The 467,755-nt window shown below is 39.5% G+C and overlaps 14 protein-coding genes across 31 annotated transcripts; 8 read left to right on the top strand and 6 right to left on the bottom strand.

Moving 5' to 3' along the window:
- Window positions 1-2,923: 2,923 nt before the first annotated feature.
- Window positions 2,924-19,107, bottom strand: rnf103 (ring finger protein 103). The gene is made up of 4 exons (XM_088917988.1): window positions 18,375-19,107; window positions 16,942-17,084; window positions 10,896-11,011; window positions 2,924-6,846 (listed from the first exon to the last, which is right to left on the bottom strand). Exons 1-4 carry the CDS (start codon window positions 18,598-18,600, stop codon window positions 5,304-5,306), a joined length of 2,028 nt encoding a protein of 675 aa, XP_088774114.1. The 5' UTR covers window positions 18,601-19,107; the 3' UTR covers window positions 2,924-5,303.
- A 3,019-nt stretch (window positions 19,108-22,126) lies between these two features.
- LOC148840915 (E3 ubiquitin-protein ligase RMND5A) lies at window positions 22,127-34,818 on the top strand. 3 transcript variants are annotated; one of them, XM_088919782.1, is made up of 10 exons: window positions 22,127-22,218; window positions 22,316-22,469; window positions 25,935-26,077; window positions 27,727-27,861; window positions 29,150-29,250; window positions 30,078-30,244; window positions 30,708-30,873; window positions 32,259-32,361; window positions 32,801-32,955; window positions 34,058-34,818. In XM_088919782.1, the coding sequence occupies exons 2-10, from the start codon at window positions 22,328-22,330 to the stop codon at window positions 34,119-34,121; spliced, it is 1,176 nt and encodes a 391-aa protein (XP_088775908.1). In that variant the 5' UTR covers window positions 22,127-22,218; window positions 22,316-22,327; the 3' UTR covers window positions 34,122-34,818. The 3 variants fall into 3 exon arrangements, with proteins under 3 accessions (XP_088775908.1, XP_088775890.1, XP_088775899.1); XM_088919764.1 differs by having other exon boundaries at window positions 22,136-22,218; window positions 22,311-22,469; XM_088919773.1 differs by lacking the exon at window positions 22,127-22,218 and having other exon boundaries at window positions 22,226-22,469.
- Window positions 34,819-36,852: 2,034 nt separating this feature from the next.
- On the bottom strand, window positions 36,853-37,869 carry LOC148840914 (G protein-coupled receptor 4-like). Its single transcript, XM_088920727.1, has one exon. It carries the CDS (start codon window positions 37,867-37,869, stop codon window positions 36,853-36,855), a length of 1,017 nt encoding a protein of 338 aa, XP_088776853.1.
- Window positions 37,870-56,693: 18,824 nt separating this feature from the next.
- hspa4l (heat shock protein 4 like) lies at window positions 56,694-106,259 on the top strand. The gene is made up of 19 exons (XM_088928709.1): window positions 56,694-57,080; window positions 67,880-67,937; window positions 68,967-69,107; window positions 78,562-78,684; window positions 79,614-79,713; window positions 81,555-81,688; window positions 82,108-82,352; window positions 83,952-84,028; window positions 86,124-86,275; window positions 88,989-89,095; window positions 91,714-91,847; window positions 93,662-93,858; window positions 97,725-97,826; window positions 98,505-98,648; window positions 100,207-100,332; window positions 101,188-101,295; window positions 101,697-101,816; window positions 102,942-103,103; window positions 103,590-106,259. The coding sequence occupies exons 1-19, from the start codon at window positions 56,974-56,976 to the stop codon at window positions 103,785-103,787; spliced, it is 2,535 nt and encodes an 844-aa protein (XP_088784835.1). The 5' UTR covers window positions 56,694-56,973; the 3' UTR covers window positions 103,788-106,259.
- Window positions 106,260-107,714: 1,455 nt separating this feature from the next.
- On the bottom strand, window positions 107,715-136,821 carry LOC148840912 (cilia- and flagella-associated protein 337-like). Its single transcript, XM_088928584.1, has 26 exons — window positions 136,770-136,821; window positions 135,594-135,796; window positions 134,745-134,833; window positions 131,395-131,487; window positions 131,065-131,110; window positions 130,003-130,049; window positions 127,694-127,811; window positions 126,584-126,653; window positions 126,061-126,301; window positions 125,115-125,220; window positions 124,536-124,687; window positions 122,493-122,595; window positions 122,056-122,162; window positions 121,781-121,860; window positions 121,239-121,296; window positions 120,378-120,423; window positions 119,884-119,943; window positions 117,708-117,870; window positions 117,064-117,156; window positions 116,524-116,582; window positions 113,582-113,723; window positions 111,941-111,980; window positions 110,934-111,022; window positions 109,528-109,679; window positions 108,285-108,367; window positions 107,715-107,874 (listed from the first exon to the last, which is right to left on the bottom strand). Exons 1-26 carry the CDS (start codon window positions 136,819-136,821, stop codon window positions 107,715-107,717), a joined length of 2,652 nt encoding a protein of 883 aa, XP_088784710.1.
- Window positions 136,822-139,524: 2,703 nt separating this feature from the next.
- plk4 (polo-like kinase 4 (Drosophila)) lies at window positions 139,525-152,420 on the top strand. Its single transcript, XM_088928458.1, has 16 exons — window positions 139,525-139,629; window positions 139,958-140,053; window positions 140,870-140,965; window positions 141,994-142,108; window positions 142,931-143,978; window positions 145,219-145,310; window positions 145,710-146,101; window positions 146,552-146,656; window positions 146,892-146,994; window positions 147,332-147,481; window positions 148,472-148,605; window positions 149,925-150,019; window positions 150,762-150,906; window positions 151,029-151,160; window positions 151,868-151,974; window positions 152,289-152,420. The coding sequence occupies exons 1-16, from the start codon at window positions 139,525-139,527 to the stop codon at window positions 152,386-152,388; spliced, it is 3,015 nt and encodes a 1,004-aa protein (XP_088784584.1). The 3' UTR covers window positions 152,389-152,420.
- A 2,471-nt stretch (window positions 152,421-154,891) lies between these two features.
- Window positions 154,892-218,564, bottom strand: mfsd8 (major facilitator superfamily domain containing 8). 3 transcript variants are annotated; one of them, XM_088928029.1, is made up of 14 exons: window positions 218,500-218,564; window positions 181,358-181,451; window positions 178,606-178,785; window positions 172,546-172,637; window positions 172,188-172,231; window positions 170,278-170,518; window positions 169,640-169,753; window positions 163,175-163,319; window positions 162,794-162,852; window positions 162,144-162,252; window positions 161,775-161,909; window positions 160,458-160,561; window positions 158,270-158,511; window positions 154,892-156,700 (listed from the first exon to the last, which is right to left on the bottom strand). In XM_088928029.1, exons 2-14 carry the CDS (start codon window positions 181,375-181,377, stop codon window positions 156,494-156,496), a joined length of 1,692 nt encoding a protein of 563 aa, XP_088784155.1. In that variant the 5' UTR covers window positions 181,378-181,451; window positions 218,500-218,564; the 3' UTR covers window positions 154,892-156,493. The 3 variants fall into 3 exon arrangements, with proteins under 3 accessions (XP_088784155.1, XP_088784286.1, XP_088784229.1); XM_088928160.1 differs by lacking the exons at window positions 181,358-181,451; window positions 218,500-218,564 and adding an exon at window positions 177,284-177,371 and having other exon boundaries at window positions 178,606-178,675; XM_088928103.1 differs by lacking the exons at window positions 178,606-178,785; window positions 181,358-181,451; window positions 218,500-218,564 and adding an exon at window positions 174,151-174,500.
- On the top strand, window positions 174,547-212,931 carry abhd18 (abhydrolase domain containing 18). Of its 3 annotated transcripts, none has more exons than XR_016093794.1 (13): window positions 174,547-174,772; window positions 181,055-181,163; window positions 182,194-182,278; window positions 189,027-189,127; window positions 195,638-195,716; window positions 196,489-196,575; window positions 197,750-197,775; window positions 200,691-200,829; window positions 204,984-205,073; window positions 205,493-205,594; window positions 206,412-206,775; window positions 208,004-208,521; window positions 210,681-212,931. XR_016093794.1 is itself a non-coding variant. In XM_088928275.1 (13 exons), exons 1-13 carry the CDS (start codon window positions 174,727-174,729, stop codon window positions 210,736-210,738), a joined length of 1,449 nt encoding a protein of 482 aa, XP_088784401.1. In that variant the 5' UTR covers window positions 174,547-174,726; the 3' UTR covers window positions 210,739-212,931. The 3 variants fall into 3 exon arrangements, 1 of the variants encoding a protein (XP_088784401.1); XR_016093788.1 differs by having other exon boundaries at window positions 207,593-208,521; XM_088928275.1 differs by having other exon boundaries at window positions 208,359-208,521.
- Window positions 218,565-223,661: 5,097 nt separating the features above from the next.
- larp1b (La ribonucleoprotein 1B) lies at window positions 223,662-287,999 on the top strand. 9 transcript variants are annotated; one of them, XM_088918026.1, is made up of 20 exons: window positions 223,662-225,471; window positions 255,343-255,404; window positions 257,167-257,226; window positions 259,424-259,622; window positions 263,281-263,424; window positions 265,121-265,255; window positions 265,793-265,961; window positions 269,065-269,209; window positions 269,836-270,013; window positions 271,747-271,919; window positions 275,476-275,547; window positions 278,092-278,442; window positions 280,668-280,791; window positions 281,769-281,980; window positions 282,453-282,559; window positions 282,771-282,931; window positions 284,074-284,218; window positions 285,175-285,284; window positions 285,879-286,006; window positions 286,365-287,999. In XM_088918026.1, the coding sequence occupies exons 1-20, from the start codon at window positions 225,066-225,068 to the stop codon at window positions 286,632-286,634; spliced, it is 3,351 nt and encodes a 1,116-aa protein (XP_088774152.1). In that variant the 5' UTR covers window positions 223,662-225,065; the 3' UTR covers window positions 286,635-287,999. The 9 variants fall into 9 exon arrangements, with proteins under 9 accessions (XP_088774152.1, XP_088774151.1, XP_088774155.1 ...); XM_088918025.1 differs by having other exon boundaries at window positions 259,421-259,622; window positions 280,671-280,791; XM_088918029.1 differs by having other exon boundaries at window positions 259,421-259,622; window positions 281,859-281,980.
- Window positions 288,000-294,145: 6,146 nt separating this feature from the next.
- Window positions 294,146-316,836, bottom strand: pgrmc2 (progesterone receptor membrane component 2). The gene is made up of 3 exons (XM_088914626.1): window positions 316,460-316,836; window positions 297,893-298,048; window positions 294,146-295,523 (listed from the first exon to the last, which is right to left on the bottom strand). Exons 1-3 carry the CDS (start codon window positions 316,803-316,805, stop codon window positions 295,426-295,428), a joined length of 600 nt encoding a protein of 199 aa, XP_088770752.1. The 5' UTR covers window positions 316,806-316,836; the 3' UTR covers window positions 294,146-295,425.
- A 3,178-nt stretch (window positions 316,837-320,014) lies between these two features.
- On the top strand, window positions 320,015-353,746 carry asmt2 (acetylserotonin O-methyltransferase 2). Its single transcript, XM_088927910.1, has 9 exons — window positions 320,015-320,122; window positions 323,078-323,171; window positions 327,601-327,775; window positions 332,411-332,540; window positions 333,634-333,702; window positions 334,676-334,794; window positions 341,774-341,911; window positions 349,802-349,924; window positions 350,884-353,746. The coding sequence occupies exons 2-9, from the start codon at window positions 323,091-323,093 to the stop codon at window positions 351,093-351,095; spliced, it is 1,047 nt and encodes a 348-aa protein (XP_088784036.1). The 5' UTR covers window positions 320,015-320,122; window positions 323,078-323,090; the 3' UTR covers window positions 351,096-353,746.
- Window positions 353,747-365,838: 12,092 nt separating this feature from the next.
- jade1 (jade family PHD finger 1) lies at window positions 365,839-417,513 on the top strand. Of its 2 annotated transcripts, none has more exons than XM_088913660.1 (11): window positions 365,839-365,953; window positions 378,468-378,558; window positions 380,379-380,464; window positions 383,975-384,132; window positions 388,132-388,322; window positions 391,848-392,059; window positions 395,876-396,043; window positions 400,035-400,151; window positions 405,007-405,555; window positions 413,327-413,444; window positions 414,669-417,513. In XM_088913660.1, exons 2-11 carry the CDS (start codon window positions 378,510-378,512, stop codon window positions 415,631-415,633), a joined length of 2,613 nt encoding a protein of 870 aa, XP_088769786.1. In that variant the 5' UTR covers window positions 365,839-365,953; window positions 378,468-378,509; the 3' UTR covers window positions 415,634-417,513. The 2 variants fall into 2 exon arrangements, with proteins under 2 accessions (XP_088769786.1, XP_088769796.1); XM_088913670.1 differs by lacking the exon at window positions 365,839-365,953 and adding an exon at window positions 366,168-366,249.
- Window positions 417,514-420,891: 3,378 nt separating this feature from the next.
- sclt1 (sodium channel and clathrin linker 1) lies at window positions 420,892-459,274 on the bottom strand. Its single transcript, XM_088927781.1, has 22 exons — window positions 459,223-459,274; window positions 458,065-458,137; window positions 456,696-456,763; window positions 455,659-455,711; window positions 455,151-455,223; window positions 452,830-452,885; window positions 452,313-452,448; window positions 450,686-450,808; window positions 449,744-449,809; window positions 448,282-448,352; window positions 447,155-447,245; window positions 445,929-446,020; window positions 444,330-444,507; window positions 441,381-441,479; window positions 437,012-437,083; window positions 435,888-435,962; window positions 434,895-435,040; window positions 432,960-433,152; window positions 431,933-432,129; window positions 423,295-423,373; window positions 421,932-422,027; window positions 420,892-421,280 (listed from the first exon to the last, which is right to left on the bottom strand). The coding sequence occupies exons 2-22, from the start codon at window positions 458,099-458,101 to the stop codon at window positions 421,218-421,220; spliced, it is 2,064 nt and encodes a 687-aa protein (XP_088783907.1). The 5' UTR covers window positions 458,102-458,137; window positions 459,223-459,274; the 3' UTR covers window positions 420,892-421,217.
- A 107-nt stretch (window positions 459,275-459,381) lies between these two features.
- On the top strand, window positions 459,382-467,398 carry c1h4orf33 (chromosome 1 C4orf33 homolog). 3 transcript variants are annotated; one of them, XM_088911944.1, is made up of 7 exons: window positions 459,382-459,666; window positions 461,353-461,428; window positions 461,751-461,931; window positions 462,982-463,042; window positions 464,211-464,262; window positions 465,306-465,505; window positions 466,925-467,398. In XM_088911944.1, exons 2-7 carry the CDS (start codon window positions 461,423-461,425, stop codon window positions 467,034-467,036), a joined length of 612 nt encoding a protein of 203 aa, XP_088768070.1. In that variant the 5' UTR covers window positions 459,382-459,666; window positions 461,353-461,422; the 3' UTR covers window positions 467,037-467,398. The 3 variants fall into 3 exon arrangements, with proteins under 3 accessions (XP_088768070.1, XP_088768079.1, XP_088768063.1); XM_088911953.1 differs by lacking the exon at window positions 461,353-461,428; XM_088911937.1 differs by lacking the exon at window positions 459,382-459,666 and having other exon boundaries at window positions 461,229-461,428.
- Window positions 467,399-467,755: the final 357 nt, after the last annotated feature.

Below are 467,755 nucleotides of genomic sequence, written 5' to 3'. Positions count from 1 at the left end.
TTATAAATAATAAATAAACAATCCTTACACTTATATACCGCTTTTCTTGAGACTCCACTCAACGTGCTTTACTAATGCGTAATGCGGACTCCCCTCCACCACCACCAATGTGTAGCCCCTACATGGATAATGCGATGGCTGACAAAGTGCCTCAGTCCGCTCACCACATATATCCACAGCTATCAGTGGAGAGGAGTACAGAGTGATAAAACCAGTTCATAGATGGAGACTCTTAGGAAGCCACGATTGGTAAAGCCCAGGGGGAAATTAGGGCACTGGGGTAACAACCATACTCCTTTCGAGAAACACCCTGGAATTGTTAATGACCACAGAGAGTTAGGACCTCGGTTTTATGTCTCTTACAAAGGACAGCACCTTTTTTACAGTATAGTGTCCCTATTGCTACAGTATACCTACTGGCCCCACTAACACCTCTTCCAGTAGCAAACTTAATTTTTTCCCAGGAGGCCTCCCATCCAGGTGCTGACCAAGCTCACGCCTGCTGAGCTTCAGTGGGCTGCCAGTCGTGAGTTTCAGGGTGATATGGTTGCTGGACTTAATATTTTTTCTGGATTTTTCCAAATAGATTTTTATCAGATTATGACAAACTGGAACAACTAATACGAATTTCAGAGTCGAAGTTTAGTCCACTTATCCTTTCAAAGGTGTAGAGGAGAACATTATTAAAATAGATACATTCCTTGAAGGGTGTTGAGTGCTCCTGAGCAAAAGTTAAGCTTGATCTGTTTCTGTTTTCTAGACTACACACTTTAAATTTGATTAAATAAGGCATCCCGCCAGACATTCTCAAAGTATTGTTCTGATAGCAGCAACATTTTTAAGGAAAAGATTCAGTTAATAAGTAGCCACAAGTAAGAATAGTGTGTTAATCTAAAAGGTTTTCTATATTTTACAAACATTCTGAATGATAGCAATCATTTTTTAAGGTAAGCGTATAATCATTATTTTTTTATATAATTATTTTATGTTATTTTTTTTATATGTTTTCCTCTGCCTCGAAATGCGTTTATCTGTCCACTGGGTTCAGGCTGTATTTACTCCACTCCTCCCCATGAATTCACTGCTTCTGTCAAGTCATGCCAGAGGAGTAATTAGCTGGCCAGAGACCTGACTCAGCGGGTAAGATTTAATATCTGTCGCTACTTAAATCCTTCTTTGTCATTCAGTCTCGTGTCTCTTTAAAATACTGGAGCTCGGTTACAAACCAGCCTATAGAAATGTACTAGCTGAAGCCCAAATTTTTTCTTCATTTCTTCAAGACAACATGAAACCAGGAGACTAGAACGAGAGTGGGTATGTTGTCAGTCAGGGATCTTACTTCAGGCTCCAGTAGAAAACCACCATCCTTCAGAGTTTCTAAGATAAACATATAGGTGTGAATTCCTGTCTCCTAAACAGCACATTTTGATTTCGCATCCTAAAACCAAAATATAGTTATGTGTGAATACAATAAGAGCTCACTGTGTGGAGTTAGAAATGTATGAAATATTATGCTTAGACAGTCTTAGTAACAGCTGTACTGCAGTTTTGGTTATGAAAACATCAGCTCTTGATTGATGACCCGTTTCCAATCATTTTCTCTTTGGCAAAGCTGTACAATCAGACTTTAAATTCAGTGTCATACAGCCATGTGTGAATCTTCTGAGAGAAAATAAGGTGTTAAAAAAAGAAACTGGGGTAGGTGATAAAATCAGAGAATGCCCAAAGCATCTCACATATACAGGTGTCATCTGAGAATCTGAAGAATATTTGATCTGGGTGTTCTCTCTGAAAAGAAACCATGTATTGAAAAGGAAACCTTGTAACCAAGAAAACAAAAAGGTGTAAGATGTGGATTACTCACGTAGTATGCTTAGGACATGTAATTGAACTGTCAAACAGGATAGTGTATGATCAGATCTTTGACTTGGATAAAAATCATGGAGACACCCTATTAATTTGTGATGTATCACAAAAAATATTCATAGTGTTCATTGATAAGCTTTGTCTTGGGAGAAAGCATAGCACTGTTCTTTTAATTAATAACTCCTACACTTACATAGCGCTTTTCTGGACACGCCACTCAAACTGTTTTACAGGTAATGGGGACTCTCCTCCACCACCACCAATGTGCAGCATCCACCTGGATGATGTGACAGCAGTGGGGAGTGGGGAGGAGAAATGTTACTGTTATTTACAATAGTAACATTTCTCCCTTGACCACAGGGATCTACCCTTTAAATACATTTTAAGAATATCTTGTTTATTGTGATCAACTGTTTTTCAGTAGTTGCTATAATATTAGGTTTTAAAAAGTGGTTCAGGTAAAACAAAAATGAAGAGAATAAGTAACAATAGAAAACAAGTGGCTTCACTTACGTCTACACTAACCTCTGCAGCAGGTAAGTGTGAAACATAGCTTAGCACAGTCTTCACCACTGAACCACCATGTTAACTGCAACTTCTGCATGTTAGCAAAACTCCATCAAATCAAGAGAAAATGTGATACCCAAACGGACAAAAAAGAAAAAGTTTAAAACGGGAGGCACTTCAAAAGATACAAAATCAGAAAAAATGGTGAGCAGTACAATGACTTTTCAAAACCTTTAGGATAGAACTGTGCCATAATAGAATTATATTATAAAAAAATACAGCCAAATACTCAGAAGATTCCCTGAGGTCTGTGTTAGGTCGTACTACAGAATTCTTCCACAGCTCAGTGTGTTCTAAAGCACAGACATAAAAACAATAAGTAGCCTACTTTTAAAATATTCTCATTGGCACGGAGAACCAGAAAAAGAGAAAAGAATATTAAGCAATCCTCCCACAGCTTTTTGTATGAAATGATTGTATTGGTACTCGATTTGGAGAGAAAACAACCTGTTCACATTCTAATCACTAGGACATAAAAACACAAGCAATATGCTATACACATAGTTTTATTGAACATTCATGAGTAGCTTTTCACGTTTCACTCCATGAAGCTTTAACAAAAAAAAGGATTTTACAGTTTGTGAACTCTTGGTCTCAGCACTTTTATACTAATTATTTGGCTGGCTCTTAATACAGCCCCGCACATACACACACACTTCCCCTCAGCAAACACGTCTAAACACAACTGTTTGACATTGACTTCTTCTTGGGTACACCTGTAAACTAGGACCACAGCAGAATAAACAATTGTCTTCATTTTCAAAACATCTGCCCGCAAAAACCCTGTGAACAAAGAATCTCTGACATTAACCAACACCTTAAATTTAGGCGAATCAGCGATACAAATGAAAGGAACTGCAGTGGGCCAGCAAACAGTTTGCTTTAGATTTTCAAGCACCAACAGTCACATGACGTCTTCAGAAAGCTGGTATAAATCAGATTCTGATGGCAAATAATAAAGCATGGGGTGAAAAAAGATGTAATATTAGATGTAAAACAGTAGAATGGAACATCCTGTCCAGCTATGTTTGTTGCTGAAGCCAACACCCAGGATTTTTAAAGAGAGATCTGGATGAGATACTTGGATCAATTAGCTACCAACTACTAAAGGGGCTATACAGGTCAAATTACCTCCTCCTATTTGTGTGCTTATGTTCTTTGTAAAATACTAAGCAAATGAAAAGTCCAATAGCGTTTTGATGCTTAAAGAAAAGGCTAGTGAAAAATGTAGTGTTTTAGATCACCAAAAACGTGCAAAATACTCACTCAATGTATTCCCCTTCAGTACAGTGGTTCATTCATTGGCTTTTCTACATATTTAGCAGGCATTTTCTACAAAGGACACTACAGCACACATAAGGAAAGTTTTAGGCTCCCACTAATTGATTCTCCATTCTTCTACATAATTACAGCCATTATAATCCACCTTATTCATAGTTCAATAAGAAATGTATTGTACACGTGGTATAAGGTACCATGATGTTATACATTTTCTGACCTGACACACTGTGTTACTGGTAGTTTTCCAAAAGTTCTCAGCATTTTAAATCTTCCCGTCTAGACAAAAAATTGTGCCAGGAAATATCTCAAAAGTCTTTCGAAATCTCTATAGCTATGACTCGAATACTCATTTTATTAGGAGCTCGCGTTATAATCCGATTCAAAATGTGCTTCAAGTTCGAATGTTTTCCCGCTGTACAATGATCCCCTAGAAAACTGTTGTTGATACTCGTGATCACTTTTGCATTTAGTGTGTTAAAAATGTAGATGCAAAACATATTAAAGAGGTTTTAAATATCTCTTCCAGAATGGTGCTTTATCTAATAAAATGTGTATTGAGAGCATAGCTGGAGCTATTTGGGTTAATTTGTAAAAGGCATTGAACGTCTGACCCCTGATGTCTATTTTAAACAGGCAGCTGCAGTTCAAGGACATATTCACCTGCACTAGCAGATTATTTCAAGGAGTTTTATCATTCAGAGCAGAACTGTAGATCTGGAAGACTCAGAGTTAAAGAATCTGAAAGGCAAATTTCAGTGGCCTATCCCATCTATACAACCAAGACAAACCCACTCTGCTTAAGCTACACAACCCCATACACTCTTTCACAATATTTTGTTAACAGCTGTGACGCACCTGTGTCATCCTTTCTAGATAAAACAACCGTTGTGCCTTATTTAGGTAGTAGTTTGAATGGAGTACTGTACTTATCAAAATGATCAGGAGCGTGCACACATGTTCTCTCCTGCGATCTCAGCTATCTACCCAGCCCCCCCCGAAAAGAGTTTGAGAGGATTAGAATAGCACTTCATGTGTCGTAGTGCGAGTCAAGATGTTTACCTATTGGAAACTCCCCCCCAAGAAAGAACCTTTTGAAACAGCATAGGATCCTATCACACCTCAGGGTACAAGATAATTACCCACATGAAGGGAAACAAAACAGGACAAACTAGCTAAAATAGAGACTACTGTCCATCTCACTGCTTTTATAAACAAAGAAGTTTTGAGCATCTCAGATTACCTTTGTTACAATTTTACCCTTTTCATACACTGCATTTTTTACTGCACCCTTTATGCATTTTTCACTACAGTCGAAATGCATCCATTTAATTTATTTGTTATTTTTTAAAGTACAAGGCAACCAAAATAAAAACAAATATTAAATTAGTGCTACAATACAACAGATCAGCTTGATTTATTTTTCATTACTCTGCCCTACACTTTTAAACTAAAGTTCAAACCACAAAAAAACAACATAGTTCTAATGACTAACATTAACACATCAAGTATTAAGATATTAAGTGCAGGAGGCAGATTCCCAGCCAGTGTTAAGAAGCAGTTTCACTTAATGACCAAGAGTGCGGTATCTGCTACTGCTGTTGCTGTTGCGTTTCCTGGTCCTGTCTGCGGTGTTTCTTTTTGTAGGATGGCCACCTGCACACTGGACAGCAGTGCCGCCCGCCTGCCAGCCAGACCACAATGCACTGCTGGTGGAAAACATGGCCACATGGGAGTCCCATTACGAGACAACCATTCTCAAAATTCTCCAAACAAACGACACATTCTGTGCAATGCAGCATGTGATTGGGCCATTTTGACCAGTCAGGTTCCAGATCCTCTTTAGCGTTAAGATTTCCAGGGCAGTCGCTTTTCCCTTTACAGGAGCCATTTTCCACGTTTTTGCAAACACACGCACGTGGGGGAGTACGTTCTTTTTCAGGCCCACACCACTCGTCGTCTGATGGCTCCAGCTCGCTCCTGAGTTCACTTTCTGATTCACGGTCACTCTCCCTCCAGGAGCCCGCGTTCGGCTCCCGATCGCAGCTCTGAGCTCGGGTGCACTTGAAATTCCAGGTGGGCAGGCTCTTAATGTAGTCAGTGGGGATCAGTGGATGAAGCCACAGATCTGGGAATGCCAGCCTCTCCAGCAGCAGGTTGGGGTCGTCGTCCCAGTCTGATTCATTGGGGAAGTTTTGGAAGGAGGCAATGGGGTGGAAGAGGTAGCTGGTGTACCAGTCCCACAGGCTGGAGAGCCACTCCAAGTTGTTGGCGTTGATCTCGTCGTCGTTGTTGTTGCGCCTTCTCTTCTTCTCAAAGTAGTCGATCAGGAGGCCGTGGCCCAAGTAAGTGCTGAGGAAGAGCGCAGGATGGGAGGAGTAGAACGACCAGTCTGCCCTCACCCAGGAGGCGATGGTGGTTGTGTCAGCATACCTCAGTAATTTTAGGCTGTATTCATAAAAACTATCTAGGTATGGCAACTGCAGAAATCCCAGTATAGGGAGCCAGGAAATTATTAACAAAGAGTTGTAGGTCCCCAGCGTGCTTATGAGAACGACAAAGCGTTTTATAGTGGCTCCTTGCGTTATGAACAAATCCATCCAAGCCATGAGGTTGACCATGACGAGACTTAAGACAAACAGGTCGTTGACCTCTGGCTGCACTGAGCGCAGGAAAGTGTCCATCGCGCTGAGGGAAATGAACTCGCCTGTGCTGTTTCCGTACCTGTAGGTGCCCTCTGGCATTTTGAGGATGTAGGACGGTATCTGCTGTACGCCAATTTCCTTCATGTAGCTCTCGTTGCTCCAGTTCTGTACGTCGACAAAAATGAACTCAATCCGGCCGGTAAATTTGACGCTCAGGGCAGAGAAGAAGGCCGGCGGCTGATCCAGCTTGGCGAACAGGTACATCTTCACTTGGTCCCGGTCGCTCCTGTTCCACTCGGCCACCAGCTGCTCGGCCAGGCGCACGGTCTTGATCCGGGAGGCCACGTGCGCCGTCATCCACTTGAAGATGTGCTCCGTCTCGATCCGGTTGCCATTGTACTCCTTCAACATCACCTTCCCCTTGGAGGTGTTGGTCTGGGGGACCGACATAATGAGCGTGGACTTCAGCCATCCCCGTTTTCGACAGTACCTGAAAACGAAGAGAGGGAAGAGAGACAACTGCTTAGGTCTGAAGATCGAAATATTTTAGTTAGGTTACCGTGCCATAGAGCTTAAAGGTCCAAAATCCTGTACTTTACAGTGATTGCTGAAAACAGGTCATTTGACAGATTCTCTGTAAAAATGTTAATATATGGATCTCAAAGTTAAAGGGGTACTGCAGTCCCAATTTCTCAGACTGGTTATTAAATCTCAGTAGCAACATAAATTAACTGACGTTACAGAAAGAAAAAGGCAAATTTCAAATTAAGCACAAAATCAGGAACTTTATAAAAGTACTCTAAGCCGCCATGTTGTCACAAAAAAAAGTTCCCACAAATTGCAACCTGAAGTGGCCCTTCCTGCTCGCTCATCACTGTAAAGACTGATGTAATGTGATGTACAAGCAAATTACAGGTTGTGCAGCAGACATTTCCCCTCAGAAATGTTCCAACTTGATCTGTATGTAGAGTTAACAAGTAGTATTTGTTGGCAAAACCATCTCAAAATCAAAAACAATAGTTCTGTTGGATGAAAAGAGATGTATTCACAATGTATTCTGATTACACTGTAGATGTATTCTGCTCGTGTACAATGTAATAAGACTGCTTCATGTAGAACATGGTGCTGCATATATGTGTGCTATTTACAATTTACTGTGTACATTTTACTTTCATTGTGGTTTGTAAGGCACTCATCAATGGTGATTCTTTCTTAAAATACTCAAATCAGCTACCCAAATAATAATTACTTACACTTATATAGCACTTTTCTGGACACTCCACTCAAAGCGCTTTACAGGCAATGGGGACTCCCCTCCACCACCACCAATGTGCAGCATCCACCAAGCCAGAAAACTTACCATACATAAGCTATCAGTGGGGAGAACAGAGTAATGAAGCCAATTTATATATGGGGATTATTAGGAGGCCATGATTGGTAAGGGCCAATGGGAAATTTGGCCAGGACGCCGGTGTTACACCCCTACTGTGTGTAACACCCTACTCCTTTTAAGAAACGCCCTGGGATTTTTAATGACCACAGAGAGTCAGGACCTCGGTTTTACATCCCCGTCACTATACTGGGGCATTAGGACCCACATGGACCACAGGGTGAGCGCCCCCTGCTGGCCCCACTAACACCTCTTCCAGCAGCAACCTTAGTTTTCCCCAGGAGGTCTCCCATCCAGGTACTGACCAGGCTCACACCTGCTGAGCTTCAGTGGGTTGCCAGTTGTGAGTTACGGAGTGATATGGCTGCTGGCCGTGAAATAAACATTTCAGCTCACGTACTGGCTCAGGAAACTCATTTTCTCTCTCTCCACTTCCAACCTCTTCTCTAACCATCTAATTCAGGCGCAAACAAAGAAATCAAGCTTAAAGCAGTCACAGCAGTGATGGTCTCTAGGGGAAGGACAGGGAGGCATTGCTTCAAAGGAATTCCAAAATACTGCCCATCAGTCATTCAAGCCATAAGTCTTCTTGTTACAAATCAGGCTTTGCCTATATCAGAGGTGTAAACCACAAAAACAGAGAGGACTCCCCTTGCACAGCTTTTTCATTAATGTCATGTTTTACGAATTGCACTCTCTTACAAAAGGCAACACCAGATGCTCGATATTTCAAGCCTATTACCTTATTTTGAGTACATTTTCATATTCAAAGGTGGTGTGTTCAGGTAAAATTGTAATATTTTATACTGAAACTTTGTATAAAAGTATTATAGCTCATAAAACCAGAAGTGTGTCCCAAAAAATTGTTTTAAAAACTGCTTTTATTGAAAAAATGTATTAATCCTCAGACAGCAATTGAAAAGGAAGAAAGGGGAAAAATGTCTAGTTACCAAATACTGTTATGTAAGTGTATTAAAAATGGCATTTAATTTAATTAAAGGGCTTGGGAGGACGGATTATGCTACCTAGCCATGTTCTTGAAAGCGATACTCTGGCACCTTTCAAAAAACGGATGGATGAGCTCTTTAGATCAATTAGCTATCAACAACCAAACAAGCTAGAAAGGCTTAATTGCCTCCTTTCATTTGTAACTTTCTTATGTTCTTGTGTCATTACTCAAACTATTTCAGAGCAAAAATCCAGTCCTGTACAAAATGGAAAAAATGGAATTGCTAGATGCTAGATCAAAACAATGGCAATGAATTTGTTTTTCCACATTCACCGCTGGATGAATAACAGATGATAGAAAACTCGCCCTACAATTACTTCTAGCACAAAACGTCACCTACAAGCCAAACAACACAGGAGAAGTTTGTTTTTTTCCCCAGTCTACTGTGGCTACAAAGAGAAGTTAACGGTCATCAACATCTGCCAATGTCAGTGGTCATGCACTGTAGTGATTTCCTTTTAACCGCTTAGACATGGGAATGTTTATGGAACTGTCTTACTCCCTCAGACCAACATGAGCAATTGCCAAGAATTATAAAGATAACATACTGTTTTTTTTATGTAACTACAATTACTTTTCATTATACACCCACTCAGTTTGGATCTGTCAAATGGCTTTTTCTGCCACAGCAACTACCCCTGTACCCACACAGGGACAACAAGAAAGCACAGAAAAGGCTCCTCAAACCCACCCACTCTCCAAGCTGTCCATCTCCTGACAACAGACAGGAGTTTCACAGCTGAATGGAGGAGTGGAACATCCTGCACTGTCCTTCCTAAGGAGCCTAGAAAGTTGCATGCTACTGTTTTGTTGAGAGCTAACCCTAACCTACGTGACAATGAGCTGATTCAGTGCCAGAGCTGGGGGAAAGCCAGGCACGACGTGTTGGGATCATGACCCAGGCTTGCTACGGTGCATTGAGACAGCAGCTTTTACCAATTGAACCACTTAGAGGCCCATAATCTGGTATTTTGTCAAATGCTTCGCCAAATGAAGCATCCAGAGTCCCACTTTTACACAGACCCATTTTAAAGCAGTTTGTGCAAGGGGTAAATATAACACTCTCCTGCTGTCTGCACACTTTCACAGAGTATAACTGGCGGATATTTTACAATCCTGCACCTTGTGCACATTATTAAGGTTGAGGCAACTCAACACAGCAAGCTGTTTGCTGCTGGTTTGCACATGATGAGTCACCACAGTCTCTATGGCAGCAGAGGCTTGAAGTTTTTAGCTGTACTCAGCCTCCCACCTGTGCACCTGTTCACAATCAGACACTGTTTGAAACTGAAGCTCTCACAAGCCGATTCCCTTAAAATTGCAGAAAATATACACCAGAATCCATAAAAACAAAAGTGCACAAAGAAAACAGAAGATGGGATTAGGTGAAAGCTGGTTTTATCAGCCTTTTTCAACTGATTTAAAATCCAGTCACGTTCATTTTGTTTTGATAAGGTATTAGGTTCATGAGCTGGCAGGGGAACACGCAGTCTGAAATCCATGACTGACACAGAATAGAACATGCACATAGACAAGCTATTAAGCTACGAAAGGTCTTGTGTTTTGTTCTTTCAGTGAAAAGGGACAATGATGGACATCTATTTTAGTCTGATTTCTCATATCTGATAAGGTCCACAATAACACAGTCTCCAATGAAGGACACCACAAACTGTAAAAAAAAAGTAAACTGACTGGGATGTTGTCAAGATTTCAGGTTCTAAGGGCTTGTCTGGTTCCTACCCTATTCCTTTTCCCAGTTCTTTCCCATTAACTCACAGCTAAAGGGGTGTGTTGTCTCTTGCTTTCCTTGTCTTGACCTCTCATCTGAGCACATTCCAGTGTCTGACTGCAGCGGCTCTACAGGTGAGACGATCCTTTACGGAGGACAAACCCCAGAGACAGTGCTCACCTGCAGTTTTTATTTTAGCATTAATTTGGCTATTACCCAAAGCTACTGATTACCGTTGCAAAAATAAACTGGACTGCATGAGACGATCAAGTGAATCTGACATATTGCGGATCTATAATTCGAAGAAAAAGAGGTCATACAAATACGAGACATATCTCCATGGAGCGAAGCGATGCGGTAGCAGTGAGAGGTGGAAGCAGTCCGCAGGTCCGAGGTTTTGGGAACTCTTACCTGGAGTCATTGGAGCAGTTGAATGTGCCAGTGCGGATCCCGAAATGCGACACCTTCTTCACCATTTTCCCCCAGTTGGTTTTACTCACCAGCGGGTCTCGGTCTTTGGCGATGACCTGCAAGAAAGCAGACACCTTCAGCAACTTCGCACTGTGGAAGGACCATGCTCTGGGGTTCTCAGCTATGTCCCAATTTGTGTTTAAACTAAGGAGGTAAAGAGGGGAAAAAACCACCAATTTCAAAACCCTGCCAAACAAAACCACATGAGATGTCAAGTCAGTAGACTGGCAAGTTCTTTCTTTCTGGACAGCAAAGACGCTCAGTGTTCCCAGAGGGAAGAGTTTAACAGCTGCACACCACAGTACAGTTTTCACATACATGCTTCTTACACACTGCTAAAACAATCAGCCACTGGATCCTGAAAATATCACCATATAATATTTTGTTTGTTCTCTTAGCTTTTCTTTCATGTCTTAGGCACCACACATGGCATCAGTACTTCATCAAACTGACATGTTTTTAACCTTCTTGTTCAACCTAGCCTTTTGCCTCCAGGAACCAAGGGCTTGCACAAAAACGAAATCACTTTAGGATAAAGTTTTAAGGGCTGTAAAAACCCTTAATTAGCGGGTAATGCCTTTAGCTGTCAGTTACTCACTTACAGTGGATCCCACTCTAAGTCTCTAAGTACTGCATGCAGCTGATCCGCACTATTGACACGTTTGACTATTGAGCACGCAGAAACTCATTTTGCATTATTTACCTGTTTTGCAACATCCTAACCAAAATATAGGAAAACATTTAAGAGTGGGGTCATGCTCCTGAGCAATGTGTGAAAGCAGTAATTTCAGTAATGGCACATGTATAGATTTCTGTCACATCTGATACTCTTCCAAAACTAAAAAGCTTGCAAAGTAGCATTTTTAAAATGGGACATGCACGCCAACACATTCATCATTGCCTCACTGAAGGGAATGACAGCTGTATACTAGACCTCTCCTTCTGTTACAATTCCACACAAGAAAACTGCCGATTTGAATGCAGTCCATGGTCCTGACCTGCGGTTTTTCCATCTTTAATAAAGACTTCTTATTTAAGCTAATGCCTTGACTACAGCCCTCTCAGCACTTTCACACTAATGAAGACTGCTCCTACGAAGCCTTTGCCCTTGAGGCAATATTTTCGTGCTTGTCTGAAAACTAAGTGATGCAGACAAACGGGCCCAGCTTTGGATCCAGTGACAAAAGATTATTTGCAGATGGACTGAATAAAAGATATACAGCAAATACTGCTCTTAAATTGCAAGAGGTGTACAGGCTTTTGTTGGGGTTAGGTGCTAGATGAACACCAAATCCAAATAATCTAGGAATAGTTTTCTGGAGAGATGTAAAAGCGAATTACTTTGGATATCTTTAACCAGCTTAAAAAGTGATAATATTTTAACAATAAGAAAATGTATTTTATATAGCACCATTAAAAGTGGCTTCACAAAGTGCGGTAATGTAAGATAAAAAGCACAAGCACACAACGAGAAGCGGCACCAAAATTACATAAAACTTTCAGCCTAAGATCTGGGCAAGAGGTTTTTGGGCGAACGAGCTGAAGGAAGCTACACAACTCAGGGCTGCAGTTTAGGCTGGGCAGGCCAGGAACTATCATTTCTTTTCCGTAGCAACAGAGCTTGGGAACGCGTCAGGGCTGCTCAGCCCATTGAGGCGTGTGCTATTTTTAATTCACTCCGCTCTCAGAAAGGCATCTAATTGCCCCATGGATGTTCCCAAAGGCAAAGTCAAGAACACTTTCACCTTAAATACCTCACCCAGCAGAAATGTATGCCACACACAGCCTTCCCCCCCCCCCCCCCAACAGGGGTTTAATGTCAGTCTTTGACTCAAATTCATTTTATTTTTAATTGTTTTTTTCTATCCCACTGCTTTACGTTCGGGTTGGAGTGAATTACGTTCCGCTGACTTGATTACAACAACCGTTCCCAAAGGACTGGCAGTAGAAGTGTTTCAGAAGTTTGCTTCTGAACTACCACTAAAAAAAGACCTCATAAACAAAGTACCACAACACAACGAGCCCAGTGGCATTAGAGCATTAGTGTTTTAAATAATATAGTCCTGTGACTTTTGCAATACCCTCATTCCTATAGCAAAAGAAATGTTCATGTCCCACAGTGTCATTCAGAATTATTCCTACAAGGTACCGTAAACAAAAGAAACAAATCAATACGAAAGAATAAAAAAAACTGATGCCTCTTAGAAAACAACACATTGACTATCTTTAACCGGGAATGGGCTGAATATCGCACAGACTGATTTCAAGTGCTGGAGCTGGAAGTATGAAATGCTTGTCCAGCCTCCAGCCTCTGCCCCCTAAGTCCACAGAGCGATCAGTTTTCAAATGAGAACCTAGAACTTGCTTACGTGGTCATCTGGAGCACTGCCTGGTTTCCGATTTTACAGAGCATATCATCTGCTGCAATTTAACTTATTAAAAAAGTGCTGAGAGCAGGTGGAACTCTATACAGTATGCCCTTGCATGTCCATGCAAATTACATTTTTTTCCATGGGTTCATTTCTCAGAACTGTCAGAGCTACAAAAGACTTCCAGTATAACACCAGCAATACAGGAACACACAGAAGCTGTCACTCAGTTATTGTAAGCACATTCCCCTCATGAAATACCATGTCTTGGGTACTCTAGCATGTTTATCACTTGGCCTAAATATTAATAGGTAACCAGTTATTGTTAAAATGGGCTACTATTTTATCATTACTTAAATTATAAAGATTTTTTGTTCTCGTTTCTTTCTTGAAAAATAAAATGCACATCTAAATTTACATGTGGTTTCCATATTCCAAAAGAACAGTAGTGCTGAAATCAGGTAGGGCCCTTCTGAGCACAGAAACTCTCTGCAACAAGATTTCCACGCGGCTGAACCTGGGAAAACACAGCTCTTATTTTTCAGTGTCCCAGTCCCTGACCAGTTCCCTTCCCAGCAGTGAGGTAAAGCCCACTTTCTTCGTAGCAGTAATTCCAGGACCAAACAGCTGTGAATTCACATGCAGAAATCCTCTGATTTTTCTTCTTTCAGCAGTTGTTTTGCCAATATCCACCACTTTACTCCATTATATTAACTGCCAGTGCATTTCCCAGCAATTACTTAAATGAAAACAAAAGGATTAATAAGCAGGATTATCATTACACAGTGATTTATGTCTGATCCAAATTCTCTGGCTAGAACAATGCTTCATTGTTTCAGCGCATTCTGCTCATGTACTGTATTTCACATCTCGCAGACCCAGCTCTCAGATGTATTTCACACGGCATGCTGGCAGTGTTTTCTGTTCAATGGCTTGAAAATGAAAAACTGTGATATTTAATTTGGATGTGCCTTTTCTCACTCCAATGTGTATTTAAAATAACAGCTCAGAGTGGGAGAGTATTAAGTGAGCTGCAAAGAAACAGGCAGAGGTTTCTTTTGAGCTACAAAGTAATTAAAACTAAAAAATATATACTTTTGGTCTGTAGAGCTTTTCCACACACCGGAAGAAGATAACACATAGTGTGGAATTAACCTCTGCCCTTTATCAAAATAGAATCATAACAGAAGAAGACTGTTTTATAAAACTGAGAAGGAGAGACAGACAACACATAAAAGTAATATTTCAATGCATTAGTACATTTATAAAGCAATTTCTGTACTTGTGGACTTTTTAAATTTAGAGGGTTAGGTGACAGGAAACCGGGGGTTTGTATTAGTTTATGAAGTTTTGGCTTAACCATACTTTTGACCTGCTTTAAACCAGGGTTGATATATTTAGCAAAGTTCAGCTAGATTTGAATTGAGATATAAATTGCCTAATGTTTTTAAGCAAACCATTGATTTAAATCATTTAACCATTATAGAGTTCCTCAAGGAAACCTCCCTGAAAAGATTCTTTAAACTTTTACTCTGAATCCCTTCACGATGGATTTAATACCAAGAAAGGGAGCAAGGCTCCAAAGGATTGTACAGATAAATGTAATTTGCTCAGCTTGTGTACTTTCTGGGGTAAGTGCCATCACAAAATACTCAGGTGTTTTGTGCTTCAGTTGAGTTTGGCACAGCACTTGAGATATGGTCAAAAACCGGGCACACTCCTTTATTCTTGACTAAAAAAAACTCTGTGAGGTTGCCCAGTTTTAGACATTATTTCCTCCGGCCTGTATAACCTGAGACAATTATCAGTGTAACTCCGCACACATTAAGTCAACAATCCTTTCAATTGGTCTTTTCATTACACTTCTGTTTGTACTATTATGATCGTTGCTGGGAACTGGTTGTACCCGTCTGAAGAGATGTTTGCAGAAAGGGTTTATAAAATTCAGTGCTAGGATTCGGTTACACAAGCTTCACTTTCTCTGCAAGCAACAGGCTCTTTCTAATAATGTACCACAGTTATAGCTGTACTATTTGCACACAGCACTCCAAATTAGTTTTGAGTTGTAGAATTGACACAATTAATTAAATGTTAATTGCCTCAAAGTTTATTTCTTTCACTTTTTATTATATTCCATATAAGCATAAACACTGTGTTACATACTGTAGTATCTGACGTTACATCATTCACATAACTTGTTTTTGACACAGCAAAGCAACCGATAAGATTGAGTTACTTGGTTTGATATGTATCTACTGTATTCACCAACTACCACTTGCCATATCTTTTAGTGTTAAATTTCTCATTTCTGAAGGGAGACCTATGACTGAAAAATTCCAACACTTAAAAAACAGTAAAAAATAATGCTGAAAACCCAGAAGTGGACAGATAATGGACAGAGGGGAGGTGTGGTTATACAGTATGTCCCTGGAATCACCTGGTGTGTGGAAACTGAGGTCTGACTGAGAGCTGAAAACCCAGCCTGCACAGGACAAGTGAGGTCAGGTATCCAGAAATTAGAAAACAGGACAGTAGTATGAACAGCTCTTTTCAAGCAGGATCTACAATCAGCTGGATATTAAAACAGAATCGATAAAAACGCACAGCTCCATTAGCTTTTAAATTCTGTATCTTCTATTTTAACTAAAAAGTTAGTCAAGGCCAGAGAACAGAAAGCAGACAGACTAAGAACAAACAGAGTGATGTCTTTTGTGACGATCTCCAGCCATGACTACCTTTTTAGTTCAAATAAAAGATAAATAATATGTCGCAGTCAAATAAATAAAGGAATTAAGGAGGAGAATGCCAGAAGAATTAATTTCCAGAATTACACAAAACTGGCTTTCCAGGATTGTGCCACAGCTGCATTCGAGTAAGTAAACCCACTTGGCCATTCTTTCCTCCTATTCGTTTAAAAGGGGAACCACAACACTATTTGTATATTTCGGGAATAGAAACAATCAGCACTAATGTGTGCATTTCAAACCACAATAAAAGTAAAATGTACACAGAAAATGTGTAAAACCTCCAATTTGCATCACAAAATACATTGAATTTCCAGGTATGCGCAAAGCCATATTCTGAGATTCAGAATGAGGCAACAAAACTTCCGGGGATGTGTTGCGGCCTTATTACATTGTAAACAAGGAGGTTTGTGAATACCTCTTTTTCCAGACAGAACTCTACCTGCAGATCATGTTGGAACACTTCAGCCCTGAAATATCTGCCGCACAACCTGTACTGAATCGCTCATACATCGCATTACATCAGTCATTTCGGTGACTAGTGAGCAGGAAGGGCCACATTGCTATTCGTGGGAACTCGAATGTGAGTTTGCGACCACATGGCGACTTACAGTACTTTCACAAAGTTGATTATTTTGTACTTAATTCAAAATGTGTAAATTTTTCCTTTAATGTCAATGAATTCATTTTGTTATTGAAATTTAATAACCGGACTGAGAAATTGGAACTGCAGTACGCCTGTAAAACTAAAGCTTCAGGGCATTTCACTGACTTGAAGGGTTCACTGTTCATTCCCAAAAGTGGTATGATTTAAAGCAACTCCTATTAAAAAAAAAAGGACACAGCTAGAAAACTTCAGTCTCGCATTCTTACCTGAACCAACCAGATGCCATCTTTGGTGTCCTCTACAAGCTCATAGAAATGCATCTCTCCACTAAAAGAGGTGCTGGAGACTGGATCAGAGGCCTCCTCCTCACTCTTCAGAGCTGAATACAGCTCGCCCTCCATGAGATCACCTGCAGGCAGAAATAATAGTGCTGAATGAAGAAAAACAGACATGTACATCTGACTAGGCAATAAAACAGACCTGTTGTGGGACATACATTGATATTTGATATGTTACTCACTAAATATATGTCAGTACTGGGGTATGATGGGAATTTTTCTATCAAGTTCAGCATTTTTCCTTGCTTTCTCAAGGACAAAAAAAAATGTCTGTTGGCAGAGTTTAGTTTAAACACCAACCTAATGAATGAGCTGTTTGAACCCAGAAGTTTAAAGTTAAAAACATATGCGAATAGATGGATTAAAAACCTTCATTTTAGGAGAGGGTCAGCATAAACCACCTGTTGTAATGCATTTTCAAGACAGTTTTTAAAAGAGATTCCTGGTAGTTGTGAAAGGGTTATAAAACATCACTTTTAGGGCACAGAATGTATCATGTTTGCTTCAGTGCTTGAAAACGAATTCACCACCGTTCTTTATCGGTACTTTGGAAACGCTTAATATAAATGGAAAAGATAATGAAAACTATCGAAGGGGAAAAATTACAGCAATTTGAAATGTGTTCAGGAATTTCTGGATGAAAAATAACGGACTTGACCACTGCTGTCCAGTCTTAGGATCAAAAGAGGCTAATGAAGCGATGGTGAATAAACCATTCAACTCCCGCAGATACAACGTGCAGCGTAAATACCAAAATATTCTGTTCTGTTTTAGATTCTAGGCGTTAGTCGCATTACACCAAAAGTTTCCTTTATTTCTGCGTAGCTGAATTTAACTGAAGACGGCCCTGTATTTTCTAGCTTCTTAGGTCGTGTGACAGATAACAAGCTTTAAAGCGTTCTCTTTTTCACTTGTTCGCAGAAATAAAAGTAGGGACCCTTTCCTGACCTCTAAGTATTAGAAATGCCATAGGTTTGTGAACCCCCGTAAAAATAATATTTGTGCACGAAAAAAAATGTGGACATGAGACAACCGTTGATTTGTAAACTTAGTGCAGGACTTAATCGCTAAATAGTGGAACACCTCAAATATCTGAGAAAAATAATCATATAACCTAGTTCGTTCTATTAAGACTGAAGTAATTCAAACGTGATCTTTGAGAGAATGTTTGCTGCATGGGCTACAAAGTGAAGAATTCCCACAGCTTTTTTTAACCACGCAGTTAATTTTTAAAAACAAATATTACACAAATGAGCTCTTCTTGCCATTCTTTAGGTGTAAAAATAAACACAATAGAGACGTGTCGAATGAAGAGGACCCTTTGTGACGTTCTGGCTCCGACACAATGCTTTAGAACTTACCTGATTTCTCGACCAGCTCCCGGACATCCTTCTTCTCCGGGAGCCCGGAGTACCCCAGCCCTCTGCATTCCAGTATCGTCTTCAGCTTCTTAAAGCTCAGCGTCACAGGGTCCACCAGCTGAGTTGCAAAAATACCAGTTTCATACCACACGACAGCTTCGAAAAACCGTGCCAGAACGAATAAGACCAAAAAATACAACAGCAGAAAAAACAGCTTCAGCCACATTTTCCACCTCCTTGCTGCAACGGGAATATTTTTAAAACGCTGGCGCTACGATTTCCGGGTAGGAATAGGCGAGTAACCTACGTTGCATTTGGGGCTCGTCTACTCCTTCCTAAGACTTTGCTTTCATTTGCAGGCTTCCCCTTTAGCGCTGTTTGAACTTGAAACTTTTAAAAAACAAAGAAGCAATCCACTCTCCACGATCAGCGAGCTAACAAGGCCCGTTATAGCCAACTGTACAGTCTCTGGATGTCCACCATTTTCAGAAGTTGTCTTGTGTGGGAAAAAAATCAAATACAATGCGAAAGCTTAATTTACGCTCTCCCTAAAACAATAAGATGGTCAGCTTTTGCTGCTTATTCCAACCCTCCCAGCGTGCCAATTGTGAGCAAATTCATGACATGTAATGACGAGTTGAGATCACGGCATTTTTAGATAAGCGACAGTTGCCGTTGTCCCTACAGTTGCTGATGTTGGAGCGCCTTGCCTGCCAGATCAGCTGGCATGCATAACAACCTGACGTCACCGACAGGAAGGACCGACGAGACTTGTTTCATTTTCTTCCAATGGAAAAGAAGCGTAGCTTTTGGATTCGTAATAAAATAAACCTTGTTTATAACACGCATTGGATTCCAGCATACTGTAAGAGTATAAACCGATTACACGGGCTGTGGTAATTTAAAACCGTTTTTAAACTTACAAAACTAAGAACCATGACCAAAATGTCTGGATACAATACATTTAATTGACTTTAGAAGATGTGTTTATTCTTTAAATAGGGTTAGTAGAGTTGTGATGTAAACTGTAAGAATCCTGGAACAGAATTACTTTAATGTTAGCATATAAATAGAAAAGATCGCAAAACGTGGGTTTAGCTGCATTAAAAAGGTTTGTCTTAAAATGCACTGACATTTTCCAAGAATGGTATTTTAGAAAATATCTTCACAAAACAGCAGATCTGGTCTCTCAGTAGAACAAACGCTTCAGTGTTGTGTAGCAGTGTCCATGTCAAACCCACATGCTCAAACATATATGACAGAGACACTGCAGCTTTCTATCCTGCCAATATACAGAATGTGTAATAGGCAAAATGAGGCAGGAATAGAAGCTGCAGTTGCTACATCAGCTTCTTACAATAGAGTAGGTATTAAAAGAGGCAATTAAACACGCTTTGTTTTTGGTCAAATAGATTTTGTGTACAACTGAGTGTTGAATAACCGATATCTTTTTGGAGCAAAGAATGTGAGTTTTCAATGAGCACTTTAAAAATATTGTTTATATTCCAGATGCCATACATGTTATTAAGACAGCTATTAAGTATCGAATGCTCTCGGAGGAAACTGCAGTTGGATTGCTCTGAAATTGTCATTTGCACTAAGAATGTGATTTCCCTCTCCTTCTGTTGCAACTGAATAGAATTTTCATTTACATTTCTTTCCAAACAGCATGTAGTTTGATAGGCAAAACTTCTCTGAAATTTAAAGCTCAGTTTTCTTATTGTATTGAATTATTTAATAACCATATATGCAATGAGTTAATATACCACATCCGTTGCAGAGACATGACAGTCATCACCAGTCAGGCACATACTTTTTAAGTAAGTAGTGCCTAGATAAATGAGTGGTTGTCTTTTTTTAAAAACGTTGTAACTGAAATACACATAGAAAAAAAATCAACAAAGTCTCAGCCATGGCATGGCAACATGGCTATCAGGTCTGTTATTAATGAAAAAATATAGCATTGTCCATCTGAGTCAATTCACTAGTGGATGAAGATTTCCAAAAACAACATTTTATGAACTTCTATTTTCTACTATGTTTGCCCGACTTGTACTGGTGATTTTCCTTCTTTACCATTTTCTTCTGCATTTACATACACATTACTGTGTAAAACCGTTCTACCCTTTTCATTTAGTGTTTTCCCTGCTTTATGCAGAAACAGAATTCAAGCTATCTTCTCTTGAATATACAGTATAGCCATTGCATTTTAAGATAAATTAAATCTGATAGATCTGTATATTGCAATGCAAACATAGCCTGTAAGCTTATTGATGTATGGACAGAAATAATAATAATAAACTTTTATTCATAAAGCTCTTTTCCAAACCCAAGGACGTTGTATGTCGTGAATAAAGAAAAACAAATTAAAGTACAATAAAAATTACACAAAAAAATAAACAAGTGCATACAGGTTTTTATAGATGTAGTCAACCAGATGTAGACCTTGGTAAAAAGGAAAGTTTTGAGTCTTGCTTCGAAGAGATTTTTAAAAAGTTGTCTTTAAAAAGTTGTAGAGTCTGAGAAAGGTCATTCCATAACACTGGAGCAGCAACAGAAAAGGTACAGTCACCAAAAGTCTGTGATTTAGTCCTGGGTAAAATGAGCAGAGGACCAGACCATTTAACCATTATTGTTAAATGATACTACCACTAAGGAAAACCTCATTAAATTTGTTTATTAAATGTGTAGAATTAACTACTGCAACACTTATATGAGCTACTCATGTGCAAGTTACCTCAAGTTCTTCTATATTGGTACTAGCTAATTCTGACCAATATGAATAAAATGACAAGCTTTGTTCTTCTATTTGTTATAATACTACACAACACTTGTGGAGGCTTTGAGTAAATTGTCGATTCTCACAACATACATTGTAACCTGTCAGCATATGAGACGTCAAAGACTTTTGCACAGTATTGTATATAACACATTACTTCAAGTTTTCATTTACAAAATATTTAAGATTCTTGACCTAGACGTGTATGACTGCACTTGTTAATTATTCACTAAATCTTGCTAAATCTAAGGTGTATATTTTTCACAAACTCTCATTTGAAAATATAAAAAGCTTCTCATCTTCTCTTTAATTTTCGTCCCCCTTCTCCAAAATAAGTACTAATTTGAAATATAATTGGCTAGTCACACGTAAAATAACAATCAAAATATAACTTTAAACCAATGTGATCAAAATTCATATCAGTATACAGAAAGTGCAGAGCGCTAAATGCATTCGGTGGCAGTTCTGCTGTAACCACATTCTCAGCGCAGCTCTTCGCTGCGTCACTGATCTCGGGGTACAGTTCGAAAATATGACTGCCAAACGACTGTACAGTTAATAAAATGTGCGTGTGGGTAATGAATAAATGGATAAAAACAAAAATCTATATGCCTACACGCTGAATTGATGAAGGGAGCTAAATTCAAAATGCGACACAAACTTCGATTTGTAAACATCATTACGAAATTTCGCAAATTGGTAAACAAACACAAGTCAGAGACCGAGCGGACTCGGGATGTCAAACGGAAGTTCCGCTACGCTCGGTCACGCGATTCGCTCGGTCCTGTCACGTGGTACAACAGGGGACGTGATAATTAATAAAAAAATATGCTTTGTTGCTTAAAAACAGCAGGTAACTAAAGCTTCTACAAATTCTACCTTATTCCTCAGATATATTTTTGCATATAGGTATATACTGAAAAATTGGTTATGTTTCGTGTGGTCCTAATATTTTTATATTTTCGGTACCCCCCTGTGTGCCAGCCTGTTGGTGTCGCCCTTGGAAATCGGGTCAATGTTCAGGTCCATTAAAAACAAAAACATTCTGCTTACGCCAAAGTTGAGGTGAAGGTGTTTTGGTTTTGTTTTGTTATTTCGTGTGTGTGTTTGGCGCTGCGCGTCTTTCCCTTTCTTAAATTCTGATTGTATTTCTGTAGCGCAGACGAGCAGCGTCATGGATCAGTGTGTTAATGTGGAGCGGGAGCTGGAGAAAGTGCTGCAGAAATTCTCCAGCTACGGGCAGCACTGCGATAGGACACTGGAAGAGCTGATCGAGTACACCAGTGGCCTGAAACACGAGATAATACAGACTGGCGGTGAGTTTATATTTTGATGAGGGAAACGTGGAACGTCATCTTTGTGTTTCTCGAGCTGTCGTGAGTTCATCTTCCAGACCCATGAAAAAAGGTCAACCCGTTTCAGTTGTATGGGCGAAGGCCTACAGCCAGGTTAGGTGTGTAGAAAAATTCGATGTCCGATTGCTTTGTAAACGTGCCAGTTCCGCAGGATTGCGATTTCGCACAGTTTCGTTTAGGCCTGTTTGTTTCTCGCCTCCGTGAATAGTCACGTGTTTTCTGCGTTCACGATTTTGTCTCGTCTCAGTGCAGTAAAACACACGGTACAGTAGCTACAGTGTAGTACTACTGTACATTGTGGCGGATATGATCCACTAGTTTACATTTTGAAAAGAAACCACGAAGCGCCGAAAACCCGATAGAAGTCAAAAGCGTGCTTATCATTTTAGTGTTTTTAAACATGCCGTTTTTGTGTTTTGAATTGGTAGGTCCTGTTCACTGATGGTTGTGTGAGGCTTTCCTTAACTGTACTGGCATTCTTTCTAGCACAGGGGAAATGGTAGTGGCTCAATACTCGGTACAGACCTTAGGCGTCTTAATAAAGAAGTTTAGTGCAAATTATCTTTTAGCGACACCCTTTTCATTTAACATGTGTTCGTGTGAGTTTGAAGAAAACGTTTTTTTTGCACAGGAGTCTACTGTAACATATCACATGGTCGTGTTTTTAGAGCACGAAGAGCAAAGGTTTAGTACAGGAGCGTACAGGCGCCACGTGGGAAAATACTTATTTCCCCAGACCTGTTGCTTTATTGCGTATCATGAGGTGTTGTTTCCATAACGAATTGAAGAACGAAGTTTTAATATGCTACATAATCGATCGCTATGCTACAGTTATACCTGGGCTGCTATACGCCCATTTTTCATGGACATGCCGTGACATGTCATCCTTTTTGGTCCTTAAATCTCCGAGGAATTTTCAAATATCGTAAAACGTCCGGGATTTTTCCTTGTTCTTTTTCCCCAAAGGTTTTCGAAGCATAATGGTTCTTGGGATGAAGAGAGGGTGTTTATTATAGAGTTGTAGACGTGTCTAGCTTGGTACCCCGTTCAGTTTTAGTTCTGAACAGGAATTATTTTTTCGCAGCCCCTCAGCAACAATGTCTGTGTCTTATCTGACCCAGTACTGTACAGCAGTTTTTTAAATTATATCTTTGATATTTTATTATGCCGTTCCTAAACACAAAACGAAGGTGTCCATTCCCTGCAGAGCTAAAGACAAAATTCCCGAGTTTTCGAAGTGATGGACAAGAATTATTTGAATAATTAAAGTTACCCGTTGATTTGTGAAGCCGTATAACTTTTTTATAATTCTGAAGATATCAATATAGAAACGTAGACGAATTGTGGTACTAACATATACAACACGTTATATAGCATTAATATAATTCGATTCAATAAATACAGGTACAGATAACCATCTCCCCCTCCAAACGGAGTGTCCTCTTTGAATTTGAATCTTCAAATTTCAAAACGCCATCTTTAAATAAAATAAGCTCGGGCCAGGCAGTGGGTAATAGAGTCTCCTTTACAGCACCGCCTCCAAAAGCAAGTGTGCCTTCTCTTTGTCAAAAGGTCCAGACCTGCAGAGAAGGTCGACACATGGTACCTTAAGCGAGTACACCTCTAGGCAGCATGAACATCAGAATACCATCCATCCATTTTCTAACCACTTCTTCCAATGCAGGGTCATGGGGGAGCTAGAGCCTATCCCAGCAAGCAAGGGGCACAAGACAACAGTCTCATCACAGGGCAGATACACAGACACACACACTCACACCCACACCAGGGCCAATTTTCTCTGAAGCCATTTAACCCACCAGTATGTCTTTGGACTGTGGGAGGGTTCCAGAATTTCCTCACACGAAAAAGCTTACAACAATGGAAAGGTCAAAACATAATTCTGGAGTAATCCTTTGCTACTGTTTTAAAATGACTTTTTAATTACTTTCTTTAAAATATAAATAATATTTATGTAGAAGAAGAAGGCTCCACGGCCGAAACGTTGCATTTTCTTTCTTCTTTTTTCCAGCATGGAATAAACCTCTTACTTGTTCCTTTGCATATTTATGTAGTGTATACCTTATTGCCATTGCAAATGCTTTTTGTTTTGTTTTGGGAAATAGTAGAATTTTCCATATTGTGCATGCACGTGGCAATCATGCATGCCTCTTTCTGGGTGATGGGAGACACTGTATAAACTGCTCTGTCTGCTTTAGGAGCTGTCTGTTCCTAGAGCCACCCAGGGTTGGTTGCTGTAGGAACAGACGGAGATCAACAAAGGCAACATGCCAGTGCTAATGGATGTCAGCAGTATTTGTGCAAGAAACCTACTAATGTATTGTGTTTTAAGAAAATTGAGTGGGGAACTCATCAGCGTGTGTTGTCTGCAGAGGAAAAGTTAAAAGGTTAATCCCACGTTGAAAAGGAGAAAGAAGGAGCACCGTTTTGGCCTTGGAGCCATCTTGAAGTGTGAGCATACATGAAGAAGGCTCAGCAGCTGAGATGGTTTTTATTTTTTCCACTTTTTTTGTTAACCTTTACTCAGCCAGGTCTTGAGAGACACTTGTTCAGTTTGTTCAAACTAAAAAGCGTTTAGTAGAGAGGTGCAAAGGGAGAAAATAAGTTGACACACTACTCTCTTGTGTTATAATTTCCAATACCACGGCACACATTTCAGATTCTTATAAAAGACATTACTGTGACACAGTGGTGCACATCCTTTCAGATCAGATATCCTGCAGGTTCTGCATGATTTGCGTTTTTTATAATGTTTTATTTAGATTAAAACATTACAATTGTTGTGCCCGTTTCTATTTTTTGTGGTCTGAAAAAAACCTTGACGTTTGCTTAATATTAAAAGCCGTGCTTTTCAGGTATGTTTTGAGAGATTAAATTCTGTTGTAGGCAATGGCTTTAATGTATTGCACACAAACATTAAATAATCTTTCTTGTCATTTATTTCTCTGTGTTGTTAAGCCAGCTTTTCTTGTATTTGTTGTGTGTTTGTGATGTTGCGCCTGCTTTTTCATTTGTTTCAACAAGTCTTTTTAGTTGCAAAATGAGATTGATCTGTCTTTTCATTACCATCTGTAATTGGAAAAGCATAATATAAAATCTTTATGTGGTTTACACCATCATAGTATATAATGATAATAGCAAATCAGGCCTACTAACGCAATGTGTTTCTTTGCAATATCCTAATTCCTGTTGTTTAATGTAATATGGTCCCTTCATCTACTTTTCTGAACCCACAATATAACACAACTGTTGTTTGGTAAGTTAAAAAATGTTAAGAGTGAAAATGCAAGAAAAAAACATGCAGTTTTAAAGGCTGTGCAATGAGTAGTTTCTTACCTGGGGACTTGGTAGGTGTATACAAAGGTTAGCCTGCCACTCGTCTCACTGTGTTTGTTTTGTTCTCCTCAGATCAAGAATTGGAGTTATCAGGTACCCTGTCCCTGGTCCTGTCCCAGTGCTGTAAAAGGATAAAAGACACTGTTCAAAAGTTGGCCTCAGACCACAAGGACATTCACAGTAGTGTTTCCCGAGTAGGAAAGGCTATTGATAAGGTGAGTGTTTTTTTTTTCACATTTTGAAGTCCCCTCACCCTAGTTTGGAACTGTTAATATACTTAAACCAGCATAGGAGTGATGAGGCCCTTGCATGCTTCCTTCTGAAATGTACAATTAAAGCTTCTAATTTTCAGTGCTTCACTGCTTTCTTGGAATCCCGGTCACAGTCGACTAAAGGCAGTAATCTAGATTGGAATGGTGGTGCCTGGACTGCAGAACTGCCTTTACTGGTTGGGCTGTTCCAGAATCTCCAGTTGTCGTTTTAAACTGCTGTTTTTTTCCACTTTGTTTTGATTTAACTGCAGTTGTCGTCCTCCTGTTTTGTTTATATTCAACAAAAATGATACACGTCGCCTTGTTATGTCTTCTCGTTCAGTTTGAGGAAGCCTCTTTCAAAAGCTGTTTTATCGAGAGACCTGGGAAACAGGAAAGGGTGCAACACAAGTAATTTTTTTCTGCACGGAATACGAAACCTGACACCTTTAAATTTAGATTGAACAGTATGCCCTGACAGTTATAGATCGTGTGTGTTGTTGGCGCTTATTGTGTTATTTGTGGTAGGTGTTTCTTATGTAATTTGTGGTTCTCGAATCTTTTGAATTAAAGGAAGTCGGAGTAATAGAAATAAATTATTGAGCTCTGGGCACAGAGTGAAGTTGCACTAGATGGCGCTGTCTGTCATTAGCCTTCGTGGGTGTTGTGCATGTCCAGCTCTTATGGATTTAATGTGTGGAGCCAATGTGCTTTTATGTTTCTAAAATATTGGCAAAATGCTTTGCATCCTTATGGCAGGACAGAGTTAAACACTTGATCAATCTTGCCCTTTTTTGCCAGACGTCGGCGCTGCTCTGCATAAGCATGCCATGAAGAGACACTGTCAGTAAAAATTGAAGGACATATAAGCATGGCTGCCTGAGCTTGGCAGTATTGATTCCTTGCTGATTTTAACTATTCAAAAAACCTGTCTAAAAAGCCAAGTGTGGAGGTGACAGGGAGCAAACAACAAGACTGGAAATTTAGGCTGGAGGAAAGCAGCGATTGTTACAGAGGTAGTAGTGGGTAGGCCTCCAGGCGCTCGACACTTTGAAGTCATTTTGAACCAACTGCAGCTGAAATTCTGGGCTGCTTATTTGCCAGGATCCGCACAATGCCCGTCAGCTCATTTTCAATGTTTTTTTTTCCTACTTCAGAGTATCGATTTTTCTTTTCCGCGGTTTCTCCCACTTTATTTCCGTAGAGATCTGACGCTCTTCCTTAAAGTACTTTAGAAAAGACGAACACTAAATCATCATTGTACTGTGCCCTTTTTAAACCAAGCTGAAATGACGGCCGTCGGCGTTTTTGTCATTTTCACAACTGAAGAAATCTAACAGCGCTCTTGGAAAAATTTGGGTTTGTGATTTCTTCCAAGCTGCTGAACTATGTCCGAATCCGTGGATGTAACGTTCTTTGGTGACTGGAAGTGAGAAATTCGACTTTTAACATCATTGCAATAGATTTATACCACATAGATTCGTTTGTATTCATATAGAGATTTCTAAAGATTATAACTGTGCTGCCCTCAGAGAGCTTTTGTACGTTTACCGGTATTTTGAGAAATCGTCTGGGGAAGACTGAGTGTGTTCGTGTCCTCCTCTTGGCGTCAGAATCTGGACTCGGATATCAGCAGCGTGGGCATCGAGGGCTGCTGGCAGTCGGAGAGCCAGAGGATCCTCAGCGAGGTCCTGGTGGAGCACTTCTTCAGGCAAGGCATGCTGGATGTGGCCGAGGAGCTGTGTCAGGTAGAAAAGGCCGTTGTTTTTGTCTCTTTCGCCCAGCGTGCTCGCTCGCTATTGCGCTTATGTCGGCACGCCACCCTTTTTTTTCCCCATCCTTCCAGGCCTACGTTATGCAACCTCAAACCCATTTTCGTACACTCAGGATATTCGTTTCCAGCAACCAATAACAAGGTGAGGTGACAAAATAAAAAGAGCACCGGTTGAACTTCTGTGGTATTGAACTGGCTGCTGTACTAGACCAGGTACAGTGGATTGGAGGAGCATTGCGTAGTGGCTTTTTAGTGGTACTGTTCCATGGACTTCAGAACTAGCTCGGCCCATTCGGGCAGCAAGTCTGCCTCTCCGCAGTCTAGTGGAGAGCTGTCCGGCTCAGTGCTTTTGATGTTGCCATCCCTGGAGACCGCACTGACATGCTTTGCTAAACCACCCCAGTGCCTGATGTCTAGGGGGAACCACCATGCTGCCCATAAATTGCTGTATTGATACCCAGGAACCAAGAAGGAAAGCTAAGTTGGCTCTGTTGTTTCTGTAGGTAAGGAATGGTTCACCTCAGCTGAGAAACAGCAGTCCCTCCTGAGCAGGGGTAAGGGATGTGAAGTAGAGCTTGCAAAGCTTGAGCCATTATTGCCTAGTTTGGTAGGTCATAAATGTAGCTTCATCAGAGGACATGAGCATGATCCCTCAAGAGGGTGAGATCTTGTGACACATTCATTTCTTTATTAATACTATAATTTGTCCTTGCTTTATCTAGCAGATAGAAACAGGGCACGAGGGTGGTTGACAAGTTGAGTATCCGGTTGTTTTTCTTTAACTTGCTTCCTTGTTTTTGGTTAATCTCAAAGGTATGCAGTAGGAGTGCATTACAATTGTTCCTGCCATTGTTTCCGTAAACTGTAAAATTCTTTTAGGACTGTAGTGTAAAAGCAGGGATGTTTTTTTTCTGCAAAACTCTGTGAGGAATGCCCTCTGTTTCAGTGCTTTGACCGGTCAATTGAAACTAACGCACAATTAAGCCTTAATATAATCCATAGTCTCTCTCCTTCAGTTCTGAAAATCCACCAGCTGTGATAATGAGCATACATAAACAGTTAAATAATAAAAGAAAGTGGGGTTGTTTATCAGAGACTGTTGAAAGGTTTATGGGTTAAAGGTTTTAGTGATAAGTGCCTTGAGATGATAGCCCATTAACTTCTGAATATGCAATCTATGTTATAGATGTGTTTCCTTGTTAATTTGTGGAGATTTTTAAAAAATGAAGATTGTAATCGTGTGCTTATCTCTTCATTTTCAGGAAGCTGGACTTTGTATTGACCCAAGTCAAAAGGAACCTTTTGTAGAATTAAACAGAATTCTAGAAGCACTTAAACTCAGAGATTTAAGACCTGCATTAGAGTAAGCTTTACTGTTACTTATACTCAATCCTTGTTCTATCCACTGTCAGATAAAATACACCTTCTATCATGTAAGGCTTAAAACCTACTCGAGTATCATTCTGAGCATGTGTAAAATTAAATTTAACAACAAAGCAGTGTTAGTCCTTTGTAACCAGGTGTCAGAAGCTAAGCTAAGTCTAAGCTTAGTTAGGACTGGAACGTAAGGTTTCTAAAGAAAATCAGGTTGCCGTAAGTGGTGTTGATAGATCAGAAGGTTTCACTCTTCCTTCTGGACCAGAATTTCCTAACCAGTTCCCCGATATAGAGGCTGGGAACACATTACTGTAGAAGGTACTGTCCTTTGGGTGAGTATTCTGGACCTTGGTTTCACGACTTGGTCATCGACAATCCTGTAGCACAGTTCATAAGAGCAGAGGTATTAAATCAGGTCTCCTGGCTAAATTCCTCTTTGGGCTTCCAGGATCTAGCTCCTTAAATTCCCCCTTTAATCCATTAGGGGAAGTAATTACTTCTCTTCCTGACTGGGTGTTGGGTGGAGCTGCTATCTTCGACTGGCTGCTGGGGAGTCTGCTGCGCTACTTAAGTGGATAAAGTGGGTCTCCATCTGTATGTGAACGTGAATCACTTTGGGATCCTATGGGATGAAAAGCACAATGCAGATGCAAGTAACTATTAATCCATAGGAACTGATTCCAAGTATTGATTTGAGCACCACAGATGAAGTTCCAGAGAGTCATTAAATACTGTGGCTGCAGACACATTTGTGTGGGGTTTTAGCACTGCCAGAAATGACAGGCACCTCTAACCGATCTCATTCTCTTCCAGGTGGGCGGTGGATAACAGGGAAATGCTCATGGCACAGAACAGCTCGTTAGAATTCAAACTGCACAGATTGTACTTCATCAGCCTTTTAATGGGGGGCACAGTCAATCAGAAGGAGGCTCTGCAGTATGCAAAAAACTTCCAGCCTTTCGCTGTCAACCATCAGAAAGGTGTTCTTTTGTTTTTGGGCTATTATATTATCTGGGTCTGACTGGGACTCCTTGTGTGGTGGGACATGATTTGCCAGGTGCCCCTGGTATTAGGGGGGTCAGAGCCAGACAGGGCATCCCCCTCTTGCTGTGCTATAGCAACCAGGGCAGCTGTGAGCTCCCTCTGACGCCAGTGTGATTTAGTATGTTATATAGTATGTTCTATTAGTAACGCTATATAGATCCCAATGTTACCAGGAGTGTGACTTTCCCAGGGGGGAAAAATGGTGGATGCCCCTGACTGCACCTTTTGGAGGAAATCTTATGCTCCTTGTACCTCCTTAACTAGTATATTGTAAAGGTGGGCTGGGTCGATTAACATTCAGCCATTTTAAAATTGGGTGGAGGAAAGCAAAATGGGACATTTCAAAAGGAATTAAAAAGCAAGCCACCGGTGTTCTGACTTGTCCTTCCCTTTGCGCAGACATCCAGGTGTTGATGGGCAGTTTAGTGTACCTGCGGCAGGGGATAGAGAACTCTCCTTACGTTCACTTGCTGGACTCCAATCAGTGGGCTGATATCTGTGACATTTTCACCAGAGACGCCTGCTCGCTGCTTGGCCTCTCAGTGGATTCCCCTCTCAGTGTCAGGTAGGAGAAGTCGAGAGAAACTGCTGTTTATAGATGCATGCTCCTTGTTTAACTGGATGTTAGTTCTGTCAGTGGCACTGGTGAAGGTGTACCACAGCTTGTACATGCTGCTAACAGTTCAGCCATGATAAGCAGTAGTGTCATTGCCACAGTATCACAGGTAAATAGCCTCTTGTGGTAAATTTGGTTAGGAGTATATGATCAGCCCTACCTTTCTGCAGCCTGGTATTGAATATTATACTATGTAACTGTTTAGAGTTGGTTATAGTTCTGTTTCAACTTGACTGCTAAACACTTCAAGGGGTCCTGGAAGTCACAAAAAAATTCTTGCATCTTGAATGGCTTTGAGCACAAAGTACTCACTAAGTCTCATAATTACCTGCTCAATTGTAATCTTCTATAATCTAGAATTATGTGCTGAGGCTCTTCAGAAAGGGGTAGTATAATTTCATACTTATTGTGTAACGTTGTTGAGCTGGCTGAATGTCATACTGAGAGACTCGTTTTCTCCTGACTGTGAAATGGCGAGAAGTGTGACAAGTCACACATGGTAAGAAACGTGTGCTTGTGACTTTGCACGTGCAGAAGTGGGGTGTGGGTACGTTAAAGGCACAGAGTTCTGGCAGTTAAAATTGTCTGACCTCCGTGAAAGAAGGAGAGAGAGTGCGCATCAGTGAAGAACAACAGTTCAGAGAAACGCTGCATATTGAAGGTACGAGGCCGTGTAGGGGTTTTTCCATTCAGCATTGCTGCCCGTGATCAGTCAAGCGCTTACGACAGCCCTATGGCAGGATCGACAGCTGTCTGAGTTGATTACAGGTGCTTATGATCAACGGAGGGAGCAGCTGGTGTTTAATTTTGATTGGGTGGAACCTGAGGGCCCTAGTAACCTCTTGTTGCCAGATTGTGCCATGCTGGCTACACCTGTGTGTTTGAATGTGTATCTGGGATATACCTAAATACACAGTGTCACCCCATACCCAGTAATGACATACCATCACTGTCAAATCTTTCTTCTCGTAAAAGTCTTTGCAACTGATGTCATAGTTAAAGAATACATTTACCCTTCTAACATCTAGCTTGAATATGTAGATGCTTTCAAATATGTGTACCTCTCTCATTTGATATATACATACACCCTAAAACCCAGCTTTACAGATGATGCAAGGAGACACCTTCATTTCTGTGCGCGGATTTGATTATTTTTGGCTCAGCGGCTCTTGGTTTCAGAAACAAACGCGTAATGCAACATGATGAAGATAACTGTGCACCCCTGCCAGCCAGAGGAAAACAAAGCGAGAGAAATTCTAGTAGTATTTTGCCCCTTACTTGAGACTCTGCACTGATTGCTGGGGCTGACCGGGTTGTACCCGTTTATGCTTTAGTTTTTCAGCAGGTTGTGTGGCTCTGCCAGCTCTCATTAACATCAAAGCTGTCATAGAGCAGAGGCAGTGCACAGGAGTGTGGAACCAGAAGGATGAGTTGCCTGTAAGTCACCGTTTTTTCCTCCTCTCTCGGTCGTCTTGAAAGTGCATTTGACACCTTTACGTTTGTGAAGGAAGGTTTTTTTTTTAAAAAAAAGAAGAAAGGTTAATAATAAAATAATTTATGGCTACTCATAATTTAGTGGTTAACCTAAAATTAATTTCACAGTGGAACCCATGGACTAAAAATGTATCATGCGTTTTCATTTTGTCTTCAAACCTAAAGCTGAAATAATAAAACGGGGGTTGAAAAGGTATATTTGCAGTGTGTAATGTATAGGATGGGTAGGAAAACCCTGCCAAACACTCTACTGCGAAAGTCTTGATCGGGAATTGAGACGTTCAATATGTAGCTGTAGAAATGCAATATTAGCTCTCCCTTAACAATAAGATGTTGATTTCATCCTCAAGATTTTTTTTTTTATTTTCTCTTACATAAACAGATTGAAGTTGACCTGGGTAAAAAATGTTGGTATCACTCGGTCTTTGCCTGCCCTATTCTTCGACAGCAGACAACAGATGGTAACCCCCCTATGAAGCTTGTGTGTGGCCACATCATTTCCAGAGATGCTTTAAATAAAATGATCAATGGAAGCAAGTAAGTTCCTTTTCTGTAACAATTCCTATAACAAGAGTGCTGTGAAACTGCTGTACTTTCAGCATAGATGCGTAGGAACTATACTATACGTAACATGAACCATCCAGTACATATACATTCAGTTAGCTCATTGTTATTAGAAAGCTGAAAGCCCACGTCAACAAATATCAAAGAAATTGAAAGTAAATAAGTAGTTCCTTCTCGAGCTTTGTTAGCGCTCTGTTGAAGTGATTATTTTATTATACCTTACTCAGACTGCATGCAGCTGTTTGACTCTTCATTGTGTTATGAATCTTTTAGTGTCTTCAAAAGTGAAAAGTGTTATGTGTCATTGGCAGCTTGTTTATTGAATGTTAGCAGGTGTTCGATTTTAGCAAATGCACAATCTATCACCAGTCTTTTTTTTAGGAATCGTTCTGACATAGATCTGTGTGCGTCATTTTTTAGGCATTATATAGACCTGGTATTGCAACTAACACCAGCATTGTAAAAATGTGTTATTTTATTGTGAATGGGTTTCTGTTTTTGCAGCTTATGTGGTTTCGTTAAAGACTGCACCCTGCTCTGCTGAAATGCACAGCATGTGCAACCATAAACCTCAAAACCGTAACAGGAGGTGATAACTTTGGTATTCTTTTGGTGCTTCCTCAGAGTTCTTGTTCATTGTTTGCACAATCTGTGGACAGACTACAGTGTTCAGGTTAAGTTCAGGCCATAAGAGCAGTACAATCTTTGGGAATACGGACGTTGACATTATCCTTTGTCCGATGCTCTGACTTGGTCTGATTTTCAGGACACTGCGTTGTATATTGCATAGTCCAGACCATCTGACTATGCAATATACAACATTTTCTGACTCCTGTAAGATCTTAATGACAAATGTGTCTACTACACATAGTATCTGATGTCATAAAATGTAAAAGACTGTAACAGTGTGATTATTACAAGAGTAGTGAGTTTTTCCTCCTGACAGGTGAAAAAGAAGTGAACCAATGATTGCCACGACTGTATGTGATGTAAAACTGGCAAACGGCTAATGTGTAGGGCACCTATGTTATGACAGTAAATGTAGTCATAAAATCTTTTTTTTTTATCATTCTAGGTTGAAATGTCCTTACTGCCCAATGGAACAAGTGCCAGGAGACGCAAAGCAAATCTACTTCTGAAATGTGGTCTCAATCAATGCCTACCTGAGGAATCAATGCCTACCTTTTGCCCTCTCGGCCATTAACTTGAGTGAGACAAATAGCACTGCTATGGAGAGGCTGAAGGCATGTGCAGAAATAAATGTAGCTGTCTGGGAAGGGTGCCAATACAGTATATAGAAACACTGACACAGTGCAAAAGCTAGAAAGAAACTTAGAGACAATATAGGGCTTTTTCTTGGTCTCAAGTAACCTGATAAACCTAATACACCAGCACTCACTATTGACAGCAGTTATTTCTATGTTAAATCTTTTTTAAGTAACATAGCCAACCAACTTTTTTATCATCATATTGATAAGTTTGTATGTCATCTTTTGAGGATGTTGGTGTGGAACTTCTTGTTTTTGATTTTTTTTTTCTTTTATCCAAAATGTATATAATATCTAGAAGATAACGGAGGTGTACGCAGCTGCTGCTGCCAAAGTTTGCATTACTGTTTTCTAGTGATGGCGAGCTGTGAAATACTTCTTTAAAACCTGTACAGAACCAAGTGAATAATGGAGCCCCCCGGGCTTTAGATATTTAAACGTATTGCTAATTTATATGATTGTATGCAGTTTATAATATTGGAGAAGAGTGGCACGTAATGTTTCTTTGCTTTGATAATTGTTTTTTTTTCTGTAATGCCATCTCTATTAAAGCTCTAATTTTGAAAAATGTCACGAGTGAACTTCAGTTTTCTTCTCGTAATGCCGGTTCTAAATCTCACAAAGAAAAAATACTTTATTTTGATGTTTTTTAGCTGATCATTTTGTGCACAGCAACTCATCGTCGGTGTCCTGCAAAAATGTTAAAATTATGTTGTGTGTCTTTATGATCGACTTAATTCAAACATTACCACAGCCGAAGAAGGCTCCGCAGCATAAAACGTTGTTTCTTTTCTTCTCTTTTCAGCATGGAATAAACCTTTACTTGTTTCTTCATTCGAATATTACTAGTCCAAAAAAGATATTAGAAATATTAATCTGTCTAGTTTATTTCTACTAGAATATATCCATTCATTTTCTAATCAGTATATCCAGTACAGGTTTGGATGGGAGCTAACTTTATCCTGGCAAGCAATAGGCCCAAGGCAGCATACACCCTGAATGGGACACCAGTATATCTCGGGGCACACACAGACACAGACATGCACACACTCACACCAGGGCCAGTTTTCCCAGAAGCCAATTAACCTACCAGTATGTCTTTAGACTCTGGGAGGTATCCAGAGCACCTGGAGGAAACCCATGTGAAAATGGGGAGAACATAAACTCCAAACAAAGGGCACCCCTGGAATTGCACCCAGGGCCTCAGTGCTACAAGGCAGAAATGCTAACCACAGTGCCACCGTGCCACCCTCAGTAGTATGTGTATTGTACCATACATATGTATTGTAACGTGAGTGAGGTTGGCACCGTGATGTACAAAGAAATTACTTTTGATGTACACAAAGGGCTACTCCCAAACCAAAGAGGTAATAAGAAAATAGGAAGTCTTCCTAGCTGCTGCTCCATTCTGGCACGAACACACACAGTTGACTGGGTTTCCTTCGGAGTCTTTTCGTTTCCTAGGCAACCGCACGGTCTCCTGCCTCTCCTGAAGATACGACCGCCCTAAACCCGGGGTGTCTCTCTGCCAAACGTTAACCTGCTACAGTATGGTTTATATTTTAATGTACAAAGGCTAAAGTAGTTTCACGAGGAACCTTTGAGCACATCCTTAGTGCAATTTGTTTTCACAGCTCTCCCACATCCATTGGACTGGACACTTTTTAAGGAGTGGTACAGTTGGGATTTTCTAAGACTAACCTTCACACTAATCTTAGTCATAACCTTATAACAGGTGATAACTTCAGGAATCACTCAAAAGCAATTAAGTGAAACTATATTGGACTAGACAACAATAGACTCACCAAACAGCTGGCCTTTGCTCTTGTCATACACAGACTTCACCAACAAAAAGACGATGACATTGAATCCAATGTGATTTGAAGTAATTTGTAGTAGTTATTTTTGCAGGATACCAAAGTTTGATGTATTAAGATAAGATTGTCATTTCCTTGCTTCAATTATAACGCTTGCAGTGTACCTAAAAAATAACACTTCTCAAGCCTAGTAGACCACAACACATTCTGCAAACCATATTCTCAGAAAGTACAACGGTGCAAACAATTGTATACTTTGTTTACTATAAAAACTTATTCTGTAACAAACATTCATGCTTCTGCTTCCTAGAATGAGTTTATCTTTTTCACAACCCAAGTGTTTATCTCGGACTGACTCAGGGAGTGCACAACTTGCCTGTTAATAAAACCGTGGTATTAAAAAAACTCTCCAAAGTAGTGTATTACAAAGTATCATAACACTAAAAAACATTTGAAAATAAAAATATTTATTCGCTTTTTTTGTCTGCTTAAGCGCATTTTATGAACATTTCAAATAAAAAAACAAAAACCAACCAACAGAAAACCATATTAGGACAGGAAACCTCAAAGCAGTTTCAATCTATACACAAAGAAAGCCATCACATTTTACCATGGAGATGAATGTCATTTTTTGATGCACAGAAGGCACAGTCCCACTTCGTAAAAAGTTCCCATGAAACCCAACTCTTTACTTGAGCCAATGATTGAAAAAAAGCTTTTCCTTGGAAAACACTTTAGCCAGATGAAAGCTCTCAGCGGGGCTGTAAAAACCCAGATTCTTCTCGTCAGACACGAGAGCTGGCCACCTGGTGCTGTGTTCCTCCAGGTCTGAGTGAGATAGACGTGGCCCCAGCTGGATCTGTTACTGTTGCATTCTGAGCTTCTTTCTTTTGCGAAAAGGAGAAAATGGTGATTAACTTTTTCCTCAGGTCCTTCCGTACAAATATGTACATTACTGGGTCTAGCACACTGTTTAGGCTGAGTAATCCCATAGCCACCTGGAAATAAATGAAGATTCTGGATTCGTAATCACAACTGTCCTGAAGTGTGAGTATCCCAATGTAGGCTACGTAGCACATGAAATGGAAGGGCCCAAACACCAGCACAAATATGACTATGATGAGAGTTAGCATGAGCAGGATTTTTCTCTTCTCCTTGTCCCGTATGGATGTCACCTTAACAATGTTCTTCTGAATGCCCCGGTAGATAGACAGAAGAAAACACAATGGCAGGACAAAGGTGATAGTCATGGCAATGAGCTGGAACCGTGCAAAGCCTTTCTCGGTTGGGTAGGTTTCCATGCAACGATCAAGAGGTGCACTTTCAAAGCCGAGGCCAATGCCTACAGAGCTGCAGATAGTGACAAACACCCACAGGAAAGCACAGAAGATACAAGAGTTCCTGACCCTGATGTGCTTTTGAAACAACAGAGGATGTGTAACTGCCATGTACCTCTCCAGGAAAATGCAGCACATGAAGAAGATGCTGACAAAAAGGCTGATCCAGAAAATGCAGCCAATGACTCTGCAGGCAGCCTCCCCAAAACGCCACTTGTGGTCATTGCTGAAGTAGTCAATCCAAAGGGGTAAGGTTACAATCTGGAGGAGATCAGAGAGGAGCAGGTTGATGACAAACACAGGGAGGATGTCCCCAGCCTTCAGGAGGCTGTGGAGGCCGAAAAGAGCAAGACAATTAAAGGGAAGCCCAACGCAGAAGACACAGCTGTACAACAAGGAGAGGAAGAGTGTGTCAGAGGAGAAATCGATATTGTCACAGACGCTGGAGTTATTTCTGTTGCTCATTTTCTTTGAAGGCAAGAAGGTGCAGAGTTTGAGAGTTCACAGTACATTCAAAGATGGATACAGTGTTCTATGAAGCTCCTAACAGGTCTTCCGCAGAGTTGAAGGGAAATCTGCAAAGACAAAGACAGGAAAATACAAATATCAAGATTGTGATCGACCAATAACTGAGCACATAGCATGAGGGGTCTCTTAAAAATATATACTGTAGGTACTGATTTCCACTAGCGGTTTTCTTTTTGCCAAGTCATTCCAGGACATCGACCTACGCATGCACAAGTACTGTCATCTCAGTTCTTTTCTCCTTTTTTCAATTGCTTGTTTGTAAATGCCACACCAAAACAAGAAGGGGAAAACCTAAGCTTTATACATTAAACAAGTACAATGTTTAACAACATGAGAGAAACCATGGCTAGTCTGCCCACACAATGGTGGAAGAAAGAAAGCAGGAGATGGGGTCAAGGAGAGCAAAGAGAGAACTATGTCTATACAAACATATAGAAGAAAGAGACTGCCACTCTACGAGTAAAGTCAAAGCACAAGAAGGTTACAAATGAAATGGTGCCATTTGGCCCACTTACATAATTTTCTATAGGCTACAGGACACCTGTCCTCTGAGCTACATGTGGTTGACATGACTTTGTACTCTTTGCAGGCTCAGTACTTCTCAGCAAGAAGGTCCTGTTATAGAAAGAGCAGGGAGAGGAAGATTGTCTCTTGTTCTGTGACTGTTCAGTGCTGTTCAGATTGTTGTAACAGGGCCATCCACTGAGATTACTCAAAATGGTGGTCACTGATGCTGAAGGAACTCCAGCCACATCCTATGTGGCTTACACCATGAGCTCTCTAAAGTGGAAGTGCCTTTGAAACTAGCAACAGGGGGCACTTTTTACACTAAGGGTTGTGGGAGCCTGAACACACTACCTAGCCAGATGGATAAAATCCTTAGATCATTTAGGTATCTAGGCTGTCTCATCACCTGCTCTCGTCTTTAACTGGTATTGAATTGTACTTGTAATAAAATGCTGGTTCTGAAATATCTCGACCATCTTTTCTCAATTCTTGTATCAAATGTCTGACAGCGTCCTAAACAATAGCATCTCTGATCATGCCAGGCGGTTTCTGGAATTAGTTCAGCTCTGCTCTTGCCAGGAGTCAGCCATGGCCTCTCAGAATACTAAACTTTATTTTTCTTAGCACCTTCAAATTAATTGAAGAAGTTCGAATATGTAGCTGCAAAGGAAAAAGGTTTATTCCATGCTGAAAGGGAAAGAAAAGAGATACAGTGTTTCAGCTGTGGAGCCGTCTTCGGGTGTGAGGGAGAGAGGTAAGTAGCAGAGAAATAAAGCTTGGAAGAACAAAAGACAGAGTAAGTAAGAAAGGGTTAGGAACAGTGAGGAAATGGGCATACAGTATAACAGATGAGAAGGAGTGTCCAAATTCAGGGAGAACTGGAGAAGTGTGAAGCCAAAATCTGCAAATGAATAGAGAGGATTAAGAAGGAGATGAGTCTGTCATTGAGGAAGGGGAAAGGGGAAAGCTGTGATCCAAGTTTCAGGATAATTGTTTGTATTTGGATGTCTTTCTGCATAGGAGTTCCAAATAGGAGTTCCAATATCCCTCTGCCAGGATTTGGATGGAGAGATCAGCAAGACTGTTGCCATTAGAGGTGAAATGGGGAGCTGTGTTGTTTGGAAAGATCTTTGACCTTCACAGCTCTGACATGTTCCCTGACACGGTCTGCCACTCACCTTCCTGTCTCACCAAAATAAATAGCTCGGCGTTTCTCTGCAAGAGATGCAGTAAATGAGGTTGTTGGAAGAAATACACATCTTTAAAATTAACTTCACAAAGTGTTTCACAGGAAAAGTAAAAAAAAACAACCAGTTAAAATGAAGAATAAAACCCACAGTTAACAGAGATAGGAGATAAAATAAGCAGAAGGAGCCACAAATGGATCAGAAATGCAATAGGAGATGCAAGGAGCAGACACCAGTTAAATAAAGGGCTTTCTGGAGAAGAGGGCTTTGAGCATGAATTTGAAAGCGCTCAGGGAAGGTGACTCCTCTGACACCCTTGGGGATCGAATTCCAGAGCTCTGGGGTGTAGCAGCCGAAGGCCCCTTCACTCATAGTACTGTATGTAAACAAGCCTGGGGGACAAACCGGAGGCCGGAGTCAGACACACGAACATCATCAAGAATTGTTCTGCTGTTCGTCTGGCAGTATCTCCTTCACCGAATTGAACTTCACAGGTATTTCGAGACTGCTGTCACACCCAACATTCATTTTTGTTGCTTTCTTCCTGTGCATATTTCACATTTGTATTTCAGCACTTCAAAATTGTGTACTCATCCATGCCACAGTAACTGTAAACTGCTGACATGATCATTCGCAATAATGTGCAACTAAAGGGACTCAGAAATACTGTACGTTGATTGATAAAAACATTAGTCAAAGTAAGAAATGTATTTTATGTGCTCAAAATTAAATTGACCATTTACTTTGCTTAATTTACTCTTCCAAAGAAACAAAATGGCCACATTTTTAGACCTACGCAGTTTTGAAATTCCAGTATTACCCTTTTTATTATTGGGAAGACACATTAATCTGAGTCTTATTATTTTGCTAAATTAGCACAAAACTGAAACAAACAAAACTACCTAAATCAAAGCTGAAATGATATATAAATAAAAAGACAATAAATAAAAACTCTCTCTGTGTTAGATAGCCTAGTTAAAACCACAGTGCATACTGTATATAGAAATGCCTTTTAAATAGTTTACAATGTAGGTAGTGAAAAAAGATATTCTTACCTCTGGACATTAAAATGGTTTAGCTCTATGTGTTGTGTGTATTTTCTCTCTTCTGACCTGGTGGTAAGTAAGGTCTTGGTCAGGAAGTCACTGCTCAATGTATAATGAAACTGAGGCATGTTAAAAAAAGATGCAGGGTGTATGTTATAGTGCCACAGTAAGTTTCTGTACACATTTACGTTGGTACACATTATTAGGTGTTGTACAAATAGGATTATTTAGAACACTGTGTTGTTTAAGAGAGGAATTTGACAGAGGGCAGCAGTGGTGAATCCAGTTTATGCAATACCTGGCTAATGAAAAAAAAACGTTCATTCACACATTTCATTTTTGACTCTACTGGAGGAACTCTACATGGTTTAGTCTGTGTTTGCATGGATGTGGAGTCCTTAATGGATGAACATTGAGAGGAGCATGAGGCAAGACTGCGCCCACTGCTCTACATCTGCTCCTTGTCTCAGTGGACTACCGCCTGCAGCCCAGAGCTCACAAAGGTTTGCTGGGAGCAACCTTTAGCAGCAGGGTGGTGTTGCTTTGTGAGCTGAGAGGCTTGAAGTGTTACTCCTTGCTTGGGAAGTAATGCAAAATGAAGCTAACTAGCTAAAACCAAAGTCTAGACAACTGTGATTGCAAATAACTTGATCAAAGCACAGATAGCAGTCAATAAAACTGAACTAGTAACATCCTTTATGTACTTTGGCTATAACCTACACCATAGTTGCAGAAGCGAGACAAGTATCAGCTGCATCTGCTTGAAACAGTTCCACACAGAAACGTATCACAGCAGCAATAAAGATTATTAATGTGGCCGTTCCCCTTGCACTGTTTTACAGGTCTGAGATGTTGGAAATCGGGCTTTTTTGATCAATGGCACTCACTTCATTTCATTGAGTGTATTATCAACGCTGAGATCTGCTGTTGAACAGTGTCCAGAGCAGTCAAGACTGGGGGGCTCTTGTTTTTTGGTCATGATGCAAGGATGGACATCTTGGTCAATAACTCCAGAGCCCGGGATGGGATCACCAAGGGCCTGTCGCAAAGCTGGAGCCATGGCTGACGAGGGCGTGCACCTCTGAGGCCGATTGCAGACTTCATAATCTTGACCAGTGCACTGGCCATTATATGCAAACTTACAGTTAATACAGTCTCCCCGATACCTTTTGCAGTACACCCATTTTCGTCACTCTGTGACACAAACATATATGTTTTAAACACATCTTTTTCAAACTCAGCTGGAGTTTCATTTCTGAATTTCTATTTTTTTATGTTGTTATTGTCAGCCATTTTTCCCTGTGTCAGTCGTGACCTCTTACTGGTTGCAAGCATTTCTCTAACATCATTTTTTCGCTTGTTGTCCATCCAAAGAGGACACTAAAGAACCCAACAAAGAAAGCAAGGTCTATGTTTCGTCATGGACGATACATTTGTGTTTCTGCTACATCACTTACAGTGAAAGCTTGCCTTGCTAGACACCTGCCTTTTTCACTGAATTGTCTATAAAAGGATTCCAGTAACCTACAATTTACATATAACAGCCATACTGTATAACCTAAGTGTAGAATTTAAAATGGTTACTGAAGGCCTTTCCTATTGGTTGTTCACAGAAATTAGCAAACAAAGTTTCCTATTGTAATAGTTCCCATTGGTGGAAACAATTAAAAGAGTAAAATAAAATACTGTACGTAATGACAATAGATCTGTTTCTGTGCTGAGTGTCCTTTGATTGCTCGGTTTACACATTTTATGCAGATTCATTATAGTTGTTGTAAACCCAGTTTATGAATAACACATTAACTCAAAGAAACCTAAATAAACCAAGTACAGCAGGTGTTCTGGGTCTCTATCTAAAGTATCAGTACTTGAACTGGGAGAAGCTCTCAAACTGGTCCAATTTAGCAAATACGGTAACGATCCATTCAGGTCATCGTGAGTCCTACTGGAGTGTGAAGCTGCAAACACAGTGCCTTCAGGACTGGGAATGGGGACCCCTGTTTTACAGCAAGCGATCAAGTCTTCTAGGATCAGAAAGTAAAAATCTAAGGCTGTGAACAAAAAAAAAACGTGCATTGTTCACAATATGCATATACACCTGAATCAAAAACTTGAAAGCATGTTGTCCCCAAAAAAGATTTTTCACAAAAGCTATCTGTCGTCTGTACAGCAGTAAGAGTCAGGCTACAGCTTCCATTGCCTATATATAAACAACTGTGATGCCTGTGTGCAACAAGTTGTCTGCTACGGGCAAAGTTTGTTCCTAAACTTATACCATCTTAACCCCAGCCAAAGTGAATTCATTCACAGAGACTTACAAGACTCTGGCACAGCTTTGTTCTAAAAAATGTTATCAGCATTCTGGTTTCTTTCACTCTGTGTCTTTATATGGCTATAAACAGAAGATCTCCATTTTTGGTAACTTCCCTCAGGGGACCTTTCCACACTAAACTCCCTAAGAACAGCTGCAATTTTAAGTTCATGTTTCATGACTATTTGAAAAGGTTTTTAATAAAATCAAACTCATTCCAAGAAAAGTGACGTCTACTCATTGTGACCATCAGTTGATTCTGATGAAAATAAACTTCTACTCCCTGGTTTCTTCCAAGGTTTCTTCTTGCGTTGGCCTGGTGTCCTATCCAGGGTGTCCCCCACCTTATGTCCATTTCTAGGATAGTATCCAGCTCCCCTGTATCGCATATCACAGCTGGAAAATGGATGAACTTCTACTCCAAACTCATAAGAGTATTGGAGATGGTAGTTTTACCAAAACCTCTCAACGACTACTATTATTATTACGTCACTGCAACAAACTGTTTACAGAATCCCATATACAGTACCTCCAAACTGTTACTCTTTTCATAAACTACACCTGCACCACCCTACTACACGGCTACAGCACAACAGTGCTCCTCAATCTCTTTCCTACTGCTCTCCAACCTAGATTTAAAGTCTGAGATTCCCCCTATTATATAAATAAGGGTGTAACACCCTTATTTATATAATAAATCCTACTAATTAAACCCATGCAAGAAAGCGCACATTTCAATCAATTGCACAATCGATGACGACAGGTGAGACTATTTTTACATCTTTGGAAACTAATACCCGCCTTTGAGCGCAGGTTTAGCGCCTTTTAGTGGCAGACCCATGAATATTTCTGTCCCTGAAGAGGAGCCTCAGGAAGAGACAAGACTAAACCTAGATTCAATAAACCTAATTTAATTCTATTCAGCCTTTGTTTTGCTATTTTTTACTGTGGCATACATGGGGAATTGCGATTTTGCAAAACATTAACTATTCATTAATTATTCAATTCAAATTAACACAAAAATTATCATTTTTAGGTATTAGAAATTTAGGATGAAACAAGGATTGTGGAGACCGGCAGGAGTTTATAAAAAGCAGAGAAGTAGGTTTGTGATTGCAGAAGCAGAACCGCCCCCTCGTGGCCAAGAGTAGGACTGCACATGTCCGGTAATCTCATATTTTATTACCTACAGTACTCACAGTTCCATTTAAAAAAGTCTCTTAAGAACAAGAAAAGGCTCCGACTTAATCAATTAAGAGAGTAATGGGTTCAATTAGGTAATTAAGCTTATATACTAACATTCCCTTCCCAACAGACTCAATTTAATTTCAGTTTAGCAGGAAGCTCATTTGCCCATATTGTTCAGGATGTTAACACAGGGATTGCTTCCTTTTCATTGTAGTGGCAATAGTGATGCATTTGTAAAATGACGTTTCCCAAAATGTTAACCTTTATTTCTGCCCTGACAGAGAATTGACCACATTTAGCTCCAGAAGCCTGAAAGTTTGCAGCTACATCTGTAGCTGTTTAAGCTGCTTATTACTTATTGGAATTAAACTGAAGTCTACATCTATGAAAGGTCAATAAGTACAGTAGTGATGGGTCAAAATCTTCCTCATTCCAAGAAAACCTTAAATTAAAATCCATTTTCAAAACAGTCCAATCAATTGTTCTTTTATCACAAACCTTACTTGATGAAAAAAGCTGGCAGTTTGTTAGTGACGCTTCAAATTAGGAGGAATCAAAGCTGTAAAGCTCGAAAATTACAATATATACAGTATATATAAATTTCTGTTTTCTCTTTGGTGTATATTTGTAAATGTACTTTCAGCTTTTAAAAGGCTAAATGGGATTTGTAACTGGTATCAGCCCAGTAGGAATTTCTGTTTTTTATAACTTAGCCCTTTTCCAGGGAGTGTTGCCTGAAATATAACCAATTAGACCAATGCAGAAGGAAGAAATGCTCATTGTGGGAGTGTCTCATCCTGTGTTACTCCCACCTGTGGCTGTTCAGCTAGTTTAAGAGTCATTTAATCAGAAACACGTTGAGGGGAGGCTGAGATCATTAGAGAAGACCCTTGAAGTAGAGTATTTTTTACACTCAGGACTGACTGAAGAAACACAGTCTAAATGAACAAGCTGATCAATTAAGTCACCAATTATAATTAGAGAATTCGATCTATAGTTGGAATGACAACCTGCAGTGTTCCCCCAGGAACAGGGCTGGGGGACCACTGGTTAAGGAATTTAAAGAAAAAGGCGCATTTCTGCCTGAAGCCCCAGACCTGCCACTCTGTGTTGTCCTGTTGTACTTAACCTTGTTTTTCTCAGTCTTGACAATGGGGCTAAACCAAAGACCACTTTACAGCAAATGTTCATGCATACTGTAGTTCACTCCTATTCTCCATGAGCTGTGTTGTAAAACAGCAGCAGTTAAATAATTAAATATCCCTTGTTTAGCAATGTAATATCTGCATAATTTATTTCCATAACAGTCTTTAGCAGATTCCTACAGATTTTTCAACATAATAGCTTGCTGTATCTCGGATTTGTGTCACTGACAACTTTATTTACTTAACAAACCTTTTTTGTTAAAGTCACTGTTACAAATGGCGAAAATCAGGAATTGACTGAGCGGTTTAGTCAATAAGTGAAATAATTATTCATAACCCCCGACTTGTAAGTATTTTCTAGCAGTATACCTGAATGGCTGGTATGATTGGAGGCACGTAATTTCTTTGTTCTCTGGCACAGCTTTGGTGAGAGGAGTAATAATCCAGGCACGCACGGTTCAACAAATATTTATTAATGATCACAAGGCAAACTACACTATACACCACAAAATATACAACACACAACTTACTCTATGTACAGTATTTGCAAACAAGGCATTTCAGAGGCCTTTCATTCTGGTCATCCAGAAACCCCCAGACTGCTACTAAGCATTAAACTCATAATGTCTACAGAGGTCACATAGGAGATGGGCTGCCTTCTAACTACATACAATGTAACCTGCTGTTGAATCTCTCTCTCTGCACCCCAGATGCCACAAAATAAATGGGAGCCTATATCCCTATCCATAAAAATGCACCCAAAGCAGGAAATATGTTTCTAACTGAGGTATCTTTTACCCCAGAAAACTTAATTCCATAAAAACACAGACTAGTATTGCATTACTAGTAAGGTTCAAATGCTTAACTCCTGTCAGGTTTCCAAGCCTTTCTAAATGGATGATTTAAGGATGACAAGTGCTGGATTGTGAATTTTCAGGATTGGTGTTAGTCACCCCTGACCCCTGGATATAACACTGCCAATATCTCAGTAGCTTCATACCCTGATCCTATACCCTGGTTTCCCTGTGGCTGCTGATTCTTAACCATACGCTGATTGATTTATTTGTCTGTATCAGGTCAATTTGTAAATTTGAAAATTTACTTCCGGTTCCTGAAAAGTTTCAGAACTCCTTCAGTCAAGTGTGTTTCCTGAACTGTAACCAATGGGACCTCTGCAGTGGGGAAAACGCTCACTGTCTGATACACTGTCACTCGCCCCTGTGTTTCCATCATAAATTGATATAAAAGAGCTTTGTAAACAAAGCTTTCTCTTTACTCTTAATGGTCGTTCTGAAGAAATCGTGTATAATTATGTATGAAAAACAACACACTCCACACAGAATGTTTTCAAAATTAGGAAATGAGTGCAGAAACAGGAAGATAGAAGTCTACTCACAAGAAAGTAGATTAATTAAATACATTGAGAAGTACTGGAGATTAACTGCTCATTTGGGACAAAAACCAGCAGGGACAGAGGTCCCACAACATCAGGGTTTGAAACCACTGATTTATGAAAAGTGCTCTGTATTATAGTAACTGATCTGCTGTAACAGAGCGTCTTCTCGAGAACTAATCTGCGGTCTGCAGTTCCACTATGGACCAGAAGAGAGACCTAAATATCCACAATTTTGGTTTGTCAGTTGTTTCTTAACAGACCAGTAAAGAAGGTGCTGTGAAAACAATAAATCCATGCTACTGTTGTTGTCACTTACGACAACATTGTTGTCTTTATCAGTAGAACTTCCATTATCACATATCAGTGGGGATTATTTCTTACCTTTTAGTTGCTTCCTCACATAGTCTAGAAAGCACAAATGATGTGTCAACATGTAAACCTAAACATAAATGTTTTCTCTACCTCCATGTAACACTGACATAAACATTATCTTTAGGATTTGCTTTTATGACTTCTACAGAGTTTATTAATCCTCCTTTTTTGGTATATGAACTTGACCAGTTTACTAACTGCACCAGAATCTAGATCATTGATATAAATTAGGAGGAACAGTGGTCCTAAGTACACTTCCCAGCGGTATTCCATTAATTACATCATCCCAATTTGATCATTCACGCCTTAACTCTGCTCTCTGTGTTTTATTAACCAGTTCTCAATCCAAATACGTGCTTATCCTTGAATGCCTCCTGTCTGCAATTTGAGAATTTAATTTTGTCAAAGCCTCCTGAAAATCTAAATATATCATGTCATATGTGCCTTTATATGCATTACTGCTGTTACCTGTTCATATAACTTTACCAGATGAACTAATTAAGATCTACTTTTAGTAGTCCAGTTTAGTCTTCTTCTAAATCCATGTAAAATAACTCATAAACTCCTATTCCCAGACAAAAAAACCCCTCTGGTTTACTTGTTTCATCTGTTTGAGTTACTCGGGTGTTAACAACAACAACAATAATAATCCTTACACTTACATAGCATTTTCTGGACACTCCACTCAAAGTGCTTTACAGGTAATGGGGACTCCCCTCCACCACCACCAATGTGCAGCCCCACCTGGATGATGTGACGGCAGCCATAGTGTGCCAGAACGCTCACCACACATCAGCTCTCAGTGTGGAGGAGAACAGAGTGATGAAGCCAATTCATAGATGGGGATTATTAGGAGGCCATGATTGGTATGCAGAAGGTTGCTGCAGTAAAAACTACACTACTTTTTCTGGTTTGGACTTTAAATGGGTCTCTTCAATGGTTGCTGTTTGGCTGGAATAATTTGTGGGTAAGTACAAACGATGCAACATGTGGACAGTATCTTGTGAATCTTGTGGACAGTGTGAATAATAAATGCAGAACATCCAGTGGTGTGTTAGGCAGTGCCTGTTAGCAGCCTTCAGCAAGAGTGGAACAAGTAAAGATGAATCTAAACCTGTTCTTATAGAAGCCTCTAAGCACTATGTGATGGAAGCTCATAAAATACCCATTATTTGCTTTAAATGGGTAGTCAGGTATTTCCATTGAAGCCACACAGAGTATATCATTGGAGAGCTTGTCCTGGTTTCTAGGAGTGAAATGATTAACATGATGGAGCATTTATACAGCTGAGTGGACTGGAGCAACTGGGGTCCAGTACCTCATTTTAGGTGCAAAGAAAACAGAAAAAGAATACAGAAATCAAGACAAGCATTGTTTTTGAAGAGATCTGAAAAGGTGTGGGGCCTGCTGTCATCCCATGAAGGACCTGAAAGAAAGAAGGGTCAGTCTCCTGACAGAAGCAATAATTTAGAATTGACAATTTCTGACAATTCAAAAGCTTTCGAAACTCATTACAAAAAGTTCAAACAGCACAGCATGTTTCCAGGGAGCAGAGACTTTGTGAGCAGTCTAAACTTGAACATCCTTAAAGTAGCTTTGTAAAAGTGAAACCAGCTTAAAACAGACTGGGGGTACCGTGACTCATAAGAAAGACAGGTTATTATATAAAGCTCATAGGATAGAAAAGCTTTGTGCATATTAGAACTGTCACAAGCTCAGACAAGTAACATCCCTTCATCTATAGTAACATCTTGACATATCAGCTGGAAAAGATGTACCATGTACTTAGGTAATTTAAGTTTGATAGACTGAACTAAATTGAGTTTGTATCCTATTTCTGTTAAAGGAGACTATTAAAGCAAAATAAATGAGCTGTAGAAAGTAACACGGTTAGAAAGTTTCAATTAAATGAGCTTTCAATGAGGGCAAGCCCTTAGTTTGCTGTGTATACAGTATTTCTCAATCCATTTAAACATTTTTGTTTCTTCATTCAGAACAATATCAATCTACACAATTTTTTATTTTACGTAAAATATGTGTTTTAGATTTATGTTTTTGATATTCATACTTAATGGGTCAAATAAAAAAAAAACTCCTCTATGTAGAAGCATTTACATATTCCCACACCTAAATAAAAGTGTCTCGGTTAAAAGATATTTGGCAGTACTCATCCACATAATATAAATCAGTATATTTGTTTTTTTTGCCCTCCACATACAAAGCCTTGTCATATATTTGAATATACATACTTATTTTAAAGATTGAATCCAACTGAATCCAAAATGAAAGAAAATGAGCTACCCCAAGTGAAGAGTCATGTTCCAGTTCCCTCACAACACATACCCACCTGTGGAGCAGGAGGTCCACCTCTTGCATGAACATCTGAGTCAGGCTTTGTGCGGGCCAAGCTACCAGGTCCTGCGGAGTACATATCAGCTCTGTTTGTGTGACATATTGTATCAATGACAGGTGCACTTGTTTAAAATGTGTCATGGAGCTCTGTAGTTGGAGATTCACTCTATTCAGGGAATAATAGATCAATCTTTGCATTTGAAAGTAATAGGAGCTCCAATTACTTGCTCAGAAGGCAAGGGAGTCTAGCTCCTGACCGGAAGGTCCCGGGTTCAATCCCAGGGAGGGGCAAGCGATGTAGCTTGCTCTAATTTCTTCCAGATGACTCACAAGTCCACTCAGCCTGCTTTCTAAATGAGTACCAGGGGTAATAGGCCAGCTGGGGAGTGATGCTGACCACATCACCTCCACCTCCAATGTCTGATGGTTGAGAAAAATTGTGACCCTTGCCACTCATTCCCCATGGGCCTTTATGGCCTGAAAAGGTTACCTTACCCACCTACCATTTGAAAGTAATAGCAGTCAACAATCACAAAGAGTCATTTACTCACAAATCTAAGTCCTGAACTACACTTAGAATTTGGGCTCATGGATCGGTTTGCGTGTTTCCACAATGAATAAGACATTTCAATTGTCTAATGATTCTCATGTCTGTTGTCAGACATCTTGGTAATCCCTCTTTGTGAACCCTTAAAAATCTACTTACTGTAAACACAGACAAATCAATAACAGCATACTGTACTATGATCAACAGTTTAGCATTCCTTAAAGACTCTGTATGATAAAAGAGAGTTGCTCATACTTGAGAATTGCTCAAGAACAAGTTATACTTATTATAATGTCTAGATACAGTGCTTGAAGCTAAAACTGATCCAGCTGTAATGGATACCTTTTAATGAGACATACACTGCTTAACCGTAGGAATGCTGAGCTCCGTTGTTCCTACTGTGTTTCTGTTCTTTTAAGATGTCTGAGTCAGCTGACAACAGTAAAGATTAATCTCCTCAGTTTCTGTTCACTCGGCTGGACTTGTTAAAGGGTTGTAAATGTACAAATAGTTGGGTGGCACATTGGTAATTACTCAACAGTTGACATATATTGAGAAAAAGCAAAAAAAAAATCAAATGACTCAGCAGTTAAGCAGTTATACATAAGATTGCCAGCAGCAAGGCAGTAATCCACATGCTTATAATTTTTAAATGTCAGCATGAAGAGTAGCATATCCAACAACAATGTAACATTCATCCAGACCAATAGTGAGTTGAGGTATGGTTCACTTTCCATGCAACTTGAGCCCTAGAAGTGAATGACTGTGTTGGTACTGATGTGGGAAGTGAGTGGTCCCGATATGACTACGACTGAGGCCTTTTGAGGATACTGTAAGTAGGTGTGCAAAGGGATGACACGATTGCTTCAGCAAAATCTACTGGGTGGGAAGATAAAATCTTCTCTAACAGGCTGCGTGGAAGAGAGAGGGGACAGTGATTAAGATTGTAGTGATCTCGACATTGTAGGAATGCAGGTTTATAACAAAGCTGCCCCTCTGTTAAACTTCACTACACAGCTCAGGAAGCCTGTGTCTGAACCTCCCTTCAGTTTATGGGTACACCCCTCTCCCTCCCCCACCCTTTTCTTTCCTTTACTGAAGTATGTGAACTTCAGTTTGTCTTCCTCTGCCAACTTGTCTTTATCAGGTCTAACTTCCCCCGTGACTTTGGCTTGCCTGCTATTTTCTTTGCGTGCTCTTTGTAGATTAGATATTAAGTCACTTATTTCTCTGTGCCCGCCTTTTTCTTGAGCTGTCTTGCACTGTGGTCTCCCAGCAGGCCTTCACATACAGTGTAGGAGCTTTAGACTTGAACTAGATTTGCTTATCAAGGCTACCTGAGAAGACACTGCACTTTGAATGACTACTGTTCTGATTAAGTGTATTGTGGCTGCATCTTTGGATAATTCCTGCACAATGTACCTGCATGGGTGGTTAGTACTCTGTCTCATTCTAGGCTTTTTAAGCCCACTTTGCAAAACTAGTGTTTCACTTGATAGGGGATTCAAATGTTTCTAGAGCTTTGGTGCATTAATGTACTTGGTGCTTTTAGTGCTTTGGCACTTCAGTGCCAGGAGTACTCCGAGATTACTGCCTCCATACAACCTGATGCAGGGTTTCCAAAAGCCCAACAAGTGGACTTATGCTCAAGGGATCCCTTGCAACATTCTCTATGCATAAAGTGGAAATATCCTCAAACTGGTGCAGTCTCCCTTTGATGGCCAGCTCTGGGATGTAGAAGCCCCAACAACACAAACCCTGTCTTGGATCTGGAACCAGATAAGAAAACTAAACACTCTCTCCCTCGATCTTAAACCTAACCTTGCTGAGTTATAACCTTAACCCTTAATAACCTTAACCAATTATAACCATGCATCATAGTAGCCCAAGCTTACTTGGCAGATCCTGTTTGGCCTGGGACACTGACCATAGACCAATCCTCTGTCAGCAACCTGACACAGCAACAGCTGGATCTTCTACTACTTTCCCAGTCTACTTGGTTGCTGATGAGAATCCTTGCCTCCCACCTAGCAGCTCCTGGCATGGCCTTCACCCTAGAACTACACCTCCATACTAACCGCAGGACAAGACCTGAACTCTTAACCTTTGGAGTTAACCCAGTGAGCATAGCTAACTGTTGCTCCTCCACTCTTGAAATTGCCTTTATTAACTATATAGAGCAAACCCACTGCTAAGAGATTGCTCTCTCTGTGGTGGCTAAACATACTGTGCCTCTTCAGAAAGCCAACCATGCTTTTCCTTCCAACCTCCTCACCTAACGAGCCATGCTTTAACCAAACCTGTTTACCCTTTGCAACCAAGAGACAACCGTTAACCATTTAACAGGGACCGCTAAGCAGAGGCTTATGTTATCAGGCATTTCCCTCTCTGTTTTTCAATGTGCCTCTCCATCAGCCTATTTCAGGAGACCGCTAATGAGCAACAACAGCAGCAGAAAGCTCTGTTTGCTATCATGTGCAATTGCTTGCACCTTACCTGTGGGCACATTTGCAATGATCTCGTTAAAACCAGCAGCCATATCAGCCTGCAACTCACAACTGGCAACCCACTGAAGCTAAGTAGGTGTGAGCCTGGTCAGAACCTGGATGAGAGACCTCCTGGGAAAAACTAAGGTTGCTAAGGTTGAAGAGGTGTTAGTGGGTCCATGTGGGTCCTATAGTGAGGGGGACACTATACTGTAAACAGGTGCCATCCTTCGAATGACACGTAAAACCGAGGTCCTGACTCTCTGTGGTCATTAAAAATCCCAGGGTGTTTCTCAAAAAGAGTAGGGGTGTAACCCCAGCGTCTTGGCAAAATTTCCCATTGGCCCTTACCAATCATAGCCTCCTAATAATCCCCATCTATGAATTGGCTTCATTACTCTGCTCTCCTCCCCAGTAATAGCTGATGTGTATTGAGCGTTCTGGCGCACTATGGCTGCCGTCGCATCATCCAGGTGGATGCTGCACATTGGTGGTGGAGGAGGGGAGACCCCATTACCTGTAAAGCGCTTTGAGTGGAGTGTCCAGAAAAGTGCTATATAAGTATAAGCAATTATTATTATTATTATTATTAAAACCCTTGATAGTAATCAATAAATCTTGATATGGTTCTCCCAATTCCCCAACCAACTAAAACTCCCACACAATGATAACTTCTGCCTCACAGTATCTCTGAAATCATTATATACCCTTCTCGTGATTTGTGCAGTTAAGACCAATGTGCAAAATATTTTTTTAAGAAGACACATGCAAACATGCAAAAATATTCTAAACTGGAAAGCATATGGGCATACCTGGTAAAATCGAAAACTGTTCAATTTTCTTCTGAATCCTAGACTAACACTTACAGACATCATGAAGGGAGGCAATGCTACAAAGAACAGCTCATTGTACCTCCTGCCAAGCATGGTTAGCAGTTTCAGCATGGTGTAGGCCTGTTTTATATTTTAGGAACAAAACAACTTTTCATTACTGAAGAAAATTAAAGTACTCAGAAACAAAATGAGTACAGATGGAAATGATGCCTGGTCACTGCTTGCTCACTGAACATATGACAGTGTCACACTTCAGCAAAACAATAATCTGAAGCATGCAGCCAAGTCAACAAATGAATTCTATGGAGGGAAAAGCTCATTTTGTGCTGGCCATCACCATCATCTGACCTAAATCCTTTTACATAGTTGCTCCTGGGGACATGGAGTTCAGAGTTTACAGCTTTTGATCTGCTTTCCTGATCCTTTTTGCATTTGAGAATGACCTGTATTTTGTTTTATCTCTGTAGTATAGGTGCTGATGATGTAATCTGACTTCTGGTTTGGACTGTGAGTATCCTTTCAAAATGAGTTATCATATTTTCTCCATTTTTTTAAGTGCCCACTCAGTGTCAAAGCCTTTGTAACAGAAACAAGTGTAGGACAATGACAATATGGAAATCACAATAGCATTAATATGGTGGCTCAGGTACATGACTGTATATAAACTGTCAAGAGTTGCGGTGTCCTATCTTTTTCTGTACTTATGTCTTTTTATATATGGCTCCGATCCCCACCCAGCACATCACCTCTGCATGCCTTATGCATTCCCTTGACTGTGTGCCGATGAACTACCATCTTGCTGAACAGAGTGTGATCCAGTCATTGAGATTTTGTCCTACAGTGCTGGTCACACTAGAGTAGCAAGACAATGACAGCCTCTGTTGACCTGAGAGTAAGAATGTTTATTTTTCTTGGTTTTAAAGATTGTTTCATTTTTGCTCTCCACTCTGGAGAGTGGTTTATTGTGATGTGAGTAGGTCAGTCATTCCTTACATTTGGGTTGTTTCTTCTATCTGTATCTAGAAGTAATTGTTTGTGTGGTCATATTTGAAATTGATTCTACTTGAATATGGCGATTTGTTTCTTGTAAGTACTGTAAATGGTATAATAATACATGTTACTCTTAATAGGGAGATTTTGGTTTGCTTGTGAGTTTTTATTTTATGAAATTTTACCTGTAACACTTTACTGTTGACCTGTTTACCTTGCAGATTTTAATACTGTGTCCTTTTTCTATCCTTTACATCACAGTTGCTAACCCAGTGGATGAATCGTGTGCTTTTGGAAACCTCCAGGCTATAGAATTGAGAGGTGCTTGTCTTCTCTAATACTAGGTGGGGTACTCAGATTAAATTTTTGTTTTTCCCTTTTCTTATTCAAACCTGAAGCTTAACTTTTACATTTCAAACCTTCCTAGCAAATTTCCTGAATTTGTTCCTGACTCTCTAAAGAAACATCTTATGGTGTTTCTTTATATACTGCATTCAGAAATGAAGCATGGTTCTTTCAATTTGATATTATGTTGTAGGACCTGACCCCTTCTATGACTTAGTAGTTGGAGTTGTACTGTATCTGTGGTGGGTAATTCTGGTGTTCAGATAATGAGATTGTGGTGACATTTGGAGGCCACTTTGTCATATTTACATTTCAGTTTGATTTCTCTTGTAACCAGCCTGTAAGGGTCACCAGTCCATTGCTGGGCACACAACATATACAGTACACACACTAAGAAAATTTGGAGGTGCCATTTAATCTAGTCACCATTCCTTTGGAAGACAGGAAAACCCGTTCCCCCAGATAGAACTAATGGCCATTCTCTCCATCACCCCTCTATTTTAATCTTTTTCAGTGTTACTTCCTGTGTAGCTTCTGATGGTCTGTTTGATCATCTACTGAGGGTAGTTCCCCAGTTCCTTAGGTGAGTTATATCAGTTCAGTGTTTCCTGTCTACAGTATGAAATCATTGTGAAAAGAAGATTGTAGTTATAGCCTCATCATGTCAACAATCAGCTGAGTTTCCGTGCATTCAGCACTGTACACTCTACAGTACATTGAGAAGAACATAAGTCAGGTCCCTCCAAATGACAATTGATAGCTGCAGTTGAAGATAGTTGCTTTAAAATATCAGCTACTCAGTTTTCAGTACTTTACTAGAGCTTACTAAACTTATATTTTAAATGTTATTACATAGCATTTCAGGGTGGTAGCCATGAAAAGCATTCTGTGATTTACATTTCATAACTACTCATAATATCAAGACAGTCTGGGGCAGCAGTAGGCTACCTACAGATTTAGGAGATTTAGGACTTATATAACAAATATTAAATGTTAACACCAGTTAAGTTTCAAAATCATTCCTGCAATCAAAAGATTCAAAATAAAGTGCTGATATTTTGTCATAAATGTCTTGATAGACAGCCCTTAACACCTGGCAGATGGCCATAGAATTTCATGGTTTTGTTAATGTTGGCCAAGTTTTGGCGATGGCTCTCCAGCCCTGTTCCTCTTGGGATTCCAGTGTCCTCTGGTTTAAAAATTTCCAGCTCTCCAAACGTTGTTGCAAATTACCTAGGATTATTTATAGATAACTTGAAATCCCTGACAGTTTCAGAGCTGAAAACAATTAAAACCCCGTAATGAGTAAATGTAGTCAAGGGTAAGAAAGCCCCTATGTGAAGCTTTATAAAGCAACATCCTTTTTTGCTACTCCTGGGGGTGAGAGAGCAATTAGGCTGAAATACATATCTCTAAAAAAATAGAACTAGGTGGACAGCGCTCCGAATGTCTAGGAACAAGACAAAAACAAGACTTCCAAAGGTAATTTTTCTCAGCCACGGAAAATCCCAACCTCTATCCTTTTTTAATCAAAAGCCACCGCTTTGGGTCTGTTTAATAATCATATTGGTTAATTAACACTGGATCCGTAATTTATAACACGTCATTTTAGCAATGTACCATAACTCTTAATTCCACACCAATGACTATGTTTGCATTCTTGCGACAGGTATCTGGTGTGCCCCTACACACTGTACTGTGAACGTCTGACATGCAACGAATATTTTAAATATAAATTCACCACGCAACCGCAAAAGGGCCGCCTTTCCAGGGTCAGACCTTTCAGAATGTAATGTCATCTTAAAATTTACAGATGACACAAGCGTTAGCACTTCGTACCCCCCCCCTTAAAAAAACATACTGTATACACGCCGACTTGTACACTCCGCCCCTTGACATAACGTAAACAGATAGGCTTCCCTCTGTCCTTCTAGATCTTTCCGTGATGGACGGTATAGAGCAGCAATTAAAACGATGGCAGGAGCCGTACAGCCAATCCTTCGGGGGCAGAGGGCGGGTTCCTATGGACTCTCCACTGCTTTCCTAGTGGTTGCGCAAGTTTTGCGTGTGCCGCCGGCTGGTGACTGCAGCAGAAGCCCAGAGAATTCTGCTGAAATTTCCCTTCACTGGAACAAGCCTAGTGCTTAGCAAATTTGGTTTATATAATACGGCTTAGTAAAAACCTGTTTCACTAAGGCGGACACGATAAAAAAGGGACAGGTTTAACGGAACTATCAGCTGGGGGGGTCATATAATTTTCTGTGTCATTTTCTTTACTGAAGGTGACAGTAATATTATAACGCGAGGACGGTAGCATCCTCCCAGCTTCATTCATTATGTCAGTGGTAGGCATTGATGTGGGCTTCCAAAACTGCTACATTGCTGTTGCCAGGAGCGGTGGCATTGAAACAATTGCTAATGAATACAGCGACAGATGTACGCCGTAAGTATCTCCATTCGGATTACTACAAGAATTAAAGCTGTGTGAAGCTTCGTTATGTAAAGTCTTACGTGGTTATACATCTGACATTGGTTTGGTTCTTGCATTGCCATAGTGAGAAGATGTGCAACTCCGATTGATACGTTCGTAAAAACAGAGAAATCAAGATTACATCGATAGATGCATTCCTTCATTTATTGCTGGGGTATGGATCACCACTCTAGAAACAAAATTCAGTGAAGCTCGTTTCATGTTTCTCAGTCGTTTTCGCGATCTAAACTGATGCACCGTAGGTTTTGCGGTAGCTTAGTTCAGATTAAAAAAAATAATTTAACTCCTGGATACTGAAATTAATTAATTTCAAATGAACAATTTTTGCATGCGTTTATAATTATAATTTTGTTGTCCTCCCTTGACTGTTCTTCCTAATCGCAAGAGTCGGTGCACAGATGCCGCAACACGCGTGGTGATGCGCCTAAGATCTTGGTCTCCAGGAATGAGGAGAATCGCACGTGAAGCTAAAATGATCGTAATTACTGGCTTCTTTAAAGTAATAGCCGGATATACGGTCTCTTTTCAAAGCGTAACTAACTCCGGTTCAGACGGGGTGTCGTAAAACACTGCTGTCTAAAGACCTGAAGGTGTGCTGACAGGACGTTTTCAGTGCTGATTAAAAAAAAAAAGTCGTCATTGGGTGTTTTTTCTTCCTAAAAGGAACAGGTTTTACAGGAGTACTTGTTAACTTCTTCTCGAAAGTCGCTGCTCTCTAATGTGCAGCTTCAGCGCCGGGAGGAGTTGTTTCTTGATGCAAAGAACATGCAGGCATCACTTCTGTACTAAATAACGTGACCTGCATGTCCTCCACAAATCGCGTATTGCAGCATCATAGACATGTTATGATTAAAATGAGATGCCTGCGTATGATTTTCATCCCCAGCCATTTTTAAACAGAAATGACGGAATTTAACGTTCAGTTCTTAGACGAATAAATTGCAGCCTTATTTCTGCTTGAGAATTTGGAGATTTCATCCTAGTCCGTGTGCATATTATGGTCTCTGAAAGCCCGTTAGTAACATTTCAGTGATGCTCTCCTATAAACCTTCTTGCTATAAGTTGAACGTTATTTTTACAATCATGCAAAACGTATTGCTCATTGTAAAAACGCCTGATTGCTTTGTTTTGTCATTTATAGTGGACTCATAATCATAATATCATAATATCGGAGGCCTACCTGTAGTTATTTCTGTTTTTGACCAAAAAATTGACCAAAAATCTCTGTTTTTGGTCAATAGGCATAGAATCAGGGATACTCTGTGTACAGTAGTAGTTTAAAATGTTCTTTTCTCAGGTGTGAAATTAAATTCTATTATAGACCTGTTGCCTATAATGACATTTTTTCTGAAACATTAGGGCAATTTTATCATATTAACATAATATTACAGTTCAAACAAATAAGTGCTCTTAGTTATAAAAGAAACAGAAAAAATGGCTTTTATGTAAAAGGCCCTCCTCATATTATCTACTTTTGCTATCAGTATGTGGAGGGCCTGAGGCCTCTACAGTTACCTCTATGTGAATGTGACATTTTCCAGTGTTTCTTAATTCCCTCAGACACTGGGGATAATGAAATTGAAAAGGTAGTTTCTGAAAGTTCCTTTAAAGGTAGTGCAACTTCTGGATTTTCAGTGTATAAATAATGTGGTCCCTTTTTTATGACTTGTCATCTTAATTATTAAAATACACTAAATACACATATTTTAGTCAGTTGGAGAGCAGTTACTGTTGAGGATCCTTGCTTCTCAGAACATAGAATTAGTCGTACTACTACTGTGGAAAAAAAAAATACAGCATCTTCATGCATTTTTTAGAATTAGAAAAATACCTGGATGCTATCTTTAACATATTTTAACGACTGGAAAGTAAATGATACAAACATAATACTGTTGAAAGCAATCTGTGTTTTATAAACAGCAAAAGAAAAACAAAAGTTAAAATCTTTAGTTCACGTTTGCACCTCTAACTTTTTTCCATATTATTTTTTCTAACCTATGTCTACATGGTTGTGTGAAATACATGAAATCCTTCACCAGCTGCCCCCGTTAATTTGCGCAGGAGGTAAATAGGTTGCTAACATTTCAAAATTGGTAAGAAAAGTGCTAGTTTGGGCGTGCTGTAGGAGTTCCTAATGCAGGGGTTGTCAAACTGCAGATCCCCAGGACTGTTCTGGTTTTTATTCTCATTTCAGATCTTTATTTCTTAACCAGTCTAAATGTATTCTCTTTGGAATGTGCTTCGCATCTTTTTCAAGGTCCTTTACGTTTGACTGTTGAAAAAATAAAGATATGTGAAGATCAACATGAAACATTTGTCTGGGAAAAAAAACGCTTAATGGAATAATCAGATGGTTATGTAGTTGTTAACATGGATGAAAGGAAAGCTGGAGAACAGCTGCACACCTGGTCTTGGATTTGACACTGTTTCACTTTGGACCTCATTAATAATTATAATAATATCTAATAAGCTAGTGTACAGTATATGCAGAGCCTTGCAAAAGGACTCAGACCCTTGCAAACGTCTTACATTTTGTTGCTTTAAATCGTGCAGCTATGAGGCTTTGAAGTAGCAATTAATATGTGTTATAGACACATCCTACTCCACACATTCAAAGCAAAAAAAGAAAGAATTGAAAGAATATGAAAGAAAAAAAGAAAAGCTGTGATAGCATAAGTATTCAAACCCTTTGCTTAGGCGCGCCTAAATTAATTTTGGAGCACAAAATTACTTTACTAAGCCAAACAGCTGATTCACCTCTGTCTGTGTGTAATAATAGTGGTTCCATGATTTCGGACCAAATACTGTATACCTATTTCTGTAAAGTCCCTCACTCGGGTACTGATTTGGTAAGGAAGAAGTTCAACTAGGAAGATCAAGGGACTTTCAAACCAACGTAGGGATAAAGTCGTATACAGACAGAGATTAGGAGCAGGGTATAATTTTTTCTCAAAGACCCTTCGTATCTCATGTAGCAAAGTGAAGTCAGTCATTAAGAAGTGGGAGGCACCCAGACACTGCCTGGATGGACCTCTGCACTGAGCAGCTTGGCAAGGAGAATACTGCATCGCGCCGTCACTGTCAGGCCAGCAGTGACTTGAAAGAGTCACAGAGTTCAGTGGTTGAGATGGGTTAGCTCATCTCAGGCGCAGAACCTAAGTGATAAGGAAAACACCGGAATATGTTTTGTTTTTGGACAAGAAAAAATTGGATTTTTTTTCAACGTAGTGCATCACTCACACAACACCCTCCCTATGGCCATGCACGGTGGTTCAGCATTACGCTGTAATAATAATAATTGCTTACAGTTATATAGCGATTTCTGGACACTCCACTCAAAGCGCTTTACAGGTAAAGGGGACTCCCCTCCACCACCACCAATGTGCAGCCCCACCTGGATGATGCGACGACAGCCATAGTGCGCCAGAACGCTCACCACACACCAGCTGTAGTTCTACTTCCAATCAGCTGGGTTTGGGAAGTTCGTCAAGACTGATGGGAACATTGATGGAGCAAAAGAGTGCCAAATCTTAGAGGAAATCCCTCTTCGGATCTAAAACTGGGACAAGAATAAATTTTTTAGTCAAAGGTGCTTTCAGCAATTTTGAGCTCATGGGTCTTAATATTTATTAACGTGTTTCAGCTTTTTCTCTTTAATTTTTGCTGCTGTTTACTGTAACATATCTTACCCTTGGAAGCCTTTAGTTTAAGCATTCAGGGTCTGAATAAAATGTCGAATTTAAATGTTTTTTAAGTGCACACAATGGGACACCATAGGAAGCGTCTGAATACTTTTACAAGGCACTGTGTACAGTTTACCAGGAACCTGTTCATGGTAAAAACAGTTTGTGTACTGTTTGTGTTTCAAATGTTAATGTATATACAGTACAGGTAAACAAAAATCCATGCTGTTCAACTAAGAGTTTCAACATGGGATTAATCTTGCTGAAATGATTCTTATTACTGACCTTCCAACTATAGTACACTTAAGTATGTAAAGTACTATAACATTCAAATATCTGGTAAAAAATATTTTGACTGTTGTCTTCAGTGTTTCAACAAAGAAGGTACAACACAAATAGTGGCTACATTCAATGCTCTCTTTTTCCATTGGGAAGTATTTATTTTACAGAGCTAGACATAAAAAAAACAGTTTAAATGTGATTGGATTTTATGAATATGCATGTTACATGGCATGTCTCTCTTGGGTCTCAAGTCCCCCTTCTGAAGAAAATGGAGCAACGTTTGCTTCTTCAATAAATCAGGCCCTGGTTTCTTTTAGTGCTTTAACAAGTTCCTTGGGATCCGTTAAAGAAGTGTCCGACTTGATTGAGATTAAAGTGATTCTGTCTGAATAAGGTCCTTCATACTTCCAAGGTGATTCTTTCTATCTCACTGGCCTAAATCTAGGCTTCCCTTTTTTCATAAACTCCCAGCTGAAATACGCTTAATAATTTAGAGTTTTACTTCTCCTGAGATTGGTATTTTCACCGAAACAAGGGAAAGTGTGGTAGAGCACACTTGTTCAGACAAGCTGCTGTTAAGTGTGTAAGTTACAAAGGCAAGGGAGAAAAAAAATCCACTTTAAAGTATTTGTGCATAGTTAAGTGTTGAATCATCCAGGGCTGTTTCAGTTAAACATTATGCATTGTAGAACAAAAAAAATTCTGAAAAGGTCTGTATGGTTTTTTTTCCAGGTTTAGTTTCTAATGAGGTTTTTAATGCCTGATTAATGACTACCATAATTATCTTGCCTGAGCACTGGAAGAAAGGACACAGACTACAGCAGGAAAACCAATGTTAAAAATTTATTTTTAGTCAAGAGGTACAGCAGAAAAAGGCTTGCTCACACTTTGAGGGTGAACAAGTCTTCGTACTTTGAGGAGGTAAGATTGAAGCACTGAGGGTTAGAATGTTCATTTTGAAGTTGTGGTGCCTTGCTAAAGACAAGTAACTAATTTCCTTTTGCAGTTTATGTACTGTTTGTGTTTCTGTCTCTCCAGTTCCCCTTTTGCGCAAGTGCATCACCAAGTGAAGAATGACAATACAGACAGGGATGGTTTGAAATCGATCTCACCCGAAAGTTGTCAGAAACAAAACCTGCCTATGGCTGAGTTTTTCCAAAGGTCCTTTGTACTGAATGGAGCCGAATAATTGAGCCAGTCACTTACACAGCTGAATAGGCACATCTTGACTTTTAATCAGGTGGCCTCGTCAGCTTTTATTCACAGAGTGTAAAAATAGACCAGAAAAACAATAGGGTCTACTAAGCATTGTGGTTAAAAATGACAGACATTAAGATTTTAAGAGAAACAGATTTAATTTTTTTAAAGGCAATGTATGTATAGTTTGAGAACGATTTGTAAGTGTTGCCCAGTGTATGAAATCTGATTAAAAGTATATTGTCAAGAGAATTTCATTTTATCCACACACAATCAAGAATCGTGATAAAACTACTTGTTTTGTGTTGCTTAGTTTATGTCTGTACTTTTGCTTAGGTGAAGTTCTTTTATAACTTTGCTCATGTTCTTTAATATTATGCTTTTATAAGGATGACATACATTTTCATTAGGAAGGAAAACAAAATGGAGAAGTGATTTTACAAGGCCCTTCCTCACTCATTTTTACACTATCTCGATATTAATTTGTACTGAATACTCGCCATTGTTTTTTTAAGGTATGTTTTGGCCCTGGAGGGAGGCTGCAGGTTTGTCGTCTCCCATCCCATAGTACATAGAAGCAAAAATTGCTTCCTTCATTGGACTGTGTATGTGCACACCATAGAATCTCACTCAGGTTGAGCTCACAGTTCACTTCCATCGCGGGTTAGATTCTCTGGGTAAAATTAGGGTCTGATATAGCCTTCAGTTCACTTTTTACACTTGCATCCTGTTAGACTTTCAGTCCCTTTCATTAAATAGATGTTAGAGTTGGGAGCCAAGGCTGAAGCTGTCTGCCATTTCGAAATGTAGATGCAACCTGTGAATAAATCCAGCATTGTAAACTACATTCCAAAAAGGTTGGGACCCATTCTATATTACTGAAATGGAGACACAGCTTTTTAACAGTGTGGTTTGATGTGTATATACAGTAGTATTGTAGTCAAAGGGAATTGTGGATATTGCCTTCTTTATGTACCCCATTAGGCACCTCTCCTTCTGTTATGAAGTCATTCTGACCATCAGAGCTGACCATTGTTGAGGGTGTTGTCTAGTTTTACCAAGATTTCCATCAATGTTGGCTAAGTATGATGGAAGTGTCCCATTAAAAACTGTTAAGACTAGAGGCATTCAACTCTTGGATAATCACATTGTAGTACCATCTTAATCCCCTCATTGCCCTTACTGTACCTATATTTAGAGGTTTCTAAGGACTGGGAAAGAGATTGGGCCACATACTATATTATTGATCTTCTTTCTTAACAGTTGAATTGGACTGAAAGTGAAGCTTCTCTGAAATTAAATGTTTTTCATACTTTGTGAAATACTGCAGACCATATACAGTATAACATTTGACAGGAAACAGGTGTATGGAAGTGATATAAAAAAGAAATGTTTCCATTTTTCAGGAAGATAACTCAGGGTGATGAAAAATTTACATTGACTTCAGTGACATGTCAAAAAGCGTATTTGAAAATTACATAACAGGCTGTAAGACAGTATTTGGTGGGGCAGGTGAGTCTATTTCTGGCAGGTATACCAATATTTTGGGTTCTTTGAATATCAGTCTTCTGGCATTTATGCATGTATAAAAAGGTTTGTCATTGTTTACTGGAGTCTTGACTGTCACATCAATCTTTTTCTTAGCAATTCATCCATTTTCTAGATTTTTTAAAAGCCCAGCAACTGCCTTTTGAGCTAAAGTTTAGAGATTAGTAAGACACACAGTACCCAAGAGTTTTGTATTATTACTGACTGCAAATCTATCAAGATGTGCCAATTAGCTGTTCATTGGAGACTGTGTTAGCCACGCAGTAAAATTCTCAAGTATCTGAAATGTTCCAAACACACTCTGTGAAGAACGTCTGAAATGCATAGTGCTTAGTTGACATCATACTCAAGCCATGTGCCACACTACCTACAATTAGGAGTACTGCTGGGGGGTTTGGATTTCTTGTCAGCTGATAAGAAATAATTTTTCAAGACGTGCAAGTGGGCTCCACCAGCATGTTTGTACTGAGTCACAGTAGATTCATGCAAACAAAGGTCATACTGTTTCTCACGGGTGTGAAGAGGATAGCTCCTTCTTTGCTTTCGCATCATTTACAAGTTGGCAATAAGGTTTTGTTTTTACAATCCGTAGCACCACGCCCGTTAAGAAATCCAGCCACCCCCTGCCTTGTGATGCCAGGAAAGGAATGTGTTACAGTATGTGGTCAAACACAGAATTGAGCTAAGGCTCCCCATTGAGTTTCAGATTTGCTGAGCCCAAACAAGCAGCAATACTTCACCAGCAAAAACAACCTGGTGCTGCTGTCACAGGTTCCTTATACACTGAGAACTCTGGTACAGTAACATTTGCATTTGGAGGAACGGATGATTCCCCATCTGGCTTACTTTGGAAGGATTGGTGTAAATGATTTGAGGAAGGAAGCTAGGTTTCAGCCTTCCTTACTGTTAAATAGGATTATGCTTGTGGGACTTGTGTAGAGTGTGTTGTTCAAGCTTACCCCAGAATGGCTCCGTGTCCTCCATCACCAGGAGTTATAATGATGTTATTCAAAGCAATTATTTTTGATGTTTCGGTTGCTTGCAAGCCTGTTATGGATATATTGTCTTCAGAATCTGGACTGTAAATTAGCGAAGATGTCTCTAGCCCTTTTTATTGATAATCCAAGTTAGAGTATGAGTGGTACGGATGAGGACGATTTAGGAAATTGTAAGCAGCAACTCATTACAGCGTTCAGTTCTGAATCTGGTTACGATATGATGTGCTGATCATAAAATAGTCATTTACAGTTAAAACAAGTGATGTTTTGTAGTTGATTCTCTGCTGTGAAACCAGGCTACTTCTTGCCAGTGTCCGAAAGGCTGGGATGTCTGCTCTAAGTATATGGGGGTATATTCCAGTGCCTTTATTATTTTTCTGTTTTAAGTAAGTGTCGAATTGAATCACTAGATGCTTGAAAGATTGAAGGAATTCACTGGTTTATTTAAAAAACACACAAGTGCAGATCATACTTTTGTCCTCAAACAGATAAATCACGTTTTGTTTTAAGAATGTAACTTTTTTTCAGATCCCGTAATGCATCCATTGCACTATATAGTAATTAAAGGACCAAAGAACAAGAATTTTACACAACAAAAAGAATGCAAAGTGACGATGGTACACATTTGAGAACTCCCCAACAATTCTAATACTCATAATAAAATGCGAATACATTACTTGAGATAAATACTTTTATTCATATGCATTATTTCCCAGGTGTTTCTGTTTTCTGTGTTAACAGGTATTCAGACATTAATTCAAAAAAGGTTAGAAGAGTAACTTCTTGATTTATTCTTTGCCAAAAGTATGATTTTGTAAACAAATACTTCTCCTATTACATGTGAAAAGGTAAACTCCTCCTGAGGGTCAAAAAGTATCTAAAAATGCTATATTGTGTTTTCCAGAATCTTGCCTTTCTTTTCTGCTGTAAGTCTTCATATCACTTTTGAATCGGCAAAAGCAGACATGTTCTTCAACGTTTCTGGTAATTATTAGGCCAAACAAAGGAAGAAAACAAAACAATTGATAAATTCCTTTTATAAATCATTGGTTTTGGTACCCCAAAGTTTGGGTATTCATTATTCATTCGGAAATTTGCATTTTTTTTAAATGATCCACCATCCACTTACCAAGGTTACCATCGAGACGAGGCCATTCAACCCCTGTAGCCCATTCAGTAGTTAGTAGTTGAGTGATCCAAGGAACCCATCTACACTGTTTCTTGAAATAAGACAGGGTATCGGTTTCAACAGCACGGCTGGGTAGCCTGTTCCACACCCCCATAACCCCTTAAGATGAACTGTTCTCAGTTTTTGAAACCTCTTCCACTTAAATGGAAAAACATCCATGCTATTAATCTGCATTTCTTGTTGGCAAACCGGGAGGAGATGCATGAGACCAGATATACAGTAGGGCACCAATTTTTTAAATATTTTATATCCTCAGAATTTGGGCACGCTTCAAAAATGTCTGGGAAACTGCTGTGCTGAGGGGATCTATTAACATACCTCAGTAGCAGTGTGCTTGGTTGTGGTTCTTCAGAAAAGGGCCTTTGGTAATTCACAATTGTGACCTAGAAGGCAGTATTTTATAAAAGCAACCTGATGTGTAAAAACGTCCATACATTATTTACACAAAGTATTATTCATGTATTTGTATCCTTCTGGTAGCCAGTATGGTTGATAGGGGGATAGTGGAGTCTGCTTATGGACTGTGGCTTGCAGCGCATTGTGAACATACTGCCATCAAGAAGGATGAAACTTTTCCATATGGGACTTATCACTCCGTTGCGCTGCTTAATTAAAAGGGTTTTTTCCTTGTAGCTTCATGAAGATAAAGGTGCACTTCAAACTTTTTTTTTCTTTCTACTACAGTAAAACCTTTAGGGACCTAATTACAGCTACCGAGATTTCGGTACCCATGTCCTGCTCTCCTGATATGTCTTGTCTCCTAGTGACAGCGCTCTGTCTTCTCTGCCCTGGTGTTTATCCCAGTCCTACCCAGACTGTTCCCTCTCGCTGTCACTTGGACACCCGTGGAGAATTGTGGGGGAAAATATTAAAGTCTTGGCTTTCTTCAGTAACTGTTGATTTTAGATACAGTCTAATTGGCCTTGACTTCCATACTTTGGCTAAATGAAATATTAATAATTTAAATAAAAAATCACTTTGAATTTTATATAAAATTAAATACTTGATACTTTTTTATTTGACTTGTACTGTCAGTAGTGCAACCTTCTATTGTTAATACAGCCCTAACGGGTGCCATCAAAACCTTTTCATCTGGAATCCTTTTCATTACAAATCACATTCTAGTATGCACTCTCTTGTAAGAAGCTAACACTGATTTGTAATTATCTGGTGACATACCCTCTTGTGGTTAAAGTGGCTAATCTTGTCATCTGCCTTTTTATCATTTCTAAATGTGAAATGGAGTGTTTTCTGTTCTTTCATTATTAGGGATGTCCACCTTTAATTTCATGTTCCACACTAGATAAGACTGATTGATGGTGGATATCCTCACATCTCCTCCCCCGGTGTATGAAGCTGATGAGAGGAGATGGCATTTAATGTCAGAATAATTGAGGTCAACCTGTGGGTCTGTATCCCTCCACACAGTCATGGGTATCTGAGGCTTAGTGAACGGAGGTGGATACCTAACAGGTTCACAAATACACACCTCTAAACCACAAGGAAACTGGAGTCCATCTATGTGTGTGCTGGTCTACCTACAGTAGATCACTAAAATTGTCACAGCTGAGATTCAAGCCTGTAGGATCTTATTCAAATAATTCACCTAACATCTCCCACCATGAAAGAGTAGTTTTACTGAATTCCATCTGTAAAATTTGCACATGGATCCTTGTTTTAAAATTTGAAATATTTGCAAACTACTCGGGTGCATTGAGTATGAACATAGACAAGTAAAAGTCTCAATCGGCTGTAATCCTATTCCAATTTCAAAATGCAGAACGCCTGCTGTAAAGGCTGTAATGGCTGGGATTCTTTAATTGAGTATTGATTTTTTTTGGCTTTCTGTTCCAGGGCGTGTGTGTCTCTGGCATCCAAAAACCGCTCGATTGGAAATGCAGCAAAGAGCCAGGTGAGAAAAACATTCAGGTCCTGAAGGGTGTGATACAAGTGCTTTACTTTGGTACTTTAGATACCAAAAAATTTTTTTAATAAAAAGAAATACTTTTTTTCTGGAAAAAGATGGGAGAAATTCATTAATTGAAAATTTTGATTTATGGAATGAAGTGTGAGAGAATGGGTGATGAGAAGCCAAAAAAAGTATATAAACTGTATATAAAAAGATGGATTCTAGATGTGTCCAATTATTCATTTTCCCTTTTCCAGTGTTGATAACAGTTGAGTGGGTTCCTAATTCTTAAGTTACTCATCAGGATATTTTGATAAAACAGCTTTAAAGCTGCAGGTTAGTTGGATTCATTTCAGCTGACAAATCAGGCTGTGAAATCATCTTGAGAGCAGAGGGAAACAGGGACTCAAGCTTTGCTGGTTTCAGGGCTGTTTTATTTACTAAACTAGACTTTATTGATTCATGTGTTGGTAGAACATTTGAACATGTTTAACATCAAATTATACATTTGAACATTTTGTAAAAATAGCCAACGGACAATTAAACTTTGAAGGAGATGAATATTTGAGTGACCTAAAACAAGTGAAATTGGGTCTTGTCGTCTTTGTGTATTTGTTTTGCAATTAAATGAGAAGCACATTTTTGTTCTAGAACATTTGATCTTATTATACTTTTTATTCAGCTGTAAAATCATGTCATCCAGAAAGAACTATCAGAAGTTTTATTGTGTTACAATATGGAATATGGTATTTAATTGAATTTGTTTACCAATGACTGAGACAAAACACTTTGTCACAAATTCTGCTCATCCTCCTAATTAATTATAAGTATAAAACAGAAAACAACTGACTGCATTAGTATTATACTGTACCTCCCAAGTGAATATTTGGTAGTAGCCATGGATTTTCGTGGATCAGTCTCTACCAGCTTTGCCTATTCCTCTTGACAGCCACTGTACTTAATTCAAAACTGTGGGTGACATTTCATGAGTTCACTTACTTTCCCTGACTCTCTTTATGTGTTACTTTTCAGATGATAACAAACTTCAAAAACACAGTCCATGGATTTAAGAAGTTCCATGGCCGAGCATTCGACGACCCCATTGTGCAGGCAGAGAGGTCTAAGGTTCCCTACACCCTGCACAAGATGTCCAATGGCAACGTTGGAATCAAGGTACTTTTTTCTGTCTCCCTCTGGTTGTGGGTTCAAAGCCAGATGTTAAGTCTGGCCAGTTGTATATACAGAGATGGGTTAGATGCCCATCACATCTGGGATCTTGAACTTAAGAATGCTCTGCTATAATAGACCTTTTGTTGTTAGTGTCTCCCTGCTGATAATTTCCCTGCTCTTTAATTTCTCTTTTAGACTTCTTTCTTGTAAGGCAAGTAGTTTTTTCTCATCTGTGGCTCAAGTGGGGAGCTGTGTCTTTGTGCCTTGGCTGCAAAGACACGCCCTAGGTGTCACCTAAAGAAGGCTCAACAGCCAAAACATTGTGTTTCTTCTTTCCACTTTTGCCCACAATTAACATTTTCTTGTTCCTTATTCTCCACGGTCCTAAATGTGACAATTTGGATAACTTGCTCAACGCTCAGATTAATTTTCTCTGTTTTTTTTAATCCATAATGACCTTGTGGTTTTCTGGGCATTGATTTGGTGAGAGTCTGGATATTGATTATTTCTAGAGTTATCTTATATGTATTTTGAACGTACATACCTTAAGAATGTTAACAGTTCTTTTTTGTCAAATGTCTGTCGTTCACTTCATTTGTAATTTGACCGTTGTTTTTTATTTTTTGAATAAGCTCTGTATAATTTGCTGTGGCTGTTTCGGCGATGATGGGTGCTCAGGTGCTGGGGTTTGGAGTCCACAGTGCCTTATTATCATCTAACACAGAGAGCTCGCCTGCACAGCACAGGATGTACAGGCTGAGAAACCCGAGTTCCACTTGACGGGTCAGTAAGGGAGCTGTCAAATATGACCAGCTGGAGTCCCTCGAGTCAAAAAATCAATTCTAGTGGCAAACTAATTAAAAAAATCCATTCTTCTTGCCGATCCAGAAATGCAGGTTTTTGCTTTAATGTTCTGGTTGGCTTGCGTAAAGCAGATTGTTTCTGCCACTGGTGCTGGTGATGAGTGACACGGCCATGTACAGAACAGAGCACAGCTTGAAGGCGGAACAAAACTGGTGTAAACATGTGCCAAGCAAATTCAGAGCTGTATAGTGGTCCTCTGATCAAAATAAGCATTCCTGGCTGTTTCTGGCCACTGGGTGGAATGGTTTTGCACCTGTTTGCCTGTTCACTGGTCTCTGAGCCTTAGATGCCACAAAGGTCTCAGAGACGCCAGCTCAAGTCTGGCATGGAGAGCATCCTTAAATGTCACTTTCTCACCTTGCAAGGAAGCTGTTGTCCCATGAGTCCCTGTTGTCCCGAGGACATGCGTTCACATGTTGTAGTGTTGTCATGTCAGCCGAGCAGTCAGATTGCCATCAATCACTGCCAGTGGAGTCGCACAATAACAGACCGTACCTGCCCTTTGATGGGTCTCTTGTACCCAGCTATTAGTATATCTGTTCCACACTCACTGATGTCCACTGCTGTGAGGTTGTTCTACATCTACACAAAACCTTGATGCATCGCTAACGAAAATTAGATGGTGAGTCCATTGAGATGTGCTAATGTTCTCTTGACAAGAGAGGTGTATGGATCCTTTCCTTCCTTAACTTTCACCAGGCTTGACACCTAATCAGCCCTATCAGCTCTCTCACTAGTAACGTGGTTTTGTGCTCAAGCAAGTGTCAGAGTCACTTAATTGTATTATGCTCAGTTATCAAAATTATGCCAAAATATTTGTTAAATATCCACTTTCCATGTTTTTATTATTCTTAGAACACACATACATGTTTCATTATGCTCAGTATATATCACTACCACATTATTATCACAGTTCCTTAATGGTAATCTCACCTTTTGTTTTCTTACTGTGTTTTACTGTGTTGAAAAGACTAGATCAGTGCAGGCAATCAGCCCAATAGGTGTTCTGAGAGACCAAGAAAAAAAGTGATTGTTAGCTTGTTATCTCTGGTTCCTAGCTACATTACTTAAGTTTCCATCTGTATTGTCTCAGGATGCTCTCAGAAGACAAGGTACTAGGTATGCAGGTTAGAACGAAGTCTGCACTTTGCAGGTTACCAGGAAGCAAAGCGCATTATTTGAGTGGCACCTGCAGATATATGCCACCCTAGAATAGTGTCTGTGATAGTTGCAGTACAGTATATCCCTTTTATTAGTCTAGTTTAAGCTCTTGATTCTCTCTAGGCTGGTTTCCCCGAGCAGCAGCATATAGTTGATGTGGCTCCGTGGGTCTGAGTTGAACTGGGTGTTTTTGGGGTGCTGTATAGTAGTGACCCCTGTGGCTTGTAAGGTGGCTGTGAACTTGTAATATTACCAGTGAGAGGTTGGTTCTCATTTCCTGGCGCTTTGGGCCTGACAAGTGTGCCGAAGACCTGAGCGTCGTCTTCATCTCTCCCAAGAACAAGGGGGCTGGGTAGATAAGAGCTGGAGATTCCAAAACTGGGTTAGCCTGTGAAAGAAAGATAGAAAAGAGAAAGCAAAACCCGGAAACCCAGAGCTCTTTAAAGTGCTTTGAAATGAGAAAAATATAAATTCTTCTCTTGGCATTGTCTGTTATGTGTGTTGCAGGTCTTCACAATTGGTTTTATGTGGCTGTGGCTCTTAAAGCATGCTGCCCCTTTGTGAAGATGGATCACATAGCCTCTCATCATTTTTACGCTTATGAATTGATGTTTGTGTTTAATGAACATTATTGTACTATAATCAGGTTGTTTAGCTTATATGGTGCTTTGACTTTGTGTCTTTTAGGCTCTTTCTACTACATATCAAAGAAAAAACATGATCTACGAAGGAAACCATTATAATGTTACTGTCGCCCTCCAGGCAGGCATTCCATATGAGTGAAATATAGATGAAGACTTGGCTGCTGCATACTGAGTGCACACTCAGCCTGCACACACTGTACCAGCTTGTACAGCTTTTATGAAAAGCGATACGTGAAATTATTTTAGATAAAATATACAGGAAACTGAGTTATTGCAGTGTAGTCTGGAATGCGTGGTGTGAGTAAGTGAGGCGATGATAAATCGACCTAACCCAGCCCAGATCAGGTTACAGTAAGCAACTGGAAACTAGCAACCAAAATACACATTCCTTTGTCATTTACACTGGTAATTTTGCTTTATTACATTTGATTACTTCTGAATTTTAAAAGAATTAGGGAGAAAGACAGCATACATTTTGTAGGAGTAGTAGCTCAGTAGTATTCCATTGTATAAGGAACAAGTAAAAGGTTTATTCCATGCCGAAAAGAGAAGAAAGGAAACAATGTTTTTGGCCGTGGAGCCTTCTTCGGGTGTGTCACACCCTTTCTTCTCTTCCCTTCTTCTCTTTACAGCATGGAATAAACCTATTACTTGTTCCTTTGCAGCCTACACATGCTGATGCAGCTACCCACCTGAACTATTCCGTTGTATAATATATAAAACAATTAATTTCAAGGCTTGTAATAACTCTGTTTTGAAATCCATACTTGTTATTTGGCCTGTAAACACTTCTTAGAATAACTTGAAACTGAAATTGTTGTGGTTTTTTTCCAGTTGATGTTACTGTCCTTTCAATTGCAGGCATACCATCCTGGTAATATATTTGAGTTTTTAAAATATCTGGTAAGCCCTTTGACTGTTTAGTCATATCATGCGGTAATACCTGGAATTCTCCAAATTTGCCAGAAAGGATCTCCTTTCTGACACTGGCATGTGGGTGACATTTCTTTGATATATTTTTGTCACCAGCAAATTTCCGAAACTTTTGAGACTCAATTTAATTCCTACATTCAGTACAGCCGCTGCGTGTTGTAGACATACTTCTCTCCAACATTGCTGGCCAGATCCTTTGTTTCTAAATGTGACCCTTCAACATGCACAGATCAGATGACTCACATCTCCCCCAGTGCAGTGACACGCTTGCAATTTAAGTCTGTAACAAAGCTTATCACATGATAGCGCTGAATGTAATTAATGTCATACATTGAACTGAATCACACTGAACTGTGATTCGACAAAAGCCTGCAAAATCTAAGATTTCTGAATCAGCGTTTATTTTTTTCTGGTTTCCGAATGCAGAATGTGATGAAGTGCTCATAAAATACAGTATGCACCCTTATCCAAACCCCAAAACAATGATTTTCTGAGTTTTTGCATTGAAAAGGGAAAAAGAAGGAGGAAAGTGTGTTGCTCCAAGAATGATCTGTTTCAAATAGTACTAAAAGGCACTTGCCGGTTTTTTTGTTTAACTTCTGAAGCTGTGATGCCTGATACCTAGTCTGTTAGGAATATTAACCTGTGAGTAAGAAGAGACAGTTGGGCCAATCTGCCCCGTCCTGGTTCAATTCTGGGACACGAGACCGTCAATACGAAGTCTCTGTCATAAATGGTGTCTGAGGGCCAGTGAGTTACATTTTTCCCTCTGGACCAGAGCTTCCGAAGGAATGTACCAATCCCAGATTGGTGACAAGTGACACTGTGCCACTGTAGGTGCTGTAGGTACCGTCCTTCGGATGAGACATTAAACTGACGTTCTGAGCGCTCAGGTATTAAATATCCCATGAAGCTCATAAGAGTAGGGTTATGTACTCCTGCGTCCTAACTAAATATCACTTGGTTTTGCACATAGTTTGGCCTCCCTGTTCATCAATCTTAATTAAATTAGTGAAGTAGGCTCTCACTTCTCCACCTGATCTGCCATGGCTTGGGCCTGCTGATGCCTAATGGCAGCTGTGCAGCGTCCAGTGCCTCCTGTGACTCAAAGTGCTGGGAATCCTTTGGGATGAAAATTATATTTAAGGAATTGTAGTTGTAATTGCCGGGCATTGTTATTCACCAAACCCAGGTCTACAGGGGTCCTAAAGGATTCAGCTTCACTGAGGCTTATGAAGCTCCATTATAGTGCATATGGTGCAGCAGTGGAAATCTTGGAGCCCAGCTCTTGGGCTTTTCTGTATATCCCGGCACACCAGTTTGCTCTGCTAGAAATGTTAAAAATCGGGCATTGAATGGGTGTTCAGCTGCCTTTTTTAGGAGAATGAATGTGTGTGATATTGTTTTGATACCCCTCTGTAACACGTGTGGGGCATTGGGCAGTTTGAGCTGATGTCATTGGCAGGATATTAGTGGTAGTGCTGGACAGCAGCTCGTGAGTAAGCAGCAGGAATACTGTACGGTGCTGGAGCAGGACAGCTGTGCTCTTGGGCGAGAGGGTTGGCTAGAGACCACAGCAGAATCCCAAGCTCTTAATTTAACAGTGATGCAGCTCTACAGGCTGGCCTTGAGGACAGTATGCCGCACACTGGAGGCCTGTGCTCTAAAATCCCCAGCAATTCCACGGTACTATAGATAGGTTGGCCAAATTCATTGAATTAACAAGGGACTAGCATAGATTTGTCCTTCTGTTCTTTCATAATTCAGCTGATCAGTGAAGATGATTGATTTTTCTTTCCTTAGAGGATTTGAAATCCAGAGCTCCTCTTTTCAACTACACTTTGTGTTCTGTTGTTCTTATTCCGCTGGTTCTTCTCCCTTTGGACTAACTTGGCATTTGTTGCCCTGTTAACTTGCTGCTTACTCTCCTGTTCAGTGTTTTGTGTTCTATTATCAGGGATAGGACTTGTAAGTTTTCCATATAGAGGGGGCTGACCATGAAATGCAGTGATGTCTCAGCCACGCTATGGTCTCTGCTTGATTTTATCAGCTGTTCCTGGTGGTGTTTCGAGGTTTAGTGAAAGTTTTGGCCTTATCTTCCCACTCTGGACCTGTTTTAAGAATGAAACTGGTCTGATTGAGAGTCCGGTTCACCCTTGCTGATTTGAATTGTATTGTCTGTTACAGGCTTCAGTTGCCTGAAAACGTGCAGGCTGATCAAGCCATTATCTGCGTTTAGCCCCAGGCAGAATGGATATTTTTGGAAACGGAATCTATGAGGCTAGAGAAGAGTTTCCATAAATTGTGCTGAATGAAAAGAGTATTGCAGCCAATAACCTAAAACTATGTTTTGGAAGTGATTAAAATATGTGGTTTTGGATCCAACTTGACAAAATGCATTACTTGGTAATGCTAATCTGAGTAGAGTAAAAGTAAATAAGCACACTGATGCCATGGCCACTTCTACTGTTGCTCTTGCTGTTGTTGAAGCAAATCTTCAAAGCCAGGGTTGGGGGTGATTGGCTCCTTTTCCCTTTTGAAAATAGGAAGGTGCTTCCTATTTGTTAATAGTTTTTACCATTAATCTTCTGTCTTTGATCTGTCTTCTTATCCACCGTGACACATCCATCATCTTGTTTCAACAGCGTCTCACCCAGGCGTATGAAAGATTGGAGTTCGGGCCAAACTCCCCAGCAGACAGTGGCATGTGCTAGTTGATGATTGTGAGGAATAAAAGCGGTACAGGAAATGTCTAAGTGTTATTTTGATTAGCGTTTGTCAATGCCAGGAGTAGCGTACAAGAGGAGTAGAGACCGAAGACGAGAGCTGCGTCAGCTTCCTTACCTACCCCCATTCCTCCTTCCTGCCTTCTCATCTACCTTTTTTTCTTCTTCCTTCTGTCTTTCAGCGTGGAATTAACCTCTACTTGTTCCTTTGTGGACAGCTGTGGCTTGGTACAATTCCTTGAAAGATTAATTTTAATATTTTGTCATTAGCGTGACTCTAGTAACAATGCAGTTGGCATTAATATTATTGCTTTTCCTAAACTTTCAAAACTTTCATATAATTCAGTTTTCTCTGTTGGTAGATTAGCAAACCTGGGCAGTGTTTCATGGAAAGTCACCTGTCCAGGCTGTGTCTGGCTTCAGTTAACATTTTTTTTCCCTTGAATTTAATGTCACATTTCCTGAATTTAATTTCACAAAGAATGTCTTCAATATGTAAGATTGTTCTTAATATTTTTAGTAATGTAATATTTTTCATCATCTAAGAATCTCTTCTAGAAGTTTCCTTAAAGAAGTATGAGCTTTGACAATATAGCTGGTTATTTTGTCCCATACTTTCACAGCACCTTGCATAAAGAAGTGCTTCCTGTGGTCAGTTTTCTTCCTTGTAGTTTCCACTTGTGCCGTCTAGTGTGTGTTTCAGTGTTTATTTTGAAATTTTTTGGGTTAATATTGTCAATGCCTTCATGGATGTTGAAAACTTGAATCAAGTCCCTTTGTAGGATTCTCTGTTCAAGATTAAAAACATTCAGTTCTTTCTGCCTGTCAGTATACAGTATGGCACTTTTTCTGGGACTGTATCTGGCTTCTCTGATCTGGAAGCAAGTACAGAAGCTTATAAGCACCATGGAGAAAAAAATATTTTTTGCGTTTAAACAAGAAACTTTTTGTGTTTATACAAGCTAGTATTTTGTTTAAATGAGAAACTCATTATGTTTATAGGAGATAATATTGCATTTAAATGAGAAGCTTATTGTGTTTATATGAGATAACCGTGTTAAAATGCGCTAGTTAATTAAAGAAGTTAATTAACAGAATAATGTCGTCACAGTGTCTATTGTTAAAGTCCATGTTACTTTGCGTTGGACAATGTAATTGCATATATAATGTAAGATATTAATATAGTAGGCACTATTGTTCACAAATTAACCTTTTAATGCAATACTATCTCATATAAATGCAAAACGTTTCTCGTGTATTGCAATACTATCTCGTACTAACACAAAAAATCTTTTTTTTTCTTAGTAGTGTAAAAAAGTTTCAGTACAGGTGACCAAATTTGTACATTATGTTTTAAACATAACACCTCTTGATATAGATTTTACATGTTAACTATATCCTAACACTTCATTTTACTGGTCCCTCACATTGTCGAGGGAAAACAGTCCTTTTCATAAGCAGCCTCTTCAACCTCAGTTTCCCTTTTCGTATCTGTAGATTGTTTTTACTACTTGCACGCAGCACCCTACCTTCTCCGCATTGGACTACATTTGCCTAATCTTGAATTTAATTTTATTTCAATCTTGTAGAATTTCATTTGCTGTTACTACAGTGTTTTCGAATCCTCCAGTTCTAATCCTATTTTAGTATTGTCTTGTAAACTTGATTAGTTTCTAACTACCCCAGAATTTAGATCATAGATAGAAATAAGGTGGTCAGGAAGGACAGTACGGTCCTTGTACCCATCCCTACTATTTCCCAGTTTGAGCATTCACCCCTTATACGTTTTAGAGCTGACAGTTTGGTAGTGATATGTCATTTTGTGCTTTGTAGTTTATTTTTTGTTTCCTCTTTCGTGGCAAAGTGACTTTACAAAAAAGGTTTGCAGTGTGAGGCGAAGCTGCATTTTAAAAGCCATGCCGTTGTGTTGTGTCAGCTTTCTGCTGGCTGCTTTTGCAGTACAAGAACAGAGACCTTCAGCTAAATTAAGTTTAGACCCTCTGTATTACGTTTTCCAAGGTACAGTACTTCTCGTAGCACATTTATTCTTTTACATTATTTTAAAAATATTTCGTTTAACGTTGTGAATCCTGTTCTCCGAATATTGTCTTTGTGTCCTCTCCACTCGTTGTCTTTTGCATTTGCAGCACAGTGTTGTCCTGTCCGCTGTTCAGCTCCACCAATACTGAGCCCTGTCATCTTCAGGTCTTCCTCCTCACCCCTGGTATTTATAGACTGAAAGCCTGAGAATGAATTAAATGCTCATTGGATTATTTCAGTCCTCTTGATTGCTGCAGCTTCAGCTGTTCTTTTCCTTTTTTTAATCGCTGACTAAGTTTCCCCTTCAGCCGGCTTGTGCAGGATGGCTTTTGAGAACGGAGTAAAACAGCGCCCCAGACGTGTAATTAAATGAACTTTCATTGTTGGCCTTTTTTAAGATGCGGATCTGTGCTCAGCCATTGTTCTAAGGTCTTAATAAACATTTAGCCTGGTGTTTGCATTGAGTTCTTTCTTATGGGACAAAGAGTGTTGTCATGTACTGCAGAGGCACAGCTGAATTCATTGCGGGTTATTAAAGATCAGACCTGTCTAAGGTTCTCATTACCCTCAATTCTGCATTTTGTGTATTGTGTTAATTCAGCATAGAATAGAGGGAAAGTCAGGGGGCTGACAAGTACATTTACTATTCTAAAGACAGTACAGTAATTATGAAATTTGTACCTAGTTTTTTTCATGCTTTTTTTTCTTTCACTTTCTCTGATGTTGGGAAAAACCCTGTTTTTCTTTTACATGGTGTCAGATTTTCACCTTTAAGCTTCCTGGTTTAGCCTTGTTTTCAAGAGGATTATTAAAAAAACAAGGAACCCACCTGAGCAGCATCACCATCCCCCTTCAGGTTGGCGCAGTCATGTAGGTTGCCAACAGTACCACTGCTGCCCCTGACGCATGGGCCTGTCTGGGCTTAGCTGCTGCTGTGTTCTCATTGGAACAGCCAGGGTAGCTGCTGCTTCAAGGTCTTTGCTTTCTGACGATTTCAAGCATTCCTATAATAGCCGAGGATCACAGTTGGCCCTCATTAATTTGGTACAGCCTGAGCTCTTCCTCCTCCTGTCGTCTTTCTGCCTGTAGGTGAGGTATCTGGATGAGGACAGAGTGTTCACCATCGAGCAGGTGACAGCGATGCTGCTGACGAAATTGAAGGAGACTTCTGAGAGTGCACTGAAAAAGCCAGTGGCAGACTGTGTCATTTCAGTGAGTATGATTAATTTCCTTATCAGCATATTTCACAGGTTGGGGAATTTTAGTATCTTGCCATTTTCCTGGAAAACAGCTATACTGAACTTATTTAAAGGCTGGTGAGCCCTACGGCATTCCTTTCATCGAAAGAAAAGGCTGGTTGCAGTGATAAGAAGAAGAGTTAGCTGAGACATACCGGGTCTGTGGATGTTATGCAGCTTTACGTGCTGAATAACCAGCGTTCACAGACTGTTTGGTATTTATTTTCCTTCAGAGAACAGAACATGGCCTCAGATGTGAACCAGCATTTCGTGACTATGAAGGTTTGCACACAGAAGACAAGTGTTATGTTTATTACAGCTCTAATCCTTGTTTCTGTGCTGAAGTAATTTTAATTAAACACAAAACTACAGCTTTACGTTTTAAAAACTCTTGGAGAATATAAAACAGGATGTTGATTAATCAAAATATTCCAACTTCCAAATTCTGTAACTATTTTTTCCAAAAACCCTTAAGTTTTATTTCAGAATAACACTTTATTCTCCTTGTGGTAGCCCATTCAATATCCCCTGTTCCCCCAGAGGTCCAGTCAGAGTGAAAGAATAAATTATAAATCTGCTTTGCCTTTCGACCTTCCTTTTAGCTACGGCCAATCAACTGACCCCTTTTACTACACACTGAGAGTGTTATAATTTGTTTCCGATGTAACATTCAGTATGCAACTGCAGTATGTGGCTGTAGTTTAAATGCTCAACAAACAGAATCCGTAGTACGTTAAAAAATGTGTTTTTCATGAATGTCAACACCTTTTAATGAATGGTTAGGTTCCTTTGCATTATTTCCAGTGTCTTCTTATGTTGCGATGCCCTTTTGTATTTGCAGCATTTTCTTGTTTACTTGTAGTTGTGCCCCACCCGTTGACCTTGACCGCGCTTCTTTTCCAGGTTCCGAGTTTTTTCACAGACGCAGAGAGGAGGTCCGTGATCGACGCCGCTCAGATTGCTGGGCTGAACTGTCTTCGGCTCATAAACGACACCACTGCAGGTGAGTTGTACAGTTGGAGTCTTGTGTTGTCGTCCACTGCCTCACTGTTCTTAAATCCCTTTGCGAGATGTCATTGACGGTCCTGACTCATGGCATCCTTGTAACTGCTCCCTAGCGTATGTGTAATTTTAATACAGAGGAGCTGAGCTTTAAAAGATCCATCCAAAGTAGGTTATTGGCCCTCTGAGATTACACGTAGCTCAAGTCTCTATCTCTTTACCTTCTGCCCCAAGTATAATGAGGTTCATTGGAGGGGGAATGCCTGTGTCATCTGTGCTGAGCCCCTAAGGAGTCTGAACTGTGCTGAGATATACAGTATAAAGAGATCCCTGTTGTAACACAGTTTTTGGAACATCTGCTGACAGTTGTGCTCGGCTGTCCTCAAACCCAGCTGTGCTCAGTGTTTTCACTCATTCTTTAGCTTTGCATTGCACAAAACAAAAGGAAGCAGGGGAGGTATGAGATAAATTGTGTTTTGGAATGCATTTACAAAATGTATACACACAATAGCAAGATTTGGGACAGACTGAATTTTGCACATTTAGTGCTGAATTGTCTCTTTTGAATCTCTTTCGGAAAAGCTGAACTGGTGGGTTGTTTTTTTAATTCTTTGATCTTTGGGACAAAAGATAATTACTAAGCAATTAAAGTCTCTGGATCACTACATAATGTGGCTACAGAGAAACTATGTCAGATTCAGTATCCTTAACCACAGTGACATTAACACATCAGTAGACACAAAAGCTAAAGGTCAGAAAGATGGCTGCCAGTTTGGTCTGAACCTGTGTGTCTCGTTATTATAAGACACAGATTACAGTGTTAAAGGGGAATTGCAATGTGATTTTTATATTTCGGGGTTAGAAAGAAATGGCATTGATGAGTGCATTCCAAACCACAATGAAAATAAAATGTACACAGTAATGTGTAAAACCTTCAGTTTACACCACAAAATAAATTCCAAAGTATGCACAGTGATTCAGAATGAGGCAGCACAACGTCTGGTGACATGAAGCGACCCTATTAAATTAAAAACAAGCAGGCTTGTGAACACTTCTCTTTTAATCCAATAGAAATGTTGCTCTTGGCTTGGAGAGAGTTTTGCCAGCAAATACAACATACTTGTTAACTCTGCATGCTGGAAGTTGGAACGTTTTTGCGATGAAATGTCTGCTGTGCAACCTGTGTTTATACACTCATACATCACATTACATTAGTCAGTACAGTGACTAGTGAGCAGGAAGGGCAGCGTCACGTCCCAGTTTGTGAAAACTCTCGCTCTCACCCGTGGTGAGAACGGGTGTGCGACAATTTGGCAACTATCCATTACTTTCACAAAGTTCACAATTTTGTACTTAATTCGGAATTTGGGCCAGCAGTTCCCCCTTTAAAGCAATATATTGACTTACTCTGTCCAAGAAAAAACTTAAAATGGGGAAACTGTATTTTATCTTACAACAGGAATGTAAAACATGGCACAAGCTCTCTTTCATCCTGTCATCTCTTAGGTGCTAACATACTGACTCAAGAACCTATTAGTAAGCAGTTTTCTGCACTGTTGTTTCTGTGCACAGCACCATTCTTTGCTAAAAAGCTGTCTCCTGCCTGTACTCTTCAGTCTGATTCGGATTGTGGTCTGAAGTGTAAGGAACAAAAAAAACAGTTTGTGAGGTATTCTCTTATTAAAAAAAAGAAATAGTTTCTCTATTAAAAAAAAGAAAATATTGCCTGCTTTACCCTTTCAAAGCCTCATGTCTGCATCCTTTGAAAGGATGTTTCTGTGGTGCTGGTTTTCTTGTACTGTAAAGCCTAACTCTTGCGTCCTTCTGTTCGCTTTTGTGCAGTTGCTCTGGCTTATGGGATATACAAGCAGGATCTCCCTACCCCAGAGGAGAAGCCCCGCAATGTCGTCTTTGTGGACATTGGGCATTCATCATACCAGGTCAACATTGCTGCTTTCAACAAGGGCAAACTCAAGGTGGGAAACAGTTTTGAAAGTCTACATTGTGATGATCATAGTTTGAGTTTGAAGAGTGATTTAGAAAGCAGCGAAGGTGAACTAAACTTTACATGTTGAAATACGAGAATTTTGTTGCTCGGCATTCATTTGACAGATTAGTCTAATTCATATACAACCACGGCACATAATTTTAATAGCAAGACCGCATAGGAGTTGATATAAGCATGTGTTATTAGGTTGCTTTATGTATTTGAACGGGTTCAGATATTGCAAATCACCTTGCCCTTTTTAAAAATTGTACCCCACTTCATACAAATGAAAATCAAACCTTTTGTCCTTCACACTACGTGTGGCCCTGTCCTCAGGGGAGGGTGGCTCCTGGGCATGAGGAATTAGTTCAGCTTTGCCTGCCTTGACGTCTCTCTGACTCTGCTCAGGTCCTCGCCACCTCCTTTGATTCCTACCTCGGAGGCAGGAACTTCGACGAAGTCTTGGTGGATTATTTCTGCGAGGAGTTCAAGACCAAGTACAAAATCAATGTGAAGGAGAACCCCAGGGCCCTGATCCGACTCACTCAGGAGTGCGAGAAACTAAAGAAACTGATGAGTGCCAACTCCTCCGACCTCCCGATGAACATCGAGTGCTTCATGAACGACATCGACGTGTCTGGGAAGATGAACAGGTACAGAGCCGCACTCGCAGGCTGGCGTAGTCACTCTGGCTGCTTGGAAGAGCCAGGCCGTGCTTTTCGACTGGGTTCGAGCAGAACTAACACTGAGACACGCAGATTATCTTGCCGCTGAAAGGTTTTGAGTTAAAGGGGAACAGTAGTCCCAATTTCTCAGACCAGAAATAATTGACATTATAGAAAAATTGGAATTAAGCATAAATCTTGAACTTTGTGAAAGTACTGTATGGTTGCAATATTGTTGCAACCTACTGGTTGTGGGCAAAGGGCAGGAGTGAGGGTTTGCATGAACCTGCGAGGTAAAGCGACCCTTCCTGCTCACTAGTCCTTGTAATGACTGATGTAATGTGATGTACGAGTGAATAAGTACAGGTTGTGCAGCAGACATTTTACCGCAGAAATGTTCTAACCTGATCTGCATGCAGAGTTACCAAGTAAGTAGTATTTAAAAACGTAATAACCGCTATATTTCTATTGGATTAAAAGAAAAGTATTCCAAAGCCCGTTTGTTTACAGTGTATTGGGGTCACTTCACATCACCTTGTTGCCTTGTTCTGAGTCACAGACAATGGCGGCAATATGGCACTGTGCATACCTGGAAATGTGGTCTCTTTAGGGATGTAAATTGGAGGCTTTACATGTTACTGCGTACATTTGACTTTTATTGTGGTTTAAAATGAACTGATGAGTGGCAATTCTTTTTAACCTCAAAATATAAAAATAGCGTTGTAGTTCCCTTTTAACCCAGGACTGATGCTGTTCATCCCTTTTTGAAAACTTTCTTTTGTTTCTGAGTTACAGTGTTCTAAGTTGTGAAAGATACTCTACCTACTTTGTGAGAATGTCAGAAATGTTGCAACACTCACTGCCAAGGTGTAATGCAAGCTGTAGAATACTGTACAATTTTTTGTTGATTTTGTTGATTGTTGATTTTGAAGTGAAAATAGGATAGGAATACTCATAGAAATGTGAGAATTGAATAATTGTGGTCATTAAAATATTCATCTTTGAATATTTATATTATGACACACATTTTGTTATACTCTTCCTGTTTGAGATGCTCTGTTGTCAGGAATATGTTGAAACCAAAAATGTGAATTATTGAACTTGAAAAGCCAACGTTAGATGTACAGTATCTTTACATTCTTGAGTACTTTGGCTATCATTGCTCATTTAGAGTAACGTGTCTGATTTGAAAATAAAATATATATATTTACAAATAGGGCAGCACAGTGAAGCAGTGGTTAGTATTGCTGCCTCGCAATGCTGGGGTCCTGGGTTCAATTCCAGACCTGTGGTGCTATCGGTCTGGAGTTTGTACCGTACTGTATATTCTCCCTCTGTTAATGTGGGTTTTCCCTGGGTGCTCCGGTTTCCTTCCACCACACAAAGACATAGTGGTAGATTAATTGGCCTCTGAGGAAGTGACCCTGGTGAGAGTGTGTATCTGTGTGTGCCTTGTGATGGACTGGCGTCCTGTCCAGGGTATACCCTGCCTTGCAGGATAAAGCTCTGACTCCACCACAACCCTGAAATGAATAAAGCGGTTAGAAAATGGATGAATGATATTTGGTTCTCTCTTATTCTTTCTAGGGCTCATTTTGAAGAACTGTGTGCTCGCTACCTGGACAGAATTGAAGCACCTCTGAAAGTGGCAATGGAACAAGCTAGTAAGCTGATCTATAGACCCAGATTTCTTTACTTCCACATGCTCAGATAGGTCAAGGGTTTAAACATATAGCAGAGTTTATAAATGAGAGGCCATTTGGGCCCACGTTGCTCATTTGTTTGCTAGCAAAAGAGCCTCGTCCAGCCTGTTCTAGGTATATCCCAGGTAATCAGTTTGGCTGAGTTGTTAGTTCCAGATTCCCAGCTCCCTTAGTATAAAAACACTGATTTCAGTTCTAAATGTACTCCTCCTTAGCCTCCACCTGTGTCCTCAGGTCCTTGGTTCACTCTTGGTCCTGAGATAGCCTTCTGGCTTTGTCAGTGTCTTTCTTGATTTTAAAATACTTCTTTCAAGCTGCATGTAGTCTACTTTGTTCAAAGTTAAAGAGATACAAGTTCTGTTAACCTGTGTATTTAAACTGTTAATTTATGGCCACGAATTATCTTTTGCAACCATTCTTTGGACTGGTTTTAGAGCAGCGATGTCTTTTTATGCTGTCACACCCACACACTGTTTTCTAAGTAACTCAAAGAAATAATAAATAAAAAAATATTGAAGATGCAAGTTACAATAAAAGCAACTAGGGGTTTATGAGAGGTCTCCTCATCCAGATATTGTGCTGAAGCAATAAAAAAGACCAAAAATAAATGTAAGGATGTCTTTTCAAAAGTGTAGTTCAAGTTGAGGGAATTTATGCTGAAATTACAATTAGGTTTTTTTATTTATTTGTATTATTTTGCCTTCAGACTTAAAGTCATGTACCTAGGAACGAGTCAATAGTACTTTTTATGTTAATGTTGGCTCTCTGACATGAAGTTCCACACCAGGGGCAGTGTGTGTCCTGTTGTTCCAGCCTTACACTTTGTTTCGAACAAGAAATGATGTGGAAAAGAGATGACCCGGCCAGAGCATTTCACCTTAGAATCCTGTTTCTCTGTGAATCTTTTTCAAAAGTATTTACCCTGTTTAATAATTGAATGCACAAAGAAAGCATGTTTATTAAGTAAATAAGCAGAATTGTTTCTTTCCCACTTTTGTCTTGTAACATTCTGTAACCTGCTGTTCATGGCTTTTTTGGCAGTAGACTAAAGTTTAGATTAAAGTTTTAATCTTTTTTTCCTTTTTTTTTAAATATAAAATTGGCTTGTTGCAAGGACCCACAACGGACTTTCTGAGCGTGTGCCTTTAAAGGCTGGTGAGGTTTACAGCAGCGGGACCCAACAATCATATTCAAACATTTTCTGGTTTTGCTTAATCTCTGTAAACAAGGTAATATTTGAGCATGTCTCCAAATGTCTTCAATAATTTAACTAAGAACAAGAACTGAACAGATATTTCTGTGGTCCTGATTTGTACATTATTACTTTGGGTTCTTTTTTAAGAAACAGTTAATCTTTTTCCAGGAGCAGATGCCTGCCACATATTTCTGAGTAGATGGATTGTGGATAGAGCAGCTATAGAATATCCTTCTTTCTTAGACTTTTTGGCTAAACATAAGTTATACATACGCCTTAGGGAATATTGCTTTTACACATTAAATTATAGAACAAGAGAAGACTTCAAAATGTTTTGGAAGGAGGGGAGTAGTTTAATTGAAAGGATTTGTTTGTAAAGTGAAAATCTCAGCAGATCTCAGAGGACAATGTGCAAAACTTGAAACACTGTTTTTCTTGCAGACTTCTCTCTGTTGGCTTATCATGGTGCAGAAGAAGCACTTAAGGCTATTGCATTTGCCTTCTTGTCTATTTAATTAAGTTTAAAAGTGCAGATCGCTTGAAGCCAGTACCCTGACTTATTTCACAACATGATTAGAAGGTATCCTTAGATCAATTGGCTATTAACTACCGAATGGCTTGAAGGTGTTAAATGTCTCTGTTGTAAAACATAACTGTTCTTATGTTCTAGATGTACAGCAGTGAATCAGTTAGCTAACTTCGTGTTTGTTATTGCAGAGCTTTGCTTTTCAAACATTTTTACTGTACCTGAAGTGAATTTTGCTGCAGGCTGCACTGAGTGTATAGGTTATGGTCCAATCACCAATACAAAAAAAAAATGTCTGGCTTATGTGACAAGACAGTGTCCATCCTGTGCCGCAGAGCTAACGCGAGAGGACATCTACGCGGTGGAGGTGGTGGGAGGAGGGACCAGGAGCCCAGCCATCAAGGACAGGATCTCCAAGTTCTTCTGTAAAGACATCAGCACCACGCTGAACGCAGACGAGGCTGTGGCACGAGGGTGTGCTCTGCAGGTACAGCCAGCACAGAGACTCGCTCTGCTTGAGTTAATATAATCTTCGAGCAAGGCTTGAAGTCCTCACCATATGCTAGTGCTCATCAGCTATTAGAATATTCCTCTCTTGGAACAAATATACTGGGAAAGAAGAGGAGATTTATAAATTAACAGTGAACAGTAATGTACATTTGAATCTGGTAGAGTAATTTTCTTGGAGAATGTACAGTAACACAGTCGTGCAGTGGTTAGCATTGCTGCCTCACTGTGCTGGGGCCCTGGGGTCAATTCCTGGAGTGCTGTCTGGGTGGAGTTTATTTTTTCTGCTCGTACTGTATCTCCCCGTGTTACTACGAGTTTCCTCCAGCTCCTCAGATTTCCTCCCACATGTCCAGAAACATACTGGTGGGTGAAATGTCTTCTGGAAGATTGGCCCTGATGTGAGTGTGTGCGAGTGTGTGCCCAGCGCTGGACTGGCATTCCATCAGTGTGTACAAGGCCCGGCCCTCATTTCTTGCCAGGTTAGGCTCCAGCTCTCCCATTGCCCTGTAGTGGATAAGCGGATTAGAAAACGGATAGATGGGTGAATGAACATGCAGTATCTGTCCCTAATCAGGACCTCAGTGTGCTTATCTGGACTGACTGCCTTTGCATCTCTGTTCAGAGAGGCATGTCCTCTTTTGTAGTACAAGAAAGTCCTTGATGAAGAAGATGTCTGACTGAGACTTATGAGGAAAGCTGTAAACATGGCGAGAGTGTGTGTTTTCTTTGATAAATCAAGTTGTTGATTTCTCCTTTCTTTTTGTAAGTGTTATAAAGGTTAGGTAATAAACAGTAACACATAGACTAAAAACAGTACAAGTAGCCCATCTTCGTCGACACTGATGAGGAAGTTTACCCCCCAGAAGTGTGATGACAGCCAGATTTGTCTTTCTTGTACAGGGCTGAGTAAAAGTCTGTGAACCCCCTAGGTTGGTCCATATTCTTGTATATTTTAGTCCTAAAACGTAATTAAATCTACATGAAAGTCTTATTAATAGAGGGAGATATTCACAAAAAATTTTCTCAGAGCTTTACTGCAAATGCTGTTGCGGCTAAGGTGAACATCTGTTGTCTGTTAAATCATCAGTTCAGGAAAGCAAACATATTAGGCTAGGCATTACAGTGAAAAAATGGGAACAGTTTTCTTGTCTTCCCCAGGCTGTGGCCTTTCAAAAGTTTTGAACAGAAATACTATAATGTAATTCAGGAGTTACGTACAGGAATCTTGTCTTTGTGGAGGTTACGCATTTCAGTGCCACGCTACAGTGAAGAAGATGCTTCAGCTGTCAAGAACAGCTACACAGAAGTGGGTGAGCTAGGTCATACACAAGAGCTCATTGAAGAGGCCCCAAATACATTATTTTAGCTTATATTTTAAAATTATATTAGCATTATTTTAATAAAAAACTATTATCCTATACATGTAAACTTAAATTTGTCACTCTTAGCTTATAATTGCGATCTCTGTTGATTAGGAAAGCTGTATTGATCAAGTTTAAGTAGAGAGCTGCGTCAGCATGCATAGGATGTAAAGGAACAAGTAAAGGTTTATTCCGTGCTGAAAAGAAAAGAGACACAGCGTTTCGCAGTCTTCTTTTCAGCATGGAGTAAAATCTTTACTTGTTCTGTTGTATTGAACAAGGCCTCATACTGAATCAGCCATCTCTTGTCTACTGTTAAGTGAGAGGGCCCAGCTGGGACAGCACTCCTCTTATTTATCAAGTATAATTAGAGTGCAGATAGGAACTTCATCACAACATTGTCTCTTTCAGACAGTGCTGCCTCAGTGTAAAAAAAATAGTTGGAGTGTTTAAAATGCACTTGTTGAATCATGAAACTCTTTTTTTGGTAAAACGTCGAAATATTCTGGTCTCAAAAGTACAAAGAATGCAGTACCATGAAGAATGTGAAATATTCATAAGTCAAGTATTTATTTGGTTGTCTAAGCCCAGCTGGGATTCCTGGCCAGTGCTACATTCTTAGTTTAGAAGGGAATCTCTTATAACAGTGCACTGGGGCTACACTGGCATAAAAATAGACTTTCGCAATTCCATGAAGTACAGATGTGCTACTACTATTTAAAGGATCTTACGCTCCATTTTCTTTTGCTCCTAGAGATTCGCAAGGGGGAAGAGGTTTGAGCTGGTGTAAATTTAGGAATTCACTGAATAAATGATATTTACTTTTTCAGGCACAGCAAGCAATAATTGTAAATAAAATTGTAGTACAATGAAAGCAGTATTCATATACTCTCATATATATATATACTCTCATATACTCTCTTGAGAGCTCATATTCATGGCTCTCAAGAGTATTCATATTCCCCATGGGCAAGAAGCTGTCTGTTTTGGCATAGCAGGTTCAGGGATATTCCTAACACTTATTTGAATTTAATGTCCTGCTGCTACGATATTTAAAGTACATCAGACTCTTTTGTGTTCCTGCCAGAACCATTGCAGTATATGATAGTATGCACACTTGAAAATGAGAAGATACTTTTATTTGCTTTTTTCTTTTCTTTTCCCAGGTCTCATTGTGTTTTTAAGCACTATTTTTTTATTTTTTTCCCTCACATGTAACTGACTTGTCCCTTGAAGAAGAATTAAAGTTATCTTAACAGCTCATAAACCTAGCAACAAGCTCCCTGCCCTCAGTGACATCATCATTGCGGTTTCTCTCTCTGTTGGCAGTGTGCTATCCTCTCTCCGGCGTTTAAAGTGCGGGAATTCTCCATCACAGACGTGGTGCCGTTTCCCATTACCCTGAGGTGGAAATCCTCATCGGATGAGGGGGTTGGGTAAGGACCACACTATGTTCTGTTTTAAAGTGAATAATGGCCAGTTAGGTACTTCCCATTAATTTACAGTTTCTGTTGTGTCTTGCAGACTTAATTATTTAATCTGGGATTGTCTGTGCTTGATTACACTGCTCTAATGTAACTTTTTCCTAAGCAAAGGCTTTAATGAACATGTTACATGAAAATTGGTTTCAGTGAAAGAAGAAAAGGCTTGAAAGTTTCCACAAAGTTAATAACTGACAACTTAACAAAACGTCAGAAGTGAACTCATTGTCAGTGTTCTTACTGATGTTAATTATGAGATATTATTTTCATCATTATGGAGATAAATGTGCCATTCATGAATAGGACTAGCATATTTGTTTGGTAATAGCTGGGCTACACTTTTTTCAGTTTAGGTTTTTGTCAGGTCTAATGTGGTTGGTTCTTGTGGAAACATACAAGCAGGCTGCAATAAAAGTTATAATTATTATGCATCACAAATACCCAGCCACTGAATGTATAAGAAATGAAAAGATATCCTAAAAGCACTATGTTATGAATGAATATACTGTAAAGAGGGCTCCTTACTGTTGTTTTTTACATAATCTCAGCATGCCATGATATTTCTAACAAACATACCATCATAGGCAACATGACTTCTCATTAGCCCCATAAATCCAGTCCAACTCCCATTAATACTTCCAACTTCCAACTTGATAATCCACACCCACTGATGAGCTCTGCTCATAGCTGTGACTCATCCTTTCCATTCTAAATTAGCCATCTACCTTACTGCCTGTTCATCTGCCTTTAAGAAGGCACTTGGCACAGAAACAGTCTTGAAATGAGTCCAGTGTCTTCACAGCTATGGAGTTCATGTACATGTTATGACATTTTAGGAAATGCTCAACAGCAGTGACACCATACAGTGCATTGCCTTTCTGTCAGATTAATACTTTCTCTCTTTCTACACATTTTTGCAGAAATACATTTACCCAGTAATTTGCAAAATCAGTTTCTTCGCTGAATTGCCAAATTGCTTTATTTGCTTAAATTGTACTCTCAAGAAATACACAGCTGTATTTTAGTAATAAACAAAGCATTGGTTAGTTCCACACTTAAAGTTAGTTAAAAAACACAACATGATGATTTTTCTTCCTACTTTTCAGGGTGGAATTAGACTCTAATTGTTTGTTTGCTGCCCACACACAGATACAGCTCACGGCTCAGACACAAATTTTACTAACGTCTCATGCAAAAGTCTGTTAAAATCAGTCTGCTGGTAATATCTGCTAAAATATTATTTGCTTTGATTATTTCATGCTATTCTCTATGAGCCACAATGTGTGGCTGATGCAGTTCAGGAGCTGTAAAATCATCTGGTAGAATGCATTGGTTGAATATTTTTTCTAGGATTCTACGATAATGAAGTGTACTGTTCATACAGAATGTGGAAAATACCTACAGTAGAAACCATGTACCATGCTGGCTCCACTTTGGTGTGCCAGTATTAAAAAGACATACATTTGTGTTACTCTAATGGGAAGGCACGGAGTCAAGGAATTCTGAACATCTCTTCCAAAACATGTTCCCTGTATTTCTAAAACAAACCCCATTTCTTTACTGCAATTGTGTTGTTTCAGTCTGTGCAGATTGGTGCTGCCCTATCAGTCAAGAGAGAACTAGCATTTATGCCAGAATTTGAAATTCTAATCCAGTAGGATAGTTGTGAAACTGAGTTTTACCAAGCTCAACACGTGACAGAAATGTAGGAGGCGGTTGGATGAGTTGATTAAGTCTGTGGGGAATTTCCAATTAAAAGGGGAAAAAGATGCTGTTATACTTTCCTGATTCGCTCTCAGCACAGACAGTGTATCATTTACAATCAAACCATTATATTGCTTATGTTTTTTCACTTATGTTCAATTATATGATTAAATCTGTTTTTTTCAGTTATATATAGGGTATACATTTTCAGCTTGTTTCATTTAAATGTGTAAAACCCATGGCAAGCTGCAGTTGTTTTTTGTTAATCAGTCTTAAGAAAGGAATTCTTGGCAGAGTATATTATCAGTATATTATAATAACACATTTCCATGGATTAAAAGATTAAGCAATTATATTGTGACAAAATACAGATCTTTAAGTAATTATAATGTTGAAGATATCCGGCATTATACAGCATCCATCTGTGTAAATGTTTTAGGTGTTTTTAATGATTAAATATCCATATTTGTCAATGGCATTTTTGGAAAATGTGATATGAGAAAATGTTTTCCTGATATCTTAATTTTTAACAGAAATGTACCTATTTCTTCTCTACATAATATACCCATAAACTGTTAAACAGAATTCGTGAAATGTCCATGAGAAAGAATATGTTTGTTGGTTTGTAAATTCCTTTATCCATCTGTTACTGCAAGCATTATTTCAACAGGGCTCCCAAGTGGCACTTGAGCCGAGCCGAGGTTGAGCAGTATGATGCAGCCTGACTTATGTCTCTATTCGACTGTAACTGTGACTCCTCAAGTAGAGCCACACAGTCTGTAGAATGTGAACAAAGTCACTTTTCTGTACAGTTTTGGATTTTGTCGTGCCTATTTTGAACTAAATGTATGTTTATTTTTATAATGCAGGGAGTGCGAAGTGTTCAGCAAGAACCATCCAGCTCCCTTCTCTAAGGTCATTACTTTCCACAAGAAGGAGCCTTTTGACTTGGAAGCCTTTTACAGCAACCCACAAGAGCTGCCATATCCAGATACTAGAATAGGTGAGAACACCGCACTAACAACTTGGAATAAGATCTACACATTCAGCACTTGTAATATATTAGTACGATGTTAATAAAAGGGTATTGAGTGACTCAAACCAATGTTTAAGTACATTTACAATATTATGTACAGTTCTGGTCATGTTGTTACAAAAAATAAATTTCTGATCAACCAGACACATGGCTGGAATCAAACAGGCTCTAAAACCTTTCTAGTCTTGAACAGAGAAAACTACAAGGGGATTTGATTTTTAAAGAAGGATTCAAAATCCTCAAAAAGCATTGACAGAATCAACAGTGAAACCTGAACCAGACAATGTCGAAACTGTGAGTGGGCCTCAGCTTTTTTCTCTGCACTTCTAGACTTTTTTTAAACAAAGTTGTCAGAATACAGACATTTTATTCAGTGAAATACACCTGCTGACAAAGGGGAACCCCTTGTTTTAGGGACTAATATGTGTAAAGATAGGATGATTAGATACAGAACCTCCAGTATTAGATACAGAATCTACAGTATTTTTGATATATCTAATTTTATATTTAAATGTAAACTGTGGCATAATGCTGGGGCATGTTCAGTGTGGAGGCAGAGCCCTGGATTAAGGGTGTCACATTGCCTTCACAACCACAGCTGCAGCTCATCCTTAATCGGCCAGCTGACAGCTGTGACAGCTTTAAGACACACTGTGCACCTCGACACAGAGACACAGGGACGAGCAGACCCCACAAGGGGAGAACCTTCCAGTGACAGTCCCGGAGGGGATTGTGACGAGAGAGTAGGGCTGCGTTTTCCCTTCATTTTATGTTTTTCTTTTTCTCCCGGCCCGACGTGTATCGCCACTGAGACAGATTGAGTTCTTTTGTGTTGTGGCCACACAATACGATAGAGAGGGTAAGTCCAGTCTGGATACCGCTGTCCCAAGCGGTTCTTTTCCCCAGGCGGGATCCCGTTAAATAGGGGCAGTCCAGCCTGGACGCCGCTGTGCAAAGCGACGCATTTTTCTTTTTTTCCTCGTTTTTTTCTGTTTTGTGGGGTTTTTTTCCCGGTTTTTGCTAACCTCACACTGGTGCCTCTGCCCCCTCAGATGGGGTGTCAACTCTTACCAGTGTTCACCGCGGCTCCTCCGACTCCCGCCTTGTTACAAAACAATAAACGGCAATGGAAAACTTGTCAAATTCATTTTAAATGACACAATTATATTCCCCAATGTGTTGTGTGACCTGAACTGTTAACCTAGATGGGAATGCAGAGGTCAAACGCAGGCTTGGAAAGGTTGTGTTGCTAAACAGAATGGTGTTAACATTGTTGGTCACACGTTTATTAAAAGCGTTCATCCTCATAGCACCAAGTGCTGTGTGGAGTGATGTTGGCACAGGATGAGATGCAGCTGGGAGCCCTAAGCACTGTTGAAAATTAACATGGATTAAGGTTTTGATAGTACTGCCTTCTTAGTATCTTCTCCAAGTGGATATACAGTAACTGATCTATAAATACAGTAGGTGAATAAGACATCGCATCCCCTGAAACCAGATGTTCCTGTTAGTCAGTGTAGAGATTTGGTTATTGCAGCTCCCATATTTCTATATTTTCAGTATTTTTCCGTATTGAAGAGTAAAATTTATTGTGATGCTTATTCTCTTGACGTTAATTTCCTAACTGAACATGGCTGACTTGGGGCTTAGATGGATTTCGTGGATCCCTTAACTTCCACCGTAAAAAGGCAAATTCTTGGACATTTAACTAGTATTGTTAGTGAATTTATTTTTTATGAAGAGAATATTTTGAAAGAAACTTATACGCTCCTCTCTTCCAGGATGGTTCACTGTGCAGAATGTCATTCCCCAGCCAGATGGGGACAACTCCAAAGTGAAGGTCAAAGTTCGTGTCAACATTCACGGGATCTTCAGTGTGTCGAGCGCGTCTCTGATTGAGAAGCAGAAGGGCGAAGCCGACGACGTTCCCATGGACACCGAACCCACTGTCCAGAATGAGGGCAAACAGGAGGAGAAGGTAAGGGAGTTGGAAGATTTTTATGTCTCAAAATATATCATCCATTTATTCTGGGGAAAAAAAAGTGTTCAGCTTCTCTAGTCAACCAGTAGTTCTCACAGATTAGACCACCAGCAGGAAGCCTTCAGGTTGAAACCTTATTTCCTTTTCCTTTTTTGTTTACAGTCAATTTCATACCATATCCCTCTCTGTGGTGGTTTTGATGTCCTGTTTTGCCTGCTTTTTCACTCATGGGCCATATTTTCCCCCTTCTTCTTTTGTCTTCTATATTAAAGTCAATTTGACAGCTACATCTCTGAGGCAAGAGCAGTGTGCCAGCACTCAAGTCATGTATCAGTTACAGACAATGGTATCTGGAAAGATCACATTAACAGGACTCAGTTATCTAGTCATGACAGTGTACACCATTTTGCAGTTTAAAATGTCATTCTTTGACCCCTTCAACTAAATGTAATCCACAAGGTTAAGCATAGTCAGTCAGTGGCTAGGCTCAAATTCTTCTGGTTAGCTTTTTCGTGTAGGATTTTATGGCTAATTCAGTACTTCTTGCCTCTAAGTTTGTGCCTGTATTTATCTTAGTCTTTTTAAATCTACTAAAATTACCTTATCTTTAATGGATACAAAAGTATTTGAAAATGAAAGTCTTTAATGGCCACAAATAAAGACAGAAGGTGTAACTCATTCTCAGTTGAATAACAGCAATACAGTATTAACGACAATCTTTTTTCATCCTGGATACATGATTTGACACAAGTCCCAGTGCGTTTCATGCTGTGACTACTCCGGGGCCACAGTACTGTAGCAGATGTCTTATAATAGATGGGTCCCAGGCAGGAGACAAACATAGCTGTAAGTTACAGAAAAACAGTGCAATGAAACGCAAACAAAATTTTAGCTCCGCTTTGAGCTCTAAGTTTCTTTTTTTATCGGTCCTCTCTAAAAACACAGTTGGGCAGCTAAGTGGCTTACTAGCACCACAAACTCTATCAAATGTGTCACATGTTCTAAGCTTAACAGTCAGCCATTTGCTTCCTTCATCTTCCTTGTAGTGCATCAAATAACAGAGGACCTGATAGGTTCGACTAGACATGGAATACAGACTAACAACTGGAGGCCTCTGCTTCCTGGTTTTTAACCCGAACAATAGGGTTCTTCCGATTAGTCAGGTGACTGAGGGCAGCATGTTATTATCCACAGTTTCCTGGGGAATGTATTTCAGATGAGATCCATCATCTTGTCCAATTTTACTGTCCTCTCACAGCACATTTTATTTTTTAATTTGCTCCTATCTTAGTAATGTGTGGTATATGCTTGTTCTCTCTGAACCATTGCGACACACCGGGACCTAGTTTAAAATAACTGCCTTTCTGCTTAGTGTCTGGTTTATATTTCTTTTGTCTTGTCTGAATTACTGTTATCTGCAGAATCTGTCAGCTGTTTGTATGCCAGGTACTGAGCTTTCTCAAAATTCCAGCAAATTTCACTCCATGTAAAATTGGCATACCTACATTCCAATTAAGAATATGGATTATTCAATGGGAAACACCAAATACATTTAGTGCTTGGAAACTGATTTTTTCCTTAAGTGTTGACAGACTACTTTTTTATTACAGTACATCCAGGACACAAGTGGAAATGGCCTGATTTTCCATAATGATTCCATAGTTTATTGCAATAATTTAGCAATATGATGTGATTAACAGTGAATATTCCCATTAGAGCACTGAACAACGTGCCTGTTTGCATCTTTGTCAATAGAATCGCAGAGAAGGCTTCTGTTAAAATCTGTTTTTTATAAGTAAAGTTAACATCTTCCTTGTAGTGCAGATCCTTGATGTTTTTTTTCTAATATACAAACCTGACAAAAACTGGCTGTAATCGGGTTTTCCTTTTGAATGTGTTATCGTTCCAGCTTGGTACATACTGTAGGTACTGTAGATGGTATCTGGGTTATTTTTTCACTCAAGACCTCTCTGTTTCTTTATTCTCTTGTTCTGAAGCAGCATCCCTCTGTTCTCATTGAAGATGACAGCTATAACTATGAGGAGGAGGTTTGTGATGAATGTGTTCATTACCGCATAATGCCTTCTTTTCACTTAAATCCTTCTCGTATGAAAAAGAAAATGTCGCTGGTTACCCACCAGGCGGCCCAATGCTGGAATTCTCGGAATTCCCAGTGAGAAAAAGGCATTAGCAGGCTTTGTATCCCACAACCAAACTCAAGATTTGTGTGGTCAAGGAGATGTGTCTCACTTTGCTCTAGGGAGTGTGGTACTTTAGGATACATGACTTGGGAAAAGTGGAATTGTTATGAAAAGAAATACGTCTCCACATCATTGTTGTTTATCTTTTGTAAATTCTACACTAGTTCCATGACGGCATCCCCACCTGACTATTTCAATATTTTGCTTATCCTCTGGCATTCCCACTGTTCACTGCATTATTGTTCTGTGTTCGTAGTTATAGATTCTTTAGATGGGCAGAATCTGTTTTTCATTTCCTGCTTAAAGGGCTTCACTGTGATAAAAGATGTTGATTATAATTTCACCATTCTTTGCCATTTAGGATCTTTCTTACCTTCCCTGTAGTAAAAGGAAGTTACATAGATAAGCTGAAGCTATTATCTTGTAGACTCATGAAGTGTTGGGTAATAAATTTGATAATGGTGTTATTATTCATACTGATGCGCAATGCAAACGCAACAGTCTTAAATCAGTTATTTAAATTTTAAAGAATGAACAGATTGATTTTTTTAACAGCATGGTTTCTTGGGATAACGAAGAACTGAGCTCAAGTTGCATTTCTTAAATCTGCCTGGTGTTCAGTGTTTGATGTTTCAGATGGGTTTTATTGCCAAAGTTATTTTAAGATTTTGCATAAATACCCAGTATAAAGGACTTGACTCTAACCAGTGTAAGAACAAGAAAAGATAAGACTACACCCTACCACCCATCCTCCTGGTTGGTATTGGCCTAATAGAAGGTGGCCTGTCTGTTATTAGAAGAATGAGGTGTTCTGCTTCAGGAGACTTGTTCAGTAAACCACAAAAGCAGTTCTGTGAGGAACATGCCATGTTATGCAAGGCAGCTAGTCAACCAATGGCCCAGGATGTCCATTTGATTAATCTGTGTCATGTGTTCATCTGTGTCAATCTAACCCATGCATCAGCTCACCTTCTACATAAAAACAGACTGTATGCATGCTCAGGGGCCATTCAAGAGTAACGTGTTAAAAAACTGAGAGACTGTGTAGAAATCTCCCATTATAACAAGCAGAAGAAGTACTGATTATTCCAATGCAAAAATACAAGATACACATTGCTAGGATTACAATGGTATGATTTGAAGAAAACTGTTGAAATCTTGCTGTGGCCAGTTTTTTATCCCGAGTCCAGCAGAACAACTGTGGGACCAGCTTGGCAGTTCCTTTAATGGGAGATAACCATGACTACACATTGCCGGTTTTGTGCAGGCTGCAGCTGAACAGGAAGAGTGGTGGGATATCTCACAGCACTCTGTCCAGAGGCTGATCAGGCCTGTGCATCAACATTGCTATGACTGGTTTAATGCACTGTCAGGTCCTAACTGAACTTAGCTTTCTATTGTTTTATCTGTGACAGTGCGTCACATTTCAGAATTCTTTCAGTTTGGATTTTCTTCATACTTTGTGATTTTGCTGTTCTGTGTTTAAAATATTTGATACAGGCCCTAGAACTGAGTGTTACGTTTCTTTTGTGCATCAGTGTAGTTCATTGGAATAATAGAATAGAGGTTTTGCCTATTGTATATCTTTTTTTTGTGCGGTAGAAATAGGAAACCTTAGGATATGTACTTCTGTGAGTCAGTGACATTCCCTGTGTCTTTCAGAGTAAAATGCAGGTGGACCATGAAGATGCACAGCCCAAAGAGCAGGCAGACACAACCAACCAGCCAGGTGAGGAGGCTGGAGCTTCGAGCACTGACAACAAGGTGAGGAATCTACACTGCTCAGGCACATTCACCAGTGTTGCATCACATCACATTTACATCCACTATGATATCGAGTAAAGATTTTGTTAGGAGACCGGGTTGAGTGTTGAGGAATGAAGAGTCTGTAGCCTGAGCCACTAGGAAGTGGGTCCCCTGATCACTTGATAAGTATTGGGATCACCTCTACCTGTAGAAATGCCTTTCCCTTTGCTCCCCTCTCAAATGGATACCATTCTATAGTATGAGAACATTTGAGTTTCCTCAGAGACTAGCTTTGCAGAAGCAGAAACAAAGTGACAGATTTCAACCCCCATTCTAGTGATCTGTGAACCTGACAGTCTCACACGTTGGAACCTGTCTGACTGTTTCAGCTTCTGCTTGATGTAAGAAATTTTGCTTTGTATTTTGAATAGTGGGCCCTGAATAAAAGTAATTTCTTCAGAGAAGGGTTTACCTACCAACAAAAGTTGAGAATCCCTGTGCTATTCTGGACCTTTAAAAATGTCTTTATGTTAATTATTTCAGAGGCAAGGAAGAACATTTCCTTCTTATCGTGCTATAACATGCGACTGCTGTCTGAAAGCTGTAATGCAGCAGGCTGCTCTCTTGAACAGAAAGCAGGCCCGTTGTTCCTGTGGTTCCTGCGCCTGATTTATACGTTAATGTTGTGGTTGAAAGGAGGGTGGCGCTGCGGAAAAACAGGAGCCGAACTCCGGGGCCTGCGCGCCCAAGGTGAAGGTCAAGAGCATCGATCTCCCCATTGTGGCCAACACCATCAGACAGCTGGGCAGGGACGTGCTGAACAGCTTTGTGGAGAATGAGGTAAGCTGGCTTAATTAGCAGCTGTGTGTGCCGGAGCATGCAGGGCGCGAAGCGAGCTGGGAGCTGCTGGAGGTTCTGCAGCCATCACAGGCCTGAGTGGTGACTCAGTCCGGGAGTTCGCAGCCATCTGCTCTCTGGCCTCTGAAATGTTAGAACAGGGTGTCAGAAGCGATGCTCTTCCCCCTGAGTACCTGCTGCTCCTTGTGGTTTGAAGTCTGCAGTCAGCTGTTGCAGGGCGATCTCGTTATGAGCTATGGACCCGCTTTAATTACGTTCTCTCCAAGCACACACACTAGCTTATTCGGCATAGCGGCACCTGAACACCTTTAGGAACAGAATAAAGAGGGCGGCAGGGTGGTTTCCGTAGGTAAAATGCATAGTAGAATATCATCATGTCCCTTGTAAAATGAAACCAACTCAAATATACTTGGAAGAAGAAGGTGATTTTCCTGATGCAAACAGCTTTCAGTAGCAAGCTGATTGGCGCAGCTATTATAAAGATGTTTGGTTCTGCCTGGAAGTAGTGTTTGTGTCGTGAAATGAAGAAAGTATGTGCTTCGCCCTCCAGGTTTCTTCAGAGCTTTAATGAAACAGGAACAGAAAACATCACAGAACAGAAGGTTGTACAGATTGGAACTTGTGTGCAGGTTAAAAAATCTTAAATTGTTATATGGTAATCTTAATAGCATTGCCCCTGAAAAAATAATATATCTTAATAATAATAATTCACTCCCCTTTAGAAAGTATTTTGTAAATCCGCCTTCAGGTATGGATTACACTGAAAAGACACCTCCTTTGATGCCCTGTGGGTTTCTAATACTTCTGACAGGGGATTTGTTTTTGTTTCTCCAGGAAGACCCTCTGGTTTCTGTTTGCAAGCTGCCTTACTGTGTTTGAACCACAGATTTTTCAATAAGTTTGAGGGCTCCGTGTCCCATAGAGACAACACAACCCCAAACTATTCTGTCTGCACCATCATCCCGATGTTATTTAGCAAGACAGAGTTTTCTTTTTCTGTGGCTCACCCTCAGAAGGGGCTTCTCCTCTACTGCCTTGCCATGAATGACATATTCACACAGGCAGTGACCAATGGTAGTTTAAGCTTAACCTCTCACCTTGACCTTCACTTCTGACTTTAACCAGAATGATGCATGTTATTACTGAATGTTTCCTGTTACATCCTTTAATCCCTTAGGGACACCAGAAACCTTCAGAGGCCTTGAGATTGTTTGATTTTATTTTCACAGATACTTAGAGATGTGTATTTTCTGGACATAATTTAATTACAAGTGACAAATATGACCTTGCTTTGTACAGTGCTATTACTATTACCCTATGAAATTTTCAGATTTGTTTTAAGCAAGGCAAATTATCCCGTCTATAGCTCTTTGTGTTTTCTGTGCCTGTTTCGTCAGGGTTAAAAATAGATGTCCGAGGCACTTTTAAGTGTTTTAATAAAGTAGTATCAATCAGAAAAAAACACAACTGGTTTTGTTGTTGCTTTATGACAGTAGCGTGTAGGGGCATTTTTTTGACTGCTCGTCTCTGCCCTTCCTAGGGAAAGATGATAATGCAGGACAAGCTGGAGAAGGAGCGGAACGATGCCAAGAACGCTGTGGAAGAGTACGTCTACGACCTCCGGGACAAGCTGTGCAGCATCTATGAAAAATTCATCAGTGAAGATGTAAGAGAGCACTTACTGCTATAGGCCAACAACCTGCCAGTCAGTCTAAGAAATGGCCCTGAAACTGAATTAGTTTGGGGTTTGAGTCAGCAGTACGTGTTTGAGCAGTATTGTTTTTATTGGCAGGAACCACTAATGAATATCTGTGGATTTTGTAACTAGGAAAAGTTCTTCATCTCCAGATTGTCTTATCCAGGAGTGACTACTGATCAGGAGGCAGAACTTCTCTAAATAATAATAGTTAATTACAACATTAAAAAGAATTATATTGGAAAATGGAGAGTTTCTTTGTTCCCCATGGTTTCCAGGTAAAAAACAGTGCAGGAGATTATCCAGACTACACAAAGCAATAAATTTAACTGCTATTTCAAAGACATGGTAAAAAGAATTGATATACTCCCATCTCAAGATTAAAAGTGGTTGCATGTGATAAATAATGCCATGAGATCTTTGGGCCGCATGGTGGTGCAATTGTTAGCATTGCTGCCTCTCAGCAATTGGGCCTGGGGTTCAGTTCTGGACCTCGGGTGCTATTTGGTGTGGAGTTTGTGTGTTCCCTCTGTGTTTTTGTGGGTTTCCTCCAGCTGCTCGACTTTCTTCAGCAGTCCAAAGACATACTGGTAGGTTAATTAGCTTCTGCGAAAACTGACCCTGGTGTGAGTATGCATCTGTGTGTGCTCTGCCATGGACTGGCTTCCTTCCTGGGTGTATCCTGCCTTGTGCTTGCCTGGACAGTCTCTGGCTCCCCCTGCAACACTGAAGTGGAAGAAGCGGTTCGAAAATGCATGGTTGACATCTTAATGTACGATGAGATGCTCGCATCCCTCCTAAGACAATGTCGTGTTGACCCTGCAGGACAGCAGCAGACTGTCCCTGATGCTGGAGGACACAGAGAACTGGCTGTACGAGGAGGGGGAGGACCAGCCCAAGCAAGTCTACGTAGACAAACTGGCCGAGCTGAAGGCAAGAATTCTTCAGTCTGGTTCTGGATCAAGATGCCAGCAAATGGAATAAGAGGAGTCAAATAGCCTTCTCTTATTCCATAACCTATTTTTCCTTAAAACTGTAAAATGGCAGCTTTCACAAAACCAATTCTCCTTGTGGCCAGTTTAATTTATAGCCAGATGTCCAGTATTGAATATTTTAAAAAATATTAAATCACTATCACTACCACTATCAAAGGATTGTTGTGCATAGAGTCATTCACGCCAAGCAGCAATGTGTGTTTCACAGATGACCACCTCAAAAGCATTAACCTGTTTGAGATGCACTCTTCAAATTTGATCCTTCCTAGGGTCCTAATAATTTCATGGTGGAAATGGAAGTGAACTGCTCATGGGAGGTCCTCACTTTCTTTTCCACAGAGATTTGGTCAACCCATTCAGGACCGTCACAGGGAGCATGAGGAGAGGCCGAAGGCATTTGATGAACTGGGCAAGAAAATTCAGCTCTTCATGAAAGCAGTGGAGGCCTATAAACAAAAGGTACTGCAGTTTTATTTCAGAAGTGATTCTGCCTCAGTCAGTTCTGTTTCAGAGAGTTACACCACAATTTGATAGCTTAGAATAAAGAACTGAACTCAAAAGCTCTGACTGTGTGAGATCAGGCCACGTTTTTCAATTTAACTAGACAACAGTGTAAATATACCGGGAGTCATTAAAAGACAACAAATGCTGTTTGCTTAGTTTCCATTACTCATTTGTTGTTGCCTATTTAATGCCCTTTAATAAATAAAGAGCAGAATAACCCCCTAAAAACATCAATGGAAAGGAAATTGTTGGAAAAAGCTTGTTAATGTCATTGATTATGTTTCACAGGAAAGAGGTCAGTATGCTTTCAGTGGGCATAATACAGAATGACTGATTTCCTGATAAATACCCAGATTCATTACTCCTTTGCTTTATCAGAATCAGTGAGGAGACCTAATCAAATCCTAATTATTTGTGTTTGTGTGGCCACAATCTGCTTTTAACTTGTTTTGAAATTTTGTACAGTAGATGAAATTGTTGCACTCTGTCGTAGAAACTGTCAATGACAAATTGGAACACGTAGGACTTGTCCAATTTCCTGTAAGAAAATACACTTACTGTGCTTTCTGTTGGAAATAAGCAATTTCAGATTTCAGTGTTGTTTAGATAGACACACAGTTTTAGATTTTGAAATATACCTACTACCTATATTCATACAGTATTGCTTTCTCAAAGTGTACAAGTCAGGTACAGATATGGTTTGTTTTCGTATAGTTAAAACAATTGTAAATTGATTTATGAGAAGTCCATGTTGATCACAGTGAATTTGAGTGTTTTGTATAGCTCACTCAATCAAACCGTAATTTCAAATTTGTAGTTTTCAATCACAAAAATCATAAAAATCTGCTGAGGAGAAGGTGTCGTGTTTAAATAAGAGGGTGAAATTCTGGCTACTTTTTTGGGAAATTTGTATTTTTGCAGGTTCTCACACTAATTTTAACCGAGAGAGAAGAAAATCCTGTTTTGTTCCTCTTTTTATTCTCCCTTTTTTACATTCCTCTTCCTCCACACAAGTGTGCCAAGTTATCATATGCTGTATTTTTCTAACAGAGGTTCTGCCCTTCTACCCCCTGTCCCCAGGATGAGAGATATGATCACCTGGAAGCAGGAGAGATTGCAAAGGTGGAGCAGTGTGTTAATGAGACGATGAACTGGATGAACAGCAAGATGAACGCGCAGAGTAAGCTCACTATAGCCCAGGACCCTGCGGTGAAAGTGACAGAAATCATTGCAAAAACCCAGGTAAGCTCACTGACAGACAACCCCAAAGTACATCTACAACACCTGCTTAAACTACCGGTTTATTTTTTTTTATTTTGAAGTGGAAAGCCAAGGCTCAGAATACAAGAACATAAGAAAGGATTGGTTTGTAGCCTTGCTTATCCGAATATTGGTAGGTTATTATTGTGGGGAAATCAACGAGTTGTTTCTTGAAGAATTCCGGGGAACTTGCTATGATAAATTGATGATGGGCAGTTTGTACAATATTTTTGTTCCTCACAGTCCTTCTTCTGTATTGTTAGTTTTTATTCCATTGTAGGTTATTATTATTAATAATAATAACTGGCCCCACTAACACCTCTTCCAGCAGCAACCTTAGTTTTTCCCCAGGAGGTCTCCCATCCAGGTACTGGCCAGGCTCACCCCTGCTGAGCTTCAGTGGGCTGCAGTGTGATATACTGTAGGCGCTGGTGTAGAATGTACCTTATGCTTCTTTCACTTGTTCAGGATCTAGATAGGATCTGCAGTGCTGTTATCAACAAGCCAAAGCCTAAAGTGGAGCTCCCGCCAGATGAGAAGGACAAGAACGGTGAGGCTCAAAACGGCCCAGTGAATGGACAGAGCGGGCCGGAGGGCAAGACAGAGGCCAAGGGAGAAAACCCCCACCCGACAAAGCCACGTACAGGGGAAATGGAGGTGGACTGAGACCGGCGCCCCCAGTGTCTTCAGGATATCCCATCGTCACTTTAGGTTTTAAGTCAGTTTTTAGAGCTGGTTTACAAGACACGTATTGGGTTTGTTCTCCACGTTCTGTATTTTATCGGTTGTCCCGTGTTTTAGTTTCTTACTCCTTTTGTTTTTGAATTTGAATACGTTATTGCAGTCAGGTGTGGTTTAAGAACACACGTCTATCTGGTTCAACCAGGGTTATCGATGGGGGACAGATTCTTTAGTGTTTATAGTCATGTCTGTTATTGTGTTAGCCGATACTGGATTGGAGTGTGTATTCTGCGAACTTTCTGCTTTATTCAAAAACAGATTGTTATTCCGAAACATACCTTTAGGCTCGTGAAAGGTAACTTCAACACTAAGGCGTTGGATTCTGTTAAGCCTTAGAAGTAAATATGTATTGCACATAAGATGTTGTTGGTGAATAAATTACATTACATGCCATTAAATTGATTAAGATATGAGTTTAAAAAAATTATATATTTAAATTAATTTTTGAGATACATTTTCTGTTTTGAATTTGTAAATATTATAGTAATTTAAATTGGCCAGTTACACATTCGAAGAAAAGTTTAAGTGCATATTAACAACTGTTATTGTGAGAAAACTAGCAACAGCAAAATGGTTTTTGGATTCCAGGAGAAGCCGTCTTGGTTGTGTTTTATTGTACTGATCCATTCCCACATTTACTTCGTAGAAAATGGAGACAATTGAAAAAAGCTGTTATTCTGACCAAAAACAAGCACTGAACTATGTCAAGTTCATTTGGCGCTCAAACAAGGACAAGAGCATAAATTAACATAGAAAATTGTTTCTGTGTTATTTTCTTGTTTGTTTTTTAGCAGTTTGTTCTGTGGCAACTAAAGGGTTTCTTATAGCAGGTCATAAGACTGACACACAGAGGGGATTCTTTCATTAGATCACTTTTCATTTCGGTTAGCCTTTAGATGCTGGATTGTAAAAAAGTGCTCTGCCATTCCTAAGAATAGAAATTTAAACTGTTGTGGAACAGAAACAGCTATGGTAATCACATGGATATTTAATAGTCTTAGCTGTTCCTTGATTTCACTAATTAGCGACAATTGAGAAGGGTTCTTGACTTGCATTGTTCCCTTCAGAAAAAGGTGAAAGATAGAAACGTCCATTTCAGTGTTAAAAGAATCTAAAAATGATACTGTTATTTGAATCCATTGATCATAATGCCCAAAAAGCTATAAGACTGCTTTGCACATCTGCTATAATACTGTAAAAGCTCACTGGATGAGATAACAATGTACATTTTAAAAAAACAAAGTCTCTGTTTTTGCTGTGATTTCAGTGGCAGTTGAGACTGACTTGATTTTTCTTAAAATTAATTAAATCAAACATGTTTGGAAGTGCTGCTCCGCACCTTGGTGAAAATCCACAAGATTAAAAGCCATGGTGGAAATCGGAGAACATTTCCTAGTTCAGTGCAGCAGGTAGGGTGTATTGGATTGACAACTGCTTGTGAGGTCTGCATGTTGACACGGCTTGCGATTTAACATGAGCATGGAGCCTGGCAAAGCTTCCTGAATAACCAAGCCTGATAAAGCAGGGCTGATATTCCTTATGCACTGATTGCATTTGTTTGGTGAGGGATGCGTGTTGTCAATACCCGTCTTGTTCAGCAAATGTACAATGAAACTACAGTATGTGCCCTCAATTTCCTCACAAACCTTCTGTTACTGTGTTTGTAAAGCTATCAGCTTTTTGCAGCCAGTTCTGGTGATAGAGATGGATTGGTCCGTCTTTGCAAACCAGTATATTTTTTTTGATGTATAAGTACTTATGATGCTCCTTGTGCAAATTAAATACAGAGCAGAAGACGACTGTGTTTTGGTTCTGGAAGGTGCCTGTAAGAACTTTTGTTTCTTTGTTATTCCCTTTTCAAACATGTCTGTGGAAGTATTTTGTGATTCAAAATATGGGAAGTTTGACAAAGCTTTTAGCATTTCTATCAAAGACTATGACATTCTGAGCAGTACAATCGTGCTAGATGCATCAGATGTAAGCATTTCTTAATTAAACTTTCAAAAATGTTGTCTGATAATCTACATTTTATTTTTGTTTGTTCTCTTTATAAGTAACTCAGCACTCTACAAACACAACGTCACCAGCTTTTAGTTTACACAAACTATGCATATTCTGATTTAATAAAGATTACAGTATAATTTCCGTGGTAGGGCATTTAATCTCTTTGTCTAAGTAATTATTTTGGCCTTATTTGCCCAAGTATTGCCATTACACACTGACCCCACTTTCTAGAGTAAATGGATGCTGTACTGATGCTGAGTTCCAGTAGTTTTACATCTGTAACTGGCAGCTTTGTATTTTCTGCTTTAAGAAATAGTGAAATACAGTTTATCATATTCCATTGCAGCTGTGTAACAATTCTGTACCAAAAGGATAATTAAATACATAAAAATGATGAAGGTGTTTCTCATTATTTCATATTTATTGATTTTTTTTAATAATAACATGCTGAAACATTTTAGAAACTTAAGGAACTGTACATTCACTTCTATGAATTCTGTAATGTTAACTAATTAAGCCCATAAGAGTATGGCAGAATGAGATGTGATGAGGCTGTATAAAGTAGAGCTCCTGTCCTCTTTTTGAGGGCTTGTATCTTTAACTCCTTGGATATCTTTGCAGCTTCTGTCTTCAGTTCACCTGCATGCAATACTGTTACTAGGTAAGGTGAATCAATGTTCTGTTAACACCCAAATACACTATTAATAAGTAATTATAGTTTTGCATAAAATATTAAAGTAGATAAGTGAAATTGAGAGCCAGTACTGTTGTGTATAAGAAGTAGATCAGTGAGAATGTGCTAACCTTTAGGATATATATTGTTGTTTCCTATATATTTTTCTTCTTTCAACCACAAATGACACAAACGGTAACTAAGCAATTGTAATTCTCACACCATGAAGCAGCAGCTCAGTTAGAAACAGCTGCATAGCTGTGTTCAGCTGTCCTATTTCACATCTTGTTTGTCAGAATTGTTTGATCAGTAGTACAGACGAAGAGAAAAAATATGCAGTTGAGAAGTTATACAATTATTTTTCACTGTTTCTGTCTATTTTGCTCCCTGCAACTACTGTATAAACTAAAATTTAATCATAACATTGTAATCAAAACTGAGTAAAATCATATCAAAATAATTCAAATACAGATGATGTCATGTATCAAAAGTTTCATTCAGTGTCAGCACCAGATGTGAATCCACTTCAAGAAGAGTTAATTCTGTACACAGGACATAAAGTTTATATTATCCTTTTTATGTCAAGTTATTCAAAAGAGACTAGGCTACCTTTTTCATAGCATATTGGTTAAAGAAAGAAGCACTATTTTTTTATAGCTAAATTTGGTACATCATGTACAGTATAGGAGCTCGGACTTATTTATAAAAAAAAACAAGCACATCTTGAAAGGCAGGAGTCCAGCAACTGTACAACATTTAAGGCTATAAAAATGTTCAGAACCTAGGGAAGGAGTGGGCAATTCTGATAAATCAGCTTTTCTGCAGAATTTCCAGATTTTCTACTGTCAAAAATGAAGATCAATAATACTGCTTAATATTATAATGGGCATCATAACCATTTAATCAGTACATCTTGCATGTGAAACCAGAAAATTGATGCCTATATTCAAAAGACATAAGCACTTAAATGCCAGAAGAAAGCAGCAGGGATTTCAGCACTTACAGTTCAGCTTACAATGGAAGATTTATGATATAAAAAAACAAGAAGACTTTTTAAAGCTTATAGTTCCTGTTTTCCAGTTTCTCTTACACAGAAAAACTGTAATCATTGACAAGAAATCTTTTGAAATATTATTTAAATATTATAATTATGGTCCTATGGGACGTGAGCTGGCTCAGAAAGAGAAGTCATACGGGTCATTGAGCTCCGCTGCAGGGTCTGGCTTGTGGATTTCCTTGCGGACATCATCCAGCTCATACCAGTGCAGAGTCTGGTAGGTCATCAGCCTGCCCGACACCTGCGGGATGTCCACCTGTGTGAGGTGACCTCTGACTCTGAGGAGAGAGGGCAGACGTCACACTGTGAGGGTCTCCTTAGGGATTCAAGTCAACACTGACAGCAGTAGAAAGGAATTCTGTACTTGTGATCTAAAGTGCAATAGTCAGAACGTGTAGCATTTGCCATCAAACCTTAAATACACAATATATGGTATATAAGCCATAAACAGCTTTAGATTTTTTTGTTAGGGTCAATCCATTCACTAAAACCAGCTAAAAGCTTTGTGCATGCACAGTACAAAAAAAGAATGCAACACTTCTATGTAGTGTACTCACAGGACAATCTTTACAAAAATACTCCATTCTTTGATACAAATAACCTGGGAGCACATTATGTTCAAACTGACAATGATTAACATCTTTAAAATCTTACAAATCACTGTAATGTTCATTCTAAGTGAAGGTACCTGAAGGATGGCTGATACGTCTGCAGTTCTTCCTCGATGTCCTGAGCAGTCGGTGAGGAAAGTGCTTCCTGCCACACAGTACCCTAAACAACATCAAAAAGGCCGAGTTTCATTTTTGGGTCCTGTATAGCTTGCGAGGAATGAGAGCAGCCCAGGTTTGTGTAACGGTAGAATCGTTTACTGATTTTAGTGAAAACTTTGGCTTAACCCCATTGGCTGAGGGCCGACCTCCTGGCTGAACGGGGAGGCTGGGACCCCCTTGTTTGGTGAAAAGGCGACCAAGGGGCGGCTGCAAAGCTGGCGATGGGCCGGAGGAGGGAAACGAAAACGAGCGAAGAAGAGGAGAGGGTCACGTGTGGTGTATATTATATATATGAACTGAGGCGACCACGTCAGGATTAAGTGCAATTTGCATCAGCCGAGTTGAATTAGTTTGGTTGCCTTCATCCTCCCGAACGTTCGTTAGAACTCCACTCTTCGATTTAGCGAAGTACTAGTGATCCTTTCCCCATACATGATGGAGATGCCTTGAAATGATTTACCGATGCAACAGAAAAGAAATTAATTCTTCCAACAATTTAATACAGTAGATTTCAGTAACAATGTATTCAGGTAACACAGAGATGCCTAAATAGGGCACTACAGAGTAGTTCCAAAAGAAAAGCAGACATGAAGTATTTCCATCATCACTGGCACTGATTGAATTAAATTTGGCTTGTTTTAAAAACATTCAAATGAACCTGGATTTCAATAAGAGATTAAAAATCTATTAATCTGAACAAATGAGGCTGGAATGAGGAGAAAGATATTCACAGGAAATTAACCCTTATCTGACTAGGTGTGTACAGTCGATACATTTTCAGGAGGACAAAAAAAGTTTACGAAACATTAAACTCATTTTCATTTGCTAGACAAAAGATTAAACAAGACAAGGAGTACTGTACATGGGTTTCATTCAGTTCCCAAGTCTGATTATTTTCTTCAGATTTGGCTCATGAGAGAGCAAATAATGCACGTTTTCTTGAATGCTTGCCTTGGACCTAAAAAACTGTTTAGTAAGATGAATAATTATTCAACTAACAAATTAAGAGTGCGTGTGGAAAGAGAATCAGAAGACTATCTGACTCTGAAAGACTCACTGAACATATATTTGTCTCAATATATCAGCTTCCCACACTGGCCAGAGGCAATCAGGCACCTAACCAGAGTGTAGTGGCCCACCTCTCCCCAGCCCCATGCCCACCTCTGTGTGAATGCCAGTGTTGCTGGGAGGCCTGCTCCTCAGCGCCCCCTGTAGGTCAGGCTCCTCTGTAAGCACCCTCAGGTCCTCAGGCAGCTCCTGTCTCCAAGTCTCCTTTTTCCTCACATCCCAGCGCTCCTGCTGGCCAAATGTACCTGCAGTCCAACCAGCATGGAGACAGACCTTGAACTTAAAGACGGGACACACTTTAAGTCATTCCTATAAACAAGTCATATAAGTTATTCTTATAAACAAGAGATTTTCTAAAAGAAGAAGTAGCACAAAGTCATTTTTTGACTAACATAGAAACATTTGGCTAGACTTGAAATGCACTATTTACCAATTTGTTTCAACCGGGATTCACAAAGGTGAAGAATGTGTGATGTGTGCTGATGGTGCACTAAGGGGCAAAACAGTATGAGAAACAAGTAAAACGGTCTGGAAGTCAGCACCTGCAGTGCACAGGCTGCGGTGGTGGATGGAATTTGTGATTAACACCTCCTGGCTCCTTGCGTAATACTTATTATATTGCCTATAGGCTGAAAAAACTGAAACATTTAAGCTTGAACACAGAAGACTGCAAGAGGGGGCACCGTACCAGTATTTAAAATCCCCAAAGTTTTTGGCAGAGTCAACCTTGCCAATTTCACAAAGAGTAGTGAAACCACATGATACAAACTGCATTTAAAGCTGAGAACACAAGGCACCTCTTTACCAAAAGAGTGGTGGGAGTATGGAACCTCCTACCCATTGAAGTTGATATCATGGCTTCTTTGAGGAAAAAAACAAATGATTTCATTATCATTCAATTAGGCCCAAATGACCAAACTGACTATCTGTGCAAAATGGCCTCTTCTCAGAGTGCAGGGTCAGCCATTTTGACGGTCTTGTCTGACCAATTACAGTTCCCAGATATGCACGTTTAACACCCCCACAAACAGACATTTGATTGCTGCCCAGAAAACTGATTTTCAGGGCTGTAGTCTAGTTTTGCCGAGAGCTGTCTGTGGTGCTGAATTATTCTGATCTTCTTCTTCACACCAGACAGAGCTAAATGTGACACTTGTAGTATATTGAGAAATGGTACCTCATTACTGTCAAATTCCATCAGATAGTGATGATAAACAGTCAATCCTGTTGCCATTGTGCTGCTGTTCCCTTCCCATATTTTTTTAACACTTTTAGTCATATCTGGGCACTGCCACTAATGTTTGTACCATCAATTGTTAGCACCTCACCACTCACTGCCATTACCAGCATGAGCTTGGAATGTATTAAGAAAGCTGTTTGCTGTTTTTTTTCCCAAAGACTGATGGAAAGTTCTGGGGAGCAGGCCCAGTTCACGTGAGGGTCCTTCCACTCCCTGAGGTGTTGCCATGGTTTCCAGGCCAGGGCACATGGTACTGTACCTATCAGCTCCCCCTGGTGGCTCCACAGCCTGAGCAGACAGTCCTTGGCAGAGGTGACCGCCAGCTGCTGCTCAGGGACACACACAACGCTGTTGAGACAAAAAGGGAAAACCAGCTTCAGAAAGCGTAGGGTCGTGAAATGTGTTTGCTGTTCTGCAAAAATGCTGTGAAATGTCAGACTTTGCAAGAAAGTGCGATGTAATTTGTCAGATGGTATCATTACACTTTCCTTTAAGTACTAACAAGGCTCAGTCCTGCTCATCTTCCAGAATCTATGCACAAACCTGAAGGCAGCTTGAATGCCAGAAAATAAGGCCCCTGTGAAAAGCTAATATTTGAAAGTCAAACTAAATGCTTCATAAATCTTTACAGAATGCTTATAGTAAAACAAGTCAGTCCAGGAGAAAAGTTAATTCAATCAAGGAATTCAAGTGGGATATGTAAAGAAATATTTGATGTTTTCTCTTTAATTCAAATAATTGCTTCTTTGGTGTTATGCTGAAAGGATCAAACTGATTGACTTAACCAAGGTCGCATAAATCTAAATAAATTATCATAAATCTTCTCCCAGAGTCTGAATATCTTCTCTTCACTGTGCCATAGTACCTGTGCAGCTCAACTCCTCTTCTAAAAAGGTAGCTTTCTTGATTTAGACACAAACAAACAATTCTACACAAACAATATGCACAGTACACGATTTCTGTATTCAAAATCCTCCTCACATGATAGTCCATTATGGTTGCTGTAATTTCTTTATAGAGATTAATTCCCATCGAAAAAATAGGATAGTTTTTTTTTAGGATAGTTAGTTAAAAATAGGATATTTTTAGGATAGTTAATATCTTAAAAAAAGGAGCTCCTGTTTTTCATTTTTTTAAGAATTTGAGCTGGAATAGAAAATTTGATTTTACACTTGGTGCTTTCACAAAAAAAATTCTAAAAATACATTCTTTACTCTCTTGACCAGTACTTCATTAGTGCATATTTATGGGTAAGTGTTGGTTTACCTTGTAATGCTGCAGGCATGTGCTCTCCAATTGCACAGCACTGTGAAGAAAGAAATATACCGGTACTTTATGGAAACACCCAAGAGCTAATCCCTTGCAAAATTTCCTACTAAGGTTTCACTTCATTAACTATTTAAAAACGCAACTAGTGTGAATTGTCTCTATAAACTAAGCCTGGGAGGGGATACAAAATAATTTAAGCCACATTTCGAGCCGATTATTGTGCACCCTGCACTGAGATTCCAAAACAATTTCACAAAACGCATCCCCAAAGCTTGATGCAGCCCCAGGAGACTATTCTACGAAAATAATTTCTGTCAAATGTTTCTGTGGAGCAGCCTTGAAACAATGTCATGTATTCCATTTTGAAAAGCTTCATCCCAAGTTCAATCTCATCGTCTGGGAACGGCCAAACTGTTAAGGATGGTGAATGACAGCCCCAGTTGCCTGCATTCCTACAGAACACTGACTGAATGCATTTTATTTGACACCGTGTGTCTCATAAATGCCTTCATTGTCATTTTATTGTACCTGCTCATCATCAAATCAATATCTCCAGCCTTCATGTCAAACTTTGTTAACACTGTACAAGTATGTCAAACAGGAGAAGGGCATTTGCAAAGCTACTAATATTCACTCCCAGTCCTGGGGGGCCACTGTGCTTTCTGGTTTTCATTTCACCCTGGACTATTATATACCCTGCTGAACAAGCTCACAGCCATCATGAACAACACCTCTCACCCGCTTCATGGGACTGTTACTGGGCAGCGGAGCACATTTAGCAATAGACTGCTCCAGCTACGGTGTTCAAGGGAACGTTTCCGCAGGTCTTTCCTCCCGGCGGCTGTCAGGGTGTATAACACTGCCCTAGGCTAGGACTGCTAGCCCTTCATTTGCTCCTCTATGGACAGCATGTTTACTCCATTGTACTTTTTGGACAATCAGTCTGTATAAACCTATGCACATTTTGCACATATTTTATTGTTTTTACAGCGACTATGATCAGCACATTTTGCACACACCTATGTATTTATTTATTTTTATTTCTTTTGTTTGTCTTTTGTTTTATAACTATTCTGATGTCTGTTTTGCTTGTCTTGGGCTGGACTGCTGTAACACATCAATTTCCCTACGGGATTAATAAAGTATTATCTATCTATCTATTAATGTCTTTATGTGAATCCATTATTCTCTTATTTGGTCAATATTAGCAATGTTTCCAGGTCTTGACTCATTGAGGGTTATTAGTTACCCATAAGACCTTTGAGACTGTAGCCCCACAGGTCCAGGAATAAATAATATTGATGTCTGCAGTCCCATAGCAGAAAACCACAGAAGTGATGGACGCTGCGGTCACTGTCTGTTACAGCATAATTAAATCGAAATCAAAGCGGCAGCACTGCTGAAAAAGAAAATCAATGTTAACTGTGAATTCTTAGAATGGATATTGACTATGACAATTAAAACAAACATCTTTTACAAACTTAGATGTAAAAAAAAATTGCACTCCACACACTATTTTATTAGAAGCTTAAACGAAAGCGGTCTTGTTTGTAAACTGAAGCATAGACACCTTGCTTAGTTTGAGAAAGGAAGTAAAGTGAAGTGCCTGAGTCAGAAGACTGTACTGGCGATTCTTACAGGTGGGCTTAGTGGTCTCGGGCCCATGCTGTGCAAAGCCTGCGATGTCCCAGATGCGCAGCCATCCCAGCTGGTCCACAGACAGCAGCAATATGTCTCCTTTCCCCAGGGCCAGGTCGGTGACAGTGGCCTGCTGTGGAGACTGGGCATACACACAACATACACATGTCCGGTCACTAAGTGGAGTAATGACACAGTGAGATAAAGGTCTGTAAGAAAAAAACGCTGTGCTAGGAAAAATCTATGGGAGCCCAGCCTGTTGCTCGGGACAACAGAAATCAGCGATGTAAAGAGTATGGAAATTTTTCATAATACTGAAACACAAAGACGGATTCTCCTTCATCTAAGTGGCCTTTCTGCTCTCCACAGTGCAGTCAGCTCTTGTTCAATACAGTATGGCTTTAAAAGAAGTTAATTTACTAAAACAAAATTGAAAAAGCACCATGCATACAGTATATATAAGAGGAACATTTTGTTGTCACCCTTTAACTTTGGTAAATGTCATGGTTTGGATGACCTGCATGAAGGCAGTACACCCATTGCTTCATTTAAAGGATATCTGAGTCGATACACTGCACTTCACTTCAGTGGTTGCCTTAATGATCAACAAAAATGTGTTTCTTCTCAAGCACAAGAGGATTCTTCAGCAGGTCTGTTTCTTTGTAAAGGTTTTGTGTTTCCTTTGTTCAAGAAGAATTTGACATGAACGTAAACAAGTAGGTAAACAAATACTTTCCTTCTGTTCTTGAATTCATGTATTTTAATAAGTAGAATCTGCCTCTCAGATTCTACCAGATGAAAATTTCATGAGGAACTCCAACCAGGTTTTAGACACCCACAGAGCACAAGCACCACCAAGCACTGCAGAGAGTTTAGTCACAGAACACTGAGAACAAAGCAATGAATGAGAAAGTGCTGGAAGAGCACTTATTCTCAGAGACCTATTTGAAACTTGGGAAAAAATGAAACAGCCTTACATCAGTCTCAGTGGTGTGCTTTCTCTTTTTGTCCTTTCTTTTTTTTCTCCATAAGAGGGAAATGCAAACTGTGCCCTGAACAGAGCCCTACTCCTCATGAAACTCTTCGGCATGCTGGGAGGCTGTGGATAAATATATTTTAAATTAACCTACAAAAGGCAGCCCTGCTCAGCACAGCCTCCCCCCTGGAGAGATGTGACACAGATTCCAACACAAGCTCTGCTGGCGACCGTGCCAGTGAACAGCACTCCAGTGGGCTGCTCTCCTGCGAACAGAGAGACTGAGGTGCTGTACCACCCGGGAGGCATGGGGGAACAGTTTCATGGGGCAGTCTCCTCTCCCTCCTGGGCTGACTGGCAGCGAAGTGAGGGGGAACACATTGTAGCACAACCTTTCATCACTTCTTAGTCACTGAAACCTTTCAAGGAAGGACTGACATCCCTTTCATACAACACAAGAGAGAAAACAACTCATAGAAACCTGCAGTTAGATTCGTACTTAGTACCACAACGTTTGTCACTTTACATGTATTGTTATGCAGTACACTGTATATATTACACAAGACTTTGGCTTCCTTAGTGTTACTATTATTTTCCTTTCTTGGAAGCAGACATCTTACAGGTGCACAGTAAAGAACCATCTACATACTGATGAGCAACACAGTAAACTTATAATTTATGACTGCGATAAATTCACAAAGTTATCAGCAACATGCAAGATCATTTTTGCAGCCGGTGCCCTGGTATTTTACTGAGCTGACATGACATACAGTAGGTAAATTCATAATGCTGATTAACAGTTGTCATCAACAGAGCTACACAAACAGGTGTTTACTGTGAAAGCCATGGGCTCGTAGTTTGTATGGCCAATGTTGGAAGCAATAAGCTGTACATCTGTGATGCATGCTTTACACCAAATTGGAGACACTGTCTTGTTGGATTCTGTTCCATTTCTTTCGTAGAGCCCGGACAAGCATGTGTCTGTTCTCTAGTCTCTGACAGCTAAAAGCCATATATTATCCCCGTTTGTGACGTAAATGTTCAATAGAGCTCAGGACCGGCGAGTAAGGAATACACAGCATTAACTATAATATTCGTATCTTGTAAGAAAGCTGCTGTTACACAAGCAGCACGAGGACAAGTGCTGTACTGCTGGAATGTTGCCAGATTGGGATGAGCCTACAGGACACAAAGCCAGTGAGGTCCCAGGACTTGATTAATGTCGTTCTGTACTGACCAGACACTCCTGCCAAGACCACCACACTTGGACTTACCCATTGATCTTGGCAAAGCCATCACATGTGTTCTCTCACATCTTGGCCATCACTGATAGACTGTATTTGGTTGCAGTGGCTTTCCAGGTTAGCAATTACTAGCTGTGAACTCCTCAGACAGAAAGCAACTGTAGGCTGACTTAGTCCAGCCTTCAACATACCAGTAGCATAAATCTCTTCTCTGTCTCTTTATATATTTCACAAGAAATATATATATTTTTAGCAATAATACAGAGAGTCAAGATTCTTGACATTCAACAGACTAAAAAGTCAGGGTCACCCAAGAATGTCACAATCAGTGAAAGACCAATTCATGAAAATGATTAATTTTTGTCAATGTACTCATTCACAAATAGAGTGATACATTTCTCATGATGTTCAGAAGACTTTGCAGGGGATATTGTGTTGTAGGAAGTGTCCTTTCTTTTAGATGAGATATCACTCTGATTTCCTGTATGCTCATCATTCGGGGTCCCATGGCGTTAGAGGTAACCGTATTTCAGTTCAGGCTAACTCAAGCGAAGCTAGCCACTTACCGCAGTGTACTGTAGATGCTCTTACACACCCCAGTGAGCTCTGTACAGCACTGGTGGAGGAGTCCCTTCCTACCTTTAAAGTAATTCGGGGCCTTTTGAAAGAATGGTGCTACACAAGAAAGAACAGATACTGTAGATGATGTAAATTACACTTACTCCACTAAATTTTCCAAAGAGTCTTCCACCACCAAATATATTCCAAAGATGAATACAACCTGTAAGAAACAACAATCCATTTCCAGGAAATCAAATGGCAATGCACTAATTTCTCATATTTTTACAAGTTTATCAGTAGAATACCTAAAACACATTGGAGCATGCAAGTTGCATACATTTATCACTAAAGTCAGACTGGGAGCCATCTCTTAATTACTGTATAAGGGCTGATCGTAGATTTGTACCCTCTATATAGGAAATGTACAATATATTCAGTTATGTTTTTCTACCTCCACTCTGCCAAAATCTCTGTCTTCTCATAGAAGCAGTTTTGATTAATGCGGAGATAGAACTTTCATTACAATTCACGGACATGAAGCAAATGCGCAAGTGTTTCCGGCCTTTTGCAGGTGCTCTGGCTATACCAGAGGGTTCAATTTTTATTTACGAGTTTGAGAGATGCTTTTGTCCGTATCCAAACCACAATATGCTGCCCCAGAGCTGTAGATTACAAAGCCCCATGCGATTTAGAAGGTGTACCTCCAGGGCCACTGGTCACCAGGATAGCAGCAGTTTTCTGAAGAGGAGCTCGTGAGGGGATGAAAAGAACTTTGCAAACATTTAGATCTTCATCTAGAATCAAAGACAGGCAGTTTTTAATCGGAAGTGCTGTAAAAAATGTTGGCCCCTCTATGCTGCTAAGAATTATTCATTCCCAAGCATTTAAACTTCTTACCTGTACCTTAAATATACGATTTAAATTAAAGGTCTTGGATTGCTGGGTTCATGTTTTGGCCAAAAAGATTTTCAAATGGGAGAATAAAGACCTTACTACATTACTAAATTATTATGGTACAGCGGTACAGCCCCTTTTCTGACTTAATACCTAACCGACAACTATTGCAAAGGAACAGCCTAAAACCACTATTAACACACTGAAATATTATGAACACACTGACTTAGACTGACGTAAAACAAAATAATTCAAGGCTTATTAGCCAGCCTGACGTTCAGTGTTCCTTCACAGGTTCAAATGCATGTTTTCATGTGCAACAGACCACTACAACATCTGTTGCAGATGTGATCTTGCTCTGAGCCTTCATAGTCTCACAGAACCTCTGCCTCCTTGCACTGCTCTCCTCTGGGGAAGTGGGAAGAAGCCCAGTTACAGACACATACTGCACCTGAGGGCTCGGAAGGCAGGGGGCTGGGCAGGGAGCCCAACTGGCAGAACAGACTCCCGGAGACCAGGTTCCACACCAGCACTTCTCCCCCACAGCTGGAGGTGGCCAGGAGATTGGGGGGCCAGAGGTCAACGGACACAATGTCTTCACGGTGGCGGAAAGACTGCGGTGAAACAGGCACAGAGCTATTCTGCGAGGTGGTGTGTATCGTATGAGGTTAACAACAGATGTGAAATATCTTTGTTTCACCAACTAAAGCATTGTTGAACAGCTCTTTAAAATATCCATCCATCGTTTGTCGAAATACTTACTGTATATCCAGTACAGAGCCGCGGGGAAGCCGGAACCTATCCCAGCAAGCAACAGAAGCAAGGTGGGATACACCCTGAATGGGACACCAGTCCATCGCAAGGCACACACCCACACCCTAACACCAGGGCCAGTTAATCTAGCAGTATGTTTTTAGACTATAGGAGGAAACCAAAGTACCTGGTGAAACCCACATGAGCTTGGGAAAGAAACATACAAACTCCATGCAGATAGCAGCAATTGAACCCAGAGCCCCAGTACTGCAAGGCTGACATGCTAACCACTGTGCCACCATGCTGATCTGCTATTTAATCATTTCAATCACAAATCATGCATTTAATCAAAAATATATGGCAAGCAATGGAAAGTAAATAAGTGCCAGATTTGCAGATTTATCTAAGAGGCTCCAAGGACGTATAAAAAGGGTCACAGCAGAAATCACATATAGACTCTGGATGTAACATTAATTCTGTCAGAATGCAAACACTTTATTCCTTTCAAGTCCTTTTTTTCATTACTGTTAAAATTCCTGTAGTATTTTATTTTAACTCACCAAAAAACAAGGTTATTGAGATTTTTAAAATCATACAGTCACTATGTATTTGGGTATGAATACTGTGATATTTTATATTTGTAATATTCAGAAGGAGGGTGTTCCTTCTCCAAGCTGCTAATATACATCCATTTCATTTTATAGTACAACTTAGGTATATCATGCTGAACAGAATACTATTCATAAATATAAAAATAAGGGACAGAACCAACCCTCAACCAGGATGGATTCAAGGGTATATGGATACAAAAACCCAACATATCTGAAGAGGTGAAGTCCACAAGTCTTTATTGTCATCCTTTCTGAGCTAAAATCCCAAAACGTTAACAAACAGAGAAAACCCCACCCCACAAGCACCATGCACACCCTTCACATACAGTACCCAACAATTCTAAACCTTTTACCCATTATCCAAAAATAAAGAGAATCACCCCAGCATGGCTACTTATATGTAATTAGAGCTTTCTAGCAGCCTCTGGTGGCACGTCCTTCTTAAACTGCCACATAATAATAATTTGCTATCCTAGATTTTATATACACAGAAGGCAGAATTGGATGTTGTGTGAGGTCTCCCATGCGCAGTGGTATGGCAAAAGCTTATCAATATTCATAATATTGATAAAAAAATCATACATAATTCATAGCAATTACATGCTCTTAAAAAGCCATCACAGTCCTGGATGGTGCTCTTTGTAAGTCACCGTTCATTAACAGAATCTTCTAAGACATAGGGCAATCTAAACACTTTGTCACTATGTCAAGGGGGTGAGGTGTGATTACTTAATAGGAGTAAATTATGGGGTCCCCATAGCACTTTATACTGTATTTTGGAGGGGGCCCACTGTATCCACCATCCACATGGGTGAAGAGGAATGCACCAGCAGCCCCACTACAGAGCAAATCCAGTTGAGAAGTGAGGAGTTGCTTTACTGACAGAATTAAAAGGGAACCTAAATCACCAAATACTCAAGCCCTTTGTTTAACTTCTCATCCAAAGGCTGGCGCCTCTTGTAGTACAGTGTACCCAGTCACTGAACTGGGTCGTTTGTTTGGAAACTCTGGTCCAGAGAGAAGAGTCAGTGCCACCTACTCGGCCCAGCTACTGGTCACCACATACAGCATCAACCTGTTTCTTCCCATGCCAGTTCTCACCAGAACCAGCTTTGTTTAGCTTCAGAGACCTAACAATATCAGGATTTAAGGTGGTTATGCTCCTGCCAACTGCTGTTCACTTGTTTCATGCTGTGACTTAACCCTCACGGTTAAGGATGAGTCAGTTACAGAGTAGTGGTAGAGGAGAGGCCAGTAACTCACCTCTTGGCCAAGCCACTGTTTTCCTATATTCTGTACACCCTTGCAACCATCCTCAGGATCCTAGAAACAGTGGTGACAGCAACTATAAGAGAAAAACACTCACAACCTGGTGCAGCCAAGGCCTAGTTAAAAAAACATGAAAGTGTTGCCATGACTACAGACACTAGTCAAGAGACTGGGCCTTTTTTCAGCACTGAAGTAAAGGGGGCACAACATAGCACGTGAGACAACAACAGCTACCGTTGACTTTCGCTGACTTCAGAGAACACTTTAATATGTACTGAATGTTTAAAAAGATAAATAAAGTCTGTTAGATGGAAGTTTGTTCGTGGTGTAAAGATAATGAGTGATATCTTGTTCCATGATGAAGTATGAATAATGGATTTTGTAGTACAATTTTGTAAGGAATGTACTGCATATGAAGAAAGATCAAAAGAACATCAATATTAAGACAGTTTTTCTTTCTCAACCACAATTTGTTAATGCTTACTTACAGGAAAAATGCTGATCCATTTGTCACAGCCAACAGATATTATATATCTTTTAAAAGTAAAAAAAAAAAATTAATAATTGAATGCATATGTAATAACATCCATCACTCCTTTCACGGCTATTAGCAGTGGAACATCTGTCTTGCCTCATGAAAGTCTTCTCAGGGAAAGACTACTAAAATCATATTTGATCCCATTACCTATCCCCAAAAAGAAGAAACATCCATATCCTTCACTGACACAAGCCAAAGCAATGAAGCACCAACTCAATCCTCATCTTCAGCTGCAACCCAGCACCAGTCCCAGACCTCTTCTTAGCTTATTTCTAACTCTAACCCCAAAATCTCACCAAAGCACCAAAACTTTGGCAAATCCATGTCTGGTCGTTTATGCTGACATTGAACCAGATATCCTGGATTCATAAGGTCAGCCTCAAGTCGTCGTCTTGGAGACATTGTATCCTGGTGATATCAGAGTTTGTTGAACGTTCACAATTGTTGGCCTTGGCTTTGTGTTAGCGACCCAAACCACTTTTCTAATCACATGTTAAGGTAATGATGGGGTTGAAACTATTGCATTCATCTTGGAATTCCCACTGACACATTCCTGCGTTGTTTTTTTGCTACATCAGTTTTCGCTTATGTTTGTCAAGGGCATGAATAATACTGGAGGCTTCTAAAGTTAAGAGATCCTAATTCTCTTATTTGACACTGTGTTCTATGTAGCATTAATGTGAACCCAGCATAACATTTCAGGACAGAATCAATAAATACCGTGCTCTGTAAAATAATTGATATGGTCAGACACTTCAAATGTTTATTTTTACATTATTAAAGACATGAAATCTCTTTATTTGTGTCATACCTGTTGCTGTGAATATCAACCTGAATACATCTGTTCACTTCATCAGACACATCTGCACCTGGAAAACACGAGTGACTGAGCAGATGAATCTAATGACGAACTCTTTAACTCTTCCTTGGCTTCTTGTGGTCTCATTGTCCCTTTTCCTGTGTTGAACCTTACATCCATTTTCTATTCTGCAAGACTACGACAGAGTCTACTACTAAGAGGTCTTTTGGAAAGGGAATCAGACTGTTTTCATATACAGTATATGTGAAAAATGTGCATAGTGTAACATCATATTTTTTAACTTGCATAGTACCGCTGAATAGATGTTATTCTTACATAATCACATACAGTTGCATAATCCTTCCTGACCATGATGTAGGCAAACATCTAGGCTATTCTTAAAAAAAAATATTCTATGTGTTTGGATTTTCATTCTATTAGAGAGACATATTCATTAGAAAGAATTTGCTTTTCCTCCACAGATCATTTATCACCAGATAAAACAATATGGCAAGAAAAGTGCAATTAGGACAGTGTTGTTCCTGAAAGGATACCTTGTCTGATGATGGACACACAACCCCCAGTGCTGTAGTCCCATTTTCTCAGTGAGCCATCTCTGCCTCCAGTGATGAACCTGATTTAAAGCACAGCCGTGTTAAACTTCCCTTCGACTGACAAACTAGAAAAGCACTCAGTAATGTACAGTACTGTACAGTATGTACATCATGGGTGCGTGGGCATTCATATATACTATATAACCTCTGTAGCCTATCAAGTGCTGCAATATTAAAGATAAAGTCACTTTGTACTGGGAATAATGCTCCTCTACCTGTTTCCACTGTTGTCCAGAGTCATGCAGGTCACAGCAGACCTCTCATGGGGACAATCAAATGTGGATACTGGAGCGCCTGTGTTGAGGTCCCATATTTTCACAACCTGAAAACAAAAAGCACAGCATAAGAAGAGTACCACCATGCCACCTATCAGAGGACAAAGTCAAATAGGCCAGCTTTAGCTCCTGGAAATAAAATCGCATTCTGCAGGAGGATTTTGGTAAAGCCATAATTTGAATGACATTTTAATCCAACATGTTTTTATTCCACGTTCCAGTTTGTTGAATTGCTAGATTCAGAAACATATATATTTCTGGAAATATATTCATTACTTTTTTAAAATACCCATCAAATAGCATCAAATGACAAATAGCATGCCAGCTTGATGGGTGATAATGGATAGACATAGATATTGGATAGCGCTAGTGCTTACAGAACCCTCGGAGCAGCTGATGACTTGCTGTAGGCGGGTGTTGTATTGGCAGCACAGTACTGTAGCATTGTGGGAGGTAAAGGAGCTGCCGTTCTTTGGGTCTCTATGGGAAAACACACACAAGGGCTGTCAGTCCACTACATATGAATTCATTCCATAGAACTTCATGCTTCAAGCATGTGAAGGACAATTCTTCCGAGTTCAAATGTTAGCTCTCTAGGGGAAAAAACAGAAAGCTGAAAAAATGAAGAGTTAGTGAGAATTCAAATCACAAACAAGCCACGTTCTGTTTTGCTGAGAGCAGTATATTCAGAAACTATTGTGAGTTTAGTGATCCAAGTATGAATTATTTTACAACCCTTGAGATCTGTGAGGTTCTACATATAAAAGGGAGTTTTAAAAAAATCAAATAGTTTTTGAGTTAATAGTTTAGTTTAATTTTTTGGATTACTTATTTTTTGCCCTGCTTTATTGATTTTACTTGAACTTCCTGAATTAGTCTACTCAAAGTCGCAAATCACTACTGTATCAGTAACTGGAAAATAAAAGACGTGTGGGCATAGGTCACATCACAGCCAAAAAAACAGGAAATTAAACTCTGTTCAAACATTCAGCATTTTAAGGCATTAAGAGACAAGAAGAATAGCTAGAATTCTGAATGCTGTGGATGATTATTACTTGCCAAGCAGTACAGTACTTTACCTGCACTACTTTTCTCCTCAGACAGGCTAAAGTGTGCTGAATATGTATGTTAAACAATAATAAGGTAGTAAATGGGTCACCATGGTAACAAGGGAGCAGTCACTAATGTGGGTCAAGTTCCAAAACAGAGTTGTTCATGAAGGAAACTGTAAGACTAAGGTTTAAAGAGAATTGCAGTAACCACACTTCAATACCAATCTAGAAACAGCTGGACTGTGAAAACTTAAAATCTGTTAGATCTATTTTTGCTTAAATATAGAGAAAATATCAGATTTGCCTGAAGATGTGTGTATCAATTTCTTTTTTCCACGAACTAATGAACTAGCTCTAATGTCCTTGCTAACCATGAAACTTGATTTATCAGAGGCTACTAAGTAACATGGAAACTGGTTAAATTTATTAGTCTCACAGAAATAGAAATACCTGTCAAACTCTGAAGAAATCATTGTCCAGTACTATAATTACAGTATGTCCACATCTCAAAACTTGTGAAAAATTGTTTTGACACAGCAGAAGGAAAATGTATCTTGTTAAGGAAATGTCTGTCTTGCAGTGCCAAAACATGCCTGGTTTCATCCTGGCTATTTCTTACCAGCTCCAAACAAAACCTTAACAAATATAATTGGATTTACTTTGATTAAAAATATTCACTTTACAAATTACAGAATAGACCATTATTGATAAGTGGGTGAGTATTTTTGCAAGGCACTATAAGCATGCTATAAGCACTTTTTAACTTTGGATTTAAGATGTGGCCATCTGTTCTTTAAGGATTTCCTATCTGTCCTGTACCATTATACTTCACTTAAACTAGGTCTCATTCCATCATAGTTTGCTTTCCTGAAATTGTAAAAACCTTTGTTCTATAACAGTTCAAACTATAGTTCAAAGCATATGGCAAAGGATCACAGTTCTCTAACGGCTCTCTCACTACTGCTTTCCTTAGTCTGTCTTGATTCTTTGAAAACATCAGATCATAAGGCATTCCCTTTAGACAGCTAACATTTGCTGTCACATTTACACTCTACAGATAAATTGGCTGGTAGCCTTTTGCAAGGCTTGACAATAAAATGAAGGCTGAAAATGTCTATGAAAGTATTTAGAATCTATTTTTGTGCAATGTAGTACTCTGAAGTGCAACACCAAAACTTGTCATATTTGAAATAATCCTGTGCAATTACCTACTTTAACAAATGCCTTTCGGTAACTCAAAAATAGCTGTACTTTGATGTACCGTTAAAATGCATTCTAGACTGTAGCAGAAATATTAATATAAATACAGCCTTACATGCTGCAAACATAGGCAATGAAGAAGTCTGGTATCTATGAAAACTCAAATACTTTTGCCTGAGCTGCAACAGGGCCAAGGTGTCTGTGGCGATGAACAGCACCCTCTGCTGGGGAGAGAAATAGCAGGTGGCGAGCTCTCCTCTGATATGACTGGCTCTGGAGATGATGTTGGCAAGGCAGGTCTGATCTTCCATGCTCCACACCTGAGAACACAATGTTTCACAATAAAATTGGGAACGTGGGATAAAATCACTGTAACAATACATGTCAAGAAATATGTGAATCAGGGTTCAGTGATCTGTCCTATGAGGGAGACAGTATATACAGTAAAACCTCAGTGGACTGCACTATAAACATGGTCATAAATAGGTGTACATCCTGTTGGAAAGTCAAAACAAATATCACCTACTTTGAGGGCAAGACAACCAAAACTTTATAAAGGACACTGGAGTGGCAAATTGTTTTAAACCAATATTGTAGACTTCTTGAACTATAATTATTAACAGTACAATGAATCACTGACTCTAAAGCTACATTCAGAGCTCTTGGACAAGATAATTCAATTGAAAACATATTCTAATAAATCACAACTATTGACATTTCAGTATGGTGAACGTTAGGAAACCTTACCATAACGTTGTTGTCTGTGGACACCGAATAGATCCTATTCTCTTCACTGCAGAGGCACAAGAAACTGATTGGCGCATTGTGTCCCCTCAGTAGACCCGTAGGCCAACTATAGAGAGAAAGAAACAACGCTGAACTGCTAAACCAAATTAAAGCATTGTGATAATTTCATTTTCATGGACAATGAAAATATTTCAGTGTTATAAAAACCTAAAAATATAAAATACATATTGCATTTTTTAATACCTACAGTATGACAAATAAATGCTTTCCTATTTTTGTCTGGCAGGTTTTTTTTACACTTCTTAATTAAAAAAAACAGAAAACATTTTTCCCCAGATGCAAAGGCTTTCAAAATACTAGAAAATACCTCTGCTGAAAAGATTTAATAAGAAACCTGACTGTATTTAGTCTAGTTTCATTTTGAAGGCTAACAACACAATTTACAGCATATACCACCCACTCCTTTCATTCTGTTTCTTGTTATAGAATTACATCACACAAGTAATAACTTTAAACTGTATTCTCTTTGTCAATAATAATAATTCCTTACATTGATACAGCTCTTTACATAAAGTAAGGGAACCACTTTTTTCCCTCCTGAAGTACTCTCCCCGCCTCGGTAAGGGGTGGCAGCTATGGTGCTCCAGCAGCCACACTACACAGATGAGGAGGAGGAGTGAAAAACTCTTACCCTAACCCTGGAGCGATACTATTCTCGTCCATTTGAAACTGATCCAGAACTTGAAATGTGCTGTTCGTGAGCTACCAAGACTATACACCTCAATGACACCTCATTTAACAGTATCTCTATTTAAAGGTAATCATTTCGCTTCACAACCTCTCTTTGTGGATTGAACAAAGGCTCTGTTTAGGGGACGCTGTTTGTGAGTCCCCTGTATGATCACTAATCCTTTCAGCTGCTAACAGGAGCTGTGAGCTTGGTTACCCTGGGACATAGGGGTTCCACAGGCGAATTATGCGGTCCAGCCCCCCAGTGATGATTAGGTTTCTCTCCTTGGAGAAGTCGAAGGTCTTCACGCCTTTGTGGGCCCTGAAAACGGACTCGTCCGCGCTGAGGCGGCGGGGTGGAGACAGCGTTGTCTGAGCACCGGCCCGGCCTCGCACACTGCCCCTCTCCGACATCTCCTTCAGCCGCTGCAGGACAGTCTTCGACCCTCTGACTCTGCCTGAAATTCCGCAGACCAGTTTAGCGTTCTTTTAGCGAGGGAGCGGGATAGCAAGGGGTATCAAAAAAGCGAAGGGTCACACCAAGAAGGAAAGCAAAGTGACAACAGGACTTGTGTGGCACGTAGCTCATGGCTAAGAGCTGAGACGTGTTGGCATGTTAGTTTAATTCCCTTTAGTTCTCTCTTGAACAGCATATTATAGCTTAGATTTATTGTTGTAAATCTGCATATTAATGTTTTTGTACCACCTAAAACACAGGGTGAATATCAGCTCCCCCTTACCTATTACTAAAGCTGTGTGTTCATCATGTGAGCTGGATATGACAGACTGAAAAGAAGGGGCATATTTGATCTGCAAGAGAAAATAACATGTTTTATTATGAGGCTTCTACTGTAAGTGTCAGCCAATACACCATTCTCAGAAAGGCCTCTGCTTGGCAATTAATAATCTCCAGTGTTCCTAGACATCAACACATCCTCATCTGAAGCGTCAAGATCCAATTTCTAAAAAGCAGATGTTTTACTGCATTGCATTTTAGTAAAAGCTTACACATGGTTGGCTTTTTTACAAGGATTGGCCCCCACAAAACTGGGGCAATGCATGTGTTAACAACATTCTCTTTTTCAAAAGCCGTGCAAATGACAAATGCTAACTATTATGCAAACGATAATAATCACGATTAGCTGCCAGGAGCTTCAATCCGATAAGCATGTATCCAGGAGCTGTGAAGGAATATCTTCACTCCTTCGTGATTGGTAGCCCAGTGAAAGAAAGGAGAAATGACCTGAGCTGACCTCAAGAAACTTCCAATGTTGGCTGCCTTCAATATATGGTATGGCTTTCACAATATGTTGCAGCCAATGTTCCCTCTTAAATGTGCGCGTGTCCGTGTGCACACAGATTATGAAATCAGCGCACATAGGAAATTGAACTGCACACAAAAATATTAAATTCCCCAAAAATATGATAATAATAAATTAACCACATGAGACTGCGAGAGGCCCAACTTGGCTGTGTGCATTATTATTGCTACTCAATCGACATCTATGCTCTCATACTCGTACAGTACCTCACTGCTCATGCTCGCTCGACACTCGGCCTCTATGACTGGGCTCGTTGAATCGCTGCCCCAGTCTTTTGGATCTCTATGCTTCTCTATGAGAATGACTATATTAACAACAAATAATTTCGGGTTTACCATTTTACATACACTCAATTTATTGCGCACACGTTTTTGTCACTGGGGAAAAAAATTTGCACCACTTAAAATGTTTGCGCACACAGGCCATTAAAAATTAGAGGGAACACTGGCTACAGCCTGAATATGGATTCCTGCATTGGTGAGACAGAAGGGGAAACACTCTTAAATAAGCTAGCACACAATTTCCTACCTGGGTTACCCAGTCATTGTGTACCTTCCAGCAAATCCAGTTAACCTGAGTCCCATCGCAGATATTCTCAAGAGAATTGCTTGGAATCCCCTCAACTGTGGGACATTTTGACCAGTTCCTGTCAAACAGTTAGTGAGAGAATTGGAAAATGAAAGCATACAGTATTGGATGGGATAGAAGGAAACATTTCATTATTATTTATTTGTTTGTTTAGATGATGTTCTAAACTGGAGCATCTTATAGTTGCTAAATTAAACAAAACTTTTGCTAAATCATTTCATTGGCAGTTTATCTGGTTAATCTGGGTGAAGAAAACATTGAAAAATTGCAGGTATGTTTGATTCTAAGACTTTGAGGAACTCACCAGGTGAAAAGGTGAGGATTGGACTTACAGTAAATACTTGGGGAGGCAAATGGTATTTATCAGATGCCCTTACAGTATATATCAAATGTAGCATAATGTGTAAATACAAGTAACAGTGGTGGTGGTAAAATAAAGAAAAATAAACTTAATGAATTAAATGACAATAAGACAAGCACAAATGTGACGAACAATGCATGTGGTGTGCAACAATTCTTGAAAGAGTAGGGACTAAAACAGGCTACTTGTAATGTGGACACAGGGGTGTGAAGTAAACACCCTGTTGATATGTACAGTATTTCAAGTTTACAGTTAATATGTGTTATTGTCAAATCACATTACTAATTTGAGAATAAAAAACAGTAGTGCAATACGTTAATGTATTATCTATCTTTTGGCACCTACTTAATAAAATTAATTAATTCTAACATTTTGATTACCACAAGTGGTTAGTACATCGTATAGTATGGTTTTCCCAATACGCAAACTAAAGAATTGGACTGGATATAGTGAAACAAGAGCCTTTTACTGGTTCACCACCATTACTTCACCATTACAGGTAATGGGGACTCCCCTCCACCACCACCAATGTGCAGCATCCACCTGGATACCAGCCATACTGCACCAGAATGCTCACCACACATCAGCTATTAGTGGGGAGGAGAGCAGAGTAATGAAGCCAATTCATAGATGGGGATTATTAGGAGGCCATGATTGTAAGGGCCAATGGGAAATTTGGCCAGGACACCGGGGTAACACCCCTACTCTTTTCTCGAAACACCCTGGGATTTTTAATGACCACAGAGAGTCAGGACCTCAGTTTTACGTCTCATCTGAAGGACGGCGCCTGTTTACAGTATAGTGATGGGGACACTATACTGGGGCATTAGGACTCACATGGACCGCAGGTTGAGCGCCCCCTGCTGGCCCCACTAACACCTCTTCCAGCAGCAACCTTAGTTTTTCCTAGGAGGTCTCCCTTCCAGGTACCTGCTGAGCTTCAGTGGGTTGCCAGTTGTGAGTTGCAGAGTGATATGGCTGCTGGCTAGAGTAGTTAAAGGATGTAATTTATGTGGGATCCACCTTTGTTTCTGTGTTGTCAGTTTGCTTTTAACACTTAAATGGTCACAAGAAACATGCTCAAGAAGCTGCCACCACTCTCAGCAAATGGTTTTAAAAGTTAAAAACATTTCAGAATTATCCATTCAACATAACCACACTCACTGTTACAAAAGTATTTCAGCTGCCACAACAGTGAATGCATTTTGTTGAGTAGATAACTTGAGCTCTCCAACATGCTGAGGCAGCGCTTATACAGTAGATTAGAAGTAAAAGTGTCTTCAGGTACACATCTTATTCTAATTTGGGGAACTGCAAACTGGAGAAGTCAACATAGTGGATATATGCTTTTTCGGCAAACTGCTTGTCTCTCTCAATAATTTGAAATTCAATCCTTCAAGATCAAATATTTTTAAAAGAAGATTTCAGAGAAAAGACAACAGATTAATAGCTGTTTCTGCCAAACTATTAAAATTACACTCCACCCTTATTAAAGTTGCACATTGGTCTTTACTCACAATTATGAACAATAGGAGTTTGTTTTTTCAAATAGATATATTTACAGATCAGTGTTTTTCAGCTCTCTTCACAGCTGCTCAATTGATGTTTCTTGTACATGATGAATCAAACCTCAGCAAACCTTTCATTTGTAACAGAATACTAGAAATGCACAGAACAAAGAAAGCTGTCTTCACCCAGTGGGATAAAATGCATATTTTTGGCTTTCGTGAATAAAAAATAAAGGAGTGAAATGTAAACTGCCCTAGAAGGATTAATAGAGAACTGTACTACACAGATTTAAGTGGGAATATGCAAAGACACTCACCCTCCCTTCTGGATTAGAGGTACATTTTAATTAACATTATAGTTAGAAGTTGATGATACATACCTCAGAGTTTCTCCTACATTTGAGATTAAAATAATATTGACACATCCCTAAAAAGAGAAAAATAAATATTTCATTTTTTTGGAAAATTTAAATTATCCATAATTATCTTGCTACACATCTCCAGCTTGGAATATCCAATTGGTACTCCATTTGGCTTTTCAGCGATACTCTTTTGAGCACAGAGGGGGTTGAGGACACTGCAAGCCTTTCTCCAAAACGTGCAGATAACCGCACCACCATCATCGTACACATCATGAGTCCCTCTCTGCCAACAGGAGAAACAGCATCAACAGAGACAGATGCAGCTCTCACTGACGCCACTCAACGCACCCTGGTGCCCAAGCAGTCCCATGGATTGCTGTGGTGCCTGATATCCTGGTCAATTTAGCTCTGCCAGTCATGAAGGACATAATGTAGAAGGCCATCACAAAGCCCAGAGCTGAATAATTTATGTTTTGGGAATTTAAATTTTAATTCCGTTTTGTTCCAATTTTAATCGGGTCAACACAGATGTGGCCCTAACTAAAAATCGGTTAAGAAAACGTTTCCTGTACAACAACAAAAAATACTGCATAAGAATAAAAATGATCCATGAATCTTGCTCAACTAGTAACTCCAATTAAGATTTCCAATGTACTTTGTCAGCATTTTCAAAAGCCTTCTATTTAGGCTGTTTTTATTTGGTCATAGTTTTTTAATGGTATCTTACTAAAATAAAAAGTGTATTAAAATAGGAGCTTTGCCACATTCCTGTTTCCCCTATTTTTCTGGAGAGTGCGCAGCTGTGGTCTGTCTGTGACTGTACAATACACCCAGTGACAGATGCTCTTGGGTATGGTTATGTTATGTAAGGTATTATCAGGAACTAGCAAAGGTCTTTTGAGGCAGTACATGTAAAGCTCATTCATCCATAAGCATAAGAATAGCAAAAATTAATTTTTATTCTGAAGAGGAACCATTAAACTCAGTCTAAGAATGGTAGAAACCTAATATTTACTTTCAAGAAATATAAAATAATAAAACATTTGTATGTATTTAAATGAAACAAAAAAGACCACTTACTTGATCATCACCATAAAGTAGAATGCATTCATCGGGACCTGTATAACTGGATTAATAAACAAGTTGCCCCAAGTATGAAAAAATAAAGAACTTTGTAAAGTGAGTGATTTTTTTAAACATATTACTATACATTGTTGTTAAGTGAATGTATCATGTTTTGTAAGGCATGAAGCTGACAACCATAATTATTACAATTTTGAAAAAGACAGATTAATCAGATCAATGTGTTAACTAGACACGAGTTGATTTCACTGCCAAACACAAGAAACCTTCAAATTTGAACAGATGTTTAAAATGAAAACGATAGTGCAGCAGGACAGTTAATGTTACCTGTACTCGAGCTGGAGGGGCAAGCTTTCAAGACCTGTGACCTGAAAATATGGTTCAAAATTGGAGAGCTCATAGAGGCGCAACTCTCGATCACTAGGAAAGAAAACAGAAATAAAGCAGAACTGTATATTAACTGTATACTTGGGATCTTTTTCTGATGTTCAGAGATCACATTAGCTCTGTTACCTTAACCCCTACAAACAGTGGCCAAATGAGAGGGATAGAGGACTGAACAACAGAGTGTGCAAAAGGAAGAATCTCATAGACAACCATACAAATTTTGGACAATTATGTTTTTTTTAGATTAGTGTTTGAATTGCAAAAGGAAAACAGAAAGTCAGCACACTGAATAAACTTGGCATAATTTTAGAGAGAGAAAAGCCAGCTCTTGGTATATTTCAACAACAGATCTGCCTGCGTCACACCTACATCAGCACAGCAGAAGCAGCAATTGTTATAGGGCTCCAATGACAACGTGTCTCCTGAAGTTTGATGTGTTCACCCAGAATACTAAAAACGTCCCGCATGAAAGGTGCCTAGTTGTTCTGGAAGACTAATGTCAAAAAGAATGTACATTTATGCACTGTCTTTGCATTTACCTTTTCATTCTTTATCTTCTACAGCTTTGTCACAGATTGAAAGGGTTTTAAGCCTAGGTTTCAGGTAATGCTTTTTCCTAAGAGTCACATATCATTCTTTTATGATCAGTGACCACTGCAGAAATGCAAATCACAAGTTATGGGCCGCACTTGAAAAAGAAAAATGTTCAGTCTAAGAAACATGCAAAATATTAACCTGTTGGCATTTAGCATCAAAGATCAATTAAAAGAGATGTAGACATTTTTCTAAATTTAATTTACTCAATTATTCTTTTTCCCTGAATCTGTACCTTTTTTAACCCTTCACAAACTCTGTAAAAGTTTAGGCATACTGTATGAAGATGTATTCTGTCGGCAATTAGTCGAGAGGGATATAACCTCATGATAGAGTTCTTATTAATTAAATTATATATATATCAAATATCTTTAATTTTATGTTATGTATTTCATGTTATGTAAATGCACACAATACAAATCATAATGAACTAATTAAAGTAAACAATTTGAGAACAATTTAATTTCTACAAAAATCTGCTAAAATAGTGTTAAATGAATACAGAACATGTAAGCTATATATGTATTCTATATTTTTACATATTATTTGTAAAATATACATATATAAATATTTATATAGAAATTGTTAAATTAGTCTGGTGCATGTCTGGGCCATGAAAGCTTGAAACCTGACCCAGACAGACGTGCCAAGTGATTAGTCCTTCACAGTGTCTGCCCCTCCCATTATCTGCCAGGATATTTAACACAATATTGCACACAAGCCTTGTCGTTACAGGTTGTGGAGGGGACAGGTGGGGTTAGCAAAACGGACTGCCGAGTGAAATCAGAAACTTGTTATTACTCCTTTGTGTTTGGAGCGGGAGTTTGCATTGTCTTTTGTCTTAATGAATACAGTACAAGCTGTCACGCTTCGCATTTTCTGTTTACTGTGCTTCACTTCTACAAAAAAAAACTGTTGAAATCCGTTGCTTGGTGTCCAGTGAGATTTCACAGAGTCTGTAATAATACAGAGAGAGATTAGAGAGAAATGTCCATTGCGCCTATGAAGATAAAGGAAATCGACTGGTATAGCTTTAACACATGCACCCCAACGGGTTTACAGCTTAATCATCATAATTTACAGAAATGAGATGTCCTGTGAACAAAAAGTCAAACGTTTGAGCTCATAGAAATGGCATCTGGTGCCAAAGTGATTGCTATATTTTTATCCTTTCACAGAAAAACATAAGGAAGTGTTCTCAACATCCCTGAAGCTCTTTCACCCAGACAGTTCAATCTCAAAGAATCAATGAAGCTCATTCAGCCATGTCAAACCTCTCATCTCCCTTGGTGATACATTTTGCCACACGATCCTTCTGAAAGTATATCTTCCATTTCAGCAAAATCTGAGCTCCAGGTAGGTCCTGAAAATCTATTGCTCAACTCAAGTAATCGAGAACTTAAGAAGTAAGGGTATGGCAACAGTAAAATCATTTTGACCAGGGAATATGTTTAGATGGACAGCAAATTGAAAGAATAGAGGGCAAATATTGATTATTATCATTGAATATTGAAATTAAAATGTCATATACTGTACCACTAATTACGATGCCTTTAATCATGTGCAGCAAACGTGTTCTGGTTTCAATATGGCACCTGGTTGGGTCAGTTTGGACCTCTTAAGAAATGTGATAATACTCTCACCACTGTAAAACCTCAACCAAAAGAACACACTCTCCAATGGGAGCAGAAGAGGCATTAACATGGTCAGAACATGAAGTGTTCTAGCGATATAGTCATACTGTGATATAATCTTTCTAACCTCTTTGTACTAGAGATCTTACCAAGAGAGGACCAGTGAAATGACAGGTTTGATATTTGTCCCATTCAAGTCCTACTGTCATGTTGTGCATAAAAACAAAATTTCCAATTTCAGTTGGTGTTTTCACTGATGCCAGTCATAAAGTCTCAGAGTCTCATATTATTTTGGTATACCACTTGTAAGGCACACATTTTGCTGCCAATATTTTTTTATGTAAAGCTCTACTAGGGGTACTACTCATACTTGGCATAACTGCTCGTAATGGTCTATCGAGCTCAGAGGAACAGGGATGTTTTGTATGACTGAACTTCAGTAATGACTCCTTCCTTGGATGTGATGGAGAGCGGATAGATTTAATTTGATTGATTGCATACAGTAGACATAAATTTGGGAAGTATAAAATATTTCCTGTAATATTGGATCTATGCAATAACTTGCATCACACATAAAGCATTTACTACCCCTTTACACCAGGAGTTCCTAGTTCAGGTTCTGGGAAGCAAAAACCTGCTGGTTTTCACTCTGAGTGTTACATTATTAATCATAACCTTAATTTAGCTAATAACAGAATTGATTTGACCACTTTAAGTGCCCAAACATGTTGGAGGTTATGATGTAATGGATGCATTGTATAACAGCGTAAGAAATCTAACTTTTGAGTAGAAACACAATTTGCAAAGACTCCCCATCAAGCAACTTGTTAGTTCAACTAAGGACCGAACAAGGTAATGAGCTTTGCTGAAAAGAAAACCAGAATGTATTTAGGTCCCCAATACCCCATTAGGAACTGCTACTTCAAAGCTGTACAAATTGGACTGTTTGAAAAAGAATCAGCCTTTCTGCTCTGTCTCCCACTGTGAAAGGTGCATTCCCTCATTTTTCCATGAAGCTCTTCATGAAGTATAACTGACATTCAGAGTACTGACAATGCTCACCAGGTTCCGATAACAAGTTTGTTATACTGCGGCATCAACGTTGTGTCTGCAATCCACTTGGGTGTTCTGGCTGGTTGTTTGTTTTCTTCCTGTAACATCAGTCGTCAATAGCTTTTTTTGTCCGTGTTTCTTTCATTTAAATTCTGAACATTTATGCTTTGTTTTGTTAATGGAGCATACGTAACGAACAACAACCTTTTATTCAAATGTACAAAGAACTTTAAGTTGTTATGTATCCTATATTGTAATGAAACGATTCACTTTTCTACATCTAGTGGTTATTTTAAGCTATGGTATACTTTCCTGACAAGTTATATTTCATCAAAGAAATATTACGGTACTTCACCACCCAAAAAAATTCTGAAATAGAGCATAGAGCATGGTACATAGCTGGAAATGTACCTTGTGAAAAAAGTGTCTTGAGCCGTAGAGAAGAATACCAAAGAACAACAGCTCATGTCTTAAGAATTATGCAACCAAATGACTAAGACCTGGGAAAGTGTTAAGGAGTGATCCTTACTCCTGATTCTAGAGAACCACAGTTTTGCAGTTTTCATTCCATGTGAGTCTTTAATTACATAACTCAATCATTTATTGACTCAATCTGTACTTAATAACTGTTTAGAAGTCCTCAGTTCTATAGTTTAAATATCCCTATAAAACCTGCAAGGGTTCACAAAGAGTATCACTAGTGTAAAGGAAATCCAAATAATAAAACTGTAAGTATAGCAATATGGGAACCTTCGTTATGAACTCTGAGATTTGCATTACAACTCCTTTAAAAAAAAAAACATAAACATTTTCTCGACTTTGCCGATGGAAAAGTTTGTGTTCGATGCCTTCACTCACAAGAAGTGCTCTGGTTTTTCTGAGCCGGAGTGTCGGAGACCAGAGGGAGAGCAGGCCGTCCTGGCCCAGCAGGAGGAGGCCGTTATCGGGAGTGGAGGTCATGCTAAGGACGGCTTCTCTGTGAGGGAGTTCCGTCACCTGGGCGGGGAGGAGGAAGGACATACCGCCGCATCCCGGGCCTGGCTCTTCTTTCGCAGTGTATGCTCCCGGTTGTGTCTGCCGCAACAAATAACACACGCTTCCGCCTTTTCACAAACCCAAAGGCTCGTTGGCTTAAAAAACCCACTATTCAAAACTGCAGAGCTCAAAGACTGGACACAGAGTTCCGTCTTCAGAAACCCGAGCAAAAAATGTTAAACCAAGAAAACGTCCTTTTTTTTTACATATGTCAAATACTTTGATTTTAGCATCTTCACTTTTTCTTGTTTATACAGTATGCTTAATATAGAGAAATATTTTTGAATCTTTTCATTTCAAAGTGCACTTATGTAAATTATTTTTATACTGTTAGCAAAACTTTTAAATTCAGGAAAAATGCTGTGCACTTGCAGTATGATAAACTAATTCATCATCTGCAATGGGGCTTAATGAAAAAGTTGTACGGATATCAAAAACTGCAATATAACATCTGTTTAAATGTGCATCATAAAAATGTATTCATCCTTAAACTTTGATCTAGTCACCTTTTAACTTCCTTATTATACTGAAATATAATTTCTTTAATCGTAATATTGCCCTTGATTTATAAGGTTCTAGTTATTAAACAATTGTAAAGTTTAATTTCCTACACAGTGCTTTTTAAGTCATTGATCAAAATGTTATAAGGCTGTTTTAGGTAAAATCTTATTTATCTTAGTTTAACAATACATTCCTAATTGGGTTTATATCGTTGTGCAATATAAATATGCATATTGGTATTGCATATAGAGCAGAATGCGTTCTCGAGCACTCTACACGGAATTCCGTTAAGAGTGCAATAAAGAATTGCATAGAAAATGCAATGTTAGTATAACTTCATTTTTGAAAGAAAGAAGCAACTACAAACAAAAACACATCTAAAACGTTGTGTGTTTTATCATAAACCCAAACCTGACATATTCAATTATTAACTTAATAAAAAGTAATTACAAAAGCAACCCAAACGTGCGACGCGCTCACAACCACGTGGTTCAATACTTACAGCCAAGCTTGGGAATTTTTCTTCATTTTGTACGCATATATGTGACATGCTATGTCTATACGGAAGTTAAAGCTTCAAAGATATTTTACGTGTGTTTCCTATTTTAACCAACTCAGCCAAGCTCTCAACGAGCTCTTTCAGTATTGAATGAGAAGGGTTACTATGGTGATATATTTTTCAGCATGCAAACAAGTCTACCCCTATTCAAAGGCTTGAACAATAATTCCCACAACATTGTTATGTAAACTGAACAGAGCCTACTATAGTCAAGAGTAACAAAATTAATCAGTATTAAAAGACAACATATTCAAATGTTTCTGTGCTCCAACGAAACAAAAACTACAATTTAAATGGTGTTTAGTCAAATTTAAACAGATTATTGTATTTATAGAATTCCTGTTTACAAACCAGTCTGCTTGCTTGCCTTCTAGTTAAGATCCATTCCATAACTGAAACCATAATTAAATTAATTTGCTTAATTAGACTTTTAGAGTTTTTGGATCTAAGGTAGAGATTGCAGGGTACTGGAAATATTTACAATTTCATATTTTTAGGATCTGAAAATAAAGTTCTAATAATGCAAAACATATACAGTATCAACAATTTAAATACAAAAATATGAGATATAGCGTACACTTCGCTATAAAGGATATATTATTTTATTTATGATGATGTTTTCAGAAACTTTGTTTCAAATGAGGCCAACACTCGTCCATGGATGGGTCCAAATATTAATAATTTTCTTAGCATCAGGAACAAGAACATAAAAATAATATTATGTTTACCTGGAGGGGAAAATATATTGTATGGGGGACTGTGTACTTTTCTAGCATTTTCGTTGACTTACATGTAGCAAATTTACAAGAACTTTTTAAAACAATGCCGACACAAGCGAGAATGGAACGCACAGATTAGAAGATGACTGATCTGACAAAATTGATCAATCCTGTCATATGAGGGCAGGCTTTCATTGGTTGCCTTTCGATTAATAAACCGATTTTGAAAAAGATAATTCCTTCAGCTATAACCTTTTATTTTAATCTCCTAAAAATGTTGGACTTCAGGCTATAAAAATGTAACGTAAGGATAAAAAGTGGCTGCGATCCGGGGTTACACAATCCGTGCAATCCACACACCGCAGTTCTTAAAAAAGAAACTACTTAATACCCCTGTAATTAAAGACACGTGGTGAATTAAAAATACGAGCAAAAGCCTGACTGCTACATTTTTATCAGAATGTGTTGCGGGATACAAAATGTATCCCGTACCTTCTTAACTCCTTTAAGTACAGAGTAAACGTTACTTTACAGCAGTGCAAACTGGTTTCTCAGTAACGGAACCCAGGAAGAAGTGCTAGAAAGAACATCACTGGATTGTACGTCGTCATCCGGTGACGTCAACGTGACGCGACCGCGGCAGTTTTCAAAATGGAGAAACAGCCGAAATTCTGGGCGGACAAGAGTAACACGGAATACAAATGTCTTCCCGGCGGCGAACCGTGAGCTGCAGGAGACTTTTACTGCCCATAAGTACATGTGAAATAATGTATACAGATTACTGTGTGGATTGCCTAGTAAGCCCAACAAGATGAGTGTATCGATCGGCGATAAAATCGAGGTACGTGGAGGCTCCTGGTAAAAAAACAAAATCGTCTTCTTAGTTTCGTTCCATCCTGTTGCTACAGTGTTCCTAATGTAAATGCGGTTGACGTAGTTTACGGGAAATGGAAACGAATGTTTCGGATGTGTTTTCTAAAAGTTAAAGCATTAGTTGTGAGATTTTGGGGGGTTATTAAATTGTCGCGTGTTGATGTTCATCTGCACTGGACCTTGTTTTCCATAAGAAATGAGCAGAACAACTATGTAAAGTGACTTACTACCCGCTTCTCATGCTCGGGGTTCTGGATTTTATGTCTTATTGAATATTTGTATTTGAATCGCGTCAGGCAATACAAAGCATTTTGTTTATAGGTTAGCAGGCGGCCTGTCATTTCATATATAGTCTTCACTGTTTGTGGGTGGTGTCTTAGACGTTTAAAATAAAGGGGAGGAAGTTGTGCAGGCCTGATGTTGATAGCCAGCGTGTTGCTGCTGCAGCTGAGTTACCTCACGGCATTTAACGTTCTCTTTCAATAAAATCGAGCAACAGACAGCAAAGTGGAAAACATTCCAATCGGACACCAAGCGTAGTTGTATATGCGCTTTATTAACGCCGTTAATCATATCTTGCATATTAAGGTCTGATCACTTTGCCTTTTTTTTGGCACGCCCCCGTTTTGCTTGTCACAATATGAGTGAAAATTGATTTGAAATATGCTTTAACATTTCTGCTGTAGTAAAATATTCGAATCGCTTTATGATGTTAATGGCTGGACAGCGAATTTGGAATAGAAATGTGAATGCTGGATTTTATTCCAGAAACATCAGAAGCCCGTTTGCTATTTTTACTCGAAACCGGGTCTGGTGTTGAAACGCATAGGAAATATTGTTAAAAGTACTGCAATGATCCATTTTCACAAACACGTTATATCTGTGAACATTTAAACTGGCAGTAGATGATCTGTGCAGCTTGGTTTGCAAGGGTAGCTAAGGCTTAACGTTGCCAGGCAACAGGCAAAGGTAAAGACCCAAGGTTACAGCGGGAAGATGACCGGGATGTTGAAGTTGCTCGAAATGACAGTTTGGAGTTAACGTCAGTTACCGTAGACTATGAAAGCAGTAACAACCGTCTGAACCACAGCAGCTGGTGAAAATGCTTGACCGGGTTCTTAATTACCTGTTCCAAAACCTGACCAGCAAAAGCAAAGAAAGTGGAGATGAAAAGATGTCTGGTCCATCTGGAGACCTTCAAATCGAGGTATACTCCAGAGACGCGTGTTTCAGACACATTGGTCTAAAAGGATGGGGACCTGTGATTACGTTCTGGGAACAGAGTTGGAGCGCTTACCTACCTTTTCAACGAAGTGGGCTTGAATTGGCGTTATTACTGTCATCATCCAGGAAAAGTGAATGTAGAAGTTTTATCTTTACTTTTACGCTAGGCTAATATTTGTTGTGTAAATATAACGTGAAGATTTTTTTGACTAGCTATTAAAATTTTTGATGTTTTTTTTTAACAAGAAAGCATGTTTGGTTCATATTTTGAACTTTTAAATGCAAATGTTGTGCGTATGCTTCATCTGCAGGACTTCAAGGTGCTCACCCTTCTCGGGAAGGGCTCCTTTGCTTGTGTGTACAGAGCGAAATCTGTCAACACGGGCTTGGAAGTTGCAATTAAAATGGTGAGATTTGAATGCTTGTTTTGTCTTGCTTTTTTTATCATACAATAGATGGGGGTGAGTAAATTCCGTCCTTTAAAGTGTAGAGCTCGAAAATGCTGCAGTGCGTTAAGATTTCGTTTTGTTCTCTGACCCCATTGACCACTGACGTTGATCGAAAATAACGGTGTTCAAAATAGGTCTTGAGCACAATTGGGGAAATCTTGCAACATTTCAGGAAAACAAAAACTCAAATTATATTAACTCCACGGACCATATTTACATTAGATAAAAGCTTTTTTGGGGAAGAAAGGCTTCAGTTCTCTGTCATAAATGAAATATTTCAACTAATGGTGTAAGACTTCAAAAATACAACTTGTTTTCATTAATACAAATGTGAAACCAAAAATAAAGTAATTCTAAAGGGATCCTTTGAGGTCGAGCATTGCCTTTCATTTATATTCTTCGCTTTCCAAGAGAGAGAGTAAGACCAAGTGACTACAATAAAAAAAAAAACACTTTGAAGTGTTTTATAATAAATTATTGGTATTGACAGGGCAAGCCAAGCATGTGGCATCAAGGTGATAGACTTGGAGTTAAGAAAAATAACATTGTGACATAGAGTAGTGTTTTTTAATTCAGTGTAGTTTAAATTCATGTATTGAAATCAGTCTGTATCACCTTTATTATTTTACACACCTTTCTTGTGAGATCAAAATTGTTAATAGTGATTCTTTAAAAAAAAAATCCTCTTTATTGATGTAGTTTGCTGTGTGGAATCATGAAGTATATTGATGTCTAAGGAAAACTGCAGTTAGTGATTTTCGTTTGCCTTTGCAGATTGATAAAAAGGCTATGCACAAAGCGTGCATGGTTCACCGAGTCCGGAAAGAGGTGGAGATTCACTGTCGGCTGAAGCACCCATCTATACTAGAGGCATGTATATATAATATATATACTGTGACCTACTGGTTTGTATATAGGATGGGCACTCTACAACTGTTAAGAAAATAGAGTGAAAGGTCATCTTTACCGGAACCCAGCTTAAAGAAGAAAAACATTGCCTGGTTTAGTCAATGTGTAACAAAAATACAAAATACAATAATCTTAAAAATACAAAAAACAACATAAGATATTGTTTTTTTTATAACAAAGTTGAAAGCCTTCTTTAGACAATGCAAGAAATAATAGTTAGTTTTGCAATGAAACTGTCTTTAATTAAATGTATTCAGTTAGATCAGGATTGGAAAAACTCCTTTTTTTCTGATGGGCTTAGTGACAGTTGTGTTTGTGTTCTGATTTGTGTTCCAACCTGCATTGGAATATTTTATTCTTAGACATACGGTATTTTGGATTTTTCTTACTCAAGATAATTACTCAAACTCTTCCCTTCATTAAACGTGTTTAGAAAAGGCGTGGGAGGCTAGTTAGATATATTGCAACTATTGCAGTTAATTAAATAAACCAACTATGTAACTATGAGCACAGGTGCAACAAAACCACCTTGAACTTCGTTTTGAGAGCCCTGAGTTAGAGGCTTTGCAGGGCAGTACTTGGATACCAGACTGGTAGGAGATGTTAATGCTTGTACTGAATGTGGTGAACCAGTAGGTGGCGCACCTCCCTAAAAATCAGAAACAAAGCACACTACCACTCTTCAAGCTGAACAATAAGATGCTTTTACTTGTACAGAAAAGAGCAATGATAAGTAACATGAGCATAGTTGGGCATATTCAGCTTAGTATACCTGCAAGTCAGATGTTTGTACAGCTCTATTTTTAAAAAGATACCATAGTTTGAAAAATGATTTTGTTCAAATATAGGAGTGATGTCCTCAAAAAGAGATTTACCAAATAAAGCATAATCTGAATGCTTCTTTATATTGGCAATATACACATTAGAATAAAATTAAGACATGCTATTGTACTTTTTCTAGTTTTAATTTTGTTTACATTTTTCTGTAGCTTTACAATTGCTTCGAAGACAGTAACTATGTCTACCTGGTCTTGGAAATGTGCCATAATGGGGAGATGAGCAGGTACTTGAAAAACAGGAAGAAGCCCTTTTCAGAGGATGAAGGTATGGATCTAGCAATGCAACATCTACATATCTAATGGTTCGGTTTATTCAAATGAGTGGCAGTTTGGTTCAGTGGTAGCATTTTTTTAGCCAGCAGCCATATCACCCTGCATCTCACAACTGATAACCCACTGTAGCTAAGAAGGTGTGAGCCTGGTCAGTACCTGGATGGGAGACCTCCTGGGAAAAACTACAGTTGCTGCAGGAAGAGGTGTTAGTGGAGCCAGCAGGGGGTGCTCACCCTGTGGTCTGTGTGGGTACTAATGCCCCAGTATAGTAATGGGGACACTATACTGACCTGGCTCTTTGTGGTCATTAAAAGTCCCAGGGCATTTCTCGAAAAGAGTAAGGGTGTTACCCTGGCGTCCTGGCTGAATTTCCCATTGGCCTTTCATGGCCTCCTAATAATCCCCATCTATGAATTGGCTTCATTACTCTCCTCCTCCTTTTCTCCTCCCCACTAATAGCTGTTGTGTGGTAAACGTTTTGGCGCACTATGGCTGCTGTCGCATCATCCAGGTGGGGCTGCGCATTGGTGGTGGTGGAGGGGAGTCCCCATTACCTGTAAAGCGCTTTGAGTGGGGTGTCCAGAAAAGCGCTATATAAATGTAAAGAATTATTATCATATCTTGATTGCCATTTTTATACATTTTCCTGGCAGGCTTTACTTAAGAGAGCATAGTTTTAAAGGCCCCTGGTGTGTGGAGTTTAAAAATGAAAATCGTAATTTCTTTATGTTCCACAATGTTTGTAATTACGTTTTGCAATGAGGAGCTGAGATCTTTGTCACCATTATTAACATGAAGATGTTTATTTTAACAGCACGGCACTTCATGCATCAGATCGTCAAGGGGATGTTGTACCTCCACACTCACGGCATATTACACCGCGACCTCACGCTGTCCAATTTGCTGCTTACCAGCTGTATGAACATCAAAATAGCAGACTTTGGCCTGGCCACTCAGTTACAGCTGCCCAGTGAAAAACACTTCACGATGTGTGGCACTCCGAATTACATCTCCCCTGAGATCGTCACGCGCGGTCCCCACGGTCTGGAGTCTGATGTCTGGTCCCTGGGCTGCATGTTCTACGCTTTTCTGGTGGGTAGACCCCCCTTCGACACAGACACGGTCAAGCATACCCTGAACAAAGTGGTGCTGGCGGAATACGAGATGCCCGCACACGTGTCCCGAGAGGCCCAGGATCTTATCTATCAACTGTTGCGCAAAAACCCTGCTGATCGCCTCAACCTGTCTTCTGTTCTGGATCACCCCTTCATGACCAACTGCTCATCGGCGAGGAGCAAAGACTCTGGGATGGTCGAAGGATCCATGGACAGCGGAATCGCCACCATCTCCACAGCCTGCACCACCACCCTTGGGTCCGCCTCGGCCAGCACCAGCGGCCGGTTTCACCAGAAGAACAGGCACCTGATAGGTCAGGCCCTGCCGAACCGGATCAACGTCGTACCCACCCATGAGCGACTCCCTGGCGACTGCTCCTCTGTGGATGGGAGTACACTGTACAGGGACCACCTGGCGCATCGAGAGGACCCCTGCAGGGGAGACAGGGGGAGGGCTCTTCAGAGGAGCGAAGAGGATCGCCCCCACTCCCGCTACCTAAGGAGGGCCCAGTCCTCCGAACGCTCCGGTTCTTCAAACAGCCACATGCCGGGAAAAGCTGCAGGAGCGATAGAGAGGTGTCACTCCATGGAGGTGCTGTCCAAGCCAAGCAGACAGGCCACCCGTGGAGGGCAGGAAACTTTCCCTGTGGGCCACAGCTACAGTGACATTCCGCAGAGCTTTAAAGAAAATGCGTCTGGGTCTCTGGATAGGAAAGTAACCTCCCCTCCTGTCAAACAGAAAGCCAAGTAAGAACTTGCACTATCTCACTGAAGTCTGCTCTTTTATTTCCTTTATTTCTTTTATATTGCCACCCTCTTTTTTCCATCAGTCGAAATCCTCATCTTGCATCAGTTCTATATATAATTATGTTTGAACCTGTCTACATTACGGGGTCCTGAAGCAATCTGAATGTAGTAATCCTTCCCATGAGCTCAATAGCAGTGCCCCCACCTTGAAAATGAATCCATAAACTTCCTGTTACATGCCTGTAATCCTAATCAGCACTCAAGGCTAAAGCTGATGTAGAGCATAATTAGTTCTATACAAATTATATTTATAGGAATATAAAAGCAGGCATTGAGTTGAAAGAATTTGTTTGCCAAGTGCAATATGTAAAGTATGCAGGACTTGTCAATCTTTTCTTTCCATTGTTTTTCCGGAACATCTCCTTTAAAACTTTGATAAAGCTGTTTTTTCTTCCATTTGAAGCTCACAGCCAAGAACAAGCACGTTATAACAAGCTGTGTTAAATCACATCTCTGCCAAATTTGCACATTTTACCTGTGCTTATGTAAGAAAATGATATGATAAGCTAAGTGTTATGCTTCTCTGTTTACTACACGACATTATTATATAGATCTACTATCAAACATGTACAAGCTTCAGAGGAATTTAAGAATTATTGTATACAGAACCAAAGGAGCAGTACTTTGTACAGCTGCTCCGATCTAAATTAATTCCATAAATATGCACAGTTGCTCAGGTTTACTCATTTGTGACACCTGTAGACATCAGACATCACTTTCTATACCACCCAGTCACTAGATAAATTTAGGAAAAATCTGCAGTGATATTTTCAAGCCAAGTGAATAAAATTTTAGCTAGTACTGTTTGAAAGTAATTGAAATAATGGCAGATATCATTATACAATTAACGTGTTTTAATAAGGATTTTAGTGATTAAATGCTTGCTTGCCGCATTTTGAGCCTTGCATAGAATGTCAGGAAGGTAAAGCAGTCACAGTGTGCTGGTACAAATGAATGACTTGTGTGAGAAACAATAAAGGAGAACTGTAGGAAGCCAGATAGCTGGAAAGGTCTGAAGACAGTTCTACTGGATAGTAAGCTCTCCAAGCCTGGAAGCCAAAAGCCAGTTGTGCTGTCTTTGAAACAGCTGCAGTAAGTAAATCTGAATATGTTCTGTTGACCTGACAGACAGTCCCTTTTACCACTATGTTCTGTAAATATTTTTGGTTCTTTCTCCCAGTTCAGATTGTTTATATCCCTGTGAGCCATCTCTGCCAGGCAGCCAACAGAGACTGGGTTCAGACGTTGTGCAGCAATGGTTCAACCAAGAAGGTAATCTCTACCAGAGCCTTGGAAAAATAAGCATTGTAATAGAAGTAGCAACTTCAAGGGAGTGTGATTTGAAATAATGATAAAGACTTCATGCAAAACATCAATAGGCAACTGGAATGTTTCCTTTTTTGAGCGATTTAAAGATTTGTGACTGAAAAACAAAGCTGATGCATGAAGCGCAGACAGAAAAAAATCACAAGAAAGAGAAGTATATTTTAGTTTTACTGCCTATCAAAATGTGCTTTTAAAGTATAAAAAGGAGCAGTTGACGAGAACTTCATTTGAGATTCCCACTTGTTTTTCCTTTTTTTTCTGATGTCTCACTTCCTTAATAATGTGCAAACTGACTAATTCCTAGAGCAGTAGAGCATTTGGTTTGAATCTGTTCCCTTCCCTCAGGTCACTTTAAAAAGCCAGTTGACGTCAGCGGCCACAGCAGCAATGGGACTGGCAGCTTTCACAATGGACTACAGGCTCTTTCTCTGCAGAATGGCTTGCCAGTTAACTCCTGGAATGAAAAGCGTGTTAAGAGGGGCACAGAGTCATCTTACAATGACTTGCACACTGCATGGCAGACAGGCCCCAGGGGCTGTGAAGGGGCACCCCTGAATAAAGCAGATAATGCCCAGGGACTCGCCAGTCTGCAGCCCCCTTGCGTGGCTGAACAGCACCTTCCCGTTTCAAGAGAAACACCAAGCGCAGGCAGTGAGAAACACTCCTTGAAGAACATCGTCTCTCCTCTCTGTGCGACCAGACTTAAGCCCATTCGGCAGAAGACTAAAAATGCCGTGGTAAGAGTTGCTGTACTTTTCAGTATGCGACTGGAAAAAATTACCATTGAGTTGAGCAACTGTACAAGAACAATGAAACTGAAAAGAATTCAACCTCCACTACAAAAAAGACTAATTGCAATCTATTAAAAAAATAACGTATATTTTCTCCATGGTTAGTCACATTGTTGTAGAGAGAACACCCTATAGTATCAGACATTAAGAACGGAACACATGAGAATTGGAACCAATAGTGTTTGTTGTGTTTAATACCTCTCGTTATAGAAACACTAAACGCTTGAGTTTTTGTTTGAAGTCAGCAGTTCTTTTATAATAAGATTTCATGGCTTTTTTCATGCACAGCACTTGATACCTCTACTTACAAAAGGCATTAAGATCGCTTCCTTGGATTGTGCAGATATCCCTAATGTAAAAGGGGGAAAATCATTATACTCTTGCCACCTTTTTTAGGTGAGCATCCTTGAAACAGGGGAGGTCTGCATGGAGCTGGTCAAGGGACAGGGATCCCAGGAACGCGTTCGAGAAGTCCTCAGGATATCCTGCGATGGTTCAATGGTGAGCTGATGCGCTCATCTGACATGTACACATTTCAACAGGGTTTCCTCAGAGACATTCGCAACACACAAAATCGCTTCTCAGATGTCCAACTTTTCCATTTCACTGTTCATTGGAGCCCTTTATGTTGGCTTCAGTTATAGCATTTGCTCTTCTTCCCTTGCTGTCAAACGTTTGTCCTTCTTTGACTGCTAACGAAGGGTTTCTCTCTCTTAATTTGTCTCTTGCGTTGCAGATTACGGTTTACCATCCCAATGAAGGAAGGGGGTTTCCCCTTGATGACAGGCCGCCTTCCCCTCCAGAAGATATTTTCATTTACAGCTTTGAGGATTTGCCAGGTACATTTCCGAAATTGTCTGGCTCGACACAATGTGGTGCAGACACCTCATCCTCACCGATCGCGACAGGTTCATTTATATTGCAGGTTTGAAGAGACACCACCTGTGACATTTTATGGTTATCGCAGTTTTTGGTGCGAATTTAGTGTTAAAAATGCAGTGATGCTCCTGGGTTGCTGTGTTTAGGTTGCATTCCTGGGGATTAGATTGCATTAGTTTTACTAGAAACTTGGTTTCTCTTCTAAAGATAATACAAAGGAGCATTTGGGCTTTCTGCTTTCTTTTCTAGGTTACGAGTACCATTGGAAATTTTTTTTATCTAATTTTTTTTTGACAGAAAAGTACTGGAAGAAGTACCAGTATGCCACCAAGTTTGTGCAACTGGTGAAATCAAAGACCCCCAAAGTCACCCTGTACACGAAGCATGCCAAGTGCATGCTGATGGAGAACTCCCCCAGTGCTGATTTGGAGGTCTGCTTTTATGACGGTAAGCAGCTGCCGCTCTGCAAGCTAATGTCTGCTTGAGTTTGCACACTGGTCCAAGAGTTAGTGCTTTCGCAAAGGGGGTAAGAGGGCTTGGGCCCAGGGAGTGGATTAGGTCAAAGGCATTATTTCTGTAGTATAAATAAGCTGCTTTGTGTGTTGGAGACAGAAGAGATGGGGCGGGGGAGGGGAGAAAAAAACTTGCAGATGTGTGTTATTGTTGAGGTTTATTGCCAGGTGTTTTATTTAATACTGTGTTTAACACTCTATCTCGCTCTCATGTCTTCAATGACTCTGTAATATCCTTCCAGTAACAAAAAGGAAAAAACTCCTCCACTACTGGATTTAACCAGAAAAAAATGTAATTAAATCTGATTCAAATGAACTTTTCTTATGAGGAAGGCACTTGGATTAATAAGTTTCATTTCAAGAAGGGAGCAATGTAAACTAAGCTGCAAAATACAACATGTACTGTAGTATTTTTTTGTAGAGCTTTAAAATGAGAAAAATGAATGGAGAAGATCTGTACATTTATATAAATAGAATTTGTATATTTGTACTCTGAATTTGTAGAACTTCATCTTCATTCTTCATCAGGTAGGAATACAGTATACTCAGAACAAAGCATGGCTTAAAAGCAGGCTCAAAATTAAAGTATTGGAATGTGAGTTGTGTATGTGATCCAAACCCATGTTTCAAATGCAATAGCTTTTTATGCCCATTTGAAGCTGTTATTACACAGAATCTTTGCTAACTAGCTTGGTTTTCTATATGGAGACACGTATTTAATGTAACGGTAAGTTATGCTTATTGAGTTTTCGAATTGCCTTGCTTTACTGTGGATGCAGTTATTTTTTCAGTCAGTGTGTAACAGCCTTTTAAGCGTCGTAACGTTCTGTCTCACAAAGCGTGGCTGAATGATTTATCCTGGTACTAAACTGGATTTATCCAGCACTAAACTCGCTATGCCCTGATTTTATTCCTGTTCCTCCAGGGGCAAAAACGCACAAGACGACAGAGTACCTGCGAGTTATAGAGAAGACAGGGAAGTCCTACACATTGAAGGGAGATGTGGGGCTGAATGGCTTGAGTGAAGAAAGCAGAGCTTATGTGGAACTTTCAAATGAGGTATAATAAGTTGTTTACTTCCATCCATTTTCTAACCACTTTATCCCCCACCAAGTAGGTGGGGGAGCAGGAGCCTGTCCTGACAAACGGTGGGTGCAAGGGGGAGTACGTCCTGGAAGGCATGCTAGTTCATTGCAGGGCCCAGACAGACGCAAACATGCACATACTCTTACCAGGCCAGTGAACTTACAAATATGTCTCTGGACTCTGGACTCTGGAAGGAAACCAAAACACCAAAAGGAAGCCTACGTAACCACACAGAGAACATACAAACTCCATGCAAATAGCGGTCTAGAAATTGAACCCAGATCCCCAGCACTGCAAGACAGCAGTAGTAACCACTACACCACCATGCTGCCCATAAGTTGCTTACTTGTACTTGCTAAATAGGGACTGTAAAAATGCTGTATTTTCTTACCTTAAATATGGTAATCTTTAGTATTCCTGGTGTTGTTCCCACAAACAGCAATGTGTAACTGAAATCGAAGTACACTAACAGTACATAGGATATATTGCTGGTATCCTAATTCCAGATTCAATAAATTCCCCTCACCTGAATTAATTATTTTAGGGTGTGTAATGAAAAAGCACATTATTTCTTTCTGTTCTGTGTTACTCATCTCATTATCATATAAAATAATCCATTTACAGTTGTCTCAGCCATAACCTAGTGACTTGTTCTTGGTTTAAACCAGTGATGATCTTTGTCCAACCCTCCACATCCCAAAATATGTGCTTTCTAATGATGCTGAATTTTACTCAGCTCCACCTTTTAGGTCTTAACTCTCAGAGTTTTTATGTGTCTGTTTCTAGTCACATTTAGTAATGCTAGTGGTCTGTATGCTGTCTGTTGAAGAAAAATCATGAGAGACCAAGATAACTTACTACTGTACACGTGTATAACACGTGGGTGCTGCAAATGACAGGTCTATAACTGAAACTGAAGCTAGTACTACTGCTAAACTGAGGAAAGTTCAAGAGAGGAAGAGACAATTGTTTCATAGTATTTGATGAGGATTCTGAAATAACAGGTCACTTGGTATACTAGAAAGGTAAAATTAACAACTGAAGTCACCTCACTGATTGTTTTTACTCTTTAAAATTAACTGTTGGAATATTTTGTGTGACCTTTGGTTATATTTTGTTTTTACAAAGATAGCCCTGCCTTAAAACAGTGAAGGCCACTGTTTTAAACTGCAGAGTAATAGGCAATAAAGGCAAATTCCTAACTAGGTTTTCCTTCAAGTATCCTTCATATGGATTTGGATTGCTGAAGTGAAATTCACTACACTGAGATGCACTGGACTTTGTTTCTTCAGGGTCACAGAATGTGCTTGGCACTGGAGGCTGCTATCATCATAGAAGAAAAAAGAAGTGAAAAAAATATTCCTTTTTTTCCAATTATAGTTGGAAGGTGAGAAATGTCATTGACTAGATGTAAAAGAAGCTAAATCTAAATACACATTTCGAAATGTATTGGAAGAATTTTCTTATAATGAGGACTCTAGAATATAACCACATTGATCTTTTGTAAACTGAAAGTTTGTATTATGGTATCAAAATCTACATTCTTAATGGTGATAAAACAATTTTTGTGATTGACATTAGGAGTCATAATACCTCTTTATAGTAAATAAATATGTAGTACATTGACGTGTATAGATGAGGCAGCCAGAATAAAAAGAGTAATAGCTCAAGGGTTCATATTAGCCTTAATATTTAACATTAATATCATTATTTATTTGTCATGATCCCAAATTTAATATGATTTGGTCATTTTCCAGGGAATGTATTTTGTTGAGAGCAGTTTTTAACTTTATTCTGTCAAGGTCACCTCCCATGATGCACTGTGTGGTCCATTGAAGAGAAGTATGTTTTTCATCACCAAACTAGCATGCAGTATTGCCCTCCAGCATGCAGATGTATGCCGAATTACCAAATCATATTAAAGGAAGGCAGTTATTATTGGTTAATAATCCTTAAAAATATATTTTTGTTTTGGCCATGTCACTTGGGGGCTTGAACATACAGTAAGAAAAAATGGAACACAGTAGCCGTGCATTACAATTTATAATTCTATGAATCTTAAATTTCTGATTAGGTCTGCCCCATTTCTCTTTAATGCATTTGTATGTATTTGATATTTATTACACCAGGAGACCAGCAAAACTCGACTCTCCAGACCCCCCTTCACAACCTGCACAGGACCCCAAACTCCGTGGGAAAGAGAATCCCTCACCAAATGGAGTAGTGCTGAACAGCAGCAGGTCTCCCAGCCAGCCTCCGAACATAACTCCTTCTGTACGCACTCCTCCAGTATTCCAGGTTTTTTTTGGGGGGAGGGGGGTATGCTTAGTTTCAGTTTCCAATAATTTTTTCATTAATAGCATTACTGTAAAAAAAATTTTCATTTTTCTTCACAGATGATTTCTTATGATGGATCTGTCTTCACAACAACAAGCAGTACTCCACCATCTGCAAAGCAAGAGGGCACGCAGCTGGCTGGCAAAGTGCTCAAGTCAGTCTTTGTGCCCAATGTAGGCTGGGCCTCTCAGGTAAAAATCCGCTTTTCTGTAAATGTTTTTAATCAAGGCACATGTCTGTCGTACTGATTCAAGTCCAGGTATTTCTGAAAATGTAAAATGGTGTCAGATTTTGTTGACCAGGGCATGGTAGCACAATGGTTAGCATTGCTGGCTCACAGCATCAGGGCCCCGGGTTCAATTCCAGAGCTGGTGTGCATGGAGTTTCTTTGTTCTGCCTGTGTTGGCGTGGGTTTTCACCAAGTTCTCTGGTTTCTTACCACAGTCCAGACATATTGTTGGGTTAATTGGCTTCTGGCAAAACTGGCCCTGGTGTGAGTGTGTGCGTGTCTCTGCGTGTGCCCTGTGATGGACTAGCATCCTGTCCAGGGCGTATCCTGCCTTGTGTCCATTGATGCCGGGATAGGCTCTGGGTCCCCTGCATCCCTGAATCAGGAGAAGTGATTAGAATGAGAAGAATTAGATGGAAGGATTTTGGTGTCCATCCTATCTCATGTTGAACTGAATAAGTGCATTGGTAGACAACAGAAAGCTCTGGAATCTCTGGACATCTTTAATGCTGTTGCAGGTTTATTTCACCATTTGTAAAATCTTAACAGTATTCCATTATAGAAGCTAGTACCCTTTAATTTGATCAGATACTGATGTAATACTAATGTGCTGAGAAATGGTGAATTTGGTCCACACAGCATGTATTAAATGAAATCTGTGTTTGGCAGCTCACGAGCGGAGAAGTGTGGGTGCAGTTCAATGACGGCTGTCAGCTGGTGGTGCAGGCAGGGGTGTCGTCCATCATCTACACATCGCCTCAGGGACTCACCACCAGGTAACCTAGGGAAAGGAGGATCTCCTTCACTGCAGCAGGTTGCACTGTGTTCCTCTGTCGGCTTGTGCTACATCATAGCAACACTTTTGGAAAGCTACTGAAAGTATGCAGCCTTTACTCTCTTAGACGGAGCCCACATATACAAGTGATGAACCCACGTTTTTCTTATTTTAAAAACAAAAAGCATTTGAAGTCAGCTCCTTGCTTCCCAGCTGCTCTCTTATACAACACTCAAAGCAATCCACATAGGCCCAAACATCAAGCTCTATGGCATGGAAAACCTCAAAACGGGTTAATGTCTTTCTGTATTTCAGGTACAGCGAAAACGAAAAGCTCCCAGAATATGTAAAAGAGAAACTACAATGCCTGTCATCCATTCTCCTGTTGCTGTCAAATCCAGCAGGTCAGCGGTGACTGATGATTTTACCTTAAGCACTGTTTTTGAGAGCTGTCCTTTGGAGTTCCAAACTATCTCTGTAAATGTCTCTGTACGTAACGTTTGTAAATATTTTATCTCTGATTGTACAGTGAGTGTATTCAAAAAATGTATATGAAATATATTTTTTTAATTTGTAGTCCTTTTACATTTTTCCGTCTGTTGCAACTAAGAATGTAGGTAGCACTTTCACCAAATTCTGATGTCCTGTATAAGATGAGCTAAAGCAATAAACCATCAGCTGACTTGGGGAATATCATGTCCTTTTGCTTTGGCTGCAGCCAATTTTTAATTTGTTTTGTTTTTCACGTTTTGCAGCAGTTTTATGCAAAAACTGCAAACCTCTAAAAATAAAAAGTGAATTACACAGAGAAAGAAATATTAGTAATTGCTACACCCGTTGCTTTTTTCAACAGTTACTATAGGCAGGGATTACAGTCAGAGGTTAGTGATTGTTTTTCTCACCAGCAATGGTAATAACTATATAAAAAGAGGAATGGGTGTGTTTCAAGATCCCAGTGTTGACAGAAGGTGACGTTTAAGAGCCTTAATTTTCTTTGTTCATCAGATGGACAGCTAAGACTGTTATATTCTTTCATTGCAAATCAAAGTATTATTTGGATTAATATCAGGAATATTACACTTTTCTTTTCTTACAGTTGAGAAATCTCAGATTATCTTTACCTGTTACAACTATTCCTGCGTAATGACAAGACTGTTGAGTAACACTTAATGTTTAGTCATAATTACAGTTAAAACTTTAATTTTGTTTTAAAAAAAGACAGTGGTGTTCACACTGTCACCTGTTAATCCATGACAATTATTTTGTCATTTTGTGTCGGTGACCATAACTTTTTAATGAGTTTCGTAACACTTTTGTCATTGAATGGTTTTGAAAGCATCAGGTCAACATTAGTTCTGCTTTGTCTTAGTTGTACTGTGGAAGACCACATGAGAGAAGTTTTTGAAAGGCTTCGTCTTGCCAAAGAATGTGAAAGGAACTGGAAAAGTTTGAAGCTCACACATTCTTAATGCTGGTCATTTTTTCCAAGAAGTTAGAAAAAATGAAGTTATATGGGAGTCACTATCCAGTTATGACTTTAATATCCCTGAGTGCATAATCCCATCTTGATCCAGGTTTAAAAACATGTACAGATGTATGCAAAGGTTTGGGCACCCCTGGCCCAGTTACATTTTGTTGATTTTCTAAGTGAAAAGAAATTAACACTACATCTGCAGTAAACAACCTTAAACTTGACATATTTCTGCGCATTTTAATGCACAGTTACTATTTATTTGCTGAATTCAACAGATTGAAAAAAAATAAAATGGTAAATGTGGCATGTGCAAAAGCTGTATTTAGAAAATCAACAAAACATGTAATTTGGCCAGTGGTGCTCAAACTGTTGTATACAGCTGTATACTGAATCACTCAGAGCACTGAATAAGATTATCAGGTATAATGTCTAGACTAAATTCACCTTTAAGGAACTCCATCATTTTTTGTTTGCATTTATTTTGTGGGAAAAACAATACAAAAACAATTTTCTCTCATGCCCCCCTTCCTCCCAAACAAAGTACCCCAAAGGTTCTCATCAGCAAGCAGTATTTTGGACTTTGATCTTGTCTGCTGCCACACTTCCTGTCTATGGCTCTGTGTACCCAAAATGTAGATGTTCCATACTGTATATAAGACGTCAAGAAATAAAAGTACCCACTGGTGCCACAGAATGGAATGGGGAGGATACCAGTGTTGAGTGACTATCTTTTTAGGACACACAAGCCATATTGTTGTCCGCAACACAGTAGATAAGAGTTGAACAGACCCACCCCCAAAACACAGTTGCTTCAGGCACTCCACAGTATTGAGGAACTACTGTATCTCTGATCACAGCGCTGACTCCCTTTCAGAGTCAGTTCTGCTACCATATGATACCAGATTCCTCCAAAAAGTTTACTATACTCTACCATGTACACACAAAATACATGGAATAATTCTAACCTATGTTGTATTTTAATTCCTTGTGTGTTAAATTTAAAAGTTGTAAAAAAAACAAATGGCATTAATCGTTGAAAATTAACAGATTCTAATCAGCAGAATCTCCAGTTAGTCTGCTGGACAAGGGCACACACTTTTAGTTCCAAACCAAATGTTAGACACAACAGAAACCATTATTATTAAAATTCCTTCTTCAACATGTTAGGTTATGTTTGAGATAGGGACTATATTTGTTCATCTTAAGGTACTGTAGATTTAAATAGACCCCTGTTTTAAACCTATTCTGAGAATACAAATAATACTGTTCCAATGTTTCACAGCCAATTTTGGCAAAAGATGTTACTATTAATCCAAATGTTTTTTTTTTATGAGATGTACAAAAATATAAAATAAACAACTGAGTAAGCATTTTTAAATAATTACATTCCTAGGGTTGTTATTTATGATAACAAAAACAAAAGTGGCATTTAGCACACTGAGCATCAGATTAGTAAAGCCTTTACTAAGAATGTGCATTCCATTAATGTTTTATCACATTCTCCTCTAGTACAAAGTTTAAACATGTCACAAAGCATTCAACTTTCATCAAATCTTTCATGTTAAGGGTATGTAAAGAAGATTAGATAAATAAGACTTTATTGATCCCAAAAGGAAATTGATTAAATTAATTTCCATGTTGCTAAATGTATGCTATATATACAGTCTTTGGTTTAATGCAAGATAATTTATAGCAGCTTTTCAGCAATTTCCCATGCTGGTTGACATTCCTATGTTAATTTATATTTACAATGCTATCTGTACTATATACAAATCCATAAATACTCTAAAAATTAGTTTCCATAGTTGAACCACAGGTTGTTCTCTAATAATGAATCTGGGAAAAAAAAGCATTGGAAAACAAGGGCAGTTTTTGAAGTACACGAAACATGAGTTGTAGGAAGATAGTGTGGTAAAAAAAAAATCATATTTTTCCTATGATGTATGTCATCATTCCTTCACCCATTTAGTGTATGGCCTGTTAGTCTCAGGTAAGAACAAGCTCTGAGATGCATAACGATACCTCAACTATACAGTATTCTGTGTATTTAAAGAAATGTGCCAGTACCACATTTTCACTTAATTTCTCAACTAAAAATTAGCCACTCAAGCAAAAATGTACAGAGAAAGACCATGATGACTACAGCAGAACTAAAATGTACAAGAACTGAAAAAATAACTTAAAAGGGAGCTGTGCAAATCTGATCTGAAAATGATCTAAATCGTAATAAACCCTCTTAATAAGTAGTTTGTGTTGTCAGTGGTATAACAAATTGCTTATATTGCCCTGTAGTCCAACCACAAACTGGTATTTATAATTGCACAGTATTTTCAGTCACTAATAAGTGTCTTACTATTTTTGATTAAGAATTATCTATATTTGCAAACATATTGCATATTTGCAGTTGTATTGCATGTATTTTGAAAAAAATATCATTTAAATACCAGGTGCAGTGGTCAGGATTGTTGCCTCACGACATTGTGACCTAAGGTTCAACTGCAGACCTGGGCTGCTGTCTGCATGGAATTTGTATGTTGTCCTGCTGTTCTCATGGGCTTCCACCCACAGTCCAAAGACATACTGGTAGGTCACTTGGCTTCGGGCAAAAAGTAGCCCTGGTGCGAGTGTGTGTCTATCAGCCCTGTGATGGACTGGTGCCCTATCCTGCCCTGTGCCCAATACTTGCTGGGATAGACTTCCGCTGCCCCGTGACCCTGAATTGGAAGAAGCGTTGAGAAAGTGGATAGATTGATCCTTTAAGTACCATAATATGTGTTAAAGGAATAACAATACTGCATGTTTAACAAGGCAAAAGCCTAAGAGTCTTAAGCACTGTTACTGAAGACAGGACTTTACATTCCAACTTTATCAATCTTGTTGCTAAATGATAAAAGGAGTCGATAAAATGATAAAAGTGCATGGATATGACCTACAGCAATACCCACTTCACAGTATGGAATGCATGGTCCTGGGCAAACGTCTTCACCTGTGTCACCCGCTCAAGCTCAGGGAAAATGAAAACATGTTCTTAGTAGTCCAAAGGTGGCTATTCTTGTATATGTCCACTTCTGACAGAGAAAGCAATAAGTCTTTTATACGTGGCTACCAGGAGGAAAGTGGCGGCCAGGACAAGTCCGCAGACGAGGCTGAAAGCCCAGCGAGGTCCCAGGATGGTGTACACCTGACTGACGAAAACAGGGCCCAGTGTTCGCGCTCCACTGCCTGAGGCGGTCAGCCAGCCCATGTACACTCCCTGTGGACACACATACACACTCCTGTTACAGAGAGCCGAGCCATGGGGAACCCCAAATTACAGCCACTAGACACACAGACGTAATAAACCTCGTTTTTTATCATGAATGTCATAATGTCAGTTTGAGAAGTCATCACAATAACATCCTTAAGGTAAGACTCTGAGCCACAGCAAAAACCTGAGTTTTTAGGATTCAAAACATTAACATACTATATACTTCAGCACCTCTCATGGTAGTTACTCTCAATGTACTCTTCAACTCCTCCCAATGGACAGCTAATGAACTGCTTCCTTAAGGCCACAGTTCATCTGCAAATTATCACTCTCAGTGCAGGAAGTTGGTATTTCACCACTGTAAACAGAATTTTGAATAATACAGAACAAGAAGAGGTTAATTCCGCACTGAAAAGTGGAAAAATTAAATGTTTTGGCTGTGAATCCACACCAGGCTCTAAAATCTGCTTTTTGGCTGTACTTTTCAGCAAGGACTTATCTTCCACTTGTTCCTTTGCAGCTCTGAAACAGCTGCTCACACAGACCACTGCTGAATACAAGACCTCATGAATATGTTACAATATAGTGTTTAAAGTTTGCATACAAGAGGCAGCCAATTGGCCATTTAGCTCAATTTAATTTTAGCAGCTAATTGATAAGATAAATCCAAAGAAACAAGGGTATCAATTTCAAAAAAAGCTTCTCCCCACTACGCATTGTATAAAGAAGTTCCACATATTTGCCATTTTAAATACACTTCCCCTGTTTTGGTAATCCTTCTATTTTGGTATTATATGTGAACTTGACTAGTTTACTTGCTATACCAGAATCTAGTTCTCTGATATGTATTAGCAAGAGCAGTGGTCCTGATACAGACTCTGCGATACTCCTTTAATGACATCTCCCCAAATGACCACATCTCATGCAAGATCTCTCAAAGTATTTCTGTCACCCTAACAAGGCAAGTAGATTAAACCTTACATTAATAAAATGTTTCTTTGGAATCTTGAACTTTAGTACAAGTTCTGTTTTATTCTTATTGTAGCGCTCTCAGGTTCACGTGGGTATGCGCCCTTGCCACTACCACCTCAGGTCGGCGCCCCCACCGCTGGGGACTCGAACTTGGGCCTCCGGCGTCACTCAACAGGGACCCAGCCAGTTGAGCTAAAGGGAAATCTCCCCTCAGCCCGACGGCTGCGGTCCCTGTTATTCACAGGGACGGGCGGTGACGTCACCACGCTGGTAAGCCGGCCCGCACAACCTGCAATGTCGGCTGTATGCGTTACACTATTCTAATGAACAGATACTTCAATGGTCCGAAATAGCAACTTCAAAGGAATTTTAGGACTTTGATATAGCCTTGTGATCTACTGACTTGAAAGAAACAGAATCACCACCATATAATGTTTTAAAATAAAACAATTTCAGTCGTGTAAGCAAATCACAGTATTCCTTTGGTGCTTTCCGTTTTAAAAACATAATGCTTTGTCATTCTTCACGTCCCGGAACTTGGATGAGAATTTGTTGCTTATGAGATACATGGGCCTGAGATATCAGCCGGGGTAGAGATCTGACCTGTGGCTTGGACCCGAGGATTTTGGAGTAGAGTGTGTAGGACATGACGTTGCAGACAGGGTAGCCCATTCCGATGAGGAAGTCGGAGGTGATGTACTGCGCCAGGTGGATGACTGGTGTGTACAGGCACCAGGTCTGCTCGGATGGGCAGCCCGTGGGCTCAACCGAGGAGTTTGAAGGCACAGGGGTGGCTGAGCTGAAGCCACTGTGTAATGACCCAGCGCTGGAGCTGTTCTGGAGATCTGTGGTCACCAAAAAGAACAGAAAGGGAGAAAAAAAGCATGACAGATTTTATGAGGACTCCAATATTGAAGTCTGTACTTAACACCTACACATCCTGGTAAATGTAACATTCTAGTGATGCTGGATTTAAAGCTGTGGGTTGGAATGTTTGTGTGGGTTTCCCAGATGCTCCAGGTTTGTCCCACGTATTAGGGACACAACTGCCTGTTGTCTAAATTGTGCATTTCCGCTTGTGCCCTGTGATAAACTGGGATAGGGACAGGTTCTGGGGTGAATAAGCAGCTCTCTGATAAAATACGGATGGATTACAGGCACTGTGATTGACCCTTGACATGTTTTAAAGCTGAGCAGGTGGGTGAGGACAGAAATTCATGTCTACAGCAGGGAAATGTTCCACTTTAAAACTGGATATCAGCCCACCAACACCACAACATTCCAGAACATTCTAAACAGCTGTAAATGAACAAAAGCTCTTTTTGGTAAACTAATTCTTCTTTAGTTAGCTAGGGGATTTGGAACTTTTCTGTCAGATCAGCTGCTGTACCATCTGGACTGTATTATACACGAATAACTCTGCCTCGGTTAGGCCTATGCAATACAAAAGCTCTTGATTATATATTATAAAGGTTACTAAAATACTAGACATCCTTTATTCTTACCTCACAGAACCAGAATGTGAGGCGTTGTGAACCATAGTGAACTGCTGCACTCCTGAACCACACTGGTCCAGCACTATCTTGGTGGTTGTTAAAAGAGCTGTCCTGTCATTCCCCTTTATAGTCTGGTTTTCTTTGCTGTTGCATAGCCCAGCTGTTTTCTATTTAGATACAGTACATATGACCTCTAAGGTATAAAATAGATACTACAATAAGACTTACTGTATGATTTCAGTCATGTAACAGAATGTCAGGTCGTTTATTACAAAACAGCAAAATCTGCTTCTCTAAATTGTTTCACAACAATTCTGTCATTTTTTTTCCTTCAAGACCACATGGATTTAAGGTCATTATTTACCACAGCCCTCTTTATATTTCAGCAAGAAGCAGTTAGTAATAAGAAAAAAATACTCCTTGTTCTTCAAGAGCCTGTGGTATCTGTAATGACTGTTGTGATGATAAAGACATTCTTCTAAAAAGTCGACTTCAGCTACAAATGGTTATCCTCTATGAGTTCTACGGATTATTTATTTTTATCGTATAAGTAAAATAAAAATACGAGTGGGAGAGTTGCAGAAAACAAGCCGAGATATTTTCACACAGAAGATACAACACAACATCTCAGCGTGAAAAAGGATTCGTAAACGCTGTTTTTTTTTTACATTTCCACTTGGAATCAGACTCCCCACATCTAAAACTGCCAAGTATTTCTGTGAGTCTTGACTCCTGCACTACATGGGGAGACTGACAAGGGCAGACAAGTTCCTCCTATCGTTCAAGACATTCGTGTTGTGATCTGCCACAGGTCCACGGTGCCTCTCAGGAACTGGTCCCAAGCACAGCCTGCGGGCCCTCAGGAGTCACCGACTCTGTGAGAGCCCAGGCCGACTAAACCCAACCCAACTGTGCGCCACATCTTCGGCAATCCCAGTCACAGTCGGCTAGTGACATGACTCTCTCGATCGCACAATATCTGGGCCACGGAGCTCATCCTGTGCTCAAAACCTTGAAACCAAGAGACACTTGGTACTTCCATCCAAGTCTGTTTTTTAAAGAAAAAATTAAACTTTAACTAAATTAAATTGGTGACTGTTGAGATAGTAAGAAATATGTAGATTTAAGAAGATTGTCTCATAACTTTTTTCATGGGAGAGTGCAGTGGGATCGACTTCACACGGTTATGAGACAATCTTCTTAAATCTTCACATTTCTTACTGTCTCAACAGTCACCAGGTTCGCTATGCGGTTTACAAATACAACTGGAATCTATTTTCTGGACGTGGACTTACCTGTCCACTGAATCTGAGGAAACTGGTTCCCCCAGGGTAGCAAAATGAAGAACCCGCAAAAAATGAGCACTGTTCCCCCAAGAAGAACTAAACGGTCTCCAATTCTGAAAACAAAAACACATCCCTCGCATTAGTTTTACACCAAAATTGTTTTTTAGTGCAAAGTGAGCTGCCAGAAATCAGCTATACTTGCCCTTTTCTGTTTTTTACTTCTCATTCAAGAGCTTTGGGCTGCCCCCAGTACAGAGATTTAGTGCACAAACAGCTCGAAATACAGATCTGGATTTAACCCTCTAGGCTGGATGGAACAACAACCTGGCAATGGAGTCAAGAGATAGGGACTCCCTCACTAGGATTAACTGAAGAAGAATGTTGAGAAAGTTTGCAAAGCGAAGAAGCCATTGGCCCCATCTAGCCACTCTGGTAGTTAAAACTGATTCTGATTAATGACTCACTGATTAATGATTAATAATTTATTAACGAAAGATGTCATGCAGCAGTTTCTTGATAGAAGCCAGAGTATCGGCTTCAACAACATGGCAAGGGAGCTTGTTCCAGACTCCCAAAACCCACTGGACTGAGCCAAGGAGCACCAGCAAGGACACTGATTGGTTGGAGGGAGGAGGTAAAACAGTGCATGCTGGGAAAGCTCGAAGACTTTCATGACGAATTTTGAAAATCTCATGAAATGGACTCATCAGGTCACCAATTAACTTTGTACTGCTAATCCAATTAACATTTTTTTTTAAATGACCTAAAAGCTTTTAGTTAGAAAGTCACTGCATAAGTACAATGGTACCCCAAAGATATCCTCTTTATATCAAAATGTTCACAAATTACAGTATGCTGCATGTTATTTTCCTTCTAGGTACCTGCGCCTGCAATAATCTGAAACTCCTGAAGAGGCCGTGTGTGTCCTGTTTCAACGTGCTGTAGCTTAAAAATTTTAAAGTAGAACCCGCCCATAGAAATTTTGTTGTGTGGATATGCTTGAACTTGAACTTGAACTTTATTGCCATATGTAACCGGTGACATGTACTGGTACAATGGAATTCTTACTTACAGAAAGTCTCTCGATTGTTAAAACAAGTGTAAAAACACAAGGTGCAGACAGTGCATCAAGTCAATATATAAATAAATAGTAGACAATGTACAAGTAAACAAGTAAACAGTTTGAATGTAAACAATACAGACATGTAAACAATGACTGGAGATGTGCAATAAATTAATGCTGTCTGGATACTCCAACCTTGTAACTCTGGACTAACAGAATAACTACAGAGGCACACAGTATAGAAACATTAACCCTCAAATTACCTTGGGGAAATCACCTTCACGGCAACGAACACCAGGATGGATTCAAACCCAATGCATGCCAATATGATGCCGTTGTACAGCACAGCTTCTGCCCTTGTCCAGGCAAACATATCCATGGATAAGGGTGTGGCTATCCTAGAATACAGAGACAGGAAATCAGTACTAATTAACCTCACACAAAGTAAAGGGGAAGGAAAGATATAGAGTACAGTTGAACAGAACATAAAAAATATTACTGTAAGTAAACTCTATAGACATACTGAAAGAGAATCTTTTCTATGACACGACAATTCATTTCAAAACACACAACAAAAAAGGTAAGTAGGTATTGGTGGATGAAAAAAAACAGTAAGTGTGAAAAAAACTTACGTTTCAAAGATTGCAAAAATGAAAAGGAAGACGAAGAACAGGACATTTAACGTCACCACGGCAACTTGGTCAATACTGCCACTGGATTCCCCTGTCGTGCTCTCTCTCTCTGAATGACAAGAAGACGTGACTGTGTCTGAGACAAGGGCAGCTCCTTTAATCAGACCTCCACCACTAGACCACAACGACTTGCGAATGAAAAAATGTTTTGGGAGCTGTTGCTTGAAACAACAACCACTTTTGTCAGCCTTTGCAGTTATAGCTTACTCTACAAACACCAATTAGATTACTGTTACTTTACACCTGAAATGGGATAAGAAAATCCAATAGCACCTTTATAGCAAATAACCGTATAGTGGTAGGTTCTTTGCAAATGAATTTCAGATCCTGTCTGGACACTGCTCAGGGCACAAGAAAAGTAGCTAGTAGCTCTGGTAATGCAAAAAAACTTGGCAGAATGAATAAAGAAATTCAGTCTTCTCTATCATACAGCAGGTTTAGGAACAGAACTACCAGATCATAACTTGGAAAGATGTATGATTCACCCTGTGGCCAACCACTCTCCAAACTATTTTGTTTTTATTTCTTAAAGCCTCAAAAGAGAAAACATCATTACAAACAGTTATTTTAAATCCTTCATTTTCAAATACCTTCTGGGACACAGTTGATGGGGTTAATGCATCTCCCATAGTCATCCACATGATGTTCCCTAGAAACAAACAAACACTGGAAAACAGTCTCAAGGCTTCATTTCAGGTTTCCATACTGTGCACACAATACCACACCGCAGTTCTCATGTCTGAGCCAAGTCTAGGCTTGGGAACAGGGCGGAAACTGTCAACCCCACTAGGAATTTACACACAAAATCCAAACATGTTTTGTTCTGAGAAGGAAAAGCTGTGTTGTGGAGCTACTGCATCCTCGCTAATCCAAAGGACAAGCTAACCGTGGGTCTCTGGAACAATAGAAAACTAAAAACGGATCAACAAGGCTGTTCTTTATCATAACTTTGTAATTGTTTACTGGATTACCTTAACATGAAGACCACAAGAAGAATATTTACAACACCCAACAGCGCACCCAGCAAGGCGGGTGAGGTGTACATGTTGAACTGCAGAGCAATAAGGTCCCAGGACACGCCAGTCTCTCCGATAAAAGACAAACATGCCTGTAAAGCTGGAAAACAGAAAAATACTAGAATGGAAAACTTGGAATCAGCATTTAAGGTTAAGGTGCATTTAAATGCTCATCACCGGAAAGTAAGCATAGCACTGTTGAGCCACATTCTAAATCTTCCGGTAAAATGCTTAGCGGGATTTAAAAAAAAATAATTTTGAAAAAGCTGATAAAAGGAATTCTAGAGGAACATCTTATTCATTCAGATTCGGGCCAAATAGTTGTCAAGCCAAGCTAGGGACAGATGTTCACAGAGACAGATGATTGCAACACTGCAACAAGCCAGGGTATTTTTAAAACACAGATGAGTAACTTGTTCCATACTCCCACAACTCTTTGGGTAAATCAGTGCTTCATATTCTTGGTTTCACATATTTTCAATTCTGCCCTCAATTAACACATAAGAAATCAGTGCGGAAGACCTTATTTTAAATGATCTTGGTGCCTCTCCTTTACTGGGGTGTTTCCATTTCTTTTTCTCCACTACCTGCATCTGCCTTGTCACAGCACTTGAATGATGTAAAAAGTACAAGAAAGTGATTCATCCATATTTGAACTCTACAAGACTGACACTATGCTGATTGGCTCTCTTTGTTAACTTTAGTTTAACTACTGATGGTCTTGGAATCAATCAATCCAAGTACACAGGTAAAACATTTTGGCATCCTAATTAAACTGGGTCATTGTAAACACTGTTGTGAAGATGTCCAATTTCCTCCTCATTACATTGTACCATGTTTTCCAGGAAAATGTATTTGGACCCTTTCAGATTATCTGAATTTGTGCATATTTCTGCCACAGAATGTTCTCTGAGCTTGTGGGTCCAAGAGCAGACATCCTACCTATCCTAATCATGCAGGATGTCACGAAAAACACCAGAACAATATCCAGGGACCTGCAGTCCTCTTGTCTTGGCTAATGTTCAAGAATGATGAAGTTTAACAAAAACCATCTGATCATCTGAATCATCATCCAGAGTTTTGGAGGAATGTTCTATGGCCAGAGAACCCAATTGCTCCAAAAAAGGACTCTCAAAAAAAAGTAAACTTTTGATTCTCCTGTCCTGGTACACCTTGACACACATAAGATGGCTTTCCCCTTCACAGTCAGGCTTCCCCTCTCTGGAAGACTAATGTTCCAGGTCTCCACAGAGCAGTTCTGCTGCATGTTACCTGGCTTAGCCCTTTCACATCTAGATTCACTAGTTATAACGGAGATATATAGTTATTCCCATTATCTAAACTACCCACCACCACACTCTCACCCTGCACTGCATAAACCTAGACAAAGACCCCTAGCCTAAGGCCACCTGGCTGCTAATATATCCTTAGTTAATCCTATGCAATGTGACAGATCACATCGGTTCTTTTTTCTCCATTGGCGTTCCAGTCACACAGGGCACTAATTAGGCAATGAAACCAGATGTGTCCAATTTTCACTCCCAGAGCAGGCCCTGGCCAAAGCCGTGGCTTGAACCATCACATTTGGAATGGCTGAGTCAAAGTCCAGACCTAAACCACATTGAAATGTTGTGGCAGTTCGTGCTAGGCAGCCCTCAAATGTCATTGAGTTGAAGGAGTTCATCATGGAGAAATGGGCCAAAATTCCCAAACAGCGATGGTGAGAGTCTGTTCACTAATAACAGGAAGCATTATGTTGCAGTTATTACAGTTAATAGGTGATGCAACCAATCACTGAATCTAAGGAGGTTGACATTTTCCCCCACACAGGGATGCTGGATGTTGGATGGCATGTTGATGATGGTATTTGGTTTTTCAGGCCTTGAGTTTTGTATTACAGTAAGTGATAGTGAATTCCTAAAAACACGTTGCAGCACATTCAGAACTCAAGTAGGTAGCTGCGTCAGCATGCGTAGGCTGCACAGGAACAAGTGAAGGTTTATTCCATGCTGAAAAGAGAAGGCAAGAAACACAACGTTGCGGCTGAGGAGCCTTCTTCAGGTGAGGTGGACTGTAGAGTTCCAGTGCTGAAACACATAGTGGCATTCAGCTGGGTGTCTACTCTGTAAGTGATAATCTGGACCAGAGAAGAGCACAGTATTCTGCTGCTCTGAATGCCAATGACTGAGGATGGTAGAGGCAGAGTCCCATAGACTACCAGCAAGTTTAGAGATCAGACTGTTCCTTGTTTTGACCTTGGCTGCTGTTGTCTTTAAGTGCTCCCAGAAGAAAAGCATCCTGTCTAGAGTCCCTCCAAGGTAAAAGGAAAAGCATGGTGCTGCAATTTCTGATTGTTCATCTGAATGTTGAGCTGTTTTGTTGCTTTTGCTTTTCAGAAGTGGAATAGACTGGATACTGTTTTTGCAGGGCTTGGTTAAGTTGTGTTGCAGTACTGTTCACGTTTTAATATGTCCTCATTTAGGACCTGGTTCAAGGTGTTAAAACTGGGGGCTTGTGTTGCTGGACACACTGAGGACTTCTCCAACTGGTGTTATGCATTGGAAAATGAGGCGCTGGAGGATTTTGTATGGGACTGACATGAGGGAAATTGGGCAATAGCTGGATGAAATCTTGGGGACTTTTCCAGGTTTAGGTACGGTGCCAAGCTTTGCTCATCATCACCTTTGGGATAGTGTTGGAGATCATGACGAGTGCATAGAACTGGGTCAACCAGATGAGAGCTTATGGCTTTGAGGTGTTTAATAAACGCAGGTTTATAAAACAGACGGTGTCTCCTGCTGTCATGCAGTACTTCAAGTCCTGCAGAAACCTTTTATAGTTCTGTGACTTCAAAAGGGGCAGTGCTTGTGTTACCTCTGTGGGTCAGATGGTCTGTGTTAATTCACCCCTCACTCTGCTTTTGGCGTTTTTGTCCAGGGGTGCTTTGGCAATAGCGAGCAGAGGGCTGGAGACCTGCTTGTGAGCGACGAAGGGGTGGCGTAGGATTATTATGGGTGGCTTTTGTGCAGCTCAATGCCAGCATATTAGGCTCCAGTCCTTCCTGATGGAGCAGGTAAAATTAAGACCTGTGATAGTCTCCTCCCACTTAGGCCTGTGCACCGCGTTAAGGGACTTGATATGATGATCTGCTATCTCTGGGTCTCCTGTTGCTTCATATTCCATTAAAAGGGCTGCGCTCTCATTGTCCAGTCATTGGATGTGGATGGATTGACAGCCATGTGGGACTGAGGAGCAGGCAGCTTTGTAGAAAGCACTGCAGATCCTGCTGTATGCGACACCTACAGTGATATCTTGCAGTGAAATTGCTGGAATGCTGCACTTAAGGGTTTCACTGTACTTTTTCTAGTACGCTCTTTTTAGGATTCACCTGATCTATTCTGGGCTGTTGACAATTGGGATGCATAGGCCTGTGTGGTTAGAGGTGCTGGTTGGGTGGGAAATTATCTGGATACTTTATTGATCCCGTGAGGGAAATTGCAGTGCAACAGCAGTTTAACACAGACAACACAGCAACAGTGTAACAAATGATACAATAATAATAATACAATACATACAATACAGTCAGTACAGTGAGATGTGCACTAAGAAGAGTTACGCACAGTCCAGAACACACAAAGAACAAACCATAACAGAACAGTACAGTACAGAGAACAGTTGTATTGCACAATATGAATATAAATATATTGCACAAGTCCCTGGTATATATTGCACGAAAACGGTCGTAAACGAGAAAAAGAAAAAGAACATATGTAGCAGTTTACTGTTCAGTCCAGAAACAGGTCACTGTCAATGTTACCTCTGCCCGACGCAAGGTGGAAGCGTTGTACAGTCTTATGGCAGAAGGCAAGAATTACCTCCTGTAGCGCTCCCTGTCGCACTGTGGATAGATCAGCCTATTGCTGAACATGCTCTTCATTCTCACAAGCATGTCATAGAGGGGATGGGAGACGTTGTCCAGGATGGCCTCTAGTTTGGACAACATTCTCCTCTCAGCCACTAACTCCAGGGGGTCCAGGCCAGACCCAATGACAGAGCTTGCTCTTCTGATGAGCTTGTTTAGCCTGTTAGAATCCACTGCTCTAATCCCAGAGCCCCAGCATACCACAGTGTAGAAAATGGCGCTCGCTACCACCAACTGATAGAACATATGTAGCATCTTACTACATACATTGAAGGACCTGAGACTCCTCAAGAAGTAAAGTCGGCTCTGGCCCTTCATGTAGATGGCCTCAGTGTTCTTAGACCATTCCAGTCTATTATCGATGTGCACTCCCAGGTACTTGTACGAGTCCACCATCTCCACGCCACTCCCATGGATGTAGACAGGAGTAGGTTTGACCCTTTTCTTCCTGAAATCTACCACCAGTTCCTTTGTCTTTGTTACATTCAATTGCAGGTGGTTCTCCCCACATCACTCCACAAAGCTGCTGACCAGTCCGCTGTACTCTTCCTCCTGCCCACCCTTGATACATCCCAAAATTGCAGAGTCATCTGAGAACCTCTGCAGGTGGCACGATTTTTAGTTGTATTTAAAGTCCGAAGTATAGAGGGTGATGAGGAATGGAGAAAGAACTGTCCCCTGAGGAGCCCCTGTGTTACTTACTACCTGTTCAGACACACAGACTGTGGTCTGCCTGTCAGATAGTCAGTGATCCATGAGATCATGGAGGCACCGACTTGCATCTCCTCCAACTTCCTCCTTAGAAGTTAGGGCTGGATAGTATTGAAGGCACTGGAGAAGTCGAAAAACAGGACATGGCTCTATGTAGGGAAGGGTGCTCCAAGTAGAGAGCTCACCCATCACAGGTCAGGAGAGCAGTCCTTCTTCCTTCCAGCTGAATAGAATGCCTCTCATTGTTTGGGGTCATGAACAAGTGCCAGGTCATTTCTTGATGCCCAGTCTACAACTACCTTGCCATCAGTGTCTGGTGCTGGGTAATCCCAGTCCGGATGATGAGTGTTAAAGTCTCCCACAAAGATGGCTGGCTGGGGAAGGGAAGGCAGCACTTGTGTTCCCAGTTGCTGGGTGGTTTATAAACATTGGCTATGAGGAAACTACCAACCACAATGACATCAGAACATGTGGGCGTTGCCACATAGTTTCCTTGGGCAATGTTGCTTCCGACATACAAGTGACGTCTATAAAGGAATGGGACAGAATTCCTCCGCAACCTGGAGTAAAGCATGTGTCAGAAATGTACAGCTTCTATTGCTTGAAATGGTTGCTCCTGGCATGGATTGGGTACGTTAATTCCCTTAGAAGGCGAATGTCAGCACTAAATGCTACTTAAAGGTACTGACTGATCGTTTTCACCCTGTCTTGCAGCATTTCTTTCCTGCTGGGTGTCTTCCTGGATGACAATGGCAAGAGCACGTGGTCACCCAGGGGTTTGATGAGCACGGCACTGCTATTGTCCATATGTCACGCTCTTCTCAGTCACTAGAACTGAACCTTTATGGCATTTATGGGATATTCTGGAATGATGCATGTGACTGAGTCACCCAGGCTCTCTCATGGAAGAATGGTGCTGCATCCCTCCTGCAGAATTCCAGATGCAGGCAGATTCTATGCCATAGGGCATACAGATTACACTGGCCACACATGGTGGCCAAACATCCACATGTATATTCTTGATCAGTTAAGTTTCAACTGATTACAAATCTGGTTGTCATCAGCAGAGGAATGAAAAGCACAAGAAAGCAGCGGTCACACAGAGACACTAAAATGAAACGGAAATGGAAGGGCCCTGCCAAGAGCCAGATGAGAAGAGGGAAAAATACCCACTTTGAACAAACTATTATTCAGTTAATATTTAAATCGGAACAAAGAACTTCCAGTAATAACAAGTGCTCTCTCTACTCTACACAGCAAGATGGTATCAAATGCAGTTCCAGTGGGACAAAAAACCAACCAAAGTTAGCAGCAAAGGGTAAAACAGTAATAAGCCTCAATAAAGTTGTTCATATGCAAAGATCAATACCAAGACCAAAAATGTTTAAACAGCTTATTGACAGAAAAAAAACCCAAAACTTAAAATGTAATAGGTTATATCAGATGTGAAATGCTTTATATCAGATAAAAACGCTGTGAATTTTGAAAAGATATCAGAAACAAAATTCACATAACTCAATTTGTGGAGAAATTAATTTGAGAACAGAGCCAATTTTGACACCCACACATTGGCACCAATTTCTGTTTTCTTCTTTAATTCCCACTGGTTGTATTGTATGATCAATAAAAGGAATAAGTCAATAAAAGGAATGCCTTTTTTTTTGTGTCTGATTTCCAGGCTGCTTGTATATCGGTCAGATGCCCTAGCACAATGGCACGAGGTCCTCTGATGAAGACAAACACACGTTGTACAGACACTTGAGAAAGAAGTCTGGGAAGAACCCTACCTGGACCCAATATGAACCCTAAGGCTTGGCAGGCACTCATGTTTGCCATCGCACTGGTTCTCTCCTTGAGAGACGTCGCCCCAGCAACATAAGACCTCACAACGGCCACATTCCCTTCAGAAGAGAAAGGAGAAAAAACAATGAAACGAAAAACTCTTATCACGTTCTGTTTAAGTCCAGAACAAAGACCTGGAGGAATGGGTATATTACAATTAAAAGAGGAATTTAAGGACGTGTTCTGATTTCCAAGTTATTAAAGTAAAATGAGCACTAGTACATATATTATTCAGAATTTACATTTGGTTTACAGCAAGCTATACATTCAGCCTGCGAAGGTTTTATTACAATAATAGTTTAAATTATTGTGAAAGACATTATGGATTTCTAGAGACATGGTGAAACATTCCAATGAACCATTTAGGGACATATGGTTTTTTGGGTGGGAGAGTTGGGGCTTCAATCAACCAAACAGTTTTAAGAAAAGCAGCCTTATCAAAGACTGTATGTTAAGACCATTTTAAAAATATTGAATAATTTAATTTTGCTGCTTTGATTAGAAATAATCATTACTGGTTCATTGTCTTATGCAATATGTGAAACACTGGGATTCCCAGAACAATATCACTACAATCAGTTACCTGCTCCGAAGCCCACGAAGGCTCTAGCTATTAGCATGTAGTACTTGTTGTGTGAAGTGGGCAGGTGTACATAAGCGTACAGGATGTTGGCTGCCACATTGATTATTATGGAGATTATGATAGGCTCTCTCCTGGGTCTGTGATTGGACCACAGGCCAAACAGAGGGGATGCCACCATCTGCCCAAGACTGTACACAGCCACAATCCAGCCCAGGAAACTGGGATCAGCACTGTCGTCAATCTGAGGATCACATGGAATAAAAGAACAGAAAAAATGTTGCAGGGATAGCTGAAGAACACCATACTACAATTAATAACAACAACCATAATAATTGCTTACACTTCTACTGCACTTTTCTGGACACTCCACTCAAAGCACGTTACAAGTAATGAGGACTCCCCTCCACCACCACCAATGTGCAGCATCCACCTGGATGATGCGACGGCAGCCATAGTGCGCCAGAACGCTCACCACACATCAGCTATCAGTGGGGAGGAGAGCAGAGAAATGAAGTCAGTTCAGAAATGCGGATTATCAGGTGGCCATGATTGGTAAAGGCCAGGGACAAATTCAACCCTACTCTTTTCGAGAAACACCCTGGGATTTTTAATGAGGACAGAGAATCAGGAACTCGGTTTTATGTCTCATCTGAAGGACAGTGCCTTTTTACAGTTTAGTGTCCCATCACTATACTGGAGCATTAGGACCCACACAGACCGCGGGGTGAGCGCCCCCTGCTGACCCCACTAACACCTCTTCCAGCAGCAACCTTAGTTTTTCCCAGGAGGTCTCCCATCCAGGTACTGACCAGGCTCACACCTGCTGAGCTTCAGTGGGTTCCCTCTTGTGAACTGCAGGGTGATACAGCTACTAGGAATTAAAAGCTTCCATTATTCTACAGCAGGTCCTTTCTGTAAGAGGCAACTGTTTCATTTTGACTTCTCCATTTTAAATATAGAGCGGTACTGTGGTTGAGTACAGTGATTTTTAAAAAACTGATATCTTCTGCCCGTTCCAAAAATTCCCTTAGTTCTCCATTTGCCTGATATCCAGTAGCTATGCTTTGAAAGACTGCAACAACAGAAAATGTCAAGTTTTATTTTAGTTCTTACCTGCAGAAAACTCAAGATCAGAGAGGCCCTTGAATCATCCAGGGTAAAAAATAGTTTTTCTACTGAAAAACTATATACCAACTCGAATACACCACGCAATATAACAGTGTTTGTTGCCCTTCCATGCCAATACATTTTAGACAAAGAAATGTCTCTCAGAAGCTCCTACAAACTTTATATGCAATACTTCGTATTTTAGCTTTTTCCATGACAAAAGTATTTTATCTAAATTTCCACTAACCTTTTACATATTTTCTCTGAATAACTTTCATTTAACAGGAAAATCTCAGCTTTAGAATATCTAAGAGGATTCTAAAAATCCTAAAAGTAGTATTATGTGCACATTTCTGCTGTTATTTTCCAATTACTGCACCTGTTTTTAAGTTACCATTTATACTGAAAATGCATACTCTTTTACACTAAAAGTGATTATACTTTTACTACTGGTGTACAGAGAATATATAACCTCACAATACTAATGCTGTAAAATTGCTAAAATACAATAATTGTGTTGATAAGATTAAAAAAGTAAGATAAAAGATAGTCAGATAAAAAAATATAGTAAGATAAAAAGATTGATTAAAAGCCAAATCAGTAGCCTGCATAAATGGCACAAGAATGAGTATAATTTCATGCAGCAAGACTGCAAGAGCTTCATTGCTTTTCTGTGTCTTCAGCCCCCTACGAAATACAGCTGGAACACATCCTACATTTGTCCTCCTTACAGCTCATAAAAGTCAGGATATTGAAAGCTAACTCCACAAACAGTAAGCCAAAAAGTCCAGCATTGCACTAACCTTTTGAAGATATGGCCAAACTGATGTTATCACAATGGAAAAACCTGGTAAGAAACAAGACAGCGCCTGATTGTTAGAACACAACGATCTCTGCTCCAGCAAAAACCATAAGCAAAGCCAACTGAGATGTGAAGGAGTGGATTTGAATTTAGTTGCATAAATGTTCAGTTTGAAACAAACCTGGCACCGAATGAGCCCATAATTCTTTCCTGTTGTTTTAAGCAGCTTTATTCTCACAGCAAACTTGTGAAAACTGGATTTTATTACAACACAGTAAGCCACTCAAACAAGCAATTAACAGAATTTGCCTCCGTTCTGTTTTTGATCACTGTAAGTACAGGCGTCTCAAAGAGCTCACCGACACTGCTGAGAAACATTGTGAGATACATGACCCGAATTGACCTCCATCGGGTTCTGTACTTGGAAAGCGTCTCTGGGATGTCCTTCTCACTGGAAAGGGCAGACAAGGGAAAGAAAAGACAATAGGGGATTGTTTACTAGGATAAATGAATCCTTGTACTAGGAAAGAAAATGTACAAATCAGCCTCCCATTCATGACCGTGTCTTTCCCAAGCAAAGGATCAAATGAAGACTGTATGTGGGGAAAAAACATTACTCACACTTGTGCTTTGTGATTCCTTACAGGCGTGTTCTGTGGACTACTGAAAGAGCAGTGGGAGCAACTGGATAACAATCACCAAAGACTACTGCACTCTTATGCACCATACACAGAAAAATATACACATACAGTCTTTCAAATTCACTTCTACCCCCCTTTACTTAATGGAAGCTCAGCTAAAATAAATTACTTTGAGAGCGAGTGAGTGTAACTTATGTCACAGCCAGGGACACATCTACTTCGCGGTGTTTTACAAATATTTGGCTGAATTCACAATTAATTGGTTTTGAAATGTCATATACATGTATCTAAGGTATTTTCAGGTTTATAGCTAAAATGGTGCAATAAAATACCACTTAATTGTCTTTACTCTTCATCTTGATTTCAGTTTAATTTGAGGATTGCTACCTGCCACATTTCTGATGCCTACTGTATAAAGCACTTCACGAATCAAACAGACCAAACCACAAGATGTACTGCAAACAGCTGTTTAGAAATAAAAAGAAACATAACACAGCAGTCCAAGTAGGTTACTGCATCAGCAGGCGTAGGCTGCAAAGGAAAAAGTCAAGCCGAAATGTTTCTTTTCAGCATGGACTAAACCTTGACTTGTTCCTTTGAAGCATAACATAGTCATTGTTACATCAAAAGACAGTCCTAGGCTTCTGGCATTCTTTCCCCTTACAGAATAATAAACAGCTACTGTGAGTCACCTAAGTGGGGGCTGCATGTCAGTGCTGGCTGAAGTGGGTTCTCTTCTATATGTAAACAACTTTGGGATCCTTTAGGATGAAAGGCACTATCAATTAATACTCACAGAGCTTTTTTTACACAAAGATTTCCTTGTTTGTAAGCTTGATTAAACCATAAAGTAACAAATTAATTATGTAATCAAAACTATTCTACTACGTTTTAATCGTAAAGCAATCACCTTCAAAACTTACACATGGATGTTTTACTGCATTATCAGAAAACGACTCTTGTACACCTTTTAGATCAGTACAAAAGGGTGGGTATTTCTGACTAAATATAAAAGCTTCAGTTGACACCTGAAGAAGGCTCCACGGCCGAAACGTTGTTTTTTCTTCTTTTTTTCAGCATGGAATAAACTTATTACTTGTTCCTTTGCAGCCTACGCATGCTGACGCAGCTACCCACCTGAACTATAAAAGCTAAAGTTGTGCAGGATCAGATTAGCTGATGTCCATTAATTGTCTACCTCGACAGAATCAAGAAATGGGAGAAACTACTCAAAAAAGGAAACCCGCAGAGCTATTAATAGTAGTATTAATGCTTGGGAGATTTTCCCGAGTTAAGCAATTGTTTTCCTTGCACTTTACCTACCTGTCAATTTCATCCCTTAACAAAGGGGTGTTCTCATCAGGTTCCAGGCGTGACATTGCCAACTCTGATATGAACTGTTTTTGCGGATCTAAAGAATTGTATATGCGTTAGTTCAGATCTCTCTTCCTCACACACAGCGCGCCTGATTCCCTCCCAAAATCATGCACCGACGCAGCCGGAGATTACTCATATTTAAGGGGAAGGGGGTTCTGTCAGTAGGCCCGGTAAAATGAGACGTCCCGTTTCTACCAGTTGTCTTAAAAGTCCAAAGGTAGTGCCCAACAGATTAGATCTTGCTGCCCACACCACCAAACCGCGAGCAAGCAGCAGCGTGAACAAACCGTGTGTCTGACGCGCTTCCTGAACTTTGTCTCCATCACTCATTGGTTCCTCGGTTTGTGCTGCCGGGGTCACACTCTATCGAGGGACAACTCGGCCGGAGTTCTTGTATTCTTTACCTGTACTGTGTAGTCCCCGAAAATATATATTTTTTATTTTGTCTAAAATGCAAGCTTCCTGTTTTACATTCGGGAACACGTCTGCACCGTAGAATATCATTCAAAGCCAAGGAGATGGATGCACTTTGATACAGTCCGAGATTTGGAAACCCGTGTTGCACTGGGTGAGTAAAGGTGACCTGCCATTGACATGCAAGGCGAATCGGTGTTTCGAAAATTGCCGAACGAAGAAGGAAACACGAAGGTGATGTCTTCCCCTGCCGAAGCTAAATGAAGTGCTAGTTCACACTGTAGTAACAGGACGTGTTTTTTTTAAAGTTGCGCCGCAACCTACCCCTTTTGCAAGTGCTTATCGGAACACTTATTCACTGTCCTGTGGCTGGTGCTAAATAAAACAAGGCTTTTAGTAGCTCCGTATAATTTGCATACGGAGAGATCTTAATTACAATGCCAGTTAACGTGTGGCTATTTTAAATATAATGAACTGCAGCGACATGCAAAATTTCCGCAAGTTTTTTTTACAATGAGGATCGTGACTGATGTGTTGGCTTTTTTTTATAGCTTTCAGCTTTTTTAGGTGGGCACGAATTATCTACTTCTTTACAAAAGTAGAAGTGAATAAGATTTTCCGAGCTTGCTCTGGTCGTGTTGACAGACGCAACATTCTTTTCTTTTTGCGAACAGTGCTTTTACTTCGATCTGAAGTGTTTTATTCACATAGCTGAACTATGAAATAAATCACACTACAAGTTAATACATGATTTCCAAATGTATATTATGTTCACGTTTTTTACCCTAATCATTTAAATACATATGTAGGTTGTGTTTCATGTGTATGTAGCTGGCAAACTAATGCACATGCAGATTCTGTTCTGCCAAAATAATCATTTCTTCCATTTGTGTAATATTTAATTCATAAGGATCCCAAAGTGCTTTATAATAGTAAGGTAAGGTGTAGGTAAGATATTGGGTGAAGGGCAGCCACTGTTCTGCTATAAAGCAAATCGGGAGGGGAAGTCAAAATGTCACCAGTCCAGTTAAGGGGGGGATTTAGCTAGGGAAGACTGAACAAGCTTAAAAGAGAATTTAGACAGTGTTATCTTTAGCTTAAAATAAGTAGGTAATTCCATCTGAGCCACACACACAATAGACTCATCAGGTAAGAGTTTATCATGAGTTTTAGGCAGTCAGATAGCACATGACACCCACCCTGGACAGAACACACAGTTCAACCCCACCAGTGCTGGTCCTCACTTACACAGCTGGGGTGGACTGGAGCAACTGGGGTAAAGTAGCTCATGCAAGGTTCGACAGCAGTGTCTACAGCAGGGACTTGATGAGCATACAGCCCAAAAGTCATGTGTCCAGACTAGACTGGACTACGCTGCCCCCTCAGTCTCTATTGTAGGTGAACCCAAGTCATGTATTTGTTTTAAGGGTTAGGAACACACATTTGATTGTAAATTATCAGTTACTGTAGTTTGAAAAGTAATTTGTTCAATTTAAGAAACTGATCTTTGAGAACTGAAGGGTATACTGATCTATGTTCCATATAATTTCTAAATTAATTTAACAAATTACCTGTATAATTGATTACCTTTGAATTGTTCAAAGCCTTTCGAAATTTATGATTGGCAGTTTAGATACCCTGCAGGAACGGGCTTTTCCTGGGTTGGGTTGCCCTTCCCGAGATCTTCACAGATGTCCGTGGAGTAGGAAATCACTCAACTGTTCTTCATTCACTTTGGCGTCCTTGCTAATGTTTTAGGTGTTTTTAGATCACTTTCTCTTGGCAAATTGATACAGTGGTGTGCAGTGCTGCACAGGGAAAAGTCTCATTCTCATTTTGACATTTCCAAAAATTATGTCTCTCCAAAAGTGGCTGGAATCTATCGTACAGACCCACAGCTAAGAGAAAACCAGCATGGTTTTGTAACATTTGTGTCTTTGCAAATGTTGCTGGGGTTTGTAGACCACTTCCTGTTCCCTGACTGGGACACCGCAGTGCAGTCCCAGAAGTCTCGGATAGTCTCAAAATACTTACCACTGTGGGGATGTTGTCATACAGTGACATTGAAGTGGTATACGGAAGTATCTTAGAAAATACACAAATAGCTGTTTTAAGAACACCATCACAAAAATAAAATGCTTTAAAGTTAAGATACCCAGTTGCCACTGAGGACATGTCATTAGATTGCGTGGACAGCAGTAATAAGCCAGGAAACGTGGTATTGTATCAGACAAAGTACTGTAATACCGTTATTTTCAAATGTCCATTGGAAACAATCACATTTTTCCCTTTCTCGGGGACAGTGGCTTACTTTAGTGCAGCATCACAAGGAAAGGTACTCCATGACAAACACATCTAAACATGTGTTTGCTTTTGATGCAAAAATTAAGCAGTTGAACCCATAATTCTGTCCGAATGTTCAAATACCACAGTTTTGGCAACTGTAGTAATAAGTCTTCTATAAACCCCTATCTGAAAATATATATTCATACTTTGGTCATACGTTTTGTAGAATGACTTTCCTTATCATTCTAGAATCCCCCAAAATTTGTCCTTTCAGGTTGTTCACAGAGGGCAAGTAGAGCATTCTCATCATATTGTTGAATGCGAGACCATCCAGAATATCAGGAAGAGAGACAAATGACATGACAAATGTCAGACCCACCCATTTATATGATGTTCTTGTAGAAAAAGCATAAATAACATCTTTGGCTTCTTTCAATTCAGCTGGTATTGGTTCAAGCCCATCTACTCTTTGAAAAATAAAATTGGAACGTAAAAGCCAGTAAATTACTTGACAGCAATGGAATAACTGCACTTTGAATTTTGAAGCATACACTTGAAAACTAAGATAAAATGAGCAAAAGTGTTGATGGATTTGTATAAGTTCTACAAGCTGCACCTTTAAAATTGGGTATTTGATTGTGGCAGGATTTGACATGCTCCAGTCCATCATTCTGAGATACAAGTAAGGGAAAGACCAAAGTCCTGTAGTGTAACTTTTAACAGCTATTAAAGAGCAAGAAAATATAATTTATCAGGCAAGATACATTAATTGCTCCAAGTGATCCATACAGACCAACAATATTAATTAAGACTTAAACGTAAACGAAGAGGGTTGATTTGCTATCGGCTGAGGGTCTCAATATTGAATGTTACTCCACTTTTCATGGTGCACTAATTATTATACTGATTGTATTAAAATGCAAACATGATTTGTTTTTAGTTACAAGTATTTTATATAGCTCTCTTAAAAGCTTGCATCTCCAAACACTTTTCATTGAATGGAAAAACGTTTACGAGAAAAAAAAACTTTAAAGGAATGAGTATAAATGAAAGAAATGTACTGCAAAATTACTAAAAATAGGTAATAGTCTTCAGTTTGTCAAATGTAGGAATCAGTGGATCACAAACACTTCACTTACACTTCCAGTTCATTTGCGTTGCTCAGTGTTGATAGCTTCATGCTACTGCAGCAAAGTTGTCTGTAACAACTTCAGCATTAATTGAGGAAGTGCGGGTATCCCTGGCAACACTGCAAGCTCATAAGCACGTGTGAGGTCAGGGGTCACTGCTGTGCAGAAACCTGAACATAACTGTGGTGGAACATGGCCAGTTGCACACAACAGCTCTGGGAATCTTATCAGAGCTGACCATCAACATAGTCAAGACCCCATCTGGCAATATCTAGATTGCTTAATATACATTATGCGCAAACATTTTTTCTGGTGGAAACAACAAGAAACTATCCCTGCTGTTTAACTGACCTTTTCTGTGCATATAAAAAAGTTAGTAAGCAATTCAGCATAAATTGTGTATAAATGTGTATAAATTTCAATGTTACAGGTACCTATTTCTATTTGTAATTTCCCCCATTGAGTCTTAATTACTTTTTTTAGATATTGCACAATAACCTAATCTTCCTTTAGATAGCATATTAATGAAGATGTCTAATTCTCTGCTATAAATATCTAAAAAATGCCTTACTTGTTGTTGGGGTTGAGTTTCTCCTCTTCTGGAATTTCAGTGGTTTTGTTTTTCATTTCCATTAAAGTTTCTCCCGTGGTTTTGGTACTTTGGTTGTTCTCCCAGCTCTGTCTCCTTACTGATATTTTGTATAAAAACATCACCATTTTCTGCACCCTTCGATTTTCTGTGTCCTCCTGTCTGTTTAGAACAGTTAAGCCTTTAATTTTAACTGTATTAGGATATGAAAATGTCTTCAGTCATGCAGAGATTTGACATGTATCCAGCCATTTTTAAACTGTTCATTTTCAGTGTAACACCACTCTTCCTGCAGTTAGATGTTTAGTACAAACTGATTGTGAGGAGATGAAGTTTTGGTAAACTGCCATTTAGATACAAGTAGTTCAAGTAGGGAGCTGCGTCAGCATGCGTAGGCTGCAAAGGAACAAGTAAAGGTTTATTCCCTTGCTGAAAAGAGCAGAAAACGCAACTTTGAAAAAGAACCCAAAGAAGGCTCCACAGCCGAAACGTTGTGTTTCCTTTCTTCTCTTTTCAGCAGGGAATAAACCTTTAACTTGTTCCATCTAGATACAGCCTGTTCGGTAAATCTCACAGAGAGAAGTAGAGAGAAGAGCTGCTCTCTCTCATGCCTGACGGCAACAGTCTGGGTTTAGATGAGTTTAGAAGTCGATTCTGAATGACCTGGATTCACCATTGCCTTGCACGGTTTTCTTCACAGTGCTGATCCAGACTCCCTCCTTGGCTAGTTTTTCTTTCTCCAACCCTTACGTTAGATTTTTCACTGCCTTTGTTTGGTCACATGCTGATCAGAGCGAAGAATAAGATTAATAGCTCTTGAAAAGGGAAAAAACTCTGCCTTTCAGCATTAAAATTCTGTCTAAAAGGAGAGAGCATATTAGTCTCCCTTGAACTCCTTGTCATTTTCAGGTTTTACAAAGGCATATATGACTTCAACCTCCACTGTGTACTAAGCCCACTATGTCTAGCATGGAGAGCATCCATTTGTGAGTCACTTTATATCACATGCTCCATATCTTTTCAGATATGTCCTGTTTTTAGGACGTAAAAGCATTACAAAGTTACGGAGTTTCTCATTAGATGGTATTGGCTTCCATTTAAAGTTGCAAAGTGCATGGAAAATGAGAAGATGAGAGTGGTGATTAAATGCAAGGACTCACAGGCTGATTACAGCCATTGAATACTTGCACCACTGAACAGGCTGCCTTGGTTATCTGTACAACTGGACAAATTAGTGTTGCAGATATTACAAAAGTCATTGAGAACATTGCACACCTCTTTGGGAAAATCATCCATAAATGCGCAGTAAAACAAAGCTAGCTTGTGTTGGATCCCATGGGTGCGGAAGATCTGACATGTGCAGTGTGACAGTGTGAAAAGAAATGCATGCAGTGCATATCCAGTTCCAGCTGGTGGGTGTTTTGCCTGGGCTGGGAGCAGGTCATATCCCACCCATTGGCAGGGGTGACCAGAGCCTTCATGCACTCTTCAGGGACCTTTCATCAGCTCTGTGCAAACGAGGTCGGGCTGTCTCTATATTGGACAGGCTGCCTTTCAATCAGGCAGCCAGTCCACCAGTCAAACATCTAATTCAGCATAGCAGTTCAGGCTGTTCAAGACCTCTCTTGCTGGTCTCATTGCCTGTTTGTCTACAGTTCTCATCCTGCGAACTGCAGCCTTTTCTCACTCCTTAGCCTCCACCTTCCTGCGCATTTCCCTTCTCGCTGTCTCACTGCCATCTCATCTCTCCGCGTTCTCCCGAAGATCCCAGAGGTCTTGCACTTGGGTCTCGACATGCGTGGCTTAACTCCAGCTGCAGCATAACGGCGGATCCCTGCTTTCTTCTCCTCCTTCAGGAGGGATTTTGCGCCATGTTTCTGATCAAACACAGTTTCTGTGATCCATTCCATTTTGAATGGGAAACCACTGACCTCTAATGAGATGTCAGTTCAACAAAGCAATTTCACATCTCCCTGCCTGGTGGGATTTAACCCGTGGATATGTCCTTTAATATACTTACAAATCTGTATACTCTGCATAATCCCCCAGTCAGAGGATGTGTGGTCTGTATTTTAAAATATTTGCTTGGATTCCTTTAAGTGTCCCTGACAGTGGGCACTAGTGTACAGTAAGCCATTTTCTTACTCTGAGCAAAAACAAATGCCATAAAAGCTGTTCAGACGGACAGAGAAATTTGTACAGGACCAGTGTAACCTTTTGTGTGCTGTTAACTATGCCCATTTGTGAGACATCGATACTGCAACTATGCAGAGTGTAAGCTGAGAGCGACGTTATCATGACTAAAGTTGTATAACTCAGAGTGAAGGTAATCTAAGATCTACATGATCATGTGCTGTGTTCTCAGTGTGCTGTAATCACTGTGCTTTGTGCAAGATTGATTTAACATTCTGTTCATTCTCGTTCTTTTCAGATGCCTTGCTGTTGCTGATGGGTGTGAGCCGGCTGGATGTTCTTTACAGAAAGCTTCTCCTCACCAAAATGTTCATCCAGGGTTGGGGAAAGCCTGATGATTTAAAAAGGTAATATGCCATATACGGTACTTCAGTTTTGTGGTCTTTTTAGAATACCTTTTGTGCTCAGTTTATTTTTGGTGTTTGTGGTTTTATGGGGTGGAGACCTACAGTATGAAACTCTTAACTTTCCTGTTCCTGTTTGAGCAGAGTCTTTGGTTGGAAGGCAGAGAGATGAAAAACCGCTCTCCTATTCAACATACCTCAGAGTTCTTGCAGTCATCTTATGCACTGTAGTTTACCTCAAATTTTGGCAAGCATCAACAACATGTAGTTTTAAGCCATGAAGGACAGGACCTAATCCAAGAGAGAGACAGAAAAAAAACATTCAAGGATAAATATGTTTTTCTGTGAAGCCGGTTATCTAAAATGCATGTGACTCACTAAAGCAATTTACTGATTTATGATTGTGTCAGTGAATGTACTTCTGTTTATAACAAAGGTCCAGATTAACCAAAAATCAGCATTTTGGCCCTGTATCAGAAAAGCAGAAAAATGTCAGCATTCTTGATATAAGGCGTTGGGCCTGGTACTTTTTATGCAACCTGATACCCTTAAAACCAGTAAGGAAAGTCCAGTAAAAGACAAATGAGCTGCGACAGAGCTTCTCCTTCAATTTCTTATGTTTACTGAAATTTTACCGTGTTTGAGAGAGTGTCTCCAAGCAGACTCACAGGAAGGCCAAGGGTCCTCCTGAGTTCAAAACATGGATCCCACAGCAAGTGAATGAAAATGTTTGAGAGACTACAGCTGAGCAGATGCCCAGAGAAGCTTGTCAAAAATTAGTTGGGTAAAACTCAACCATCCAGACCTCTACAGCTCTCTTAAATTTTTTTTTTGAAGCACAATGGAGTGGCCTTCCACAAGACACACGAGTTGATGAGTCAACAAATGTGATATCTTTTTTTGTGATTTTCTTCTCATTTCCAGTAATATTTCTATTTTTAAAGGTTTCATTCAGATATTTTTTTTATAAGTTATTCGTAAAGCGGTAATCTCTTTTCAACGTGGTATTCCTTGACTTTCATGTTTGTTGCAGAATATTTGAATTCCGGAAGCTTATTGGTGACAGAGAGAAGTGTAAGAATTTGGTTCCAAAGGACTATCCAGTGTTCATAGACAAGGTAAGTTTGTGAATCCATTTTTGAAGTTGCAAAACCTTTTGTTTTTTTTGTTATTGTCTCTATTTGTCAGTGGCCTTCTTTTGAATGTGCTAACACTTGCTTATGTGTAAACTAAAGAAGACAACTGAAAAACATAGTTGAAGGTTTCTCTCAGTTTACTTAAGAAAACCAAATTCAAGTTTATCTCAACAATGTAGTCAGACATGTCAACAGTAGCCAGTTGGGGATTCTGTTCTATAATGACAAACACTGTGAAGCTTAGAGCTGATATTTTAAAGAATATATTTCAGGTCTTTAGTGTAGATATTTAAGACATGATTCTGAATATATAATTCATTGAAATGTTCTCAGAACATTCATTTAAATATGTATAGAATCCACTGCAAGACAGTGATTAAAGCAACATTAGTAAACATACTTGAAGGCAAGTTGGTTTCGTTTTCAGTTAAAATTTGCTGCAGATAAACAGAAAGCAAATTGCTGCACTCTCAGAAATCAAGGGACATGCACCCTCTTCAGTTGGGACACATTTTCCTGGCACTTTTCCCACTACAGTTCGAAATGGTAAGAGCTGTATAGAGGCCAGTTTTGCCCCAAGCTATCCAGGCGGTGCTTAGTCATTTCGAGAAAGAGAATGTGTGGCACTTTCTGGATCTGAGCTGGTGAACCCCATATTGTGGGGTTTCTCATGCACGAGGATTTGAAAAAAATGAATATAAAAACATTTACGGAAAACGAGGTTTTGTCACTGTGCTGCCCTTTAATGCAACAGTGCTTGCTAAAATAATTAACTTTCTTTTATAGAACGCAGTCATCTCAAAGCACCTTTTCAATATATAAAATGCATATATTACACTAGAATATATAAAATGGCAAAGCTGTGTATAAAAACAAAACAAACAGGGGAGATAAAACAATAACAGGTTTTCAAGCTCGATTTAAAACTTCTTAATGCAAACATGGACGCAAGTGGCTACTGTCTAAGAAACTTGATTTAAAAGAAGCATCTCACTTCATCGTTTTACATCACCAAAACCACTAAACCTTTACAGAAAACCTTTTATCCATTGAAAAAGGTTCAACTAGAGCTTCACAAAACCATTTTCAGAACCGAAAAAAAAACCCGTTCATTTAATAAACCTAGCCCGTGCATGGCGTAGTCGCAAGCATCCATGGTGTAAATCGATATTTACTTCTGATTCATGCGTCATATTTAATTGTTTTTTACCAACAAAACCACAAAACCTGTTATCAATCGAAAAAGGACAACTGGAGCTTTAAAAAAAAACAAGACAATCAATCACAAAGTCACTTTTTAATCTGATGATGCACTTCCAAAGTGCATTGATAAGGTAATCAATAAGCCAGCAAAACAAGACCACAAAAGCAAAAACCAGCAAAAAATACATACATACCATGTTTTTACCCTATTCTGAAGCACGATATATATCCACAAAAGGCTTAACTAACCCAACTCCAGACCTGGAGGACACTGAACATTATTGACTTTGGAATAGATATTTGAAGCAGGACCGCCAGAAATAAGGCGATCTGATTGGTAAAAAATGCTGTCATTCATTGTATTTTCAGCCATTCAGAGCCTTTAGGGAGTGAGACTCGCTCTAGAAGCCTCTGGCTGCATTCCACCTGCCCTCTAGCTGTCAATCATTGACTCAGAAGGGGTAATCAATCAGTTTCTTATCATCGTTCAGGTGGGTAGCTTTGTCAGCATGTGTAGGCAGCAAAGGAACAAGTAATAGGTTTATTCCATGCTGAAAAAAGAAGAAAGAAAACACAAAGTTTCGGCCGTGGAGCCTTCAGTTTCTTATCAGTGCTCCTTTTTTTCACACCAGAAGGCAACTCTGAGGTTTTTTTTTCCAGTGCCTAACAGCAGAAAAAGTTTTTTGATAGCAATTTCAATGGTTTTTATTGTTATTGCTTTCAATATTTTTTATGATTTATTTATTATATGTGAGAAATTTCATTCCAGGTCCAGTCTTCAAAAAACATGTAGAATTTTTTTTCAAATTGATCAATTTGTCCCAGATTTTTTCCAAGCTAGTGGACACTTAGGACAAGGTTTACAAATCATTTCAAGCTACCTGACAGGCCTAGAATGGAAATTCTTAACTCTGAAGACCAAAACAAAATTCCCACCTGCTGTTTTTGGGGTTTTTTTTCCATATGTTTGTCTGCTGAGTGGACATATTAAGAAATAAAATAAATTTGACCTGTACCAGGCTCCTGCTATGTTCTGTTGCAGAGATATAACAAAATGTTTAAGGGGAGGATATTCCAGGCGGACATTGGCTAAAAGGGTCTTCAGCAGTAACTGTCGGTGTATATGAGTCCTTGGTTTCTTTTCCAGTGAAGTGCCATAGCTTAAAGGCATAACGTCAGAAAGCCCTGTTACCCTCAGAGTGTAGATAAACAGTGGGAAGACACAATTAACCAGACTCGGTGTGGAGGGGAGGGCGTGGAATAACATACAACAGATAACATAGCGACTTTACTACTGCGAGGCCACGCCATCCTGTGCCTTAAACTAAAGGCAAGCAAGGCGATTCTGAAGTTCAGTCTATGAACCTACAGTTTGGGGTTAGTGCAAGTGCAAAACCTAATAGTGCAAGGAATTTAAGACACGAGTGATGTGACCACCTTGGCAAGATTCACACAGTGATTCACACAGTGTACACAATCGGTGAAAGAACAACAAAACACAAGAACCATTTGTCTGCTACCGAGACAGATAACACAGGTAACAACCTAGTCATATCTTTAAGATTGAAAACGAACAAATTTGCAATATCATGCACGTGACATTCAAAATCTGTGTTCAGACTTCACCCCCAGATTCTTCCTTTTGAAATCAAAGTTTCCATCCCGCCTGCTGACACTGTTACTGCATTTGGTTTACGGAAATAATGAGAGGAACCCAATAACATCCTTAGTTCTACCACAGGTATGGTGCAAAGAATTGTCATTCAAGCTTTTATATTAGAAATGCAATCGGAGAGTCCTGAAAGCCCTCTCAGAATCAGGTTAAGTGTGGACATCCTTTTCAGTATTATCTGTAAGGTAGGCCATGTAATATAAGTATTTGATCAGGAAGAAGCATGACTCCTAAGCAGTTGAGGATGTAACCTAACCAAACCAAGAAATTAACCACTAAGAGAAAAACAATGTGAACACTAATCTAGGTAAGATTTAAACCCCTCAAGAGCAGTACAAGAGAAGCCAAACAAGCTCTCTAACCAAATAAATGGTAAGTCATTATTTCTGTATCAAATGCAGAGCTATGAATTTTAAGAGAATTGAGATAGTGCAGTCGAACCCGATTTGACAAAGAGACCATTAGTATCATAAACAAGAGCAGCTTCAGTGCTGTATTATTGTCAAAAGCCAGACAGAAAAGGTCTACTTACAGCGAAATGACTAGTTGCTCTGCTGTGACTACCGCATGTTCAAATATTTTCGCAAGAAAAGGCAGGTTTGATGTGGACTGAAAAATATCCAAAGCCATGTTAGTTTTTTGGAACATTGGCATGAGGAATATTAAAAGCTTCTGGGACCAGACCAGGACTCAGGGAGTCCTTTACAATATTTCATTAATCACCCAGGGGTAAATGGCAGACAAAAGAGCAATGAAATAAAGAAATGGAATGCAGTGCAGGAAACAGGGGATGGGTTTCATATGTGATATCAAATCAGTTAGACGTGGGAGTTGGAGAATGGAGGAAAACTAGAAAAACACACAAACAAGCTGTCAACACAGGCAAGAAAGTGAAGCTGGATGTTTTCATTCTTACTTTGTAGAAAAACCTAAAAAAGGCTTTCAACAAATGAGATGAAATAGGTAATACAAAAGACCGTTATTCTATAGCAGCGGGTAGTAGAAAACTATATAGAGATTTTTTGATTATTCTCAATGATATGATAAAAATAGCCAGATTTAGCTGTTGCCATAGCACCCCGATTTTCAACCAAGTTCTTCTACTTGAAGACTTGAAATTGTGCTTTTAAACCACTGACTTTCCACCTGCAGTGAAGCTGGCCAGTATATCATGGAGCACAGTGACCACAGAAGACACTTTTCACTGGGGCCACAGTATCACAGGGATGTATTGTATTAAGCAGCTATTGAGCAGGTGAACCTTTTCTTCCAAAGTACAGGAGGGAGGGAAACAAGGAAGTGGAGAAAGAAGACAACTGGAGGACCTAGCATGGTCAACTGGCCACCAGTGAAAACTTACACTTTTATGGTCAAGCGAAGGACAGGAAAGTCCAGGTCAACAATAAGAGCAATGTGATTAGAAAGACATAATTCAGGATGAGTCAGCTGTAAAAAAAATATATTAGTGATAAATCCAAAATAAGACCTTTATAAGCTGCTTCGTGGGCAATTGCTGTAGGACCAAAACAATCCAAAAATGTTAGAAATTGTGCTGCTTGATTAAGATGTCGAGAGTGCAATGTCTAGTCTAAACCTAGAAAACCAATGTTAAGCTTAGGAGGTCTGTATATTGAAATAACGACCCCATTGTTATTGAGCAGAAGCTTTTAAAACACAACACTCACATGATGAATACTCAGGTATAGTAATGGAAGTGAGAATGAGGACCATGATCAGACCATCTGTGCCTCTGACAGTTTAGAAACATTTCTCAAAGAATGTTTGTCTACGAGATGCAGTCTGATTTAACGGAAGGCTTTCTCTTTGCTTGTGCCAGGAATTTAGTTAACAAAGTCTAGATTCCTATCAGTTATAAAGTCACGTAGTAACAGTGCCTTATTATTTAACAAGCACATACAGTGTCCCCCAGAATTATTGGCACCCTTGGTAACGATGAGCAAAAAGCTATGGAAAATTTGTCTTTGTTGTTTATCAGCTTGATCTTACACTGAAAATATGAGAGAAATCTAACTTCTCGGTGAGGTGAAATTATTCAAACAAACAAAAAAACTCCTGATAAAAAAATAAACATGTTACAATTATTGGCAACCTTGCATTTAGTACTTTGTGCACCCTCCCTTTGCCAGGATAACAGCACTGAGTCTTATAATGCTGGATGAGGTGGGAGAAGACATATAAAGGGATCTGAGACCATTCCTCCATACAAAATCTCTCCAGATCCTTCAGAGTCCTTGGTCCTCGCTTGTGGACTCACCTCTTCAGCTCACCCCACAGGTTTTCAGTGGGGTTTAGGTCAGGGACTGGGATCGCCACTGCAAAAGCTTGATTCTGTGGTCAGTGAACCATTTCTGTGTGGATTTGGAGGTAAGCTTTGGATCATTGTCCTGCTGAAAGATCCAACCACGACCCAGTCTTGGCCTCCTGGCAGAGGCAGCCAGATGTTGATCTAAAATCTCCAGGAATTTTAGATCCTTGAAAATGTCCATGATGCCATTTATCCTAACAAGATTCCCAGGGCCTTTGGAAGAAAACAGCTCCACAACATCACAGATCCACCACCATACTTCACAGTGCAGATTAGGTTCTTTTCCACATGACCTTGACTCTTTTTATACCAAATCCATCTCTGGTATTTGTTGCCAAAAAGCTCTATTTCTGTCTCATCTGACCATAGAACCCAGTTCTAATCAAAGTTCCAGTGATGTGTAGTGAACTCCAGGCGCTTATGTTTGTGGTTTGATGACAGCAGAGGCTTTCTTCTGGCAAGCCTTCCAAATAGTGTGTTGGCATGGAGGTGGAGTCTAATTGTAGTCTTGGAGACTTGGTGACCCCAGGATGCAATCAACTCCTGCAATTGTCCAACTGTGATTCGTGAAAGTTTTGCCGTCTCGAACCATCCTCCTCACTGTGCATGGGGGCAAAATACACTTGCGTCCTCTTCCAGGCAGGTTCATCACAACTCCAGTTGTTTGAAACGTCTTAATTATTGCCCTGATAGTGGAGATGGGTATTTTCAGGTGTGAAGCTATTTTTTATAGCCATTGCCTGATTTATGAAGGTCAGCAACCTTTTGTCTCATTTTATTTGTGTATTCTCTGATCTTCCCCATGTTGGCCTGCGTGTCACCTTGTATTTATACCCCAGTGAAACAGGAAGTCATGGATGACCACTTAAGAATTCCTAAAGACTCAGGTGTGCTTAAAAAATGTAAAATATGAATAGGAATATATGTCAATTAGAATTTGTTCATAGGAATTTCTAGGGTAGCCAATACTTGTGATGTGTTTTTTGTTTTTTTAGAAAAATGTTTATTTTTATAAGGATTTTTTTTTCTTTGAATAATTTTACCTCACTGAAAGGTTAGATTTCTCTCATATTGTCAGTGTAAGATCAAGCTGATAAACTACAAAGACATTTTTTCATTTTACTTATCTTTACCAAGGGTGCCAAGACTTCTGGAGGGCACTGTATTAATCAAGGATAATCAAGATGACCTAACTGAGGCAGATTGTTTGGAGCAGCAAGGGGAAGGTTCAAGTAAATTGATTTAATCAGAGTGCCAGAGTGAGATATGTTAGGACTCCACGGAGTAACAGATTTCAAAGAGGTTGGGATAAAACAGCTTCCAGAGCTATGATGTGTAAATCTGACTCTGTGCAAAAGCTCAAGCTGTCATCGCTACTCATAAGCAAAGCTGTCTTTCCATAACCCTGCTAGACTAAATAAAATACTTTAGCAACATCACAATTTAAATATAATGTGCAGCAAAGGGATAGGATATATTCTTAGAACTTTTCAGGGACAGGTGGGCAACGTGTTTCCTTTTTTCTGCAGGTTGAAGAGCAGGCTGACTGTAAAATCCTAAATGGGCATTTCGTATCTCCTTTGGAGCACTTTGTCCCAGGCATCATGCCAGAGGAGTCTGTGAAAGCCAGGTAGGTCTCTTCCCTTTTATTTTCAGAAAAAAATCAAATAAAATGTGAATTATCGAACAATCGGACCTGCTATTTTTTGTCACGGTACCTGCGCAGTATTGTGCAAATATTTCTCCTTCATTTTCTTTTAATTAGCACTTGATCATTGTTAGGGAACAGCGAGACCTGGACTGCTGTTAACATGCAGTCAAGCTGCTGCTTCTAAACAGATGCTGTGAACATTTGTCCATTGTCGGAGTAAAATTAAACAGGAGAAAAACTGGACCTTGTTTTCACAGCAAGGCTACGGAAAATATTGTTTGGTAATATAAGCCCATGGAGGGGCATATTTCATGCCAGCAAAAGGGGAGCTTTACTAAGACAAATACACCTTTTCTAACTAATAATGAAGGCAATATATGTATTTTATAGCAGGAGTAGGTTGAAAGAAACTCACAAGGTGCAATTTGGAGAGCTAAAATGATAGAGTATAAGTCTGAAAGATACAGTATAATAAAATAGTGAACTGAGCATTTGAATAGTCAGTGGTGCATAGATTTGAAGTCTAAGACTACTACCCTTTGGAATAATTTGATGGTGTACGTTGAACAGTAGCTGTATTACTTTAATTCTTAAAGAAACGAAAAGATGTCCGGCAGACTGTTTTCCCACAGGTGATGATCACTCTGGGCTGTGCATTATCATACCCAAGCTGCTCAAAACAAAGCATTAATGCAATAATACATTTTCAAAAATAAATGATCTTACAGTCTCAAACAGGAGTTTAAATTCACCACCACTGGTTTTAATTTGACCAAAGAAGTTGGTCCCTAGCAAGAATTTTATAGTGTTTCTTAACCACTGACATGCAAAACGTACTTCCTTCAGATGATGTGGTCTCTGACAGTTCCTTTGAAATGACATATGTCCTCCACAGGAGACTTCAGGACCATGTACTTTCTTCTGCTTTGCTGTCACATGTTGTGTTCAGTGGTCTGTAGAGGTCCAGAAATATTATTTTTTATATTTGCTGCTTGGTTATTTGGTCTGAGTACATTTCTCATGATCTTTCTTGATTTGTTCTGTAAATCAATGTACCGTTGTTAAAACCATCTGCAAAATTGGGAATATTTGGATTTGCTGGGGTTCAAATGTGATTTTTAGCAGTTATTCAGTAAGGCCCCCCTCAAATCTTTCACAACATCATACTATCCATTGTGCTTTAGGTTAAAAAATGCCACACTGTAAGCTGAAAAGGTTACAAAAGGTGGCAGTCAAAAATGAGGAAGCATTTCAGCAAAGTCAGCCTTAACAAAAGTGAATACAAGGTAAAAATATACCAGTTCATTTTAGAGGAATGCACTGGATTTCTGTGAATAACTTTTTTTTGGTGTCAACTGGTGTAAAATGGTCATTATGTGAATACCGTACAGTTAAAAGTTAGGCACTCCTGTTCAAATGGCACGTTTCAATGAAACTCTTAAGTGAAAAGACGGTGACACACACCTTGCGTGGTACAAACTTAAACATGATGTCTTACGGCAGATTTTAATGCACATTTAAGATTTATTTAGAGTTTTGTAGATATTCAATAAAATAAAACAGTGAATATGGCAAATGCACAAGTTTGGGCACCCTGTCAGTCAGTACTTAGTAATGCCTCCAATGGCAGAAATCTCAGCTTCCAAACATTTCCTGTAGCCAGTTAAGAGTCTTTCTGTCCTTGGTATGGAATATTTTACTTTCCATCTCCTTGCAGAACTCTTTTAGCTCAGAAGTATTCATCTTCTCGCATGCACTGTATGTATGCAATCTCCCCACAGGATATTTTTGTCAATAATATTGTAGCGGTCTCAGATTCACGTGGGTATGTGCCCTCGCCGCTGCCGCCTCAGGTTGCCCCCCCACCGCTGGGGACTTGAACCCGGGCCTCCAGCGTCACTCAACAGGGACCAAGCCAATTGAGCCAAAGGGAAATCTCCTCTCAGCCCGACGGCTGCGGTCCCTGCTATTCACAGGGAAGGGCGGTGACGTCACTGCGCTGGTAAGCCGGCTCGCACAACCTGCAGTGGTGGCCATTTGCGTTACAATATTCAAGTCTGGGGACTGTAAAGATCATTCCAAAACCTTAATCTTTTGTTCCTGTAAGTACTTCATAGTTGATTGTGAGGTATGATTTGGATCGCTGTCTTGCTACAAAACTTCTTGGAATCTTGTTAGGATACATGGCATCATGGACTCCCATCAAATTCCTGGAGATTTTAGATCAACATCTGGCTGCCTCTGCCAGGATGATAAGACTGGGTCATGGTTGGATCTTTCAGCAGGACAATGATCCAAAGCATACCTCCAATTCCACACAGAAATGGTTCACTGACCACAGAATCAAGCTTTTGCAGTGGCGATCCCAGTCCCTGACCTAAACCCCACTGAAAACCCATGGGGTGATCTGAAGAGGAGTCCACAAGCAAGGACCAAGGACTCTGAAGGATCTGGAGAGATTCTGTATGGAGGAATGGTCTCAGATCTCTTTATATGTGTTCTCCCACCTCATCCAGTATTATAAGAGAAGACTCAGTGCTGTTATCTTGGCAAAGGAAGGGTGCACAAAGTACTAAATGCAGGGTTGCCAATAATTGTGACACGTTTATTTTTTTATTTTATTTTTTTATAAGGAGTTTTTTTCTTGTTTGAATAATTTTACCTCACCGAGAAGTTAGATTTCTCTCATATTTTCAGTGTAAGATCAAGCTTATAAATAACAAAGATATTTTTCCATAGCTTTTTGCTCATCGTTACCAATAAATCTGGGGGACACTGTATGTGGTTGTTAAATAATAAGGCACTGTTACTGTTACTGTTGACTTTAGAACTGATAGGAATCTAGACTTTGTTAACTAAATTCCTGGCACAAGCAAAGAGGAAGCCTTCCGTTAAATCAGACTGCATCTCGTAGACAAACATTCTTTGAGAAATGTTTCTAAACTGTCGGAGGCACAGATGGTCTGATCATGATCCTCATTCTCATTTCCATTACTATACCTGAGTATTCATCATGTGAGTGTTGTGTTTTAAAAGTTTCTGCTCAATAACCATGGGGTCGTTATTTCAATATATAGACCTCCTAAGCTTCAGTTTCTTCACTGACTTTGGGACGTTACCTTCTAAGATTTGTTGATATTTAGTTAAATCCATTCTTCCTGTTGCACAACAATTCCAGTGCCACTGGCTGCCACAGAACTCAAAAACATAATAGGTCTGTAATAGATTCATGGTTGACAAAGTGTTCTTTCTTTCAAACAGTTCGCACTTTTTTTCCTCTAAATCTTCTGTTTATCTTCCGTGGTTGTGGCCAAAACGTCCAATTTTCATTTCATCAGTCCACAGCACTTTGTTCCAAAAAGTATGCAGCTTGTCAAGTTTTTGTTTGGCATACTTTAGACTTTGCCTTTCGTGATGAGCTCGTAGGAAACGTTTCCAACAACAGCTGCCATGCAGATCATTTTTGTGTAAGCAATGCTGTACTGCGGACCTGTGGAAAACGACTCCAGTGTCAGATAAACTTTCCTGTGGGTTCTGCTTTGCAGATCTGGGCCTGTTTGGAGGAGTTCCACCAGAGATATTTCCGGGTCTTCCAGTTCTTGCCTAAACTTCCACAGTTCCCTTCAACATTCATTAATAATGTTTCTGACAGTTTAAATTACAAGCTGGAAGCATGTACAGACCTTTTTATAGCCTTCTCCTACTTCGTAAGAGTGAATTAGTAGGGTATTAGTAGTAGTAGGGTCAGAGTATTGGATCAGCCCTGGAATTGACTTCATCTGACCTGATTTAAGGCCTGATGAAAAACATAAATTAAAAGTAGTAATGAATTACGTGAAGGGTTCCCAAAATTTTGCATGCCACATTCACTTTTTTATTTTTGTTTCAATCTGTAATTTTGCATTAATATATTGTGCAGAAAAATGGTGGGTTTAACTTTGTACCATATAGAGGTTGTCACCTTCTGTTCACTTAGAGATTCACTGAATCATACAGTTTCACCAGGGATGCCTAAACCTTTTGCACACAACTGGAGCTTTCGAAAAGGAAAAAAAATGTTTTAGCCAAGCATTTAAAAGCTAATCTCCGTGTGTAGTTGCTACTAAACACAATGTTAGAACCAGAATACTGTACGTGTAAGATAAATCAGGTGTTTATTAGAAAAATATGTGTATAAATGAACACTGTCACTATTTTAAGTTTGTTTTTTTAAACCTGTGAAAAAAAAGAGGGAAGTGGATAGAATATGCAAAACGAAGATTTAAGCAAGCACAAATGAGAACTTGTATTGCTTCTCTAAAATTCTGAATAACTTGCCTGTGTTTCCCGACAGCTGTATTTTTAAACACCATATGAACTGCTATGGTTATTAAACTTGGAAGCTTACAGAACATATTTTCATGTCATACACAAATTACTCTGCTTTTTGTTTCTTTTTTTAGTTTTGTGCTATAGAGTTCTTTTGGCGGAAAGCTACCAGTAGATGCACACAGCATTTTACTGACGAAAAAGCTGGGATAGTCCTTTCACACATTTTGAGTTCAAGCTTAAATCTTTAAAGATGGGTAACATTTCAACAGCTTCAGCTGTCTTTCTGTTTGGATTTTGCAGCTCGCACTAGAAGTGTGTTTAATTGTTTACGTGAAGCTGAAGTTGATTTCAAAGACTTAAAATATTGTGAACAGTTTTATTTCAATGTTTCTAGACCCTCCCTTGATACAGTGATGCACAGGCCTATTTCCTTGGTTATATTGAGACAGTATTAGTGAGATTTAAATTGGACTTGTAAAAAACGCACCCTGTAGTTTATGCAAGAAATGTCTGAACTCGGGGTCTGTCCATATACTGTTTTCTACTCCTGACTACTCAGCAGTAAAGCAAACCATGCTTGTTCTGTAATGAATTTTCTAGTCTTATCCATTTCAAAGACTTTATTTTCAAATAAAATATATATCCTTAAAAAAAGCACAAGAAAATATGAGCATTGAAACAACTTGCACTTCACTGTAGTTGTGTTATTGTCCTTTGAAATGCAGATTCTAGAGCTGTCCAGAGCTTGTTAAATCCTCTAAAACAAAGCAAATTGCTGATTTTAGAGATGGACCAGTGGGGGGTCCTAAGTCATTGGTCATTAACAATTCCAAGTCACTGGTCAAAAGATTAAGAGTGTTAACATCAGTGTCCTGGCTAAATTCCACTTTAGACTTGAACAATCTGGCCCACCTAAATTTCCTTCTTACTTCCACCGGTGAAACAATTTCTCTTTACTTGATCTGGTGTGTAATGAGGCTGTTGATACATAATGGCTGCCACACATCACCAGGGTAAGTTCTGCTCCTCAGTGGTGCCACACATCTCTTCTGCATTAAAAGCACTTTAGGGTGTTTAGAGACGACAAGCAGAATAAAAAGAACATGGAAACATAAAACTTATGCTGAGAGCAGGCATTCAGCCCATCAGCGTTTGTCATTTTTTCTATACTGAGTGATACCATCAGTATGAAGAGTACAGCATTTTCTAGTGTTGTGGCAATTTTGGCTTTTAAAAAGTGTTACCTGTTACATTCCTCCATGTTCTCATCACTAATCGTAATTTGAAGTAATTATTTGGATTGGAAGCTGTTTGGTACGACTGTTGGAGTCGCTTTTAGAGTCTTACAAAGCTGATTCCTTCATTTTAAAAAATGCGTAGCTTTTGCAGGGTGCTTGCACTACTAGTGTGGTTACACCTGCTCTGCCCCCGCAGGTCCTCAGACTCCAGTATGTGGGGAAATGCCTACAGAAATGTGAAAGATTTGTCTGAAGGAGCTTGTGCCATTGAAACTATAAGAGTTCCACTTGCTACCACAACTCCCTTCGTTTCCTCCGAGTTTGCCAAGCTGTAAAATAGAAACTGTGCTATACGGAAAATTGTCAAGTTGTTGTTTTTTTTTACCAGGGCAGAATTTGCCCTTAATTTATGGAAAGTTTTTCATTTCTATGTCCTGTATGTAATATTTCAATCAAGCTAGAGCCTAAGGAGGAGTAGAAAAAAAACAACTAAATGTTTTCACTTCAACATACTTTTGGAATATAAAATGAGTTCTGTAACAGACTGTGCACTAGGAATAAACATTTTAAATGTTTTAATGATTATTTTTCCATTTGTACAGACAGCTTTGGTCTGTATAATATGTGCACTACAGCATTTGTATTTGACTTTAAAAAAAACCTCACAATGTCAAATTCAGTACATCACCCTGCCACTGCAACCCCTATAAAAAAGTAGATCTGTATGAATGTTTTTAGGCCTTTTGTAAAATAACATTTCAACGAATTTAGTTACAAGCTTTGCTAAAGCAAAGAACAAAAAATACTGCTGTGGTATTTCTTTCTACAGTAACTAGTCAGATCACACTATAGACAAACTTATCTTCCAGAAAATACATTTAAACTTATTTTATGACCTATGTAAATTCAACTTGGTTTCCTGTTCCTTTTTTGGTCAAAGGTTCCAGTTTATACTGCCTAAAGAATGGAAGACAAAATATAAGCCAGTATGCATTCACCTTGCGGGCACGGGAGACCATGTAAGTGTGCCGAGCAAACCATTTTCAGTAACCCCTGCAAGAAATAACTTGACATAGCTCATTACAATGCCGGTATGTCTGAATGTGGTTTTCAAAGAAAGAAAGACATGAAAGTACCATGATGTATCAGTTTTGCTTCTTACCTTTTCTTTGTAGCAGTCAGACAGCACGAATATGCCAGGTTGTTGTCAGCATGTCTGGCCGTATTCTCAAAGACAATGTTTCTGCTCATTGCCATATCATGACTTCCTTCCTGCTGTCTCACTTACACTTTAAAAAAAAGTGTCTGCCACAGACACAAGACATTGGTGTCTGTTAGACATTGCTGTTAGTAAGGACTGAAATCCAAACTACTGCTCTGGACAGGCTACAGAGAGCTCTGTCCAGCTTTTTGTTAGCAATAATTCAGGCACATGGTGCTATGGCAACTGCTTGTTACCAATGAAAATCCCTCTGGTTTAAGTTTCTGTTTTTTTTACATGAACAAAAACTCCATTATCTTCCTGTTCCAAATGTAAATACCTTGAGTGCAGTAATGCACACACAATCTTGGATTGAAAAAAAAAATGTAACCAAAGCATTTGTATTTTAAAAGATGTCAGAGCCAATAAATTGGGATTTTTGCTGGTAAAACTGTAAACTAAAATATTCATTTTATTTATGGTGAAAAATAGTCCTACCTAATGTATTGCCGTGCTTTTAATAAGATCCAATAATGTAGTTTTGTCTTGTTAAGTTTATTGCCCCATCACCTGTGCCTTTTTTTTTCCAGTTTTTCTGGAGAAGACGCACGCTCATGGCCCGACCAATGATAAAAGAGACCAGCATGGCATCACTGCTGCTAGAAAACCCTTATTATATCCTTCACTTCAAACGTTTAACCCAGTAGTACACGGGAGAGAGGAGTAGTCCAGAAGCGTCTTCTCATTACTGGTACGAAACCATTCATTTCTAGGTTCCCTAATTCGCTGTGGACAATGGGACATCATCAGTGAGAGTTACCACATTTGGATAAGTTCCAGCTTTTTGCAGTGTCTGGTGAGTCATTCAGTTTAGACAGAGTTCCTCTTTGAGACAGTGGAAATGGAATTGGGCTGCTTCTAGATTACTTCACTGCACCTTATCATCACAGACATCATGCAGAGTTTTCTCTAGTAGAGGCGCTCAGAACGATTCGCTGACTGCATTGGCTGCATGAAAGTTGGAACAGTGGAAAGGTCAGGTATAAGGGACACACACTGCTTATGCTTCATTGTGCGGCCTTGGGCTTTAGGAGAAAAGAAGGTCACCAGAGAGGTTGGGTCAGAAGACCCAGCTCAAGTGGACATGTGGACAGACAGGAAAGCTGACTCCTGGTATTACAAAAACAGTGCTGTTAATGCAAGGTGAGATCTGAGGAAGCAAGGTAGACATTTCAGAACCTAAAAAAATATTGTTTTAAGTTCTTACATATATGAATACATTTTAGTAAGAATTATTTCTGATGTTATACCTCTCGGTGAAAATGAAATTGAACTAAAAATACCCCCCTTAGCACCTGTACAAATAAGCAAACAATTCTTTTCTGTTCAGTAATGTATCAGAATTCTACTTTTTTTTATGTTTTTATGTGTTGTGCAAAGACAATATATTTAAATAGCTGTCACAAAATTAAACAATTTACAATTAGTAATTTTAATATATTGCATATGCCATTTGTTTAAAATAGACAAATATGAACAAATGGTAAATTGCTTTTAAAACATTTGGAAACAAGATAATCTGACCATAGCAGATTTCTACCCTGGAAAAGATTTATTATTTACAATTGTAAATAATGCCAAAGATTAGTGAATGACATATCCAGTAAATTTATATGCTACCATACTATAGGTGTTATAGTGTGAAAATGTAACTTTTTGCTGATATACTTTGAGATCCACATTTGGATAATTATAGTTTAATAAAATTTGTTTCTAAACAGCTTTTTGTATATGTGCAGGATTTAGAGAACTTTCATATTTTCTGATACTTCCTTGACTTAAATCATACATGGCTACAGAAAACCAAAAGACCAACTGTAAGTATTTTTTTCATGAATGCAATAACACTGAATATATTTGTGGGTTAGGTTGCAAAGAGATGTCGTCCATCACTGTTTCTTAGGTCTTAGTTACAGAAATACCTATACTTATATCTCAGATTTTATGTTTCCTTTGATATCTCGTGTCGCTTTTGCAGATGTTATGAGCAGTGCTACTTTATGGTGAAGGTTACATTATGGATGCATCAGATTTGCGAGTACTTTATACTGTATTTCACTATTCACAGTGCTTAATTTGTAAATCAGGGGACTGGAACTCACTGTCAATGTGAGAGTGGATGTAGAAGCAACAGAGGTACTAGATTGCTTAACCGTGACATGCGAATATCATCAATGTATTGCACTTTCAAGCATCCACGTTGATAAAATGCAAACAAGGTTAACTTAAAAAACCTTAATGAGTAATTTCACATACCATAATCATATGCTATTAGGTCTACTCTATTTTTGAAATATCTCCTCTGTTCAAAGGGATTCAGAATCTCACTATATTAAGTACCAGTGCAATGCATTGAACGTGTTACAGCAGTAATGTCACCCTCTAAAAACCTACAGTAGGCAGTGTAGAATTCGTGCCAGAAGACCTAGTCTTTTTGCACAGCAAAGTTCGTTGCTGTCTCTAGAATGTTGAATGGCACCGTCTGCTCTGGGCTTGCATGCTACCATGATTAAATCCCAACATGGACAGAGCCTATCTACAGGTGTTACATATACAGTACCACCCTAGGTTAGCATACTGATAAAAATATATTTTATTTTAAGGATAAAAATATTTTGGGATTTTCATAACGCCACCATTTAATCACATTTAATTATTTAAAATTGATTGAGGCACTTTTTTATTCAAATTAGTAGCGTCATCTAGCATTAACCAAATTTTAGGAGCGCGCTGCTCTATCTTCTCAAGCAATTTCCTCCTCATTGTTTAATGTGTTGTTGAATGTTTGAGCATGCACCATTGTAATGCAAAGTCTGTCCTACAGCAGTCCCATTCACTTCCTGACAGTCAGTTGTGTTCAAACCCATAAGTGAGTTTATGAGTTCTAGCCTCTTTGTAAGCTGTGCAGAAAACTATCAGTGGATACTTCATTACTGTATGTGGATTGTTCATTAACGATGGTCTGCACTCAAGTGTCCCATTTCTCCAAAATGTGGCTAAATCCACTTTGGTTCTAGCATGTTCTACAACCTTTTTCTTGCCCCCCCCCCCCCTGCTTTGCTTAGCATGTGGAGGAGATCACAATGCATTTTACCTACGTTTTTTTTAGCCATTTTCATGCCTGACATTATCTCTGGACCCAGGGAGCCATGGGAGTTTGTATTGATAAAATCTAAATTGTTCAGTAGTGCAGACAGAGACAAAAAAAAAACTCGTTTCCCAGTTTAACATACTCTCCTCTTTTCTCTTGACAAATCACCTGGCGTATCCCACTCCTCATTTTCTACTGCCAAGCTTTTAACCAGTTCCTTGCAGGGCACACACCTGTCACACACCTGCTCTGCACACTCACACCAAGGCCAGCTTTCCCAGAAGCCACTTAACCTACCAGCATGTCTTTGAACTGTGGGAGGAAACCAGTAATGTTAGCCACTGCGCCATCCATGGTAATTTTTTCTTGTGACAAGGAGGTGCTGGTGCTTTGCTCAGAGAGTTCAGCTGAGGCCAGCCCAGCTAAAGGCTCGCAGTGACTTCAGCAAGAGATGCACCACTTTCCTTTACATGGTTACACCGCTGTTTAGTAGAGCTGCAGTGGGTTGGCAGGCCGAGACCCAAGTGCAAGGTTTCGGGGAACTCTGGGGAAACCCGGAGAGATGAGTAGAAGGAGAAATGGTGAGAGAAGGATGAGCAGGCAGGCTCAGCCCGGGAACGAGGGTTGCAGAAAGCAGACTGTGGACTGCCTGCAGAGGGGAGGGGCGGAGAAGTTCGCCTGGATTAAACAGAGAGCTGAATGCGGAGCTGTTGGTATTTCAGGGTGTTGGCTTTGGGACTCTGCTGGATCGAGGCCCGGAGAATTAATTAGAAGTGTTTCAGAGGCGTGTCAGCAGTAGCTTAACACCGACAGCTTTGAAGTCAGAGCACCAGTCTAGCAGAGAATCCTGCCTTAAACAGCCCACCTAATGGGATGATTGCCGGTGGATTGACTGCCTGACTGAAGAGTACTGTAATTGGCCTAATGGATAAGCGTCCCAACCTAGTTCACACGGGGCTGGTGGAGGGCTGAATGCACCGGTCGCCCTAGGTAAGGGCAGGACGTGAGCCGCTCCCAGCGCGGACGTGACATACAGGTACTGGGCGCAGCAAGAGCCCTGCAGGCAGGCATGTCACAAGAGCATAGCTGGTTGTGTCCCAGGTCTGAAAACAGCTGCCAAATCCATGCTGGGTGGGTGTATTATAAAACAAAAAATCCTCTCTCAAGCATTGAAACTGTGTGCTCTTATGCTTTTCTGCAAATCCTCTCTTTACTGTGTTTTCTGTGATATCCATGGTATGTTTAGAGGTATAAGCATATAGACAAATTAGAATGTCTTATATATAGTCCCCATTCATTTGTTATTTGTTTGGTAATTTATGAGAAACTCATTTGAAATTTGAGTCTTTTGAAGTCGAGCTTTACCATTTTAACACCGCAGTTGTAAACGGAGGGAAGCCTGAGATTGTTAGGGCCCGTTTTATGATCATCCAAGAGTTGATGCTGATTCTGTGTATCGGTTTAATCGGAGTGGCACTGCTACTGGAAACGGCAAGTCTTATCAGGTCTGATTCACTCGTGAAGAGTGCAGGGCCTTAGCTGGTAAGACCCGGGATAAAACATCAGGAAAGCGGGGGGGCTTGTGACAGGCTGGCCCACGCTGAAGGGTGCTAATGAGAAAGGCCCTCTGTGTGCGGGCAGGCGCTCCAGTCTGAAGAACGTGTCGGACCTGTTTGTGATGGGGGGAGCCCTGGTGCTGGAGTCGGCGGCGCTGCTGCACTGGCTGGAGAGGGAGGGCTACTGGCCCCTGGGAATGACGGGCATCTCCATGGGCGGACATGTGAGTGACATCACCGCGGGCCAGCTGCCACGAGCCGCGCGTTTGCAGCGACGGCGTTTCGGGTGGATTCCGTTGGTATCAATTGCATCTAGAGGGAGGTTAAATGTGTAAACCTGAGTGGATTTTGAATATTGATTTGAGGTACCAAAGATAATTCTAGAAACAGAGAATCACATTTATGATTGCAGATGTAATGATATTGTATGCTGGCTGCCATTCAGGCCTTCAGAAAGTGCTGTACCTGCAGACGCATCATAAAGTACAGTATAGAGGATTGTACCACTGGCTAGGATGCCTGGAAAAGAAATCCCACACAACGAGCATATAAAAAACTACAGCTTTAGGTAATGAGAGGTGTTCCATAGGTTGCATTACATCTTTACCCAGGGAATGAATTCTGTCCCACATTATCTGCATTTTAAACTCATTTTTTGTATCCATAATTATTTCAGAACTCTATAACCGTATCAGAAATGCAGTGCCATGCAAAAGTATTCAGACCCTTTAAAAGTTTTCAAGTGATGCTGGGCTGGATAACAAATGGTACACATTCTTTTCTGATGAATATTTTATTGCAAAGTCCCATGCTCAAACAGAAAATGTTTAAAGACAGAATTATTTACCGGCAGATATCTGATCATTAATATTTGATAGAGCCACCTTTTGAAGCAATAACAGCTTGAGGTCTTTTGGTGCAGGTGTCTGGTTAGGAGTGATGTTCACTCATTCCTAATCAAGCCTGGACTGGGACCGAGTTGCATCCTGCGGTTGCCAACATTCCCACAAGCTCTAAACCTGCCCCTGAGCCTGATCAAACAAGGACATGATGCCTCTCGATTAGACCGACAATCTTTCCATCAGACAATCAATTAAGATCTCAGTCTGTCTAATTGAGTTCCCCGTTTAAGGCAATTCAATGCACTGTGCCGCTGCTCCATCGCTGAGCTTGCTAGCTCTCATGATAGCTTCCTCTTCACTCTGCTCTAGAATTTCCCCTGCAATTTTTTGACCCTGTTTTCAGAGGAACATCGGCTCAGCGGAGAACTCTTTCTCAACCTCGCCAGCCCTCCTGTTTTTTCTCCATTGGCTGTTGACCTATTTTTTTTTTTACTGGCTTTCTTTTCAAGGCTTCCCCTGTATTTGTGGGCTGGGAACTTTGCATTAGTCAATCAATCAGTTACCCTTCATGCTTTTTCGCTCCACCCTTTTTCCCAGTGGAACTGCTCCTTTTTTTCCCTCTGCAGCGATCCAGCCCTCACTACCTGAAAGCTTGCCTGCCTGCATCACCTCTCTCCAGTTTGTAATAATTTATAAGAATATTGCTTTGAAGTGTTGAAAAAGTCACAAAAATAACTACAAAAAACATGATATAAAAGCAGGAATTATTATTAACAATGTCAAAATATATTTTCTTATTAGGAAAGATTCAGACAATGTCTCTGCTTAAGAACACTTTATTTCACCAATACTTATTTTATTTGGTATTTCACCTTTCTGGGGATCGATGCACTTGAGATTGTGCAACAAAGAGAGAAACCTAGAACAGCGCTCTGAGATCTGTGCTTGGGCTTCGACCCAAGTACCACGCTGCAGCTCAGCCTCAGCCTCTGCAGCAACATTCCTCTTGGCAGATTTGCACCAGCTCATTCATGTTTATTAGACCGTGCTTGTGAACTGCAGTTTTCAAATAATTCCAATGGATTGTTAAAGTGGTTGAGGTTTGGACTTGAACTGGGCCACTCGAGGACATTCACCTTTATTCCTGAGCCACTCCGTACTGTTTTGGCTCTGTGTTTGGGATCATTGTCTCGCAGAAAGGTGAATATTCGCCCAGGCTCCAGGTTTTTAGCAGACTGAAACAAGTTCCCTTGCAGCATTTGTCCATACTTTGCTCCATCCTTTTTTCCTTCACTTCTAACAAGATTCCCAGTCCCTGCTGAAGCATCCCCATAGCATGATGCTACTGCCACCATACCTCACTGTAGGAATAGTGTTTCTTGGGGCATGGGCAGTTTTAGGTTTCTACCACACATAGTGCTTTGAATTTAGCTCTATCTTGGTCTCATCTGACCAGTAAATGTGATAGCGATGCTATGTGATGGTGAACATGCAGAGGCCAATGGAAGGGCAATTATATCATAGTTAAGGTAATTTCTTTCACTTGTGTAAACGTAGAGCTATCAGATCACAGGGGTCTGAATACTTATGCAAGCAGCACGTTTCAGTTTTTGTCTTCCTTTAAGATATCTGATGACAAATAACTAATTTTTTAATTTAAATATTTTGTTTGACCATGCAATTGTTTGCAATTCTAGCACTTTATATACAGTACAACAATGACCTGAAGATTCAGAGCAAATAATATAGATGCCGAAAAATATGATTTGAGTCACTGCATGCTACAGCAGAAAATATGTTCTGCAAATGTTTTGATTTAAGTTACCATATATCTTTTAATGTGTATGAATTACCTAAACCCAGTAACCCAACACAAATCATAGCTGTATTAATATAGAGATTTTTGCCAAATGCTACCTTCTGAAATCAAGTACCCTACAGTTTGCAGGAACATTAATGAAGCACTATTCATTTCCTATACCAGTTTAAGTTCTCTCATTATTCAGCAACTGTTATACTGGTGTTCAAAATTTAAAGAGTAAACTGTTTCCTGGGATTAAGGTTTGATAATATAGAATATTTTTTGAGCATAGCTCTTGGTTGTAAACCAATAAATGTCTGATGTGAAAATTGAGCACACCACACAAATGTGCTCAACTCCTCCTCTCCTTACTTCACTATTTCCAGTGGAAATTCATTGGAAGGAATGTCATGAAGACACAATTTCAATCTTAAGAGATGGACATTTATGAATAATGAGTATAGTCAGGCAGGGGTTGCAGTAAAGCTAAATGTTTCAAGAAACATGACATCTAGATTCTGGGGGCAATATGAGGGGATAAGAGACCATGTCCAAAGTCCTTCAAGAGCCACAGCACCTTACAAGGACCGTTTTCTGGCTTTTACTGCCAGATACCAAAGAGCCCTCACGGGTGGCCAGATCGCATGAGCGCGATTCACTTTAAGAAGCTTTAAGAAGATCCGTATTGAGACCCACTGTAGACAGTAGGCTTTGCCTGAAGGGTCTGTGCAGTGTCCAGTGTCCAGTGTTTTGTGTCCTGTTAAACCCCCCCAAGAGACAAACCCATATACTTTATCCTGGTGTTACCAACAAATTGAATGTGATCATGAAAACTGGGGCATTGTTCTCTTCAGGGTTGAGTCAAAATTCATCTTGGAGGATCAGTTTCATACCTCCAACTCCACAGAATGAGAGCATTTACAGAGGTGGTGCTGTCTGGGTCAGGACAGACATCATGTTCAAAGGTCACTGACTCCTACATCTTTGAAGGTGGGTTCTTGATGGGTTTCTGACATCTTTCCAAAGATGTTCTTGGTCTTATTTCATTGCCTTGGGTGGTGGACCAGAACCTGGAAAGTGAAAATCTCACACATGCCCTGGCCAGCAGGATGACCACATGTGAATCCCATAGAGAACCCTGCAGGAGCTCAGGGAACTTGACAGATTATTACTCTTATTCCAGCATACAAAGATGCTGTGAAGCCTGTATTGCTCTAAGGACTGTTACCTGTATTTTGCTAATTAAAATTTTAGGGAATGCTTATTTCAGGGTATTTCAAGTCATGGCATTCCTGAAGGCAAGGATCTCTAAAACAGGCACTAGAGAGACACAATCTATCAGAAGTTCTAGGTAACCACTAAATCTGGAATTTCTAAAGCCGTGTAACAATATGACTTGATAGGTTAAACATGCAGTTATATGACATAATTTAAGAGATCATTTTGTACAACCATCAGCTTTCATGGACATGAGTTCTCTTAAGTGAATGAATTATTTGCTAATTGATCATATAATTTATAAATGTTCCTAATCTATAACATAAACAGATGATTTAGGATAACAGATGAGACTAACTGAAGTGCGTCACTCCAGGACCATAGTTGGGGACCCCTGTTCTTAGCGGACGTCTGGACAAATTCATGTGTGATTGTTCCTTAAACTTTGGACAGCCCTGTATAATTAAGTAGGTTCATGGAGATTTTGAATTAATTGCAATATTTGATAATATCGCAGATGGCATCTTTAGCGGTGACAAACTGGCCAAAGCCAATACCACTGGTTCCATGTTTGTCCTGGTCCACAGCTTCCAGCGTTTTTACAACGGTAAGATTATTTTTCATTTACAGTCGGAATATGTTGTTTTAATAGCATGGTGAGCATTTTATAATAATGTTATAATGTTTCTTTATTAGCCCTATACAATTTCTTGCATGAGGAATTTGTCTTTTCGCATTTTTCAAGGGTCTTAATTTTTTGGGCTCCTGGAGCAAGCACAGTAATGTTGTTCAGCATTTGTCTGAATGTTAAAAATGTTGCAAATATTATCTATTAGTTCCATACCACCATAACTCAGTGAAGGCAACCTAGCATTGCTTTAACCTAGCAATGCAATCTAGTGTTTTATGGTTCCTTTATGTTAATCATATTAACAATATAGTACCTTTTAAAAAAGTTAACCTTAGCCTGTCTTCTCAATATTGCTTAGCCATAGAAAATGACAGATTGTTTTTGTTGTTTTTCAGGGAGTCTTGAGCAAGGCGGTTAATTGGAGGGAATTAGAAAAACAATATGCCACACACACTGTTTATGAAGAAGAAATCACTAGAATGCTGGAATATTGTGGAGTAAGTGTGTTTAATGAGTAAGAGGTATTAAATCAGTGTTGAATTTGGTTTTCAATATTAAACCTTCAGCAGCATAACCTGATCATTATCCTTTCATGTTTTTCTAAGGTTCCTTGAGGTTCTATATCAGTTTCAAATATCCAGTTTTAATACCAGTCAGACAATAAACAGTGCTGAATTAAACGAAGAATATGATGAAATTATAATGAAATTCACAGATTTTGAATGCATAAATAAAAGTCTTTAGGTTTTAATTCTATGCATCTGTTTTTATCCACTTTTTAAGCTTCTGTATCTCTGTAGTGAATTGTTTACAAACTTATCCCAAAAATAAATCTGAATCCGGGAGCTTTATACGTTTATTTGAAGCAATGCAATGAGCCTGCTGCAGCTCTCAGTCTGTCAAACCAGTTTTGTGTAAGTAATTTAGTTGGACTGTCCTGTGATCTTAGATCATTCAGTGTGTTTGTTTTTGTTTATAAAGCAATTGTTTCCAACCTTTTGTTTACTTTTCTGATTGCTTATTTAAGCAGCAATCAAAGCGCCAGTTATATTTTTCTTGTCATTCTAGTTTTCTGAGAATGAACATTTACTGAATTCTCAAGCTTGAAAAGCCCTAGTATTAGTAGAAGGAGAAGCTATACAGTATATCTCAAAGTATTGAGCCTAAATTAAGTGATGCTTCCGTGCAGCAAAGTAGTGTCCTGGTTGTTACAGCTGTCTGGAGTGTAATAAATGCCATTCAGGTAGAAATGTCTCTGGTAGAAAAGTACTATGAGTTCTGTCTTTTCCACTTTGCCTGTGCTCTCTCACTCAGACGGATTCCTTTAAGATGGGCCAGGACTTTGTGAAGAACGCTCCCAGCAGTCTGGATAATCTCAGAGACCTGGACATCACGTCTGACATCCTGGGCCTCCAGGAGACTCCTGCAGAGGTACTGCTGGAGGCACACCACACCGGTGTGAGGAGCTCTGGGAAAGGTTGGCTGACCGGGGGAAGGGAGCGGACGGGCTGCCTGGACCAGACCCTTTCGGCGGTGAGCAGCAGCAGTGCCCACATGGACATGCTCAGTGCCAAGACCATCACCAAGGAAGACAGGCGGCGGTGCTCACTGCAGCGCGAGTCTCTGTGCTTTATGAAGGGCGTCATGGATGAATGCACACACATCGCTAACTTCTCAGGTAAGTGCTGCGCGGGCCAGGCATGAGGTGAAAATCAGTGCCCACTTCACTGTGTCATTGTAAGACTAGTGACTGTACAACAGCACGTGATCAAGGATCATACTATGTAGGAGAATATTGTGCACAGTTAATGGTTTCTTACTTTGGTGACCTTTCCTTATATATAATGTTCTTGTAAACTTATTTAATGTTTTTCAGTGACTCAGCTTGCCAAACTAATTTAAAACATTAATCAGTATTGACATTTTTTGTTCATTGAGGGATTGGCATACCACCTTGTCTAAACATGTTGATGTTCCTATACTGTAATCCAGAATTTGCAGAGTAGCTGAAAGACTGGTCCTTAGATTAACAGCATTCAGTAGAAAGCAGAGGGGGTCTCCCAAATTTTGGGAGAGTTATAGTTCGTGCAAGACACTTACTCTAGTACAGTATATGAGGAAGCTGAAACAGGCACTGATAATGTGCAGATTTAATGACAAAGGCAACAGGGCTGTCCTCAGCTGGAGTTTTATCTCTGCCAGTGGGTGTAAACCCTATGTGGCCTCTTAATTATGTCTCCCAGAAGAAAACACACAGGCAACACCCATTTAGGCAGCACAACAATGCTGGAAAAGTTTAATCAGTCCTGACTTCATTGACATACAGTAGTAGGCGGTTTCCGTTTTCAAGTTGAGAAACTGGAATTAGTTCTGAATGTGACTGTTGTGATTTTTTTCTTTATTCCCTGAAAGAAGGATCATAAAAAGAAGGGCAATGACATGTTCCTTCTTTTCTGTCTTCTTGCTCTCTCCTTGTCTTCATTCTGTGTCTAAAGTTTTCCTTGCCTGTGTATTTGTGCTGTCATGTGTGCCTCTAATGATTTACAGTGAAGTTAACTGGAGTTAACCATCAGGCAACCCCTTTGATCAGCTGTGTTCACCTGCATTTTAATCCACCTGCCGCTAGGCAAATGCTTCAAACATACCCATATTTTTAGGCTTTTTGAGTAAGGTCTTGAGCAGTGCACTCATAGCTGCAAACATAAACAATGAAAGTAATAGCTCCTAATAATATATTAAATAACTACCTAAAAAAGTACATTTTAAATCAGATCTGGCCCATTGTAGGAAAAGAGTTTGACACCCCTGGTTTAGACTATGGTTCCACCACTACTCCGCTGAAACTGCCACCTGCTAATGTCTCCTGTTGATGGCATTGATGAGTTAGTCCCACTTATGTTCTTTAGGGCTCAGGACAGGGGAAAACACTGGCCACAGCAAGACCTCGACATTGTGTTCTTGATGTTGTACCACTCTAATCTCAGAACTGTGTGGACTCGAATTATCCTGCTGGAAAATCAACACTTCCACATTGACTTCCAGGAGAGGAAGAAATGAATGTTGGTTCGAGGACTTGAATGTATCACTGAGGAGACTGGTTGTCCTCAATGCCCACCAGAGGAGTGCTAATGGCGATTCCTCCTCACATCATAACAGTTTCAAGCCCCAAGTGGATGAAATAACAAGACAATTTTTTTACAGGTTCTCCACACTCTGTGTGTTACTGAGGTTTTGTGTGTTGGTGTGTCTATGCTCTGCCAGTCCCTGTAGACCCCAGTTTGATCATCGTGGTCCAGGCCAAGGAAGACGCCTACATTCCCAGAACTGGAGTACGCAGCCTGCAGGAGATCTGGCCTGGCTGCGAGGTGCGCTACCTGAACGGGGGTCACATCAGTGCCTACCTCTTCAAGCAAGGACTGTTTAGGTAAATACAGTACTGAGGAAAAAAGCTTCATGGTTTGATGACTGTGCGGGCCTACTGATGTTGTCTTATTTCTCTTTCTTATTTTTTTGATGATGTCACAAATTTAATTAGTTATTAAGTTACTGGCACCCCCAATCAACTTTGTAAAGCCAATGCTGTAACCCTATCTGTGGTACTGTACTTGAGCTTCAGACTAAATTAAAAGGCTTGGGGGTGATATTCGATTCAGGCTTGACATTCGACCCACAAGTGCATTGTTGAAACATCTTTCGTTCACCTCAGAAATATCGCTAGACTACGTCCTATGTTATCACTAACTGTGGCTGAAAAGCTGTTCAACACATTTGTCTTCTCCCGAATTTATTACTGTAACACTCTACTCGCTGGGGTTTCTAAATCCATGTTAAACAAACTCCAGTATGTCAAAATTCGGCAGCCAGAATCCTGACCAGATCTAGTGCAAGTGATCACATTACTCCTATCCTGGAGTCCTTGCACTGGCTTCCTGTCAAGTTTCGTGTCGACTTCAAAATCCTCATGCTTGGCTTGGCACCTCAGTACCTGTCTGAGCTATTATCGCTCTACTCCCCACCTCGCAACCTTCGCTCTTCTAATTCTGGGCTCCTATCTGTCCCCCAAGCCCGTCTACACTCTATGGGTGACAGAGCCTTCCCAAGGCTTTGGAACTCTAGCCCCAAGGTTATCAGAGAGTCACCTTTTCTAAACTCCTTCAAATCCAGACTCAAAACCTTCTTCTTTAGAAGAGCCTTTACTTAACTGGTTCTGCTGTTCTTTACCCTTCTGCTCCTTCTGTATTCAGTACCATCGTCTACTCTCTCCTCTCATTGTGTATATCTTGTGTATTTTTTTATTATTGTTGTCATTCTGTAAAGCGCTTTGAGAAGCCACCTTTAAAGGTGCTATAAAAAATAATTTGTTGTTAATAATAAAAATATTTATTTGAAAGATTGTTCTCCATAAATGGACATTTATATTAATTAGCAAGAAGCAATGAAAAGTCCCCTTAAATCACAAAACTGTTTTACTCAAGGGCCTCAAAGTCTTTTACGGTATATACAGTAATAATACAGAGCTTCAGACTAATAACGACCTGGAGCTCTGTATTATTACCATATTCTTACTGTATTATTTGCTCAAATTAAAGAGTTTTATGCTTATCTTGGGTCTTAAAAGAGTTGTTGATCGCAGTCAAATACCACTGGTGCGGTGCAAACAAACTTTCCAAATTAAGCTTTTCATAATTAGGCCATTGATACCTGCAGGTTTCTGAAGTCTGAGTAAGGGGATCGGAGATGACTTTATAGAAGCACAATGAATTTTTAATTGATATTTTATCATTGTTCCTGGAATCTATTAAACAGGGTAAATTTGTGCTGTTTTATGAACAAATATTGACACATACATGTAGGTAGTATGAAAAAATTAACTTTGATGAAACACACCCAGGCACTTATGAGGTGCTGTTAAATACACTTTTAAAGCTTAATTCTTAAAATACTCAGTTTTATAAAAATTATGTTTGTATGTTTTGGAGCATTGCGTTATGAACCCAGTAACTGCATGTCCTTGATAGTTTGTTCTTTAGTAACCTACAGTTATACTTGATGTGTTGTCCATGTACGTAATTTATGTCAGTACTGCCCCTTATGATCTTGTTTGTTACTTGTAGCATGAATTCTGTTAAAATCCTGTGTAAGGTGTGTGTTGTATTGTGCTTTGGTACATTTGTTATGTACGACTTAACTCTGGTGTTAGCTGTTACTCTGGTGAAGATACAGCAAGACTTGTCCTGTCTAATGCACATACATGGTATTCTGTTGTAGACGTGTTCAAAAACACCCAAATGATATGGTGTAAGGAAAAACAGATAAGGAAACTATGTGCTATATTTGAATGATTTATCTTTGGTATGAAGAAGAAGAAATGCTTTTGAACTGACGCTGATCTTTATGTACTGTAAGTAACTGGCATGCTGCATTTAGCCCAGGTACAGTTCTTTTCACACCCGATAACTCAGAAGCACTTGAAAAACTAAATGTCAAGTTATTGTGCAACAGAAGACAAGGAGAAGGGATTAGCACAAATAGACCACTTCTGTCATGTGTTTTAAAATACTTAACACATTTTCTCTGTTCTAGGCAAGCCATTTATGACGCCTTCGACCGCTTTCTTCAGAAGTACTCGCTCTCTAGCTGAGTCAAAACACAAACATCATCTACTGCCAATGATTTGGATGAAAATGACATTTGAAGCAGCTCTCGCCACAAGCGCACTTAACACTGAAAGCATTCTTTATGACAAGAACTGACTGAACATCCTGAAAGCAGCACTTTTTTTACCACGAGTGAATATCATGACAGCACCCCATGAAGATACGCTGCTACAGAACTTATAATTAGGAAATATAAACTGAATGTAAAAGGGATGTAAAAGTCTGATTTTAAGAGAAATAGCTCTTAAACCATGGCCCACCAGAACATTTTTGTATATCAGATACATCTAGTCAGAAAGAAGTTAGTGAAAAAATTAAAGCTTTATTATTAATCTGATTAAAATATGTCTAATCGTTTTTAAGCTTTCTGCTGCTGAGGTTTTTCTAAAAGCTTTTTAAGTTTTATGGTTGTTTCCACAATTGAACAGTCTACTGGAAGTAAATCCTCTGACCCTGCTGAAGCCCTACTGTGAGTGATAACAAGATTAAAAAAAAATATATTTCTCACAACCAGCTACTAGAGCTTAAATGACATTTCAGCACTGGTGTTTAAAAGGTTCAAGAAGGTCAACAGTCTCTGTAGCTGCAATGTTCAATATCTGTACTGTATATTATAGATTAATTCAAACTCCTTTACATAACTTTTTTAAAAATTTACATATTTAAAATTACAAAGCCGATTGCCATGTTAAAAGCTTTTACTGGTTGTGTTCTCTGAAACTGGTTGATATACAGCTCTTAATCTTCATGCAAAGTAAATGTAAAAAGCGCTCCGATCCGGCAGAGCCAGGTTCCTTTTTGTGCCTATTTCTCTCAGTATGCCCACAGGAATAAAGTCCACCTGTTCAATAAGCAAACAAATTCTTAATAATAATCCAAAGGGAACAATAGTACATCCTGATTATGTAGGTGGTCATTAACAGCTTTGGCTGCCTTTTGTATTTAAACAAAGACACCTATACTAGTTCTGTGTACAAGGTGGGGTCCTTTTTCATTGAATTGAGTGTACATATTCTTGTATGAAAAAAATGCCTAAAGTATAGTTAAAGAGAACAATTTCCAAGGCTGCGTGTTTTATAGCAGGAGTAAGGGGTGGGCACTTGCAAGTAACTCATCCATTTCAGACACCCACACAGAGTCCGGGAAATGGTCATGTCACTAAACAGATGATTGTGGGAAGGAGTTGGTCATTTTACAACTAGCAACACACTGAAGCTAAACAAGTGTGAGTCTGTCCAGTACCTGAATGGGAAAATATTATATTACTTTAAGGAATATTACTGGAAGAAATTATTATTATATTATTTTATTATTATTGTTGTTATTATTATTATTATTAGTCAGTTTCCCTCATACCACAAAGTGTCTGGTGCTGCTCCTTTGATCACTGCCAGTGATGTGCTTCTGTGAGCCTCTGTGGGGCAGCAGGTAAGGAGGTGGCAGATCGACAGCGAGTTTGTTTGAAAACAGCGCTGCCAGTGCTCATTCCCCTTGTGCTGCTGTGAAGGAAGTCATCAACAGTGGAAACAGTGTGCAAGGAAAATAAAACCACAGGTCCTTTTCATCTTCATCACTGGGAGGTTTCCGAGAGTCGATTCCTTTTTTGATTTTTGAGTCTGACCTTTTTTTATTCGATTTATTGTATCTGATGGTTTCTAGATAGAAAGGATTGAATGATGGGGTGGATAGCCAGTATATGAACATTGTTCTTTATAATCGTCCTAATTCCCTCTGTATTACAACTGGACATGCACAACTTTATTTTTTATTGTATGTTTAGGTTTATAATAAACTTTGAAAGATGTGATTTTTTTCTATGTCTATTAAACATAATTATTGGACGTTTGTACAGTGCATGATATTTTCTGAAACTGGTCATGGAGTACCCCTGTGTCTGCTGGTTTATCTTCCAGCAAGGCCCTTAATTACCAGTGTTAATTGGTGCCTTGCTGGTGTAGGACTGTGGGATGTCTGTGTGGAGCTCTTTTGTTTGTGTCTGAAGTGTGGAATTCTGGAGTTAAGAACAACTGAGTGGGGAGAGTGGAGCTCATGAGAGGTCAGCTGGAGGGTGGTAGGGGGACAAAGAGTGAATGAAAGACTAACCTCCCTAATTGTATTTTGCTATTTTTATATTAAAACTGTTGCCGACAAGGAAGAAATAAAACCTGTTCTTCAAACCCAATATTTCGAGGAGATTCAATCATCACACTGATTTCGATTTTCCTCTGAACTCTAAAGTGCATTATTTCCAACAACTTCATCACACAGATCTTTATGCTATATCCTCTTTATCTCTGCTTAACCCGCACTTAGTAAGTGATGAGCTTTGGCGGAATTACTTTCGTACTGTTTGACACCAGCCTGTTAGATTTCAGCTACCACACCTGAGTGGGGGCAGTCCTGAATCTCACCTGTCAGCACAGGATTTTTACAAATCTCATCCAGTCTTTTAAGATTTGAAAGTCAATTTTGAAAAAGCCCTCACGTAAAACAAGAAGTACCTTTGATTGAGAGCTAGAGTGAAACCAACAGACGACAGACCAACAGATTGAGAGCCACTGTACTAGGTTATTTCTTTATTCAATGCCTAAATGCAGATAAGAAATCCTGAATGTGTAAGCAGATCATTTACTTTCAGCAATCACCAGCAGTGGTGACTAAGGGCCCAGTTAGAACCAGAAGTCATGGGACACTTCAGGACCAGGACTGAGAAGCGCTGCTTTAGATCACCTCTTCTACTGCACCCACTACTGTCAAGTGCTGCCCCTTGAATCAAGCTGGGGGACCCCTGCACAGCTCTTCGGTATGCCAGCAGATCCAAGGGGAGCTGGTGGTCCCTGTTTTTTTTGCAGAATACAGACAAGGTGGCAAGCCGAGCGGCCAAGGTCTGGTTGCACGACCAAGCCATCGCTCTGCGGCTGCCAGGGGGTCTGGTCTTCCTCATCTCCATGAAAAGCTCCTACAAGAAGTGGGATTCACGGTCCCACCTCTGGTGGCTGTGAAGCTCCTCAGGGAGGCCAAGCCTAGACACCATTCCCCACAACACGGTTTCAGTGCCATGGGAGCACTCTGGTCCAGCAGTGCACAGGCCTCCTGCCAGAAACTGGTCCACGACCAACAGGACGTAGTGGTTTCCAGCCTGTGTGCGAGGAGTCGCGGGCATTCAGTAGGATTAGATGAGGGCCCTCAGCCTCTGCAGAGCCTTGGCCACTCCAGTTGTGCCCAAAACTTGTCCGCCTGTCAAATGTCAGGCAGGGCAAAGGCGACTGCAACATTATTATTGCACCTCACTGTGTCTATAATTAAACCAACTCTTAATCAGCAACATATTTTTCACTTTTGAAAGATGATGACTTGGAAAACCCACAATTATGAAATTACTAAATAAGTATTGAATTTCTCAATACTTTGGAATTGCCCAGTTAAGTTGTACGCCAGTGTTTCCCAATCCCGGTTTTCCTGCAGGAGAAACTCTAGACCTGGTGATAACCTCCCACTCTCACAGAAATATAAAGTGGTGTTGACCTTAGCCCCCCTTACCTCCAAATAGCAAACAGCCTACTGTACTAGTCTGTGTAACAAGTAACAATACCGTTCTGGCACAACATCTAGTTTTATTCATTAACAATATAGTCTCCCCATGATGCTGCCTGAGAAAGAGCTTTGTGCTTGAAACGTGTTGCTATTTGCAATTTTCTATATGTATTAAACCATCAATGTTTTTTCACTGAGGCGCTGTTTATTACTTTGCGCTCGTTAAGGCTCGTTAAGAGTCAAGGCCGCTTAATTTTTAAAATTAAGCGGCTTTGACTCTTACGTTTCTCACCAACTTTCAAAAGCAATGAAGGGACACAGTATTTGTCCATTACTAATATTAGCTCTCAAGGGTCTTAAACTATAATGCGTGAGATATTCCGTCGAAAACTGCGAGTTAAATTAACGGAAATCTCTACAACAAATTGTACGTTCATTACATCCTCTTTTAATCACCCCAGGCTTGATGCAAATACGTGAGTTGTTTTGTTTTTTTCAGACCAAGGCGTGAAACCGTCAATGCGTAAGACCTGAGAGCTATGCGATTAGGTACGACGCGATTGCTGGCTGGGAAGTGATCTAGCGTCGTACTACTACAAGACGGGTTCTTGATAGCATTTTGTCAGCGTTCACGCTTTTGTTTGGCCAGGCGAGAGAACTGCGGGAAGCCATACAATCTACTGTAGTTACGACCGGGAACCATTGTGACTCAGATTTTTAAAAAATTTGAAATGTGAACTATAATTTAAAATGTTGCAGCAGCTTCTGTTTCCTTACACGTATGTTGCATGTACCCAATAGATGGCCTCAAGCAAGAGGCTTGTAATTGGTGCTAGACAGATAACAGATGGTGAGTGAAGTGGCTCCACCAGTGAGTGATGTATTTATGTTGTTATGACTTGCTAATGTTCAACCTCGTATGTTGAAGTATATTTGGAATTACCTTTATAATGTAAAATTTTCTTAAAACCACCATTTTTGTGACAAGGATTTTGTTAAATTTCATAATTCAATTATGTGCAACATGAAGTCAGATTTTGTTTTAACACTATTGTAAACATTTTTCGTTTATGCCAGATATTTGTTATCAATAATATTTTAAGACGCTGTGCCAATGCCTTTAATAATATGGTAAAATTCAAGGAGAGCATTAAAAAAAGTGTTTTTCAGAAGCTTGAGGTATAAGTACAGTATTTATAATTTTTTTGGCCATCCAAAAGAATGGAAGTTTGCCTTGTTCATCATCATACAAAACTACAAAAACAAATAAAAACATAAAATACACGTTAAAAACAAACAATAGTCCTTGATATGTAACAATACACACACACACACATATACTCAAGGTAAAGTTGGATCTTCAGTCCCTCTCCGTTCTTTATAAGCAAATTGCAAGGGATCCAGATGATCTGCATTTGAGAGGAAAAGATGTCTACAGGTACGCCTCTTCATGCACTTAGCCAAAAGGTGGGTGAGTGCCACCAGTCAAAAGTCACTTAGAACTCTGGCCTTAGATCGTTTAGGTACAGGTATAAATAGTTGGAACTTTCCACATTATTTGGAACAATACATGAATCACGTAATGCCTGAAATAACTGAGTATGATCTTGCCTAATTGATTAGCACACACCTTCGGCACCTTTTCCCACAAACCATCTGGCCAGGTGCCTTGTGTGGTTTAATCTGAGAGAGACACTTAGCAACCTGTATTGGCAAACATATGAAAATCCCCTCAGATCATCTCTAAAATCAAGTGTTACAACTTCCATAAAAATAACTGAGATCATTAGGATGAGCTAACAACACAAGTCCTATTCTGTTTTCCTACCTCTGCCTGTAATCCTTGTTTAAGATTGCCTGCACAGAACCTATTCGCACCTGTGACTTTAAAATCCCTATTAGCCTCCCTCATTTTTTACCTAAACACCTAGTCCTTCCCTTTAAATACAGCGGTTTCCCCCTTTAAAAAAGCGACTTTTCGCACATTTAAACACATTTTAAAATCCTTAAGACACCCAAGGCACACTTTAAGGGACATATTTTGACAGTTTTAGAAGTAATGACAGCGCTTTTACAGAACAGAATGAATTCCATGCATTTATACAATCTGTCAATTCATGTCGATCCCCGTACGAGTCAAACAACACCTGCCAGTTCGTAGTATCAAAATAGTACATACTGTAAGCTCCTCCTGATACTCCACAGTCCATATCTGGGCACAGACTTCTCACGCTGCCTGTATGTAGGGAGGAGATGAATGACCCATTTCTTCCCAGTCCGTGGTCTGCACACTGCCTTGTATGCGTCTTCAGTCTTTCCGTAACACTGATCCAAGATACGCGTCATACGAGCGGAGAAAAACACATGTTGCTTCAGGGTAGGAAAATTCGCCGAAAGGGAAAGAGTAGTAAAATCATGGTCATGGTCGTGAAAGCGCATCCGTAAATGCTGGCAATATTCCTTTCAGCAGCCTCTTTGTTATTCGGTCCGAGCACATAAACTAAAATAATGATTATATGTCCAAACAGATGATCATTTTTTTAGTTTACACACTGTGTCAAACAAGATAGCTTGTATCACACAGTATCTCACAGTCCTTAGTACACACACCTGCTCCAACACACTAAAATGTATGGCCCAGATGTTGCAGACATACAGGAGACGCACAGGCTACAATCGGTAGATTTCCAGGATGCTGTCGGCCATCCTTTCAAAATATTTCATCCAATTTACTGTTAAGAGACCAGACATTTGTTCAAATAATTACCGGGAGCAGATGTGGACTTCCTTGCCTTCACAATCTATTCCTAAAACCATCTCTAGCCCCACGCCTATTGGACATATTTCTCCTTTTGCCATTTGTTTTAAAAAAACTTTTGACCAGGCAATGTCTGTACCGAAAGCAGGAATTGAAGAGAGTACTGTAGGTAGTAGTGGTAGTAGGAAGATCTCGGTACTCACTGAAGCCATAACCGTCGATAACGATTTGCAAAGTTTTTTTACGGCTAAGAGCAGTTAAAATAGACATCATCAAAAATACAACGCAGTGTTCCCCTTTCATACTTGCAACACAACTCAAACAAAAAAAATGACAAAAGCTATGGGTAAAATACAGTAGGTACGGTTTCACCAAAAAATCATGACGTTTGTAGACACTGAACAGATGGTATATATCCGGATCAAAAAAGTGTCCGCTGACCATATTTTTTATTCCAGGTAAGTGAACTAAGAAAAACAGTCGTTTCCAATGATGACCCTTTTGCACAACACGGAATTCCCTTGAATAATTTCCTACCTTAACACCAAATGTACAACTGCAGAATCCCACCTGACAAGTAGCAAGGGGGAAATCCTTAGCGACTGCACTTATGGTTACGAAAAGTGTTCCTGCCTAGACTGAGGGCTGACACATTTATCAATTTCCCCTCAAGCAACGTAAATCTGACTTTTCAGAAGATGCATCATAGTACACATGAAGGTACCATTCCTCTTGACTAATATTACCGACCTTCATCGAAACATCGAAACTGTGATGCGCTGTTGATTTAGTTTATATTATCGACGACACCGTTCATCAGTTAGAAATCATAAAAATAGTGTTATTAGATTCTTCAAATCTAGTTAGTGTCTATCGGACCTACATTTCTTAATTAAAAAAACGTGAGTGTACCCCATTTTAAGTAGGTTATCGGCAATACAGTGATGGTGCTGTACAATCACTGAACAAACCCGACACCAGTTTCAAATGTAAAGTTCCAACTTTTTCTGTTAATTTGAGACGCGGCTTTTCGCACGTCTGATAATACAAAAAACTGCATTGGATTATACACAGTTCTGCAAAGAAAACACCTTTGCAGTTAAAAATGCGTTCGCCCGTCATTTCTGTGATTAAAACAAGCAAAAAAAACAATTCAACTATCTTCTCATTCTTCAACTATCTTCTCATTCTAACATTTCAATACTTTCCTAGTATATTTAGGCAAAAATTAAGCAGATATGTATCAACAGAGCACTTTACATCATTGCAAAGCAAATTCACCATAGAAGCGCGTTTTTTTCTCAGTAATTTAAGGTTTTACTAACACATTCAAAATCTGAAATACTCCGTATCGCCGCAACGGCAGTTTATATCCTTCTAATTACTTCACAAAAACAGCCAATTGACGTTTACCTGCCATAAAATGAGGTATTTAATGTAAATAAGTAAATACCTGTCCAAGTAAATCCTGTACGATTCAACGGCTCAGGGACAATTCCCTCATTTTCTTGCCTCTTCACTTGAGGCAGGCAAGCACTTCATAGCAGACAAAGAAAAACATCCACTACTATCACGTCACTACTGTATATATAATGAGTGAGGTGTGGCTGTGTGACGTGTACACTGACTTATAACAGGACCACAGCATACCTGTCCATAGCTGGGCACACGGACACTGGGTCAGTTTGACGCACTGCTTTTTTTTTTGTTGGACTGTCGTTAGGGGAGCCTGGAGCACGTGTAGAAAACCCACCGAAACATTGGGAGGCATAGTATTACTCAGATCATTTTAAAACCTACAAGTACTGAAAAAAAAACACATGTACGACCAGTGTAAGGGAAATGTCACTTAAAAGGAATAGGGGAATTCGTTTTCAAAATTAACTTAATGGGCAGAGAATGTTTTAGTTAGCGATGTACTGTTCACTATGTAATAATATGTGAATAGTTAATATCTCTAGTGATCCTGCAGTAACTTTGAACTGTAACATATAACTTTCCACTACACCGTGGAGTAATGCCGCACATAAAAATAATCTCTCGGCTGATTAGGAAACAAGAATGTCTTCAGCTTTTTACTTGAACAATTGTTTTAAGTTGAGTGTTAGATATCAGGTATCACAGAATGAATATTACAAGTCAATTCTTCCTTGTCAAGATATGATTGATGTACAGTGACATACAACCCTGCTGTCTCGTTTCTCCAAGGACAGGGCCGAACAAACTATGTCTGACGATATAAAAGGAAAAAAAAATCTGTTTGCCAGCGAATCATGTACCCGTAAGTGAACTATGTGCGGATTTGGCATCTGAAGTAGTAAATAGACAAACTTTAGAAGATTGTGCTAATACATGTGAATACTGTCTTTTTTGTAACCAATATATTAAATATGTCTGTAAGAGGGTGTATACATTGCTAAAATAAGAGATGTCCTTGAGGCTAGAAAATACAGCACGGAGAGAAGACCGAAAAATTCTGTCCTGCAGCTTGGCAGAAGCTCATTCAACCTGCCCACAGGCACGTAGCAATATCAAGGGAGTAAAACCTCTCTACTTAACAATGTTACAATTAGTAACTAACGTCTCGTCCCTGGTCCTGGTATACTCTGGTCCTATGTAAAGCGATATTATAACCAATCGTTGCAGAACCTATCTTAAATATTGTAATTTACAGTATGTTATCCTGTCAACACGGCCTTTCGGAACAGTCTCTAGGCTAGTAAACAATGTGTTTGTACACAGTAGGTCTGGGTCTATTGTTCATGTAGACGCCTCAAGTTTACCTCAACTATCGATCAGTATGTACGTTTCCTTTGAGCAAAACTATATGCTAATATAGAATAGTTTTCGTACAGGTGAGATGCTAGTCTGTGGTATCAACTCTGTAGTATTAGTCCCGCAAATAAGATATTGCGTTGTATTTCTTGTGGTGAACTGCGATGAAAAGGCTGTCAAGCCACCCTGTACAGTAATAGTTCTCATACACCCATTAAACAGATTTTCCATTCCACAAAATCGCCTTAGCGTAGAGTAATACCTGTTTCTATTTCACCTAGATTTATTTTCTAAAATGCTGTTTTTGTAGGTCTATCACGAGATTTAATACGAAGGAGAAGATACTGCTAATGTATTTAATTCGAGCAAAGGAGAGCCGATAATCTATTCGCAATGGTTTAAAATTGCTAGTAAAATAAGAACTACACTTTTATATTTTACCGCTTATAATGTTATTAAAGTTTTAGCACAAAAGGACATCTACCGGTCTCACACAATCCTGTTCATTATCTACATACCTCATCAGTACACGGCGTTTCGGAAGGTAAAGTAACCCACAATACTTATATAATAGCATCACCTAGTGGTGTAAATTACGAATTAGTGGGATTTCCACATGAGAAATAAAAATAAAAGATACATTAGAAAGAATATCATTTGACACCATGCAACTTATTGGTACTGTATGTGCTAATAAGTTGAGCATCAGTTCGAATAAATTATGGATTTGCAATCCAACAGGAGCTAATTTTCTGTCATTTGCTACATTTCAGTCAACAGAACTGGAAATAACAGCCATATTCTAGACTAACGCATGTCCAGAAATGAGAGTCCTTCAGGACTCATAGGTGTTTTCATCCTGCTAAAGTTAATTTTGAATAGTTAAACATGTTTTCAATTATATTTTCCAGTTTTGAGGAAAAAATAACATTTTCAACTGTTTGTATATCTTCTGATGCCATATCAATTCTATTTCTCTTTATCTCTCTTTTATACGATGACATTTTATTATATGTATATCAATCCTTCCTAAAATTGTAAACTCTGTAATTTGTTAGGAAGATTTCGGTTTTGGAATCATCCTGTTTCAAGATATGATTTAAAGAACATCATATTAAGATCACAGTTCTGTAATGGTTCTCTCAGTGCTGTTTTCCTTACTCTGACTTGACTGCTAAAAAATCGATGAATGAAATCATTTTCTCTTATAAGTACTCTGACCCACTGAGTAAGAAAACAATAATTAACTACAGTGCCAAGAAAACACTTGTGAGCCCCCTTGGTTGGTTCATGTTGTTGTATATTGGCACCCGTGCATTTTCTAACCATTTTACCCAATTCAGGGTCATGGGGGAGCTGGATCTTATTCCATCCATAGGCCATTGCAGGATACACACAAATACAAACACAAACACACGCACACCAGGCCAATTCTCTCAGAAGTCATTTAACCTGCCTGTATGTCTTTGTACTGTGGGAGGAAATTAGAGCACTCAGAGGAGACCCTCACAAACATGGGGAGACCATACAAACCCCACACAGATAGCACCCCAGGAATTGAACGCTAGGCCCCGGTGCGGTGAGGCAGCAATGCTAACTACTGCACCACGATGCTGCCTGTACATCGCAATCCTAAAATGTAATTAAAATTTAATGAAGGTCTTCATGTAAGATGATGATAACCTGATTAAATGTAGAACACACACATAAGATATATCTGAATTATTTAATGAACATAATTATCCAGCTTTAAATTCAGTAGCTTCAGCTCAACGTACAGGCGAGGATAAGAAAGCTTTTAAACTGAATGTGATATTTCAGTTTAGGCCTCTAATACTTGTAAGTAACAACTCCAGACTTGAATTAGATAATCAGTTAATTGGCGAAGGCTTGAGTGTCACATTCTCACATGGGTGTAATAAAGTATGTTTAGCTGATAAAGAGCTTAATGGGAGAGGTCAGACTTTTCAATATTAAACTTGGAGTGTGGTTTTCCACTAGTAGTCTGATGAATAAATACTCTTGCACTGCATTCTTCATGCCATCATGAGCTTTCCTCTGATTATTAGTCTCTTCCATTGGATTTTATAAATGGTCTTATTCTTCCTCGTAGGACTCTTAGTGACATTTGAAGGTTTCCTCGCATGAGTAGCTCACTTCAGGTGCTACCATATCATTTCAGTGAAGTTTATGGCTGGACATTGTCTTGGCTGATCCAAGATGTGGAATTTCTTCTTCAGCCATTATGATGTAGAGCTATTTGTGTGTTCAGGATCACTGTCTTACTGCATGACCCCTTACTGGCTCAGCTTCAGCTAACGAATAGATGGTTTGACAGTCCCCTCAAGAATTAGCTCATCTAATGCCAAATTTATAGTTCCATCAATAATGGCAAGCCAGCCAGGCCCTCCAGTAGTCAAGCAGCTCTAAACTATGATACTCCCACCACCATGCTTGACAACAACTGGGATGAGGTTCTTTTGTGAGAAAGCAGTGTTTAGTTTTCACAGCAAAATACGCTTCTCAATGTATCTACAGTAAAAACTTGAACTTGTCACTGATCTGTTCAGAGAACATTCTTCCTGTAGTCCTGAGAATCATCCAGGTCCTCTTTGGAGAACTTGAACCAAGTGGCAATGCCCTTTTTAGAGAGGAAAGATTTCTTCCTTTTCCTGTGATTCCTCTTCGACAGTTGAGGCGTGAATACTGATGTTAGCCACACACAGAGAGAGAGGAGAAGCCTGCTGATCCTTAGACATTATTCTGGAGTTCTTTGGGTTCTTTAGAGAAGATCTTGGCAGGACAACTGGTCACCAAGGTCTTCAACATTTTCAATTTGTAAACTGTGGATTGTTGGAGCCCTTAATGCTTAAAATTGGTTTTGTAACCCACTCCACTCTGATAAACTTCAACTAGTCTTTTTCTGAAATCACTTCTAATTCTGACATGACACATTATCACTAACCTGTATTGTGAAAACCAAACCATTTTCTTACCATTATATACAGTAGTACAGGGCTGCCCAAACCACCTGCTTCTAATTAGACCCTAAACTGTATAGGTAAGCAAGGGGTTCATCTTTATTTCACAAATATGGATTTTTTTTAACTTTATACACCAGTGTTTCAAAAAACATTGCAGTGGCTAATATAAACACTCCAGTTATTTAATGGAAGATTGGTCTAGATTAAACAAGTATCATGTACGTTAATATATAAAGTTCACATTGGGGAGTTAAAATGAAAGCCAGTTAAAGCTGTACAACACACCAGTCCGTCCTTGTTTACAATAGTGTGTACAAGGACACAAACAGGAGAGTCTTTTTACACAAAGGGTAGTGGGAGTCTGAAGCAAGGTGCTCAGCCAGGTTTGCAGTGGATACTCTTGCTTCCAGGAATGGCTGGTTGGATAGGTTACTGGTAACCTAGATCACTGGTAAAATAAATTGTGCAGAAAAATGATACGCACTTGCAGATCTTATTGTAAATGATAGATACTGAGGTGTGTTGAAATCACACAACGATGTATATACCAGGAATGTTAGAGGAAATTTTTTAGCTCACTTGCTCTCCGTGCCAAACGCAGTCAAGCCCGAAATTTGAATCTTTGAGAATGATTCGAGCTGCCTTTGGCAGTGCAATACCTTCGCTCGCCATTCTGGCTCCAAAGATTCAATCACCTCGACAGTTTTCAGCGCTTAAACTTGAGCCAACATGTCATCTATTTCTTTACTTCCTCATCTTGAGAAAACATCTAGTCCAAGTCATCCTTAGAGGTCAGGGCATGCGCAGTACGGTGCTTGTAGAAAGTCGGGACCCGTATTGGGGAGGTGTGGAGTAGCGCAGAACGGACATGCGCGGAACTAGTTTGTCTGTTCGTACTTGCTGGGTGAGAAGCATGTGCGGATTTAATCGAATGGAAAGCAAACTACAACACGGCGAGTGCTGACGCTCTCCGGGAATGCAGTGGACCATAACTCTGGGAATGTGATAGTGTACTGACGACGGTTTATATTCACTTTTTTTTTCCCCCCGTGGGATGATTTGGAGTGAATCTGCTTGAACTGAGTAAAGTCTCGGCGCTTCTGGCACTGACAGTGACTTAAGGAGGGGGCGGTGGATGGTTAGGAGTGTTCATTCGTAGCCTTCCATATTGTAGTGTAACCGTCCTGGCAAGCTGTGGTCTGTCAGCCTACGGTTTTTTTTCCTCTGTCAGAAGAACCGGCATATTGAGTTTTCAAGCGCTGGGAGCAGGACGGCAAGGCAAAGTGAACGAATCTGAACGTGACTGCATTGTCAGATGAGACCAATTACAACAAGCGCAGGCTTCTGCTGGCTCACTCGTGCTACAGGAGTATTGTTAGCTACTGCCTTATTAGTACTACTTGCTGTCGGTGGCGGCGCATTGGACTGAGCTCACTGGATTGATAAACAGCAGGTCTTGGGGGGCCGAGAAGACAGCAAAATACAGTTTGAAATCGTGCCTTTCTGTTTGTTTTTCGCCTTTCCTTTTGCAAGGAAACTTGCGTTTCCTAGAGAGACACGAGGTGGTCGCCGACCCGCTGCACAAACATCGGAGACGAAGGGGAGAAGAGAGCAGGACCCGAGACTGGTCACCTCATGCTAGAGAGGTGTTTGAAAGGGCTACGCTGCTGATATCTTTGTGTTCTTCGGAAATTAAGTTTTTTTGTTTAAATTTCATGCCTGAACACTAGGAGTGTTGTAAATAATTGAAGACACTTGTCACGGTCTTTCACTTTGTATGGCGTCACAATACGGTAGACTGGTCGTGCTGTGGCGCGTCACAGCTCTTGAGCATTTCTAAGTAAATAATCCATTAAGCTGTGTAGTGCAAGCCGAGAGGGGGATAGGCCACGTCAGTTTCCCCAGCACAAGCAAACACATGCTTTTCTATTTCTTACTCGGCTGGTTCACTAGGGGCAGCAGCTACTCATTGCTGTTCGTTGCCTTATCAGCGTGTTTGTTTTCTTTTAACCAGAAGACGTTTTCGGACTAGAAGAACCTTTTTTTCTTTTTTGAAAAGGAAAAATTTATGAACTATCAACCTTGGAAGTTTTTTTTTTCATTTCAGAAAGCCTGATGCAGCTTTATTGCCGTTGTTTTTGCGGGTTATGGTAACTCGGGCTCTTTTTTCTTCTAAGTACATCTATGTGATAGCTAGAATACCGTGTAAAGATTTTACAACAGTACCGCTTTGAATCCGTTTTAAAACGAGATTTGCGGGATGTCCACAGAAGTTGAAACTTCTGTTTTGCAATCCTCAGATCGTGTCAGTGGGGTAACTGCTGACTCCACTGGGGGAGATAAAAACCTTAACGAATCGCAAGTCGAGCAGCCACCGACTGGGGACGAAATCAGCCCAAGCCAGCAGCTGAGGGAGCCGGACCAGAAGCACCATGTGGAAAACAAGGGACAGGTGGTGAAAGAAGCCCAGATCGAGATCGTTACTAAAGACAAAGTACACACTAACAAAGGAAATGACCAAAATGTCTCCAGCGACACCAATCCCGATAAGGGGGAGAAACCAAAGAAAAACATAATCGAAGCACCGCCTCCGAAAGTTAACCCGTGGACTAAGAAGAACATGTCTCCCACAAACAGCACTATAAATATCGACCCCCAGGAATCAGGTTTGCATTTTGATTGATTAATGTGACAATGTGATCCTTTGCTTTCTTTTCCTCGTGCAACTTGATTTGAACTAAGCGAGGAACCGTAATTGCTCGATTCCCACCCGTTAAGAAACATTTCTGCTGAACCCCCAAACACCGCCACGGTGATTTCAAAGGTAAATTTGTTACCATATCTGTAGGTGTCATTCATTGCAGCTATTTACATACATGGACATTTCAACAGGCAAATCGGAGTCGAGAGGTGTGGTCTGTGGGTGGTGCGGCGTGTTGGGTGGCTGGCGGATATTAAAAGTAGTAACTCGTAAACGAGCTCTGGGGTCGGTTCTCCTTGCTAGTTATGTCTTGGTGCCCTTCAGAAACCAAAACCGTGCGTAACCTACGAATTTCACTTCATCAGGATTAATTCTAAATTTAGCTGCAGCCAAAGGTATGCCTCGTCGGAGATCAAAATAAACCCAGATTAGGATTTATACTTAAGGATCAGTAGAAGGGGCCAGTTAACGCGTTTTTCAGACAGTTGACAGAATATTTTAAGAGACTCGGGGTCAAATCCAAAGGGTATAAGTTAAAAAAAAGTGTAGTTAATGGCGTTTCCAGCAACGTACATATAAAATATTGCCCCTTACTCTTTAGTTTGTACCCCTTTGCGTGTTAAACAGTACAGTTACAGTTTAAGTTTATAATGTATTTGTATTTTACCTGTAACGACGGATATCTTGCTCAAAGATAAACGTCCACTCCGGTATTTGAACCCGGCGTTCAGTGCCCTAATCATTATACTGTACAGTATGTTGCTGCCGTATGGTTTGCTGATGGTGGCACATTCGTTTTGTCTCCCTTCCCCCTATGTGATCAAATTGCACCGGAGCACGTTGAGTGCTGACAACTGCAGCTTTAAAACGCGTTCGAGTTATCATGCAATGCATCCAGTCGCAGTTTTTTTAACTTTTCAGATCAACAGGGCCGTATGTAAATCTAAGAAAAAGAGGTTGTCAATGTACTGGCTAAACTTTCTTCATCTATATTAATTAGCTTGCAGCCACAGACATTAATCCTTTGAAACTGTAAACTTAAAGTTCCCGAAGTTTTGAAACAGCCAGACCAAGCGTGGGGTGCAAATAGTATGTTGTACTCTTGCTCTAAGGTGTGTCTGCAAGTCAGGCATAAAGCACAAATCTACCACTACCACTGTGTACACTAACAATACCTTCATTGAAAATAAAAGTAACGTTTTCCTCAACTGAAATATTAGGAAACAAACCTCATGTCAACAGGAAGTAAAAATGTTCTGGTTCTTTGATGTTTAAGTATATGTATGCTATAAGCATGAAATACCTGTGTAGTTGGTGTAATTATGCTGATTCATGTAAAGTTCATGAAGCAGGGAGCCTGTCTTATTCCCTCTGTGTTCTGCAAGACTTGTCAAGGTAGACTGGTGTTAACAGTACTTTTATCCAAGATTAATGTCTACTGTTACTTCTTAAATGAAACCCAAGTCCAAGTCTGGTCCCTGTTGGTTAAATCATAGCTCTTGCTTCATTTAGGTTTTCATGGGACAGTGCTATGATGTTGTCAGGCTGTTGATTAGTCAGCGTGGGGCAGAAGAAGACTTGGAGAGAGATGCTCTGCCTGTCAAGATCATGAAGAAAGTGGTGTCACCCCCCCCAAAAAAAAAACAACAACAAACAAACTGTGAGCTGCACTCCTGTGGACTGAAAAAGAAAGGTGTGGATTCAAGACAAGAGGAGGTCATTTGGTCCCATCTTGGTAGTTTGGTAGCTGGCTATTGATTTGTCTCTTGGTCTCAGGAACCACCTGGGCTGGAAACCTGTTCTCACAACTGCCTACAACTACAACCTGAATCATTTCTTGTTCTCCTTCCTAGATGAATTCCTTTTTAGTTTCCAGTTGTGACACCGTGTCCTTGTTTCATTACTGTGTATACAGTAGTCCTCTAGGTTGGACTCCTTAGGATTTTAAATACTGGGATCTCAAATCTGCTTTGTTCTGTACTGAAGAAATTTAGCTCCATTAACCTGTCCTTATACTCAGGAATCATCCCTGTTTCTCTTTTTCTCTTTTACTCTCTTTGATTTAAAGCTTTAATATCCTGTTAATGGTAGGGTGGCCAAAATTGAACACAAAATACCATTCCAGTGTAAAGCATGAGAATGACTTCCCTTGATTTCAATTCCACACTTTTTGCTCTGTGCCCAAACATCTTGTTTGCTTGTCTAATTGCTTCTCCTGGATAAATGCACAGAAAAGTCAACAGACACCCAGATCCCTTTTACGCATAACTTAGTGCAGGTCAGAGTCACTCATGCATTATGTATAGTGTCCCTGTCTGGATCACTTTGCATTTATTAACATGAAATTTCCTTTGCTAAGTTCCTTTACCCGGTCCCTAATTTTCTTTTTGTTTTTCCTTTGCCACCATTTCTTTATGCCACTCACTTGGGTTTTTGCTTCATTTGGAAATTTGACCATTTTGGTAGCTACTTCAGAATGGAAATGGTCAGTACGAGGCGGTCAAGAGAGTGGGATCCAACAGCCCACGAGTGTCTGTGTCTTGCCCAGGTGGAGGTTGAGCTGTTTTAAGCAGTGGGGGTGAGTTGAATGTGTTGACACATTGCTTAGATGATGAATATGGACATGTAAAGGAACTATCAGAGAGCTCAAGGTGACATTGTGGGCTACAATAACAGGATGGACGCAGTCATATGAGTCTTGTAAAGAAGGGGATAGTTAGTTGAACCAGTGTCTAATACTGGTTATGGACTTGCAAAGATATGCCTTTTGAATACAAGATTAAAGTTGTCTTCCATTATTGCATTTTTTGCAGTAAATTGTGCTGAGAAGGTTCTTCATACATCTAAGCATTGATATGGCAAATACTGTTTTCAAAGGGTTGTATATGATCTGCTACAGAGTGTTCTCACAACATTGTGCTTTCCTTTCTAATGTTGAATTTTGATGCTCACTGTGGAAAGGAATAGGGATATCAGGCAGCAGATGAAAGCACTGGGCTTTAGTGTGCAGGTCTGTAGTGTGAGATTGTGTGGAAAACAATAAAGTTCCCATATGTCTAAGGCAGGGACATCATCTGGGAAATGTCTCAGATTATGGGTGTGGGTGTGTATTCTAGAGGAGTGGTTCCCAGTCCAGCTCTTGAAGGACCAGTGTGTCTGTGGAGTTCAGTTTCAGCTCAGCTGGGAGTTATTTGATAGACCTATCCCCACCTACAGCAGAACATGGAACCAGTTAAATGACAGCACAAGCCAGTTATTATTTTAGAGAATCCAGCAGATCCAGCTAAGTGCACCTTTGGACCAGGGCTGGTTCTAGACCAGTGGTTAAGCCTTGCCGCTGGTAGGTGTACAGCACCAGTGGACCCACAACTTCCACATCTGTATCCCCATCCTGCCGAGAGGCATCTGCTCGTTCTGGTGTTTGTCGTAATCGAATGTGATACACTTAAAAAATGCTACATAGAAGTGTTGAGGGGGTAGTCCCCCCTAGTTCTGCTGCCACCCAAATGGCAGAAGTGCCGTCGTGCAAGCCTGCACAGGAGAAAAACCATTCAAGAGGGCAAGGTCCCTGGCTCGCTTCATAGTTGCCTCTTGGACAAGGGGTAAAAAGTGAAGCAGAGACAGGTGAACGCCACTAACGAGAAGTTCTGCCCAGCTCTATGTGTTTTTTCGTGTTGCGCGGTTCTGCGTATGTTAGAAACAACTAACATGGCGGTTTTAAAAGTGCGAGAGACGTAGACGTACCAGCAGACATGCGCTCATGTTATGTGCAATGAAGCGTTTTGGCTTTCCCCTGCTGGTGACGATTTGAAAGCCCATGTGTTCGGAGCCTAGCCTTGTGTGGAACGAAGCCTACATGAGTCGTTCATTATTTATTGGAAAAAATGCCTGGAATGTAATACTCTTCTCTCAGTAAACAAATGGTACACCCACCAGGTATATCAAAGTAATGCTTATTCATTTTTAAATGTACACCAGTCATTGTTTTAATGTGTACTGAGGAGCAAAACGTTAAGTTCATTTTTTATTTTGCTAGTTTCTCTTGTGAGGCTATTTATTTCTATGACACATGTTTAAGTATGGTAGGAGATACCCCTGTTTTGTAAGGAAGAAAGATCATTGCAGACTTTAAGCAGAGTTACTTATCAAACAAATATGGACTCGGATCAACAAAAAGCAGTCCAAGAAAGTTACCTGCAATATTGTAAAAGACATTAAATGACCATTAGTTTGCTTTTAACTATTGCAAACCTCTGTGAAGTGGCAGTACTTTGTGGGGGGAAAATCTGGCATATTTATTTCAGTGCAAAATGTTTATTTTATGATAACATATTTAGCATTGTGTAAATGTCTTCCAAGAGAAAGAAACAGATGTGTTAGATGTGAGTAAAAGTGTCTTACAGGACATTGGTGTGTTTCTTGCCAGTGATGCATCTCAAACCCTCCACGAACAGACAAAACTTTGTAGCTCAAGTGTGTTATGGTTGAGTAGGGACCAAAACTTTTCAGTTACATTTCTACGTAAGTTGGCATGTGGGCTCGTGAATTTTAAGCCCAGTTTCTTGAATGCGGCATAGTCCATTTCAGTGAGGCGTTTTCAGAATCGGAAGTGGCTGGAGTAATGGATTTTCTTGCTCAGTCTGCAGTCGACTCTTGATGCCCAGATGTTGCAGGTTTAAGTTTGGGCATTAGCTGATTCTGAGTGTCTCCAGGGTTTGACAGTGGGAGCTGCTAGGAGCTGTTGTCTGTGAAGGGCTTGGCGCTTCTCCAGTCAGTGTTAGTTATTCTGTTATAAGTGCAAGTGTGGACCAGGCAGGGAGAGCTGGGATAATTAAGTGGTGAAGTGGGTGTAAAATAGAAAACAATTAACTTCTGCACTTGAGTCCAAGCTCTGTGGGCTAGAGTGGGCCTGAGTCAGCCTGTGATGCTCTTGCCCAGTGTGTGTGTGTGTGTCTCTGAGTCTCCCAGTTGCTATCAGCTAGTGACTTTGGCTCAGATCAGTGAAGTGGTTAACTGGAAGCACAACCTGTTCTCTGAGAGTGAGCCTTTAGGTCAATTCCCAACCCTTCTCCTGGTGACCCTGGTGACACACCTGTTGGTTTTTGTTCAGCTGAGCTCTGTTACACAATCACTGACTTGATGATAATAAGATTAATTTGCACTCTTTGTTCCCAGCTCTTAAACACGCTGGAGCTTTAACCATTGGGATTTTATTTCGCTTAAAAAATACAAACTTGTGACTACAAACAAAATACAGCTATTCCAATGAAGCATCTTCTTAGCTGAACTAAGGCTTCAATGATCTAATTAAGGTAGAATGGAATGAAAACCAGCAGCTGTGGAAGTCACCAGGACCCATCCGCTTTATTGGGAACCACTGCTTTAGGGCTTCAGCTCTTCAGGAGTCCCAGTCTTTGGTCAGAAAGCAACTATTTAATACAAACTACGAATGGATGTTCTGGCGAGCACGTATTATTCAGCAGGAATGATGATCTGCACAACTAGAACACATTCCAAAGTCCAATACACTGGTAAAATACCGGGATGTAGAATTTTGTCCTGCCATCCCAAGGTTTTCCTCAGGTGTTGGTGTTGGACAATTGAAGCACAGACCAAAACTAGGCTACAAATTATTCTGCATCAGCCCCGATAAATCCTTAAAGCTGCACACATCAGATTGAAAAGTAAAGTCATGCCTGCATGTAAACAACAAGAGAAAAAACCCTGAATCATGACCATTAGGCTTTGCTCCTCAAGTCCTTGTTTTTGTGGAATCATGGAGGAAGTTGTCTGAATGTTGTAAACATAAATGTCTTTGTTTTGATGAAGAACCTAGAACCTGATCAGCCTAAACCAGTGAATAGGATCTTGGAAACTGCAGTGGTCAGATTTCGGGTTTAACGGGGCTGGAGCAGGTGGTGAAAATAAGTTATTTTCTTTGCTGATGTTGACTGACAGCTTATGCCTATTCCTGTAAATGGATGTTTTGCAACACCCTTTCACTTTTGTAAGTAGGTACAGCTATTGCCTTCTAGACATTGTCTTTACACTGAGAGTGCTGTTTAGTTAAAGTAGTACTCTGAAGCACTCCACAAGCATGCTACTGTAAAATACTGTAAATAGATGTAAAAGTAATGTACTGTACACTATATATTGTGAGGAGTTTACACTGTACGTGGAAGAGGAAGCTGAAATGTGCTCGTTTACACCATCCTGAGAAACTTTGGATGAGAAACATTTGGACACCACTGATTTATCAGCCTTATTTATTGTAGGTGTGTTGCTCAGGAGAAGATATTAATAGTTTTCCTTAAGTTCTCTCAGCGCTTTGTTTTCCTCAGTCCTTCTCTATGTTGAACTGCTCCTGGACGTTGTTCCATGGATCTTCAGTCTGTGTTCAAGTACAGGGACATGATCTGAAATAGTGGACTGTGGAGTTTTTACTTTGAAAACAAAGTCAATGTTTCTTCAGACAAAATGTTTGGCTTTGGTGGTTGGTTCTTAAAGCCATTCTTGGAGTTAGAATTGCAGTCGGTCATTTATGTTTCCTTGTTAAAGTATTGAACTTAGGACTCAAAATAAGTAAGCAATCACACACCTCCCACCTCACAAGTGTGAAATACAGTAAATGTTTCCTGCTTTACAATATCTCAGAAATGAGGTTCAAGCCAGCAGTTTGTTTTCCAAATCCGAGATTCAGCTGTCTGTTGTTTAGAAAATGGCTGACCTCCAGTAGCACTGGCCTCTGTCTGACCATAGGAAGTAATAGTTTCAAAAACACCCTGTAAGTCTGAATCTAACTCAGCCCAGTGGAGTTACAGATGTTATGGGGCACCTTTTGACATTTTTAAAGGTGCCAAATATTTTTAATAGTTTGCAATCTTATAGAATATTTTAGATCATAAGGTCTGACTAATCACAAGCTGTGAGGGTAATGGTCATTTCTGGCATTTTATCCAAGAGGCATCATCATTGTGTAGGTGCCAAGTAATTATTTGGATAAAAAAAATCCGTCATTAATTCCAATCCATATCTGGAAGATTATAGTGACTGTTAAGAGACTTAAGTCCTAGGGATGGGCTGAAATCAAAGGTTGCAGTAAAGTATTTGGAACAACCTGTTGGGTATTTTAATATTTCTGTAGTTTAATTTAGTGTGGATACTCGGGAGGCTCACGATGTAAAGATGTGGTTAGTTTGTTTATTTTATATTTAAAAAATGCTTCTTATATTTTAGGCTGTGTCATGTTAAACACGGGAGACCGTCAAGTTGTTTTCCAATGATCAGTAGTAGTATCAGGTCTTTCTGGGACTAGTGGTATGTGAATCCCAGTGAATTTATCCACTAATGCTATGCAAAACGTCTTTTTTGCTGTTCTTGTCGAATAGAGCAAATATCAGTTTGTTGCATCTTTAAGATGTGGCTAAAGGTCATTCTCTTGGCTTCAAACACCAAAATGAATGAAATTAAGTCATGGGACCTTAAAGTACAGTGATTATCTGTATTTAGATAAAACTGTATATTGAAAATTTCTTGACCGGATAATCTCTGTTATGGAACCAAAACCATCCAAAAATAAGTTGATGATTGTTGTTTGTAATGATTGAGTACATATGGTTTAAATCTGGGACTTTCATCTGTTTTAAAAAAAGGTTGTTTTATGAGTTTGTCCTGCAGAAAAGTTATTCCTGAATTGTTTTTAATTAGTCTTTTTACAAGATATCCTAATAGTGGAACATTTCTGAAGAACAAGAAGGGTTTTACTGAACGTTTGTTAAAGAATCTAATACATTTGTTAGTGGTGCTAACAGAGTCTAGGAGCGAGGCAGCGTAACCTTGTCTATTAAATTAAGCCAAAGATAGATGGATGTTTTTTTTTAAAAAAACAGTTTTTTTCCAATTTATCAAACAGTTCAGTCTTGCAGGGTGAGGTCTTGTGTTTGGCCACACAGTTCACACATCCAGTTTATTTTTCTGCCATTTGCTGACCGCTCCAAACAGGTTGGTAGCTCACTGGTTTTGTCTCCTCATTCTTAGCTCTGGTGCACACTAAACCCTTACCAAGCAGTATCTGCTGCTGGATCTTTGTCTACGTGAAGGTAAAAAAGTGAGCTCAGCACATTGCTCTGCTTTTCATTTCACATGTAACTGGGGTGTTTTGCTTTCCGATGCAGATTTGCAGGCCCTTGTATCAAGCCGGCTTGAGCAGAAGAGCTGATTTTTCATGGCGGTTTTCATAAAATTGTTTTTAACGCCTGCGAGATCAGACTGGGTGCGATTTTGACAACAGAAAAACTGTATGTTCTCTTATTTTGACACGTCCTTTGCTTTAAATGCTCTTTAGGACAGTTTAGAATTTTATGCTGTATAGCCAGAAACATCACTTTATAGACCGCAAACATTTCTCTGTTTGCTGTCTGTAGGTACTGTGTACCTGTTATAGATCAGAGATCTTTGTTTTGTTTTGTTTGCCTTTTTTTTTCTTTACAAAAAGAATAATCATGGTGCTGCTTGGAAGCCTAGTACATGTGGCACATAATGTCTAGCATTATGTCAAAGTAGTTCAGGCCATTTCTGGTGCTTCATAATAAAGTGCTTGATGTAATGTCATTTGATCTCTAGAAGCTTAAAAGCAGTATTGCGTGCATTTCAAAGATCAAATCCATCAAATACGAGTCAAATACTTCTTGTTAAAATTTCTTTAGAATGTGACGCCTAAAAGGACAAAAATGAAAACCCTACAGGAACAGATCTGAAAGAACAGTTCACACCACAGTCCATCAGGTCTTATAGTAACTTGTAATCCAGAGTTAGAACTTGGAAACAGTGGTAATACAGACCAAATAGGTGTTCTCCAGTTTCAGATAAAGCTGTTAAAAGCTTAATCAATGAATACCAGACAGGACAGCAGTCCTCCAGAATAGGGCTGGGCGATATGGCCAAAAACATTATCACGATAAAAATTTTCATATCAGTCGATATCGATAATTATCACGATAAATGTCAAATCATTATTTCTTTCAAGTTTAAAGGCAGATTTTTTTTCTCCTGAGTGAAAGTTGAAGAAACCAGACAGTTAATTGGTAAATTAAACAACTCTTTATTTTAAGAACACAACAAACACTTGCCAAACAGCAGAAACATTAAACAAATCTGAGGTAGAGAGTAATCTAGTCTTTTTTATGTCAAAATATGCATGAGTAAAATTTACAAAATAAATATCTTAATAAAAAAATTAAATACTGCAGTGTGATAAAACGCACATAGAAGATGGCTCAGACTGCAAAGTTTAAAGTGCTCTGTTTTATGTCTGATCGTAAAAAGCCAAAATATCTCCAAATTACCGAAGTTGAATGACCTTTTCTGTCGACGATTTCATCGTCCTTCGAGCTGGTCGTTGGCAGCACTACATTTGCTTCAGTGTCGCTCTTTTCTCCACTCTAACTACAATCCTGTCAGCCACCACCGTGTGGGTAAACAGCCCCAAGTTCGCTGCCCGGTCTGCAACACGCACGCACACTCGCGCAGTATTTTGTGCGCATAAACATATACAGTATATCGAACATTTATCGAACTTTTGTTAAAATTATATCGAGGAAAATTATATCGCGATAATTATCGTTATCGAATTATCGCCCAGCACTACTCCAGGACCAGAAGTGATCAATCTGCTGGGTCACATGGTTGAAAATGCCTTTGTCTTGTGTCTTAAGGGTGACTTCTGTGGGAAATAAATTGCACTCCATTGTGAGGTTAGTAATTATGGGTGTACCAGAAGTCTGTGGTTTCTGTGAAACAATGATGAAGGCAGCTTTGTGTTTTCATATTTATCCTGCAGTACTTATTTTCCGTTGCTCTCTTTACTGTGCAATATCGACATGAAGGATGTCTCCGATTCAGGCAGGGCCTTGTGATTGAAATGTCTTGGTGCATCCTCTTCTTTTCCAGGGGACTAGTAGTACTGGGTCTGACAGATACTGCATTAATAGCAGTTATGCAAGAAACCAAATTAGAAGATTTTTTGTTTCCCTTTTTGACCCCAGGTTGTCCCTGTTTTCACTGTTTCTATGATTTGGGTGCATTTTCATGCTGTAAATTGCACAGCTGTGTGCTACCTACTATAATGACCATGAAAGACGTACAGCAATTAGGGCCCTACCTTTGAGGGAAAAAAAACATTTTCCATTGCAGGTGAAGTAAAAAAAATCACAGACAACTAATGACCACAAAATTTACAAAATCCAAGAGTATTATTTTTAGAAATGAAATTAGAAACAAAAAAGTACCGTATTTCTGAAGTGAAATACAATCGCATCATTTTACCACACACTCCCTTAAGTCTTCGTTATATAGTTTCCTCAAAGACATTTTTCATTTTAAGAATACCTTGACAAATTCAAAGTACTCTGTATTCATGACTAAAACACTTGTTTTGCGACACTAAAACAATAGTCAACTGGGATTTTTCTGTGGACTTCAGTGCAGGCTCAGCTTCCCCTTTGGTATTTTTTCCTGTCTGTATTTATTGAAATACACCTCAATACCCCTGTGTGTGGCCTAAACAAAAAAAACTAAACCATTCCATTGTAATGCAGGAGTTGGATGTTTTTTTTCTGGTGATTTTGGTGTTGAAGAGATTGATGATCTAACTGAAATTTGCATAAAGGTATTGAGTAGAGTGATCCAGCACAAATGAACCCCCGAAGACACAAGTAGTCACGCACAGTTGTAATGTACTGTCTACATGGGGTGATGTTGTCATCGGCTGTACTGGGTAGGTCCCGAGAGATCAGCGCAAACAAATTCTGGTTTACATGTACAGCAATAAGCTCCTCTAGTCGGGAGATTTGCAGATATGAACCTGCTTTGGTTATGGAGGGAAATCAGGAAGAGCTACTGTACAGGGCAAATTACTTGAAAGTACTGTATAGTAAAAGTCTGCAATGTGCTGAAGTAGTGCTTGTGACATGTTTGTGTGTCATAAATGCTTCTATTTATGTGAAACTGACCATGATGTATCTCATTCAGTCATTTCAGTTCTTTCCTATTCCTTTTTTGAGTCCTAGCACCCTGCCAATATAGGATTGCACAAAAGTCCAGTCTAGTCTTAAAGAAAACAGAGTACTGTGCACTGTCTTGCAAGTTTTTCTTTTTATGTAGTCACATGTTTCACACTAAATTACAGCTGCAGTCTAGGCATGATAAAATATGAATGAAACCATTTGTAGTACTCCAGTTATAAGCGCACACTTTTTTCAATAATAGGCTTGTCTGCTTCCAAGAATTAAGAATCAACACACTTCAGCTTCTCTTGCGACTGTTATCTTGGTAGTTTTATTTTAGTACTGAATCAATGACCAGTCGAATGAGCCTCTATAAAGATTCTGCACTGTAGCCCTGTTGGCCTTTGCTAGATGGAATGTGCTGTCATGTCAAAGCCCACGTGTTAGTCAGCTGAATGTCACATTGGCAGATGTTTGCTGGGACAAGCTTGTCGTTGGGGGTAGCCCACATCAGAGGACTTCAGACGTGTATCTCCCATCTCTCCCCTCTTCCTTAAAGGCAGCACAAACAAGAAAGCATTGGTTTCCACCAAGTTTAAAGTCATGATGAGTGTCTCCGCCTCTGTTTCACAAATGCTCTGGGAAGTGAGCTCTGAAAGTGACTGGATGATGGATGGAATATGGGTTTGGTTGTGTTGTGGTAGATTTTGTGTAGTATCGTCTCCTGTATGCAGAATGAGTGAGTCGCTGTCAGAGCCCAGCTCGAGATTGCCTGGGCAGAGCTCTGACCTCATTGACCAAACAGCTTGGACAACTGGTGACGAGAATGTCTGTGATTTTATGTAGACTGACACGGTTGTGTGAGGCCACTTCATGAACCTCAGTCCTCCTTCCTTGATGTTTGTTTTTTAAATGGAAAGGTGTTCCTGTCAAATGAAAATATAAATGAGAGAGGCTGTTTTGTTTGGACAGAAAAAATTAAAATCTTAATGTTTGGATGGTTTTGAAAGCATCGAGTGTTGTCAAGACTACATGCCTTGGAAGGTCATAAAAAGAAAGGAATAAAGGAAGTTAAAATATAGCTGATGGTAAAAAAAGTAAAACTGGAGAACACAAAAGCTTGAAAGTTACCGCCTGCCATTTTTTTTCTCAGTAAGAAACTTAGAGATGGTGTGGTACTTGATATAATAAGTGCAGTGTTTTTTGTTTTCTCCAGCCATCAGTTACATGTTAGGGGCAGCATGCTGGAGTAACAGCCAGCTGAAACAGGTTTTATTTCTTATGCTCTGTGACAGAATGGCCCTGACAGATGTCTCGGCTCATGTTTTAATGTAGGCTAGCCTGTAATCTAGATGTCTGCTCCAATTTATGAAGGTGACATCTTAAAACTTAAGTGCAGATTTAAGTCTTGGTACTGGAAATAGAAGTCAGAAACACCATTACATTGCTGGTGACCAGGCAGTTTTTTTGCGTTGTAAGTGTAGTTTTATTGTACATAGGCTGGATACAATAGCTTTTGATAGAAAGTGGTCTTTTGGTTTAGAAACTTTGATCTCAATTTAACAGCTTTAGACAATGTTTTAGAGAATCAGTGATGTGCAGATTTGCTTGGCTATTATGTTCAAGTGGGTATGATACTGTATAACAGTTAAGTACAGTATGTGTACATATAGCAATAAACAACTCTCTCTACACTCTACTAAAATCCTGTTTTTATGAATTAGGATGGCAACTGAGTTTATTCCATAGAGTATTTTCCTTAACTTGTATAGTTCATCTTTAGTATTGTTGTAAAAGATGCATATATTAATAGAACTGGAAATAAAAACATATACGCTTGTGTTTTTCCTTTATTAACACATGGCCTATTGTATATGATTGCTTAATCACAATAATAGTTTTCCTGCATTATTGTGGAAGATCCTGCAAATGACATTTCTGCAAGGGTATGCACTCTAAGCCATATAGAGTGGTAGATCTGATGCCATAATTTGCAAGTTAGTTACTACATACAAATAATATTTCTACTTTGTTCCAAATTGTACAATAAGTGAAACCAGTTTTTTCACAGTAGACCGTGACAGATATAAAATTACGTGCTTGTTTTCTAAAGGCCATGGGAAATATGGTGATGACTGAATCATCATGGGAAGTGTGTGTTCAAGTCATTTCATGTGGTTGAAGGGAGGAGACGGCACCATGGCACGTGTAACAGTCAGTTTACAACCCAATCATTTTCATAACATAACATCACTTTATTAGCCCTATACAATTTCTTGCATTAGGAATTCATCTTTTTGCATACTCCAGCTTGCTCTCCATGAGACACACAGACAGGGAGAGAAGCTTGGGGTCAGAGCGCAGGTTCAGCCATTTATACAGTGCCCCTGGAGTAGTTGGGGTTAAGGGCCACTGTGTTGTGACGGTGCTGAGGAGATTTGATGTTTCAATTTCTATGTGGTGGGAAGCAGGAAAGACTCAGGAGGGAAATAATGTAAAGGCCGCTACCCTTAGGGGGGGGAGTCTGTCCCAGATATTATTACTAAGCTGCTGTGCATTTTCCTGGCCTCTGTTCTGAGAGGGTTTGCAACAGCACCTGAAGCGCGTACCTGGACTTATTTTGCCAGGCTTTGGGTAGGTAGGGAGGTGTTCAGATTGTGGGGTATCAGACCCAAGCTGGATGTCCCACTCTCTGACACATGCCCTGCAATTTATGGGACAGTTAAAAGTTTTCTAAGATCTCACTCAGTTGGCCATATTCCCCTCCGAGATGTCAGTGTCCAAAAACTGGAAGACTTCGTTGCACCTTAGAACAATAGGCAGACCCCTGTGGGCATTTTCACATCAGCCCAAACAAGGAAGGTGTGGAAACACACACCCTCTAAGTTTCTGTGCACTGTTCACAGAGACTTAGCCTGGAGTGTCATCCGCCAGTGCTTACCTGTGCGAACCTTCTTGTACTGCAGGGGCCTCACCCCCAGCCCTTGCTTTGTTAGGGTGGGCTGCAGTGAGGTGGAGACTGTGACCCTGTGGTCCTGCTTTTTTCTAAGGCCTTCTGGGCCCAGTTTGAAGACTGGTTGCAAGCCATCTCACCCCACTTTTCCCTGAACGCTGCTTTCATTATATACGGCATCTCTCCTGTCAAACTTCCTTCTGACATGTTTGACAGGATCTGAGCCGTGGTGAACTGTGGGAAAGACGGCCTGTGGAGAGTGAGGAACATGGGGGTGTTCAAAGGCATCGAGGTCCTAGCCAAGGCAGCAGGTAGCCTGGCCCTGTCCACCACCTGAGAGAACTATCACCTCAGAGATCTGTGGAGAGAAGGGAGGGAGGAAGCAGAAAATCTGTGGGAAATAGAGGGCATACATGTAGGACAGTATCTCAAGAAGCTGGGAAAAACATCATCATGTTAAAGTAAAGAATGGGATTTGCACCGGAACAAGAAAAAATGTTGCTATGTAACTGTTACCGTGTCAAAACTTAATGAGATGTGATAATATATACTGTTTTAAGTATGTATATTAATGTAAAGCTTTCTTTTTTGTGATTCCCTGTATTTATTTGTGAAAAGAAAATAAAGTCCTTAAAAATGAAAATCGCTCAGGGGCCCAAGGGAGTAGGATTCCTCTGCCAGCTGCGGGATTTGAACCGGCAACCTTCCAGCCACAGGCACAGATCCTTAGCCATAGAGCCACCGCTCCGCCATTTGTAAAACCGGCATTTCTGGTAAAATAGTACTATGTGACTTTGGGGTTTCCATATATATGGGTCCTGCAAATGATAAAATTGCTGTTTCAATAAGAGACTCCAGCGAGCAGGGCACTCCTTTGGTGAAGATTCAAATATCAAATGAATGACTTTAGAGCCCTTATTACCCTCATTTAATTTTTTTTCCAATGACTTGTTGTCACAGTATGATAGTTGATCTCAAAATCTTTTATGTCAAAGGAAGCCTTTTCAAAAATGGAAAATGGTGGCTCTGAAGACATTGGTGGTGTGATAAAACACTTTAATGCACGTTAGACCGCTAAAAAGGGCGTATTAGAATTTGGGGCATTTTTTTCTTTTTTTGAATACTTTTTCGCAGTTATTTTTCATTATATACTTAACCACTTTCGAGTTTTCGTGTCCTGGCTTGCAGCTAGGAATCCTGCAGCCACACCTGGGGAGAATGAGGATGTTACTGACTCCTCTGACCTTCCCACCTTTGTTCTGTTTATCATTCCTCACATCGGAGTCTACACATCGCTCATGGGAGGAGAGGCTCGTCTCTTGCCTGAACCACCTCAGCCCTTAAGGGAGTGCTGTATAGCCAAGAGCAATGAGATCCCTGATCTCGGGACCCCACCCTGTCCCGCCACTTGGGGGAATCCCGGTCACAGTCGGCTAGTGACGCGACCCAAGATCGAAACCGGCTTTCCGGATTGAGCCGATCTGCAGCTCCAGGATTGCCTTTTCTGTGTGCAAGCCCAGTTCCTTTTGAAGTTCGCATAATCGGGAAATGGGAATAAAATGCACGGGTTTTGAAAGGTTCAAGGTTTAAAAAAAACGTTGAATCGATCGCAGTCACATTTACAATTTTGTGAAAGAAGTGTAGTGATAGAGGGCACCAGTTTTTCCCATTCCATTTAATCTAGCAGCTTGGCCTAATTCAGTGCTAGATTCCCCAGAGCAGCCCAAGAGGGATGAAGACAAACGCATATCTGTCGAGACTTGCATCGTCAGTGAGTGATCTGTAAAGGGAGGGCTTTGAGGCCCTGAGGAGGACAGACGCTGATCTCTGTGGCAAAGCCACACATCCTTAGACTTGAACCGGCAGCTTCTTGTTTTCACTCGCTTAGCACTCATTTTCAAACAAGTTCTCTTTTTATCAATGGCTTATTACTTACCAAACAACAATTAAGCTGGCCTCAAATGCTTTGGCTTCTACTTTGCGATTTAACATTATATACATATTTATAGTTTGGTATTTGATTTAAGTAGAAAATGAATAATGAATTAAATTGCCCATTGTAGTTAAATTGGTTTTAATGGGTAAAAAAAATGAGCTTACTCCTAAATCTTAGTTCTGTTCTCCAAAGCTGGTGAATCATTTTGATGAATAACGCTTCAGAGGTCAGAATGCCCTAAATTTCATTATTTCTCACTGGACATAAATAGGTTGTACAGCAGAAGAGAATGGTGCTAGGTACCATGGGAATAAGCATTCCTGAAATAAAAAGTGCCAAAGAATGGCATTACTACATGAGACTTTTAAACAGTGGAGAGAAATAATTCCCATCTCCGAAACGGTGAATAAGAATATAGAAAATTACAAATGAGAGGAAGTCATGATGTCCATCAAGCCAGTAGGTAATTGATCTGAGAATTGCGTACAGTTTCACAGTATCTGCTTCAACAATATGGCTGAGTGTATAGTTTCATATTTCTAGAACTTTGTGTATACCATTTTCTGTTTTAAAAGTTCTCAGTTTAATTTTTATTTCTCTTCTGGTTTGTGCTTCACTGTTCCTTAAGAAGAGTGGCTTGTGATTGTCGATGTCTTTCAGGATTTTCAATACTTGAATTTGTTCCCATGTAGTCTCCTGTGGTCTTCACCAAAAAGAGTGTTCTTTGAGTAGGACTGTTACAATGAGTTCTGCAATTTTAATGTTCCTTAATTTTAATTTTACACATCGAATAATGCATCCAAATTTTCTTTTGTATGTCATCCCTAAATTGTTAAAGTAACTTGACATTGAAATGGTTGAATTAATTATTGCTGAAAGTCACCAAAATCACCTTTTCCTTTTCAGTTTTTCTCATCTTATTTGTTGCTGGTATTTGCTACCTGCATGCAACACACTACACTCATCTATATTAACTTTGCCATGTGTTAACCAAGTCTTTAACCGTCAATCTTTTTGAATTTTCTTTGCCTCATCTCCTGTGTTTGCTAATTGCCCTGTTGCATATGTTTGTAGATGGTCACATCCTAATCTTGGATATAGTGATCAAGATATAGATTCAGAACCGCAAGAACATATCTTTGTGGTACCCCACTGATTTATTATATCTGTAGTTGATATATTTTTAGGTTGAAGAATAAATTGTGCACTCCCAGGTAACCTTTTGAATGCTCAAAGGAAAGGAAATTATGGTTAGACCAGATTTTCTTACGCTATACTTGGGAAAACTGGTGTCTTTTCACAGGGAAACACAGGGAAAATGTATTTTTCATTTGGGAGAGTGGTTTCACTAAGTTCTTGAAGGCGAGTTAAAGGATCTCCAAATCCCAGGAGGAGCTCTGCGATCTCGACATCGTGGTTCTGACCCTGAGTGACTTAACTAACTGTCGCTACGGGCTTTGCCCGAGCATTAGGGGGCCAAGACGCTCTCGGCTCCTGTTCCTACCCAGCAGCCCCTGACGGCAGTGAAGTTTGAAAGCGAGTGGCTCGAAGGCACGTCTTCCTGCACTTCCTCGTTCACCCCCGTGTTCGTGGCCATAAACTGAGACTAGACACATGTAAAAGCTGAAGCATATCCTAAGTATGGAATGAATTTGGCTTTATATAAAATGTTGCTTGCTTCCTCAGTCTTGTTTTGCATTACCTCGTATGCCTATCTGTTCTTGTGTGCGTTGTCTGGAACGATTCCCCCTGTGTATTTGCAGTGCTACCCTTAGTCATGGCTGAAAAGCGGTCCACTGGTTCTGCAAAAAACTGCCATGCAGTGACTGCAAGAGCACAGTTTTATTATTGCAAGGGGTCCCTGTTATAAGTTGCCCTGATATACATTTCCTGTCTTGGAGATAATGGGGACATGATGTAAAAATCACTGTACAGTGTAAATGTTCATTCGGATTTATGGAAATTTCGGCTTATGGAGACCTGTGCGAAATCTTTCCCTCAAATCGGGGAGCACCTGTACATCCGCATCCAAATGTAGATGAAAAACAAGTCTTAAAAAGTGGAACTTCTAATACGTAAGAGTAGTACACATACTGTATATTAGTGGTTTTTTTTCAGCTTTGCTATAATGAACATAACATGGCTGGTACTTTTAACAGTGGCATTTTATGAGCATATTGCCAAGTGCCAGTACCACCTTTGGGCATGAATAATTTTGTTGGCACTTTGGTAAATTAATTTGGTAAAGGAACACTGTCAGGGGATGGTCTTGATCAGTTATGTATTTATATCTAATGCATGGCAGATTCTCAACACTTTATGTACTAGTATAACCCTGTATTCCACTTGGACAATCCCTTGGCCATTGGAGTTGAGGAAAGCAAAACATTTTGTTTCAGAAATCCCTTTCATGTGGCATTTAATTCCTGCATAGGCTTGGTTTAGATGCTGTAAAAGCTTACACAACAGTTTAAAACTGTTGGTGTGTGAATCTTCCATAAACTGGTCCCTTAACCAGGGACTTAAGATCGCTGATGTTCTCTTGAATTAGGTTCTTGATTTCACTTTTGAATATCCTAATTCCCGACACTTTTATAGGTCTGTTCATGTAGGATGGGGCCCACTTCTGCAGTCTGGGTGACACGGCCATTATGCAGCAGCAGCTCCAGTCCAGGGCAGACCAGATGTGACAGCACGCAGAGCACTGCCAAGGGACAGTCGTGACGCTGCCTGTCCCCAACAGAGTGTTTTGGTGTAGTGGAGCTTGGAGTGAGTGAGCACCTGGAATTGAATCTCTGCAGGGGCATAGGAGAGCTGCTCAAGAGTCAAAGACTGAAATGTGCGAAAATACCTCGCTGGTGGAAGAAAGGGGGAATTAAAGGAAGGCCTGTTTGTGTAATCCTAGAGTGGAATTGATCTGGGACGTCAAGGTTAACACCCTATTCTTTAGAAAAGTGCCATAAGATCTTTGATACCACATATTACTACCTTGGCCAAATGATGGCACCTCCAATAACCCAGTGTCCCAGGTCTCTTTTCATCTCATTTTCACTTGCAGGACTTCCAGGACTAGGTTTCCGAAGACCTGATTCAGACATGGATCCAAATGTAACACAAATAGGTTTAATACAACTGCCACAAAGTAGTTGAGCTTTTGTTTACTAGTCCTTTGTCCTCCACAGTTGTTTGTCCATGCTGTTCCTCACATCTTATGTCACGGTGGGCATTTTGGGGAAAACTGTCAAAACCTTTGATAGTCCCAGGCAAAAAGAAAAGCCAGAGAATTGAACGTTTGTTGTCGGATAGTGGAGTTTCAGGAGACCAGTGGAGAAGCCCTGTGCAGAGCAGCTGCCTCTCTGTTTTTATCAGCCGCCCCACCTGGTTTTGTGCTGAGGGTGGGGTGGGATTGGCAGCCTGAGGAGATGGCAGCAGAGCCTTGTCTCTTTGTGGTGTCTCACTTGCACAGGGTCTGTAGTGAGGTCTTGTTGTCAGAGGTCCCTGGACAGATCTCGTACAACTAAGGTCATGAACCATACCATAACTCAAAGGATCCCAATCCAGGTCCTGCTGGTTTTCATTCCTACCGAATTAATTATCTAATTGAAGCCTTAATTGTAACAATTGTAACAAGTAGTGTGTTTGGAACATTTACAAGTTGATTTTTTGTCTAAGATCTAAGATTTGTTTTCTTCCCGAAGATTGGGGATTTTATTTTAACTTATGAAACTCAGTAGTTAAGAGCAGCCTCCGGCATGTTTAAGAGCTGAAAACAAACCTAAAATAAATCCTGTTATTAAGTCAATTTAGAGTTCAATTAACTGAGAACTAGGCTGGAACAAAACACAGCAGGTGTGTGTGCCTGTGGGACTGGGAACCTCTGTAATAACTGACCAAATCCACTCTTGGCACTCTGAATACATTTTCCTGCTGCCCATATGCTTGCATTCATTGCTCAGTTGCTCATTACTTGCTTAAAGGAACTGCAGTCACAAATTTTCAGACCAGTTATTAAATTTCAGTAACTAAATTGATAATCTCGCAGGATTAAGTATTAAGTACAGGTTGGTTTTGCAGCAGTTATTTCATCGCAGAACTGTTCCAACGTGATCTGCATGCAAGTAAGTTGTATTTGTTGGCAAAACGGTCTCGAAGTCAAGAGCAATATTCTATTGGATTAAAAGAGATGTATTTACAAGCCAGCTTGCTTACAATGTAATATGGCTGCAACACATCACCAGATGTTTTGTTGCTTTGTTCTAAACCCCAGAACATAGCGTTGCGCATACCTGGAAATTTAATCTATTTTGTGATATAAATTGGAGGTTTTACAAGTTACTGTGTATGTTTCACTTTCATTGAGGTTTGAAATACACTCGTCAATACCAATTCTCACCACGCAATATAAAAACAGGATTGCAGTTCGCCTTAAAGCATTAATGTTTTGATAATATGCTTTTGTTCAGTTGTTACGATGTTCATTTTCCATCTTGAAAGCATAGGTCAGAAGAAATTATCAGTGGCTTCCCTGTCCTCCATGTTAAAATTTGGCTGCCTGTAGGTACTGGTGTTAAAACTGAGAGTTCCTCTGGCTTTACTGGGTAGTTGTTGAGCTAAACGTTTTGTCCCAATACTTAAAATAACCAGGTTGATGTTTTTGTTCTAATATGGTCAAATTTATTTATACATGTGATTACTCCAATATAAAACCCATTATATTGTACTTTTTTATATTTATCTCCCAATCGCAAGTACAAATTGCTTGATTGTAAAGCAAAAATAAGTTTTGACTTGTAGCAGAAAATATAGAATTGGCTAAATTCCAAAGCATTACGTTTGAAACCACAAAGTACTTTTTCTAGCTTACCTGTACTCATTAGATATTTGTTTACACATTAGTTTGATGGCATCCTCTTCTAAAATGAGGTAACTATTATTGCACAGTAATAGTGCTCACACTGAAGCTGCTGCAAAATCTCAGATTTTTCTCTTGCTGAGAACTTTCCTTCAAAATTCTGTTCATTTTATTTTGGCATATGGTTTTACCGAGCATTAAGAGTTTTCTTACTCCTCAAAAATGTTCTAAAAAATGTATCGGGGAACACATTTTTAAATATTTTCCATTATTTATTTTTACATGGACAAAAAATTCAAGAAAATACTTCAGCCTCCTGCTCTTATAGTCATCTAGCACAAATCTGGTACATGAATCATGGACTGTACTTCTCAATTAATTTTTTAAAACTGATATGTGAAAAACCTGTAGGCCTCTACATAATCCTGTGGCTGTTCTCCTCCTGGAGTGTCCTGTCTAACCACTTTGTGTGAGTTGGTCCTGTGTACTGAGCTGCATTCTGATTTTCTTTTATTTGGGTAAAAAATAGGTAGAGCTTTTTTTGCGTACAGGTTATACATAACGCTATGTATAAAAAAAGGATTACATTGGGGAAACGCACACCCAGTGCTGTTGGCCACAGTGTCATGAAGAAGCTGCTTGCTGGTGAAATACCTGATCTCCATCCCTCCTCACTCACCTTGTAGGGCTGAGCATCAGGTGACTGTTCTATGCAAATAATGGTGTAAACCTGGGAAAGCTAGGAGTTCCTGACAGGCCTCAAAGTGTGCTTGTGTTTTGAGTGCAGTACATGCGGGTAAAATCACCTTGTATGATTCTCTCCCTGTGATTTGCTTTCCCAGGTGGATGACACTGCATATTTCACACAGATCACACAAGGCAAATTGTAATACATAAGCCAAACTGGTCCTCTGATTACCAGATTGAAAACTGAGAGGTGATAACTGAGATTTATCACGTCTCAGGACATATGTCTACTACATTACTAAAGCAACCAATACCACATTTTAATACACACAGACAATACATTTGTTTTTTGTGGATTCGTGCTTTACAATTAAATTAGTTTAAACTAATATTTATCCCAGTGTCCGTTCTGCACCTGGGATGTTTTCTGATATAGTGTTCTCTTTTATCAGATCCTATTTTAAATGGACTTAAACCACGTTGATATCACTTATTTGCAAAACATGTTTGTTGGCTAGACCAATAAAAGTTTGTGCTCGAGAGTCAGAAGGATGACAGATTGGAGAATGCGTTTTCTTTCTGGCATGTGCAGTTTTCAATGAGAACCAAAGAAAGAAAAACAGTCAATACCTTCATGTCATCTGGAAATGAATGAGTATTGTTGGTGAGGAGGGAGCTGTTTCCTATGGCCAGGTATGGGTATGGAGCGGTCTTCCTTCAGGGGCTCTGTGCTCCATTGCTCAGTGTGCAACTACCACTGCATAGTGTCCAACTGGAAAGGGGAAAAACTGCTATTTCATATGTTATGAGCATTATTCTGTGTGTGTGTGTGTGTGTGTGTGTGTGTGTGTGTCATTCAGGTTCACCGACTGGTGTGAGTTCCAGCCAGAAACATTAGTCACGTTGCATTTAATTTTCTGTCCCCTTTCTGGAAGAGGATGAACAAATGCTTTTTGAAAATGGAGGGACTTAATCTTATTGTAACACTTAAAATGAGCAGCCTGAAGGATGTAAGGTAGTGTTTGTGAGCAGATTCAACTCGCACTCCTTTATCAGTGCTTTAACTAATCGCAGCAGCAGCAGAATGAATTGGGAACATTATAGAAACACTTTGTCTGCCAGTGCAGAAAAAAATGGTTCCACATACCTACTGGGAAGTCATTCACCACACATCAAAACATAAGGCCAGTGCAGTCAGAAGAATGTCCCAAGAATTGGCAAGAACTCAGTGATGCAGCATAGCATCTGAAATTATTAGTTTGCATACTTCATACAGTTATTAAAAAATGGATACACAACCAAATGACTTTTACCTTACGAACGTTAGTTAGTGTCCCACTAACTGTTCATGTAGTCATTTCATCACTTGAAATCACTGTAGAACACAATCTATTGTTTTCCCTAATATCAAATGTATGCATGTAATCTTTAGTGACCAAACTCACCTATTTACAGGCTTCACAGTAGGAGAGGAAATGTGGGCCCCCACTTCTGCATCTCCATCTCGGGGATCAACTTCACGCAGTCTGCATCAGTCTCTGTAGCTTGGTCAACAAAGAGTTGAAATGTTTATGAAGCAGTTCCCTGTTTCCTTCGGGAAAGTGTTAATTTGCTTTGTGTCTAGATGTGTTATCAGAGTGATACTTGTGAGTGCTATTTTGTGAAATAAAAGAAATGATTTTCCATATCTCTGAGCAATGGATCACAGGAGAAATTAGAAAGAAGTCAGGCTGCAGGAGATCAAGGTGGTTAAGTGGGAAGGGAGTGATTACACTTAATTTATTTCTGTGCTTTCTTACAATACAGTAGTACTGCACTTTAAAAGTAATAAAAACAAAGTGGAAGAGTAAAGAATATACACTCTGCTTACAATGAAAAAACTCTACAGAGCCTTTCTATGATACTATAACTGATCTACTTGTTTGCACGTGTAATAGCTTGACTTTCAGTGCAATGCTTATTGTCATCTGTGACTGTTCAGATTTTATGATGCAAGGAAAAGCAGTTCTGTGTTCTTCCACTGGGGTGAACGAATGAGAACAGAAGTATGAAATCAGTTAATTTTGAAAGATTTTAACTATTGTTTATAGTAAGTATTAAAATGTATAGTTTAAGTACCATTGTACTAATTGCCTATAATTAAGGCTCAGATGAACAAAATATTGGAGGTCACTCCTACAATTAAGATATTGAGTACATTTTGCAAGCTACACAATTTTCTCTACTTTTCGTGTTAAACATTTTGACTTCCTGAAACCAATGCCAGTAAGTTATGCGCAGTTGTGATTGGCGGTTAATACTTGCAGTATTTGTTTTTAAACGGATGCAAATTCTTTTCTATTCATGGTCACTGATACTGCAGTAACTTCAGTACTTCTTCATCAGCACTTGATTCCTCTGTCCTCCCGTCTGGTCTCCCTGTGAGAGCTGTGTTCTGCCATTAAAGTCTTGAACCCATGCGTGTGGAAAATGGAACAGTGGTTTGGACTCCTGACTGCAGACTCATGAGTTTATGTGCCAACTCAGGAAGATAAGTGGCTATAGCTGCGAGCCTGGCTCTAGAACCAGTAATAGGTACCAACACTTGTGTATGTACTGTATATACAGTACAAGACCACTAGGTAATTGTGGCCTGTTCAAATTGGGAAAAAAGGTGTTTGACAAATTGACAATTATTAATAATTACTACTATACTCCTGTGTCAAATGAGGTGTTGGCACAAACAGGTCTTCTCATTTACCAGAAAAAATCTGAAAACTGTGGCTGTTAATTAAGTTAATGATATTCCATCAAGAAAACTTAATTAGCCAGTTTGCCTTGAGTTTCTCACGTGACGTTCTTCTCCGCAACGGTGTTTAACAAGTCCTCTTATCATGGGGAAGATGTGATAATTGTCTGTTTATACAGATTACCTTTAGTGACTGAGATCTCTTCACGTTTTGGAATGTACTCTACAGACGTACCCACTTTGCCTTCTGTTTTTTGATGCTGCGCGGAGCACAGATATTTTAGAGTAGATTTCAGCTCTTTCCCACACAGTATTTTTAGCCACGTCAGCGCCTTGGTATTTCTTTGCACTTCTGCCCTTTGTTTCTTTATTGGCATTTGGCTAAAACCCCTCTCAGTGGGGTGTGTGCTGGTGAAGTGCCAGATGATTCAGCAGTTTCAGGAGCCCTTTTCCCATCTGTAAATCAAGACTTGTATTATGTGATATTGATCTCCCATTTGCTGCAATAAAAGCTCACAACTGATGCAAACACAGTAGGCAGTGGATTTGTTTTCCATTCATTTTCCGAACTGCTTTAACCTTTTTGATTCTGATCTCCGTTAATGTTGCTCTTCTCTTAACCTCCAAAATTGAAAGTTAGATCCATATGACAGGCTTAAAAAATTTGCATTTTTTTGTGATGTGTAACTTGGAGCAGCTCACAGAGGTAACACCCTTTTCTTGGACACTGACGCTATCCCTCAATGCCTGAAGATTCCTGGCGGATAGCTCCCCGTGACAGTGCAGAATTAGTCCAGCCCTCCTGAACCGCCGTGGAGGGATAATCCAGTGAACCGCAGCTCCCTCTTCTCTTTGGCCTGGCACCTGCAGAGCTGGGCACTGTTAGAAGATCTGTAATACCTGTGATTGGCACGCAAGCTTTCTCCTTGTCCAGTTTTGCGACCAGAATGTGGAAAGGAGCCACCAAGTGGGGCTGATATTGACGTGTCGGAGGATGTGTGATCGTGTCGGTCATTATCATGAATCTCTGACTGGGTGCACCGGTGAGTCAGGTAAATGTCTATTACAGTGATGTTTGTCTAGTGTTGGGTTGGTTGTAAAAGGGGACCAATTGGTGACTAAAACATTGGTGTTTTGTTGTCCTTTTTCCCCACAGAAATTCTGCTGCTTTAGTTTAGTATCAGCTTTAAAAAAATAACTTTTCTGTTGTTAGTCAACGTTATCTGGATTATAGGATTTTTCCTGTTGAATGACTGTCATAGAATGTTGAAGACATCATCACTATTGTTATACTGTTAGATTCAGACTAGTCGCTGAGTCCCTGTACCACACTAATGGGTGTGTGCTAAGAATTGTGACAGTAACACTAAACATCAGTCTGATCTTCCTCCTTGATGCTTGTCGCTGTAGCCTCAAGATCTTGATACCATCTGCCTAAAGTGTTTTTTGAAATGCCTATAGATTTCTGACAGCATATTGTCAAGGTGTAGTTTAAGTACAGGTGTGACGTGTTAACCAGAGTGAGACTAATCTGTGTCTTAGTAGATGATTGGAAAAAGCAATCCATGATGCATCGATGCTTTAGAAAAATGTTACTTGAGCAACCAAGGAATCAGGTGTATGTCCTGGGTGCAAGAAGATAAAGCACTGTGCCAAACATGGCTATGCTAGGACTTTTGCTTGTAGAGGAATACCGAAAGCTTATTGGTTAGTAGTATGCAAAATCACTCCACTGACATCATTCTACTGTGCCTTTCAGCCTCTTTTAAAGTGTTGGATTTTGTCAGCAGATAAGTACATATTTAGTTTAGGTCATCTGTCCCAGCATCTGTTATGATCCTGTGCAAATCGTTTCCGCCAGAGGCACTGGATTGATTTCACTGCCCAGGGAAGCAAAACAGCTTTGTCAAAATAGAGAATTCTCACCCAGACGTACTCATTGCTTCTCAGACTCTGTAGCTGAAAGTCCCTTCTCTATCTGGGAATTGTTCAGCTTGTATTTCCCTTCCAATCCTATTTTCACACCAGCAGAAGTTGCCGTTTGCTTTTGCGTGTCTGTCTGCTGCTGAAATGCAACATCATGCTATTGGAGCTTTTTTCAAATTTCAAGTTAACCATTCCTTATTTGTAGGAATATGTCTCTACTGCTGTCTTTGTTGATGTACGGAAATCCGTTTCTTTTCTTAAAGTGAGAGAGTAAAATTTGGGAGAAGCAATGTTTAGATTTGTAACTACTTCCTACAAATATTAGGGCTTATTGTTAGATATGTATTGGAGATTTTGTATGAAATGAAGAAAATCCATTGTTTTGTTTTTTTTATACACTCACCCAATTTGGAACCACAGTTTGTCTTTCGTGACTTACAGTAAACCACTCCTGTGTCCACACAGGGAGAGTGATGAAGCAGACAAGCTCTTTCAGCCCCTTCCACCCAATAAACCATTCATTCATCACTTGACATGGTACAGACTCGGCAATGACAAACAGGAGGTCCAACACTGGTTGGAGGAGAGGAGATTTGCTCACTCATGATGAACCTGGATGTTACAGGGCATCACTGTTACTCTGAGAGTCAAGAGAGCCAGAGCCAAGCAATGTCATCCTGTCATGTACTACCACATGGGGAATCCTGGTTATGTGATACGACACGGGCTCAAACTGTAGAGGGCTGCATCACGCCACCTCTAAAGCTATAGTTTTACCTGTGGAGTCACTGAGGAGCACTTGAGCTTTGTTGTCATCAAATATCTGTGTATTTAATTAAGAAGTGGATGAAATTTTAATGGTGCATATTACAGTTTCAAACTAAAGTATAGAAGGAAGACCGAATGAAAACTGTTCACCGTTTGGTGACATTTCCTGTCCTCTACTTTTGTTTGAGAAGAGCATTAGTTTATAGCTCTGTAACTTGCTAGTAATACCGTCTTTCTCCCGCCTTGAGGATAGGGTTACAGCCCTGTCTGAGCATTAGATATGGGATGTTGCTGATTATCAAGTAGTGTGGAGAAAGCAGCAGCAGCAGCAGTGCAGTATCAGTTTAAAGACATGGCAGTAACGCCCCTCAGTTTTATTAAGTTGCCAGTAGGCCTTATCAGGTTAGCCAACTTTAATGCAGCGATAAAGTGCACGTCCCAAACCCACCAGAGACACTCCCTTTCTGGAGAGACACAGTGGTGTTCCAGCGGTTTGTTCAGTTATCCTCGTTTCATTCATTATGAAAAGGCAGTGGCACATTAACATAACGGCTTTTTAAGCTACTTTAAAAGATCTAAGCAATAAGCTACATGTTCACAATATGAAATAGCACATTGTTTCTGGGGCTACGTGTCCTTAGTCTTCGCAAATTCTGAGTGGCACTGACTTTGTAGTTCTGTCATTTGCCTTCTGCAAGGAACCAGTGTTCTTTCTGTGTGGATAAAATCAGCAGTCCTGGACTGCTGTCCTTAATCCTAGAAGTTTACTCACAAGGCTTCCACACAAAGTCCAGTCCAGGCCCAGAAGTTCAGTGCAGGTCCTGACGATCACATCATTTCCCACAGCAAGAGACACCCTGGGCCCACAGTCTCCACTGCAGTCTTCCTTGGCCCCTCTGGAAGTACGAGCCTCTGTCACTGCTGGTGATGCCGTCCTGCTGTACCCTGGGGATGGAGCCATTCCTGCAGAGTCTGAGTTCATTTCCAGCTCACCGTGCACAGCTTGGGGGTTGGTCCCCCCCTGAACATACCTTCAGCAGTGACACTTGTGGTCCCCATCTTTTGGGAGGTACCCAGCTCTTTCTTCACCTGACTGGACAGTTTAGCTCCCACAGCCGGAGCCGATCATGGTCTTCATGGAGGTGTCTGGACCCCTCCCCATGGGGCAGCTGTATCTCCAGTGGCATGGGTTGCCCTTCACCTAGTACTCTGCTGTGTGCTGGCTGTTGCTCATGCACCAAGCATGGTTTAGACCCACCTTGCAGCTCTTGCTGAGGTTCTGCAGCACAAGGTCCCCATCCGACTGAACATCTCAGTGACCTAGGTGTGGATTCTAGTTTCATTTACAGGCAGCCTTGATCTTTTCTGGGGAGCTCTGTCAGTCAGTCCAGGTTCAGCTGTGGCGTGGAGCCAAAGGTGCAGAACTTAAACTTCCCATGAAGAGTGGATGAGCGTTTGTGCAGAATATTATAAACACTGCTAATAGTGTGCAATACTGTTTTGTTTTGCACAAATACCCAATACCCACATAAAGGTGCCGATAGAGGTTGTATGTATTGTGAAATTACACTCTGCTGACCTTCTGTAAAAAAGTCTGTTATTTTTACCTAAAAAGTATTTGTGAATGAAGTCTCACATGGACTTGTAGGTTACAAACACTGCGCTAGGGTACTGTGCTTCTTACTAAGTAATAAGGCAATATTACACATACCTAAAGAAGTACACACCGCTGAAACTGCTACTTTTATCTGGGCTATTCAAAATATGAAAAAGATGAAACTGTATACTAAAGCCCATCTGCAAACATTTGCATAGGATTACTAACATTCTAGTTTTGGGATTTCTGGATTTTACATCTTAAAGTTCTTTGTTCACTACTGGAAAGACATAGGCTTGCAGAAGTGGATTATAAAAGTGTTTTATTGTGGGAATGAACATTTATCAGTTCTCTGCATGTTCCTTGTCAAGCGAGTGGCAAAACATCAGTATCAACATTACAGAAATAGTTATTTGGACTAAAATAAGAAGGTACACTACTACTTTATGTAAAGGGTTGCTAATAATAAGATAATTAATAAGATTTCCTTAATTCCTTCCGTCAAGAAGTACTTGAATGAGAGCAAAGCGTGGCAGTTTATGTTGTGTAAGGATGAAAAAGTATTTTCAAACATAAAAGGGAATAATTCAAAAGTTTCAAATAAAGTAATTTTCAGTCATTTATCTGAAGGTGCATCGCATGTTCATTTAAATCTTTTAGAAAACAATCTTCACAAACTGTAGTAGTAGTAGTGTAAACTGATACTGTAGTTCAGGACATTTTTCTCTTGATGGAGCATTGAGGTTACAGGAAAAATTACATTTTTATATGCTTTTTAAAATGTATAGAATACATCAGTCTGTCTTTATTTTTTTCCCTTTTTGTATGTGAAGTTTGCATGAGTTTTTTAAATTTGCCAAGAACATTCCTCACCACAGTTATAGACTACCTCATCATCATCTAAAGCTGTTAAGTCATGAACGTCACACATTGAGGATATCAGCACAAATTTATAATCCTTCTACCCTTGTAGTAGTTATGAACTGCTTAATGGCTTTTAAGTTTTGTTCGTACTTTAGTACTAATTTACTGACATATTGCTTTAACATATTAGAAAGCTTTCTAAAAAAGCATTGTATCAACACGGTAAAGAAGAGAATACTTCACCAGATCCAGGAAGAAGCTGTGGCTGAATTCTGCATTTTTCCTTTTTGTGAATTTTCAATCCTTAGTTACACTTCATAGTGTTAAGGCACCACTTTGAATATTATATAGAACTCTGATGCTAAACTTCAGATACAACTTTCATGAGAACATGCCAAGAGCTAGTCAATGAAAACAATGCAACATTGTTCTTTCATGTAGTTTTGGAGAGTTTCTCAGCAGGTGAGAGCAGGTTGGTTTCCAGTTAATTTAAATTTCTCTCTTTTTTATTTGTCTTTTTAGAGCAACATGGCTCAACCAAAGTGATTCGGGCTGGAAAGTCAAAGAGCCGGAAGTCCAGTAAGGTAAGTCTTTGACTGAAGGCCTTAGTCAGTATGATTCCATGTCAAACCCAGAATGGTGTTGAGGTCGTCCGCTCCTCTTTGTAGGTTGGCAATTTAGGCTTGTTTTGAGGAGCCCAAATAATCCACACAGTTTACCAAGATAATTACATTGCAGCCAGGGCTGCAGAAGTCTGTGGAGTAATACCCCTTCCTTCTGAAAAAATAACAACGCTATCGGTTGGTATTTATGCATGCAGAAAATACATACGTACAGATGTGCTGTATGAGATACTGTGATGTACAGAATATCTGCAAATAGATATATGCACAATTAAATCTGGCATCTGTTTAAACCTTTTCCTTTTTTTAAAGAAAAAGTACTTGGCTCACATTGTGCATGTGGGTTCAAGGACTCTGCAACCATGATAGAGGCAATTTAAGAAAAATAGTGGTGATTGAAGAAGCTTTTATTTGTGTTTGGTTTGTGGTATGTTCCCATCTGAATGTCACCGGAGTTGTCTGGGTTTATGTGCCCCTGGGACTTGGCTGTTACATCTGAGCTTGCTGTTGTCAGGGAGTGCTGGGTCACACCAGGTCTACTATGATAGTGTCAGATCTGGGCTGTAAGAGTATATGTTTCTTAAAGTCAGCAGCACCAGTTTTGACATTGAAGCACTATTTTTATGTGGAAGGAGCCTTCTGGTGTATGACCTTGAAAACGTCACTTCATGTTGCAAATGTATCTTTCAATGTGTGATAATACTGTATTTTTCAGAGAAGACTTGATTAAGGGGGGAAAAAAAACAAACGTAACTTTACCATAAGAACAAAATCAGAATTGGAGATCTGTAATTATTTTTTATTATGTACACAACATCAAATTTAGAACTGCCTTAGCAAGTCTTAAACCTACAGCCCTGCAACTGCACAAGCCAGCTGACGACACTTCTGTTGTGCCCGTCAGAACTATTCGTGTTCTGACACACTGAAGTGCTGCACATATCAAACCCAGAATGACGTCGCGGTGCCTGTCAGGAGCATGACTGCTGATTGGAGGAGAGGCGAGTCTATCGCTGACATCACTGCAGGCTTCCAGTTGCTGAACAAGTCATAGGAGTCACTGAATCTCCCATACCTTGCCAGAGTCTAACCCAAAAGCCCACTCTGCCCTTGCATCACTGAGCCAGTTATACATCCATTGGAAGAACCTTGCTTAAGTCATGTTCTAGTCACATTTAAGTGTCGTCTTGCCTATTGGACTCAACTTAACATTCTGAGTAAGGCCAGTACGGTAGACTCACCAGGTAACACTTTGACAATAATAATTTTCAAAACATTGTTGAGATTAATTTAGCAGAACAAAACTTTGATAACACAGTAAAGTGTTACTGCAAAGTGAGTAATTTACTTTTGAAACGTCCAATATTCTAAGAAGGTGTTAGCAGGAATGAAAGAAGGAAAAAATAATAATATTTGGACTTCAGACCTAATAACCAATCTATGGCATGAAATGTACGTCGGTTGAATGTGGTGTCAAAATCTGCTAAGTTATTGCTAAACTATAGACTAACTTCTTTATGTGCATTTGATGTTCTGTTTGTGGACACCGAATTAGATGGCCAGTTATGCAAAAATAATTATTTTCTTGTCTGTAACTTAGTGTCTTTCAAGGTCTGCGTCATTTAGACATTTCAGAATTGTCCTATTACATATCCTGGAGAATATTTTATTTAAGTCAGAATTTTGAGCACCCTGACCCTCTTTTTTTTGTTTTTGGGTGCAGTCAAGTGACTTCAGTGACATTACCAACTGGCCGACCCCGGGGGAAATCGCCCACAAAGAGGTGAGTTAAGCGGATTAAAAAAGCCGAGATGCTCATGAAGCTCCTGTCCCTCGGGGCCTTTCTGAGCGAATTCCTGGCTGGTGTCTTGAATGGAGTGAGGGGGTGGGTGACGGCTCTGCCATGCGTGTCTAAGTGAGCTTAGCGAATTCTATTGCTGCTCGCTGGACAGTTGTGCTTGACGTCTTCTGCATGACTGCGGCTCGTCACAGGTAGGCGGGCAGCCATGAATGTGATTGTGTGCACCTGTTGCCCATTCTGAAAAGCAACACGTGCTTGACGCTTGACAGTGTTCTACACTGGTACTATAAACAGTGGGGGAATGCCTGGGCTCCTGTCTCCCTGCCCACACCCTGGTGGTCAGATGAAGATGGTTTTTCTTCTCGCCTGCCCCCTGCTGGATGCTGCTGCTACTGCAGGCCTGAAGTGTAGGTGACCTACCATCCAGATAGCAAGGTCATGTTTCAGGCAGCTATTTCTGCAAGTGACTACACCTCCCGAAAGGGATAAAAATAAGCACACTTACTGTTTATTTAGCAGGTTTGCGCTGTATAACTGCCCACCTTCGACTCGTTCGAAACAAAGCCTCGGGACAAAGTTTCGTTGTCAGGTTATAATTTGTGTTCTAACAAGATCCTTTTTATTTGTACATAAACAGCAGATGATACAAATCTGTATTTGTCTATCCCAGGTATAAACAAAGTAAATTATGTGTAGATGAGGAAAGATAACTTTATGGGCCGATTCAAATCGAAGATCTTTTTGTTTTAGAAAGAGTGCCAGCTCAAAATATTTTGTAGGTTGAGGAAAAATAAGAATCAGGAAAGATTCCACAGGAGATAATTGGATAATTTCTGCACTAAAAATATGCAAGCTCTAATATCCTTCTGTAGGAACACATGCCAGCTTTGTTTGTCCCACATGTTTTTGTGTTTCTAAGGATTAACCAGGAAAGCAAACCCTTTTAGAGAGCAGTTCACCTATCAAAAGGTGACGAATAAGCTAAGGCACAATAGATGAAAAGTTCTGTTCCATGATTGAATTAATCTCTGTGTTTAGAAGACAAATGACCTCTGTGTCTGGATTCGGCCTCCTAGTAAAGGAGTGTGCTGGGACAGTCTTTCTAGCCTGTTAGCGCCTTGATCTCTGCTTACTCCCTTCAGGCTCTGGGGAGACTCTGATGGGTCAGGGTTAGGTTTTCCTGCCTCAAGGAGTGGTTTTTAGGCAAGGGTTCTGAAGTATGATGCTTTGCTTGGGTGAGTTTCAACATGCTACCGGCAACCAAACCCCTCTTCTGACTCTTTGGTGGGTGCAAAAGAAATTCAGATACTTTGTCAGTTTTAGCTTTGGACTAAAAAAATGTTTACTTGGTATTGCTGTGAATATTAGGCCATAGTTTAAATGATTTTAAGCTATCGGCAATATCTGTTAGCTAGTTAGTATTTTCTTGGCTTCAGAAAACGCATCCTTCGATTTACAACTGTAGTATATTCCTGGAAAAAAGGTTTGTTTGGGGAAAATTTAGAAAATGAAATTCCCCTTATTTTACATGCAAAATCTTGCAGTATAACTTATTTTTTTTATGCTAACAAAGTAAGAACATTATTGCTTGTTTATGATAATTACCCTGTTTACTCTAGCACAGTAGTTAGCAAGATAAGAAAAAATAAATATGTAAAAATCTGAACGCTGAAGACGCACCGAGGAATTTTGTAGGTGCTCACAATATATGAGGTATTTCTCAGTACCTTTTGGAACTGAGAAAAAGGTTATGACAATGCATACTTTGTTATAGTTAAAAAAACCATAAGCTGGATGTTTTAAAATCAAGGGATGGGTATGGAGTAATGCAGCAGTTGTTCCATTATTGAAAATACTGAATGTTGAAATCCACTCAATAAAAATCGGTTAATTTTATTTTGCACTTGTACATGTCAGCAGTTCTCTGACATTGTGTTTTGACTCCAGGGTCTGTACAGCTCACTCGGCTTCAGATTTTGCACTTGTAGCGATTGTGAAGCTTCCTGGGCGGAGTGTCACCTGACAGCCATCAGAGTCTAAATTTTATTTCTTTTGCACTACTGTGTTGACAACAATTTGGCATGTAAGAGAAAATCTACAGTTAACAGCTTTCCTTTTGCTGAGTCTTGCCCTGGCACTGAAATAATAAAAAAAAATCATCCTTGTGCTGTTTTAGCAGCACCAGAACATCATCAACACTCAGGGCAAGAAGGCTCCTCCAGCCAGGAAGGAGAAGGAAAAGGAGAAGAAAAAGGAGAAGCTGGAGAAGAAAGACCACAGCAGTGAGAGCAAGGAGAACCGGGACACCCAGGCGGACCCTCCAGAGGAGAGTCGCGTTGATGAGGAGTCCCTGTCAGCTGCCATGAAGAAGAGAGGTGGTAAGCGCTCTGCCCAAAACACACAACACACCACAGCACACGAGTGTGGCCTTCAGACTCTCTCAGCCTTGGAGCTAGAGCCTCCATGCCTCCTGGAGGGATCACATTAAGAGAGATCATCGTGTGGTTCATCATGCCGGTTCACCATTCTAGCGAAACAGTTTCTGCAGATTTTTTCCAAGTTTTTTTTTTTCCCTCAAAGAGTGAATGACATGATCCACATTCCAGAAAGGGTGAACGAAACAACCTTGCTTTGTTTCCAAGTCTGGTCAATCCGAGGGGCTTGACTGATCCATAGTATTGGTAATAACTTTCTCAACACAAAAAATGCATCCTGTTTGTATAAATGCAAGAGCGCTGTCAGTGATGTCAGCAAGTAGTTGGATCATAATCTCAGTCTTTTTTTATTCAGTGGCTAAATCATAAGCTGGATGTTCAATTCACTTATTGATTATCAAGAAAAGGGAGAGGCTTTGATTAGGTTCCATAATCTGTATTATGAAGAGAAACTATAATAGGGTTGCTGTTGTACAATGTTAGAAATCGAGGCAGTGTCCATACACATTACTTTTAGGATTACCTGTCTACCCTCGCCTGATGGCAAAAAGAGGATGAAATTTCTACCCCTGTGCAAAAACTTGGAAAATAAGGGAAAAAAATCCCTTTTCAGTTGTTTTCTGTTTTAGTTAAGAATACTTTTTCTACTTCATCAGTGTTGCTTTGTTTCCTCGTAAGGCTGCTGTGGCCGTTTATTTCATGTGGCTCAGCTAAGTGGGAGATTGTTCACTGTGGCACAAAACTCCAGATTGTGGTGATGTGCCCAAACCATCTCCTTTAGTAAATGTTTGATCAACTTCTAAAGATAAACGCCAACTGTAGGAAGAGTGAAAAGACAGAAAGATTTCCCTTGGAAATATTTGCGCAGATTAAACTCGTATGGCCAGTCCCCTCCCAGCTACAAGCCAGTACCCAGTATCTCCTAAGAAAATAATAAATTCTCCTATGCCAGTAAGCTTGGCCTCCTGTCTCAGAAAGTTTTTAGGGAGTTATACAGTGTCAACATAACAGTTTCAAGGACTTCCTGAACCCTATTCCACTCTCCTCTCTAAGTTGTGTGGTATGGGGATAGCATTACAGCCCAGTATTCAAACCCTTCTGTCCCAGAAATATCCCAGCTCCATACTGTATGTCTGGTCACCCATTTATGAAAGAATCCTTTGAAATACCGTTGACAGAAGCTGCAGGTAATTTTAAAATAAGCAAGGTCTCTGGAAAAAAAACTGTTCTCTGGTCCTTAATACCAGAGCCTACTTAATAACACTCCGAAACAGAATGGCTTTTAAGACTAACCATTAATTTAGAACTTCCTCATGCTAACATAAACCTGGTTCATTGCAAGGTGGGAATTAGTACTGTCTGCAAGCCATTATTTAAGTTTTAAGAAATGAAATTAAGAATTTGGAATCAATTAAGAAATTGAAATTACTTTTTAAAACATTTGGAATTGTCAGATCCGGGGATATGAGGCTTTTAAGAGACTGGAAAAACTAACATCATTATGAGAGTGCCCTCTCTTTTTATCCTGCCTGCAGGCCGTGACAAGCTCTTGAAAAACTTAGTTGCCCTTTTAGTGCTGTTAGTTTCTTCAGAATTCAGACTGGAAACGCCCAACTGTGCGAAACCTAGGGCCTGTCACAGAAAAGGTGGGGCTGCTTCAGCTCCCTGTTGCCATTAAAATTGCTTTTCTGTTCTTTGGAGTCTTTGGCCTTTCACACACATTTAACCACTGTGTGTTTTCATACCCTACTGTTCTTCTGTAAAGGAGGTCCTTCCTGACAGCACAGTGTAAATTTTAACTCGTGAGGGTATATTCCACAGGGCATGTTACTTGTACCCTGTACGCTTACAGTCGAGAACTCTTCTAGGCCTTTATTTCTGTGCGTTACTCATTGTTGTTTCTCATATAACCGAGTGACAAAAGTTTACTGAGCAGTTACAATTGGAAGAAGTTTGAGTTATCAAGGCAATATTTAAGAACTGCTGAAAGGGAAAGAGAAAAATAAGCTTTTCAGTCATATTTTATTACATTTCACAGGATATAATTCATGATTATTGCTTCTCCTGTGGGAGCACTGGGAAGATTTAGAGACTAAATCTAAAACAAATAGTTAACTAATATTCTTTGTTTACGTTTTTGCTTTTCGCAATTGTTTTTATATATTTCTGTTCTTGGCCTCCTTTTATTTACATTTAGTTAGGTTACATCTTGAGTTTTAGGCTCTCTCATTAAGCACTGGATTAGTTACCTTTAAGTGCCATTTAAAATTAGATGTAATGAAACATTTGGCTTAGTTCTAATTCATGTTATCTATGCTGCGGTGTTTTTAATTTATCTGTTAACTAAAAAAATGAATTAATTAAGTTTAAAATCTACATCAAAATTGATTATTATTGATTCAGACAGTGTTGCTTTCAGTTCTATAACTCTTTTTTTACACAATACAGCACACTGCAAATTTTTTAGATCTTACCAGTCATTCCATGTATATTTCTTTTTGTACAGTACCTTTCATATAAAGTTTGTCATTTTCCTGGGTGTTTTATGCCTGGGTAGGACAACATACATTTGAAATTCTAAAGCTTTTTGGCCACCTGCTGGGAAATATTTAAGGCCTTATTCTAAAAAAACATTTTCGCAATGAATTGTCTGTATGTTCTTGCAAAAACATTTTCCACTTGTGTTGTCCTAGTCCATCCAGTCTCTCTAAGTTATCAATATCTTAATATTTGACAAATAGGTTAGTTTGGTTTAACTAAGCAAATTAGGTCTGCAGTATTTTTTTTCATCAGGGTAACTTTTGTAAAAATCAGTGTCTTTAGGAAGAAAGCCCACCTGTACCCTTTATATTTGTCCTGTTTAAAATGTGCATCTTAGTCCTACAAATCATTGGATGTCTTTTTAAAAAAATGAAAAACTTTGAATCTGTTCCTAATTCTAAGCATGATGTGCACATTGTACGGAAATTTATTTTAAAAAAACAGTCACATGTAAAACGCGAGTGGAAATGTTTTGTTTTAAATTGTTCAAAAATATTTTGGCATCTCCTCCATATGGTTTCCCTCTGTATTGCTCTTGAGCACAGTATTAATTAGTAGAATCAAGCTACTAGTGCTTGCACTTCAATGGTGCTTTATTTTTTAAAGAATATTTTATAAGGGGGTAAAAGTAAAACTAGATTTTCATGCTTATTAGTTACACATATGACTACCATTATGAATATTATTTGGGGAACTGTCTGAGTTGAAGGAGACATTTTCACTGCTCATCGGTGTACTAATGGGTGCTGAGTTTCTCCTCGTTGTTAATTCTCTCCTGTATAGATTACAAGGTTTTGCATAAAGTCAGTCATGTGTAATTGCCTACTTCTGTGTGTGTAGAAATGAGTGCATGAAAACATTTGGGTGTGTATGCATGTTTGTAGGAGGTTTAAAACTCATAGGACGCCTGTGAAAACCTCACCTTCCAGCCTTAAAAAACTGCTCATGCGTTATGAAATGATATTGCGATTAAAACAGATTTGTTTTAGTTTTAGAGTAGGTTTCTCAGGGCTGAGGAGCTCCAGAGTCAATAATGTTCTCAATCTACGCCTGTCGTTAGGTAACAAACATAAATGGGTCCCACTACCACTAGAAGACTCCAGTCAGGACGACCAGGAAAGACCCAGCTCCCGAAACAGCTCTCGTTCGCGCTCAGAATCCAACAGGGCCCTGCCCAATAACAGAAGGAATGATTATGCAAGGAGTAAGTTTGCTCTTCATTTACATACCAAAGCACTTCAAGGTGGTACGCTTTCTCGCTCAGTGGTGTGCTTCACTGAAGACAGGTAGGGTCTGGGAAAGCTGTGAAGAAATGTACAGGAGTGCATGTGGCTTCCTCACTCCACCTCCCCCTTCACTTTATCCTCATTCTTGTTTTTAATGAAAACGCCAGACGTTGAATCCTTTCTTTCCTGCTTCCACTCATTATAACTTGACCATTTACAGCGTTCATGTACCGTCCGAGATGTCTTGTGATTTTCGTTTTGCTCATTTTGATTCATCCTTTTGTTTAATGCAAGAACCCTGTAAGTCATCATCTGGATGGAAATTCTAACTTTCCACAGCAGTTCAAGAGTTTTCTATGCTATTTGTTATGTGATTGTGGGTTATTATGAAGTGATTCTAACTGCTAAGCTTCAGTTTGTTTCAGTTAACAAAGGTAGGTAGAGGATAGTTTATCATATAATAATTTGAAAGCCTATTTTCCTTTGTGGTATTACAATATATTGTTTATCATAACCCGCCACAGTGTACGCAGTAACAGAAATGAGCTACATGTTTTTTTTAATGGTGTAACATTTTACAGAAACAAGTGCTTCTTGTCATAAAAATCACGATGTGAAAATTGGGCATTTTAAAATGCAGGTTTGTCTTATCTTTACCTGAATGCACTCTTCCTTAGGTCTGGATTTATAACCATATGGAGCTTGGGGTCAGAGCTAGCATTGTGTACTTACTGCCTGTATTGACGGTCATGTACAATATTACATGAGATACTGCTCCACTTTGGCGTGTAGGAGAACTTTAATCTGCCTCTATTTCCAACAGTTCATTGCTGACTGGAAGATTCATTATAGCAGCTCTTATATCAGACATGCAGGCTGGCTTGGGTTCTCTTTCATGGTTGGTGTGACAGAGGCCTTACTGGCATATTTACAGTATTTCCTCTCCAGATTTCACAATGCCATAATAAAGGACTGCGCAGGGAAACTTTAACTATAAAGCTTGTGAAAAGGTTGGCAGAAGGGATTTTTCTGAGTTAGTCTCTGAAACAGGACTGATTAAGTGGTGGAGGTTTACATCATGAAGCGTGTTTAACATGCAATGATGCTTAACTTCAGCTAACGTTTTGATTTCTTTTCCCTCGGCTTAGCCCAGCTGAGACAGCAAAGGGCATCTGACTCATCCCACTGTTTTGCATCCCCTTTCTGTCCTAAAACTTTGATAGCATTATCCCCCCTTTGACTGCTTTTTATTTTAACAGATTAAGCTGGGCTTTCTGTTTTAAACACAGCTCTGTCTGGCAGCTCAGGCCAATCCAAATTTCTTTCTAAATTTTTCTTAAAATCAGGTTTTAAGAAATGTTTCATCTTCCACCTTCTCTGATGTAGATGCCAGCACTGAAGGAAGAAGAGGTAGTCTGAAATGTTTGTTGCCAAACCTGGGGTCTACCAGAGGTCTGTAGAAATAAGCTAATGGAGCAATTGGATTAATGGAAATCAAAATGAACAATTCGACCATGAAACACCTGTCAGCCCCGACTCATCTTGCCAGTTCTTACAGCACACGGCTGCAGGCGAGGCGACGAGAGTCTCTGTGACCAGACAGGGACCTGTGTGATGTGGGAGGCTTGAGGGTTATGTCACCTACCTTCTGCGTCTGTCCTTTTCCTCCCCAAGGCTGGCGGCGTGAGCGCAGGGAGGACCTGGACGAGGTGTCGAGCGTCCGCAGCGAGGGCGCTAACCTGAGGGGAGGCTTCCGTGGCCGGGGCAGGGGTCGCGGGCGGGTGAGAGGGCGTGGCAGAGGCGCGCACAGTGAGTACCACCCTTCCCCACAGCGCGACCAGTCGCCAAGGCCTTCAGCAGGGCAGAGGCGGGTCTTAGTTGGCTTCTCTGGGTTTCTGCGGGGGGAGCTCTGCTCAACCAAACGGAGCAGGACTCTGTCCAGAGAAGCTTCCGGGTAGAAAGATGCGTTGAGCTGTTGGAACACCTGTGGAGAAAGTGATGGGATTGACAGCAAAAACAGGTGTAAAACAACCTAAATCATTCACTTAAAACCAGAAACTAATTTCTCAGCAAGAGGAGTAGGAAGTTCCTGTTTTGTTGTTCTTTTAAAATTTGCGGTGGTGTAAAAACAATGAGAGCTGTTTAGGAGGTTGCTTTTAAATTTAAGAGGCAGATTTAGAAATCAAAGACTAGCTGCTGTCATCCCCTCAACTTTATCGGTTTCACTTTCAAGCCATGTGGCTACTGTTTGGCTTTGTCTGTTCTTTGTACAGTTTGTTCAGGTGATGTTGTAGCTTGTGTGTAGGCCTCGCTGAGTGTCGGTCCTGCTTTGTGAACCCCCTGCAGTGCACTACGACTACCCTTATGGGTACAGAGAGCCGTACGTGGAGGCTTCTGACGTACAATACCAGGCTGAATACAGCACCAACATGATGTATTACTACGACGATGGCACCGGAGTGCAGGTGTACCCTGTGGACGAAAATCTGCTGAAAGAGTACATCAAGCGACAAATGTGAGTGTAAGCTTCTTACATGTGATATTTCTAAAGGTTTCAAAACATCTCATGCGGCGGCCAGACTGCAGGGTGTCGACAAGCATTTTCTTTATTTGCAGGGTTTTGCCCAAGCCTGTAACGCCTCTTCAGCTGTGAATGCAGTGCAGTCCAGTGCAAATAATCCTCTGTGACCAAAGCCCAGTGAATCCAAATGCAGTTAAAATTTAATCTGTCTGTGAGCTCTGATCTCTCTTGATCCTTTCTTGGCACCCCTGGGTTTTCATACTGGAGGCCTTAGCATTTTTCCAATACAGAAATTAATTACTTTCTGCATTTTCCATGCATTCCTAAGTCTTTTCCAGGCTTGAAGGTTATGTATTGAAGGATTTCATTTTATTTCACTCTAATAAGATAACATCACTTTATTGGCCATATACAATTTCTTGTATTAGGAATTTGACTTTTCGCATATCCTCAACTTGCTCTCCATGAGACACACAGTCAGGAAGAGAAGCTTGGGGTCAGAGCGCAGGGACAACCATTTATACGGTGCCCCTGGAGCAGTTGGGGTTAAGGGCCTTGCTCAGGGGCCCAACGGAGTAGGATTCCTCTGCCAGACACAGGATACAAACTGGCAACCTTCCAGCCACAGGCACAGATCCTTAGTCACAGGGCCACTGCACTGCCCTTAATATTGTCCTGTCCTTTGTCATGCTGTGGAGACCTTGACATTAAAAAACAAATACACAACATTTATAAACTCTTTACTGTTCATTTAAAAAGTATTACTCTTGGATCTCCAGTATGTGTTATAATACAGCTCATACAGTAGATAAGGCAGTTTTTTTAACACTACTTATAAGAAGGGAAAGCAAGACAATTTTCTTACATTGTGCAGAATTATCAGTGGGAGACCAGTGGCTATCAACATGGAGGCTCCCTTGGTAGCCATTGTATCCCTCCATGACTGGATACATCAAATTAAGTCATCTGATGGCTCTAACCCCTGGCTCATATAGCTAAAAGCACTTCGTATTGATAAATTGTCTAGGTTAATTAAGTGCATTTAAAGGCTAATATATGTTCTCTAGTTATATGGTTGTATGAAAAAGGAAAAAAAATCTTGGCAAATTTTTCATGCAAAAATGATTTATGATATTAAAGACAAATGTGATTCCCAGCATACAGTCCCTTAGAATACCACCCTGAAATCTTCTTGCATAACACTGCTAGTTCCCCAAAGGGTTGATTTAAGGTTACTCTTCACTATAAATATATATATATAAATCTCAAGTACTCAAGTTTTGATAACATGACTAGAGTCATTTTCATTTTGATTGTTGCAGCTGATGAAAGGTAATAGTAGGTTAAACATTTTCTAAATGCTGATAAGTGAAACAAGCTGCACTGTTTGTATCATTTATTGAAAAGCCTGAATTCCAACAGTAGTCAGAAAGGAGAGAGTTACATTGTAAGTAATAAGGTCAGACCTGCTCTCCTCCAGAGTAGTCAGTACGCATTCAGTTAGGATTTGTGAAAGCCTTTGATGTACCCTTTCTGTCCAGCAGGGGGTGTCCTTATCCTTAGTTAACCGGTTGTAATCTGAGAGAATTGAATGCTAGAAGGCTTTTGGTGTTCTAGAATTCTCTCTCTGAGCACAGCAGGCAAAATAACTTCTCTTACTACAGTCTGAGGTGCAGAGATGGTGCCTCAGTAAGCACAATTTGAGGTAGGAGCTAAGAAAGTGATGGGTTTGGGTTTTATTAAGTCAGTGTCAACTGTGTTACTAGCAGCAACAGAAAACACTTTTTGGTTCTGATTATCCAGTCATTCTCACCTGATAAAATACATTGGCGACAGTGGTAGAAAATCTGCAGAGAGTGTTTTATTACCATTACTAGACACCTGTTTGTTTACTTAAATCATTATTTTTGCTGTGCACACAATACCATATTAAATGCTGGCCTTTTATATTAGCTCACTGATTTCAACATACATGTATATTGATGCAAAATGTTATCTCTGCTTTTTAAAACTAATAATAGCTGTGATGCATTAGGTCTTGCAGATTAAATATTTCCACAGATCTGTTCAATGAAACACACTGCTTCCTTTTTTTCTTAAAAAAGTTCCTTTCCTGTGACTAAACTTATATGAGTCATTTAATTGTAGTTTTTGTCTCTGTACAAAAAATACATATTAATCATTTCAGGTGTCAAAGCTTTCCACCCTCTAGTCAAAATTAGAAAACACAATTGCAGGTGTGAAAGTTGTTAAAATATTTGACAACAGACAAAGCTGACAAGCTGGCCTATAAATATAGAATTTCTTGCTGTCCAGAATTCTGATTTTCAAGAAGAGGAATAATACCAATTAGATAAGTACTATTTCAAATAACAAAGATGAAGATGAAAGTTTTAGTTACGAAATACGGAAGGGCTGCAAATGAGAATTTCACTTTTCTTTTTAATCATGCTTTTGTAAGAAGAGAATCTAGAACATAAAATATACAGTTTGTCGGTGTAGTGGCATTAATTATCCTTTTTTCTGCCAAGTGCAAATTATTTGCTTTCTCACCTAAGTCTCGTCTGTCAGCTTTTAAGTGTTTTTAACAAAGTGCTCTTACTGTTATAGTCAGCCTGCCTCCTAAATGCAGAACAGGTCGTTGAAGAAGTATTAAAGAGAAGAAATAGAATGAATATACAGTACAATTGCAATTTAAATGGCACCTTTTTACACTAAAAACCTCTTTTTAAAGCCAAATCTATATTGCGACTGATATTTTAGTGTATATCACTACATGTTATCTACATACAATTGTAGATAATATAGATCTATTTTATAGTGTCGTATTAGAGTTTTCTTTTTGGGAGCCCTAAGAACATAACTGTTTCAAAGAAGTGATGGCCATTCTTTTTTGGTGATAATTAGCTAATACATCCAAGGATCTCGCCCAGTCGCTTCTTCAGCAACGAAATGACGTTTTCTGATTGTGTGAAAAAAACTGAGAAATCATAACATTTACATGTTTGAAAGTAGACATGCAGCGTAACCCAGTTTTGCGTTTTTTGTCATTTGTTGAGAAATGATCCCTGCTGTTCTTCCTCTGTGTCTGTCACAGCGAGTACTACTTCAGCCCGGAAAATCTGGAAAGGGACTTCTTCCTGAGGAGAAAGATGGATGAGAAAGGCTTCCTTCCCATCTCCCTCATAGCCAGTTTTCATCGCGTACAAGCACTCACAACAGATGTCAGTCTCATCTTTGAGGTAACCTTCCCAAACACAGCTCTCAGAAAAGCTCCTGTCTAAGTGCAAATGCTTACTGTCGAAACCAGTCCGATCTGGTGGCACGATTGAAATTTGAAATCTAGTGAGTGTCTAGTGAGTTATCAACACTCATTCCGTTGATAACGTTCAAATCTTTTTAAGAAAGTGCGTAATTTGCTTCATTTCAGTGTTGCCTAACAAAGTTCAATTAACATCGAATTTCTGAGCAAAAATGGAAAACGTTTCACCACAACAGTTTTACCTCTGGCTCAGGCTGTGCTGTTGAATATTCAGAAAATGAGAAAAGAAAAGCTTTATGAACCAGTCTGTAAATGTTATGACAATTGTGTTAAGTAGGCAGGTGATGCATAGTTACGCTGAAATTGGCTTTTTCAATTTTTGTGTGCTTTTCGTAAAGTTGACCAGGAATGTAATGGACAAATAAGATGTGTGGAAAGTGAAGATTTGAATAATGGGGGAAATGTCTTGTGCTAAAAAAGACAACACAATGGCAGTGTATTGTCCATCTCGGAGGATCTGAGTTCATATGGGGCAGGACTTCAGTGGGTTCAGGGGGTAGGCAGGTGAGGACTCGGTCTAGTCTCAGGGTGTGCTGCTGTGGCCAGGCTCTGAAGGACAGCACCGAGGTGGAGCTGACTGACCAGAAGATCCGGACGAAGGTGGAACCGGAGCGCTGGCCCATTCCTGGCCCCCCCGCCCTCGATGCACCCCGAACCGACTTCTCCCAGCTCATTAACTGCCCTGAGTTCATACCAGGTCAGGCCTTCACCTCACAGGCCACCGGTGAGTAAGACAACTCTCTGGCTCCAGCGCCAGAACTGAATCCTTGATTGGCAGCTTCAGTAACATAAAACTGAGATTTGTGGACAGCACGGTGTACTGAGGTCAGCTTGTTACTGTATTCATTGGTTTGGCAGGACACTCCTTCATACTTCATTTAATCTTATTTTAAATTAGTTTCGCTCAAGCAGTTTTCTTAATAGAATTTCTTGTAAAAAACGCTGTAGAAGTCTGTTACTGTTAGTAAGTACTGTATGCGAAGTATAAAGAGAAGCTTTGTTCTATACATGTTAGAACAGGAAATATATATTGCACTGATTTTTAGAAAAAAAAGCAGGTGGGTTAGGGTATTGATTGTGTTCTTGGTGTTGTGATTAATTGATCATTATAACATGGATATATATTATATATCCTGTGCCCTTTCTGTGGGCTCATCTTGATGTGACAACATTCCAGCAGCACAGCACATGTGCTCCTGCTGCTTGAGTAGAAATGGGTGTTGTGGAATTAAATGTTACATTTTTGGGCCTGACTTGAGCCCCATTGAACCTGAGCTGGGATGTGCCATGGTTAATAAGCTATGTGTTTATCCAGGCTCTATAAGAGAAATAGGACAGAATCCCACAAGACCACATTTGCTGTCTGCCGCAAAATGTCTTGCATGTAGAGTTTGTATGGCTTCCAATGTTGGCCACACGCGCTACCACCAGATTGTAACAATAGACCGTTGTGGGCATACCGTTGATGACAGATGTGAATCAGCATATGAATTTACCTATATCAGGTACATTCAGTTAAAATTTGTGCACCTGATAAAAAAAGTAATTTTCTAATAATCACTTTGTGTTATCACTGATGATAACTTTGTGTATTTGTTTCAATTATAAATGTTTTTTTGATGCTCACATTTTTGCTCCACATTTTAAATGATGCAATGATGTACAGTATATAGTCCTAACTATTTTATTTGAGTTTGAGGAATAAACCAAGCTCTGAAAACATGAAAACTGGCTTTTCTGATGGACGGTTGAACTCCAGTGTGCTTTTCCTCTTCATTATAGAATGACTGTGGTCGGTAAAGCACAAGGCTTCTTAAGTATACTCCTGCTAGACGTCAGCAAGCTTTTTTCAGTCTGGCTTCAGCTCTAGCGTCTTCCCTAAATCTGGAGTAAAATTGTTAATAGGCAGTAATTTTTCATTTCAAAATTTAAATGGCTTATAGCTAAACAACAACAAAAATGCATTGATGAAAATCTTTTGTTGTGGAAGACTCGCACTGACATTCACATGATTAATATACATTTTGCCAAGCAACGTACACTTAATGGAAAATGACACAACGAACTGATCTGAGGGCGTTTTTACAGTACAGGACCGAAGCTTAATTAAACGAGACAATAAATACAAGCCTGTGGGAGACAATAACAAGTTACAGGTGTCTGATAAGTGTCAGCCAGTAAGCTTAGGCATTTGGAATGGCTGTACTTGGTCTTGGACAAGCTGAGACAAAGATCTTGGTCTCACTGATTGGTGTTACCATCTGGTTCTCGTTAATTAGTGTTGTCTTATGACACCAGGTCAGTCTCTGTATTAAGCTGGGCTGAAAAAGACGTACAGGAATGTGCATGTTAAAAAAACAGTATGGACAGATGTTAATCCTAATTTTCCAAAGCCTCTGTGGATAGGCTAGTGTAGCAGATCTTCTGACCATTGTGTGCTCTTCTGTGGCTATGCAGGGTCTGCTCCCAGTTCTCCTAGAGCGGCCAGCACAGGGATAATGAGAAAGAGTGCGGAGCCCAGCAACCTGCAGAGCATGTCCAAGGGCTTGTCCACCAGCCTGCCCGACCTGGAGTCTGAGCCCTGGATAGAGGTCAAGAAACGCCACCGTCCCTCTCCAGCCAGGCCTAAGGTAAGCTGCTCCTGCAGGACAGCTGTAGTTTTTAATTATCATCATTGCAGCAAAGGCTTTCAGAGCATTCAGAAATTAAGCCACCTTGCTGCTGCTCAATACGTTTCCTCTACAAGAATTGCGAATCTGTGTTGTGCTTCAAGCAAACCCTGTATATTGTAAATCCCTTGCTATTTATACAACTGATTGGTTAAAATGTTTTCATGTTAAATGTAGCAATACCATTAATTACCTTCAAGGAAATCCTCAGCATTGATATTTGCTCTAGTTATACAGTATATCAACTTTTCCAGTTACTCAGGCATTGATTCCTACTGTAAGTGCACATTCACCTCTGTACTGCATTAGAGGTTTGTAAAGACCACTGCTTTTTTTGATCAAGAGTTTTTATGGTGACCAAGCACATGAAGAAATCCCTGTTTGTGTGGCAAAAATGGTCAAAATTACTGAACACTTACATTTTCTTATCACACTAAATACAACAGAAATAGTGCTTGTACGTAACACCTGTGTCAGTAAGTTTAAAGAGATTTTTCCAAACCTATCCAGCCTTAAATGAGTTTACTTCACCTCACTTTAATCCAGCATTCCTGTTTTATACCACTCCATTGAGATATTCCTGCAAAACGCAATAAAATAAAAACTGTGAGGAGTAAGAGGTCTTGTTATTCATGTTATTAGATGCAGAATGGCTGCTGTGTTCTCAGATTTGACTGAAGTTCAAAAGTTGAACTGTATCTCTAGGGTATGATTTGCTTTAGTGATGCTGGTGCCATTGAAGTGTGAAAAGTTTTCCTTGGTTCTCCTAACAATGCTGTACTAGGCAACTACAGAAGCTAACAAGTGACATTTATTTTCTGTGCTTCTATCCTGAAAATGAAGCTGGAATAGAAACTGGCAAGAAAACAGTACAGTTTTTGCTCTTTCTATACTGCAGTATTGCCAGATGTCGCTACCATCTACCAAAAAGAATTTCAGTTGTCAGTAATGTGTAATGGTTGGATCAAAATCAAACTACTGGGGAAATTCACAAGTCTTCAAAGTGTTTCAACACAAATCATTTTAGAGAGTAACGCTATAATTGTAATAGTTAAGTTGAAAATGATTTGCAATTGGGAGCAACCATGTGCTAATTAGTCAGTTTAAGAACTGCCTTCTTTCAAGTGTGTTTGCCGAAATGTGACCAGCTGGACTACAGCAGATGAAAAATCACTGACTTACTGTGGCAGTGTCTGATGTTCTGTCATTTCCACCTGAGTGTGTTCATCATCACCTGGTCACCTGTCAAGAGTTATTTAGAAACAAGTATGCAAATGTATCCTTAGTTGTTAGAAATGTACTTTAGCTAGGGTATTTCTGAACTCAAGTCCTAAGTGTAGACGGATGTCTAGACCAGCAAGCTGATCAATAATATGCTCCAGTTAGCACTGGTGATCAAGAGCACAACTGGAGTGAAAACTAACAGGCAAAGGGGTCCCCTGGGATGAGGAATAAGAATCTCTGTTTTAAAGCAGTGTCTCCTCCTATGCTGGCGTATTGCATTGGACATTTTGGTGTAGCGGGGATCTAGTGATCGATCAACACTAATTTTAATTCAGTTAGTTAACATTAGAATGACTCAAATGTCCTGGTCTCAATTTATGAATGCAGGATTATTACTTGATAACGTCCCTGGATTTGTTTTCTTGCAGTGTATGTTTTCAGTCTATATACCATTGCTAGATTAAGGACTTTGCCAAGTCTGCTGATGCTGCTGTATTGTTACCTGCATTTATTTGTCAGGATTAGACTACTGTAATCCTTATTTAACTGGGAGATCTGCTAAGGCACTATGGAGGCTTCACCACGTCCCCATAGCTTTCTGGGTAATGTAGTTTTGCAAGGACCTCCCATCATGCTTCAGCTTGGAGTGAACTTCAAGGTTCTCCTGCTAATGTATAACACAGTAAATTAACTATCTTCAGATTATTTAAGAATTTATTGCACGTGTGTAGACCAGCAAAAGTTCGGGCTCCACACATTGGTCTGTACAGCCACCTCATTGTTGCAGCCCATTAGGAGAATGTGTGATAAGACATTTTCAAAAGCTGCTTAAAGACCTGTTAAAGCTTTTTTCTTTTATTTCTCTTTTGTCTTACGGTGGTGATGTTTTACAGTGCTTTGGGTTTTGTCTTTGCAAAAGGCTTATTTGTGATTGTCCGTATTATTTAGAAGACTGTCTTTGACTGGCAGTTAGCTACAGTAAGTGTATTTAAAAACTACCGAACCACAGAACAGCACTGATGAGTTTTAATATTTTTAATGGGTGGTGGGAAATAAAACTGTTGGTAGCAAGAAGTGCCTTTTAGATGGAAACATGTTGTACATGATTTTCTGCATGTGAATGAATTAGTGGCTGAGGATTGTTTTCTCAAGATAAAACATTGCAGATTAAATCCTGAGCTAAGATGTCATTAGGACTTCTTAGCCTTTTGGTTGTATAAATTGCTCTTTGAGAACTTTAAGCTAATCCATCCTTCAGAATGTCTCTGTAGTTTCAGTACTTGTAGTTGTTTAAGCAGAGTTTCCCATTTAATACTGTTTTTGGAAGTTTAGTAGATATTAATATTCTGTATTAATACAAGAGAAACTTTTAATTTTAGCAGATATAGTTGGGGGAAAAAAGGCCAATGTTTGTGATTTGACAACATTTCATTTAACTGGTTCTAAAGGGTTAACTAGATAAACTTTTAAAGTCCTTGTTTTGGCATCAGTCTAATGGCCTAGACGAAACATTTTTTTGTTTTGTTAAAACCTGCGTAATTGTCACAAAATCAGAATCGGAATAGTAATATGTGAAAATTAAAATAATGTGTTCCTTTTTTAAATATGATTTATACTGTTTTCTGAGTAAACTAGTAACGGGTTTAAACTCGGGCACAAATCATAGCCAAAAAAGCCCTGTAAATAGAAGAGGAAAGTAATCCAATCATCAGCATATGGAGATCTGTTTTGATGCCACTGACTCACTTTCACCAGTGAGATTGTAGAAAGATTCCAGTACTTTGAGTTACTCACATTTGTAATTGACTTTGATTGAAATGTTATGGGTTTTGTTTGACAAGCAGTGAAGAAAATGTCTGTTGAGAGATGTAAATATTCGTCAAGAGACAATAACCTTCTAATTTTAACCAAATTCTGCTTTAGTTTCTCCTCTTTGTGTACTTTGTAACAATGACATCACACTAGCCCATTCTGTTTAGAGTGCTGTGCAGCAATGACATCACACTAGCCCATTCTGTTTAGCGTGCTGTGCAGTAATGACATCACACTAGCCCATTCTGTTTAGCGTGCTGTGCAGCAATGACATCACACTAGCCCATTCTGTTTAGCGTGCTGTGCAGCAATGACATCACACTAGCCCATTCTGTTTAGCATGCATTGTTTTTTTTCTTGTTCTTCATTGCTTTAACTGGAGATCAGAGCTCTCCTTTACACATCTGTTTCTTCATTTTTTTTGGCCCTTCATCCCTTCTTTTTCTGTTCATACCACATCTTTCTCTCTGTCTGTCTGCAGGATGTTGATATTGCTCTGTCCAGTAATAACCCCCCACGCCCTGACACCAAGACGGAGTCTGTCCCTGCTGCAGTTGAGTATTGTGATGTCCAGACATGGATGTTGTTCCCTGCGGAGAAGACCACAGAGGTCTTCCTCCCAGCAGTCCTCCAGACCCAAGTACTGTCACCCGAAATAAAGATCCAGATGCCTCAGACACCTTTCCTGCTTTGTGTGCAGGAAACATTTTATACCTAATAATAAAAAAAAACTACTTGATGATTTTTAAGATTGGTGTTGTTTGTAAATGACCTTAAATTTTGTTTCCTGCAGTACTCCCAGACTGCACCCTCGAGTTGAGGGGTCTGGAGAAGTACCAATATTTCTCATGAAATGTATATTTCAACCCCGCCCACCATTTAGAGTGGTAAGAGATTAGTACGTACTGATGCGCTCATCAATAATAACTACATTTAATGTGTTATCTTTAGTAATGTGCCTGTATTTGCCATCCACTAGTCTGTGTGATTAAAAACTCTGTACCTGGAGTTGTTGATCTTTGCTATTAATGTTGCAGGATCTGTAGAAGCCCAGAAGTTTATCTGTATACATATGTAGCAACCACACATCACTCAGAAATATGTCTCAAAGACTAAAGGCTCGTGTGTAATTCACATTGCCAGTGTGTCATAATGTGGACGTCAAAGCACAATGATGGGCCTCATGAGTGACTCAACCAGGTTGAGCTCTGTGATCACGGGTTCGAGCCCTGTCATGTCATTAGCTGAGTGTGTCTGGATTTCCCAAGGGGAGGTGCACAGTTGGCTGAGTGCTGGCCAGATATTTCTCTCTCTGTGACTGCGTGACCTCCACAGCCTCCAGGGTGCTTGCAGGCCTGTGGCACTGGCACTAGCTCCTTCAATCAGCTCTCAACCTCTGCTGCAGGGCTGTGGTGTGTTAACAAATCATCACCTCCTCATTCCTCCCATGTGGTCATTTTGCAGGGATCGCAGCTGCAAGTCGAGATGGGGGGGGGGGAAATCACTTGAGTATTCCAAATTGGTTTGGGATAGAAATGATTAGGTGATCTTAAAATTATAAAAAACAATGACCATTTTACTGTACATACTGTATACGTGTATGAGCAAATCAAATTCAATACACAAAGAAGATTGTCCAGATATATAGGTGGCATTGAGGTTACTGGTCTGTTTAGTGGTTCTCTTTAACTCTTTACATATAGTCATGTTTCTGCCCTTTCGTAAACATTTTCACTTATTTACGTGTAACTCCTTCACAATTTGTGCTATATGCATGTTTGGTTACATTTTTTGAACTACAGACACAAGGGAACACCCTCTGATCTGATGCATATACCATCACATTCTGGCATCTTAGAGGCCATAGTTTTCTCCCTGACTTGTACAGTATGTAATGGTTCCAAAGTTCAGAAGATACTATACCATCCACAAATCACAGATGATTTGATTGAGCAATGGAATTGAGGCATAGAACCCCTGTCATGTGACAGGGGCCTAATGTAAAGATTATCCCTTCACACTGAGAAGGAACATGTCTGGATTTTGGAACAAACACTGAGCCACATAGCTGTCTTTTACAAAGCCCAAGTAATACAAATGTAAAATTTGAGGTGCCATCCCCCTAAAATACATTCGGCTGAGATGAAAGAGAAAATGAGTAAGTGCAAAAAAAGTAAATGTTTTCTATTTTCATCATTCATGCAACTAGTACAAAAGGCTGTTTGAAACTGTACCTTTAAATCAAGGAAAATAGGTAGGATTAAGTTGTCAGGTCACCGCCAACACGCATACTGTACGTCTGTTGTACAGTACTCCTGTGATTATAAACATGTTTGAACATTTTTAATTGAGATTCTTCAACCTTATTAAACACCCGCATGCAGCCTTTACTGTCCATAATCACAGGAATACAAATGTCTAGGCTGTGTCCTGCTTGTTGTCTTATTGTATGCAAAGGAAAAAGATAAGCAACACTTTTATCATTAAGGGAAGTGTATTGGCTCCCGCAAGTCTGATTCTTTGTGTACATTATTGTGTGTGCTGAAGTCATGGCAAGTGTTTAATATAATTTCCACTTCTAATGAACCAACGAACTTGGATAGAATTTATGCTATTTGATCAAGAAAAGCTTGTCTATTATAGGTTTAATGCTTGCTGGGATAGCTCTAACTCCCCAGCAATCCTCTATTGAATAAAAGGTAAGAATATGGATGGATAAATAAAAAAAGACTAAAAAAATTTCTTTTTTTTCCCCATTATCATTGAACAGGCTAAACTCTATCAGCTAACTTAAATCTAAAAGCTTGATGATGATGACGACAAGTGTTCCTGTTATTATCTTATTTCACATCACATGGTTTTTCAAGATTGGAGACCTAGCAGAAAGAAGGGAGGATAAGAAAACCATACGCAATGGTTTCTGAAAAATCAGGGTCAGACATGTTATCTGCAGCTATTCCATTCCAAGTTAGAACCTTTGTCATACTTACAGCAGTGGGAAGTGTATTCTGTAGTCCAGCAGTGGCACCATGCAAAAAACACTCATGTGCCATGTGCCAGAAAGATCCAGAGGGGTTTTTCTTTCTCCCCCTTTCAGGAGAGCGCACCCCCTCCAGAGCCCAGCCCAAAGACGGAGCCCGAGCAGGAAGAACTGGACTTCCTGTTTGACGAAGAGATGGAGCACCTGGCTGGCCGCAAGAATACCTTCACCGACTGGTCAGACGACGACTCCGACTATGAGATCGACGACCACGACGTCAACAAGATCCTCATCGTCACCCAGACTCCTCCTCACCTGCGCAAGCACCCGGGGGGGGATCGCACTGGCAACCACATCTCCCGGGCCAAGATCTCGGCCGACTTGGCCAAGGCCATCAACGACGGGCTGTACTACTACGAGCAGGACCTGTGGATGGACGAGAGCGAGACCGAGTACGCCACCATAAAAGTAAGCCTCCAGGCCAGCACCACCTGAGGCAGGGCATGCAGGGATACGCAGGAGAATGAAGGATCCCATGGTCGTTGAATTAATCGGGTCTGCTGAGCAGATTCCGAATGAACAGCTCATTTCACAACTGAACTGAGCCTAGACGTCAAAAGTGCAGTCACGTGGTGTTGGCACGACTGCCTCACAGCTTCAGGGTCCTGGGCGCAGTTCCAGCTTGGGGTGCCTCCTGTCTATGTGGAATGTTCTCCCCCTTTGGCACTCCAGTTTTCCCTCCCACATTGTGAGATATGCTGATTTCACTTAGATTTTAGCTGGGCTGCCTTCAAATTGCCCTTTGGTGGGGGAGAGATTTAGATGTTCATGGGCATTTCATACTTGCGGGGTGGGGCACGGGAGGGGAATTTTGTTTTTCTCAGTACAACCTCCTGTACTGCCACGATAGCAATATTAATAAGACTTCTCTCAAGTCAAGTCTCATATTTAGCTTTAACGTTTTGGAAACTGTTAATTACATCTGGCATCAGGCCTTTTTTCTTACAGTCTCCATTTCAAGAAACGGTACAGTGTTGTTTAATAGTGACCTAAATGGTTTAAGCTTTGTTTTTTTTTTTTAGGAAAAGCAACAGGTGAATAGTGATGGATACTGTTAAGTCACTGATGGCTGTTGTTCAAGGTTCTTTTTCAGATAAACAGTCTGGTATCTGCTTTTTTGCCACCAGGTGGTAAAAACAGGTCTCTGAACAGATGTTTAGCAAGAGGTATTGCAGGTTTTAGAGCACATGTAAGCATCGGTAGCAAAACCCCATCTGTTGCTCTCAGACACATTTTAACCACCACCTGCTGACCGTATTTCCAAATGTCTTTTGATTTTTATTTTTATATTCAAGTATGATAATGACTACATGGTAAAATGGTCCTACCAGTTGTCCTGCATCTCTTATAGACAAATCAGTTCCTGACCACAAAACATAAATTTAAAAATAACACTGTGGTAAGAAATTTTAACATCTTCACACATTACACATCTGAAATAAACTTCCCAGAATTTAGATCCCCTTTTGTAAAAATTGATTTTTGACTTGTACAAGCGACTACCACCCATCCAGCCTTTGTAACGAGAGCTACAGTATCTGGTCAGCTGCATTTTTTCACACTGATGATTAACTCCCACAGGACGTCTTCAAAAGATGCAGTAGTTTAGGTTCACCTGGGACTTGTTTACAAAATTGTGAACTGGTCTGAAATATATGGATACATATGAATGAAAAGACTTTTCTTGCTGCCCATTGCTGTATTTCCTTATTACACTTTTAGTGATGCTTAAAATTGAGATTTCTATTCTTACATATTGTTGATTACTAAATAGAGACTACTTATTTAGAGAGTTGATTGAGCAAAAAGAATGATCCCTTTAATGCTGTAGACTAATCCTGTACTGTAGACTGGGACACTCCTAATGATTGTCTGTGGTAACTGAAAGTTAAGGAATATCGAAATCGCTTTTGGCTCAGCCCCTCAAGCTGTACATCAATTCCCAGGACTAACGGCTGTCACTAGAACCAACGGCAATAGAGCTGAAAAATGAGCATCTGTAACAGACAAAAGCAAAAAAAAATCCACCAAAATCCCATCTACCCTGTTCTCACATTTTGTAGGTATGAGAACAAAACCTTTTTTCTAGATTGATAACATTTTAGATTTCCTTTTATCAGTCTAACATCTTTGTTAAGAAAAAGGACCAAAAAAATAAGGCTGTTAAATTTGTGTCCATGTGGTGGTAGCAGAGCGACACAATGGGACACTTCCTTTAACGTCTGTAATTTTGGAAGAACGAAGGTGAAATGTCATCTCTACTACAAAAGAATTGGCTTTTGAAATGCCCCGAGATAGCAAAGAGAATGCATGGTCTTCACTCACAGCAATCCATCTGTCCATATTTGTAGCCTGGGTACTGTTGTTCTCCCAGAGTGTATTTAGTAAAAGCAGAAAAAAAGATACAGATGACTGTACTCCAGCCTGGCCATCTTGTTCATCAGACTACTGCTTGCAGGATGTTAATCACCCACCATGGATTTCCAGTTATTTCATGTAGATTCTCTATACTGTCTAGTAGCCCTTAGTGTCTCGGGCCTAGACTGTACCATTTCTAGTGTCTTGTTAATCATTTGACTTTGTATTGTGTGTGTTGCCTCCTATGTGTGTATTGTTTGTTTTTTTTCCCCCAGCAGGAGGTAGAGAACTTCAAGAAGCTGAATCTGATCAGCAAAGAGCAATTTGAAACCCTGGCCCCTGAACCTCCTATTGACCCCAACCAGGAAGTGCCCCCATGTCCCCCCAGGCCACAGTCAGGTACAGAAGACTGCTCACTCTCCCTGCTCCTGCATGACTGTAGACCCATCACTTAGACTGCTGACAACGCCTGTGTTGTACAATAATCTTAACTAACTAATGTAATTGCTGAATCTCTTCAGGCCTTTTTACAGTGGATTCACAAGTGTCATCTTTTGCAATACAGCTTAATGTCACGCGTCCATTGCACCCAGTGATCAGTAAATGCACCTTCTTTTAAGGTCTACTTGGTTCTTGTTCCAGTTGCAGTGCTTGAAGTAATCCATTAGTTGGATATCATTGGTAACTTTGAAGATTTTGAATACTATAATCAAATCCACTCTTATTCTCCGCTGTTGAAGACTACCTAGCCAACAGCATTACCCAGTCCATCGGCAGGACTGTGACAAGTGAATGTGCTGTAACAGGATAAGGATGTGCAACAGTAGTGTGTTGGAACAAAATGTTTAAAGGTTGACCTAATGCAGTATCAGAAAATCATGTCAAATGCATCAACTGTAAACGTTGAAAGATTACCTAACTAGTACATCTGCATAGAAAACATACCAGAATTAAAAGATCTTAACTTCCAAATAGCTAAAGTATGAATTGTCCTCCCAGTGTCGGTGACAGTTTACATGTCAAGATTGCCTGTAGACCATAGGATGTGAAGCTGCAGACTTCGTGCATTTGGAGGAGAGGCTGGTCAGTGGCAGGGGTCAGGTAGGAGAGGATGGAACGGGAACAAGTACTGTAAGCAGCGACCAGCAGAGAGGCAGGTCAGGAGGTCACGGGCAACAGGGAAGGACGAGGTTGAAGGTGGAAGGAGTGGTGCTCCAAGAGAGCACCAGGCAGTGACAAGGGGCTGTATTGGGATGTCAAATGACTAAAAAAAAAACTTTCCACTAGCAGCTCATGTTCAGGCAGTGTTGCATGAGAATGTTCTTTGCTGTTGCCTGTTGGTTCTTCAAGCTTGTTTCTCCCTTTAATCGCTTTAGATTTAACAGAGGAGTTAGCAAACAAGCTGTTTGGTGCTGCCGAACCTCCAGTGTCTAATACTGCCCGCTCTTTGCCAACAACTGTGCCAGATTCTCCAATAGCACACGCTGCCAGAACGCCCAAAACTCCCCGCACGCCCCGACTCCAAGATCCCAACAAAACTCCGCGTTTCTACCCTGTTGTCAAGGACGGAGGCAACATCGATGGAAAGGTACCAAAGAAATCCTGTGCCAAATCATGTCATGTAGCTCCACGGGCATTAAATTTCTGCTCTAGCAGCTAAAAACATCTCAACCGAAGCTCCTTGTAATGACACTGACTGATGCCTTGTGGCATCACAATACAGGCAACACTGATGTTGTTCCAGTAACTGGTTAGGTGATCAGCAACTCCTGAAGTAGAAGTGCATTGCAGTGTACTGTAGTTTTCTCTTTTTTTTGCTTCACCGGAGTTCTTTTTAAATGGGAGGCAATGGCTTTTGTTTTTGCAGATTGCTGCGTCTTCATAGGAAAGATTCCATCTGTTACTTTAGACCAAAAATTTCATTTGTTGGGATGTTCTTGTTCTTTCTGTCCCTTTTAGATAGCAAAAAACCTTCCCATTGTGTTTGTTTTTGTGAGTGAGGTAACTTTCCCTTATTTTTTTGGTGTTCACCCATGAGTCACGTCTTCTCTCTGCCTCAGACCCCCAGGAAGAGGAAGACCAGGCACAGCTCTAACCCGCCGCTGGAGTGTCATGTGGGCTGGGTGATGGACTCACGGGAGCACAGGCCACGCACTTCCTCCGTCAGGTAACACCATGAGCTCCGGCGCCCTGAACGCCCTGTACATAGGAGTCTTTGTAATGTTACAGCCACCTGCCTGTGAGGGAAGAATTCTTTTCCACCTGAAGGGAACGCCGTCGTGTTTGAGTCATCCGGGAAGTGCTGTGCCCACGGGTCTGGGCCAGAGTCCCCGCTCTGCGGTCGAGCTCTCACGCTGTGCGTCATTCTGTTTCTGCAGCAGCTCCAATGCCTCCCCATCAGAAGGTGCCCCTCTCGTCGGAAGTTATGGCTGCACCCCACACTCGCTGCCCAAGTTCCAACACCCTTCTCACGAGCTGCTCCGGGAGAATGGCTTCACACAACAGGTTTACCACAAATACCGCAGGAGGTGCCTCAACGGTACGTTTCCTCCCTTCACAACGGAGCAGGAGTTTGGAGTTCGGAGTTCAGTGGCCTTGTTTTACCTCAGAGCAGGGGCTCTAACCAGAGGGATCAATGTGTTGTAAAATTTTAAATATTTTATCAGTTAATTACATTATTCTTTCATTCCCTTTCACCGACTGTTTCAAATATACTTCTGTCGACTTTAATTATCCACTTCATCCTTAGATTGCTGCCTGTAATTCAGAGCCTAACCCAGCAGGCACAGGACACAGGGCAGGGATTTTTCCACATTAAAGGGATTGAATTACCTAGACAGGGTGAAATTGGATGTAGGTGGAAGCTGGGACATCCAGGGAACACCCATATGGACATGGGGATATCATGCAAACCCGAGACCAGAAATTCAGGACTAACTGCAGCACCACCATGCTGCTCTCAGATTTGCAATGATGAAAACAACCAACTAGCTCTTCTTTTTCACTGACTGATATAGTGAAGTGAAACACTCAGCTAATCCAGTTCATTTTCAGATATGTCACAGATCAGGCAGGTAAGCGTAGCGCTCAGATAAGAAACACCTACTGGACCAGTGAGCTGGAAATGGATACCTACATTACTCACAGTTGATTTTGGCATGTAGTAAGGAGGTGAATGATTTGTAAGAAAGATTAAGAATTTGTGTTTTGCATGTTTTAATTCTAGAGAGTGCTTTTTCATTATTATTGTTAGATGAAAATAAACGTGTTCAAGATACAGTGGAAGCCTCTGCTGTTTTCTGTTTTTTTCCTCTGGGGGTGCAACACAGGCATTGTTGTCTCTGCAGATGGGCAGTGCATTTATTTCTGCCTGTGGATGACATCATACCTTTTAGTGATCTTTAGTACTACTTTATTTCTCTGTCTGTGCAGTGCTTTCAGAGTAAATAAGGACACATAAATGCTAATGAGTATGAATTAATGGGGCAAAGCATTAACTTAGTTTAGTATTAACTTTGCATGCAACAGAAACAAGACATTAAAACTTTTGGCACCAGAGACCAGAGTTGAACTAGAATAGAAAAAATACAATTTGAATCCCTGCTTCAGGTTTAGTCATTTTTTTTTCTTAAATGCCTCTTCACTCTTCAAGGGCAATTTTTTTTTTCTTGTGCTTTTCAGAGAGAAAACGGTTGGGAATCGGTCAGTCCCAAGAAATGAACACCTTGTTCAGGTTTTGGTCATTCTTCCTGCGAGACCATTTTAACAGGAAGATGTATGAGGAGTTTAAGCAGTATGCTTTAGAAGATGCCAAGGAAAACTACAGGTATAGTATTTGACATAACTGCAGACCCCATAATATACTGTGAGAGGTATTAATACAACTAACAAATGCTCTTGGTTTAAATACTCATTTGTTTAGTGCCTCAGTGTATTTCTAGCTCTAGGTATTCTAGTTGTCTGTCGCACATATGGAATATTAAGCTGGAATGTGCTTTCTGGAAGGCGAGTAAAGGCTTTATACAGTTTTTTCACTACTACTGTAGGATAAATGGATTTAATGCAGGAGTCATGCTTGGAGTTTAATGTTGTCTATTCAGGTTAATTTTTCAACTCTTTTACTAAAGCTAGCTTATAACCCCTGAATCGAAAGACTCGCCTCACCAGTGAACCTTAAGGAATGTGGTGATGTGCACCTACATTTCCTTAAAATGCAGTGCTCTGTAATGTGAGAGTCCCTGGGGTTTAGAAGCATTCCAGGAATCACCAGGCACCTCTGTAGTGGAAACTTTCGCCTCTTGAGCGTGTATTAGGGAAAATGAAGGACTTCGAGCTCTCCCAAGCAGCTTGGCGGGGATGATGGGATGCCTGAGTGTGCCACAAGAGAGAGAGAGAGACTGAATGTTAAGATGCTGGTTTGATTTGCTCTTACCAGTTTTTTTTTCTGTTGTTTTGTTTTGTTCAGATCTGGACAGATGAGGCTTAACAGGCAAATCAGTTAGAAAATGTTTCTGTACTTATCACCCAGACTTAGTATGCATTTGTACACTCGTTTGACTATACAGTATTTACTCATTTAATTTGTGTATTTTTGCAATGGCCCAGTACCTCAAATTGAAAAGTGATTTCTGACCTTTTTGATTGTTCTACTGAATTATTGATATTCTTATTTCTTAAGTCTTTTTTTCCACTCAAGGACTTTTTAAAGCACCTTTATGTTATTTTCACAACTTCTTACTGTTCCTCCCCTTCCTTCTCTGTGTCTTATATGTGCTCCCAAAGGTACGGACTGGAGTGTCTCTTCCGCTTCTACAGCTATGGTTTGGAGAAGAGATTCCGTCCAGATATCTTTAAGGACTTCCAAGAAGAAACTCTCAGGGATTATGAAACAGGTTCGTCGTATTTCTTGTTGTGGCATGTAATGCCACTGAATTTTCACTATTCTCAAACATCACTTAGTTTTGTGCCGGTTTGTTGTGTGTTTTTTATTCTCAATACATTTTAAATGAAACTCTCGACTGTGATTATAGTCAGAACTGTACATTTTTTTCCTAAGTAGAAGAAATGTGAGAGATTCCTGTCTTATTCCACTACAGATCAGGTACATTTTTGTGATGGAAAAAACAGTCTTGATAATATGAGCCTCGCATTATTTTCTGCAGACACAAGAGCAGAAATGTAATGTTGCATCAGTGTTAATGACAGGGCTTGTGCAACAGTCCCTGTCTTGTGAGGATCTGCTCTTTCATTACCTGAGAGCAACAAATAAGCAGTATGAATGCTCTGTGGGTAAGATCAAATAGCCCCCAAATGATTTCTGCTCATTGGAAATCTATCATTTAGTGTTGGGTCGAACATCAGCTGCCGATTTCCCAATTGATGTTTAGACATAGCAATCATGATTTGCTGTTGTAGTTTTGTTTCTACTGTGGAAATAGCAGGAGAAGATCGTGCAAGTGTGTCATGTTGCTGGTATGTTTTCACAGGACAGTTGTATGGCCTGGAGAAGTTTTGGGCCTTCTTGAAATACTCTCAGACCAAGAACCAAAGCATCGACCCCAAGCTGCAGGAGCACCTGAGCAAGTTCAAGCGGCTCGAGGACTTCAGGGTGGACGTGAGTGGGGTCATTGCTAACTGTTTGATCAGGCACTTGCCTTTTTTTCCCCGTTTTCTTCTAAAGCATACATACCTTGTTTGTTCTTCACTGAGAACTGGCATAGTATGTTGATTTTTCTCAATAACAGGAATTACAATATACTAAAAGCCTGTGGCTTTATTTTATTTAGAAACTATATAGAAATCTCTTATTATTGTATTGCCAAACATAGACAATCATTCAGATACTGGCTTGGGCGACTTCAAGAATCCGAGCTGAGTTTTCTCGCCGAGAGATGCGTCTGGAGGTCATTCTGTGAGTGGGGGGGGGGGGGTCGAGAGAGAGTCTCATTGGTCTGCTACTTTGCTCCTCACAGCCTCCGATGGGTGAGGAGGTGGGCCGAAGGAGACGTCACTCATCATCAACGGGGGAGGAGGGGGGACGCCGGAGACACCGTTCTAACTCCTCCTCGAAGCCAGTCAGTGCTGCTAAACCCACTCCCTTTAACCAGCCACCAGCCCCTGGCACTACCGCCTCATCCCAGCATGCACCCAAAGACAGTGCGGGACTGCCCAGCACCCTGGAAGGGAAGAGAGCCCAGACAGGGGCCGGCAAAGCCAAAGATGCCGAGACAACTGACAAATAAAAACACTTCACACCTTCTGTGCTACCCGTTTCTGTGAGAAAATAGTCAAGAAATTGTACCAGTATTTTCAGCTCAAGGATGTCTTGAGGGGTCATGCCAAAACAAATTCTTGTAGTCACCTTGGAATGTTTCACTCAAGTCTTGTCCAATATAACTCAAGATCCTGTTTGACTTTCTGTCAAGTTTTCCTTGTTATGGAGATCTAGAAAATAAGAATCAGGGAATTAACATTCACATGATTTTCTTGAGCTAAAGACGTTTACAAAAATGCATTCCTGCATTGTATGCAAAAAAAAATTTGGGATGCCTTACATTTCAATAAGGATTTCTTACTTCTTAAAGAAGACTGAGTTTGGAGTCCATTTACAGCATTTAGTGCTTTTGTTTTTATTTGCGCCTGTTGTTAAGAATATCAAATGATATTAAATTTGGCTACAGTAGAGGGAAATCAGATCTCTTGCTTGAAGTGTTAACAAATGGGACGTGAACCCAGTGCTGGTTTGTGTCATGTAGTGGATATGAAGAGGTTGGCAGTGGTTGCATTTTTGTGGAAATTGTAATAAAAGGTCTTATCGAATGGTTACATTGTGAAGGTTTTAGTAAGGAATTTTGCAGGGAAGAAGATGAAAGCTAAATGAACATCTTTGAAGACTAATAGTTTTATTTTTCCTCTGGAATCGCTAATAAACAATTGCACTGCTACTTAATGTGTATACCACAACAGGGGCTGAAAGAAATTATCCTCAGGTTTGAAGAAAATTTGAGGAAATAGCCTTAGTCTACATTAATTTAATGCCTAGAATGTCTCTGTAGGCATGCAGAACAGATTTTTTTTTTATCGCTGTAAAGGATCTTAGCTGGGCTATTTTGGGTGGGGAATTTCTTTAAAGTTTTGATTTAACTTACCTTTCTCTTTCTGTTCATAGTGGATTAATCTTGAAATTGAGTCTCTATTTAAAATCATGGTCACTGGAGGTTGTATTTTAACCTTGGTGTTGCTTTAATGTCTACCCAATTGAGTGCTTTGGGTAGACTTAATTGAGTCTGGATGGTAGCTAATGTTTGTAATAGCAAAGTTTCTGCAGTACTTAAGTTATATTTCCAGTGTCATCCAAACAGGATTTCATTGTCTCTAGTATAATTACATATCGGCCATATGTATCAGTCAACCTCCAGGTGAAGGCGCAATTGTACAATATTTGGATTGAAGATTGTATATACAAGTAATCAGTATTTACTCATCTTTTTGTTGAATGAAATGTGTGCCCATTTATCTTTTGCGTGTGTGCTAATTTGTGGTAATTTTCTTCTGTTCAGTTTTATAAAAATGCCTATAAAAACAACAAAATCAATTGTAAAAAGCCATTCCCTGTGTAATGTTTCATTTTCTCCACACTCATCTGTCCCTTTCCACTGATCTTTTCTTGTAGCAGTAATACCACAAAAAGAGAAGCAGAGTTTATTCCAGCAGTCCCCAGTCCTGCTCCTGGGGCATTACTGTGTCTGCAGGGTTTCAGTCCAGCTGGGATATTAACTTGACTGTTTCAGAGGCTCCTACAGTGTTAAGTGAAATAGAGTACCCCTTAGTGAAACAGAAGCAAGGTTTCTGTGATAGAGATTCAGTTTCTTAATAACATTTACTCTGCATTTGCTACCTGTTAAAGAAAAATGCAGTCTTAAGATGTCAACAGAGCATTTTTTTGCATGGTAAATATTAAAAGCCATAGCATGGAACCACATAATATGCTTTACCAGACATTCCAAATCTTGCAGGGTTTGTGTAACATTTTTCAGTAAAAAAAATGTCTGTTACCATTCATTTAAACTAAGGAAGATGATGAATGGGAAAACTTAAATCCTGTACTTTTAAATCAAGCCATATGCAGTGCACAGCATACATGATTTTAAGTCTTGCCACTAAGACTACTCTCTATTTTATTGTTCTCTTTAATATAAACTTTAGCTCACTAAGAACCCGTTGACTGTGTTGAAGTTCGATGGAAGGGCCAATTTTCATGTTTAATTTTGAGATGTTTTGGGCCTGGTGTCCCTTCAGGCATATACTATTTTTAAACATCTGAGAATATGAACGTCCAAATTAGAGCACTGCAGAGTGCTAATCTTCCTGTCACTTTCCAGTTGCTATTTTTGAAACCCACCTCTAGATCTCCGGCTGGTCTCTGGATGTGCCATCCTAGTTTGGATTACTGGACCCCTGTGGATGCAGCCCCATTCTGTCATTTAAACGTTGTGGAAGGAGCATCTCCGCCTAAAGCAGGGATCTCCAGTGCTGGCCCTGGAGAACTCTGTTCAGCCGGTCTTACAGGCTGCCAGAAATCTCCAGCTCTTGAACAGCGACTGGGAAAACAGTTAAGTTACTGATGGATTAGGCATGCAGTTTAAGTCTGCTCTTCAGGGTTGAAAAGTAATTTAAATCACTTGTTTAATTGAACAGTAAGTGTTCCAGAACTTTAGCAATTGTTTATTAAATGGTGACCTACATGATCTACTGGATTGAGTTTTCTAGGACCTAAGGAGTTAAAAATGACAGTTTCCAGCAATTTTGAGGGGGGCTGTTTCAATTAATTTACAAAATAGCAGCTTCTAAGAGGCGGTCTATTTATACACCTAAAAGAAAAACAATTTGAGACTTACGTATGAGGAAACAGGTTCTGTTATGATCGTTTTGCATGGAAATAGAAAGTGGTCAAAATCCACTGTTATCCAGATGGGTCTTTGAAGCTTTCTAGCTGACTATCAAGGTAATATCTTTCTAGTTTAACTGCCTTAACTTTTGCTCACCTTCACCATCCATCTACTTAACACCTATGTAACTATGCCTTTTTTGTAACCTTTTGTTTGTTTACATTTAACTTCATCTGGTTCTAAAGATGTTGTGAAGAACCCAGGAAAATGTATTAGGGAACTAATTTATATGAAGTATTTATCTGTGTTAATTTTCCACTGTTTCATTTATATTTATATTTTTTACCCTCCATCTCCATTTTATTAGGGGAAGGTGCAGAACAATTTTGTCAAGTGGAAAAAAACCCACGCCAGACTGCAGTGAGGATTGTAGTTCGATTCAGGACACATTTCTGATGTTCAGGTTGGTTATGGTCCGTAAATGAACTCTTTTTTTTTCATGCAGATCAAAACCTTGGCAGTAGATAGTTTCACTTTAAGACAAACTGAGGAGACCAGCAGCTTCTTTTGCTACTTCTGAAGATTTGATTATATTTAATGCACAAGGCAGAAAACATAAAACGTGAAGACCCTTGCTGTTGGCTTAGCTTGTTAAATCTTTTCAGAGAACTGCTCATCATGATTAATTTAAGGGGTTCATATGTTCTTCCTGTGTTCTGGTTTTCTCCAGTCCAAAGACATACTGGTACATTAATAGCATGTGGGAAAATGATCCCTAGAGTGATTGTGTACATGTGTGTGTGTGCCCAGTGATGGACTGGCATCCTGTCCAGGGTGTATCCTGCCCTGTGCCTCTTGCTTGCTCACCTGTAACCCTGTATTGGATAAAATAGTTAAATGATATATGGATCTCAGGGAGAAGTGCCATCTATAGACTATCCAGTGGATATAAAAAGTCTACACACCCTTATTGAAATTGCAGGTTTTTGTGATGTAAAGCCAGAAATCAAGATAAATCATCACACATTTTTCCATCTTTAATGTGGCCTTGCAACTAACAAAATTCAAGAGAAAAACAAATAGGTAATTATTAGGAAAAATTGAAATTAAAAAACCTATAACACCCTGGTTGCATTAGTGTGCACACCCTTTCATAATGGGGGCTGTAGCTGTGTTCAGAGGTAACCAATCACATTCAAAATAATGTCCAAAAGTAAGTAGCATAAACCTGCCATCAATGAAAGTGATTCTGATGAACCCCAAATAAAAATCAGCTGTTCCTGTTGGATTTCCTTGAAACTTTCGTAGTTGCATCCTACTGGGATAGCCATGGAGCTGACAAAACATCTACGGGATCTTATTGTTGAAAGGTACGGATCAGGAGAGGGGTATAAATGAATATCAAAGGCATTGGATGTACCATGGAGCACTGTGAATGATCAATAAGTGGAGAAAATGTGGCACCACAGGGACATTGCTAAGATCAGGACAACCCTCCAAAGTTGATGACAGGACAAGGAGAAAACTTATTAGGGAGGCTACCAAGAGGCCTACACCAACATTAAAGGAGCTGCAGGTATTTCTGGCAGGTACTTGTCACTCCTTGCATGTGACAACAATCTCCCGTATTTTGCACGTCTGGGCTATGGGGTAGGGTGGCAAGATGGAAGCCATTTCTCACAAAAAAAAACATCCAAGCCCGTCTAAATTTTGCAAAAAAATACATTGAATCACCCCAAACCATGTGGGAAAATGTTTTATGGCCTGATGAGACAAAGGTTGAACTTTTTGGCCTTAATTCTAAAAGATATGTTTGGTGCAAAGACAACACAGCTCATCGTCCAAAGAACACCATACCTACTGTGAAGCATGGTGGTGGCAGCATCATGCTTTGGGGCTGCTTCTCTTCAGCTGGTACAAGGGGCTGTAGTCAAGATAGATGGGATAATGACCAGTTCAAAATATCAAGATATTTTGGCACAAAACCTGCTGGCCTCTGTCAGAAAGCTGAAGATGAAGAGGAATTTCACCTTCCAACATGATAACAACCCAAAGTACACATCCAAGTCAACCAAGGAATGGCTTCAGAAAAGAAAGATCAAAGTCTTGGAATGGCCCAGTCAGAGCCCAGACCTCAATCCCATAGAAAACCTGTGGAATGACCTTAAACAGGAGATCCTCCAATTTGGAGCTAGAACTTTTTTGCAAGGAAGAGTGGGATAAAAGCAGCTCAGATCCAGAATTGAACCCAGGGCCCCAGTGCTAACCACTACGCCACTGTACCAACCTGTAGATGAGTCAGTCAAATCACTGCCAGGTTCTCGGCTTTCCCCCAGGGGAGAGATGTACTCTCTACTGATGCCCACTGGCCCAGCATAGCAGCTTGTGCTCGTAGCTTTTCACTCAGCAGCTTCCTGCCGCGCTCAGTGGGTTAGAAGGCTGTAAATGCCTTCTACCACAGGAAGCAAAACCACAAAGCAGGGAGGTAAACATTAGTAAAGGACAAATAGCTTGATAGCAGTGCAGGGAGAAAAAAGAAAAGCTGCTGCAACTGGCACCAAACCTGGAAAGGTCAAACCCAAGCTTTTTTTCAATGCCGGAACACCAGCTCTATTGTTACAGAGTAGATAAGCACTGAGAAATTAATTTAGCCTCCATTTTCTAGGGAGGGCAAATTGGAAACTCATATCCTGAAGTAATGTTTAGAGACCGAATACTTCAGCATGGATTGCTTTGTTTGATTTCTTCTTAAGCCACCTGAATTATACAGTAACAAATGACTGAAAAAAGATATTGATAAATGAAAAGTGGCACTCAAGTACATTCTGGCGCAGAGGGTATGGCCAGCCTGCTTATATAGCACAGATTGTTCTCTTGTTTTTTCTCCTGCCTATATATATATATCCTCAGTCACCAAGCCAGGTGTAAGAGTTCTAGACACTTGCTTCATGCACTGCAACGTGTACTGTGGAAAGAAAATCAGAAGAGAATAAATATTACAAACAGGAGGAGGCCTTTTGGCCCATGTAGCCCATTCCCACCCAGGGTTTTGTGGAAAAACACTGACAGGTTATCAGCTTCAACAACATGGCTGGGTTTCTTGTTCCAGATTCCCACAACCCTTTCAAGTTAAATTTCTCCAAGGTGACGGCTACAGTTTGACTTAAAATAGTGCCAGGGCATGTGCCTACCTTTCATCTCTCCAGTGTGGAGAAAATCAACCGTATTAGCTTAACCGCTTTTGGAAGAGACTGGTTACATGATCAAATTCACCACTGATTTCTGAAGTTTCTTTAAGGAGCTCCCAAACGACTAAACCTGGCATTGTTTATTGAAGCCTAAATGAAGTCATTAGCCGGCTGTAATACAGATTTATGAAAAGAAGGCACTTAGCCTTCTATCAACCTGCAACTCACAACTGGCAGGAGACCTCCTGGGAAAAACTAAGGTTGGTGCTGGAAGAGGTGTTAGTGGGGCCAGCAGGGGGCGCTCACCCCGTGGTATGTTTGGGTTGTAATGCCAAAGTATGGTGATGGAGTATGAGGATACTGTAAAAAAATGTTGTCCGTCAGATGAGACATAAAACCAAGGTCCTGACTCTGTGGTCATCCCAGGGTGTTTCTAGAAAAGCTTAGGGGTGCTACCCTGGCATCCTGGGCAAATTTCCCATTGGCCTTTACCAGTCATGACCTCCTAATAATCCCCATCTATGAAGTGGCTTCATTACTGTTCTCCTCACTGAGAGCTGATGTGTGGTGAGCGTACTGGCACACTCTGGCTGCCGTCACATCATCCAAGTGGGTGTTGCACATTAATAGTGGAGGAGAGTCCCCATTACCTGTAAAGCGCTTTAAATGGAGTGTCCAGAAAAGCACTGTATACAGTAAGAGTAAGAAATGATTATTAACTGGATGTGAACTTGAATCCTGAAGCCAGGATCTCACAACGTAGAAAAAGCACATCAGAGGAGTAGACACACAGGTCCTTATTCTCCCAGAGCGATGCAGAAGTTAACAAGTTCCAATTTTATTTAAAAAAAACTTTAAATATAAGCATTACAACTGGATATACAGTTACTGCTTGGTTACTTATTAAAGCCAGCTGTACCACAAATACTGGAGCACCATGGGAAAACTAAGAAATGAAGTTTGCTGAAGTAGCCATTTTTGTAGCTCATAAAACCAATTCAACATAAGGTTAAGACAATTTCCATGATGTAAACAGAATATTAACAGAATAAATTAAATAACATCCCCTACGGCAAACTATTACACAATGCTGCAGTGAGGCTGACCAAAAAAAGGCAAGAGCTCTAAAATGGGCCACAAAGTAAGCAGGATTTTCTCTGGAGTGCAAAGCCTGAGCTAAATCATTAGCCAATCATGGCTAGCGCTCCTCATGACCACGTGCTATTGGCCAGGCCTTGCAGGGAAGGGTGGGGTAGGAATTGGGCAGCGGTCTGTAGTCATGACAAGCTTGGCTGTGGGGCACGTATCATCTTACAGTGCTGTCAGCAAGAGCTACAGAACTACTGTAAGTGACGTGGGACTCCTTTCATAAGTGTACCTCGAGGTTGTACAAGGATAGCATAGTTAGGTCCAGTCGACTGAGGTTTCCAAATTGGTGGGGGCGTTCCACGGAGAAAAGTCAATGTCACATATTATTAATGGAAATAGGCTCATGCAAAGCACTGAGGAGATGTGTTCAGAGGTAAGGCCAGAGACATATCCACAGATGATGACCTGTAGTAGCACCAGAATCAGCCTGGATTATGGTGCGTTGTCCACAGAAGCAGAAGAAGACAGAACCATCCCACCCTCCTTCCCTCTGTCAGTTTAATTTCGAAAGAAAACTCACAAAAATCAGTTTATAACCAAATTGTTTATTATGCATGAACATGTCCATCTTTTCTCTGCCGCGCACACACCCTACATCACTACAAGAAGTCTGAATTCAGCGTAGCTCACTTCTGGTGTACATGCTTTAATAAAATGATACATATATTTACAGGTTCTGCGGTTTCCCTCCCACGTTTAACCTACCCATCACTTTGCTTGCACGGTATTTCTTGTACTGTATATCCCCCCACACTTTAAAAGAGCTTCCACAAAAAAAATAGAATAAAGCATGGGGCTTTTGGCCATTACAACACAGTAGTATATGGATTTTGTCAACTACATAAATATGGCAGTAACACTGAATATACTTTTTAAAGTCTATATACAAGGTTGTGACGTAGGAAAGGACTGTTAGTCGTCGTTTTCTTAGACCAACGAGTGCATGCCTTCAGTCTGATGTGATTTAGATCGGAAGTGACATTTTTTCCACAAAACTTCAATGGGGCAGCCTTTTATCTTCTTTTTCATCTTTCAAACAGTTCAAGTTTAAGTACAAAACAACTGAAATAAGGCACAATTAATATTGACCATTTGGGGAATACAGACTTACAGCTGACTTCTGTGGCATGTAAACATAGTTGGTGAAATTTCACTGGCAAATTGCTAGACACTCCTCTAAAATGAAGCCAAACCAGTGATCTTCCCTTTTCGATCAGAGATTCAGCTTTAGTGATTCGACACGGTTCAACGGCAAAGACCACTAAACCCCACTGTACAATCACATGATGACAAACTGAAAATCTAGTAGTGCAAAAACTACGAAGACAGCGGTAAAAAGAGAAACCAACGACATATTTCCCCTTTGGACTCCCCACTGCTCACCTAGACCCATAATGCTTAAGAAGCGAACGTAGGAAAGCAAGAAGCTGATCGGCGGTGAAGTTGCAACGACGAAAATGCACAAACTGCCCCTTCTTGGCACCCCTCCCCGACGCGTACCCCCCAGTTCCCCAGATCAAAACGACCACCCTTCGCCGACATTACAACGGTGACGAGAAGAACAAAACAAAACACAAAAACAACCAAAAAAAAAAGAAAACAAATGTTGGCAGCACAAACCAGACATGATGAATCATTAAAATCCCCAAAAGGAGTACACATCCTTGCTGCTGTTGTTGTTGTTGTTTTTTTAATCTGTACAGATGGGAAGTGGCTTCACTGCCGAGAGAGGTCACAGAACCGGCGCGGTCCGGGCCGTGTGGCACGGGTGCAGCTCTCCTGGCCCTGGCTTTGGTTGAGCAAACAGTTCAGTCGTGTCTCACGTGATCCTTGATGTCCTCCTCGTCCGTGTACTCCGACGGCTCGTCCCCTGGTTTAAGGAGCCGGCCCACGTAATCGTACTTTTCTGAAACGCAAAGCAAGTGCTTTGTTGGAAGTCGAGGGAAAGGGTGAGGAAACAGGCAGGGGGGTGTTGGATATTCCTAGTGCTGGCGTGACCCAAGACAGGCCGGGGAGCCTCCTGGATAGTCTTATTCAGATCAGGAAAGACTGAATTGAAGCTGCTATGCAGTCAACACAGACTATGAAACTATACAAATTCCCTTTCTTCAGTGAAATTACACCCCATCTCCTACATCAGTCTGCTTCTCGTATACATTTTTTCTAACCTTTCAACATTTTTGAAAACTTTTTATTCAACGATGAAAAGATTTACCGGTAGGACATGAACAAAATAAAACAACTTACTGCTTTCATCCCTAATTTTTCCAATTATGTTTTGTTTCTTAATATAATTATTTACATTATGCCAGCATAGATGGGAGGTTAAAAATGGAAACACAACAAACAACAAATAATCCACACCCACTTTGATTTTGTCCTCTTTCACAGAACAAAATCAGGTCTCAGTGGGATCACAAACCCAATCCAGGCTTGCCAGTATTTGCTAAACCTTTCAGCTTGTAACCTAACAGAAAAGGGGATCTTTTCCATTATATAAATCTCCTTCACATCACTCACCTGTTACCTTTTAATGGTTTTCACTATCTAGTATCCTGAAGTTTGTTGCACAATCACTTCTTATTACAATGTGTGCAAGGTTCAATAATACTATTAATAATAACGATTGCAGAGACACAACCAAGATAAGGCATCAGATTACTGTGATATAAATATATCTGCAGAAATATTCAACTAAAGTTTGCACACTAAGGCATATGCTTAACTGCTGACTGCCTTTTAAAAAACACTGAGCATCAAAAGGAGTACCACTACCTATAGATACATTTTTAGACAAAAAATATATGGATTTTTGATACTGATTAAATATGGTGTCATATTTATTAACTGATCACTTATGTCTGACCACGATCACAGGTTCTTTCAGAAAACAGTCTGCCTTCCTGACAGTGCCTTTCATAAGCACTAAATCACTTCATTAGTGAGAGTTAATTGGGAACAGGTGACAGGGTGATTTTAACTTGCTGAATCTCAAGCCTGGTGAAAATCAAGAAGAAAAAAAACAAGTAGTAAACAATATGTGAGGACAATGCTTTCATGTCAGTGATTGATTGGAGCAACATCTGACATATAAGACTTTCCAGCAGTGGTGATTAAAATTAAAAGAGCCTTTTTTCAATCTTCTGATTTGACAGCATTTTACCCTGTCCTTACTTTTAGGAGTAATACAAAGTATTAGGCATCTGGGTCTGGAAAAATAAAGATTGGATCAGTGTCACTCTACAAAGATTGGATCAATGTCATTCTACATTTCAAATAGATTCTAAAATATATAGCCATAATGTTGACAAAACTCTAATGTGGGAAAGCTAACCCTAACCTGAGGGTCTTCAGCACTTCTCATTATATCTGGACTCTTATTATCCGAGTTTAAAATATCCATAAATCTATTTTAAAAAATCTTAAATGCCTGGTGAAAATTCTAGAAAGAAAAACACAGGAAGTAACCAACATCCAGACCTTTTAAGAAGGACAACACTTTCATGCCAGTGGTATACTGGAACAACACTTCACGTAGACTCACCAGAAGTGGAGTCATTCTGAAGTCCTCTTTTCTGAAGAACGTCACGTGACATGTGCAGAATTATATCTAACCCTTATTTTCAGCAGAACAACTGATGGAAAGACCCAAGTGCGAGGGTCTAGCAGGAGGGTCTAGTGGCACATGGACCTGCACGGTGCTACACTGTTCAAGCCCTGGTACCGCACTTGATGACCATCCTTAGGGCTCCTCGTGACACGACAGCACAGATCCTCATGCTGCTCGTGCTACAACAGCTTTCCTGACACTGAAACTTGAAATAGCTGTGCCATGGATGCCCTACTCACCACAACTGAGCATCACTGGACATTTTGTGGGACAAACTGGGATGACGTGACATCTAGGGCTTAGAGTTCAGGCTCAACGAGAGGAACGGGGCAGAATCTCACAAAACAACACTGCGAACTGGTGCAAAGTGTGTCGTCAGGGAGGTACAGCCTGTCTTGCTACCAAAGCTGGCAACACCTGCTCAAAGACTGTGACCTTCACAGCAGACCAGCTCCACTGATCATCCCCGATGATGACAAATGTCAATCGGCAGATTAAATTTACCTGCTTCGTGTTGGTTCGATAAAATGTCAGTACAAAAGAAAATTCCAGAAAAATCACAGTTCTGCTACCTGTAATAACTGCAGTTACAATGAACTTCTTTTGATGCCCAGTGTACATGCAACATTTCTTCACTGTTCCTTAAAATGTGCAAGTCGTCTTACCCAAAAACTGCATCTCCCATTCTCTTACACTCTCCATCTGTACAGCATTGAGATCGGACAGGTCGTCATACTCGTCCCGCAGGGCTTCTTTATCCAAACAGAAGGTCGCCAGGCCCCTAGACGCATCTCTTCCAGCAAAGATTCCATATGGTCCGTCTGCGAAAAGGAAAGAGAATTAAATATGACCAGAAGGCTCAATGAAAATGTGAAAAGGTGAGTGCTTAATGGTAACCTGAATGACAGCTACTGAAGGCTTTTGCTCATTAAGTCATTTTAGACATAAACAATACACTAATGATTACAACACAGTCAATATTTATCTGTATCGCTGCAGAGTAAAGGCAAAGGAGGAAAGATAAGAGAAACCACAGGACAGAGAATGCGTGGTTGGATTGTCCTGTTGCAGTGCAAAGGTTTAAAAGTAATGACAACAGTTTTCAGCTCCACGCTCGAGAGACTCGGCTGGAATGTTGTAATACCTCACAGGCTAACTTCAGTTCCAAAGGGCAGCGCGAACATTACAAGCAGGCACTTTAATGACTGGGCTGGCACAGGTGCGGGTTAATTCCAGGTACGGTACTACGGGAAGCTGATCAAGGCACAAGGCAAAGCATCTTGCATCACCAAAGCTGGGTTTGTTAAAAAGCACCTGCTGCTTTTCAACTGTCCATAATATTCTACCGATAATAGAATATTACTATACAAAGTTCCCTCTTCCGACACGAATATGATTTCAGATTGAAAATATATCTTTCTCCTCATCTGAGCCCTTTTCTTTCAATAAAATGATTAAAGTGATCTGTTCTTTTCTCTAATTGATTAATAGGATCTGCTACTAAAACCTTTAAACACTGTAGCTATAATCCAATCTTTTTGATTAAGAACTGGTACCCTTCACACCCCTCAGTGATGTTTTCTATGTTTGGGAATGTGTGCCAATACCTCAGCTGTGTGCTCCAGCCAGGAAGTATGGGGGAACAGATTAGCGCTAACTACAAAGAAAGAGAAGATCAACTTTTGTGATTATGCACTAGATCAAGCAAAGCAGTGGGTCACTGGGAGTGATACACGTTTACAGCTCTCTGGTGAAATCAGGTTGCATCAGGTCACTGCATTTGTTCCGTTTAGAATTTCAGAGCAAACATGATTCATGGGAAAACAATGTGCAAAAGTGTCGAAATTAGGACCAGCTCTCAGGAGTACACTTCTAACACTTGAGGACTGCTGCACTTTCAGTGCATTCGGGTACAAAATACAAACATTTAAAAAAGGCCAACATTTTTCTGGATGTTATGTTGGAAGTCGGTTTTGTCTGTTGCATGAGTAAAAGCTGTGACCGATGTGTGAAGAGGTATACCCACTCACTGTACCTATTAGTGTGTGCTGAGGCTGGATTCTTTCCTTCCCAAACTGCTTATTTGACAGGATCTTAAATTGCGCAGGCCATATGAACTCGCCTTGCCCCTAGCAAAATTCCAAAAAGATGTAAATCCACCAGATTTTTTAAGCAAATGGTTTACAAATGAGAATCTTAAAATGATACCCAAGTCTTCAGTTTACTCGTAACCCAGTCAGCAATCACAAACACTAACCTACTCAATTCCTCCTTCCACAAACTCCATTTCAGTATCAGTCACACACAATTGAATGTGTGGCACAATACTTTTCACCTTTACGAAATATCTTGAGCTTCTACAAATTAGTCACTTTTTCAAACACAACACTGAGTTTGCATAACTATGTATGAGTTACATTAAAGCGTCAAACTGCAAAAAAATGTAAGGGGTCAATTTGAGGAGTTTCTGCTTTGGTACTCGCATTAAGCACAATGCTCCACATTTACCCCTCCTTCTGAAATTCTGTAGCTTGTGTGTAAATACATGAGCACAATCGATGTCAAATATTTTCACTAAGAAAAATCTCTCTCTTTTCTGGGGGAAGATAAAATAAAGGCATAGTACAAAATACAAGCTACAGTCCAAAATTAAAAACCAGGGAAAGCTCATGATCAGACACATCAAAGACATCTTTTACAGACAGACCAAGTGTTTATTTTGGATGGATATAAAATCAAAAGTTCCATACTAACCCATAACTAAGTTTATTGCTCTGCTACACAAGCTCTCCTGAAACCCAACTCTTTAATCTGCCACGGAGGTCAGTACGGAAGCCATCCACAGCTTATCCACACACAGAAACCCGAGCCGAGCCAGAGCTCTAACTGTTCCGCAAGCAAATTGCTGTTTGCAAACACATGGGTGTTTCTGTTCAAACCAACGACATGAACAGAAACACCCATGAAGAGGGCACTTAAAGCACTTGAACTCTGTACCACATCTCCCCACAGACACAACTGTAAGAAAACTACAGGAATATCTGGCAGTGTATGATGGGACAAGGCTTCAGTGAAGTTGACGATCGATGCCGATTTGAAACATGACAATTTTCGTGTCTTGACATAGCAGCTTACTCCTGCTGCATTCTGCAGCCCCTTTCCACTACACATGGAAATAACCGTCACATATGATAGATTGAGTCAGCCCTTCACACGAAAATCATGTTTGCTCATGCAAGATGAGCAGGCCAGAAATGACAGTATGCGCTAAAATGTTGCACGTGATCTAGAAATTACACAAGAAGCTTGGCAGACTACAGAGAGCAAGGTTATTCACCCTCTGTCGATCTTTGGACAAGAGTGGAGACGTTTATGGTCTCCTTGAATATTGTCACTTTTGCAGCAAAACCTTCCAAGTTAGCAAGTATCTAGTTCCACTTCTTAGAGCTTGAGCAAGTACAAGAGCTAAGAGCAAGTCATTCCAGTGCATGAGGGTCTGGCACGCCGCTGAATTTAATTAAGCGGGCATGAGGAGTGATCTTAGCTGAGACTGCCTTTGGAAATAGAGCTCAGCAGCTTCAGAAGAACTGCAATTACTCAGCTGAACAAGTAATAGAGCCACAAGTGACAGACACAGTCACATCTAAACCAGCCCTTCACGCAACAATAATGACATTTTAGGCTCTTCGTTGGGTATGCATCCTTAGGGCTGGCAGTATTCGATGCGCAGAATGAAACCACAGTTGAAACAGTTGTTTCAGGGGGCCATCATCACGTAATACATGCTCATTTCTGCAGAAAGTCCTATACTTAATACGTGGTGGTGCTCAGAGCAACACCATCTCTTGATGCAAAACGCAGAGAAATGGCTGTCTCGTAGCAGATAAACAACTAGTTCCTCCACATCCTATAGAAACATTGATAAAGCTGTTTCACATGTGCACCGAACCTCGGGGAAATGAAGGCACACAATAATCAAGATTACACGTCAGCGATTCAGTATCTCTGCGGCGAATTTGTTGTTTTCAGTTCAATTGGGAAAAGTGCTACAGAATCATGCAACACTGTCTTGAACTGGGGTGGCACAGTGGTTATCATTGCTGGGGCCCCGGGTTCAATTCCTGGAGTGCTATCTGCATGGAGTTTGTTTGTCCTCCCCCATGTTTGCGAGGAGTTCCTCCTGGTGTTCCGCATTCCTCTCATAGTCCAAAAACATACGGGCAGGTTCATAAGCTTCTGGGAATATTGGCCTTGTGAATGAGCGAGCGTGCGTGCGTGCAACTCACTCTTGAAGAGTGGTTGTTTTCCCCCCCAAGGGGATCAGTGTCCCTCGGTGGGAAACGAAGTCTCAGAGGTCACCAGAGATTCTCCTACTGTGTATCGGTGCAATACTGTACTGTAATAAAACCCAGAGAGATAAGACGAACTGTGATATAAGTTGGGAGGCATCACAGAAGATATTTTACATGTGAAGTAACCACCCGATACCAAATCTTATCACCGCTCTGCATATGCAGTTAAATTTTCTTTCCAGGGATTTAAAAAAAAACAGAGTAATGCATTAGTTACATAAAAATGACTGCTGTACCAGTATGCTGTTTATGCCTTTAAAAGCAAAGAACAACAGGATTGGTTTGTTACAATATTGCATCGTTCAGGCACCCGTGTTTCTGCTATGGTGTTGAACGGCATTGGCGACACATACAGTATACACGGTTAAAATAGGCACGGTACTGAGAGCAGGCGATTTCAGAGGTCTGTCCTGTCTCCCTGGGCGCTACTGATTTAAACGCACACTGCCGCACTGTGCTATCCGCACACAAGGGGGAAATGACAGCCTGGCACAGAGGGGACTCCCTGTTACAGACTGGCTGCCACAGCTGCTCCATCTTCTGAAGCAGAAAAGACAGCAGAAGCGACCCCAGCCCTCTTCCTAGCTGCCTCCAGAGACAGATGGCACTCTGTGGCAGCTGCTATCCCCACACAAGCGTGTTCAGGTCGAGAACAGCCACAAGGGACACGGCTCTGAACCTGCTCGACTTTCTCACTGGCTTCCAAAGGCGAGCAGCAGTTATCCCGGGGCAACCTCGCAATGGGAAGTCTTCAAGACGCATTTCAGCCGAAGCAGAGATCTTCTGTCTGCCAGCAAACATCAGAACGTATATTTGTTTAGACAACTGTGTAGATTGGAAATGACATTTAATTAACACACTGTGAAACGCATCTCAGGACAATGCATTCACGTGGGTAAAAAAAAAGGATCTTTCAATTTAAATTAATATATCCGAAGTTCTACTTTTCACTGCTAAATTATAACTTATCAGGTTATAAGTTATACACTGGTGGTCATCTACTTCAATTATAAACGTTATCGTGTCTGTGCACAAAACTTCTCTTGGCAGAAACCCATGTTGTTTCCTTGAATTCTAATAACTAGTTGACACAAGACACTGACCCAGCTCCCAGAGAATAAGTCACAACAAACTGCGGAGACATGTGAGCCCGGGTCCTTAATCCAGAGGTCAGACTGAAGCAATCTGACAGTTGACCCTGTGGATGCCCCTGAGGATTTTAAACCCTTGAATCAAATTCCTTCACCATCTCCTCTCTTATAGGCTTCAGAAAGATTCCGCTCCTTCATCATGTCTTCTTCACATGATCCTTTATTCTTCTGAAGAAAGGACACATCTGTTTGGGACTGAAACAAAGGAAATATAGTAATGTGTAAATTGTACTGCTTGACCCTTCCTCGTGCTTGCAGTATTTTACAACTACCTGGAGCTCAATTAGGTGGTGTGATGGCACAGTGGTTAGCATTGCTGCCTCAAAACGCTGGAGCCCTGGGTTCAATTCTGGACAGGGGGTGCTCTCTGTGTGGAGTTTGTATGGTCTACCGATGTTCGTGTGGTTTACCTCTGGGTGCTCCGGTTTCCTCCCACAGTCCAAAGACATACTGCTAGGTGAAATGGATTCTAGGAAAAGTGGCCATAGATCAAAGTGTGTGCGTGTATGAATGTCTGCCCTGTGATGAACTGGCGTTCCATCCAGGGTGTACCCTGCCATGTGCCCCTTGTGCAAACATAAATTATGTACTCATTTGTTTGGAAATGGATGGATGGAGAATTTTTTGTAATGCATCATAATTATACTAAACTTCGATTTGATTGAAACTGAGGGGCGCTATTGATGGGATATCTCGCAAAGGTGTCCTGTAGCCAAAAAAGCAAAAACTCCCCGCTCCACATCTAGAAACTAGCCAGCAGTTAATAGCATAACGGTTATGAGCCAGTAACCATGAGGCAGAATCCAAGATATAAGGCAATACCTACCACTCTACCTATTGAAGGAACATGTTTACATTAGCATGATATTCCTGAAATGTAATAAATGAGGTCATAACATATATTAGACCTTTAGCTACTATTAAATAATCAAAGAGATTAGATCAAAGCTGGTCAGCAGCTTTGTGGAGTGGTGTGGGGAGAACCACCTGCAACTGAATGTAGCAAAGACGAAGGAACTGGTGATAGATTTCAGAAGGAAATGGGTCAAACCTACTCCTGTCTACATCCATGGGAGTAGCGTGGAGATAGTGGACTCATACAAGTACTGTACCTGGGAGTGCACATCGACGATAGACTGGAATGGTCTAAGAACACTGAGGCCATCTACAAGAAGGGTCAGAGCCGACTTTACTTCTTGAGGAGTCTCAGGTCCTTCAATGTATGTAGTAAGATGCTACATATGTTCTATCAGTCGGTGGTAGCGAGTGCCATTTTCTACGCGGTGGTATGCTGGGGCTCTGGGATTAGAGCAGTGGATTCTAACAGGCTAAACAAGCTCATCAGAAGAGCAAGCTCTGTCATTGGGTCTGGCCTGGACCCCCTGGAGTTAGTGGCTGAGAGGAGAATGGTGTCCAAACTAGAGGCCATCCTGGACAACGTCTCCCATCCCCTCTATGACACGCTTGTAGAAATGAAGAGATGAAGAGCACATTCAGCAATAGGCTGATCTATCCACGGTGCGACAGGGAGCGCTACAGGAGGTCATTCTTGCCTTCTGCCATAAGACTGTACAACTCATCCACTTTGCGTCTGGGCAGAGGCAACATTGACAGTGACCTGTTTCTGGACTGAACAGTAAACTGCTACATCTGTTCTTTTCTTTTTCCCGTTTACAACCGTTTTTGTGCAATATACATTTATATTTATATTGTGCAATACAACGTTTTGTGTACTGTTCTGTTCTGGTTTGTTCTTTGTGTGTTCTGGACTGTGAGTAACTCTTCTTATTGCACTTCTCACTGTACTGACTGTATTGTATGTATTGTATTATTATTATTGTATCATTCGTTACACTGTTGCTGTGCTGTCTGTGTTAAGCTGCTGTTGCACTGCAATTTCCCTCACGGGATCAATAAAGTATCTATCATTAGAATTAGAAAAGAAAACACCCTTCATTTTGTCACCTCACCCTGACAGTCCCAGCTCTGAAGTTAGTGCTATAAAACTGCCAGTCTTCCAATCTACACAATTCTGTGACAACCATCTACAGGGCCTTGCAAAAGTTTCACCCCCTTCCAATGATGCGATTACACAAAATACACCATTTATAATTCAACACAATGAGACCACATTGGAAGTAAATACCTCAGTAACTTTCTCTATACTGTATGGCTGGTTTTTATATACAGTACATCTTTGTTACAATGCCCTTTTAACCTGATCTGTGGATCCCAGCTCCAGTGCTGTACAAAAGAAATTTCTGAGAAACACAAACTATATAATCTAAGGTCCCAAGGGCCTCTGCCAGTTGTATTTCTAAAAACCTGCAACCATTTAACTGTCAGGCCATTAAGAGATGTGCTAAATTAAGGGAATTAGAGATCATCTGGAAGGAAAATAAAGTGGGTGTTTAACTGATCAATTACTTGATAAATTTGTCAATTACTCACGCTAAAGCCAACTAGATGACACTGTGTGATAAAACTGTAGTGATTGGCTGTCTCACGCATTGATAACCAAACAACAAAAGCAAGTTGTAACAGACGTTTTAATCAGAGAATGCTTTTTTTCCCCACTTTGAAACGATCAGCACTACAAAATGCAATAACTACTGTAAACTGCAGAGACAGATTCAGTACACACTCCAGGAAGACAAAGACCTCGTTTTTGTACAAGAGGCACCAACAGGGCAAAATGCAACAGCACATTAATAAAATGGAAATGTTGTGTCCTATCAATGACCATGCTCAAATGATTAAACTTATTCATCAGTAATATCTTATATATACTGATTCACCTTTGAGAGTTGTGGCAAAGCTTCCAAAAAATTCAGAATTTGGATGCCAATGTCTGCAAGCCCATAGGTACAGTATCCACTTTCCACTGCACGCCTCATGTAGGCTAGACTTTCAACACTGTTAGTCCAGTGTTGCATGATGGATGATTAATTTGTTCATGCTTATGCATCTTCACAGGACTGTCAAAGATATTTACGTACATTCATCCCATGATTTAATTCTAAACAGAGCGTCTTTATTTCAGGATCACAAGATGAGTGCTTTGTAAAGCAAGAGTCTGTTTGAAGTCCAGATGCCAACTTAAGGATAAGAAACATTAACAAACAAGTATATACAAGCATATTATTGCGATGCCTGCTAAAAACAAAAAAATGACTCACTCTTTAAACGACGGATTTAAGCTCGTGGTTCTAGTGCTTGCAATTACGGTTTTAAAAATGCGAATTTTACATGAAAGAGACATGGTTAAAGATTTTGGTGTATTTTGTATGGAGCAGACACAGGACAATCCGAAAGCATGTATTTGTGTGTACACTCACAGCAATCACAACAACAATGCGGTCCTCTAAATTTTAAACTTCCCATCTACAGTGTACAGCAAATACTGTGATTGAAATGTTGAAATTCCTGCTCAGAAACAAAAAAATCAAGCATGTTGTAACATATCCGAAAGCATCATGTGCTCTTAAAACCTCAATAAACCTAAAGGGGAACCACGCACTCCTGTTGCCTTCTACACTCAGAACATAAAAATGAAACAAGTGTGGATGATAACCCTATCATGCAGTGCATGTTTGATAATGTTTTTAAAAGGAGGATAAGGATTCAGTCATTCCCAAGGGGTTACACTGAGTGTGTCGACTCTCACACCGTGACAACCAATTGCGAGGATGTCTTCAGGACTATCGATTTCCGTTATACCGTCAAGGTTCAAGACCTCAGTACAAAACATACAAAATGGAAATGAGTGCCTAAATGTATACACGTAATACACGCTGTAAAATCAATAGCTACTAACCACTGAACAATGTATCAACCACTATAAAATTCATAAAACACTTAGGAAGAAAGCAACTTTCTTAAAAAGATACACCACTAACAAACTAAGCGCCACATACACTACATCATTCAGCTAGTCATCCAATTTCCCCATCTAATTTCTCCATTTAGTCAACATTTTATTATCAGGTACTCAGGAATGTTTAGCTTGACCTTCACTGTAGTCAAAGTGAAGGTCGCTATAGTATAGTATTTGTGCCAAAAAAGGTTTATGAAAGCTTTCGGTTGATTCTAATTCTTTTATATTTTTGACCTCAAACACAATCAGATCTTCATTACAAGCTTACTGAAAGAAAATGTTAACCCGATTTAAAATAGAACACAAACATATAAGATATATCTGGATTATTTTGTTTATACTTTGTTTTTTTTAACTGAAATAATTCAGTTAATATTAAATGGATGGCCTGGCATTCTTCTCCAGAATTTGCAGATACAGTTCTGAATTCATGGTTCTGTCAATGATTGCTGGATGACCAGGTCAACAAAAAGCAGGCCCCTAGTCTGTCCAGAAAACGTCCAGTAGTGGATCGTCTACGTGCTCTTTGGTGAATCATTCAGGTTCAGTCTTTGCTTGATGATTAAGTACTGAACTCGGTCTTTAGCCACAGAGAGAGAGACTACAGATCCTTAGACGTTACTCTGATGTTCTTTGCAACTTCCGTGATTTTCTGGGTTCTTCTTAGGGAAATTTAAACAAGACGACCTGTCCTGGGTAGGGTCACTGTGAATATTTTTCATTTGTAGACCAACAGTGTATGGATGGAACTCCAGACATTAGAAATGGGTTTGTAACCCTCTTCAAACTGATGAGCATCACTGCTCATTTTCTGAGGTCCTCTGAAATCTCTTTTGGTCTTGGCATGATGCGTTTCCACTAACCAGTAGGGTGAAGAGGCTGTCTTCCAGCACATCATGAAGTGTGTGAATTCCATCTAAACTGCTTAACCTAAATCCCTCCTGTAATTAAAATCTAGTCATGAAATAAAACAGATATTTAAGGCACCTAAATTGAACATAGAATAAAATCCTCAACATTGTTCTAATAGTCCCATATTCCTTACAAGCACTTATTCCTCATGAAGACTACGCTTTCCACTGGTTAATTTCCTGAACTGGAAAAAACCTTGGCTGCAGTATGAATTTAACATAAAGACCAATTAAACCCAAAACCTTATGGAATGATCCAAAATAATCTTGTACATGGAGCCAACTAAAGACATCACCCAGAAATTGAGAGCCTTTCCACACTTTATGCAGAATCCGATTCACAGAACGCCATTATTGGAAGGCGGGGTCTCAGAATTTCTTCTGTGCTCTAAAAAACCTTCACGTTTTACAACAGCATTCACAATTAGATTCAGAAATTAAGATATTAAACATGGAGGTGACAGATGCCAAGCAATAACCGTCACAGCCGCTGAAAAAAGCTCTACTGAATTAAAGCTCGTTGTTATTAATGACTTCCATTCTACTCAACTATAATTCTGAACACAACTGTCATCTGTATTAATACCTACCATGTCTCACCTGTAAGGCAGCACTAACCAATGTTTCAGATGTGACTGGGCTTTGTATAGCTACACAACATCTGCTGCCACACATTTTAAACGGCAAATAAGGCCTGTTAAAATGTTTAATTTCATTAAAAGAAGCTAAGAGGAGTATTGCCGCACAGTGAGTGTCGGGCTCCGACTCTTGTGCTATGTCTGGAAAAGAGCTGCCATTCCACAACACAAAATAAATATTGCTTTGAGCAAGCAAGGAGGCTTTTTGTCTTCCAATAGTCAATGAATAATACTATCACATACAACAAATTCAACTGAGTAAAAACTATGCAAGGAAGCTCATAGGATATCTATGAAGGAAGCCATATCACAAAATTAAGAAAATGAACCCTCTTACCAATACCCCTCAAGCCAGTGGAACGGACCGATTCAGCAAGAACATTTCAATATCCGTAGTAAAAACAGCCTTCATGTGACCACCTACCTTCTGGCTTTGCTGAAAGTCAAGCTACCAGACAGACATGTTCATGTTTCCTCCATGTCAATGAGTAGCACTTTTATTACTTCTGTGTCACGACAGGATGCATTAACATTCTTATCACACATCTGCATCTCTTGCTTTGGGTACATGCAAAAAAAAACGCATCATCCAAATGCATAAAACCAAAAGAAGATGCAAACGGACAGTAAATGCATTTCCATCCCGGCTGAGTTCACGTGTTTGTTTTCCAATCTTGTTTTATGGAGACTCACGTGTCCTCTAGCAACAAACAAAGGAATAAGGGGGGGGGGGGGGAGGCAAGGAAACGTTTAGATCCTATCCACAATCCTATTCTCAATACCAGATAGCGCTTCATTAGAATAAACTAAGACAGGAATGTCCCTCTGAAAGCACACTGGACCAAGCTCTCAGAGTGGACGTCAAGTCTAACGCACGTCAAAGTGCTTTTTAATGAACTATAGCCACCCCACTCATTCAGACAAAAAGACATCAGGTGTTTACACAACTATCAACGTTTAATAAAGCGGGACAATATCAGCACTTTACATCAAAGACCGAAAACTAACAGTTGTTTTCCATATCTGTGTGGTTAAATTGTCCATCATACTCTGAAGCTTTCATCCTACAACTTTTTTGAATTTGTTTTATATAAAAATGTTCTAGTCCAAAAAGTCTGCAAGAACGTTGCATGTGAAGACGCTTTGCTTGGTGCACCACCCCTTTTCACAAACTGATTAACATATCAGCTTGAGCGTGACACCTACAAGAAAATCAGCCCTTCAGTTGGAAATCTACTCCCTTAACTGCAACTCAGCATCAATCTCATACCTGGAAACAAACAATCCTGTACTCATCAGATGCTCATAGTGTCACATCACCCAGAAGAATTTGGACAAACTGATTTCAGAGGCTAACAGATCTATGTGTACTTAATTATTATGGTACCATGGTACCAGGAACATGTCATTTGAAACGTTTAGCTGTCGTTTATTTAGGAAGTGACCGTGTTAAGATACTGTAGGAAGTCTACATTTCATATTCAGCAACATGGAAATCCATCATCTGTATAAGGTTAGGCTTTTGTTATGTACTTTTATTGGCTGTGAAAACAGGTTGTTTGGGTGTTGATGAGCATCTTCAGTTAAGTCATGCATCTCCGCTGTCTTTTGTGGTGCACGAAGTTTTATTTACTGCCATCTGCTGGCTAGTGTTGCTTCTTTTAAAAGAAACATTTACCCTGTTGAGTGTGCCAGTCAAGTGCCAGCCCCCAACCCCTGCCTCTTTCCTTTTAAGATGTTGGCCTGCCAGGCTTTTCCAACCCGTGTTCCAATTGTCACAGAACCTGAACTGTCTGTTCACAGGCTCATCACCCATTTCAAAACCTTCATGGTCCTTTAACAAGAACACCCATCAATGAAATGGGCCTCCCGTCATGAGGTTTAACTTCCCCTTATGGGGACAAACACTGCCAGTGCTGTTCCCGGAAGGCCAATGGATCCATTAATGCATGATATTTATTCTACTCTGAATCATAAAGAAAATTTATAAGATGGAGAGCGTAAGAGTCCCTTTTCTGGCACAATGAGAACAGTCGTAATGTCATTAAGAGGCTCTTCTTAGAATTACAAATGTAGATCTTTTAAAATATTACCAGAGAATGAATACAATAACCTACCTTAAAATGACAAAAACTACATATAACCCAGAAGTGTGTTTCATAAACTGCAAAAAAAAAACCCCCACAAAACCACTGTATATGAGAAGTTACCACAGTTTAATAAATGCAGCAGACCTTTGCTATAAAGGTCCAATGTGCACACTTGATTTTGCCTGTTAAATAAAAACTAAGCCTCAACAAGCAGGGTACAGAAGAACAATTAATCTGTTAGTCTTATTTCCAGTAGCAATGATTCTAATGTTATTTAGATTTGGTCCTAACTGCTGCACAGAGCACATAGATACCCTGTGGTATTAAAGGCCCAAAACAAATGAAATTTTAAATTGGTTTAATAGGATTTCAGAACATCTCCCTATTCTTCTGGGATGTGTAAGCTATAAATGCACACCCACAGACGCTTTGAAGGAACATTCAACTTAACAGAAGCTTGAATTCAGTCAATATTAGTGCTCTGTTACACTAGTGAACTCAGGCTGCACAATAAGGTTCTTTCAAATTCAACGGCAGAGGCCGTACTGAGACTTGTAAGGAGACGTGACCCTTTCAGTGCGCAGGCCAGGGTGAATAAGGCATTCTTGACCTGCTGGGTAACACTCCCTTGTCCTTATACAACAATTTGTTCTCTCGCTGCTGCAGTGTGTTCTGAGCCAGCCACGCTTGGCAGACATTTCCAATGCCTGAGCAGCTAAGGGGGAAAAAAAGTCCATACATACCCTGATCACACAATAACCTAGCTTCAGCACTTCTGCTGAGGAGGGCAAAGCAAGGTGATCATTGCACTAATATTTTCATGTGCACGTTGCCAGTTTGTCATACTGATAAGCACAGCCATTTGAGTCCCTACAATACATTCCTAAGAATTTTGCATTTAATAAGTTCCCCCTGTGACCCTACAGAAAGAATGTCATAATGTCAACATCTGCCAGACTCCCTGTTATTTTCTCATTCCTGAACTCCAGTATACACTGCCTGTCTGTGCTGGAGCATGCTTCTTCCAGCCTGATACTCTGGAATTCACCTCTGGGTCAGCTGGAAAACACTCCTTGTACTGTACCTATACGATTCTTTAGTTTTACATTTTGAAACTCTACAACATCTTGGTTCAACATTAGTCCCTTCCCCAGGTGTCCAAGTACTGCAAATGTAAATAGAAAAATGGAGACTTAAGGTAAACTTGTATGTATATATCATCCAAGTGCTGTCATTGACTGATAATCAGGCACAAAAGCTTCTAAATACACGCAGCATGCCTATACAGTAAAACAACACACTGGCAGTTCCATTTCACTTTTTGAAAAAAAGAGTTTAAAAAAATCAAAATGCCCTCACTGGATGCATAAGTGGATCAATTCTTCATGCGTTTTCAAGGATAGTGGCACACCACTAACATAAAACAAGACTGTCAAGCAAGCAGTTTTCCAGTATTCTATTGATTCATAGTTTCAGTTGCAGGTAATTCCAATGAGAAAGAAACCAACTGGGACACATTTACATCAGTCCCTCTGTTCCCTGATCCAAACTTGCCCTGCACAGCCTTACTTCTTCAGGAAAATCGGCACTGAGCACAGCACCTCTAACAACGTTAATCTCTAACTGACATGTTCACTAATCAGGGGTGTGCAAGTCCAGTCCAGGAGAGACTCAATCCAGTAGGTTGTAGGTCTCTTTAAATGAGTGGTACCTGAGGAAAAATTAAGAACTTTTCACCTGCTTCAGTTAAGCCAATACTGAGTTCAACTGAGGTGTTATGAGCTGAACTGGAATGAAAACTCTTAAAATTGAAGCAAAAAATAATTGCCTGTTAAACGTGGATACTACCTAAAAGTTGTGGGTTGGGTTATGCCATATTAATAGCATGAGCTAATAGAAATGGTGAATAGTTTGGTTGTAAACACAAATTACACTGATTAACACGTCAACTTTCCGAAAGTCTTGAATTTCTAGATTGATTAATTACTAAGTGTCATAATTTGCAGCTCTTGGTACACATTTGACAAATCAATAAGTCTTTTTTTTTAACTTGAGTTACTTCAGCTCACGAACAAGCTTGCTGAACTTTCCTACTGGTTAAGATAACATTTCTCAAGACCAGCATCCGATTTGCACATTTAAAGCCTGTGGGGCAGACTCGCAGTTTTCTTTTACTAACAAATGCCTTTAATTTTTTTAAATGTATTTAGTTTCACTTCTCTTTGAATTATTTAATTTCACTCCTCAAAGCCAGCGTATGCCATTAGGAAATCACACACTGAATCAAACAGCAAGTGATAAGAGGATACAAAACTGCTGCCTGTGCAAAACAAATGTCAGATATTAGGTGTGTGATATTTTTGTGACAACAAAAAACATTTGTCTCTGTCAGACTACCTTTTTTAAAAAAAAACAAAGCACAGTAAGTGAGATGACCCACAAAATAAATAGCAAAAAAGCTGCTAACATTTATGGCTCAGTCATAAAACAATTAGTTGTCAAGAAATTTAATTTGGCAGTACAGAATAAGATTGGGATCTGTGACAGGCTCGATGTGGCACAAACATGAACAAAACATGCTCATGAACCAGAGGGCACACTAAAAAAAATTGCAATGAAGTGCATTTCAACCTAGAAGCAGGAGGCACTTCTTTACTCAAAGAGTTGTGGGAGTGTGGAACAAGCTACCTAGCCATGTTGCTGAAATCGATACCTTAGTTCCTTTTAAGAAACAGCTGGATGAGATCAATTACCTACTAACTACCAACCGGGCTGAATGGCCTCCTCTTGATTGTAGCGTCTTACATTCTTAGGCCTGCAAGTACTGCATTAAAGATGACCAAATGGACACAGGAGAAATCAATACAATTTCAAAGTTGATTGAAAAGCCTACTGTTGCACAACTCAATTGCCTCCTTTTATTCAGACACCCTTAAGATGCCGTTTGTTTTGCAAAATAAACCCATGTGCACTGTTCTTCCGCAGTCCAGAAATTCTTGCTCGTCTGCTGTTAATTCTCAGCTGCGAGGAGTCAGGACCCGTCTCACTGCTAGCACTCCCCCAGCTGCCCGACAGAACTGAGCTCAGCAGTCAGCTTTCAGCTTTGTCTTAGGGGGACGAGGCAAGGCTCAGCAGCAGCCTGAGATGAAGCAGTGTTTCAGGACCGCGCCTGCAGGTGCCACCGAGCTATAAGAACAATACCTGCAGATGAGCGGTGTGGTGGCTCTGTGGCTAAGAATCTGCGCCTGTGGCTGGAAGGTTGCCGGTCCATATCCCGCGGCCGGCAGAGGAATCCTATTCCGTTGGGCCCCTGAGCAAGGTCCTTAACCCCAACTGCTCCAGGGAAGCTGTATAAATGGCTGACCCTGCGCCCTGACCCCAGGCTTCTATCTCCATCTCTGTGTGAGAGCAATCTGGGGTATGCAAAAATGTAAGAAATTGTATAGGGCTAATAAATTGATCTTATCTTATCTTAGATGAGGGCCAGGCTTGGCTCATCAAGGCTGTGTTCTAGCAGCTAACTGAACCAGGAACTCATCCAGCCAATCAGCTAATCAGCCACCGCTTGAAGAAATTCAGGCTATCGGGCCTTGAAAACACCTTCCAGGCTCCCACAGCCTGTTGTGTAAATAAGCATTTTAAGAGCACCTCCCCTTGGTTTCTGTTTGTGCCCTCTGGTTATTCTGTTTCTGACTGCTGAGCTGGAGCACACAGCTGAACTGCCACTAGTTAGATATCCGCTGTTTTCTCCTTCGGACAGCTGACTTTCGAAATACACAATTTCCCAGGATTTTCACAAAGGTGCAACATGTTAGTATTCAACACGCATGAAGTTAGTTACGGAGATCGCAAAATACTGCGTCAGAGATTAACCCTTTTTTCACTGGGCTTATCAGTCCTGGATAAAAATGCGGTCAGCTTTCCGTTGTACTTGGGAACTGATACGGTATGGCCCGCAGAATTTTCAAAAAAATGTAATCAGTGATGCTCTGCTAGAAAAACAAATTATTAGTATTAACATTTCACATGCAAGTAGCAACAACATTAAGTGTAGAGCTAAGGGAAAGGTCAGTGGAAAAATCTATCTTTGACCCAGTTTACTTATTGAAAAAAAATATGGAAACTAAAATGAGCATTCATTTTGTTCTGCGCAGCTCGAATGACACGTTAATTTTAGAGAATACAAAAAAAGGTAGCTATTTCAGTGAAATGAAGTCAGCTGTGCTTTGTTTCAACAAAGCCACTTGGTCATTTGCCTATGCAATTGCAGCACCTAGAGTACCCACAATGCCAGGAACAGCCACTGCATATTTAAACAACATTCATTATTAAAACAGGAAACCTCATACTGTTCATTTCAAACTGTATGGAACAGGAAACACGTCTTTGCCCAAAGGGATGTGGGAGTGGGCAACAAGCTACCCAGCTGAAGCTGAAGCTTTGTCTTCCTTCAAGAAACAGCTGGATGAAATCCTGGGATCAATCAACTTCCAACTACCAAACAGACCAGATGAGCAGAATAAACTCTCCCCATTGGTAACCTCTGTTTTATTCCTTTTTTTTTGCATTCGATTCTTGATTTTACACACTTTTGTGTTTTAATCACATTTAACACTGGACCTCCGCCCTCAGTGAAGATTCTAAAGCATCCAAATATTTCACCCCTCTGTAGCAGGTTCATTTCAGCCCAGATATGACATAGGACTATTGTTCTTTTGCAATTGATTCATTTCTGCTTCAACGTGCGGGCGTTTAAAATCCAGAGCACAGCTATGTGGTATCTACACTGTGCATGATTATATGCATGCCTGGACCAGCTGGTGAGAGTGTGTATGATGCAAGAACTTGTATTCCTACTGATCTCCTGCAGCACTGCTGCGTTCACTTACACAGCTGCACGACAATGTGTTAAGGGCAAAATCTATCCATGGAGGTGGAGGTGCATGTAGGTCTCACTTTATACTTTGTAAGATTATTCTCATTCTAAAGCAGCATAGCTCATTTATGCCGTTACCTTATAATTGCTCAGGACACCTGTCATGGGATTGAGCACATCGGTGGAATATTAAAGGTCTGATGAACTGCAAGCCAGGAGAGCCGAATGCAGGTGAAACGGACGACTTTCCTAAAGCAAATGTACTCAGGAGTGCGGCACGGGGAATACATTTACTGTTCCAGTCTGTACAGTAGGTGTGCCACAAGCCCCCTCCTTTCCCCTCTGGTGACCCTGTGCCATAAACCGTCAAGACACACATTATTTAACCTGTGTGAAGAAGAGCATAAAGCCTCTATATAAAATTCATTACTGGAGTTGATAATACTCTGAACTAGCTTTAGAAATCACTGCCCTGTCCTATTTTAATTTTTCTGTTTAACGGCAGTGTACATATCAGGTCAACTACTGTACACACATTGAAAGCTACTTAAGATATCGTACATAAAGCCAGCTAGAATAAATTCTAATCGGAAAATATCGGTTTGCACAGCTTTTCCCGTCTTTGAGATAAGTTCTGTGCAAAAACCAAGATTCCGGTACTATTTACAGTTTTAGACGCACGAAAACTAAAACCACTAAACACGATTCACACTCCCGAGGTCACCTTTTCTCTTCAGCAAATACAAAACACGTTGCATTTCCACATTCCATCGGACAGAGGCCAAAAGTGCCGCCTTTTTTTACAACAAAAGGCCACTAGCTTCTCTTTTCTTGTTGTTGTTCCGGTTTCTATTGCTAACCTTGCCCCACGACAGCTTTTTTTTTCCCCCAAGAAAGGTAAGGCAACGAAAGAATGGATCAGGCATTGCTATTTGTCAATGACAAAGGGAACCGCCGCGCAGTCTATTCTTGCGATCGGTTTTAAATTACTATCACTACATAAACGTGAAAAGTCCCCACGCAGCTAGCCCACATCCAGAGCATGAAAGACGCACCGTGCAGGAACCCCATGCAACCGTGTATAAGAGGGAAATGACACACGTACTACACGCATTTGCACTTATATGCAGCACATTACGCTTTACTGCGATATGAAATCCAACAGCAGGACAGGGTCTTTCTTAGGGTGCACCATATCTAAATGCACCAGTGGTGTACAGACAGCAGATCAAGGATGTGAACCTACGTGTACATTCTCAGCAGTATCTGGACAGCTCAGCGCATGTGTAAGTGCACGATTTTCTTCCATTTAGCCACCTCGCACAGATCGTCCTTACCGCGCCCATAAAACCTCTTCCCGCTGGTCACATCGAAGACTTTCATATTCACTGCCATCAAGATCCGTGGGTTCTGCACACCATCGTATTCCCTCAGCTGCTCCAGAGTAAAATCTCGTCTCTTCATCTTGGGCAGAGACGCGGCCTCCTTCCCTTGGGCCGCATCCGAGCCGGCCCGCCTCCCCCACCTCCGGTAGATCCCGTAACAGAGGGCCAGCACCAACACTAAAACACTGACATTCAGCAACATGCCGCCTAGACCGAGCCCTGATTCAACCTCCTCTGAAGTCCCTGGCCCGCCGCTAATGTCAGCTGCTCCACTCCTTCTGTCTCCATCGTCCGCCATACTGCACGTTAGCGCCTACCCCCACAACACTGCCGCCCACTGGGGCTGGAGTCAAATCTGATTGGGTCACCACGACACAAGGCGTGGTTCACGTCGGGAGTTGTAGTATCTGCTCGGCAGATGTCGTGCACCCCTAAAAGACTACAGCTCCCTGTCACCCTCGCGTTTACATGATACCCGTAGTGAAAGAAGGCGAGTGATAATCATTTATTTTACCGGTTGCGTCAAATATTGATTTACAGCGAGGGCCTGGCTAAGAGGTTTACTTTCACTGTCACACAGAAGACAAATCAGTTAAAAAAAAAAGAAATAATGAACATAACTGGACATGACATATAACAGGACGTGGCAGTGTCGACAATCGCAACAGTGAGGCAGGCAAAACTCGGTCATACAACTGAAAACACCCTCAGCTACGAAGATGGATCACTTCAGTTTACTTCACAGGTTGTTCTAGTCATTGGCAGCGGTAAACTGAAATAACTTGCGCTTAAAACTGTTGGTCTTGGATGGCTTAATTTGATAAACGTACTGCAATAGGAAAGTGTTTTCCCAATTAAGAATCTTCAAGTTAAATTACGGTTAAAATTCAATTTATCAGTAAGGCATGTGTCTTGTATGCAACGGCCATTCAAGGATCAGATCACAGTGGCGACAGTAATAATTACGGCAGACTAAGACATCAAATTAACAAAAAGCAACTTTAAGCCTGTAAACCACAAGAACAGTATCACTAAACCTCAAGGCTAAAACACATCAAAGATACCAAAACCTCCATGTTAGCAACAACAGGCAGTCATTTAATAATAGGATATAAAATAATTTACCATAAAAGATCATTCAGACCAACAAGTTCCCTTTTTATTAATCACTTTGAACTGCCATGTTTCCATTTCTACCTTTCAAGGACACCAAGTTAACCTGAATTGTATATGAGACAGTCTGCTTTAAGAATCTCAGATATCTTAATCCAGTATTTAATGATAACACTTTTAAATATCCTTTAAATATATTTAAGTTGTCACTGGTTATTGTGGTTGCCTTTAGGCACTGAAGTCAAACTTTGCCTGAATAGTTCCTTTATTTAGACTGAGATCACAAATATGCAAGAACCCATCTAAAAACAATACATCATATTTTATTTTGTCTATGGAAGCAGTTTGTCTTTGCATTACTGTGCAGAGGTTTTCTGTCTATATGGAAGACAAAAATTGTTTATCTGCAGTGCAGTATGTGCAAATCTGATAAGACCTGTGGCAAATGTTGATATTGCTCTTGAGGCCCCTGCTTGCTATCAACAAGTTCGGTGTTGTAATGTTATCTCAAGGATTATAAAGAGTAACTGTAATATATGAGATAAATATATTACACATAATTCTCAGTTATACATCTTAGTCCTGTGCACTCTGTTGAAATACTTTTGCAACGCTAGAGACAAATTGTCTGATTATCTAGGTGACCTAAAAGCACAGAAGTTTTGCAACCTATAATGCTATTACAAAAAAATAAAAAACCTCCAGAATGAAAAACCCAAAGCTTTAAGGGGTTTAAGCCAGAGAACAGGTTTGATCTCAGAAGATCTCAGCAGGTTTACTTCCAAGGACTAGTCTGGAAATTGTGAAAAGTAAGAAAAGCACGACCACCATCACAAAGTGAGATTCTTGGTCAGTGTATTATTCCTGACCTCCTCACATCCCTGTTCAAACTAGAGCTCCCTGTTGCTGATTGAGCCTAAGCTGAAGCATCACCACTGGTCTTTTCTTGGATGCCATTGTTCTGAATCATAAAGCACAGATCAGCATTGCAGCACAGTATGTGAAGCACAGGTTTCAAAGACACAAGGAACACATTAGTTATACATCATATCTGTTGAACAAGATGCAACACTGATCACCAGATTATTGAACTGTGAACGGTAGACCGTTAAAATGCTCCCACACTTAGAAAGGGAATTCCTTTGTTGGACTGCAAATTTATATGTGTTCTTTTCCTGTACAGGATTTGTAATTTCTCTGCAAGAGCTCCCTCTATGTGCAATTATTGTTGTAGTAAAATGCAAACTGTTTTGCACATATTCTGAAATGCATGATCTGAATGTATACAATATATGTTTGCTGTCTCCTTGCCAATACCTAGACCTTTTAACTGGACTGAGCTACATGACAAATGAAAATATTTTCAGGATGAAACAGTGAATGGATCATGAACCCTTTTGATTTGTTACATTTAACCAGTGCTCTCACATTATTTGTGTGTGCATATGTGTAAAGACGAAAGCCACATTTATGTAACATTCTGAACTCTTTTGAATAGCCTTTTCTCATTTCTTGCCCCCAATGAAACATTTTCAGAATTGGAACGTAGAGTCAATTGACATGTCTTCAAATTCTCTTCATTCTCCCACTCTACGGTGATCAAAGCAAGATTTTCATTTAAGTTTAAGTGGATCTGGTACATCCACTTCATCCACTGGTAATATATGATTTTTTATCATATATTTAAGTATAACCACTAATTCATTAATGAAAAAAATGCGTATTATAAATTACAAATGATTAATTAAATAAAGAGTTTTACAAATCCCTGCAAACAAAAAAAAAACATACAAATGTAAGCCCTGAAAGACTATTTGGTCACACAAATTGCTTGCTTAATTAATCAATAACTTTCAAAGTAACATGTTCCAAATCTTTAGAAATGATTTAGACAACCTATAAAGACTACTGGATTAGAGATCTTCAGGAACACACTCTAAATGTTCAAAATCTAAAATATGATTGTTATTTTACAGTTATTAATTTGATGTGTGTAATTTAAGTTTGCTGTTCACACATGTTGCACTTTGCAAAATCTGCTCTTGTAGTGAACTTTCACTAGGCCTCTACATCTCATCAAGATGCTCACTGAAACAAATAAAAACAAAATGCTTGTAGCTACCCCATTGTCACTTGAAATAAAGGCCTTATCATATCATAATTGTTTTTAGAACATGTTGGAGCAGTGAATATTTATCATTACTGACGTTATGACCAGTTAATAACAATCGTTTCTTTTTCATCTGAACGCATGCAAAATTAATGTAAAGGAAGTAGAAATGAGACCGGATTTTTGTCCTAAAACGCATGCCATACCACAAAAAAAAAGAGGCCCAGTAAAAATAAATATTATCCAGACAAAATGAAATCATGTGACAGGAGCTTCGGGGTGAACTTGCGGTCACTGAAGAACGAGGAGCATTTCTACAGTCTGAGAAGCCGAGAAAAGGCTGGACAGGGAATCAATCCTTGGAACTACATAAAGTGTGCGCTGTGCATTAGGTAAGATATAAAACAAATCTAGAGACGTTGTAATTTTATTGCAAAAACGTTTATTCGCCTTGGGGAATTAAAAAACCAACTTTGTAAATTTACTTAAATAACGTGAGATTTAAATGTTTTAAAGTGTCATTTAAAAGGGTACGTTTTTACCGTTTGGAACGCGGGAAAATCCAGATAAAATCAGGATGATGCTTTTTATATATCTTGGTCTACAAACCAGACTTTCTTGCGTGTGTTAGTTTGATGTGTGACATTTTAGAGACAAAAACAGCCCAAAGCATGGCGGGGGCTGTTCAGTGGAAACTAAAGCTGCAGTTTGGTCTGTGCAACATTCAGCAATATCTTTTCCCAGTTTAATTTGTGTATCTGATTCTTTTCATTGCTTTGGCACTGTACACGATCCGAATAGCATAAATGGCACTAAAATATATGTATTTTATTTTATTATGATGATTTCCTTCTAATTACATTATTTTTTTAATTATCACGTACTGTACTTTTGGGGTATCATCATCGTATTTTATCAAAAAGGATTCTAATATTTTAACTATTGGTCCATTCTTGGGGGGGAGGGGGCAATGGGTGCACCCGCGCCCATATCTAAGGGGACACATTGCTAACGCCTTTTTTTTTTAGAAAACATCATCATTAAAACGGACGAGAGTTCGTATTTCAGGGCGTACAGTATGTCAGAGGCGGGGAATTATCCAATAGCAATATTAGTCTGGCATATTTTAAAATAAAGCACAGCTGTGCGGATGATTTGCAATTGGTCATTGGCGCGTTCTTTCCCAAATATGTAGAATTGGATGAGGCGACCTGTTCCCCTGCAAGACCGAGCAACAGACAAGCTCACGTTTAGCTAAGCTACAGTATGTACGTTAGTGTGCAACATGAAAGCGACCCAGAAATGTAAGTCGGGTAGCGAGAAACGCAAAGAACAAAAAGACAATTAGAGAGGAAAAGTTTAAAGTGAACTTTTTTAATTGCTTACTGGACACTGTCTTCAGTGCCTTGTTTTTAATAGACATTCATGGCGGAAATTTGGCAAGTGAATTTAAGTTTGTCTCGTCTGTTCCCCAATGGAAGTCAACACTCCGTCTGGAATACTGTAGTATTTGGTCAATAAAGATATGAAATCTGCGTTTTCAATCACAGTGAAAGCATGAGCTGAACGCTCGTTTAGCAAACTGAAATTGATCAAAACGTATCTAACGTATCTAACATGTCTCAGGAAAGACTGCCAGTACTGACTTTGCTGTCTATAGGGATCAGCACCGCAAGGCAGGTGGATTTCAGTAATATCATCGCTACGTTTGCTGTGACGAAAGCACGACGAGTCAAGTTGTAAACTTTTAAATAACTATGTTACTAAGTATCAAGTTCAATATGTTATCCAGTTTTAATTCTGCTCTCTTGCTCTGTGTGCACTGGCGGAGGGAGAAGGAAGCCGGAGAAGGGGGGGGCTTTTGTATTTACTTGCACCCGGACCCAAGTATGGGTTGCGCCAGACCTGGTCCTTTGATTAATAGATGCAAATGAATGTTCTTGTTTGTAGGGACCCTAGAGTCCTTCATTTATGTACTGCTTTGAAAAACATTTTAGTAAAGGTCAAGTCCAAAAGCAAGTTGAGAGGTCGCGTTACACAATGACCCACATTTGATTGCGACCTCGGCGTGTCTTGGTGGTGTTGTCGCCAAAGGCCCAAATAATTTAGGTCAGTGAGTGGATCGGTGTAGAGCAGTGAGTGTTAACCTGGGGGAGTGAGATGCCCTTTCTCTGGGTACGAGACATGCCAATTTTTCAGAAGGTAAATTTAGCGATTTTTTTGATGAGGGGTGAGAGATCATGATTTGAGTACCCAGTGGGTGCAGGCTGCAGTGAAGGTTAAGAACTAGGGCTAGATGCGGTGTTGACTGGGAACTCCAGCTCCGGCTCCAGGTTGTCCTGCTCCAAGACTCCAGTTTGAGCTTTATTATAAAGGCCTTGGCAGAAAAAAAAGCAACTATTTGGCTATCTGCAAAAATAGCATGTGATTTAAATGAATTTGCCGTTAAAAGCTTTTGGACTTTCCTGTAGAAAACTCACAGTAAGAATACACAGGTTTTCACAGTGAGAACTGTGCTCGACTTCTGCTGTTTTTTAAAAAGTCTCTGAGAATTGCCAAGTGAGGTAAATGGGTGCATAGTTACGCAATCTGCACAGATGGCTCATGTTTCTGTGATATATTGTTGGAACATTTGATCACTCGGTCAAAAGCTATTAGTTCACAGTGTGACCAAAAGTTTTTAAAACTGCCAGATCATCATTATCAACAATAACATTTTTTGGGGTTAATTTTAAAATGTTAAATGTGGTGGTTGAACATGAATAGAGACGGAAAATAGTAACAAAACATTAAACGCATACATAATGCTGCCGAAACCAATACTTGTGATACATCACGAATAGTGGTTTTAAAGTAAAATCTAATCTAAAATATCAAGATTACAACAAAATATATAAAATTACCAATCGTTAAAGTTAAATGTCGTTAACGAGATTAGGGTATTGAATACTCAGTGTAAGTACCATACACTTTGCATGGAGGCACTTTGTGCTTTTCTTGCATTATTGAAAATGCTAAGCCTATGTGTGTTTTGAGACATGTCATTCATTCACGGAGCAGCTCCGGGCTCCGACTCCGCACCTCACCTGACGGACTGCCGGCTTCGCTCCGGCTTGTTCGTGCGAAGCTCGAGAGAACAGCTGGCTTTAAAACTTTGCATTTCAAATGAATTTCAGCTCAGACGTCTTTGAAAATATTTTATATTGTAATAAAAACACGTTATCATACTGGTATCACTTTCCAGAACTATCTTTTTTTTTTAAAACGTCGTTGAATTTATCTTGAGAAGGGTTGCTTTATGTTGTTCACCTGTACGTGCGAGTGACGCTTGTTTTTTTGTCGGAAAGGTTGTTGTTGGCAATGGCGGAGCACCTCTCTCAGAGTGAACTGGATTACCCATTTAAACTGTTGGAGTACATGAATGGATTCAGAATTTCAAAGGTAAGGGTTTGTTGGGTAAGGGTTTGTTTTTACCTTCTCGTTTAATAGTAGCAGTAAAAATACCGCTGTTGGCAAGTATACAGTGCTGTGAACACGCTCCCTCTGTCGGTGAAAGAGGAGGAAACAGTGGAGAAGACAATTCCGCTTTATTCTCAGTATCGAAACCTAACGGGGAATAATTTAGAGTTCTTGTTTAAATCTGAATACAGATTTAAAATAGTGCTGTGTCCTATATTCCAAACTATCAATATGAAAGATTGATAGAATTGTGCTGTAGTCTGTAAATGTGGTACCCTGATGTAGCGTCCCAATGGTGAGAATTTGCGTTTTTTACGACTTAGTTTTGTAACCTGGGTCTACAGTAAGTCCTTCAGCCTTAGAAATGCCGATATAGCCTCCTCATTAAGCCACCAACAAGCAATCATCCCTTTGCCTTATTTTAATCACTGTCATTAATCATTCTTTTACTACAAATTATGTTCATTAGCTTGTTGATTAACAGAGTGGTGTAAGTGGCTGCTGACATTTTATCATGTATCCCTGTGTTAGTAATTCTTTTGATGAAATTAGGTTTTTTGAGAATGTCAACAAATTATTGAAATGGTTTCATTTACCAGGAACACAAACATAATTTGCATCTTAGTAGAAGAGTGCTCTATTTTGGTCATAATTCACAAATAATTTATCTATAGACTTTTTTTTGTTAAAATGCAGTGTTCTGCTTGAGCAAGGTTTTTTACCGTGGCAATTTTTGTTTGCCTTTGTGGGACTGTGTCCAGATATTGCTAGCAAGGACAACATTGTTTGCATTATAAGTCAGATATACTGAATCTGGAGCAAACCTGTATCATGTAAATAGTATTGGCAGAGACTGTCAGTCACACTAGTCTTGCAACTTGTAATTCATGGTTTTACAGATGAAAAAATCCAGTTTTATATAACATGTGCTTCGGAGTTACTGTATATTATGTGAAACATTGCGTTATCATTGTGCAAAGCAGGACCTTTCTTCTGTAGAGCCACCAGTAACTGCAGTTACACTTTACAGTTGAGCAATTTCAGGTAAATATTTCCTTCCCAGTATAGTAGGATTTGAGTAGTTGTTGCAGAAATCCCCCCCCCTCGTGATTTTGTGCTTAATTTGGAATTTCTTTTTTTTATGGCGTCAATTAATTTATTTTATCGAGATTTAATAATCGATCTGAGAAATTGGGATTGCAGTTCCCCTTTGCAAACAAAACAACAAACCAAACTGCATACATTTGTTAATCTATTTTTTTTTACTAGGGGTGTATTAGCACAGAAAAACCCAACTGTTACCTTTTGTATGAGAGCTTGTTGGCCTTCATAACGTTCTCTTGTTTTTTTTAGAAATGACTTCTCGCCCTCATCGATCTCTGCCTTTTGGTTTGTAGGCTTGTGCTAAATGTCAGTCTGTTGCTGCTTTTTGAGTGATGTTCAGATATATTTGGATTGTTGAATGGTCAGAAATATGACTGCATTTCTTGCTGTGCAGTGTTAATTTAATTACGCCCCTCCCTCCTCACTCACAGTTTCTCCCTCCACAGTTTTGCGTACTTGCAATGTCTGGCTAATCCCATTCCATAAGATTCTAGAACATTCCCAGCCTGTCTCCAGGACTCAGCTCAAAATTGGTACTGCGTCTTTCCAGTTCCTCGTTCACTCTGCATTGGTCGCTTGCAGTTCTTCGCTGCCTTTTAGAGCCAGCTGTGTGTTAAAATCCTTTCAATGAAACAAAGTGGAAAGAGACTAAAGGGCAAAAAACGTACTGTACAGTGAGCTCTGCGTGTTTTCTCAGTACGAATTGGATATAATGAATTTGTTACTGCCTCTGTTTTTTATGACATGAGAGTCAGTTGATTAGAATGCAAATCTGTTGTATTACACGCAATTAGGAATAAACACAGGTGCAGCTGCTTCTGTTCTGGACCGAGGGTGCTATCTGCATGGAGTTTGTATTTTCTTCCATGTTCACATGGGTCTCCTCTGGGTCCTCTGGTGTCTTCCCACAGTCCAAGAGCATACTGTTAGTTTCAAGGACTTCCAGGAAAATTGGCCCTGGTGTGTGCTTGTGTGCTTGTTGCTTGCCAAGATAGTTTCTGGCTCCCCCGCGACCTTGAATTGAATGAAGCGGTTTAGAAAATGGATGGATGGGTGAAACTTTTTCTTCATGATAAGTTTTCAATTAAGGTTTTCACTTTACAAGGTGTTTGAAATGTCAACCCCTGCTCCATCTTTATGGATTTCTCTCCCTTCCCCCACACACTCCACCACTGCGACATCTGTGGCTAAGGATCTGCACCTGTGGCTGGAAAGTTGCCGGTTTGTATCCTGATGCCGGCAAAGGAATCCTACTCTGTTGGGCCCCTGAGCAAGGCCCTTAACCCCACCTGCTCCAGGGGCGCCGTATAAATGGCTGACCCTGCGCTCTGACCCCAAGCTTCTCTCCCTGTCTGTGTGTCTCATGGAGAGCAAGCTGGGGTATGCGAAAAGACAAATTCCTAATGCAAGAAATTGTACATGTCCAATAAAGTGATCTTATCTTATTTCCTATCCCTTAATAATGAAGGCTGACCCATACTGTTCCCTTCTCTTGCACTTTTTTCAATGTTTTCATGGTTGTTTTCAATTAATGCCTAATAAAACACTCTTTTGAGAAACTGACACTTAATTTTATACACCGATTGTGTAGAAATTATTGAGGTTAGTTTATCCAAAGTAGCTACAAGCACATTGGCAGGATAATAATTGAAACGCCGGTTACAAAACCTAGCTGTGTAAAGCTCAACAACATATTTATGATAGATCAGTTTAATCTGTGTATCTGTCCTTCCATCTGTATTTGGGCAACTCCTGCCCTCAAGGGCCTCCAGATACAGTTTCGTTTTCATCTCTGATGTTATTCAGTTGAACGCATTCGTTGGCCAAGAAGTCCAATGCTGTTTGTTTTGGGTCTTAAGAACCTGTACCTGTACCTGTGACGGCTGCAGGAATCTGGTCCTGGAATTCCTCAGCTCTCACAGCCCTTTTGTGTGGAAGAATCCTCCAGTGAATAATGCAGAAAATAACTCTGAAATAAAACACATGGTACAAGGACCCAAAGGAAGCATGGCATTTTATTTTATTTGTTGTATGCTGACAAGAAGAGGGTCGGTCTATAGTCTTGTCAGAGGCTTTGCCCAGTACCCCTAAAATCTGCAGCCTTCACCGCCCCGGCTTATAGAGACGTTCCCTTCTGTGAACGTCAAATTCTTGTCAAAGCCCTGTTCTAGTCAATCAGTCAAGCAAATCCTCCTCCTCCCCCACCACCACCATCCTTTTCCCCGGCAGGCACACGATGTTGTTAAATCTTCAGTCAGATCAAATTATTTACAGATGAGCAGGGCAGTAGAATATGTAGTATGAAAAATTAAGGCTCCGCTGCTCCAAAATATCTAGATATTTATGATTATGATAAACGAAGCCGTTAAATTGAAAGAAGGGATATACTTGCATGTTGATTAAAGACACAACATGCTTTTGTGTTGTATGAAAATCATTAGAAATGTATCATGCTGTATTATTTTACAACTCTGTACGTTCGAGTTGTGTATGCAGTTTTCTTGTTTCTTTTCGACGCCCCCACTTTGCATCCTCTGAATGCAAAGCATCCTAACAGAGCAGTTAGGAGAAGCATGGAGATGCACAGACTATGTTGCTAGATACAATATTAATACTTTTACGCTATACATTACGATGTCCTTATTTACCACATGTACTTTATTTAATGTAACTTTATGTTGTATTAGTAGTACTGTGCATAAAAGTTGAATGTTAAAGTATTTTGCTGTTGTGCTTTCATCTTGGTGTGCACTGTGCATCTGTACACTATGCCATGTTGTGTGTACTGCATCCTGCGTCTCCCACTGCTTTGTCACTGAGCAGTTGCTCACACACACAAAATCTCTATCACATACACACACAAGATCTCCTTCATTTCTGCTTTAATTTTCATTAACAATGAATGCCTTCTATTTCTAAGCACTTCTAATGTATAATTTAACCTTGTTTGAAACATTTAAGTGTTCAACTTAATGCGTATTACAGTAATTATGTTTATACACAGAAAGCACGAATGTATAACTACTGTAGACTTATGTCATCAGATATGTCACACTCAATGTCCAAAGGGGAATATTTATGTTCTGCTGGTTCCCATTAACCCCGTTCCCATTATTTATTTTGCAGAATAATCAACGTCAAGTGGGGAATTTGATTAACGTCACAATTTTACAGTCCCTCTTAAAGGAATTTCCAGTTATTATATAATAAATTGAGTATTGGGTGCTGTGACCTCCTGAGACATGGCTAATGGTACAACGTCTCCCAGTCCTGTTAAAAATGCTGCATTTCTTCTTGCTCTACACAGATGATCTTCTCCGCTTGTGAGCTGGGGGTCTTTGACCTCTTGCTCCAGTCCCAGAAACCCCTCAGTGCAGAGTCTGTGTCCCAGGAGCTGCAGAGCAGCATGGATGGCATGGAGCGACTCCTGGATGCCCTGGTGGGGATTGAGATTCTGGATGTGGAAATAACAGAAGGCAAAGGTTGTTTGGCCAGATGAGCTGGTCTTTTATTTACATTTTGTTTTGTTTCCGTGTTGATCACCCGAGGGGAAAATGCATACAAAATGTGTTCAGATGCTCTCAGTTTGCAAAGATGATAACTGATATTGGTTAAATTTAGTGAAAAGGGTGCCACGCACATTCCATATTTTTTGTTTCGGATAAAGTGCGCCTCTGCTGTTTTATTAAAAACAATTCCTTCTGGAAAAACCACAGTTGATGATTTTTCAAAGTCCAACAAATCATCTGCTGAGATGATAAATGCTCTTAGGCAGTCTGATGCAAAAATAGGCACTTTGGTCGGCTGCCGATGTCTTGAGCGGTGGGCCAGATGAGTCTGAAGATTGTGATGAAAAGTGTTTTGAACAAAGGAATAGAAAAGGGACTCTAGTGAGGACCATTAATTCAAATGCAAGTAGATTGCAAGGCTGAATTGCCAGCAGCGTTTAAGAAAAATAAGAAAGCAAAGGATTCTCCTCTACAAGCAGAGGATACTGGTAACCCAAGTATCGGTTCCCAAAAGCATGAAAACCAGCCCAGAAGAAGACCCCTGGAGGAGAAGAGGGTCCTGCACCCTAAGAACCAAAGGCTCTGGCAAAGAAAAGTGACAAAGCCACAGTGAAATGTGAGAAGAAGTCAGCTAAATGATCTTCATTTTTAAGCATTTTTTCTTTTTAAAATGCTGCTTTTTTAAAATAAAGAATTCCCTTGTTAGAGAGTTTCCTTAAACTTAGAAAAAAGAACAAGACACTGCTGTTCTTTTAGTCACTTCACTGGGGTTCTAGATAGCAAAAAACTGTTCTAGAAATCCGCTGCCAATATCAGAATGTTACCTGTGATGAGTGTAGAAATGGGACATCACTCAAGCTGATCACATGCGTGCTTATTCAGAAAAAAACAGAAGCACTGAAAAAGAACAAATGCTCAAAAACAAAGCAAAAGGTTTGACCATAGCTTGACTACAGTATTACAAATAGTAATAATAGTATTCTGTGTCCACATTATCAAAGAGCTAGGCAGAGTACCTTTCAGAATTTCAGAAAAAAACATACAGTATGTTAGTCTAGGGCTAAAGCATGCCAAAGTTATGAGATATTTTGCTATTGAAAAATCTTTGATCTTTGCAATCAGCTCTGCTCCAGACCTTCTTTTGTAAAGTGAAGACGCTTTTAGTTGACTCCCAATTGTTATTCCAAAGCTTATCAAACAGAATGCAGGAAGAGAAGTGAATACTTCATAATCCTGTAGTGATTCTTAGAAAAAGATTTTACACTGCTGAATTCCAGATACACAGTGCATACTGTCATCATAGGCCATGTTGGCTGCATTTGGTGGCCTAATGCTTTATTAAGTGACTTTAAATTGGTGTTTCCATTTTTTTCTCCACTACCTTTCTCTGTTACACCTGGTCACAGGCTCAGTCTTCATGATACCTGGCTGTGTTTGCACGAGGAGTCAAACACCTCCTGATGCTGTGAGGACTCATTCAGGCCACTTGTCCCAGCCACCTTCCCGCATTTGATGGGTAATCATCCCATTACATCCAGGATATTGAAACCCTGATCTGCCTATGGTCTGGTGCTCTCTCATTGAGTTTCCTTCTTGCTAGGGAAGTTCTCGCAGCACAACCAGCCCTCTTAAGAGAAGGATTACCTAACTAATCGGGCCCGTGTATCTGTCCAGTTTCTGAACCTCACTCCTCAATCCTCAGAGAGTTAGGTGCAGCTCGGCCTAACTGCTTAGCACATATCCTACTCAGCAATCTCCCAAGCGCCCTAGCAGTGCAAATCCTGCTGGGCAATCTCCACCCACCCTCACAGCACTTTTCCTGTTCAGCTGTCTCTGCCAGCTCTCGTATCTGCTCGTGCCTTCAATTAGATCAAGCACTTGGATTCCTCATCCTGTCCAACAGACACAGGTTTTATGGCATCTATGTCATAACAGAATGGAAGAGCCACAGAATATGAATCCAGTAGGCATCAGTGAAGTGCTCCACATCATGGCCAGCCAAGAAGCTGCGCTGTGGGTGCAGGAGGGCAGTGCAGAACCCGCAAGCAGTCATGCATGACATGCAGCAAACCCTCATCTCTCCCTGCTTCTTCTCCCATTGCATTCCAGCCTTGCTTTCATGCGGATGTCTTGCGGTGAGCACAGATGCACCCTCCCATTCCATTCTCAGGAGACCCAGAGTGCTGTAGAGGTTTTCTCACCCAGTGCAGCATCATTGTTGCCATGTACCTGTCCTCCTTCCAGCATGTTTGATGAGTTTCATGAAACGGAGGTTGTCGTCTTTGGGTACATCATTTCCTCTTATGGCCTGCAAATGGACTCCAGTAAGGTTTTTGTAAAGACTAGCCTGCTTCCACTACCCTCACCCGGGACCAGCGTTTCATGGAGTTTGCCACCTGTTTCATTTGGACTGGCCAAGCCACAACCGTGCTGACATGTCAGGTTGACCCCTGAGGTGTAGGAGGCCTTCATGAAGGTGAAGCACTCCTCTCCACTGCCCCCATCTATCGCCATCCAGATGATTCATTGCCATTTGAGGTAGAAATGTATGTGTCCAATGTGGGAGTAGGTAGTCTTGTTGCAACAGCTTGGTTTACTGCCCAGACTCCACTCATATGCTTTCTTCTCCTGTAAAACTGTTCCTGGTGGAGTGAAACTATGATGTGGTCAGCCCAGAGCTGTAGATGGTCAAGAGGGTCGCTCAATGAATAGAGACACCTCCTAGAGGGAGCCTTGCACCTTTTCTCAGTATTCACAGACCACAGGAATCTGGAGTACATTAACAAGGTCAAACAACTGAATCTGGTGCGATGGGCCCTTCACTTCTCACAGTTTGAGTACCCCATCTCCTATTGACCGGGAGCAAAGAACAGCAAAGCTGATATCTTGTCGAGGATCAACGCTCCAGACAAGGTCCCGCAGGAACCGAGTACATTGAGTACTAGGAGCCACCTTGCTGGACGTAGAAGAGGCAGTGTTTGCAACTCTGGCCTCCAACTCCTTCAGATGCTGCTCCCCAAAAGGCCAGGCCAGAGGTGCTGCAGTGGGGTTATTTCTCAAGGCTAGTGGGTCACCTAGGATGCTAGCGCTCCCTGGAGCTCATTTGCCACCAAATAAGATGGCAAAAGACACTCACACAGCACGAGGGGGGCTACTATAATACCTGTCTGTTTTAGAACATTTGTGAAAATCGATCTCCATGGACTTCATCTCTGATATTCCTTGCTCTCGAGGCTATTCTGTAAACCTCATCATTGTCGACAGGTTCTCCAGAGCCACACCCTTCATTCCACATTCCAGTTAAGCATCTGCTTCGCAAATGACAGACATTTTTACTAGACGTGTTCCAGCTCCATGAGTTCCTGGCCAACATCGTTTCCGACTGCAGCCCCCAGTTTGTTTTCATGTTCTGGTGGAAATTCTGTTCAGATCAACCTCTCTTCTGGATACCACCCTAAAGACCAATGGCTAAACAGTGTGGCTGAACCAGGACCTTGAGAAATACCTACACTGCTATGTCTCAACATTCCAGGATGACTGGTCACCCCTACTACCTTGGGCTAAGTGTTCCTGGCATTTTCTCATCGTCTCATTGACAGGTATGTCTCCATTACAATGCCAGGATGAGTTTCAATCCCTTCTTCTCACATTTTCTTCAGACCCCATCAGACCTGGAAGGGGAACGGCAGGTCCTAAAAGCTAACCTCTATAAGGCTACACAGCAGTAATAATGGATGGCCAACTGTCTCCTCAGTTGTGGCTTTCCATAGAATACTTGCTCCTTAATCTGCCTTCAAAAGAATTTGGATCCTCAGTCCGGCCCATATAAGGTGAAGGAATGTGTGAATGCCGTCACATACTGGCTCATCCTTCCCCATTCATTGGGAAAGGAAATCTCTGCATTCCACGTTTCTCTACTGAAGTCTGCGCTGGTTACCGCTCCCAATGAAGGGCTCCGAAGAACCTAAACCCCATCATATCAAAAACTCTGGGTGGATACAGGAGCGCCTGCTGTACCTGGTGCACTGGAGGAGCTGTGGACCAGAAGAACAGTTGTGGGTGCCAGCCAGGGACCTACTGTATGAGCACCCAGAATCATCCACTCCTTCCATGTCTGGTTCCCCAAGAATCCCTCTTCTGTACAGTAGATTGCCCTTTGACAAGGGGCCACTGTTATGCCTGGGTCTCTCCCTCTCGGTCTCCATGGTAGCTGGCCATGTTTGACCAGTGTCATTGTCCCAGACCCCTGCTTGGCAGCGCGGTTTCTCTGTCCTGCTGTGCTCTTAGCCTTCAGCCCAGCTGCTAAGCGCTGTCTCCGCCCGCTCTCTTATCTCCTCATGTCTCCACTGGGATGAAGCACTTATATTCCTCTTCCTGTCCAGTAGAAGCAACTTTTTCCATCTTACCACAGCATCATAACTGAATTTCTATAGGAGCCATTTTCAGTGACTGGTTAATTTGCTTTTAATTTAATGCTTTTGTTAACAATTTACCGCACTAATTGAGGTACCACAAATGTATCTTCTCCTTTCAGTGGGATCATATTGGTTAAGTAGAATGTGCAGTGGGGCACTGGATCAGCTGATATTTTTGTGTTTTGCATTTTAGCATTCTACAGCAACACTGATGTGGCAAACCTTTACTTGGCAAAAGGCAGCCCCAAATCTCTGTTTGGCATGGCTATCTTCAACTCTGATAACACATACCTAATGTGGGCGAACTTGACTTCTGCTGTCAGGTGGGTTTGATCTGCCAAAGAGATAAAGGCTCTGAAATGTTTGTGGAATGGCCCTGCATCTGATAAAAATGCCTTGTAACAACATTCATTGCAAGGGACACAGAGAGAATTTTTCTTTGGTATTTTTAATAGAAGAACAAGATTAAGTCCACGCTGACTTTTTTTTTTGCTGCTGAGCCATCTTCGGATCTGAGCGGGAGAGTAAGGTGGTGGGGAATCTAAAGCACAGCAGAAGAAAGGACAGAGTAGGTGTGAAGTGGCACACAGATGAGAAAGTGAGTGTTCACAAGAAGGCAGGTTGGAGTCTGAGGTGAGAAAGATGAAATCTGTAATGGGGAGGGTTTAATAAGCAATTAGTTTGTTGTTGAGAGAAGAGGAAAGTTGTGATCCAGGCTAAAGGACAGCTTCCTAATGATTTTCTGGAGCAGGAGTCTGGGAATCCCTGTAAAAAAATGCAGACAGAGAACTCAGTTCCCCCATTTCACCTCTTCTGGCCAGAATTTCACTATCGTCCTCATTGCAGTGAAAATCTTTGATCAAACAAGTAACCTAATTATACTTCTTCGGAGAGAAAATCTTTGATTTTCCCTGCTCTGACATGTCCCTTGTGATGGTCAGCCAGTCTTCTTCCTGTCTTGTCGACGTACATGACAGGGCATTTTCTATAACTGATGCAGTAAATGAGATCACTCGAGACACGTGATGTTCTCTGGGTGATTTTGAGAGAGCCCGGGTACTGTATATGCATGATGTAAGATGCATACTGTATTTGCAGGTGCCACAACAGATCCTGTTCCAGGAAAAAGTGTGGACAAGAAGGCTGTGCATATCAGGTGGTTGATAATATGGGATGATGGCGGGGGTTCTGAGAAAAATGTTTTAATGGAGGGGTCATCCTGTAAAACATAGAAGTTGTTTCTTCTTTCTGTTTTTCAGCTGGGCATTACCTTTACGTTCCTTTGCAGCCAATGAAACTGACACAGCTCCCCATTTGTAATAAAATATTTTGTAGCAGTATAAAACATGATCATGTATTGCTAATTGGTAATTTGAATGTCTTGTTTTATTATGGACAAAAATGTATATCTTACAGGGAAGGGAAAAACCAGTATGAAAAAACCTTTGGGCTTTCAGCGGAGGAACTCTTTGAAGCCCTATATAGGTGGGATAATTTTTTATATCTCTTTTATATCTTATTTTATATCACCTTTTATATCTGAATGAAGATGAATAACATTGTTATACAGTTAATTTCTTCCTTCCTTAGGACATCTGAAATCAGGTAATAGTGTAGATGTCTCCGACTCAGTTCCTGGAGAGTTTCATGCCTTGTAACTAGTCTATTAAACAGTTATATGTATATGTATGAGATTTTTCTAAAGAGTCTTTTACAGTGGATCACCGAAGACATCATTAAAGGTCCCGTTACCCATAAAACTCCTAGGAGCCTGGTTATAAGTATTTTAGTCCATGAAATGAGTGTGACACCCCAGTTGTAGTTTATTTGTATGCATGTATGTTTACTGTATCACTCCAGTTACTAGAAATAGGTAAGTTGCAATCACATTTTAGTAAAGCAATATTATATGATACTTCGATTTAATAGATTATTTCCTAATGTTTTCTTCATACTGTAATGACTGGATTACAAAATATTCTGGTTTTGAATGGTGCATTTTTAATGAGGAAAACTACAGGTAAGCAATACAGAAATACTGTAAGGTGTCCTAATACGGACAGAGCTTGTTAGAAATTTAATAAAAATTACCTCTGTAAATCATTAGCAACATTCTAGTTCAGCTAGCGTCAGATGGTAGTGCTTTGTTTTTGTTGCTTATGGGGATTTGTGTTAAGCAGATAAATATAGCTGCTATTACTTCATTCAGAATGACTCATTTTTTGTTTGCATGTGTACCATGTGTAATAAGTTCTTCTTTTATCAGAGATCACATTTAATCTTCATATACTGTATATGGTTTTGATACTTGACATGATGTTTGTCATTTTGTTAGTACTTATTGCCCATAAATACTCCTTATTCCAAATAGAATCTGCTCTGTGGTTTGAAAGGTGGTTTATTCCTTTGCTACGGCACTTACCATAGCATACTGTTCTTCTTAACTGGTGAATTTCAGATCTGAAGAAGAATTGGTGAAGTTCATGGGACTGATGAATTCAATTTGGGCCATTGATGGGCACGATGTTGTGACTGCCTTTGACCTTTCACCTTTCAAAACTATAGTTGACATTGGAGGTATGCCAGTTTATGTTTGGTTAGTGTTTGCCGCAAGGAGAAAAAGAGTTAAACAGGTAAACGGACAACTGCACTCTCAGGTACTTAAGAGTTATGGGGTATTAACGGTGTGGTGTGTGTGTGTGATTTCATCATATTCTATATTAAAGAACGGGACACTCAAAAAAGTGTGTCCTGTTTTCATTGTGTCACCTTTATTTTAAAGGTTAAAAGTAAATGAGCATTTTTGATCCCACAAAGCTGTGCTCTGAGCTTTACATGTTGTACATTCTCAATTTACAGATAAGAGTAACTACAGTTTCCATTTATTAGCTACATGTGTATCACAATCTTCAATTAGACATAGAATATTCATTCCAATTCTCTCTACTCTAGTTGCTTTCTTATCTTTATTTTGGCCATAACTGGTTCACAAAACTGGAGCCTCTAATACAGATGCAGCCATTCAAAGTGCGCGTTACAGACACGTACCGCAGGTGACGTCGCTCAGTATGACGCAAGATGACGCGGGGCACCGCAGTACGTGATTGGTTGACCGACAGGGGCACTCGTGGTCCGTTGGTCTGTCGTAGAAAGACAGTAAACGTCTTTGCTGTGCCCGTTGTAGGTATTGAATTTTACCACTGAAGGGAAATCTTAGTAGCTGAGCATAAAAAGAATAGGAGCATACTGCAACGCGTGTGAAGGTCATAAACGATATTAATTTTGGAACATAAACATACAGTGTATAGCTGGTCTTGGTACTTTAAAGAAAAAAATACACACCAGTATTCCATTTCTCCCTAAACATTTTAAGCTTCGAAGTCTTTAACTAACGCGATACCGGAGTCAGCAAGCATACTTTTAGAATTTGATTAAAAGGGAATATAATATGGAATCGCGTATCTAAAGAATTTAATAATGGTATTCGTGTGCTGCGACAGGGCTGTGTAGGGCTGTTTCGCCTGCCTGTTCATGTGAGCTGTCTTGTAGACGTGACTACCAGCTGACAGGTTGTGTTTTCGAATCCAGCTGGTGCTGGTCTTTTCTTTTAACAAACATTTCTTCGAAAAAATAGAATAGCGATATTATGGACAATCAATTGACTTTTATATTTCAAAATATCGCAACATGATCGATATTTGCGATATTTTGAACATATCTTCCCTTCTGACAGCGGTGCCTGCTTCTATTGTGTGTGTGAAAACACATAATTAGATTGCTCGTAAACCTAATCGCTTTTTCTACATAAACACAGCATGATTACTCTCTGAAAATGCTTTTCCTTTATTTTTAAAGTAGGCTCAGATTTCAACTATAGATCGTATTATTATAAACTTTCTTGGAAAAATGTATTTTATGTAAACCATGTTTGCTATTAATTCATTTAGGGCTAAAATACGTTCATTGTCTTCCAATCGAGTCGAGTTGACATTGGAAGCCTGCCACACCCGGACTGTTAAACCAACGCATTAGCACGTCAAAGCCCATTGAGGGTATTGAGCCAGTATTGGCTTTAGTATTCCCCCCCTCTCCCCTCAATTCAATTCAATTCAAGGTGTTTTATTTGCATGACAGATGGGTACAAGCAGTGTTGGGTATGTATATTGTAACGCTTACGGCAGACAGGCACTGTGTAACAGCCGGCGCACCAGAGCAGCGCACCGAGGGAGCGTCTGCATTTATAACTTGGTTTTTAAAATTAGTCAAGCAATATGAAGCATCTTCTTTTACTTTTGAGTCCCTTAAATACATTGAACACAGCTTTCTCACCACTTAAGATTGCTCTTGATACCATCCTTACACAAAGCAGAAGGGAGATTTTAGTGCCTGAGCATAAAAAGAATAGGAGCATACTGCAACGCGTGTGAAGTCCATAAACGATATTAATTTTGGAACTTAAACGTTCAGTATATGGCTGGTCTCGGTACTTTAAAGAAAACATACACACCAGTATTCCATTTCTCCCTAAACATTTTAAGCATCGAAGTCTTTAAGTAACGCGATACCGGAGTCAACAAGCATACTTTTAGAATTTGATTAAAAGGGAATATAATATGGAATCGCGTATCTCAAGAAATTAATATGCAATAACTGAGTCAAGGGACTCAGAGGATCCAAGGCTAGACTGAGTATAATAGGCTTCGGGCTTCTATTGTGACATCTACTGTAAATTACAGAAATGTTAAAAGTAAACAAAATAAAGTAACTAAAATGTGGTCTAAAATCACCCCTTTAGACACCCCTTTTACTTCACTGGTGTCAGATATGAAAGGCAATAGTCTCCCGTTCTGTCTGCTGTGTGTTGCAGCAGAGGGACTCCCTGCCGCTGAAAGGGGCAGAGTAACTTGCATGCCCTCTAGTACAGTTTACACATGCACGACTTTAAAAGCTAGCAAGACAGGTTTCGATTCACATTAGCTGGCGAGCCTTGTTAAAAAAACGAATGATAATGTAACATGCCACTGTTCATGAACAAAGTTATACTGAGATTTCCTAAGATACGCGATTAAAAAATAAATAAATAAAAATTTGAATCTCCCGCGGAACACATTCCATAAGAATCAGTGGTTTTACAGTATATATCGCCTTTAAAGGTGGCTTCTCAAAACGCTTTACGGGATAAAAACAACCAGAACAGCAGCAACAACAATATTGTATTTCGTTGCACTTTGAAAACCAAGTAATAACTTAACTATACAGTACGTGCAAACGTTTCGTATGTTGCTGTCGTGAATGTCTGCGTACCCATAAGTATCTTATTTGCCTTGAGTCTGTCTACAGTATCTCTGTCCCACTACCCCCATCTCTCCCTCAATTCAATTCAAGGTGTTTTATTTGCATGACAGATGGGTGCAATTCTTGTTGGGAATGTATACTTTGATATTTACACCCGGCGCGGCACCGAGGGAGCATCTGCATTTATAACTTGGTTTTTAAAATTAGTCAAGCAATATGAAGCATCTTCTTTTACTTTTGAGTCCCTTAAATACATTGAACACAGCTTTCTCACCACTTAAGATTGCTCTTGATACCATCCTTACACAAAGCAGAAGGGAGATTTTAGTGCCTGAGCATAAAAAGAATAGGAGCATACTGCAACGCGTGTGAAGTCCATAAACGATATTAATTTTGGAACTTAAACGTTCAGTATATGGCTGGTCTCGGTACTTTAAAGAAAACATACACACCAGTATTCCATTTCTCCCTAAACATTTTAAGCATCGAAGTCTTTAAGTAACGCGATACCGGAGTCAACAAGCATACTTTTAGAATTTGATTAAAAGGGAATATAATATGGAATCGCGTATCTCAAGAAATTAATATGCAATAACTGAGTCAAGGGACTCAGAGGATCCAAGGCTAGACTGAGTATAATAGGCTTCGGGCTTCTATTGTGACATCTACTGTAAATTACAGAAATGTTAAAAGTAAACAAAATAAAGTAACTAAAATGTGGTCTAAAATCACCCCTTTAGACACCCCTTTTACTTCACTGGTGTCAGATATGAAAGGCAATAGTCTCCCGTTCTGTCTGCTGTGTGTTGCAGCAGAGGGACTCCCTGCCGCTGAAAGGGGCAGAGTAACTTGCATGCCCTCTAGTACAGTTTACACATGCACGACTTTAAAAGCTAGCAAGACAGGTTTCGATTCACATTAGCTGGCGAGCCTTGTTAAAAAAACGAATGATAATGTAACATGCCACTGTTCATGAACAAAGTTATACTGAGATTTCCTAAGATACGCGATTAAAAAATAAATAAATAAAAATTTGAATCTCCTGCGGAGCACATTCCATAAGAATCAGTGGTTTTACAGTATATATCGCCTTTAAAGGTGGCTTCTCAAAACGCTTTACGGGATAAAAACAACCAGAACAGCAGCAACAACAATATTGTATTTCGTTGCACTTTGAAAACCAAGTAATAACTTAACTATACAGTACGTGCAAACGTTTCGTATGTTGCTGTCGTGAATGCCTGCGTACCCATAAGTATCTTATTTGCCTTGAGTCTGTCTACAGTATCTCTGTCCCACTACCCCCATCTCTCCCTCAATTCAATTCAAGGTGTTTTATTTGTTTGACAGATGGGTACAATTCTTGTTGGGAATGTATACTTTGATATTTACACCCGGCGCGGCACCGAGGGAGCGTCTGCATCTATAACTTGGTTTTTAAAATTAGTCACGCAATATGAAGCATCTTCTTTTACTTCTGAGTCCCTTAAATACATTGAACACAGCTTTCTCACCATCCTTACACAAAGCAGAAACTGTCCGATGACTCACAGTACAAGTGGAAAGATTACAGATTTTAATCGTCTTTAATTTTGTCTTTAATTTTGCCTGTGGAGTGTATCTTATTAAGCTCTAAATTGCATTTTGAGCGCGGTTTTTTACTTTTTTTTAATTGCATTTTGGGCGCGGACAGCACATACAAGGGTTAATGAACTGCGCCAAGAAATTTAAAATAGTATTCTTTAGGTGTGAGGGTAGGAGTGGACCGCAGCAGGCATAATCAGCAAACCAGGAAAACAAAGAACAGGACAGGTGAGATGTGTATCCAGAAAGCGAGTGATCAGAAAAAGGAAATGGAAAACGCAGAAAAAGAAAACGCTTTACAGGATAAAAACAATAACAACAGTAGTGGCTGGGCAAACGATTTTTTTTATCGAAATACAAATTGAGATACTGTACTGTATAATGATGTGCATGAACAAAGGTATACTGCAATTTTCCTTAGATACGCGATTAATGCTTCGTAGGAGGAGGCGGTCTTTTCCTCTTGTCTAACAGTTTGTCCACAAACAAAACATTCCTGTTAGACAAAAGGAATTGAAAAAAAACAATTTTGTCAATGAAAACCGGTGTGTGTGTGTCTCCCTGCTGGATGTTCCTCTCACAAACTGCTGAATGAATAAAATAATTTTATTGAAAATGCGTTTGCGATTGTCTGGTATTTAATCTGGTCCCTTTTAACTGTTTTTCGATCTACTGTATTGCTTTGAGATGCCACTTTTAAAGGCGATATGTAAAATAAAGTTTTTATTATTGTTATAGAGAAACATGATCAGATTTTCCCTGGTTCAGAAAAAAGATCTAAAGTGCTACACATAACTTTCTTAATTCGATGTATTTAAAGCAGTGAACTACTGTAGGTGTCACATAACATTCAGAAATACAATCACGTATTTGACAAATAAAAACGATTATAATCTAATCCTTCCACGTTTGATCCCAAAATCCCAAGAAATATAAATCTTGACGGGTAGAAAGCTATGCTGAAAGTTTATTAAGATGCTTAGAAGACAAAGATACTGTATCAATTTATGTTGCATTAGCCTGATTATGATTAAAAAACACATATAATTAAACACGCGTTTGCGATTTAAATCAGAACACGATTTAAATCAATATCGATTCCATATTATATTAGCAGAAAAGCTTAAAACTACCACTTTTTCACACGCTATTTCACATGCTAGTTAAATACTTCGATGCTTAAAATCGTTAGGGAGAAATGGAATACCGGTGTGTATTTTTCCTTTAAAGTGCCGAATCCTGGAATCTGACTGGCTGACACCCCTCTGAAGTGGTTCCATAAAATCTGGTATACGGAAAAGAAAGCGTTGATAAATACAAGTGTCTTTTAATACACTCTTTGCTGTGCTCTTGAGGATCCTTGTGATATTTTAAGCTCTAGTTGAATGATAAGTGTCGCATTTTAAATCATTTTCGTAGTTAGAAATTATGAAACGCCCTGTTAAAAGCAAGGAAGTTTTTATGCCCGTTGAAGTAAAACAAAATGCCTGACAAAGTATGGCTTGGACAGATTCCAAGTGCTTGTACAAATGTGCTAAAGAAATTATACTTTGAGTATACAGCTTGTCTAAAGTCATCCATTATTAATACTATTAGTAATATCTTCAGTAAAGGCTTTGATGCATAAATATTTATGATAAAGGTAGGCTGTGTACTTTTGTCCAACTGAGCAATCTTGCTTTCATAAAATATACCAACATTTTAATGACTGATGATTAACATGCTGTAATACACAGTTCAAAATTAAAGGCTCAAATGCTGTACATGAGAGGTTAAGCTCCCCCTGGCGGTTTTACAAGGCGACGCCGGATAGTTAACCACGTGACACCACGTTAACTGCGTCATACCGCGTGATACTGTGACACGCCCACCGGGGTATGCCGCGAAATACCTCACGCATTTTGAATGGCTGCATCTGTATATGATTTGAAGATATGTTGCATAGAAAAGTTTCTGGAATTAAGCAAATTACTTTCTGGAATCCTTATGAGATCTTGAATTGGAGAAAGAGAAGGGCACCTCAATTTGAAATAGAGACCAATGTAAAAATGTAGCTCTTCATGATTATAGTCTGAATCATTCAGATTCCATTTTTGTGAATGGAAAGAGGGTGAGATTACAGGCTGTTATGGAAAAGGTGCTTTGTCTATTTTGTCAACCATAAAGTCCCAAGTGTTGGTCTGTGGTGGTAATTTTCTAAAGGAAGGCCACAGCTCTTGTCTGAGTAAACCTTTCTGAAAGGTGTGTCTTATTTTCCTCTGCTCTTTAGTTCAAATGTTCAAGGTGCTATATAGTGCACAATTACTTAATTGAAGAGGGCATTTTGTTTTTACATTCATAAAGTCATCATGGACATCAGGAGTTTTTGATTTATAGACCAGTGTTACTGTCACTGTTGAAACTGATGTTCCAAGCCTGATCGTGCTAGAAGGTCTAAGCATTAGTTAGCTGGAATGTGTCCATTCGTGGTAAAAACTATTTTAGATATAAAAATAAAAACAATAGAAAACCTTTGCTCATCGAACAGTAACCTAGAAAAAACATATTCTCTACCTGTCAATACCTGAAATAAATATGCAGACCTGTTATGTTAGTTGAAAGGAACCTCTAATTCCATTTATATACTGTAAAGCAGCTCGACTTCCAGCTTTGTTCTTCTCTCTCTGTTGTCCTCCAGGCTGCACAGGAGCTCTGGCCCGCGAGCTGTCCCGGGCCTATCCAGACTCCTCTGTCATCATCTTTGACTTGCCTCAAGTGGTGCAAGCTTCCAAGAAGAACTATTCTCAACCTAGCGACACCTTTACATTTCAAGAAGGTAGGGTTGTTTTTTTTGGTGTCTGGACATCAAGGACACTGACTGCGAATAGGCAGGGAAAAAGTAGGGCTGCTTTTTGATCAAGGTAGTGGTGTTCTGAAATTAGGAATTGTGAAATTTCACTCAGTTTAAGCAGGTTTTGGTTATGAATCTTAGAAATTCAGAAGAACTATACTCTCATCTGGGACTATATTCCTTCATCTTTTTCTGATATTTGATGTACAGTGCAATACAAGTGCAATTAGCACCACTAGAGAGAGTCTGTATAAAATGGCTTTATCCTCAACAGCTGTTACAATGTCCTGAGTTCTTAAAACACAGTGTTTCAAGTTTAATATTAGGTATTTTTTTGCTTTTGGTGTATATTTACATTTAACAATACCAAGAGACTGTGCTTCCGTTGTTTGCTGGGATCCAAATTGCTTCAGTGTTTTAGGCTTTTTCAAAGCTTTTTGTTTAATCTTGGTTTCACTGTGCATTATGTTGTCTAATATGAAGGAGCATAAAGAAGGCAAACCATTCATCTAAGCCCATCAGAAAGGATTTATGCTGTCTTAGGTCTTTTAAAGGCTCTGGCTATAGAAATATGGAGCTGACAGCGGCGGTGAATTGTGCAGCTACTGTATAATTAACTTTCAGTGACGTTTAGTATCTGCTAGAGGTGGAAATTGGGATAAATTCATGCCATTCGGGCAAAGTGACAGGATAACACACTTGCAGTGCTGTCAGTCAAAACAATAATATAGAGCTTATGCATGACCTAATATTTCACTTTGTTCTTATGCAAACTATACCAGTGCATTGGAGAGTTTTAGTTTAAAATGTGTAAAGACTTCCTTGGCAAATCTAATCACTCTAGCAGAGTAAATATTAAATGTATTGCTTTTACTTATGTCATGAGCTGTTCAAATGTTACACATCTGTAAGAAGGGTTACAGAATACAACAACTTTAACTGTTGAATGACAATGTACTTTTTAAGCAGAAAAATAAACAGGAAGGTTGCAAAATAACAAATGACACTATATCATTTATGTGAAATGATTGAGAGAAGTGTTTTAAGTTGGAGTGTAAGTGCGCCATCTAGAGCACAACTCTAGGAACTTCAGTCAGGGGAATTGAGAATCTTTTGAGAGAGAAGTGAATTGTTTGTGTGCTGCAAATCAGAACGGTTCTTGCTGCAGTTCTTTCAGTGTTATGGTAAAAAGTTGTCAGCGCCACATTGGAAGTTGAAGGTAGCTTTTTTTTCTGACTTGTAATTTTGTGTACTGATTTAATCCTACTGACCTGGGGGATATTCACTGAGCTTTCTTCTGTTTTTTTATTATAAATGTGTTAATTTTAATCACAAGCCTAGGTTCCATGCTTAGAAAAACACAAAATAGGACATTTATTTTAAGCTTTTCCAACAGACATCATATTTCAATGCAATATTTTATGGGCAAACTGTTTTGTTTTCTTTGGTGAATGAACTTTGTCTTTGTTAAACAAATGTAGAGGAAATGAGAAAAGGGGAAAGATTTAGGCATGTTTCCCTGCTTTGTGGGGAAGATAGTCACCTCCAGATATTGGTAACCTTGGTAAAAGAGTGTGATGGAGCAAGCTGTGGCTTAGTTAAAGCCTTAGATTCTCTGCAGTAAATTGGACACACCGGTCTTGACTGAGTGATTGAATTCCTGCGGACCGGAATTCAGTCACAGAAAAAGGGGTTTGTCTGTTTGGCCCCTGTGCTTAATTGAACACTCCTCAGGAGTAGCAGCAATAGTAGCAGTAGTAGCAATAGTCATTATATCAGCATTCAGGTGCAGAGGGCAGGGGAGCTGTGTCTAAGCTCCTGCAGTTTAGGGAGGGAGTGTTAGTAGTTTCCTGAACTGTAGGGAGTTGAGATAGTACAGGAGTGTTTATTCAGCTCCTGTGCTTTAATATCAGCCAGCCAGCAGTCCCAACCAGGTTCAGATTTGAGAAAAAGACAGTGAAGACTTGCAGGGATTTTATGGTGGATTAGTAAACAAAGATGGATTCACTTAAGAGTTTAGTAGTCTTTCTAGCACGTCTTGTATTCTTTTATTAGTTTGAATTCTCTGTAGTCTTTATAGTGCACTAGATTAGTAGTGTTCAAAAGTTGATCTAGATCTCAGAAGAGATGGGCAACATGTATCTTCCGTGGAAAGGTGAGCCTGATTGAGTTTTCCAGGGCTTCCAGAAAATAAGTGAAAAGTTTTCTTTTACACAGAAGAAGAGAAACTGAGAGATGTTTAATGGGAGAAGAGGAGCTGAAGATCTTCTCGGAACTAATATCTCTGTGAAGGACTGGCTTTTGGAACTGAGCAGGCTTCTCTGAAAGGGGACCACTGCAATGCCATTCTCCCATCCACTGCAACGTCAGGACTATCCATCTAGCCATTCAATGCTGGACAAAATCAAGCTTTAGCTGTGCTTCGGCCTGGAATGTCCCAGCAGGCTTTTTGTTGCATGAAAGCTATGAGTGTACTTCTAAGCTGATTAAATGTCAATCATAACATCAATGACGGGGTACATTAAAGATATCTAAAGGACATTGAAGAAGAAACCACTACTCTCTTAAAAACATTGCAACTTGGGTCAGTTCACCAAAGCGCACCTGGACAACCCACAAGATTACAGAAAGAATGTTCTCTGGACAGATTAGTAATTAGCTGAACTTTGATTAAAAATTAGAAACCTTTTGTCTGGTGAAAGTCAAACACTGTCTTCCAACAGAAGAACCTTATTCTAACCATCAAAGGTTGGTGGTGTCAGCGTCCTGGTTTGAGCTGTTTTTGCTGCCTCAGAACCCTGTCAGCTTACAATCATCGACAGAACCATGAATTCCGTGTTGCATCAGCAGATTCTGGAGTATAATGTCTGGGCATCTATTTGTCAGCGGAAGCTGAGCCAAAAGTGGGTCATGCAGCAAGAAAGTGATCCTGAAAGTATAAGCAGATCTTCAACAGACTGACTGAAGAAGAAAATAATTTGCATTATGGATTGACCAAATCAAAGTTCAGATCTAACCTCCTCTGAAATATTATAACAGGACTTGGAGCAAGCAGTTTGTGTAAGGAAACCCTTGAAATGTCACTAACGTGAAGCAGTTCTGTAAGAAAAAATGGGCCAAAGTTCCTAGAAGTTAATAAACATTTACAGGAAACATCTATTTAAAGTTATTGCTACTTAAGAAGGTACCACCTGTTATTGAATTTATTAATTTAACAGTCCACAAACATATTTGCCAAGAGGATATTTACTGTTCAAACATTTTTTTTTAATAACTCAAATAGACAGTATGTGGTAATGTTATGTATTTATTCAGGTTCTCTTAATTTGTATTAAGACTTTGTCTAATTAAGTTCTAATGATTATTTAGGTCTAAAATATACAAAAGTACCCCCTTTGGGCTTCACACGCTTTTCCCAGACCTGCACATATTCTGCACATTTACTCAACACAGAGATTTTATATAATCAAGCATTCCTTAATTACAAGCATTCCATGTGAGATGAAATCTTTTAAATAAATGAATCCTCCTGCCTATAAAAACATTCCAAATACCCTATCAAGACTTGTCTAGTGTTTTAATATACATGTGTATAGCAATTCAATTAGTTTAATGTATTTAGAAATATGGATATAATTATCTCTAACAGTTTAGTTTAAAATACAGTATAATAAAACTGTTTGTGGAAAGAGCTTTAAATGTGATGCTGTGTTCAGTCCATAAGTACAGAAGCTTATTAGCACCACAGAGGAAAAAAAAAAGTTTAATCAAGATAGTATTGCGTTTAAATAAAAAACGTATTGTGTTTATTTTGAGATAATATTGCACTTAAACGCGATAATTTGTGAACAATACTGCCTTTTTGGGAAAATAATCTAAAGGAGCATGTGTACCGTCTTCAGTATACATGAAGTAGAATAGCCTGTGATTGAGCATTCCTGGGTTACACACGTGTCGTTTTCACCATTTCTGTGATAAGTAGAATGACACAGCTTTCCAAACATATGAGAAACTGCAAAAATGTGTACTGTACATAGGTTTTTGCCTACTCTTTAAAAATTGAATGGAATTAATTTACGATGACATGACAGTAAGACTTATACCGACTTTTGGCTTCCTGTTACTACTTTAACGCAATACTATCTCGTATAAATGCAATAAGCTTCTGAACTAAATGCATCATGTATCTCGTTTAAACGCCCAAAAAAATTCTACGTGATGCTAATTTGTACAGAAGCTTAAGATGTTAAAGTATTAAGTTGGAATATCCAGAATGTTACTGTCTTAAAAGTATATTGTTAATATCATTCTCTCTCCTGGAAGGAAAAGTGCGGGAAGATTGATACATTAGAATAAAATAAAACACAAGTAAACAAAAACAAATTATCCACCCATCCATTTTCACTCCACTTTTCCTGGTGACGGTCACGGTTGCAGCAGGCCGAGTAGATCAGCCCAGACTTCCCTGTCCCCAGCAACAGACTCCAGCTCCTCCTGGGGGATCCCCAGGCGCTCCCAAGCCAGCTGAGAGATATAAACCCTCCAGCGTGTCCTGGGTCTGGCATGGGGTCTCCGCCCAGTGGGACGTGCCCAGAACAGCTCCAGCGGAAGCCGACTGGGGGGGACATCCTAATGAGATGCCCAAACGGAATGCACCCTGCCAGGGACAGGGCTAACTGGGACCTGCCCCTGGAGCCAGGCCTGGGGGTGGCTTTCACCTGGTGGCTGGGGAGCCCACATAACCCGGCCGGGCTCAGCCCGAAAAGGCAATGTAGGGCCGTCTTGTGGGCCTGCAAAACGAAGGCTGGGGGTCAGGTGCGATGCCAGCTTAGTGGCAGGCATAAGTGGAAAGGACCTAGACGGACTAGACCCTGACAATGGAGACTGCACCACTTCACCATTCCATGCGCAGTTTATTTTTGAGTGCACTACATTTGTTTTTCAAAACCAAACATTCAGTCCCATGAATCAAAAAAAAAATTGGGTCCAAGTAATTAGGTAGAGTGCAACTTATGGTAATAATCTTGATGAGGAATAAAGAAAACAATTTCTGAAATTTGGTGCTTTGCTTTCAAAATATGATTACTATTGCAAATATAGAAGGAGGAACATTTCACGTCACATAAAAGGTGTGAATTATCTCCTAAAGGACACGCGCGTGTGAGACAAGAGTCAGAGAAAGATGAACTGGGATTTTGTAAATGTGTGCAGCATATGCGTCCTATGATGAATAACACATTGGAGGTACTGACGGGCACTGCTCTGTTTTTTGATACAGAAGGTCAAAATGGTTTCACTACTCCAAGCTGCCAGTAGAGGTCTGTGCTGCACTCTTCTGAGATGTTTTCAAGGGAACATTCAATGAGTCTCATTGGGTTTGCGTCAGTATTGTACATTTCAGCTTTTAAAGTAATGCCCTAGGTAGAGGAATAACTGCATTTTTGATTTTGTAAAGTTTGTGTTTCTATGAAAAAAAGCATCAGGGTTTGTTTTCAAATGGATTTCAGTTCAGTGGAAAGTTCTTTTCCAGTACACATAGCATAATTATCATATTGCTTATGCATACGGCAAACATGAAAACAGTTGTTGCCAAAGGATCCTTTATTATTTTGACTGTGGGGTCTTCTTATGTTTTGATAGAATTAGACTAGAAATAGAAAAGATTTTGATAGAAAAGAAGACTTTTCACCCTGGCGATGTGACGAAATATGAAATCCATTTTAAGAACAGATCTTACAACATTGTTTGGTTTGTTATTCAACTGAGGTGGCAATTTTAATTGTATGTATTTGATATCGTAAAGAAAATGTTGTAGTCAGGTCTTTATTGCATAAAACCACACGAGGTATATAAAACATAATGTGTGAACACAAAATTATTCTTTCATTTCCACTCAATACAAGATTTAATATTTTAAGGAGGTTAAAAAAAGGAAACCCCAAAACAAGTGTCCCACCTGGAAGATGAAACAAATCGTGAAAGGCTTACTTTTCTAATAGCTTTAGCAACATAAGTCAAGGCTAGTGTTACAGGTTTAGTGATGATATATTCATACAGTATATGGAGGCACAAAACCAGCAAAGAGACTATAACACTTAGAGACTAGAACACTCCGTAAGTATGTTTTGGCTCAGGAAGATGCAGTTGATATGCTATCCCCAATGAGAATCCTGTATATACTGTATCCATGATATGAAAAGTGAGGAATGGTGAATGTGGGCTGACAGGTTATTTTCAGCCCTCACTGTTGTTTTATGTTCACCTCATCTGTGTGTGTTGCGAATATGAGAGTGTAATCAGTGGGACTTTCATTCCCAGGCACTTGGCTCTTCCCCACAGAGAACTCCTTAAAGTATTTATGAGGCTGTGCCGGCTGTATACGGATACCCGGCTGCTTTACAATTCATAGAAGACATGAAAAGAAGATGGTATGAATAACAAGTGGGAGTCAAAGATGTTTGGCTCGTGCGCGTGCTTTAATGCATAAACGCGAACTTGCAAAAATCAAGCCTGTCAGGTCCAGTAACCTGAACATACGGTAGTGTTGAGCGAGAATAAGGTTAGCTTTCTGAAGGAGAGCTGCAGGGTTTTTTTTTCTTTCCTTGTGACTTTCCATGGAAGAGATCTCCAGATGTCTATCTGGGGAGGCAGAAGAAATACTGTGTCCAATTCAGGATTGCTGGGCGGCGGTCGGATCTCCCAGGACCGGCTCTAGGCTCTTGGACAGGCTCTGTCTGTAATGAGGCTCATACTTCCTGCAGGTCTCACCTCCCCGAGTAGGAGATAACAACAGCCTCTTTTAGAAGAGCTTCCATCCTCTGGGTCTATTTTTGTAAGGAAAAATTCAACTGTATTTAAATAAAAATACATGAAATAATAAATCAGAATGCCTAGCTGTAAAACGTCTTTTTTTGCCTTGAGGCCTGGAAATGTGGGCTCAAGACACATTTGTGTGAAGTTTTGGGGGCTTTTCTGTTTGCTTTAAAGAAATGCAGAGATCTTCTGAAATGAGCAAAAGTTACTCAATAAAAAAAGGTGGAGAAGAGAACAGGTTTTAGGGACTGTATATTCTGTGAAATATTATGGAACAGTGCAGGAAACAATAGCAATGAGTGAGGCAGACAAAAGGGTGAACGTTTTCACAGGTTTTTCTAGCAGAATATTGCTTTTTATATTTCATTTTTAAAATATTTTATATAGCTTCTAAAACGCATCCAAAACTGGGGAGATTGGTTTAGGCACTGAGGCTTTTGGGAATACTGCTAGCCCAGTGCATGTAATAGTCTGTATACCAAACTTGTTGAGAAATGAACTATTCTTAGTCAGAACTACTGACACCACTCCACTGCCATTGCCTTTTCTTAAGAACGTTGTATCACCCTATCTCAGGTGCAGTGCCACTTTACTTTGGGAATGTTGAAGGATCCTGAGAAACCCGGAGCTGCCCCTGTGCCCAAGATGCTAAGCCTTTTCTGTCTAGCCAACTCGAGTTCCAGAATCGTTGTTTGAATGAAGGTGCTCCAGAGAGATGTAAAAAAAAAAAATCACGGAAGTGTAGATGGGCTTAGATATTCCAAACTGGGATCTTGCTGAAGACCTCCCACAAGAGCTTCCCGGCTACAACATGCTTTATTACACAAAAGAACACACATCACAGTCTGTGCCCAAGTAGAGCATGTTAACATTACCCAATTTTAACTGTTACCATGGTGAAAGCAAGTCTCAGTAACTGCTGGAGGTGGTACAGAAAGCACGTGGCAGACTTATCTCCACAGCCCATGTTCTGCCTTAAGTACGCATGGAATCCTATAACTGTATCTGCACGTGTGCATGTTAATAGAGGCTGCTCACAGCACTCTCTGCGATTGCTTGCAGGTGACTTCTTCAGCGGGGAGGTTCCGGTGGCTGATCTGTACATTGTGTCAAGGATCCTTCACAACTGGAAGGAGGGGAAGTGTGTGCAGCTGCTGCAGAAGCTCTACGCGCGGTGCCAGCCAGGTTCTCTCCATTCTCCGTTGACATCTCGAGTGCGCGGTTGCAAGTAAAGCGCTCTAGAACTCATTTACGTGAGCTGCATTTCAGCAGCCCGCTAGGGTTTTGCATTTAAAGTGTGACTGCAATTTGGCACACGTCATAGAGGCTTTAATTCTTGGAGATTGTCTTAGGAGGTGGGCTTCTCAGGGTGATTACTTGCTCAGGCTCCGGAATACGCGCAGGTGAGAGCTGAATAACTCCGCTCTTTTCTTGAGGGGGAGAATCTGAGGTCCCTGGCAGTAATTAGCTTCATGCTTGCAGTTTTGAGATTTTCTTTTTCGGTTGGTAGGAGTTCCATCGGTTAATCCCGGCGCCCCATAAAAGTAATTAAAAACAACAACAGAGCTTTCAGAGCTTGAGATAAAATTTGTATTTTTCAGGGAGAAACATGTAAGATTGAACACCTGTTTTTCACCATCTGTATGCCAGCACTTCATAAAAGGGGTTCTAGGGCTTTCATTCATATTCCAATTACAAGATAAGTGATTGCAATTGCTAAAAATATTAGCAAGAGCAAAAATTGAACCCTAATGCAGGATTTGTTTGTGTAGAACAAGATGGGTATAAAGAAACACAATTTAACCATCAGACAATACAAGACAGGGTGGGTGTTCATTTTATGTAATAGAAAGACTTATTTGTTTATTATTTTTTTCCGTCTTAATATAATAGTATTCAACCACTAGCTTTAATTAGAATTTTTAAAGAATATTACGTGGGTTGTGTTTTAACTGTCACAAATGGGGAAAAAAAGAAATAACACATCTCTCAGGCATTGCAGATTGGAAGTATTTTTTTAAAAAGATACAGTGAAAAGGGGAATGCAAAAGAAACCCAAACCGCTCTGCTGCTGTGTACACGGGGTCAGGAGCAGATGTAGTCTGTCTTGGCGCTGGCCTCAGTGCGGTCTCTCTGCCTGTCAGGTGGCGGGGTCCTGATTGTGGAAGCCCTCCTGAGTGAGAACAGAAGAGGCCCAGTGTTCGCTCTGCACAACTCCCTCAACATGCTCGTCCACACTGAGGGCAAGGAGCGGCCGGCCCCGGAGTACTTCAAGATGCTTTCCACTGCGGGGTTCAAGGACCTCCAAGTTCGGAGAACAGGAAAATCCTATGATGCTGTTTTGGGAAGAAAATAAGCGCTAGGGAGAGGGCAGAGCACAGGTGTTTTTTTTCTAGTCTTTATGTAAAAGTGCATGCTTAGGTGCTAAATCTTTACATGGGTTGAGATCTGATTAAAACCTGTACACGCAAAAAAAGTGTTTTTAGAGAACAGCGTATTAAGTTTAATTTTCCTGAACTTGTGGTACCCGATCTAGACAATCACACAGATTTACAAGTTACCTCAGGCGAATACATGCCTACTTTTACCTCGTTTTTCTCACCTTGTAGAGTAGCAGTTACTCAGCTGTGTTGTCTTTGGACACTATAGAAAATGGACTCTGCACCACTTGGTGAGAAAAGTGTTTGCTTCTCTCTTATTTGTTCTTACTGCACCACAGTGAACACAGAAGTAATGTTGTTTACCAGGTGGATGCTGCACATTCCTAGTGGTGGGGGAGAGTCCCCATTACCTGTAAAGCGCTTTGAGTGGAGTGTCTAGAAAAGCGCTATGTAAGTGTAAGCTATTATTATTATTTACCACAGTTTTGTGTTAAATTTCCTTCAGACTGTATTGTTGAGAAATTAAAGTTCTGGGTGACGTCTCACAGTCTGCTCGTATCAGCTAAGCAGCTCCTTAACACAAAGGATTCCCCAGCTACACCATCATATCTGTCATCAGCAGTTTCCTTATACATTATTACAAACTGTTCACCAAAAGTGAGGATTGTTTTTTTAATCATGAGGCGGAAGATCATCTGTTTTTTTTTCCTTGGAATTAAATATGAAATTTTGTGTTTAAAGGAAAAAGGATTCATTAAATGTTTTTCTCCTTTTAAGGAGCATCATATGCCTTCCAATAGTTGGGATGGCAATGCGAATCTCTCAGAAGAACAAAGCCGGTAATATGTTCCCCTGCCATAAGTTTTATAATGTTTTATAATGAGGTAATTTAATTCTGGACACAAAGTTGCCCACTGTTTGGAACATGCTGGAGAAGTTTAATTATTGTAAGATTCACACAGATTAGCGACAATGGCAAACAGAAATCATCTTAAATCAACTTTTTTATTCAGATGAAATTACAGTTATAGATGAAAGTAATCACACCACCGGGAAAAAAAACCCAATATATTGGATGTAAGACACACAAAATGTCAAATACACAGTTATGTATTTTAAACTTATTAAGATGGGGTCTGAGTAAATGAAAAGGGTACGAAAAACATTCATAGTTGGACAAAGTCAGTGAGATAACTGAAGAATTTGTACACTTAATATACAGCGGGTATAGAAAGTCATCAGTACCTTTCAAAATGTTCACCTTTTCTTGCCCTAAAGCCCAAAAAGACGGCAAATAAAATCATCAGACTAGTTCCAGTTTTATTTACAAATTGTACATTGCAACATCCACATGAAAAAAGAATAACTGTGTTGGATAAGAGAACACCCCCCTGATTTAATACTTGGTGAAAGCACCTTTTGCTTGAATTACAGCCTTAAGTCTGTTTGGATACATCTCTACCAACTTTGCACACCTAGAGGGAGGAATATTTGCCCATTCCTCCTTACAGAATTGTTCAAGCTCAGTCAAACTGCGTGGTGACCGTTGATGAACCTCCCTCTTCAAGTCATTCCAAAGGTTTTCAATGGGATTTAGGTCGGGGCTCTGACTAGGCCGCTCAAGGACATTCACCTTCCTGTTCTTCAGCCACTGTACGGTTGCTTTAATGGTGTGCTTTGGGTCATTGTCATGTTAAATGGTGGACCATCATGCTCAACTTCCTGGCTGAGGGCTGCAGGTTTTCTTCAAGAATGTTCCTGTATTTTGCACCACCCATCTTCCCTTCTATCCTGACAAGTACCCCAGTCCCAGCTGAAGAGAAACACCCAAAAAACAGGATGCTGCCACCACTGTGCTTTACTGTAGGAATGGTGTTCTTTGGATGGTAAGATGTATTGGGTTTTCACCAGACGTATCATTTTGCATTTCGGCCAAAAAGGTCGATTTTGATCTCATATGACCAAAGCATCTTTAAGGTACTTTTGACACCCTCCCATACAGGCCAGATTTGTGGAGCGCTTGTGATACTGTTGTCACAAGAACACAATGACCAGTCTTTGCCACGAAGGCCTGTAGCTCATTCAGAGTTGCCATCGGCCTCTTGGTAGCCTCTATGATCAGCCTCCTTCTTGCTCGGTCATCCAGTTTGGAGGGATGGCCTGATCTAGGCAAGGTCTGGGTGGTGCCATACACCTTCTATTTATTTATGATGGTCTTGACTGTGCTCCATGGGATGCTTAAAGCCTTTGAAATATTTTTATACCGATCTCCTGACTTGTGCCTTTCCACAGCTTTATCTCAAAGTTCTTTTGAAAGCACCTTTCTCCCTATAGTGGATTCCTTGGACTTCCACACAGTGGAATCTTCTAGAAATAGCTGCTTTTATACTGAACTAATCAAAATCACCATAGTTGATCACAGGTGGGAGCTAACTAGTTTGTTGCGTGATCTGTAAGGTGATTGGTTATACCTGAGCAAGTTTACAAATGCAGTTGTAATGGGGTGTTCATTTATCCAAATAAGGTATTTTACTGTTGTAATATTAATTTTCATAATGTTTAAGAATTTTATTTTCACTAGGCTAATGTGAGCTACTGAGTGTAAATAAAAATGGAACAAGCCTAATTTAATTTGTTTTTATTTTCAGTGTCATACAACAAAAGGTACAAATTTTGAAAGGGGGTGGTGACTTTCTGTACCCACTTTATATTAAATGTAGTGTGATAAACTACTTTTGTTTTTCATTATCTCCTGCTTAAAAGGTGTTGTCTAAATAGTTGGGAAAGAAATGTGAGACTTGTACCCCACACCCCCAAAAATGTGTCCCTTCTGGTAGTACACCATCAGTACTCATTCTTGTGAATTTAAAATTGGACCTGACAGCTCATTATTGCAGCATTACATGCTGTTTAACTATAATGCTTTTATTAATCTTAAATTTTCCAATTTCCTCTTAACTGGCTTACGCTGTCTGGACTGTAATAGTCAGATGAAATATCATAAAAAACCCAGCCATTACATCAAAAGAGGTGATGTTTATCTGTTCTCTTTTTCATCTTGAAGTTAAAGACTTCAGTGTTAACAAGAACAGTAATTTTGGGGGCATATAAATGTGTTTTAATTAGATCCATTTGTGGATTACAACAAACTGCGTTGTTTTATAATCCGTAGTGCTTGCAAAACAAGGCATACCTTAAAACAAACTACTCCTTTTATAATTCCTTACACTTCTATAGCGCTTTTCCTCACACTTCACTTCAAGTGCTTTACAGGTAATGTAATGGGGACTCCCTTCCACCACCAATGTGCAGCCCCACCTGGATGATGCAACAGCAGCCATAGTACGGCAATATCACTTATCACACACCAGCTATCAGTGTGGAGGAGAACAGAGTGATGTATCCAGTTCATAGATGGGGATTATTAGGAGGCCATGATTGGTAAAGGCCAGGAGAAACGCCCTGGGGTTTTTAATGACCACGGAGAGTCAGTACCTCAGTTTTATGTTTCATCCAAAGGACATCTCCTTTTTACAGTATAGTGTCCCTGTCATTAGGACCCACACAGACCACAGGGTGAGCATCCCCTGCTGGCCCCACTAACACCTCCTCCAGCAGCAACCTTAGTTTTTCCCAGGAGGTCTCTTATCCAGGTACTGACCAGGTTCACACCTGCTTAGGTTCAGTGGGTTGCCAGTTGTGAGTTACAGGCTGCTGGCAGGAAATAGGTCTATGAATGTCTTGGTTGTGCTAAATCCTCCAGGAAGACATGATAGTAAAAAGCTAAAATGACACTTTTTGGATCACAGAGCACAGGTGTTGTATGAACACTGTCCATAGATGGACCTGGGTCACGTTGTGTTAGTTGTGCTGCAGTGTGTGGGTCAGTCAGTGGCACTGAATCCTACAGTATGACTTCCAATCATTTATCAGTGATAAAGAGCCATAGGCTTCCATGAGCAGTTGAAAAGGGATTTGGAATGGACTGTGGCTCTTTCAGAGCAAATTCATTGCATTTTAGCTTAGCTAAAGGTAGCTTTAGCTAGATTTTAGTGAAATTCATTACATTTTAGCTCATAAGTTTTCTGTATAGAATTTAACAATGGTTTATGCCTAGGTGCACTGAAGCATGGGCATTTGATGGGCAATCCCGCAGGAGTCATTGCACAGATTTCCAGTTTTTGACGCAGACAGCGAGACAGCCTCCCGGCAGGCCAGGTGGAGATCACTCACACGAGTCGAGACCGGATATTCTGGTAGTGTAGGGAGCTCGGTGGCACACAGCAATTACAGTTGATACAAAGTGTATGAAGGGTTTGTCCTGTGTGATTAGAGAGGAGTTAATAAATGTCTGTCTTGTGTTATGACTTGAATAAGTAAAGCCTGAATAAGTAATTTCATGTTCAAAGAAGAAGTAACTTCTTGAACTTTACTGAGTATTGAACTATACAGACAATGTCAAATGCCCTGAATTTATTACTCAGCAGATTAAATTACACAGGGTCTGAACATCCAGAGAATACTTCAAAGTTCATAAACTGATTCCCTTTGACATGTATTTCTTAATGTAATCAGAAGGCTTGTGGCTTTATCAATTTAGATTCCATATTTCATAAGGAGGAAATATTAGACGGGTAATAACATTGTATAGGTGGGAATACTAGACTCCACAAACCATTTTGTTCATTTTTTAGTCTTAGCAACTGAAATAACATCTCTGGTATTTCAAGACTAGACACCAGCAAATTACTACTGTAAGAGTTAAGGTGGCTTGTTGAACTGTTTTGCTTTAATAGGTAAAAAAGTACTTTTTTAATATGGTGATGGGGAAAAATGTATTTGTAACTATACAATTAAGGGCAGAATATCAGTCTCTACTTCAAGTCTTTATAGTATTCATCTCCCAAAAAAAAGAGTTAATAGCACTTATTATATACTTAGTATTCAGTATAAAACATATAGAAATTTAAGTATGATACATTTTGTGTTTCCACTTTCTTCTATTTTAAAGGAATACTGTTTTATATTATGCAAGTGGCATGAAGGGATTTTCTTCTAAAGTTTAGATGATTTTTACCTAAATTTGTTAGATTATGAACCAAATAAAGTTCTCAGACAATCACCTTGAAATGTTTGCTGTTATTTCTCCCTGTACTTTTTCACTCAGTATTTTGAAGTGTCATTTTGTATGTGTATCAACATTAAAACCAAGGCAATGTGAGTAAAGAACTTTGATTAAAAGTATAATAAATATACTTTATGTGAAAAACATGAGCTCTGGGGGACTGCGTTTAATCTGTGTAGCCAGCGAGAAAAAGGTTCCATCCACAGATTGCCCTTAATTAGTAGATTATAATTTAACTAATTAGATGAGACTAGTTTGACTGTAATAAAAAACACATTTGAATAAAAATACATTATTGCAATCTAAGAAATATTTCTGTATTTTATAGTGTAGATGTTTACTTTCTAACTACTCTTTCAAGCCAAGTCTGTAGTAATGGCTAATTCAGGTCTAGAGTCATGACTCACAGTGGCTTAGTGGTTTCAGAGCAGTAACTTTTAAGACCCAGTTCATTATTTATAGATTTTTTTCTCGCCCATCTGTTTCCTCTTTTTCCATAACGAGACTCCTTCAGCAGCACAGGCTGCCAGCACAGGAGAAACCACCTGCTCGAGATAGGGCGAGACTGGAGCAGCTGTGTGCTCACCATATTCCAGCTTGCTGCTGCCAGATACACTAGATTGTTCGGTAGCGTAAAAGAACTTAAAGGGCAAGAAGGACCCGCTTCTTCAGGGATTACAAGATGTCCAGCTGTCGTGGGACCTGAAAAAGCATTACAGTCTTTTGGACCCAACTGGGCTTATTCATAAACCACACCGCACTAACAAACGGAAGCAATAAAATACAGGCAATTGCCTGGACAATGAAGGAAAACATTTTTAAGGATACCAGTGTATAATGTAAGTGGGTGCACAAATAATTGGTATTGTATGGGAGAAATTAAGATTTCTCCACAGAATTATCTGTATACTAAAATATTATGTTAATGTACTGCCTAGTGACTATGTGTTATAGCAACACATGAAATAAAACAAACATTGAATTATACATTTCAAGACAGACACTTAAGGTACGTAACTGTATCTTTATTACCTTTAAGGCAATTAACCAAAATGAGGAATGATCATAAGGCCTTTTCAATGAGCATTTACTAAAATACTGTTTGAGATCTCATTAATATGATCACTTTTACACTTTTACAGTATATTATTACATACACTCAATGCAAACGTATTGCAACAAACATTAAAAAAAATGTTCTTCTCTTTTCCATAGAAATGTCACCTGGGTTCTTATGTGAACCCAATCATGTTAGACATTTAGATCTTTCCGAAAGTGCGTTTATCAAGACGAAGTTGTTGCTTAATCAGCTGGGAGAAGGCTCACCTTCACATTACACTTAGATCCTGTGTGAGTTTGAATTACACAGAAAGGACCATCAGTGAACTTCTTACTCAGCTCACTCTTTGTGGTATTCTGCTGCTGTTTCTGTTTAGTTCCTTGACATGGTATTTTGGTTTTTTTTTGCTTAAAATTACTTTTTAAATAAAGCTTTTTGTTTGGCTGTGCCCAAGGCAAGTCATACGGGAACACAGTCTTAAACCAGATGCATGCCACTTACAGACTTCCCCCTCCAAATTTCCTTTCATTCAGCTTCAAGAGTCCTTCACAAAACCTGTTTTTTTGGGGGAATAATCAGAGAATCCTGTGGAACACAAACTGTAATAAATCATTCAAAAAAAGAGGGGCAGAAAATTCTTTTCTATAACTGCGGCATAAGACTGTCTCACGATGTTTACAAGAGATCTGATTGATGTCATATAAGATAGAACTGTCCACTTAAGAAACAGTCTCCTTTTGTCTTTTACTTAAAATGGACTTTTCAGGGGGAGGAGAATTGAACTCGGACGCAGAGTATGTGGGCTTTTGTGATTGGCAGAAAATCTCATTTTACTGGGCGCAGGGTCGAGTAGAAGACAGCACATTTTTTCCCCCATACTTAAAAAAATCCCAAACTGCTAAAAAGCGATATTTTATTTTTGAGTAGTGGCAGAATTTATTCGCTGAAGTTGGTATGGTAATCTCCAGAACACAACTGAGCCACTAGCAGTGTTCATCTTCATTCAGTACAATCCCTTCATTCTCCATACCACCCCAGAGATGAATTTTCTGAAGTAGATATTTGTATAATAAATATCAAAAACAATATTATCTATTATCCCTCATTCCCTAGCTTCTGAAATGGCTTTATAGTCTCAGATAAACATTGTTTGACATTTACTTGTTTTGCTGCCAACAGCAGTGGTTTCTGAAGTGGCCTTTGCAGTGTGTCAGGTTTATTGTCAGCTCAAATTGATGTATCTGCATTTTCCTGTCCGTACAGACACACTTTGATGTGGAGAATTGAAGACAGTGGCCTGACATAGATGCCTGGCATGTTATTACAGATCCAGGAAGAATGATACCATAACTCAGCTCAGCACTGCACAAACACTTCAGCTGTTTTGTTGGATGAAAGCATAATGACCCATATTGAGTGTTCTTGGAATATGTCTATTTCTGTAATTCAGTCGTACTGTTCTTTCTTTTTTGTTCTTTTATTTTTTTACCTCTGGTGTTTGCAGACAAAATCAACCGTTTTGGGCTACATTCTTGTAAATGTAGAGATTTATTTCTATCACAGATTGGATATTACAGTTCAAGATATAAATGTACAGGACAAATAGTTATTATAAAATACATGTTCTGTAATGTAAGGGATCGGTCATACCCATTAAAGATTACTACAATTCCAAACAAGAATTTTTTTGTTCGGATCTGATAGTTTTTCCTTTTCCTACACTAAAAAATGTGATGAACTTTAATGTAAAGTTGATAAGGTCAGATGCAGAGTGCAACACTAAAATATTTCTTCATTCCCTCTCCTTCCTAAAAATGCTGATATGTCAATGTGATACCAAATGCCTTTAAGTATCAGGTTTTCCAAATGATTTACCATGAAATCTAAATTTTCCTGGACAATTAAGAGAATAATGCACATTTATTTATACCCTTAATGAATGGAAAGTTGATTTATCATGGAAATCCAGGTGTACATTTGGTATTTGTCAATAAAAAATAATTAAAATCTTAATGACTTGCATGACTGCCAACATCGTACGGTGCCCTCCAGATGTATTAGGACAGAAATCTGTTCTGATATCTACCTTCTTAGGTCAATTAAACAAATCGATAGTGTTGAACCTCTTTATTTTGAAAGAGCAAACATATTGGGACAATTGACTGACAGGTGTCTCTTGTTGGTCAGGCATTGGTTGTTGGATAAGCAGGCGCTCAAAAATGAGCTACAGAAGGCACTCATATTTTCTATTTAAGTTACCTTGGAGCTCTGCCACAGACACCTGAGATTTTTCTAGATTAAGAGTTTTTGCCCTTGGATATGGTGAGAGGTTAACTCCCCAAAATATTAACTACACATTTGCGTTAAACTTTCTAATGTCCTGGTGGGGTAATCACCATCACATTAATTTTAAACTTCCTTTCTAATGAACATACACCGTACATCTATGATTGATATGATATGATTCAAACATTGTGAATTTCAAAATAGATGCTATTATTTTTCCAGGTATAGTATTCCAAAAGGGGCAGCGGTTAGCATTGCTGCCTCATAGCACTGGGGTCCTGGGTTCAGATCCAAACCTGAGGTGCTATCTACTGTACAGTATGTGGAGTTAGTACTGTATGTTTTCCCTGTCTTCAGATCTGGTTTCCATAAACATACTGGTACATTAATTGGCTTCTGGGGAAATTAGCTTTAGATGTAAGTGTGTGCATGTCAGTGTTTGTGTGTGCCCTGTGATGGACTGGCATCATGTCTGGGGTGTATCCTACCTTGTGCCCATTACTTGCCAGGGTAGCTTCCCTGTTACCCTGAATTGGAAGAAGCAGTTAGAAAATAGTTTGATGAATACCCTTATCTCTAAAAAAGTAATGTTCATTTACTTATTAACTAAACCATTTGGCAAAATATTCTAATACCTATGTTCTTCAAGGTTTTAGAAAATAGAAGAAGTTAGAAAATGGATGGATAGTAATTAAAAACTGGAGATAAGGTGCTATATCAGACTATCCTGCATCCAGGTGGGGCTGCACATTGGTGGTGGTGGAGGGGAGTCCCCATTACCTGTAAAGCGCTTTAAGTGAAGTGTCCAGAAAAGCGCTATATAAGTGTAAGCAATTATTAATTATTATTAATTATCCTGTAAAAGTTTTGTGACTTCAAACAGAGACAATGTTCATAGAATGGAAGGATGGATTTGTGTGTCTCTCCCACTGGTAACTTATGTCATATTGCTCAGGAGGGAGCCTGAGAGATAATCAATTTTGCCAGTTTTAGAGAATTGCTTTTTAAAAACCCTGGTGGCAGGGTGGTGCTATCCTATCCCTGTCATGTGTGGACCTTATCTCTTCAGGGCCACCTCTTCAGCTGTGTCAGAAACACAGGAGATAAGGGGTGGTAAACCGAAGAACTTTTGCATATTTAAGATGCACAAGACTGATAACAAGGGCCTCTGTCATATTCGCATTCATAATTACAGAAAGAAGAAACCCATCACATGCACATTGATACATTGCCTTCAAGCTATATAGACAAATAATGATATAAAATTCTGGTCACTCAGAAGGAAACAAAAGTGTGTACAGTATCTGCACTAGTAGAACAAGTGGTGCTCTTACAGCTTTGAATTTAAACTGAACACAATGACAAACCCACTCAAAAGCCACAGTTAGTTCTAATCTTTCTGATCAATTGCAATGCTGGTGTTCAATCTAAATAAAGCAATCTGATCAACTCGCAGATTCTGTTTAATTTTTTTGTAGCGAAAACATTCCACCCACAAGTCAGCACAACGTCACATATGAACGGGACCCATTCCACCCTGGTCACGATCTGTTTTCACCCCTGGGTTCTGACAGGAGGTATCAGAACACTGACAAACAGATTCAAAAACAGTTTCTTCCCCCAAACAGTCCGCATCATAAACAGTTCATATTAGCACCTGCACTTTAAGGTACTGCACTATTTGCACTATGTCCTGTCTTGGCTGTATTATAATGTCTAATGTCTGAATTTATTGTCCATGTCTGTTTGTCATTTGTGCATTTTTTTATTTATTTTATTTTATTATTTCTCTAATGTTACTGGGTACCTCTGAATGAGTAAGCATTCCAATACACTTGTTGTATATGGCAAATAAAGAAATCTTGAACAGATACGACATGTCTGTGATTTTAATGTTTGGAAGTGGTTTGCAAATCTTCTTGTCAGTGGGAGGCAGGAATTTCTCTGGTTTTACTGTTCTTTGGAGAGTGACTAGGTCAGCCTTTTTTTTTTTTCCTGGGAATGACCTGGCACTCAATTCCAAACAGCCAAACCTTTTCAAGCACTCAGTGAAGTAACAAGATATTCATTCAGGTTATTATCCAGAAAATGATTAGATTCAACGATCTAGCTTTACTGTGCACTCTGATGGAAAAAAAAAACCCAAAACAAGATACCAATATGGGGTGGCAGTGTGGCACAACGGTAAGCGAAGCTTGCTCAGAGCCCTGGGGCCCTCGATTCAACTCTCGACCCAGAGTGCTATTGGCATGGAGTTTGTAGGTGTTTCCTGTGTTTGTGTGGGTTTTCGTTGAGTGCGCCGGTTTCCTCCCACAGTCCAAAAACAAACTGGAACGTTAACTGGCTTCTGGAAACATTAGCCCTGGTGTGAGTGTGTGCCCTGTGATGGACTGATGTCCCCTATAGGGTTTTCCGTGCCCTTTGCTTGCTAAGATAATCCCTGCCTCCCCCACGACCTTGTGTAGGATGAAGCATTTCGAAAAATGGATGAATGAATGAATGAAGATACCATTATCTCCAAATATAATGTTCAGTGACTTGTGAACTAAACTAAACCATTTTGCAAAATATTCGAATACCTTCTATACTTTTAGAAAATAGAAGATTAATATTTGCTTATAGCCAGATATAGATTGTTTAAATTTAGACTTTTTAAGTGGGTGAATCCTGGTAAATATACCAAGTAATACTAAAAAAAGTGTGTACAATCGTATCCCTAAACTGTTATATTGTGCACAGAACAAGAACACAAAGAAAACCATAGATCCACAAAAGGAAATAAAATGTGATGATCATGCATTCCTAATTATCCTACACAGAAAGTGGCATTGTCTGGGATAACACTGCATGAAGAATCAATGTTTTGCATATTTGTGTGCAGATCACAATCAACTTTCTTGGGAAAAAAAGCGGACGTGACTGTCTCATTCTGGAAACATAATGTTATCTCTGACGTAAACATAAATACTTTGTCTTACTGAGACCAGACTGTAAAAAATCCATTTCCTTAAATGCCTAGAAGATAAAATCTTGTTTTGAGTCCTATTTGTCTTGTAATATGATTTGTACTTTTTACAAGTGTAAAGAGTTCAAAATACAGTGAGTGGGTCTTGGCGGACGTATTTGACATTAGTTCAGAATTATCCATGCAATTCTTCATATCTGTATGTACCTGTTTATCTCTGTTAAAAATAGCTCTAGCTATTTTATTGAGCAACTGGCAGTATATACATTCATGCAAAGCAAAGGGATCTGTCTTAAAGAGGAAACCACCTACCAGAGAAATTGTGCCGAATATCTAAAAGTCTAAGCCTGATTGCTGCAGCCACACCAATTTTCCCTTTATCAATAACACAACAAAGTTAGTCACATTACTGATACGATGTGAGGAGCTGCTGCTTGAAAACCTTTGCTGAGATTCATGAAACTTGAAATGATTGTCCATTAATGAAGAGTAAAAGAAATGTAGCTAAGGGATTGCCAAAATGTCATTGTGAGCCTATAGTAAAAAGTGGATAAACTGCAGATTTTTGGGGCTGTTTTCCTGGAGCAGAAACATGATACCTAAAAACAATTCATGGTGTCATTCTAATCTCCAGTATCTGGCAGAGGCTGATCAATATGAGGTTGATTTTTGGTCATATCGATTTTCAATATGATTGCAACTGCAAATATAATTGCCAGATCACAATTAAATTACTAAAATAAGGAAAATGTAACAGGCTTCCAACTTGAGGCGAGCTTGTCTTTTCAGTTGCTTGAAATGCCAAAGAAAGAACTTGGCAGAGCTGTGGAAGAAAAAATATTGCTAACGGAATAAATATACTCTGGGAGAGAATTATCTCTGCTGGATAACTGTGACTGAGTGGACAAGAATATTCAGTTAAATGCTACTGGAGATGGATGACTGACCAGTAAGAATTTATACAGTGTTAAGTGGCTCAGTGGCAAATAGCTCTTGGGCTCTTGGTTTGATTCCAGTCTTCAGCAACAAACTTCTGTTTAAATATTCCTTCCATGGATGCACGTTTTCTTTTTCTGGGTGTTCTTGATTCCACCCACAGGCCAGAGACACATTGTCCAGGGTAACTGGCATCTCCAATCTGTTCCCTGTGTGTGCCTTCCCAGTGATGGCCTGACATCTGGGGTGTATGCTATCCTGGGCCCATTGTCTACGGGCTGAGTGCTAGCCAGCAGCCATATCACTCTGCAACTCACAGTTGCCAACCCACTGAAGCTAAGCAGGTGTGAGCCTGGTCAGTACCTGGATTGGAGACCTCCCGGGAAAAACTACGGTTGCTGCTGGAAGAGGTGTTAGTGGGGCCAGCAGGAGGTGCTCAACCTGCGGTCTATGTGGGTTCTAATGCCCCATTATAATGACGGGGACACTATACTGTAAAAAGCCGCCGTTCTTTAAATGAGATGTAAAACTGAGGTCCTGATTCTCTGTTGTCATTAAAAATCCCAGGGCACTTCTCGAAAAGAGTAGGGTATAACTGCAGCGTCCTGGCCAAATTTCACATTGGCCCTTACCAGTTATGGTCTCCTAATAATCACCATGAATTGGTTTCCTCACTCTGTTCTCCTCCCCACTAATAGCTGGTGTGTGGTGAGTGTACTGGTGGTGGTGGAGGGGAGTCCCTATTACCTGTAAAGCGCTTTGAGTGGAGTGTCCAGAAAAACGCTATGTAAGTGTTTATTATTATTACCCTGTATCAACTCTGTTGGATATGCAGCTATTACTGCTAGCAAGGAGAGGTCATGGATTTAGAAAGGGTAAGTCCTGTTTAATTATATTGATAGAATTCTTCAAACAAGCTGCAAGGATAGCAGATAAAACTGAAATATGAGAATCATATATTTAGACTATAAGAAAGCTTTTGATATAAGGTCCCACGTAAAGGTTTGATTCTCAAACTGAAACCCAAAAGAATCGAAGATGAGAATACTGTACAGTATATGCACAAGGATAAAGCACTGGTTAAAAAGGAAATAGCCCATCATCTTAAGGGGCACAAATTATAATTGTAGAATCAGAAGTGTAGCTCAGGGAACTGTTTGGGGACTGTTGGCTTTCCTGATTTACAGCAATGATTTAGATTCTGATAGCAATTTAGCAAACTAGCTAAGTTAAAGGATGACCGAAAAACAGATATAGCAGCAAAGGAATTGCCAAGACACTCAAAATCAGGGAGTGGGTAAACACACTGCAAAAGAAATTTGAACATCAATGAGTGAAAACTGATCCACACTAGGGAGTAGGATCATACAAAAAAAACATATTGCTTGGTGATTTGGGTGATCTAGAGCTGCAGGAGGCTACATATAAAAGGGATCTGGGGTGTGCAAATTCTTCTATGTCCTCATTAAGATAATGTGAAAAGTAATGAAAGTGTGAAAAGAATGCATGGGTACACAGGTAAAAGGTGTGGCATTTAAATTCAGGAAAGTTAAGCTTAAATTTTACAATCCACTAGTAAAACCTGGTTTTGAATACTGTGTTCAGTCGGTCAACATAGTACAAAAATGTTGTTACATTAGAAAAGGTTCACAGAAGAGTCTAAAATAATAACTTGTGTTCCCTGGGTATTATCCAACACTTACAGGCAAAAGGAACTAAATCTCTTTGGTGTAGAACATAGACAATTGCCATTTGATTCAAGTATCTAAAATCTAAGGCGTATAGACAGGGTCAAATTCAGGAGCAAAACAGGGAGATGAGGTCATAATTGGAAGCCAAAAGAAAATTCATTTAGGACAAAGAAATTGGAAAAATGTTGTATTTACCTTATATTTACTATTTAAGATATATGCAAATGTGTTAAAATCTCACATTTTCTTCTGCGGTTATTTTGGTAATAGTGATGATGAATGCGCAGTTTAGTTTGCAAACTTTGCTTCTCTAAGCAATTGCTGTTTAAATACAACAAAACCAACATCAAGATAATTAAGAAAAACATCAGTTTAGTCTAAGAACTAAAAAAAAACATAATGGGAAATAAATAATAAATAATATCCCTTGGTATGGAGAAAAAAACCCGAATGCACTAGCACTTACACCATTGCTTCAGTGCTCTCAGTTTTGAAAGAGTTAAATGTCCCCCCACACGCACGCACACTCCCAGAAAGGGACGCCAGTTACTGTAAACTTGGTTCAAGGATTAGGATGAAAGTGCTCCCTCCTGTGGCGGCAGTGACCCAGAAACGAGTTTGATTCACGGAGTCCTTCCTCCATAACAAGTGAGAACGTCAGTCAGAGAGTGTTTGTGTATGAAGGAGAGCTACAATCTGCCGCTGCATGAACTCATAAACCTAGCACCATTTCTTACATAGAAACACCGCCGCCACGGCCAGCCATTGCTGTAGGTACAGTCGCATTTCTCATTTATTTGATTAGATTTAGCTGAAACGGCGTGTAAAAACGTGGGTCGCTGTCTTTTTCTTGAATCCCCTTCGCTTAGAGTTTGGGAGGCTACAGCAGTTTTATTTAATGCCGAAGGTCGCTGCCTGGTGGAAATAATATAGTACGTCATTAATATGGCGCCAAAAGATTCAGTTCTGAGACAGAGCTGCCGACCGGGTCCCAGAGAGTAACATTTCTTCTTCCAGAGAAAGAGAGAAAGGAAAAAAAAAGTTAACTGGATTTAAAAACGAAAGGGTAAAATAAAATATATAAGTTTTCTTTCTAGTTGTTCCTCCTTGCCAGTGATCTGATGCAGTGATATGTACAGTTTATATGGTGGATCCGCTGAGTGCAGTCTGCAGTTTGAAATTTTAACGGGACATTAATTGTAGATTTATAACCAATTGTAATGTAGTTATTTTATTACACGGAGAAATAAAATTACAGCGCATTTCCGGTAACTTAATCTTTCAGAACAGACGTGGGTGCGTTTTCTTTGGTGTAGTTCTGGGTAGTTGAAATTTTTTGATTTCTGGATAGAGGTACAGGTTTTCCACAGGGGATAAGCGTGACGCCGTTGCAGTGGTCGCACGTCCGTTCGTTCCCCCTTTTCAAAACGGGTATCTTTGTTAAGGTGGAATGGTTTGGCCTAAAAGTCTTGGCATTCAACAGAAAAGGTGCTGATAAGCACGACAAGTTGTACTCCCTCAGGTACCCGTGTGTATTAATTAAACAGCCGCGCTGGGTGTCCCTAGTCTGACCTGACAGAATTGCGCCGAACACGTGCGAGCCGGGCTGTTGCTCAGTGTGCCTGAAATTTCGGGCATCATTTTCTTCGGTACACCAGGACCGTTGCATTAACATTGCATGCGAATGATGGTCAAAAACCCACAAAAGTTTGCACACAGCGCTTGTGATTCAAAGTTTGAAAGCTGCTATTTCAAAGGGGACCTGTGAGGTTTTTTTTTGACACCGTGTGGTTGTTTCTAGGACATGTTTTAAGTTTCATTACCGGTTTCTAGCTTTATTAAAAATAAACGGTGTAACTTGACTTCTGCAGCCACTCCGCACGGAGAAGGCGTCTTGCAGAATGAAATGCAACGGAACACATACATTATGCAATTTTTGAACGGTGTGAACACACGGAGGCGTGGCAAAGTGTAGTTAGCAGGTGCAATTACATTTTGATATAAATTACCCGGTGCACGCTGCATCCGTTGGACTGGCGCTGTAGCCTTTGTTTATTGTATTTTTAGCAGTGCATCAAAAGTTTTTTTTTATTTGCAGGAGTCGGTTCATTGGATAATAATATTCCGCTCAATATTTTTTTTTATTTTTTTGGTATTTGGATTTTATTTTGTGTGTTTTGTATTACGTTAGCAACCTTCCCCCAGAACACCATTCAGACTGCTTTTTGTTTCTTCATTTCTCTGGAAAGTGATGATAAGGCTGTGTGAAGTGAAGCAGAATTAGCGAGGCGCGGGGTGGAGTTTCTTGCGTCACCAGGGATTCCAGAATCATCTAGGAAGAGTCAACACCAGGGGTTTTACTATGTAGTGAAGATGATAGTGCCCCAGCCGCTAAATGAGAAATGAGACTTTCCAACGATATAGGCGGCATGTTTTCATTACTAACGGGCTTTCCCAAACTTTATATTTCGGCGAATGTTCTCATATTAATTTGCAGTGTTTTTTTTCTCGTTGTGCATTGTAAAGAAAGAAGAAGCGGCTTAGAGTGGCTTCATGCAGATCGATTTTATGGGGGTGAGGGGGGTGAGAGGCTAACTTATTGTATTCCCAGTGACTGAGTGTAATTGTGTTTGACAGTTATATTATCATTTTTAATTTATTCTTTAGATGGTTTCGGCGAACTGTAGAAGAACGCAGCACCAGGCGCGTCTGCTCCGAGTCCTCGAAGAATTTCGTTTTTGTTACTCGAGCAGAAGCAGAACTCGTGAGCTTTTGCTTTTGTTCTGAGGGCAACAGCATCTGAGACACAAGAGCTGTCAAGTCCAGCCCGGCCGACTCCATCACGTTTTGCACCTGGGTTTATGACGTTGGGTTTGTGACCTGGGATTGACGATTTGACACGTTCACTGTGTCCCTCAAGCGTCTTGTGGACCCTTAAAAAATCGTCCACGTTTGAGATGCTCTCCGTCAAGTGAGGCATGTGTAGTCAGTGTCACCTAACTGAGTTGCGCGTTACTTGGGTTGGTTTTAACACAGGAGTGCACTTCCCGGTACGCTTGGCCTGGTTCTCTTTCATATTACTGCTATTACTGTACTTTTGAGGGTACGTCCCCGAGTGGTGAAGAGTTTCGTGAAAGTCAGGTTCGTTTTCAATTGGGGGTTTTGCCTGGTGGGTTGTCAGATTGACCAAAGCGCGCAGCGTGGTACAGGAGTTATAAAGTAAAGGAAGAGGGAGAGACGGACAGGTAAGAACCTAAGAATGGTCACAAACAAGGGGACATCTGGAAGATCTAACCCGTTTCGGAGTAGTTAATTCAACTGAGGATCTTACCCAGCCTTTTTTTTTTAAAGAATGCAGCGTATAGGCCTCAACAACATGGTTGGATAGCTTGTTGTACTCCCACCACAAACCTTTGCGTAAAGACGCGCCTGCCTACTGTTTTTTAGATTTAAACGCAGTTTTATGTAGGTTCCACTGGTGTCCTCTAGTTTGTTGCAGTGTTCATTTTGAGTTCCTCTAGGTGGACTTTGTTAGTGAAGCGACAGACTTGTATCAGTATGCTTAATGCAGCCTAACTACTGCGACTAGGCATGAAAATGAAGGTGTGCTATAGAAATGTCTGTTCTGTACCCACTAGCCAACTGGTGTTTTTTTCCACCCAATCTGAAGAAGAGTCAATTTTGAAGCAATTGTTTGTGTACTTGGAGGTTGAGAGCGGAGTTGAAATTCAGGAAAGGAGTCTCAAAGCTGTGGTGACAATAATGCCCTCTTCTGTCGTGGATGTTTAAAACGACCTGGAGTAGAAATTTATTTTGTCACTCATTCTCCCCCCGGCAGCCAAACAGTGTTTGAATGTCTTTTTACATATTTTATAATGCTCTGAATGTATCATATTGACTTAAGCCTTAGATCAGCTTGTTTAGTTATGTAGTGGGTTTGTCATCTGTAACGTCATAATGTCTCTTTAGCTGGGATGACTGGTTGAAGGATGTGTTCTGTAAAACAGCTGACAGTAACCAGTATTTACCACACACCCTATTTAACAAACAGGGCATTGCTTTTAGCGAAGTCTTTTCCGAAATTTCAACCTGATAAAACATGTAAATGTATACTATGATACAGCTTTTTCATTGAGAAGCAGGGTAAATTATAGATGCTGGAAATTAAGTATTACTGGACAGGAAAAAATATTGTTATGAAGTCACTGTCCCATCCTGGAGGCATGGTTAAGTTTATGTTCAAAAACAGATTTTTCGAGGCTTAGGAATTTGACTCAAAAATCAGAAATCTTGTTATGTGTTCTAGGTGACTCACATGATATGTTTCCAATTAAAAGGGCTAGCAAAAAAATAAGCATATCCTTACAAATTATAGGTGGTGGCAGAACTATAATTTACATTTTTGGTCTGAATCACCGGTCTATTCATGTGTTTGTAGAAGTCTACCTTGCTCGGTAATCTGAGCATCAGGGTGCATTTTACCAACTGAAGACAAAGTGAAGGAAGAAAAGGTTTAACTGCTAAGCACTGATAAAAGGCGGAAGCATGAGTGATAAGCCTGACTCAGGCTTGATATTTCTTTATAAGGCTTCCTTTCCTGCCTGTAATATAGTCAGCTTTGGTGCTGAGTTATGCAGTTGTGCCAGCATGTCATTGTTAGATTTGCATGTGCAAATGCTGTTGCAGTCATGATGTATTGTGATTTTTATGATCTTTCCCCCCTCCTTTTCCGTGAGGAATTGTCAGAACATCCCATGTTTACACCCGTCGTTAGAACGTAATTACCTGTAGGGGTCGCGGGTTAGTCGATACCTGTGAGGTTAATATGGAGGATTAGGAAAGGGGAGTACAGTCTTGACTTGTAGGGCTCAGGTTGTAGAATGAGTAGGAAAAGTGGACTTGGTTAAGGGGAAGAGGCTGCCATCTAGCAGGGAGCCTAAGGAGCTTTAAAGAGCCGCCCGGGGATAATACTGTTTCATCGTTTGTGGGGGGGCATGGAATGGACGCTTTGTGGATCACATTGTACGTGACGGCAGCGGCTGTGCGCGATGAGAGTCTACATCAACAGCCAGAGCCTGCCCACCGGAGAACAGAGTACTTTATTGTTTCCTTTGAACTTACAAGCTCTCATCCAGAGCATTTGGGACTTTGAAGTACAGTCCATGCTTGCCGGATTTGTTAAAAAAAAATGTTTTAAGGAAAATGCACAAATAAAAACACCTGTTCACCTACCCACCATCGCCCTCAGTGGTCCCTTGCACCAGACACACAGAATAGTCATGCAGCTTTAATTGAGGCTCCACGCCACAAGGCTTCCACATCTCCATCCTCCCCTGAGCTGGAGCATGGATCATAGTGCTCGAGAGCTCTGTATAAATAATATCATGCCAGGCCAGCAGCCAGCGATGCCAAGAGAGAGAATGCAGAGGCTCTCAGTGCAGTGCCAGCAACTTTTTAGCTGCAGTCAGACCTGCCAACCAGCTCTGTTTCTGCCACTGCGAGAGGCTGCACGCTGGAATGTCTCTAGCACAGGAGGCTGGTATAGACACTGCCTCCCGTGTGCTCACCTGGTGAACCAGACAGCCTGGTCAGGATCGCAAGTCAGGCTGAGGAATGCATGAGGCCAGGAATGTGCAGGCATATTTGGTTAGCGGATGTAGGTTAGACTAGTAAAACATCTAAAAGACTGGATTTTTCCTGAAGCGTTCTGTTATGAAAATGATGGAGTCTTGCCAGTAGGCAGGGAAAAGCCTTGGTTTTTGGATTCCTTACTATTTCAGTCAGTGCTGAATCACTTATCATACTGTGTTTTTACGTGCAGTTGTGAACTAGATTTTAGGATGGGCCTTTCCATGTCTTGGGAAGCAACAGCAGTTAAAGGCAGTTGTTGGTGGCAGTAATTTTCATTTGAAAACATTTATTAGGGGATATTTGTTTGCCTTGTTTGTTTTTGTCCTTTTTTCATGAACGTGAAGAGGATTAGTGTTCTGTATCACTGCCCCAAACAGAAACTGAACTCATTTAGTGGATCAGTGGAGCTGAAATGAGAGAAGTTGCAGGCAGTCTTGTTGCTTCAGATCAGTGTTGATTTGACACAAATAGCCCTTGCTGTTCAGACCTGCTCTTTGAAGGTATAACTTCAGTGCCACAATTTCAGGGAGACTTCTTTTGTGCTTGGATCCTGTTCTGAGATCAGGAAGATGAATGGGGGTAAAGATTAGAGCAGCTTTGCTCAGACCTCAAGCGGTCCGGGAGGAATGGGCTTTGTAAAACAACCAGGCAAATATTTTCAGACAACCTACAAGTAAACAAGCGGATAGTTTATCACACCACTGAATAGTTGACAGTAAGGTATGTGACACTCACTGATGATAATGCTGTGAAGTGAAGGACTGTACTGGCTGGGTACTGGAGTCTGAATGTTGAAGTCAGGTTAACAGACTCTTCTTTTCATCAGTCAGATGTGCAGAGAACTAAGTTTGCATCTGCAGGTTCACTGAGAAAAAACATCTGCACACGGCACAACAACTTACAGAAGCTTGTTTCAATGCTGCAGAGTTTCAGTCCTTGTAAAACATTGTGGATATGCTCCATCCTGCCTGAAATTTTGAAGCTTCTCTTTCCCCTGAGCTCATTTCCTGGTGGAAAATCATAGTCCACATTTGAGAAGTTTGGCAGCATCTCTTCAAAATAGATTTTTTTTTTTGAGCAAGCGGGTCATCTTCTAATAACAAAATGCTTTTACCTCCATGATCCTTAACAAAGCAAAAGTCCTTTTCACATTTGTCTGGGAAAGTACGGTACGTGTCTTAGTGTCATATCCCTTCCATGTTGCACTGCACACACTGTACACTAAACACTTGCAACAGGTAAAGGAAAAAAAGTCAAGTTTTTTTTTCTACACACCAGCAGTTAACTGCTGTCAAGACTTTATTTGTATTTCGTACAGATTAATTTAAGTGCTTTTTCGAAGGGCTGTTCAAGTTCATGTCTTCTTATGTGAAAACGTTCTTGCTGCCCGAGTAAATATTGAATCGACCTCTAAGCTTGCGCAGAAATGCGGCTGCCACCACCGAGTTGCAATGAATAATGAAAGAAAGAAAAGATGTACAGCTGTGACATTATGTGTGTGCTTGAAGGACCTGCTAAAAGAGAAATTATGAGCTGCATCAAAATGGCTCAAGATGCACAGCCCTCTGCCACGTGGAATCAGAGAACATCAGAGTGGAATTCATTATTGCAAAGAGACTGGAGAGCTGAGAGAGGTGCTCCAAACACAAAGGGTGTGTGAATAACTATCAGCACATTTCTTTTTTCACATAGGCATTTATTACCAGCCTGGGAATACAGTTCTGAAGAAGCGCATGTAGGATGAGGATTGTGTTAAACCTTGATCATCATTCAGTGATTGATACTGCCACTCAGGAGCATTTACAGCTCAGCTCCTGACTTTTCATGCGCCTGTAGTTGAGTACATTCTTGAGTGTGAGTGGCTTGAGTCTGGTCTGCTCCGCCTTTATATTTCACCTGAGCCTCCTATATGGATTCAGTTATTATTTTTTTTAAAGTATTATTCTGTCCTTTCGGTCCAGTGTACAGCTGTATAAACAGAAAGCGGTACATAGTCTCTGCACAGAGTTAGTATTCCAGGAGCTGCTGTTTCCCCTACTCGCGCTGTCGCAGGAGAAGTTCACAGGGCGGCCTGCCTCAGCGCTGAGGGAAACTCTGCGACTCCACTTATTGACACTGTCACTTCTGATTTTGGTGTTGCTTTTGTTTGAGCTGACGTGACATGACAGAACCATTCTGAGCTGTGCTCACAGACGACAGCATCCAGTGGCGTTTTTTTTTTTAAAGGGCTGTAGCAGTGCAAGCAGGTGTTCCTCATTTTCAGTGTTGAGCGCTGTTGATGTTTTATACACCCTTTTTGCTAGAAGTACACACATTTTTGGGGACGGTGATAAAAGTCCTTAGTGAAAAGTGTAACAAAGAAACAGACGGACTCCAAGAAACACGTAGAACAGCCAACCATTTTCAGAATTGAAAATGGCTTATCCATTGCCTAGCAGAAGTATTCATTCCCTTCCAGCCAAAGTCCTACTGTGGTACAATTGTTCATACAATGTTAGTATTTGTCAAGGTAACATGATCAGGTGAATAACTTTTAATCAAAAAATACTGTACATGCTCAAACTGAGCACTTTAATGAAAATGTGAAAGAAGTTAAATGTCAGCAAAAACTACAAAGGAAAATAATTTGTAATTCATCAAAAAGGGGGGTGAATGCTTTTGCTAGTCACTGTATACTGTGGAAGTCTGTAGAAGTATGTAGGATTGTTTATGTGTAGTTATCGGAAGGGCAATGTTTGCCATAATGCTTGTGGTGTCTAGTCTGACTGGTAGTTATAACCATGAGGTATTTCGCTAGAGAAAAGATCAAGGAGAGATGGAGCATTTTTGCTTTGAAAGGTAGTAGAGACATGTTCCTGCAAATGTCCTTTTGGATCTGTTTTGTGTCTTCATCCTAAAGAGAATTAAAGTAAAAGGGTTCACTCTCTAGCTGAGAGTTTTTTTTTTGCTTTATTTGATTATGGAACTTTTATGCTTCGTGATGCATCATAAATGTTTTTTGTCTGTGGTGTAGTTAATAGAAAGGAGTCCTTGAAAGACTATGATTTCATTATATTTTCTCCAACCCTGATTCAGGCAGAATTATCTTCTAATTTCTGAAATGTATCGTGCTATTGTACCATAAATTGCAAATAGAACATATATTGTGGAATTATTTCTGAAAACCACTAACTTCGCAAAGACACAAATCATTGAGGAACTCTTGTGTAACACGACTGTAATCCTTTTGGTGAAACAGTATTCTGACTGTTTTTGTTTGGATGGTTTTTAGCTGTAGGCTTGTATAACACACATTTCTTCTCCATACATAAATAAATATGATCCCAGTTCAGCCTTTTCTCTAGTGGGTTAGTGAAGATTGCATTAATGGTTTGTAATCAGAAGAATTTTCATCATAAGCAGCAGTCACTTGCAGTCTGTTTGCTTTTGTGAACCCTAAAGTTAGCATATCCAAGTTTGTCCAGTAAAGAATAAACAATACTGTGGTGTCCGTTTCTCAGTTATAGAAATTCAGGTCAGCAAGGCAAATGCTCTCCCCAGAGAAAGAGAGAGATTGCTATAGAAGAATATTCTGGTAGGATATTGGAATAGGTTTTTCTTAAGGAGGATCAGGTGCCAGTTCAGCATCTTGACTGTGATATTCTGGGGTTAAGATGTGAGGGAAAATGAAATGGTTGATGAATTCATTACAGCTTAGGTAGTGGTTCCCAACCCTGATCCTAGAAGAATACTGTACCTTCTGCGTTTTGCTCCAGCCAAGTTCTTAATTCCAGGCTAATTTCAGTTTTGTGTTTGGGACATATTTACAAATTTGTTTAAACTCTCGAAAAGCCAAATGGGATTTGTCATTGGTATCAGCCCAGTAGGAATTTCTGTGTTTTAGAACTTAGCCCTTATCCAGGGAGTGTTGCCTGAAATATAACCAATTAGACCAATGCAGAAGGAAGAAATGCTCATTGTGGGAGTGTCTCATCCTGTGTTACTCCCACCTGTGGCTGTTCAGCTAGTTAAGAGTCATTTAATCAGAAACAAGTTTAGAAGAGGCAATGAAAGTTCTGTAGGCTGAAGTTGTTGGCAACAGTACCCTTGAAGTAGGGCATTAATCACACTAGGGACTGACCCAAGAAATGTTTCATAAAAGTCGAAACACGCGAGATGATCTGATAATCTCCAATTAAATGGATAATTAGAGGTCATTGTGAAAAACAGTGTTCCTCCTAGGTGGGGAAGCACCGGTGAAGAGAAAAGGCTGGGATTTGCGTCTTGATTGGGCACTGTTGGTTTTGTGCTTACAGAAGCATACTGCCCTATTAAGGCTGCTTAAAGTTTTTAGCAAGACATTGCAGTACTGTGGGTTTGTTTTACAGCCAGTGTAGTGCAGTAAAAATGTTCGTAACTTCACCCGTTGTCTTTTTCTGTGTGCTGAAAATATTTAACTGCCATGTTCATTGCATTGCAATGAGTTCAAATTTAAATTAAACTTGAAACAATAATAGAAATTTCACTGAATCGTTAAGTTGAGTTTGTACTGTTGAACAACAAAGTACACCACATTTGTTTTGGTTTTTTGTGAAGAATGTGTGGCATCTTGTTTAGTACTGCTGCCTCACAGGTCTGTGGTCCTGGGTTCAATTTCACAGGTGCACCTTCTGTGTGGAGATTGCATGTTTTCTCCAGGTTCAAGGGGGCTTTCTGTAGGAGCTCTGCTTTCTTTCCACCTTCCAAAGACAGGCTAGAGAGGTTGGTGTCTAGACATCGTCCCCCTGTTTGTGTGCATGAGCACTCAGCAGTGGGCTGTGTGGAGTATAGCGCCACCTTGTGTACTCCAGGACAGGCCAGGACCCTACGAGGAATACGCAGGTTTATGTTAATGAATGGATGGTCCATTAATCGTGGTTTGAGTTCAGGACTGTACAGGTTCTTTCACCTTAGACAATTCTAGATATCATCACAAAAAGCTCCACACACCTGCATCAACCTCAAATCCCATTGAGAGCAGTACTGCTGGAACCTCTAAAGAAATTCTGGGAATTGATACTGTCTCATATTGAGTGGGCAGGTAATAACTAAATATTAAGTGAAAGGTAATAGGAGTCTTTTCAAAGATATTTTTCTGCCTTGTGTCACGCAGGTATCCCTTTTCTCTGCAGGCATGTGGTGATCAGTGGTATCTCTCTAACACACCTACGGCTGCTTTAAATTGGATTTTCTCCCCTGTGTTATTGTATATAAAATCCTACGTATTATCCCCATAAAATGTAAAATATTACAGTAGCTTATTGCACTTTTTTCCAGGTTAGGATAGCGGATGAGAGACTAGTCTGTCTTCATTGTGGGACAATCACTCTATAATGAACAAGTTAAAGGTTTATTCCACGTTTTGGCTGTGAAGTCTTCTTCAGGTGTGAGCAACACACACAGCCTGAGAAGGCTCCGCAGCCGAAACGTTGTTTCCTTTCTTCTCTTTCCAGCATGGAATAAACCTTTAACTTGTTCCTTTGCAGCCTGTGCATGGTGACACAGCTAAACTACTTGAAGTATTTTATAATGAATGTGAAAGAGAGGTAGGTGTTAAGTTTACCAATTAAAAATGAAGGGAAGTTTAACATTATTTTTATTATTTATGCAAATAATTAAAAATAGAGGGATGTGGGGAGTTAAAATAGTGAGGATGCACAGTTTGTTAGCATAGTGTTTTATTTAATGACTAAAAAGTTAGTCATCTCCAAAACAGTTGTTTAAGATCAACTCTTACATTATGCGTCAAAAGCATTCATTTTTTTGTAAAATTGAAAATGGACACTACTGGAATCCTAATCTTTATTTGATGAAATAAGTGATACAACATACAATGAGCATGTTTGTCATAAGGGCCGGGATTATGATAACACAGGTAGGAAACGTTGGGCATCATTCTTCCAGTACTGAAGATCAGGGAAAGAAACGGAGGATGTGTGAGGGGAGAGAGTGGGCAGCTGTCTGCCAGTAGACTCCCAACTCCCTCTTAAGATGTGCTATCAGAAAACCCCTTCACAGCAGTGCGTTTCAATAATCTAAAGCCTTTCATAAAGAAATTGTAGAATGCAGGAAGACCGCAAATGCCAGACTCTGTGCTCTTTTGTAACAGAAGAGCAGAATGTTTGGGACACTTTCCGTCTCCCACTGCACAGTGAAGCTGATTTGTTATGATATCACATGCTCGGTATTGACTACTTTTATTGCTCTTTTCCCAAGTGATCTGCACTGTACAACTTGCTCCACGGTCAGGTGTTCACGAGGCTTACTCTCCAAGTGGAATCTCACAAGGTTTTGGCACCAAAAGCCCTTGAGGACTATTTTGATGAAGTTTGGTTGTTTTAATGAATTCTGCTGATTTTCGTTTTTTTTAATAGGATTCTAGATTCTCAATGACCCTTTCCTCAGGCTCAAGTGTCTCTTTCTTGCCGAGTTATAATATGTGGAATTGCATCTGTAATGAAGAGTTTTAGGTGAAAGGGGCTGTTTCATTTCAAATACTGTTTTCTAATAGAAGTGCCTGTGCATCCTAAAGAGCATATATACAAAGAGACACAAACTGTTCCCTTGTTGGCTTAAAATGTTTTAGATGTTTTATGTCTCAAAATGCCCAGAGGCTGTGAAAAATATGCCGCTGATAAAAATGTTCCTTGTTAAAGGCTTTGGAAATGCAGTGAATTGAGTCTTCAGTACACACTTGACTACCTGACTGAATGTCATGGGAGTGTCTTGCAAACTCTCCCTTTAACCTCGGACTCTTCCCCAGCCAATAAAATTCATATTATTGAAAATTTGGAGAAACCTGACTCTGAAATGTCATTTGCTTTCTGAAAAAAATAACATGGTATTGTATTCACCATGTTGTGGACATCTCACAGACCTCTGAAAAATATTACGCTCTGTACCCTGTACTGTATCCCAGTCTTCTGACAGCAGTGTTAAGTGGTACCTATTCTGGTGGCAGAGATGTACAGTAGTTCCAGGATTAGACCCACATACTGTATAACAGATAGTCCAACATATTTAAAAGGTTTTGTTGGTTTGGCTTTTAAAAGAGTTTCATAAACTACTTTTAATTCTGAAAGGTGAGTTAAAAGATCTACTTCACGTGAGCATAAGTGGTATATTCAATTTTGTTAAAATTGCATTTTCAGTCTTTATGAAAGCATAGTTGTTAGGTCATGTTTATAGGCTTTAGAATTAGAAACATTTTCAGGAAGCTTATCACCAGCATCTGATTTTTGTGACTTTGTTAGAAACATCTTTGCAGAAGCACTTCTGTCTTGAGGGTGACATTACACAGTTGTTGCAAATACTGCCAGTTTTAAGCAAGTACTAAATAAATAAATTTAAGAGTCATTTGCTAGTGATTCAACTGGGTGCTGTTATTTGTGGGTCTTTCTGTGTTTCTTGGAAGAAAGTTATCTCCTTTTGTCACGATGATAGGTACTTTGCTACGTATAATGTTTTCTGTTTCGTCTAGAGCAGATTGTGGAGATTTCATCAGGATCATTTGTGTTTGGAGAGCTCTGAATACTGATCACTTCCAGTAGATCACAAGGCTCTGCTGTGAGCTTTTTATGCCTTTACTGTTTATTGTTGCTTATTTTCAAGTTTCATCCTTCCTTTTCATCACAGCTCTGTACACGGGACCTCGTCTTAACCTCTAGATTGGAGACCATGAAACGTAGTCGACTTCCCAGCAGCAGCGAGGACTCTGACAATGGAAGTAAGTGCAGACTTGCTCTTCAGTGGCTGTTCCTTTGGTTGGAGATGGAAGCAATCCATTTCCTGCTGCATCTCCGCCACCTACATGGGACTGGTGACAGGTGCCAGGCTCTGGTAGGAGGCAGTGCAGTGTCAGTGGGTGACTGAGTGCTTCAAGATACATTTGACTGCTGTTGTCTTTCATAGGACTTCCCATATGATAATAATTGGGATGTATAAAATTAGACCATCATTTAAGCATTGTCCTGAAGAGGTCTTTCATACACATTCAATGTGCCTTATTTTTATACATGCTTGTCAGTAAGCTTTTTTTTTTCAGCTTGCTGGTCTCATCCAGTTTGCTTACACTAGACCAGCTTATATACTGCATTATCTCATGCAGTCTAAGCCTCAGAAAGCTCTTAAATGCAGTTAAAGACCAGTGACACTTGTTTGTTTTGGCTTCCTTACAGAGGTCTGGTTGTACTGTGTTGTACTGTGTTGCTGTACTTTCTGTAAATGACAGTGTAGCTGCTCCATGCTGGATTTCCTTAAAGTGCACTATTCGTTCATTTGTAGAACTGTAATCTGAAAAATCAGGGATCCTGAACCAACACCTGCAATGTTGAAAGAACAGAAGAGAGGAAAGGAAATTAGTCCCACTAGTGTTTCCTGTCAGACACCTCAGTTGAATTATGTTTTAGTATAGTGTTTTATTTTTTGGTACAATGCTTGATAAGTGCTTCATAAGTAGACAGCATGAGATTATACTGTATGTGGAGTTGTCTTGGAAAATAAATTCAAAATTCTAATAATAATTTAATGTATAATAATGCACAAGTTTAAGAAACAGGCAAAATCTAGGGCAGGATGTGGTTATTAAACAAAACGCCTGAGCATGGTTGCACACAGGTGGGGTGATGTGGTATCGTATATTTACTGTAGTGTTTTTAGTGGTTTTTCAGTTTGTGAACCCTACAGTATTTAAAGTAATATTTTTTTTCATAACTAGGAGAGCAAAAAAGATGTAAAAATAGGAAAGAGAGAAAGAAAGCAGAAGTTCCCAGGGAAAGACAGAGAGGAACAAGAGGGAAGCGTCTCATTTGGACACACAAAGAAATGTCTGCAGGTTAGGAAAGAGAAGCGAGGTGTCATGTAAGGGTTTTAAGTAAAAAACAGTTTTTGCTTCCTTGACTGTTAGGATACTACAGCCACAAGATTGATGGTGGCTCTTTAGAGGTGCCTGTTTTGGAAATGAACAGGACAAGCTGCATGGTTTACAAGGGAAGGGACAGGCACAAAACAAGGGGTCCCTTCACTGTGTTACAGTACAGCAGGCCTGGCTGCCTTTCCTGAGCTCAGGCTGAGCCTGGTCCTCATCTCAGTAGGACACATGCTTCTATTGTTGGCTCCATCTTTCAGGTGTTATTACAATACAGCTCATTTTTTTGATTGGGACCGTTAGATGGCCTTTAAAAAAACGCAAAAGCTTGCTGTTAATGACTGGAATAAGATTTTAACTAAAGGTTTAATCTGGGTGGAATAACAACATGTGCATCATGGTCTTCCTAGTAGCTGGCATCCATTCACCTTTATTTGAAGATAAGTGGGTAAAACAGCAAGATTTGTGGATTGTATCGTTTTCTGATGCTTAGAAGTTCAGATTATTTGCTGAAATACAGTAACCATAATTAATGGGGTAATATAAGAATAGAATTGTCTGTTCTTCAGACAGTTGCATCAGTTTCATTACATCGTGATCGTTTAAATTAGGTTAAAAGGCCAGATGAACTGTTGAATGTTGTTATTTCTAATTTTTTTGTGTTTTTGTTTCTTTCTTAGGTCATTCTACCTCTTGGTCACAGCATTCCAAATCTCAGCACAGAAGGAATTCGTGGTCCAGAAGTGAAGATAGAAAACCGTCCGAGGTATGCCCTGCTTTGGACTAGTGTAAAGAGCAGCAGCTTCTTTCTCAGCACAGTTTATTTGGTGAGATATACATTCAGTAGGAGCATAACTGACAGGTGTTATGCTAGCACTAGTTTTAAAGGCTTTCTAACAAGTTCTAATGTGATGAAATGTTATTGCAACCGTAGTACCAAGGTTGTAACAGAGAAGATGTTAAAGCAAAGAAAGAATGTATAAGAATTGTTTCCACTAATAAGAAAACCATGACGCATTAAGAAAATTCCCGGTTATAAAATACTGTAGTAAAGCAATGTGGTCGTTAGGTTTCTATATTATTGTCATGTGTCATTTAGCTAGTGCCCAGGGTAATAATACCCATTACAATTGTATTGGGTTAGTTATACAGTGTTTGACTGCAAAGCAGTGTGAATGTTCAGAATAGAAGAATGCTAGTGACCATGTTGGCTAGCACAGGGTGACGATGTATTGTGTTGTACTTGTAATTCCCCTAAATTAATATGGCACACAATTGGTCTTAACTGGCTGAACAGTCTTGGAACTTCATGCTGTGGTTTGATTAGTTAAGTCCCTTAGGTTATAAGGGACTTGGGTTGTTGAAATTGTATACCCCATTGCACCAGAGATGATGAGACGTTCTTGAAAGCCTAATGGAGACAAAAAGAATGTCAGCTTTCATACATGTATATTCAAGAGAGACTTAATGCTTGAATACTGTGGCAAAAAGTTTGTTAAAACATAAACCTACCCAGCACATTTGATGTAGTTCTTAATACAGCAGCCAGGAAACGTAGATAAAGCTTTATCTGAGTCTGACAGAGTTCTGGGTAAACTACTAAAGGCATCTTGTGTAATTCAGTAAAAAAAAAAAGCTGATTGTGGCAAACTTACTTTTCTGATAGTATGTATGTGCTTCTGGGTTTTGGCTTGAGACTTTAAACAGAGAACTAAATAAAGACTATTTGTCATAGCACGTGTTAATGATTTTTTTGCCCAGCGACAGTGAGCTGTTAGACAAACATATTTTAAAGAATAAATGATATGGGGACATAGTATGCAAGTTGCCATGGTATATAGAAAATGTTATGAATGAATTGTATTCAATTTCATGGATTCACATTCTTTTAGGACATATTAGTTCAACTTCTTCAGACAATCAGTTTTAAAGGGCTACTGTTTTATGTGCTCAAAAGCAATAACAGAGTTGACCAAAAAGTGTTTGGTCTTCAGTAGACAATAGTAAGGTGAACATGCATGAAGTACAGTACCTTTTTTAACAAATTTTAGTTTTTCAAATGCAGTAAGCAGTACCTCACGAGCACTCCCCCACTTATCATCCTCATCATCGACAGAATGACATCAAGCCTCCACTTTCCCCCCTATTGGCATCAAGGATCCCGGTGGTCAAGAGCTCCATTGCAATACTGTCAGGACAGGCTGGGACCCTCTGAGGCCAGGAGGGGGGATGCAGAGACCCCCAGTTTGTAGCTACAGTCAGACCAGTCAGCCAGATCACTTTCTGCTGCTCCAATTGCAGTCATCGTCCAGCAAGAGTAGTAATATCCCTGTTTTATATTAATGGACAAAACATTTCCAGAACGCAACCTTGACACTCCTAGAACTTGTAAAAATGTGTCCACATGCTCCATGGACAGAGTGTTCTTCAGGAGACAGTGTCTCCTAGTGTCAGGGGTCAGATCCTCTGAGTGAAGGGAATTTAAGTGGATCATTCAATGTTTAGGATTTTTGACGGCAAAGTCTGTATTATCCCAAATATTGTCCCAGGAAATATTGGCCTTGTCTACAACATTTAAGTTCTACTCCATATAGTACTGTACTGTACCTGCTGAAAAGTACTTATTTGAAGCCTGTTATAAAAAGTCATAAACAGAGGAATCCAAATGCTTAGTTTTACCCATTATATCAAGCAGATAGCATTGGGTGTATAGACACTCTCCCCCCTCAGGGGGTGCCACAGACTCGTTTTGCTGAATAAGGAGGTAAGTATAAAAGCAAAGAAGAGCACAGAAGCTCGTATAGAACTTAAGGCAGGCTGCAAAGGAGGGTCTTGGACCCATCCAGTCCGTTTATTAGTTGATGTCAAATCCTGAAATGAGTGGAGGCCAAATTAATGGAGGAAAAAAAATGGTGAATTCCTTTGTGACTCCAGTATGAAAAAAGAGAAGGGAAAAATTGCTTTTACAGGGATGATGGTCGTCTTCTGTACTTTTGAGAGTGATGTTACAGAATGGCTAGTCTTCATAATGTGTACAGTGTGTAGTTAGGCAGTAAAAAATAGTCTACAATACCTAAAAAGTGGGCAGTGTAAGATCTTGAAGTCTGGCATTAAGTTCTTGAAGTGTATCCTTTGCGTTGTTCTTCTGGATGCCACCTTATCATAAGATCTATAGCAGTCTCTTCTTGGGAAGCTTCTAATGGATGTTTTCTAGTGAGATGCTTAGCTAAAGTGGGTTATTAATGACATGGAAGGTGTGTTGAAAACTGAAATATGAGGGGAAGAGGAGTTATGTATTCATTTTTTGTAAAAAAAAAAGCTGTTAATGTTTAAGGACAGTTGTTTTATTATGATTTGATTCTCTGAGTTGTCATTCACATATTCACAACTCAGCCCTCAAAGAAAGGGAAACTGCAATAGCATTTGCTAAAGTAGAGAGCAAACAGTGTATTAAATGGAAACTATTTTCAGAAGATCTGCAAATAGCAGCAAGAATATTAAATGAGGATATTTACAGTACATCGTAAATGTTTGAATTAGTGCTGTTGGTCCTTGAGGACATTATCCCTTCTCCAAACCAATAATATGCTTGAACATCAGTATTTCAGTATGAATTGCTTTAGCAAGGGAATGGATGACCACGACTGCAGTAATAACATTGGCCTTGAGAAGGGAAGGTAGCTGTATAGCCTGTCAGGACTTTGGACAATGCTGTTTTCTAGTATGCCTATACCCATCACAATTCAGCAGATCCTTCTTTAGAAGCCAGTGAAAAACAGGAAACCACTTTAGAATGTGCACAGAATGGAAAGCCACAAGCACAGTTCTTTGTAGCCTTACAGCTAATGCCTTCCATATTTGTTAAAAGACATGTTTAGAAACCTTTTCCCTTACCACAGCTTTCCTTGCTATTATCGTTGTGCACCACAATTCCCCATTGATAAATCCACACTTGGTGTAGGGTACTCAGCTATGTTTTGCCTCCCTACGCTCTGTAGGTCCTTCTCTCAACATGTTTTTCAATACATTTACCTGATCACTGCACGTCATACTTAACGTAGGAAGTAGTTCTTTTTATCTTCACACTATAATTCATGAGGAAGAATATATGAAGTTGCTGAAGGCAATATAACTGTGAAGAGAGAGAAGGAAATAAGGAAAGAATGATATTTCTGCTTCAGAATTATTTTTTGGCTGTCAAGTTCACAGTTTGTGGTTCTGTAACTATCCATTCTTTGAAGCCAAGATATACAAATGCTGGGTCTGTCTGTCACAGGTGTTCAGGACAGACCTGATCACGGCTATGAAGCTGCACGATTCCTACCAGCTGAACCCAGAAGACTACTACATCCTGGCTGACCCCTGGAGGCAGGAGTGGGAGAAGGGCGTTCAGGTCCCAGTCAGCCCCGAGTCCATTCCGTGGCCAGTCGTCAGGTATGTCCCCTTCGCTCCCCTGGCTCCCCCAGGAGCTGGCGGGGGGTCGGAGATGAACGGGGCACCGTTCGACTGCACCTCTGCCAGCGGACAGTGACTTCTGCTGAGGCGGAGGCTACAATTTTTCTTTGTTAGCTTGTGTCAGTATTTAATTTTGCTTTCACTCTTCATGGGGAAAACTGGACATCAGTAGCTCGCAGGTTATTGAGATGTATCTTCCTGGTTACAGTACTTGTTTGCAATGAGATGTGTGGTTGCGAGGGGTTTCCCTAATTCCCCTTTGCTCCAGTCCCTTCCAGTATGAAAGCTGTGCTGTGGGAATCGCCGCTACCAAAGGCAATTCACTGGGGATGGAGCACTATTTCTTACTGAAGAGTGACGGCTTCATTGGGGTATTGGTTATGGCATTACTTACATTTTAACCACAGAATCTAGTTACAACTCCATTATATACAGAAGAAAAAAAAGTATTTTTAAATCCTAGTTACATAAGAAATGCATATAATTTGGCTATGCACCAACACACTCAGTCAGAGCTTGTGTAGATCGACCATCCGCCTTCTCTCCTTCAACTTGGCAGCTGTGGGAAACTGATGGGAGTAGCTGTATTGGCAAGGATGGGCCAGGCTGTGGCTTCTTCTGGGAAGCTAACACTTCTTTTTGAAGGGTGAATACAGATGGGACTGTCCGTACCGTAAACATGTGTGTCATGCCTCTCATTGGCTGGGGAGCTTGTGCAGTTTTTCCTTGAGTTTGGCCTTCAGCACATACATGTACAGCAGCAGGAAGCACAACTCCAGCCTGCACCGAGTCTGCTCTTGTTTTTTTCGCCAGGCCTGTATACTATAAACAGATATACATCTCTATAAAACTAGAATGTCTGTGGAGTAATAAAAGTAATGACCAGGACAAAGAGCACTATTGCAAACCAGTGCTAATTGAGGAAATGTTGTAATTTGTCCTACTTCAGATTCGAAAGCAAATATCTGATTCTGCTGTCATTTCTTCCCGTGGTGTGATTGGAACTGCAATTTTTATTTTTGTGCAGTTCAAACTCATACTGTCACAGAGTGATTAGGTACTGAAGGAAAGGGAGAAATTCTGAAATGCGTTTTGGCTTCTCTAGTAGCTCTGTAAAAATGAGGTAAATGAAAGCTTTCGTCACTTGTCCTCAAGACATTTTGAAATCAGGAGCCCTGTAGTACTCTATATTACCTATTTCCCTTTTACCTCTAGATTTTGTGTAGAATTGTAAGAGGAGAAAGGAGTGCTTCACTCAGAATTGCTCTTGTAAATCCCCTGCTGCATAAATGAGTAGTCTCCAGATTATCGTTATAAATGACGGTTGCTTCTCAGTTGACTTCTCATCTAAATAATGGATGAAAAAATCTGTAATGTGTAAATTTTGAGATGGCATCAGAAACTCTAACTTGGATTTCGTTTTTTCGGAATGAACTTACAAATGCAAAAATCCGTCATCTTAGCAATAAAGATACTTGGGGGGGTTTCTTTAATACCTGCGGAAAGCCATTACTGTATTGGTGGCCATAAGTATACCATTGCCTTTATATGGATGAAACTATAATAAAATGTAGTAAACCTAGAGATGGTGGTGTAGATGAGAACTTGAACCTTTGATGATCCTCTGGCAGGACGTGATGTCACACTGATACAATATGTGGCAGGGGGTGTGAAGCGTTATTTTTAGCCAGTGCTTTTAGTCTCATTTCGTACACTTTGGTGTTTAGGTGTTTGTTGTCTTGAATCATCCCTGTTTTTATCAGGATTGTAGTTGATGCTAAGAGGCAGCTTTTGGCATTTCTTATTCTTCCACCACGATTGCATTTTTTCTAGGAAATACAGTGGTGTGAAAAAGTGTTTGCCCCCTTCCTGATTTCTTATTTTTTTGCATGTTTATCACACTGAAATGTTTCAGATCATCAAACAAATTGAAATATTAGACAAAGATAACACAAGTAAACACAAAATGCAGTTTTTAAATGAAGGTTTTTATTATTAAGGTAAAAAAAAAATCCAAACCTACATGGCCCTGTGTGAAAAAGTGATTGCCCCCTAAACCTAATAACTTGTTGGGCCACCCTTAGCAGCAACAACTGCAATCAATCGTTTGTGATAACTGGCAATGAGTCTTTTACAGCACTGTGGAGGAATTTTGGCCCACTCATCTTTGCAGAATTGTTGTAATTCAGTCACATTGGAGGGTTTTCGAGCCTTAACCGCTTTTTTAAGGTCATGCCACAACATCTCAATCGGATTCAGGTCAGGACTTTGACTAGGCCACTCCAAAGTCTTCATTTTGTTTTTCTTAAGCCATTCAGAGGTGGACTTGCTGGTGTGTTTTGGATCATTGTCCTGCTGCAGAACCCAAGTGCGCTTCAGCTTGAGGTCACGAACAGATGGCCGGACATTCTCCTTCAGGATTTTTTGGTAGACAGCAGAATTCATGGTTCCATTTACCACAGCAAGTCTTCCAGATCCTGAAGCAGCAAAACAGCCCCAGACCATCACACTACCACCACCATATTTTACTGTTGGTATGATGTTCCTTTTCTGAAATGCTGTGTTACTTTTACGCCAGATGTAATGGGACACACCTTCCAAAAAGTTCAACTTTTGTCTTGTCAGTCCACAGAGTATTTTCCCAAAAGTCTTGGGGATCATCAAGATGTTTTCTGGCAAAACTGAGACGAGCCTTTATGTTCTTTTTGCTCAGCAGTGGTTTTTGTCTTGGAACTCTGCCATGCAGGCCATTTTTGCCCAGTCTCTTTCTTATGGTGGAGTCATGAACACTGACCTTAACTGAGGCAAGTGAAGCCTGCAGTTCTTTGGATGTTGTTGTGGGGTTTTTTGTGACCTCTTGGATGAGTCGTCGCTGCGCTCTTGGGGTAATTTTGGTCGGCCGGCCACTCCTGGGAAGGTTCACCACTGTTCCATGTTTTCGCCATTTGTGGATAATGGCTCTCACTGTGGTTCGCTGGAGTCCCAAAGCTTTAGAAAGGGCTTTATAACCTTTTCCAGACTGATAAATCTCAATTACTCTGTTTCTCATTTGTTCCTGAATTTGTTTGGATCGCAGCATGATGTCTAGCTTTTGAGGATCTTTTGGTCTACTTCACTTTGTCAGGCAGGTCCTATTTAAGTGATTTCTTGATTGAGAACAGGTGTGGCAGTAATCAGGCCTGGGTGTGGCTAGAGAAATTGAACTCAGCTTTCCAAAAATGTTATAAACCACAGTTGATTTATGTTTTAACAGGGGGGGAATCACTTTTTCACACAGGGCCATGTAGGTTTGGATTTTTTTTCCCTTAATAATAAAAACCTTCATTTAAAAACTGCATTTTGTGTTTACTTGTGTTATCTTTGTCTAATATTTCAATTTGTTTGATGATCTGAAACATTTCAGTGTGACAAACATGCAAAAAAATAAGAAATCAGGAAGGGGGCAAACACTTTTTCACACCACTGTATGTATTCCATGTATTTTCAGATGATGCTAAGATTACCCTCAATTAATAGCTGCATTACCACAATGATTATGGATTTGACATAACTGAAAAGAAGGCTGCAGTGTTTGTGGGTTTCCCCAGGAAACATTGTTGCACAGGAATCAATACAGATAAGAGCATAATGACTGCTTTCTTATCTTCACACATCGGACATGCTTTAGTTCTATTGCTTCTTTATTTTAGTAGATAATTGCAAGACCCCTGCAAAAAGATGGTTTTCAGCACATGACAGAGTGTTATATAGCATCTTCAAAAGGGCATTCTTTTCAAATGTAATTTTACACTATAGGAAAACAACATGGCTTCATCCTCATTTCACATGGCAAAAATATATTGTTTAAAATCTTGACGATGAAGAATGTAGCTGAAGTACGTCTGCTGTGTCCTAATCTGAAAGGCTAATCCTGAAGTGTGTTGTGAGTGGCAATTTGTAATGATTTTTTTATTTGATCTTTTTGTGCGGTTCCCTTAGGTGTGTGGCTGAGAAAGAGAAGATGATCATGTTTACCAGGCCGAAGAAGTTCATTCGTTCATCGGGCTCTGAGCCGGTGGAACTGGGGTATGTGGACATCCGCACCTTGGCAGAAGGGACATGTCGCTATGATCTCAACGAAACGGACGTAGCCTGGCTGGAGCTCATCAACGAAGAATTGCAGATGATGGGTAAGCCTTGCATTTTTCTAACCAGCGGTTGAGAGCACTATTTTTTTGTTTGCATCGTAAGATACGAGAATATAGTGCATGGATTGTTCATAAATGCTGGTTCATAAATTTTTCAGTGCCTTCCCCATGTGATGTCTGCATTTGTTAATCACCCTGGCATACCCCTGTAACCCTTCCACCATCAAGGAAAGAAGTACAACGTACACTCTCCTTGGACACACCCAAAGTTGCCTTTTTAAGGCACCACCTGGTGCCTTGCAGGACAGCAGCGGTCAGGGGAATGACACATCATCTCTCAGTGGCAATAGACAAGAACACAGGGTGTTTCTGCTGCATGGCAAGCCAGGGCTACCCTGACTCAAGCTCATTATTATTATTGTTATGCTTATACAGTAATTATTGACATACAAAGTAGTCATCTATAACTACACTGCATCAAAGCAGTCATCAGTCAGTCTGATTTCTGAATATTGTAAATTGGACTTCAGATATTAAAATGTATATATACAGCTTTAGCCTTTTAGCTATTTTGGTGTGACAAATGGGGAGGAGTAGTACTTAAACGTTATTGATTTAACCTTTTAGGTTGTTTATTCTTTAGTGTTTCAGCCATAAGGCAAAATTAGAGATAAGACAGTCACTTAACATGGTGGACTATTTGGGATAAACGTGGTCTAAATGGTCAAAAATGTAGAATAAAAGAAAAAGACAAAGTTCCCATGTAAAAGCATGATTTTTTATGCGTATGATGTTATACCTATTTTTTTTCTTAACTCCCCCTTGTCGCATAATGGAAATAAAATCATAAAGTGGAAATCCTGAAGCCATAAAACGGCATGCACTCTATTACAGCAAAGGGATTATACAGAACCAACATTGCTCCTAGCGTTTGTGCTGTGTAAAGTTGGATAGTCAGCATGAAAATGATTGCCTTGGGCTGTGGTGTCTTTGATCACAGCTGGGACTAAGACTTGAGTCTGACTCTTACATAACCTCACATTGCTGCCAGCCGAAAGAAGCTGCGAGTTCATCCAGGAATGGTTCAGGGAAGATGAATGAGGCTGTTACAAAATGTGCTGTGCAAGAACAATTTACAGGATTGCATAATTTTTTTAGCATTGATATTTTTGCTAATTGGCTGCAAGAGCAGGTGTGGAACAAGCAATAAGACAAACTGTGTTTCCAAAAGTAACCCTTACGAAAACAGAAGTTGACTAAAATGTGAAATATTTCACCTTCACCTTTACCCTGTATAGTAGGGTGAAATAACCTACTACACGTGTACTGTATATTTTCTTTTAACACTACTTTTCATTCTTAAAATATCACAAATGCAAGTGATCTCCAATACCCTCTTAACACAACCATTAAGTTTGTTTTCACAGCACTGAATGTATTGTCTGATAAAGCAACAAACTAATGATATACTGCTCACAGCACGAGTTCATAAACACACAGAACAGCAGGTGAATTCCATAGGTTTTTACCAGCAAAATCAGAACGCAACACCATGAACATTAGATGAAAAAAATTACAAACTCGGCTTTGGAATGGATTTTTTAGGAATCATACATAACAAAGAAAATGTATTTATACGACTAAATGTCTGGTTGATCTTTCGATGCTTCAAAGCACGTGTATAATTTATCACTTCTCCAGCAAAATTCATTTGCAAAAGCGAAAATACGCAAAACCAAATACACTTACCTTGCAGTGGCAAATTTTATGTCCACTCAGAAAAAGACATAGAAAGATGTGGCTGGGGAAGGAAAATTCTGACAACAAAAAGTTTCTACGACAAATTTATTTTCTTATTTATTTTCAAACAAACCCTCTATGGAAAAAGCTAATCTAATAGGTGGAAGTAACTCATTCAGTGAATTCTGACTCTACTGAGACTTAAACCTTACTCTCTATAGCATCTCTGCATGGTTTTTGCGTTTTTTAAACTTGTTTCTCATGAGTGCAAAAAAGTTAAAAAAAAGTGTAAGGGCACACTTTTTTAACTGTAAACATTATAAGACGCCTCTCCAGGACTGGCAGTAGTGAAAAACAACAGTAAAAATAATAAAAAATGAATGAATTTTACTATTTATTTTCCATTTTTTGGAAAGCTCAGAAAACCGTTCCATATCCTCTCAACATAAAAATTCATGAGAATTGTTTTTTTATCAATCTCCCTTAAATTTTTATCCAAGGTGGTAAACATTTTAAAGAACTTCTAGAAAGAAAACAACATTCTAGGTCTGAAATTGACTTTTGAAGAAAGAAAATAAAATGCATTTGTGTTTTTTTTCCTTTTTTGTTCTGGATGTTTCTTAATAATGTGTGTACTGAGTAAGATAAAACATTTGAAGGTTCAGACAGGATGTCCAAGAGGTTCCCTTGAATTCAAGACCCTAACCAGGCCTGTACTGCGTATAGGATATTAAAGGGTATATCCATTCTGGGAGGACACTGGCCTTGACTTCCATTCGTTAGAAACGATTGCTGTCTGGGAAAAAAAATGTTGGTCGTATATCGCATATTATTGCAGATAGCATATTAACAGTTTTTAACAGCTGGTAACTTTTCTTTTGCGTTTTGCAATGGTGTAACTACACAAAAGGAAATCCATTGCCATTATTAAAACAAAACTCCTGTTTTTGATTGTGGCAACCTGTGACCGGGAGGACCCAAGCAGTGATGCACTGTTATCTGAGCACCACTGAGGGTAGGGTAGGGTGGGATTAGTCTGTCATGGAGAACTGGTTTCTCAGCGACACTCCCTTAGCCTCTGGGGTATAAGCAGGTACAGTATGTGCTGTTGCCTGCAAGGGATACCATTCTCCTCCAGTGTTCGTAGCTTGTAGTTCGTAAAAAAATGCAGATTGACTTAAATCATCCATTTATCCGTTATAATCCTCTGAAAGCATGATGCGCTAGAGCCTGACCTGGCAAGTACAGGGTGAGCAGTGCAGGGGGTAGATTTAGAGTTTCCAAATAACCTGGATGGCATGTCTTTGAATTGTGGGAAGAAACTCAATTGAACAGAGGGAAAACACCTAAAGTCCATAACTTTCAAGTAAGGTCCTGGGGCTCCGAAGTACTTTAACAAGACTAAGCACTGGCTCCGATAATAATATTGTTTAATATAGTGCCTTTCGTGACATTATCTCAAGCCACTTTACAATGCAATTCATTTTGCCTAAAGGCAGAATATATTAGCTGGCTGTTAGTATCTTTATGAAGATTTAATGTGTTAATAGTGCTGCTAGTTGTTTGCAGCACTGTGTACACTGTTCTCTAAAAGATCTCCAAGTGGAACACGTGTCCTTTCAGGAATGGTTTGAAAAGTTATGTAGTTCATTATATCATAAGCAGTTCATTGCTTACCAAGTTGTGTGACAGACAAATGGAGAACCAGCACAGATGAGTTACTTTAAAAGGTAGTTGGAAATAGTTCCTTGGAGAATGTGAAGACGTAGCTTTAGACCGTGGCCCTCTTGAGTGTATTTCTGGAACACTGTGGCTTGGGTTCTGCAGGTATGCAGGGGGTAGATGAGCTCACCATGGAGAGGGTCATGGAGGAATTGGAGCGCCGGTGCTACGACAACATGAACCATGCCATTGAAACTGAAGAAGGCCTGGGGATTGAGTATGACGAGGACGTCGTCTGCGACGTCTGCCAGTCTCCGGACGGAGAAGATGGAAATGAAATGGTCTTCTGTGACAAGTGCAACATCTGTGTCCATCAGGTATGTTGCCTTGACGGAGGCTTAAATGTTTTAAGTGTTGTAGAGAGTTATCGAGTGTTTAAACACATAAACACTTGATACCTCTCTTTATTAAGAAATTTGTAAGTCTTTGTTCATTCACATTTCTTAGTGTCCTACTTAACACAGAACCCTGTTTAATCTGTTAATGAGTTTCATTACACTGTTTGCTCCATTATTTCATCTGTCGTTTCAGTAATGCATCCAGAAACCCTGAAGTTCAAAAGTGAAAAGAGAAACCAAGGTTTCTTTAACAAAAAAATAAATATCATTGAGTAGTATTATATTTAGAAAGTGCATTGGTGTCTTTAGGATAAGGTTCAATTATAGTGTTAGTTCTTCTCTGATCAGAATAGTAAAAATATAAAATTGTTCTGATTTTAATACAGCTTGACATGAGTTTAAAATATGTAGCTGACAAGAAATGTGCATTGTATATGATGTCCTTAAAGTATTCAGTGAACTGTAGTAATAATAAAATGTTCATTGTTAATAATTAAAACAAACGTAACCTCATGGCAGGTTGATTTCTTGTTAAAATGGTTAAGAAGGCAGTTTAATGTTTCATTCTGTATTTTAGTTCGAGTGCCAAATTGCTGTTTTCCGTCTTAACCAGTCTTTCTTCTCTGTAGCCAAACTCTAGTCCTACTTGTAAAGAGTGAAAAGCATGTTATATTTCAATCAAAATTGCCTGACTATTGTGATCCTCTGATTCATAACTTGGCATACATACTTGGCTAATGAGGTTAGATTGGCAAATTTTAACATTTCATAGCTGGTATCATTTGTGATTTTTTTCTATTCAAACAGTAAACAGAATAAATAACAGTATATGACTGCAGCATTACTGCCTTGCAGCCTGATCTAGTCAGATTGCAAAAACTGAACAGGGCTGTGTTTGGTTAGTGCTGAGATTGAAGGCTTTAAAAGAAAACAAGGTTTCTACTGTAATTGATGTTGCTGGACCAGTAGGAGGCAGTCTTCCCTGTGGTCCAGAATTTGCAAATCGATTCCCCTGTGTGGGACCGGGAACAATATGCTGTAGGAGGACCCATCCTTCGGATAAGATGTTAACCTGAGTCATGACTACATTAAAGTTGCTGTGGTTATTAAAGATGTCATGGTTGTCTTTGTTGGAGTATGGTATTAAGTCCAGTGTCCTGGCTAAATTCTGTCCCGTATTTGCATAGTGTGGCCTACCAAAAATTCCTGCAACATGAATTGCAACAATATTTTTATATTTCAGGGTTAGAAAGAATCGGCATTGATGAGCGCATTTCAAACCACAATGACAGTAAAATGTACACAGTAACGTGTAAAACTTTCAAACAAAATAAAACTGTCGAAACAAAATTTCCAGCGTACACAGCGTCATATACTGAGATTCAGATTGATGCAACAAAACCTCCGGTGACATGAAGCAGTCTTATTACGTTGTAAACAAGCAGACTTGTGAATCCATCTCTCTTAATCAAATAGAAATACTGCTCTTGATTTCGAGATGGATTTGCCGACAAATACAACATACTTATTTACTCTGCACGCAGATCACGTTGGCACATTTCTGCGGTGAAATATCTGCTACACAACCTGTATTTACTTCGTTGTACATCACATTACACTAGTCATTACGGTGACTAGTGAGCAGGAAAGGCAACTTCACTTCGCAGTTGGCACGAACTCTTGCTGTCGCCCATGGCACGACATAGCAGAGGTTTGTGACAGCTATGGTGACCATACTGTATTTTCACAAAGCTCCTGATATTGTACTTTGCGATACTGTCACTTCGTTTATTTTGTTACCAAGATTTAATAGCCGGTCTGAATTTGTGACTGCACTTCCCCTTTAATTTAGCTGGTGCAGCTGTGTAGTGGGGTTGCTGATACTAGCTGAGAGGTGCCACCCAGATGGTGGATGACATGGATCCTTTTCTATAGAGAAAGTGCTTTGGCATCTTTCATGATATACAGTATAAATGAGCAGAGCTACCTGACATTATCTACATTTTCCTATATATAAGGTTTAGATTTACTGTAAGTGTAATGCGTTTTAGATTTGGTGAGTAACAGAGTTGTGAGTTTTGACACTGCGTAGGTAAGCCTTGATGGAAAAATATGGGGTGAGGTGTAAAAGAGTTGCTAAAATATTTGGATAACTGAACTAACATCTGTATGAGTAGCTAAACAGTTAATAGTCATCTCGGTCAAAAATTGCATGTTGACAGAAAAGAGACACTTATGTTGCAGTGAGGATTGCATTGATACGCTGCAGCCACTCACCAGGAAGGGTTTGTGTCAGTTCATGTGGAAGTAGGGAAAGGTGGGATGTAATGTGAGATGTGAGGCAATAAACACCCCTTACTGCTTGGCTACACACCGCAGTGAGAGTGTGTTTGGAGGAAGGACCAGTGGGGAGTCATGCGGGGCGAGAAACCTGCTCTTATTACTACTGGAAAGCATGAGAACATCCAAATGCCAAATGAATGTACGATTTGTGAAGGAATGTCAGAAGAGATGCTGTGCCTTTGTGGTCATCTCATGATTTTATTGAGAGGAGGGGTGATACCTGGTAAATGGGTTTTATGTAGGATTATCACATTATCACTATTAATAAAAGCAAAACTGGAAGAAGCTACAAACTGTATTTATAAACATAAATAACAACGGAAGGACCTGGACTGAAAGATGTTTGTAGGATAAATATGAGGTGTTTGTAGCCCAGAAGTAGGTCTGGGTCTTTCTATATATCTTTTTCAGAAATGTACTGTAGGCCTAGCAATAACTGTTTTTCATCAAGCTTGACTCACAACTCTTCATTGTTCATTATGTGTTGATGCTCAAATGGTAGTCATATGTTCCTTCAGGTTCGATGTGTTCAAAGTAACAGCCATAACGAGTTTTTCCGACAAGCATTTTGCTGGTTGTAGCAGTAACGGGACAAAAGCACAGTATCAGCTAGTGTTGAAAAGTTGCTATGCAAAGTATGTTTTTAGCAGAGGAATGCTACTGTGTTCTCTTTTAAGACGCAGGCTGGATTTATTCCATGTTCTCTCTGCTGTGAGATGTTATAAGATGGGAAGAAATATGAATTTTAAGTGTTTCATACAATTTCATGGTGTCTAACCTAAATGTTCCTGTTTAAGAGGGTGTGTTTAGAAATAAAGTGACAGCGTCGGTTTTACTTTCCCTGTCTTGTTTGTTATCGTTACAGGCTTTAATGGATTATGTCTACTAACCTTTCGCTATTGTTATTTTCTTGTCAAACCAGAATCAGGCACCATTTAAGCTCCACTGCCATCTTCGTGGGTCGGTTGCTGGAGCCTAATTCTAAGTTTGGAAGCCATAACCTTGATTCTTGGCAAGGTTGAGCACTGTTAAAGTGATGGGTTTAATTGCAGTTGCTCAGTCATATAATTCCTGAGCTTTAGTCGTGTATTAATTGAAGTATTCTTTCCCATGGAACTTTTGGAAAGGGCAATTACTGATGAAAATAAACTGTTCATTGTAGATTAGTTACTGTACTTAAAACAAATATAAAGAAGAGTATCCAAAGGAATATAGACACAGCATAGCAGAATGTCCAAAATATTAGAACTGTACATTATGCGTAAGATTTTAATAATAATTTAGAGTTTTGTTTTTACTTGTACAGATGTTTCCTGAAAGGTTACCAGCTACTGATCTCTTACAGACCCTAAGGAAGGGACTAATGCTAATTACCCAGAACTAGGTGGTGGGTTCATAGTGCCGCCTGCAGGCTGTCTAAGTGCCGTGCTCTTTGCTGTTCTGTTGTTTCAGGCGTGTTACGGTATCCTGAAGGTACCCGAGGGGAGCTGGCTGTGCCGAACCTGTGCGCTGGGTGTTCTTCCCAAGTGTCTGCTCTGCCCCAAGAAAGGAGGTGCGATGAAGCCCACACGCAGCGGCACCAAGTGGGTGCATGTCAGCTGTGCCCTGTGGATACCGGAGGTAATTCCAGAGCCCGTTTCATGCCTGAGATTCCGTCAAGATGCAACACTTTCTTCTCCACAAGGACGACAAACCACCCTGTACATTGGCTTCAGTGAGCCATTGTACACCAGGGTGTAGATACACATCCGTCAGTGAATGTTGCACCTTATTTATAAATCACAGGCAGGTTTCCTTTTGACTGTGGAAAGATCGTACAATGGGTTTTTCTTAAATGTAAGTCGCAGCATGTCAGCCTTTATTCAGACAGTGCGTCTTGAATGTGCTTAGAACTTGCACTTGTCCTTTAAACGGTCTAATATGGGGGGGAATTCTTTTAGGCTGCTATTGTAACATTGAAATCTCTTTTTATTTTCTTTTGTTACTTAATGAAAATACATTCAAAAATGTATTACTTGCATGAAAAGGATATTAAAATATTGAACCTGTTGTATTACACAGAGTGAAAGTCTAGTCAACTAGGGTCCGGGGACTCTTAATTTACCTGCTCACTCTGCTACCTTGATATGATGTTACTGACAAATCCCAAGTCTTTGACACTGAGCACTTGCAATCATAATGTTTATGTGATCTGTTGTGGAGGTAACTGAGGATTATAAGAAACTCTGAAGATTTTTCTGTTGTGTTTTCATAGTCCTGCAGTGAATTGACCACTTTTAGTCAGTTCTGTGTCACAAATGCAAAAATGTTAGAACGTAAGTAGAAAAAGCTTCTGATTACAGTTAGAGGGGGTTGTCTGATGTAAAAAGGGATTATGCCTGGTTGAAACACAAATTCTCCGGAGTTCAAACTTCCTTATGTGAAATTCTTCCTCTCAGTGTTTTGGAGTTCAGCTCTGCCCTTATTGTTTCCTAGCAAAAAACCACAATTACATCGGACCTGCAGAAAACAACCACAGAGAGCTTCTGAGTCATCCTCCCCTGTGGGGGATAAACTTACTCACTGAGAAATGAGGGACATGATATTTAATGTAGTCCAGCTGGTTATTAAGTGTTTGTCTTTTGGGATTAGCAGAGCCGTCTGTGAACTAACTGGCCATTAAATGTATTTCTGGGTGTACAGTATTCCACGGAATGTTTCCTACTTTTTACGAAACCAGAGACGTAAATGTTTATGATGGTTTACACCTCAGGTTTGGAAGAAAATAAATGACGCAAAAGCCTAAATCCCTGCCTCTTACTTACCCACTACTAAAAGTTAAGCTGCTGTTTTTAGCACACTGTATTTTGGCAGTTAACCATTGCAGATTTAAAGTAAATAAATAATAATCCGAACCTTACACAGATTTCATACGAGTCAAAGTGCAGGGTTCTGAAAACATGCTGAACATAGCTGCTCAATGTGTTGTGGTGAGCCGATGGCTTTATTTGTATGAGCTGTAATGAATATCAATTTCATTTGATATGCACTTTCTTAATGAAAGTCTCCCTTACCTTTGCGACTCTTAACTTGTAATTCTTCATAACATCACTTCTGGAAAAACTAGAATTAGCACAATAGGCCTCCTTCTCTTACTCGCATTTGTCTTTCTGCTTCCCCACCTGTGCAGCTACACCTTGGTTAACTTCTCACTCTGTCGGAGGGTCTTCCTTGTCCTGTGGCCAGGTGTCTGGCCCTCAGCCAAGCTCGTTGAGCCAGAGCTGCTTCTGTCCGACTCAATAAACATGCATGAGTGCCTTTTCTTATTGGGTTATGTAATTCCACATGAGCTTGTAATTGCAAGAAACGCGTTTATCAGCAATATAGAAATGGCATTATCTTTAATGTCATCATGCCCAGTAATGTTTTCTGATTCTCATTTAAGTCGACTTAGCAGGCACTTAGTTTTAGACACTGCACTGCTGCAACTGCTTTGGTCTGTAGAGAAAAACGGTCCTTTTTTGTGTTATACTGACACTGTTATATCATGTCCTCGTAGCTTGTTTTATGCATAAGACCCTCAATATGTTGTATCTAGTTCTTTCTTGTATCCACAGGAATATTATGTACACTTTGTATTCATACACACCATTTTGCCACTTTCTTGATGTTTCTTTTTGGCATTATTTCTGTTTCGCATGCCAACACGATTTAATTTGCTCAGTCTTCTCTCAAATTGTAACCTTTCACATGCTTGATTTCTCCACAAATATTATTGGCACATCTGCTAGATGCTTAATTCATGGTTGTATGCTTATGTTTTCAAGGAAACAAGGTGCTTCCACTTCTTCATATCTGATATTTTAATGGGCCTTTCCAAACATTTGTGTACTCCTTTAAATATAATCTGGTTCTAAATGATAACTTTTCTTTTATAGTTTTTGAATAGGTGCTTTTGGTGCTGTCTTATTAAATTTTGAAATTTGTTAATGAAAGGGATTAGGTGACTTTGTCAGTCCACATTTGCACCTAATACAGTTATGTAATGATCCAGTTTAGTAGAAAAAACCCTTGCTGATTTAGGTATATGACAACTGCTACTATCAAATCCACAGAGGTTTTCGCAAATGGGGCCTTTCCATTAGCATTCTGAATTGCTCTCCTGCAATGAAAACTACATCATGTCTTCAGGCAAACCTGAATGAATTACAACGAGGAAAGACTCTATGAAGAACCGTATCGGAATTCAGGAGGAGGACTAGAGATGTTGGCTTTCTAGATTCTAGATCCCGATGCCCTCTAGGCTGTGGACATTATCTGTTCTTGAATCCATAATTATTTTAGCTAGTTAAGGTCTGATCATGCCAGGGTACGAGGCCCCTCTCTGTGATGGTTTCAGATACCATGAGATGCTTAAAATTGCCACATTTGCCCTCTTAATAAGAATGATAACAGAAATGTAGACTTAAGGTGTTATAAAGAATAAACATCCATAATATTTAAACAAACAGTTCCATTAACATTTGTGGTTGGTTTACAAAAAATCAATTTTGTGTTATCTATAATTAATAAAGTAATGTGTAAAGCACGTGCTTACTATTCTGACATGCCAGATGTCTTAGAGATGACAAAAGTTTTATTAGAGTGCATCTGGCTTCTTTCATTTACTTTAGTTTGGAACAGGCAGCAGTTTGATTAACCCCTGCTTGGGATTGCAGCTACGGCGCAGACAAAAAGCTGATGCTGTTGGTCGTGATTTACAAACCTTTCAAAAGCCTTTTCCAATTACAGAAAGCTTCCCAAACTAAAGCTGTGTGAGAATCTTTCACTCAAGAGGCAGATGGACCTCAGCAGCAAACTTCACAAAAAAAGTTGACATGCTTGTAATAAGTTCAAGGTTCTCCTCCACACCTGCTTGATAACAGGATTTTATTTTTAATGCAACCACTCTGGATCTTCTGCCTTGCTCTGTTCTGCCAGAGCTAATATTGTGCTGTTCTCCCTAGTTTTTTCATCAGTAGTCATGGACCTTGTTTTCTTGATCACCAGTTTGTTCTTGAATCTGAAGCCAAATATTAAGAAGTGGCGATTCCCTTTGTATTTTCACCTAATTACTTGATGTACATTTTTCTAAATATGAATGTCTTGTCACATACAGTACAGTGATTCAGTTGACAAATTCATTAATCTGAATTTTATAATGGACATACTGTAAGTGTTAAGTGACGGGAGTGGAGAACGAGAAGTGTTTTCTTCTCTTGCATAGGAGGAGATATTTGCCATTCTATTCATCTTTTGCTGCTAAAACTTTATTTCCATAAGACATTGGATTTTCTTGATCGTAGTGGGGGCTCAACCTGTCCTGCTGTCTAAAGGATTGTTTTAAACATCCAGTCCTTTGTATTTCTGGAGAAATTAGTTCTCCGTCTCCTTGTGTAGAAACTGCTCAAAGAGTAGTTCATTAAAAAAACTTGAATGATGCCATCTTCACTCATAATGAAGCTACAAGATTCTGGTAGAGTAAAGAAACGTTTCTTTTACAAGTGTTATCTTTTAAAGAGCATGAAGAGCATGAATCCTAATAATTGGTTAGGTCTTTGGTTCATGCCTCTTTCTTTCTTTTTCAATGCAGGTGAGCATTGGGAACCCAGAGAAGATGGAGCCCATCACAAACGTTTCTCACATCCCCAGCAGCAGATGGGCCTTGCTGTGTCGTCTGTGCAAGGAGAAGACTGGGGCTTGCATACAGGTATTTGTGCCATAAAACCTGGGAATGGAGTGAACCAGCTTGTTCCTTGTTTAATCTGGAGAAATTGCTTTGAATAATAAAATCACCATGTAGTAGAATTTGTGTACAAGTTCATAAAGTACTTTTCCTACTTCAGACTTCACAGGTCTTCATTAGGTATAAAACTCAGGTCCTCCCAACTACAGGCCTTGGAACCCACACACCTGCTGGAATTTGTGCAAGCACTGCTCTGTCATTTATTTTAAGTTGCTAGACTGGAACATTTTCAGGGTTTTCATCTAATGAAAGTTATGTGCTGTTATAAAATATAGGACGTTAAAAGGAAGCTTTCTGTTCAGTGTCTATGACCAGTGAGATCAAGTTATTTTTAAATTTGTCTACTTACAAACAGGTAACTGCCAAAATAAATAAAACATTGGAGTAAATGATGGATCCAAAGTATATTGAAAGAATGTGCTTCCACTTCCAGACAGGTGTAGTTTCTGAGTTAAGCAATTAACATCCCATCATGCTTAGGGCCATGTGTAGAATGCTTGGCAGAGAAGAGATCTCAGTGACAGTAAGAGGGGTGATTTTGGGGGCACTTTTGGCTGGAGCTTCAGTGACTAAGCCTGCGCAACATGCGGATGTTTCTTGAGGAACAGTGGCTAACTAAGGTGATGTTGGTATGGACGTCTGAGGGATAGGCTTTATCAGCTAGGGGCAACTGTGGATGAAAGTGCATACTCTTTGACCCTGAAGTCTGTGCATTGGTTCGAGAATCATGGCAAAACAAACAAGCAACTCTGAATCAATTGACTGCAAATGTCAATTTAAAGCATGAGCAGGCAGTTTCATGAAGTCCATTGAGAACTTCAGTAGATAAGGGCTACTGTCATCAGGTTGCAGTCAATAAAACCCTCTTTATGCCTAAAAATGCTCTTTTGCATTTGTTAAATATTGCAAAGAACAGAGTGGTCTACTCAGATGTGAAGAAAGTGATATTGTCAGATGAGTCATCCTTCACCCTTTTCTCAACAAGCAGATGAGTACATGCTTGTTTCCCGCAGTGAAGTGTTCTGGTGACTCCGTTAGGCATGGGGTACATTTTCCTGCCATGGTTTAGGACTGCTTAACACCTTAGTGGGCAGAGTGGGCAAGTTAATGGCAGTAAATACGAAGCCATTCTGAGTGATAACGTTCATCCTTTGGTAAAGAATTTCTATTCTGATGGGAGTGGATTCTTCCAGGATGACAGTGCCCCCATCCAAAGGGTACGAGTGTTCTCTGAATGGTTTGATGAGCGTGAAAATGATATAAGCCATATGCCATGGCCGTCCCCGCCACCAGATCCCAACCCAATTGAACACAGGAGATTCTGGAGCAGCTCCTGGGACAGCCTTTTCTACCATCATCAACAAAACACCAAAAGATGGAATTTCTCTTGGAAGAATGGTGTCGATAGAGTTACAGACACTTGCAGAATCTCTGCCAAGGCACATTAAAGCTCTTCTGGCGGCTCGTGGTGGCCCCACACCCTATTAAGATACTATATGTTGGCGTTTCCTATATTTTGGCAGTTATCTATAAATCAGAGCGAGAAGCACGATGGGGGTCCTGGTGTTAAAAATGGGTCCGGAAATGTCATACAAGCTATTACTGTACTTTGACTTGTTGTGGTAATATGATCATTTTTTTCACGTGTTGACTTAGAGCACTTTTTTGGTTTGGGATGCTTTGGAGTGGCTAAATGATTAAATATGCTAGAGTGTAGTAGATGTGCTCCCTCAGACTGGGAGTTGATCCCCAGTAGTCCTGTAAGCAGCAATAGGGTTTCCGAAGGCAGCAGCACATTATTGGCTGAGGGATGCCAGGAAGTTGGGAGGGCTTGAACCCTTGGCTTTGCCACACAAGAGTGACTCCTGTTGTGCTGGTTGTCCTGTTGGTATTCACACAGTCTTAAGTCCACAGTGTACTGAAAGACTGAGACTTCTCGCTGAGAGCTGAGTGTGTCCACTGCTCCTTGTTCTGCATCGGAGTTGGTTTGGCCTAGTAAACAGACTTTTTAGTCGAAGTGTGTGGATATAAAGAAATTACCTTTTAAATGGTAAAACCTGAAATGATGTACCTTAAAAAATAATTTTGATACATGTAATCAATCCATATGTTACACAGAAACAGCTGAGCCTTGACAGTCTTGTAAAAGTTAATTAAGACTGAATAATCCAGGTTGTTGTGGCAGGTTATGGGTAATGAGTTAAAAATAATGGGGGGGGGGAATACTAGAGTAAGTAATTTGGCCTTTTCCCAGAATACTCATATCCAGAGCCACTGTGCTTGTATTAGTGACATGGACTAAAATAGAGAAACTCTTCAGGGACAACAGTAAATACACCCCTGTGGTTAAATTGCAGAATTGTAAAAAACTAGAAAATGCTAGGAGTTAGACAAACCATGCATCTGGTGTGTATAAATAGGACTTAACTGTACGTGGCACCTGGCTTTTCCTAACAATTTTTCAAAACACTATTATGTTATTTCTAGGGAGCTTAAAACAGCAGATCTAATAGCACTCTGTGAAAAACCTGTTTGGCAGCAATGCAGATCTTTTCTGGCTGGGGCTCATTATATTTCACCAGCTAGTCCAATAATGACCTTTGATGACTCAACTGTCTAAAACAGGTGCTTTTACCCCTTGTTATCTGAAAACTGATAAACATTGTTTGTTCACATACAGTGCAAGCTGTCAAAGACAAGGACAGCCAGCATAGAAAGTACTGTCATAAGAATGGGAAATGACCAGAGTTCCCGTTTCAGTTGCAATTGTGAGAAGCCATCACAAATGTTTTGTTTCCAGGTGGTACAGACAAAGTGAGCAATTCTACTTGAATAAGTAAATGTAAATTGTTACTTGGGAGGTGAAAGTGCTGTAGTGCCCTGGTGTAAGTAGTTGTACGGAGTTGTGCAGTGAACAGTAACAGTTTTGAGTTTCCTCGCCCGGCCCTGTCCACATCATTAAATCTCCTTCTGCTCTTCCTTGGGTTGACCTAGAGCATAACTTTTCACACAGTACGTAGAGCATCTTAGCGTCATGGTTATATCCGTTAGGAATTAATCGATTAAATAGTTTCAAAGCCACTAGTGATGTACTCTTCTCCCTCTCAAAGAAGAAAATTACAAACTTTTTATGTATAACCACCCAATATAAGTATCATAGTGAGGAAGAAAGAATATAAGAAAATAACGTTTGATAAGGTTTATTTTTAGTAACAGAAATTGTTTTTAGTTGTAATGTCTTTCATAGCTGTATTAGAAGAAACAAAAGAACAGGCTGAAGACAAAGCTTTTTTCTTTTATTTTGAAAGTCTTGCTTATTAGATACAACATTCATGTCTTGTTGGTCCTTGGATTTCTTCCAAAGTATCTCTGTCAGTTTTCATCTTTGTTTCACTTGGCGTATAATTTGCAGACTCTGGATACAGCTAATTATTGCTTTATTGATGTTACAGCTCTCTCAAGTCTTTAATTAATGCGCAATTTATTTTTTTCCCTGACTGGCTTTTGAAATTCCTTTTCAATGAATTGTCTTTATCTTCTAGCATTGATAGCTAGCAATAGCTTTTGTTCAGACAACACACTGTCTGTGGCCTAACATACACCAGATACCGTGGCAAAGACTCAGAACGCTCTCTGTACAAGAATTGTATGAAAACTGGAATTAACAGCATTGAATATTTTAATGATACTATGGTTAGATTTTAGTTATTAGTATCATTTTTATCACCTGCGTTCTAGGATAATTATACATCACATACAGTATACTGTTATATACACATGTGGTGAGATAATTTGGCTTTTCATACTTCAGTTTACCCTGGATGTGACAGTGTAAACTAGGTTTTTTAGTGCTACCATTTTGCGTACATATGACTTTGGTGGTAAATCTGTGCTGAATTAGTATATCTAAGATGAAGAGGCCTTCAAAGAGTTTTTTTTTTACTCTAAAGTGTTAACATCTGGCAGATGCGGTATATCAGAATAACACCCCAATTAAATGGTAACAGCTGTGAACGACTGATGGTAAAAAAGAATAAAAAATGCAGTAAATCCACTCAGTGAGTTTATAAGAATTATCACAAGCCTTTCTGTTTATGGTTAATTAAGAACCATATTGTATGTGAGATGGGTTGCATGGTGTTCAGTGCAGAAATACAGCTTTAAACAATGTTAATTGTTAATGCCGATGTACCTAGGTGTACTACTGGGTTTTGGAACATCGGGACTATTAATTCACATTTGTTTTTTCGCTTTAATTTTGAAGTTATTCTGTCAGTGGTACTCAGACAGCTAGTATCTAGGACTCCATTATGCTTTACACTGTTTAGCTCCAGAAGAAATCTGTGAAATCTCATTTCACTTTGTTATAACATCCAGCTTACATCTATGGAATTTCATCGCACGCAGGGATACTGTTCTGGCTGTTCATTTACGTACCTTTAAGCCAATTCTATAGCAACGTACTTACTGCCACTAGACTGCCATAGCATTTTTTGGAAACTAATAGATGTACCTAGTGTATCCTTTCTCTTCATGGTTCTTCATCTTAAATCCCATTTAAAACACTATTTTTGAATATTTTTTAGTCTGTTGTCCACTCAAGGTTTGTTTTTATAGCTACAGTAGCTACAGCTACAGTAGCTATAAAACTATATAAAATATAGCTACAGTATTTGCTATAGCTGATTTATTGCCAGGGCACCTTGAGATGATGTGTTCTTAAAGATGGTTTAAAAAAATATTTATTAAAGATGTACGCTTTTATTTCTTCACTTTCCATAAACCTCTGCTGATTCTGAAATCTGCTCAATTTTTGCAGTGCTCGGCGAAGAACTGTCGGACAGCGTTCCACGTCACCTGTGCTTTCCAGCGCAACTTGAAGATGAAGACCATCCTGACGGAGACCGATGAAGTGAAGTTCAAGTCGTTCTGCCTGAAGCACAGCGGCCGAGAAGAGGCGGGCAAGCTGGATGCAGAGGTGGGCTCGGGGGAGGAGGAAGAGGAAGATGGAGGGGAGCCAAGGAAGGTGGAGGCAGAGAGGTCCCCGGCCCGGGGCCCAGAGCCTGCGGTCCTGAGCGCCAACCAGCAGGAGGCACAGATGGTGAACCTTCGCAAGCAGAAGCTGCAGCAGCTGGAAGACGAGTTCTTCAAGTTCGTCACGGCCAACGAGGTTGCCCAGTACCTCCGCCTTCCCGAGGAGGTGGTGGACTTCATCTACCAGTTCTGGAAGCTGAAGAGGAAGGCGAATTTCAACAAGCCCCTGATAACCCCGAAGAAGGATGAGGAGGACAACCTGGCCAAGCGGGAGCAGGACGTGCTCTTCAGGAGGCTTCAGCTCTTCACGCACCTGCGGCAAGACCTGGAGCGGGTAGGTCGCTCGGGGTTAAGGAGGGGCCCCGCCTACTTCCTTTAAGGGAACCGTGCCGCTTCACTACAGCTTCAGAATGAAACAGTGATGAAGACACCTCCCTCGCAGATCTTTACCTAAAGGCTTGAATCCAATAAACACAGCAGAAGCATCCAAACGCAAGCAGTGCCTGTAAAGTTTGTGCTGTATCTCAGGACTTCTGTAGACTGGCAGTAGATTAGGTCGCCTGCTATCTGTTTTTACCTTCTGAAACCTGATCCTTTATTGAGATCCAGAAATATTTTTGCTTCTTAAGTTCAGGTACAATGGATGTTTTTTTCATGCTGCGCATAGTGGTGAAGATTTTAAAGTAAGTGATTAGATGCTGATTGACAGCAAGCAGATCGGTAGCTCACACACCGATTTAGTTCTTATCCTACTGTTGAGGTGCTCGAATTTCAGTTTAATGGCCAGAATGGTTTCCTAAAACAAGATCATAATCATATTTATTTTCCTTGTGAATATCATTTAATTTCTCAGCAAGCTGTTATGAGTTTGCTGTAATCAGTTGCAAAAACAAATGACCATTTTTATCTCTAGCATCACTTTTTTGAAAAATAGATAGTGATAAGGTTAGTGGGCAATCCAGTATGGATAGATTTTTAATTATGGATGCAGAGAAGGGTTTCATAGCTCAGGCTAAGGTAAATATAACACTGTGTTATAAAGAAATTGGGTTTTTAAAGTTTTGTAAATGCTGAAAATTCCCATGTACGTGAACAAAACACGAGAGACCCTTGGAAGATTTGTTTTAGGGGCAGTGTAATAACCTTGTAAATAATCTTTCTCTGGGGTGGCTAAACTAACAGTTGTTGTTTGCCTTGGTGAGGTTATACTGAAAGACCCTTATGACCTTAGCATAGTTCCTTGCTGGTCCTGCTTATCATGCAAATGCAGGACTTTGACAAGTGATAACAGCTGCTGGCAGGACTGGTAAACACTGAAAGCCTGATTCTGTATTTAACTAGAGGGAGGGTTAAAAATGCAGCAGGTTTTTGGTGCCTTCCCAGTCTTCAGCTTTAAAGGAACAATAACAGTAGTACTGTTGTTGCATTTTTTCTTTATATTCTCTCAGTGATCTAGCATCAGCAATTCCCCTAAAGTAGATTTTTTTTTTACTGTGGCTAGTGTGAGTGCTAAATACCAAAGCGACAACCAGATGAACCCTCTGGCTCCTAATAATGTTCATTGGAAATGACTCTGCCAGGAAGTTATGGCCTTGCAGCTTGGTTGGCTACGTTTCTGTGAAACCTGACCTCAGAAAAGCAGCTGTGCCTTGTGTGGGATTGAGGGCAAGGCAAGAATTCCGTAGTCATACACTATGTATTGGCATGTTCTGCGAATAGGTGACAATTGAATTTAAGCTTAGCTTGGAAATAGATTTTGTGGTTGTCTGAATGCTTCCTTTGAACCTTCAAATCTCAAAGCAAAACAAACTTGCCCTTCCAGTCTCTGGTAGCATGCAGATCCTTAACAAAGCATTTGCGTACCCAATTTTAAATGACTCTGGGTGTGGTTTTTAAACTTGAGTTCACTTACGTGAGATTTATCAAGCTTTGTTTTCATATAAATGTAAGTATTGTACTTGGAAAAACACTAGTTGAAAGCTTGATAACTGGAGGGATGGAATGTAGACTGGTGCTTTCAAAAAGACATCAGAATGGAAATTGACATGTGCAAAACCAATGAGGTAACAAGGCACTTTGGGACTCCCGTGACTTTTAAACGCCTTCAGGTTCCTCACAAATCATCTTGTTGATGATGATGATGATGATTTTTATAGTGCTTTTAAATCAAAATGATCCTATAGAGGAACAGGGAGGGGACCCACTTCACCTATTGGGGTGAGCATGGCACCAGCAGTCCCACTGCACAGCAGATCAGGTGCTGAAGTGACAAGAAGTTGCTTCATTGTAAGTGAGGAGGAACATTAAAAAAGCAGGATTCTACAAGAGTGGAATTTAGGCAGGACTCCAGGGTTAACACCCCTACTATTATGAATAATGCTATAGTATCTTTAATGACCAAGCAGTCAGGACCTTTGTTAAACATCTCATGTCAGAGATGGTACCTTCTAAAGCCTATTGTCCTAAGTCACCTTACGTGGGCATTGGGACTGGGAAATCTGGCCCAGAGATAAGAGTGTGTCTTACTGGTCCATCAACACCACCTTTCAGCAGCTATCTGGTTTTCCTCGGATATCCTCGGCGCTGTTGACTAAAAAATGAAATAGTCAAAGCTACACGTTGTTCTTTTTGATAGCTTAGCTCTCCTGAGCTTTATAGTTTTAGCTTAATAGTTGATAGTTTGCAAGTTACTGCTAAACCCGAATGGACTATATGGCCTGAGTTTCCTCTTGTTTGTAACTGTCTTATGAACTGTACTTTTTTCTATGTATAAACGAAGCTATCTTGTTAGTTTTTTATTCTTCTTTTAAAGTAAATCAGAGATTCATGACCTTGCTAAATGTACACCAACGTGAACCACATACAAATGTTAACAATTAGTTCTGCAGTTCTCCCTTGACACTGATGCAGATGGTACTAATAAGCATTACACTGTACATTTCATATAAAAGTAGCCCTTTTGTTTGTAGCAACTGTCCTGAGACTTCTTCCCCCTCCTATCACAGAAATTCATTAGCTGCCTCCTCTTATTACAGCACGAACACACCCCCACCTCTTCTTTTGTATTCAGCTTCCAGTCTGTCAGTCCAAATCACTGGTCACTCCCTTCTGCTCTTGTTAATCACGCTGCCACGCCTCCCCAGACAGGCGCACCGCAGAGAGTCAGCGGGTGCTCGGTGCTGGAAGCCTGGCAGAGATGCAGTGTGTAATTAAGACCGAGGGAAGTCACAGCGGTAGTCCAGCCTTCACTACCTGACAGCAATGAATAGGCTGGCCAGCTGTGTGAAGGGGTGGTTAGGACTCCCGACTGGAGGATCGCGAGTTCAAATCCCGGGTGGGAACATTGGTGTTGTACCCTTGAGAGTGGTACTTTGCTCAGATAGTCCAAATAAATACCCAGCAGTTCTCTTACTTGGCTTAAATTAAAAGGCTTGGGTAATTTGTCTTTGGGTCTTGGTTGGCATAGATTTGTTAAGGCTTGGTATTAGGAGCATTTGCTCTAATGTTATACATCCTGAAACATGGGAAATTGGCTTTTTTAGCATGGCCAGGAATGTAAATATAGTTGCTGCCATTGTCTTTTGTATGTAGACTTTAAGGCAGAAATATTGATGTGCTGTAGACTCATAAAAATAGCCATTTATTACAGTCAAGAGCTCTTGAGAAAGAGAAGGGCCACTTTTAAATCATACACAAAAGCAGAAAAGCTTTATAACCACACAAAGAGGAGTTCAGTTGCAGAGAACAGTTAATAATCTTTTAAAGCTTTGAAAAGCTGAGGTATATGAGGCATTTCCTTGCAGTTTGACAGTATTAGATTGCAAAGGCAGTTTGGAATAAAATATAGAGCTTTTTCAACATGATTAACAGAGTTCATAACTGAGACTTCTACAGAAGTATAGATTTGGAGAGACAAAATGCCTAAGTGGGAGTTTTGAGTATTAAAATATTCAGATAGTAAAATGTTAGCTAGTTATTTTTTAGAAGTATTTATAAAATAAATGCAAGCCATAGTTTACTTTCAAATCCTATCCAAATCCTTTCTATCATTTGGACATAGATGCAGTCACCTGACAAGGCAGTAGTACATGGTAGAGTTTAAATCATATCGGTGCGGGGATTCAAAAATAAAAAAATAGTGTGTTGTTAGATTTGTCTGAAATTTTAGCTGTAGCAGTTGGTCTTGTGTTGTAGAAATTACATTTGTTTTAAAACTTGGTTTTAAAGAAAGGGAAATTGAATTGGAAAAATGGTGTGAAATTAAGTAAACTAATCAGAAATTATTATAAGCAATGATTTTTATATTTTTTCTATATTTATGTGTATTTATATAGTATATATTTTTAAAATGTCCTGCTTCAAGGAATTCTAGAATATCCAGTTTTCATCATAAAAAAACAATTATTTTTTAAGGGTTAGATTCTCCATATGTTGTGTGACAATAAACCTGTTAATCTGTATCTTAAAGCCCCAATCAAAACAATTTATGCCACAGTGTGTTGGAGAATGTGAAATGTATGATCACATGCTTGAATCTGTCAGTAAATGTAATGGAGTGACATCATTGTAACTCATTGACCACAGCTCCAGACCTGAGCTTTAGACTGTGAAATTAATGTCACTTTTAAGAAATAAAATACTGTCAAGTGGTTTCTGTGGTAAAAGGCAACAGCTCATCTTTGGAATTTAATAACATTTTGCCATCCACTCCATACTGACAAATTTGCAGTTTAGAAGTTTTTGGAAGTTTAGGGAATTCAAGGTCATAAAAATAAAACAGATTAAAGAATCCTGAAAAGAATTTGACTAAACATTAAAATTATGGTTCAGCCATCTGAGAGCGTGCCACTAAAGTCTATGGCCCAGACAGTCTATGGCCTGGGATATGTCACTAGACTGCTGTGCACAGTTGTCAGAGGGCTGCCAGGTAGGGTAGGGATTAGCCTGGGTCTTCTCACCTTTTGGCAAACAGCAACTCCAGCAAACTTGGTGGTCGCCTGCAAGCTGTCAGTGACATCAGTGTGAGACAAGCCACTCCTTCAGTCAGCACTATGCACAGTCTGCAGCATATCATTAAGAGAGTGGCTTCAACAGGTGGGTGTCTGCAGGTCCTTATTCTCCCCAAGTGAAGCAGCAGGGGTTGTAGACAATAAAGTTGAGATTTTAAAAACATTGATCTTTTTTACTTTGGTGGGCATATTTTAAAAAAAGAAACAAGTGTTAGTATTAAAAACACAATCTTAAAATAGTGTGTTTTATAAAACACTGTATGCGTAATAATAAGTGCATTTGGGTGCAAATGCAAGAGCACAGGTGGGGCTGCACATTGGTGTTGGTGGTGGAGGGTCCCCATTTCCTGTAAAGCACTTTGAGTGGAGTGTCCAGAAAAGCGCTATATAAGTGTAAGCAATTATTATTATTTGTATGTTGCTTTTCATCCCAAAATGTCCCAAAGCTCTATACATATAGAAGGGGACCAACTTTGTCCATCACTTACTGTAAGTACGTTGAGGAATGACAGCCAAACCACTACACAGCAAATCAAGACTAGGAGCTCAGAAATTACTTCTCCCATTATGGAGACAGTTTAAGGTTGAGATATTTTTCAAGTCCAAAGTGGAATTTAGCACTGGGAGTAACGCTCTCAAACGTATAAGCAGTTCCGTAAGCAGTCAGGAACTTGGATTATCGTCTCATTCTGAAGATCGCATCTCCTGTAGTGTCCCATATCGCTATAGTTATCTGAAAACACCAAACCTGTTTCACCTTGGTGGTGTCCCTTTCCAGTACTGACCAGGCCCAGCCTTACTTAACATCTGAGGTCCAGGTCACAAAGCATTAAACCTGCTGTCCTTTCTTGTAGTTTCATTAAACAGAATCATGGATTATTAAGTGTGGGGAAAAAAAAACAATTACAAGTGATCAAATCATTTTTCAATACTGCCATATTCTACGAATATTAAATAATTCTAATAGGACCTTATGTTCCATATTACAGTGTAAAAGCTGCAATTGGATTGCAAATAGGCACCCAAAGCACATGTGAGGCTTTCATCATTTATGAATATGAAGAGCTGAGGAAGATGAGTAACATGAGTCCTCTTAACAGCAGAATAAAAAATGGAAACGAGTACGAGGGAGAGAGGCTGGATGGGTGCTGATGAAGCAGGCCTTCGCCATCCCTGTTCTATTCTTCTATCACTCTCACTCTGTCAGCGGAGAGGAGGGCAAAAGTATACATGCTAAAAGAAAACCGTACAGGGAGAGAAATAAAACAAAAGATGTGAGCTCCAAGAAAATGAAGCAACGGTGAGTGAGAGCAGCAGAGAAGCCAGAAGGGAAAAACAGCATGTGTTCAGGGAAGAGCCCAAGAGTGCACAATGTTGAACAAGCAGAAGGCACTTCTAGAAAGCTATGTGTAGTGAAAAATAGTTGGGATATTATTTAACAGGGTCATTACTATTCACAACTAATGCCACAACAGTATATAGTTAGCAACCCTATAACATACAGTACATGTAATGAGCACTAACCAACATTTTATAGCTTTAACTACCACTAATTTCCTAGGTGCATGAAAGGGTGTTTTCAGTGCAGAGCAAGTAGAAAACCAGAATTCATACTTTGAAATTGACTGCCGGCTCTTGATGTCTTAAGAGACTATAATTTCTGGCTGCTAGCATGGATGTTATGGGTAAAGTAATGAAGTGTGTGCTTCAGAAGGACGAAGGGGATGCCGAAGAGTGAAAATGACACTGTGATGAGTACTACACAGGGTGCTGAGTACTTTGGAATGCATGTATGTTGTAATTCAGCTACAAATTCAAGCTGTTTTCATCTTGACAGTCCAAAGCAGCAGTAGCACCTCAAGTGCAAGCAACTGACAACTTGCCTTGTCAAATCTGCCCTCTCTCTGATTCTTGAAGGTTAATCTTACGCCTACAGGGAGTTTTCAGTCTGTGTGTGCTCTACATTCATATTCCATGTTCTCTCCCTCAAGGAAGCGGCTGTTTTTATGTCCTTGCTAAATTCTCATCACTAACGGTTTGTTTCTCTGCAGTGCAATACATGCAGGATGATCAGAATGGTGTCTTGTTTTATAGCCTTAGGACAATCATTTACTGTATGTACTTTTCAACAAAGAGCATCAGCACTTAACAGAAGACAAGTAAAGAGGCACTGCTTGATTTACCTCGAAGTTAATACTTAGAAAGTATGTTTTTTTTTCTTTGCTTCCAGCAGTGTATAAGGTACAGTATATTAGAACTAAATTTAGCAAATTGACATTTGAAAATTGGAAAAGGTTTTGTTCAATGCTGTGGATATTCCTACTTTCTCCCCTGCCATTATCCACTTTGTAATAACTTTGCTCATATAAATGGTACACTCGGTATTGTAAGTTAGCCAGGTCAAGTGTCATGCACTCTGACTATATTGCAGTTTGGGAGCATCCTGCTTTTTAATATCTTCATTTTAAGTCGTGCCATTTCGGTATTCCATTCAATCACAGTACACATACAGAATGATTTAATATTCTTTTAGCTTCAGTGTCCAATTTACTGTATTTCTCAAATTTAGAATCCCTAATTTTTAGAGCAGCAGTGGTAATGCTTTACTTATCCAATACTAATAGCCAGTAAAACCCAGACATATCATCTGATAATCTAATGCACATTATTGATAGAGCATGTGAGATGTTTTAAAATAACTGACTCAAAGTATATTCAGACCTGTAAATGATAGCATTTGATTTGCTGTTATACTTATCATTCACAGATGGTATTTATACATCGTATTAGATTGGTAAAATTAATGAAAAACATTGAAGAATAGACTCGTCCCTATTCATGTAATCTAAGCAGTGCACTTTTTGGCTGTCCTCCATTTCAGCTAGAGAAATGTCATTGAAGGGCATTTCCAGTCTGCAGCACCTGGGAGGAGGAAACTGAGCTGGGTTCTTCCGACCATGAAGAAACAGTCTTTGCTGCTCATTCCTGTCTTCCCGTGTTTCGGCAGCAGACAGGGGCTTTCAGTACGGGATCTAGCTAAAGATGAATTTTAGTCGATTTGACGTTTTTTTGTAACATGGTAAACTTTGGTTGCAGGTTCGAAACCTGACGTATATGGTGACCAGGCGAGAGAAGATGAAGCGGTCAGTGTGCCGGGTGCAGGAGCAGATCCTCCATCACCACGTCAGGCTGCTGGAAGAGGAGCGGCTCTCTGGTGGGCGAAGTCCTTAAGTCCCTTCAGAAGGCACTGGTTAAAGTTTACCAGTCCTGAATTTCGATTTATTGAGTCCATTTAAAGTGTTCCCCTTGCAAACGTTTAACACTTGAGTCTTGGCTTGAGCAGAAACCTTTGATTCTGCCTGGTTATTAAGGGTTCATCTGGGGAAAGGCCTTTCTTGTCCAGATAACAAGGAGTTTGACAGACATGGTAAAGGATTTAAGTCAACAGCAACATAGCAGTGTTTTGTGAAAAGTCGAAGGATCGGTTTGTTTTGTGCACCCTTCTTAAATTTCAAACTTAACTAGAAAATAACCCTTGAATATTCCAGAAAGAATTACAGAAAGTGGCAAACATAATTTTGAAAAATATAAGAAAGAAAAATGACAAGAATCATGTTGGAGAATACAAAGTAAGAAAAACGTAAGTAACAGGTGATATTAGTTACGTTGTCATAATTATTGTTTATGTGATTTACAGCCTTATGTAAGATTAAACATCCATATATTTTTTAAAAAGATAAATCTGATGCACTTTGAGACACAATTCATGTCAAATTGAATTTTTAACAGTACTGCAGGCACATCATTTGATTTCGGCAAGATGACAGCGTTATAGATTCAAGGTACTTTGGAGCAGTGCCAGTGAATAGCTTTATAAACTTGATACAAGAAATGAGTTTTTTATTCTCCGAGCTGGGCCAAGGCAGTGTTTCATGAAGAGTGCAGTAGTGTTGGCTATAACCAGGGTTTGGTATAAATCACCCAGTCTGGGTCCCAGTGACCTCAGTGTCTGTTGGTTTTTGATCTATCCAAACCTTTTTTTAAACTGATCCCCAAATTTAACTAATCCTTTATAGTATTTTGTGGAGTTTGCAGTTCTAGTACTGTCAATTTCACAAATTTCACAAATTCACAAATGTCACAAATTCATGGCTTGAAAACAATCTTTTTCGAAGTGGAACGGCAATGAAAAAGGTGTCGGCAAATTATTAGCTCAGTTAAGGATTTAACTGAAAGTACAGCAAATACCTGGGTTAGGTTCAGAGAGCCTTAAGGTAAGCCTTTTTTCCAAAGGGTTTGGAAATATTTTTTTATTTGTAACTACGCACACATTTCAAGAGGAAAAATAAAAATACGAAACTTAAATATAAGGTGTAATAATCTGTAATAGTGTATTAAACAAGGCTGGTAATTTTTTAAAATGTTTTTATCAATCCAGGTATACCATCATCGATCCACTTGGAAGATGCACTATTCTTTAGTGACTTAACATCTGAAGCGTCCAAACCTGAGCCTCTTAAGTTTCCTTCGGAGCAGCACCCAGGACACGAGACGGGGAGGCCTTGCCCAGGGAAGGGCTCACACAGGCGTGAAAGAGGCGGAGCATCCCAGGAAAACTGCCGGAGTGGCTTGCTGAAGCTGCCAAACTCCTCCACTGAATGTGGTGGCCTGGCTGACAACAACAGTGACAGCGGGGGCACGAGCCGAAACGTAGGGGAGAGGGCTCCGGACAGCGAGAGGCTCAAACCCATCCCCCGACCGCCTCACCTCAGGGAGAAGAGGAACGGCACGGTTGTAGCGGAGTACAAGAAGAGAGACGACGGCCACCGGCACGAGGAGAACGGGCACGAGCTGAGAGAGCGAGCCTCCTCGAGGCCTGGACACAAGCCCGCGCGACCCACGGAGGACCTGATGCTGAAGCAGATGGAGAACAAGAGAGCCCCCCCACCGCCGCCCCTGACACAGCCCGCAGCCAGAAACCCTGTCCGGAGGCCCTCTGGGGACGCAGTGCCTAAGTGCAATGGCTCGCTGAAGAAGGCGAACTGCAACCAAGCAGTCATCGTTTCAGTGCCTAATACACCCACCAGCCCCATGAAAAACTGGGGCGGCTTCAAAATCCCAAAGAAAGGCGAGCGGCCACAGCAGACAGAAGGGCAAGAGGCTCCTCACGGGAAACTTCCTTCCGACGACAGGGCTGTCCACCGGATTTCGCCCAAAGCAAGGTCCAAGGCCCGGCTAAAAACGGAAGTGGAAAATGACGGCTACGCCCCTGACGCTGAGCTGAGTGACTCTGAGGTAGAGGCGAAAGAAAAGAAGTGCCGTCCAAAGCGACTAAATGCGGGTACGCCCATTAACCGGCGCTACGGGACAGACATAATCCGCAGGAGCATTCTGGCCTCGTGAGAGGGGGAACTGTCTTGGGTGTCGGCCAGTTTGGTTACTTGAACCACTGCCTGAACTGCGATTATTATTTTGTGTTTCCAAAATGATTCTCTCAAACGATTCGCTTTCATGATTCCATCACTGTGCTGGTATTTATTTTTGTTGAATCATTTCAGTGTACAGAGTCTTAATCTTGTCATTGTAATTCTTCTGTTGTTGTTTGATCTTACTAAATGTTTGAATTCCAACACAAAGGTTACTGGAGGTGAAAACACTAACCCTGTTTGACAAGTTCTGCCTGAAAGTGAATGATAAAAGTGAAACTGACCAGCCTCAGTGAGTGGTGGGGCCATAGCATTGACCTTAAGTTGCTTTGTTTTTGTTGATTACAAAAAAAAGCACAAGTTCTTAAAAAAATGTTCGCACTTAAGTAAAAGTATGGAAACTCATTGGAATGCACTGCTGTATCCAGTTAAATCATTGTTTTCAATGTTAGTAGGAGCCTGTCAGGCACTGTTCTGTTTATGTGATGTTTCTAATTTATGCTTTGTTTTGGACAAATTCTAATCTCTTTCCATTCAAGGTTAATGAATCTTTTCATTACCTTTTCATTTTTTTCTTTAGTTAGGAGTTCTCTCTAAAACCGATAATGCTTAGTTCTCAGAGATTTTGCCTGAGATGTACAAGGATCATTGCAAAGAAGGGTGTGATTAAAGCAGCCACTTAGTTTTCTTAGCAGGGCAGTTCTGTTGCTTGTTGCTTCACAATGCCTGTGTTATGAGGAGCTGCACTTAGTGTCTGCACTTAAGGCTGGAGCCAGATCTCTTCAGTGTAAATGCATTGAAATACAGGGATTGCGCTAAACCTTTTTTTTTATACATATATCAGTGCATATACAGTAGTAGTAGTTTTACGTCTTGCCAAATACCGTAGGTCTGCAGTCTTTGAATTTAGCCCTTCCTTCTACTTGGACTATTTATTAATGAGCAATAATGAGGGGCTGCCAGCAATAAATCTCAGTGTCATCTGTTCATTACATCTGCATACTGAAGAGTGTCGGTGAATGTAACAAACTGAAAGTATTAAATGCCTCTTAAAGAAGCTTTGACACAGATTGTTCAGATTAGTTCGTAAGTGACACTTTCATGTTACAGTGAAAAAGACGACGTGAAAGCAGAAATCATAGCTTGCCTATATATCAGGGCGTCATTGACATTTTTGCTTTGTTTTTTCAATTACATTACTTGTAAAATGCTTAGCCATATTTTTCCGTAGACTTTAGCTTAGTAAGATAAACGAGTGGCAATGAGGTCTGCAAGATGTTTGTGAATGCAGTTTAATAATGCCTGAGACTAATACACCATTCTATGCTGTCTGTCATACTTGTTACAGCTGGAAATCCATTTTAAATCTTTCAGCCTTTTCAGTTTTACAGTACTGTACACAGTGGTTGGAACTAACATTATAACTGCTATACAATGTCAATTAGATTAGGCTAATTAAGCTTCTGTACAAGTGGCATGCCTAAAAAAGGTAAACAAAGGGATATTTGTTGTGCATTTGATTTCCCATCACTGTGTTAAAGATGTGCATACTGTAATTACAGTAAAACCTTGTACAGACAATTCTCACTATGTGCCTAGCTTTGTGTCCATTTGAGTTCAAGAAGCAAATAGATGCATGAAGCAACACAGGCAAAAAATATATAAAAAAAGATTTATACATAGAAAACTATTTTATATGACTTGGCCCTTTGCTGTATTTATTTTTTTCTTTTTTCCATTTGAAGATATTTATATAAGTAGTTGACGACAACTGTATATTTTTGTTTTTGAATGAACATTTAGAAGAATCGTGCCTTTTTGTCTTTGTGAATAAACTGCTGTAAATTTTGCGATATATATATAACTGTCCTTCTCTGTGTTCCTGATATTTTCCAATACTGAGAGATTGTGTACCTGCTGAGGGTTGTATTTCACAAGATGATTCCATCTATGAAAATGTCAAAAAGGAAATTGCATTATTCAGATGTTCACATCCCACAGTCACATGAACACACCTCTTCAGGTCTGGTTGATAATGGTGATCATGGATCCTTATTGTTTTTACCATACATTGATAGTGAGGGGTGGAGTGAAATTTAAATTTCAATTAAATTAATATTTAAATACTTGTATGGTGAGTGCAATTTAGATGTGCAATCAGGCAGTGGAAGAGCTTTAAAAATGATGCATCTTTATTAATGAAAGTTATTTTGAGATTCCAATCTTGGTACTTTTAAAGAGGTGCATTTGACAATCTGATACCACCCAGGTTATGCCATTTGACTTCATAGCTTTAAGAAAATGGTTTATAGTGTGAAGAGGATTAATTGTTATCAAGTTTAGCTTTTAAAGCTCAGGTAATGGTGTTGCCACTGACACGCAATCTACCACGTATATAACCATGCTGTGTGCACTGAATCACTTGAGCCTTGGAGACTGTGACTTCATATGCATACAGAGCTGCAAGTTATTCCCTGAATTGGCACGGTAATAGATTGTGAAGTCTTTTCCAGCTTGTCAATTTATTCCACTTTTAATCACAAATTACCATGGTTGGCAGTGCTAATGTTTCTTTAGCATCATCACATGAGTCATCAGGAGCATTTGGTCTTTTGAGAAAAGCAGTTCTATAAGCTATCTTACTGGAGGGCTACAAATCAAGTAGTAACTTCATTATGTTCCCAGGGAATTACTGGAAATGTGCTGGTGACAGATTGCAATATAGTTGTCAGTTCTAATGCCACTAAAAACCATGAAGAAAGCCCAATTACAGCTTTGCTGGACAGCTTACAGTCATGTAATAACCAGCAAACCTAGGCTATTAATGCTAGATTTATAAATTGAATTTGAGACTTCCACGAAAAGTTAATGTGAAATATAATATTTCAGAGACAAATGAAGTGAAAAGTACATTTTCTGGCTTTGGAATGTAATTTGAAATAACCCATTCCCTTACTACTTCAGTAAACACCAAATAGGGTCTTTTATTATTATTATATGCACATTTTCTAGACATTTGAGATGCAATGTGTTATTAAGAAATAATATTTTCTGAGGTGAGATTACCCTTGCACACATTAAATGTTACTTTTATAATAGACAATTCCTTTAAGGCAGGGCTTCTAAATCTGTGGCCCAGTCATTCCAGGATATTTCTGAAATTTGCTACAACCAGTTAATTATCCAATTAATGGCATGCAGGGAAAAAAAAGTTTAGCAAAAAACAGCAAGTAAGTGGATTTAAGGGAAGTCCTGTCTTATATTATCACGTGAGATGTGCTTTTTGACTATTTTGTGCTTGTTCTGTCAGGAACAACAGTGTTAATTTCATTAGATGCAATTTCACAAATACAGGTATTTCATGGTGCACCAAAAAGGCAGTAGTGAAGAGTTCAAAACATGCTCAGGATAGAGATCCTAAACTACAAGCAAAATGGAAGATCCCCTGCCCTTATGAGGCTGTATTCCTGGAAACTGCTGAAAACCTGCTCAATGTAAGTGCAGTGAACAGAGTGGCATTTCTAGGCTTCCCAGTGTCATGTTTTCCTAATTAGAAGGCATCTAATACATATTTGTAATGCATATTAGTTTAGATTAGAATCCGACAGTACAGCCGTTCAATACTAACATTTGTCAAAAAATAATCTATAAACGATAAACTAATTGAGTTTTTAAGCCTTAATAAAGAAATCATGTGACTGCTTAGACATTGCTTTCAAGGATATGTCCACATTTTTTACTCATATCAATTCTTTGTGTCAAGGCCACAAGCTTTGGCCCATTCTTCGAGAATTTGTCCCATTCTTTCCTTTTCTTATCTTTTTAGATCCTATTTTATCTTCAGACTAACTGGTACAACACGGAAAAATACAGTCGTTAAACTATTAGGGCCAGCGCCTGACAAAGAAAGGCCTCAGACGCTCTTCAGAAGATTTAAACTCTTCCACCATGAAAAGGAATCTGTTTTTAAATATAATCAAAAGGTGAAACATGAAAAACATGAAAAAAAAATGTTGTTTTTCACACTGCCTTGGTATTTACTGATATGACTAATCGTTTCAGATTACGTCCAATTTTCTATGTGCCCAGTCAAATCTTACCTTTATGCACAAAAGCCAAAAGGATATTAGATGTCTAGAATTGATTAGACGAAATCCGTTCATCTGTGGCTTTGCCCTTCAGACTCCACCCCCTAAAAATCAATGAGGCCCTATGATGCCACCTGACTGCACTCTTCCTTACATGTCAGGTAGCTTTGTGTCAGGAACCTATTCCAGTAACACGTGACAACTAAAATTGATCAGTTATTTCTTTTAAAACCCCATCTGATTCTGGATGACTAAAAGGCAAGCTTATCGTATCATTGGGCAGCTGGTTTCCATTTAACACATGTCGCACACGTGTGCTGAATAGCCTGGCGTAAACCCAATGCTGCCGTTTTAATGAAACGTGAAACAGGCTGCCTGAGAACTCAGGTAATCAAAATGCCTGCATACTCGGTGATCGTCCTCTGTCAGTCACAATATCCATATTATTGTTTTGCCACGTTTTCAGCTAACTGTTTATTGTAATCTGGAATTTTCTGTAATATAAAACTGCTCTTTTTCAGTAACAGTGATGCATTGTGATGTCACTCCTTGTTAACATGTACATGTTAACAGGAAAACCTACAATTAAACCTATAGATTTTTGTGTGCTTATGTCTCATTCTAAATCATTAGTGTATACTATTATATCTTCCAGGTTTAAGAAAATGACTATCTGCAATTATAATTGGCTTGCATCAACTAGAAGTGATTCTCATGTATCTTAGAATTATTTTGTGACCAATGAAATCAATTCTTGATTTGACCTGAATGACATCCATCATTTCGCTGGAAACTTTGGGAACTACCTAGACATTTCACATTTTGACTACACTACTTCAGTCACTGTCTGATGGGACCAGTCATTTCTGAAATTTTCAAAGCTTGTCTAAAGAATAAAAAGAAAGTCACCTGATGTAATACAACAAAATTTGATGTTTTAACATTATTGTTATTGCATATACTGTATGTTATTGTTGTTGTATACCTTTTAGGTGGGATTCTAACTTGGCAGCGTTCAGTTATAATCCCACCTCAACCAACCACCCAGCAGATGTCTGAACCTGCAGTTCCTCTTGTACTGAGCAGGATCAAAGTCGATTCTCAGAAATTATTATTTTACATTTTAAAGATAACCTTGAAGCAGACATTTCAGCTATTATTTCATTTGATTTAATGCTTTCTTAGTAACATAATCCATTCACATCTGATGAGTATCTTTACAAATGAAATTATCAGGACAATAAAAAGGTCTAAACAAATTATCTTTACATCTTTACATTATGAAAAACTACATTGTTCATTCCTTTTTAGAATGAAAAAAACAATGAAAACCTTTCTAGTATTATTTTGAATTGGCTCAAATAGTCATGATCGATTGTAAATACCTTCACAGAATGACACTGAATATACACCTCCATTTCTAGTTTAATAAATGTGTAAAACAGTTCAGTATTGTATCACTTCTTTGCAGTGTTACAAAGTCTCCAAATCCACCACAGAAGCTGCAGTCTTTCTCTGCGAGGTTATTCTGCTGAGCTGAAAAGGCAAAAAAAATAGAAAGAAAAGATACTTGGAAGTGAGCAAAAACATTTTAGCAAGCGTTTCATCATGTAGCCTGCTTTTCCTTTTCTTCAAAAAAATAACTTCAAAGAATATCCTGTTTTCTGTATGAAAGAGACTAATTATGCATTATGAGGAAAGTTACTTTAAAAGAGTAATGGAATACAGTTACCATCACCCTGTCTTCAAACGCGACCAGACACTGGAGATTTCCAGAACAAACAAAGCCACTTCTGATTTGCACCTCACAAGTTGCTGATGTATTTTTCCCACCCTCACTGGGTCATCTGCTCCTTTGCAAAACGTGGCCTGTAACTCAGACGCATTTCGCCAATCAACTTGCATCTCACATCCCGAGTTAGTATATTTTATGCCCGTGTTCAGTTCAGTCCCCTGTACAAAACCAAACTGGAGATGACCAGTGGTAATCCAGGCCACAAGATGTGTCTCTTCAAGAAGGACATTAAAATATGGCCTCAGGTGATATATTTGCAAGACATTTTCTAGGATACAGTAACATGACGGCTGCAGGCATACAGAATGGAAAGACAATAGTTATAATAAAGGTTCTACAGTTTTAATACACTTTTGTTTTTGCCCTGCGGTGTCACTCTATGTATACGGTACCTGCTGCGAAGCTGTGAAGGCTCTCTGCTCTGCTTGCGTCAAGCGCCTTTGGAGTCGACTGTTTTTTTCCTGGTATTCTGCCATTTGTTTTTCATACTAGTTAAAGAAAAGAAAAGATTGCATAAAGGATATTAAAACTGCAATTCACTGATTTAGGAAGACCATTCTATATTTCAAAACGTAATTTCCATGATCCTTTAGTTTTCAACGTACACACGACACATACCAGCAAATCAGGACCACTCAAGTTCTAACACCCTTCTGGTGTCTCCACAGAATCCACCTCTTCCTACTGCACATGCAGATCCTGAAACCCATGCTTGTATTTACCATCACCACTGTACCTAGCTGTGCTTATTGAGTAAATTATATTATTATGGAGTGTTATAAACTTTTTGCTTTACCATACACTACATTAACTACTACACACAAACATGAAGTCACCTTAGACAAGGTACTGTATCTTAGCTACCTTATCAAAATTACTTCAGTAGATATTAATAAGATTATTTTTTATTAATAATACAAAGTACAGTATCTAGCAGTACTTTGGCACAGAAAAGTTGCTCATGCAATTGAAGTTATGGGCCATAATTGTCATTAATAACAGGTTTCTGCCAGCAAAAGCTGTAAGTAACTGGTTGAAAAATACTGCAGTGTCATAAGCAGTCGTCCATCATTCCATGTGTTCCAAAAGCCTGTGTGTATAAATAGTTACAGAGATTTGTTTCTTTAAATTAGAGACAAGAATAACTCTACCTGTCACAGTGACTAACCTAAACACTTATTACTTTTAAAGGTTTTATCACTATGCCTTACCACTTTTTTCCATAGCTTTGTCTTTGAGGTGTGATTTGAATAATTCATGCAAACAAGGTCTTAGGAATATGTTTTGAGTGCTGTTGTTCGTAAGTATTATTCAGCAGTTCACACAACATACAAGAAACCAGCAGGAAATAACACAAGAGTTTCAAGCAAAACTTAAGGTGGTTCCAAAATTAAAATAGTGTTTGCAGTACAATTTCTGGGAAAACAATTACAGCAAAAATATGATAAATGTCAAATAAAAGAATCAATGTTAGAGTAATGACATCCTAGGAAGGTATCTCATTTGTTTCAGACATAAGTTGTGTGAATATCTAAAGATGTGAGCTTGTCACAGGTGCATGATGTTGCTATTGTAGTTTTCTGGGGGAGGAGAACTGCAATATTAAACCATACAAGTATGGCTTTCGAAATGCTACGATTTACAAATGAGGCAGGAGAGGGAAAACATTCATTCAGCAATTTAAGCTTTGTTTTTTAGCACAGAAGTTACGATAAAGAAAACCTTGGCAGTACTAGAACCGATATGTCAGTTTACCTCGGCAATCTTTTCATGATCTGCCTCGAGCAGAGCTTCCAGTTCCTGAGAACGTTGCTTCTGACGACTCCGTTCCGCCCTGTCAATCAGATCACAGAAAACAGAGGTTCACCCTTTCAAACAGGCATGGGTCTTCCACGCGTCCGCCCCACCCCTCGAGATATTAGCACCGCAGAATGTCCCACGCGAACGAGAGGCACCTTACTTCCTACTAGTGGGGACTAGAGCACAGACTGCCCATAGCCTTATTAACTTAAATGCTATTGATTGATTGGAAAAAGAAAAAAAAGTAATTCATGCTTTCCTGAAATTGGTACTCTTTGGAATACCTCTCAGGTCCTATTGTGAATTCTAATAGATCAGCTTTGCGCTAAAACAGAGCTTAAAGAAAATTGCATTGGACAAGGAATTGATTTGTTCAGTACTTCACCTTCATGGAGTTGTCACTGCTGAGTTAAGCTATCACACTGGTCTGAAGGACAGCAAACTGGCATTTGCAGTAATTTGTTTTCCACTAGGAAACAATCAGTTATAAGTATTATAGCTTTTTGAAACTATAGTCTATGTATAATAAACAGTGAACTACTATTACAATAAATCATTACAATCATGATTTACTACTTCTTCACTGTGATTTTTTTCTCAGTATTTCTTATTGTGGACAGATGGGTTTTCATAAACTGTAATAAAAAAAGACTTTGCACATTCAAAATTCTCTTGGCTCTTCAGCTTTCCATTTCTAACTGATTTAGAGATCACTGATAATTGCTCCTTTAATTACGTTTTAAATGTAAAGATCTAATTTTGATATGGACTAGAGCACAGCAAAATATGTTTGCACTTTTATATTTATAGCATATTTCTTAGAATTGGTACTTTCCATAACATCAGTTATGAGAAATAAGAAAGATTTACAGATTAGGTCATAATCATCTGGCAGGTGAGGATATTGTTGGAAAAGGGTTAACGGAAAAAGTGTTATGAAGCTTTAAGAACAATGTGTTTTTGTTAAAAAAAGGCCAATTATTTATTTTTGGACAGTGAAGTGGATACTGAACATGATACAGAAGCAATAGTCCACACTTTTCTGAAACCAAAAACTGTTACATCCTAATGATAAATAGTTAATGGCTGTAATGCAACTGCAAATAACTAATAAAGCAAACTGTCATAAAGATGAAAGCTAAACCAGTGCTTGGTCCAATGAAGTGACTCTGTACTATCACAAGACAATTTACTTTGTGTACTCGTACCAAAGCTGATCTAAGATTCAGAGCTCTCTCTCATTTATGAATTCTCAAGTATTGTTAAAAAGTTAAAAGAGCATCTGTGTTTTAAATGTCTGTTTTGTAAAACACTTACTTCTCTCATTCATCTCGGATTGCTAATTTATGGAAGTAGATCTACATGGAGGTACAGTATGTAGCAAAGATTGCGAGATTCAAAACAAGAAAACAAGGAAATCTCCCAGTAAGCAGCAAGGCCTTACAGGAACGATCTACCGGATCTTCAGTTGAAAGATATGTCTGCTTCAGTCTGGAGGATTCTATCTATTGCAGCCACTAAAAAGCTGGCTGTTGACATTGAAACGGACATTCCTGATACATGTATCATCTGAAAACATCCCCTTGGAACCTTCAGCCCACATTCTCTGAAAGCCAGAACCAGAGCTCACTACAATTGGCAGTAGTACAGGTTCACAAACCACGAACCACAGTAAAGAAATGCTCTTTGCACTCAGTGTCGCTAAGCACTGGGCACTTAATTAATCTGAAATACAGTACAATGTGGCTCTGTTCTGTTTGAACACCACAATGCTGTAATGGTATTATACAAAATAAGTTTTGTCCCATTAATAGCCTAATAATGATTCACACATTTTTTTTAATCAAGTAATTCAGCTTTTTTTCCCATGTTTTGGATCTAACCAATGCTCTGAAACACTTTCAGCAAAGAAAAAAAAGATGCCTTTTCCTGAAGTACTGATCATACCAGACAAACCTTTACTTTAACACAACACAACACAACATAGTGTTAGACTGCAAATAGGTGTAGCTAATGCTTGAGCAGGCTAATTTTCAGGGTGAGGCCCAGATTAGGGGAAAACATCAGCACACCTGTGCATCACAAATTTCAAACCTTATAAAGTACATGATGGTGGAATTACAAAATGGCAGAAGTAGGGTATCCCTGACAAAAATCTGGACATGTCTATGTCAATTTATTGCTTACTGATGTCATGAGTTAATTTATGTCTAAATCACCCAGATGGCTCCCCAGAAAAGTCAGCCTTCAGAAGTGTTTTTCCAGGGAGTTGTTCGTCATTCTTTTTGGAAGTTATGACCACAAAAACACTGAAAATAACTTCACATACTCATTCTACAGTACTGTATATAAACAACAAAAACCTCAAGAGCGTCATTTGGGTTAACTAAGCAAGTCTATGTCCGTGTCTTAATGTTCCTCAGTCCTGATCATGAAGGCTTGAGTCTCCTTCAGTTGACGTACTCAAATTCCGCATTTGTGTGTGATAAAAACTGAAGGTCAAATGAGCCAGAATTGCAACACTGAATTAACCAACCCCAGCCATGAAGACAAAAAAGTCAAAACATCCATGAACTGGACTCCTGTATAGCACAGTCCATGGGTTGAATTACTTCACAGTTCACACCCTTCTGACGAAAAAAAAAAAACTCTTCCACTTTCCGAAAAAACTCTCGGCATGAGCTGCTGTGTTTTGGTAGTTTCAGCTTGCCTTTCAACTGACATCCCCTGTGGCTTCACCTGGGAGTCCGTGAGCTTGCATGGATGTATGTAAGAGCTGCCCCCCTCCTATAACAGGCGCAAACTCAGCTGTGGGCATGCTCTTTATACACTGTTAAAAATCCAATTTCCCTTTTGTTAGAGCAGCCTTCGACAAGCTTCATCCTTCCCACACTCACATGAGGACTGCAGCAGAAAGGACAAACCAATTACCCAGTCATTTTGTACAAAAGGTAAAACGCAAAAAACTAATATACCAATCAACAAAACCAAACAGTGACTGGTATACTCTTACTACCCCAACTGTCTCACTCTTCTACAATGAAATGGGTTTCAAATGACTGTAAAGTATTTCTTTAAATCAATTTCTTAAATTAAATTACATTCTTTTGTCTGATTTTTTTCCTCTGAAAAACTGGGAGGGACTGGGGGAAGTGGTTTATATTAGGAAACCCTCTGGTTCTTTAGATCTTGTGAGTCACATGGTAGTTGACAGCAGGGGGAAATGAGCAAATTGGATATCCCAAGGAAAGCGGAAAACCCATTATAGGAACATGGTTTGCTTTATTACTCATTAATTAATGCAGGATGAACAGGTATCACACTGAGTTTGCAGATTTACACTCTTACCCACTGACCCGACACAGCAGAATGCTTCAGATAATGAATAATTTATTGCAGTACAATTATAGGTACAGTACTAGCGAGAAGTCAATTCTTACACAGCGCACCTAGAGCTCGCACCCACCAAATGTAAATGATCAATCCTCAAGACACTGATCTAAACCATTTTTGAAAAACAAAAGCATTGCTCATAAACAAATATGACTATTTCTTCACATTCCTACTCAGAATGACAGAATCACCAGGAAGAAGAATCTTTATTATATGAAACTCCTAAAAATGGAAAAAAGTGTTCATTAACTGCATTAGCTTAATGATCAACCATTTTAATGCCAAAAATATTTCCCGAGAACACATTCATGTTTCCCGAGAAGTTTGATGACACCCAACAAAGTTTACATTAGTGAGAGAGTAAGGAAACAAAGACTGAATATTTTGACAGCAACATATAAACAAAACTCAGTTTCACATACTTAACATCACAGCAAGACTACATTAACAGCATTAAACACCAAGAACAATCCTTTATGGAATGCTGAACTGCAGGCATCTGTAATGAGAAAAAATGCACCTTTGTGTCTCTGATCTACAGAGGAGATAATTCTGGGAGAAACTGTCTGAACTCAATGCTGTTTCACTGTATCCTTGATTCATTTACCTGAGAAACATACAGTAAGTACTGATGTATTCGATGCAATCAAGTCTACTGGAAAAAAAAACACAATCTACACAATCAAAAGGAATAAACTTACCAGAATGTAAAAGACCATATATATACTGTATATATTGTTCATGAATAACAGCAGACACCTTGGGATTCATCAACCTTTGGCACTATGTTTCTCTCTTAAAGCACTCATAAACTACGGGCCCAAGATTTTCTTAAGTGATACATGCTTATAGAAAGATTATCAACTGTAAAAGTGTCCAGGATAAAGTTTTTTTATATCTTTGGGGGATGTATTCATTGAATCCTCTGAATCCTTGAAGTCTAGTGTACAATCCAAATCCTCTAATAAGGTATTCATGTAGCACACTCACTGCATTGTTAGCATTCTGAACGACCACCAAGGTTGGAAGAGCAAAGGCAGGCCGCTGTCAGATGATTAGTTCCTCGAGATAAGGTGCTTATATTTTATTACTTTTTTATAACAGGCGTGAGCCCTTCAATACCCATAAGATGTTTATAGCATGCATAAATTGCAAATTTTGTAAATTAAAACAAGTCTTTGTTTTCTAGATCTTTGTCTGTTAAAGGGAATACATTTGAATTTTACACTTGTACCACTCAGTTTGATTTCTTATTCAAAAACAGAAAATAAAACAGTCAACGAGAATTTATTCTGTCTTATGCATCTAAACTGCTAACCATAGTTCCCATGTTTGATATACTCAGCATCAAAATAAATTTCTGTCTAAAAATGATAAACTCACAGAGTTATAAGGAAAATAACTTTTTTATAGCAGGCATGTTGACCTTTATGTAACAGACATTACATATGTAAATTCATTATATTGACTAACAATCAACAATCCAAAGCTAGTACTGTGTTTGGCCATGGCTGAAACTGGTATAAAATGTACTTTTGTGACCCATGGGCTGCTCCAGGCTGTCCTACCTGATTTTCTTCTTGAAAAGCATGTGCCCTTTCACTAGTCCCTGAGCATTAAGGGATATCCTTCGTTTCAGAATCCTTTAAACGTTCCACGAGGCCCGTTTTCTGGTGAGCTCACATCCAATGCCTTACGGTCACATTTTCATCTTACAAGCGAGCTGTTGTTACATGAGCTGCGTGAGGACCTACTAGATACCTTTGTCCAGACCATCACATGTGGACCTCCCCATCGACTGGTCTCTTATACACAACAATTAGCATATGGGTTGGCATAACTCTCGCTCACGTCCATCAGGGTGGTCTACACAAGGCCTGGATTTCGCACTGCACAGGATTGGGCTTTAATGCTGGCAAGTCCACCTGCGGTCGCTCTAGCATACCGCACAACAGCATTGTTCTTAAGCAGGGGGTATAGGTGCTTTTTGAGTTTTTCTTTGCCAATTTTCACAAAGCTTGACATTCAACAGGTTAAATTACCTCATTACCTGTGCTCTGTCAACTCACTCCAACGTATTTTTATCACTACGTATGTATGCTTTTAGAAATTAAATCGGCTTTTGATGCCCAGTATATTATTTTTATATGTAAGCATGTTGTAGGTGCCATGGTAGCTAGTGCTGTTTATTAGTGTCTCTATTTTCTGTGTATTTATGTGGCTGGTTGGATATGTGCAAGTGTGCACTTCAACTGTGATGGACTCTTCGGGAGTTAAATCCCACCTTGTACTCTATACTTTTGGGATAGTCTCCGAGTTGCCTCATCCCATGCCAGGAATAAGCAGCTTCCTGATAATGGATGGGTGCTTTACAAGTTGTTATTTCTTTTGGGAGTTATTAACAAAGAAAATCATGCCAACGCACAATGTATCTTCAGATCAATCAGTATTGTTTACTCGGTATGACTGATGACAGGAATAGGAAACAGGCGATCAGTTTTACGGTGTGCTGTGCAAGGCAATATAAAGCACCAATATTCATTGCAGAAAAGGTGCTCTACATGATTAATGCTCTTAGTTTAAGGCCAAATTTAAAAATCAATCCTGTCTTAATGACCCAGGGTTTCTGGAGTTATACCATGGAGAATTTCTTACATAAGCCTGCAAATGAGAGGAGACAATTTGTCCCATCTTGCTCGTTTGGTATATTAGTTGCCTTAGGACAGCAGTAAAGAAGTATTGTTTAGGCTCTGGACTACAGACTGGGAGGCTGTGGTCTATAATTCTGGGGGGTATGCTGCTCAGATGACTCCAGCAAAATGCCCTGTCACATAAACAGCTAATCACCAGGTCACCATTGCACAATAAGAATTTGTTCTCAATTAAACTATCAAGTGTAATGAAAGATTACATTTAAAAAATGATGAACTTAATCACCGATTTCATCCTACCACTTGTTGAAGGAGGCCAGAAGTTTTGGCTTCAACCACCTGGCTTGAAAGCTTTTATCAGTTATCCATCTCTCTTTACTTCTTTTGCTAGTAATTACACTTTGTGCTGCTATTAAAATTGTTTTTGTGGTACCTACCCACCCAACCTGAAATCACCAGCTGTGGCTTTAAATCTCAGCTCAAAACAATAACACACATGGGGAGTAGGAGGAGGTGTAGGCTAGGTCCCCCAATCCCTCTAGTCAATAAGCAGTTCATCTTTTGGCATGCTACAAGTTCAAGCAAACAAATTAACAAACCTTATTTGTTGTGCAATTTTTATAATTAATTAATTTGCACGACATTACAAAACAAAGGAACAAGTGAAGGTTTATTCCATGCTGAAAAGAGAAGAAAGGAAACACAATGTTTCGGATGTGGAGCCTTCTTCGGGTGTCAAGAAGAAGGCTCCTCAGCCGAAACGTTGCGTTTCCTTTCTTCTCTTTTCAGCAGGGAATAAACCTTCACTTGTTCCTTTGCAGCCTACGCATGCTGACGCAGCTCCCTACTTGAGCTATTACAAAACAAATATTTCTGCTCTGGAATCAGTACAAAGAAGAGCAAACAGATACACTTCTGGGTTTAAAGGAATGTCATCAAAGGACTGAACCTCTGCAGTCTTGAACACAAAGGCCTACAAGGGGATCTAATTCAAGTATTCAAAGTCTTGAAGGACACTGATAATGTTAGTCCTACAGAATCACCGGCGAAACACAAAGCATGGAACTTACGTAAAAACTATGAATGTGCATTTAAAATGATGAAAAAAGGCACTTAATTGTATAAAAAAAGAGTTGTGGGCATATGGACCAAGCTACACAATCTTTGTTGTTGAAGGTCAAACAGTGACTTCTTGAATGAAATCCTTGGCTCAATGAACTATTGTACCTGCAACATATTCCACAGGCTGAAAGGCCTCCTCTCACTTTTGACCTATGTTCCAGAGTGATCCTGGTCTTTATTCTCCTAGAAATGTAATTAATGGAGGGCTAGATCTAGTTAAAAAAGAAACGTTCTTTGATTTCTTGTTTCTCAAGTAAAAATGCGAGTGAGGTATTTTGAATTATTTGATCCAATAAATAAGCATAAAAGAAAATCAGAATTTTAACGATGCTAAATTTCTTGTTGTCTCATTAATAAAATCTATGCCAGTCGCTATAAAATGGGAAAATATTCATTTTAATTAACTGATCTTTTGGTGAGCTTTTCCCAACAAAAGTACTGGTTTCAAACCAGATAGTGTGTGAACCAGATTGTTGGGTGAAATTTTCCCTTCTTATTTCTAACCCTTCTTGTGTTCTTATAATAATCAAAGATTATTTTAAACAGGGTTAAATTTATTCTTTGTCATTTTCTTTCCATGTATATGTTCAAGTATTTTAATTAACCTGTTTTAATAAAGCTAAAGTTTAGAAGCTAAAACTGAAAAAAGATTAATTCTTCCCTGTCATTCAGCAAAGTAATTTTTCCTCGGTAGTCTAGAACAAGGACATTTAAACATTTTATAGCCTTTTTTTGAAATCATAAAAAGGTAAATGTCACATTTTAATTCACTTTTAATTTAGCTTAAAATGAAAATGAATGGACACATCTGATTCATTTTATAAAATGACCTAGTTAAGTAACATCTTAAAACCTTCTCAGAGCAATATTACTCACTAGACTTCATTCCTCAAGTGCAAATATTAATTACAAAGCTGTGGCCTCAGTCCAAATTTGAGAAAATTAAGCCATTTGCAGTTTTGCTGAAACTATATTAAATAAAAAAGTTCAACCTATTAGTGTGACACTGCTAATCAAATGTTTTTCTTCGTTTATTTTTGCACTTTAGAAGCATGGCCCAAAGCATTTTAATCTTGTAGTACCTACACAGACCATGGGTTATATACAGTATTCACTGCATTACATTCACCTGCTGACATTAGGCAAGGAACAGCAAAAAAAGATCAAATATAAATGGTAATTAGCCAATCCAAATTCAGCCCTTCATCCCAAACTCTGAACCACAAAACCTTATTATACTCGACACTAGGGAAATAAATAAATGAACAAGGTGTTATTAACATCCACTGAAAGCTACCAACATCAGTACAATATAACCAATATGACAATATGTTTTCCAAAAATCTCTGCGTTGGATGTCTTACAAAATTGGAAAGCAACGACAGTTTTCAATCTCCCATTCTGTGATTAAGTATACGCGTACTTACTTCAGGCTGCTCATCTTCAGCTCAAAGGCTTCGGCCAGCTTGCGAGACTCTTCCTTCCAGCGCTTGGTTGTCTTCTGCTGGGCCATCAGCAGCCGACTCAGCTCGTTATTGGAAGCCCTGCTGCTTTCCTCCAGCTCCCTCACTTGGGCTTCCAGCCCATGTTCCTTAAGGGAGAACTCGTGCTCCATTGTAGAAACCTGGGGAACCAACTTTAACACTTAATCTTTCATTGTCAAGAACTGATCATATCTGACAAGTGCCCCTATCGGCACATCTCTTTATATTTTAATCACTAATCAAAGTGACTCCCTTGCAAGCCAAGAAGCCATAAATGGACATGTTTGAGGATACATGATCAAATCAAAGATTTAACAGAATATTCCTTCAAAATACCGTTACCCCATATTTTGTATTCTGTACTGCTGTGTTACTGTGCATCTCAATTTGGCTAACCAGCAAATAAAACAATGGGCTCTCATTACAAAAAAAAAAAACACTTGACATGTTGTAAAACTCAGTAGGAATCTTTTCTCAACAAAGCTGCATGGGGATATGACTACAGTACATCTGAGCAATGGGGATCTTAATCTTTTAATCTTGTATTAATGCCTACTAAATAAAAAAGGAGAAAGTGTCATTCAAATGCAGGCATTTGCTGATAAATTTAAAACCTCAAATAATGAACAAAAATAGCAAATGTCAAACCCTCAAGCCCCAAGAAGAAGGGCTAAATCTGTATGGCAAATTTTTGGAAGAGCATTCATAAATAATGTGGTCTTGAGACAGGTTTTGAAACTTCAGACTAAAGAAGGTTCTGATAATACTATTATTATTAGAGAAGTAATGTGAATTGCTGCAAATATATACTGTGAGAGTGCCTCTAATTTACTCAAACCATAAACCTGCTTGTTCTACAGAACGTGTACTAAACATTTATTCCTCTGGGCTCCTAGTGGAAATGTGAAATTGAAAATTGAGTCCCCAGCCAAAACCTATTGGAAACCCTGAGGTCTGAAGAGCCTTGCACCTGTTGCTTTGCCATCCTCTGGGCTTTAAGGCTGGATTTCCTGAGGTCCTCCATTTCCTTGCGGAGCTGCTGGTTCTCCTGCTGCAGCTGCAGCCTCTCCTCGCTGACACTGTCGCAGTCCTCCCGGGCCACGGCCAGTGCCCCCTGCAGCTTCTGTACGGTCTCCCGGCAGCGAGACAGCTCCTCCTCATAGCTGGGGACAAGGAAGGCAGGAAGGCAAAGCCACTTAGTCAAAGATACAATATAACCAGTTTCATGTTCCAGTAAAGTCCTTGTTGTGGTTTTTGTGCACCTATAGTCATGATTTACTGTACACTCATTTTCACTTCATTTCCATGGGCAGCCAACTTTCGCAAACTCTTGGCAGATTAATATGTAGACAAGTGTAAAGTAATACACACAGGTAGCAAAACATACAAATCTATACATACAGAATAAGGAACACTTGAAGAAACTACTTATGAAGAAGACGTGGGTGTTTATATTGACATGAAACTATCTTTTTCTTTTTTTCTGGACAATGCTGGGGAATAATAAAAAGGCAACCAATAATAGGTTAAACAGATGAAAGTGTAGGATTTGATATTAAAACTGATGTCATACTGAATTTGCATAATTTGCAAGTAAGATTTCATTTAGAACATTGTGTACAATTTCGGTCACAAAAATTTGTTAAAAAATTGCTGCTTTGGAATCATTCCAGGGAAGAATCAAATTCATTCATAGTTTTAAAGGAATGTTCTACACTAACAGAATAAAAGAACCAAACCTTTTTCTGCTTGAACGGAGAGGACTGTGAGGGGAGCCAGTTCAAATATTCAAAATCCTCAAAGGCACTGACAAAATCGACCTTAATGAATTTCTTCGGAATCAACAGTGAAAACAGAATCAGAGGACTCAAGTGGAAACAATGTGGAAATGTGTTGAAAATTAAGAACAGGAGAAACAAAGCGTTATGGGAGTATGGAACACACTTCCAAATGGTTACTGTTAAAGACCATACCCTGGCTTCCTTTCAAGAACGGCTGGACAAAATCATTGGATTAATTAGTTAAAATCTACCAAATAGCCTTCTTTCATTTTTAAAATTTCTTCTGCTCTTAACCTGTGTGAACTTATGTTGGTCTGAATTCTCCTAGAAACATAATTAACAGGTAGCTAAATAAGAAAAATTCATGATTTACAGTTAACCCAACTACATTGTGATTGTAATAGCTAGAAACTTTCTTGCCACACACATTGTGCCTAAAAAGGCACAATGTGTGTGGAATGCAGCTTTTTTAAACAACACTAAAATTCAAAGTAAACCAAATACAATATTAATGGATATATCTAGATATATATGTAATCTTTAACATAAGGTATATAAAAAAGGAGAAAACAGAATTTTAAGAATGCAAAATCTAATATTTAATTAACTTTAACTATAACTAACTTTGTATCTTATAACCTTGAATACAAATGGCACAAACAATAAAACGTTAATTTTTTTCACAGCTAAAGGTATTGGTTTCAATACTTGTTTGTTGCACAGCTTCTAGTGTTTTTCTTTGTAGCAATTGTAGGAATTGTAGGATTGCTGTTACTGCTGAATTTAATTCCAGGTGAATCATTTCACACAGGGCTCTTTGAAATGAGTATTTCTCAGGGCAGGACATGTTCTTGACCTGAAAATAATTACTATTAAATGGAAGGAGATACTGACATATGAATTGAAATTGTGGGTGGAAAAGTAAATCGTACCAAGAAAAACATCTCCCTTTACAAAGGCTGGACAGAGAATTGCTATCTGAAAATCATTAAAGCAAACCATAAAGCAAGTTAATGAGAAAACATGTCACAAGAAAAACAGACTTATCCTGTGTTCTTTCTAGAGAACATTCCTGAAAAGCGATGGAAAATTTTCTAGTGTTTGGGAATATGTTCGGCACTTACTTCATCTCTAGTTTTTTTACTTTGGTCTGGGACGCCTGCAGTGATATCTGCAGGTCATCTTTGGATCGCTCAGCACTGAGGCACCTCTGATGAAGCTCATCTATCTTCCTGTACTCGGCTTCACTGCCTCTTCCCTCACGATACACCTAAATCAAGTCAAAGGGGTTTCATAAGTTTTAAGGCTTCACTATACTACTATAATATACCTATAATTATGTGGTGGAACCTCCAATAAATTTGACTTTTTCATGTCAGTAATTCACAGCAAATCCATTTTTAACTTCTGAGGGGAAAGTACATTTGGAACATATAGCATGAAAACTGCAGGGAATTATAACTGAATACACTGTGGTTCTGAATAATAAATGTAAGCCTCTAATGTTACTTCACAATAATTTAAATTCATTTCAGACTTTGAGTATTATACATAATGATATAATTTGATTGTAGCACAAAGGGAAGATACAAATCTATGTCGTTTGACTCTATGATGTGACAATCAAACCCATCTGTCTCTCATCCACTCTATGGTAACCTGTTGCTGAGCACCAGCCCTTAAGGAAAATATTTAAATTCTGAACTGGAAATTAAAAAAAGAACTGCTTTATCTCCTTGGTGAATCCGTTTCCCCCTTCCTCTTGCTAACAATATGTACCACCTCTTTTTTATTATTTCAGTAGCCTCACCATTGCAGATAAATGTAGTGGCGCACAGAAATAGCATTGGATAATTTAGCTTGATATGGTTTGTTAAACTACACTGATTACTTGCCACAATTACTGAACATCCTCACACTGTACAAGTGTAAAATACAGTATATAAATAATATACTATATTAAAACATAGTTTATCACATTTTTGGAAAATTAAACACTATTAAAATATATAGTGATTTTGGTGATTCAGAAAGTCCAAAACATTAAGAATGGATTGAAGGTCTTCTTATGTCTTGTTGGCAAATATTGGTCCAGCACGCAGCACTTCAGTCTTTACCTTTTCAAGCTCCTCTTCCACAGCTCGCTTCTCTCGTATTGCTCTCTGTATCTGAGCCTCCCTGTCACCACATTCCTTGTGGGCAAAACAGAGCAATTAATAATCCAGCACACTAAGCTGTAAACCTAGGAATGATCATTTACTCAGCTATGTCTTACAAAGAAAAATCCCACCAAATGCATTATTCACTTGCTTCATTGCTACTTTTTTAATTAATAATCCCTTCTGTTCCTTGAAAAAAAAAATCATAGAACATGAAAACACAGATCCTACTTTAAAATAGCAAAAATGGGTGTCAGTTCCTTTATTTTTGTGGTACATTAACCTCATTTAGTGCTGTCATTCCTCATTTCTGTGGCTCTGTAAAGCTAAATGTCAGAGCAATATTTTTTCAAAAAATCATCAATCTAAAGCTGTAAAGGTTTACAGATTTTCATTAATCGTATGGCAGGATTAATCACTCTGAAATGCTCCTTAATACTGACCACATTTCTAAAGGCAAGATGAAGTTTTTACAAATACAAATTACATACAAAATTATATGAAATGAAAACATATTTGCAATGAGAATAAAACGCCTTCAAGGAAGCTAAGCTATATTTAGGAAAAAGGTAAAAGGATTATTCCATGCTGAAAAGAGAAGAAAGGAAACGTTTTCGGCTGTGGAGCCTTCTTCAGGTGTCAAAATAACACAAATAGGTGTCAGTTCCTTTATTCTGTGGGACATTTACCTCATCTAGTGCTGTTATTTCTCATTTCTGTGGCTCAGTAAATATACGATTAATGACACCCAAAGAAGGCTCCACAGTCGAAACGTTTCCTTTCTTCTCTTTTCAGCATGGAATAAACCTTTAACTTGTTCCTTTGCAGCCTGCGTATGCAGACGCAGCTCCCTACTTAAGCTATATTTATGTTCATTCACACTAATTGCAATCAATGATTAGTTAAGCCTTGAAAATTCTCATCATGGTGTCAGTTGTTGTGTTTTGATGTGGTTGGCAATAAAACGAGGAGGTAACTGAATGAAATGGGACTACTAGATCCTCTAACACACCAGATATACCATATTTAACACACTAAAAGAAACTTCATAGTTTAATACTTAATACCAACAGTTTACATACCAGCTGAAGAGCAGAGAGTTCCTCAGCTAGTCTATATATCTGCACATTACATTGCTTTCTGACATTTTCAACCTGAATTTAAAAGAAAAAAAGAGAAAAAAAATATTAATGATAACGCTGGATAAAAAAGGAAATACTTTCATGTCATTAACTGATCACAAAAAATATTCAAATATTTGACCAAATCATAATGAATTAAGTTTGTTCAGTACAGTAGTACACCTATGGCGTTGACATAAGCAATTCAATACTACGTTCACAAATCCTTACTGCACACATCTCATGCAAGATACCCATACAATGTATTCCCAATTCAATTTTCTCTAACACCTAACCTTTGCCATAAGAAAGAGTTCCAGTCAGTAGTTATTTTTGAAATACTTATCCAATGCTGAATCATACCTGAATCACTGTGTGCTCTCCATATACTGTGCATGCAGCCTCCAGCTGCAGTGATTCATCTGTGCTAAGGTTACACTCTGAAGATTCACAAATGGATGGCATGACCTTTCACGGAGGACATTTTTCCTTTACTTTTTTTTTAAAACACACCTCTTACTAGCACAACTGATTTTTGTTTTTACTTAATGTAAAACATTCTGGCAAGATTAATACTCACTGGCTACATTGGAATTAGCTAGAATGACATACCAGTTTTGCTGCTCTTTTCCATCACACTTGAAAGAAGAAATCATGAACTAATAAAGGATTTCATGAGCTCAGCTCACAGTTTTACAGTTTATTTGTATTATTAAGTGTGATTTCTTATGCACAGTTATGGTGTGTGCTGTTACATTTCAATTTAGACACAAACCAAGAATTATAGCAATAGAGCAACTCAATTTTCCATCTTAACCTCTTCTCTTATCCACACTCTCAGGGTCTTGCAAACATTAGTTGCTAAAACCTAAAGTAGGGCTAGAACTCACACGTAGTGAGTCAATCGCCTCTGAGAGAAACTTGATATACAAAGATACACAATGCCAGCAAATCACCCTTGCCTCATGCTATCATTTTCAAATGCTTAAGCCAGGAATATGTGAGGAGACATTTCCAGAAAGAATGTATCTGTATGGTGAATGTTTTTCAGAAACAAGGTAAAATGTTTGGCTGTGAAGGAACAGGTCCCCGAGACTTGTGAGAGACTTTACATTTGGCAAATGTGGAAAGAATCTTTGAATATACAAATCAATCATGTGATTATCAATCAACCAGTACATGTATCAGCAGTTAATGTTTTACAGTTAAACAATGACTATCAGCCGTGACCTTTAAAAAAATCCAACAATTACAAATTAATTAAAAATTGAAATAAAAAAATCAATTTCTTATACATAATTAAAAACATTTGAGGCTGATCTTTGCTTCTCTCGATCCCATTCCATGTTTACACTACTCTTGTTCAGACACTTTCTCCTTCTCTTATTAAGCTTCAATGCAATTAATAATGTAGTATCACCATGTGTCAAAGACATTTTATTATTTTAATTTCCTGTCTAGAGTGATTAAGTTTAGTGTGACAAAGCTTGAGGAAAATGTTTATCAAAAACCTCTTGAAAAATATTCCTGGAAACATGATTTCCTTGAACACTGGGCTTAATACCAGGGTGTCTCCATAATTATTTCCAATACTGCCTCTGCTGTACTTATACTTTTCAAATCCAGGAACAATCAATTGAATTGATAAAAGAACAATACAGTGTAACAGTATTGCACTTCTAAAAGCATTAATATTTAAAAAATGTTCTTAATATAAGTGTAATAGTATTTCATTTAATAGTAGTAGTCTGTAATTGTTTCACACATTTTTATTTTTGCCCCTTCTAACACTGCTTATGTCCCTTTAGGTTCTTGTCATCTGGTTTGACAACATAAACGGCAAATTAAATAATGAATTCATCTGCAGGCACTGTTCATGAAAGCTTTTAAAAGCAGGGTGGGATATTTCAAACAGCTTTTTCACCAGGGGGCCAATTCTCTCTTCCCTCACTGATTGAAGAAAACCTAGCCCCACCCCAGTAAGACAGCAATCGGAAACATGCTGCACGTGCCTCTCAAGTGTAATCTTCTTCCTGAGACTGAACAGAGCCACTAAATTTCTAGAATAACTGTCGCAGCACAATAACCTAACAAGCTCAGTCGAGAGACTCATTTATTTCTCCCAATGATGTGCTTATGGCTTATTAGACTGGTACACACATGATACATGATACAGTGTTCTTTCAACGACCAAGGTTTGGTTTCAAAACCAAGACGAAGCAAAAACACGTATTTGAAATGTAGTGGTCCTTGACATTTCTTACCATGAGGAACAGCAATTTTCAACAAATCAATAAATATCTAAAGGTGAGCGGTAATGCAAAATATTACTATAATTTAAGCACTTCAATGAAATGTACTGGGTAGTATATTTAAAAAAAAGATTTTTAAAAAAGAGTTCCAGGTTTTTAACATCATTTTTTTAAATTAAGGTATTTTAACTCAATTTTGGGTGAAACTCTTCTTCCAAATAATGGAAATAAAAAACATTGTCTCTTGGAAAAGGATATAAAGAGACTTTAAGCTACTTGTATTTAAAGACAAGCTTGCTTTTAATTTGGTGTACAGGTTTGCACATCTGTGAGATATTCTTTTAGGCACGAGGTTTGAGAAAATCATGTTCTTCATGTATGCAACAGACTTTTGATTAACTGCTTATGGGCCCACTTTGTTTAAACAAACACAATGTATAAGGTTTCATTGTGTATTCCTACCTGTGACTTTGACTATATTATTTAGAATATGCTGTGTACATAAGCATGATTGCCTCTAGTTGTTTGATGTATTTGGAAATATCATTACCACGAAAAAGTACAAAACAGCACTGCAATTGCAATTTCACCGTAATTCTGATCTGTAATTAACACCAGGAGTTTCATCTACCTAGGCAGATTTTTTTTAGGTTTTCCAATGACTGCTTAATGTACCATTTATATTTGAATAAATATAATATTAATTAGAAAATGCTGCTCCTTCTTTTTTCAAGATAAATAAACCCTTGGTTTAATGGACTAATGGGAGAATGGCTGTCCGTTATTGCCAGGAATTCCATTGTACCAGTACATGTACCGGTTACATATGGCAATAAAGTTCAAGTTCAAATGTCCGTTTAATCATAGTTTTTTTCAGACCAAACACACAGTATCATATTAGAAATATATATAATAAATATGTACACAACGTATACATGCTTTCTGGTTCTTTTGACAGAGTCAATGAAGATTGTTCCTTTGCCATTTTATCATAAATATACAAGTTCTTTATTCCACATCGTAAATATACTAATACTGTAGTACTGTATATACAATTCTGTAAAGCACACAAAACACAAACAACATCCACTGTAAGCAACTGACCTACTCCTGTAGGGCACCATTAATACTACATAAATGTAAAATTCAGGCATATCTTTTTATCTTGTTTTATTATGTGTGTATTTTCCCCATTATTGTGGGGACAGTCTGACCCCAATTTCCCCAATTTTAATAAAGTTCCACTATAGCAAATATTGTCTGAAAAAGTCCATTAAACTAGGGGTTTACAGTATTTTCAGAATTTGTTAAAACATAAAAAATTGTTTGCTTAAATAGAAAAATTTCAGTCCTAAATCATATCTTTTTTATTCTAAATTGAATAATCTGTAAAAAACAAAAACAAAATACACTTCTACCACCATCACAAGATGTCGCAGTAAAAGCTGTTTCAGACAAAATCTCTAATTTTGAGATAAGCACTTAACAACTCTTCCTCTGAAATCTCTTTTGATCAGGCCATATTGCACTTCAACAGAATTCTGTTGTGAAGAGCAGGTAACCAAAATTGTGTGATTTTTTTATACAGCAGTGCAGGTCAAACCCACACCTGAATTGATTAGAATACCTGACTCCAATTACCCTCTTTTCAAGATGTCATTATCCTAGAGGTTCACATACTTTTTCCATCAATGACCTTGACTGTTTAAACCATTTGTTCAATAAAGATATAGCAATGTAAAATGTTGTGTGTGTTTGTTAAATAAGACTGTCTTTATTTATTATTATGACTTAGATGAAGATCAGATCACATTTCAGGAGCCATTCATGCAGAAATCCATATAATTCCTAAGGGTTCACAAATTTTTTCTCACAACAGTATTTACACTGTGATGACTTGTTGGTACAACTGTAATGTAAATGAAAATGAACATTTTACGGGAAACTACAACTATAGAGAAAGTTTAAGTTTACTTTTTTCTGCCAACAAAACTTTGCTGTCTACTGGGAATACTTAATTTAATTTCTGTGTCATGAGCGTGCGTTTCATATACAAAGAAATACAAAAAGACACTAGCCTCTTTCCTTGTTCGAACTGCAGCCTCCTGAATTAACTGCGAAATGGCCTCTTTCATTTTCTCCAGCTCTTCATCTTTCTGTTTTTCTCTCAGAAGTGCCTGTTTACTCAGCAAATAGAACAACAGGTATCACTAATTATAATCACAAGGCAACTTTAGGAATGCAAGTTGTTTCCAGGCAGATTGTAGACTGTATAAAGAAGAAAATATGTACTGTAAAAATGTATATACTGTAATCATGTTGGCTAGACCAATCTAACCTCAACAGAAAAACATAGTAAAATTGTCAAAGGCCATCCCGTCTTGTGTGGGATACAACACACATTGACATATACACACCTACAGTACGGTATACATCATACACATGTCTAAAAGTAATTCTATAAAAAAGTAAATATTTTGTTCAACCCTGCAAAAAAAAGTGGTTTTCAAAGATCTGGCCTCAGAATACAAACCCGAACAATTAAAAAAAAAAAGACCACTCTACATACTCAAAATACAAAAGTACTTGATTAACCGTTTCTTAAAAGTAAATCTCTTGCATGTGGTCTTCTGCTGCTCATGTGGAACATACAATGTATGGCAATCATCCTCCCTCAGGAATGAAAACAGGGAGCAGTACTGTACTAAAAACTACACATTAGTTAATCAGGATCATGTGTGCAGTCTCCAATGAACTAAATACAGACATTCCTCAAATAAATGAAATTCCAAACCGATGCACAAAAGAAATGCAACACTCAGATCTACTGGGTTTATTCAAATAAAGTGGTATCAAATAAATGATAGAAAATGTGAAGAGAAATACAAATCTTTATGAGTTTTCAGTATGAAATAAAATGTACAGTCAACATGAAAACTTCACGAAGTTGTTAAAACTGGGTACAACCTCTCTGAACATTATCGTAATCTTAACAGTGCTGATGCATAGATTAAACCACCTCTCTCTTCCTGTGCAGCTGCAGTGAGACTGCAAAGGCTGGTTGATTACAGTTGCCTCCTGTCTTTGTGCTGATGTACAAGTTATTTGTGGAATTTCAGTGTGGAGACACACTGCCTTCCAGACTATGGCCAGCCTTTCAGAGAGCCAATTTCCTCTGGACTAGCCTGACTGCTGAAGCACAAGTTCTCTAGCAGTAAGGCCACCTTCAAACATGCTGATAGTGTTACATGCCACAGGGACATTAAAGATCCCAATACAGATTAGTTAATACCCACTGAACAGGTTGCTCACGTTCAGTTTAATACAGTTCAATTATACTCAGGCCTTGACAAAGGAGATCATGATCTCTGGTTTTGCATGCGTTTCGAAAGTATTGTCCTGAGTGGGAAATGTTTTGTATATAATTCGCTTGGTCTTTCTATTACTGAATCTGTCTCTCATCCCCGCTGTTGGGATCTGTTTGCCACCAAGAGTCCCAGATGGCTAAGTCTTTCCTCTGATCAAGGCTGGATCTAGGCAGTAACATTTAATGTAAATACCTGTAAATAATAACCTATGTTAGTTTGTAAATCTTGGAAATAAATTGGTGTTTGTGTCTTCTAAGTTAATCAACGTTTATTGGCTCTGCAACCTAAAAGCCAGGTCGTTATGCTCAAGTTTTCCTGACTACAGGGAAGGTACTACCATCTTTAATACATTTTCTTGCTAATCCCAACTTCTAACTTTATTTTTATCCTAATGTATTAAATATATACACACTGTCTATTAAGAATGATATCTGAACTTTACCATTCTGGACAAAGTGCCTAATATACAACAACAGCAAGCTAATTCTTATTCACCCCATTTTGGCAATTTAAACAAAAATTTAAAGAGGGCTCAGTATTTTGTTATACAAAAGTACATTGAACAGGTTTGTTTTTTTGTCTAACCCATCTGTTTTAAAATGTCAATAACTTTCAATGATCTAATCTCGTGAGAATGTTGCGTTTCCATTGTGCATTAGTATAACATACAAGTTTTACCTCCCATGTGCAACAACCATCAAACATTATAAAAAAAGCAGTTTCTTAAGTGTGGTCTAAGTTTTAGAATTAATCATCCAAATGATTTATTGTAGTTTTAGCTACATATACTGTAAACACATTGCAGTGCCTTTAAGCATTATTAGGCCTAGCGATCAAGAAATTGTATCTTGCAGCCACGTGCATCATGACCTCTCATGCAGAAGTATTCTCGTTTTCACTTGAGTGATGATGAAGAGCCACAACACTATGGCAGAATTAGCAAGCAATCTCACAACCCCCCTTTCAGTAAGGCCTCTGCCCTTTTCGTCAGGATTAATCAGATTATACGTAAATTGAACTGAAATTCCATGGAATGAGGTCAGCAAGGCATGAAAAGAATGATGACAATGACTAACCAGTGACTAATCAAGCAAAATCTAACCTGGATCAATGTTGAAGCCGAAAACCAAGGAAACAGACACATTTGAGGTATATACAAGATACTACATGTAACTAATTAAAGAATGAATCAAGAATGTAAAAAAGTAATTAAAATAGATTATTTTGTGTAACTGTTTTACTCTATTACTGAACGGCATACATTAAGTTTCATTAAATCTGTTAGACCTATTACAATGATTGACTTTTAGCAAGAACTTGGCTTTTCCTTTACCAAAACATTTTTGATTAGCGAAGTAGGAAATAATATTTCTATGCAGAATCAGAGCATACGTTGTGGAATCACACTTTTAGGAACAAAACACAATGAAGAAACAGTTCACCAAGACAACACAGGGAAGATACCAGTCATTAACAAAAAGTCATTGCATGAACACATGACACATGGTAAAGGATTTCAAACCAGATCCCTATCTCTTCTCAGCACTACAGGACATCTTGACCTAGGGCTCCACAGACCCAGCAAAGCAATGTCAGTATGGCCAGTTATACTGTTGGCTTCCTTCTTTGAAACTGGGATGACAACCAAGTAAACGTCACCTGATCTTTCTGCAGCGTAGCCTCCTCTGCCAGCTGAATGTTGTCTCGAACTCTAGCCACGGCTTCATACTTCTCCTCCTCCAGGCAGGCACACTTCCCCTGGAGCTCCCCGACCTGTCGCTCCCAGACACTCCTGTCCTTCCTTACCTGCTCTGCCTCTTGGGTGGCCACCTTCAGCCTTCAAAACAGTCAACCAGATGGCACGTGTGGACAAATGGGGGCTTCCACAACAGCTCCTACTAAATCAAGTCTGACTTTATCGGGAGGATTTTAAAAGAGTTCCGCATCATCTGAAGATTATCTTCAAATTTAAAGCAAAGCAAGTTAATAACCACTACAACCTAGGCGATGACAAGGTTTTTTTTCTTTCAATTTAATTTTCCTTTTTTATAAGAAACACATTTTCTTTTGGAATCAAGTATGTAGAATGGGCTGCCTTTGATCTTGGGTATAAAAATATATCAAACTTACTACTGAATCTACCGAATGAGAATTTCTGCTTTGAGGATACATACCTTCATCTTAACACGATTTTGTAAAAAGGAGGTTTTGCCACCTCATTTCGGTTATCATTAAGGCCAATGCAAGGTTGGTCTCTGCACCAGAGTCAAAACAGTAATTAAAACATTACAGCATGCTTACTTTTTAAAAAATGCAGCTTAAATTGCTGAGAAGTGGAAAATGGTGGAAATAAAAACAGGTGTTTTCCAAGTTACTCTTTCAAATCAAATTATAACATGGAGCTTAGCAACAATAAAAAGTCCATGCAATGACAGCTGCAGGTACTGTAAAGGGGATATCTGAACAATTATTCTCACATTCTGAACAAATACGATATCCACAGATGGAAGATACTAAAATAAACAATTTTAAAATACAAGTAATAGGTTTATTCCATGCTGAAAAGAGAAGAGAGAAAACACAACATTTCTGCTGTGAAGCCTTCTTCAGGTGTGAGCCCGAAGAAGGCTTCACAGCCGAAACGTTGCGTTTTCTCTCCTCTATTTTCAGCATGGAATAAACCTATTACTTGTTCCTTTGCAGGCTACGCATGCTGACGTAGCTACCCACCTGAACTATTTTAAAATGCATGTTAAAAGTAAGATTCTAAAAAGAGTAAATCTCTTCCATTTTTAAATCTATTTGGAAAGCTTGTTCTATTAATCAAGACACAGGACATGCAGCACCTCTGTTCATCACAAGCTCGCGCTTGTGATAGAGGGACTAGACGTCCTGAACTACGCAAAGCTTATTTCCACAAAACAGGTTGGAGAATTTCCCCGAGTTCAAACTCTTTCCATATGAAAAGAGCTGAACTTTTCCCAAGACAGAGCAGACATACTTGGCACTATGTAGAGAAGGTCTGTTGGAAATCTTTTCCCATTAGAGTAAATACACACTGCCTAATGTGTTAGGCAGACTTGATGAACGTTAGTGAAAGAGGCTGTAAAGTGGAGTGGGAACAACACAGTTATCATAGCAATCATTTTGTCAGGCTCTTGGTTCTAAATGAAGGTAATTGAATCGTTCTTGCAAGATGAAGTTAACCGTGCCCGTGATGATAGGGTAAACCACAATGAGAGTGTCGCATTTCTTCACCTGGCTTCTAACTGGCTGATGGCTGACTGCAGTTGCTGTAGCCGCCTGTCTGAGGCCTCCTCTCTCCCGTAAGCCGCCACCGCTTCTTCCTCCTACACAGAGCGACAAAACCACCGGCCCCACAGATGAGTGGAGCTCCATAAAACACTTTCCACTCCGAAGTGCCGTGATAGACCTTTCTGAGAGGGTGGTTTTATATCAGAAATCAGAAGTGAGGCAAGTTTTATCTTGGTACAGTGCACCAGTTTTATTGTAATCCTGCAACACATGCCAAGATTTGACGGGCTTATCTGATACATTGCTGCCAAAATTAAAGAGAAAGTGCAGGATTAATGTTAACCATCAGAGCAGTTTACTGCAACTGCATACACCGCTGGAGTCATAACGATCCAAATCAAAGGAGTTATCAGAAGGTGAGATATGATATAAGTGAGTCACAGGAGCAGAAAAATAAAGAAAAGACTCACAAAAACAACATTTGGTACTAGACAACGGTATGGGGGTGCACTGAGTGGGTGTCACTGAAGTTCAAGTTATGTTTCCAGGTTGCGCACAAAGCCTTGATAATGGCAAAATGGAAGTAAAAAAATCCATTATGGACAGACGGCAAAACTCAAACAATTAATGACGGACAGAGGTAAAAGAGAATGACTAGCCTAGTCAAGACTTATATCAGTAGCTCTAACATGCTGCCTCTCTCTTCATCACACAATTGCACACAGCAAACTCTATGTGACGTAATGATCCTAGTACATTGGCCACATCGAATACTACAATCAATTCATTCATTGTCAAAAGGCCGCACATTCCTGGCAATGGCTGTGGCAACCCAGATCCTGTCTTGAAAGCACAGGATGCAATGTGGGACTACACGTTGGATGGGATTGCAGCCCGTGCCAGAGTACACACTGCACCAGATGCACAAGCACACAGGGAGAATTTAGAGACACCGCTTAAAGCCTCGCCAGCCTGCCTTTTCAAGGAGGGAAGAAGCCAGAGCACATGATGAAAATTCACTCAGAATAGTGGGAGAACATGCAAAACCCCACGTAAAAGGTATGTTAGCCCAGAACCGAACCCACAACCCAAAAGCCATGAGGCAGTAGCACTAGCCACCATGTTGCACGCCACACTATAATAATTTGTTTAAAATAACCTAATTTCAGTTTAGTACTACAAATCAGTGAAAGACAGCAATTCATTGGCATAGAAGTAAACATAATTACCCGTCTTTGCATTTGTTCTTGAAGGTTCTGCATAAGTTTTGTCATTTCTTCAACCTTTGCTGTAGCTGTTCGCAATTCTAACTTTGCTTGCCTACAAACCAAAGAAATTATGATGTATAGAATGTGTCACAACATGAAAAGGATGTTACTTTCAGAGTTTGGGCTGATTCTAAAGGGTTAATAATAGCAGTTACAACCTAAACAAAACCATCCGTCTATTTTCTAACCGCTACTTCAAATTCAGGTCTGCAGGTTAGCCGCAGTCTATTCCAGCAAGCTAAATCTCAAAAGAAAAAGTAAGCTCTGGATAAACAAGAAGGGGTCTAATGCTTGAACTTACCACACAAACAAGGTTTACCAGGTCTAACTAAACAATAAGAATAAGAGTTCATGACAATTGGACAAAAACGGGGGAAAAAAAACTATCTGCAGTAAGACTATACAGTAAGTAAAAGGATCTTAGCATTCAGCTAGCACAGATCAAGACCTCAATCAGCAAGTTATCTTCATTGAAGCCCATATTGTGTCAGATGGGAGATTTGCTTCAGAATTTATTGTAATATTTTTTTTTTTACACACAGACATCCTTGTACTTTAGAGAGAATGCCATTCTCATAAACATACATGTACAAATAAATACCGTCCTTTATAATGAAAGATACTTGGAATGTCTTTGCCCTCTGCCATATGAGGTTAAAGAGGATCTGCAGTCCCAATTTCTTAGAATGGTTATTAAATCTCAGTAACAATCTTTTGTGATGGTATCACAAAATTGGACAAATGCTGAATTAAGCACAATATTGTGAACTTTGTGAAAGTACGGTATTATCATCACGTTGTTGCAAACCCTGGTCTCGCCACGGGCAAGCGAGAGTTTGTGAAAATTGCGACGTGAAGTGGTCCTTCCTGTAATGAAGCTGCAATTCCCCTTTAAAACGAAGAACTGCAAAGTGTGTGCAGGTGAGTATAAACTGATTAATATACTGATTTGAGCAGGGAATTTGAGCCACAGGGATGTGGCGGACCAAGTCCTAGGCCAAACTGCACCTGAACTGAGGGTTGTAGTCCTGACTGCTTTATAGTTGCTGCTGCGCTGATACCAGCACTGGGACCTACTGCAAACCTACCTCGTCTGAGTGCGAAGCTGCTCCAGTTCTGAGCTCTGTTCCGTCACAGTTTTCAGAAGCTGCTGGTTGGTCTGCAGGAGACATGAAGAACAACAATCCTTGTGCTGCATGCTTTTGAAGAAACTCTTAAAAAAATGGCAGATGAATAAGGTAGCAAAGATATAAAGATATCATTTAAAAAGTGCTTGGTGCATATTAAAAATGCATGAGCATTACATTACTCTTCCTGCACATTTGCTGGAGTTTCTCCAAATCCAGAATCAAGAATTAAAGGATAATGAATGTCACAGATTAAATACATTTAAAACACATTCATTTTACTTAGTATAGAGTAAAACCCATCTTACTAAGAGTGTGATGAGGAAGTAAAGATCTAAGATTACATGTTTTTTATCTTTGCAACTAGTGTTTAAAAACATTTCTTGCAGCAGCACATGTATGTTACATCTACAAACTGGCAAAAAAATGACAGCAAGCCTTCTGAAATCTAGTTACTTTCATCATGTCAGATGGGTAAACTATTTTCAACCTGTTACAATGTGATTTTGCTCAGGGTTCTTTAATGTACTTGAATATGAAAGATAAAAGTGTAACTCTAAAGTGTTTTGACAGGAATTCTCAATTTCCCTGATATCTCTACTGATGTGTATATGCAGGGATTAATTATTTAGCTTTGTACTTTACATATACATGATAATGAAACACTGCAGCTACAAAAGAGAATACAGTATTTCCAGGAAATACATTGACTGGCACAAAACAATTGGTTCCACATGTTAGCATTTTAGGTTGGCCTACATATTCATTCTGGTAAGTTAAACGGAGTTTGAAAGATCTGAACCACACAGTTGTATCTTGTTGTTGTACAACAGAGTTTGGCAATGAACTATTAACCTTTTTGTTATTAAAAGGATGAAGCCCTGGCTCATGGTTTTAGAAAACCATGCCTGAAAAAACATCCTTATACTGTTATTAAATGAATATGTGTTTTTGCCTGTATGTATAGATGTGACTTTGATGTGACTATTGGACATACATAAACCAAAAACTAAAATACAAAAACAATATGTACCAAACTTGTAAATACATAATATTGAAATACAGTATACCACATGCACAAAGCAATCTCCCACAAACTCCTCCAATGAAAATTGTTACTATAAAGTTTATCAATGATTTTGAAAAAACAACTTGCACATTGTATATTTTACACTTTGAGTGTTTTCACTTTGAGTGTTTTTTCACTTTTAGTGCAGTATTCATATGTATGTAACTTTATTTGTTATTTTTTATAAGGTTAAGATACACTTTCCTACTGTATGCAGTTCATAGAAATGTTGACAACAAACTCAGTAATGTAATGAGAATCACAGGCACAAGTAACACAATCTGTGTGCACGTTCTATAAATAATGCCTGTGGTTTGACAGAATAAGCAGGCTTTCCAGATGTTTTTGCCTTACCGACTCCAGCTTCTGATTGGCTAATTGAAGCTGCTGAGCAAGTTGTTGAACCTGGGCCAGCTGATCCTGAAAGAGAAACGCAGGAGACGGTTTCAGACACCACTGGTCCTCGGAGTAAACCAAGCATAGAGGAATTAAAAGGCCTTTGCATTCATGTTAAAATAATGTTTAACCGTTTTTTTTGTTCTTAAACGTGAATCTACTCTATGGCAAAAGCAAAGCACTTTCTAAAGACAAATTAAACACTGCACTGAAGGCATAAAAGTTGTAAGACAAAACCGTTGAGCATGCTTCCCTCTAGTGGATCTAAAAAAAACATGCACTTTCACAGCTAATTTTCTGTCAGATGGCTTTGGAAGTTTCATCATGTACAGTATTTGCCAGGAGTAAACGATATTCCTGTCTTGAACCAAATATAACTAAATAAGCAAATTAGAATTGCATTTTGCAAGCTGTACACTACAATCAGACATGGAAAAAATAACATTTTAAAATAATTAAAAAGTATAAGATAAAAATGGCTCCTTCAGCCCACCAGCTTGAGTCTTATAATGATTTTAACTTCTGATGAAACAGATTCTTTAAACCCCAGACCCCAGTCTGAAGCTGATTTATTCTAATTTCATTACTGTGTCAGATCCCTTTTCCCTCTGTAAACCCGATCAGCTGTTGAGTTCAGAGTAGAGTTAACTGAAAACCAAATACCGAGAATTGTTGTTTGGTTTTACAAGACACCTTCACTGTTCAGAACATTATACATTATTTTGACAGAATACATACAGCCAGCTGCACACACAAAACCAACCGAAGCTGAAGTTTCCTATTTTAAGCATTGTACAAGTACACAGGAGCCAAAAAAAAATACAACATAACCCAATCACATTCAGTGAGAATAAGTCCCTTTCTTCTCAATTGATCATTAAAAAGGAAATACAGGCCTGCCTTTAAATGCTGCCTTTCAACCACATGAATCTGAGCCTCTGTCATGGTTTTTTGGTAGAGCTGCTGTAGCCGATCGAGTTCTTGTGCAGCAGACTGCCACAGTTCCATCGCCTGCTCTTTCTCCTGGAGTAACATTTAAACAAACACAGCATTACTATTATTACACACTTCAACTTGATTTTAGGCTTCAAGTCTATGTTCTCCAGTCAGGTTAAACAATGTAATATAGTTCCACATATGAGAGCAAATAACAAACAGGAAACTAAATCTTCAAAACCTTCAAAAACAAAGAGAAAAACAACATTCCTTCCCAGAGTTTGGTTCAGAAAAGTTAGAATAATGCCTTACATCTATACACTGCTCCTGGTTCTAAAGCCCAAAGTGTTCTCTATATGTTTGGAGGTGTACGTGTGAAAAATTATTTCTCATACTGAATAAAGGGTAAATTTTAGGAAGGCCAGACAATGCAAGCCCTAGTGTTTTAAAAAGTGCTGTGGCATCTTGACAAAGTGTCAGCAGGTGTCTTGAACTCAGTTTAACACCTTGTGCAAAGGACAATTTTTACACCTGTGCTTTCAGTCAATAAATCAAGGCATTAGTTTTGGGAAAGTTTAATCCAGAGGAAAGTGCATTGCCTGATGGTTCATCAATACCACTTGTGGTAGCAACCTGATTTACTTTTACCCCAATTCATGACCAAACAGTCCCAACCTTGCTAGATCAGGCTAAGGCTGATGATAGTAAGGCTGTTGTCTGATACAGAGCTGTTATGCTGCTAATAGTCTGGTGCCACTTTTATTTTCATACACAACATTCTAAATATATATTTTAGACAGACACAAAAGGTTCACAGCAAAACAGATGACTAATTTGGTACTTAAGAAAACGATAATACTTAAAATAATAAATAATACTTAAAAGAAATAAGTACTTTTATTTATTTTTATTAAACAGTGATAAATTTGCACATAATCCATTTTGCATAATATTCACTATAATCAAAATGTCATAGAAGCAGCCAACATACAGTTAATGGACACTGCATCTGGACTCCTATACTGCTTAACTGAAAAGAAATTCAATTATTTTAAACATCCTGATATACCCCCACAAACCAGAATTTGGAAGAAGTGGTTGTGGATTTTGAGATACTTCTGAACCATGAGTAAATACTGAAAATTTAATGACTGTTGTACAGTGGAAAACAATTAAGGTGGTGGTGACTAAATCCAGGGAAATGTACCAATTGCAGACTTCACTTTAAAGGCAGACGGCGGCATGGTGGCACAGTGGTTAGCATTGCTTCGCAGTAATGGGGCCATAAGTTAAATTCCTGAAGTATTACAGTATGTGTGTGGAGTTTGACTGTTCTCCCTGTGTTTGTACGAGTTTTCCCCGGTTGCTCCCGTTTCCTCCCACAGTTCAAAGAGATACTGGTAGGTTAACTGGCCCCTGGGAAAGATTGTCTCTGGTGCGAGTGTGTGCATGTCCGTGTCTGTCTACCCTGCGATAGACTGGCATCCTGTCCAGGATGTACTCTGCCTTGAGCCCATTGCTTGCCAAGATAGTTCTGGCTTCCTTGTAACCCCTGAAGTGGAAGAAGCTGTTAGTAAATGGATAGATATACCTGGAGAGATAATTGTATTTGTTCTTGCAGATTTTTCACTACTCCATCATTGGTCATGAAGTCCTCTTCCAGAGCAGCCCCTGAGGGAAGGGCCTGCAACTGTTTTTCAATGGACTCGCGAAGTTCCGAGTGAAGTCTTTGTGACAACATAAACAGGAATCAGTGATGACACAATTTTAAAAGTAAACATACAATCTTAATTTAAAACATAAAAAACTGCATAATCCATAAGCCACACAAGGTATTGTACATGTACATACTTGCTAAACTACACATAAAAAGTCCCCGTACAGTCATTAGTATTACAAAGTACAAAGATATCGATTGAAAAGATTTTTTATGTATTTCAAAATAATAGCTCTTTTCTTTTAATTAACATCAGAAGCTGTGTTAAGTTTCAACTCTTACCAATAAAGCATCATTTTCACAGTACATCAGTCTACAGGCACTTTTTAATACCTTAAACACCTCTTTCACCATGTATAGAAACTTAAACAAAACAATGATTAAAGATCACCTTTCATTTTCTTTTATGACTTTCTCAAGTTTCAGTTTGATCTCTCCCATCTGCATCTGTTGGTTGAGAGAAAGAATAAAAGGTTTAATAAGAGTGATATGTCAATAAGAAGAAGCCGTGTCCACATTAAGAAAATCAATTTAGATTAATTTTAATCTAAAAATGTAAAGTGCAGATACATCAATTCTGACAGTTATATTAGTATCTAATACTAAAGAATGAAAAGCATACTATTTTGCATGAATCAAGAAATTCAAAACATACAAATTACACACATGCACAGAATTTGGCCATATCAATGGATCCTAAACAATATAGTAAAACAAAGAAACAGTATGTACATAATTACAGTTTCTCAAACAAGTATTTGTATACAAATCATGTGTACTGCATATAAAATGTCACACAATATACAAGGTCAATTTATTCCATAATTTCCAGTGTAATCTTCAGATCAGTATTACAGTGGCTCCAAGTAGGCGATGAATTGACTGGTGCTGCGCATTATGGGTATATTTTTTATTATCTGAGCCTCTTTGTGTGCTAATCAATGTCTGCCATTCATTTGCATTTCACATAGACAACAAATAAAAAGCAAAGAAAATCAATGAGAGGAAGCTGATTCGCAAAATCAACCACTGTATAACATGTCCCATGTGGTCCAACCTGGGGTCAATCAGAAGGAAGGTCATAGCTACAATTATATCAGCATTTTGATTAACAATACAATCACAAAAATATTCTATTAAATGATAATTGCATTTATAATAAGAGAACCTAAAATTTTACAATCATTGCTGTTCAAATGAATATATACACATTATTACTTAAGTAAACAAGGAGTAACTTTTGACATTACTTTTCAAATTTGGAAAAATATTTGAAATCACAATAGTAATTCCAACTGTAGTGCCTCTGTAATTTAGTGCAGTTCTGAAGTTTATCTCTGCTTCAACCTGAATGCTAGCTTTAAGACTGTTCCTCATGCTGTTAATCTTTGCCCTCAATCTAACTTATCCTTGCTACAATTCTAGCCTTAAACCTAAACCTAATTATAAACGTAGTCTTTCACTCTAACCCCACTCCTAACTTATTATTTGCCACATTCCAAGTGGTAACCATTCTGCTGTCCCTGAATTTCCTAACCAAAGCTTTATCCCAAACTTTACTTCAAACTGTATTTTCAACCTATGCCCAAAGTGTCCCATATGGGATGAGGTGAAGATGCTTCTATACATTAACCTGCATGTATTAGTATTAAGTGAATGCAGTACAGCTGTGAGAAAAAGTTTGAAACATTTAGAATGATATATATTCCTGTATTTATTGTTTGTAAAGTGTGTTCTGATCTTCATCATAACAAATGAACACAATCTGTTTAAACAAATGACACACGAACAATTGTACATTTTCATGTATACATTGAACACACTGTTAAAACATTTAGATTTAATAACTGGTGGAACTTCCTTCAGCATCAATGATGCCAAACATTTCCTGCTGATCAGTCGTGCACATCACTATGGGGGTGGGGGGGGGGGGGGGGGTAGTTTGGCCCATTACTGAACTGTTTCAATTAATTGATATTCATTGATCAGATCACATTTTAGGAGCAGTTGCATCAGGAATACAGATATTTCCAAAGGGTTCACAAATGTTTTCTAACCACTGCATGTACTTCTGTACTGTAGTGTTTCCATTTCACTTTCAGGCAACCAAGGGAAGTTACCTGACCTTTGGAACAATCATTTTGGTTCCAAACTTACTAATTTCCATATGAAAGCAAGATGCAACATTAAAACCCCTGTACAATGCACAGTGTCTAGTAAGTTTAACAGAGAACTAAGCACATATACCAATTCTGGTGTAGTAGTAGTCTCTGAACGATGTATAGTTAAACTGTTTCCTACAAGCAACTACATAATCTGCCATTATTGCCAATTATCAAGGCTGTCATGATTTGCAGTGGATTACATATCTTTATGAAATAACCATACTTATACATGAAAAGCATAGGAGTTATGAAACTGCAACATTTGAGCTCCAGTACCAGCATTGCATAAGAAAAATGATTACAATGGTATGTCGATTTTCAGCGATAACTACAGGCGTCATTGATGCCATGTTTCTGCATGGTTTTATCTACCAAATGCAAAAAAAAAATGTTTCTTAGTGTTTGCAGTTTTACTCCGCCTTGTATTTCAAAATCATTATTATTTTGACTGAACACATAAGTAGTATAGCCAAATCCATAACTTCAACGAAATACTGAAGCTATTAAATTATTGAACATTATAAGAAAGAAAAACAAAAGTGCCTACCTGATAGTACTGCAACTGTTCATTCATGCCTTCTATGTGTCTGTCATATTCTGCTATAAGTGGAGCCATAATGCTAAAAAAATAGTTAAAAACCTGCATGTTGGCATTTTCATTTCCAACATTATTATTTCACAAACACCAGTCATACAAACAACAATCCAATGTGTATAAGAGGGTAAAAAGAGCTTAAACAAATGATCCAGAAAAAACTAATGAACTACAATATATGAATGAGCACTCCAGAGTTTAATATAATATTAAGATTGATTGTTGATACAGCCAGAGGGAGATGGACAGTCTTCCACCTTCATCTTGCAGAAGAACAACACATCATATGTCTTTTCTTGTACAGTATGTAACTCTAAGGAACAGTGTTTGAAATAATGACAGATATAAAAATGTAAAAGTCCTCTACCACTATGAACAAGAGGTTTTAAAAAATATCCACATTGAAAACAAAAATCAAACTTTTCCATGGGTTATGGATGTCATTCGGATATATAATCACCTTTTGTCTGTGAGCCAAGGTGCCAGTGACTCATTTCCAACAAGCGCTTCTTCCTTCAAGAACAAACAGTAAAAAATATCCAGTACACTGATACCCACAGGCAAATGAAATACCAACTGCCACTTTGAAAAATGACACACTGTGAAAGAGCACACTTCATTAAGCAAAATAAAAAGTACGAAACTTTTTAAAAAGCTACACTATGGCTTTGTTAAAGCTATGTTTTAACTACTGTATACTGTTACGAAATAAAAAGCTCTAATTTAAGGGACAAATATACTGGTGAGATTTAAACTTTTAGGATTTTGCAATGAAAAATTAGTTTTTCACCTATTCCAGTTTGTAATCACAGAGTTTTTAACAGTTGGTGTATCATGGCCCCTTTAACAGAAAGAGACGACGAATATGTCAGCATACAGTTCACCATGCCCATCTCCATCACAATGATAACATGCTACGAGGCCCAGGGTCCCTTAGAGGAGTGGAGTGGTGCATATCTCACTGGAGTTACTGCAAACTAGCAAGTGCTTGGCCACCCCCACGCTCCCTCCATTTATCACTGCTGCGCTACCAGCTGAAGGCAGTCTGGCCACCTCAAGCCCCCCGTCCCCAGGGGTGTGTGGGTAACCCCATGATGCTGCTTGAGGATTCCTGGTCACAGGTGGTGAATGCCACAGCCAGGCTCAAACCAGCAACACCTGGCCTATTGCACTTATTTAAGAATGTTTTCCTAGTCAGTGTTTGCAACTATAGTTTGACCTATAGTATTTCAAGGAAACTACAATGTATTGTGAATTTTGCTGTCTAAAACACTTTCACATGTTGCGGGGTCACTTTATCTAGATTTACTGTACTCTCAGAATGACCTTGCATGCTGTATCTTTCAGTTTTGTACAGTATTCCAAGTTGTAAGGAAGAAGGATAAAGATCTAAGCATTACTCTAAAAGCAACCAAACCTAGAACATAACCATTCCTTGCTTTGGATACTTCTTAATTTTCTTTTGAAGTATAAAAATAATCTCATATTTCCTAGTACCTGTAGTGGTGTGGGGTGAGATTGATGTCCTTCCTGGTACTGTCTGAGAGCAGAATTCAGTCTTTGAACTGAAATAAATCAAAATATACAAATATGCACACATAATATTTTGCACATGCTTTCTTGAGATTATTAGGAAATTCTATTGATAATAGCTTCTCAGAGTCATAGTAATTTATTACATTCCATTTATAATTGCTTTTAAGAATAGAAAGGTACTGCCTTTGATTCAGTTTCATATAGATACTATTTTGTACAACTCTATTAGTGCTCAGTTATTAAATTATTTTACTTTGAGTCTTCAAGAAAAGCATATAGGTAATGAAAACATTTTTCTTTCTTAATAAAGTCATTGCATTCCTTGTTTAGAAATTAGGTCTACTCTTTTCTTAATATGAACAGGATGTTCTCTTATGGCAAATACTATATATGACAAATATATATATAGGGAATGAAAATGTCCCCATATGGAATACAAAATACTTCACCACACATGCTTCACTGAAGTGGATTAGATCAGTGACATAAGCCTGAACAAACCTCACTGTCTACAATCACCGACGATGCACAGTATTACAAATCACTGTATGGCAAAAAATGTTAATTCAGCCACCAAAGTCTGGATTAGGAAAATGGACAAAAAGGTGTCAACTCATGTGCAGATAAATAAGCAGGACAAAGTAAAAATGGACGCTGTCATCACATATTCCAGTGTGAAAGATGCATTGTTGGCATCTGTAACTTAGAAATATAATTGTTGTGTCAAAGGATATCACAGTTTTCTTACAACACATGCATGATGGTGGATTTCATGTTTCAATTTACCCCAGCAGCTCCCCATCTTCTATAAGGCAAAGCCTTATCTGAAGCCTTCACACAGTGATTCACCACTAGAATTATGCTACAATCCATTGCGTGTGCAATCTCCAGGCTAGATCGCACTGTCACAGCAAGGACCAAAGCATCATTCAATCACAAATCACTGAAAGGGAAAATTGTCGAAGGCAGCCTTTTTCTTTCAGCCCTCCTCCAACAGTTTGCTCATTTCACAATACCATCTCTGCAATGTCTCCCCCCTAGATCATGTTTTCTTTTATTTAGAGCCATTTAATCAATCTGCAAAATGAGTCCATTCTGAAAGACCATTTGTAGAGTAAAAGTACTATAGCATTTAAGGGTCATAGGTGATTATCTGACTGACCCATTCTTATTCATGCACCTTAACATTAACAATTGAGTAGCCAAGTCATGTTTTTCCTCACCACACCATTACTTTCACGTTGCAGAGATTAATTGTTACTGTGACAGGAACTGGAATAACATTATAGATTCATTGCACTTTTGACATTTTCAGGCTTTTAGACCTTACCTTGATCTCTTAGGAAGTCAACTTCTGCAGCAGCCATTTATTTTTCTATTGTAGTACCACAGGTAATATTTGGCTGTAACAAAACAAGAATTAAACAGTTACCAAAAACAACTTGCATACAAAAATTGCATACAGTACTGTTAATCTAATATTCAAATAAGGTGAAAAAAATCCGCGAAATGAAACATTTTTTGCGCCAATAAGTAGAATAAAACGTTAAACGCATGTTTTCAATACTTTGAGATACATGTACTGTAGCTTTAAACATATACCGGTATTCTCGGGAAAATACTTTACAATTAAGGTGAACACTGGACAATTACAAAACATTAAGGTTTTAAAGTATAAAACAGGTAAATTATTGATAACATAAGCTTCTTCAATTTAAGACAGTCAAGACAGTCAATTGTAATTATCTGTAAAGTTAATGATAGTAATGTGCTGCAGCCTACATTGTATCTCATTGCATCTGCACTTTAAATAAGCATTTGTCATTTCCTGTTATCATTCAGTTACAGCAAAGACCATAAATTCAAAGTCTCATCCGAAAGATGCTGAAAACAGTGAAAATAATTTTAAACAAGTCGAAACGAGTTTCTGTAGACAAAAGTCTAAGCAAATACTTAAAGATAACTTCATGATTCCTTTTAAATTCATTAGTAACCAGAGAGCTGTCAGCAATAGGTCGTATTTTGCAGGTTTACAGAAAGTACCAGAACCAGACTTGATGTTAGATGTTGTGTATTTTGTTATGTATTTTTAATTCATTACATAAATCGCCGGCAAGTACTGTAACGAACGCTGAACATAACTTTAGCAACACTGTTTCGTAAACCGACTAACATAATTTTAAAATGGCAACGTGCATTTGATAGCTATTGGAAAAAAATCGAATATTAAATCGTTGTTTCTTTCGGGGAAAAGCTTTTTTAAGAAAGCCGGCGTTTGTTACCAATGGCAACCCAACCAAATTACGTGGATTCAAGTCTAAAGCTAATGTGATAGGAACACTGATTGAAATGCATTTAAAGCTTATCGTTACATTACAAAATCAAAGTAATTCACTAAATAGCTGAATGCTCAGAAATCTAAACTATTATTCTAAGTGTACTTTTAAAGAACAATGTCCTACAGAAATAACCTAAAGAAAATACTCACTGCACACAAACAAGCTCAACTTCCCGTTTCAAACGTCTTCCGCCGTCTTATTTCTGAGCCAATCAAACCCCGGGCCGCTTCATCTGTGCAGCTCTAGCATTGTCCCTACGGAAACACTTCAGATTTTTTTTCTAGAGATTTTAAAGGTGAAAGCTACAACGTGTTTTATTGGTTTTTTTTTCAGTTTTCAGGAAGAAGAATCATCCTTCGTCCTGATCCGAAACTCACTGTGACGGTTTCAGTTTGCTAATGTGTCTTGTTCTCCGACTGTGCCCGTGGTAAAAGTATTAAACTTATTGGATTGGACCTTAGACAAAAATTCTATCTGAAGGAGGTTTAAGCTGAATGAATTCGTGAAACTATTTATGATTTGTTTTGTACAAAGTCTAATTCGGTGGAATAACAAGGGAGCTGGTAACTTCTTTTCCTATCCATTGCACAAAGGTAATTTGTTCTCAGTTCAGTAACTTTTATTTCTTTGCAACTGTGTAGTTAATAAAAAACTGAGCTGTTCGATGTCTCATTCTATGCATTTGTTTGTTTCGGTTTTAGTATTACCTACTGTATGGGGTTTTCACCAGTACTGCTGAATCGGAATGCACAGCCCGTGTGAATGTGCATGTGAAGAGATACAGGTTATAATTGAAAGAATGCCATTTGAGGGCTAATAGTAATAGATGTGCTGAAAGAAAGTTTTAGAGCAAGAAATGGGCTGAATGGCATCTTTCCATTTGCAACCTTATGCCATTATCTAATTACAAAGTTTTAGTAAATATTAATAAAAACAATTAAACATATATGAATACTATAAAAAACTATTTATATAGATGTCAGATATTGATTACAATGTGAAAAAACATAAAAAGACTTAAAACTATATTTTAAATAAGTCTAGCATACAGTAAATTCCTAGTGATTTTATTGTATAAATATTTTAAGAGTTGTAATTGAGAATTAAAAGTAGTAAATTAGTGATGAGAACAGCATATGCTAAAAATCTATGCAAAAATATGTTTTGCATGTAAATGACTCCAATGACTCTAAACACACAGACTTTTTCCCCATCATTTTACATGTCTCCAAGCACTACAGAGGTTTTCAAACGATGCATGTTGGGATAGCTTCCTCTTGAATCTTTATATTACGAAAGTCAGAAGAAACAGTTCCCTTTGAGGAAACAATCAGCTAGGATTCACTGCTTTTTAAATGACACTGAACAAACACTTTTTGTGTTTACAAAGCAGTCTCTTTTATGAGTCCCCTTTGCCCTCACAATTGAGTTTGCTCTTAACTTTGTTGGATTATTTGGAAAGAAATAAGCCATTACCTCTTAAGCATATTGCAATATTGTCTTGAAGAGTGAGTGTACTCTCCTTCCAACACATTAAAGATAAGGGACTGAGAAAAAGTAACCAATGTCATGTTTATTTTGACATAGGAACTGTTGTGGCCTCAAACAAAAAAAAATCAGCCTTAACCCTCTGAAGTATTTGTTATCTTTTTAAGTTTAGCTAAGAGAATTCTGTGTGAAAGATCCTACTGCCAACCAATCCAAAGGTCTTCAAACAGAAAAACATAACAGCCAATGGCATGATAGTCAGGAAGTTTTATTTTAGTCCCTTTTTAGTTTATATCCAAAAATTCCCACCCAAACTCCACACTCAAAACTCTCAAACCCATATTAGTAACGTGCAGACCCTTTATATACCACACAATCTGAATTAGACCTACGTGAGAATGTACATTTCCAGACCATCATCACCAATAATCCAATAGTAAATTAACACCCTGTGTGCCTATTTACAACAATTAGAAGCCATATAGCTGACTCTGGCATTTTAGCTAAGTAGCATCTTGGCTGTAACTACAATCTCTTCTTAAGCCAGCCAAATGTTTACACTGTATCTTTGATCTGATCTGACCACTAATCTGAGGTTCAAAGTACTATAGAGTACAATATTTAAGTTTAGGATTCTTAGTGTCACACATTCTGAGTGTGCGGGGACTGTTAAGTCATACCAGCAAGTACTTTAATTATTATTGAGTTTTATTCTATAAAGAAAACAAGTTTTAATTAATAGATCATTTTCAGGGAGTTGTGTATTTTAGTTTTACGGTTTATGTTTTAAGGCTAGTGTCCAATTCTGTGGTCTGCCAGGGAGGTTTACAACTAACTGCAAACATCCTTCTCATCCATTACATGAAGGTAATGTGTTGCTTTGTTGTTGTAAAGTTAATTGAATCAGCTGTTATGGGTTAATTTTGTTTTTCAGTTATTAAAAAAAACGTTTTCCTTAGTTTGATACAAGGTCTGCTTTTCACCTTGAAACAAATGTCTCCTGTTGAATAAAAACATTGCTTATTTTTGTAAAGCTACACTTCACTGGTGATAGCATGGATCGTCGTTGATTGCAATAATAAGTAAAATGTCCTTTGATCAGTTTATTTACTTATGATTATTGTATATTCCGGAGCTCTATTGCAGATTTTGACCCCTTTGGTATGAAATTTATGTATTATTTCAATAGATGGACTTTCTCATTAAACACACATGGGACAGCACTCCAGTAAATCACAGCCCTGTGAAACTGACCTTTTCTCCTGGTGACGGCGGCTTGCTTATGGAAGTGTGTGCTCCTTTCTTCAATGATCCTCCGGCTCCACCAGGGCCTCCTAACCAGACTTTTCCCGGGCTCTGGGATTACGAAGGTGAGTATTTCATCTGATGCTTTTAACAGAGAGAAGTGTTAACGTGAGGGAAAGTATAAACAGTGCAACATTCATGACTATTCTCATTATTATAGAAAAAAAACACCTTTTTGAGGAAACTTTGGTGGACATTTTTAGCTAATTTGTCAATGCTTACTTAAAAATAATGAATGTCAAGCTCTGTTTTTAGTTTTTGACCCTTGAGATTGACATATCATGACTATTATCTAGATACCTGGTATTCTGATACAGTATGTGGAAAAAGTCCAAACGCACATAGGTTCAATGAAATGGGAACATTTTGTTTATTATGTTATCAGAAATAATAATAAAATGGTCACATACAGCAACTGCTCTCTGTTCTAATTTGCTAGAATGTTCTCAGTGCACTGTGTTGTGATTCATGCCCTCATGTTCTTATTTTCTCTTTTAGTCATAAACATTTAAAGTATTTCTTCATTAAAAACAAATTAAAGTACACAGTGGCCTTTAAAGGAGGACAGGACAAAAACCACAACAACAACAAATACACAGTGCACAATATAGGTTCCAGTGAGCTAAAAGTAATTCAGTCCTCAGGTTGGACGGAGAATTCCCTGTTTGTTCCAGAGTCCACAACAGAGCTGAGATAAAATGAGGCCCATGCAGTTAGAATAAAGCAGGTGTCTGATGCCTCATGCAGGTCACTCTGGCTGTGCAAGGGTGCAGTATGTCAGTAATGCTACAGTATCTGAACAGGCCAGTGCAGTAACCCACTGTGGCATGTGCTGCAAATGTCTACACTATACTTGCTTTATAGAAAGGGATGTTAACCAATAATGAACGATCTACTACATGCATACAGTGCCTTGCAAAAGTATTTACCCCCTTCCAATGATGTTCTGTTTAGCTGAATTACAAATGCTGTACAGTATTCACATTTTTAAGTGAGTATTTTCATCAAAACCTGAATGCTTGAAACCCTTTCATATTTTACTCTTTCTTACTTGATTTTGCTTCTGATTGTTGTTATTCAGATATGGGGATGTGTCATTTTGTCTTGTTTCCTAGTTGTTGAAGCTTTCTTCCTCAACAGCGCCACAGAAAAATACCTGGAGGTTGAAGTGTGTCCGTAAGTAAACAAAGTTGTCACCTTTTTGCCCTTTGCTGCTCTCCACTATGTAACAGAAAAGATTCATCAGATGTTTTCACCGTATTTTTCAGTTCATTTTTACAAATAATATTAATTGAAGTTGGAACATAAAAGAGGTAAGTTGGCTCACCTTCTCAATTTAGAAAGTAGCTTATTGGCACAAGAACCTTATCAATCTGGTTCCAATTTGTCAGCACTTTGGTTTAGACACCCACAAATACATGTGTAATGTATAAAGTGCCTCTTATCAGCTCCAGATCTACTTCCTTGTACTGGTATTTTCAATTTGTGACCTCTGGACCTGGCTTCTGTGTGGGATTGAAGTAGAGGCTTATCCTAGATTGATTTCAGGAATCTCTGATTGGGTTATGAAAACATCGAATTTCCCTGACGTCTTCTTTATGCCAAGCAAAAGATTTAATCCTTTTTTACTGTCTGGATAGGGCATTCTTTTGTACACCTGGATGAAAGTCTTTTGCCTTTTATTTTGTGATCTCATTCCAGAGCAGTGTGAAAAACAGAAATGAACATGGCAATCTGATGAAACTAAATCATTCTGTCAAAGCCATTCTTGACAGTAATCTAGTGATTTTTGTTATTTGCCTAAGAATTCTTTCAGCATTTTTAATTACTTCCCAAACTGTATAGATCAGGACAATGATGAGTCAACTTAAATCCTTATATAGTTTATATAGGCTTTGTGTTCTGTTTAGTACCAAATATTTGAAATGTATATAGTGCTTTCATGTTTTTATATGTAGTGTTTATACTTTTAAACATTTAATGTTCTACAAAGGCAATCTTCACAGTTCTGGATAAAAGTCTTTTAAATTTAATCTCCTGCAGTCTTAGTTTAACATCATGTAACTTCCTCATATCAATACGTTGCAATACCATTCCGTACTGTGAAACATTGACATGTTTTTGCTAGAAAACTAATTTAAAAAAAATAATTTATAAGAAACAAAATGCCTTTTTTTTACAAATAAGTATGTTTTAATATAAATTAAACCAAATACGCAAATTTCAATCTTAAAGATGACATGACGTGCCTGTTTTACATATTTAAATAATATTCTCATTATTTATATTTACTGTATAATGTAATAAACAATCATTTATTTTGCTCTTCATGTCTTTATTACAGTCATGGGCAGCACTTAGTATTGCTTCTCTCTGGGAGAGGAAACGCATGGAAAGTAGGTTAAATCTCTCAACTACTAGAACTATGACGTGTTTTATTCAGAATTTTTGTTCTAACTCTTTGGTGGAACATATCCATATTGAACATTTCTATGCACAGAAACAAGTCATTTAAGGTGAATTATAAACATATTTTTATATGTAAATTTCAGTTATAAAATTGTAAGGTTTGTTGAACTAATAATAGGAAGAACTGAAGGGGTGCTCTGCTCACTTTGGCCATGTTGTTTCTGAACATGAAAAATGATGTAGTAAATTTTTGCTTCTGTTTAACCTGTTGCTCTGTCCCATTTGTGTGTTCATATTTGTGTATTTACAGTATGTTGTGCAGGTTTAATTATACATCGGTTCCCAAGTGGAAAATTAAAAAAAAAACATTCAGCACTGATTTTGCCTCCTTGCGATGAAGGTTTAGAAATAATTTCAAGAAATTACAGTATTTTTTCTGAAGTAGTTTGTGTTTAAAAACTTTATGCCCTGAAACCTTTTGTATCAAAAGGAAGTCAGAATTATACATATATATTTTTTAAAAGTATAATGTTGTACAACACTATTTACAGTACATACAGTATGCAGCAGGACTGTATGTATTGTCAGTGGTGACAAGAATCATGCTCAAAGTTCCAAATTATACTGTAGATATTATGGAGCAAACATTATACTTGTTAAAGATGAGAATATGGCCAAGAACTTAAATGAAGGAATTGTTGGTTCATATGGCAATGAAGGACACTTTGCAAAACCAGAACTAAATGAAGAAAGTTCTGTAACAACACCTGAGTCCTACTAAAAACAGATGCTTCTGAAATTTAGGTTCTAATAAGTAATATGATTAGTATTCTAATTGTTGGATAAAATGAGTGTTTTGCCCTATTTGGAAAAATAGAAAATCTCAAACGAGGGGAAAAAATACTCCTCATACATTCAGAACAGCCTCATACATTTGAAGAAGCTCACCTGAAGTTGATAGACATTTCGTATAGGATAAAGATGTGTGGAAAATTCATACATTCACTTTGGTCTCTCTCTCTCTTTTTAGCAAGGACTAGATTTAGCTTATGAAGCTTCCATTTGTGGAAAAAAGTGGAAGGGCACTGCCCTCCTTCCCTGGAGCTACTTCCCACCTGGTGTGGATAAGATGAATTCATATGCCATTCATGGATCTGGAAATGGAAGGATTTATGAAGCCCTTTATCCAGTGCCAAGAGATGAGCTAACAGAAAATCAAGGGCCCAACTTGTAAGTATGAAAAGTGCAGTATCTGAAAGGTTATGGGTTTTTTTCTTATCTGACATTTTTGGAGGGATTGACAATCAACTGTAATTTTCTTATCTCACTATTTATAGTTTTGCTCCCGTAAAATTGGACTAAAAAATACTGCAAAAAGAAATACTTTTGCATACATGTAATTTCCTAGTCACTAAATAACAAAATAATGTCCTGGAAAGTATTCTTAAAAAGCATAAAAGATTCAACAGATTAATCTTAATATTAAGATATTTTTTTAACTTTCATTATAAGTGTCAACATCCTTTGAGATCAGGCTGACCTTTAGTTTTGGACTAATATTTAAATGGTTGTAATTAAAGTTGGTTAAATGCCTTAAGCAAAGACCAGGTGTTTACAGTACATCTGTACTAAATTAACGCCGTGTAGAGAAATATATATATAATCATACATTGTTTTTATGTACTAAGCTCTGCTCTTTAGAAAAATTAAAATTGCCAAAGGCACATTTACCACTGTTTAGATCATTTGGTTAAAATATATGCTGAAAACTCAGGCACATTTTAGACACATTTCAGGCACTAATATAGCTGAATTACTTGAAACATCCACATAGCAGTATATTTTTCTGTAAGACTAAATCTCACCTAATACACATTATTTCACAGTCCTTATAGAGTCTTATAAAATAAAACTGCAAAATGCCCTTCTGTGAAATGCAAGCATGATTTTTGTGAGAACGTTTTTAATAGCTGCCTCTCATATGAAATGAGCAGATGAGAAGATCCAGTATGAGCTGTAAAGGGCCTTTTATCTCTGTCCAAGGCGTCTGGATGTCAGATGTTTTCATGTCTTTCTCATAGGATTCACATACACCTTTCTCTACAAGAATGTAAAACCTTACTGATCAAGTCCTTCTTATTACTTCATCTGTAGTAAGTTCTTATTCCCAGAGAAGTTTATTTTTGGAACACCAAATACTTCACCTTAACCCCTTCTCCCCTCCACCACCAAGAGTCAATTCATGCTAAAAAAGTGTCTTTTTGACATTTTGAATAATTTTTCATAAAGTGCTAATAAAAAGAAAGTTAAAATGTAAGAAAAAAATAAAAAAGTTAAGGAAGAAAACTCTAAATTATTGTAATTTTATTAAAATGTCCAATTCCTTATTTTTCAGGATGAAAATAATAATGGAGGGAAATTCCTGCCATTTATCTATTAAGTTGCAAACAACATTTGTAAAGTTGGGTGAACAACTGACAATTTAGCTTTTTTAAAATTATTTTATAGAGCAACAAAAACATTATTTTGAATAAAACAAATAGTTGCCCACTATTTCCATAAAATTATTATTTAAAAACATATTGCTCATAATATTGTATTGGGCATATGCAGGTGATAAACTAACATGCATGTGACTGTTCCTTTTAGCCATCTCCTGGAATACTTCCAAGACTTCAGTCTTAAAGCAATTATGGGAGAAGACTGGGTACAGCCGGAATCAGACCTGTGGAAAAACTGTGGTGATCAGCAGAAACTATAATAATGTTGCCAGAATTATTAATAGGAATTCAAAACTCAAGATCGTTGTGGCTGACATGAATCTTAAATTAGAACACCTTTATGAAGGAATGCTGTGGTGAGCTATGGTGTATTGTAATTAGATACTGTATATACAGTACCATATCTTATAAAATGTGTAGAGCAGAATATACATAAATTTGTTTAGAATACTGAACTTTTAGGTAACAAGTTGGTTTATTCCTTAAAAGGAACAACGCTTTTTTCCTGTGGTAAATTGAATGAATTGTGTTTAAATTAAAACTTTGGAAAATCAATGGAAATTTTTTTTTTAATGAGGAAAGTGCAAAAACCGAAAAAAATAAATAAATCTGTTTGTAATGCTCAGCTTCATTTATTTTATTTATTGAATTTACTTCCCCAATAATTCAGCACACATCGCTTACAGTGACGCTCTAGGTTTTAGGTAATAGAAATCTACATTTCCCTTTATGTGGGAAAAAAATACATTTCAGTGTTTTTTCAGACTTTTAACAGAAACCATCTTCAGGTCACAGTTTTTTAAAGAAATGGCCAGAGGCTCTCTATAAATAATGTAGTTTCTGATAAATAAATGAGTATCAAGTTGAATATTTGTCAGGACCCTAGTCCTAGACTAGGACTAGAATACAATTCTGGGGATGGTCATCGCTTTGTGCTTCGGCTCCGGGTTTGATCATGCGTGGATGGCATTTTCCTCAA

Source organism: Atractosteus spatula, chromosome 1 (genome assembly GCF_055471065.1).
Source record: "Atractosteus spatula isolate fAtrSpa1 chromosome 1, fAtrSpa1.hap1, whole genome shotgun sequence".
NCBI lineage: Eukaryota > Metazoa > Chordata > Actinopteri > Semionotiformes > Lepisosteidae > Atractosteus > Atractosteus spatula.
Note: the sequence above shows the minus strand (reverse complement) of the source record. Positions and strands in the feature narration are given on the sequence as shown.

Bases quoted from the DNA above. Each gene is read 5' to 3' on its own strand.
- rnf103 (XM_088917988.1), bottom strand. From the start codon at position 18,600: ATGTGGCTGAAGCTGTTTTTTCTGCTGTTGTATTTTTTGGTCTTATTC. The intron at 11,012-16,941 runs GTAAGAATGCGA...GCTTTCTTGCAG, and splicing joins ATGGCATCTGGTTGGTTCAG to GTCATCGCCAAAGACCGAGA. The intron at 6,847-10,895 runs GTAAGAGTTCCC...CTTCGTTTTCAG, and splicing joins AACTGCTCCAATGACTCCAG to GTACTGTCGAAAACGGGGAT.
- LOC148840915 (XM_088919782.1), top strand. From the start codon at position 22,328: ATGGATCAGTGTGTTAATGTGGAGCGGGAGCTGGAGAAAGTGCTGCAG. The intron at 22,470-25,934 runs GTGAGTTTATAT...TGTTCTCCTCAG, and splicing joins CGAGATAATACAGACTGGCG to ATCAAGAATTGGAGTTATCA. The intron at 30,874-32,258 runs GTAGGAGAAGTC...TTTATGCTTTAG, and splicing joins GATTCCCCTCTCAGTGTCAG to TTTTTCAGCAGGTTGTGTGG.
- LOC148840914 (XM_088920727.1), bottom strand. From the start codon at position 37,869: ATGAGCAACAGAAATAACTCCAGCGTCTGTGACAATATCGATTTCTCC.
- hspa4l (XM_088928709.1), top strand. From the start codon at position 56,974: ATGTCAGTGGTAGGCATTGATGTGGGCTTCCAAAACTGCTACATTGCT. The intron at 101,296-101,696 runs GCAAGAATTCTT...TCTTTTCCACAG, and splicing joins ACAAACTGGCCGAGCTGAAG to AGATTTGGTCAACCCATTCA. The intron at 103,104-103,589 runs GTAAGCTCACTG...TCACTTGTTCAG, and splicing joins AAATCATTGCAAAAACCCAG to GATCTAGATAGGATCTGCAG.
- LOC148840912 (XM_088928584.1), bottom strand. From the start codon at position 136,821: ATGTCACATATATGCGTACAAAATGAAGAAAAATTCCCAAGCTTGGCT. The intron at 135,797-136,769 runs GTATTGAACCAC...CACAACCGGGAG, and splicing joins ATTCCCAAGCTTGGCTGTAA to CATACACTGCGAAAGAAGAG. The intron at 111,023-111,940 runs GTAAACCAACAC...TTGTCTCAACAG, and splicing joins CATGCCTGCAGCATTACAAG to CGTTGTGTGTGTCCCTGAGC.
- plk4 (XM_088928458.1), top strand. From the start codon at position 139,525: ATGCTTGACCGGGTTCTTAATTACCTGTTCCAAAACCTGACCAGCAAA. The intron at 151,161-151,867 runs GTAAAAATCCGC...TGTGTTTGGCAG, and splicing joins ATGTAGGCTGGGCCTCTCAG to CTCACGAGCGGAGAAGTGTG. The intron at 151,975-152,288 runs GTAACCTAGGGA...TCTGTATTTCAG, and splicing joins CCTCAGGGACTCACCACCAG to GTACAGCGAAAACGAAAAGC.
- abhd18 (XM_088928275.1), top strand. From the start codon at position 174,727: ATGCACTTTGATACAGTCCGAGATTTGGAAACCCGTGTTGCACTGG. The intron at 205,074-205,492 runs GTAAGATTATTT...GTTGTTTTTCAG, and splicing joins CTTCCAGCGTTTTTACAACG to GGAGTCTTGAGCAAGGCGGT. The intron at 205,595-206,411 runs GTAAGTGTGTTT...TCTCTCACTCAG, and splicing joins GAATGCTGGAATATTGTGGA to ACGGATTCCTTTAAGATGGG.
- mfsd8 (XM_088928029.1), bottom strand. From the start codon at position 181,377: ATGACTGCAAGAACTCTGAG. The intron at 162,853-163,174 runs GTAATCCAGTAA...GTTTGTTTCTAG, and splicing joins CTTGTGGTCTTCATGTTAAG to GGAACATCATGTGGATGACT. The intron at 162,253-162,793 runs GTATTTGAAAAT...CTTGTCATTCAG, and splicing joins CATCAACTGTGTCCCAGAAG to AGAGAGAGAGCACGACAGGG.
- larp1b (XM_088918024.1), top strand. From the start codon at position 225,066: ATGTCCACAGAAGTTGAAACTTCTGTTTTGCAATCCTCAGATCGTGTC. The intron at 255,405-257,166 runs GTAAGTCTTTGA...TTTTGGGTGCAG, and splicing joins AGAGCCGGAAGTCCAGTAAG to TCAAGTGACTTCAGTGACAT. The intron at 275,548-278,091 runs GTTGAGTATTGT...TCCCCCTTTCAG, and splicing joins CGGAGTCTGTCCCTGCTGCA to GAGAGCGCACCCCCTCCAGA.
- pgrmc2 (XM_088914626.1), bottom strand. From the start codon at position 316,805: ATGGCGGACGATGGAGACAGAAGGAGTGGAGCAGCTGACATTAGCGGC. The intron at 298,049-316,459 runs GTAAGGACGATC...TCCTTTTCGCAG, and splicing joins GAAGAGGTTTTATGGGCGCG to ACGGACCATATGGAATCTTT. The intron at 295,524-297,892 runs GTAAGACGACTT...TTTGCGTTTCAG, and splicing joins ATGGGAGATGCAGTTTTTGG to AAAAGTACGATTACGTGGGC.
- asmt2 (XM_088927910.1), top strand. From the start codon at position 323,091: ATGGCGGAGCACCTCTCTCAGAGTGAACTGGATTACCCATTTAAACTG. The intron at 323,172-327,600 runs GTAAGGGTTTGT...TGCTCTACACAG, and splicing joins ATGGATTCAGAATTTCAAAG to ATGATCTTCTCCGCTTGTGA. The intron at 341,912-349,801 runs GTAGGGTTGTTT...GATTGCTTGCAG, and splicing joins CACCTTTACATTTCAAGAAG to GTGACTTCTTCAGCGGGGAG.
- jade1 (XM_088913660.1), top strand. From the start codon at position 378,510: ATGAAACGTAGTCGACTTCCCAGCAGCAGCGAGGACTCTGACAATGGA. The intron at 400,152-405,006 runs GTATTTGTGCCA...CAATTTTTGCAG, and splicing joins AGACTGGGGCTTGCATACAG to TGCTCGGCGAAGAACTGTCG. The intron at 405,556-413,326 runs GTAGGTCGCTCG...CTTTGGTTGCAG, and splicing joins TGCGGCAAGACCTGGAGCGG to GTTCGAAACCTGACGTATAT.
- sclt1 (XM_088927781.1), bottom strand. From the start codon at position 458,101: ATGGCTGCTGCAGAAGTTGACTTCCTAAGAGATCAAG. The intron at 447,246-448,281 runs GTAGGTTTGCAG...TTTGGTTTGTAG, and splicing joins CAGCTTCGCACTCAGACGAG to GCAAGCAAAGTTAGAATTGC. The intron at 437,084-441,380 runs GCTAGTGTCTTT...TTTTAAATTCAG, and splicing joins CAGTTCGAACAAGGAAAGAG to GTTGAAAATGTCAGAAAGCA.
- c1h4orf33 (XM_088911944.1), top strand. The intron at 461,932-462,981 runs GTGAGTATTTCA...CTTGTTTCCTAG, and splicing joins CGGGCTCTGGGATTACGAAG to TTGTTGAAGCTTTCTTCCTC. The intron at 465,506-466,924 runs GTAAGTATGAAA...TGTTCCTTTTAG, and splicing joins GAAAATCAAGGGCCCAACTT to CCATCTCCTGGAATACTTCC.